This window comes from Alligator mississippiensis, chromosome 8, assembly GCF_030867095.1.
Source record: "Alligator mississippiensis isolate rAllMis1 chromosome 8, rAllMis1, whole genome shotgun sequence".
In the NCBI taxonomy this organism is placed as follows: Eukaryota; Metazoa; Chordata; order Crocodylia; family Alligatoridae; genus Alligator; species Alligator mississippiensis.
In genome coordinates this window covers 36868306-37349004 of record NC_081831.1, presented here as the reverse complement: position 1 = coordinate 37349004, position 480699 = coordinate 36868306, and the positions used below count along the sequence as shown (strand labels likewise).

The following is a 480699-nucleotide window of genomic DNA, read 5'->3' as shown; positions in this document are numbered from 1 at the left end:
CCCTCCCTACCTCCTATGGAAGCATTTTGAGATCATCAGGCAGAAGGGGCTAGAACTGTCCTGATTACTGTCCTGGTAAAGCCCACAGCTCTTGGAGGAACTACAGCTGGGTTCCAGGTTCCAAACAGCTGGAAGTCATGCAAAATAGGTCAAGGTAGCTAAAAGCTCCAAGGATGGCCCAGGTATGCCCTGATGGAAAATACATAGGAGAGACCAAACAGCAACTGCGCACCAAAATGAACGCACACCAGAAATCCATCAAAGACAGAAATACCCAAATACCGGTGGGGACAAATTTCTCACAGGAGGGCCACTCTCTCTCCAATCTCTCAGTCCTGATCCTCAAGGGAAACTTACACAACACTTCCCAGAGACGAGCCTATGAGCTCCGTTTCATCATCTGCCTGACAAATAACTCCCCAGCCCAGCCCAGCCCCTGGCTTGTTTACTTTTCATTCCATCCAGGAAGAGCACACACCGACTACTGAAACTTCCTTAGCCTGACGAAGGGTTTTTGAACTCAAAACCTTGCTTAATAACTATTCTCCAACTATTTGGTTTGGTCTAATAAAAGATATCAAATTCACCCAAGGAACCTTGTCTGGCGAAGGATGACTCAGGCACTCTGAACTCAAAGGGAGGCAAAACAAAGCCTAACGTGTACAAACACCCACACACCCAGCCTGCTAGGTCCTGAACACATCCTCTTGGCAAGCCTGTTTCTGTTTGAGACAGCAGCTAGGGTGATCCAGCTTGGGCTGGCAGCACCCAAGAATCTTTGCCTCTGCTGCCAGAAGAGAGTCCCTTGTGCCAGCTTGCTCTGGGCTATGGGTTTGAGTCTGTACAGGGTATGCTGAGAAACTGTAAAGGAATCAGAAGAGAGCCCCAGGATGCTGGAAAATCTGCCTTGCAGTGAGAAACTGCAGGAACCCAATGAATTTTAATTAACTGAGCAGAAATTCCAGGGTCACTTGATCATTCATAGATTGTAAGGGGCTGGAAGGGACCTTGGAAGATCATTGGGTCCAGCCCCCTACACCAGACAGGAAAGACAGGGGGAGTCAAGTTACCCCAGCAAGGTGACTGTCCAGTCTCCTCTTGAAGATTTCTAGGGTAGGCAATTGCACCACCTCTGGAGGGAGCTTATTCCACAGTCTGGACACCCTGGCTGGGAAGAAGTTTTTCCTAATGTTGAGCCTGAAACAGTCTTTGAGGAGTTTGGGGCCATTATTCCTGCTTTTCCCCAAGAATGCCCTGGTGAACAGCTGTTCACTGAGCCTTTGATGTATGCCCCTGATGTAAGCTGCTACCAAGTACCCTCTCAGCCTTCTCTTTTCCAGCCTGAAGAGTCCCAGGTCCCTCAGCCTTTCCTCATATGGCTTGCAATGCAAGTCTCTGATCATACAGGTGGCCCTTCTCTGGACTCTCTCAAGCTTTACCACATCCTTGTTGAAATGCGGTGCCCAGAACTGGACACAGTACTCCAGCTGTAGTCTCACCAATGCCGAGTAGAGCGGAAGAATCACTTCCTTGGTTTTGCTGGAGATGCATCAGTTGATGCATGCCAGAGTATTATTTGCCCTGCTAGCTACAGTGTTGCACTGCCAGCACATGTTCATACTATGGTCTATTCTTATCCCCAGGTCCCTTTCATTCGTGGTGCTGGTCAGTTTGGTGCCACCAAACCTGTAGGTGTGTTGGGGGTTGTTCGTCCCCAGGTGGAGTACTTTACATTTCTCAATGCTGAACTTCATCTGGTTCCAACTCACCCAACTTGTCAGCCTGTCCAGTTCTGCCTGTATCTGTAGCCTATCTTCAAGCATGACCACGCTTCCCCAAAACTTTGGTGTCATCCACAAACTTGGCCAGTGAGCTCCTCACCCCCACATCCAAATCATTGATAAAGATGTTGAAAAGTACTGGACCAAGCACTGACCCCTGAGGGACATCACTACCCACTTCTCGCCAAGATGATGCAGATCCGTTCATTAGGACTCTCTGGGTCCTACCCTGTAGCCAGCTTTGTACCCACCTAACTGTCTCACAGTTAGGCCCACAATAGTCCAATTTTCTTGCGAGAACCTTGTGGGATACCAAATCAAAGGCTTTTTGGAAGTCAAGGTATACAACGTTCACCTCCTCTCTCTTATCCAGGTGACAAGTTACGTGGTTGTAAAAGGAGATGAGGTTGATAAGACAAGACCTACCTGCGATGAAGCCATGCTGGCTGTCATTCAGAATCCTACCTTCTGCAAGCCTATTGCACATAGACTCCTTAATGAATTTTTCCAGGATTTTCCCTGGCATAGAAGTTAAGCTAACTGGCCTATAGTTACCCAAGTCCTCCCTCTTCCCTTTCTTGAAGATGGGCACAACATTGGCCCTCTTCCAGTCCTAAGGGACCTCTCCAGAGTGCCACAAGTTTTGGAAGAGTTTTGCCAGGGGCTCCGTGATGACTTCAGCCAGCTCCTTCAGCACTCTCGGATGGAGTTCATCCGGTCCTGCTGACTTACATATGTCTAATTTCTTAGACTGATCACATACAAGTTCTACAGCATTAGTAGAAAGGCAGTCATTCCTGTCCTGTTCCTTCTGTACCTCATCTGGCATGATTTTTCCCTTGGCTCGGTGAAATACTGAAGCCAAGTAGTCATTCAGGAGATCAGTTTTCTCTTGAGTACCGGTAACCAGCTGTCCTGAATTGTTGAGCAATGGCCTCACGCTTCCATTCATTTTCCTCCTATTCCCTAAGTACCTAAAGAAGGACTTATTTTTGTCCTTGATTCCCATTGCTAATCTAAGTTTAGTTGCTGCCTTAGCCTTTTTAATTTGTTCCCTACAAGTGTGGGCCATTGTTGTATAGTCCTCCTTGGAGCCTGTCCCCAGCTTCCATTGTTTGTATGCCTCTTTCTTAGGAGGACTGTGATCTCTTTGTTTAGCCAAGAGGGCTTCCCAGCCCTTCTGGTACCTTTCCTCCACTGTGACGGCCAGAACCAAAGAAATTAATAAGCAATAAATGTGTGCTTCTTAGAAGCATTTGGAATTTTTGCCTAATATAAAGCTTGTAAATTTGTAACCCGCAAATGTAACTGTTTGTGAAACTAACTGGGCCTCAAAGACAAAGCTATAGCTGTAAGATTAGCTGACCTAACGGTTCTTTTTTGCTCAGAATTCAGCCTTGATGATAAAAACTGGATTCAACCGCCTGGCCCACCCTGCGCATTCCAGGAAAGCACGTCTCATAAAAGCATAGTCAGAGAGATCTAAAGGGGTTGGATTTAGGCAGAGTAATGTTAATTTCAAACCTGAAGATGCTGCATTGTAATTTGCTTATTGGATAAACCCAAGTTTGGGTAGTAACCTTTTATGATAATTTTTAACACCTTTTAATTCCATAGGGTAACAGCTATAGGGCAAAATTGTGAGTGGCTCTAAAGCCAACAGATTAGCATAAAACTAAGTATAAAAAGTGCGTGCATCAGGTGACCAGCAGGAAGGAGGGAACAGAACGGTCATTGCTGTTCCATTCCCAGACCCCAGACTCCCCGTGTGAGTGAGGATCGGATCCTGATCAAGGGATCTTCCCCAGTAATCCCTCCAACAGCGTTGATTGGGGATGCCTGACTTTGCGGGAATCACCTGGCGCACACCTGGCATTGAGGGACTGTCGATAAGTTGCCAACCCATGTCTGTCTATTTGTTGTTTCAAACAGCCCAGTGGCTGATACCCTCACAGTGCCCAGTTGGTCTGCAACAGATTGATCTATCTATCTGGTTTTATAATCTGTTGTTTTAAACAGTCCAGTGGCTGATACCCTCGCAGTGCTCAGTTTGCCTGGAACAGATTGATGTATCTATCTGGTTTTATTATCTGTTGTTTTAAACAGCCCAGTGGCTGATATCCTTGCAGTGCCCAGTTGGCCTGCGACAGATTGATCTATCTGTTGTTTTGAACAGCCCAGTGGCTGATACCTTCGCAGTGCCTAGCTGGCCTGCGACAGATTGATCTATCTGTTGTTATTATCTATTATTATTTACTATTAGCTCTATATTACTGCATTATGTGCTTATCACATTTATCTTTCTGTTAACTGTTGTGTATGTAAGCAGTAATAAATTTACCATTGCTTTACTCCCAACTCTGCCTCCTCGATCCTGAACCAAACAGCCCGGTGGCTAATACAGTTGCAGCACCCAGTCAGTCTGACTAAATTGATATACTTACAGTGCCCAGCTGGCCTGTGACACTCCACATGGGAATGGATTTCCTTTGTGCTTTCAGCATTGTGTCCTTAAGGAATGACCACTCTTCATGCACTCCTTTTGCCTTCAGTCCCTGGTCCTGCAGCGCTACCCCTACTAATGACCTGAGCTTGTTGAAATGTACATTTTTGAAGTCCAAGACTTCAAGCCTGCTATCAGATTTGTCTGCCTTACGATGGACTGCGAGTGTGATGGTTTTGTGGTCACTGTTGCCCAGGCCACCATCTATATTTAAGTCGGTCACCAGGTCATCTCCCTTGGCCAGGGCTAACTCTAGGGGAGTGTTACCTCTGGTTGGCTCGTGCACCTCCTAAGCCAGGAAGAGCTGCTCTTCAATGCAGGTCAGGAAGGAATGTGGCCGGTCCAACTTGGCTGAGTGTTTTTCCCAAGAGATATCCAGATAATTGAAGTCGTCCATGACGACCATGTTCCGTGTACATGTGGCCTGTGCCAGTTCTTGGGAAAACTCTAGATCGAGTTCCTCCCCCTGGTTTGGTGGCCTGTAGTATACACCTACAGTTAGGTCTTTCTCTTTGTGCCCCCCCCACAGCTTGACCACTGAGGGTTTCAAGCTGTTTTGCTTTGGAGCCTATGTCGGCCTCCAAGGAGGTATACTGTTCCTTCACATAGAGATCTACACCACCACCTTTCTTCCCTACCTGGTCTCTTCTGTGCAGGGTGTAGCTCTCTATGGCTATGCTCCAGTCATATGAGGAGTCCCACCAGGTCTCCATAATCCCTACTAGGTCGTTATGCCCACCAGAGGGCAGGAGCTTTCCTCCTGCTTATTGCACATGCTCCTGGCATTAGTGTACAGGCACCTGAGTCCTATTGAGACCCTCAGCTTCCTGTCATGCTGAAGGGGATCTATTCCCTCAGTTCCCACACGAGTGTCTCTCCTAGTGTCCCTATCTATGGAGCTTTCATGTGTGTTGGTCCCCGGGCATGCTCCAGTCAGTGTTTCCCTGTCCCCCAGCAATCTTAGTTTAAAGCCCAGTCTAGAAGATTGGCCAACCTGGCTGAGAATAGGGACTTACCTGTTCATGGCATGTAAGTGCCTAGTTGGTGGGACTGACAAGGGAGGAGCTTTCTGAAAGCAAAAGGCCTGTTAATGTCACAAAGGCAGAATCTGGAGGCTGAAGCTTGACAAATTCAGGCCAGAAGTAAGGTACAGGGAAGAGAATTTACCACTTTACCCTAAAACATGGGGGATTCCCATCCCCCATGTTCTTTTCCTAATGGTGAAATTACACATTACATTTAGACCATACTAAATCTGTGGAATGTTTTTAAGCAGTGTTAAAGTTAGAACATGCTCTGAGCCAGGGGTGGGCAAAATACAGCCCGCAGGCCAGATCCAGCCCATGAGGCCATTCTACCCAGCCCATGGGGCCTTTAAAAAAATTAGAAAATTAATATTTATCTGCCCTTGGTTCCCGTCAAAAATGACAGGAGTCAGAGGCAGTAAGACCCAAGGGAAGCCCTGGCGAGTTCCTGCAACAGCAGGACCTGCCTGGCCCCACCCCCCCAGCTGGAAGCCCCAGCAGGGGCTTCTGGCCTGGGACCATGTGGCTGCACCGCGCAGAATCTCAGGTAAGGTCGGGGAATGGCAGGGGAAAAGCAGCCTGGGGAAGAGTGGCCCTTCCCCCTCCCCGTAGCCGGCGCTCCCTGCTGCAGCTGCTCGCAGCCTACGTGGGGCTGTCCTGAGCAGGCACAGGCAGCCCCGTGCAGGCTGTGAGTAGCTGCACCGTGGGGCGCTGGCCACGGGGTGGGCGAGGGGCTACTTTTTCCCATGCTCAGCACCAGCTTGTAACCCACCCCCACTGCCAGCCTGGGCTCTGCACCGGCTCCAGACTCGCCTGTTGGGGCTGTACTGTGGCAGGAGCAGCATCTCGGTGTGGAGGAAAGCAACCCCCCACTTGCCACGCTGGGCAGTGTTTGCCACTGCTGCCTCTGGGCTGCCCAGCGCGTGAGCATTGGATGGGCAGAAGCATCAAACACTGCCCGGCATGGCAAGTGGGGGAAGCTGCTTTCCTCCACGTCAAGCAGCTGCTCCCGCTGCAGCGCAGCCCCGATGGGCGAGCCCGGAGCTGGCGCGCAGCCCAGGCTGGCTGCGGGGTCGGGTTACAAGCTGGTGCTGAGCATGGGGAAAAGTGGTCCCTGGCCCACCCCATGGCCGGTGCCCCATGCTGCAGCTGCTCGCATCCCACACGGGGCTGCCTGTGCCTGCTCAGGACAGCCCCACACGGGCTGCAAGCAGCTGCAGCAGGGTGCACCGGCAACAGGGTGGGGGAAGGGCCACTTTTCCCCATGCTCAGCACCAACTCCTTCCCTGCCGGCGAACAGGGGGTCGGGGATGCACACTGCCCCCTGCCTGTACCGTGGGGCTGGGGGGCACTGGGATTGAGCAGGCAGGGACCCAGTGGGAGCACAGGGCCCAGACTGGCGTGTCCCGGGGCCAGCACCAGTGGGGCCCAGAGCAGGGCGGCAGGAGTGCAGGGTCCCAGCCGGCAGGGTCTCTGTGGAGCCGGGCCAGCTCCCCACTTTCCCTGCTGGTGCAGCCCTGCCTGGCTCCTGCCATGCTGCGCCCTGCTTTGGGCCCCACTGGTGCTGGCCCTGGGACATTGGTCCCAAGACATTGGGACATTGGTCCTAAGATGGTGACCAGGCGGAGAGGCACCTGCCAAGAGGCAGGGCTACCCATGCAGCCCTTGACAGCTTGCCAAAACTGGGTAAGTGGCATTCTGCCCAAAATAATTGCCCAGCCCTGCTTTGAGCAGTCCCACATTAAGAGACAATATTGTTTTTCCCTGTGTGGCTTTGACTTGCCACTAGACGGCTGGTGAGCAAGGGTGTGGCCAGGAGCCAGGGCTCTATTCCTGCTTGAAGAGGAAGCTGAGTAGTGTATCCTAGGATGCTGGAGGTCTGCAAGTTGCTCATTTTTATCTCCATGAAGCCAACTGAAGTTACCCTAACACAAACTAGGTAGCATGGCCCAGAGTTAACCCTTGCCTGAAGTGATACAAGTTTAAGATGCTCAGAGGGCACTTAGCACACAATAACACACTTTAACATACAGACACTCGCATTTTAAATTATATCAGTATGGTCTAAGTGTAATTTAAGTTGTGTGCTCTAGCACAGCCAGAAATTCTGAGCTTGTCAGAGAGATCAGGGCTGTCCTCTGGGCTTTGAGACATAGGAGGTCAGACTAGAGCAGCGGTCTTCAAACTATGAGGTGGGCCTCCCTGGGGAGGCATGGCATCATATCAAGGGAGATGCAAACTGTGAGTTGTTTTTTTTTGAGAGGTTGGGTGAGTTGAAAAAAAGTTATATATTTTAGATGTATTATATTTTAAAATAACTAAAAATAAAATAACACAAAAATCCTGTGTTTAGTGTCCAAATGTTGCTTAGCAACTGTGACACATCAGACCAGGCAAAATACAATGCATGAGCTGAATCCAAGCCCCACCCACTCCCGCCAGGGCAGCATGCTTTGCATGGGAGGGCTCCAGCCCCAGCCCCAGCCCCAGCCCCAGCCAGTGTGCATAGCTTCCGGGCAGAGCTGCTGCTGCCTCCTGTGGAGCTGCTCCACTTCCTCATCCTCCAGCTTCTCCTTCTATCACTGCTGCAGTGCTCTGGGCAGCAGGTAGGGTATGGGGGGCAGGCAGGGTGGGGGGAAGCTGCAATTGGGCATGAGTGCAGAGTGTGGGATTGAGGCCAGCAGGAGTGCAGCACTCGAAGCACAGGGCTTGCACCCAACAGGGCAGCAGGAGTGCAGAGTCCAGACCAGGACTCCACCAGAAATGGAAGGGAGCCCCATGAAATGGAGCCAGTCTGGCTCAGCTATACTCTCTTCTTCCCAGTGGGGTCCCTGCAGCTGCAAGTGATGAAAGTTAGTGGGGCCAGGCCACTGGCTCCATAATGTAGGGCTTCCCTCTTGGTGGTGTGCAAGTCCCGAGAGCTGCACATAAGTCACAAGGAGCCCTATGTAATAGAACTGGGCTGGCCTGGCCCCGCTTCCTACCACCACGTGCAGATTCTGGAACTGGCCAGAGCCACATGCCATAGAGGGGCTCAACCTGCATGGGCCACAAGTGGTATTCTCTTCCATCCTACCAGTGAACGGACGTGGAAGACGGCATGAGAACTGCATCAGAGAGACCAACTGGCGGCTTCGGCAGTGGTGTCTCGAGGCAGGCTTCGGCTTCCTGGACAACGACCCGCACATTACGATGAGGGACATGCTCAGTTGAAATGGGCTTCACCTGTCCCCCAAAGGTAAGCGTGTGTTTTCTTCTAGGTTGGCGGATCTCCTCCGGTGGGCTTTAAACTAGGCTCGTCGGGGGGAGGGGAAGATGAGGGCAGGGGAAGCTGTGGACCACCAAACCATGTGGCACCCACAAGGATAGCCCAGCCTGAAGAAAGAGAACATTGGGAACCTGCAAGCCATGGGGTGGCCAGCAGTACAGCACAGGTAAACAACAAGAAGGTAAGAAATAAGGGGCCCCTTGGGATTCAGAGCGGGGGGGCAGCAAAGGCACCAGCCGCAGGGCTCAAGTGCCTATATACTAATGCTAGGAGCATGAGGAACAAGCAGGATGAACTAGCGCTCCTGCTTGCAGAAAACACCTATGACTTAGTAGGGTTAACAGAAACCTGGTGGGATTCGTCCCACGACTGGGCAGTACATATTGAGGGTTATAGGCTGTACAGAAAGGACAGAGTGGGGAAGAAAGGGGGAGGGGTTGCGCTCTACGTCAATGAGCAATATACATCAACCCTAATCAAGACGGAATCGAAGGATGAGGAAGTAGAAGGATTGTGGGTTAGGTTCCATGGGGGGCAAGGAGAAAGGGATTTGGTGGTACGGGTCTGCTACAGACCCCCACACCAAGGGGAAGAACTAGATTTGGGGCTCCTGAGGCAGCTCTCGGAGACCATAAAAGCTAAAGAGGCGGTACTCATGGGGGACCTAAACTACCCAGACATCTGCTGGGAGACGCAGACGGCAAAGTCCCACCGTTCACGCAGGTTTCTAACCTGTGTACAGGACCTCCACCTGACACAGGAGGTACACAGTCCCACTAGGGGGAATGCCATACTGGATCTGGTATTGGCAACGAGGGATGACATGGTAGGGGACCTGCAGATTGGTGGTCACCTGGGGGACAGTGATCACCTAATAATAGAATTCATCATAAGACTTTGAGTGGGTAAGGTAACTAGTAGGGTGAAAGTGCTAGACTTTAGGAAAGCTGATTTCAATGAACTCAGGCGATTAGTCAAGGACGCACTGCAGAGTAGGAGTTTTGAAGTGATGGGAGCCCAAGAAGGGTGGCTGTGCTTTAAGGAAATGATCCTTCAGGCACAAAGGGAAAAGATCACGATGTGAGGAAAAAGAGGGAAAGGGGCCAGGAGGCTTCCCTGGATGACCACAGAAATCCAGGGCAGCCTAAGGGCCAAAAGGGGAGCATATAAAAAGTGGAAACAGGGAGAGATCACCAAAGAGGAGTATACCTCCTCTGCTCGTGCTTGTAGGGAGGCAGTTAGACGGGCCAAAGCTACCATGGAGCTGAGGATGGCATCCCAAGTAAAAGACAACAAGAAATTGTTCTTTAGATATATAGGGAGTAAAAGGAAGGCCCAGGGAGGAATAGGACCCCTGCTAAATGGGCAGAAACAATTGGTGATGGACAAGGGGGACAAGGCTGAACTCCTCAACGAGTTCTTTGCCTCAGTGTTCCTAAGGGAAGGGCATGACAAGTCTCTCACTGGGATTGTAGAGAGGCAGCAGCAAGGCGCCAGACTACCACGCATAGACCCTGAGATGGTGCAGAGTCTCTTGGAAGAACTGGATTCCTTTAAGTCGGCAGGCCTAGATGAGCTCCATCCGAGGGTGCTGAAGGCACTGGCTGACATCATTGCAGAGCCAATGGTGGGAATATTTGAACGTTCGGGTCAAGTCCCGGAGGACTGGAAAAGGGCCAATGTGGTCCCCATTTTCAAGAAGGGGAGGAAGGAGGACCCAGGCAACTATAGGCCAGTCAGTCTCACCTCCATCCTTGGCAAAGTCTTTGAAAAAATTATCAAGGCTCATATATGCAAGAGCCCGGCAGGACAAATTATGCTGAGGGGAAACCAGCACGGGTTCGTAGCAGGCAGATCATGCCTGACTAATCTAGTCTCTTTTTATGACCAGGTTACGAAATGCCTGGACACAGGAGGAGGGGTGGATGTCGTATACTTAGACTTCAGGAAGGCCTTCGATACGGTATCCCGCCCCATACTGGTGAACAAGTTAAGAGGCTGTGACTTGGATGACTACACAGTCCGGTGGGTGGCAAATTGGCTAGAGGGTCGCACCCAGAGAGTCGTGGTGGATGGGTCGGTTTTGACCCGGAAGGGTGTGGGCAGTGGGGTACCGCAGGGCTCGGTCCTTGGACCGATACTCTTTAATGTCTTCATCAGCGACTTGGACAAGGGATTGAAATGTACTCTGTCCAAGTTTGTGGATGACACAAAGCTATGGGGAGAAGTGGACACGCCGGAGGGCAGGGAACAGCTGCAAGCAGACCTGGACAGGTTAGACAAGTGGGCAGAAAACAACAGGATGCAGTTCAACAAGGAGAAATGCAAAGTGCTGCACCTAGGGAGGAAAAATGTCCAGCACACCTACAGCCTAGGAAATGACCTGCTGGGGGGCACAGAAGTGGAAAGGGATCTTGGAGTCCTAGTGGACTCCAAGATGAACATGAGTCGGCAGCGTGATGAAGCCATCAGAAAAGCCAATGGCACTTTATCGTGCATCAGCAGATGCATGACGAATAGATCCAAGGAGGTGATACTTCCCCTCTATCGGGTGCTGGTCAGACCACAGTTGGAGTACTGCGTCCAATTCTGGGCACCGCACTTCAAGAGGGATGCGGATAACCTGGAGAGGGTCCAGAGAAGGGCCACTCGTATGGTTAAGGGCTTGCAGACCAAGCCCTACGAGGAGAGACTAGAGAACCTGGACCTCTTCAGCCTCCGCAAGAGAAGGTTGAGAGGCGACCTTGTGGCTGCCTATAAGTTCATCACGGGGGCACAGAAGGGAATTGGTGAGGTTTTATTCACCAAGGTGCCCCCGGGGGTTACAAGAAATAATGGCCACAAGCTAGCAGAGAGCAGATTTAGACTGGACATTAGGAAGAACTTCTTCACAGTTAGAGTGGCCAAAGTCTGGAACGGGCTCCCAAGGGAGGTGGTGCTCTCCCCTACCCTGGGGGTCTTCAAGAGGAGGTTGGATATGCATCTAGCTGGGGTCATCTAGACCCAGCACTCTTTCCTGCCTATGCAGGGGGTCGGACTCGATGATCTATTGAGGTCCCTTCCGACCCTAACATCTATGAATCTATGAATCTATGCCCTGAGGGCCTGCCGCCTGCTGCTGGACTGTGCGCCATAGGGGGGGCACATACACACATCCCATGCTCATATGCACACCTACCATACACGCGCTCCACAAAGCCCATGCCCACAACCTCCCCCAAACACAGCCACACCTTCCCCCACACCCTACCACACACACACACACACACACACACACACACACAACCATTGCAAACTATGGGGAGGCGCAGTTGTTTTTTTCATAGCTCAGCAAGGCTTACCATGACAAAGTTTGAGAAGCCCTAGACTAGGGAACTAGAATGGTTCCCTCTGGTCTTAACAAACTATGAATCTGTGTGTTCTGAGAAGAGCAGTTTTCCTGGTACCAAGAAATGCCCAGTCCAGTTACTCTGCAAACCACTGCGTGGACTCTGGATTAGCTGGATCTGCTGGGAGCAGCCACCAGATGTCAGAGCAACACAGAGAAAGTGTCCCTTCACCCAGCACCTACAAACCTACACAGCTACAGACTGGGTTGGGCTCTGTGCCAGCCTGGCAGGACCTGGGAGCCAATATGCAACAGCATCTACTCTGGGCTGATAGCCACCGACACCAAGGTTGGGGTTTCACTTCAAACCAGGCCCACACGTCTGGGACTTTGGAACTGGGGTGTGCTTGGGGCTTGGATCGATACCCAAAGCAGTCACCCCAGCTCCTGTCATGTAGGATCATTGGGTGGAGGGGGGTTAATGAGAGCCAGTTCCACATAGTGATCCCTGGTAATGTTTCTGATGGCCAAGAGCTCCTGAATCAACAAAAACACCAGAACACACACAAATAAAGATATGGACGCTGTTTTTTGTCACATGAAAGAATTGGATGGAGGGCCATGGGGCTGGGGTGAGAGGCAAATACCCACCATCATTCAGAGTATATCCCTCCCTGTTGGCATGTGCCAGCAGGCATGGCCCCCTTGAAGCTGTTAATTCAGATGTTCTCTATGTTAGTACTGACCTGATGCACAAGTCCACCTCTTCCAGGACATGCTGGGGATGCAGCATGGCAGGGTGAATTGACATGGTGCCTGAAGGGCATGTGGATACATGGCTGGTCCAGAAACCAGTATTGAGTATATCCTGACCACATGGGAGTCAATGGAAAAGGGGTGAGCTTAGCACTGCTCAGGGTGAGGCCTTGCATAGTGTGGTAATACCAGTCTCCCTTGAAGCAGAGATAACATTGCAAGCCAAGAACCAACCAATATTTAGTGTCCCGTCTAATCTGGGGAAGACCCTGACAGCTCAGGATTTGCTTCAGATTACTCAGAAAATGCTGAGAGTTCCTCCTTTCATTGGTGCTCCCAGGAGATGGAGCACTCTGGGAGGTGGTGTAGAGCCAGGGAAGTGCTGGGCTCCCCTGGCTGAGTGTGTAGGAAGTAGTTGGGCTTCCTCCCCTCCCACCACATTTTAACCCCTTGTGTGCTGCATCTAGCCACCAGCTGGATAGCTCTGTTTCCAGGGCCAGATTAATGCATAGGCAAACTAGGCACATGCCCTATGCTTATTTTACATATTTTAATTATTGAGTGAAAAAATGTAGGGATCCACGAGTTTGTTTGCTTAGGGCCCACTAAAGTGTTAATCTGGCCCTACCCATTTCAGGTAATTGTTTCCTAATCTCGGCATTTAGGCCTCTCTCGGTTGTTTTCTTCTTACAAGCCTGTGAAGAATTTGGAGCTTCATTCAAGCTTTCCAATCTTTAGGGCAATTTTTAACCTCATAAATCCTCTATGATTCCACAGTCCAGCCTCTTACAGAATCATAGAAAAGTAGGGCTACAAGGAAGCTCAGGGATCTAGCCCAACCCCAACTCTTGGAGCTCTATGCACAGCATGATTTCCTGGACATGTAGCTTGTTACATGTTAGTTACATGAGGTACTAGCAATGTACAGTAGTTACTTCACATAGTATGCTGCAGACACTGAAACACAACCACTTGTTGCAGAAAAACTGAAGGGGAAGTTTCTGTGTTCTTGTAACTGTCCCCACAGGCCCTGCAGCAGAGCTGTGTGCATGGATGGTCCGTCAGAGCACCCATGGTGCCAGAAAATGGCTCAGAGAGTTCAACTCCCAGCCAGACATCTCCCCAAGGGAGTTGGGGATCTGCCCACATCTGACAACTAAGGACCCGTTTGTAGGACCCCAGTTCTCTGAGCAGATCAGCTGCTTGCTGAGCAAACTGTTCCAAGCAGTTTCTATTCCTCTGTCAGGCAAAATCAGGAAGCTGCAAGCTTTGAGGGTAGATGCATTTATTGTTTGTTTTTGGACTATGTAGCTCAATCAGTCAGTGAGGCACTGTTCTGGGGCTCATGTTTTGCTGGGTCCGTGGTGAACTGAGAGAGCAAGGTGTGTAGGCACTACATTCTGCTAGACATCCATCCCCACTGTGCAGGCCGTAGCAGTCACCATTAACATTGCAGAACCCAGGGGTCTCCAGAAGGAAGACCACATTTTTCCCTAGTGATCATCACTCTGGGGCACCTGCAGAGCAGCACTGGGCACAGTCCAGCTGCCTAGAACATCATAGACATCTATGAATCTAACCATCAGTGATGGACTACCAAGGCTCTCTAACTCTGGGAAATCTCTTAGGACATCCCCCACCCTAGCAGCCCACCAGTGGGACACCACACTGACACTCCTGCTATTGACTTGGAAGGAGGGCACCAAGAGGATCCTTCTGGATGGGGGCTCTGTGCACATGGAACACATGGAAGGTCCCACAGGGCAGCTCTGTGTTAGAGGGGTCTCAGCTGTGGGGACTGGGAATTGCTGTCACTTCTAGGTCTTTAGAAGCGACCTAAATTTTCCCTGCATAGAGTGAAGTCAGGATCAATGGGCTTTTCAGGGAGAGAGTGTGTGTGTGTGTGTGTGTGTGTGTCCCCATCCCCTTCTGCTGCCCCCAGTCTCAGGAGTTACCAGGCACAGCAACAGTCTGTGAGTGGCTACAGTTGGTGCTTATACTGTGGAGGACTGGAAAGAGCTCCCATCCAGAGAACTGCCTTGCAGCTTGGGCTGGGGATAAGATGGGGTCCACACTCCTCTTGGGACCAGAGCAGTTCTCTTTCCACCATGCAGAGAAGGGACCTGTGGCTCACTGGTGTCCCCCTGTGGCTGAAACCTGCAGCCATGAGTTGTCTGTTTCCAGGCCCATTGTTAGGGTGGTATGTGTGGGGCAATGTGCTTAGCTATCCTGCTCCAGAGTCAGGTGCTTCCAAATGCTCTCAGGAACCTGGGGATGCGCTGCACCCCCATGTTCTTGGGCAGGAAGAAAGTGCTGCTTCCAGCCGGGATGAAGCTTCAGCTCTCGTACTGCAGGGGAACGCAGCGTCCATCCCTGGGAAGGGAAAGCAGCTGTGAGCCTAGCAGGAGCAAACAACACCTCACACCCTGCCCCACTACAATTCCCAGCTTGTCTCTCCCTCCTGCCAGCTGGATGTTGGTGTCCCCATTTCAGTGGAGTAAGCCACAGAGATGGTACCAAACCCAACCACCACCGGGCCACAGAGGCATCAGTACAGCTCTGGAGGGGGCAGGCCAGGACTGAAATAGAAGGGGGAGCTAAATGGGAAGCCAAGGCTGGAAGACTGGCAGGCAGTTGCTGGTGGGGGCTGAGGGGCATTGTGGAGCCTATCTGTGGAGGCCCAGGCTGTGACCTTTCTTTGATGGACTAGGGAGGAACTGTCCATGCTTGTATTAGTCCAGCAGGGCTCCATGAATATGCAGTATAACACCCCTGATGTGCAGAGTCTCCCAGTACACAGGTATCCCCTTCCCAGCGGCAGCTCCATTCTTGGACTCAGCTCATGAGGCTATCTTCTCCCCCTGCATCGCACCCCATAGGACCTGGGGCTAGTTCTGGGGATGCCCATAAGGTGATGTGATGCCAAGGCCAGGTGCCGGGAGCACCTTGTCCTCCAGCCTAGGCCTGACAGTGCAGGTAACTATTCCCCAGCCTGTTCCTCCTCAGGACCCACATTCACCTGCATGCCTTGGTGCTGCACTCCAGGCCATACCGGCAGTAAGCTCCTATGGGTTTGGTGCCCACTGTTCTCCAGAAGGGGGTCATCCTGGCCAGCCGGCGAGATGTGTGCACCCCTTCAAGGCCAGCTACAAGAGCAGCTGCTGGCAAGGGGTCCTGGTTGGTTGTGGCATTGAGCAATGCCCGGCTCCCTGCAGGACTCGATGTGACCTAGAGGGACAAGAGAGAAGGGCTGGGAATAGCTCACCCTTCCTCAGGGCACAACCCTGCCTGCCCTTCTCCTGTCCCAGTAGGACAGAGGGGGAATGGGAGCTCTGGGGGTGGGGCTACAAGGAACTGGGAGGATCCAGGTTTAGGACATGACCTGGGAGCATGTGCACAGGACCTGGCTCCAACGAGACACAAGAACTCCAGGGGCCATGCTAGGAAGGCCCTGGCTTGCACAGAGACAGTGGAGAAGGCATCGTGCTCAGCCCCTGTTGTCAGGTGAAAGTTGGTTACAGTGTTGAGCCCATGTGGGTTGAGGGGGGTCAAGACCCTCCGGGATCATCAAACATCAGTCCCCAAAGCTCCACTGCCCAATGCACAGCACCTCCTGGCGGGGAAACTTAGGCATAGAGACATCAAAGGCATTTGCTTTCCATAACCTACCATGGTGATGTTAGGGCTGCAAAAGGGACCCAAGAGTTCTGTCTCTCCATCCTGTGCTGTTCTACAGCTTGGTGCCTCTTGCCAGGGTCAAAAAGTGTGCCCTAACCCCCACCCCTGGGGCTGCAGAGTGGCACTCAAGTCTAGTCTCTATGCCAGGCACCCTATGTAGGAAAACCCCTGGTTTGTGTATGTAAAGGGGAAGGAAAGCCCTGGTTTGTCATAAGGAACATGAGGAACACGGTCCCACTAGTGTGCTCACGGTCCCACTAGGGGGAATGCCATACTGGATCTGGTATTGGCAACGGGGGATGACATGGTAGGGGACCTACAGATCGGTAGCCATCTGGGGGACAGTGATCACCTAATAATAGAATTCACCATAAGACGTCGAGTGGGTAAGGTAACTAGTAGGGTGAAAGTGCTAGACTTTAGGAAAGCTGATCTCAATGAACTCAGGCGATTAGTCAAGGATGCACTGCAGAGTAGGAGTTTTGAAGTGATGGGAGCCCAAGAAGGGTGTCTGTGCCTTAAGGAAACGATCCTTTGGGCACAAAGCAAGACGATCCCCCTGCGAGGTAAAAGAAGGAAAGGGGTCAGGAGGATTCCCTGGCTGACCAGAGAAATCCAGGGCAGCCTAAGGGCCAAAAGGGGAGCACATAAAAAGTGGAAACAGGGAGAGATCACCAAAGACGAATATACCTCCTCTCCTCGTGCTTGTAGGGAGGCAGTTAGACGGGCCAAAGCTACCATGGAGCTGAGGATGGCAACCCAAGTAAAAGACAACAAGAAATTGTTTTTTAGATATAAAGAGAGTAAAAGGAAGGCCCAGGGAGGAATAGGACCCCTGCTAAATGGGCAGAAACAATTGGTGACGGACAGGGGGGACAAGGCTGAACTCCTCAACGAGTTCTTTGCCTCAGTGTTCCTAAGTGAGGGGCATGACGAGTCTCTCACTGGGGTTGTAGAGAGGCAGCAGCAAGGCGCCAGACTTCCATGAGTAGACCCTGAGATGGTGCAGAGTCACTTGGAACAACTGGATGCCTTTAAGTCGGCAGGCCCGGATGAGCTCCATCCGAGGGTGCTGAAGGCACTGGCCGACACCATTGCTGAGCCACTGGCGGGAATATTTGAACAGTCGTGCCGCACGGGCCAAGTCCCGGAGGACTGGAAAAGGGCCAATGTGGTCCCCATTTTCAAGAAGGGGAGGAAGGAGGACCCGGGCAACTATAGGCCAGTCAGTCTCACCTCCATCCTTGGCAAAGTCTTTGAAAAAATTATCGAGGCTCACATTTGTGAGAGCCCGGCAGGACAAATTATGCTGAGGGGAAACCAGCATGGGTTCGTGGCAGGCAGATCGTGCCTGACCAATCTAATCTCTTTTTATGACCAGGTTACGAAACGCCTGGACACAGGAGGAGGGGTAGATGTCGTATACTTAGACTTCAGGAAGGCCTTCGATACAGTATCCCACCCCATACTGGTGAACAAGTTAAGAGGCTGTGACTTGGATGACTACACAGTCTGGTGGGTGGCGAATTGGCTAGAGGGTCGCACCCAGAGAGTCGTGGTAGATGGGTCAGTTTCGACCTGGAAGGATGTGGGCAGTGGAGTCCCGCAGGGCTCGGTTCTTGGACCGATACTCTTTAATGTCTTCATCAGTGACTTGGATGAGGGAGTGAAATGTACTCTGTGCAAGTTTGCGGATGACACAAAGCTATGGGGAGAAGTGGACACACCAGAGGGCAGGGAACAGCTGCAAGCAGACCTGGACAGGTTGGACAAGTGGGCAGAAAACAACAGGATGCAGTTCAACAAGGAGAAATGCAAAGTGCTGCACCTAGGGAGGAAAAATGTCCAGCACACCTACAGCCTAGGAAATGACCTGCTGGGGGGCATGGAAGTGGAAAGGGATCTTGGAGTCCTAGTGGACTCCAAGATGAACATGAGTCGGCAGTGTGACGAAGCCATCAGAAAAGCCAATGGCACTTTATCGTGCATCAGCAGATGCATGACGAATAGGTCCAAGGAGGTGATACTTCCTCTCTATCAGGCGCTGGTCAGACCGCAGTTGGAGTGCTGCGTGCAGTTCTGGGCACCACACTTCAAGAAGGATGCGGATAACCTGGAGAGGGTCCAGAGAAGGGCCACTCATATGGTTAAGGGCCTGCAGACCAAGCCCTACGAGGAGAGACTAGAGAAACTGGAGCTTTTCAGCCTCCGCAAGAGAAGGTTGAGAGGCAACCTTGTGGCTGCCTATAAGTTCATCACGGGGGCACAGAAGGGAATTGGTGAGGTTTTATTCACCAAGGTGCCCCCGGGGGTTACAAGAAATAATGGCCACAAGCTAGCAGAGAGCAGATTTAGATTGGACATTAGGAAGAACTTCTTCACAGTTCGAGTGGCCAGGGTCTGGAACAGGCTCCCAAGGGAGGTGGTGCTCTCCCCTACCCTGGGGGTCTTCAAGAAGAGGTTAGATGAGTATCTAGCTGGGGTCATCTATACCCAGCACTCTTTCCTGCTTATGCAGGGGGTCGGACTCGATGATCTATTGAGGTCCCTTCTGACCCTAACATCTATGAATCTATGAATCTATGAAAGAGAGACCAGACTGCCCACACCCCCAGAGAGCAGCACCAGAGGCACAGCAGGTGCTACTGACAGGATGTACTTCCCTTGACTGCTGAATATCCTTGCTGCCCAGATGGCATCAGAGTCTGTTGGGGAGAAGGGTAGGGATGGGCACAGTCCCAGTTCAGACAGCAGGGGCCTGGCAGCTTCTCTGCAGTTGTAGGTCCCTACACATGAATGGAGGGCAAGAAAAGCTGGGTCTCTACAGCGACCTCTGCCAGTGGGCAGGGCCAGAGCTTCCAGGATCTACATGCCACGTGCAAGTGCCTCATGCAGGAGCATAGGGCTCAGGCAATGTGAGAAGCCTGGATTTGTGCCTCACCCTAGTTAGGCTCTTCATTGCACTAACCTAGTGCTAAGTGGGGCAGCATGGGGTCCCTCTGTAGCCAGCATCTTGGCACATATGCAAAGGCCACTGTGATCATCCAGCTCATCCAGGGAGGGGAGTTGGTGGCAGCCTCTGTGGGAGGAGGAATGTTCAACAGACTAGGGCCCAATAGCATGAGCAGATCCCCTGCTTATCCCAGCACCCTCCTCCTGGGCAGGCCCCTCAGCGCTTTGTGCTCCATGCTTTATTTCAGATCAGGAATTACAGTCATTGGCAGAGCAGGATGAACTCAAGACCGGGTAGCAGGGAAAACCTGCAGGTCTGAACTGAGGGGCAGCATCAGAACTGAGTAGGGAGAGCCTTGCATGGGACAGCATGGGACGGGGAACATGGGGAGAACAAGGGACGTGGGCAGAGCTGGAGGAGCCCAGGGCTGAGATGACAGGGGCAGCATGTTGGCACTGAGCAGCACTGGCAGACCTCTTGGGGAGGAGCCCTATTCCTGGGATAGCAGAGGACAGTAGGTCAGGAGTACAGGGCCCCAGGCAGTGCTGTGAGGAGACAGGTTCAATAACACTGGCCTGTGCTACTGTGTTTGCGATTATCAAATCCCACTGGTGTCTCCAGGCTCCCATGTGAAGCCATCCTGAGGGCAGCAGGGGCACTCCAGCCCCAGGACAGCCCGAGGGAGCCCTGCCCCCAGGCTCCTCCTGATGCAACGGGCAATAAAGGGAGGCCCATGGGAGTCCTTTCCTGGCTTGCTCCTAGGGGCCTATCCCACTTGCTGCAGATTCCCAGCCAGACCCATGGTCAGACCAGGACTTCATGCCCCAACCAACAAGACAGGCTAGTCTGCAGTTAGGGCAGGCACCAAAATTCTGATGCAGTCACAAGCTTCCTGGCTGGCCCTTAGTGAGTCCCTTTCCCAATCTGTGACTTAGTTTTTCCCCCACAGCCTGATGATTAAAACTGCTGCTGTTCCTGATGAGTGTCAGGGCTGCGAGCCACAGGGATTCAGGTTGAGGGGACTGAACCCATCAAAACATCTGTAGGTAAATACCTGAGTGGGCCTGAGCCTGCCCTTGGCACCACTGGTGTAACTATGAAATAACTCAGTGTTGGTGGCTTCACTCTGAAAACTACTCCTTCTGCTTCAGCTCCTGTACAGCATTCACTTCCAACTCCGTCCCTGCCATGGGCAGAGGGGCACACAGTGAGAATGCTTGGCTTGGGGTTCATCTCCTTGCAGTGCTGATTCACCCAGTGTGACACAGTTCTCCCATGAAGTACCCACAACCAGTGCACCCAGTGTCTGTGCCCACATTCCCCAGCATACTCTGTTTCCCTCAAACCCTATAGCGGTTTTTGTCTTGGCACTGCCTGGCCATGGGGGTCAGAGCCTGAGCAGTGCAGGAAGGGATGCCCCCAGCTGGTGCCAGGGGACAGACCCCAGCACACACAGGGAGACTGCTCCCCGGGTAGTCTGCTCCAGTCCTGAGCTATCCTCATTCACCCCCTCCAGCCCTGTACAACCAAACCAGACTCACCTGTCGGGAGGTAAGTAGCAGCAGCACTGTACAGATAAGCAGCAGCATCCTAGTGCCAGTGCTCCACAGCATGATTACACTAGCCATGGCACTTCTCCTTACAGCTGGGGGAAGGAGGCAAACACGCTGATGCCTGTCTGGACCCCTGGGTGCCTCTTCCAACTCCCTGGTCTTGTTTGGCACTGTCCCTCCTGTGTCACAACTTGCGATCAAACATCTGAGGTGCTGCTGTTTGCTGTCCCCTCAACTCAGCTTTTTATCTAGCTCCCTACCCCACCCCCACTCCATCCCCTCCTCCTATGGCTAAATCCACAGGGCTCCAGCCTGGGCAACAGTCAGCTCCTCCCCATCCAGAGAGCTGAGCAGCCAGCCTGAGGCATGGACAGCAGATTGATCAGGGGAGACTTGCTCCACAGAGCACAACCTGAGAGTTTCCAGGCTTCACACTGCCAGGCATCCCCACCTCAAAGCCTTTCTCTCCTCAGCCCCTGGCCTGGTTGGGGCAGGAGAACACTGCCCAATAGCTATAGCAGGGTCAGGTGCTGCTGCTGAGATGCAGTGAGCTCTGAGCATTGGACTGGAACTCCAGCCATCTGGGCTGTATACTGGCTCTTCCACTGCCCTGCTGGGTGACCTCAGGCAAGTCTCTTCACTGCCCTGTGCCTCAGTTTCCCCTGCCACTTTGTGCCTGCCTTGTCTTCTCAGACTCTGAGCCCTTTTGGGCAGGGACTGTAGCTCCCTAGATGTGCATGACCAGCATTTGGTGCAGTGGGACGGAACCCACTGAGGGCCACTGTTATACACATAAGAACTGGGAACCTTGTGAAAGTAGGTGAGCAATTGTTTAGCTCTGGCAAACAAGGAATTAACCTTAGCTAGGCTCCTTGTTACATTACCTTGGTGCTAAGTGGGACAGAATGGGGTCCCTCTGTAGCCAGCATCTGGGCATAGATGCCAAGGCCACTATGATCATTCACCTTCAGGTCCTGTGTGCCCAGGCCAGAGCCCCTCCCCCAGCTGGTTTTGACCCAGTCATCTCCCAGATAAACCAGTGGAAGGCTTGAGGACAAGAGGGAGGGGAGGGGGCACAGCTGCCAGTGCTCTGGTGGCTTTAATCAGAAGTCTTTCTTGGATGGCAAAGTCTGGCATTACTGTACTCAGTGCCCCAGAACAGCTGCAATTCTGCTAACCTCAGTGTGGGGATGGCCAGCTGTGGTCTGAACTGGCATTGCCAGGAGCTGCACCTTCTCTGGCAGCCCACCTGGGGGCTCTGCTGCTGCCCAAGCTATTCTGGTGACTGAAGAATGTGGCTGGGGGGAGGTCATTGACCCAGACATTGACCCGTGCCAGCACGGACCCTCAATGTTATATGCTGCTTCATCGCATGATGCTGGGTCAAGAAATAGCATCCCAAAGCCTTGTTTCCTTTCCTGCTTAATGCCCATCCTCCCCTAAACATAACTCAGTGCTACAGTGGAGCTGGTGGCTAGGCAGCAGGAATGCCAGGGCATACCTTAGATTGTTCTTGTGACCTATCCCGAGAGTCCATGGTGCCTGGTCAATTCCTGGCATCTCATCTTCAGTCAAAGCTGGTAGGAAATAGCTCCAAGTTGACAAAATGCTGTGGGCACCTGCCTGTCCCCTAGCTACTTGGCCATCCCCCTGGGGGCATTTGGCACCTCCAGTCAGTTCAGCCTAAGTCAAGTTCCTGGGGCTCCTGACACCAAAGCCCGGGACCTCGCCAAACCTGTATGACTCCCTGCACCACCCTGGCCTCTCCCTGGTAGCAGTGGTAGAAGGGTTCCTGGGGGTGGGATTTTATGCTCTATTTCATTTAGGAAAACACCAAATGGGACAAATTCAGTTCATGCCACAAGGTGGGATTGACTGGAATTTCCTTCCCATGAAAAACATTACAGACCACTTCTGGTTCAGAACTGGAACAACACACTTGGGGCAAGTGTCAGGATAGAGCCATTGAAGAACTTCCCTTGATGTTGACAGGCTCTGTTCCCACAGGAGGAGTGTGCAGCTTGCCAGCTCAGCTCTGACTCCCTCCCTTGCCTCTGCTCTTCCCCCAGCCACTGTCCTTGTTCAGGCAGATGCCCACTGTCCTGAGTGGGAGGCAACCCCTTGGATCTTTGCATGGGAACAAGTTGGGGGCCATAATCCACTGCTATGCAAGGGTTCACCTGGAGTAACTGGTCTGGGGACAATGGAGGGGTTCTGCATTTGTCACTGAGAGCAGAAATTGGCCCTGAGACCTAAGGCTCCCTCCCCCTACTTTACTCGAGGGTGTTGACACTCAGGGAAGTCTCCTGGCCCCTGTACTCAGTGAAGCATTCTCATCCATCATAGATCACTATAGGCAGTGCTGTGTAATGAGGACCATGCGCAGTACAGAGCGCTGGCTGGGGCATGCTTGTGGTGACACCTGATGCCTGCAGATTCTGCCCATGATGCCCCTTGTGCAATGCTGGTAACATTAGGCATGAGGATGCAGAGCTGCTGCGGAGTCAGGTTTTCTCCCTGTAACTGCAACTTGGCGAATGAAAGAGCTGAGGCCTGAGTCAGATCAGACAGTTGCTTTCTGCTCTTCATGGCAGGTGGAAAGAGCAGCCTGACCTTCTCTTTGGCAGCGCAGCTGGCAGTTCTTGCACTCATATATAAACACTGGAGCAGGAGCAGATCTCCAGGGGCTATTGCTACAGTATTGCCTATTTGAGGGGCAGTTGTGCTGACCCAAGAGAATAGTGTGCTGTATGAGAAAGGGTCCTTGCTTTGCTAAGGGATAAACTACAGAACAATCAATCTTGCACTGACAGCAGGTGGAGGAGGAGGAGGGGGGAATGCATGGGAATAGCTTTGATAACCACAGGTCTTTCCTTTCCTATCTGAGGACTCACTGGCACCACAAGGGCCCCTGGGCCACCCTGGCAGCCCCCAGAGCTAGGAATGGATTAAACCCCAATCGATTTCATCATCTCTGGTCAAATGCTTCAGTACATTATGATTAATAATTGACCAGTACAATCCCAACCTGGCACCCTTTGGGTCAGGTTTATTTACTTCTGAGGGCTCATTGGGACTAAAATAAATCTCTCTGTGCTTCCATGACCTACCAAGACCTGAGGCAGCATGTTTGGGAGCAGCCAAGGCCTTGGGTAGCTGCTTTATAGAAAAATTCATAGCAATGGCTTCTCAAAGGATGCCATCACAGGAGGGCCCTGTGCCCATACACAGGTAGACTAAGGTGCCACCAGATGGTGCCCCAGAACCCAAGGCATGGAGCCTGTGTGTGACAGACCCAATGAAGCCTGGTGATGAGCACTGTCAATGCATTCCTTCTCTCTGGCTTCTTGTCTCTTTGGCAACACAAACTAATGCCCCTGGTAAAAGGCCTATCTGCTGAGGAGACAAGAATGACAGCCCATCCCTCACTCCCACCACAGCTGGGACCTTCTGGGAGTCACAAGTGTTTAGGGCTAGGTTCTTCTCCCTCGCACAGTCTGGGGTTGAGAAACAAAGAGAGCCGGCTCCTCAGATCCTGCCCCCTGGCCTGAGCAGCTGTGGCCAGCAGGAAGTTGGCATACATGGCTGGTTTGGGATTTGCCCAGCACAGGTGTATCCTCAGGCTCTGTCAACACTTGGACTGTAGCCAGGGCAAGCAGCATAGCCAAAGCATTGCTTCCTCCCCATGGATGCCCAGCTGACAGAATGGCACCTTAACAGAAATAGGAGTATCCCCTAAGGCTGCTTTAAGTTATGTCAGGGGTGATGACTTGGCAGGTCATCCCTGCCAATCCAAGATCTGAGCATAAGGCAACCTTACCCCCTCCCCTACACATACTCTGATCAGAGCAGAGCCCAGCTACATCTGACAGCTGGAGACCAAAGTGTCCATTTGAGGGCTAGTCCTGATCCCTTCTGTGCTCTAGTCCCAGTCTCACCATTTGAACATGCTTTTGTTTCCATCTCTCTAGGTCTGACAGAGCACCCACACCCCAGGCTGTTACTACGGTATCACTCCTCCTCCCAAGCTTTCCCCATTGTGCTCTACACTCCACCCCTTTTTGCTGCTTAGATGGCCTCAGACTGCCTCTGCTGTTCCTGTCCTTTTACAGGAGCTACTAGCCACCTGCTGCCTGATCCTAACTGTTGGTCACTGCTAACCTAGGCTGATTTTGAGCCAGGAACAAAGATAAAAGAGGTTGGATCCTAATAGCAGCTATCTGAACTTAAGCCCCACAGAGCTCCCAAGAACAGCTGAGGCAGCAGAGCTGGACCTTGTTTACCCAGAGAAGCCTTTCAGATGGTGCAAGCAGGGCTCCAGCCCAGGTCTAGCAGAAGCTGGAGCTCTGCCCTGACTCTCCCCACTTATTCAGTCACTGATCCCTTGTGCATTGTCTCCAGGCCCTTCTGCTACAGCAGGGGCGGGTGAAATATGGCCCGTGGGCCAGATCTGGCCTGCCAAGCACTTTCATCTGGCTTGCAGCACCCACCAATAAAATGTGCCCCATCCAGCCCTTCCGCCCATGAGGGTGGGAGTGAGGTATCCATATATGGTATGGACCACGTATCCATATATGCCCCCCCCCAACATACCCTATTGCGCCTCGCTCCCACCCTTGTGGGTGGAAGGGCCCGGCCTAGCCAGCACACAGCTTCCAGCTGGGGCTTCTGTTGCCACTGCTGCAGTCCCTGGGCACATGATCTGCTTCCCTGGCCTTGCACCGGCTCTGCACAGCAGGTAGGGAAGCAGCAGAAGCAGGGCTGCAGCTGGGTGGGAATGCAGAGCATGGGGCTAGGGCTGGTGGCAGCACGGAGCCTGCACCCAGGGGGGCAGCAGCAGCACAGAGCTTGGGTGGGCAGCGTGTGGGTGTGAGGGAGGGTGGGTGAATGTGAGGATCCCCTCCACACTCCCCCTATGGCGTGCAGCCCTGGCAGGCGGTGGCAGCAGCAGTGGTAGGAGCAGCATGCGGGGGCGCTTAGGGTGCTTGTGCTTGTGCCTGGCACAGGTGCCTGGCAGGGTGTGGCTCCAACAAGCACTGCACATCGCAGCGAGGGGTGCAGCCTCTGCCAGGCAGTCTATATTGCCAGCACTCCCTGCACTCACATGGCACGGGAGGGAGGGAAGCCCAGGTGCTAGAGCTGACTGCCTTCCCTGCCCATGCTATGCAGCATGGGAGGGAAGCCCCAGGTGCCTCCTCCTGGGGGGCCAGGAAGGCAGCTGGCTCCGGTGCCTGGGGCTTCCCTCCTGTGCCCAGCAAGTTCAAGGAGCACCAGTGATACAGACTGCCCTTTGGAAGCTGTGCCCCTCGCTGTGATATACAGCACTGGCCAGAGGTGCGCCCTGCTGGGCACCAGCACGAGTGCCCCTGCCTGCTCCTGCTGTGCCATGGGGAGAGTATGGAGGGGGGGTCCCACACCCCCACCCTCCCTCCCTCACACCCCAAATACCCACACCCTGCTGCCACAACCCCCCATCCTCCCTCACACCCCACAAACCCCACACACCCACAAACCCTCACACCCCACTCCCTGCATATACAAAACCCCTAACATACCCTATGCACCCCTATACCCACCTTACCATACACACACACACCCATACCTACACCCCACCATACACACACACACCACAATATACAAGAGTTAGACTTTATTTCTGAGTTATTATGCAATCACTTGTATATTAGGGCTGTGCAAAATGGCACCATTCTGTTTCGCCAAGGTTTCGAGGGAAGAGCGTTTTGTATTGAATTTCATTTCGATTTCAAACAGCTGTTCTGTTTTGCTTCGTCAAAACAGTGAGACTGTTTCGACTCTACTTCGACATTTCGATCAGCTGGGGACAGGAAGTCAGCCCAGCTGGGCTGACTTCCTGCCCCCAACCTGATCTAGTGCAGGGGATGGGAAGCCAGCCCAGCTGGACTGACTTCCCACCCCCAGCGCTATGGTCGAAACGTTTTGACTTTCAAAACATTTTGACTTAGCCTCGTTTTGTTTTGAGGCTGTTTTGAAGCCTTTTGTTTCGTTTCAATTTTGCCGTTTTGACCTTGAAATGAGTTGAAACAGTGTCAAAATGAAACAGCTGGAGAAATTTTGCACAGCCCTACCACATATATACTATGCAAACAAATCATGAAAAAATATTTTTTGTAATAAAATTAAAATATGTTATAGTAGGTGTTTCACTTTTAGTGTAAGATTTGGGTTTTTTTCTGGTTCTAAGATGGCACCTACCCCCCTGCCCCTCCCAAAAGGAATATTTCTGGAGGGCAAGGGGAGAGACTTTCAGTGGCAAAGGTCAGGGGTTAGGGGTGGGACTTCTGGTCCCAAGATAGCGACCAGTAGGTGGGGCAACCGTGAAGGGGCAGGGCTACCCTTGTGGCCTTCAACAACCCAACAAAATTCATTAAGTGGTCCTCCAGCAAAAATAATTGCCAGCCCCTGTGCTATAGTATAGCTCTTAGGTAACAGGAAAGCATGCAAGCATGTCACCATAGTCCTGCACAGCTCAGTAGCAGGTGAAAAGTCCTCCTGGACTGGCCCCCTTGGACTGTTCCAGTCCTGTTCCTAGCAGAAGCTCTCAGTGGCAGACCCCCTGAGGCCCATGGATTCAGTGGGAGTAGCAGCATTGCCCATGTCAGGCCTCAACTTCTTGGCCCGTGTTCATCCCAGAAGTGGGAGAAGTGCATACAGCCAGTTTGCTCACTCTACAGCTTCCAAGGCCATCCCCTGCAATGGCCTCCCCCCAGCCAGCAGTTCTCCTGTTTTCCTTGGCACAAGCAGCACAGAGCAGGGGCCTGCCTAGAAGCAGTGCAGTAATGGGCAGAACATTGGGCTGGGCCTCAGGACACCTGAGCTCTGTGTGCCGCTGGCCAGTGACCTTTGGGCCAGACAGTCTTCCCAGTTTGCGCCTCAGTTTCCCCATTTGTCCTGATCTCCTTTGCAAGCACCTAAAAACCTATCAGTGGAAAGTGTTGCAGGAGTGCTAGGGACACAGTCCAAGCCAACCTCTTGCTAGGTCCTTTGGCAGGAAGGCGGCTCTTCTGTTTCTATGCTTGCAAGCCATGTCAAACCACTCCCTTTTCCCTGGAGCCCCTGAGCTGTCTGCAGATCCAGGGGCTGATAGCTCATGGGTGCTCTGGGAACCCAGGTGCCACTGCAAATCTAGCAGTGGCAAGACCTTGACTTTGCTACACACAGCTAGTGGGGGCTACCAGCTGTTGCCCTTTGCTCCCCATGTCACTGGGGGATGGTTTTGTGTGACTCAGGCAGTTGAATGCATTCAGCTCCAGCAAGCCAGCCTTTGCTTGGGGCTCTGCACTGCAGGCAAGTTCAGGCAGTGGCTATGGCAGGAACTGATAGAGATCAGTCCTAAGGACATTCCATTTGTTTTAGCTGCACCCCCTCACTGCACCTCTGCCAACAACAGCCACAATCCAGGACTCCGTCTGGCATCACAGCACCAGCCACATGAACCTCCCAGAAAGGTAGGTCAGAAACACTGACTCTGTATGCCACATGGGGAAACCAAGGCACAGAGAAGGGAAGTGATTTGCCAAAGGGCACTCAGTGAATCAGTGGTAGAACTGGGAATCCTAAAGGCCTCACATCCCAAAACAGCATTAGGCATATCTTACTCTTTCTTTCCTGAAGTAGTTTAGCACCTTCCTGCAGCACACAGAGGGGTTGGGACTAACACACAGGCATCCTGACCCTTGAGTTTGTAAGTTACTCACTGCCCTTTCCTCTGCAGCAGGCACTGATTGGGATTCACAGTATGATGACAAATAGGAAGCATGCCCCTGGTGCATTGCAAATGCTCTGTCACTTATTACTGCAGTCAGTTGGGCCCCAGAGCCAGCCTAGGCCCTCATTAGAGCTCTGTTTTTTTTCCATAATGAGCAGGGTGCAGTAAATTTGAGGTTCCAGCCATGGCCTGGTCTGAAGCCTAACTAGGTACTCCTGGTTCTGCAGCCAGCAGCCCAATTGCTAAGAGGCATGGACCCCTCAGGAGCCCCTGTATGTGTCCAGTGAGGCCCGAGGGCAGGACAACCCAAGCAGAAGCACAGGAGGCAGCATTACTACCCTAGAGAGGCACCCCAATACTCTTTACCATGGGGACTAGCCTCAGCACTCGCTGGCACTGGGAGTGGGGGGGGGACCCCTTGCCAATGGAATATGTGGACTGGTTGGGCCCTGGCACTCAGATACCCAGCTGACAGGGGGAAAGGAGAGAGCCAGAAGCATGAATCCATTCAGCAGCTGAATCTGATGCAGAACACAGTAGCCACCAGCAAATGGGACAGACCTATTCCCTACCTGCTCTGGAACCATGCTACCTGATGGGGGCTTCCTGGCAGGGCTTAAGGTTTGGGTTCTGTCCTGTAAAGTGCACAGAATAGGAACCTACTACTCAACAAACCTTCCTCCTCACTTTCAAGGTCATACTCCTGTCACTGCAAGTTCATACTCTCCCCCTCAACACTAGTATGCTGGCTGGTGTTGAACCATCAAGCCGGTCTTATCTGTAGGATCATGGCCATATGCACTCCAGAGGCATACGTGATAAACAGTTGTAGCAGTGTGGACAGCTGTAGCAGTGTGGATCCCCTCATTGGCTAATTTACTCAAGTTTTGCAGCCTTTCCTGAGCCCCACAGCTAAATTGCTGGATACCTGAACTGGATGGTTTAACCTAGCTCAGGGAGTTCTACAATGCAGTGCCACAACCCACAGTCACACAGCTCCTAAGTGGCATGTGTAACCAGGGCTGGGCAGAATGAAGCTGAAACCTTTAGAAAATGTCCACAAAAAACCCAACCACGCAGAAGTGAGGCCTCCCAGAATAAATAGCCCATGGCTGATGGCACTTGGCTAGGCTCAGGGGCAGATAGAGGGGGTGCAGTGGTGCAGTTGTAATCCCCCTTGATTCATGCTTTACCCAGACTTTAAAATCAACTGCCTGGGAGGGGCAGCAGCATTTCTATTCAGGCAATGCTGAGAGGGTCAACTGACTTCATGGCTCATTGTCATCTCCCTGATTCAAGATCCTGAGGAAAGGAAGGATGGAGAACAGCAAAGTAAGGACCCTGGATTTCAGAAAAGAAGATTTTGACTCACTCAGAGAACTCATGGGCAGGATCCCCTGGGAAGCCAGACTGAGGGGGAGAGCAGTCCAGGAGAGCTGGCTGTACTTTAAAGAAGCCTTACTGGGAGTGCAGGAACAAACCACTCAGGAAGACTAGCAAGTACGGCAGAAGACCAACTTGCCCATATTTAAGAAAGGGAAGAAAGAGGATCCAGGGAACTACAGACTAGTCAGCTTTACCTCAGTCCCTGGAAAAATCATGGAGCAGATCCTCAAGGAATCAATTTCTAAGCACTTGGAGGAGAAAAATGTGATTAGGAACAGTGAGCATAGATTCACCAAGGGCAAGTCATACCTGACCAACCTGATTGCTTTCTATGATGAGGTGACTGGCTCTGTGGATGAAGGGAGACCAGTGGGTGTGGTATACCTTGATTTTAGCAAGGCTCTTGATACCATCTCCCACAAAATTCTTGCAGGCAAGCTAAGGAAGTATGGGCTGGATGAATGGACTGTCAGGTGAAAAGAAAACTGACTGGAGCTTTGGGCTCAGAGAGTAGTAATCAATGGCTTGATGTCTACTTGGCAGCCGGTATCAAGTGGAGTGCCCCAGGGGTTGGTCCTGGGGCAGGTGTTATTCAGTGTCTTCATCAGTTACCTGGAAGATGGCATAGAGTGCACCCTAAGCAAGTTTGCAGATGACACCAAGCTGGGGGGAGTAGTACATATACTGGAGGTAAGGCTAGGATTCAGATAGACCTAGACAAATTGGAGGATTGGGCCAAAAGGTATCTCATGAGGTTCAACAAGGACAAGTGCAAAGTCCTGCACTTAAGACAGAACAACCCCGTGCACCAGTACAGGCTGGGAGCTCATGGACTGGGCAGCAGGTCTGCAGAAAAGGATCTGGGGGTTACAGTAGACAACATGAGTGACCGGTGCCTCCTGAACCTGTGGGGACGCCCGCAGAAGCCACTGACCTGTCATGGGGGGGCACCAGCCCTACTGACAGCATCAGTGTCAGCCGTCAGGGGGGCGTGTGCACCCTCATGAAGTCCCTACCAGTCGCCTATGGTGGACAATAAGCTGGATATGAGCCAACAGTGCGCCCTTGTTGCTAAGAAGGCTAATGGCATACTGGACTGCATTGGTAGGTGCGCTGCCAGTAGGTCCAGGGAAGTAATTATTCCCCTCTATTCAGCTCTGGTGAGGCCATACCTGGAGTACTGTGTTCAGTTTTGAGCCCCCCACTACAGAAAGTATGTGGACAAATTGGAGAGAATCCAGCAGAGGGCAACAAAAATGGTGACGGGGCTGGGGGACATGACTTATGAGGAAAGACTGAGGGAACTGGACTTATTTAGTTTGGAGAAGAGAAAACTGAGAGGAGATTTAACAGAAGCCTTTAACTACCTGAAGGGAGGTTTTCAAGACCTGGCAAGACAAAGCTTTGGCTGGGATAATCTAGTTGGGGATGGTCCTGCTTTGAACAGGGGGTTGGACTAAATGACCTTCTAAGGTCCCTTCCAACCCTAATTTTCTATGATTCCTGCTAATCTCTCTGTACTTCACAGGTGTTAATGACCCTCTGTCTTTTCAATGGTCTTGGTGTTTTACTATTCAAACTATTCTGTCCTTTGCAAATTTTCTGCATGCTAGGCATTCCTGGTAATGTCTTTCATCTATTTCAGTTCTGTAGACTGTGATCAGCTCTATCTAAAATCCTTAATTCAGGTGAGGTAATATTAACTCAGGTGTAGAAATGACTGACAGATAAATATTGGAGCACTGTCAAGATGTTCAGGAAAGCTGGATTTTGTTTTATGACCAGGGATCCAGGTTTTCCATTTGCCATGAAAAAAATTGGTAAAACGCAGATTTTCTCATTTTAGGGAGTGTGGCAGGCCCCTGCCTCGCTTACCTGATTCCCACAGCACAGGTGGTTGGGCCATGTGCAGCACAGCTGCTGCTGTGCAGCCAATTGAGCTGGACCTAAATTGGGGCATGGCACAGAAGCCACGCCATAAAAGATCACCCAGGGCCAGGGCCAGAGCAGAGGAATCCGAGCACCCAATCTGGGCCCGGAACTGCCTGTGGTACTGGAGGCTTGTTACCACCACTGCTGCTGCTGTCACTGCTGCCACCACCGCTATTGCCATCACTACAGAAGCTGCTGTCACTTCCGCTGCCACCGCCACCGTCACTACAGGTAATGCTGCCAGTGGTGTTGCTGCAGCCTTCACACACATGCCACCATTGCCATAGATGCCACTACTGGCCTGTAAGTTGGGGAAGCCGGTCCAGCCCTCAGGACCAGAGGCAAGCGACTGACTAGGCTCTGGCCCTAGTGCAGTATGAAGCTCTTGAACTGGGCTAACCCCACCCAGCTGAAGCCTATGGGGGTGCAGGCAGACCCTCATGGGGAAGAGCCAACTGGGGCTCAGTGAGGAAAGACCTCACTGGGGGTGAATCTGGAGCACCCCAGCAGCCCCATACTCAGAGCACATGCACAAAGTGTGTCAGTGGAGAGCCCCTGAGAGCAAGGAGCACCAAAGGAGGGAGGAGTAAAGGGGGTGAAATCATGACCACCCCCCTTCACCCCCCCACCCCACCGCCGCAAAACTCCAATGCTTGGGACCAAGCAGCTCTTCACAGGGCAATGGAGTCCTTCCCCACCCAGGCTGAGAGATATTTAGTTATTCATGTTCATTTATGTTAGCCTTTCCATTCCAGCCACAGTACCGCATGACCAGCAGCCTCAGACAGGACAGCATGCAGTTGTGCCCCAGTCGACTCTGACAACTACCCAAGCAAAGCCTGTGACCCATTGAAACACCCAAGAGGGTGTGGTATAGGGGAGGAGGAGCACCACAGAAGACACCAGAGGGGAGCTCGAGCCAGCAGGAAGATCTTTACATCATTCAAGGGAACAGAGTACATCTCCCATAACTCGTGACAGGTGAGTCAGCTTGGTACTGTAGCAGAAAGTCCCCTTTTCCTCTTGCCTGCATTTGCTCTCCCCTTTTTGGATATGTTTCTCTTTTTCTACCTTTTCTTCCTTCCTTTCTTTTTCACTTTAAGATAAGGAATTGTGTTTTAAAATTTGTATGTATGCATTTTGTATCTCCTCTTGTATTTTGGTATTTTTATCTATTTGTGTGCCATGGCATTTATAGCTTATATTTTATACTCCTCACCTTTCAACTTTCAACTGAATGTGTTTAGTTTCATAAGTAAGTTATACATTGTAACAATGTTAACAAGGGCAGGAATCAAACTGCCCTTCCCTGTATCAGGCTGGCCCCTGAAAGAGCGAGTGAATCAGTGATTGAATGTGTAACATGGTAGCAGACAGCAATTAACACCTGGGAAACTGCAGATCAACCAACGGAAGAATTCAATAGAAGACAATGTAACAACCGGGAAATCTCTAAACATCACTGTTCAAGGGCTAGAAGCCCTGGCCTCAGTTAATCAATGCCAGGGACCAACTTTTGGGCCGAATATCTCCAGAACGACCACTCCCAGAGCCCTATTCAAAATTCATCAACGGACTCCCAAACCTGCACGTACATGCGGACGACCCCTGGGGCTGACAGATGCCATCCAGTAGCCACTGAGGGGGAAGTCCCGCGAAGGTCAATGACCCCTGGATTGGGCAAACCTGAAAACTGGGGAGTCACCAAAGTCTGGCAAGGACAGATAAAAGGCAGTGAAGAGTGACCCTCAGTGGCACCCTCTTGATCTCCAACTTGACCAGACCTGTTCAGCCAGAAGTACCAGCCAGCGACCCCTTTCTGGAGGATAACACCATGCTGAAAGAAGCCTCGACTGGCCATCGACGGCAGACTCTAGCGCTTGTAGGATAGGTATACCTGACTCTGTAGCTTGCTACTGTGTGTGTGTATGTGTGTGCATATGTGTGTGTGTGGGGGGACCAGCCCCAAGGTTTATGATTTAACTCATTACAGTGTTTCAATCCACTTAATAAACTAGAATTTTAAGGATCCCGAGTTGGACATTTGTAGCCAACATTATAATCCAACCCCAACGTGGTAGAGCCTAGGGCTGCCACAAGGAGAAAATCTCAGATTCTTCTCAGGTTCAGTTCTCCTTTAAAGGAGAAAACAAAAGTGGGAAATGGTGGGTTTCCCCTTGCAGGCTGGCAGAGTTCCAGCCTGCAAATGGCTGGGGGGAGCAGGAGGAGGGCAATCAGGCAGGGGGCTGTCACATGCACACATGCATGTGGCAGCCAGGCAGCATGAAGAGCAGCTCCCACAGCTCCCTGCAGGTAAGTCTGGGGGTGGGGAGGACTGAGACCGCCAAAGCAAGGAATGGAGGGAGGGAGTTGGGCAGGGCTGGGGCTGCTGCCCAGCCAGGGTGGTGCATAGGGGGCTTGGGGCCTGAGGCTGGAATGCACAGCTGCAGGGCCTGGATGGGAAGCAGGATGGAGCTGCAGGTGGCTTGTCCAAGGGGCTGGCTCCCCACCTCTATGTACATTCCCCATGAGGGAATGGGGTGCACATGACCCCCCAGATTTGTGCATGGGGTGGGGGCAGATGGAGTCAGGGGACCTGGGTCTGCAGCCCCTTGCCCCACCCCCAGCCATGCCCGAGCCCTGGCTGTAGAAGGTGGTAGCCACTGTGGCCAGAGTGGAGAACAGAGTCATAGATTCATAGATCGTTAGGGACTGGAAGGAACCTTGTAGATCATTGCGTCCAGTCCCCCCTCCACTAGGCAGGAAAAGACAACTGGGATCAAGTGACCCCAGCGAGGTGACTGTCCAGTCTCCTTTTGAACATTTCCAGGGTAGGTGACTGCACCACTACTGGAGGGAGTTTATTCCACAGTCTGGACACCCAGACTCTGCAGGAGTTTTCCCTGGAATTGAGCCTGAAGCAGCATTCCAGGAGCTTGTATCCATTGCTCCTGGTCTTCCCCAGGGGTGCCCTAGTGAACAGCTGTTCACCAAGTTCTTGATGTACTCCCCTGATGTAGTGGTAAGCCGCCACCAAGTCCCCTCTCAGCCTTCTCTTCTGTAGACTAAAGAGACCCAGGTCCCTGCCCCTTAGCCCTAGCGGGGGGGAAGGTCCTCCAGCAGGCCTGGTGAGGGACAAGGGGCTATGAATGGGGAGTGAGGGGAACCAGCAGGGCCAGGGGGCTGTGGGTGGGGAGTGTGGGGCATCGGCAGGGCCAAGGGCTGCAGGTGGGGAGTGAGGAGCACTGGCAGGGCCAGAGGGCTGTGGCTAGGGATCGAGGGGCACCAGCAAGGCTAGTGGCAAGGCTAGGGGGCTGTGGGTTAAGAATGAGGGGCAATGATATGGACAGGACATGGGCATATCAAGGCTGCTCAACACCACAAAGTGGGGGAGGGAGGGACAGCCACAGGTGGACCCACATCCTGATGAGCGAAGGGTATAGGGGAGCTCTGATTTTCCATGATAACAAACCCAAAATCAAATGCCAAAATGTATAGGTATTTAGAATTTATTTTATTATAGTGACTGAGGCACTGGTAGGCTTCCAAATTGCTTTAAAAGTGTAAATATATCAATAAAACATTTTGTGCAATATAGTGGCATTTTATTTGAATCACAGAGAAATGCAGATTTTGGGTTCTTAAATAAGAGAATTAGCAATTTTTTTTTAAATCAGAGAATTTGTGATTGTTCAACAGAGAAAACCAGGATCCCTGCTTATGACTCAATAAGAGATGTACTTTTAACTATAATGACTGCAGGACTAATGACAATATCTTTTGAGTATTTTGACTTCTTGCCAAGTTTGTTGTGGTTTTTTTAAACTCCATATAGAATTTAACAAATTAGTGCACATTCCAATAGTTATCTTTCTTTTTGCTTTGATCTTAAACCAAATAAAATAGTGCTAGTCCCCTAGAGTATTAGTAAAGCTTCTAGTTGCTCTTTAACTGGAGAAAAATATGTGTTGTGTTATATGGGATCATGTGCCACACTATCTGCACCCCTCTTTTCAGAATCCTAGATCTGCCCATGGCTGGGCTGGCCCAAGTTCACCTTCCAGTTTCAAATCAAGCAAGGGCTTGAACCTGGGTCTCATGAGCCCCTGCACCACAAGTTTGGTCAGAAAGTTTTCAAGCAGCTCTAGCACTGGTCATCTTCACTCAGTATAAACCAAAGAAGCACTGAAGAGCTTTTACAGGGAGAGAGAGGAAGCTGGAGACAGTGGGAGCCACTGCCCAAAGCAATCAGCCACAAATCCAAACCTGAGTGGAATCATACTTTGTGTTCTCAAGGGACTAGTGGCAAACTGCAAACCCTGGGGCTAGTGACAAGGTACAAGAGGAAAGGTTTTGCTTGGGTTGCATGTGGGTTAGAGGCAGAACAGGAACAAAACACAAGAGCAGCACTCTTTAGCATGGCTCTGGAGGAGGCTGAGAGTCAGCACTTCTTAGACACAGGATTCTCTGGACAAGCAGACCTGGGTTAGAAAACTGCCTGTTCAGGAGGAGAGGACTTTGTACCTCCATTGCACACAAACAGGATTGCAGCAAGTAAATACTGGACATGGATTACAGCAAGTAAATACTGGATGTGTACCATCAATTTCTCCTCAAAGCGGAAACAACCTGGCAAGGCCATGAATACTGGCTAACTGTTTAGGGCATAGGTGAGACAGTATAAAAGACAGCAGAATGCACTCCCTGGAAGATTCCCTTACCTTTGAAATACTTCCAGACACATTGCAATAGCTCCAGTCTGCTGGCTTTTAGATCAGGCTGCAAGGCATGGGTTTGGGAGAAGGCTGCTGAAGGGTAAATACTGGTATTACCTCAGTGTTGCTCTCTGTCCATCACTAGAATCAATCCATCACCTGGATTCCAGGTCCGCTGCAGCAGCCAGCAGTTGGGATCAAAAGATAGATTGGATTTTGCGCTGCCTTAGACCAGCAACCAAGCACAGATGTGCAATGGACCTGTTTGTTTCCCTGGCAGAGACAGGAGAGCTCAGGATTGTCCTAGGGCTGGTCTTTTCACACACATCTATTCGTCTTTCATCAAGGGATTTACACAGGTGGTAGTGGGACAGGGCACTGGGGCTGCTGGGACTAGGTAGCTTCATGCCACGTGCGTGGTCCCAGCCCTGGGTAATCAATAGCTGTGAGTACAGAGGGGAAGCTCAGAGAAGCGCTATGTGAGGCTGAGGCACAAGGACTGTATATCCCTTAAGGACTGAACTCACTGGCCCTTCATTAAATCATTAAAACCACTGAATTACCAGCCCTTGCCACAGATGTCTCTACCTGCTCCCTCCCTCCCTCCCTGCGCCTGAGAGCCAAGCACCAGCAACCTGATCTGGGGCCCAGTGGGGAGGTCGCTGGGCTGGGAATTAGGCATCCTGGCTCTGGTCTTTGTCTCTAGGGTGACCTTGAGCGAGTCACTTGCCATATGTGTAAGCCTTTTCAGAGCAGAGACTGCTTTTCCTGAGGTCTTGACACAGTGCCCTGCTCTATACCCAACTGACATAGGACAGGAATCTCTTTCCCTTGTCCTAAGGGATTAGTTTTTAAAGTGGATTAGATAAATAGCATTAAACCCTGGGTGGCTGCTCAGTCAGAATTAAGGTGAATTACATTAGAGTGAAAGTACATTCCAAAGTGAATTAAGATCAAGCAAATGGAGGCCAGTTTTAATTCATACTGTTAAGTTTATTTAGCTCATCTTTCTTCAGTGTCCCTATGCAAAGAGGCCTGAACTCTCCCAATAGTTCTCTCCATCACACCAATTTCCAGTAGAGGTAGCTAATGGGGTTTTCAACCCAGCAGCTCTCACACAGCACGTGTTTACAGCCCCACTCTCTGCTGGACAGCTGTAGATAGCCTGTCATCCACACATACGTGCGTTTGCGCACACACACACACACACACACACACACACACACACACACACACACACCAATTTAGAAAGACACTGCAGCTTTCTGTGTGATAGTAGCACACTGGGTTTTCATCTGGGACCTCCTCCCCCATGTTTTCAGCAGGAGAGAGACACAGGATACAAATATCAGCAGTAACCACTCAGAAATCTGTTACCAGGCAATGGCTTTCAAAAGAAGCCTGGACAATACAGATTTGAGAGGAATGTAGACTAACTAGAGATTGGGGGGGGGGGGGGCAGAGATTGGGGGCCCCCACACCTGTCCGGCAGGTGCCCATCTTAGGGCTCTGGAGGCGCAGGTGAGGGAGGTCCGGGAGGAGGTTAGCAGGCTGAGGGGTATCAGGGAGGCGAAGGACGAAATTGATGGCTATTTCTTTTCCCTGCAGGACCAGGCACCTAAGGAAGAAGCAGCCCGGGAAATGCCCTCCACAGCAGAGTGGCAGACAGTCACATCCAGGACCGGAGCCGCTTGCAGCGAACAGATACCAGTTCCTCCAGTCTGACTGGTGAACAGGTAGGAGGCCCTGGCGACCCTGTAGGAGATGGAAGGGGAGGAGGAAACCCTTGGGCAGGAAGCAACACCACATTCTCCACACTCCGAACAGATCAAGAGATCCATGAGGACCCAGAGGAGGAGGCGATGAGTGCTCGTCATAGGCAACTCCATTCTGAGAGGTATGGAAGGGCCCATCTGTCGCCAGGACCCCTCAACACGAGAGGTCTACTGCCTCCCTGGAGCAAAGATTCAGGATGTGACAGAAGTAATCCAGGCCAGGATCAAGCCCACTGATTACTACCCCATGGTCCTATTCCATGTGGGTACTAATGATGTGGCCAGGAGAACCCCCGATCACCTGATGGCAGATTACAGTGCACTGGGCGGCGTGCTGAGGGAGTTCGGTGCACAGGTGGTATTCTCTTCCATCCTACCAGTGACCGGACACGCAAGACAGCACGAGAACTGCATCAGAGAGACCAACTGGCGGCTTCGGCAGTGGTGTCTCGAGGCAGGCTTCGGCTTCCTGGACAACGACCCGCACATTATGATGAGAGACATGCTCAGTTGGGATGGGCTTCACCTGTCCCCCAAAGGTAAGCGTGTGTTTTCTTCTAGGTTGGCAGATCTCCTCTGGCAGGCTTTAAACTAGGCTCGTCAGGGGGGGAGGGGAAGACGAGGGCGGGGGAAGCTGTGGACCACCAAACCATGTGGCACCCACAAGGACAGCCCAGCCTGAAGAAGGAGAACATTGGGAACCTGCAAGCCATGGAGTGGCCAACACTACAGCACAGTTAAGCAATGAGAAGGTAAGAAATAAGGGGCCCCTTGGGATTCAGAGCGGTGGGGCAGCAAAGGCACCAGTCGTAGGGCTCATACCTATATACTAATGCTAGGAGCATGGGGAACAAGCAGGATGAACTAGCGCTCCTGCTTGCACTAAACACCTATGACTTAGTAGGGCTAACAGAAACCTGGTGGGATTCGTCCCACGACTGGGCAGTACATATTGAGGGTTATAGGCTGTACAGAAAGGACAGAGTGGGGAAGAAAGGGGGAGGGGTTGCGCTCTATGTCAATGAGCAATATACATCGACCCTCATCAAGACGGAATCAAAGGATGAGGAAGTAGAAGGATTGTGGGTTAGGCTACATGGGGGGCAAGGAGAAAGGGATTTGGTGGTACGGGTCTGCTACAGACCCCCACACCAAGGGGAAGAAATAGATTCGGGGCTCCTGAGGCAGCTCTCAGAGACCATAAAAGCTAAAGAGGCAGTAGTCATGGGGGACCTAAACCACCCAGACATCTGCTGGGAGACGCAGATGGCAAAGTCCCACCGTTCACGCAGGTTTCTAACCTGTGTACAGGACCTCCACCTGACACAAGAGGTACACAGTCCCACTAGGGGGAATGCCATACTGGATCTGGTATTGGCAACGGGGGATGACATGGTAGGGGACCTGCAGATCGGTAGCCATCTGGGGGACAGTGATCACCTAATAATAGAATTCACCATAAGACGTTGAGTGGGTAAGGTAACTAGTAGGGTGAAAGTGCTAGACTTTAGGAAAGCTGATTTCAATGAACTCAGGCGATTAGTCAAGGACGCACTGCAGAGTAGGAGTTTTGAAGTGATGGGAGCCCAAGAAGGGTGGCTGTGCCTTAAGGAAACGATCCTTTGGGCACAAAGCAAGACGATCCCCCTGCGAGGTAAGAGAGAGAAGGGGGCCAGGAGGCTTCCTTGGCTGACCAGAGAAATCCAGGGCAGCCTAAGGGCCAAAAGGGGAGCACATAAAAAGTGGAAACAGGGAGAGATCACCAAAGACGAATATACCTCCTCTGCTCGCGCTTGTAGGGAGGCAGTTAGAAGGGCCAAAGCTACCATGAAGCTGAGGATGGCATCCCAAGTGAAGGACAACAAGAAATTGTTTTTTTAGATATAAAGGGAGTAAAAGGAAGGCCCAGGGAGGAATAGGACCCCTGCTAAATGGGCAGAAACAATTGGTGACGGACAGGGGGGAAAAGGCTGAACTCCTCAATGAGTTCTTTGCCTCAGTGTTCCTAAGTGAGGGGCACGACAAGTCTCTCACTGGGGTTGTAGAGAGGCAGCAGCAAGGCGCCAGACTACCATGCGTAGACCCTGAGATGGTGCAGAGTCACTTGGAAGAACTGGATGCCTTTAAGTCGGCAGGCCCGGATGAGCTCCATCCGAGGGCGCTGAAGGCACTGGCCGACACCATTGCAGAGCCACTGGCGGGAATATTTGAACGCTTGTGGCACAGGGGCAAAGTCCCAGAGGACTGGAAAAGGGCCAATGTGGTCCCCATTTTCAAGAAGGGGAGGAAGGAGGACCTGGGCAACTATAGGCCAGTCAGTCTCACCTCCATCCTTGGCAAAATGGTTGAAAAAATTATCAAGGCTCACATTTGCGAGAGCCCGGCAGGACAAATTATGCTGAGGGGAAACCAGCACGGGTTCGTAGCAGGCAGATCGTGCCTGACTAATCTAGTCTCTTTTTATGACCAGGTTACAAAACGCCTGGACACAGAAGGAGGGGTGGATGTCGTTGTCACGGCGGGGTCCTCACGGAGGGCCGTGATCTCCTTAAGGTCCCTCGCTCCGTGTCAGGCCGGCCCAAGACACCCTCTAATTCTCACCCGCCACGTCTTGTTGGTCAATATAATGTTGGGAGGGTGCCTTGTGTCTTCCCTGGGCACGGCTACTCAGGATCTCTGTCCCCGCGGTTCTTCCGGACCCCCTGGGGGTCTCCCGATACGGTGGGTGTTCCTCGGACACCCTAGCCTTATGGGCTATGCATGGCTCCTACTAGCCCCTAATACCACGCCCCAAGCCTCGCAGATGTAATAGACGTTGTCTAGTCTGTACGCCCGCTTCCCGGGCCTCGTCTCTAGTGTGGCCCACTCTGGGCTCCCTCTCTCATGCCCAGCCTCTTGCTGGGACTCCCGTCTAGCCCACTCTGGGCCTCCCCTGCCAGTGTGGTTCCGCTCCGGGACTCTCTAGCGGGCCTCCGGTCCTATGGGCCAACCGCACGGACACCCTCTCTGACCCTGGCTCACCACGCTGCTACTCCCTGTCTTCTCGGGGCAACCGCAGCACCCTGCCTCAGTCTGAGGGGTGTTACCACACTAGCCTGCGGCCGGGCTCGCTATGCCCGTCTCGGGCTCCTCAGTAATTGCCCCTCTCTCTAGGGCTCCTCAGTATGGCACTCCCCCTCTTTGGGGCTCGCTGCGCCCCCACGGGGCTTCTCAATCAGATCGCCCCTCTTCCTGGGGCCAGGGTCTATGTTCCCCCACACGCAATCCGGGGTCTAGGTCCCCGTCTGCAACCTACCGGCTGCGCCCGCGACCCACTGGCCGCGCTCCTCTCCGCCAGTTGCTCACACACTGGCGTGCGAGCTGCGCCTTCCCTGGCGCTATGAAAATAATGCGCCCTCTTGGCGCTAGGGCACCCCACACTCTCTGGGGTCCCTGTTATTGAGGCCTCCTCCAACCCCTACAGCCTCACCCAAACCTCCAGGTGTAATATACAGAGCCAAATGTAAACTAGAGCCCCCTGGCTAAACCTTTAGTGCCCAATCCTCTCAGGGCTATCATGAGCTGTACTCACTCCTCGGGCTTCTCCCCATATCTTGGCTGAAAGAGCTCCTGCCTCTCCGGCTGCTGGCAGAGAACTGCCAGCCTAGCGTCAGCCCTGAGCTTTATAAGGGCCAGGCCCTGCCCCCTACAGGCAGCTGGTTCCCCTTGGTTGCTCCGGCAACCCGCAGCTGCGCTCATTACCTGAGCAAGCCTCAGCTGGGCTCATTATGTCAGGCCAGGGCGTGCTCACTCGCTCCCTGGCAGTTTCTCCTTTCTAGGAGCAGGGGCACCAAGGTGCCCTGCGACAGTCGTATACTTAGACTTCAGGAAGGCCTTCGATACGGTATCCCACCCCATACTGGTGAACAAGTTAAGAGGCTGTGACTTGGATGACTACACAGTCCGGTGGGTGGCGAATTGGCTAGAGGGCCGCACCCAGAGAGTCGTGGTGGATGGGTCGGTTTCGACCTGGAAGGGTGTGGGCAGTGGGGTCCCGCAGGGCTCGGTCCTTGGACCGATACTCTTTAATGTCTTCATCAGCGACTTGGACGAGGGAGTGAAATGTACTCTGTCCAAGTTTGCGGATGACACAAAGCTATGGGGAGAAGTGGACACGCCGGAGGGCAGGGAACAGCTGCAGGCAGACCTGGGCAGGTTGGACAAGTGGGCAGAAAACAACAGGATGCAGTTCAACAAGGAGAAATGCAAAGTGCTGCACCTAGGGAGGAAAAATGTCCAGCACACCTACAGCCTAGGGAATGACCTGCTGGGTGGCACAGAAGTGGAAAGGGATCTTGGAGTCCTAGTGGACTCCAAGATGAACATGAGCCGGCAGTGTGACGAAGCCATCAGAAAAGCCAATGGCACTTTATCGTGCATCAGCAGATGCATGACGAATAGGTCCAAGGAGGTGATACTTCCCCTCTATAGGGCGCTGGTCAGACCGCAGTTGGAGTACTGCATGCAATTCTGGGCACCACACTTCAAGAGGGATGCGGATAACCTGGAGAGGGTCCAGAGAAGGGCCACTCGTATGGTTAAGGGCTTGCAGACCAAGCCCTACAAGGAGAGACTAGAAAACTTGGACCTTTTCAGCCTCCGCAAGAGAAGGTTGAGAGGCGACCTTGCGGCTGCCTATAAGTTCATCACCGGGGCACAGAAGGGAATTGGTGAGTTTTTATTCACCAAGGCACCCCCGGGGGTTACAAGAAATAATGGCCACAAGCTAGCAGAGAGCAGATTTAGATTGGACATTAGGAAGAACTTCTTCACAGTTAGAGTGGCCAAGGTCTGGAATGGGCTCCCAAGGGTGGTGGTGCTCTCCCCTACCCTGGGGGTCTTCAAGAGGAGGTTAGATAAGCATCTAGCTGGGGTCATCTAGACCCAGCACTCTTTCCTGCCTATGCAGGGGGTTGGACTTGATGATCTATTGAGGTCCCTTCCGACCCTAACATCTATGAATCTATGAACTATACCTCCAATCAGGCAATCCCAGATCCCTCAAGAACAGCTGTTTGTTAATACCTACTAGAATCACAGCCAATGGGTTCAGTATCTGAACTAGTGGTTTCCAACCTTTTTTTTCTGCACCCTACTGCTGGGAGCGGAGTGTGGTAGCAGCGGCGGCGGTGACCCGGGGGCAGAGGAGCTCCCAGCACGTGGCGCAACTCGTCTTTTCTGTGCAGCGTCGCTGGCATTGCCCCCACGACCTGGGGTTGGGAATCGCTGATCTAAACCAAAGCAGTATCTGAACCCAGTTTTACAGAGAGACTACATGTAGGACAAGTGGTGTTCCACTGATAAAACAGCTGCCACTCATCTGCTGGTTGAAAAGCAATAGGTGTACACTCTTGAATTCTAGATGTAGCAGAGAAGGGCATTCACTGCTAGGAGCCCTGTGTGTGCGCAACTGGCATTTCTAGTCATGTTCTTAACTAAAGACTTAAAGATCTACCTTTGGGTAAACAGTCCCATGAAACAAAATCACAGTGCTAAGACTTCACAGGCCTTTGCAAAGGTAGGCCTGGATCTTTATACCACCTTAGAAGAGGAAATAAGCACAGAGAGGGGAAGAGACTTGCGCAAATTTACACATAAAATCAGTGGCAGAGTGAAAACTAGAACCCAGGAATCCTGAGCCCAAGGCCAGTGGTAAACCCAAGGGATTCCCATCTGCTAAATGCCGGGCATTGACATGCATGGTGCTTCAGGGTTAGTCTCCTAGCTAGCATGGCATCCTCATCTAGAGTTTCTGAAGCAGCCCCTGCATCGTGGTGCTGTGTGCACCAGTCATATGGTACAGGCATTCACAACTGACAAAGAGGCTGGAGGCTGCAGTTGCCTTGGATTGCATCAGCCAAGGACTGCATCAGCTGTGCAGTCTAAACTCCAGTGCAGTCCTCTGGGGTCAGGCTGAGATGAGCTGCCAGGGGAGTCAGGGCTGGAACACTCCAGGAGCACATGACTCCAGCCATCAGGGCTCTCACCACCACCCCTACCAGCAAGGGTAACGGCACTTGCAATAAGTAGATTTCCAGTTATATCACAGGAACAGATGTCAGAATAGAGCTTTCTAGGTCAGAGGTCCATCCAGGCCATGGACATGAGTTTCTTCTCCAGCCACAGCTGCTTCGGAGGAAGACACAAGATCCCCTCCAGTGGACAAAGACAGACTAACAAATTCCTATGAGGGAATTTTCTTCCCCTTTGCCAACAATAGGTAAGGGCTCTGCAGTATGGTTATTAACTGATCTTGTAAAATCTCACTGTGGGTTTCCGCCGTCACATGGAGAAAGCAAACTTCCTGTCATCACCCCCACTTAGTAGTATGAGAACAACACCACTCTCCAGTGTAGTCCCATGGGAAGGAGTGTCCTAGGCTCAGCCTTTACCCACAGTGACACTGGTGCTGATTCAGTGCTTGGGCGTTTCCCCTATAAGCCTGCAAGACAGCAGCCACAATCACAAGAGAATTTCATCCCTGTTTTTGTCCATTTTTCTTCATCTACCAGAGAAGTTTCATTAATAGGAAATGCAGATTTGGAGAAAAGGCATCATTTCCCTGCCTCTCTCCCTCGAGACAATAGCAAAAGCTTGTTGGGAATCTGCATAAAAGTGTGGGGAAGGGAGGGATAAATGGCCCGTTTGCCTCACCCCAGGCAGCAGATACTGAGACCTCTCTTGTCAAATCCAATTTCACCCTGATACTTGTCTGCCTGCCTATCATCCTGGAAAGCCTCAGCTGTTTAATGCCCACCAGGACTCACTCCTCGGTGGAAGGAGACCAGCACTCACCTTCCAGACTGCATTTTTAACCGTTGGTCAAAAAGCTTTTCCAATTAAAGTGACTTGTATCTTAAGTGCCTGAAAACCAGACTCCCTCCATTCCCTCTCCTGGAAAGCTGGGATCACTTTAAAGAGAGCCTTTGAGTAATAGAAACTGCTCCCTCCTACATTGCTGGAATTCCACCTTGTGACAGGCAGCAAAATGCAAGCCAGCTGTCCTGCAACTGCAGAGTAGAGTTGCAGCTTCCTGAACTCTACTCTCCTTCCAGCTTCCCATCCCTGCCTTCCCAGGGGCCACTGGCTTGGACAGATTATTGCATCTAGTCCAGCAGCCTGTTTCCTCTCTCCCTCACCAGACAGGCTTGTTAATGTTGTTCAGAGACCAAATGGGTCAGAAACCAAGGCTTCCTTTCAGCTGCCCTGCACTGCTTGAAGGCAAAAGTGAACCAGAGTGGGGGGTGGAGGAGGGGTGGAATCCTTTCACTGCTTAGCAGCTGCAGCCCCACCATCACTATACATGCAAGAAGGTCTTTCAGACCCTCTCTAAAGTATCTCCATTTTCATAGTGGTTACAGGTATAAGGAAAAGGAATATGGAGCCAGCATAGCTCAGTCCCTCAGACCCACATAGAGGAGCTCACTGGTTCATCTTGTAAAAGGATGGCCTGACCTTGTCATCCAGCAGCTGATTCCATCTCCCAGTTGAGGTGGCCTACTACCACTGTGCAGGGGAAATGCGGTGTGCAGGTCTAGAGCCATCCAAACATGAAGCATGGCTTTGGATCAAAGGTTTGTGGCTTGGCACCCTGCCTCCATGGGAAGGTGGGTAGATGTGCCACTGGCCAGTCACTTTACATCTCCTCTGTGGGGTCATTGCCCCTTCCTTAAGGAGGTGGCAGGACTAAGATATGTAACAAATTAGTTTTGCTCCATACCTCATGCGAGAGCCAGGCTCCCCATGTTTCAGCACTGCCCGACCTCTTGGATGGTGCAGACTAGTATGTGCACTAGTTGCCTCCAGGAGGAAGGCAAGACCAGAAAAGCTAGTCTACTAGCACCCTACTGCTTGCAAACTTGTCCTATGGCACAGGATGACTGAGAACTGAATGGCTGCCTGGGCCACCACATGAGGAGACAAAGGTTTCTTGAGCTTTTTTGAATAGGCTCCTTCCAAACCAAGCTTGATCTCCCCTCTTCCTTCCTTGGCTACAGAGGCCTCTCCTACCCAGGAGTCTACTTCATGCAGTGGTCCCAAGGGACTTGGATGAGATCAAGAAAACAGATGGGCTGCAGTTTTCTTTAGCAAAACAAACCAGTTTATTTACACAATACACTTAAATACAGAATATAATAAATAGAAAATATTCAGGTCGTAACCAATTCATGTAGTTACAGCACACAACAATACAGGCCGAGCAAGGGAAAAGAAAAAGGAAGAAAAAAAAAAAAAAAAAAGAAAAAGAGAAAATCACCACTTTAGGCAGAGAAGCAAACACAAGTTCAGTGTAGCAGGAAGCAGGTAAGTTGGTGCAGCAGAAGACAGAGGAGGGCTCTCACGGAACATGTCCCCAGGTCCTGCTACTAAAGTGCGACAAGCCCGGGGGGGGGGGGAGGGTGGAAAATCTAGGTTGAAAAAGACTAAAAATAAATCACCCAAGCAGGTTTGGGGAGTGACTGTTTTCTGTTTTCATGGTGTACCCAAAGAACAACCCATACGCCGTTAGGGATGGGTCATTCCCCAACTACCCCAGCAGACTGACATCAGCCCAAGTTTGGAGGCCCCTTCACAGCCAGTCCCTAGCACTTGGAGTTCTTGTCTTGACTCTATTGCTTAAAGAAAGAAGTTCAGAGCACCCCCTGCAATGTGTTCTTTGTTTCCTAGACACAGACTTAAGAACTTCAGCCCAGAGATCACAGGGCTTTGAAATGGGAACCTTCCTGATCCTGAGCTCCCATCCTACCTCCAGATCTCTTCTGCCAGCCCCTTGCTCACACAGCCCAACAAGTCACTGATGCAGACTACATGGTTATTTATTTGGACAGTTCAGAAGTACATGTGATCTACTGGGGTTGGCAGATCATGCCAGAGCTAGGGGAAAACCGGAGTATGAACTAGAAAAATACAGACAGCAACACAGGACAGTACCTGCTGAAACTCAAGTCATAGGGAAGCCCTTCATATACCAAAAGGCCCAAGCAGAACGTGCAATTGCTGGGGAAAGGTACACATGAGGGAACCTCGGAGCACTAGAGCCAGTTTGCATGACTCCTTGCTCATTTGGGTGCCATTTTCCTGCAGAAGGAGCTTGCCTCTTCATTCCAAGATCTCCTGTGATAGAGGCCTGGGCTCCTGGCATTTCACCCATCACCATTCTAGATAATGCCAAACAAAAGAAAGAGTAGTACATTGCTATCAGTTAGATTTCCCTGGGTATGAAAGGGTGCTCCTTAATTCTTATCTGGCAGTCACAAAGAACCCAGCTTTTCCTGTAGCAGACAGGCCCATCCTACTTAAGAAATGGAAGTGTAAAGAGCATCAGACAGAAGCCCAGCTGACAAACAGCATCCTCTCCACATGCCAGTCCATCTCCCCTCCAAAAGCAGAGCCACTGGAACTTGTGCTTCCAGTCAGTTCCCATAAAGCTCCCCACATTGCCAGCAGGGAGGAGAGTACCCCAAAAAACAAAAGAAAAAAAAAGTCACAGTCCCTCAGCTCAGGGCTCAGCATGCTCTTTTCTTTAAAAACCTGCTATTTGCATAAAAATCCACTTGTAAAACATCCCCAGTCAGTGTCCGTTGTGCAATGGAAGATGGAGGGGAAAAGGATCAAGAGAGAGAAGATGGACCAACTTCCTTAAAAAAAGAAAACAAAAACAAAAACTTGGATTCCATTTGATGTGGCTGTCAGAAAAAAATGCAAAGAAGATAGCCTGTTTAGAGGCATGCAGAATAAACATGCTCAGAAAGCTGGGCAATTGGCTCACAAGAGAGGGTGAAGTTGGAGGCACCAGGTCTGGTTGGCCCCCTCCCCCAAGAGAGGATCAAAGCTTCAGGTAATATGTTACTGTCAGTAGACATAGAGCCCTCAATAGCTGAACCATTAACTATCTGCAGGTACAGGACTCTGCTATCATGTCTTCATACTCTTTGTAGAGGATGCTGCCGTTCTGCTCAATCATCAGGACGCTGATGGGGCTGTATTTATAGGGCACACAGGAAGGCCGGGGCACACTCTGGTCCACCAGCTCATTAATGAAGTTCTGTACAATGGCATGATTTGGCGAGTTGTAGCCATAGCGTAGGATTCGGGGGCAGTTGCCCTTGCAGTACTTGGGGTTGTAGCGGTGGGGGGCGATAATCCAGTGGTCCCAGCCCAGCTGAGCAAAACTGACACGGAAGGAGTGCAAAGAACACTCATCTTTCTCATTACTGTTCTTCTGGAGGTAGCTGGGCAGATCCAGGACAATGTTGCCTGCCTGGCGCACCTTGCGAGTCCGCACAGTCCCAGATGGAGTCTCTTCCGAGGAAGCTTTCCCTAGTTTGGCCTGGAGGCCTTTCCGGGTGTCATTCAAGTAGAGCAAAAGGAAGGGGTCATTCAGGGAAACAGTCCCATCCCAGCCTCCTTCCAATCCCAGCCTGGTGCACATGTGACTGAGGCTGAGTAACTGGCTTTTCTTGGTGTCCCAGGCCCATGGCTGAAGGTGAGAGGTGATGTCCATTTCTACCCAGCCGTTCTTCCTAGGGAGGATGGTGTTGTTCCTCGTGTCTCTCTGAGGTAAGACAGGGTTGAGAGGGAGCTTTGGATCGCCATCTTTTCTAGACAGCTCAACTGTGCACAGAACCTGAGCATGAGCTGTTGACAGAGTCTCTGAGTAAACTACAGCAACTTTTACCAGGTGCTCCACCTCAGGATGGACTTTCAGGTGGTAGTCAAGGGTCTGTGTGCGCCAGGGGCCTGCAGAGGGAAGAGGAGATGGAATTAGTTTTTTGCCTTATTTTTGGGGAAACAAAAACCACCTTAGCTTTAAAGTTTTCTTACGAGACATTCAGATGCTCCTGTCTGGTAGTTTCCTGAGCTTACTCATCAAGCCTCACCCCCCCCCCCCCCCCCCCCCGGAGATAACTCAGCACCTCCCCAGGCTTTTCTTGCACCCTCCACTATTTATCTATTGTCCAAGGCCCCTCTTAAGATGAGTCCACATTGCTTCTCCTTCTCCATGATAGAGGAAGAAAGGATCTACAGAAAACTCTTCTTCCCCCATTTCAATTCAGTTACCACTCCGGCTTTATTTTTAAAGAAAGATTTACAGACAAAACAGGTTCACACCAGGAGATAGAACCAGAGGGAAGCAATTTCTTCATTGGAGGAGTTTCACATGCATTGTCAGAACTTGTTTTGGTTAGTCCCTGTGATTCAAATATTCAAAAGAATGAAAAAACTTGATCTTTATGCAAGTATTTTGGAAACTGGAGAGGGCCCCCAAAGAACCCCCCAGAAAGAAGGAGCTGACAATCTTCCTGAATTCCAGCCTGTTTATACTTCAGAAAGAGTAAGAGACCATGAAACAAGCTATTCTACCCTTGACTCCCCATCCCTAAAGATTTTGATGATTTCCAAATGGATAGGAGGTTCAAGAGAGGCCCCAAGTTTAGATGGAAAGCCCCAGACAGGCAGACTAGAGTACCAGAGGGTCCTGTACAGGGCTGACTGAAGGAGCAGAGACAAAGGAAGAGGGAATTTCCCCATCAGCACCATACAAATCAGTGACAAAGCTGGGGAAGATCCTAGGCATCAGAGGACATCAGTTTTCCCCTTAAGGAATGATGAATCGCCCTCATCTTGTGGCAGTTCCTCCCCACCACAGGGCACCATGCCAAGGCTTGCCTCACTTGTCAATGACTGATATCCACATGCAAAAGGCTTGTATGAGTGTCTAAAGGTTAGAGTACAGTGACCTCAGGTGTCCATGATTCCATCCACCAATTTGCCAGGGACAGACTATGCAACCTTGGCCATTTCACCCTTGGGTTTCATTTCTATCTCTGAGAACAGGCCATTAACACCTCCATGATAACAGCATTTGAGACACCTGTAAGGTACTCCAGGTGTCCTCTACAGGAGGGGTGCAGCCCGTCAATCCTATCCTTTTATTAAGGGCCTGGGAAAGATTGCTGCTGCTATCTGACACTTCTGTGAAGGGAACTGCAAGATGTTTGCCAAATGGCTTGAGCTGCCTGCACAAGTGAGAGCTGTAGTCTTTTACAGCTGCAGCCAAGCCATTGCAATTACATAGTGCTCAGGCCTTGTAAACAGAAGCCATCCACCCCCCCTATAGTTTCCTTATGGCTATCCACTGAGAGTCACTGGCTACTAATGGGAAGTGCTGTCACTGCCCATGTTGTGTCTGTCCCTAAATAACTGAACGGTGTTTTGCAAGTCAGCAAGTCCATTGCTCAGGAGTTTGCTCTGCTACTGAGGCTGGTGCCAGCCAGGTCTTCATACAGCACAGGACTGGACTCCATATAGTCATCCCCAGTAACGGATATGGAGAGAACCCCCGACCAGGCATCTAGACAAATTTAAAAGCAGGCACATCTAACAACAGAGTCAATAGCTACTCCAACTGGGCAGGACTTGTACTGAGGCCTTGATTCTCCACAGAGCTGGGTATCCACAGCAGTACTCAGCAAAAGCTGCAACTCAACCTAGCTGGCCACTAGGCCACTACTGCTTTCACCTTGGACTTAAAGCCCACGCTTTGTGAACAGGAGTCCTCAGTAAGAGGGATGGCTTTTACAGCCCTGTTACAATACCCTTCCCAACCACATGGTTGGCTTAGACTGGACTGCCTGCCAAGAGTTAAAGCAGCTGCTCCTCACAGCAAGACCTCCTACAGACAGAGCCTTCATTGAATGTCAGGGGAGGTCAAGGCCAGGAGGGTCTGGTTATGTTTCTACAGGGCTACAGAAGGGCTGCCTCTCCAGAGGCCTCAAGTGCTCCAACAGACTGGAACACAAGTACTCCAAAGGCAGCTTTCCTTTGTCTCCAATTTTAGTGGAACACAGTTTGGAGGTTCAAGTCCCTCAGCAGAATGGGTCTCTGACCAAAGCTCAGGAAGGCTTGGAAGCAGACAGCAACTCTATGCACTCTTCAGTGAAGTTTGGCAGCAGAGAGGGGACAGAGCAAGGAGCAGAATCCACCCCTGTTCCCCACAGCTTGGTACAATTCCCATAGCTATCACACAGTCTGCAGCCAGCTAGAAGCACAAAGGTGGGGCTTCCTGAATCTAGCCTGTCACTAGCACAGCCTTCTTCAGGCATTGGTGCCATTAGCTGTAGGCAAGTGCCTCTACACTAGAGGGAGGCCAAGTGTTGCCATACCTAGAAGGGGCAGCAGCACTCATGTTCCAGGCCAGTGCAACATGACAAGTCATTCTGGAGTGAGAGGAGAGAAAGAGGTCTCTTTATTCATCCAGCCCCAGACCTCCTCTTGCTTCAGTTTTGCATTGCAAGACCCAGAACAACAACAGGCTTTTGCCTTTAGCAATATTAGGTTACATTACATGCATAAAGAGCCATTGGCAAAACACAGTAGCAGAGCTCATGCAGTTATTCCAATGCATACAGCACCCATAGATCAGAAGAGCAAGTGCCTACAGCACAGGCTTGCGGGTACTAGAGGAAGCTACCAAGAAGCCGATGCCTCCTGGGTGCCACCTCCTATAGGCAGAGTCAGGGTTACAGTAGAAGGGAAACAGCCCGACACTCCCTGTCTGACTCAGCAATTCTCCCCCCATTTATTCTGGGGTCCCTTATCCCCTTGGTCATAGGGCAGCCCCATCCTTCTCCAGCTTTTCCCACTCCTAGCACCATATGGCCCCCAGGGGCACCAAGCTCTGTTCCCTGCTTTCCCCACTGCTCAGCAACTCACTTGCTCCAGACTGCTTCCTCTTGCCCGAGGGCCTGACCAGGCGCACAGCATTGGTGTCCAGTCGATAGTCCTGGCGGGGTCGCCCATTGTGGTCAGCAAAGCTCCGGTACAGGTTGAGCATGTAGCGCAATGGCTGCCCACCAGTCATTTTCTTCAGGCGACCCTGGGGCCAGGCGGTGGGAGCCTGCTCCATCAACTCCTGGATGAGGGGCATGGGAGGTGTCCCAGCCAGGGCACCCAGCTCCTTCTCCTCCTCACCCCAGCTCAGCTCCAAGGAAAACAGCACAGCAAAGAGCAACAAACCCCAGAGGGAGCAGAGAGAGCCCATTGCACTCAGAGCTGGGGAGCAGGATGGGGTGCTAGGACTGTGGCAGCAGGGAGGCTTTGGGGGCAGTTGTTAGGAGATCCCCCAAACAGCTAGAAACATCCTCCTTCTCCTCCACAGGAAGGTAGAAGCTTTCTCCCTAGCACTGGCTGACTCCCAGGGTCCTTCCTCTGCTTTCACTCAGCTGTTCTCATGCTGGTCCCTGCAGCCACTTGCTGGTCAAAGGAATCAGGCAATGTAGCTCTCTGCTCCTCACTAGCACTAAAGGAAACCCTTCAGGATTAAAACTCAGCCCCTAGGAACCTAGTGCTAGGTGCTCCTCTGACTGCAGCATAAAAACTTCACTGGCCTGGGGTGGGGGCAGAGCAAGACAAGCTCTCAGCAAGGGGAAGCAACTTTAAAATACCAAGGAAATCCCTTGAGCAACAGCAATTGCAGCCCCCACCCCTTCCTCTCTGACCTTGTCCAGTGGGGTGAGAGGTCTTGGCCCCCATGCCCCATTTTAAAGGCACAGGGGTAATCAACATTTAAAGGGACAGGAGCTTGTGGTGCACACTCATCTCCAGTTGAAGTAGAGGGCCTGGGGGAAGGACAGACAGACAGATAGTCTGGGTGTTCTCTGCTGGTTGCCATGACCTGTGGCTAATGTATCAGGACCCACCTGGATGTTAGCCACAGTGCTAACAGTGTGTGTCTGGGAGGAGAGGTAGAAATGCCTGCATCTGCACCAGCATAGGCTCTCAGGCCACCCAGAGCTCCTTGGTGCTCTGCTGCTACAGCACACCTCAATGAGTGGGGAGCATGGGGGGGGGGGGGGGTGCAGCTGGCCTGGTGGGGATCATGGGGCTGAGGAGAGATTGTGGAACACCTTGGGCTCCTCTACATGCTACTGCTCCAAGGCTTTCCCAGTGCTTGGCAGCCTGGTGTCCGGAGACCTGGCTGCAGTTCCCAGGGTCTGCAGCAGAACTGCCATGCAACCAAGGCAAAGTCATTTACTCCCTGCCACCTTGCCTCACTGTTCCTGTCTGAGGTAGAAGGGAGGCCATCCTGAGCTGCTTTGAGAGCTGCGGAGGCTGAGTGCAGCTGAATGTTATTAGAAGGGAAACTGAGGTGAGAGGGGATGTGACTTAGCCAAGCATGTTCAGAGCTGGCAACAGAGAGAGCCCAGTGCACCTGGTTCCCAATCTCTTTGCTCCAACCAACAGGTGAAGCTGTCAGCCACTTCCCCACCTTGCTGCAGGTCACACGGGATGCTGCCTCCTCACTCAGGTCCCAGACCTGACCAGACTGGGCTGCTGCCAGGAGATGGGGTAGAAAGGTTTTCACCCAGATACCCACTTCTCCTGAGCCACCTGGCACCTGCAGCCCAGCAGCCACAGCCTAATTTGGGCTTCCCACACCATGGTTGGAGCTCGTCCTCTGCAGTGAGCTTTGGGAGAAAGGGTGAACAGGACTCCTCCTGGGCAGCGGGGTCCAGTGATCTGAGCCAGAGCTTGGGAACCCAGTCTCCTGCTTTCAGTTCCCAGCCCTACTGCTGACCCTCCTGGACAAGCTCTGTGTCTCTGGTTCCCTTCCCCCCAGGGGAGTGGAGGCATGACTGAAGGCTAGATTACTAGCCACACTGCTCCCAGGCCACCTGAGCCCTAAATGAAGCCTCCTTCCCATGCTGTGGAGCTGAGGATACTGCCATGGCCCTCACACTTTGGGAGATGGACGAAGAGCCATGGAAGGCAACACCAGTGGAAAGGGCTTCTCCCCCTTCCTCTCCCACCAATCTCTTCTTCCTGCTCAGCTCCCCTCAGATAAATATATTAGATGCCCCCATCCAGGGCATCTCAATCCTGGCCCTGTAGCTGCCAGTGCAAACTACCCCTTTCAGGTTGAGGCAGAGCTTCCTCCTCATTGCCAGCCAGCAGCCTGAGGGTGAATAGCTCTAGGTGACAGTCCCTGGGCCCCGAGCATGTCAGCAGAACCAGAATCTCTGAAGGCGTCTCCTGATGCCATCATGCACTGTGCTCACTGGGTCTGTGGGAACGGAGCTGTGCTTCCTGCAGTCAGGCCCAAGCACAGCTCCTTAGGCACTACCCTTCAAGCCTGGCCCTCTGATCAGGGAAGGGAAGGCCTGTCTGTAGGAGACTTTCATCTTTGTGACCATGTGGGTTCACGTCAGTGTTTCTCCAGAAGAGGTCACTGTCAGTCTTTCCTTCAGCTTTGCACTGGCTCTGCGCCTTGGGCTCTTTGTGTGCAGGGAATAGGAAGAGATGTCCTCCTTTCTTTTACAAGTCACCAGGACAGCCAGAAGACTGAAAAGACATCACCCAAATCCCTTAGGCTTTGGCTGGGTTCTGGTGTGCAATTTCACTGCCTCAGTCTGTGACAGAGGATGGAAATTATTCCAAAAGTGCTTCTCAGAGGAGCTGGAAGCTCCAAGTGTTTTCCCACCTGATAAGTGTTTTCCCACCGTATGCCCCATATCATGGACCTTTATGAAAACACTGGACTGAGTGACATACCTGAGGCTAGAGATGAAGTCAATAGCATTGCTGAGAACTGAACCCAGATGTCCAGGGATGAACCCCAGAAATGAACTGCATGCATTAGGCTGTGCCTAGCTTTTAAGGCCCAAAGCTGTCACTGTGACCATCTATCTCAACAGAGCTCCCATGCAGCGCCATCCCCAGAATCCACCAACAACTCCTGTGCCCAGCTCAGAACTCCTGTCCTAGTTGGAAGTGGCCTTTTATTCTCCAAGTGATGAATAGCTCACAGCATCCCTAATCCCAGTGGTTAACTCCCCACAAAATGTGGCTAGGACTGCACCTGCCGGTTGGTCTGATGTCAATGAACATGAGTGGGTCAGCCCCAGGGGAGTCGGTGGCAAGGCACCAGCTGATGCCGGGGCTGCACTCAGAGTCTCTCTGGGGTAGATATGTGCTTGGCTCTGCTGAACTGGTCCAAAAGTGGAGGGTGCTGAATAGTCAGCTGCAGTGTCCTACACTTAAAAAAAAAAAAGAATTTTTTTGTGTTCCAAGCCAAATCAGCCAAATCAATTCTAAACCTGTAAGTCAGTCAAGAACCATAAGTGGCCCTACTACCAGCAAATATCCTCTACCCCCACCTAGGGCTTCAGATGTTTCCAAATCATTTGGCAGGCATCCTACATGCAGACCCCAAGCTGGATGCCCCTGAGTTTTGCTTGCCCTCAGCCATATGGCCGCAGGAGGAAGCTAGGAAGGAATCTCCCATTTCCATAAAGTGGGCATAAAGCCAAGATTGTCCCACTCAAGCAGCAACTATGAGGTTAACTATATATATATACTGAACTCCCTTACAGCAATGCAGGTAATATATATATATATATTATCTGCATCGCTGTAAGGGAGTTCAGTGTCTGTATCTGTGTGGGGAGGGGCTGCAGGTACCAGACAGACTGGGCCTATGCCTCTGGGCAGTTAGGGTGGGAGATATCATGGCTTAGCAAAAGTTAACAGGAGGTCTGCCTGAGAATGGGCAGCTTGAGGAGGACAGAGACTATCAGTGCCTCACAACCCTGAGCTCTGCCCCCACACCCTGGGACCTGAGCCACCCTACAGCTGCCTGGGATCTGCAGCACTCCATGCAAGTCCAGCCTTTGGTTTCCCACACACTCAGCTCTTACCTGCCAGCACTCAAATGCTACAGACAGGAGTTATGAGGAGCTGTGCGGAGAGGCTGCATTTCAGTGGGAGAACTGTTGCTGACTGAAGGAAGGTAAGAGTATATGTGTGTGCAGGGGCTCTGTGAGGGGTTTGTAGATATGAGGTTGGGTGCAAATACAGTCTAAAAGGCTGTGTGCGTACCATGAGTGTATCAGTGCTGTTTGGGGGTCTGCGTGAGGGGTGGTGTTTAGAATTCAGGGATATGCATATGGGTAGGGTTAATGGATGTATGGATAGACCCTTGAGCTGTGTATGTGTGTGTGTGTGCTCAGCGGGCATGTAGGCACTGTGTGAGGGGTGGTGTGTTTAGAGTTCAGGGGTGTGTATGTGTGTAGGGCCTGAGGTTGTGCCTGTTTGATGAGTGTGCAGGTACTGTGTAGGGGTAGGCACACGTGTGTGCATGCTCACATGGTATTTTCCTGCTGAGAAAATCTCAGAGCCCCTCCTGCTGGCTGACCCTGAGCTCTCAGGCCCCCATTGACCTGGGAGAGGGCTGAGACCACCTCTCCCTGCACTGAGCTCTTTGCTGCCTGTGTGCTGTTGGGGCCACCCATACTATGGCTGGGCAGGCTACTCTGGGCAGAAGTGCTGCCAGGCCAAGCAGTGTGTATTGCTGTGAGGGATGTGCTGTTGCACTGTTTGCTGCGGGCAAACAAACACATCACCAGAGCCATAAAGCATGGGGAGCATGGAGCTGAGCCAAGCACCTGCTTTCTCACATTCAACCCCCTCTCCAGCACAGCAGCCTCTTGGTGCTATGAGTCATGGCATTGAAGAGGCTGACCCCAGATCCCCAACCCCTAAGCTCCTGAGCTCTGTGTTGGCTTGGACATGAGTTCAGGGATCCAGTTACTTCTTCCTAAGGACTTGTGTGACAGGCTAGCTGGTAATGATTTAGCCATGGGGTTTTGAAAGGGTAAAAGATAAATGGAGGGCTTGGAATTCCCTTTCCTCACCAATCAGGCCCCAGAGACTCACCCTCCATGTCCCCTGATTGGCCCCTTGGGTCACCTGGAGAGGGATAAAAGGGGCAACACAGCTGACTCAAGGGAGACTAGCAAGGGACCATGAGGAAGGAGTTTCAAAGAGCTGGCAAGAGCTGGGCCAGTGGGGTGGGAGCAATTGCCCCAGAAGAGCCTGAAGGAGTGAGACCTGCAGGCAGCAGTTGGACCCTCAGCAGCACGGCGTGCGGCCGGCAGGAGAGACTCCCTACTGGGCTCCAGGATCCCCCTACGAGAGGCTGTGGCCAGCAGGAGAGGCTCCCCAGCTCCAGCAAGGATCTGAGCAGTGACCTCAGTGGTTCCAGCTCTGCTTCCAGCTCCTCCAATAAGAGGCCAGGAAGCTCGATGTGAGGCAGCAGCTCCTGGAAGGTCAAGACCCCTAGCAGCTTGGAGCAGTACGAGCGCTTGTGGCTTTGTGATATAGTTTCTGCCTACCACATGGAGATCCAGCTACGATGACTTGGGGTGAGTGAAGTGACAGGGAGACATTCTTGTTGCAGTGGAAAGGGATCATTGTGTTTTCTCTCTTTCCCCCCCCCCTCCAGGTACCTAGGCTCTATATTTCTTGTTAATTGACATTTTGTATTTTGTGCCTTTTATATTTTGACAACCAGTATTGTTTGTTCTGCTGTTTGTGTTTTAGATTAACCTTGTCTTTTGTCAACTGGATGAATATGTCTGTGATTGTAAGTGTCTAACCTTTATTGAATCCTGCCCCCTTGGGGCGTTGTAGTGTCCCCTATACCCCCTGGTTTATGCCTGTTATGTTCCCACTACTGTTTTCTTATTAAAAGGTATATGGTTAAGTCCCCATTGGTGATCTGGCTCTGCTCTATAGGGGAAGGAGGGGCTCTACACCTCCCACAGTGCTTGTGCACCTGCTCTGATCCCTTCAGTTGGAGAGGGGGTACATCTTGGAGTACTGCCCAGGTTACACTTTCAAGTACAGGACAGTGCTTTCCACCCTGTTTTCCAGAGAGGGGCTGTGGCACAGCACAGGTTGTGTCTGTCCCTTTAAGGGCTTGAACAGGCTGCAGATCAGCCTGCAGGTGAGAGCAGACCCAATCAGGAGTATTACATGGCACCCTGGAGGCTGCCTGATTGGTGTAGGGCTAGGCATTTGGGGTATAAGACAGGCCCTGAGAGCAGAGCTGGGCAATTGCAACTGGGGAGCTGAAGGATGAGCATCTTCTGGCTGGAGTACTGCTGCTCCCAGAACACCTGGAGGTCAAGAGTAGGAAGTATAAGGATGGAGGAGGTTCCTGGTCCTGGGGCATAACCTGAAACTACACCCTGCTGGGGGTTGGATGGTGTGGTGGGGCTGTCTGTGGCAGGGCAGTCTCCAGGAAATGCTATACCTGTGCCTCCCCAGCGAAGGGCAAATATGGGATGCTGGAAAGCCTGAGCCCCTGCTGCCTTGTGGGTGACCCTGTGGAGGGGAAAGGCTAGGAGAGCGCACCCTAGCAGAAGAACAGGGTCAAGGCCTTCAGGACATGAGGCCTACAAGGCCCAGTGAGGGGGTGGAGTAGTGGGCCTCCTGATGGGTGGATTGAGAGCCAGAGGCTGCGTAGAGTAGGGTCAATGGGGGGGCCTGAAGGACTGTGCTTAGGCTGGCCGGAGTAGAGGCCCAGTAAGGGGCAGAGAGAGAATGAACCCAGTGAGGGTGGAACAGCGGGCTCAGGAGGGGTCTGGAGTAACTATGTAGTCCATGAGCTCAGAAGGTGAACCTGTATGGGAGAGGGCTAGCTGCCAAGAACCTACCTATAAAACCTCAACTGGTCAATGCTGGGGCCAGGACCAGGATGATCAAAGGGCAAGGACACCCACTATGAGGGACAGCCAGAGCTAGAGGCTTGGAGTCCAACTGGCCTAGAGGTGAGACCAGGGCCTGTGAGGCCAAAGGTCCTGCAGGGGGCCACTGTGAAAAGGAAAGGCGTCTAAGGGGGTTTGCAGTCCAATATGAGGGTGGAGGTTAGGCCGCCTGAGTAGGAGGGATCCAGGGTAGGGTCCAAATATTCAGTCTGAAATATAGTGGGGTCCCAGTGTGGGGCCAGAGCCATATAGTGATGCCACCTGCAAGGCATGGGACACGGTGTAGGGATGGTACAGAGCTGTTTATTATGCCCTTGGCATTGGGGTATTAAATGGGCAGCCTCCTGCCTAGGAACAACTTTTCAATTTCATCAAAGGCGTGGCAGGAAAGTTGGGTGGGTAGACTGCCCTAGACAGGTGATCCAACCAAAGGTTGGACTGGCCTCAAGACAGCCCCCTGTCACCGGGGCACAAAGCTTAGGTCCATTGCTTGCCCAGTGAATAAGTGGCAGTCTTGAAAATAAGAGAACCCTGGAGTCCTGGCTGGGTGTCTTTGCCTCCCATCTGTTAATCATGCTCCCTCCCTCTGAAGAGTGTTTAGATCCCCTGAGGTTCTCCCCCTCCCATGTGAGTTAGGGCAAACTTCCTGAAGCATTGCCAGTGCTGGCTACCATTGTCACATCTAGGAGTGAATGGCCACCAGAACAGCATTGGGGTATCCTCCCCACTCAACTGCTTTAGTGATTGGCACATAGACCCACTGGCCCCAGGGACCCACTGGCCTATAAGAGCACTTCAGCAGCCTCAGAAATAGGGCAAATATATGCAAGTGTCTTAAAACACCCCTAAATCCTATTTGTGTTGGTGTCACTTTCACATTAGCCTTCCCCTGCACAGCCCCTTCAGCACAAAGACTCACACCCAGAGCCTGTCAGGGTCAGGGAAAGATTCCACGAGGGTGGCACTGGTCAGAAATGTGGGTCTTAGAACCACTCAGGCATTTCCAGGGGTAGGGCTGAAGTTGATAGATAGCCAAGGTCACTGCCCCTTCTCATGAATTATCAGAGAAGATTTTCTGTTCTGGGATTAATAATAATGCTGGGAGATAACTTCCGGTGCCTTCTCTGTGGCCAGGGTTTCTTAATGGCGTTGCTAGGGCTAGGGTAGCAAGGGCACTGAGTTAGCAAAATAACAGCTGAAGGTTGCAATAGGAGACTGAGTGCAATGCCAGAAGATCATACCTTTGCTATATGGACCCACACGTGCAAGTCTGAGCTTTCTGTAGTCTAGAGTCATGCCAAAGGCTGCCCCAGTCTGCCCTGTTGTAAATGAGTACCCAGTTGTTCAGGGGGGTGAAGCTTCAAAGGCAAGCAGATGTAATGCTACCCACATCAGTACCTTATGCACTATTGGCTACAGACATTAGTATGCATTAATCATGGTGACCTAAGGGGCCACTAAGCTTCGGGTGAGCTCTGGAACTTGGGTTGTTTAACAGGAGTGTAACAGAGCAGCAGGAGCTGGACAGAGACTTGTGAGCATCCGTGGCTTTTCTATAAATTCTTCAGCACCATGAGAGCACACTTGGCCAATGTAACCCTCATTCAAAATGCTACATCACCCACAAGATCTCACTGGCTCATCATAGGATGAGATGCTAGTATCCAGCAGTCCTGGGATCCTTGCCCTTCTCTGTGACCTGGCTCCCTTGCAGGGGTGGAATACTTTTGACTACAAACTAATGGCCAGAGTCTTGGCTGAGCATTTTAAGTCTGTTATAGAAGTACTGATATATGAGGACCAGGCATGCATGGTGACAGATCCATAATGCCCTGATGGAGCTGTGAGATGCACTACAGTACGAACGGGAGAGGAGACAGAACATCGGCATACTGAACCTCAACTTGGAGAAGGCCTATGACCGGGTATCCCATCACTTCCTACTGGAGATGCTGAAAAAGATGGGAGTTCCCACAAGCTTTGTCACCTGGATAAAGGGCACTGTACACCAATATGAGCAGCAGGGTACTGGTGAATGGGTCCCCCCTGACAGCCGTAATTGCAGTAGAATTTCTGCTCTCCCTGATTCTGTTTATTTGCACAATGGAACCACTGGCACAGCGGCTCAGGCTGACCCTAGGATCAGTGGTATGAAGATTCCTGAGAGCAGTGGGGAAGATATGAAAGTCCTTGTGTACGTGGATGACTTGAACTTCATATGCAGGGACAAGGGGTTGGTGGAAAGAGTGCTACAACACACCCAGGTATATGGAGCAGCCGCAGGGGGCAAATTCAATGTGAGCAAAAGCACCTGCCTAGTTCTGGGTAAGCTCAGGGACCTGTCGGCCCCCAGGGTTTCCATCCCCCGCGAGGGGGTAAAGATCCTCAGGGTGGAGTTTGACCCAGAACTGACAGGGCAGAGGGCATGGGAAAAGACAAAGGCCAAGGCCAGATAAACTGGGGCTATGTCAATGGGAGGGAGGTGGTGAGTAGCGCTGATGAAGGCAGTGTTACTGCCAATACTTCTACACACCACCCTAGTTTTCTTTCCCTCGGAACAACTTGTTTGCAGAATCCAAAAAACCATGTGTGGTTTTTCTTTCTTTTGCAACTCCATGTGGGAGAAAGTGGTGAGGGACCAAGCTTTACAAAGCAAAATGGTTCAGAGGCAGAGGAATGCCAGATATCCTTCTCTTCCTCTGGGCCAAGTACATGAGTCAGGTTTGCAAACTGGCAATGTCGTTGGAATCTAAAACAGCCAGCTTTGTTCAGATTTTTGCAGGGCAGCTGCTGAAACAGTAGCAGGTGCACACGATAACCAATGGAAGCCCATGGGCCATGGTGTCCCCATGGTTCTACAAGGTCCTGAAATGCTTCTGGGAGAAAAACAAACTGTACAATATGACCCTAGTGACCCTGGTGAACCACTGCAAGATACAGGAGGTGGTAAGGACAAGAGACATCACATCGCCCATGGACTTACTACCTGGTGACAGCTGCCAGGCTGTGTGGAAGTGAATCTTCCACAAGCACCTGCAGAAGGAGCACAGAGACCTGAACTAGCAGGCAGCCCACCAGGCACTCCCCATACAGGCATGGAGAAACAGTGCAGGGCAGAGAGGTCCACAGAACTGCCTGAGGAGGACCTGCTGCTGGCAGGCAGAAACAATTGACAACCTCTTCTGGGACTGCTCATATGCCAGAGAGGTGTGGCAGAAAGTATGTGCACTCCTCGTGGTGGTGACAGGTTTCAGAACCTTGACCAATTAGGCAGTTGTCTATGGGCACTTGACCAAACAGCAAGGGGCCCTGACAACCCGATTTGACCAGTTCATCTCCTGCTTCAGGTATGCCCTATGGAAAGCCAGGAACCCACTCATAAACAGGCACTTGGACCCCACAGTCAAGGACTGTACTAAAATAAGGCTGAGTGAAATGTACTGGTACTACAGGAAGACAGAAGAGGATGATGGGAAAGGAAGGGCAGACCTCATATGGTGGAGAGGGGTCTGGCATAGACTTGTCAGAGACAAACCCTCTTAAGAGAACAAGTGAAAGCAATGGAATGGTGATGGCTGCACAGGTGTGTGGTGCAATCTGTGTATCAGGACTAAAATAATTTAACTGTCAAGTGTGTTTTGGTCTGCCAAGTGAACCACAGTGGTCACTTGATGGGTTGTTAGAGGTACAGTGAGTGGACAGCCCAGCTCAGCCCCCTTTGTATTCCAAGGGCGACCCCAATCCTGCCCAAAGTGGGCCACAACTCTTTGCAATGTTCCATCCCCTTTATTTTTTTTTAAAAAGGGGAAGAAACATTGCAAAGAGTTGTGGCCTACTTTGGGCAGGACTGGGGTCTCCCTTGGAATACAACGGGGGCTGAGCTGGCTCTGGCTCTCAGGGAGCTCTATGATACAGCCAGAGCTAAATGGAGTCACAAAAACTCCCCAAGCCACCAAATAGCATGGCCCAACCTAGCCTGTGTTCTGCCATGCCTGTGTTCGTGGGTCTGCCTCTGGAGCCAGAAGAGGCCGGATATGGTCTAGAAGGATTTTGGCCAGACACCAAGAACTGTTATCAGTCCACAGAACTGAAACGCCCTGGCCAGACATGAGGGGCCTGGCTCAGTTCTTCACACTTAGCTGAGAGGACCTTTGTGTGGCTTCTTCTCCTTATGGAACACTTTTCCCAGCTGCAGCAAAGTGAAAGAGACTGCAGAGATGACTCCAGGATATGTGCATAGGCAGGTGCTATCAGGCCAGGTCCCCAGTCTATTTAGGTGTCTAGTTCTTACCTGAATTCTCCTTGATTTCAATGGAATTTGGGGTCCTAAATAGCTTCTGGCTATGGCCTTGGCCATGAGATTGATCACTAGCTCTAAGCTTGTTGCCATCTGGCTGTCCCATGTCCATACAGGGCTCTTGGAGAGGCAGGCTGGATGGAATCATTGTCATGGAGAGGAATGTATCAGGAGATATGAGTCCAGCCCAGCCTTGGAACATGGCATGTCAGGGGGGCAGAGTTCTCAGGGTGATGACACAGACATCAGCTCACTCTAGCGCATGCTGTTATCCCCACACTCCCAGAAGCAGCACAGAGTAGGGCGATGCAAAGCTTCAGTAGCCAATTCGATTCGGAGGAGATTTGGCCTGATTTGGCGACCAAATCTCCAAATCTGAATCAATTCAGGAGACCCATTAAAAGGTCCAAATTGAATCAAAAGCCTCCAAATCGATTCGGAAAAGATTTGGCGCTGATTTGGAGATTCAGCCATAGACTAAACAGGCAGCAGTCCTCAAGGACGCAGGACACAGCTGCCTCCAACTGGTAAGTCTGTTGTGGAGGGGGGAAGGAAGGGCTGTGTGTGGGGGGCGAGGGACAGATAAACGCCCCCACAGCAAGGGAGGGATTGGGGCTGGGGCTAGGACAAGCTGCCCAGCCAAGGTGTGGGGGCCGGTGCAGGACTAAGGGCAGGGGGGCTCCCACCACTGTGAGCTGCCACGAGTCACTGGTCTGGGACAGCACGGGAGTGGGTGTGTGCCCAGGATCTGTGCGGGGTGGGCTGGGCCGGGCTGAGCTCTGGGAGGCTAGCTGGGCTGTGCTCTGAAGGGTGGGTGGAGCCAGGGCTGTGCTCCAGGCTGCGGCTGGGGCTAGCTGGGGGGTATGGGGGTTCTGCAACAACCCAAAAATTCCCCATAGCTCCTGCCACCAGCCTGCCCCAATCCGGGTGGCCACCCCCATGCCCTGCCCTGCCAGCTGGGGCGAAGCTGTGGCTTGTCTGGGAAGCGCAGGAAGGCTGGGTGAGCAGCAGGAGGGCATAGCTCCCACTCCCAGTGCCTTCCGCCCAGAGTGAGCCACACCTGCGTTGCACCCCCCTCCCCCCGCCACAACTGGGTAAGTGGCAGCAGGACATAGCCTCTGCTCCCAGTGCTACAGCACCTGCATCCCATGGCCCTCCCCACCCCCGCCCCTCCCTGGCTGGGCAAGTGGCGGCAGGGCAGAGCCGAGCCCCTGCTCCCAGTGCCTTCCACCACCCATCTGGAATGCAGCCCAGCCCAGACCACCCCACGCAGATCCAGGGGCACATGCCCACTCCCATGCCCTCCTGGATCAGCGGCACGCAGTGGCATGCAGTGGTGGGGGCCTTTCTCCCCAAATTCCCCTCCACCCCGGCTGGGCAGCTTGTCCCGGCCCCAATCCCTCCCTCGCTGTAGTGGGGTTGATCTGCCCCCTCCCCCACACTCCTTCCTTCTCTGCTTTGCTCACCACTACAGACTTACCAGCTGGAGGCAGCTGTGTCCAGTGTCCTCAAGGACTGCTGTCTGCTTAGTCTATGGCCGAATCCCTGAATTGGCGCTGAATCTTCAAGTCTGGTTCGGCCAAATCAAGTCAGGACAGTGACTCGAATCACTGAATCAAATCACTGTCCCTCTGAATGGGTCAACTCATAATCTGAATCGAATACTTGTTGCTTTGCCCAGGCCTAATACAGAGCACGTTGCAGCCTTGTACACAGGTGGTAAATGTTTAACACTGCTACACAGGCCTGTGTAACTTCTCTTAGCACTTGTTACTGGAGCCACTGGCCCCTAGGGCCATTCTCCTGTCTGGTTTTGCTAAAGAGCTGGAACAAAGCAAGGGCAAGAGAGCCTGCTGTAAATCAGAGGCCTCCTGTCCCCAGTGCCATCCACCTGGGGCCAGGCGTGGCCTCGCAGGGACTACAGCCCCACAGTCCACGGGTGTGTTAATGATTGGCTCAGGCCTCGTGATACTCAGAGGGCTCTGAAGTCGGTCAGTGCTGCACTGAAGTTAATAGGGTGTGTATGCATGTGACATAACTCAGTGGGAGCCCCTTGCCTCTCCCCTCCTACCTGGCAGGCCCACAAGGAATGAGGCAGGGAGCTAAGCATCCTGCACACACTCGGCTAGGCAGCAGGTAGTTACTGATTAGTGATTTAAGACTACGGACCAATTGGGAGCAACTATAAACCAGCCTGTGTTGTTGATCCTTCATGACCTGGGGAAAGTCCAAGTCCCTGGGACAAAGGGGGATCATTAACAGAGGGTTTACAATGAACCAAGTCTCCCAGTGATGGCAGGGGGCTGGGGTGATGCTGAAGGTTCCAGGAGTTTGCTCGCCTGGACCAAGGTGACTTGAAGGGCAGTGGGAGGTTCTGAGCAGAGACTGCGACCGGTGCTTGAAATGTGAGAGAGATTCTGAAAGAGTCCATCAACAACAGAAACAAAATCTACTGGCTGAGACCAAGAGAACAATAGCAACATCATTAGAGGATTCCCATTGGTCCAGAGACAGGTGCTTAGAGACAGGATGCCAAGGTCTTGCTCTTGAAAGACCTCGCCTATCTAGTAGAGCTTTCCCATCCTGCTCCATTCATGACTCAGTGCCATTGTCTTAATACCCCAGACCACAGTTCCCATTCCAGACCTCTGTCTCCTGGTTTACAAAGCACCATCATTTCCTATACCATGGTGCCATTTGGATCTGGCATGAGCATTTATGATCATAGCGATGTCATCAGGTTGTGCTGTAGCATGGGCATATCCCATCCTACACTTGGGATGCAACAGCTCCGTCTATTAACTCTAGCCAGTGAGTATATGTCACTGAAGTTAATGTGTTCATTTTTACTGGGTGTGGGGGAGGCTACAGTGTGTGTATTGACTGCAATTTGCTGATGTCTAAAAGTTTGGGAAGTTCCTAAGGCAGAATACTTGCAGTTCCACCACAGATTCATTTGGCCCATGTAATGATGTTACTCTTTCACAAAAGTCAGTTTTTTAAGCCTCTACTTAGTGTTCTGAAAGATTACGACCTTTTCTGGTGTGGATGGATTTGGTCTAGGAACTTCAGAAGATATCCCTTAGACTTCTATCCTACCCTAAATGGATGTTACCTAGAGCTGTTTGAAGAGCTACTTTACCAGCTAATTGGCCAAACCAAAACATTTAATATCAGTTTGAACTGTATGCCAATTCTTTGTTTCTCTCACTGAAATGAACAGAGTCCTTTTAGAAGCTACAGTTGGGTAAAGTATGAAAAAAAAAGTTCCTTCAAAAGGAAAAATCAAGGGATTTCACTTTGAAAAAGTTGAGATTAAACTTTTAGACTGCCTCTAATTTTTTCTTCCAAAACAATTGGATGAATTTGGCACAAATCTGTGAATACTTTTTCTTGACCCAAATCTTCATTTTTTTGCAATTAAAATATGCAACCAAAAATTGCCACCCAGATCTATTGTCAAGAGACATCATCAAGGACTGAGTCATGCATATCAGTAAGTCAAAACCCATGGATGTGGGCTGCTGTGATTGCTGTGTATGTGGGTTTGTCCAAAGTGACAAAACTGGTATGGCACAAGATTGTGAGACTGCTGAGAGATCCTGTGATGCAACACTCTGACACTGCATCAACATGCAAATCCTTTGGTTTTGGTGGAGATACAGCAGGGAATGAACTTGGGTCAGTAGGTATAGCTTGGCCAAGAATAAGAAAAAGCTGAAGGCTGGAAATACCAAAGGCCTAGCAAGTATGGCCCTAAGGGAGTAACTAATAAGGAATGGCTTGAATGCACATGTCTGTCCTAGAGTGTGCATTCACTTCCTTAAATGTGCTGAGGATGTAACCAGGAAGGAAATGTCACGAGAGTCTGGTAAGTCAGAAAACAATTCCTAATAACAAGATCTGTTGCTATTAGTGTCATTGACACACAATGTTTACAGTTGTGAAAACTGCCTTTGACCTGGTATAAAAGTGGAGCAGGCACACAATATACTTTTTTTACACTTAAGATCTCAGAGTTTCTTGGGGTAAAAACAGTAAAAATAAACCAGTGTATAGGTCCACTTGATAGGTACTTGTCATAGATGGACATGACCTGTTTTCAAACCAGTTTATATCACACTAGTGTACATATCCATAGTTAACCCAGGGCAACCACTTGCTCAAGGCAAACAGGTTGTCTTTCCACTCTGGATCTCACTGTGGTTTACAAACATGAGGTAGGCTATACCAATGGTAATGTGTCATGTGTCAAAATAACTTTTGCAGTGTCACAGTGTAACCCTGCATCATATTTACACTAAGATGGAACAAGCCCTGAAGAATGCATGGTAGGGAAAAATCCTGCCTCCACCTAGGTGTCAAAACAGGTCATGTCCATCTATGACAATTACCCATCAAGTGGACCTATACCTGCTTGACAGTGATCCAAAGTGTAGTGGGGAACAATCCAGTCTTCACAAATGGTGGAAAATGAACCTATCAGTCCTGGATCTTTGTGTATAACCAGCTGCAGAAATAGCCTTTGCTAGCTGGAAGTGTATTAGTTTCTCTCTGAACTCCCACAATCCTCTGGGCCTTCAAAGAGCTGCAGACAAAAGGCTAACCTTTCACCTTTGGCCCCTTTTGGTTCAAGCTGGTCCTGAGGCAAACCAAAGGAGCAGGAGGCAGCGCAAGCTGTGGGCAAAGATGGTAGAAGATGAAAAGGTTGCTGTGTTCAGGACCTTCACTGCAAGGAATCCAATGCCTGCACTAGCTGGCTGCATTGAAGTTGCGATTGCTCCTCAAAGGATTTTACATTTGGAACAAAGTCACTTTTATTCCTGGAGTGGAGATGGGAGCCCTTCTTCCCTTGGAAGCTATATCTGATTGGAAGGCACTGACATCTCTGCTTGAGGGGCTGGATGAGGTTTTCTTTGATGGCTCAGCTACTCAGAGCAGGGCTGACTGTGTGTGTGTGATGAGGGAACCATCTGACTTGGACACCAAGGCTTGCTTTTCACAAGAGCTGAGTTAGCTTTCACATTCATCAGTTCAGCAGAGGCTTTGAAGCAAGTCCAACGGAGTCCTCCATTGCTGAGCTGAATGGGTCAGACTGCAGGATATTTGAGGGAACATTACAGCTACAGTCTCTTCCTATCCAATGTGGGCACTGACCTGAGGGGACTGATTGGATGTGAGGGCCACAGTTGGCACATCTGACACAGCATGGGGTGATACCACTTTACCTCAGCAGAACTGCTGAGCCTCTGTCCTGGATACCAGCTTCTGAATGTGACACCGTTGCAATATCTTAGCTGGTGTGTTCATGAAGCAGGATTGCTTGGCTGGATGGTCCTATGCTGGTAGCACTGGAGAAGATTCTCCTCTAACTAAACTATCAGAGGCCTGGTGCTTTTGGAGTGAGTGGCGTAAATTCTGTCCTGCTCTCTCTATAAAGTTGCCAGAGCCCATAACATGGAGGTGCCCATGGCATTCTAGGGATCAGGAGTGTGTCACTTTCTTAATATTGGAAACACAGCAGGAAGAGTTTCCACATGAGCTGTGAGAGTAGGGGAAGGTAGTTCAGTGCAAGAAAGGAGGGAAGATCAGATGGAGGGAGTGCATGAAGTCAAGCCTTTTAAATAATATTGCTCTGTGCTCCGCCTGCTCAGCAGGCCTGTGCAGTCACAATCTGAAGATGTCCGGGATGCTACACCCTTCTGTGGCAGGGCCTGGCTGGCTGGCTAGAGAGAGTACTGGTTGTCCTAGATGAGAAGAACAACCCTTGTGGTAACTCCCAATTGATGTCCCTTTTCCCAGCAGAGGACACAAATCAGCAGAATCTCTGGCCCGGTTCCCCTCCACCAACTTTGCTATCCATTCCCTCCAAGAAAATGGTGGACAACCAAGCAAACAGCAGTCACACGGTAGCAATTCTGCTTCTGGAGCTCTTTGCCTTCATGTCTTGGCAGCCACTCATGGTACCTATGAGTTAAGCAACATGGCTGAAACAAGATCCAGGTGGGATAAATTGCAGCAATTAAGTTGCTTAGCTACAGGGATGGCAGGAACAGATCCTTAGTGTGCCACTCAGTTCAATCTCTGAACCCCATGATGCCAGGGCAGATGGGGCCCTGCCCTAAGAGAAGCCCTAGGATGAAAGGTGGCAGCTGTCTAACAGATGCTTAGTGGGATAGGAGAGCAGTAGAGACTAGCATGTCCAGTTGAACGTGCTACACAAAGCTTAGGGAGACAGAAGCTAATGGCTAGAGCTGGCCAGGCACCTGCTCTCAGGAAGAGCAGCATGGGATCTGGACATGACAGGATTTGCTAGACAGTCAGTGCTGACTCAGAGATGAGAGCAGCATCTGGCTTTGCCTTGGGGCTTGTCTGCACAGGGGAACCTATTGAGAAATAAGGAGGATATGAATTCACTCTTACACCACACTTAGCCTTGTTTCCAAAGCAGGCTAAGCTAAGCCACACAGGGGTGCTCAGCACAGGATAAAAGCAGATCCCCCCTGATGAGCTTGTAGGCAGCCACCAGGTCCCCCCTCAGCCTCCTCTTGCTGAGGGTGAACAGGTTCAGGTCCTTCAGTCTCTCCTCATAGGGCCTGTCCTGCTGCCCTCTCACCAAGTGGGTGGCCCTCCTCTGAACCCTCTCCAGGCTGGCCACATCCCTTTTGAAGTGCGGTGCCCAGTACTGGACGCAGTACTCCAACTGCGGCCTGACCAAAGTTGCATAGAGGGGGAGTATCACCTCTCTGGACTGGCTTGAGATGCACCTTTTGTAGTCTGTCTAAACCAACCTCATGCTGAAACCATTATTTAAGAATGTCTTGCCACCTTACAGCTCTGTACTGATTCAGTTAGCATGCATGGGGTCTTCCTCTCTTCCTATCATAGCACAACAATATAACTTCTTAACTCCCTACACCCAGGGCTAACATAAGCTATACGACTAACTGCATGTTTTAAATTGCATTCACATGCACCAACTATGAACCCATGTAGCTACCAAGCACAGGGTCTTATATTATCTTATAACTCTACAAAACCATGTAAATAATCATGAGAAAGATGGGCCTGGACAGATCCTCCAAGCTGCTGATGCAGCTCATCAGTGACCACAGCTTAGTGGATGCTGGGAAAGAAGCCCGTGGCCCCAGTGGAAATTTCACCCAGGTGGACCTGTTGGGGAATACCAAGTCACAAATAGACTTTGTTTGGCCCCCCAAGGGGTGGAAAGCAAGAAAAGCCCAATCCATGCCCGCTTGCTTCTCAGACCACTATCTCCTAACAGTACAGGCAGAGATAGGGGGGCTGTCTGAGGAAGGCTGGGGTGTGGAAGCTGAACGTGAGCCTCCTGGAGGACGAGAAGACCCAGCACAGCGACAGGGAGCGCTATGCAGGGGGGAGGACCCTCAGAGCCCTGCACCTGAACCACATGGAGTGGTGGACCAGTGTCAAGGAAGGGATCAATGCCTTCTTCCAGAAGGCCAGCAGGTGGCGAGCCCAGTGTCAGAAGAGGCAGCACAAGCACCTCAACTGTAAGTTCCAGCAGTGTTTCCCAACCTTTTCTAGCCATAGACACACTTAGATTAATAAAAATTTTCTGCAGCACACCTGTTAAGGCATTCCCCATCCTCATACCTATTGTAACTCATTGCCATGGCAAAATTCCTTGGCACGCCTATTCATTTCTGATGGCACATTTTTGTGCCATGGCACACTGGTTGGGAAACACTGAGTTACAGGACCTGCACAAGCAGGCAGTAGTGGGCTGGGACATAAGGGAGGATATCTGGGGGATGAAGGCCCAGATTGGAGCCTGGTACAGGGAACAGGCCAGGAAAAAGTTCTTCTAGGCTCAGTTAAAGAAGACCAAGAGGGAGGCCAGGACCAACTTGAGAGATGGAGCAACAGTGAAGCACAGCTCAAAGAAAGGGATGCTGGAGACGGTAGCCACCTTCTACTAGCAGCTCTACACTGTGCACATGGAGGACCCTGAGGCCATGCAGCAGTGCCTGCAGGAGCTCATCTGGGCCCTCGGAGAAGAGAAGCAGTGGAAGCTAGATGAGGAATGGATGCTAGAGGAGACCGAAAGAACAGTAACATTCCTGGGGTGGACAGCCTGCCCAAGGAGTTCTATGTGGCCTTCTGGGACCAGGTGGGCCTGGCCTGCTGAAGCTCCCTTCTTTAGAAGAATGGTCTGAGGGAGAACTTGAAGAACTGAAGGCCTATCACCCTCCTAAACTTTGATTACAAGTTGCTAGCCAAAGTCCTGGACAAGCAATTCAAATCCATCCTTGTAGTCCATTATCCACAAGGACTAGTCGTGCATGGTGCCAGGGCGCCAGATCCATGGAGCCCTTCTACAGCTGCAAGACACATTCTAATATCAAGGGAGAGAGGGCAGAGCATGGCTATGCTGAACCTGGACCTGGAAAAAGCCTACAACTGAGTATCCCACCTGTTCCTGTTCAAGATGCTGAGGAAGATGCGCATCCTCCTCCAACATTCATCACTTGGATAGGAATGCTGCACAGATGTGAGCAGCAAGGTGCTGATCAATGGGTTCCTGAGCGCATCAATTGCAGTAGAGTCAGGGGTCCAGCAGGGCTGTCCGCTCTTCCAGATCCTCTTAATTTACACAATGGAGTCCATAGCTTAGCAGATCAGGTGGGACTCCAGAATCAGTGGAGTCCTGATACCTAGTAGCAGAGGGAAAGAGACCAGGGTCCCAGCTTACATGGATGACCTTAGCATCCTGTGCAGGGACAAATGGTCAGTTGAGAGTGTTGAGATACACACAGGTCTATGAAGCAGCAGCAGGGACCAAGCTCAATGTGAACAAAAGCACCTGCCTGGCATTGGGAGAACTCAGGGACTTGTCAGCCCTGGGGGTCTCCATCCCCTGCGAGGGGGTCAAGATGCTTAAGGTACAGTTCGACCCTGAGTTGAATGGATGGAAGACATAGAAAAGCAGAAACTGGGACTGAAGTACATGTACCGCCTCTCCATAATATGTCACCCAAAGAATACAGAGGGCCACGTGCATCTTCTTTTGGGGATGCAGGTGGGATAAAGTAGTGTAGAGGCCACTGTATAAGACCAGGCAGGGGCAGGGGAATGCCAGACATCCTGCTGTTCCTCTGAGCCAAGTACAAGAGCCAGATGTGCAATCTGGTGACCAGGGCAGAGATAAAAACGGCCTGCTTTGTCAAATACTATGCAAGGCACCTGCTGAAACATTGGCAGGTATACACACCACCCACCAGGAAGCTGTGGACCATGGAGTAGTTATGGTTCTACATGGTCTTTGATATTTTTGGAGCAAGTGTGACCTGCTCAAAGAAGCCCCTGAAACCATGACCAACCACCAGAAGATGCAGGAAGCGTTCAGAGCCAGAGACAGCCTGTCAATTATGGATCTGCTCCCCAGAGATGGCTGCCAGGCCATGTGGGAGTGAATCTTCCACAAGGGCCTATGGAAATACCCTTGAACTGGCAAGTAGCCCACTGGGTACTCTCCATGTAGGCTCTGAAACAGAGAAGGGCAGAAGCCAACCAAACTGCTCCGTGGAAACCTGCCCCTGGAAAGCAGAAACCATCAACTACCTCCTGTGGCTCTGTCCATACTCCAAGGAGGTGTTAAAGAAAGTAAAATGACTCCGCTGGGTGGTGACAGGTGTCAAAACCATGATGAGTGAGGTGGCGCTGTACAGACACCTGACCAAACAACAGGGGTCTCCATCAGCTGGCTTTGATCAGTTCATCCTCCTGCCTCAGGAGCACACTGTTGAAGATCAGGAACCTGCTAATGTACCAACACACAAAGCTCTCAGTTGAGGACCGTGTTAAAATGGGACTGAGGGAGCTGCAGACTTCCTACCAGCAGTTGGGGGAAAAGGATGGGAAAGAGGTGGCAAAGATCATTTGGCTGAGGAACTACTGGCACAGACTGTTCAAATATCTCTCTCTCTTCCTCTAAGGAAGAGAAATGGATCTGCTCCATTTTTACTGTGTGACATGTCTAGCAGTAGAAAGTGAGACAACAGGCAGAATTGAGGGAGGGGTGTGTGTGTGTGTGTGAGAGAGAGAGAGAGAGAGAGAGAGGCAGGGTGTAGGGAAGGCAAGTAGCTTAATTTAAAGAGGGGGGGAGGATGCATTTAGGGCCCATGTCTGATCAGAGCCTTACAAAAATGATAATTATAAGTGAAATAAGAAAAAAAAATGAGGCAGTCCAGATAGCAGGGACCAGAAGCTATGGCAAAAACATAACATTGTTAGCACTGGATACAGAATTAGCATAAGACAGGAAGGGCGACTTGGTGATTAGAGCACTAGCCTGGGATTCTGGAGGCTGTGGTGCAAGTCCTTCCTTTGACGCAGACTTCTTTTGTGACCCTGGGCAAGACATTTAGCTTCAGTTCTGTTTTCTGTACAATGACTGACTAGCACTGCCATCCTTCCTGGGGTGTCATGAGTATAGTAGTGAGAGGGTCAGATGTGAGAACTATAAGCTGGATGAGTAATACAGATAGATATTTCATGCTAGGGACCCCAGCTGGCTGCAGGATCACAGGAGCACAAATGCAGTTTAATACAGTATGACCAGCCTGGGATCTAGGGTTATATTTTCTTTGTAGCACCAGGCTGATGCCAATGCAGAGTGTTTGGGTATGTTTCTTTCCTTCTCAAACTGGACATTTACAAGACAAATTCACTGACCAAAAACTGACTCAGAAACAAAACCAAGCAGCAAACTGCAACTCCAGGATGGTTTGAAATGAAGCCCTGGAAGACAGTCCTGACATGGGAGTACTCTGCTGTGCTCTGTGACACTTTTAACACCAGGGAGCTCAAAAAGTCCTGAATGCGACCATGGTTGAGTTATTGAAGCACCCTACAAAGCAGTGCAGGGAGTGAGGCTGGCAGTGGGACTGCCTGGGAAGGCTCTGGTAGTGATGTTGCTGCAGAGTCTGGAGGTCTCAGTCAGCAGCTGCATTGTGCTAAATATTACATCACTCAGGGTGACATCTTGGCCCTACTGAAGTCAATGGCAAAGTTTTCCCACAGGCCAGGCCTTTGTGCACACTGAGAGAGAGAGAGAGAGTCCCTGTTCTGAGGAGGGAAACAGAAGTGACATGGCCAAGGACATGGAACAGCTCAGTAGCAGAACCAGGAGTAGAACCCATCTCCTGCTCTGCCCTCCATGTCCCTAGTCTTCACACTACAGAGGAGGGCCTGCTGCTGGTCACAGATCTTAACAGAGGCTGTCCCTAGGGGAAAGATGGGTTTTCCATACACAGAGAGGTGGTCAGCTCTGTTCCTTTGAAGTCAGGCAGAAGGCATGGTAGGTTTGCAATATAAACTAAGGTTAGTTAGCCTTTTCCATACACCAGCATGCAGGTATCTTAACACACACAATCCATGTACTAACACACATGTACACATATTTGCCTCACTAAATTCTCTTGGGAAAGGGCAGACACAGAGATCTGGTTCCTGAGCTGTTATACAAACACACCTTGCTTTGGTTTGCACAGGGCTGGTCCTGCCTTGGGCAGCAGGTTAGATCAGGTGAGCACTTGGAAGTCCTTCAAGTCCAGTTTCTCTAGGACAGTGTTTCTCAATCTGTGCATCACAACCCAAAAGTGGGTTGCAAGAATATATGAAAGAGTTGTGAACAAACTTAAAAAATGGATTCTCCTTTAAAGGAGAAAAATGTGTGAGACTGTGACTTTTTCCTTGCAAGCTGGCAGATTTCCAGCTCAGGAACCAGATCTCTGTGTCTGCCCTTTCCCAGGAGAATTTAGTGAGGCAAATGTGTGGACATATGTGTTGGTACATGGATTGTGTGTGTTAAGATATCCAGGGGTTTAGGTTGTAGCCGTGTTGGTCTAAGGACATAGGCAGACAAGGTTCCTTGGGTGAATTTGATATCTTTTATTAGACCAACCCAAATAGCTGGAGAATAGTTATTAAGCAAGCTTTTGGGTTCAAAAACCCTTTGTCAGGCTAAGAAAGTTTCAGCAGCTGGTGTGTGCTCTTCCTGGATGGAATGAAAATTTAAGATATGCACACACCCACCCCCTGCCCCACGCACTGGGGGGCTAGGGCCTGGGTCGGGACTGGCCACCAATGTTAGAAATGGGTCCCAGTACAAAAAAGGTTGAGAATCATTACTTCATGATACTGCGTGTGCCCACCAGCACACCCCCACCCCCACGTAAGTGTGCTCCCTTACATACATGCAGGTACACAGTGGATATGTGTATGCACTGCCCAGACACGCGCCCATGAAGACTTTCCTGCCTACGCACACAGCCCTGTGTCCAAACACAGCCAGGGTCACGTGGCTTGGCGTGCACTTGCAACGCGCGCACACACACACACACACACACACACACACACACACACACACACACACACACACCCGCGCGTGCACACAGCCCCGCCCCCGCGTCCACTCCCCGCGTCCCCGCCCCCCGCTCCTCATTGGCCCGGCCCGGCCCGGCCCGGCCCCGCCCCGCCGCCCGCCGGCGCTCGGTGTCATTTCCTCCGCGGGCGATGGGCGCGGGGCCGGGGCCGGGGCGCTAGTGGCAGCGCCATGGAGGCGGCGGCGGTGGCGGCCGGGCGCACGGAGAGCCGCCTCGTCTCCTTCCAGTACGTGCCGCTGCTGCTGCAGGGCGGCGCCCCCTGGGGCTTCACCCTCACGGGCGGGCTGGAGCACGGCGAGCCGCTCCTCGTCTCCAAGGTGGGAGCCGGGCCGGGGGCAGGGGTCCCCGCCCAGCCCCGCCCCGCCCCGCTCTGCCCCGGGGAGCTGCGCGGGGGGTTTGTCAGGGCGGCTGGAGCTGCAAGGGGCGATGGGGGCGCGCTCCAGCTCCGCCCCGGCCCCTCTTCGGAGGAGGAAGCCGGGGGCACGAGGGTGCCATTGGCAGGGTTTAGTCTGCCCGCAGTGGGGGGCAGGCCGTGGAGCTTCCCCCCTCGAGTCGGTGACAGAGCCCGCCGCTTCCCAGGGGTCGGCTGGTGCGGGCGGTCTTGTGGCGGGGCTTGCACGAGAGGGGCCTGGCAAGGCGTCAGGGAGTTAAGAACCCTCTTCCCAGTGCCATGCCCCAGACTGCCCCGAGGGGCGTGAAGAAAAGCACAGTAGTGCCCCCTGCCCAAAACTAGCAGCCCCCTGACATGATGCCCAGTTGCCTTTGGACTTCTCCCCCTCTCCCTACTGTGTCTGGAGCCTGGGGTTGAATTTGCTTCTTAGCTCATCCCTGTATGTAGCATGAGAACAAAGATGAGCTTGAAGAAACTAACCCTTGCATTTCTTCCTCTGCAGACTGGGGAGGTGGAGGTTGGCGTGGGGGGTGGTGGTGGCTGTATTGTATTTATTTTGCTGTATTTGGCTCATTGGTGACCCAGCATGCAGGTGTAGATGTAAAAGTTGGTGAGGTGGGACAGCTGCTGCTCCAGAGGTGTCCAGCTCCCTGCCACCAGCTCCCTAGAAAGGAGGAACTGCTCCCTGGATGTTGCTTGGGAGTGTTTCCTTTGGTGATCGGCCTTTGGCTAACAAGTGTCTGACAGATGTGAAGTTCCACCCTCTCTTTGCTGCAAAGGAACTCTTGTCTCTTCCCCCAGAACCTCTAGCTGCTTGGAGAGGGAAGGAGGTCCCTGTTTCTCTCCCCTCCCCTTCCACCACATTCTCCATTACCTTAGGGTCCTCATCACTGTGCCTAGCAGAAGGAAGGACTGGAGCTCTTATTTTTCACTGGGCAGAACATGGCTCTGATCCCCCTCCCCTTCTCTACATAGATCTCTGTGGGACAGCTGCAAAACTGGCCAGTGTTTTGTTAGTGTCGGCGTAAATGCCTAGAGCTATGAGCTTCCACAGAGGCAGCGTGGCAGTGGAGAAGACAAATGTTTAATTGGTTTTGCACTGAGATCATGGGTGGGATGAGGCCTATGCCATCTACAAAAGCCACGAACAGGCTCGCTCTTACATAACCAGTTTCAGTTCTGATTGGGCATTGGGTGCCAGGGGTCCTGGGTGGAAGTCCTCATGCACCTGAGGTGTGTTGTGCTGCAAAAGTCCCCTCTGCACTGAGTGATAACTTTGTGTAAGAGGCTGAAAAGAAGATGAAATAAGACCCTAGTGTTGGCTGTAGATACCTGTTAATATATTTCATTCCTCCTTCAAGGACATTCTCCCCCTCCCTCCCCAGTGGAAATGGCCCAGCCTGCATAGAACCATTCCAGCTGGCTGACACCTGAGGTTGCTTTATTACTAGTTAAAAATGCACACCGCTTGCAAGCTGCAGATCAGGCTGTTTAAGTTAGGCTCTCAGGGTTGCCCAAGGGAGCAGAGTGGATAGATTCAGTGGCCTGACTGTTTGGAAGGACCATAGCTGTGCTCTCTGTGCTGCTTGCTGAAAAGAAGAGGCTGGCAAACCAGAGAAAAACTTTTCTTCTAGAGGGAAGCACCAGAAAGGCTGGAGGGGTTGGATTTGGAGAGAACTTCCTTCTATGCCTGTACCTGGCTAAGGGACTCTGAAGCTGGATTTAAGGGTGGGAAGCAAAACATTACAAGCCTCTGAAAAGCATCAGTGTTGAGGAGGGGTTGTGATTGTCTTGCTTGGGATCACTGAGGCTGTAGAGCTGGAGCCAAACAAAGGGAACTTTGGCTGAGTATCAAGAAAAATTCCTGCTGGTGAGGTCCATTAGGCATTGAAACCATCTCTCCTTGGGGAAGGGGTAGAAGGCAGCGAGGGCTTAACGCTTCTTGTTGCCCTGGGCCTTAGGCTAAAAATGTAACCCCCCAGCCTGGGCTTTGACAGGAAGGAAGTATGTGTGTGATTGGCTTTGGTGGGGGAGGGACCTTGCCAAAACAGTCTTGTAGGTGACCCAAGGCCCTGGTGCTACATGGGTTTTAGGCAAGCACCAGGATGTACTGGACCTGGGCCATAGCATCCAGGTGAGCAGGGTGTCAGTTCTGTGTGTGAAACCATTCCAGCTGACAGGAGGCTGGTGATGGGCAAGGTCTCTTCCTGACACATGGACTGATGTTGCCCTTGTCAGTATGAGAGCTGCCAAAAGGGGCTTGGGCATTAGTGCCCAGCCAGCCTCTTCCCCTCCTGCTCTGGGGTCCAGGCAGGGCATTCTAGGAGCACACTGCAAAGGGGAACTGTGGCCAGAATAGGACATAGAAACATCCCTTCTTAAAATACCTTGGCCCCTCAGTGCCAGCTGCCTCACCTGTGCTAACAGTGCTTTACCCAGATGCTGCTTTAAATCCTTTTGTGTGATGCAGCAGTCGCATGGTGGCAGGCTCCAGGTTGCCAGCCCAGCCCTTGTCTTGTTGTGCCCTGCATGACAGCAGCCACAACTGTGGCTAGGGGCCTTATAGGGGAGAGTTTGTGTTTTAGGAAGGTTTCCCTTTTGACCCAAAGAGCGAATTGGGAATTCATCCCTGGCTAGACTGGACAGTCAAATGGAGGTGTGAGGGCTGGATGAATTTGCTGGGTTGGGGGTTCTGCTGCATTTTTCATCCCCAGCCCTAGGCCCAGCTCCCTGCAGCTTGGTCCTTGAGATGCTGTCCTGGGGAGGGGTGGAATCCAAGCTGTGGGTCTGGCTCTCAAAGAACTGTGGTTATGATCACAGTCATGGAGGCTGCCAGTCTTCTGAGGGACTCCCTGAGCAGGCAGGTGGTCAGGTTTCCTCTTGACTGATTCTGTGCAGAAGCCAGGAGACTTGGGGTGCAGGGCTGAATCCTCCTTTCTTGGGTCCTTCCAAGTCTAGTCCAGTCCTCCTTCCTTCCAGCAGCCACAGTGGTCTCAGATTCATTCCCTATGGTGGTGCAGTCCCTTGGGCAGCCTGCACAGGCGGTACCTTGGTAGGGATGCCAGTGCCCTGTTCTGCCCAGATGGTGTGTAGTTCACTAGGGCATTGCCTGGGAGGGAATGCAGCAGAGACGGAAGGAGCTGAAAAAGCTATTTGTCTATTTGGCTGTTTGTGTGAATGGAGGGCAGCTCCTGTGAAGGCAATGCTGGCTCTCAGCTTTGCTTTTGTTGTGTGAGGATGAGGCCACTATAAACATGGTGGTGATCCAGGGCTCAGAGGGGAAGGTCTGCATGATGCTTCTGCATGGGCCCTGATCACTAAGGGGAGATGGAGATTGTAGTTTCCCCTGGCTTGCTGTACCCACCAGCAGTGTTGGAGGCCTGTGTTAGCACATGAACATAGCCTCCTATGCAGCTGTGGGTTGCCCAGCTCCATGGAGCTCTGCAGTGGTCCACACTGCCTCTTTTCCCACATGCAGTTGAAGGGGAAGGCCTTAGTTGCCGCTGGGTCTAGTTACGTTTTCTCTCTACCTGGCTGTGGGGTAGAGGGAGTTTACCACTCTGCCCAGGCCTTATCCTGACTGCAGCTTGGTTTGAGTCTGAATTCCCCACCTCTGCTTTGCCCTGCCCTGCACACTGCTCGGCACTGTTCAGGGGTCTTGTCTTCCATCATTCTGGGAGGGGACGTGTGGCATGCGAAGGAGTCAGCTGGCTGCTGCATAGGCCAGATGCTGGCACAAGAGCTTGGTCAAACTGGCTGTAAAGACCCTGTCCTGTCCAGTGCAGCTGTAGGGATAGGAGCCCTTGGGATCAGCCACACAAGCTATTCCCCTGATAACTGACTTCTTGGGGCCCTGGGATCTGATTCCAGGGCAACCCTGTCTGTTATAGTGTGTCTGGGCTGTGACCTGGCCCCCTGGTACATGTGGTGAAACTGCTGCATGCACCCATGGGGCAGTAAATGGTGAACAGCAGCCTCACTCTCCTGCTTGAGGTGTGGATATGGGAAGTCCCCACCCTTCCCAGTGATCTGGATTCAGCCTTCTCTTGGTGTTCTGCACCCTCTTCCCTCAGCAGTGGATCTGACTTGTGTTTTCTGGGCTAAGCACTTGAATGGAGAAAGTCACCAAATCTCCCTGTGTTGGTGGAGGAAATCCAGGGAGAGGAGAGGGTTTGGTGCTTCTGAGCACCTTTGTCCAGCATGGTTGAGGGCCTTGCTGCATGGTTAAGTCACACCCCTTATTTGAGGTGCCTTCATACAGCTCTGCTGGGTCCCCTCAATTCCACTGTAGAGCCCCCTGTTGCTGTCCCAGGTCCAGGTTCCCCCAGTTCTGCCGATGCCCCTCGGTGCTGACCTGCAGCCCTTGGCTCCTGGGCTCAGACTGCTGTTCATTCCAAACTGTTTGTCTTTGTGCTGCAGACAGATCTCATTATTATTTCTGACCCAGGACCAGGACTTGAGCAGGAGGTGGAAGGTCACTGCATTAAACCTCCATGCTACCTAAGGCCTGGCTGGTCTTGCTGCACGTGGCTTCACGCTGACGAACAAAGGGCGCTTGTTAGAGCACTCTGTGCATTCAGGGGAGAATTCCCTGCAGGCATCCTAGCTTCTACTGCCAGTCTGGCCTGTGTGGAGACGCGGTGTCGCACAGCCGCTGCCTGCAGCAGGGGGGAGCTTCTGCAGGGGAACAAGAGCGGGACTTGCCTTGGCTTAGGGGCAGTGTTTAATTTATGCCCCAGTGTAGAGCGAAGGGACCCTGTGGCCTGGTGTTTGGATGCTGAGGCCATGGATGTTCTGACAACAGCTCTAAGATATTAAGGAGGTAGAAAGAGAGGGAAGAGGAGAGCTGCAGGCTGTGGCGTTTGTTTATCTAGTGGAAAAACCTGATCCCTGGCCTCTTCCATCTGTGGCTGTCACTTGAGTATGTGAGCACATCCAAGCCATTAAGGCTGTGTGCCCACAACACCACCCTGCATGACATCTCCTCTGTGCCTCAGTCTCTCCCTTTGTCCCAAGAGGAAGTGACCTCACAGGAAGTCTGTGGCTGAGCTGGAAATTGAACCCACATCTCATTGAGATCCTGGCCCTGAGATTGCCCTTTCCCTGACCACAGACTTCTTTCCTCCCTATTACAAGAGGTTCTGGCACAGGTACGAGCGCTGGACTTGTTGTGGCAGTGTAGAGCAGAGCTTTATCTTTTGGGGACCACTAGCCCAGTGTGGAATGTCCTTCATCAATAACAAGACCATTGCAGCTGTCCTGATTTGGCTGGTGCATACCCATCATTGGCAAGGCTGTGACCTCAGGCTTGCTGCTGCTTGTAAGCACATGCTGCTCTGTCAGCAGGAGGGTCCTGCAGGTAGCTGTGCTGTACCAGCTATCAGCTCCTTGCTGAGGGTGGAAGATGGAAGCTGTGGCTAATGGCAGACCTGTCCCAGCCTCAAGCCATCAGACTCAGGAGGAAATGCCCTGCTGTGCTGCCAGGACAGGAACTAGTGCTGCTCACTGGTGGTGCCAGGGCTGTCCAGGACAAGGTTTGGGGTTTTACTGGAGCAGAGGCACTTGTTTGTGCTTTGATCTGTTGCTGCCTGTGTCCTAGGGCTATGCAAAATTTCACCGGCTGTTTTGTTTCAACATTGTTTTGACTCGTTTCAAGCTCGAAACAGGGAAGTCGGAACGAAATGAAAGGCTTCAAAACAGCCTCGAAACGAAATGAGGGCAGTTAAAACGTTTCGAGTTTTGAAGCTGGGCTTGCCTGCAGGGAAACAGAAAGTAAGGAGAGGGAGGGGGAAGATAGGAGGACTGCTCTGAAATTGACTGTGTAGATGGCCAGTGACTGATCCTTCCCTGAGGTCCATTTCAATCCCAGTGCTCTGAGGTCCCAGTGCCAGTGAGGGCGCGCCTTAACACACACACACAGTCACACATCACGAGTTTTGCTTGTTAACAGCTTGAAGTGCAGTTTCCCAGAAACACCTGCACCTGTCTCCTTGAAACTTGACAAGCTTGGTGGCCTCAGCAGGGGCTACCCTCCCTGCTTTTTTCAATCTAATCAGGCACGCAATGACAAAGTTATAGGCAGTTTTGTGATTCCCCATTATAACCTATAGGCGAAATGTCAAAATGCATCGAAACAGCAAAATAGTTTCAACAGAACAGAGCAGCGCTCCGAAACGAAACAAAATGTGAAACAAACACTGTCCCTTCGAAATGGCGAAATGAAATTTGAATCGAAACAGTGCTGTTTTGCACAGCCCTGCTGTGTCCCATTCCTGGGGCAGTAGCACCTGAATGGCTGGAGCTGGGGCTGGTCCTTGATCGCTCTGCCTTCGGATATCTTTGCACCCCTGTTGGCAGATGGAGTGGTCCTTGCAGATGTACCAGGGTGTGGGGTCTGTACAGGGATGTGATGGGTGGGATCACTGCTCTTGACCCCCCAGTAGTGCTTTGGAGCAGGAGCTGGAGGTCCCCAAGGAAGCTACAGTGGTGCCTTTCCCTGCCTGCTGACCCCATCTTACTAGGCTAACCACTGAGGCTGTACACGGGGCAGGCTGTGAGAGTTGGGGGCATAGATGCCAACTTTGGTTTTTGCTGGTGGATGCTTTTTTTTCTTGCATTCCCACACTAAGTCCCACACTTACTCAGAAGAGGTAATATGTTACTTGAACCCAGCTTGCCCAATTTCTGTAAAGACTGGGTGCTTTAGCGGGGATATTTTGGTGCTTTAATCTAACAACTGATTGAATCAGCTTTAGCTAAAAGCACCAAAAAGCCCTGCTGAAGCGCCCAGTCTTTACAGATGCTGCAGAGCCTGGTTGAAATAACATGCTGCTTCTTCCAGTAAAGCATTTTTTTTTAACATCTACAAGCAGCCACTGAGATCTAATATGTAAAACCAAAACAGCCATGGCTCGTGGGTGCTAAGCATGTGCTAATTTTTTTCAGTGGGTGCTTTAGCCTTGAAGCACCTACAGAATTGGTGCCTATGGTTGTGGGAGTTGTGGAAAGGGGCAGCCATGTGGCTCCTCAGCCTGTATCTGGATGTGAATAGTAAGTGGACCATGATGGAGGTAATTCCTGGACCACAGGGGATAGGGCAGATGACTGCTTACAGGCCTTAGCCATCCCCTCTCTTTGCCTAGGGATTATAAGAGGGGCTGGGGCCTTTGGGCAAGGTGGGTTGAACCTGGAGAGCTCCGTTTCCTTGGGCTCAAGGCCATGCTGGTGCTGTCTTCGATTATCTATCTCTGCTGGCAGCAAGATGCTGAATGGAACTAGCAGCAGGATACTAGGGCGGTGGGGATACATGTGCTCAGCTCTGTGTTGGCCCTGGGGGTGAGTGATGAGCATGCCAGCCTTGGACTGGGGGGCAAGGGCTCTGGCAGAGCTGGGGCAAAGGCATCTGTGCACTCTGTCTGGCAGCCTCTGTTTTCAGTAACTGCATTGTGAAGCTGCTGTTCTCCAGATGTGCACCAAGCTGAGCTGGAGAAGCCAGCTGTGTTGTGAGAGCACCCCCATATCCCTGTTTGTCTTGCCTAGGAAGATTGGATCCCTTTTGGGCATGGCTGGGCAATTGGGCGCTTCCCTGCCCCTTGCAGTGGCTGGCAAACAGCAGCCCATGCAGGCATGCGGCCAGTCTGTAGCTATTTCTGTAGGCCCCTTTAGGTAGGAGCTGGCTGGATGCTAGGGGATTGCTGGGCTCCAGGGGATGGCTTGTGTGCTGGCAGGGCTGTGCCTGTGTTGCCAACAGCTGTTCTGCCTGGCCTGTGTTTTATGGGCCCTCCTGAGCTAAACAGGCAGGATGTGGCCAGTGCCAGGGCAGGAGACCTCTTGGGAGAGTGGGTTGGGGTACAAAGTGGTGTCTACTCTGAGGCACTAAAATGTGCCATGTGGCTGCATGCACCATGTTTAAGATGGGGTGGGAGGCCAATAGCTTAATCACTTGAGGACTCTGTGAATGATCCTGCAGTCAGGAGCATCCTTCATTCAAAGCCCAGCTGGAATTGCTGGCAGCTGTGTGGCCCTCATCGCTACAGCTGAATCCTCATATTTCACCCTGAGTAGTCGTGCCAAGCAGATCTTGGAAGCTTTGGGGAAGTGGGTGCTGTGGTGGTGACTTTGGGGAGGTAGGTGCTCTGGTGGTAGTCACATAAAAGGAGATGAGGCAGGGGAAATGGGTCTTTTGGTACCATTTTGGGGGGTATCTGGGCAGAAGTTAATTACAGGATTCCTGGACTCTTGCTGGCTACTTTGGAGACAAACCACTTGGGGTTGTAGGGCAGACTGAGGGGCTACAGTAGCCCCTGAGGGCTCCCTCAGCAGCTAGAGGTGCCAATTGGCTATAGTTGCCCAACAGCCCAGAAACACCTGTGGTGTTTGCTTTGCTGTGTGTTCATGGCTGCTGCAGGTGTCTGCATTGTAAGCTCCTAGCTTGGCAGAAGCTTGCCCAAGGAAGGCTTTGGCTGCTGGGGAGAGAGGGTATGGACATTAACCAACCATGCCTGCTGAAACGGTAGTGAAATGGTTAATGTCACTGCTGGCAGATGGGGCCAGACCCTTTTCCCATAGAAGCCAATGGCCAGTTCCCACTGACTTTGGGGGGCTGGGGCTGTCCTTTTCATTGAGGTGGTTAGGGTCCCTGCCAGTTCACTGTGAGCTGCTGCAGGCTTGTGGCAGGTGTCCCTGGCTTGGTTACTTGTGAGCCATATTCAAAGGGTTTCCTTTGCAGCGTAAGAACAAGCAGTGCACCAACGCTGGCCTGGGGTGCAAGGGTGTCCCGCAGCCCAGCCATGCTGGGCTGGGTGGGGCACAGGCTGGGGCGGAGGAAGTGTCTTCCCTTCAGTGCTGAGATCATTAGTGGCAAAAGCAGAACAAGTGCCTGTTTGTACCAGAATTAGTTCCTGTGCTGAGGGTGCCTGCATGGTGCCCAGCCAGCCTCTCGAGTACGTGCAACCTTCCTCAGACCTGCTGGGCCAATAGCTGGCCCTTGCTGTGCCCCAGTGCTGAGCTGTCCAAACGGCCACTGACTCAGCCCTGTTATTAGCCCAGAAGCATGGAGCTGGTCTGACCTCCCCACCCTGTCTCCACTTCTTCTCCCATCCCTTCACAAAGCATTTTCAGCTGCAGCTGCTGGAATCCTTTTATTTCTGTCCCATTCCATCCCAGCAGAGGGTGCAGAGGCCCAGTCCTCTGGTTTTCCTTGCATGTGCTGGCTACAATTCTCCTTTATTGGGAGTCACTACAGAGGCATCAGTCCTCAGGGACCCCCTCTTCCCACCTGCTGCCTTCTTGTTCCAACAAAGACTTTCTTCCCCCTCATGGACTTTCCCCACTGACCAAGTATACAGTATACAGTGGCATCTCCACAGACATCCACATTCCCACTCCTGAATGCTGCTGCTCAAACAGATGTAGGGCAGGTGCAGCCTTGCATCTACAGGACCTGACTGCACTGTCTTTACCCTCCAGGTCTTACCAAGAGCCTTTTCTTACCAGACCAAGGGGAATGCAGGGCTGCTGAAATGCAGCTGCCTCTGTGGTAGAGGGCAGCATTAGTCAGCCAGTGCACAGCAGATGGGAGAAATGCCTGATAGGGGACCTGGGGATTTAGGTGCTCGTCTCTAGAGCTGGTAGCTTGGTGGAGAGGCATGTTCTGACTCTGTTTCCTACTTGGGATCACCCAGGGTCCTTGGAGGCTGGGGGAGCCCCATGACAAAGCACTGACTCATGCAATATCTTCTTCACTGACTCTGTGGGATGGTGGGAGCCATGTCTGGGCCCATCCTTCAGCTTGGTGTGAAGTCAGAATTGAAGAGCGGCTGAAGTCCTGTTCAGCCTAGCACAGGTCCTGGGGTAACCCAGCAGGTAGCTCAGCTCTTTCTGCAACAATACCTGGCTGGGTGCTGTCTGGGAACACCACCCTTTGCTTATGGGGTAAGTGCCTGTATGGGATGGTTTGAGGGGTGGATAAGCAGGCTCTGGGACTGGCTGAGAAGTCTGGTGTATCATGGGTTAGTATGGACCCCTCTGGCCAGTTTAGTGAAGAGCTGAGCTTAGCTGAGTTGAGAGGACCAGATGGCACTGGGAACAGGTCAGGAAGGCATGGAGAGATCTCAGCTTGGGCAAGGGCAAACTCTGTGCCTGGATTCAGCTTGGAGAGAGCAGTATGTGTCCCTGATCTGGTAGCCATACCAAAGTGCATTGCAGCAGGGGAAGTACCCACAGTCCTTTGCTCTTCTGCCAATGGCCATGCTAGCAGGGTGGTTAGCACCTGTCCTGCTGCTAGAAACTACTGAGCCAAGCAGCTTCCATGCTAGTAAGCAGCATATGAACTGCGGGTAACTGAGTGCCCCCACTGCTTTCATTTGGGTTGGTCTAATAAAAGATATCAAATTCACCCAAGGAACCTTGTCTGCCCACTGCTTCCAAGCATTCAGCCTGGGAAGGCAGGTGACTTTTGGTCCTCTCTGCCACTGGGGGCAGTCCCCTGGGTATGTGGACATCCACAAGCTCCTCTAGGATGTAGTTAGACATCCTGTATGCCATTGTTCTTCCCCCGTGGATGTGGGGGGCATAGGCTGTGTGGGTGTGAAGAGGAGGAAGAGTATCACAGCTTTGCTGTGGGCAGTGTCAGTGAAGAGGTTGGGGATAATATGAGCATGAGAGTTGCACATGGCACCCCTGCCCCTCTGACATAGCACCCTGTCAGTACCTCCCTTCCCTGTCCTTGACCAGTTGGGCACCACCTGGGCCCATTCCCTGCCTTGCTCTGGATTCTGGGGACAGCCCTTGCTGGCATCAGGGGGTGATTTCAGGAGAGAGTTCTGCTGTGGTTTCAGTAGTTTAGTACCAGCCCCTCTGCAGCTGATGGTCTTGCTGCCTATTTGGTTCTCCCCATCCTGGTCCTGGGTGCTGCCCAAATGTACCACACAGTGTACACACAGCTCCTTTGGCTGAGTTCCTCCCTCTGGCAGGTGCCTCTAGCACACCCCCTAATGGAGAGCCTTAAAGGTGCAGCAGCCATATTTATTGCGTCCCCCTCCCCCTGCTTAGCTGCAGGTGTCACTGCTCTGCCTGCCAGGTTCCCTCCTGGCACTGGGGCAAGCTGCTTTTTCAGAAGCAGGTTGGGGGAGAGGCTCTCTGCGCCCTGGGCCTTGTGTCCTCAAGTCTGTGGGCTGCTGGAGAGGGAGAGCAGGGCTCCAGTTGCTGGCTCCCTGTTCAGTTCAGGATCCAGTGATAGGGTCATACTCACCAGACTTAATCAGACTCATCCATGTCACATGCAGCCTTCACTGCTCGCTCTGAGATGGCCCTGCTCCCCATTGGGTCTGAAAGCCTTCCACTCTGCAGCGCTTAGCATGGTCCAGCTCCTGCGGTCTGTTTCGGATGAAGTGTGGCTTGGTGCTTGTGGCACAGGACAGATTGGGACTCTTTCTGCCTCTGCCTCTGCCTCCACCAGAAGCATGAGTGAATGGCCTCTCCCTCTGTTCCTCAGTGTCCCTCTCCATAGTAATATCCCTCTCAGTAGTGCCTGTCTGCAGGGGACCATGCCAGAAGACCCTGAAAAAGAGCAGCATTTCCTGGCTCTGGCCTTGCTGCTGATCTTGGCTCTAGCCAACCCCTGAAGCTGTGGCCTGGAGGAGGGATGCTAGTTGGACCAGAAAAGCACTGCAGGCAGGCATGTCCTGCCTTGCTCTCCCTCACCCCAAGGACTTGCTTGGTGACTACAGCCCTGGTCCCGTGACAGCCAGACTGGCACCATTGCTTGCATTTGCTGTTGGGGGCATGGAGTGTGGGAGGCATGAATGCCACGTGCCCCCAGATATGGGGGGGGGGAGGGGGGGGGCACGGCGAGCTCCTGTAGGCATTGGCGGCAGGAGCGTGGTGGTGGCAAGCAGCAAGCTCCTGCAGACAGCTGTGGCGGTGTTGGTGGCAGGGGTGGGGGCAAGTGGTGAGCGCTGACCAGTGATCAGCGACCAGCCACAGGAACACAGGTGGCCGCCGGCAGCCAGTGGCAATCGGGGACCGCCCGCAGATGCTGTTGGCGGTGGGGGGGCATGGCAAGTGGCGACCACCCGCAGGCACCACCGGCAGTGTCGGCAGTGCTTTTTGCAAGGGGTGCACCTCCAAGCTCAGGGGGTGCACGTCCACCCGCATGCACCCCCTACGCATTGTCAATTGTGGGGGGACACTGTCAGGTGTGTGCAGCAGGTCCTGCAGGGCCTGCATAGCCTCTGGGGTGACTTGGTAAAAGGTACCAACCTGTGGACCTGGGCAGTCCCCTTCCTTCAGGACAAGGGGCCCACACCGGAGTCCAACTTCCCCTCTGGTCCAGGAATGGGGCCTGGAGAAATCTCTCGGCTCAAAAATGACATGTGCCCCCAGAGGCTGGGGGTGCACAGCAGCTGGCTGCAGGTGACAGGGGCATGGCGGCAGTGAGCAGGTGGCTCCCGCAGGTGGCCACAGTGGTGTCAGTGTTTTGGGGGTGGGGAGGGGGGGTGGCGAGCGCCGACTGCTGCAGATGCCATTGGCAGCGGCCAGCAGCAATCGGTGACTGCCCGCAGGCACCACTGGCAGTGTCAGTGGCGCTTGTCAAGGGGTGCACCACCAATTTCAGGGGGTGCACCCCCTACACATTTCCAATGTCTCAGCTGGCCCCCAAAGTTATTTCCACATGCATCTCCTTTCACTTATGCCTATAGCATTGTAGTGCAAGATCGCCCTTAGGTGATTTGGAGCTGCACTTCCTCACGTGGGGCACATTTGAGTGTGTCTCAGTGTTGTATGGGTTAAGAAGTACTTGGATTTCACCAGCTGACCTCAAACCTGCTCCTCTGTGGGGTGAGTAGCTGTGATGTGTGTAGCCCCAGGCATGTGTCAGGCCTGCAGCCCCTCCTCCCAAGGCAGCTTTGCAAAGGATCTGCTTTCTGCAGCTGTTTCTAATCCAGACGTTAGGGATATTAATACTTCCAGTACTGTCTGGGGGTGGGGGGAGATCTGTAGGGATCTGTTGTCTCCCTCACTAACTCAGCAGCAGCTGGTGAGTTGAGTGCCCCTTTGGGCATGGGGGATGTGTTGCAGAGCACCTGTAGGCAAGGTCCCATTCACAGTGGCTGGGTTGGGTTAGACAAGGGTGTGGGAATTGCCCAGTAGGCCTGTGAAAGATGCTGGGAAGTTTCTCTGTGATTTAATACAGTGCCCTGTTCAGGCAACTTGCCCTCTCCAGGCCTGGCACAGTGAGCATGGTGCCTTCTTGCAGAAAGGATATAGATAGCTCCACCGTGGCAGGTGGGGACTTAACAGGCTCTAGCTGGCTTGGGCAGCTGCCAGCCCAGAGTCACCTGCGTAACTGATGATAATCCAGAGGTTCTGGTAGGAAGTGGGATGGTCTGGAGCCATTGGGCTCTGGAGTCAGATGTGTCCCTCTTGGAGGTTTGTGTTGAGTTTCCCTTGCTGGCTTTTTGGCTTGGCTAAGCAGCAGACCAGACTAGGGGCACTTAGCAGCTGACATGAGGGCGTTGATGGGGCTGAGTCCTGTAGGCTGTGTAGAAGAGGGCAAGGAGACCTGGGAAACTGGGAGCAGAGTCTTGGGGGATGAGGAACAGAGTGTGGGGACTGGTGTTGGCTGCAGTCATGTTTGCGGATTTTGACTGGGGTGTGCCAGTGTTCCTGCTGGGACTTAAACCTGGAGGTTCCTGGCTAGAGGGTCTGTCTCATCTGCTCAGTCAGATGAATGCCACATTTGGATTTGGGAAGGAATTTTACCCTATGGTCAAGTTAGTACAGACTAGAAAGGTTTGCCTTTCACTGTAGTGGGGGGGCATGGCCCTCTTCCTTGGATCTTGAGTGCATTTTAATAACACTTGCAGCAGTGGGACACTGACTGCCCTTGTCCCCCTGCTTTATCTGTGACAAGTTAGGTGTTTTTGGTGTCCTTGGGCAGTGTGCCTTGTGGTTGTGCAAGAGGGTGGATTGTGTAGTTCTAAATCCTTGTCTAACCCATTCTTAAAACATGGGATGCTTTGGATAAGGGTGATCCTGCCTCAAGCTGGAGGTTGTACTAGATGACCTCGGGGGGGCCCTTTATGGTCTTACTTTTTTCTGATTCTGTGACTTGAGGCAGGGTCCCTTCCCCTACATGGTACGTGCTTGGCTCAGGGCTTGGCTAGTCAGGAAAAACCCTCTGATGGGTGTTTCTGCAATGACCTTTTGGGGCCTGTCAAGGCAGTGGCTGCTCTTGGGCCCTGGGTAAAAGGGATGTGGTAAGCGCGGGTAAGTGACCTGCTAACTTGGTAACTTAGGGTTATGGGAATCCTTCAGACAAGAATCCAAAGTGCTTCACATCAACATGAAAGGTCTGTTCGTTTGTCACTGAAATGCAGCCACCTCTGCTGTGCAAGACGACAGCTGTTGAACAGCCCACAGCAACGCTGCACATCAGGTTAGGACAGGATGTGAATAAGCTTACCAAATTGCAGGGTGAATTGAAGGCTCAGGAAAGGACAGCCCACACAGGAGGGTAGTTGTGATGATGAGTTTGGGGACTGAAAAGTGTCATGTAGCTCTTTTAGTCCACAACTTCAGCCTGTCTCTTTTGGGAAGGCAGCAACATAGCACCTCCTAGCACTATGCTGGGGCTCTGCTGTGTTTCCATCCTCTGCCCAGCTCATGGTGGAGCAGCTGGGATCTCTTGGCTGCTCCAAGGCATCCACATCCAGCACAGAAAGAGCCTTTCAGCAACTCTTTCCCCTCCCACGCCCCTCCCACCAGAAATAGTTGGGGCACTTCACTGTTCCATGCTGCCGAGTCTGCAGGGCTGCCAGGAGGGGCAGAGAGGATCAGCATGAGCTCCTCTCTGAAACCCACCCCTGCTGGAAAAAAGCCGCTTTCTCCTCAGGATGCCGAGCCCCCAGGCTGCTGCCGAGACTCACTGTAATTGAATTACCCGGTTTCCAGTGAACACTGAGGAGTCATTGAGACACTGTGCGATGAAGTCAGCCTGGCGTCTAGACACAGCTTGTTTACTGTGTCCCTCCTGCTGCTCCTGCTGCTGCTCTCTCCTCTCACTGCATGAGTCTGAGGTCTCAGAGCCATGGGCAGATCCCCCGCCACCTGGGGCAGCATCCTCCCATCTCCAGCAAGCTGAGGACAGGGCGAGTCTTCCAGAGGCTCCTATCTACCAAGCCCCAGAAGCAGAGATTCCTTACCTTTTGGGGGCCTACGCAGCTTGGATGTTTGGTTTGTGGGGGAGAGTATATGGGACTGAGACCCCTGTAAGCATGGGCTGGGTAGCACGTGGGCCGTGCAGGGTCCTTGGTCTTTTGCTCTCCATTGTAGTCCAATGGATACAGCCTGAGCCCAGGAGGAGAGACTGGGACTGACACTTGGATCTGGTGGACACAGCTGAACCCTGCACACGGGGAAACAACAGAAAGAAGGCAGGAGAGGGGAAGAGGTCTCTGCAAGCAGCTGGGAGTGCTGAAGGGCGGACAGGGGCTAGGCAGAGCAATGCCTCCCTTGCTGCCCCGTCCCTTGTTAGCTCTGTCTTCACCCAGTGTCTGGCGCCTGCCTAGGGCTGGAATTCTGCAGTAGGAGCTCTGGCCAGGGCAGTGTCTGGCAGCTGCCAGCCAGCAGCAGCCCCTGGGTGCTCCTCAGCTCTGCCCATGCAGACACAGAGTGCATGGTGACCCCCACATGTGAGACTTTGGGCTGCTCCCACACCTGGTGCAGGCAGTTCTCAAGCCCATGTGGCATCAAGGCTCAGGCACTGCCTTGCCCAGACCAGCAGAGACCCTGTGCCTCTTGCTCTTGGGCAGTGGAGCCTGGGAAAGAGGTGATGCTAACACAGGGCTCTTGTATCGTGCTGCCCAGGCCTTTGGAGGCCAACTTGGGGTGGGGTGGGGGGCTTCTGTACCTGGCACCCCTGTCCCAGCATAGGTGCTCACACCCCCATGATGCCAGTTTGGAGTGTGTGGACAGTCAGCACAGCCACATGCATTAGGATGCCTGGGGCCATATATGGTTTCTTACCTGGGTGGCTTCACCTTGTTCCTGTTTGGAAGGGGAAGCCCCTACCTGGCTTCCCAGTGGTGGGATTAGCATTGGTGGCTTCTGTGATCCCTCAGTGCAAGAAGTAGTGATGGAGCGGAGCAGAGCCTGCTGCTGGCAGGATGGAGCCTGCTGCTGGCATCTGTGTGTGCGTGCAGTGGCTCATGCTGCACACTCATGCTCCTGCCCTGGGTATTCCTAGATCCTCTAGATGCCCCTGGCCTGCACTGCTGTCTCAGATTGTGCCTGGTCTCCCACACTTTGGCCCTTCCCTTCGCTGAGCACCTGGCTGTCATCTGGGCTCTGCCCACAGTGATGCCTTTGGCATGGAGGAGGGAGGTTTGTACCTATCTTTTCCTGTGCTGCAGTGTGAGAGATGAAGCAAGAGAGAGCAGAGCCAGGTCTGTATGCCAGCAGGCGGGGTGGGGATGAGGAAACAGCCTGGGAATGGAACCCAGGAGTCCAGCTTCAATGCCCACTCTGATCATGGGATGATGCAGGGAGACCAGCTCCCTCCACCCCCTTCTGAAATGTTCAGGGCTCCTAGCATAGGTGGAGCTCTCAGGAAGGGCATCAGAAGATGAAATCCAGTCCATAGCTCTTGGAAGCCCTAAATATCATGGATGGGGAGCCAGGACTCCTGGGATCTGCTAGTGGCTACTGCTGAGGTAAATCTTGGGCAACTCTTTTTGCTCTCTGTCCTCAGGTACAGCTGGAAGGTGTGTGTGTTTCTGTGCCCCCACTGGCTTATCTGCTATGATTCCTTCTTTCTGAGTTCAGAATGCCCCTAGTGCCCAGTGGCAAAAGACAGCGAGGTCTCGGCCAGTCACTGGGCTGGTGACTAGAGCAGGGCACTAGTCATCCCCTGCTGGATCTGTTGCACAGATGGACATCAGTTAAAACAGGTTTGAGAGCTCAGTGGGTCTGGGGGGGTTGTTCGTGTTTGAGAGCCCTGGGCTAGAGCACAGGGCTGGACAGGAACAGCTTCCTAAACAACTCTAGGTTGAAATGCCTTCAGTTACTCTCAGAGCAAATGCTGTGTGTGCACCTCTTTCTGCAGTTCAGCCATCCAGTGTCCCACTTGCCCACGAGGTGGCTAGGATGCCCTTGCTGCTGCTGCAGCCTAGGGCTCCACGCCTTCTACAGGACTGGTCAGCGCCCCTCACCCTAGATACGCTGCATGATGGAGAGCAGATGTAAAATCTTTGGAGGGCCTCAAGCATGGGCAGGCATCCTGGTTGGGGGAAGTGCCCTCAAGTGTGTCCCCAGGCAGGCCAGGGGCAAGTGGGGATTCTCCCTTTAAGACCTTTGTCTGTGCCTCAGCCTGCTCCTCCATGTGCTTCTCCTGCACTTGGACTGGTGCTGTGCTGTCCTTGGGGAGTGGTGAGGCTGTTGGACAGTGCTACTTCCTTGGCACCTCCCTCTGGCAATATAGGCTTGGAAAGACGGGTAAATCCAATGTCCTGTGAAGATGCCCCGGTGAGACAGTGCTGAATTTCATCCCCTTTACATGTCAGTACCAGCTTGAGCAGCTTCCAAGTGGTCTTTGCACCTTGCTTTTCAGGAGTGTGGTCATAAGTGGGGATGCTTTGGTCTGTGAGCATGTTCTGGCTGGCTGGCAGTGCCCTGGTTCTGCACTCCCCATGTGCCCATCTCCCTGGCTGTCTGCTTCTGCCTTGACTCGCTCCACGTTGGGTGTTGCCTTGCTGTGCTTAGTATTGAAGCTCTCTGGAGTTTGTGGTGCATCACCCTCTGCTCTGGCCCCATGGAGCTGTGACCCCCATTCCAGTTTGACCTCTAAAAGTGGTGTGTCAGTTTGTCCTTAAGCTTCTGTGGTCACACAGCTGAGGGTTGTTCAAGCTGGGTTGAGGTCTCTTGTCTGGGCTGCACTGGGGGAAACTGGTGTGGCTGCTGTCCCTGCTCTTGAGGTAGACAGAAGGTGGAAGGGACAGAATGGCATCACCACAGCCCCATGTCCTTGGGCATTTGGGGGTGTCACCAGAATGCCCCTCTTAAACCGCTACCACACCAGGGCCTGTGCTCATTATGGCTTAGTTTGCATTGGCTGGTGCAGCTGTTCTGCATTGTCTTCCCTGCTTCCCTTTCCCCCAGCCCCACTCCTCCAGGCTCAGAGACTTTCCCTGCTCACGGGCCCCCTCCCCAGTCCCATAAATGGGATTTGAGGAATGAGGGGCTCAGTTGTGCACAGTGCTTTCTGTGGTGGGGCTGGGCTGGGCCATGTGCCGGCCATCTCCTCATCTGGACTGTATTTCAGAAACGCGCCCAAGACATGAAGAACCCAGTGCTGGGAACTGAAGCAATATTTATTTTCCTTCCCAAAGCCCCAACCTGCTTCTTGTTGGCATTTCTCATAAATATGCGCTGACATAGCAAATTGCTGGGCTCTGTCAGTGTGCCCTGGAGTCGCCAGGGGGGGGACTATGTATTCCAGAGGTGAGGGGGAGAGCAGGGTGGGATGAGCTGTTTGGAGAAGGATCAGGGGCCAATGCTGGGAGGGAGGAAGTGATGAAAAATACATCTTGCTTCCTCCACTCCCAAATAACCTTGTTTGCTTATGAAGAAAGCTTCAGCTGTAGTGCTTTGGGCTGTGCACCTTTTGGGTCTTGGTAGCTAAGTGGGATCAGGGCTGGTGAAAGCTTGGATGGGAGACCTGGGCTTCTAGGGTTGCTGGCATTTGTGCAGAGGCTGGCACAGTTGCTTGGTAGGAGGCATGCTGTGAGTGTTCCCCTGGATCCAAGTTGGCAGCACCCGAGATATTTATCCTTCAAGAGTCCTCCAGCCTAGCTCCTTGCCTCCAGGCTCTGTGGAACAGCTCCTCAGGAAGTGCTCCTCATGGTGCTAATCTCTGCTCAGCCCTGCACTGCAGCTGCCCTCTTCCTGCTGCAGGCTCCTGTTCCCCAGCCCCACACAGGCAGCCTGCCTGTTTGCACAGCTCTGATCAACCAACTATAGAAGGATCTTCAGCTTCAGCCACATCCTGTTTGGGGATGAGCCTGGGAGACAGCCAGTGGGAACAAGCGGAGTCTGTCCTCACCTTGCTGTACATGTGCTGGTCATGGAGGCATGGGTCAGTCTGGAAGCTCCAGACTTGGATGGGAACTCCTCAGTGTCCTAGCATTCCTCTGCCATTGTGTGCCATGGCCCTTGGAGTGAGCTAGGTTGACCTGACCCAGAGCTTCTGGCTTTACCCCAGTGTGGAGCCTGGGAAGTGAGTCAAACAGCTCATCTCCTTCCTGAGTTGCAGCAGAGAGGGTGTTGGGCAGGTTGGGCTTCGTCATGGCAATGAGCTGTCACTGATGACCCATCTCAATGTCATGTCAAGATGGAGCACAGCCTGTTTAGCCATCTGGGCCTGCAGTGGGCTCTCCCTGCCCATGCCAGGCTGGGACTGTTGGAAACCCAATGAAGGATGGCTGTCTTCTCCATGCTATACTGCAGTGCTCTGGGACGTGGCTTCATCCACCTCTGGGTACCCAAGGAAATAGACCCAGAGGCGTGCTCCAGCAGCACAGGCCTCTTCCTGAAGCTGAAGGATATTATGTAGCAGGACTCTGCCATATCTGGAGAGGCACTGGTGAAGGCTAATGATAACAGCAGGGCACTGGGCCTTTGTACATTGCCTCCTGGCTCTGTTCCAGGCTAGCTGTTGTGTTAGACAAGCCTTTGTCAGCTCGTCCTGTAGTTGGGAACTGTCCCCACTTTTTTAGTTACATGGCTGGCAGGTTCAGTGGTGGTTTCTAGGATGGGGGAGAAGAGAAAGAGGAATATAGGGATGGTCAGAAATTTTTTCATGAAGAGTTTGTGGATTAGTTAAGGTGTTTTTTTCACAAGTGCCACTTCTGCAGGAAATCTGGATGTATAATGGACAAATGGAAAACTGAAGTATTGAGGTACGTGAGGGCACTGTGGGAGTTGTAGTTTAGGGGCTTTCTGATCCCATTCTGCTTTGTGGCTGGACTACATCTCTCATCATGGATGACAGCCACACAGTGGTCCCTCCTCCATATACACACGTTCTTCCTGAGGAGAGAAATAGGTGCGGTGTAGGAATTGGAGGTTGAACTCAGTATCACCAGCCCAGACTGATCCAGATCTCAAGCTGAGCCCTCTAAAAGTTATGGGATTAAGATCAAATGTATGTCTTTCATTTGCCTTCTATATTTGAGCCTTTTGGGGACATTTAGGTCATATTTCCAAGACTTGGGGATTTGTCCCCATTGCCAGCACCCAGGCATGCTCGGGGTTTGAGGAGTCCTACTGAGCCCTCTGCCCAGGTACTGGGTACTTGTGTGTGGTGCCTCCAAGCCCTAGTTGTTGGCATGAGCATCCATACTGCAAGTCCCAGCCCAGGAGTTCCTGTACTCCAGTCCTGGCCCCAGGATTTATTCTGGGCCCCTGTGCCATGGGCAGCAGAGGAGGTACAATGCAGTTTGCAGTTGCATGGAGTCCCCCAGCCTCTCCAGGCTGCCTCCTGCTGCACAGGCTAAAGGCAGGGTAGAATTGCACCTTGTAGACTAACAAGATCAGAGATACAGGAGCTTTTGTAAGCAGCAGCTCACTTTATCAGGCATGCAGCCAGTGTGCCCTGTGCAGTGAGGATGACCTGGCTATGTTCAGCATTGTGATTGTGATTGGAGAAATTGGTCATTGTTAGTGGAGAGATTCTGAAACTGCATGTGGCTTAGTCATAGCTTCTCTGTGTGTTATTGTCCTTTTCTGGGCTGTGGACATAGTTGCTCATGCACAGTGGTACGTGCAGTAACCTCATTTCTTGGGGCTGTTGTCCTTTGGAAGCTTGCCCCTGCTGGCCATCTTGCCCCTGGATTTCATAGACATTAGAGCTGGAAGGGAACTCAGAAGATCATCGAGTCCAGCCCCCTGCCCAAAGGGTAGGAAGTCAGCAGGGGTCATAGGATCCCAACAAGATAGACATCCAAATGTCTCTTGAAGGCGTTCAAGGTAGGTGCTTGAACTACCCCCGGCAGCAATATATTCCAAACCTTGGGGGCTCGGACAGTAAAGAAGCTCTTCCTTATGTCCAGCCTGAACAGTCATGGAGGAGTTTGTGACCATTCAATTTTGTCATCCCTTGGGGTGCTCTGGTGAACAGATGTTCCCCCAGCTCCTGGTGAGCACCCCTGATAAACTTATAGGCAGCCACCAGATCACCCCTGAGCCTGTGCTTTTCCAGGCTGAAGAGTCCCATGGCTCTCAGCCTGTCATCATAAGGTCTGTTTTCCTGACCTCTGATCATGCGTGTGGCTCTCCTCTGCACTCTGTCAAGCTTCTCCACGTCTTTTTTTGAATTGTAGAGCCCAAAACTGGATGCAGTACTCCAGCTGTGGCCTCACCAGGGCCGAGTACAATGGAAGAATGACATCCTGGGATTTACTCAAGAAGCATCTATGGATGCAAGCCAGCGTCTTGCTTGCTTTACTGGCTGCAGCATCACACTGAAGGCTCATGTTCATCTTGTGGTCAATCATGACCCCTAAGTCCCTTTTGTCCGAAGTGCTAGCCAGCATAGCACTGCTGAGCCTATAAGCATGCTGCGGGTTTTTCCTCCCAAGGTGGAGAACCTTGCATTTTTTGGTGTTAAATGCCATCAGGTTCTCATCTGCTCATTTCTTGAGCCTGTCGAGTTCAACCTGGATTGCCCTTCTGTCCTCAGGTGTGGATGCTTTACCCTAAAGTTTGGTGTCGTTTTCGAACTTGGCCAGTCTGCTTCTGACACCAATGTCCACATCATTAATGAAGATGTTGAACAATATAGGCCCAAGGACAGAGCCTTGAGGGACCCCACTGGTCACAGGGCACCATGACAATTGAATTCCATCAACCACCACTCTCTGGGTCTGACCATGTAGCCAATTCCCCAGCCAGCAGATTGTGGAGAAGCCAAGGCCTCAGTTAGCCAGTTTTGCCAAGAGGTGATAATGGGATACCAGATTGAGGGGTTTTTAAAAGTCAAGATATATGATATCAATCTCTTCCCCCTTGTCCAGGTGATAGGTTACCTGGTTGTAAAAGGAAATAAGATTGGTCAAGCAAGACCTACCTGCAACAAACCCGTGTTGACTATCCCTCAGGATGTTGCCATCAGTCAGTTTGTTGAGAATGGTCTCTTTGATAATCTTTTCTAGGACCTTCCCCAGGATAGAGGTCAGGCTAGTTTGCTGGGTCCACTTTCCTCCCCTTCTTGAAGATAGGCACCACATTGGCCTTCTTCCAATCTTCGGGCACTTCACCAGAGCACCAGGTATTCTCAAAGATTTGTGCCAAGGGCTGGGCTATGATGCTTGCCAGCTCGAGTACCCTAGGGTGTAAGCTGTCAGGGCTGGCTGACTTGAAAGTATCCAGCCTGTCAAGGTGTTCCTTCACAAGGTTAGCATTGATGGAGGGTAAGGAATCTCCCTCACCCAGGCCTTCCTGTTCCGTAATGAGCAGGGGCATCCCTTGAGACTGGTGAAAGACTGACACACAGTACCCATTGAGCAAGTTGTTTTCATGGGTGTCAGTTGTCAGACGTCTCATCTGGTTTAGCAGGGGTCCAATGCTTCCCTACCTTTTCCTCCGGTCCCCCCCTGCCGCAAAGCTTCCACTGGCCACCCTGCTTCCGAGAGCTCAGCCTGCCTGGGTACTGGAACTAGGCACAGTCTGGTGTGGCAGCATTGGCACAATGACCTGGATTTGTAGGGTGCACAGATCTTGGGCTGCATGTGGGAGCAGACCTAACTCTGTACTTGAGGCTTGATACCTATCCTTTTTTCACTTCTTCCTGCTTGGACTTCAGTGGCAGAGGGCACCACAGTCAGATGGATTGCCTACACAGTCAGATGGATTGCAAATTGGCTGAAGGGTTGTACTCGGAGGGTAGTGGTGGACGGGTCTTCTTTGACCTGGAAGGAAGTGAGCAGTGGAGTCCCCCAGGGCTCGGTCCTTGGGCCCGCACTGTTCAATTTCTTTATTAGTGACTTGGATGACAGGGTAAAAAGCAGCCTGTTTAAACTTGCTGATGATACCAAAATTTGGGGTGAGGTGGGCATGCTAGTAGGGAAGGACAGATTACAGCAGGACCTGGACAGGTTACAGGGGTGGACTAACGAAAATAGGATGAGTTTCAATAGTGACAAGTGCAGGGTGCTGCACTTGGGCAGTAGGAACCAGCAGCACACTTATAAGCTGGGAAACTCCCTTCTCGAGAGCATGGTGGCAGAAAGATCTTGGAGTCGTTATTGACTCCAAGATGAACATGGGTCGACAATGCAAGGTCACGGTCAGTAGGGCTAACCGTACCTTGTCATGCATCTCAGGTAGGGCCAAGGAGATGATCCTCCTCCTCTATGCGACACTGGTCAGGCTGCAGCTGGAGTACTGTGTTCAGTTCTGGGCACTGCACTTCAGGAGGGATGTGGACAGCATTGAGAGGGTCCAGAGGAGGGCTACTCGCATGATCAGGGGGCAGCAGGGCAGGCCCTACAAAGAGAGGCTACGGGACCTTAACCTGTTCAGCCTTTGCAAGAGAAGGCTGAGGGGGTACCTGTTGGCCATCTATAAACTCACCATGGGGGACCAGCAGGGTTTGGGAGAGACCCTGTTCCCCCTAGCACCCCCCAGGGTAACAAGGAATAATGGCCACAAATTGTTAGAGGGTAGGTTTAGACTAGACATCCGAAGGCACTACTTCACAGTCAGGGTGGCTAGGATCTGGAACCAACTTCCAAGGGAAGTGGCGATGGTTCCTACCCTGGGGGTCTTTAAGAGGAGGCTTGATGTCTACCTGGCTGGGGTCATTTGAGCCCGGTTTTCTCTCTTGCCCAGGGCAGGGGGTTGGACTTGATGATCTACAAGGTCCCTTTCGACCCTACCGTACTCGGGGGCTGGCTCTCAGTCTGTCTGGACAGCTCTACCTTGTTTCTCAGGGGTGTCTCTTTGGAGCTGTGCTGGTTTGAGACTGTTAACCTTCTATGAGCTCCCCTGTGTCAGGGATGCATCTCTGTATCTGGTCCTCCTCTGTCCCATTTGGCTCCAAGCTTTGGGCTCAAGCATTGAACTTCCTGATCCCCTCCCTCTGGCCTGGGGTCTTTGCATCAGCACTGGGGAGGTGGGGCTTTGCTTTTGCCCACACTCTATCAGGTATCAGACCATTCAGCACACTGCTGGGTATGATTTGTCCTTCTGGGGGACTGCTATATCAGGGTGTGTCTAAGTGCTTGGTTTGGTCTCCTGCCAGGTACAGATACAGCATTTGTAGCTTTCTGCTGTGCTTCCTGGCACTGCCCTGCCATGGAGATGATGGGGATCTACTCTGCAAAGCCTGTTCTCTGCCAGTCTGTGCTGATCCTGGTAGTGCTTTCCAGTGGTGGGGTTTTTGTTTAAAGTGAAGCAAGACTTATGATCCAGAGCATGCCCTTGTAGCATTTTTGGCCTCTCTGGGCTAGCAGGCGAGAGCAGATAGGCTTAGTTCCCCTCCCCCACGGAGGCCAGACCTGCCCACTCTGGCAGCCACAATGTCCCAAACATTTGCTGCTGCATGGCATGTGTGAATGTGCTGACGGCATGGGCAGGGGCTGCCTGGAGAGGGGGCTCCGGACACCAGCTTGGCATTTCAGCCACACAAAGGCTTCTTGTGCCGTCCAGAACCCGCTGAGGAATCTGCAGGGAGAGACATTTTTCTTCTGCTCCCTTTATTTGCTAAGAAATTCATGTGACTGGGGCGGGGGAGGGAGGCCAAGCCCAGCTGGGTTGCTTGGTTCAGTGCTCCCCTGTTCCAGTCTGGCCCTTCTCAAGCGCTGGACACCCCAGGCAGGAGTGCCTCATTCTGTGTGGTGCTTCACTCGAGAAACCGGCATAACACTTCTGATCCCAGAGAGGCCAAACCCAACGATCGCCTCTGCTTTGGAATTTAGCTGCATCTGTCGACCAGAAAGACAGGACCTTGTGGAAGGCAGTAGGAGCTGGTTAGTGCCCTGGCTGCCCTGCTACTAAAGGGCCCTATCCCTAGCACCCTGCATGGACAGGAGCATGCAGAAAGGAGCTCTCAGGTTGTTGGGCTGAAGTGGGGCCTGGGAGCTGCCTCTGGGGTTGGGGGCTGGAGATGTGAAAAACGGCTCTTCCTATGGATAATGGAGTAATGTCATGTGGTCAGCAGGTGGAGGGTCCCCTCTACCATCTGCCCAAGGGAGCGGCTGTGATGCAGCACATGGGGGTCCTCAACAATGAAGAGGTTAAAGCCCTTTGGGGGTATCAGTCAAGGGTGCCGGAGTCAGCTGTCTGTGACTTGCAGGGGGCGCTGTGTGGAGGGCATGGCTGGTGGGTGGAGGCGGCAAGGGCATCAGGCAGGGCCATGGTATGTGCAGTTCTTGGAGGGGTTAGCTGGTCTCAGGCTGTCACATGCCAGGCTGTGCTGAGGTTGGGGCTTGTCCCTGCTGCTGACTGCTCTGTGGATGGGTTTAGCTTGGGTCTCCCCTGCTGGCAAATCACAGACCCAGTGAAATTATGGGATGTGGAAGCCTGGGGGGTGGGTTCATGGCCCAGGGCTTAACCCTGACCCTGGCACGTGCCTGTGGCAGCACCCGCTCAGTGCAGAGCAGCAGGAAGCAGCCAGCCAGGGGAAAGGCATGGAACAATGCTTGGGTGCTTAAAGCCTGCTGGCTGCCATTGTCTCTGGTACTGCTGGCAGCCACAGTCTGCGATACAATCCAGTGCTCTGGCAGGGCAAGGAATGCCAGTGCCTGGTGCCCTCTGCAAGCAGGAGAGCGCTGCTCTGCACCTGGGCAGCCCTGCTCCTGGCACATAGCTCCAAGGAGGCTGTCTCCTTGCCAGCAGTAAACAACCGCCTGAGCTTGCCTAACGTGTATGGGTATGGTGAACGGGCTCAATCCTCTCCTCCATTGGCAGACATTGGGGTGGCTCTAGGGTAGGCTGCATCTGGTGCATGCTGGCCCTAGGTCTGGCACTGTGCACTTCACTCTTTGAATCCACTGAGGCTGTTGATTTTTGTTTTCTCTGTTTATGCCACAGTCATTAAATCCATCCTTCCTCATCTGGTATCTATTAACCCCTGTCCCAGCAGCAGGCAGGAAGTGGCATACGCAGTGCACAGCAGAGCATGCAATCAGGAGCCTTCCTGGGGCAGGGCTCAGGAGGCTGGGCCCAGGAGAGGGGTTTAATGAGAGCATCCACAGCATGTTAGAGCAGGCAGTGCTGGCCAGATGAAGAGGCTGTCTCCCCTGCTTCTCTCTGAACCACGAGCAGAGCCCAGCTGACACAAGGGGTCAGCTCAGCTCTGCCAGGGCCATGGCATTCCCAACTGCCTGGTGTCTCTGACTGTGTTCTCTGCTGCAGTACATGGCCAGGGGATCTAATCCACCACTGAAATATCCTTCTCCTAAGAAATTGTGTCCTCATATGAGCCACCCCTGCCATGAACCTCTCTCATGATGCTTTATCAGGATGATTCCCTTTGCTCAATGCAAGGGTGTCAAATGTATGGCCCATGGACTGGATCCAGCTTGCAGGGCTCCTGGAGGAGCCAGGAATTCAGGGACAGGGCCCACTGCTGGAATTCAGGGTACAGAGCCCTTCTGGAGACTCATTTTGATGGCAGGGAGTGAGCAGTAGCTGTGTTGACCCTGTGGCTCCCTGATGCTCCTTATCTAGATCCAGACTTCAAGGAGCCCCGTGGTCCAGATCCAGCCCCGTGGGGGGGCAAACCAGTTTGACACTCTTGCCTAAGTGGAGGTTCTTTCTCTCTTTGTTTCATAACATGCCTGTCACAGCAGTGTCTAGTGCAGGATTGACAGGCCTAGTCTTAAAACAGCTTGTGGCAGAGCTGTCTGGGGCCTTGACTCTGCAGCTGCCTGTTCTGGGGAGGCCAATTGTGGCTTTTGTGGTGTGGACAATTGTCCCCTTAGAACCAAGCTGAGATCCTCCAGACCACATGGAGGAGTGGCCATGGGGATGTGCTGGGGGTTGGGGAGAGCCAGCTCTGATTCCTGCTCCACTCTCCCTCACTTCCAAGCATGCTGTGTTAATTAACAGTGCTGGCTAGCTGGCCTGGAGATGAGATTATACTCCCGGCTTACTAGAGCGCAGATGGTAAGTGAATCGGTGCAACAGTTAGACATAATAAAGGCCTGGCATGCCCTGTTGTATGGTGACTGGAGCCAGGTGGAGCTTTCAGGGACCCTCTTGGTCCTGAATGGCTGTGAGTGAGGGAAAGCAGTGGAAGCAGCCTGTCCCACTGGAGCCAGCTGAAGCACCCCAGGAATGGCTCCCCAGCATTTGCCCAGTCAACCCCTGGGTGGGCAAGGGCTCTGGGCATGACTTGGTGGATGTGGAGAGGTGCATGACTTGTTCTGCTGCTCCTTGCTTGTGCCCTTTTAACTCCCTGATGTGCTAGCACCTTCCTGTAGACAAAGTGGATGCATGGTGGGTTTTATTAAGTGTGGCTTCTTTCCATCCTTGATTTGGCTCCACACAGCTGAGTGCTTGAGGCAAGGGAAGGGTCATGGAGATAGGATTGTAGCAGCCCGGCAGGGCTTTGGGTTTCCATGGCTAATGCATCAGTGTCTCTAGCCTCTCCACCAAGCAGGGTCTGTCTGGAAGGCTGGCTCAGAGGCTCTGCAACAGGGTGGGGGTTGCTGTCATCCTGGCCTCAGCCAGCTGAGCCCTTCTGCTGGATGGCAGGTCTCTGCGCACAGTGGGCATTGATGATCCAAGGGGCAGCTCCCTTTAACCCAGGAGATCAATTATCCTGTCCCCCGCTGGGCCTGGGAAGAAGGGAGGGGGCACGGGTGATGCTGGTGTTGGGGTGTGGTGGGGGAGGCTTCACTGGTGCTGGATGCTGGCGCTTGTCATGTCGGGATGGAGGGAGCCCTGGTAATGTGGGACCAAGTATCTGGGCTTGGATTCTGCTGACATGCCTGTCTCTGAGCACCTGAGCTTGGCTGCTCCTCAGCCATTGTGGGCAAGGGCTGGCTAGTGAGTGTGCAGATACACATTCCCTGCCTAGCCAGTCAGAGCTGTAGCAGAGCACCACAGAGCTGTAGCGTCTCCAGGAAGCTGGGAGATCATTTGGCACAGCTGCCTCCTGGCTTGTCTGATCTTCTGGCTCTGTGTTGTCTCCAGATTGAAGATGGCGGCAAAGCAGCCCTGTCCAGGAAGATGCGGACTGGGGATGAGCTGGTGAACATTAATGGCACTCCTCTGTATGGCTCCCGGCAGGAGGCCCTCATCCTCATCAAGGGCTCCTACAGGACGCTGAAGATGATCATCCGCAGGTAGGGCCAGCTGGCAGTGGCATAAAGCAGGTAGATATGAAATGGCTAAGAGTGGCTTTGAGCTGGGTCAAACTTGAATTGTGCTAATGGGAGGAATGGTGGGGAGATGCATGCAGTGGTTGAACAGAGCCTTGGTCCTGAAGTTGAGTCTGCAATGCGAGGCCCTAGAGGAGGACAGACGGAGGAAGCCATCAGGTGTCTTGCTAGCTGAGAAATCTGTACCCCAGTCCCAGGCATGCTGGGGAGCTCTCCGAGGCAGCTGGGCTGTGGGTCTGTGTGCAGGTACCCCTCAATCCCCTGACAGGCGTGTAGTATATGCTGTGAGTGGTGCCAGCAGCATCCTCGGAAACCACGGGGCTGGGGGGTTGTCCCAGAAAGCACAGGCCCTGTTCATCCTGTTGGAGGGAACTGTCTGTGCCACTGACTCAGCTTCAGCCAGCTGCATGTTGGGAGCCCTGTGTCTGGGCCTGAAGCCAGGGCTGGCCTTGTTGTATATGGGGTCAGAGGAGGGGGCTGGGCCTTTTCTGCTTTCCCTACTTGTCCCACTCTGTCCTCAGCCAGGCCTTGCTATCCTGTGGCAGAAGGGAGTTTGGGATCAGGTGGGAGGTGACCTGAGGGTGGTAGGCTATATGAGCTGGACTGGGCTCCCTGCTCATGGTGGTGGTGGGGGCGGGGGCAGATTACATCTCCTCTGCTATGGGCAGATTGCATCTCCTCTGCTTGCGGAAAGATTCATAGATTCATAGCTGTAAGGTTGGAAGGGACCTTGTAGATTTTCTAGTCCGACCCCCTGCTGTGGGCAGGAGAGAAAACTGGGCTCAAATGACCCCAGCCAGGTAAATGTTGAGCCTCCTCTTAAAGACCCCCAGGGTAGGAGCAAGCACCACTTCCCTTGCAAGTTGGTTCCAGATCCTAGCCGCCCTGACTGTGAAGTAGTGCCTTTGGATGTCTAGTCTAAACCTACTCCCTAGCAACTTATGGCCGTTATTCCTTGTTACTCCAGGAGGTGCTTGGGGGAACAAGGTCTCTCCCAAACCCCGCTGGTCCCCCCTAGTAGACAGCCACCAGATCCCCCCTCAGCCTTCTCTTGCGAAGGCTGAACAGGTTAAGGTCCCGTAGCCTTTTCTCATAGGGTCTGCCCAGCTGTCCCCAGATCATGCGAGTGGCCCTCCTCTGGACCCTATCAATGCTGTCCACATCCCTCCTGAAGTGTGGTGCCCAGAACTGGACGCAGTACTCCAACTGCGAAGCTGTGTGTGTTCCCCTGCACCTCCAGAGGGATGTGACCTTATCTCCCAGCATGATTTGGGAGTTGATTCTGGCCGTGGGAGGCAGGGGAGGGTCTTGTTGTCTTTAGTGATACAGTGGCCCAAGCTAGTAGAGCAGAGCTGGATGCATGTGCTGGCCCTTTCCCCACTGAGCTGGGAGCAAGTGTATGGCTATGGCGTGGGGAGAGAGGCCTGGGCATCGAGCATTGAGTTCACATTGGGTCCAGGGTCCAGTGCCATGCTTTTCCTCTCCATAGACGCTTGATGCTCCAGGGACATGGGCAATAGGGCAGCTGCAACCTCTCCCTGAGGAATGAGCTGAACCTCCTCAGGTCTCTGCTGGGAAGGTGCCTAACTCCCTCAGCTCCTGGGGTATGAGGGAGCTGTGGGCTGGGCTGTCCTCTCTGCCTGGCACCCCACAGCCCTATGACAGTGACCCCAGGGTAGGGAGGAGTTATGTGAACTCAATGCTATTTAGTCTCAAGGGCACCCTCTGCAGTGTCTTTGCCTGTGGTTTGCTCCTCAATGCCAGATACCTAGAAGCTCAACTCCTTGGTGAGGCTGGACTGTGTGGACCCAGGAACCAACCCTGGCATTGGAGAGTTGAGGTCACAGCTTTGGCCAAGTGGACTCATCCTTTCCCTTGGTGCCAGGGCCAGGTGTGGAGGCTGCCACAGTCTCTGCCACAGGAGCCTGGAGCTGTGGTGCAGGGTCTTGAGCCTCTCTAGACCTGTGGCTCCCTGCCTTAGCTTCTGGCACCCTCCTGTGGCTGGAATGTGCAACTGTTTTCTCCTTCTGAAAGGCCCTGAGCTTTCTCAGCCAAGGCCTCAATCCTCCAGCGAGAGCAGCATGTGTTGGGGAGTGTCCTCTGTGATTGGGAAAGGTGTCTGGTCTGGGCTTCCACAGCGCCCTGCTCTGTGCAGGCGAAGGGACGGCTTGGTTCTTGGTTCCCTATCACTGCTTGTGGCTCACTTGAGACCATCCCAATGTGGGACTGGGTCACTGGTGATCTCTGGCTCCACAGCCACCTCTAGCCTGAGCCTTTCTAACGGGAGTGAGAGGGCCTTGCCCCTCCTTCTGAGAGAAGGGAGCCAGTGGGTTTAATGGTGTCCATTGTCCACTCCCCTGATCCCTAGTGCAGCTGGACTTGCAAAGCCCTAGCTCTGATGCAGGCTGACAAGCAGCAGTGTCATGTTCCCTGGGGCCTGTGCCTAGGTGATCTCAGTGCCCTCCCCTTTGAGGTAGTTCCAGGTTGTCTTCCTGGGGTCTTCGAGTGCAGATGGGCCCAGATCACTCTGCCCCCTCGAGCCTTGCCCCAGCTCCAGCTGGTAATCTCTGTCAGAAGCTCTAGTGAGGCATCTCCCTCTGGGGCTGTTGGCTATTGGTTGGATGGAGTGAAATAGAAGCAAACTCAGCCATCTGAGGACATTCCTACGTGCATTGTGGCTACCTCAGATCAGTCCAGGCCCATAAGCTGTGGTGTGGCCTGGTCCTATGGCCAGAGCAGAGGCAGGCAGTGTCGCAGAGCCCTGGCCAGCCTTCTGCCTGGCACACTTACCCTCTGTGTTGTGGCTGACAGGGCTGCTCTGGGCCAGCCATTTCTCCCTCATCTTTCCCACCTGGTAAAGCTGGCTGTGGAATTCCTTGCCCATGATCTCATGCTGCCTGTGGTTCTTTCCCACCCGGCTTCCTGTGCAAGGGCTCAGGTTGGCCTGGTGGGGGAGGCTGCGGGAGGCAGGAGCCCAGCTGCTCAGGGTAGGGAAGTGGCTGCAGCTGCTTTGGTCACAGCAAAACAAACTGCAAATAGCAGGAGAGCTTGGGTGGCTGAACCAGTGTGATAGCCCAGATCCTACTGTGTCCCCCACTTCCCCTCTTCCATCCCCAAAATTCATCCCTGTTCAGCCCTGGCCAGAGTCCATCCAGGACTGGATAGGCTGTGATCTCACAGAAAGGGGCTGTCCAAACAAAGGCGGGCTCAACTGAGCCCTGAGTAGATCAGACTGCCCCCCGGGTCAGTGACTGCCTGTTGTCCCCAGGGCCCCTGCCATTGCTTTACCGCTGGCTCTAGTTTGAATTCCTGTCTGTGAGGACTCTACCCCCTATAGTGAGGGAAGCAAGCAGGGAAGACAGATCTTGGTAAGGCCGCAGTCTGAACATGTACTTTCTCTGCCATAGATTCATAGATTCATAGGTGTTAGGCTCGGAAGGGACCTCAATAGATCATCGAGTCCGACCCCCTGCATAAGCAGGAAAGAGTGCTGGGTCTAGCCGACCCCCAGCTAGATGTCTATCTAACCTCCTCTTGAAGACCCCCAGGGTAGGGGAGAGCACCACCTCCCTTGGGAGCCCGTTCCAGACCTTGGCCACTCGAACTGTGAAGAAGTTCTTCCTAATGTCTAGTCTAAATCTGCTCTCTGCTAGCTTGTGGCCATTGTTTCTTGTAACCCCCAGGGGCGCCTTGGTGAATAAATACTCACCAATTCCCTTCTGTGCCCCCGTGATGAACTTATAGGCAGCCACAAGGTCGCCTCTCAACCTTCTCTTGCAGAGGCTGAAAAGGTCCAGTTTCTCTAGTCTCTCCTCGTAGGGCTTGGTCTGCAGGCCCTTAACCATACGAGTTGCCCTTCTCTGGACCCTCTCCAGGTTATCCGCATCCTTTTTGAAGTGTGGCGCCCAGAATTGCACGCAGTACTCCAACTGCGGTCTGACCAGCGCCCTATAGAGGGGAAGTATCACCTCCTTGGACCTATTCGTCATGCATCTGCTGATGCACGATAAAGTGCCATTGGCTTTTCTGATGGCTTCGTCACACTGCCGGCTCATGTTCATCTTGGAGTCCACTAGGACTCCAAGATCCCTTTCCGCTTCCGTTCCACTAAGCAGGTCATTTCCTAGGCAGTAGGTATGCTGGACATTTTTCCTCCCTAGGTGCAGCACTTTGCATTTCTCCTTGTTGAACTGCATCCTGTTGTTTTCTGCCCACTTGTCCAACCTATCCAGGTCTGCTTGCAGCTGTTCCCTGCCCTCCGGCGTGTCCACTTCTCCCCATAGCTTTGTGTCATCTGCAAACTTGGACAGAGTACATTTGACTCCCTCGTCCAAGTCGCTGATGAAGACATTAAAGAGTATCGGTCCAAGGACCGAGCCCTGCGGGACCCCACTGCCCACACCCTTCCAGGTCGAGACCGACCCATCCACCACGACTCTTTGGGTGCGACCCTCTAGCCAATTCGCCACCCACCGGACTGTGTAGTCATCCACGCCACAGCCTCTTAACTTGTTCACCAGTATGGGGTGGGATACCGTATCGAAGGCCTTCCTGAAGTCTAAGTATACGACATCCACCCCTCCTCCTGTGTCCAGGCGTTTCGTAACCTGGTCATAGAAAGAGACTAGGTTGGTCAGGCACGATCTGCCTGCCACAAACCCGTGCTGGTTTCCCCTCAGCATAATTTGCCCTGCCGGGCTCTCACAAATGTGAGCCTTGATAATTTTTTCAAAGACTTTGCCAAGGATGGAGGTGAGACTGACTGGCCTATAGTTGCCCAGGTCCTCCTTCCTCCCCTTTTTGAAAATGGGGACCACGTTAGCCCTTTTCCAGTCCTCTGGGACTTGGCCCGTGCCCCACGAGCGTTCAAATATTCCTGCCAGTGGCTCTGCAATGGTGTCGGCCAGTGCCTTCAGCACCCTCAGATGGAGCCCATCCGGGCCTGCCGACTTAAAGGCATCCAGTTCTTCCAAGTGACTCTGCACCACCTCGGGATCTACGTATGGAAGTCTGGCGCCTTGCTGCTGCCTCTCTACAACCCCAGTGAGAGACTTGTCGTGCCCCTCACTTAGGAACACTGAGGCAAAGAACTCTTTGAGGAGTTCAGCCTTGTCCCCCCTATCTGTCACCAATTGTTTCTGCCCATTTAGCAGTGGTCCTATTCCTCCCTGGGCCTTCCTTTTACTCCCAATATATCTAAAAAACAATTTCTTGTTGTCTTTTACTTGGGTTGCCATCCTCAGCTCCATGGTAGCTTTGGCCCGCCTAACTGCCTCCCTACAAGCACGAGCAGAGGAGGTATATTCATTTTTAGCCATAGCTAAACTGAGCAGAGGAGGGGACTGCCCTGAATCCCAGGGCTTGAAAGAAGGCTCCTGGTGGCGGGAGCTCTCTGTCCATGGAGGGCATGCTGTACTGCCCTGTCACATACTTCAGTCATTTACTGCTTTCCAACTTATTAGTGTGTTCAGTGCATTTCAGTTCCTGCAGTGGAGTGGGGAGAGGGGCTGCCAGATGTGGGGAACTAGCAAGCAAACTCCACCCCCACCCCCCCAGGCCTAGCCTGCTGCCACTGCTTGCCTGGTGCCCCTCACTGCTGACCCACAGCCCCCTGTTGTCCTGAGTCCAGGCTTCCTGTGCCCATGCATGGCCCTACCAGTGTCTGTTAAACACAAGGTTGCTGTGTAATTCCCTGGCACCCTGACCAATGTTTGCTGGTAATCCACCACTCCCCCAAGACTCCCTGGTGCAGGGGTGCTCCAGCATGCTGGGGCATATGCACCTGTGCTGTTTGCCTTTTCCTCACCCATGCCTGCCTCTAATTTGGAGAAGTTCTGATCTGCATAGCATATTCCCATGGGCCAGATCATGGGCAGAGGAAGTAAGCTGCTCAACTCTTTGGTATCTCCTTTTCAGGGCATACATTGAGTTGCTGCCCCCACTGGGTAGGCTGTGTATTTTGGTTTGAACCCCTTGGTTCAGGCTTTGATTCCCCAGAAACCTGTGGTCTCCAGAACCATCATCCCTCAGTCAGGGACCCTGGGAGGCAGCCTGTGTCCTGGACTTGCTGCATTCCAAGACTGTGCCCAGTCTGCCAGCCCCCTGCTGACTTGGCAAGGGGGAGCCATCATCATGGGATGCCAGCCGAAGCCACCTGTTTAGTAGCCTAGGGCACTGACACCTCAGTCCTTGAGATGCCCCAGTGGAATACAGTTCCCACTCAGGCTACAGCCTGCAGTGGCAGCAGGAACTGACCCCATGACTTGGGACTGCCCCTCCATGACCCTCTTTCTGAGCCCACTCGCAGCTCCCCAGCTGCCACCTTCCCTGCAGAAGCATTGCCCTGCCGGGGCCCTTCAGCCAATGCCCTCGATATTTGCAGATCAGGGAGCTGCCCACTCTCCTAGTTTCCTTCTCTGTGGCCACACTGTGGAGCCAGGAAGCCCCCAGATCCTCTCCCACCCAGCCCTCTTGACTGTTTTCTCTCTCATTATTGTAGTGAATTCTTTGCTGTCCAGATTGTTATCTTCCCTGAACATCACTTCCTCACTCCCTTCCTGGCTGCTCCTGTTCGCCCCAGAGCGACCAGGGGATAGGCTGTGCAGTCTGCGGGGGGCAGGGCTCCACACTGCCCAGCAAGGAGCCCTCACACTGGGATCAGTCTCAGCAGTCCTAGCCTTGGCCCCCAGTGGGTAACAACTGCCCTGAAGCACTGGCTCCCTGGTGCTCTTTGTTGGCACCTGGGCTCCACGGGACAGAAGAGGGGCTTGGACTCTGTACCCTGCAAGAAGGGCAGGGCTGTTAATGGATTCAGAGTAGCGAATTGGTGGCAGGGGATCCTGGCACCCTGAGGCTTCAGAGGAAGCCCAGCTTGGAGCTCCCTGGAATTCACCATGGTAAGTGCGGGGCCCTTGGGCTCGAGGGTACTCCCCCACTCTGCCCTGGCTCCTCTGCCCAGAGCACTGGACCTCTCTTGGGTAATAGCTCTATTTGCTTTGGATGGAGACTGGCCCAGGGGCCAGCTGGGGAGGGGCAGAGCCTCTGCTCCCAATTTGTTGTTGCTAGGTGTGATCCCTTCTGCCAGGAGAGAGAGAGACTGTATCCTGCTTCTCCCTAGCAACAGCTGCACTGTCCTACCCTCACCTGAGCCAGGTGCTTCTCCTCTGTGTAGTAGCTCATCCTGCCTTAAATCCTTTTGCCCCGTTAAGTGCCCTGTCTTAGGGGCTCCCTATCCGAGAGCTGTTGCTTCAGAAACTGCAAAGCAACTCCCTCCATTTCTGTGCTGAGCCCCAGCTCCACTTGGGTCACTCAGTCCTGCCCCACAACCCCTACTGTCTTAGCCTTGAGCTCCCCCTCCCAGCTTTCCTGGTGCCTCTCATTTCTGCCCCACAGCCATGTGCTCTTCCAGAAGTAGCCAGCACTGCGTGACGGCCCTCACAGGAACAAGCGAATCCTCACTGGTCATGCTGCTTCTACTTTGTTTTTCTCAGCAGCAAAGTCATGGTACAGGCAAGGTTTCTTGAGCCATTGACAACAAGTGCACTGGCTGAAGAGCTGCTGGTCAAGGTTTAGGCAAGGCTGGTGGCAGCCAGGGACCTGAGAGTGGGTTTAGGTTGAGGGTCATAGGAGGACAGTTCTGACCCAGATGGGCTTGTTGTGGGGTCAGCTGCCTCAGCTACTGTTGTGGCCTGGCCTTCTCCCCCAAGAGCTCTAGCTGGGCAGTATCAAACCAAGACGGGATGAGCCTGCTGTCCCCTTTCTTATCGGCAGCTGAGAACATTTTGATTCCTGCAGTGGAGTGGGGAGGTGTACCAAACTCTATGATTCTTCCCTTTCTGCCTGCCCCTGGTTATGTGAGCCACAGATTTCATGAGTTAGAGATAAAGGCAACCTAGAAGGACTCGGTGGCTGGGTCTGAGGGCCCCTCAAGGGGTGGAGATCAGCATCTCATCTTCAGGTTCTGGCATCATGGTGTCTCTGTGCTCCTATGTTGCCAGCTGCCACTGGGACAGTGCTGTGCAGGGGGGAGACGGGTTCGGCTTATCGTTTCTGGTCTGCTCTCTACTTCCAGTCCCCAGCACTGTTTAGCCTAGCACAGTTCCCTACATGTTGACACATGTCCTGGGAGCTCATTGTATGGCCAAGCTGCCTTGACAGCAGAACCCAGGCTTCAGTCTGGCACTGTGCAGGCTGGTCTTGGGCTCCCTGGACCTGAACCCAGTGTGATGCTAGGAGGTGCTGTGCTGCTGGGAACACCGGGCTTCTGACCCTGCAGAGCTGGTCTGGATTGTGCAGGGCGTCAGCCCTTGTATCTGGCTGGATTCCAGCCTGGTGAATTCCACCCCGCTCCTGTTAGAACAGGCAGTGAGGGGAGAGGTCCGGTGAGTGAGTCTGCTGTGGACCTTGTGTAAGGCCTTTTGAGTGTGTTGGGGTGACCAGCCCTGTCTGGTTGGGGGCCCAGGTACTGTTAAGCCGTTGGGCCAGGACAATCGAGCCCTGATTATATTTGGGGCTGTTTCAGTCTGGGTGCTACAGTGCATGTAGACTGAGGCTGCCCAAGAGTCATGGCAGGAGAGGTCTGAGACTGCCTGCTCTCTTCAACACCCATCCAGAGGTCCTGTGCAGCTGCTGTTCTTGTGATGCTGGCCTCTGCCACCTGGTACTGGGATACCCTGAAAAAGTGGCTGGGGTCCCCCAGCCCCCCTCCCCCCCCCCCCCCCCCCCCCGGCCTTTGTGGTAGATGCCTCCTTGACTTATTCCCTGATCTTGCTCTCTGTTGAGGACTTGCATTGGGACTTGGCCTGTGAGGGAGGTGGGGTGTATCATAGCTGCCCCTCTCCTCTACAGGAGAAGGGCCTCCTGTCTCTCGTGGTACAAGCTAGCAGAGTTGCAGCAGCGCATGGCAGGGACCTGCTCTTTACACCCAAGTGCTGACCCCATGGAGCCCGTAAATCATGGTGTTATTGCTGTGCTATCAGTGCATGGGCCCTGACCCTCACTCAACAGCTTCCTTTGCACTTCTTGCCAGCTGCTGTCCTGTTCTGAGTGCTGGCGCTGCCTGCTTCCCCACTTCATGGTTGCCACAATGATACATACAGCATACAGGCAGTACCCAGGCCTGTGTTGCCCAGCACCTCTGAGAGCTGGCAGAGACTCCCAGACTGACATCCCTTCTCCCCTATACCTCCCCAGCAGGCCCTGGAGCCTTGGGGCCAGTAGCTGCATCTGCTGGTGGTCCCTGGGGCTGCAGTGGGTGCAGGTGGGAGAGGTGCTGCCTGCTGTCCTGGCTCAGTGCCAGCCTGGAAGCCTGGTGGGTCTCATCACCCCATCAGTGTTGACATTGGGCCCAACACCACTGTCTGAATGCCCCTGCAGCCCTCTGCTATCCTGACCCTGGTTATATCCATGTATGCACTGCTGTCTGCTGGCATCCATCAGTCCTGTCCTGCAGCCCCCTCTCATCCCAGCTCTGACCTACTCAAGCACAGCCAGCTCTTCTGAGGCCCCTCAGACTCAGCCTGAAAAGCCCCTGCTATCCCCGTCCTTGGTTCCTCCCTGCCCCCTCCAGCTCTGCTGATTCCTCTCAGGCCTTTATTCTGGCCCCTGGACAGACAGACATCCTCTCGCCCCTCAATCCTGACCCAGATCCGTTAACTTAGCCCTATGGAGTTGTCACCCATGTTCAGGTTTTGAGACATCACCAAGCCCTGGAAGGAAGGAACCCCTCAGGCCCCCTTCCTGTGTGACTATCCTCATCCCCAGCCTATCTGATGATTTGGGGCAAGCTCTGTCTGTGTCCTGGGCATTCCCATGCCAGGAAGGGCTTCCTGCTGTGTTGGCAGTGGATGATCTGAATGCCAAGGCAGGAACAGTTCCAAGGAGGTTACTGATTCCTGAGCCCTGTTCAGAACCGAGGACTAGACACCCCAAGCTCCAGCCCCCTTCCTACCCCCGCCTGAAATCCTGCTTTCCTCCTCCCTAAGAATCCTAAGCCTGCTTGCTTCTTGTTTTCTGGTTCCTCTTCAGGGACTCCTACTATCCTGAGATCTGCTGATTCAAGCCACTCTTCCCACAGGCCTCCTCCTCATGCACGGTTCTCAGCTGTGAAGCCTCCATCTGGGGGCTGTTCTGGGAAAGGGGCTTGCTGTCAGCTCACAGCCCTATCCACACTCTCCCACAGGACTCCTGTGGCCAAAATGTCAGTCTCATGCCTGTGAGCCCCAGCCTGCCTTTGCTGTGACTCATCCAGCTCCTTTGTGAGCTGCTGTTCCTGTTGTTCCTGGACTCCAACTTTGTGATGCACATTGGGCTGGAGCCCTGGGTCCAGCACATACATGTAGGGAGTAGAGGAACCAAGAACCTAAGGAACTCAATACGATGCTCCCCTTGTGTGCTGTCCCTTGGTCTGCAATTCTTTGTGTCCGGAAGGCCATGGATATGGTGGTGGAATGCAGTCTAACCTATTCAGCCAGGGTAGAGTCCCCCTGATAGCTGCTGCCTCCTGCCAGCCTAGCTTGTTCGTCACTGTGTGTCCTCCTTCACCATCGCCTCTGGTTTTGCTGCACCTGCTTCTGGGTTGCTCAGCCTGGTTTGGCAGTAACAGAGCCAGCCCTTTTGTCATTTGATGGCAATAGGGATAGATGCTATGTCAGAGGCATGGTCCCCCCAGGGGCTGGTGCAGAGTTGTGAACCACAAGGATGGATTGCCTGGTTCTGTGCCTGTTCCATCCCAGCATTGCCGACTGCAGTGCCAGGCCCATGCTAGGGCAAGGTGGAGCCAGGCTCTGAACTCTAGAGCTGGGACTTCCAGGCTTCAGGCAATTTCTCTGAGTATGTGGCTGAGATCTGAATTTAGGGCACCGTCTTGGCTTCCTGGCATGAGCTAGCTTTTTCCAGGTTGGCCCGCCTGTTGAAGTCATGCCTGCAGAGGGTGTGGGTCAGAGTGGTGCAGCAAGTGCGTGGGTGCCTGTGGGTGGTTCTTCCAGGTCTGTGAGTCAGACCCTTGAAATCATGAGATCCACTGAGAAATCATGAGATTTTCAGACCTACAGATTGCCAGCTGGGGCTGCTTTTCAGTCTCCTGCTGTCTGAGCATTTTGTGCTCACGTTTTCCAAAATATCAGTGAGAAAGTTAACTGTTTTCCAAGTAAAAGCTGAAGTTTGTACATAATTCCATGTCTCTGAGAGTTGATGCTTTAAGGATACGTTGAATATCACAAATCTCACCTTGGTACTGGAATAAAGCAAACTGGCCTGCACGTATGTATGTGTGTGTAGGGGTTAGTAGCACACTCTTGGCAACAAACTAATTAATGCCCATGTGGGGTGTAGGGAGGATAAACCGTATGGTGATGGCCCCTTCTCTAGTTGTTGGGGGTGGAGAAAGTTTCCTCCCATTGTACCCCGCAGTGGGAAGCTTTGCTCATCGCTGGGGCCCCCGCTGCCGCCCAGTGGTAGGCGTGGAGAGGCAGCAGCAGGGGGTGGTTCCAAGCTGTGAAGGGGGAGGGGGTTCATTGCAGGTCCTGAACCCTCGTGGTGTCCAGAAGAGCATGCTGTAAGATGAGCAGCACCTCCCTCGTGCTGGCTGCATCCTTTCTGCTGGGCTGGGTTAGTGTCACACTGTATGTAAGGGCCACCAGTCGGGGGACATCTGGGGCCTGGGGAGCCCCCTCAGTGGCAGGGAGGGGGAATGTCCCAGAGAAGCCAGTGACATAACAGGGAACTTCCTGCCCTCAGCACCCCAGTCTGTTTGGGGAGGGGATGTCCTGAAGAGGCCAGTGACATAATAGGGAACTCCTGGTGCCTCCTGATATGGAGCCCTCCTCCCTCTCCTCCTCTCTTGGCGTAGACGGGAAGCTCTCCAGGAAGTGACTTCAGCCCTGGTTCCTCAGGCCAGCTTCCTCTCCATTCTTGTCATTCTGTTTTTGCTTTTGGCAGGAGGAACGTGCCCGTCATCAGGCCCCATTCATGGCACCTGGCTAAGTTTTCAGAGGTCCGGAATGAGTCTGCCACCATGCACTGTCCCTCAGATGCCTTCAGTCTGTCTTGGCACTCAGGATGTGATGCCAGGTGAGTCCCTGGGCACCTGTGTGGTGGGGTCTTATATGGGCATGGTGCTCCTGAACCTCTATCTCCAACCTATTCTAGATAGACTAGGCTTATTGGAGCTGCTCACATAGCCCTCATAATTTGGGGCATGCAGGCTCTGTGGGTCCTGGGGCTGGGGATCTCATTAACTGTTCACTCTAGGTCCTGGGGTGCAATGCTGGGGGCACTTGCCTATAAAACCCACCTTCCCAATGCAACCATCACCTTCTGGCCTCAGCCCCTCTGAGTCTTCAGCGTCACTCAGGGCCTGATCTTAAAGCACCAATTATCATTACATAGTTACCACCAATGCATGTGTAGCCCCAGATCCAATGAAGATGCCTGACATTGTTTCTGTCTCTGCTTTCGTGGGGCTGGCTGGCTGCCCTAAGCAGACCTGAACCTGCCTAGCTTTCAGTTGGATGTGACCTTCACCTCTGATTTCCCTGGGCTTGGGAGCACTAATTGCAACTTCCCCTGAAGAATTTATTTGCCTTTAAAAGTACCTGTCTGCACTCTCCACCTTCCTCTCTCTCTCTCTGGCTGGGTATGTAAGGAGTTCTGTCCAAGGGAAAGCCAAGTCACTGTTGTCCCATAGAGGGCTTAGGCTGTTTCATTATCCATCTTTCTAGAGCAGTATTTATAGTCTGTGTTCATCTTGCCCTAGAATTTTCTGCCTGGTACCACATTGTTTCCAGTCCCCTATGTTCTTTCTCTTGCTGGATCCAATTCTTACCAACCTTATGCCTCCCACCTGGGGTGTTTTGGGGCTTTGCTGAAGGATTGCAGAGGTCCCTGAGCTGGGCTGAGCACCTGAGATCTGTCTAAGCAGAGAAGCCTGGCTCTCTGGATTTTTGCTGGCTGATTCTTTTTCTCCCCAGTGGAAGATTTCCCTGTTTTTAGCCCTGGTTTGGTTTTGTCAGAGCTCCGATCCTGCTCTCAGCAGGAAGGGTGGTGACAATGGAGGAGCAGGATGCCTTGCCAGCAAAGGAGCTAATGAATTCCAGCTCTGTTAGCCAAGTGGGTAGTCTGAGAATGCCAGATCACCCCAGAGTCCTGGGGTAGGGCGGGAGAGAGCACGCTGCATGCCCTGTGCACTCCCAGCCTTTCTGCTGGGGTCCTGCTCACCTCCAGCCAGCTCTTGCCTTCACGCCAGCATCAGTGAAAAGGCTCACAGGCTCCCTTCAGCTACAAATTCTTCTGTTCCTGCTGAGCAGAAAGGTCAGGCACCAGGGCTGAATTTAGAGCTGGGGTAAAGGTGGGGCACCAGAGTGGTTGGAGCTGCACCAGCTCACCCAGGAAGTAGTTTTCCCACTTTACTTGGCCCTGGTGAGATCGCAGCTGGAGTACTGCATCCAGTTCTGGGCTTCACACTTTAGAAAGGTTGTGGAGAAGCTTGAGAGAGTCCAGAGGAGAGCCACACACATGATCAGAGGTCAGGAAAACAGACCTTATGAAGAGAGGCTGAGAGGCATGGAACTCTTCAGCCTGGAGAAACAAAGGCTCAGGAGGGATTTAGTGGCTGCCTGTAGTTATGTAAGGGGTGTGCATCAGGAGCTGGGAGAACATCAGTTCATGAGGGCACCCCAAGGAAAGAAAAGTCTAACCGTCGCAAACTCTGGGAAGACTATTTTAGGCTGGACATAAGAAAAAACTTTATTGTCCGTGTCCCCAGAGCCTAGAATAGACTCCCCCCAGAAGTGGTGCAAGCACCTACTCTGGACACTTTCAAGAAACGCTTAGATGCCTATCTTGCTGGGATCATTTGACCTAATGTCTATGAAATCCTAGAGCTGGGTTTAACACCAGATTACATCTCCAGGGAGCCAGTTCCTGGGCCGTTTATGCCAGCCTAGACCCATGTGGCATCCTGGGGGGATGCTATGGCAAGAGGGTGACAGTGGTGCTGTGACGGGGAGGAAGGGACACTTCTGTCTCAGTGCTGGTCCTGGTCAGGGCGTGAGATACTGTCTTGGTTCCTGATGTTCGTGATTTAAAGCTTGTTGTGTGGTGCTGTACCTGCAGTGGAGCAGCTGACAGGGGAGTTCTTCTTGTCCTGGCCAGGGAGTGGCAGAGGATCTGGAGCTCACAGTGCATTCACCTCAGCTTGCAGAATGGCAAGCATCACTGGCTGGCTCCACTGTTCAACAGCAGTGCCTCTCACCCTTGCCTCTGGCAGCAGGGCCCTACGCTGTGGGCTGAGCAGAGGGGTGTAACTTTGGTCCTGGGAGGGAGGTGGGGTGTGTTCCAGTTAGTGGGCCAAGGACCTTGGGTTCTGCCCTTGACATGGGTTGGCTGAGGAGAGGGTGTTTGCCAGATGGCCCCTAATGCTTGTCCCCTCTCTCCCCCCTTCTCCCACAGTGATCTGTCTCTGCAGTGGAACCAGATCTCTCGCCATTGCAGCACTGACAAAAGCAGCTCCATTGGGAGCATGGAGAGCCTGGACCAGCCCAGCCAGGCATACTACGAAGGCCATCTCTCCCCCATTGACCAGAGCTTGTACCAGAACAAGAGGGACTCAGCCTACAGCTCCTTCTCAGCCAGCTCTAACGCCTCGGACTACGCCCTGTCATTGCGGCCTGAGGAGACCTCCTCCACCGACTCCATCCTCCAGGGCTTAGGCCCCTGCAAGCACCACGACGGGCGCTACCTGCAGACAGGCACAGATGGGGCTGAATCCCCAGGCAGAGCTGGCTTGCACCAGCTAGGTGGCCACCCAGCACCCAACTCCAGACCATCCTCTTGCCCTCACGAGAGCAACTTCTCAAACTCTTCTAAAGCACCCATCCCTCCCCAGCCCCCCATGAGGAGAGACAGCCTTCAGGTTTCCAACCCGCAGCCAGCTGGCACAGACAAACGTCGTGCCTCTGCCCCACCCAACTCCCTGCAACTCAAAGGCAGGTGGACCTCGGACACCTTCCTGTCACAGCATGACAAAGAGCACGAGGGGCCCTGCGGTCAGGCTCTGGGGATGTGCCCAGGCTACCCAAAGGAGCGTCTTTCGGCTGACCAGTACTACATGCTGAGCTCCCACCCAGACAGGCAGCAGCACAGCACTGAGCAGCTTGTGGGAGAGAGTTTGGAGCATCCTCAAGGGGTGCACGGGCTGCATCAGGACAGAAGTGCCCCTGGCAGGGACACAAGTGCCATGGCAGAGAGAACAGCCAATGGTGATCTGCCCCCTTCTCTTTGGAAAGGGCACATGGCTCACCGGCACAGTGCCCCTGAGCAACTTCTGGCATCCCAGCTCCACTCTCTGGAAGTAGCCAGTGGCAGCCAGGACTCCCAGGTGCTGCCTGTTCAGGATGGGCACCAGTGGACTGTGTCCCCTTTGCACTCAGAGCAGCAGAGCCCAAGCTGGTGCCCCCTGGCTGCCAAAGACCTACCCTGTGGTGACCCAGCTGTGGCCAAGGAGTGGGCTAACGACCATGCTACAGAATCCCAGTGCTCTGCAGGCTCAGCCCAGGATGTAGGGCATTGCCAGTCACCCTACAGGTGTTCCCCAGAGCCAGAGAGGCCCTGTGGTGAACCAGGGGAGCCAGCTGCTCTGCAGTGGTCTGCCAGCCTGATGCCTGCCTGCAGTATTGAGATGCTAGCAAGAGAGGGGAAAGAGCATGAGAAAAGCAGGCCAGCCACTAGGAAGATGGGCCCCTCCCATCACCGCTCAGCTCATATGCGGCGAAGGAATGAGCGCTTTGCCACCAATCTGCGCAATGAGATCCAGAAGACAAAAGCCCAGCTCCAGAAAAGCAAGGGCTCTTCAACCTTGCTGTGCGGGGAGGAACTGGTGGAAGAGACTGACGAGCCCTCCAAGAGCACCCCCTCCAGGCCGGTGTCCCCTCTTGCCCCTGCACCCTCTCCCCCTGTGCAAAGCCAAGTGCCCAACCCAGGAGACAGGAGCTCAACTAGCATGGCTCGAGCCAGACCAGAGCCCCTCAATCCCGAGCCAGATGTGGCTTCTACCGAGGAGGCCAACAGGAGCCCCAGGCACCTGACTGACAGGAATGTCCCAGTGCCAGAGACTGTGAGGAAGGGCCCCTGCCCACCTCCTCCTGACAAGGAGAAGCCAATGGCCCTGGCAGGCAGGTGCCGGTGGAAGTGGTCTCCGGAGCACAAGCTGCAGCCTCACCTGCCTCAGGACTCCCCAAGCCCTCATGAGGCTGAGGTGTATACCAAGGGCCCAGATGCCCCAGTGTCCCCACCACGGCTGCCCGAGGATGCTGTCCTCCTGCCCTTTGCTGACAGGAGAAAGTTTTTTGAAGAGAGCAGCCGATCTATCCCTGGAGCCCACCACCCTGGCCGGCATAGGAAGCTAGCCAGCTTCCGACCCAAAGCAGCAGAGTCCAACACCTTCCAGCCTGTGGATGTGGAGCGCTGGGACCTGAGGCGCCACTCCATGGACCAGTCATACACACCACTCTCACCCGGAAAGCAGAATGCTGCTGCCTGCCCTGAGTGCTGCCTGGACCCCCCTGTGTGCTACAAGCCCATCACACGGCACAGAGACTTTGAATACCTCCGGGCCTTTCCTTACACCTGCACTGTGCCAGGGCCAGTGGTTCACGAGCCCTGCCACTACTGCTCTAGGGACATGTGCCCTAGCCTGGTCCCCAGAAACATGCAGACCACCCACCATGGTTACCACTGCCACCCCCACCCATGGGCACGTTGCTCTGATTGCTGCTGCCCATCCTCACACAAGGTCCTAGAGGAGAGTGAGCCCTGGCCTCTGCAAAAGAGCTTCATTCCAGTAAGACATACAAAAAGCTAGAACTCTTGGTTCCAAAATGATACCTTTTATTAGACCAAGTGGAAAATGGCAAGAAAATTTTCCGTTTCTGCAGCTGCAGGAACAGAGCAGACTGTTTCAGGGCCTGGGCCTTGCAACAGCGGTGTGAGTTGCCCCTTTGGGGAGATGCATGCGTGTGTGTGTGTTAGGAGACCCAGGGCTTGGCAGTTGATGTGATCTGCCTGTCTCTAGGCTTGGCATTGCTAGGAATCACGTCTTTTTCCCACCTCCCCACTTTTGCCTCCATTTCTGCTGCTGTGGCATTCACAGGACAGCAGGAGGCATTCTCTCCCATGGCTGTTATAGCTCAGAAGTGGCTGATCTGTGGGCAGAGTGCTGGTGAGCGAGGTGAGGGGTTAGGACAGATTCTGTAGTGCAGGACAGTGCCTTTGGGCTCTTGATGGCCACAGAATCACTCGGAGGCAGCCATTGGCTATGTCTGTCTGTTGCACACAGTGCAGATGGAGGTAGGGGCCTGGGTGGTGTAGTATATCACACACTATTGACCAGGAGTGGGCAAAATGCAGCCCGGGGTCTAGATACAGCCCGCCAGGCCATTCTATCTGGCCTGCGGGGCCCCTAAAAAATTAAAAAAAATTAATATTTATCTACCCTGGGCTGCTTCTCATGCAGCCCTTGATTGCTTGCCAAAACTCAGTAAGTGGTCCTCTGCCCAAAATAATTGCCCACCCCTGCTATTGACCATGATACTTGCCATACTCATCTGCCTTTTCTGGGGACAGCCTCTGGCATCCCAGCCCCTGAGCCTCCAAACAGTCCTTGCCTGTGCTGGGCTCCTGAGATGTGCCTCTTCCCATCCCTTGCTTCAGAGATCCCCTGCACCCGGTTATACTTGCCCAGCTGTGAGAGATCTTTACCAGCCAGGGGGCATTTCCTCTGGAGCCCATCTGTGCTGCTCCCAGGCTGGCCAGGGGACAGCGAGGCATTGCAGTTTGTGCACCTGCAGTGGGGCTGAGACCTCAGAGAACAGGGGCAGCCAGAGACCGGTATGAAGCAGGGAATGCAGTACTTGAATCCCAGCTATGCCTCTGATTCCAAGTCTGTCTTGTGCTGGCCCTGTAGGGTGGGAGACAGCAGCTTCCACCCTCAGGGGAGGTTGGATGCTGAGCTTGTAGCTGTCATTGCAGAAAGCTGAATCTTGACTTGGAAATCAGGATGTTTTTATATCTAGAAGGACTGCTGTGGGGTCACTGGACGGGTTCTGCTGTACTTGGAGCTCACGTTTTATTCTCTCTGCACAATATGGGAAAAGCAATAGCCCTGGCAACAAATGCCTCCTTTATCAGAAGTGGCCTGTGGAGTATAGAGGATTCCCATTGAGGTGCTCAGACCCAGGGTCTTCTCTACTGTGGCCAGCACCAGGTGCCCTGGGGCAGGTGCATGTACCCAGCTGTAGGCACATGCCTGGAACAAATACACTATTCACACACAATTAAACCATGTGTTGAGCCAATAAATGTGTCCTCCCTGGGTGCATTTACATATGCCTATTAATATACAGCAATAAACTCCAGAGCTTATTACTCCAGAGTTCATTGTTCCTGGGCACGCATCTGCATGTGGGCCTGGGATTGCAGCATGTTGAGCCAGGTTGGAACAGCCCCAGCTGGCTGGAAGCCCAGGGGGTCAGCCTGCCAGCCCGGGACTGCTCCCCTGGCTCAACATGCTGTGGAGGGGCTGGCTGGGGCATGAGAGTGCTTCATTGTGGAACTAGCCTGCAGGCAGCCCCTGCACTGAAGCATACTCGAGCCCCAGCCAGCTGGTGCAGTGTCTACACATGTGCTGCTGTGGAGTAAATTAATTTACTCCAGCCTAATAGAAGTGCACCAAAACATTTACTGCACAGTTAATTAGTCTACCGTGTTAGTAAATATCTCATGTAGACACAGCTCCTGTGTAGTGGAAAGGGTCTGGGAGTGTGGCAGTTCTTAAAGCTGCTGCAGCTCCTTAGCACTAATGGCTGGAGGTTGCTATAACAGTTGGCAGGATTCCCTGTGCCATGGGGTAGCGTTGCTTTCTGAGCTGCTTTATAACTTTTGCACTAGCTTTGGCATGTGCTGCTAGATTTGGCAGTGTGTTGCTGTTGCTCAGTCAGTTGGTCTGGTTGCTGGCCTGGCCACAGGGCAAAGCAGGGGCAGAGCCTCTCTTGGGGCTTTCAGCTCAGGTGCTGGAGGTGCAATTCCCTGCCAGGTCCAACTTGGAACCTAAATGCTCAGGTGCTCTGAGGTGCATGTTGGCTTTGTGAAGCAGAAACAGAGCTCTTGGCTCCCAGCAGCACCCTGTGTGCTGCTTTCCTGCTTGTGCCCCGCCTGGCTCCATACCTGTTGGGCTGTGATGGGACCTGCCCAGGCTGCTGTGTTGTAGGGAACACACCCGCCTGCCTCAGCTGCAGCAAACCCTGACATTGTGGTGCAGACCCAGCTGAGCTGGACAAGGTCTTTGTTGTAGTGCCACCCCATGGCCCTGTGGGAGTCAAATTGGAACAAGGGGCAGCAAATAGGCTGAATGGGTTTCTGACTAGCAAGGGGGGGCATTAGCAGCAAGAAGGATGCATCTCCCTGCTGAGACCTGCTCCCGTCTGAAAGCTGTTTTTGGCAGAACGTGACTATGAGGGCTGAAAGGTATAAATGTCCCCCCAACCTCTGCCTCCCATCAGTTCTGCTCCCCAAGGTGGGAACAGTTATGGGGGAAGGCAGTGTGTGGAGTAAGGTGGAGGTTTGAGCCAGACACCAGTGTCTGGGGCAGGAGGAGTGGGAAAGCAGCCATGCGGGGGAGGGGCACAGACTTATCCTGGCATTCTTGCTCATCTGATTTTTCTTTGCAGGAATTTCCTCTGGACGAATGGGAGCCCGCAGCAATAAACAGGAAGGCCAGCCAGTCAGTGAGGTAAGAGGTGCTGGCTGGGGGATGTGGGACTGACTCCCCACTTGGCAGGAAGCCTTTGATGTGGTTCCTTGAGTGAGGGGCAGATTTTTTGCTTTGATTAAAAGGTAAAGCCAGAAGCCAAGGCTGGGGTCCAGCAGGGTCACTAATGCCCCATTCATCCCAGTGTGCTGCTTGGCTCCCGCTTCCAGCTGGGCCCCTTGGGCCCCAAGGAGCAGTGGTGCTGCCTTACTCTGGGTGCTCTTCCAAGCAGCTTGGAAGAAGCAGCCTCCATCTGGCCTGCTTGCCCTTCCCATAGGATGCTGCTGCCCAGCCCTACAGCACCTGTGCATGGTACTATCCAGGGAAAAACCTGTCCTGAAGAAAGCAACTCCTTGTTGCCCCTGTGGTCAGCATGGGACCATCACTCATGGATTTGGAAGAGATGCCATAGGATGGTTGAGAGTAATGGTGCAGCTCTGCACATGTGGAAGGGATCGGCACCTGAGCAAATCCAATGGACTTTTATAACCATCTATAAACCCTCCAACTCCATAACACAGTGGCAGGCTAAAAAAAATCTCACTTTTAATCCAGTTCTGGTACAGTCAGGAACCACAGTGGCTTGGAGTTGGTGTCCAAGAGTTTAAAGCCCCCTGCCCTCTGACCCTTTCTCAGACAATCTGGATTGCAGAAGCCAAAATAAGTGGCCTCCATAATGACTCCTGGGATTTCATGTGTCTGGATGCTGATGGGACAGGCAGGCTGCTGGCCCTGCTAAGAGATTCCATTTATGCTTCTGCTGGAGGCAGGGGATTTCCTGTGGGTCAGGATTTCCTCTGGGGTGTTACTGAAAAGTTACAGAACAGTAGCTCAGCAGAGACCCTGTCCCTTGCTCCAGTGAACTGAGACAATCATCCAGCCTGCTGAGCACAGTGCCTTTTAGCTTATTTTGAAGGCAGAAGAGCTTGAATAAGTTCCCAAACTAAACCCTTTAAGGTTGTGAGCACAGAGTAGTGATGTAGGGCAGGAAGGGCCTTGAAGGTTGTTAATGGAAAGGTTTCCAGATGTAGAAGCCTCAATTTAGGTCCTTAAATCCATAATTTGGCACCTAATAGAGCTGTTTTTTCAAGTGAGTATGATGCCAAACAGCTGCTGTCACCACAAGCTCCCAGTTTGGACATGTGCTTCCAGACAACTGCCACTGAAACAACAATCCTCTGGTGATCTTGGAAACGGTCCTGGCATTGAGTGAATAGTTTTCCCAAGTGATTTAGGAGCATGAATCTTTGGAAAACCCCAACCTCAGTGCCTAAAGATAGATACAGGAGCCTTGAATTAGGCACCTGCTTGTTCAAACCTTCTCAGATTCAATTTAAAATTTGTTTAAGCCCCAAATACTTGGCATGGTAAAAGCAGCATTAGGGGAATGCCAGGAACTTTAACTCTGCCTTTTGCCTCATTGCACTGCAACCCATTCTGGTGATGGAGATGTAGGACTTTCAAAGCATTTTAAGTGATACCCAACACTTTGAAAACACGAGCAGGAAAATGTGGCTCATCAGCTGGACATGCAATATCCTTTTCCACCCTAGTATGCTTAGGAGCATTTTTCTGGATTGCAGTAGCACTTGAAGGCCCCAGCGATGTATATTAATTGGATAAATTACTGGGCTTGGTACAGGGGTAACTGGGTTATGATCACTGAGATGTGAGGTTGGACCAGGTGATGTAATAGTCCATGGTGTCCTTAAGTCCTGTGAATCTACAGCTAGGCTAGGGGTTTTCTGTGGTGGCCCTTGCTTCTCAGTGCCTTTGCATCTGTGACAAGGATGTGTGGCATGGAGTGGACGTGGTGTGGTAGCTTTGTGGGCTCTGATCTCTCCCCAGTGTCAGGAGAGTGACTGATAAAGTGTAGGGCTGTCTGGCTTCTCTACTGTAGGTAGCTGAGGCTTTGTTGTGTGTGGTGGTGGTGGTGAGGGTGGAACTGATAGATTGAGCAGAGGAGAGGTGGTGGTGCCTCCAGTCTCTACATCAAGATGAGATGCAGAAGGACACATCTTTGGCCTGTAAGTGGAGGCAAAAAGGGATTTGAGTGTCAGGGTCAGTGGAGGAGGTCCAGACAACTCATCCAGTAGTAAGCATATTGGCATGGCTAGAACTGTATCTGTCCAATGGGGGTTGTGTGGCTCTAGGAGGCTTAGTGAAGCTGGGTGACTGTTTGTGGTATGTGTTTTAGTTATTGCTTCCTCTTCAAGGTTTTTTTCTTTCAAATGAGCTTTCCCCAGTGTAAAATTTTCTGTCTTGGATTTTCCTTTTTTACAGGTATTCATTTGCCCAACAAAGGCAGATTCCTCTCTATTTGTTCCCTCTTAGTAAGTGGAAAGGCCCCTTGCTGGAGGCTACGTGCAGCAAATGGTTCTTTAACAGGAACTGGTGTCTGGTGAATGGCCAGTAGGTCAGGCCTCATGTCTGAAGGCTGTGCCTCTTGTTGGGGACCTTCCCAGTGAGGAGATTCCTGGATGATGCTTAACAGTAAGGGTTCTTCCCAGGTGGGGAAATGTAAGGTGGAGCATCTCAGAGGGGAAATCAGACTTACCCAGTACACAGTAAAGACGCCAGTACACCCTGTTGACACTGAAGCCTAGTACATGAAAGCCATGGCCTCCCCACAGCAATCTAGCATCATCTCCTAAAGCAGGGGTTGGCAACCCCAGCACATGTGCCAGAGCATGGCACACGAGGACATTTTGCTCTGCACACCACAGCTGGCTGAGGCTATGGGCAGCTGCTGTCAACCACACAGGTGACAGGGTGACTGCAGGCCACACTGTGAGGAGCCTAGGCTTTGTGGCAGGCAGCTGGGATGGATGTGGCAGGCAGCTGGGAGGTTGCAACCAGTGCACTGGGGTCCAGAGCTCCAGCCCAGCTCCGTGGCTAGTAGCAGCTGCACACGCAGATCCGAGCATATGGCAGGGAAGGGCCCTGGGGCAGTGCAGCCCCAGCCCCTTCTCTGCTGTGTCCCCTGAGCACACAGCCAGAGGGGGCTCCGGACCCTGGTGCAGCTGTTCACAGCCTGCCTGCCGCCTGCTGTGAGCCATGGTGGCAGTGGCTACATGTGCACCTTGGCACGCTGTGGGATCCTGGGGCAGTGCAACTCTGGCCCCTTCTCTGCTGGGTGCCCTGAGGTGTGTGTACCCTGTGCGCCCTGAGGGCCAGGGGCAGTGCAGAAGCCAGGATGGGGCCAGAGGAAAGGGAGCCAGTTCTTTTAGCCACTCCCACATTAGCACTGCAGGGAGAACTGCAATGTTTTGGATTGCAAACAGAAGTGGGGGCAGGGAGGGGGGCAGCTGGGATGTCAACACGGGTCTGTAGAGAAAGGCAAACTCTGGCTATTCCTTGGATTTCAGGAGCAAGATGGGGCAGGGGTGGGATAAATGCTGTTCCTTCTCTGCCTGTGGGCTCTAGTGGCATGCATGCATATGAGACAATTAGGGGACCCTGCTGGGAAGGGGAATGCCTGTGCCTGTGGCTAAGATTTGTGTGCCTAGTCTTGAGCATCACAGCAAGTAGAGAGGTTTTCCAAAGGGTGTGGGTTGGAAAATTGCAGGCAGTACAGTCCCTGTCTATGTAAAATCCCCAGCTCTCATGTAGTGCTTTCCATCAGTAGATTGTAAAGTGCTTTGCAAAGTAAGTTGGTATATCAACAGTACAGGTGGGGAAACTGAAGCACAGAGCAGGGAAGTGAGTTGCTCAAGGTCACCCAGCACTGCCAGCACACCACGCCATCCACGAGACAATACTGTCTTCCCAATGCAGCTAGTTTTGCCTCGGATTTGTGGGGGCAGGAGGGGAGAATAGACTGTTCAGAGTTAACTCACCCCTGCAGCCATCTTGTCCAGTATAAGCGGTAGGTAGTTCAGGGGTTTTCATAGATTCATAGATGTTAGGGTCAGAAGGGACCTCAATAGATCATCGAGTCTGACCCCCTGCATAGGCAGGAAAGAGTGCTGGGTCTAGATGACCCCAGCTAGATGCATATCCAACCTCCTCTTGAAGACCCCCAGGGTAGGGGAGAGCACCACCTCACTTGGGAGCCCGTTCCAGACCTTGGCCACTCTAACTGTGAAGAAGTTCTTCCTAATGTCCAGTCTAAATCTTCTCTCTGCTAGCTTGTGGCCATTATTTCTTGTAACCCCTGGGGGCGCCTTGGTGAATAAATACTCACCAATTCCCTTCTGTGCCCCCGTGATGAACTTATAGGCAGCCACAAGGTTGCCTCTCAACCTTCTCTTGCGGAGGCTGAAAAGGTCCAGTTTCTCTAGTCTCTCCTCGTAGGGCTTGGTCTGCAAGCCCTTAACCATACGAGTGGCCCTTCTCTGGACTCTCTCCAGGTTATCCGCATCCCTCTTGAAGTGCGGCGCCCAGAATTGCATGCAGTACTCCAACTGTGGTCTGACCAGCGCCCGATAGAGGGGAAGTATCACCTCCTTGGATCTATTCGTCATGCATCTGCTGATGCACGATAAAGTGCCATTGGCTTTTCTGATGGCTTCGTCACACTGCCGACTCGTGTTCATCTTGGAGTCCACTAGGACTCCAAGATCCCTTTCCACTTCCGTGCCACCCAGCAGGTCATTCCCTAGGCAGTAGGTGTGCTGGACATTTTTCCTCCCTAGGTGCAGCACTTTGCATTTCTCCTTGTTGAACTGCATCCTGTTGTTTTCTGCCCACTTGTCCAACCTGCCCAGGTCTGCCTGTAGCTGTTCCCTGCCCTCCAGCGTGTCCACTTCTCCCCATAGCTTTGTGTCATCTGCAAACTTGGACAGAGTACATTTGACTCCCTCGTCCAAGTCGCTGATGAAGACATTAAAGAGTATCGGTCCAAGGACTGAGCCCTGCGGGACCCCACTGCCCACACCCTTCCAGGTCGAAACCGACCCATCTACCACGACTCTCTGGGTGCGACCCTCTAGCCAATTCGCCACCCACCGGACTGTGTAGTCATCCAAGTCACAGCCTCTTAACTTGTTCACCAGTATGGGGTGGGATACCGTATCGAAGGCCTTCCTGAAGTCTAAGTATACGACATCCACCCCTCCTCCTGTATCCAGGCGTTTCGTAACCTGGTCGTAAAAAGAGACTAGATTAGTCAGGCACGATATGCCTGCTATGAACCCATGCTGGTTTCCCCTCAGCATAATTTGTCCTGCCGGGCTCTTACAAATGTGAGCCTTGATAATTTTTTCAAAGATTTTGGGTGGACAGCAGCTCCAGTTCCTAGGGCTGCTGTTCAGCACCAAGGTCTGCCATGGCCTAGATAAATTGTGGAGGAGAAAAACCCAGTTCCATTCAAGGCATGGGGGCCTAGTAGTGCTGTGCATGGGAGCCTAGTTGAGCTTGGCTCCTCTGGTAACTCTGAGGACTCTACAAATCTGGGTTGTTGTCAACCTAGAATGGGAGCACGCAGCAAGTCAGTAGGCTTGCTGGAGCCCTGGTCTCAGGTGCTCTGACCACCCACCTCCTTTCCTTCAACCTCTACTTCTGGCCTAGGCTACTGGAACACCAAGCTAAACCTTGCATGGGGAGAGCATCTGTAGAAGGGATATGCCCAGTGGGTTGGAAATGGGATCAGTTGAGGTTCTGGTGTCAGGCAGTATCACAGACATGTCCCCCTGAAGTGACTGAGCACCATCATTGGCTTCATGCTGGGGCGTTTCAAACACGGATGTCCTGGTGGAAGTATCCTGAGAACTCTTTTTAGACTACCTGTGCCAGGGTTCCCAGGGCACAACTCTGGCACAGAAGCCCTTGAGGTATGGGTTGGTAGGAGGAGAGTGGGAGGGGGATGGTAACATGATTTGGGGACATAAAAATCCTACAATAGATAGGTAGAGGCCCAGAGCACTAAGTGAGTGGAATAGGCTGGGCCCTGCAGCACAGAGTGGTGGGGATTCGTGGCCTTGTTGGAGGCTGTTGCTATCTAGAGTTACTCCTAGGGACCAGGGTTGCCCTAACAGTAGGGAATTGGGCCTTAGAGTCCCTGGGTATGACAGTAACCCTGTCTGTGTAGACAAGCACCTGGCAGCACTGAGCAGGCTGAGGCTGGGCAGGAAACGTGACCATGTGATTGAATTGCTTTTGGGTTGTCTGCCCCCTCCTGTCTCTTGCAGTGAACTGTCGCACTACAAGATCAGCTTCCAGAGGGGGGGCCCATTCCAGCCCTGCTTTGAGAGCTCTGAGCAAGAGTGGCCCAAGTGCTACCGGGCCACGTCCTCCCTAGACCTCTCCTGGGACGGTGATCAAGCTGCACAAGGGCTGAAGAGCCCAGCTTATGAGGAGAGCCTGCCAGAGCTGCTGCACCGCCCACTCCGTGGACGGGCATTCTCCGAAAGCCACCTCACCATAGAGCCTCCGAGTCCCAGGCGCATGGAGAGAAGAGACATCCCCTCAGCTAAGCTAGACGAGACTAGGCCAGAGCCTCCACGTCCAACCAGAAAGAAAGGGCCACCCCCTCCACGACCCCCACCCCCCAACTGGGAGAAGTACAGGACTCGCCGGGCATCCCATTACCACGTCTACCCTCCTGAATCCTCGGGGTCCATCTCAGCCTTCACAACAGTGCCCTTGGAGCAGTCCCACCAGCAGAATCGAAGCTCTGTAGAGGCAGCAAGGCAGCATTCCCAGAGCCTGCCCCTAGACAAGCACCATGGGGACCCAGCCAAGCCCCCAGCCTCCTCACAGTGTCAAGTGCAGTTCACCCCACCTCAGGAATCTACCATCCCCACAGGCACCGGGCAGCCCCCAGATCAGGGGAGCCCCCACTGTTACTGCCCCAGCTCGCTATGGAGGACACCAGAGCTCGATGTGGGCACCAGAGACTCTCCTAGGCAAGTATCCCTGCTGTCTCTTCCCTCCCACCACAGTGTGCACCCTTGTCACCTCCCCTGGCACAGGAAGGATAACAGGGGTGTCCTTACTGCAGTGGCAGGACTTGTTACCTCAAGAGGTTGTTTTTGGATGCTGCCCGTTGGCCCTAAGCTGTGCTTGTCTCACGGCAGTGGTCTCCAGGTGCTCGTGTCCTATTTTAGACTGGGGCTGAGCCTGTTTCTCTAGGAGACAGAGAGCAAACATGCACTGGTCTGTCTTGAGGAGATGCCCAACCCTGTTGCGAGTCCCCTTCTATGGGCCTGAGCCCAGGAGCTTGGAGCACTTTGTTAGGTGTCTGCCAAACTAAAAGCACCTTGATCCATCGACCACCATTACAGCCAGAGCGAGGGATGTTTTCCATGTGGAGGGGTGGGGGCTGTGATCCAGCCAGCTTGGCACCGCCACCTCCTCCCCACCCCATCCAGGGAAGGAGCTGGGCTGTCACTGCCTATCTGCCACCCCTCGGATACCAATCCTCTAGCAGCTGGGATGATTGAGGATCAGAAAATGGCAACAGCAAACTGTGGCCACCCTGGCAGAATGCTAATGCTGATCCCTTGCGTCCTTCTACTTCCCTCATGTAAACTTAGAGGAGGCACTGAGTCCTAAATTTTTTTTCATGTAAGCAAGGCGAGGCACAAGCCTGAGGGACTTGTTGCCTTTACTTGTTGCCTCTCCCAATTACCCATTGTCCAACACACTCCTCTGTCAAACATGTAGTCATGTCTCTGAGCATTTTCCTGAGTCCAGTCAGCCTAAAGTTGCTTCTTTGAAGTCAGGGCTCTTGCCCAGCATGCCAGGGGCTGGGGGGATTTGAAGAGCTATCAATAACTTTCATCCCCTCTGTTTAAAGGCCAGATGGGTTCTCAGAGGAGGGAGTGAAGGCAAAGACCCAGTGGGATAAGGGAAGGCCTATGAAGGATGAGCAGTACCGAGTGATCAGCTGGGGCCACAAGCAGCCACGGCCCAGCCCCCCCAGCCTGGGTGAGTGAGGCTTCCCCATGACTTCCTATAGAGTGAGCCCACATACCAACTATGGCCATTCACTCCTTGCCTCCTTCTGCAGCCCCCAGGGAGATGGAGTCAGCCCAGGAGAATGCAGAGCTGGAGAGCTGTCGGCCAGGTGTGACAAGCAGGCAGCACCCCTGCCGCATGGACTCGGAGGAGCTGATGCGAGATGTGGCTGGCAGGGACAGCTCCCTGGCCAGTGTGTTGACCCCAGCTGCCAGCATGGTGACGACAGCTAAGGTCATGGGTGAGCTCTTCTCGGCGGGGGATCAGCAGGCATGGAAGGACCAATGCCAGCAGGACTGGCTGCTGGAGAAGCAGGGGGAGGCAGTGGCCCATGAAAGGTAGGAGACATCTCAGCTTCTCTTGCATGGAGCTGGCTGGTGGGCATTGGCGGGGCTGGATTTCAGGATGTAAATAGAATGTAAATAGCTGTAGATGCAGACACTACCAGCATGAGGACTTTGAGACTGGAGCATATGACATCTCTGTGTGTTTTCCATGTTCCTTCAGCCTGACTCCTCTCCAAAGTTATCTCAGCCCTCCCCTTTCCTGCAGGTTTTAGCCCTTGTTGCTGCTGTCCCTATACATCATTGGACAGGCAGCCTCTGTGGCTGGCCGTACATTCAAGCATTGCCTCTATGCACAGAGCAGCAGTGAGTCTTCCCCTTGTGACTCTTAGGAATGGGAGACAAGAGGGACTAAGGACACTGGCAGAACAGGACTTCAGACATGCGTTGAAGGAGCCCCGGAAGGCAGGAGCCATGGGTGTTCATGAGGGTGTGGATGCTGGGGTCTCCTGCCAGTGTGGGTTCCACTGCACTGTGCTGCGACATTCCCCACCGGGTCTCTGTCTAACCCATGTGGTGCCCTGTGTTGGTGCAGGCAGGAGTTCCAGCCCATCTCGCCTCCCCCAGGTGGGGCTGTCAGCCCCACCTCCTACTCAGCGTATTATAACACCTCTGCGGGCAAGGCCGAGTTGCTGAACAAGATGAAAGAGCTGCCAGACACAGCAGAGAGGACCTCTGAGGATGAGGAGGTGGATCATGAGCTGGCACAGAAAAAGGTGAGAGGGGGCAGTTACAGGTACTGCAGGCTGTGCCCTAGCCAGGGTTGCAGGTAGAAAACTTTCTACTGACTTTAGGGGATGAATGTGGGTATGGGGTCCAGCCTGGAGCAATGTGGCTGGGTCCCTGTGAGATCACCAGGGCATCTTTATCCTCCCTGTGAAGTTTAGCCAAGGGCCCATGGAAGGACAGGGAAGAGAACCCAGCGGACCCTCACCTTGCTGTGACCACTAGCTTCCACTTCCCTCTCCTGAGCTGGGAATAGAAACAAAGTCCTGTGCCCCTGCTCCAACCACTAGATATCACTTCCTTCCCCAGCATGGAGAATAGAGCCCAAGAGAGCCCCTACCTAACTCAAACTCCACCCCTAGCTGGAAAGAACACAGGCTTGCCCCCTGCTTCAACTCTAATTGCTAGGCCCCTCTTCCTGCCCAGAGCTAGGAAGAGAACCCCGTCACCCTGATTCCTAGCCCCCTCTCCATCTTCTGTGTAACACACCCCCTCTATGCAGGCACAGCTCATTGAGAGCCTCAGCAGGAAGCTGTCAGTGCTGCAGGAGGCGCAGCGGGGCCTGCAGGATGACATCAGTGCCAACTCAGCCCTGGGTGAAGAAGTGGAGAGCCAGCTCAAGAGTGTCTGCAAGCCCAATGAGCTGGACAAGTTTCGCCTCTTTGTCGGGGACCTGGACAGGGTGGTCAACCTGCTGCTGTCTCTCTCGGGCCGTCTAGCACGTGTGGAGAATGCGCTCAATAGCCTGGGCCCTGAGGCCACTGAGGAGGAGAAGGTATGGGGCAGGAGCTGAAGGGGGAGAAGGAATTAGGTGGGAGGAGCAGACATGGAAGAGAGGTCTTCCTCAGTATGGGCATGAGTATCCCAGCCCCACATCTCTGCTGGAGCTAGATCACCAGCCACATGCCATCCACTGGGGAACCAGGGCAGTGGGTCACAGGCAGCAGGGAGGGTCTGACTGCAGGATGGAAAATGCTGGAGAAAAGAAGCACTTCTGAGGTTGCTCCCCAAGGACTCTTACACGTACTTCTGAGGCAGGGTGCACAAGGCACTAAGCAGTGCACAACCATGTTCACCAACACTCCAGGCTCAGGAACTGTGTTTGTGAAACCAGCAGAGTGAAGTGAATTTACAGAGGAGATTGTAATGGTTTGCTCAGGAACTGAGGTGGGACCACCCTGCCCGGGACAGCAGTTGCCTATGTAGGCAACCACATTCTGCATTAGCAAAGCACAGATCAGGGAGGGTTGTCTCTGCTCAGGGATGGGATAGCAGAGGGCTGTGGGACAGGATTGAGGGGTAAAAGCTGAGTTGTGTGTAAGGTTTCCCAGTTCCTGAACACTCTTCCCCAATTCCAACATTTCTATGAATTATTTGGGGGTTCTTTATGTGGGGCTGGGCCCTATTCTGTCTTGTCTCGGGGACCTCCAATCTTGCCCTTCACGTCCTACCTCAAGGCCACAGCAGCTCTGAAGGCCATGCTTACCACCACCCCACCCCTTTCTGTCCTGCAGGTAGCACTGATTGAAAAGAAGCGGCAGCTCTCAGAGCAACTGGAAGATGCCAAGGAGCTGAAGGAGCATGTGGGCCGCCGGGAGCGGGTTGTGTACGAGATTGTGTCTCGCTACCTGCTGGATGAGCAGCTACAGGACTACCAGCACTTTGTCAAGATGAAGTCTGCCCTCCTCATTGAGCAACGGGAGCTAGAGGAGAAAATCAAGCTGGGGGAGGAGCAGCTTAAGTGTCTCAGGGAGAGTCTCCTGCTGGGCCCCAAAGAGTGTTAGTGCCCTGGCCTGCCCAGCAGCTGCCTTCTCATGGGATGATGCCAGCAGGACCTAGAGCAGAGGTGGGGCATCGATGTGCCTTGCTGCCCACTGCAGTCTCCCAGATCATGGCCTTGGAGAATGGCTTTGAGGCTGGTGTTCCCATCTCAGCACATGCACTAATTCTGCAGGAGACTCAAGTGCCTTCTGGCTCCCAGGACCAGTTGGGCCCTGGTTACCAATCAGTGAGTTCATAAAAGACCTTGGACAGCCCCAAGAATTCCAAGTCCTGAGCGCCCTGGGGTGCAGCTGTGCCAGCCATCTCCTCTCACCATTGGCCTGCCAAGAACCTGTTGGGTCACAGGTGCCATCTCACTAACACCAGGAACACAGAGGCTCTGTACTGCAGGAGCTCTGCCAGGCCTACGAGTACCCACCCACCCACCCCCACTGGAGAGCATACAGGGATTTCTGGAGCTGAACTGGAAAGGAACCTGATGACATGGTGTCTTGAACACCCCAAAGGGATGTTGCTTCAGCCTTCCCAGCCCTTGCCAAAGTGTGTGGCAGACACAGCTGTGAGCGAGAGAACCCAAGGGACTGATGCTTGCTTCCTGTCAGCCATTCTGCTGCAGGAGCCCTTGTCTGCATGAACATCCCAGCCACAGGCCTAGAGGGCACTGCTAACCAAGCACCAAGCCTGCAGGCAGCACTACCAAAGTGGATCTTGTCCCAGTGACTGGTGTCTGGTCCTCTCTACACCTGTGCCTGCGCTTGCATGTGGGAGTGTGGCTGGGGGGCAGGGGATCCCTCTGAAATGTTATTTATTTTTATATGTTAAGTTGCTTCTTAGCCAGTGAAGAGGGCAGGGTGTGGGGCATTGCCGCAGCTGGAGCATCTGCCCAGAGCCTGCCGTCCTGATCAGCCCTGCCTCTGGGGATGGGATCTGGTCTGGGCTTCCTGGATGAAGGGAACCCAGATGAGCACTGAGAACTCAGCACCAAAGACAAGAATTGCTCTTCCTCAGTGCTCCCAGGTAAGGATGGCACAAGGCTTTCAAATCACCTTCCCTTCCGGCCAGGTTCAACACCTCCCTGTCCTCCACGGGGGACTGCTCCCTGTGCCCTCTCACCCAAGGCCCTGCCCCTTGCAGTAGGCTCCTCTGTGCAGGATGTTCAGAGTCCATTCTGGCAGGGCACAAGAATCCAGGTCAGATCCATCACTCAGTGACTTGTGTGGATTCCTTCGTAACCATGACAGCTCCACGCAGGGCAGTAGAAGCAGGTTGGGTTGTGACCTCCTGCATCTATTCCACCAGGGCACCTTGACAAGAGGCTGGGAGATGTCTGCAGAGACCCTGTCACTGATGGTGTCTGCTAACCTGTGCTTCAGGCTCCCAGCATCTGCCTTGGACTCTGCAGTATATGGGATCCCCATGGAGTCCTTGGTCATGTGCCTGGGGTGGGCACAGTGCTGCTGCATGCTCTGCTAACACCTGCGTGCTGGTAGCATCCCTCAGCCCCACCAGCGCTACTGTTGGGGTTGCCTGCACCCCAGCATTCATTGCACATGCTAAGGCACAGGCTATTCCTTGCTGATCTCTGTGCCATGTCCTGACTATGCCAGCCCAGGTTCTGCCTCTTCTGGCAGGGCAGCTTGGTTGTAGTGGAGCACTGTTCTCCCCACAACCAGCTCTTCTGCTCTCTGCAAAAACTTGGTGCCAAAGTCACATAGGGTTCAATTGTAGGCAGAGCCAGGGCTGGAGTGCTGTGCCCTAGCAGATTGGATTTTGGGCCCCTTTCCTTCCCTGCCCACCCCACACCCCCACTGTGGGTGACAGGGCTGCCTGCAGTGACCCCAGTTGGGTTCATCCTTGTGTTGCTTGTTGCCAATATCAGTCTCCCCATTAGAGTGGCTGTTGCCATACTGTGTGCCTTATCACTAGACAATATCAAATCGGTGAGCAGCTCTGGGGGGAGAAAGCACTAACCCAGGGACCCCACCCTCTGGTTGACCTCTTTCTGCAGGGACATCTGGCTTGACCACTGCCTCCCCCCATCCCTTCTGGCTCCCAACCCACAGCAATGCTTGGGATTTACTCTCAGCCCCTTGCTGGCCAGCAGAGTCCCTGGTGAACTGGTTCTGCACTAATCATAGGCCCTGAATGGTGCCCTCAAGCTCTAGAAACCGGGGCTTCCTCACACTAAGTGCTGGCTCTTTGTGCTTGAGGTGTCCTGCTCCCTGCTCCTATACTCCAAAGGGGCTGGCAATGTAGGGTTAATGTGTTACTTCCTTCACGCATGTGGCTTCTAAATAACCAAAGGAATTTGCTGGGGACTTGCCACAAATACTCGGCCCCTGACATCCTCTTCCTCTCCATTGTGTTTGGAACAATAGTCTGAATTCACCGAGCACTTAACTCTAGCTGTGCTGTGCTGGGCACATCCAAGGCCCAGGCAAGTAGCCCTAGACCCTGCTCTCCTTCATCTGATTGAGGCACCATCTTGGTCCCAGGGTGCCATCCACCTGGTTACTCACTTCTGCAGGGAGGAGGAGGGTGGCTTATTCAGGTGCTGCCCACTCAAGCTCCTGGCAAGACTACACTGCCTCCTGGGAGCAGTCCTTGTCTAGTCTACTACCCCTAGGAGCTTAAAAGGCATCACTGGGATGCAAAGGCTGCTGCCCCAAGCTGGCCTGTCCTCACAGCCTCCTTTGGAATGGCCCCCTGCTGTAGCCTTGCAGCCCACCATGGTGTGTAGAAGAGCAGGGCCAGAAGGTGCTAGCACTTGTGCAGATGTGAGCATCTCCCTACCGTGGGCTTTCTGGTGACAGAAAGTCCTGAGTGAAATTCTAGGGCCCAGAGGGTTTTAGTGCTTGCTGCGCAGAGCCTCCAGCAGGGCCCAGCCATCTCACATGTCATAGCAACCAGAATCCCTCCTGGCTGCATTGTAAGGGGGCGCTGTGACATAGTGGACCTCGGCTTTCAGCAGTGCCCCGTGGCAGGGAAGCTGCTCTAACTTGGCACAGGTACCATGACATTGGGGAACCCAGTTTCCAAGGTCCCAGCTGCTTGCCCTTGACCTGTGTTGTGGTCCCAGTACCACTCGTACCATTGTGCCTTATAAAAATGGGATGGGGTTGCCCCAGGAAGGTTACACACATGTCCAGTGGGGCACATGGAAGGGGGCTTGGGAGCCAGTCGTAGTGCTAGAGAGGAGTTGAGCTCCCACTGATTTTCATTGTGAGTTGTAGATGCTCAGTACCAGCAGGGATCAGTCCTCATATCAGCACAGGGCTGCCCCTCCAGTACTCCACTCTGTAGCCCCTGGACAGGCAGTGGGAAATCAACCATAGCTGAATGTCCTGTTACGTGTCATTGTGGCCATGGATCCATTCTTACCCTTTGGTCTGGTGACCAGGACAGACAGGTCAGGGAGGGTCCTTGGGACAAGTGTTTTAAAAAAGAATATGCTGAAGCTAACCTAACCCCTTAATGATATAAAAATATCACTTAAAAATTGTCATTGGTCATTTGCTGATGACTCATCTGGGTCACATTCCAGAATGGGAATAGAGATATTGTTTTTGGGTTAGCGACCAGGGGAATATAGCTAGGAACACTAAGCTCTTCTGATACTCCTACAAGCACTAATGGCACCACACTACAGTTCAAATGAGGCTTTTCCCTCATGGGGTAGTGCGAGTTAACCCTTCAGTGCCCCTCAAATCCACTGCAAAGCCCTTTCAAAGCAATTGGACATAAGCTTTTTGCTGAATTTGCACATGCATATTTTCCAATCAAGCCGGGAGCCCTGAAACCAAATGAAACTGGATTTAGCCAAAAAGGAAATAGCTGCTTTAGAAAAATACACAACTGATTAGCTACTAGATGAAAGTTGAGCAATTAAAATGTTATGTGAGAATGAAGTGCACAGGGCTGGACATGTTAGTTAAGGGCATCCTGTTGTTACAGGAGGTGATTAAAGCCATGGGAAAAAAAGAAGGCCTCTTGAAACAATACAGGAATTCTGAACTGGAAATCTTCATTGTTTTCCATTCCGGGCTCTGGATTTCTACTGTGCATAAAATTCCTGGAATTCTTGCTTACAATTAGCAGGTGTGAAGATACAGCCCCCTTTCTAACAACTTTCCAAGCCAGTTTGGGAACTTAGAAGGGACATGATCAGCACTTATTTCTGATGGCAAAGCCTCCTTAGCAACCAGGACTCTTGTCATCCTCTATGCTATCTGCTTGACCTGTTGTGTTTCATTCAGCTTTGCTGTGGATGAAGGCTGGTGTGTGTTGCCTTGCTTGTAATCAGCTTCACCCCCATGATGTTCTGTGTGGTGGCACAGGCTCTGGGGAGGTGAGTGTCTGAGGCCGTGGGGCGGTTTAGATGCTACCTCCCTCCAAAACACTTTAGTGGATTGCTTTCTTTCATCCTCTTTTCTAAATGCACACACACAGACTCCCCACCCTTCCCTCTCCCAAAACCTCCTATGGCTCTGCATTATTATTACACTGTTTTAAGGGCCTGAAAATCAATCACTTACACACATACATGCGCATACCCACCAGCCATCACCACACTCACTCCAAGACACAAACCTGCTACAACCTTGTGCTCATTGCCAGGGCCTGCTCTCACCTCAGTCCCCCGCCATGCTGCCTTTCCTTCATGGCTCATAAGAGACTGGCTGATGCTCCACAACATCAGTCTCCTAGTGGCCCAATAAAGCCATGTTGGAATCTGAACACACAATATGTCCTCCCTGCCCTCATTCCATTGCGTTTGCCTCAAAGGGACTGGCAAAGACATGAGCAGCTGGGGCACAGGATTGAGGAGGAGAGGTGTGGTGTGGTACCAGCTGATCACTGCCCAGTTCCCTGCTGGGAGCTTGGTGTGGTCATGGGCAGTGGGAAATTAGTGTGTTCACAGCCTGGCTGCCCTTCTGTTCAGGGTGGCAGCTCAGGCTCCATCCTGTGTAGCCTGAGCTCTCTCCAGAAGTCTCAGAATTGGTTTCCCCTTGGTTATAAGATAACATTTTCCATCCTTTCTCTCAGCATTGAGACCCTCCCAATGTACTCCTTTCTGCTAGCACCCCTCAAATTGTGACTGTGGAGAAGAGGTACCTGTATGGGGGAGACTATCAGAAATGCCCCCAGCTTAGGGGAAGGTGCTATCTCTGAATTGTCCTCTAGAAAGGAGTGTGATGGGCTTGTGTGTGCAGCTACTGCTCTGCCCAAGGGCCAGGCCTTGTTTCCCTAGGCTAGCAGGGACCAGAGATGTGTGTAGCCTGTGGTAGGAAGGGAAAATGGATCAACACCATTCCCTTCTGGTAGACATGAGAACAGCACAGGAGGCCTGAGGGAGGTTGCAGGGATAGTGAGAATGGGAACATGCTGATTTGAAATCATGATTTCTCTGTAGGAAAATGCAGTGCCTGGTGGTGTTTGGAGCTGTAAGTGACCAAGCAGGGTTGCACTGCAGCTTCTGCTGCCTCACACCTGCTTGGTGTCACTATATAACCCTTATTGCCAGGAGTTAGTATCCAGTTAGACACTGATGCACAAGACTCTGCGGGTGTTTTAATTAAAGTGACTCTCAGAGCCACTCTAATTAAAGTGCCCTACCCCTGAAGCATGTGTAAAATGTACCTTTGGTGAACATGAGAAACTGCATCAACCACCCACCCCCAGCCCAGTCAGGGCCACTCCAACTGCCAGGTCTATGGGTGGGGACTTTTGGGATCGCATTGCCTTATCTGCAGCATGTTCTGCTTTCCCCCCAGCAAGCAGCAGCAGCTTTGTGCAGCTGCCAGAGCTGTACATTACACAGTACCTCCATGTGTGCCTCAAAGAAATTTGTTACTGTGCTTGGCAATGCTCAGCACTCTGGGGTGCATATCTCTTGCTCAGGAGGGGTGGGGAGGTGTGCAGGAGGGCTGGGTTCTGCTACATTAAATGGTGCTAATGACCAAGAGCCGCTCGGTGTCTTGTGGTCACTTGTGCTATGGTTGCCAATGCCAGCCATGCTGAGAGCAGGCATCAGAAGGTGGAGCAGGGCTGTGCTAGGAGTAATTCACGGGGCAATATAAGGGGACTGAGCACCTTGCGATGCCCCTGCTGGAGCAGGTCAGCCCTCACCCCCCATGTCATGGCTGTTATTAGTGTGGCTGCCTAGTAATGGGTAGGGAATCTGTGCACAGGGACTCTGAGAGGTAACCCTGTCCCCATGTGCAGGGATAGCCCCACCAAGGTACTACACAGGTAAAGCCCTCAGCACATAAATGCCAGCAGAAGCAATCAGACCAGCACAAGTGCAGTTTGGCTGGTAGAACCGGCGTTCCTGCTGGCTCAGCTCTGGACATCCAAGTTCTTGCCTCATCACTCGCTCCCTGCAACTGTCAGCCAATGTGCATAGCTCATGCTTGACCTTAAGTCAGGTTGCAAACATGCTGAGCTTCTCGCTACCACTACAGGCCAGAACGCACTTCAGAGCTCACTGCTGTAGCCCTGCAGCTGCAGTAGCATGTACCAAACAATGGCCAGCTTGTTGATGATCCAGGGAAGTTGGCAGGCTACAGGGTACTGGTACGTTGCACTCTATCTTGGCTGAGGCTGCGCATCTCCAGGGCCAAATGCCACAGCTAGAACTAAGGAGCCCAGCTGCCCAGATAACTGCTGCAAGACGTCCCTGGTTTTGGCAGATCCAGTTCGGAGAGAGACAATGGCACCTGCATAGGCCATGGAGCTTCCAGTGTGAGGGGAGACATCCACACGACAGCCTGGTAAGATAACTGGGTTTTCATGGCAGTGATGCACCTGGGCTGACAGCAGCCATTGTAGCAGGCCCTGAAGGTGGAAAAGCTACTCTGAGCTACATGGCACAGACTGGGGAGCCTCTCCCAGGGCTCAAGTCCCTCCTGCTTGAATTACCACACATCTTGTGGAGACAGCAAATATACAGCCATCAGGCATGGTCAAGGATGTCCTGGCCCTGGGGAAATTGCACCAGTGGTTCATGCTCCTGCTGCTAGTAGTCCATGCATTGTTTCTGCTCTGATGCCAGGCCTGTGCTACAAAGCTATGTAGGCACAGTTCTGCTGGCAGAAGGCAGTGTTGCTTGGCTTAGGGAATGCTCAGGTTCTGGAGATAACTGTCAGCCACAGAACCAGATGCCATGTCTCCACTAGGCAGCTCTGCTGCTCCGGTTCAGCCAGAGCAGCTTTGTTCAGGGGTTCCGTGGCATGGACAGCCCCATATTTAGCTAACTTCAGTGGCTCTTGCTTTGCCTTTGTCTGATGCCCAGAAGAGCTTCAGGGAGACCGAGAAGGTTAAAAGAGCCCACTTCTGCCTACTAGAGCTCTTTCTGGAAGTAGTGGGGGTAAGCTCTCATGCATACCTGCCCCTCTAGCACTCACTCAGTATGCTCTCGCTCTCTCTGTCACACACACACACACTCTCTCTCTCGCTCTCTCTCTCTCTCTCTCTCACTCACTCTGGCAGAGCTCTTGCTCCTGTCCTACAGAGCCAACAGCAACGGGAGCAGCATTCTGCTCTGGTCTGCATGTCATACACAACCATGCACTCTGTTCCCTTTACAGCATTTTTGCTGTCCAAGATCTGCCCCTGTCACTGGTGTGACACCAGCAGCAGCACTGCCATTGCTGTTGGTACACAGGCCAGGGTGGGCCCAGGCTGAGTCTGAGCCCTTTGTTCACAGAGGTTTGTTTTCCCTTGGGGAGGACATGGCTTTGCTAAGGGGTTAGGGAGACATGACTGTAGGGCTCCAAGTTCATCACCTCTGAAAACACTTGCCAGTTGGGGTCAGTAGCGCCAAACAAGAGTGGCTGCTGAGCTGAGTGGGTAGGGAGCCGTTGTGGAAATAGCAAACTCCAGCAACCACCCAAGGGTGATGAATTTGCTGAGATGAATTTGGAGATGAATTTGCTGGGGGCAGTCATTCCCCTGCTGTGCCACTAGGTGGTACTCTTGGCCTTGTCTGGGCTCTGCAGTTGCCTGCATCAATTGCCAGTACAGGGAGGTTGCCTGCTCGGCAAGTCTCGCATCTACGTCCCAATGCCCAGCTTGGCCAGGCTACAGGTGGGCAGGACATAGAGACAGCAATGACAGTGTCTGTCAGGGCAGAAACCCTGGATTTCCAGCCAGTTTAGGATTGTCCTGGTGTTCATTTGCTGGGCTCCACTTCGCCAGGGCACTGCCCAGTGCTGGGGTCTGCCTGTGATTCTAGTGTCACTAAAGCTGGCAGTACCTGCAGCTTGGAAATGCGGCTAGCCCTGCTCCTCACCCTGCTGTAGGCTAACTAGAATGCAACATCCAGCTTTGCCCAGTGCCCAGGTAAGCCATGAATGGATCCTACAGTGATGTTACCATATGGCTGTGGTAAAAGACCCTGACCTGCAGACACCAGGGTGCAGGGGCAGTTCTGGCAGACCCTGGCCACAGATCAGGAGAAACACCTGCCTGAAATGTGCATGTGCTGCATAATCTGTACAGGTGCTTGCAAGGGTGCAGCCGCCCACCCATTCCCTCTGCCCCCCCACTCTGTAGGGAATCTATAGCCATCAAAAATGCCACTGGACAGTTTTTCTGGCCCCTCCATCCTGCACCTGCTGCCAGAGCCTGGCTGCATAGCAAACCAACCCCTGTACCTGGAGCTGGCTGCCCAGCTCTCCCCCCGCCCTTCCCCCCCTTCTCCCCCCAAGGGCAATCTGGCCATTGGGATTCACTCTAGCCCAGGGGTGGGCAAACATTTTGGGCAGAGGGCCGCTTACTGAGTTTTGGCAAGCCATCAAGGACCACATGACAGGCAGCCCAGGGCAGATAAATATTAATTTTCTAAATTGGGGGGGGGGGGGGCCTTGCAGGCCGGATAGAATGGCCACATCCAGCCCTCAGGCTGCATTTTGCCCACCCCTGCTCTAGCCAATGAAGCTCAACTCTGCCACCCAGTGGAATAGCTGGGTAGCAAGGACTTGTCTAGGGAGCTGTTGCCTCTGCCTAGGCCCAGGGAGGACTATTGCTCCTGGCTGACTCCTGGAGATGTTCTGTGTCTAGCACATGGACTGTCTCCACCATCACCTTCCTTTCTCTGTTGGCTTAGAGCTGTTGAGATGCATCAGGTCCAGGGAATCCATTATTAGTGAGATGGTGCAGGGAACATTTCTTGCTCTATTGGAGTAGCTGGTAAAGGACAACATTGCTCCACTGATTCCAGTGGAGCTCTGCTGCCTTGTCCCACTGGAACTAGATGACCTCTTGAGGTCACTTCTAGCCCTACTTGTCTATGAAATTGCAATGAGAGCAGGTACCATCAGGGTGCTGTTCCACTCCGTGAGCTGGGGAAGCTGAGGCAGGGATCAGTGCAAGCCTTTACCCAAAGTCCTCCAACCAGGACCAGGACTTAGGGTCATCCATCACCCGCCACCTCTCTGCTGCAGAATCAGCTCAGGCTTCAAGCACTGCAGGTGCCCCCATGCTGGGGCCTGAGGCTGGCATCAGGGCTGCTGCTGTGCACAAGCACAGAAAAACCTGAGGAGAGATCCCAGCCTGAGGCTCTTCATCAGAGAGGTCTCAAGGCTGGCCTGTCTGCAGTCACTGTGAGTGAGAATCTGGGCACTGCCTTAAAGCCTGGCAGGTGCTAAATTGCCCTCAGGATACCTGGCTCAGGGTCCTCTCTGACCATGGTCCCGTCTCAAGAGAAGCCATGCAGGTCCAGGTGGCTGGGGCATCAGTTTTATTTTCATAACTCAACCCCGCTGCTGACTTGCCAGCAGTGTCTCAGCCACCCATTGGGAACAGATATGTACAGAAAGTATGAGCCAGGCTTGCTTGTGGGCAGGGCTCTCCTTGCTTCTGTACTGTGAGTGTGTACAGAAGTCCCTGTTTCTGTGATGCCCCGTAGGAGGGACAATGCTGCAGAGTTATTGTAGCTTGGGCACAATCCCCCTAGAACTTGGGGCAGGCCAGAGCCAAGGCCCTTCTCCAGGGCACAAGGAGGGCACCTAAGAGAGGTGGCATCTCCCTCCCTGTTCCTGTGCAGAACCTGGCACATGGCAGCAGGACTTGCTCTTCCTGGCTTCCTTTCATCAGCTCTGCCAACTGCCAGGCAGGGCTGCCCATGAGTCATGCTGCTCCCTCCCACTCACACCCCCTTGGCTGGATGAGCTTCCTGAGCCCTGTGGAGGAGCTCCAGCCTGAGGCATTGGCTTCACACCTGGATAGAGTGTGGGAAGGAATAGGGCTGATGAAAGAGGAAAGAGCACAGAGGCAGGCAAGGCCCCTCCTGTGGGCTCAGTGCTGCTCCTAGGTCTAATCCCCCTGGGGCGGCTAAGGCCCTTGGCAAAGAGAAACTGACAGGGTCTTCAACAGAAAACAGTTCCAGCTCCTGAGGTCACAATCCTTCTCTGTGACATCATAACTGTTCCTATGATGCCATCATTAACAGAGGGGGCAGGGCTTAGGTAGCCAGAAAGCGGGTAAGTCCTCAGGCCCAAAAACCCTTTGTACAGAGATCAGAGCTTCCTTTCCCAGGTCCTGGGCCAAAGTTACAGCCAGGTGCAGTTACCTGTATGCCAGGGGGCTTTTAGGTCAGGCTGCTTGAGGAGAGGGCAAATGCTAGAGGTGGTAGAACATCAAGTCCATAGTAACCCTTTGCCCCGCTCTAGCCCCTCCCAACCATTGATCTCTTGTAGCTGGAGTACTGCATCCAGGCTGTAGGAGGAGAGGCTGAGGGACTTGGGACTCTTCAGTCTGGAGAAGAGACGGCTCACAGGGGACTTGGTGGCAGCCTACTATTATATAAGAGGGGTGCATCAGGACCTGGGAGAACAGCTGTTCACCAGAGCTCCCTAAGGGATAACAAGGTCTAACGGCCATAAACTCCAGGAAGGCTGATTTAGACTAGACATAAAAAAAAAAATATGGTGCTAGTGTCCAGGATTTGGAACAAACTCCCTCCAGAGGTGGTGCAAGCACCTACTCTGAACTCTTTCAAAAAACATGTGGATGTATTTTTTGCTGGGGTCACTTGATCCCAGCTGACTTCCTGCCTATGGTGGGGGGGCTGGACTTGATGATCTCATGAGGTCACTTCTAGTCCCTAATGTCTATGAAATCTCAAAATGCACCACAGGCATTCCCATCCCCCTACGGCAGCACTATCCTTATGGGGAAATTGAGGCACAGGCTGGAGCAGTGACTCAGCCTAAACCTCCCTATGAGTCAGTGACTGAGCTGAGAATAGAAGCCAAGGCTCATTTGAGCCCTGAACTCTGCTCTTGACCCAGCCCTCCTCCCTGGGCTGATGCTTTAGAGTAGTGGTCTCCAACCTTTTTAAGTTGGAAACCACTTTTTAAATTAAAAAGCACCCCAAGATCTACTGTGTGCGCCCCCCCCCCCAGGTCATTTTGTGGAGAGGGAAGGTGGGGCAGATCGAGGCAAAGGGAGAAAAAGTTATTGAGGGGCATGCCCCCGCTCCAGCAGGTCAGTCTGTGGGGGAAGAGGCAGAGGGAGGGGAAAGGGCAGTAGCAGGTGTGGTGGGGGCAGACTGAGGCCCCAGCCATGAGAGAGGGAGCTGGGCATAGGCAGGAGCAGGGGCTGCAGTGAGTGGGGCCATGACCAGGTTGGGTGGTGGGACAAGCAGAGGCCCGAGGGGCACACACTCCAGGCCTCCACTTGTCCCCCACTCCCCACAGCCCCTGCTTCTACCTGTGCCACACTCCCTCCCTCACTGCTGGGGCCTTGATCTGCCCCCACCCCATGGTGGTGAGAGAGGGAGTGTGGCTGGACCAGGGGCAGGCCCTGCACAGGTCAAGTTGGGGGAGAGGGGGCCACACAGCCCAGGAAGGCATGCTTCTAGATCTGCATGCTGGCTGGGCCGGCTGCCGCTGTAGGCTAGGGCCGGGGTGGTGCCAGGCTCTTCCTGGGGCTGTTTTTGCCGCAGGCCCCAGCTGTGCTGTGCGCTGGACAAAAGACACCACTGCTGAGCACTGCCATTGTCCCACTGCTGCTTTATTGTTCTGAGCTGCCGGTCCTGAGCTGGGGACAGCCTGTGTCAGCTGCACCGCACCGGGGATGGAGGCAAGATTGGAGCAGGGCAGCTGCCTGGAAGCAGCAACTCAGGCTGGGCCAGATGGGGCAGCACTGAGAGGGTAGGTAAGGTGAGCTACAGTGGATTTTCGGGTGCCTGCAGCCACTCCCTGTAGCCCTGTTCCCAGCGCTGCCCTGAGCCACCACTCCCTGGCAGCTGCCCCGCTGCAGTCCCACCTCCGTCCCCAGTGCCATGTTGCTGACACAGGCTGCCCCCAGCTTGGGACTGGCAGCTCAGAGCGATAAAGCAGCAGTGGAACAGCAGTGGTGTTCGGTAGTGGTGTCTTTTGTCTGGCGCACAGTGCAGCTGGGGTCCATGGTACAAACAGGCCCCAGCTTGCAGTGCAGCTCAGGCAAACCCCCCGGAAAGAGCCTGGCGCTGCCCTGGCCCCAGCCCACAGCGACAGCTGGCCCAGCCAGTGTGCAGATCCAGGGGCAACTGCCCCCTGTGCCCTCCCAGGCTGCATGCCCCCTCCCCTTCCCACGCCCCACCCATGCAGGGCCTGCCCCTGCTCCAGCCACTCTTCCTTTCTCAGCACTGTTGCAGCCACCCATGCTGCCCAGCGTCTGGAGGGGGGGAGGCATGTGCCCCCCAATATGTGCGCAGTGGAGGTGGTTGTCATTGCAGGCTGGGCAGCTGCAGCCCCGAGCTCTGCTGCAGCTGGCCCAGGAGCAGGTGGACACCACATGCCTCCTGCCGCTGGGCTGAGTCTCATCCCCTGCCCACCCAGCGGTGGGATGCACATGATGCTGGGTCGCTCCCAGGCCAGCTACAGTGCAGCTGCCTTGCGCCGCACACAGATTTTGTGGGGGGAGCACATGCCCCACAGGGTCTCTGCTGGTGTGCGTGCAGTGGTGAGATCTCCCCCGTGGGCCTAGATGAGCCGCCTAGTCTCTGACCCTCACCCCACTCACCTGGCCAGAGCCCCACTCACCTGGTGGCAGGGAGCACAGAGGGGGATCATCCCACGCATCTGGCTGGGCCTGGTGGCAGGGGGGCATGACTCAGCCCAGCCACATGCACCCTGCCACTCGTATGTCCTGCTGCTTCTGATCACAGAGCCTCTGATAATCAATCTCAGTTTGGGGGGGCTAGACTGTCAGAGGCTCCCCGATCAACTGGTAGATTACAATCCAGTGGCTGGTGACCACTGCTTTAGAGGAGTTGTGAGAATGAGCTGGGGAACAAATGACAAAGTCCCATATTTTCCATGACAGGGGACTGAGGCCCCCTTGTTGTCACTGGGAAGGGTTTGCGGGTTATGGCTTTGCCAGTGGCATTCACAGCCTCACCATCTCTGAGAATAGCAGCTAATCCCACACACACCTCCAGTCCCACGACTTGGGCTGTGGGGACATAGATATATTAAGACTCTGAGTGTGTTTGATACTATCTGATGGTTAAAAATATCTTTGTGGAGGTTTAACTAGGACATATTGCTATCAGTTGCAATCAACAGCCTTTGAACCTCCAGTTGGGATCTCCCCTGAAGAAAGGGGTGTAAGGGTAACACCCATCCATGCTAGAGTCCTCTGGGTAGCCACAGGTGTGATAAGGGCCTGATCTTGCCCCACAGTGAACTCAGTGGTTAAACTCCCATTGACCACAATGGAGGCTAGATTGTGTCATTAGAGCACAAGCAGTCAGGGATATCTGATGTGCCTTGAAGGGAGTCTCTACAAGGGCTAGAGTCAAGGTTCGTTCACTACAGGCCCATTCAGTCTTTTGTTTCTCTGGCAAAATACAAAAGATTGGGATTAATTGTTGTGGCATCTTTGGTGCTTTGAGAGAGCTGATTTCGCAAAGTTTGAGAACAGTTCTGAGCCAGAGCAGCTGAGAGAGTTCAACAGAAAAACAGGGATAATAATTGGGAATAATCTACAACTGTTTTGCTACACATCCAAGAAGCCATACTCTTACAATGAAAATAGAAGTCTATACCCCCTGCTCCCTAGCTATGCTACTGAGCCCAAAGAAGCTCTCAGCCTCAGACAGCTCCACCCTTGGGCTCTCAGGGCTGAGTCAGTCCTGGATGTGAACCTGCAGGAGCAAAAGCACCCAGGCATTTGGACAGGAGCTGGACAGCTCCCTGTGAAAGGAGCATTGCCAGGACCAAGCAGGGGTAAGAGACAGGTGAAATGGGTGGATGGAGGGAGGGAGTGGCTAAGGGGGTTGTGTGGCAAGGGTTGAGTGGGACCTCCCTGGCTGGGTCCTTGGCTGAGACTCAGTGAGGCAAAATGGGCTGGGCCCCCTGTCTCCATCAGCTAAGCAGGATAGGGGGGAAAGATGTTGCCATCCCAAGAGACAGTGGCAACTCTGGAGTAACTGATTACCCAGGGACAGGGTGAGAGCTGGGGGAGTGCACTGCAGTGTGTAACAGCCCATGCCACTGTCTGTGACAGTGGCCTACAGAGGAAGGAGCACCCATGTCACTGCTTCATAGATAGACACAGGGGTTCAATGTGCTGAACAGATGGACCTGCACATGGCAAGGCTCCTGAGTGGAATGTTTCTAGCAGGACCCTAAAGAGATAAGGTCTTGGTTCTGCACACAAGCCACAAGAGCTGAGATCCTTGGATATCTGGAGAAGGAGCAGGGAGGGTCTGTTTCCTGTAAGTGGCACTTGTGTGGCTGAAGCTGCAATCCCATGTCCAGGTGTGGTGCCAATGCCTCACTAAATCAGAGAGGGTTAAGTGAAGTGCCACACGAGTGACTAACAGATTGGAGATCAGCCTTTTCAGTGACAGACGCAGGAGCTCCATCTGCTTAGTTTGTCAAAGAGGGGGCGAGAGGGTGACCTAATCACACTATATTCATCCCCACAGGGGAGCAGACATTTCTAACCAGAAAGTTCAGAGGGATTCCAAGACCTGATGCCTGTGAGCAGAAGTTAGATAAGATACCTGAGTTCTTGTGTGAATACCATCTAACTGTGAGGGTCATTGGCATGGGCACAGCTTGCTAAGATCTGTGTTGACTCTCCATCATGGAAAATCTTAACTTTGGATGGGCTGTTTGTGTGGATCTGCAAGTTTAAACAGGAGTTAATGCAGGGAAGCTCTCAGCTGTGCTGAGTGAGCCCAGGGGGTCTTTCTGACCTTGTGCTCTGTTAAGATAGTCAAACATTATCCACATTTCACTTGCACCTGGAAGTTATAGCTGAGATCAGCTCTAGATATCACATACACACCCTTAATCCAAAGACTTGACAACTGCCATAGACAAGAGTGATGAAGAACAGACAGGGAAGCAGGGAGCCTGGAAACACCCATGGTCACACAGCAGGTCAGTGGCACAGAAGAGAGAATATTTGTGTCTCTTGACTTCCAGCTCAGTGCCCTAGCCACTGGTTAATGCTGCCTCCCTGCTGCAGATACTTTCCGAAGGAGAACCCAGGCCCTGAGCAAGCATCTTGTTCCATGTAGGTCACTGAGAAGCTGCCTGGAAGTAAAGACTTAGCAGTGTCCCATGTGTGAAGTGTCTCCTACTGCTAATTGCCCATTAACAGTTCTCAGCTGGCAGCCATCAGTGTACCCTGCTGCATCTCATTCACAGGTGGAGAGGGGCCCAGGCAGGAAGCACCAATTAAAGTGTCAACCAAAATCTGAATTGCAAATCTGGAAAGACATAAGAATAGATTCCACTGAGCAATTTCTGCCAGGCCTGGAGCTGAGACAGTGAGGGCTTAGCAAGCAAGCATTGATACTGCACATGTGTGTTCAAAGGACTTGCTGGCACTGCGTAATTCCCCTGTGGAAGATGGATTAATGGTTTTATTCCATCTAATGCCCAGGGAAACTGAAGCATGAAGAAGTGTAGTGATATGGGTAAAGTCACAAATGGAGGCACTAGCCACAGGATCAGAGCCCTCTGCCATGCCAATTTCTATTGTAGCTGTTCACAGACTAAATTGCTCCAACTCTGTCCTTCCCTATCTGGTGGGGAGGGTGATTGAGGAGCCCTTTCTCATCTCTGTTTATTCCTTTGGGTCTCTGCTGGTGACTTACAACATGATCAGAGCTCTATGGGCACAGAAAAGGTGGGTTCTGCTCTCAAAGCTTCCAACCTATCTAGCTTCAATGCACTGTCAGGAGTGAAAGAAAGCAGGAAGACTGATCCCTGCAATTCCACAGTTTGCCACAGGAGAGCAAACTCTGCCCCCTGCTTCTCCAAATCTCAGCAGCCAGGAGTGGAATTTTGCAGAGTATCTAGATAGCTCTTGTTCTGATGGTGACGAATGTCCAGTGTTCCCTGGGACAGTCCCAAGTGCAGAGTGATGGGGAGAGGGGAGAGCTCAGTGGTCCACTCAGAGAGATCGGTGGTCCACAGTCAGATTTTCCCAGGTGCCTCTGCTCTGCCTTGGTACACACCCCTAGTTGCTACTGTGCTCAGTGCCTGACTACAGACTCGGGTTCATAATGGGGACACCTGGGCCCTAATCCTGCTACCCTGGATGACCTGAGCAAGCTCATTCCCCTGTGCCTCAGTTTCCCCTACTTGGACAATGGGGCTAGTGGCACTTGACCCTCTGTAAATGCATTGACCCATGGTGTAAGAAGCTTTGTTGAGCACTGCCTCCCTTTGCTGTCCATCATGACTTTGAGGGTAGCTCTAGCTCCACAGACAGTGCTGAGATGGTGTCTGAGATGAGCTGTGCAGCGGAGGGATCCTGCAGCACCCAGCCAGATGCAAACCAAGAGCTGAAACACCTAATTTCAGGTTGATTTGACACAGGACATGCCTGCTTTTCAGACCAGTTATAATGAAGCAAGATTTAGCTCTGAACAAAACAACATTCTAAATTCCTTCATATATTTTTTCCAGCTAAAGTTATTCAGTGAAGAGCATCAGTCCCTGAAATTGTGTGTGTGTGTGTGTGTGTGTGTGTGTGTGTGTGGTGAAGAATCTGCTTAGCCAGAGAACAAAACAGCCTGATCTCTAGGCTTATTAGGTTTGGGCTGGGATCCTGCCCCCCTTGCTGTAGGCCAAGTTGGGCCTCAGTGGCATGGCTAGTTTTTAGCTCAGCCCATCCCTTTGCTGCTACGGTGTGGACTACATCACACGTCTGTGGAGTCTGTTCCTGTCTTCTGCACCTGTCAATGGGACAGTCATTTCGTGCCCACCTAATTCAGAACCAGGGACAGAAACAACCCTGTTTATCCCCAGTGAGCTGCTAAATGCACCCCAGAGCTTCTGGAGGTGGTGTGGGTGACCAGTCTGTCCCTCAGCAGTGCTGGCAGAGGCCTGGGGGTTGTCCCTGATGGCTGAGCTGGGGCAGCCACGTTCAGGCTTTGGTGTGGTGTGCCATGCAAAGGTGGTTCTCCAGCCCAATGATCTTCTGAGTAGTCTTCAGCCAGAACTGGAGCAGCAGGAAGTGTGTGTCAACCATTTGCCATGCCTGTGCTAATTTTTTCCCTGCAGAGATGGCTGCCATCCATGTGCTGGGCACTGGCTCACAGAGGAAGCAGATTGGAGCTGGGGGCTGCAGAGCTGTGTGTGGGATGAGGCAGGTGGAAGGACAGCACATGGCTTGCAGACCTCGACTTCGCCTACTGAAGTGTGGGATCATCCAGGCACTAGCATGACCTGGATTTGGCTAATGCCAGCCCTGGTCAACAGGGGTGTCTCCCAATCCAGGGCCTGGTCATCAATCTCAGGGGAAGGAGCATCTGCTGAAACAAGCAATCTCCTCCCACCTGGGGTCTGGGTAGACCTATCTCTCTTTTCCTTCCCCTTCTACAGAGCCATTGCCTGGAGACCAGGTGACTGGCAGAAGGCTGGAGGTGCCAGCTGCAATGCCCACAAGCTGAGTCTGGTGGAGGAAGCCAGCAATTCCCATTTCATAGATTTCATAGACATTACAGCTGGAAGGGACCTCAGAAGATCATCGAGTCCAGTCCCCTGCCTGAGGGGCAGGACATCAGCTGGGGTTATAGGATCCCAGCAAGATCCACATTTCTCTCAAAGTAGGTGCTTGAACCACCTCCGGTGGCAAGCTATTCCAGACCTTGGGGGCTCGGACAGTAAAAAAGTTCTTCCTTATGTCCAGCCTGAAACAGTCTTGGAGGAGTTTATAACTGTTGCCAGGAGAAGGCTGATCACTGAGGCAGGGAATAGAGCTCATGGTTTTGGGGTCTGTGCCCAGCTTAGCTAATGTCTCAACCCTGGATTCTACCTCAGTTTTCTAGCTGGGAAGTAATGCCCTTGAACTGGCCTGCCTGGATGGGATGGGCCAGAGTGTTGAGCACCTGAAGTCTAGCCTAGGGCAGGTGAGGGCCTGTTTCCACTGCTTTAATACCCAGGCAAACTGAGTGGCCTGTCATTGCCTCCCACAGCCCCACCCAGCAGGCACCACCAAGTGCCACCACAGGAAGAGTGTGTCCATGAGGACCAGCCAAGTCAGAGCAGTGCTAGCTGTTGACAGGAGGTGCAGAAGACAGGGACAGACTCCACAGATGCCCTGGCAAGGCGTGATGTAATCTAGACCCTAGCAGCAAAGGGATGGGCTAAGCTAGAAACTAGCTATGTTGCTGAGGCCCATCTTGGCCTACAGCAAGGGGCTGGGATCCCAGTCTAGCCCTAATAAGCCTAGAGATCAGGCTGTTTTGTTCTCTGACCACACCTCTTAGATTCCTGTCTAAGGCTACTGGATACCTCAGACCACATGAATAGATTATGTGGGCATAGCAGATAACATGTATATATTATACAAGCTGGAAAGATGTGTGGCACTGCAGGATACAGGGAGTACAGTGCCCCAGCATGTGGCTGAACAGCTTCTCTGCTCTAGGAGATGGCTGTACAGATTGCAGTGTGGATTACACAGAGGTACCATGCAGGATTCACTGCATTGACTGCCCTGGTTCTTGTAAAAGGGCTGGGTATGACTAGAGCCAGCCTCTGATGCCCATGAGGGGCGATCAGAACTCTTTCTGCCTTTGCCCTGCCAATCGTTTCTTTAGGCCTGGAAACCCCCCTAAAAGAGACCCCCGTTTCCTGATACTCTGCAAACCTGCCCATGTGCGTCACTGCTACTCAACAAGCTGACGCCTGAGAGCAGCTCCCAGCCTTTAACCATTTGCTGCCTGTCTTGCTGGCTTTCTGGTGCGTGCCTGGCCGCAGCAGCCCAGGAACACAGACACCGAGTGCAGCAGAGGCTGCAGAGTCAGACTGCGATTGGCCTGAGAGGGTCAGGATGGCATCAGCTTGGAGCAGCCTCTAGCCATCGGCAGGCAACATCCCAAATGTGCAAGAGATGGGCACTGACAGGATAATCCTCAGCATTGTTGTTTTGATGCAAGGCTTCCTGAACCCACCAGCTTCCTGCTTCAGTGTCTCCCTGTCCTTTCATCTCCTTTACTCCCTCCTCCTCCATTCCCTTCCTCTTTTCCCCTTTCAGATTCTTTCTCATTCCCCCCCCAGCACTGGAGCAGACCCCTCTCCCAAAAGGCAAGTCACTGCCACATAGCCCACGCTCTGATCCCCCTCCCCATGACTCCATCATGCCCCCACGCTCTCTCCTCAGGAAGCTTAATATAGCTCAGAGGAGAATGATGTGCAGCGCAGGAGTGCAAACCCACTCAAGCCTGGCAGAGTGCAAGAGATAAGAGGCAGTGGCTCTGCGGAGGCTGGCACAGCTAATGAAGGCAGGGAGCAAACCCAATCCTTGCTCAGACCCATGCTGCCACCAGGTGGCTGGTGCTAGGGGGTCTCTAGCACTGCACAGAAGCAGGAGCAGGCTCTAGGGCCTGATCTTGTGAAGCAAGAGAGTCCAGGGCTGCTTGGAGGCACAGGCTGAATGTGCTGCTGAGGGGGGTCTCTCTCATGCAGCAGAGAGTGGTTTCCACCTGGCCTTTCCAGGGGCCCCATCATCCCTGAGGACTGCCACCATCACACAACAACATGGTGCCCTTGCTGTGGAGGAGTGGGCAGCGGAGAACTCCCTGGGCTATTGAGGAAGGTGGAGGGTGTTGCCAAGCTAGAATTCAGCCAGGGTGCTTGAGCTCCCGTGTGTGCCCTTGTGGAAAGGGCCCTGATGACCTCTTCTGCTACAATAATGGCTGCAGATACCCATTGTGTTAGGTGCTGTACATACCCATAGTGTGAGATGGTCACTGCCTGACATGCTGAGATTACTGCCCAGTGGTAGGGGCAAGGAGGAGAAAAGTGACTTCTGCAGGCACAGCAGTGATGGGGGTTCCCAGCTGGTGCAGGTGTCCAATAAGTTGGTTCTGTAACTGGGTGCTGTGGTAGACTTTAGGGGCAACAGGTCCAAATAAGATAAGCTTATACCCATGTCTGCACTTGCCCTGGTCTGGCCTTTCTGAACCATCAGTTCAGGTGTCTGTGTAACCAAATATGCTAGGGACAGCTCAGAGGAAAATCTCTTTTTACCCAGAGCAACCTCTCTGATGAGGTGACAGACCAGTCCAGGGAGTGGACCTCTCTTGTCCAGGGCTTCTGCACAAAGTACCAATCTCCTGCACTAAACAGGCCTTGGAGTGGCTGTTCCTGTGAGTCACTACTGCCTCTTACCTGAGGTCATACTGTGAGTCAAAGGAGTTTGGGGTTTAATATCCTCTCGGGAAATACTAGTGTTGCCCACTCAGATCAACAAATTGCTCCTCACACCCAGTCTGACTTTCTTTCAGTGACTGCCCTCTTGTCTCCATCCATCTAGATAATCACTGGCATCAGAGGCCAAGCATATATTTGCAATCAGATCGCTCTAGTTAAGGGGAAGCCAACCTGCGGCATGCATGCCACAAGTGGTATTGGCAGCCTCCATGTAGTACACAGCAGATCAGGGAAGCGACAGGCAGCATAGTGGTGGATAGGACAGTGAGTAGAAAACAGCATCAGATAGGGCAAGGAGCAGAAGCAGAGCAGCCAATCGGGCAGGGGAAGGGGAATGGAGTGATACTCAGGGAGGATGAGGAGCTAATCTATAGCACACCTAACAAAAAGGTTGGCGCCCGCTCTTCTAGCCCAGTGTTTCCTAACCTTTTTTGCCCCACAGCAATCTTATCTAAATAAAAAAGCACCGCAGCACACCAGATGCAGAGTGGGGGAGTGGAGAGGGTGGCGTGTGGTCAGTTGGATGCCAATGGGGAAGGGTGGCATGCAGCCAGCCGGATGGCATTTTGGCCTGGAGCCATGCTCCCCATCTGTCTGTGTCCGCAGCAGCAGAATGCAAAGGGTGTGGCCCCAGCCAGGCAGGGGGAATGGTTCCAACCCAAAATGCTGCAGGACACCTGGATGTGCCTGATGGCACACCAGTGTGCCATGGCACACCAGTTGGGAAACGCTGCTCTAGTCCATGCCTTGTAGCTAGATCCCTTTTCCAATGGCATGTTCTGTAGGGTTCTGTCCAGTCTAACTTTTAAATATCTTAAGTACTGTGATTTGTACCATTTCCCTCACAGACTCTTGCCTGGTCTAGCAGGTGGGACCAGAGCTCCTGTACTGCCACCAGCTCACGCAGTCTCTGCTTGCTGATGTGGTAGAACACGGGGCTTTCAGGGCAGGATTTTTTTCTCTGATAGTTCTGCGAAGTTCCCGGTGGTTTCAGTCAGGGACAGAGTTTCTTGCCCTACAGATTTGTGACCTCATGAGTAAATTAGTAATTTTGAAAGGGATGTTTTCAATTTAACATCATGTAATGTAAGTCCAGCTCTCTTGAACTGACTCACCAGAGCTAAGATATGTTCAAGCAAGACCATTTTTAACAGTTCATTCAGTTTGCTCTGTTACATCAGTCAGTTTCCTTTTGCATTTCTCACTGCCCAGACAATGGCAACCAATTGAGTCATTTTTGCTTGTGTTTTGGGTCAGTTTCATTTTTGAGTTCTCAGTGATCCAGTGGTAGCTGCCAGCACCCAAGAGAGGGCAGGGCTTGGGGAAGTTATTTCATTCCAGGTTAGTCAAAAACTATTGAATATTTGACAGCACCTTTGTTTTCCTGTCCCTCAAATGTTATGCTAGTGTGTTTTTGATGTCTCAAACAATGCACCTTATAGTTGTGTAACAGGGTTGTACACAAGGTTTTTAAGAATAGGTTAGACCAGGGATGTCCAGTGGTGGCCTGTGGACTTCATGCAGCCCCAAATGGGTTAACCCGTGGCCCTCCCACTCCCACTCTAGGAGCTGCTCCCCACCACTGCTCTTTGGCTGCTGCTGCCAGTCTCTGGGTTCCCCCTCCTTCTTCTGCCTTCTGGTTTCTGCTCCTGTCCCTGTGGGTAAGGCAACACATTGTGTCCTGTGGGGCTGAAGGAGCCTACAGCCAGGAAGTTTGGGAGGACCTTGGGTCCCTGTGTGGTGCAGGGATGAGAGCACTGTGCAGAGTGGCATGAGGCCAGTGCAGCCTGCAGTTCAGGGAGATGTGGCCCCCATGGTGTGTGGTCAGGGTGTCTGAAGCCCTGGCCACTCAGAAATTGGACAGTCCTGGATTAGACAAACACTTGTGTTGGATTGTTTAGATTGGGATGATCCTGCCTCACACATGGGGTTGGACTAAATGACCTGAGATCCCCTCCAGTCCTACTTTTATGACTCTACATTAGGAAACAGATTCTTTTTCCTGCCTAGCTACCTGTCTCTCTCTCCTTATATCGTACTAATTGCAAGAGTACCTGAGTGTTTGTTTAATTAACAGTTTCTGCACATTTAGGACATGATCTACAAACTGCTTTCTTTATCCTGGATCCACCCACATCAAACAGCTTGAGGGATCAGAGCCTCACTCTATTCCTGATCTGGGATCTTAAACATTGCAAACGATTTCTCATTTCCCTTCCAGCTCAGTCTGGCTACCTGCTGGTGGAGACAAGAGGACCAAGCTCCTTGAGAATGCAGCAGCTTGTAGCTCCACCCAGGAGAGATTAAAACTGCCTCCTCGCACCCTTGTCTCTTAAAACTTTAAAAACTTGCAACCTCTTTTGGACGGGAAAAGAACTGAAACTGATGTTGCTCAAGTGCTGTGTAGGATAGAGCTGCTTGTCCTCTGATGCCTGGGGTCTGGGGGGAGGTGGGGTTCACAGCACATCAATACAGCCCCCTGGATATCTGTAGCTCCATCATGGGCCTGAGACATCCCCCAGCCAGTCCCTCTGAACATTAAGTGGGATGAAGTCTGACCACTCTTCTTGAGTATAATTCAACCTGCTCCCATGTTCTCATTTACTGGAGGTAGGGACAACTTTAGACAAAACTAGCCTCTGTCACTGATTAGAGGAAGAAGTAATCTTCAAGTGTTCAAATCTAAGGGACTTTTGGTTCTGGAGATGGCATCCCCACCTCGCTGTGGCTGAGAAAGCAGGAAGGGGGAAAGAAATGTCAGCACTAGGAACACTTCTGCTTTGGGAAATGACTCTGTAAAAATGCCACCATGGAGCCCACATGTTACTGTCTGTTAGTGATGGTAGATCCAGGGCCATTGGTTTAGAAGCAAAAGGCTGGTTTTGCTCACTACCAGCCCTACAAAGCTCAGCAAGCCAAACTGGGCACATCTGCCTTTTGCTCTCTACTAGCAACAGATTCTACAAGGAGAATGATGGTTTTGGCTACATCTGGGCAACTATATTCCCCTTAGAGAAAATTTAGGGATAGTTGATGGGGTAATTTGAAGACTGGATTTGCATTGCTAGTTAGGGAACCAAGAACATTGGCTCTGAATCTTCAAAACACTGCCTAGGTGCAGAGATCTGCCAGTGTGGAACATGCTGTTGGACTGGATCCTTAGTTAATCATTCTGTTGATGGAGGATCTGGGAACAGAATGTAGTTCTCTCTCCCAGGTTGTGCTGGCTGCACAGGGAGCATATGGTCTAGGTCTAATCTCTTATTTATGTCACCGAAATGAGCAGGCCTGACTCTGAATAGAGAGGGGAGAGGCATTCACAAGCCAAACAGAAGCTGGGCTGGAATCAGGCATCATGGACCTGAGTTCAGAAACTACTGGCGATTACATGTAATATCCAGGAAAGCTGCACGAAGGCTACAAAGCACTCGGAAGTCAGGATATACCAGTATTAAAGTCTATGGTGTGACCACTGCATGGCCCCTCTGTGTGTGGACATTGAGTGTATCTTTAATGAAGTGAATATGTGCCATTTTTTCTTTGAGATGCCTGCTGCACCCAGCAAATGGACAGCTAATCCCTCTTTCATTTTGCTCACCTCGCTCTGCATGGGTGCTTCGGGCCCTAGTTGCTGTATGCTATCTAAACCCAACATTAAATACCAAATAATCAGTCCCTCCTGGGTCTCTCACCATTGCCTCAGATTGATCCTCATTCCTTTATTTCCCAGTCCCCCTGTGAGATGTGCACTGGCTCTAGCTCCCTCTCATAGATGGGGAGATGAAGAACAGATAGATTAAGGCCCAAGCTGTCTGAAGGGTTCATTAATGTTTGGCATCCAATCTCAGACACCTGTGAAGTGAATAGAGAGTGTCTGGTGTTTTTCTAGCACTGATTCTCAATTAGGGTGCTGCAGCACTCTGGGATATCAGGATCATTTCAAGGGTGCTGTGGGGTGCCATGTGATTTTAGAATTGTTAGGTGTGTAAATGTAATTCACAGGATAAACCCTTTCAAATAGGAATCCATAGTGTTAACAACATCTTGGCCTGTTGTGGGCTTTCTGAGCTTTTTCCAACAGACGAATTGCTGTATCATTTTTCTGTAGTAAAAAAATGAGTGAAAATAAAGGGCTGGCATTGTCAGAGGGGGTGCCTTCCTCTAAGAAGGTTGAGAACCACTGCTTTAGCATAATAGTCAGCAGTGGTTTCCAGTGGTGGGCTGAAAATGACTCAGTTTGGGTCCAAGGTGGCCAGTGGTAGGACCTAGCTGCCTTTGTCTGAATTCCACAGAAACCTTCAGCTTCTTGGGTTGAGTCCAGTGGGTCCACAGGCTGGATCCAGCCCATGGGCTGTAAGTTGCAAATTCCAAGCTGAGCTCCCACTATATTCATCTGCAGCCAGAACTCAGCTCCTGTATAAACTGGGCATTCAAAAAGTGAGGTATACACTGGTAGTGAACACCTGAGGCACATCTAGTTCCTATGACCTGCTCAGCATCACACAGGGACTCTGGGGATAGAATTCCAGCTGTGTAACCATGAGCCCCTCCCTTCCTCTTCCTGCAAGCCTCTGCTTCTTTCACTGCACGTCTTCCAAGAGTTACGACAGATAACTGAAATAAGAGTCTGAAGTGAAACATCTTCTAAGAGTCCTACAGATAAGGACTTCCTTCCTTGCCCAGTTCATCTGCAGAGCACCATCTATGTATGGCACTGAATGATGCAGGGATCCTTGGTACAACATAGCAGACAGTCAGGTATGGAGGAGCCAGTTAGGAGCAGTATGCTGGGAATATGGTTCAGGCAACAGCGGGACGTGATACACCATTTGCCAGTGGGCCCAATGCTGTAGATGAGAAATAGTGAAATTTAGGGCTTCTGGGTTCATTTCCAAGTCCCAGATGGGAGTTTTTAGCTGATGCCCCCCCCCCCCGGTTACCCCTGTCCTGTCTTCAATCCAACTTCTGCTCTTATCCTTCCTTTCTGCCCATGTCTTTACCTGTCCTCACCTCTACTCCTGTCTCCCACTGCTTTCCCTCCCTGTTCTAGTTAATGCCTCCTCCAGAACCCTTTATCCTGTACTTTTCTAGTCTAGCTGTTTCTTCCTCCTGCCAATTACCAGGCACTAATGGGAAGAGCATTGGCCATGTGAGAAAGCCAACTCCTTTGCTCCTGGTTCTGGCACCTGGCCCCTTAACAGCACAGCAATTGCAGGGAAAATCTGGATCAGGCCCCATATCTCCTAGATGCACCATATTTTGGTGCTCTGCAGCCTGTATACAGCCCAGGAGCCCTGAGAAGACAGGGCATGCTCAGTAGGCACAGAATGGTTAGCACATTTTGTTGCTGAACTATCAGGTCTCTGCTGAGCACATGCAAATTGCAGTTTTCCAAATGCCCATCCTGTGGCTGAATGTGGGCCACTGAAAAACTCACAACCCCAATTCTGATGTCACAGTAACCCCGCTCCCCAATGCCACATCTCTGCCCCAACGCATGCAAGCACTTGGGATTTTACAAACCCTGTATTTTTATAGGCAAAACAACACATTTCCCTTGAATCTTGTTCTTGGATTCAGCCAATCCCCCCCCCCCCCCCCCCCGGAAAATTTCCAAAAAATTGGCAAGGTAGAAATGCAGTCTTGAAAATTCCAGCTGAAAGAGCTGTATGGCACAGTGATGAGCTTTTAAAAACTGGAGCTTATCATGGGAAGTGCTGGTCAACCTGAACTATTGGTGTCAATAGCTGCAGGACGTATCAGCTGTAGGGCACAAATTGACACCTCTGGAATATGAAATAATGCCAGTGCCTCCTTGGATAGATGTTCTTATTGTGGTAAAGACCCTTCGTCCCCTGTTGAGTGGGAGGTGGTTGCTTCTCATCAACACCTGGTCACCTCTTGGTAGAACAAAGGGGGTTATGGTGACTGTAGGCTGTCCTGTAACTCCAGCCTCTTACATCAGAGCATCCCCAAGCACCTACCAGCAGCAACAGGGGACCATGCTTCCCCACCCACCAATATGCAAGATTAGCTGGAGATGGGGAAACAGGGAACATGGAGGGGAAGTGACTGACCAGAGGTCACCCTCCCAGCCCCTTGATTTATGTCAATCTGAGGGGACAATCAGGCAGGGTGAGTCAGTGACATGGCCACTGCACCCTGGCAGTGAGTGGCTAAGGCCCAAATGAAGGAGCCTGGGAAGACTCTTCCTGCTTGGAGCGGGGTGGCCTGGCGCAGCCCCATGCCTCGCTACCTCCAGGCTCCCCGCCAAGGCCAGGGCCCTGCATTTGCAGGGGCTGAGGGAAGGCTGCTCCGCCAGAGCGGCAGCAGGCTCAGACTTGCCAGGCGGTGGAGAAGGAGGGAGCCAGCCTGCCCAGACACAAGCTGCTCCGGGAGGGCCTGTGGGAAGGGAAGGGCTGGGCTGGGCTGGGCTGGGCTGGGGCGGGTGGAGGGGAAAGTTAGCCAAGAGCGCGGAGCCCCATTGCAGCCTGCGCTGCGGGCTGGGGAAGGAAGAGCCCCATTGCACAAGCAGGGCCCGGCCTGGCTGATGGTGCGAGGTGTGCGGGCGGCAGGGGGGACCCAGCCCGGCCGGAGGGGGCAGCGAGGGGCCGGGGCTGCGGTGCCCGCCGCCTGATTTGACAGCGCCAGGCGGCGGGGGGCGGGGAGGAGGCAGAGGAAGCAACATGTGCAGCGGCGGCCGCGGCTCGCGGGGCTGAGGCAGAGGCTGAGGCTGAGACAGAGGCAGAGACAGAGGCAGGGGCAGCGGCAGCGGCAGCAGCAGGGCAGGGCAGGGCAGGGCAGCGGCGCGGAGCTGGGCGCGGGGGGCGGCCGAGCCATGCGGCAGGCGCCGCGCGCCAGGAGCGGGGGGAGCGCCCCGGCCGCGCGCTGCATCGCCGCCGCCCGGGCCCCCTAGCGCCAGCCCCGGCGGCCGTGCCCGCAGCCGGCTAGGGGTCGGGGCCGCCAGGCGCTGCAGCCCGGCCACCTGCTGCAGGCCACGCGGCGCGGGCGTCCCTGCCGCCCGGCCCCGGGACCCGCTGCCCCCTGGCCCCAGGGGCCGCAGCGGTGCTGCCCGGGGGCCCAGCCCGGAGGGCCGTGAGGCACAGCGGTCCCTCCCTCCTCCCGCGGCGGCGGCGGGGTGCAGGGCTGGGGGAGGCAAAGTGTGAGGCGAAGGCGCCGCTTGGCCTTCCCACAGCTAGTTTGTGCAGCGGGACGGTGCCCGCGGCGCGGAGCCCGGCCGGCCCCGGGCATCCTCCGTCCCCGCGCGCTGCGGCCCCTGCCCTGCCCTGCCCTGCCCTGCCCTGCCCTGCCCGCAGCCGCTCTGCTCTCCTCGCGGCTCGCGTGCAGCAGGGCGCCAGCCTGCCCGCCCGGGGTCTCCGTGTGGCTGGCACGTCTTGGTGAGGAGCTCGGGAGATGGCGGAAAAGCTGGCCCCCGGGGATTTCTTTCTCAGGAAAACCAGGGAGTCGGTGTCCTCCCTGGACTCGGATAAGCTGGCCCCAGTGTCTCCGGAGGGGGTTGGTGAAGAGTCCTCTGACAGCGACGGGGAGCAGGAGGGCAGCTCCCACAAGCTCATCAGGAAGGTCTCGACCTCAGGGCAGATGAGGAGCAAGGTAAGGGAGAAGAGGCTGCCTCAGCTCTCGGTGCTGGTAAGAGCTGTGTGGGGCAGGAATTGGCAGGGTGGAGGCCTTGGCCATGGGGCTGTGAGATCTTCTAGGCTTAACCGGCCAGATGCCCCGGGAGGAGTCAACTGGTGTAACTGCTGTGGTCAGTGCAGTTGTCCTAGTGAACACAAGCTGAGGACCTGGCCCAGTGTAGCCCCGCTTGTCACCCAGGTGGCCCATGCCTGAGCCCTCTGTTCAGGCTGGATCCTGGGGAAGAGGAAGAGAATTGCAGCCAGGCCCTTTTTGGACCTGGAGCCTAAGTCATGGCAGGTGCCTCAGGGCTGAGTCTTTGCTCTCAGCGATACAGAGGGGGATTGATGCCAGGACACAATATGGACTGCTTGAGATGCTGTGAAGCTGGGTTAGGCTCTAGAGCCTGATTCTTCTTTTGCACTATTGTAACTTGAGAGTAGCTCCCCCAGAGCGGGGAGCGATCAGGTGTGTAAAGCTGGTGTCAGCCAGATCGGAATCAGCCTTGCCAGGCCTGTGTTTTGGGAAGGGAGGTGGGATGGAACTGAGATTGCTGAGAGCTGTTCCTCTCAGAGGGAGATGCAAAGTGCTTTCTCCTAAAGCCTCTGACATTGGCCACAGGGCTGTCTGTGAGGTTTTGCTTTAAGCCATAGTAAAGTTAGGGACCACTTGAAGACAGAAGAAGACAGAAGACCACTTAAAGATTGTGTTTCAGGCCCCTGCATAGTTCAGAGTGAGAATTTGGGGGGTTGGTCCAGATCCCATTCTGGAATTAATGTCTTTCCCATTTGTTCCTTGTCTCTCCAAAGACAGAGGTCCAGGACTCACTCGTGTCCTGCTTCCCCTGGTTAACACTACAGGTTTCCCCAAAAAGAGGCTTTTCTGCCTTTGCCAAAGCTGTATAAGATAGATGGTGACCTGGTGGTAGAAAGTGTAAGCAAAGAAATGCTGGCTGGATCTGTGACAGTAGTGGTACTACTACTGCTTGTGTGACTGTAATACTTGCCAGCCTCTGCCAAGAATGGAGACCCTTGGTTTGTGGGGGGGAGTGCACATGTCAATGGTGAGAGACGATTTCTGCCATGAAGCGTTCATCAAAGAAATAGTCTAACCCAGGGGTTATCAGCCGGGGGTACGCATACCCCTAAGGGTACTTAGAAAGGTCCTAGTGTGTACATGCAGGCAAGCAGGGACAGAGCACCTCCACCCACCACCCTGCGCTGCTACCTCCCAGGAGCAGGGCTGGGTGGGGCAAGGGCAGCGGCACCCCTCTGCAGGCCGCACAGGTGCCACCTGGCCAGACGGACATGGGGAGGGGGAAGCTTGTATACGGCAGCCACCGCTGCTATCCACCACCTTGCGCCACTGCCCACCGCCCTATGCCACCGCCATATGCTGCTTTCCCATGGATGGTCATATATGCGGCTCTGCGGGCTGCTGATGGTTGGTGCGTGATTGGCTGGGTGTGAGGCCCGTCAGCAGCCCACGGAGCTGCACGTGCGACTGGCCGTGGGAAAATGGGAAGCGATGGTGCAGTGGGTGCCGGTGGTGGCGGACACATGCAAGCCCCCCCCAGCCCTCCTGCTCTACATCTGGCTGCCGCCACCAGAAGGGGTACACTTTTTTAAAAAGGTTGAAAACCCCTGGTCTAAACTATCGCACCTCTGGGGCTTGGTGGTAATTAGGCCATGGTGGATTCCTTGTGAGCAGTCTTTCATGGGCTTTTTTATTTTCTATCTCAGATAGACCATAAAGTTGCACTGATGTGTCCAAAGAGAAACACCTACTAGACTGTACATACTGGTCTTTTCTTATTTCAGTTAAAACCCTGCTGCAGGCTTCCATGAGAATTAGGGGGGATAAAATATCTTCAGGTAGTATTTTGCTGGGGTCTACAGCAGAAAGGGTTGTGAGCTCCCCCTGCTGATTCTTCAACAGCCATCAATGAAAAACGGCATGTCCGTGATGCAGGGACATATACTTAAAAAGGAATGGTGTCAAGGAAAGACTGCATAGCTCTGGAAGCCCAGGAAGATTATGAAAATGACAAAAAGAAACCAGTTAGGAAAAAATGTTTGGCTTTCTTTTTCTGAAAGGATCTGAGAAACAATAGGCAAACAACAATTGCTCAGTCTTAAAAAATTAGCTGACAAGTGTTCTTTAAATCCATCTCCGCGCTGCAGGCAGCAGCCCAAAGACAATGCCTGTTATTGAAAAGGGATTAGATTCTTCTTTGAATTGAAACAGTCTCCACAGTTACACATGGTCAGGGTAAAAATGACAGGAACCAAATTTCATGCTCCAGGGCATAAGCCAGTTACCAGCCAGGGGGTCAGGAAGGAATTTCTCCCAGGAAATTGTGGTGCATATTTCAGTGCATTTGGGTTTGCTTCTTCCAAAGCTCTTGGCAGTAGAGACCAGAACCTGGACAAGATGGACCTTTGGTCTGCTTTGGAATGGCAGCATCTCTGTTTTTATTGCAATGGGGTATTGGCAGTACTGCTCACTGCAAGGCGGCAGATCAGAAATGGAAAACCAGTGAGGTCAAGAAGTGCCGCAAAGGGAAAAATGAATGTGAGGAAACAGGCCCTGAAAAATGCTGAGGGAATCAGTATGCTTTGGCTTGTGTTTGTCTCGGAGAAGGGAAGATTGTCTTCTCTTCCTCATATGCACATCAGATCAGATCCTGTTCTCAGTTACATGGTTGTAAATCCAGGATGGCTCCATATAAGCACCTGGAGATATTCCAATCTTATACCACTTTAGCTAAGATCCCAGGGTGGCCTCTGAAAAGGGAAAGCCATAGAATATGTCAAAAGAAAAAACAAACTGAGGTACATTGTCCTCCCTTCTTCCTATTGAAATATGTGGGTCATGTCTGTGCTAGGGATGTGCAATGATGTAGTTCTAGGGTAGTAAAAGCCCCATCCTGCAGACAAAGCCAGAAGCTAGGCTGCTCAGTTTCATATTTGTTTCCAGTCAGTTTTGCTTTCTATTGTGCTGTCCCTGGCCCAGAGCTTGGTGTTTGCCTTTCCAGCACTGCAGGGGAAGGCTTAAATTATGCATGCATAAAGAGATGAAAGCCACCTGGTTTCACGACATTCAAATGAAGAACATGGAAAAAAAGCTCTTCATATCTAGCCTTGGGATAATGACCTTCCCAAATCTCAGTTTGGGGCTTAAATGATAATGTCCCTGGTGGTTGCCTCAGCCCGCAGTTTGTGCCTTTGCTTTGCTTACATCGTGCCATGTGTTGCTGCTCAAACACAGAATTGAGGCCAGCAAAGTGCCTTTGTGTGACACTGTGATGTCATCACACAAGTGGCTGAGGTGGCCCTTCCATCTGAGTGGCAAGTGTGTGATGGCAAGAAGTATGTTAGGGTCTAGGCATGAGGCAGGATGATGCCATTCATTCAGACATGGTTATAGGAGTGCAGCACCGTATTTGGATATGGAATACATTTCATAAACTCAGGCTGGATCATGGCATAACAGGCACGTACTCTGAGGGACCTGGTTTCAGACCTCTGGTAATTGCCTTTTGTCCCATGTGAGGACTAACAAGAGTAGTGGTGTACTGTGCTCGGGTAAGCCCCATGTTGCTCAGGGGCTCTTCCTAGTGACTGATTGAGGTGACAGTAGAGGAATTTTGAAGGCAGCTTAGTTCAGCTCTTGGGACTCAACTAGTGTCCAAGTGAGTTGAAGCCTGGGGGTAGGTTGGTACCTCTATACAGTGGTGCTGGGTGCTCGAGTGAGGTGCTTAATAAAGAAGAAGATAAAGCCTAAGTGCATAGGCTCAGGCTGGTGACAGGCCCCCTTGACCAGATTGCCTAGGGCCATGGAGAGATCAGCAGTTACTCCACAGTGTCAGTGGGAATATGCTGTGGAGGAGATCTGGTAAGCAGAGGGCTGTAAGGAGAATGCAGCTGGGACGGGGGAGCTGAAGTACATTTATGGCAGCAGCTGAGGTGCTGTCATTTCCCAGCCCCTTGACCTATTTGCCTCTGGTTTTGGCTGGGGGAATGGAAGGGTATTCTTGGGAACTCTCTTGGGAAGTGTCTGTCAGAGAAAATGAGTGAAATGGATTCTGCTGTGCTCAGTGTGCAGGCCACGCGTGCAAATGGCACCCCCCCCCCCCGGGTGGGGAGAGCAGCAGTAGGAGCAGCACAGTCCCATTGTGTTACCTTGCACGATTTCCAGGCATGACTCACTGTTGCAGTCACCCACGGCAAAGCAAGCTCCCTGCATGACAACACTGCCTGGCCAGGCTGTGATTCACATCGCCTCTGCACCTGGCTTTGCCATAGCTAAATAATATGCCAAGGGGACGAGGGAAGGGGTAAGCCCAGCAGCGAGAAGCCTGCTCACACCTTGATCTGCTGTCCAGGCCTGGGAGAAGGGGGCTTAAAGCTTGGATCTGGCTAATACCCTAATGCACAGTAGAATAGGCTACTGCACATTAAGCATCACCTAAAAAGTGTGCACTTGTGCTACTGTGCATTAGTGCAGCCTAATGTGTATTTACTTAGTACCTCATATTGGAGGTGCATTAGGAAAAACACATTAATACATGTGTAGATGCGCCCGCTGAGAAGGAAAACCTTACTGCATCACTGCCCAGGGTAAAGCTGACTGCACACACCAATCCCCCAGAGCTGTGCACTGTCCAGGAGGAGATGTCTCAAGAAACGTTTCCACCACCCACCTTAGGAAGCTCAGAGGAAGTTTGCCTGGTACACGGTCTAAATATGATGTGTTTGAATGCTGCATCCTGTTCATTACTAGTCCTGGCCCTGTTTCCACCCTGAACCTCTTTCCTCTCTCCTCTCCAGATGGCAGGCTGTACTCATGTCTCCAACTGCTTAGCTTCGATACACTGCTCAGCTCTTTTCCTCTCTCCCATTATGTGAATCCCTCCAGTTCCCTTTGGTTTTTATCCTGCTTCCCCACACTCCCCCAAAAGACATCAAAGGACTGGACAGTTACACTGTCCTGCCTTGACACAATGGGCATGGTTCCTTGCTGCTTTCCCCCTCAGGCTCTGGTATCCCTGAGGAAGCTGCATACCCCAACACAGATAGAGTGAGATGACATCAGAGCTGGCAGCATCTGAGGGATGAGAAAGTTTTGTTCAGCCTATCTGGCATTATTTAGCTATTTCACTACCTGGAACAAAGGTCCCCTACTGGGACAGAGAGGTAGGGGGAGGTGTCTATAGCTGGGCAACAAAACTGACCACCAAAAGGGAATGGGCAGGGGGTCATGGAGGCTTTGGATCCACAGAGGCTTTGGACCCACGCAGCCTGCTGGCCCTGAAGCTTAGAGAGAAGGGCAGGGGCTGAAGCTGGTGCTGGCTGCTGCTAACCTGGATGTTTCTGTTCAGGGGAAGCAATTGTGTGGCTTGGTGCTCCATTTGCCCCAAATGCACTCCAGGGCTGTGAGCTCTGAGCTCCAGGGCTGCGAGCTCTGCTAGTGCCCAAGCCCCCCATGGCATTGTCTCAGTGATCCCTGTTGAGGCTCTTAGGGCAGGTTGGGAATCTTCTAGCATGGGGGGGATTCTTATGCAGAGGAATAGGGTGCTACATATCCAGGAGTTTTGGCTGTGACAGGCCTTATGAACACTTGGAGTGACACCAGAACAACCTCCCTCTGCCTGTTCAAGGGCTGCATTGCCAGCCTGCAAAGCGGCTCTTGAAGACTGCAGATCCCACCATGCATTGCTGTCCAGCACAGAGCCAAGCTTGTGTGCTGGGCCCCTGGTCTCTGTGTGCATTAATGTGAAGCAGCTGCATTCTGGGAACTGTGCTCGACCAGTGAATCAGGCCCCTTCCAGCCCTGCAGCACCCTGACCTTTGCCAAAGATCAACAATTCCTGTGGCACTGCAGTGCTGTATATGAGGGAGCTGGAGGTCAGCAGTTCCAAAGGGAAAAGTAATGGATAAGGAGAGCAACCTGGTCATGGCTCTCTTTCTGGTTCTCATGGGACTGTAGATACCTAGAACTTTGTGCTTCTATCTGGGTCTGCAATGAAGTCCTGGTCCCAAATCCACTGTCATAAAGCTGAGCTCAGCTGAGGGCCTAGAGGGCAGGTACAGCAGTCTTATTGCAGTACCTCCCCGAGCCAAAGACCCTTGGTCACATGTTTGATCCTTGCCAAGTATGCAGAGTGATGGGTGATGCAGAGGGCTCCTGCAGAGGGAGGCATGGAGCTAGCTACAATGGTTCCTTGCCTGGCAGGGGCTTACCCTTTGTGGCAGGGAAGTGGCCTGCCCCAAGAAACCCTTATAACTTTTATCCTTGCTCTCCCATGGGTAGTCAGGTCTATAATGCCTTTTTTCTGGAGTACTAGCCTATTGCCAGCGGAATGGCATTGCTTCCACAGGGGGTGCTTTTCTGCAGGGCTAAATAGGGGGGAGGTGGACCAGGAGGCTTTAGAGGCAGCTATAGGGACTAATCTTGCACTGGTAGGAGGAAGTAGAATTTGAATCAAGGATGTATTGCCCTGTGGTAAGAGCATGGGGTTGGAGGGCAAGGAGATTGGGGTGCTGTCCCTGGCACTGGGGAGAAAGGTGGTTTAGTGGTTGGGGCACATGACTATGATCCAGGACTCCTGGTTTCTTCTTCTGACATTAACTTGCGGCTGCCTGGACAAATCATACGTCAGTCCCCCCATCTATAAAACATGACTAGAGCTCATTACTTCTATACATGCCATCATTTGGTTGCCACCAGAGGTATTGTTGGTAACTAGTGGGGAAGCATAACCTTACTTTGAGGTTCAGCTCAGAGGAGTCACCAAGTTCTCAGATGTTCAATCCAAAAGATTCAGACCTCCAGGGCCTACCAAGCTGGAGTCTGAAAACAGGGTCTCCTGAGATTTCCAGGTAGTCCTGCTCTGGTGGGGCAATGAGTACTGATCATTTGGCTGTGGCCTGATGTTCTGGATCAGGGTCCATGAACACAGGCCAAATCAACACAGCCCAGTGCTAATGCAGGCTGCCACTGCTGCCCTTGCCAGTTCTCCACTGCCACTGCTACTGCTGCTAACCCAGTCTGGTGAGTCAGACAGAATCTCTTTGTGGGCTGGATCCAGCCCCTAGGCCATAGGTTGCCAACCCCTGTTCTTAATGCTTCTGTTCCTGGGCCAAACCTTTTTAAGGCAGAAGAGTGGGAGAACTAAAATGAATGGGAGCGAATGGTGTGAGGCTGAATTGCAACCTTCCAAGATGTCCTCTAAGTGCTTGGTGAGGTCGTAGCCCAGGGGTGGGCAAAGTCTGGCCCATGGGCCAGTTTCGGCCCATGGCAGACCCCATTTCCCAGCAGCCCCATACCACATCATTTGGGTATCATCAGAGATGACTGGTAGGCAGAATGCCTGGGTTCTCATGATGACCTGTGGTATTCAGTCCTGGACTAGTCACTTCCCCTCTCTGTAGTTTCCTCATTTACCCCAGGGGACAAAGAACTCTTCCATCCCATGCATGTGGTGGGAGGGGAAGTTCTCTTCTCCTTGAGAGGATTACTGTATGAGATACATTGGTATCATGTCCAGCAGCATCAGCCTAGGACCCTTTTAGCCATTTGTCTCTGTCAAGATCTCCAGAGGAGGCAGAAGAGGTGAGCGGGGAAAGAGGTAGGGGTGGGAGAAGGAACTGGGGGAAAAAATCTTATTCTGGGGCCTGAGCCATGACATTCCCAACCCTGCAGTGAAGCCCCAACAGGCCTTTGGTTGGGCAGGTTGGGTTCAGGCTAGATCAGCTTGGGGGTGATTCAGTTCCCATTGATTTTGTACAGAAAGTCACAGAGAAATGACTCTCCTCACAGCGTGGCCAGGCCTGGAGAAAGATGAGTTCTAGTTTTCAAGCCAAAGCTTGGCTTCCTCTGCTGTGCCACTGGGGCTGAGAGCAGGTGGGGGTAGTGCATGTGCCTGTTAAGCATATCTGTCTTTGGTGGGCACCCCTGAGAAGCATTTCATTTCACTCGCCTTGTCTTTGCTCCCTTGATGAGCTGCTTGCTTTATCTGGTGCCTGCGCCAGCCATTCCCCTGGGGCATCATTAGATCCATTTCATTTGTTTAGCTTATCCTGACAGCTAAAATTAGGCTTCCGCTTGTAAGAAGACTCAACATCAGTGTGCCCCAACCCTGGTCCCAGGCCCTCCCGTGGCTGCAGACAGGTCATGTCCAGAGGAAGTAGGGTTCCTTCCCTTTGGGATGGTCCCACATCACCACCCAACAAGATATTTGGGATTTGGAGTGGCTTGATGACTGACAGCCTACCCCTATACTCCTCACAAGGGTTTTTAGGCTATGGCAGGGAGGGCTTAAGGCAGTGCCAAGCCAGTGTCCCTGCTAGCAGAGTTGGCCATGCAGCTGCCAGCACATGGGACTGGACATGGTGTGTTCCCTGCACTGTGCTGCCCTGGGGATGGCTGAGGGTGGATGTGTGGATGGAGGGTCCCCATTTAAAATAATGACTTTATAGACCTGTGGCAGGGCACTGCGGGTGCCTGCCACTTTAAGGGCCTGGAGCTGGCAGCTGCCAGGTGCCCGATGAGGGCGGCCATTTTGAATCTGGGGCTGCTGGGGGCCAGGCAACAACACCGCCTGGCCAGAGGGCTGCTGGCGTCATCTGGAGGTAAGGGAGGAGCTGTAGGGGATGGTCTGGAGGCTCCTGGTCCTGGGCATGACCTAAAACTGCACCCTGCTGGGCTCCCTCCCAAAAATATCTCTTCCTCCAGGAAACAACTACATCCAGTTCTGTCAGGGCTATATAGGCCATTGCTTACCCCAGGAATGGACTCTGTGACTGGGCCTACGTAGTCTGTGTGTCCCACACTCAGAAGTCTGAAGGTTCTCCCCTTTGCCCCCTTTTCATCTGTCTTATTTGGGACATGCCCCCCATGCACTCATGTGTGCTGACCCTGGGTTGTGCTGGGAGGAGCAGGCAGCCCTAAGGACAGCCTTTGGCATCTCCCCCATTATTCCCAGGACCCTGGGCACAGGGATCCAGGCATGGAGCGTGTGGGACAGGACTGAGATCCTTGCCTAGCAAGTCAGGTCGTGAACAGCATCGGGGGTGAGGGCTCTGTGGGCTGGGGGAATTGAATTAGGCAGGTTGAGGCTATGTTCACTGTCTCCCCAATGATGCAGCCCAGGCCCTGGCCACCTCTGACTCGGGCTAATTACATCTGAGGGGCCTGGTGCTCATGAGCAGGTGTCAGGGCTTCTGGGACCTGGCTTTGCTACACAGCACACAGAGCAGTTGGCAGGGCTTTGGCTGGGTTGGGTTCATACTGCAGCCCAACAGCACTATGAACCTGCACACAGCACCTTAGCCCCTCTAGAGCTCTGCAGGGGATGCTGCTCCCTCCTGGCCATGCTCGCCAGGGAAAGGGAGGCCCTCAGGCCAGGATGGGCAGGGGACTCGCCACTTCCTCTGCTTAGAGCTACAGCACAGTGGGAGAGTGTGTGTTCTAAGACGGAGACAGCCCGGTGTCCCCAGCTGGGGCTCTAACCACCCAAACTCCTGTTCCTCAGTGCAGATCCTAGCGCAGGTGGAAAATGGTCTGATGAAGCTGTTCTCAGGTGGAGAATGCCAACTTGGTGAAATCAGAATGTTTAACAGGAATGCATCGATTCTGCTGAAATTTCCAATGAAAAGTCATTGAAACGCTTCATTTGGGTAAGGTTGAAGTGCTTCATTTCAACATCATAATACTTTTGTATTGAGAAGTCAACGTGAAGCTCTTTGGCCTTATTGAAACAAACCCGGTCATCTTGATATTTTTAAATGATTTCAGAAATGTTATCGGAAATTGCCATTTTTTATTCAGTTTGGGGCTGAGAAATAGGGAAGTATCAGGATTTCCCAGGACTTAGAACTTCTGCATTTTGAACAGCTAATAAACCAACAGATGTCAAGACCAGAAAATGTCTTATCAGCATTACAGATGGGGGGGGGTTCTGATTCCAGACCAAGACTCTGAGGCACTACTGAAATATGAATTAAAAATAGTAATAATAATACTAAGGTGGCATCTTACCTGATCTATTATATAACAGACTAGAGAATCCCACCTCATGGGTCTTGCATCTGGTCCCTGTATCCTTGTTTTTGGGAAAGATGTCCAGTCTTGATCTGAGCCCCTTTAAGTGAGAGCAGAGTGGGATCTGAGCCTTGCAGTAATGAGGGGATTCTTCTGCACAGCATTTATGCAGAGAGGGAAGTGTCCTTAGCTGTCACTGGGCAAGCATGGAGCTGAGGCACAGTGAAAGGAAGGCACTTGGGTGTCTGGGGCCCTGCCATAAGTACCAACATACCTGAGGGAAGAGGGCAGTAAGCAGGTTGCAGTGTCACTAAAGGTCACTCCATTTCCCAGTGCTCTGGTACCAGCTTGACTGATCCAATCCCTTCCTGATCAACCAGAAGCACAAGGCAGTGTGTGGGTTTCATAAATCGGGAGATGGACTTGGAGGAAGGCACAGGCACTGGTACTTGGCTTTAGATAATTTGCTCCTCTGTTAGTGTCTATGGAGTTTGCAGAAGGATCTAACTGAGAAAGGGGAAGGGGTGTTTAAACCCCCAAGAGGTCTTATTTATCTGTGCATTTTTAATTATATTGAGCATTGTCTTCCTTGTTTTGAGGAGGTCACTCAGAGAAAAGGGCTAGGAGCTCTTAGTGCCCTTAATGAAAGAGAGGGTTGTTGAAGGCTCTGTTTGTGAAGGCTTTCTCCCAACTGTTTGGGGAGGGGGAGTATTTGAGTTTAACAGCTGTTCACAAACACAGACAAGAAGCCAGTTGGATTCAAAATAAAACTGCTTTCCCCAGGGAATTATTCCACTTTCCCCAATGGTATCACTACAGTGACCACAGAGTTTCTTGGCATACAAGGCTAGACAAGATCTGCCTTCCTAAGGGCAGAACATGCACACAAGCATGGTAGTTGTAGTTGCTAGAAAAGTAGTTTCTGTTGGGTTGGGGAAAACTGATCCTGAGTTCACTAATTCACGGAGTTAAGTGCTAGGAATGAGTCTGTGTATTACCAGGGAGAGGGAAAGTGAGGTGAACCTGAAAGGAGAACAACAAAGAAATCACTGGAGGAGCCAGCAGTGAGGGCAATGCAGGGAATGCTGGCTGGAGAAGATACTTCTCCCCAGGCACTCTTCCTTCCCCCAGTCTCTGCCTTGAAAGCAGGAGTGGTTGCTCCTTTGGGACTCCAGAAGTCAAACCCCTGCCTGGGTGGGGCAAGTGGAGGCCTTGTCATGGATAAGCCAGTGGCACCCCCTGGCAGATGCTCCCTTGTTTGGAGGATATAAGAGGAGCTCCTTTTGGCTTAACTTAAACTTTTATGATTGTATGATTCTTCCTGAATGACTGACAGTAACTGGAAATAAGCTTTATTCAAACCCATGCAGGCGCCCCCAGCCTTTGACATTGGTTTAACTGAATTGATTTAAAAGTCACACCTGAAGATAAGGTGGTGCTGCTTGCATGTGCAGCCAAACTTTGAATCTGTGTGGCCATCAGTTTCAATGGGAATTAAGTGCCAACTAGCCAAGTGCTTACTTCAGTACTGTTCTCAGTACCTCAGTCCCCTCCCTAGAGGAGTTTGGGGCTTTGCTCCCATTCCAGGTGAAGCTAACCACCTGCCCCCCAGAATCCAGGAATATCTCCTTGTTACCCACAGAAGAGTGCCTTTCCTGCCTGCCTATGGTCCTTGTGTGGCTCTTCCTCACTGACACCACTCTGCTCATTGTGTGTCTACCAACAGATTGTTCCCTGGCACTTGTCCACTAAATGTCATGGTTTCCAGCACAAATCCATTGATGCGCTGCTGGCAGATGGGCTGAGGGCCAGCCAGGCCCAGCAGTGTCTGGCTGAGGGAGCTTGATGGGACAACATACAGGGGCAGTTGCTGCTCAAGCTATCCCATTCCTTTGGCTGAGGAGAGAACACCTGCCTTGAAGGCTATTGGCCTGGCACCAGGCAGCTCACTGAGAGGACAGCAAGCACATATATTTGTGCAGGTGTATATGCATGTGTGATACATGCATTTGAATGTGTGAGTGTGCATGTGTGAAAATGTAACCAAGTAAAAATGTTAATGTATTTCCATGTGAGAATCAGTACATATGTGTAAGCATGTGTGTAAATGTGCACATGCATGTGCCTATGGGAATATATGTAAATGCATGTCCTGTGCATGAGCACAAATGTGTGAGTGCATATGTATTCAGTGTGAATGTGCATGGGATGTGTTAGGTTGAATGTGCCTGTACATGTGTGAATGTGTGCGACTGGGCACATGTGATGAGTGCATGCATGTGTGAATAAGAGTCGAAGTACTTTTGTGTTATGATGCATAGGTGTGTATGCATGTATAAATGTGTATATGTGTGATTCTACATGTGCAGTGAATATAGCTGAGTTTGAATGTGCTGGAGTATATACATTTGTGAAAGCATGTGCATGCATATTTCAGTGGGCAGGTGTGTGCATGTGTGTAAATGGACATGTTTAACTCTGTGTCTGTGTGTGTGTGTGTGTGTGTGTGTGAATGAATACTTGTGTGAATTCCTATGTGTGTGGGAAGAAGATGAGTGGGGAGTAGGAACAATTATTATCAGTTCTCAGCTCCTCCCCAGGAAAGCTGCCTCCAGGCTGGGCTCAGAGCCCCACTGGAATCTCTTTCTGCAGAACATTTACGTGACCTCACTGAGCTCCTCCAGTGACTAGCATTACTCCTACCCTTGCTAATCCTAAACCACCAGATTGGGTTTGCCTGAACCTCACAATGAGCAGGGGACAGTGCAGAACAAACACCTGGCTCCTTCTTGGACTGGACGTGAATCAGGATATAGTTAGCTGCAGGCAGCCCTGGGTAGATCCGTGTAGGCTGGAAATGACCTGAGAGCTGAATGCACTGGCTGAGCTCAGGACCATGTGTATGGGCAGAGTACATTTGTTCTTTTCTACAGCTGATGCCTGTACCTGCTCCCTTCTGCTGCTTGGCAGCCCAAGGCAGGAAACAGAGGCACCTGCTGCAGGAAACCTGCTCTGGTCTGCGTACTCACTACAGTCTCTAGATCTTTCTTTAATGTCTCACTTAGCTGCCAATTCAATGCCATTGTTGCTATCCAAGTAGAAGGCAGTGGACTGAAGCCCCTTCCAGGAGTGGAAGGAAGGAGGAGGGGATGAAACTGACATAGATCAGCACAGAGGACCCAAACCTGCCAGGGAACAGGAAGCTACATTACCCAGGTCCTTGCAATTTTTTCCATCTTCCTCCTTCCAGAGCTGCCAAACCAGGGGTTTAAAGGAGCTTAGGCAGGAGTTGTGGGGCCTGGCATGAGGGGCTTTTCTGTGATTTCCTTTGGCAAACAGAGCTTTACCCAATCTGAGGGGAGCAAAGGGCAGCGAGGGGGATCAAGGTGACTTCTGCCAGGCAGGACTGCTACAGGCTTTGCGTGTTGGAAGCCATGCAGAATGGGATTGCGTGCCTGGTTGGCAGCATCTGCCTGGAGGCCTGCCCAGCCAGGTGGAGGCATCCAGCATATTTCTGCTGTAGAGATAATCTGTTTCACGCTGGGGGGTGGTGCTGTCCAGCAGCTAGTCCTGATGAAAGTTCCCTTCCCTTTTCCCTGACTATCCCCTCTCATTCCTGTCAGGGTTGGTCTCTATACTCAGCCAGGTAGTGGGTGATTACCGATACAGCTGATGACTTCCTGTGTTCCTGACAACACAGCCCAGAGACATGCAGTGTCAGGGGGAAGGCTGGCAGTGTGATTGATGGGCAGAAAAGATGAACTCCCTGCTAATAGACTTGAGACCATGTTAAAGGAATTGCCAGGAGGATGGGGAGGGAGGGGACACTAGTCTCTGGGACATGGAGCCACAGCAGCATTAAGGCTTGGCATTACAGTCAAAGCAAGAGCAGCAGCTGGGGCCTCATTGAAAATTAGGGTTGGAAGGGACCCCAGGAGGTCATCTAGCCCAACTGCCTGCTCAAAGCAGGACCAGCCCCAACTAGAACATTTCAGCCAGGGCTTTGTCAAGCCAGGCCTTAAAAACCTCCAAGGATGGAGATTCCACCACCTCTCTAGGTAGCTTGTTCCAGTGCTCCTAGTGAGAAAGTTTTTCCTAATATCCAATTTAAGCCTCCCTTGCTGCATCTTGAGCTCCTTGCTCCTTGTTCTGTCATAAGTCACCACTGAGAACAGTTTAGCTCCATCTTCTTTGGAATCACCCTTCAGGTAGTTGAAGGCTTCTACTAAATCTTCTCTCAGTCTTCTCTTCTTCAGGCTAAGTAAACAGTTCCCTCAGCTTCTCCTCAGAAGTCATGTTCCCCAGCCCTTGAATCATTTTGCCATATGATCATCGCTGTACAATACTGTGCCCCGCCCCTCTTGGAGTGACCCTGTCGGCCCTGGGGCTTATCCAACTCACTCCGTGGGTGGCAGACATACAGTCTTTTGGGTCTCTCCTGCAACCCTCACCGGGGTAGTGGCTGGCCAATAACCCAACCTAGGCTAACTCTACACACTTACTACACATTCTTGTGGGGGTTGGCCCGTGTGCTGTCCTTCAGGCCTACTCCAGTTCAGCCCTACTCAACACACCCTTGGGGGGCTGCCCTTCAGACCATCCCACAGCCCTACTCAACCTTGAGCTACACGTAGTCCTTCAGGAAGTAAAGACGTACCCTACTCTGGGCAGGCTGCACTACTGCCCCTCTCTGGGGTGACACAACCACCCTCTCCTTCTAGGGGCACTCAGTTATCCCCTCTCTGGGGTCTATAGCTGTGCCTGGCCCTTGTACCCATGGTGTTGTGGGGGCTGGGGTTATTAAGGTACCCTGACTCACCTTTCACCAGGAAGGTGAGCAATCCTGGTATTTGAATGGAGCTGCCGTACCACCGGCAGGCCCACCAGGCCTCCCTTCCCTGGCAGGGTGCAGTTTTAGGTCATGCCTAGGACCAGAAGCCTCCTACCACCCCCGCAGTTCCTGCCCTTACCTCCAGGATGTTCCACGCTGCAAGCAGCCAGCTGCTGTCTCTACCTGGCCGACCTTTGTTTGAAAATGGCTGCCTTAATCAGGCACCTGTTGGCTGCCTGCTCCAGCCCTTGAAGTGACAGGCACCACAGGTGCACTGCCACATGGAGGTAAAAAAGGCATTGAGTACTGCAGCCTTTTCCTCATCATCTGTTGCTAGGTTGCCTCCCCATTCAGTAAGGGACCCAGACTTTCCCTGACCCTTCCTCTTGTTGCTTGTAAAAACCTTTCTTGTTACTCTTCACGTCTCTTGCTAGCTGCAACTACAATTGTGCTTTGGTCTTCCTGACTTCATCCCTGAATGCCTGAGCAATAGTTTTATCCTCTTCCCTAGTCATCTCTCCAAGCTTCCACTTCTTGTAAGTTTCCTTTTTGTGCTTAAGCTCACCAAAGAGTTCTCTGCTAAGCCAAGCTGGTCACTTAACACATTTGCTAGTCTTCCTGCACATTGGGATGGTTTGTTCCTGTGCCCTCAGTAAGGTTTCTTTAAAATACAACCAGCTCTCCTGGACTCCTTTCTCCCTCAGACAGGCCTCCCAGGGGATCCTGTCCATCAGTTGCCTGAGGGAGTCAAAGTCTGTTTGTACAGAGAATAGTACTCCACTGTACAAGAAGTGCCTGCTGAACCATGTTACACAAGGTGCTGTACAGGGAGCAGCATGTGTCCACACTAGGTGAAGGTGTTGTTAGTCACAAACCTCTATGAGAGCACCTGGGACTGTAAGGTGCTTCCTACTTAGTTTCCCTTCTTGGTGGATTGGCTCTGTGAGTTGCTTGTGGAGGGCTCCCCCAGTGGGGACAGAGGGCTTCAGTAGTTGAGTCAAAGTGGCATAGGTGTCCTGAAAGCATTAGAAAATGTGGTGTATGGGAGGGATTCCTGCTTTCCACCCTCTGAGGCATTTGGCACTGGCAAATGCCCTGGTCAGGAGCTGTTCTGCATTTCTGCTCTCTCCAGCTTTGGTGATTTCCCACCTCCCTCTGCACATCAAAGCACTGTCCACTGGCCAATGGATCAGCCCTTTGGAGGATGCAAGTACTGTTACCCGGTTAACTCTCCTTAATGGCTGGTGCACACAAGTTGGTTACAGCTACTGCTGTGAGAGCTGAGTCCTTTAGCTCAATTAGCAGCACACTTTTAATGCAGAGGGACCCTGGTTCAATCCCTGTTGTCAGCCTAGGGTGGAGTTGGATGGATTAGCTGGGAGAACTCATGCTATTGAACAAGGACCTTGAATCTCAGTTGTTTTTTCTCATCACAAATTCCATGCTACTTCTTCATCAGCCAGTGTCCTCCCAACCCCCTTCTGGTCTGCAGACAGACTGCATTGGGAAGCCATTGTTTTCATCAGGGAACTGCCTAGCCAGGGTTATGCTAAACTCATGGCTCCCCATGGAGGAAGCTTCCCTCCCCATGGCTGAGGTGGTGGCTGCACTGGATTAGCATGTTCCATATTTGCCACTGCTATTATAGATCCCTGAGCACATGCCTTACTCTAGAGCAGAGCTTTCCAAACTGTGTGCCACGACACATTAGTGTGTCGGCGGCAGTGTGTAGGTGTGTCGCGAGAAATGCAGAAAATTTTGCGGAAGGGCACCGCGGAGCTCCCTTACTCGCATCTGCTTCCCTTGGCCCCTCCCCCGGAACTGAATTACTGTGTCGCGAAATGATGCATGTCTAAAAAGTGCGTCACCAACATGAAAAGTTTGGAAAGCTCTGCTCTAGAGTATAGGAAGCAGCAGCTCTGCCTCAGGAAGCCTGCTTGTGCTGGTGATTCCAGAGGCAGCGTTGCCCATCAGATTTGTCTGGGCTCAAAAGGTCCTCTCCATTGGCTCCTGTTCTCCTGGCTGTTGGGGTTTCCTCCTGTCACTCATTCTTCCATAGTCTGTGACCTCATCAGTACTAGAATTGCCCCTAAAATATCCCGGTATTGCACTGTAGCTCCCAGGATCAGGTTATATCCACTGCGCCTTTGAAGCCAGGGGTAGTGGAGGCAGCAATACCACCACCAGTCTGCAGCTCTTACTGTTGCTGGCACCATTGGAAGTGCACCCATGGCAATGGTGGAGTGGGAGGTCTTGAGACCTGTGCCAGTGCAGCTGAGATCAGCGTCCTCCAGGATGGACAGGACTGGAATTTACCATGGTAAAACCAAGAGGGGTCTAAAAATCTGCAGCCCAGAAATGCCTCCACCTTCCCATTTTTTTCCACAACAAAGGGGCAGAGGGCATATTCTTTCCTTTCTCTGGTCTCTAAGGCAGAACCTGGCAGGAATGGGGCAGGAGAAGAAAAAGCAGGGTGTGAGACCTGGGCAGAACTGGGTCTGATCCTGAGAAGCTGCTGCAGGGCCTGGGGAGCGGCTAAAAATAGCTAACAGCACACACAGGTGGCTGGGGATTTCTTCTGCTTAATGAGTGTGTCACTGACAAATCGGGGCCTGGTCCTGAAGGAGCTGTCCGTCTCTCCTCCCGGCTGCCCCTCTGCTGTGCAACCCACTTAGGTGTCCTTCATTGAGCTTCCCCAAGGGGCAGGATGTGGGCTGGACTTCAGCACCCTCCAATCAGAGGCAGCTGCTGGTGTTCCCCTGAAGGCTGGAGCAGGGAGCTAATTAACACACAGCTAATAAGAGAAGCAAGGAAATGGAACTGTCAGGTGCATCTGTCTTGAACCAGGCAACTGTGTTTGCCACACAGTGAGCTGTTTTGCCAGCTTGTGGCCTCCCTACATGCTAGGCTGGGAGGATAATTGGTTTAGCAGTAGGGAAGAGCAGTGGGCAGGTTGGCCTAGTTCTGAGCAGCACCCCCAACCACCTTGCCCCAATTATCAGTCACCATTTACACTCTGAGTGTCCCACTGTGGTGTTGTTTGCAGGCTCAGAGCAGCCAAGCACTCAGTCCTTTGCATTTGCAAGCAGAACTGTCAGAGCTACCTTGGTCCAGATGGGGCATGGCAGCCCTGAAGGACTGGGTTCAGAATAAGGTTATGTAGAAGGGCATGGAGCTGAATTCCTGCTTGCACAGCTCCCCACACATGCTCTGGGTTTGGGGTGAGGTTGGAGGTGATGGTGATGCCTGGTATTCAGGTTGGTTCTGGCTCTGGTGGATGCAACTGTGCAGTCTGTAGCATTTCCCAGAGATTGCCAAGCTGGTGATGAACAGTGGTGTGGGACTGCCTGGGACAGTATCTGTTCTCCCCTGTCTAGTGTCACCTGGTCACTGCAAAGTGCTGAAAGTTAGGGAGCATCATGGTCTGTGAAGCTAGTCACAGGCTTTGGTGTCATTTACTAGGCTTATGATTGTCTGGAAGCTGCCTTTCATATTATTTATAGTGCCTTTCATATTATTTATGGTGATTGGCTGGCACACAACAGAACTGTTAGATGCCCCTTCCTCATCTCTGTGTGCTCTCATCTCATGGAGATGCTCAGGGTCCCACTGAATGTACTGTTCTGCCAGCGTATGCTTCCCCTCTCACTTCCCAAGAGGCTGGACCCCCAAGGCTTGGTAGCACATTTACTAGGCCAGTGCTTGTGAATAAATATAAGTAAACCACAGCAGCTACAATTAGTCACCAAAGCCTATCTGAAGACCCATTAACTTTGCTTTACCTTAGAGTTGGGAGCTGTGCTGAGATTTGTGTCCCTGCCCATCATCCTCTTTGGCATGTGGCCTTTTGTGGAAATGTTCTCCAGCCCTCCTAGAGAGAGAGGGCTCTGAGCTCCATGCCAACAGCTACATTCTCCATGGGGATCCTCCAGCCTCTTTTCCAACCCTCTCAACTACATTTTTTCCAACCCCTGCTCCACACATCTTACCGAAACCATGGCACTGCATGTACAGTGACCTCATGGGGTGAAGATGAGACATCACAGAGGTGAGTCTGATTGCATCATGCTCAAGTGGAAGGTAGTCAGGGCTTTGGTGATGGGAATGCACCAGGTGTAAAAAGGTTTTCTGCCCATTCCTAAACCCAGTACAGGCTCCTTCCCTTTGTCCTTGGACACTTCTAGGGCTGTGCCCTTCTGCCCCATCTCTTCCTGTGCTCTGTACATGACAGGTGCTTTGATCTTCAGGAAGAGCCTCCCTGCTGATTTTGATATGGCTCACTCCTTTCATGACCTACTGAAGCACCATTGCTTCTCCTTGGCCTTTGGGGTCCCACTTCTCCTCTGAGAAGACCATCCTGTCCTGCTCCCCGAATCACTCTGTTCATCCTACTCCATCCAGTCTCTGGTCAGTCCCTCCATTCCCTCTACAGATGCTACTTATAACCTACATCATTTCCTTTTCTTTGCCTCCATGGCCTCTAATTGGCCATGGGCATCATGCTGCGAGCTTTTGTCTGGGTGATGCTATAGAAAGCAAAATGGCATTGTACTGAGTGACAATGCAAGCTGCCATTTTCAGGTGCCTCTGGCTGGAATGAATGGATTGCTGATGGCTTGAAACAGGCTTTCCAGCCCCCGTCTACTTATTGTTGCCTTTCATATTATTTACCAAATGCTCATGCACTTCAGGGTTCTGCAATTTCCCTGCTCTGGGAGGTCCATTGTTTGTGAATCTCTTCTTAACAATCACTCCAAAATTAGTTTAAAAAAAAGATTATCAAATTGCACTTTAGCGCTTTTTAAAATGAAAGTAATTAAATGGGTCTGGTAATTCGGAGCAGTCACGATCAAATGGTTCCCTGGATGGCTTAGTCAATCAAGCTTTTCATCTCCCTGCTCAAGTTGTGGGAATTTTTTTGATTTAGCTCCTGCACTGACCAGACTTTCATGAAATTTGCCCTCTGCCACTCCATGGAACTCTGCAGATTTAGCCAATGGATTTAGAAATAGCCTGGCCAGACGGTGAAGCTCCTATTGAGCCAGTTCCTCTTTTTGCACTGCACTGGGACGTACTCTTTTCCCCTTGGGTGTGATGTCTCAGACCTTGCGTTCCCAAACCTTTGTGCATGTTACAGAGCTTGTAGAAAGTTGTTTGTGTGGAGCCTGATTCCCTCAGCAGGGACTTACAGCTCAGGGTGCCCCTTGCAGGCACCAGGAGCTGGTATGGGAAGGTGAAGTATCATCAGTCACTTTCACCTGATATCACAGGCAGCCCCTTCTGCAGTGGAAACTGACAAGGCTGAGATTTCCTCAAACTAACTTCCCATACCATGGTGTGGGTGACATTCAGGAGCAGCGTAAGGATAAGGCAAGATGTGTGATTGCACAGAGTGCTTAGCTTGTCAGGGACCACCTGCATTAGCAGTTGTGAAGCTGACCAGCAGCTCTCAATTTCATGGCTGCTTGATATCAGAATGGTTGTCTAGTGAAGAGCAGGAGCTCCAGAATGAACCCTCTACAGGGCCTCCAAAAGGAAAACCGCCCCTGATAACTTTGTCCCAGATCCTCAAAGGCATTTAGGCACCCAGTGTCCTGCAAGGATTTGGCTCTTTATGACTAGTGATTTCCAATGCCTTTGTTTCTGGATGTCCAGACAGATACTTCAGACCCTCCCTTTGAAAATCAGGCTCCTTTTTGGTGGTTCAGGTGGGTCATCCAAAACCACTAGTCCTTTTGCAACCTCATTTTTTAGAAGTGCATTTCTACTATTCCACAGAGCTGCTGCCTGTGTGTGCAGGTTATACTCACATCTGTTGACAGACATGACAAAAACCAGTGTGTTACTGGGAGACCTGCAGCACCAGCAATACTATGTGAGAGGCTGCTGGTTCCTTTGTTACCCTAAGCTGTGCATGATTCTGTGTCAGCAACAGAATTGTTTGCTGCATTCTAGTCACCAATGTCTATGAGACTACTGAAGTCACTGGTGACTGCACAGGCGTCCATGAGGGCAGGGAGTGCCCTGTTACTGGTGCTCGTGGAGGAGAAGGAAAGAAACCAGTTTGTCCTTTGGGAACCAGACTGAGTTTGTGGGGCTGGTATTTAGGAGCTCAGCTGCACAGGACAGGATTTAGGATAAAAGTGAGAAAAATCAGCTCACAGACATACTAGAAAACTATCTGGTAACTGAGCCCATTTGCTAAGGAGTCAGTAAAACCTAATAAACAAAAGAGCCTGAGGTGTAATTTCAAGTCTGTCTCAAGAACACAGCTGTCCTTTAAAGCTAAAGCAGAAGCTTCATACATCAGCACTGCCCTGGCCATCACAAGAAGGCAATGTTAGATCTGTGCCAGTATCCTTTCTGAGAGAAGGGGGGGGCCTCAAGAATTGATTTATTTGCAGCCAACCTGGACAGAAGCCCTCTCTCTCTCTTCCCCCAATGAGCTAGTCAGTGTAACGCTTGGGCATTAAGCAATCTCAGGTAAGTGAGCAGAGAGGGAGGATGTTCTTATCCTTAGGAGTGAGGCTCAGCTCTGGATTCAGCTCCATAACCATACTATCAAAATGCACAGGCACCCAGAGGCTTCTGGCAAATAGGATCATAGGAAAGTAGAGCTGGAAGGGAACTCAGAAGGTCATCTAGCAGTCCTATTCATGGCAGGAGCATCCCTGATTAAACCATCCCAGCCAAGTGTCTGTCCGATCTGCTCTTGACAACTTCCAGGGATGGAGATCCTACAGTTTCTCTAGGTATCCTCTGCCAATGCTTGACCATCCTTATAGTCATAAAGTTCCATCTAATCTCCAACCTAAATTCCCTCCGCTGCAGCGCAAGGCCATTGCTCCTAGTCTTGTTCTGTACTGTCACAGAGAAAAGCCCATCTCTATCTTCTCTGTAATCTCCCTTCAGCTATTTGAAATTTGCACTGCTTGGCAGCCAGTTGCCTCAGCACAGAGAAGGAAGGCCCTGGGAATGCCCCAGCTGCTGAAGAGGCTGCAGCAGCAGCCTGAAGGCTTGGCAGACACTGCTGCAGACACTGCCATAGTAAGTGGGGGTGAGTAGGGTGACTGCCCTGGGTGATGAAGCAAAGGGGCACCAACAGGCACTGCCCACCTGGGACAGTGTGTGGGTCAGAGCTGTGAGTAGCTTGTTTGGGGTGGCATGGGGACAGGGGAAGGGCAGCTCCCACTGCTGTCCACACTCCCGGGCAAGCATAGGTGGGGGGGAGTGGGTGTGCCCCCCGCAGTTCTGTTCACAGGGCAAGGGCAGGCTGCCACTGCGGCCTTTGCCCCGGGTGCCAAACTTTGTTGCTACATCACTGGCTGCAAAGGCAGGATCTGCCATTGTGGAGGCGCTTTTGGTGTGGACATACACAGCATCCTGCCATCAGGACCAGAGTTCACAAGCAAGGCTAGGTAGTGAAGGCTAGGTTGGAAGTAGACATGGCCCTGACCCCACTGGCATTCCAAGTGAGTGGGTGGGTTATAGCCTTTACCAGCTCAGTGCAGGGGGTTGGCCAATACCATGTCTACTCCCCGATGGCAGTGTTCATTCAGGGTCTCCCCAAGTCCTGCCCTGCAGTCATTCAGCAGCTTCTGGGGAGAGAGGCCTGAGGTTCTAGCAGGCTCCTGAATATGTGACACAACCTCCCACCTGTTGTCTGTTCTGAGCCTGAGCAGGGCAGGGGGTTAGCCAGGAGCATCCTGCTTATCAGTGGTCAGTCTGGATCATGCCTGCATCTTTTAAGAACACTGATGGGAAGCCAAGGTCCAGAGGACCTGAAAATGTAGAGACAGGGAAGATGTTATCCCTGGAAATGCAGTATGAGCCAGCACTGTCCTCATCAAACTGAACTGCACAGCTCTGACCGATCTCATGACCCTAGGCACGGGAGCAGAGAACTGAGTCCTCAGGGCTGTCTTAGTTTGCAAGAAGATTTGTGAGGCAACTCTAGGGGTTCCAAGGCTTGTTGTAATCCCAGGCTGCTGCAATTAGCAGGCTATTACAAGGCTGATCAGATGGTGGTTGGGTTTATTATGCTGCTGGAAGGTTTGCAGGGCTGCAGTTTATTATTTAGTAGGAAGGTGAGCATTGAAAGAACAAGGTTGGCAATAAATAGGGTTTATTAGGCAGTAAGAGTTTGAGTGATTTGTGATGGTTCCTGTAATCTCACTCCTTGAAACCAAGGTTTTGTCTACATGGGGAAATTTACCAGCATAGCTCTGGTGAAATTACTCTGCTACAGCTCCCCAGGACATGTGCTCTATTTTCAAGCAAACGGGAATTTGGAAGCAGAGTAAATATTCTGGAATAAAGCCAGTCTCATTCTAGAGTAGAGTGCCCATGTGGGGGATTTATCATGGCCTCTTTAGAATGAAACTATTTTGCTATAGCTATGCTAGTCAGTTTTCATGTGTAAAAAGCACTTGGTAATATCAGAGACTCCACTGTACTATGTGCTGCACAAGCACATAGTAGTAGCCAGCCCTGGGCCTGATAAGCATGGAGTCCAGGCAGAGCCAGGTATGGGCTATTTGAAGGATAGGGATCTGAGGCACAGCCTGACTGAGGGACTTGCCCAGGGGCATGGAGGGTGGAATGGAACCCAGCTCTGCTACATCATCAAGTGCTGTATCAATAAGACCATCCTCCCTTAGTCTTGTTCATATTAATGCATCCAGCAAGAGGATTTCTCTGAGGACATGCCTCCCAGCCCAACAAAGTCTGCATGTGAGATGTAATGGGGTACCCAGTCTCAGAATGAGGGAAGACAAAGCAATTGTTCATTGCTCATTTAGTCAGTATCAATGGCTCCTGTGACTTCAATGCCAGGATTCTTTATTCCTACTGGGAACTGTTTCCAGTAGTAGAGGTGAGGAGATTGCACATATGTGAGGGATGTTGAGATGCATTGTAGCGGGGTGTGTGGATCTCCTGAGTGCATTTTAACAAACTACTTCCTGTCTTTGCAGTAGCAAGACATTGCTCTTCTCCCTCTGCTTTACCTGGGGCAAGTTAGAGCATGCTTGGTGATTCAGGAATTGTACCTACTTTTGTGTGTGAGGGTTTGTTTCTGAAGTGTTAAGGGTCAGTTAGACAAAACACTTGTTTAGATAATTTAGATCATCAGTTCAGATCTTGCCTTGAGTGGGGGTTGGACAAGGTGACCCACATCCAGCTCTACTTTTCTCAGAATGATTCTGTGATTCTACAAATGTCCCTCCAAAAAGGGAACTCTTGAGAGGGTTCAGCACTATCTCTCTCTTGTGCAGGCAGGAAGCCATGTGCTGGGAGTTGGGCAATTTTGATAGAGATGTAGATCTTTGTTTAAAATATAAAACGTCTCCAGTCTTTCTGATTAAACAACAAACCTTCTGAATCGGCGAAGGCCATCCTTTTTGACGGGGGCCACAATTAGCCCCAAACCCTGCTTAAGTCCCACTCTAGCCGACTTTCCCTGCCTCATCTGCTGCTCTGGTTTTTGCTCCCTGCCCTATTGGCCACTATGCTACCTGTCCCCTCCTTTGTCTGCCACATGCCACATACATAGGCTGCCTGTGCCACTTATGGCATGTATGCTGCAGGTTGGCCACCCCTATCCTAAGTTATTGCAAGTACTTTGGGGCAGGGAATATATTTTGGTTCTTCATTTGCACAGCCCCTAGCACAAGTGTGCCTGTGGCACCTCTGCCCTACTGTTATTGTAACAACAACAACAATAAGAGACATATGCAGTGATTAGAGTATTCTTTTCACAGGTCCAGGTGCATAAATGATACTTTTTTTTTAAATACTTCAGCTCAATTGTATTTCTATTAACTTAGGTGTATAGCCCAACTTTGGCAATGGAGGATGCAAACATCGGTGAAAGACAAACACATTAATAAGTAGTCTGGTTCGGGTGTTTTAGCTGAAATGGCACAAGAGATTTGGAGCTATGAGATGTGGAAGCTTCTGAGTTACAGAGCTTGGGCATTAACCAAGGTGGTTTCAGAGTCATGGAAGGGAAAAGTGGATATTATAGGGTCATGAGAGGGAGTCTTAAAGCTAGACTGAACAAAATGGTGCCTATCCTCTATGGTGCAATCTTGCAAAGGTGAAAAAAAAAAAGGACGACTTAAAAGAGTCTGTGGTGGTCCCTTGATTATATGGGGAAAGTGGGCAGTTTTAGAATTACAGGTGGAAAGAAAAGAGTTGTTTTTTCAAATCTAGTCTTGCAGTTCAAATATGATGTCACTAGGAGACTAAATTTCACATGCAGGAGGTCATCCCAATACAACAAGGCTAGAAAATGATAAATCAATCCCACAGCATCTTGTAACCAATTGGATTGGAGAATGCAAATAAGTTTCAGTCAGCTGCACATAGATTGGCTGAGTGCTTCTGATGTCACCATCTCACCACTGACTAACAACTGCTTTGAAAAGAAACTGTACAGTTTAAAAAAACCCAAATCCATAAAACAAAAATAAAACAAAGAAAAAGCCCACATCTGCAAGGATCCAGGCGGAAAGGGAATTAGCTGAGAAAGGAAACTCAGAAAATGGAGGGTTATAATACAAGCGTCATCTCAAGCACAAGTGCAATAAGAAGCCAATGAATAGGTGAGATATGGCAAGAATACATAAGTACCTTGTCATGTGGTGTGGGCAGCACAGAATAGAGAGAGAGGTCCCACTGCACATGCATCAAGTGACAGATTATCTCCATTCGAGTAGGAAAATGCAGCAGGCATCAGAACTAATAGAGCAACCAAAGAAAAAAGTGCCTGCTCCAACAGGAGCATTACATGATGCCTGCAAAGGATCAGCATGGGGTAGAGAAAGTGTAGGGGAACTAGGTTTCTAGCTGGCATAAATCAGTGTCCCTCTGCTTTGGTAGATCCACCTCAACATTGCTTTCTTAATGGGCCAGATCTACAGCTAATACGGCATTGTTGAAGTCAATGCCTTCACCCTTGCCCTGGAAGAAATTGGTATAGCTCTCTGGAAGTCAGCAGGTTCGATCCACAGCTGGGACAAATCAGCATGGCTGCATTGAAACAAATGGAAATCATTTATTTATACCAGCTGTGGAGTCAGCTAACTGGTTCTTACTACTTATTTTTCCTCTTTTCCTTGGAGCCTTTCATTGGCTGTGTTTGTACCACTACAGGCCATGAGCATGGAGTCTCTAGCAGCTGTATTCCCCTTTGCTGCCAATTTCACTAAGCTGCAAGCACTTATGGAAGGTTGCATGTTGTCACAGAGGTGTGGTAGTGATACCACTCAGCAGTATGCATCAGCCCCAGGAAATCTGAGAGGGGGTTTGCTGAGCTGTGCTGCTTTCCTTGTGGCAGACTGGGTTTCCTCTGAGGTGTGCCTGTGCAGCTCTGTAATGCTTCAGGTCTTCCAAGTGCACTCCAGACATTCTGGGTTCTCTGGGTGCTGCCCCTAAGATGTAGATGAGTTGTGAGGCATGCGTTGTGCAGTCTTCATGTAGCATTTATGTATTTATTTTTATTCCTGCAAAGTAAGTCAGGATCCCAGGACAGAGGCTGGAATAATTGTCTGAACTAAGACAACTGACTGTCAAGCAGCTTGCTAGGAGTGACAGATGCATTCTCTCTCCTATAGTTCCATGGGCTACTGCCTTTCTTGGGTACCCCTGTGAGCCCCAGTCCCAGTTGGAGGGATGGGCTAGGGACAGACATTCAGAAACCATGAGCCTGAATTGATTCAATCTTTGAAAGTTAGTCTAACCTGGCTAGGTTGAACCAGTTTGTAACTGGACAGACATTCTCTCTGGACTGAGGAAATTCAAGCACATGTGTGCAGTGATTCAGGCTAGAAGCTGGGGGAGAGTGGGCAGGGGTGCTAGAGCAGCCCTCCCTTCCCTTGTACAGTACTGACCTGAGGAGGGCATGGCCAGGCCAGGCAGGATGCTCTGATTAGGGAGGTCTGCCTGCACCATCCCAGGCATTTCCCTGCTGGCTGCTCAAGGAGCAGGAGTGTTGCCAGACCCTAGACCCCTGCTAGCACTCTGAGGCAAGGGGGTGTGTGCAGTGCATGCATCTATTGATGATACCAAGATTTTCAATCTCCCTCTCCCTGCTTCTTTATACTGTCTGCAGCAAACTGATAGGCAAAGAGGCGAGCAGGGGCTTGTGATAAGCGTTCATCAACCCATCAGCAAAACGATAGTCTCTCCCCATTAGTTCAAACTCTTCTTAAACAGCTTACTAGTTAACCTGTTGATTAGCTCCAAAAAGTCCTAAGTGGTCATTGTTCTGTCTGCCTGTCCCAGTGAAATTGGAGACATACACACAGACACCTCTTGGCATTAACTAGTATACCACGTGCCTAGGGTCCATGGGGCTGGGGTCAGTGCTGTGGGAGAAGGGGGCGGACTCCCTGCTTCAGCAGCGAGAAGCGAGGGGTGGGAGGTAGGGCAGGGGGAGGCCAGGTAGACCCTGCTGTGCAAGCAGTCTCTGCCAGAGCTCTGGCCAGGGAACAGAGGGGAGGGGCCAGCCCTGCTGTGGAGCAGAGACCCCTGCCTAGACCAGAGAGCATGCGATGCTGGGAGAGTCTAGTTCATCTTAAATCAGCAAGGGGTCTGGGACAGAAATTGCATAAACCAGTTTGAGCAAATCGGTTATGTCTGTGTAACAGGGTGCCTCCTCATCGGGTCTTTGCCAGCCGCCCTGCTCCTGGGGTAACCGCCCACTTCGCTCACCTTCCATGCCTTGATGGAAAAATATGAGAATTGTTACTAAGGTGGGGGGCTACCCATTACTTGCCCTGCTGACAAGGGCCTAATACCCACTCCAACCTCCCCTCCACGGGTCCCATACCTCGCAGATGTTACTCTGGTGTCACTTCTCTGTTGTAGCTCTTTTCTACAGCCCCGGAGAGCCACTTACATGCTACCCCTCTCTCAACAGGGTCCCACTCACTCTGCTGGCTCTCACCCAGCCTCTTTCACACTGCCTGGTCTCAGGGGCCTCACCCGGCTTCAGGCTTAGCTCTTCTCTCCTTGGTCTGCCCTGGTGCAGTCTGTTGGGTGTCTCTTGCTACCCTCACCTGAGCATTGACTGAGCAATTGTATGACCGTAGGCCTATTTCACTCCTAGCCCCTCGCCGGGCCACTACGCCCCCACTGGGCCTCCTCACCCCCATTCACGGGGCTGCTCTCGCTCGTCACCCCTCTCATTCAGGGTCACTCTTGCACCCCCAGGCTTTCCCCTGCCTCCTGGGCACGGCCACTGGGCATGCCTGGGTTCCCCCAGCTAGTTAGATCACCGCCAGGGATGTGGGGTGGGGTTATAAGGCGCCCCGACCTACCTTTCACCAGGGAGGTAACTGGCCTGGCATTTTCTGGGGGCTCCCACACCACCAGGAGCTGCACCAGGCCACCCTTCCCCGGCAGGGTGCAATTTTACATCTTACCCAGGACAAGGGCTCACCTCCACCCCTGCCCTTACCTCCTGACTGTGGCCAGAATAGCCTAATGTTGCCTCATTCCTCCTTATAGCCCTGGGTCCAAAAGGGCTGTGCTCATCAGGCATCTGGCTGCTGCCTGTTTTCTGCCCTTAAAGTGGCAGGCACTAAAGGTGCCCTGCCACAGTCTGATACTACATTCACCCAGGTTTATCTCAAACCAGTTTCAGCCATTTTCAAAGTGGTTTATGTGAATATCTGTTCTGTTACAGGTTTAAACCAGTTTCTGATTGCTTAAACTAGTTTATGGAATGTCTGTCCCTAGCCATGGAGAACTGAGATGCACAGAAGTTAAGGGACTTGCCCAGGGGCCCATATAGAGGGCCTATGTTAGACAAGGAGTTGATCTCAAGCCCCAGGCTGACACCATAATTTCTGGCCCATCTTTCTTCTTTCAAAGTTCATCTGCTACATACTGAGGAAAATCCTGATCTGCCCTTTGTCCTGAGCCATCTCAAGCACTGGGGTCCTGGATGTGCTGTTGCCTGTGCCCATTGCCAGCTGATGCCTGGGGAATTTCTTTGTCTTGTCTTTAGCTCTGGTTTGCAAACAGCAGCAGCAGTAGCAGCCCTTGCTCTTATCTGCTGTTTTCATTCCTATCTGTGTAACCCCAACATGGCTTAAGCCAGGGCTGTCACCACAGTTAACATTTCCTCACAGAGGGAGAGTCTTCACCCTCTGGAAAACTTCACTTCAGGGAGGGAGGGGTGGCACGAAGGGTGCTTTTTTGCTCTGTCTACTGGGACTGGCTGTTTCTGGGGCTATGCCGACATTAGAGTTCTTTTGTTAGGATTTCCTAATGCAATAGATCCTCCAGTACTGAGTATTCTGGAGCAGGGGCCATCTTTGCTCTAAGTTAGTGCGCTGATGAATCCAGTGAGGCCTTGATTGAGGTCTTTGGGATCTAGGCCTCTATAAAAGAAGAGAGTTAAGATATTGAGGACCTGTCTACAGCAGCATTTCCCACCACAGCAAAGGACCTGGAGGTAGGGGGGAGAAATGTAAAGGTGATAGTATCTAGCGCAGAGCTAGGCTGGGAGGGGTGAATCCAGTTACCCAAGTTCGCTTGCCTCTCAGCAGGGTTGCACGGCTGTTAGCCACAGCAGAGACTTCCTGCTGAGCAACATCGGGCAGCCTCAACAATGCAAGGAGCCTGTTTTCCTCACACAAACCCAGGCAGCGTGGGTGGGCTGCCAGGGGTTGTGGTGAACTGAAAACTGAAGAGTCACTGCATGAAAGGAAAAGAATTAACATGCATATTTTCTATTAGCCTTCCAGCAGCAGTATGCTGGATGCGGGTTTTTACACAGGTGCAGTGAGGGGGGAAAATGTTCTTGCTGGGATCTGCCATCCTCATCCCTGGACATCTGGGTGAGCAGGTTCCCCAGGGATGTGTTTGTACAGAAACAATGAATTAACTTGATGTCACTAACACACTTGTAAGTGCCAATATGTCCATGCTTCCCCTAGGTTTGCTGTAGAGTATAATTGTAATTTACCTTAATCTAGTCTTCAAGGCTGTCTCCATGGGGAAGCAGTCTGGGGTGGTTCCTGTAGGGATGCTTAATTCACACAAAGGGCAAAATCCTATTCTATAGTGTGATCTATTCTAGATCCTGAGAAACCATAAGGCAGCCAGTTTGGACCTGTGGATTCATCTTAGCCTTAAAACAAAGTTGCCAAAAACAGAGGCAGAGGATGATCCACCCACCTTTGTGTTAGGTTCTCAGGGATTTGAGCAGGGTGGGATAGGATTGTATTTGAAAACCTGCTTACTACTTAGCTGCCTAGCAAGTAGACTAGAATCTGGCCTCGTATGCCTTTGTGCAGACTAGTTTAGGCCAGTTGGAAAGTAATTTAATGTAAGCTGTATGAGGGTGCTCTTAGGGCTTGTCTGCACAGCAGAAGTTAATTTACACCAGTGATCCCCAACCTTTTTAAGTAGGAGATCACCTTTGGCATTTAAAAGCAACCCGAGATTTACTGTGCGCTGCTGCCATCTCCCCCACCAGCCCAGCAGGTAAGTGTGAGTAGGGAAGGGCCGGGGCGGGGAGGGGGGTGCAGATCAAGGCAGAGGGAGAAAATATTATTTGGGGGCACACCTCCCCAGCAGGTAAGTCCCACCAAGCTGGGGCCCCGTTCAGTTTACCCTTGCTTCTGCCTCTGCAGCACTGTCCCTCACCATGGGGGCCTCAATCTAGCCCCTGCTCCATCCATTCCCCACGGACTGACCTGCTGGGCTGGGGCATGTGCACGCATGCATGCAGGCACTCCGCTCCCCACCTTAGCCTCAGATTGACTCCAAGAGGCTCTGAGATCTACCAGTGGATCAAGATGCACTGGTTGGTGACCACTGATTAACACCCTAGTGTACTGTGCACTTCCTGTGCCTTGGCCACTTAATGGTATACTCTAAGGGAATGGGTTCCTTTCCAGCTATTAGGTATGTAAGAAGAATGCGGTGTCCAAGTGTGACTCCATTCTGCCCTGCTCAGGTCCCTGTAAAATGTTACTACAAAGGTGGGCAGGTCCTCTTATTTTTTGTCCTTTTTGTGGATCAGTCTCGGGAGTCAGATGACAGCATGTTACAAAGTAGATGGGTTTCTGGATTTTCAGGGACTTGAACAGGGTGGACTAGAATGGTGTTTAGGTGCCTGACTTCACTTAGATGTCCAGTAGGTGGGACAGAGTCCGGTCCTAAGTGCTTTGGTGTAGTGTAGCTTACTCCACTTTGAAAATGTCCCTGTGAAGAACTAGTGCAGAGTAACTGCTGTGCTGTAAATTTGCTGCCTTGCTTATTTTGCAATGACTTCTCAGTGTAGATGATCTCTGAGAGTAAACACCAGATGTCTGTAGCTTGGGGAGTGGCCAGGCTAACATCTCAACGGTGCTAATTACCTCAAGTTAGTGCATGATAAAAATCTCCAGTTCTGACATCCCAGTCAATGTTGGATGAAAACCAGAGAATGGAAAAACACTGCTCTGAGACTGATTCTCATGGCAATAGTTTTAAGGTTTCTTCCACCCCCTCTTATTATTTGGCCAGTAGTTTTGCCCATCAATTGCAAATGCTCACCAATAACTTACATACAGGGTCTGTAGCTCCTTCTGGTAATTAGGCTCCTAGAGGTCAGTCAGAAAGAGAAGCAAGGAATGGATCAAATGCACAAATAATGTATCGCAAGGAGCAAATCCAGTCAGTAAACCACATGATGAAATGTGCTTGCAGGAATAAGTAGCTAAGTAGTTGCAGCCCCAGGCTGGTCTCATGGCAGTGGCACTAACTTGGGTGTTGGGAGATCTGTTTTCCTCTTTCTGGCCATACTGGTGCCCTTGGCTAAATCGCATCTCTCCCTGCTTCTTGTTGACTCAGATTATAAACTCTTTGAACAGCGACTGTGTGTGTGGACAGTACTTGACGCAGTGAGGCCCTTATCTCAACTGGACCCTCTATTGCAATGCAAATAACAACAGATTACTAAAATTCCCCAGCTATTTGCAGATGGCTTGTGAACAGGAGATAGGTCTAAATTCCCTGGGTCTCATATTTTCAAGGAATAATGGAACTGGCTCTGTTTCCTGCATTTAATAGCAGGAATATAAATTGGGCTATAATACTCCCTACAGTGATTACTTTGAGTTATTGCCATCGGACCCTGTAGTATTTTTTCCATAAGGCATATTTGTATGTAGGGACTGTGCTGCAAACAGATTTGGGGATGGAGAAGTGATGGGCTGAGCTGGTCTAGGAAGAGGGGCTCCCAGTAGAGGGGGCTGCAGAGGAGGACCCATGGTGGGGAAGATCATAGTTAACACCAGATATTTACATTTCTACACTACCTTTCTTTCCAAAGTTAGCAAAGGGCATGGTGGCACCATGGCAACAGCTGGTGCCAACAGCTAGTTCGTGTCCAATGCAATAGAATACCCAGAATGCTTTTCAGTTCCAACTTGCAGCTGAGTTACCTGAGGTTGCCCTGTACAAAAATTACCTGCACTAGCCAGTTGCCTTGGGATATGGGCAGGGAAGGCTCCAGAGTTCTATGGCTGCTCCCCCTGATCATGTCCCTTAGTAGCAGCAGCCACTGCACCTCAGGTGCAGAGCTCATAACAGACCATGCCAGCTTATTCAAGGCAAGGGTCATTGACTTGCATTCTTTCTCCAGATTGCCCTGTCCAGTTGGAACAACTAAGACTCAGGTGACAGGGTCTGGTCCTAGTTCCCTTCCCACCCAAAATAAAACCTGTGCAGGTCCAAGTTGCCTGCAGTGCCACTAAACTGCCTTTGCACATATGAGTCTATTTCCTCCCAGAGAGTCACTAGTACAGGAGCTGTCAGGTGGTCAGCTTCCTCATGCTCCTTTTCTCCTTGGGCTTGTTAGTTAATCAGGGGTTGAGTTTGTGCCTGGGGATAAAGATAGTCACACTGACACCAGCCGGATGTTTGTGAGGTTTGCAAGTGTGCTGCCCTCTTCACTCATATTTTCCATTATGCAAGTACCACGCTGTTGCTGTAAACAGCTGGGTGGGCCATGAGCACTGCATATGAAAGTGCAGGTCTCTGTAGACATGCATTACTGTGATGGACAGTACTCATGTTAAGAATGGCCATGTTGGATCAGAACTGTGATTCATCCTCTAGCTAGAGGATTTCACTTCTGGCTAATAGCCAGAGCGAACTGCATTGGAGGAACCATAAGACACCATATAGAAGACAGTGCCCACTAGAACCTGGGGCTTGTGCCATGCGATCTGAGGGTTTATGTATCTTCCAAAGCACTTACTTTTCTTTTTAAGACCATGTTATTCTTGTAGATTTTCAAACCTATATTGATTCCTTTTGATCTGCATTGCATCATGTGGCGTGGAGTTCCACAGGCTAATTTTACCTTGCAGTAGAAAGTACTTCCTGGGATCAATTTAAACATAACAACCACACACTGAGAAAAACACTGGAATTTTTCCTGAGGAAAATGGGTGATTCCCCAAGAAGCCAGGAAAAGGATCCTGAACTTTGTAATTGCTACCTCAAGCATTTTTGGAAGGCTGAAAGTGATCAGGAAGAGGATACAACACTGTTCATGCTGTGTAATCCTTCATTGCTTACTGTTGTTTTATGCTGTTTCCATCTCCCTGCCCCTGACTCTGTCCTGAAATAGTCATGCAGTGTTGCAGACATACGCGTGAAACAACATGTCATTTGTTTGATTAGAACTAAAGATTTCAAAACCCATTTAGTCCCAGGCCACACTGTCACATGTTTAGAGCCCTGTATGTTTCCTGTTAGTCTGAGATGTTGATTGAAAAGGAAGACTTTTTATAATTAGAAGGGAAAACTGTTTTTGTCTTTTGGTTTTATTGAATGTGTTGGATTAAGGAGATGAATTTGCTGTGGCATATATCTGCAGAAACCCCATTGTTTTGTAAAGGGTTGCTCTAGCTATGTGATTAAATGGGGTTTTGTCAGTAGTGTCTTATATTTATGCACTTGAAGATTTTCCTGATTGGAGCATTGAGCTGCATTATTCTGCAATTTACATTCATACTGTTTTGTTTTTTTTCAAACAGATAAGGTGCGTTCTGTTTAGAGGTAGAGCAGACTGGATAAAAGCCCTAGTACAGATACAGGATCTTAAGATCTTTTTTAATTAATATATTTCATGTTCCAGGTCAAATCAGCCAAATCACTTCCAAATCATATGGATTGAGCAGAACTCGGTTGTTCCAAAAACCGTATCGATTGAGCAGGCAGAACTCAATCCTGTATGGCACTACAACCAGTGAGCATCCTCCATTCCAGGTTCTCGCCCTGGGATTTCAGATGCTTCCAAATCCACTGGCAGGCATCCTACATGCAGGCCCAAGCCCAGAGGTTTTGGGATTCGGATGCCCCCAGTGGGGCACTTGGTCTGAGTCAAAAGATGATGAAGACGATTCTACGTTTATATTGGGGTAGTGCCTAGATGCCACAGCCTGGTAGGGGCCCCATTGTGCAAAGTGCTGTACAGTGCTGGAAATGGAGAGAATCTAGGACCTACAACCTACGAGACATGCAATAGAACATCCCATGTAAGTACTAAGGGGCCCATTGGGCATCAGAACAGGGGGGCACAAAAGGCACCATTCAGAGGGCTCAAGTACCTCTATACTAATGCTAGGAGCATGGGGAACAAGCAGGAAGAACTCACACTCCTGCTTCCAAACAATAACTTTGATTTAGTGGGGCTAATGGAAACCTGGTGGGATCCTACCCATGACTGGGCAGGACGCATTGAGGGCTATAGGTTGTACAGATGGGACAGAGTAGGGAGGAAAGGGGGAAGGGGTTGCTCTCTATGTTAAGGAGCGCAATACATCTACCCTAATCAAAATGGGATCAGGGGAGGACAAAGTGGAGGTACTGTGGGTTAGGATACATGGAGGTTGGGGGGAAAGGGACTTGGTGGTGGGGGTCTGCTACAGACCACCGCATCAAGAGGAAAAGCTAGACTTGGAGTTCTTAAGGCAGCTCTCAGAGGCCTTACGGTCTAGGGACATGGTTGTCATGGGGGACCTAAACTACCCTGACATCTGCTGGGAGGAGCAGTCAGCCAAATCCAACCATTCACATGGGTTCTTAACCTGTATACGGGACCTTCTCCTAATGCAGAAGGTATATGGTCCCACTAGGGGAGCTGCAGATTTGTGGTCACTCTGGGGACAGTAACCACCAATCAGCCAAATTCACCATACGGCGTAGGGTGGGAAAGATAACTAGTAGGGTGGAAGTGCTTGACTTTAGGAAGGCTAACTTCAGTGTGCTCAGGAGTTTAGTCAATGATGCACCGCAGGATAGGAGTATTGGTGAGATGAGAGTCCAGGAAGGGTGGTCATTCCTAAAGGAAGCGGTCCTTCTGGTGCAGAGAGAGATGGTCCCATTGCAAGGGAAAGGGGCCAAAAAACCTCTTTGGCTAAACAGAGAAATCCAGGGAAGCCTAAGGGGAAAAAAAGAGGCATACAGGCAGTGGAAGCAGGGAGAAGCTACCAAAGACGAGTTGTGCGGGCCGGGAGCGATCTGCGACCCGTTTTGCGCACGTGGGCTGTGGCCAGCAGCCCGGGCACGCGGGGTCGGAGAAAACCGGGGCAAGCTCGAATTAGTCACGGACGCGTAGTGGTTGATTTAAAGATTGTTTACTTACACCAAAGATGGTCGTGGTGTAGGCTGGACAGTTTTCCAGGCACAGCTCCACTTAAATCCTCGTTTGAGGATTACGACAAGTTCGCTCTCTCCCACGGAGTTGTTGAAGCTCCGTGGGTCCGTCTCTTTTGCGCGCAGGAAGGGATATGTCTAGGAATCTATCAGCGACGGGGAGAGGCCAGAGGCTGGTCAGGCCCCTGTTGCCTTTTAAGAAATACATTGGGTCCGTAAGGATCCGCAGCGCTTAGAGATCTTCACACAGCGTGAAGTCTTCTCCTCCTGGTGTTCGTGGAGTCCTCCAACTTGGGTGGAAACCACTCAAGCTCTTTATACGGCTAGCAAACCAATTGCTAGCCACCACGTATGCATAATTTAATTTGAACTAATAATGTGGCTCGAATTGCAATACAAATGGCGGGCATTTCCTAGATGCAAAAAGAAATGCACCATGCAAAGAAAGCTACAAGTTGGTGGGAATTCTCCGTTGCACCGGGGTTCTCTTCTGCAGCAGAAAACTCCACCGTGCAAAGAAGCTGCAATTTAGTAGGAAAATAATTTAGCAGTGCCGAAGCACACACAAAACACAAAATCACAACTTTGGGTTGTGACAAGAGTATACCTACTTGGCCCGCACTTGCAGGGAGGCAGTTAGAAAGGCCAAAGCAAATATGGAGCTGAGGCCTGCAACACATATTAAAGACAACAAAAAGTTTATTTTTAGGTATGTAGGGAGTACAGGGAAGGTGCAGGGCAGCATAGGATGCCTACTGAACAAGCATCAGCAATTAGTGATAGACGGGTGGGACAAGGCTGAGCTCTTCAATGAGTTTTTTTGCCTCTGTTCCTGAACATGGGTCAAGACAAGTCTCCTAATGGCTTCTTAGATGGGCATCAGAGGGGCGCCAGCCTATGAACTGTTGATGCCGACTTGGTGCAGAGTAATTTGGATGGACTGGATGTGTTTAAGTCAGCAGGCCCAGATGAGCTGCAGCCGAGGGTACTGAAGAAATTCACTGATGTCATAGCTTAACCACTGGCATGGCTGTTCGAGTGCTCCTGGCGCTCGGGTCAGGTCCCAGAGAACTGGAAAAGGTCCAAGGTGGTCCCCATTTTCAAGAAGGTGGGAAAGGAGGATCCAAGTAATTATAGACCAGTTAGTCTCACCTCTATCCTTGGTAAAGTCTTTGAAAAAATTATTAAGGATCATATTTGTGTGAGTCCAGCAGGAAAAATAATGCATCAGGGCAGCCAGCATGGATTCATAGCAGGCAGATCATGCCTGACTAATCTGTTTTCTTTTTATGATGCAGGAGTAGAGATGGATGTCATTTACTTGGATTTTAGGAAGGCCTTTGATACAGTATCTCATCCCGTACTCATAAATAACTTAAGAGGCTGTGACTTAGATGATTACACAGTCCGGTGGGTGGCAAATTGCCTTGGGGGGGTCACACCCAGAGTGTGGTTGTGGATGGGTTGGTATTGACCTGGAAGGATATGGTAAGTGAACTCCCACAGGACTTGGTCCTTGGATCTGTACTCTTCAATGTCTTCATCAGTGACTTGGATGTGGGCGTGAAGTGTACTCTGTCCAAGTTTGTGGATGATACTAAATTGTGGGGTGAAGTGAACACACCAGAGGGCAGGGAATGATTGCAGGCAGACCTGGACAAGTTGGAAAAGTGGGCAGAGCACAATAGGATGCAGTACAACAAGGACAAATGCAGAGTGCTGCACCTAGGGCGTAAAAATATCCAGCACATCTACTGGCTGGGAAATGACCCTCTCAACAGCACGGAAGTGGAAAGGGATCTCTGAGTCATAGTGGACTCCAAGATGAACATGAGTTGTCAGTGTGACGAAATCATCAGCAAAGCTAACCATACGTTATCAGGCATTAGCAGATGCATGACAAATAGAGCCAAGGAGGTGATACTTCCCCTCTATGCGGCACTGGTCAGACCACAGTTGGAGTACTGCATCCAGTTTTGGGTGCCATACTTTAAGAAGGATGTGGATAAGCTCCATGAGAGAGTCCAGAGGAGGGCCACTCATATGGTTAAGGGTTTGCAGGCCAAGCCCTATGAGGGACCTGGACGTCTTCAGCCTCTGCAAAAGAGAAGGCTGAGAGGTGATCTTGTGGCCGCCTACAAATACATTAGTGGGGAACAGCAAGGAGCTGGAGATGCTCTCTTCACTAGGGTGCCTCTTGGGGTAACAAGGAACAATGATCACAAACTGACAGAGACCAGATTTAGGCTGGACATTAGAAAGAACTTCTTTACAGTAAGGGTCACCAAAATTTGGAATGGTCTTCCTAGGGAGGTGGTGCTCTCCCCTACCTTGGGGGTCTTTAAGAGAAGGCTGGATAGGCATCTGGCTGAGGTCATGTGACTCCAGCACTCTTTCCTGCCCAGGCAGGGGATCAGACTCAATGATCTGTTGAGGTCCCTTTTGACCCTAGCCTCTATGAATCTAAGATTATAGTGAGTGACAGTCTCAGTGCCCAAAGGGCTTACAGTCTAACAGGCAGGACAGTGCGATGGATGAGATAAGCAAACATGCCTGGCTGCGAGATTGGGATGTGTTCTCTGTTCTTAGCCAGAGGGCAGGAACAGCTAACCCCTTGCCTAGCAGTTGCCAGTTGTAGATTTCTGTGTAGGGTAAGGGACTGGCGTTACAGGTCTTGATGAAGAGTTTCTGCATGCAGAGGACAGCATGGGAGGAAAGCACAGAGATGGTTGTGAAGAAGTAATTGTCTGCCTTGGCAGAGGTAAGAGCTGATCACGTGATGAGAGGCTCTTTGTCTCAGTTACAGTCTTTTAACTGCACATTGTTTCCATTTGCATGGAACAACAATGAGCCCAGTCCAGAACCTACTGAAGTCAGCAGTCTTTCTGCTCATTGCAAGGAGTTTTGGATTGGACCCTGTAAAAGGGCATAGTGAAAGCTGGATGGGAAAGTGTGACTTGTGTAGGATAAGTAGATAAGTCAGTTGACTGTAGCCTACTTCTTGGGTGCTAGTAGGCTCCAGTGATAGACACTATCAGCCTGAACTTGCTTCCTAATGATGATCTTTGTTTACTAAATCCCTCTTTTTGTTTTGTTTTTGTCTCACTGTTTCTCTTCGTATGCAGAGTGACTGTGGGAGGGATTCCTGGCCTGTAGAATTGAACTGACACTTAAATACCACTAATATTATAGACTAGTGTTTGCCAATAAAGTAATGTGGAGAGTCTGAGGATCTTTTTCAACTGGAAAAAGGATTCTCTAATGATAAATGAATAGCAAAATGCTGGAAGTACAGCCCACTAAGACTAGTATTGTTTGCCCAGTAAGTGCATGACCAAGGAAAAAGAAAATTCTGTAAAATACCAGGGGGAGGAGGAACATGTTTCTGTGGCACAACCCAGCTTCACTGGAGAAAGAGGACTGTGTTATGATTGAGACTCTGGACTGACTTCTGATTCTGTCAGGCAGACTGCTGAGGAGTTGGCTGGGAGTCCTGGTGTGTTTCTGATGGAACTTCCTAAAAGCAAACTGTCTCTGTGAAACATTTCAATGTTAGCGGACAAGTATATTGGGACAAGAAAGCATTTAAGAAGAATTTCTCTGAGCAGCTGCAGGCTAGACTTTGGATGGCCATTGGAGCCTAGGCACTCTATGCTGTATCAGCAGCTTGAGGCTACATGGTCTGCAAACCCTGGTCTTGCTCCTGGGCGGGTTTTGCTACAGCGTAGTCCAGGACAACCTGCTTCATCACCGCTTGGGCAGGATGTTGCTACCCTAGACATGAGCCTGGTGGAGTGACCTGGGTGCTGGCCCAATCACCTGAATATGTGATATGGTTAAGGATATGACATGCTAAATCCCTGTTCCCCTCATGGGCCAGGCCTCCTGAACTCTCCCTTACACTAGAACATGGTGACCACGTGAGGCTAGGCAGAGCTGTACAGTGTGGCCAACCTCTCCGTACTATTTTTAGCTGCTTTCTCTGATCATATCGCACCTCTTGATTCCTTTGTGTGACTGTTATGAGTGACTCAGAAGCAGGGGCTTGTGATAGTTTCATTCTCAGCTTTACCCTGCTGTCCTATTTCATGTCTCAGTTCACACACACACACACACACACACACACACCCCCCCCCCAGGAGTCATCTCAACCTCTGTTACAGCATTTAAAGGACCATTCTTCAGGTTACATGGTCATTAAATACATGCATCCTGATTTCAGCTCTGGTAGATAAACATCCTTCCACTGAAGTCAGCAGAGATCCTCGCAGTTTACAGCAGTTGAAATGGCACCTGTGGCCTCTGAGGATTTCAGTGCTTTTACATCCCCCAAGCTGTGGGATCATATGTACCCCTGTGAGGACATGGTGAACTTCACCAGGGCATGTGAGAGGAGGGAAGGAAGGATTGGAAAGCAGGAGGGAAATGGAAGAACATGGATAACAACTTACCCCAAACTGTTGTATTACTGGGGAGGAGACAATGCAGTGGTAATGCTAAAATGTGCCTTTTTAATGGTCTATGACACAATCAGGGGCACAGTACAGTGCAACAAACTTAAAATGGAGTATGTGACTCATAAGAGTTTGAAAAGCATGGGTCTAGGGTAGCTCCTGGTAGCCTCTTCCTGTGTGTGTTAGAAGAGGCAACCCCTCCCCTCCCTGTGGTTTTGCCTCTTCCACCCCCTTGCAATCCTTACCACCTGACAGATTGAATTATACAAACTTTTACCCTGCTGAATGCATTCGGGAGAGGTCACGTGTGTTGTGCTTAGCAGGTGTTGCTTGCTTGCTAGGACAGTGCATGCTGAAAAATAAATAAGCAGCAGCCTTTTTTAAACATAAATGGATGCTGAGTTCTAATTCCATTAGCCAGGAGGTGAAAAAGAAATAAAAGACCAGTGTTTTCCTATCTGCAGTGCATAGGCCTATATCACCCCAGCATCTCGCTTCCTCACTTAGTTGAGAAGAATTATTGAAGTGTCTGGCTTTGATTAAAATTAGGTTTCCTGCTCTCTTTAGTTCAGTAGCAATTAAAATCAGGACCCCATTATACTAGAAGCTGTACAGATGCACAATGACAGACAAAGGATAGGTGGGAAGCAGGGAGGTGAAGTGACTTGCTCGAAGTTAGTAGCAGAGCAGGGTCTTGAACTCAAGTCTCTTGAGCCCCAGTCTTATGCCTTATTTGGTGCCTTTTATAGGAGAGACTTATTCTGGTAGCTTAATGCACTGCGTATACATGGCTACACCCTTTGTTTCTCTGACTTGTTTATCCAGAGACCCCCTGGTGAAGTTGGTGGAAAGATTTGTGACAGTAGTTTCCAGCCAAGTCTAAAGGTGGCAGGACTGATCCAACAAATATGCAGTCCTAGAAAAAGGTCTTGAACTGGGTTATGGCTCTTCCAACTGGAGATTAAGCAGCCATTGCCTTTCCCAGACTGCTCAGGCCAAGCATTCTGGAGGGGCTTAGCCATGGGCCTGGGATATATACGCTTCCCAACATGTGCGGATGGGAAGAGAATGCAGGGCATACTGGCTTATCTCAGCAGGGATTGAAGAGGTCTGTGATGAGGCCCAGCCAGGGCTGTGTAGAGAGGAGTGACATCCTGGGAGGGGTGGTCTCCCCACAGAATTTGCAGGGAGAACTGTGCAGCTCTGGAGCAGAAGAGGGAAGTTCTCTGCCAGCCCTCAGCTTTGGGGTCACCCTACAGTGGTGTTCCTCAGAGGAGCAGAGAGAGGTGGTGCGTGAGGAGTGAAAGCTTATTGTGCAAACCAAGGTAAATACTCCCTCCCCATGGGGATGTGGTGAGCAGTACATACTCACCGCCCCCGCGCACAGGGAGCAGATTGAAGATACTATCCGGAAGTGAGAAGTATTTATAGAAACCAGGGCAGGAGAGCACTGTAGAGCCCTGAGTGAGCTTAAGGTTAGTGGCTGGCAATGCCTCGTGCTTTCAGGGAAACCTTTGTTGGCATATGACTGCTGGGCAACAGTCCTGTACCTTCTCTGTACCCCATGCAGGTCTGGGCAGGAGCTACTTCCTGCTAACAGCACAGACTTGCAGCCAGCTTCAGAAGTGCCTTGTGCCCACTCTACCATTACAGTCAAGGGAAGCTGCAGGTTGCTAAGCTTTTTTCAGGATCTGACCTTCAGGCTGGAGTTTGGGGGTTGTCCAAGCCTCGCCCTAGAAAGATGCACAGTGATGTGCAGAGAGACCAAATAGCTCCTTAAATAAAAGCAAATGCATGGGTGGATGTAGACTTTTGAAAAGAGGGGTGCAGAAGGTGAGGTGCATCATCACATATAAAACAACATAAATTTTTCTCCAGTTAAAAATAAACTAGACGTTTTACTAGTATGCTTGGGGCCTAAGCCTGTATTGCTCAGTTTACGATTGAAGCAAAAATACATATACCTTCATTAGAATGAGTTAAAAGCAATCTGTAGGGCTGTGAAGAGTAGCTTCCTTACCAGGAGCAGCAAACAGACTGAAGAATTGAAGAACAATGGTTAGGTTTATGGTGGAACATCAAGAACATTAAAAAGAAGAGCAGATCATTAACACCTGTGGAATGAAGAGTTTAGAAAGGATCAGGTGGATTATAATGAGCCATGAAGTCAAATGACTCCCTCAGCACTGCCTGACTAAAAACACTGCCACTGCCAGGCAGTTGGTTTTAAATTTGAGTGGAGCAGGAATGAAAGGGGGGTGCAGGTGCACCAGTGCACCCCCTGGGCACATCCCCTGCAGGATTTAGGTGAGGAGCTGGTGTGAGGGTCTTGCTTTGGCCTCTAAGGCTTCTGTACTCCTAGAGCAGGGGTAGGCAATTATTTCGGGCAGAGGGCTGCTTAATGGGTTTTGGCAAATCATTGAGAGCTGCATGGCTGGCAGCTAGGAGCAGACAAATATTAATTTTTCTAGATTTTTTAGGGGCCACGGGGGCCAGATAGAATAGCTTGGTGGGATGCATCCGGACCATGGGCCGCATTTTGCCCACCCTTGTCCTAAAGCAAGTGAACCCACCTGGCACCTCTCTGAAAATAACAACTGGGCCTTGTCCACACACACACACACACACACACACACACACACACACACACACACACACACCCTGAAGATTGCAGCACTGTTCTTCAGTTCTCCTCTACTGGTCCCTCCTTAAAGCCTGAATAGCCCTTTTACTAGAACTTGCAGTTCCCTTCCTTTTGTCTTACACCTTTGTCCAGGATGTCAGGCACAGGCAAGCTCAGAGGGGAGATGGGTGGGGGGGGGTCAAACAGTGTGCTCACTATGTCCCTATCATGCCAGCAGTGCATTGTATCTTAACACCTCTGCTCTAACATTTCCCCAGAGATGCTGCTGGGGGATCAGAAGGAGGAGAATAAAGTTGGCTTTCTCTTTCTTTGATGGATTAAGGAACCTGGTCAAATCAGATAAGGTGTTGGTGTTCCTGCTCTTGCAGTTCATTGGGTTGCTGAACACTGCTTGTTCAGTTGGTGGAAATTTATTGTATGTAAAGGGAAGGTATAGAGGCAGATTTACTAGCTAGCACATAAGGCCCTGGCCTGAAAGATGAGGTTATGTTTGTCTAGAGCCCTTATACATTGAACTGTGGTCTGTTTGGTGCTTAGCAGGGATGAAAGCAAGCATAGAACTGCCCATGGTGCAGACTACTTGATTTCATTGTGCTGACTTGTTTCTGAGAGGCCAGAGACCAGTTGTTGCAATTATCCCATGTGGGTTCCTGTATGGCTGTCTTTCCTGACTAAATGCACAATAGTCATACCCTGCACTCCCAAAAGCATGTGCCTTGGGGAGAAACATGCTCCAGAACTGGAATGAACTCCAGTTGCCAGCTGAAACAATGCTGTGTGTGCACCATTACAGATGCTGCCAACCAACTGTTCCCCAGCTAGACACATTCAAGTCACTGGAATACTGTTCCTTTTCACCCCTCCCCACTCAAATGCTGATGAGTTTTTTTTGTTTGTTTGTTTGTTTTTCCCCCTCCTCAGAGTCCAGACTGCATCCTATTAACCACACACCATGCATACTTGAACTACTTGTCTGCTTGCTTCTCTTGTTGTTATTAGCTTCTGTAAGGCACAGAGGAGGGACAGCTAACTTTGTTCAAGGTTGCACAAAATGTTTGGGGGGGCTGGCCTGAGAAGAGATCTCAGGAATCCTGGCCTCTAGTTTCCTGCTTTAATCCCAAGACCCTTCTCCCTTCATTATTGTGCACGTCACAATGATTCCCCCATGTTTGGAGCTGTTAATTTTCTCTTAGGACTTACAAAGTGGGGAAAAAAAAGTCTGCAGCTTGTGTGGGCTGTTTGGAGAAGCTAGAGGGTGCTCATGCTCTTCTGATAACCTTTGAACTTAGTTCATTGAGGGTTTAGGGCACCTCCCTCTGTTTTCACTCCTCCCCCTCTTAAAACCTCATACCAGAAATAGCTTCTTGGAGTATGTGGTCAGGGCAGCCTGCTGGATACCCATTATCTCTGTCCCTGGGACTCTGAGAAAAGCAGAAATAGCCAGGGAGTATTAGGAAGTGGGAGGAAGTTTCGCTTTCACTGAGTCTTAAATGAAAGTGACCAGGCTGGCCTACACCCTTGTTTTGTATGCCAGTTATAATGTTGGTCCTCTCTGGGCCTCAGCCCTGAGATATGGGACAAGAGCTAGAACAGTTTGTGATGGGACCTTGTACTGCTGCTGCCTGTGCTCTATCTGCCATAGAATACATGGGGACATGCTGGACCCAGCACCCTGGACAGATCTGAATTTGGCTAAAAGGGGGCATTGCAACAGGGGAAGATGCTCTCAGGCAGTCCAGAAGCCTCGTTTGTACATTTGTTTTCTAGGTGTGCTTAATGAGAGAAGGTTCTGACCTGGCAAGGGGATCAGTTAGTGGATAGAATCTCATTCCGTCAGGGGCTATAATAGATTTTTCCAAGGACAGCTCTTGAGCACTTTATTGAGCCTCCTTGCTCCCTGCAGAAAAACTGTCCCAGCTGTCTGCTCCCACCCACCATGGGCTGAGTCTGGGGTCAAACTTGCAATGGATTTTTCAGCAGGGGCCTCTGCTTGCTTACTCCGTAGACATGGGTCTCAGAGGGAGCTCTTCCCAGGACTCCCAACAGGTGTCCTGCTAAGCCTCTTTGTGGCTGACCAAGAACTAATACAGTATGAAAAGAAGCCTGGGCTGGAAGATGGAGCCAATAGAAGGATGAGTCCACTGAGCAGCGTTCCTGTCTATCTTGACATAATGTCTGTACTGGAAGGGGATGGGATTGTGGGGGCACCATTGCTGCATAAGCTGTAAGCAGTCCAGTGGTGTTCAGTTACTATATATAGCAGTTCCCTAGCTGCCTGTGAGGCTGTGGGGTGGTTACAGGCAGGCGGTGATATTGCTAGGTAGCTGCTTGATGGGGTGATGTACTGTCATGAGGCCTTAGCTACTAAAGGAAACTGGAATGGACCTGTAGCAATGCCACAGCTGATGCCAGCTGTACCATCCATGGCCCCTACCCCTGGAGCCCAAGGACAAAGCTCTGTTTGGTGCCAGTGTCCTGAGATTTTAGAGCCCCTTGGGACTTGTCTATATGGTAATGTTTCAGCATAAGCTAAGGTGTAAAGTCAGTCTAATATAGTTACCAGCATTACCTCTGTGTGAACACTATTAATCTAGTATTAGAATAGCCTCTAGCCTAGCTTGGGAAGGAGCTTTATTTAGCCTAATTTTAAGACAATCTGACAATAGAATGAGTGTCCACATGGGCAGTTAATCCATTTTACCCATATGGTTATGATTGTGTAACTTTCCATCAAGGCAAGGATTCGGACCCTCAGCCACATCCCTCAGACGGTGGCTCCAGGCATGCACATGCACACTGATTGCACTGATGAATGTATGCTCCCTCCCAGTCCAGGATTATTCTAGTTACAGTAAACAGGTCCTTTCTTATTTAAACTGTGTTAGTGGTGTTTTTTCCTGGTTACTTCCTGCTAGATGGAGGAAGAGAGACCACACTTCATGGACCATGGGCTACTGAAGTTACTGAGTCATGGCAGGAAGGTAGCAGGACTAAGAACTGTCATTTCCTGACTTTCCTGTGGTTGTGCCATACTACGTTCTTATTTCAAGTGTAGCTGGATTGGTGGGGGTGGGGATGGTGATGACTTGGTTGGGGAAGAAGAGCTAACTGGAAAATAAAAATTGACTCCTGCAAACACTTTTGAATCTCTGAAAAGGTATTTTTGGCCCAAATTGGGGTGAAACACCAGAAGTTCAGGCTGGTTTTGCAGAAGCTCAGTTCTTAGCATTTCCTTTAAAGAACTGACACTGAACACTGAAGCTTCTTTTGGGGTTGCAGTCTCTTGGACAGGGAATTGTGTAGAGACCTAGTTGCCTGGGGAGCCAAGGGGCTGGTAACAGGTGCATTGGGAGCCAGGAGAATTGCATCCTGGGTAGCTAGGAAAGCTGAGCACCCTGTGAGATGGTCAGCCCAGGCAGCCTGGGTGTCCTTACTCTCTCAGAGCCTACCAGTTTGCAGGGAAGCTGGGGGGAGATACTCAGTTAGGGACTAGGCACTCTTGGGAACCTAGGAGCTTTGTGGTCATGAAGCTTGGGCATCAAGATGTGACTGCTAAAGAGCCTGGGGAACAGCAGGAACTGGTAGCCCCAGGTGCCAGCTAGCAGCTAGAGAAGAGACAGATGGGCAAACTGGCAAGAGACCAAACAGGGGAAGCAGGAAGGTTTTGGTGGAGCTGGAGAGTGTTTGGAATTGCCATAGTACTATGGAACATTTTGATTTCACTGAATTGGCCCTGTCTGAGAGCGCCGCACCATCCCAGCATTTCCCACACATTCAGCTGAGAGGCAGCATTACTGCCAGTTTTCCATTGGAGCCAGCCCTGACCCAGTACTCTTGGAGAGTAGTGCTGGGCTGCTCAATGTACTGTCTCTTGCCTACATGGAAAAACACAGGTGGTCTGAGCACTTTCTGCCATGAGAGATCTGTTGATACTTGTTTGCAGAGTGGCTTTGGTTGAAGTTATTCTGGACAGCTCCTTACTCACATAGCTACATTCATCCTACAGTCTTTATTAGAAATAGTCACCTTTGTTTCATAGGAGCTAGGGGCAGGAGGGACCTGAATAGATCATCCAGCCTGATTCCGTGCCACAGGCAAGAATGAATGCTGGGTTCACAAGACCCCAAACAGGTGATCATCCAACCTCCTCTTGAATTTGCCCAAGGTAGGGGTGAGGACCTCTTCCCTGGGAAGTTGGGTCCATCTTTTGGCCACCCTAACTGTAAAATATTGCCTTCTGATCTCTAACCTAAACCTATTCTCCATCAGCTTATTACCATTGTTCCTTGTCACCCCACGTGCTGCTGGGGAGAAAAGGGCTCTACCTATTTGCTGTTGATCTCCCCTGATGAGTTTGTAGGCAGCCACCAGGTCCCCCCTCAGCCTCCCCTTACTGAGGCTAAACAGGTTCAGGTCCTTCAGTCTCTCCTCATAGGGCCTGTCCTGCTGCCCTCTCACCAAGCGGGTGGCCCTCCTCTGAACCCTCTCCAGGCTGGCCACATCCCTTTTGACGTGCGGCGCCTAGTACTGTACGCAGTACTCCAACTGCGGCCTGACCAAAGTCTCAGAGAGAGGGAGTATCACCTCTTTGGACTGGCTTGAGATGCACCTTTGGATGCACGACAAGGTATAGCTGGCCTTGCTGGCTGCGATCTGGCGTTGGTGGCTTATGTTCATCTTGGAGTCAGTAATGACTCCAAGATCCCTTTCCGCCTCTGTGCTTTCAAGGAGGGAACTCCCCAGCCTGTATGTATGCTGTGGATTCCTTCTCCCAAGGTGCAGCACCCTGCATTTGTCTACATTGAACCCCATCCTATTCTCATCTGCCCACTTTTGTAGTCTGTCTAAATCTATTTGCAGCCTCTCTCTCCCTTCAAGTGTGTCCACCTTGCCCCACATCTTAGTGTCATCAGCAAACTTGGACAGCATGCTTTCCACCCCTTTGTCCAAGTTGCTGATGAAGATATTAAACAGTGCGGGCCTGAGGACTGAGCCCTGGGGTGCCCCAGTGCTCACATCTCATCAAGTTAAGTACAACCCATCCACCACTACTCTCTGGGTGCGACCCATCGGCCAATTTTTTACCTATTTAACTGTGCAGGCATCAATGCCACAGTTGCTTAATTTATTGATGAGGATGGGGTGAGAGACGGTGTCAAAGGCCTTCTTAAAGTCCAGAAAGACTACGTCCACGGTGACATCATCATCCAAGGATTTAGGTACTTGGTCATAAAAGGCAATCAGGTTGGTCAGGCAGGACCTGCCTTTGATGGACCCATGCTGATTGACCCTGAGCATGATCTCCCCTGCAGACCCCCACAGATGTGCTCCTTGATGATTCTCTTCAAGATCTTCCCGAGCACCAAGGTGAGGCTTACAGGCCTATAGTTACTTGGGCCCTCCTTCCTCCCTTTCTTGAAAATTGGGACCACATTAGCCAGTTTCCAATCCCCTGGCACCTGGCCAGATGACCATGAATGCTCATACAGCTGGGCCAAGGGCTCTGTGATGACCCCTGCCAGCTCCCTCAACACCCTTGGGTGGAAGGCATCTGGACCTGCAGATTTAAAAATGTCTAGCCCTTCCAGAAAATCCCTAACTACGTCTGCACTGACTGAAGGCCTGACAGAGCTATCCCCAAGATTTTCCCTATACTTTTGAGGATTACTTGCACTGGTATAACTGAGAGCAGAAATTTAGATGGTAAGCTCTTAGGGGTGGGGTTCTTCTCATGATATTTCCTTTGTACAGCGCCTGGTGGGATGGGCTCCTGGTTCATGAGCAAGGCTCCCCAGAGCTACAGGGAAATAAGTATACTACAGCTTTAAAAAGATAGATCCTGACTATATGAAATATGAAAATAATTACATTAACTCCTAGACTGTGTTCAGGGCCTTGGTTTCTGTGGAGTCTGTGTTGACTAGTTTGGAATTAGCTGCTGATGGTACTGGCACAGGATTTGGCCAATCTTGTAACAAAATGACCACCAAGTACCCAGTGTTGTTCATGGCTCTGAACTGGGCTGGAGGCAGCCCCTACCTGGGTCTCTGGTTGCTGGGCTGACAGGGGAGAAGTTTTCCACTTTGACTGAATACATCAGGTCATTGCTCAGCAACTCTAGTGTAAGGAGAGGTTGGCTGGGATCCACTGCATTTGCTCCTGGGAGCAGCTACTGCCTGGCCTGTCTCACCTCCAACTGGTCTGCTCCTTTTTCTTCCCAGGATCTATTTTTATCTCCAAGTCCACCTGCTGCTTCCCTGATTCACTTCCTCATTCACCTGCAGGACAGGAAAGACAGGCACTGCTTATTTGCATTCAGCCATCCCATTGGCTGGAGACCAGCCCATTGATGCTTTGGCTGAAGCTGCTATCTTCTCTGTGCTGAAATGGTAAATGCTGCTTGCCTGGGCTCCAAGTCACCCTGCTGCTGCTGCTTTGTTCAGAGGCAATGAAGGCAAAGTCGAGCCCATTCCTGGGGGAGTGCAGAAGCGAAAGAGGAGAGGAGCTCTAAAATGCGTGGCAGGAGGCTGACTGTGTCCAAAGAGCAAGGTCTGGATATTTATATGATGTCATGAGCTCCCAGGGAGAATTTGATACTTGCTGCTGCCTCTTTCCCTTACTTGCCTAGCTCTTGGGAAGGTGCGCGTGTGAATGCTCACTACTTATATTTGTTTTTCACCTATCCCAGGTACTATCATCTATTCTGGCACCTCCATGCAAATGCACGCTAGTCTCTGGTGGAGCCTTGCAATTCTAGGGAGGCTCATGGGCTTAGCTCCCCATGCGTGGGCAGGTGCACAGTACTATGCACATGCTGGCAGGCAGAAGCACGTGAGCGTCGTGATTCCCACTCCCTTTCTCTCACCTCCACTCTCATAGATGCAATCATCCTCTCTCTCCACACAGAGGCTATATTTAGCTCTTTCTGGGGGCTGAAGTGCGTATGCACTTGGAGGATGTCTGTGCAGAGACGCTGGGAGAACTCTCCTCCTCTGCTAGTCAGAACTGTTTGGGGGTGGGGGTGGGAGGAAGTCTGACTTCCTAGACAGTCTTTGTCATCTCATGCTTCACTGCAGAGGGGACCTAATACAGGGCACAAGTCAGTGGGGCCAGATAGAGACCATTAGCTTATCATGGAACTTTGGAATTGCCTCCGTGGAAGAGAACAATGGTCCACCTGTCTCCAGCAGTGGCCAAGGCAAAAGGGCTGTGGATTAAGGTAGAAAACCCCATTAAGGGTCTTGTTATGCAATAGGCTAAAGGTTGTTTTGTTCATGATTTTTAAAGGTAACTGGCCTCTGATCTGAAGCATCAGGGCTAACAAACAGTTTTGTAAAGCTCCTGAAATGAGAACCTGGTCTTCATAGGTACCTGAATTGTTCTGAATTGCAGACTAGAGCAAAAGGGGGCATTTTGACTGAATGAGGGGGCAATCTTCCTGATGGTATAAAATCTGTTAGAAGGAGAAGCAAGTTGCAGGAAGGAAGTGTAGAAGCTGTTGAGTACCTTTGCATCATTTAAAAACAGACCTGGTCAGAGCTCTTCAGGTTAGCTTGTAGGGACTGTTCGATCCTGATGCTTGAATGAGTCAGATGATGATGATAGTGTTAAAATAGCACTTTTCATTTCCATACAGATGAATTAATTCTCATAACAATTTGCTTGTTCACAGGAGCATTGTTGTCTAGATGACTGGGCTGCCCTGGGGGGTTGCTTCCATCTCTGTTGTCTCTGGTTCTGTGACAGCAAATGCTGCAGGTGCCTGTCTGATCTGAGACTCCTCCTTCTTTCTGCCAATCTTTTTGAAGTAGAAGAGAGTTGGAAAAAATCATTCTTTCTTGTGTAAAGGGCGAGGGGCCAATAGCCCTAGAGAACCTGCTCAGAGCATGCATGTGGAGCCGTGTGTGGTCAAGAGGCTACAGGTGTGGATATATGGCCAGGGCTAGGGACGTTAACAGCACATTGTGCTGCCTTGTTCAGAGCTCAGGGGTGAAGCACCAAAGTTGGGAGCTGGCACCAGCTCTTTGTAAGATGTGTTAGAGGATGTGGAAGCCAAGCTCAAGAGGTACCAGGTCCCCAGTCACTGATTTCCCATAAGGAGGATTTCCATTAATACTCCTTCCTCCCCCCCACCCAAGACCCACTACTCTCTCTCCCCTCCTATTTTTTATAAAGGAGAAGTAACTGACTTGCTCTTTTGAGCTTTGTAGAGCAACTTCCCATTGTGGGTTCAGTCCTCAGCTGGAGCTCAGCAGTGCTTGCTCCAGCTTAGCGTGGGAGAAGGCACTAAACATTTTTGCAAGCCACCTTCCTTGCTCCCAGGTCTGGGATTGGCCAGGGGCTTAACCAGCTCCTGATACAGCTCAGGAGCTGCACTAGTTTGGAATGTTTCCTAGTGGCTAGTATTTTGGAGCAGTTATCCTCAACTTTGTGAGACTCAAGGCACCTCTTGGAAAATGGCAGTGCTTAGCCTTCTCTCGTTTCTTGACTGTGGAGAATAATAAAGTAGTTCTTGTGTTTCCAAGAACTCAGAAGGACCCAACAGGTCAGAATGGTTTTGGCGCTATGGACTCCTGTTTGAAATTTCTGGGCTTATCTTGCGTGTGGTGTGTAGGTGTTTGCACACATACCAGTACTAATATTGTGTAACACCCTTTAAAGTACATCCATGCATCCCAGGGTGCTGTGGTACCCTGGTTGAGAATCATCACTGTTCTAGGGACCTCATGTTCTGGCCCCAACCCCTCTACTAGGGGGTCAGTGCTGGGGAGAGCTGCTGGGACACTCCCTTTTAGGATTTCTGTGCATAATTGTGGTGGTTCACAGAGATGTTGCTGCAGGGCAGGATCAATTTCTAAAGCAAGATTTTGTTTTGAATCACTTCTCAAAAGCCACAGGCTTTTCCCAGGGCAGAGGAGCTGGAAGGAGAAATACCTAAGGTATCAGGTTGGGGAAAGAGGATTTAGTTATGCCAAAAAACCCCATACTTGAATTGGCCCCTGTTCTCAGTCATAACAGTGTTGACAAAGGGGTCAAAAGTCAGTGCCATACCTTTATTGCCTCCTGAGAGGCAAGTTGAGCCACAATCACTTCCTGGAAGGCCTGTTTTGTACAAAAGGCATTTTCCAGACCAAGATGCTGTTTGGAAGAGCTTCTCCAGTTGCAACGTCTATGAGAATGGAATGCTTCTAGAGCCATCTCTCCGTGGAGATCTGACAGCCGAAGTAAGGATCAGAGCCTGTAATTGCTTGGTTAGTGCCGTTATTATGACTCGGAGTACAGCTGAGTCAGTAGGGGAGTGTTAGAAATACACCTACAAGCATGGGTAGCTGCCTGACTGGTGAATCTGAAGGGCTCTGTGATATTTCCAAGGCTCTGTTGCTACAGTGGCTACCTCATTTAGAGATGAAGTCTCTGATACTATTGTATTTTGCGGGAGGGAGAGGGGGAGGTTAAAGCAAGCAGAAATAAGTAAGGTGGTAGAAGTGACTGAACACTCCACATTGGAATCACCAGAGCTTTGTACTTCTATTGTGTCTGCTATTTGTGGTTTCAAAGCATGTTAAAAAGGTGGGGAAATACTTTTGGTCCCCACCAAAGTTCATAGGCAACTTGCTCAACATCCCATGGCCAGTCAGGGTTAGGGATTGGAAATCAACCCATAAATCCTGATGCTCAGTTCTGTACTTTCTTTAAGTAGCTGGAATATGCTGCCTTTCCAAGGTGCATCTGCAAGTTGTGTTACTTGGAAATAGGTTTATATTTAATCAAATGCTTGCATGTGTACATTTGCAAATTAGTTGTACTGGCAGATACCTGTCTGAATGCATAGTTATTTCAAAGGTACTGCTTGGATGTGGAGGGTCATTTTCCCAGGTGTGTTCTGGATTCTTTGTGTTTTACCAGCGATGTGAAGAAGCAGTAGATAAGGCTTAGCAGGTTAGTTGAGTCAGGTTTATAGCTGGCTTTTGTTACCAATGCTCATTGGTGACTACTTTTGAAAAGTTTTTTGCACATCCTGTCCAGCAAGGGACATATAGGAGATTAGGTGTATTTATGTTAACCACTTTAGTAGCTCTGTACACCAAAGGAAAAACAATGGAGGCTACTGGCATTCATGGTGCTCTCCAGGACAGCTCTCACTAGGAAAGGGCCAGTGAACACAGCCATGCACAAAGAAATGCTTAAGAAAGCCCTAAAATGTGAATTTCTACCTGTGGTTGGCAAATATACATAGGACAGGTCAGTCCTTTTAGTGCCTGTGAATTCAAACAATAAGCTATTCTGATTCCTTCATTAGGAAAGATGGAAGTAAAGGCAAAAATTAAGGCCCTACTAAGCCATGGTGTCTTGATGTCAGTACTTTTATGTTGGTGCTGTGTACGCATGCTTAAATATGGAAACAAAATGTAAACCATGATGTTTGTGTTCTAGAAAGTTGCTTTGTAGGCACCCTCCTGGGTCAGCAGGTCTCTGCACATGAAGACTGATGGTGGATTGACTGAAACCCACAGGCAGGAAGGATAATTTAAAACTGAGCTGTCTTCAGTGGCTTGTTCATTTCTCACTATTGCAAGAAATACAGTGAAGTCCCAAAGGCCCCCAGCTGCTAAAGGGAAGCACATCTAGTTGCATCACATGTGGCTTGAGATCCGTGTCAGAACCAGACAAGGGAAGGAACCTTGAGTCAGGCTGAAAAGGGTGAAGTCAGTCTGAGGATTTCCAGGAATTATCAGAAGCTGACATGTCTCTAGAAACCATGAAATGCTGGGTTCCCAGGAAGCAGCACACAGCACTGAAACTGCTGCTACTCTTCTGCCCCCCTAGTATGGCTTTAGCTTGCTCCGTAAATAATTTGTGGTGTGAGCTTTCTTCAAGTCCATGCTGGCTGCTTCCTCCCAATCCTGTTGAATGGAGGAAGAGGCTGAGTAGAGAGCGAGGAGAAAGCCAAGGGCTACTCCACTTCCATAGATTCCCATTCAGGATTATTGACATCTTGAATTAACCAAACTGAGCCTGTGTAGTCCAGCTTCTGGGGCTGGTGACAGTGGGGGCTAGAGGCAGGTCTGGATTAAGGCATGTAAAGCCATGGCTCCAGCTCCTAGCATTGTGTGATGATGATATCTGAATTTCAGCTTTCATTCAAAGAATCTCCTCACTCTCCAGTCCTCTTGGCTGTTGCAGCTGAATAGCCCCTGTGTTTGCATACCTCCTTTAGCTTTAATATATTACTACCTCTTGCAGCCTCAGGTTGCTTTCTAGTCTGAAATTCTGCTGCTGTGAAATTGATCCTGGGTGTAACTCACTGCAGTCAGCATGATAGGCATGAGGTTGGTCCTATTTGTTACTGTTGACTGGCACCCTGTTGTCCTCCAGCTGAGGGCCCCTGTGGCACAGGTGTGACAGCTTTGCCACAAGCATCCTGTGCGAGCATTTTGGCAGAAGCTAGGATGATCCCTTGGTTTTGCTGTGTCTCTCTGGTGAGAGAAATATGCTACAGCAGCTTCAGCTGCCCTTCAGTAGCTCTTCCTGCATTGTGTGCCACTTAAACAATAAACAAGTAAGAAGCCTGCCAGAAATTCATTGTTTGCTTCCTTTTACTTTATCATGTTTGAAATTGGATGTGGGGCTACTGAATATAGCCAGACTGACAACTAGGCAGGCTGAAAGGTCCTGTCTAGTCATAGGCCCCTGCTACACATTACATATATTACACAATTAACTGGTTAATTGTGCAATACATTTAGACCAGCCACACTTGCAAAGTAATTATCACACCATAAAAATGACTGTCCAGCTATACAAAGGACCAACCAGCTACAAAATTGGTGCTTGAAAATGTGTAACAGCTCTATAGCTGGTGTCTATCCAGCTTTAATTTAAACGTGTGGCAGGGCCCATGGAGTAGGAACAACAGGAGCACCAGTAGGATGTGTGCCTCATTCCTGACCTGGAAGGACCCTTCCTAGGAGTAGTGGGAGTTTTAATTTCTATGTAGCTTCCCTTCAGAGTTTTTGAGACTCAGCTGCTGCCATTTGCTTGGGTTAGAGCTTTGGGTACACAGAAACTATGAAAATGACTGCTGAAGCCAGCCATTATATCATGACTGCCTAAGCCAGTGGTATTCAAACTGTGTTCCTTGAAACTCTGGGCTTCTGTGGTAGGCCCTGATGACCTATTTCATTTGTAAAGAAACTGGGAATAATGGCACAGTGGACTGGGAAGTGGTATGTTGCCATTGCTGGGCCAGGTCACTTGGTCTCACATCAGCTCACACAGCATACAGAGCCAGGGGTTGGAGTTTTGAGGCAGAAGTGATATGAAGGGGTTCTGTGACTTTAGGAAGTTTGAACTCCACTGGCTTAAGCCACTTTTCTGACTATGAAGGTGGTCAAGCATTGCAACAGGCTACCTAGAGAAGCTGTAGAATCTCTATCCTTGGAAACTTTCAAAAGCAGGTTAGACAAACACTTGGCTGGGATGGTTTAGTTGGGGATGATCCTGCCTTGATGGTCTTGATGACCTTGTGAAGTCCCTTCCAGCCCTTCTTTCCTATGATTCCTATGATTTGCTTTTCCGTTGACACTGTCAGCTCATTATTGCCATAGCTACTGCCATAATGTTAACCAGAGGGGAGATGGTGATGTGTCAGAAGAAGTGCTGTTCTGCCAAAGAGACTGAACCATAAAAGAAAATAAAGGTGTGAAACACCTGAACTACAGCTCCCCTGAGACGCTGTGGTAAGTCAGATGAACACAGATTAATGTCAAACTGATCTGAAACTGAACAGTTTAGTTTGGATCAAGAAGCTGATGCATTTAGATTGAAGTCAACTTGACCTAACATATTACATTTTCCCAATGGATAACTAAAATTCCATGGTAAAGTTAAAATTTTCCTACAGAAGATTTTGATTTTTCTTGAAGTTGCATTTGATGGAAAATTCCCAACCAAGCGTACCAGAGACACTATTCGTCTTGAAGATATGAATGGAAGTCCTCCTTCTCTGGCTTATCTCGTTTCATTTCATGTCAACCACTCAAAGGGACCATGGCTTTTTGTCTTTCTAGAGCCAGAAATTTAAAAGTGCTCAGAACTATGTAGTCAAGTGCTTGATAGCCACAATTGGAGCTTTTTTTTTTTTTTTTTTTTTACCTGCAAAATGGTTCTAGTCCTATTGGGATCCTTGTAGACAGGTTTCTTAAAAGGCCTCCATGTTTGGTGCACACACTCTTTTTGAGTTGTGAATATCAAGTCCTATGGAAAACTGCTACGGGCTAAATATAATCACAGCTCAGAGGTGAAAGGTTGTCAGTCCCATTCCCACACAAGTTGTCTAGTTTCTGCTTAGAGGTGTCTGTGTTCTTACACTGTTGTGTAAGCTTTCCTAGTCCCCTGGTATTGTCTTTGCTTGGCTCTGCTGAAACATGTTGCTTTTGTGGATATTGGGCCAAACGTGCTAGAGGCAAGATACTGCTGACATCACTGGGTTTGAAGTGGTTTCTTACAGGGGTGAACTCATTTCATGGTTCTGTCTGTGACTAATACTTGAACAGGAATAATTTGGCAAAGAGAAGGTGCACTGTGCTGTGCAGTGCTGTGGTATGGTGTTTAGGTACTGTTGGGAAGGTGGGTTAGTGGGAAGAGAAGGCCATTCCCCTGTTTGGCCTTTTCTGTGCATTACCCCTGTTTATCAACCCTGTGTTCCAGGGCTTGGAGAAAGAGACATTTCCTTCTCAGCCACAGTCACTAAGGGCAAACTTGTCCTCAGTGTTGGGGTCCATGGTAGAGTTTCAACTCTTGATTTAGTATAATCTATTTTAATGCAGGGACTTCTGCTTCCTGGTTCTTAAAATAACCACTTTCGTTCCCTTCGACTTGTCTCTCCGCATTCTTCCTGCCAATATCGCCAGCTGTTCCTTTTAAGTTTCTGCTTGCAGGATATTTTAACTGATGTCACAGATGGGGGAGGGGAACCCTCTACCCAGTTGTCCTCTCTGCTCCACCTGGGGAAGTTTCAAAGAGGAGGTGCTGGCATTGTTCTTTTGTCCTCCTCTGATTTGATGCATAGCAAGGATATAAAAAGTTTGTAGAGAGACTAGAGGATGCCTGAGAATTTGTCTAAATAATTTGAGCTGAAGCAAGCAAAGCTGGGATTTGTCCATCTCTCCCAGCTAAATCACTGATCCTGTGAAATGTGCCTTGCTCTCATTTTACAGTGCGAAGCTATTTGCCTTAGCATAAAGTCTGCAGTAGCTCATTTCCATTATGATATGATGCACCCTGTGGGACCACTTGTCTTGGTGTGAATTGCTGCTTCCTGACCTGCATTGTGCAATGCTGTTGCGTGGTAATGTTTATAGACTTCAGGGTCTGCACCTCTTTATCAAAGGACACCTACCATGCAGTCAGCCCTGTTCTTCTTTCCATTGTAGTAGCATCTAGAAGCCCCAGTTAAGCTGAGGCCCCAGTAGGGTCCCAATGATGTGTTTAATCAAGCCCTCAGCTTTTCCTAACACAAGAACTTTAAATCCGGGTGCAATTTGGCAAACTGGAACCTGAGATCAATTTCACTTTCATCCTGAAAGCTTTCATTTTTTTAAATTCATGGTTGGATTATCAGTTTTAAGTCAGTTACAAGACAGATCATAGGGCAGCTGCATGCTGCAGTGAAACAGCATTGCAGAGAGAAGCTCATAGATGGGGGTGCTCACGGCTCAGTCTTGGAAACTGCAAACCACACCGTTTGAGGGAGATAGCTCTTTGGCACTGCAATCTACTAATTATTAGTGACACAAAGATTTCAGACAAGCATGAGCTACTTTGAAAAAACTTCTTGCAGAGGAAAGGCCAGAAAACATGCTGAAGTCGCAAGGCAAAAGCTAACGTCATGTTGCAATGCCATTGTCTTAGAGGACAAAATTTTACAAGGGATGATGCTTATCACATTAATGCGTCACTTCCACAAGATGGATGCAGTTAGAATTTTTGAAGGGGAGCCTGTGCCTTGGCATTTCTGCTTGCCATAGCTGTGAAAATCAAGGAATATGGCCCTTTAAAAATGCTCCCTTGAGTGCTGACATTCTCATCAATTAAGACCTTATGTCAAGCATCTGCATGGGTGAGCTAGCAAAATGCCATCTCCCTGCTGCTATACATTTAAAACCATATACTATATACACTACTTTTTTATACACCAGTCAATTACACAGTAGTAATTAATCATTATTAAAATGTATTTAATTGTACACTGCTATGCAAGACAATTACTGTCCCTGTTAATTGAATGCAAGAGCTTGAATAGGATTGTTGTATCTTATTTAAATACCAATCAAGAATCAGTCACTGACGTTAGGTTTCTGAGTGTTTCTGCAACCGCTTTTATCTGAGCACCTTAGACCACTTTGCAAACAGTAATTTAATTAATCCTCCTTGACACTGGTGCAGGAGAGGTAAATACTGTTAGACTATATTGTTCTTGGAAGAAAATGTAGTCTTGTGATCTCTGATGGGAATGGGAGACATCAACTCTTGGTTTCTGAGGCACAGACAGTAGATATGTCTGTACTGCAGGTAGTAGTGTTGAGATCCTCGACTTATGGCTCAGGTAGTTGAATCCAGCTGACCACAGCAGCATGAAGCTCAGCATAGGCTAATTTACATTGCATGTTAGGGTTTCAGGCTGGTCATTAATAATCACTCTGTGTCTTGGTTTTTGTTTGTTTGGGTTTGGTTTTTTTGCGGAGAGGAAATGAGTGGTGATTCCTAGCCTCACACCAGGCTTAGATGTCATCTGTAAGGACTTGTGAAGCTAGTATTACTGCCCAGTATAATCCACTGTTTTCTTTTGCTCTCACAACCATTTATTGCAGGGGTAGGCAACCTTTTCCAGCTGTTGCTCAGAATGACCTACCCCAAGTAACAGAGGGGTGGGCACTAGGACCTAGTTGTTGCTACTGCTTGTCTTTGTGGCAGCATGTGGAGAGTGCTTAAGGCCAAAGTGCATGTCTACAAGCCAGGTCCAATGGTTCTGTGGGCTGGATTAGTCAACTCCTGGCTTATTTCATCTATTGTCTCTGTCCTATTTTTTTATTATAAACTCTTTGAATTGGGGAATGAATCGTATGTGTTTTGTGCACTAAGTTAGCAGAGTGGAGCATGGGCTAATGATGGATTCCCCTAGGCATGGGAGATGAATAGAAAAGGGTGAATGCCCATGCAACATCATGAGGCATAGTCATGGAGCAGTAATGGGCAACTTGCTCTGGGGGAAGGTATGCGTCTCGGAGCTAGCTCCTTGTCTTGGAAACCGTGATTGAATCCCTTCAGGTCATTCTGTGTCCCATTAAATTGAAACATTAAATGTTATTGGTGCGCAATCCAGTGTAGTATTGACACTTGGAGGGGATTGCTCTCTACAGCATATACCCTCTCCCTTGAGTTGGCTCTCCCCAGTGGGGTCCCTACATGAAGGGACCTCGATGTAGTGCAGACTGGCCTGACATCAACTGAGTATAATTAACCATTGGCCAATGTGTCCTTGGTATTAGATGTGGGAAAGAGCTCGTACAGGGGCAGGCAAAATACGGCCTGCATCCAGCCTGCCAGGTCATTCTACTTGGCCTGCGGGGCCCCTAAAAAAATGAGAAAATTAATATTTATCTGCTTCTGGCTCTTGTCAAAGATAACACGAGCCAGGGGCTGTAGGACCCAGGGGAAGCTGGTGGCAGGACCCAGGAACCCAGCAGTACGGCCCACCCAGCCCTGCCTACCAGAGGCTTCTGGCCTGGGACCCTGGGGCTGTTCCTGCCTCCCACTGCGAAAGGGAAACTCAGATAAGAAGTGAGGGAGGGAGGCAGGGGAGAACTGCTTGCAATCATCCCAGTGCTTGGGGCCAGGGCAGCCCCGGTCAAGTCCTGCAGTTGCAACCAGGTAGCTGGGAACCATGTGGTGCTAGAGTACTGCTGCAGTGGGCAAGAAAGTGGGGAAAGCGGTGGCAGCCAGCAGGCATGCGGGAGTGCAGTGACAGCTGGATGGGAGCACTGAGCCTGCACCGTGTCCCAGGGCCAGCACTGGCGGGGACCCCGAGTGGGGCAGCAGGAACGCGAGGCTGGGTTGACAGGGATTCTATGGAGCCAGGCTGGCTCCCCCAGCTCCATGGAGTCCCTGCTAGGCCGGCTCCATGCTCCTGCCGCCCTGCTCTCAGCCCTGTCAGTGCTGTCCGTGGTGTACCAGCGTGGGCCCAGCTGTCACTGAGGTCCTATGCACTGAGGTCCTATGCACCTGCTCACTCCTACTCCCCCCTGCCTGCTGCTGCTTTTACTGCTTTTCTGCCTGCCAGCCACTGCAACACCATGTGGCTCTGGCTGTATTGCCGGACCGCGGGAGCATGGGGACTGTGCCAGTACCCCAGGGCTAGCAGTGAGAGGGGTGTGTGTGTGTGTGCGTGCTTCCATGCAGTGAGGGAGGGACAGATGGGGAGAGACAGAAAGCAGTGAGGGAGGAACAGAGAGAGACAGAGTGTGCGCATTTGTGCGTGTGCATGATGCTCAATGGGGAATGGAGGGACAGTGTCCCCATATCCAACCCCCCACAGACACATCCACATCCCTCACAGACCTATACTACCCACCCTCCCACAACATACAAGAGTAAGACTTCATTTTAAGATATTGTGCAATCATCTCTATGTACACTACACAAACACATGTAAACCAGGACAAAAATATTTGTTGAGAACAATGAATGTTGTAGTAGATGTTCGATTTTTAGAATATAATTTGGTATTTTTCTGGTTCCAAGATGGCAAAACCCCGTGCTGAAAGGAGTACTTCTGGGGGAAGGGGAGGGACTTCTGGTAGCAAAGGCCAGGAATTAGGGGCAGGACTTCTTATCACAAGATGGCAACTAGGGGGCTAGCCATCCATCAAGGGGCAGGGCTACCCATGCGGCCCTCAACAGCTGGCCAAAACTCGGTAAGTGGCCCCCCACCCAAAATAATAATTATCACCCCAACCAGTGGATGAAATAATCCCCACAGTTATCCAGGAAGGGAGCCAGGGGCAGGCTGTGTCCACAGTGCAACTTAAGACCTCTGAGTAGCTATATTGAATAGGCTGTTTGAGTGCAGCCGGTACAGATAATACTGAGGAAGAGTGTCTAAATCTCTATAAGGTGCTCCAAGACTGTAAAAACTTCTGTGGAAGAAGATGCTTCCTGACCCTACCAGCTATTCAGCTAAGGTCCAGAAGCCTTGTGATTGCAAGAGTTGGTAACTGTTCCCAGGAGGTTGCTGCTGTTCCTCTTTAAGTAAAGGCCTACAAACTCCTTTTTATAGTTCTACTTTGCTAATTGACGTAGCAGTAGGCTGTCCCGTAGGCTCATGTTCCATAGATTAATTAGCTGTCTAATCATAGACTTCTTTCTAATAGGAACTTTGGTGAAACTTTATAAAAGGCTGTTGTATGTTAATTCATGAACCTCTTCACATCATTCTCTCCACTGGATAATTGACCCTGTATCCAAGGAGATCTGTGAAGGGATACCCATGCTCGGTGCATAGTGGCAGCATGCCAGCGTTCAAGAAATGTCACAGCTATAGGCTCCTGGGAAATACTCTCCTTTTTTGGATTCGCTCATTTGATTTAAGCTTATTGCCAAGGGCAGTCCTGCTTTTCTGAGTTTCAGGGCTCTGCATTGTGCAGTTATACAGACCCTTGGCAATGAGTTCTCCAGCTTCTCCCTAGAATGGCTGCCTGGGGCTGACTCAGAGTCAGAGGCCACCAATGTTGCCCTGCTTCCTCAGCTGCTGGTAGAAGACCATTTCTGCACTGGAGAGTTTCTCTTCTGATCTAAATTTACTGCAGAAAATTCATTTCAAAGGCTGTCTGAGCCTCCTAATTGACTGTGGAACCAAGAATTCTTTATAAATGTCCCTCTGAGTTTGAGCCTGAAAAATGTTACTTTGGGAAATCCCTCTTTCAGCCTGTTTTAAGACTCCTTGTTGAATCAGGGGCTTAAAACATCTTGTTTTTATTTGGACCTTCTCAAAATATTGGATTCCTGTGCTGCAGCTCTGTCCCTTGCAGTCCAGGTGCTGGGAATATGATAAGGAAACACACACATCCTGAAGAAGACCAGCCAAGAAATAGCCACATTCTGAGTGAGGCTCCGGAAAACTCGGATCAGAGCACTCTGTGTATGTCTTTGGGGTGTTTCAGCTGTGCATTCCACCAATCATGACCAAAAGGGTGGGCTTCCCACATTCTCAGAGGAATCTCTCAAGGAATGAAATCCCTTATGGGACACTACATAGAAGGGGATTTTGATTGTGTTAACTCCAAGGGAGAGAGCTCATCAGATTTTGGTCAGGATTGCTTTGGCCTCCCTCGCCATATCTCTTCTGTCAGCCTTCTCAACTAGGACAGGGAGGAGGCAAGACATCAAGGTGAAAGGGAAAACAGAAGCAGCACTCACAGGGCAGTCCAGGGTAATCTGTTCAGCTACCTCTAGACCTTTGCCTAATCAAGTATTCAAAGAAAACATCGTTGTGGGGGAAGTTCTTTTCATCCAAATTCAAGACATTTTTCAGAGCTGCATTTCAAGTGAGAGCACAGAAAAAGGTTCTGTCAGGGCTCTGCACTTGGTATTGGGATGTCCTCGTCAGATGCATCTTGGTTACCTCAGGGAGTCTGATTTCCTGAGGATAAAATTACACTAGCAGAGAGCTGCTAATCATTCTGTTATCAGGTCAGCCAAGGCCAGGGTTTCAAAAAGCACTCTGCTCCCTTTTAGTGTAAGTGAGGCCAAGGGTTATCCAGATGGCTATCCATGACTCATCAGGAGCTCTTCTAATGACAACCCAGACATATTATTGAGGTGCCTGGAGGGGGAGGGCAACCAATTTGAAATACTAGCCCTGACCAGCTTTGTGTTCAGCCTGGGAAGCTACTGCACAGCAGGCCTTTCAGTGAAGAAACTGCCTGAGCCTGCTGTGGTGACTTGCATGACTGTCCTTGCCTTGCCTCTTTATCCCATCCCTCACTTGCAAGGAGGCTAGGCCCACCCACAGCTGCAAAAGTTGCTATTATGCTGGGCGGGTGGCAACTCTTCTCTCCCTTTACACTTCTCTTCCCAGTGGCTCTGCCCCTCAACTTTCTCTGCAACTTACTATGGAGGAAGGAGGGAGGGACAACCTCATTTGAGAGCATGGGGATGGGATGTAAGGGAGGGAGTCTTTGCTGCTCACCATGACATTTGGACAAAAGAAATGTAGCCAGGGTGACAGCAGAGCTAAAAGCTGCCAGTTTAGTCTGCTGTATGGGTTTGTCTCTTTCTTCTCTGGTCTAGTCAACAAGCCTTCCTGCCTGCAGCATGGATGTGGCACTACAGGGAATCCAGGGATTCATGAGGCAGCACTGAAAAGCCTGTGAAATGTTCCCAAAACCTGAGGCTGGTTGGCTCTAGGCAGCACTCAGCCAAGCTTGGCCTAGTATTGCCACTCCCAACCACAGAAAAAACACGCGTCTGAGCCTCAGAAAACCTGAGAATGGCTTACAATTAATGAGATTTCCAAAATATTAACTTTTGAGTCCCCAGAGGGGACTTGACGCTTGGCTTTTTTCCTTCTTAAAAGAAAGCCTAGCTCCTTTGTTCATTGCAACCGGATTGTAACAATGGTGTCCTAAGAGTCAGATCTGCAGTGGAATTCAGAGAGTGGGTAGCTGTGTCGACAGCTAGTTTAGTTCGATGTGCTAAACATCTGTCTCGTGTCCTGAAGCACGGGTAACTGCACTAAGCCATGGATTCACTTGCAAAGGGGGAAGGAAGCATGCCCACTGCAGCTGTTGCCACCATAACCTATCTTCTACATGACACAAGGCCATCCCTTCACCCTGTCCTTCCAGCATTGTGAGGCCAGTACTGTTCTTTCACAGTGTACCCATGTAACAGGACGCAGAGCTAACTAGCTCTCCCATAGGAGTGAGCCATGTTCAGATACAGGGTGTCTGAAAGGGAGGGCAGAGTTACTGGCCTCTGTTCTAGTTTGACCATTAGACTAGGCCGATTAATTGAAAGGCTGAAAGGACCTGATGAGCATTGGGACATGGATTAGTCTCCTGTAGATCATACTTTTAGGGTAGAAATGCAGACAACAGTACCAGCCACTTTAAATGCCTTAGAGACAGGCGATACCTCTGATTAGGGCAGATGCATTACAAGGAAGAAGGAACTTGTTTATATCAAGAGGCCAGAAAAGGGAAGTGTAAACTCAGTAACTCCCTGGCACACCTGTAGATAAGCAGCAAAGAAAGAGTCTTTGGAAAGTTTTGGCACAAGAATTACTATTTTAAAAAGGTGTAAAGTCGAGTCACTCGTAATAGCCGACTGATAGTTTGGTGGCTTGCAGTGTCTGCAGTAGCCTCTCACAAGGTTCTAAATGACATCCTTCTGCTTCAGCTGCTGCTTCCCTCCTGCTTCTTAATTAAGTTGCAGGGCTAAAACAAAAATGTGTCCAAGACTGTTCTGAATGGCAGCCCATCTCTGCTCCTTGAGTCCTGTGCCAAGGGGAGAGTCTCAATTTACCCTTAAAAAATTGTTTACTGTCATAATTAGAGAAGCTTGAAAACACAATCCAAATTGCACTCTGAAGTCTCACCCCCCCCCCCCCCACGCATTTAAAAATGGTGATTCTTCTCTAGCCAGTCTCCTGCTTTTTGGAGCGTCTGGCTCATGATGCAAAGGCATTTGTTTGATGCTGCTTTAAGTTGCATGCGTCCTCAGCATCTGTTACTGCAAAATGCTAGATCCTTCTTTAGCCTAGAGGATGTCACAGAGGAGATGACAGTAATAAAAATGTTACTTCTTTCTATACTGAATGTCCCTTCCCTAAACCTGGTTAGCTGGAGCATTCAGTAGCTTTTCAGCAGCCTTTAAAAAGTGCATGCTGCAAACTGGATTTTCATTTGATTGTACTCCTCTTGTCATACATCTTGTCTTTGAAGGGAGCATGGCTCTGGGGATATTTTTCAGTGTTAACTCCTGCTCCCTCTGCTGGCCAAATTACATCTTTTTTTTTTTTTTCAGTAGAGCTGCAAGGGCAAAGCCCCTGCCACATGGTCTACTGAGTATAAATGCCTTAGCTAGCCAGGAATTGAACGTGCAGCAGAAGCTGTGACAAGATGCATCCTCTGATACCACCAGGCAGACATGAATGGGTGGGCGTGGGGTTGGGAAGGGGCACCTGTTGGGGATTTAGTGTACAGCCTTAAGATTGCTTAGAAGTCAAGCTTTGGGAATGGCAGCAGGGGTATGCCTGGCTGAGAAAGGACAAAGTAAGCCTTTATAGCAGACTCTGGAACAGCTGAGAGGCAAAGCAGGACTGTAATGTTAGCTCAAAGAAATCTCATCTTTGTGCCACCTCTTTGAAAGCCTGTAACAGGGGGCCAGGTCTGCAAGGTTCTCAGCTTGCAGCCTCCAGAGTGGGAAGTTTAATGGGCATCCAGCTGAGAGGGTTCCCTGAAATCTGCCATGAAATCTAGGGTCAAGAAAATAAATACTTTACTACCTGGAAGCAGCTTTGCATTCATCTTTGTTTAGAGTCCTGTTTTGTGGGATGCAATGGGAGCCAACCTTTTTGGTAGGCATGGCATAAATTAGTCCTGCCCCCTCCCTGAGTACCTCTCCAAACTCCTTCATCTGCCCAATCTGATGCCTTGCTTTTTGGTCCCTGCCCTGTGCTCTCTGCTTGTCTCCTGCTCTACTTTCTGTTTCCTACTCTGTCTGCTGTCTGCCCCCTCCCTGATCTGCCATGTGCCACACACACAAGCGGCCCATGCTGCAGGTTGGCCACCCCTGCTTTAATATAGGGTGACCCAAACTTGGCTCTTCAGGGGGCCAACTTCCCCAAGACCCAAGGACTACATTAAATTGCAAGGCCTCCTGCACCGTTGAGTCCAGGCCCCTGCATTCACAGGCTTCTACATTAATTGAAGGAATCCCCAAAATTGCCATTTTGAATCCTCCCTCCCAACTACAAAGAACAGTTTCAAAACACCAGGAACACCCTATTGTCTACCACAGGTGAAAAGGGAGATGAGGACATTGCCAATGTCCTGCCTGAAAAGTAACTAAAATGTTTTACTAACAAGGATGTACTGGAGTCTAAAAACTTCAGGGTCTCCAATAGCTCTTCATGGATAAGTAGCACTGAGTCGCAGCTTCGTTCAGAAACAAAGAGAACTTGTGGCTGAAGGGTTTTGTTTTTCTTCTTGGAGTCATGAGAGGAAAAAATGCAGGTGATTTAAAGAGCAGGCCAGAGCATTGCAGGATATTCTGTTGACCAGTGATGAGAGCATGGTGGCCTTATTTTGCTTCTGGCCCATGTACAATGAAGTCCTCCCACTCATTTAGAATTGCAACTGTCTCTGGCTGCTTCCTGTCACCCTTCTTTCACAAAGTCAAGCCAAATCCCCACCATCCCACTTGTTTGTGTGGTTTCTTGTCCTCTGATCTAATGTCCTTGCTTGGTGTGGGTAACCAGGAGGTGAAACTTCAGTTGAACTTTCCAAGTGGGTTGTGCAGCAGGGCAAATTAGAGATAAACACTTAGGCTAAGTACAGACAGTCAAAAAGCCTGAGGCTGAATCAATTCAGTCTTTGCAGGTTAGTCTGAACTGCAGAGATTAAACTGAGAAAAAACTGAACAGACATTCACTTTTGATTCAGGGAATGCAGCCACATGCCTGCAGTGGCTCAGGCCAGAAGCCAGGGGGTGCTAAGTACGGCTCTCTGACAGTAGCCAGCATGGGCTGTGTGTTTGCTTCCCCTTCCTGCTGCCTCTGAGGTCTCCGGGATTTGCAGTCCAGAATCACGTCAGCAGGATTCTATAGGGTTGCTCATCACTTCCTCTTGTTGCTTCCAGGTGCTTCTGGGATTTGTAGTCCACAGTTGCAGCCAGCAGTAAATTTTTAGCAGGGCAGGGCAGCTCTGTACTCAGGGGGAGGGAAGTTTAATGCCCTCCCTGACCCCAAACTCCAGCTGGGGTTTGCTGGGGGAGTGGGGTGGTCCCTGCCCTCCCTCTCCCCCCAGTCCTCTCTGCTGGAGCAGACAGCACAGCCCAGCCCAGGTCTGGAAAGCATGCTGGGATCCTGGGGAACTGTGATTTAAGTTGAACCAGGAAGGGGTCTGGGACAGAAGTTTCATAAACTGGTTTGATCCAAATCAGTTAAGTCTGATATTACATCCAACGAGGTTTTTTTTTTAAACCAGTTTCAGCCATTTTGAAACTGGTTTATGTGCACTGAATTTCTGTTCTGTTACAGGTTTAAACCAGTTTCTGATTACTTAAACCAGTGTATGTGCAACTTCTGTCCCTAACCTTAGAGTAGTGAGTCAATCATTCAGTAAGCTGTACCTTAGGCATAGTATGGCTGATGCTGGGATCTGGAGAGTCAGGGCATGGTCCTGTTGCATAAGCAAAGGCCCAGAATACCATGCAGGTTCTTGTAGCTGAGCCACAGCAACCGTGTGTCAGCAAAAGAGACTATGCTGAAAAATGCCAGGTTTGTGTACTGAAAGCATGTATACTGCAGCCTGTCAGTTCTTTGCACTTGTGAAGACATCAGAAAGCACTATGGTTTGTTTGTTTGTTTGTTTTTAAATCCAGGAATAAAAAAAATCTAATTTTGTGGCAGGAATAGCAGTGTGAGACTTGCAGGGCTGGGCTTTGACTTTATTCTGTGAATGAAAAGTTATAGCCTTCTGAAAGGGATGTCAGAAGACTATCAAGATACAGGCTCTGCTGGTCTGGCAGCAGTTGGAGAGCTATTGAACTGTCTAGAAACCTGCAAGGAAAGGGAAGGGGGGTGGAGTCATTAGTGACTGGGGAGTGGAAGCAAGCTTGCCGAGTGGACTTAAGTAGTACAGATCAATCCGTTGTTCAGTTAGAACGGGATGTAAACACTGTTGGCATAGAAAGGGGGCCTTGTTCATGGTGAAAAGAGCAGCAAATTGATTCCTTCAGATACTTTAGTATCAGATGACACTGAAATAAATGTCTGCAGTACAAGAGCAGAACACTGATAATCCTCTACACCAGGGGTGGGAAAAATACGGCCCGCGGGCCGGATGCAGCCTGCGAGACCATTCTGTCCGGCCCACAGGGCCCCTAAAAAATTTAGAAAATTAATCTTTATCTGCCCTTGGTTCCTGTCAAAAATGACAGGAACCAAGGACAGTAGGACCCAGGAGAAGCCCGGCGGGCTCCCACAACAGCAGGCCCCACCCAGCCCCGCCCCCCCAAGCCCAAAGCCCCAGCAGGGGCTTCTGGACCAGGACCACATGGCTGCCCTGCGCTGGAACCTCAGGTAAGGGGGAAGGGGGAGGAAGGGCCAGGGAGGACCCCGGCCAGGGAAGGAGACCAGGGAAAAGTGGCCCAGGGAAAAGCTGAGCATGGGGGGGAAAAGTGGCCCCTCCCCTGCCCCGTGGCCAGCATCCCATGCTGCAGCCACTCGCAGCCCATGTGGGGCTGCCTGTGCCTGCTCCAGACAGCCCCACGTGGGCTGCCAGCAGCTGCAGCACAGGGTGCCAACCACGGGCCGGGCGAGGGGCCACTTCCCTCCCCACCCCCATGCTCAGCACCACCTTGTAACACAACCCCACTGCCAGCCTGGGGCCCGTGCCGGCTCCGGCCTTGCCCGGCAGGGCTGCGTATAGCAACAGCAGCTGCAGCCCCCCCCCTGCCCCCCCGCCTGCTTGCCACATCGGGGGCTGTTTGCCACTGCTGCCTCTGGGCTGCCCAGCGCACGAGCTCTGGGCAACCAGCAGCAGCCAACACTGCCCTGCGTGGCAAGTGGCAGGGCCGCAGCTGGGCAAGCCTGGAGCTGGCATGGAGCCCAGGCTGGCAGTGGGCTGGGTTACAAACTAGTGCTGAGTGGGGGGAAAAGCAGCCCCTTGCTCGCCCTGTGGCCGGCATCCTGCACTGTAGCCGCTTGCAGCTCGCCTGGGGCTGCCTGTGCCTGCTCTAGACAGCCCCTCATGGGCTGCAAGCACCTGCAGCAGGGAGCGCCGGCCATGGGGCAGATGAGGGGCCACTTTTCCCGGCGCTCAGTACCAGCTTCCTCTCTGCTGGTGAGCAGGGGATCGGGGCTGTGCGCTGCCCCCTGCTTGTACTGTGGGGCACTGGGAGTGAGCAGGTGCAGAAGCCAGCGGGAGCATGGGGCCCATGCCAGTGTCCCGGGGCCACTGCTGGCAGGGCCCAGAGCAGAGTGGCAGGAGCACAGGGTCCCGGCCGACACTGGCCCCACGGGCTGGATAGAATTTTCTAAAAATTTTTAGGGGCCCCGCGGGCTGGATAGAATGGCCTCGCAGGCCGAATGCGGCCTGCAGGCTGTATTTTGCCCACCCCTGCCCTAGGCTGTGATCTGCAATATGTATCATTTCACTTCAGCTGGATTGCAACCTCTCAGTCCAGTCAGAGGAAGAACACGGCTCTTCCTAGAGCAGGCCTGTCACTAGAGTATCAGTCAATCAAATTGCTTGTTTCCCCATTTGTTGGCGGGGGATGTAATCTGCTGCAACCCTTTGTGTGGTTCCAGTGTACCACCTACTCTGTACCTATATGCATAGCCACTCAGCAGTGCATGAGGATGGAGAGCAAAAGCAGCCCAGTGGAAGCTACTGTCCCTCCTACATAATCTAGTGATGTGGACAACCCTTGTAAAAAGAATAACAGACTTTGTGTCCCCCTTAATTCCTTGCATTGGTGTATAGCAGGGATCCCCCACTAAGCCTTTGTTGGATGATGATTGGCCCACAAAGAACAAAACAAGAATTTGAGCTTAAGAAAGTTGTAGACTTCTTTTGCTCATTGGTGCTGCCTTTGGTGTAGCACAAAACAAGCAATTTCTGGAATGATTGAAGCACTTTGCCTTATATATACTCCTCCAGATAGATTTAATCTCGCAAGTCCACTGCCAATTGTGAATGAAGAAATGGTGAGAAACTGTTAAGGAAGAACTGTAACAAATCAATGTGTTCATGTAAGGTGTCTGATTAAACCTGAGGAAAGGTCCAATAATAGCCACAAGCAGCCATTCAAGGGAGAGTTGCATTCTTGCTAAACACTGTTGAGTCTGCATTTGCAAATAAAGCTGTCCGAGTTGCTGATAATGCTGTCCCAGAATGTGGAGGAGAGGACAATGGGACCTGTGCCATTTGCTCAGTCAATGAAAATAACATGAAAAAGATTAGAGATCTTCCTAGTTGTTATTATTGTAAGCTCCTGGCTTACTAAGCAGAGTATTTAAACCTCCCTTAGAAAGAGCTGGAACTTAATGCATCTCATGATGGAAGTTCAAAAATTCTTCCACAACCATTGTGAGCTTCACAATTGGTTGACAGAAATAATGGGATTGATGCTTCCTGTTGGCACTCAGTGGAACTCGCTGGGGGATGGTGAGTGTGTTTTTATTCAAGGGGCACACAAGTATGCTACAATTTACACTGAGCAGGAGGATGACTTTGAAACATAGCACTTGTTTCACGTATCAAGGGACTCCAGTGGGGTGCTAAACTCACATAGCAATTGCAGGACTTTCCAGAGAATTTGATTGATCGTGAGCTGATGATGATACAGTAGCAGACTTGGAAATTTAGTTTGGTCTAATTAGCAACAAAAGCTGCCCGGCAGAAAATCACAAAAACAGTTCACAGAATAGAAGAAACTTTTCTGTTACTGAACCAATGTGACTGACCTCCAAACTCAAGGTCAGAGGCTAAACCCTGAACAAGACAGGGCTGAAACATGGCAGATAGGATGTAATCCCGAGTTCTGTTCTTCTCATATCATTGTCTTTTCTTGCTCTTTAAGAAAACCAGTATGAAGAAACCACATGGAAACAACGGCCTGGTATAACCATGTTTATTAAATTCATGCAAACTTGTAAGGCTTAGCTACACACCCTAGCTTAGTGATTCTCAGCTAGGGTAGTATGGCACCCTGGGGTGCCTTGATCTTTTCAAGGGTGTTATGCAGTGTTAGCACTATTAGGGGTGCAAACATGATTCACAGGATTAACACGGAGATTTCAAACAGGAATTCATAGTGTAAAACCATTCTGACCTGTTGTGGTCTTTCTGAGTTCTTTGCAACAGAAAAATTGCTTTATTATTTTTCCTTGGTCAAAAACAAGTAAAAACTAAGAGCTGGCCTTTTCTGAGGGGTGCCTTGGATCTAGAAGGGCTGAGGACCACTGCTTTACCTTGTTTCTTTTAGCATCTAACAGAACACAGTGAACACCACATGGGGGTTCACAAACTGTATAAAAGGAAGTTTTTATTCTTGTATGCTGCACTCATGTAAAGATGAACAGTCAGATTTTTACTTAAATCTGTCTTTGCAGATGAAGCTTTGTTGTTTTCATCAACATAGTGGTACATAATTGAAATGAAATATAACAGAAGACAAAATAGTATTTAATACACAAAGTTGTATTTTGTTTAGATCAGTGATTTTTTTCAGCTGAGGTGCCATGGCATCCTTGGGTTCCATGAGATCCTTTTAAGAGTGATGCAAGGATGCCATGCTATATTAGCGCTGTTAGGTGTGCAAACACCCACGCACAGTGTAAACTCAAAGATTTCCAATAGGAATCCATAGTGTCAAAAACTTTCCGACCTGTTGGGGTCTTTCTGAGCTTTTACAACAGAAGAATTGCTCTACTATTTTTCATAGTCAAAACATGGTGAAAGCTTAAGACCTGGAATTTTCCAAGGAGTGCCTTAAGTTTAACATAGGGTGTCTTGAGTCTAAAAAAGTTGAGAACCACTTGTTTCCACTCCTCTAACCAATTAAGTTTGCTTATAGTCTGTTCAAACTGGGTTGGTTATTATAACCACTAGACTAGGTGCTGGAATAGCAAAGAAGATAGCAACAGCATTGCCAACTTTTGCAATTGTTTTTACAGAATCTTACCTTATTGCTTTTGTTTCTTAAAACTCCCTGCTCCTAGATTCATGTGAATACATGTCTCTTGGCTTTTATTTATTTTATTATAAAAAAAAAAAAAAGTAAGGTTCTTACCCCATGCAATTGGGGAAAAGCATGATCCGTGTGCAGCCTAAGGGCTGTAATGAGAAGCAGAGAAAAGAACCCAAAATGTATTTCAACGAAACTTGTGATTCTTCTTTTTGGAATGGTTTCTGAACAGACTGAGTTGGCAGTTCTGTAGCAAAAGTGTGCAAGTATCTAGAACAGATACAGGAGTAGTAGGTGTAACATACTAATGGCTTGATGTTTGTGGTGTTGCATTTTACCTAGAGAATGGGCTTCTGCAGAGAGCAGCATGAACTGTATTTTCTGCATTCCATTTCCTAAAATGAGCTTTGCTTTCAAAAAGGAAATAATGCCTTTTGGTTTATGAAATTATAACTCTCCCAATATTGTTCTACATCCAGCCTCTCTTTCAAGGCATTTATTGATCCCTATTATTTTGCATCTAAATTCTTTACCAATTTCCAATGCATTTATCCTCATGCTGTTGCCTTATGAGGCAGGGTAGTGCTGTTATCCCCATTGTACAGATGTGAAACTGGGGCACGGAGAGACTGAATGATTTGCCTAAGGTTGCTTATGGAGTCTATGGCAGAGGTAAATGTTGAACTGAGATCTCAGGCTAGTATCCTGCCCACTTTAGCCTTCTTCCTATCTGAGGAGTTCTGTGGTGTCTGTAATGTACTATGCTGTCCATCTTCTATGTGGAACTGTAGGTTATGTGTTACCATGCCACCTGAGCCCCGGTGTCCATTGGGGTAGCATGGACATTCTGTAGCCAACAGCATGCTGCTGTCATGCCTGGCTGCCTTTGGCTCTTCAGCCTGGAGGACCAGCTGGCAGTTTAGAGCTGAGTGAGAGGGTGAGCTGCTGGCATGAGTCTGGAGCAAGGCTTGAATTTACACCTCCAGAGCTGTAGCAACAGCTTTAGCTGCTTTGCTACGGTGCCCTCTCAGCTGTGTAGTTCTTGCATAAGCATCCTGCCAGGTCAGATCTGTGTCTGTATTGTCCTTTGCTAGCCTGGTAGTCCCAGATGAGAAAAGCACTACAGCACATGCAGGAGTTCCCTGATCTCAGGACAACTCTGATGTCTCAGAACAATGAAGTGTCTCTATTCATGCACAGACAAGACTGTCAGCTATGGGGATGTGGTATGTTGGCCTAAGGCAGGTAGCATGTAAATAAAGATGTCTGTGAGCTTTTCATGCTGCCAGCACAGGTACAGAGCAGGGAGAAGAGGGGCCTGAGTCTGTCTTCTTCTACCAGCATCATCCCACTGGTGTCAAGGGAGTTGCACCTAGTTTACACTAGCCCCTTTACGACCAGGTGACCTGTCACCTGGACAAGGGGGGAGAGATTGATGTCATATATCTTGACTTTAAAAAAGCCTTTGATCTGGTATCTCATGATCACCTCTTGGCAAAACTGGCTAACTGAGGCCTCGACTCACCACAATCTGCTGGCTGGGGAATCGGCTCCATGGCAGGACCCAGAGGGTGGTGGTTGACAGAAACCAATCGTATTGGTGTGTGGTGACCAGTGGGGTCCCTCAAGGCTCTGTCCTAGGGCCTATACTGTTTAACATCTTCATCAATGATGTACACACTGGTGTCAGAAGCGGACTGGCCAAGTTTGCCGAAGACACCAAACTCTGGGTTAAAGCGTCCACACCTGAGGACAGGAGGGTGATCCAGGCAGATCTTGGCAGGCTCATGAAATGGACGAATGAGAACCTGATGGTGTTCAACACCGAAAAATGCAAGGTTCTCCACTTCGGGAGGAAAAATGCGCAGCATGCTTATAGGCTTGGCAGTGCTATGCTGGCTAGCACTTACAGATGAAAGGGACTTGGGGGTCATGATTGACCACAAGATGAACATGAGCCGTCAATGTGATGCTGCAGCTAGTAAAGCAAGCAAAACGCTGGCTTGCATCCATAAATGCTTCTCAGGCAAATCCTGGGACGTCATTCTCCCATTGTACTCGGCCTTGGTAAGGCCGCAGCTGGAGTACTGTGTTCAGTTTTGGGCTCCACAATTCAAAAAGGATGTGGAGAAGCTTGAGAGAGTGCAGAGGAGAGCCACACACATGATCAGAGATCAGGAATACAGACCTTACAATGAGAGGCTGAGAGCTATGGTACTCTTCAGCTTGGAAAAGCTCAGGCTCAGGGGTGATCTGGTGGCCACCTATAAGTTTATCAGGGGTGGCTATCAGGATCTGGTGGAATGTTTGTTCACCAGACCACCCCAAGGGATGACAAGATCGAACAGTCACAAACTCCTCTGCAACCGATTCAGGCTGGACATAAGGAAGAACTTCTTTACTGTCTGAACCCCCAAGGTTTGAAATAGACTGCCACCGGAGGCAATTCAAGCACCCACTTTGAGCACCTTCAAGACACATTTGGATGCTTATCTTGCTGAGCCCCTATGATCCCTGCTGACTTCCTGCCCCTGGGGCAGGGGGCTGGACTCGATGATCCTCCCGGGTCCCTTCCAGCCTGAAATGTCTATGAAATCTATGAATGGGGCCTGGTATGTCTAATCATGCAAATCCAGTGTAGACTGACTGCAAACCAAGTGGAGCGTGGGAAAGATGCAAAGCCCTTCTTGGGGGAACCCAAGAATGCAATGTTCATTTTGCTCTCGGGACTGGGGGGGGGGGGGGGGGGGGGGGGGGGGGGAACAGGTTGGCTAGCAGATCTGCAAAAGAGCACATGAGTCTGGAGTGCCCGCAGCATCTACGCTTTGGTCTCTGCAGTCCCAGAGTCAGCAGCTCAGTTATCTAATCGAATCCTTAATGTCCCAACGCATTTAAAAACAACACATGCGTAATTGAAGTGCCCTCCGTGTTCACTGCCCTCCACGCCCCTCCCTGAGCTGTTCAAAGTGCTTTCTGTGCTATTGAGAGCAGCTCACAGGCGAGATGCAGGGTTAGAAATCTTGCTGGGAGATCATTATTATTCCACTTATTCTAGGCCTATTCTGCCAGCGCTGCAGGGGTGCAGCCGCCCTGAATAATAATGGGAGCTATACACATGTGTAGAAGGAGGGGGGAAAGGCCTCCAGGCCTCCTCCGTGTGTACCAAAAACAGAGGGGCCACACAGGTTTATTCAGTTGCCGCGGGAAGGGGCCCGCCTCCTGTTCCCACGCACCTTCACTTGTATCGAGTCAAAGGTGTTGGAATAAATGAAATGTGCAGGCGCTTTAAGATCCCAGTTCATTAAATAGGCCAGACCTTCAGCAGGGGCAAAACTCTTGTCTTCCACGGAACTCTACAAAGTTGCACTTGCTCAGGATCCAGTGCTACATGTGTGGGCATGAGAATGGCAGGTCGCTGCTGTGATATGCAGCATGTTAACCCTTTTCCTGGTAGTCTGCAGAAGCCCCATAGCTGTGTTATGGGGTGGCCAGGCCTAACCAAGGCTCTAGACTGGAACAGTCTGTGTATACCCCATGTCCAGAGCATGCAGGGGCTGAGCTGTGGACCCCCTGGGGCTGGAGGAGGATGCAAGTGTGAATGACTCACAGTGTCTCTGGGGCTTTCTTTGCAGAAGAGTGTGAAGGAGGGGCTGTTACTGAAGCAGACAAGCTCCTTCCAGAGGTGGAAGAGGAGATACTTCAAGCTGCGGGGGCGGACACTGTATTATGCCAAGGACTGCAAGGTAGGATAGCTTCCAGCTGTTCTCAAGTGCATGGGGAGGGAAGGGGACTTTTTACATGCCTTGGGCCCATGGGAACTGCACATATGACAGCTACTGTCTTGACTGGCCCAGCAAGGATTGAATCAGGGGCCACCAGAGCTAAAAGCACGAGCTGTAGAGCCAAGGCTCACTCCTTGAGCTGGAACTCTCTTGTCCTGTGTGGATTGGGGTCATTTACTCTCACCAGTGATCTATGGTCTCACCTTCCAGGCCACTAGAGTCTGAGCATCCCTTTTGCTTTCCGGGGGACCCCAAACCCTGTGGCAGTTGGGGGACACTCCATTGCTAATCCAGTGTGCTGGAGCTTGGATCTCTGCCGTCCAGTTGGGGTGCTCAGATGTCAAACCTGGGGGGGGGCTACTTTTTACTTCTTTCCAGGCCACTGAGGTCTGGGTCATCTTTACCCTCCTACTGGGCCAGCTGTTTCTGAGCTAAGAAGCCATACAAACACTCTGAATGGACTAGAAGCATTTTTCCCCTGCACATACATGTGGGCATGCATGGACACAGACAGGCACACAGGCCGGCATCCCCACTTAGCAAGCCTCTGAAACCTACAGCCAGCTCACAGGGAAGTTAATTTGTTCATTCTGTCTTCAAACACCTACACCCTGCCTTATTAATACAGATTGTCAGAGTGTGGCCACCAATGACAGATCTCCCTGAGGCAGTTCTTCTCCTGTCACAGATGCCAGTTTCTATGTCAGGAGCAGTCAGTCGCTTGCCAGCCCATCAGAAGATGGGTGTACAGCAAACAGAAATTTCCCAGCCTCTCTAGCACACAAAACAGGTCTTGTCTAGAGAGGATGGCTCAGGAAAACTAAGCATTCAGAGATGGAAGGCTGTGGTCCAAGGTAGGCTATAGTCCAAGGTAGGATCATCCTTCCTGTGTACTTTCCAGGCCTTGGCTCAGCCTAGTTTTTAAGGATGAGGGGTTTCAAAGGCACTTGTCAATGACCTGACTCCACTTCCAGATACATCAATGGGAGCAAAGTTGGGCTGATTTTAAAACCTTGGAAGAGCCCACCCTAAACAGTGGCAGTTAGCTGTATTCACCTGAAGTTAGGCAGAAGATGAGGCAGGGTGACCCCTTAGAGGCTAAGTGGTTCAGGGACACTTTCATAGGCAACAGCGTACTTCATCAAATGTTATGAATGATTTTATTCCTAGCACCTGGCAAAGTAGGTTACTGCTTACAAAAGTTCACACTGCCCATAACAGTATTGGAGAGGCTTCCTTCCATTTTTTTTCTTTGAGCCTCTGCTTGGTGATGCAATAGATTCTCCCTCTCCGTTAAGAAAAGGGACTGTACTACAGCCTGATAGATCCTTTGTAAAACCATTTGTGTACACTGATAGCATCCAGCCTCTCTTGTCTTTTGCTCATTTTCTTCCCAGGTGAGCGATCCATCATTCACTGGAATGATAGGCTTGCTTACTTCCTCAGGAGGGAGAGCCCTGAGGTCATCATGAAAGCATCTCTGAGAGCTGATGCTAATGGATTATCCATCTATAGCAGATTTCACCTATGAGCTATGCCTTTTTGGGTCATGACTAACAGTGTTCTGGTTCCTGTTTGCTCTCTCAAGTATGTGCAGCTGGTTTTCAGCTCCTGGGAGTGCCCTGCAAATGGTTGTACCTGTCTGTGTGGTGCCTCTGAACTGCTGTGAGAACTAACATGGGGTTCTGGGCTGCATCAGAGGAGTGACTGAGCAAATCACTCAGCACTATTCCTCTGACATTCCCTCCCACTAAGGGATGTATATGATAGTGGGATCAACAGTGATTTTTTTGGAGCCACCAGCCTGCTCAGGAAGGTTGGACCATTTTTGCCATGTGCATCACCTCTCACTTAACCAGGCTGAATGCCTTCTGTAGTTTAAAAGGATTGGGAAAACTGTGTGTAGCATTCCCAGCTACAACAGGCCTCGTGCTAGTGACTTGCCAGACCATCAGAGATGAGTGTACAGCAAGCTTGGAAGTTGTGCCAGCTTGGGAGCTGAGAGCTGCCAGTTTGTTCTTGACTGCAACTGATTTACTAGCACAGTCCAGTCCTCTCTGGATTTCTGGCACTACAGTATAGGGCACCTCTATTGGCAAAGCCCCTTGGTGAAGATGCAGCATATGCAGACAGGTGCTTTTCTGCAGGGGTAAATGTACTGTCTCTACAAACAACATGGACTAAGCTGACAAAAGCATTGCTCTCTTGGTGTAGTTGCAGCCCCACTGAGTTTTGCTCGCATTGCAGTGCTGTTGTCAGGGTATGAGTCCCTCCTTCCATATTCCTAGAGGACATAGCTGTACTTGGTATAAGATAGAACAGGTGGTGCTTTAGAGACTAAGTAGTTCAGAGAGGCATGAGCTTTTATAGGCAACAACCTCCTTCAGGAAATGCTAGCAAAAAATTGTAGTGAAGACCTGGTCTCTGCCTCCCGTCCCTGCTCTGTAGAAATGAAGGTACAATTGGGGTTCACCCCAAGGTAAAACTTTGTATATCAAAACTTTCGAGATTCATTGATCTATGGCATCCCTTTTTTTGTGTTCTTGCTTCTTCAGGTGTTGAATAGGTATTTAGGTTACCTGTCCTGATCCAGTCCCTTCCCCAGGAACCACTGCCTTCTCTTGAGGAACATCCATTTACTGTAACTCTTGAATCCCTTTTGCTTTGGCCAGGGATATATCACAAGACTTACCTCATAGATTCCTTATGTTCCTTAAGAATGTTTTTGGGACCTCCTCAAGAAGATTGTTCCCCCTCAGGCCATAGTCATATAGCATTTAATTAGCATTCTCCAAAACTGGCTCCTCAGAGACAATATTCCCCTGGCAGAGATGTTGATTAGCCAGTATAACCTGCTTGGGCTCAATGGTCTAGAAAATGACCTGAGTTTTATCTTCTGGCTGCTTGGGGACCCCCTAAGTCAGAAGGGCCGCTCAGCCCCCATGTCAGTTTTCCCAGCATTAGGAGAAAGGGAAGTTCCCTTATTTATGATTTCTAGGTTCTTAGCTTGAGGTACAGTGAGGCCCCCTGTAAATACCTTCTTAGTCTTCTGGTCCAATTGCTGATACTCCTGCTTGTTCACCCTCTCCTTTTTCCTCCCCACAGTCACTGATCTTTGATGAGGTGGACCTGTCTGATGCCAGTGTGGCAGAGACGAGCACCAAGAACATTAACAACAGTTTCACAGTAAGTGATGGTACCAGCCAGCCAGTCACTGGGTTTGATTGTGTAAGTGGAGATGCTCACATTGACTTCTGTGGGCTTTAGCTAAAGCTCTGGCTGCTATTAGAGTTGCCTACTGAAGGTACAAGTAGAGTTCTGTTGCCCACCATAGAGCTTCTCTACATGGACAAAGCCAAATGCCAACTGTAGCAAAGGAGTGAAAGATGAGACTGAAACAGCAGTAGTGAGAGCAGTCTCTTAGAGTCAGCTTGCAGCCTGTGGTTGGTTGATCCCTGATACAAGAGATGACTTGCTCTTCCAAACCAGATGCCCCATGTCGTTTCCAACATCACCTTTTGGTGGGAGAGCCTGGAAGCCAAGTAATTGTGAGACATGCAGCACTTGTTGAGTGACATTGATCCCTATGACATGTAGGGTGTAAGTGGCATGCAAGCCTTGGGTCTGTCTTCTGAACTGATGAGTAAATTTCACCAATGATGACTACTGCTGGATGAGCCTGATCTGCACATAATGAACACCCTTATCCTGGGCCCCCCAGACTCTTCTGATGGGTTCCAAGGCCTGGACTCCCACCTTGTTCTCCACTGGAAGTCTTCCTAGAACAGGTCACACCCAGAGTGTGCCCAGCCATCCCCAACTGCAGCAGATCCACTCGGAACCACTGGCAAAGTTCACCCCCAAGCATCAGCTGAGTTGCACAGGAGATGTACTCAACCCACTGCATTGCCAGGGGCCAATTCTGCACTCACTGAGGTCATTGGGAGTTTTGCCACTGACTTCATTAGGAGCAGGATTGGACCCTGGAGCAAATTTAATTTAGCTTGGGGATGTTCAACCCCCAGCTGACGGACCAAATAGAGCCTATGGAGTCATGGTATCCAACCTGCAGGGTATTCCATGGGTCAGGAAATTTGGTGGCAGGAGAGCAGTGACAATTAGTACTGCTACCTCTCCCCTGCTGCCAAATTCCCAAGTCCTGTACAGTGGGGTTAAGGGTGGGCTGTGCCCCCTTTCCCCTGTGCAGCCAAGTTGGGGCTGGGCCACACCCCCCACTCCTCTCTGCTGCCGAATCAGGCCCTGGTGAGCCTGCCCTACCTGCTAGTGCCTGGATGGACCAGGTACTGTCCACCTGGCCCATGGGGCAAAAAAGTTGGGCACCACTGATGTAGCTGGTAACACAGGTGTAATGTACAGTGGGACAGAATTCCAGGTTGTGGCTGGATGGCATCAGGAAAGAAATGTTAGCAAATGGGAACTGTACCCGTGTCTCAGACTGCCTCCCTCTGGGTCAGTAGGGATCAGACGTAAAAATTGGGTTGTGTACCTCCCTGGGACAGAGTATGAGTATGGTGCTCCTTGCTCCTTAGAGTTGGGTGAAAAACCTCTGATCTCTTGCCAGGTTTGACAGCCATAGGGGGTGTAAGTGTCTGACAACTCTGTCTGAGTGATATGGATTTTGTTCTGGGTTGCACTGACTGGAGTCTCACAGCCCAGCCAGGAGCCTCTGCAGCCTTTGCAGCTGGCTCAGCAGTGCAGTTTTCTTCTCTAGGTGATCACACCATTCCGAAAACTCATCCTGTGTGCAGAGAACCGGAAAGAGATGGAAGACTGGATCGGTGCCCTCAAATCGGTCCAGAAGTGGGAAATCAATGAGGTAAGTGAGTGTTGGCACAGAATCCCTACTGCAGACCCAGCTGGCAAATCAGCCCTGTGAGTGGGCGAGTAACATCAGGGAACAATGAGATCACTGCTGCCTTCCTCAAAGGCCTGGGGTACAGATTGTCATGAAGCAGGGGGGGCTTAGTGTGCTAGGTGTAAGATGCTTGAATGAGAACTTACTCTGAATAGATGTGCTTGTGAACAGTTAGATAATTGCTCCATGCATTATTTGTGTGGCAGTAGTGTCATGGAGCCTTAGGGCTGAACCCTGGTTTGCCCTACTAACCACTACCCCATGCTCCTTGTCCATGTGGGCACCAACAACACAGCAAGAAGTAGCCCTGGGAGGATCATGAATGACTACAGGACCATGGAGGCAAAGCTCAAGGACTTAGGAGCACAAGTTGTCTTCTCCACAATCCTCCTAGTTCGGGGCCATAGCTGTTGGAGGGAGGAGTGTATCAAGGAGGTCAACTGAAGGCTTAGAAGATGGTGTCAGCATGTGGGCTTTGGATACCTCGACCTTGGTACGCAGTTTAACTATAGCAGCCTATGCGCAAGGGACAGTATTCATCACGCAAGCAGAGGGAAGAGGCTCTTTGCCACGAGAGTTGCTGATTTGTTGAGGAGAGCTTTAAACTAGGCATATCTGGGGGCTGAGGAGAATGTTCCACTGCTGAAGCAGAATCCACTAGCCACAATGACACATGGCAGGGCATTCAAACAATGGATGTCCAGATGGGTACTGACATTTTGAGGCAAAGACATTGTGACAGAAAACCTGAGATGACTAGGGGAGAGCTCAGATACCTTTATGGGAATGCCAGAAGTATGGGAAATAAACAGGAGGAATTGGCACTCCTTCTGGCTGATGAGGAATTTGACTTGATTGGGTTGACAGAGACGTGGTGGGATAATGCACATGACTGGGCAGTAAATATTGAATGTTACAGACTTTATAGGAAGGATCGGATTGGGAAGAAGGGAGGAGGTGTGGCCCTCTATGTGAAAGAGCAGTACCCCTCCCTGCAGGTCACCTTTGACAGAAGGGAAGGGGCCCTTGAGACCCTCTGGGTCAGGCTACAAGGGGGACCAGGAAAAGGAGACCTGATGGTGGACGTTTATGACAGGCCTCCCTCCCAAAAGGCGGCGAGCAATTGCTCATTCTTAAGAGAACTGACAAAGGCAGCTAGCATTAGAGATATGATGACCAGGGGCAGCCCAAGGCCGAGTACAAGGAGAGAATGACGTCCCGGGATTTGTTTGAGAAGCATCTATGGATGCAAGCCAGCGTTTTGGTTGCTTTACTAGCCGCAGCATCGCACTGCAGGCTCATGTTCATCTTGTGGTCAATGATGACCCCCAAGTCTCTTTCTTCCATAGTGCTAGCCAACATAGCACTGCCGAGCCTATAAGGATGCTGCGGGTTTTTCTTCCCAAGGTGGAGAACCTTGCGTTTATTGGTGTTGAACACCATCAGATTCTCGTCCGCCCACTTGCTGAGCCTGTCCAGGTCAGCCTGGATCACCCGCCTGTCTTCTGGTGTGGATGCTTTGCCCCAAAGTTTGGTGTCATTGGCGAACTTGGCCAGTCCGCTTCTGACTCCAGTGTCCACATCATTAATGAAGATGTTGAACAGTATGGGTCCAAGGACAGAGCCTTGGGGGACCCCACTGGTCACAGGACACCATGATGAGTGACTTCCATCAATTACTACCCTCTGGGTCCGACCCCGGAGCCAGTTTTCCAGCCAGTGGATCGTGAAGGACCCAAGGCGACAATTGGCCAGTTTCTCCAAGAGGTGATCATGGGAAACCAGATCGAAGGCTTTTTTGAAGTCAAGATATATGACATCAATCTCTTCTCCCTTGTCCAGGTGATAGGTCACCTGGTCGTAGAAGGAAATGAGATTGGTCAAGCAAGACCTACCCGCAACAAACCCGTGCTGGCTATCCCTTAAGATGTTGGCGTCGGCCAGTCCATTAAGGATGGCCTCTTTAATAAACTTTTCTAAGATCTTCCCCGGGATAGAAGCCAGGCTGATGGGCCTATAGTTAGCCAGATCCACTTTCCTCCCTTTCTTGAAGATAGGCACCACATTGGCCTTCTTCCAGTCTTCGGGCACTTCACCAGAGCGCCAAGAGTTTTCAAAGATCTGTGCTAGAGGCTGGGCTATGATGCTCGCCTGCTCCTTGAGTACCCTGGGGTGAAGATTGTCAGGGCCTGCTGACTTGAAGGTATCCAGCTTCTCAAGATGTTCCTTCACGAAGTCAGCATTAATGGAGGGCAGGGGATCACCCTCACCCAGACTTCCCTGTCCCGTAGCGGGCATGGGCGTCCCATGGGACTGATGAAAGACCGACGCAAAGTACCTATTTAATAGGTTGGCTTTTTCCTGGGCGTCAGTTGTCAGTTGCCCCATCTGGTTCAGCAGGGGTCCAATGTTGCCCCTGCTTTTCCTCCGGCTCCCCACATATCTGAAAAAGGACTTTTTATTGTCCTTGATGCTCAAAGCTAGTTGGAGTTCAGTTGCAGCCTTGGCTTTCCTGGTCTGCTCCCTACAGGACTGGACCAGTGCAGAATAATCCTCCTTGGAGGTGACTCCCATCCTTTGTAGGCCCTTCTTTTTAGCCTCAGGAGGTCTGCTAGGTCCCTGGAGAGCCAGGGGGGCTGCTGTGCCCTCTTGCTGCCTTTCCTCCGAGATGGAATAGACTTAGTTTGTGCATTGAGGATCGCTCCCTTGAGGAGCAACCACTCTTCTTGAACTCCCCTCTCCCTGTGGTCATGGTCCCTTAGGGCCTCACTGGCAAGCCTCCTGAGCTTGTCAAAGTCGGCTTTCCTGAAGTCAAGGACTTCCGTGTTGCTGACTGACTTGCCAGCTTTTCGGCGGATGGTGAAGGTGATCAGCTGGTGGTTGCTGTCACAGCTTCCCATCGATCACTAGGTCGCCGACTAGGTCATCCCCAGTAGCCAGTACCAGGTCGAGCAGCGCTTTGCCTCTCGTTGGCCCATAGACTTCTTGAGTCAGGTAGAGGTCATCCATGCACGAGAGGAAGCTTTGCGATTTAGGAGTTAGAACTCCTAAATACATAATTTGCGTTGGTATTCCTGAAACCCAGCGGGGGCTGCTCACCTGACCAGAGGCCCAGGGAACAGGGAGAAGGTAACATGAAATCAGCCCAGAATAGGTGAGGGATCTTCTACAATGCTTGGACATTTTCAGGTCTGCTGGGCCTGATGACCTGCACCTGAGAGTCCTGAAAGAACTGGGTGAACTTATAGCCACTGGCTTAGCTGTTTGAGGAGTCATGGAACTCGGGAGTGGTCCTGGATGACTGGAAGAGGGCCAATGAGGTGCCTGTCTTTAAGAAAGGGAAGAGGGATGACCCCACAAACTACAGACTGGTCAGTCTGACCTCGGTCCTGGGTAAAATATTTGAAAAGTTAGTTAAGGAAGGCATCAACTACAAGCTGGTAATGGATGGGGAGCTAAAAAGCAACCAGCGCGGCTTTGTCAAGGGTAGATAATGTCTGATGAACCTTGTGTCCTTCTACAACCAGGTAACTAACCATCTGGATGAGGGACACGAAGTTGAAGTCATCTACGTAGACTTCAGTAAAGCTTTTGACTCTGTCTCCCAAGGGATTCTCTCTAACAAACTGGAGAGTACTGGGTTGGACCAGTCTACAGTGAGGTGGGTGGACAACTGGCTTAGAGGCTGCTCCCAGAGAGTGGTGATCTCTGGGATAGCCTTATCTTGGAGGGCCATCTCCAGTGGTGTCCCTCAGGGATCGGTGGTTGGACCCATGCTATTCAATCCTTAACAACTTGGATGAGGGAGTGGAAAGTGCAACGATTAAGTTTGTGGATGATACCAAGCTGTGGGGAAATGTGGGCACATCAGTGGATAGGGCAAAGATCCAGGATGACTTTTGACAGACTAGATTTATGGACGGAATGAAATCGCATGAGGTTTCATAGATTCATAGATATATGGTCGGAGGGGACCTGAGCAGATCATCAAGTCTGACCCCCTGCCCTGGGCAGGAATGAATACTGGGCTCATATGTCCCTCCACTAAGTTAAGCTCATATGACCCCAGCTAGGTAGTAATCAAGCCTCCTTTTAAAGACCCCTAAGGTAGGAGCCAGCACCACTACCCTTGGAAGCTGGTTCCAGATCCTGGCCACTGTGAAGTAGTGCCTCCTGATGTCCAGCCTGAAACTACTCTCAATCAGCTTGTGGCCATTGTTCCTTGTTACTCCAGGAGTTGCTGGGTGGCTGCACAGCTGGACTGCCTTTCTAGGCAGACCAGGTGATGGCAGCTTCTTGCATCTGCTGGATACATGACAAGGTGTGGTTAGCTTTGCTGACCGCGTCCTCACATTGGCGGCCCATGTTCATATTAGAATCAATAATGATTCCAAGATCTCTTTTTGCAACCGTACTTTCGAGAAGGGAGTTCCTCAGCCTATAGGTATGCTGCTGGTTCTTCCTGCCCAAGTGCAGCACTCTGCACTTGTCAGTATTGATTCCCATACTATTCTCATTCGGCTACCCCTGTAACCTGTCCAGGTTCAGTTGTAGCCTGTCCCTCCCTTCTAGCTTGCCCACCTCACCCCAAATCTTGGTATTGTCAGCAAATTTGAACAGGGTGCTTTTCACCTCCTTGTCCAAGTCGCTGATAAAGAAATTGAACAATATGGGCCCGAGGACCAAGCCCTGGGGGACTCCACTGTCCACCTCCCTCCAGGTCTAATATGACCCATCCACCACCACTCTCTGGGTGTGACCCCTTAGCAAATTTGCAATCCATCTGACTGTGTAGGCATCAATGCTACAGTCGTAGCTTTTTAATGAGAATGGGGTGGGAGCCATTGTCAAAGGCCTTCCTGAAGTCCAGAAAGACTACATCCACTGCGACACCTGCATCCAATGATTTCGTAACCTTATGGTAGAAGGCTATCAGGTTGGTCTGACAGGACCTGCCCTTAACGACCCATGCTGGTTGCCCTTGAGCATCTTCCCCTCTGCTGGTCCCTTCCAGATGTGCTCCTGGATAATTTTTTCAAAGAGCTTCCCAGGACCGAAGTAAGACTAACAGGCCTATAGTTGCCTGGGTCCTCCCTCCTCCCTTTTTTGAAGATAGGGACCACATTGGCCTTCTTCCAGTCTTCTGGTGCCTGGCCAGAGCACCACGAGTGCTTGTAAAGCTGTGCCAGGGGCCCCGCAATGACCCCTGCCAATTCCCTCAGCACCCTAGGGTGGAGAACATCTGGAACTGCTGATTTGAACATGTCCAGCCCCTCCAGAAGTTCCCTAACTCAGTCCTCCCTGACCCTAGGCCTGGCGAAGTCGCTTCTGAGTCTGTCCTGAATCCTGGTGGGGGAGAAGTCCTGGTCCCGACTCAGAAAAATGGAGGCAAAGAATTTGTTAAAAAGGTCTGCTTTTTCATCTGGTGCAACCACCAGATTGCCAGGTGTATCCTGTAGGAGCCCCACATTGCCTGGTGCCTTCTTTTTACTCCCTATGTATTTAAGAAAGGAGTTTTTCTTGTCCTTGATCCTTGTTGCTAGCCCTAGTTCCGTCTCTGCCTTAGCCTTCCTAACAGCCTCCCTACAGACTCTTGCTATGGAGATATAATCCTGTTTGGTGATAGCCCCCTTTCAGATGTTCCTGAATGCCTTTGGTGAGCCAAGGGAGCTTTTGAGCACTCTTGCCCCCTTTGACTCGTGTTGGGACTGTCACCCCTTGGGCTCAGAGGATCATCTTAAGGAATGACCACTTGTCTTGGACACCTAGTTCCCCTACTCTCTGGGACCGCAATGCCTCTCCTACCAATCTCCTCAACTTGTTGAAGTTGGCCCTCCTGAAGTCAAGGGCTACTGCCTTGCTGCAGGCCCTTGACACCCTGCGCTGGATGGTGAATTCCAGCAGGCGATGATTGCTATCGCCAAGGTGGCCGAGGACCTGGAGTCCCCTCACCAGATTGTTGCCTGTGGCCAGGACCAGGTCCAGCAGGGCATTTCCCCTGGTGGGACTGTGCACTTCCTGGGTTAGGTGGAGGTCTTGTATCTCAGCAAGGAACCTATGTGAGTGGTCCGACCTGGCTAACTGCTCCTCCCAGCAAATGTCCAGTTAGTTTAGATCACCCATGATGACCACATCCCTTGACTTAACTGCCTCCGCGAGCTGACCCGAAAATTCCCTGTCCAGCTCTTCCCCCTGGTTGGGTGGTCTCCTCCGCGAGCTGACCCGAAAATTCCCTGTCCAGCTCTTCCCCCTGGTTGGGTGGTCTGTAGTAGACCCTCACCGTTAAGTCCCTTTCCCTGCGACCCCCATGTATTCTGACCCAGAGCACTTCAGCCTGCCCCTCCTCTGACCCCATCCTGTTATTTGAGGATGTTTGTTGCTCTTTGATGTAGAGTGCCACACAACCGCCTTTCCTCCCTGTTCTGTGAGTAGCCCCTAATGTTTACTGCCCAATCATAAGTTGAATCCCACAAGGTTTCAGTGAGCCCTACTATGTCTGGGTTTGTACTAGCTATCCAGAGGGCGAGTTCCTGCGTATTCCCCATACTATGAGCATTAGAGTAAAGGCATTTAAGGCCTCCTGTCGGTGCATGCACACACACCCCCTTTCCCCCCCCCCCCCGCCATTTCCTAGGACTATCTGGACCCTTGCCACTTACCTGGGTACTTCTTGTGCTCGTCACCCATCTTGGCTGGGAGGTGTCCTCCTGTGGCTCCATCCTCCAACAAAGCTAGTTTAAAGCACGCTGTATGAGATCAGCCAACCTGGAAGAGAAGACATGCTTGCTTTTAGGGGAGAGATGAAGCCCATCCCACCTGAGCATGCCCCCTGTGTGAAAATGTGGGTCGTTGTCCAGGAACCTGAGGCCTGCCTGGTGGCACCAACTCCGAAGCCTCTGGTTGACCTCATTGATGCAGGCCTCGTGACGCCGTCCACATCTCCTTACCAGGAGAATAGAGGAGAATACCACCTGTGCCCCAGTCTCCTTGAGCTTGGCCCCCAAGGCCTTGTAGTCCTTCATGATGCGGTCTGGGTTGCCCCTGGCCACGTCGTTTGTTCTCACGTTGATTGGGACCATGGGGTACTGGTCTGAGGGTCAAATGAAGGCCAGGATTCTCTCTGACATCCTGAATCTGAGCCCCAGGCAGGTAGCAGACCTCCCATGCCATAGGGTCAGGTCGGCAGATGGGACCCTCTGTTCTCCTCAGGATGGAATCTCTGATGACGAGGACCCAGTGTTTCTTCCTTCTGGTGCTGCCTCTCTGCGCTGTCTGTCTTGCGTGGAGTGGCACCGTCCCCCCCGGAGACATCCTCTTTGTCTTTCTCCTCCAAGGCTGCCAGAGCCTCGTATCTGCTCCCAAGTTGTATCTGGGGAGCATTCACCACGCTAGCCCGAGCAGCCTTGGGTCTGGTGGGCACCTTCTGCCACTCCTCTGCTGTGTGTTTCTCCTGGGGGGTCTGTACGCAGGACAACTGGTCCTGCAGTGAACTGAAATAGGTGTCAGTCTCGTCCTCTGCAGCCCTGATCTCCTGTAGTCTGCTCACCTCAGCCTCAGCTCCCTCACCTGCTCCTCCAGAGTCCGAAGTTGGGCACAGGAGGGGCAGGCGAGGGAGCCGCCAGACCCGTCTCCACCACAGGCATGTGGGTCCCCGCCAGGCCGCCCCCACCATGAGCTCCATATGGGTGGAGGCCTCAGAGGAGCCCAGGGTAGGTGGTGCCACCGGGGCGGGACCCCTAGCAGCTGGCTCCGTGTCCTTACTATGTCCGTGGATCTGTGCGTCTCCCTGTCTTACTTGCTGGAGGCTTCCAGTTACTGCTGTGTGCCCGTCTTGTGCGAATGCCAGCTTAGATCCTCCCTCTTCAGGTCAGTGGGAACAAGACTGTTCAGTAACAGTGCAGTGAGTGATCTTTGGCTCATAACATTCTGTGGAAGATATGATCCTATTAATGGCAATGACTCATAGACAGTTGTAGTGCATGTAGGGGTCTCCTTCATGACCAGACCCTGAAGAAAGTGACACTTGAAATGTAATGAAATAAAACCTTAGACAGGTTTGAGATTGGGAGGAGGCTGGGGAGCAGAGGGGAGCTTGGGAAAAGGGTCAGAAACATGGGGGAGTAGATGGGAGAGGAGACAAGGTACCAGATGTTGAAGATATGTGTCTCTGTTATGAATGAGGACTAAAAGAGACTAGAGACCTAGGGGGGATACATGACTCCCTGCAGTCACTCTGCCAAACCCAAAGCTCAGCTGGCCTTCAGACACTAGAGCAGTGGTTTCCAACATTTTTATGGTGAAGATCACTTTTTGACACCCCAGGATCTACCACGCCTCCCCTGCCCTCCCGCCTCCCGGACAAGCTGCCTGGGATCTGACCCCACTCACTTAGCCCAGCCTGGGTGGCAGGGGGCATGGCTCAGCCCAGCCACACGTGTTCTGCTGCTCCCAGTCGTGGAGCTTCTGACAGATTGACTGTCGGAGGCTCCATGATCAACCAGTCAATCGAGATCAACTGGTTGGTGACCACTGCATTAGAGGATGGTTGTTTATAAGGAGGAATTCCTGGTACAATCTTCAGGTTGGGCCCATTGCTACATTTTCTTCTGGAGAAGAGTCATTGGCTGGAGTGCATATTCAACATCCTAATTCAACATGCCATTGGGAGCTGCCATCCTGGCATTCTGATAGGGTCACGGACACCATCCCACCCCAATGCATGAGAAGACAAATGTCAAAACCCTTGCATGGTCCCCTTGTCTTTTGGAATTGTTAATGCACCAGTAGTGAAGTAATTCAGATGGTGGCTGACTCTGCTGAGATTGTTGAGGAGGGTGTCTGTGATGGGAATGGTTTTGCCATTTAGATTCTTGTCCCCCAAATCTAGGCTGGGAATCTCCATGACTCACTTGTGTCTTTGGGAAAAGAAATCAGGGTTGTACCTGCTCAGCTGGTCTTTGAGCAAGTGACTTAGAAGAGGAAAGATCCCTGTGTCATTCTTAGGCCCTGAAGCTAACCAGGCAGGGTGTTCACCAGCTGGGCATATCTGGCCTTCCATTGCCCTCTCTGTTCCCATGATACTACAGTGCTCCCCATTTCTGTGGTGACTGTAGCTGTAAGGTGGCAAGCTAGTACAGAGCAAAGGCTCATTGTCTCAGCCACCCTGGGCCCTCCATTGGCTGTCAAGAGTGGGGAGTCACCATTTTCCCCTGGGTTTGGTCTCCTGGCTGTGCTGCTTTTCTGTCTCACCTCTGGATGCATTTCCATTCTGCTTGATCTTGCAGGCCACGCAATTCAACATGGAGCACTTCTCTGGCATGCACAACTGGTACGCTTGCTCCCATGCCCGGCCCACCTTCTGCAACGTGTGCCGGGAAGCCCTGTCTGGGGTCACCTCCCATGGCCTCTCCTGTGAAGGTATGCACTCAGCTGCTTCCTGTTTAACAGGCAAAGCTAGGAGTGGGGGGTGGGAAGGTGGGTCTGACTTGGAAGTAAACAGGGTAGGGAATTCTTGCCAAAACCTAACTGACTAGCTCAGGTGTGGCCAGCTCCTGGCTACTTGCCTGGCAGGCAGGAACCCAAGGATAGCTGAAGCTAAACCAAGGTGCTAAACAAGTCAGAAGGGTGGAATTTGAGAGAGAAGTAGGGGCATGAATGGCGAGAAAATAAGAATTGCTGGACTGGTTTGGCTAGGGGTCCTGACACTACTACAGTGATTCTCAACCAGGGGTGCTTTGAGAACCTTTGAAGGGTGCTGCAAGGTGTGAGGGATGCCTCAAGTCCAAAAAGACTTAGAACCGCTGCTCTAGTATCTTGCCTCTGAGGGGGTCTAGGACCAGCTGTGTCAGAAGTTGATGCAAGGCACTCTGTAGGATGGGGGATGTTGTTGGAATGGGTGCTGATGTCCATGCTAGGAATCTGGTACCTGTGCTATTAGGTGATCATGATGGGCAGCCTCCTGTGGTCTTGTAGTCAATGTCCAGTGTCCTCAAAGGAAACAGGATCAAACTCAAAGGACCTAATAGATTCTTGAGCAGTGCAAACTGTGTGCCTAAAGGAACCCATTACTCTTGCCTGAAATTTCCATTTCTCTTCCTTCTAGTTTGTAAGTTCAAGGCCCACAAGCGCTGTGCTGTGAGAGCCACCAACAACTGCAAGTGGACAACACTGGCCTCCATAGGAAATGAAATTATTGAGGATGAAGATGGGGTAAGCACCTTCTCCTCCCCTTCGCTACCCTGTGCCAGGAAGGGGGCTGCCCTCACAGCCCTCCACAAAGCTGGTACAATTGCATGTGAGCAAGAATCTTCATGGCTAGGTACCGTGTCAGCAAACTCTCTTCAAAACTGAGGGCCAAATGCTTTCAGCCACAGCCTCCGTGTGCATGCTGAGGCCTGTTTGAGTGGGTAAAACTGCAGGATATTGGAGGGAACTGAACTGAGGAAGTTAGGCTAAAGTGACCAAATCCTTTCAGTTACCTGGGTACAAATCGGGAGTAACAACTGTACTGTAGTCAGGTTTAGTGAGAGAAGAACCTGGTTCAGGATTGGGAATGATTCCGTAATGAGAGGAGCCACCTCTTTGGGAGGTCCATGGGTTGGGAACAGGGTGGATTGAGATGAAGAGAATATACTGTAGGGAATCACCCCAACAGAGGAAGGATGAAATGCCCTGTTCCGTAAGCCATCTTTATTTCCATATTGATCAAATCCTATTGGCCATCTCCAAGCACCATCCCCTCTAAGTGTTTGAGCAGAGTGAGGAAAACTTAAATACAGTTCAGAGATGCTCACTTATCAGCAGTAACTCTCTCAGCCTCAAGGGAACAAACCCCTGCCCTAAGCTGCTTGGTAAGGGTGGTACCCACCCTTCCTTCCGGGCCTGTACTTCAACCTTGACTGAGCCAAACCCCTGTATAGACAGGGAGGATACATGTGGGATGATGCTTCCATGCCAGTGAGGAGCACAGAGTGAACCTTGGCACCCGTGATAGTGGAGAGGAATAATAGAGCCATGGCTGGTCAAGCCTCAAGGACTTGTATTCCCTTAGTCAGCAGCAAAGCTCTGTTTCCTACTCAGAGTATTTGCTTGGCACTTCTCCAACATTCTGGCATTGGTCCCTCATAAAACAGGACAAAGCAGATCCAGTAGACAAGCAGATTAAAAGCATTGCGTCAGCCTGCTGTGCCAAGAGCCCTCAGAGAGCAGCCTGTGCTTAGTGAATCCAGGCTGGGCATGTTGAACATGGCCTCATCCAGCATGCAAGCTCATGGGCAGTGTCATGCTGGCAGGGAGGTGGGGGGACCTATACAGCGCTGGCACTTGTGCTGTTGTGAAACCCTTCCAGATTGGAGTTCTCTGTTCAAGGACTTGCTTGCTTTGCCCTGGCTGCCAGTGACACCCTGTTCCCAAAGTGCTGGGCTCCGAGGAGGAAGGCAACTCAGATACTGCTGAATTATCTCTCCCTAGAGACCTCAGGCAGGGCAGTATGGTTTATACAGGGTGGGAGTAGCACACATCTAAAGTTTCTTGCCTTCCCTTCCTTGATGAAAAGATGGTGATCATCAGCTGCTCATCCTTGATGCTCCTTGAACTAGATGGAGGGATCTCTTCTGCAGAGACTACTGGGTATCTTGGTTTCAACTCAGTGGCCTGTGCAGGTGGGGATAGAATTATGAGGGATTAGACTGGGCAAGCCTAGCTGGGAAAGATAGTCATTGCAGGTGCAGCTGACTTTCTTTGGTTACTTTCAACCAGTGGAATTACCTGCAAAGTAGTTACAGGTGCAAGACTGGTTCAGTGAAAGCAATGCTGAAAACTCAAATCCTTTACAAAGGAAAGTTTCCTCTCTCCCCACCCCAACATCTGCAGATGCAGTATGTCACAGTGGGGCCTATGATACTGAGGGGGCATGTCTATGCAAGAACCCTGCAGCTCTTGTTGAACCCTTCACTGAAAACCTCAGAGCACTCTGCAAAGGGTTCTCTGGCTTAGGCCTACTCTGCAGGATCCAAGGGTCATCTTTCTGCCTCTTGTTGTTTTCCTCAGTGGAGACACTGAGGTATAGAGGTAAAGTGATGTGCCCAAAGTAGCCTGGCAGGCAGGGCTGGATTAACCCTTTAGTGGGCCCTAGGCAAACAAACTTGTGGGCCCCTACTTAATACTGTATACTTATTACTTTTTCCTGCTCGATAATTATAATATGTAAAATAAGCACAGCTGGGCCCCTTCTTCACTTAGGACCCTAGTCACGTACCTAGTTTGCCTATGCATTAATCCAGCCCTGCTGGCAGACTGGTGACAGAACTAGGAATCAAGCTCCTGAGTTTCTGGCTGGTGATTTAGTGTCCAGAGGGTGCTCTCTTGGAACTGTGAGCCAGGCAGTTTCTTTGCCCCTGTTGACCCATTGTCCCTCTCTCTGCAGGTGGCCATGCCCCATCAGTGGCTGGAGGGGAACCTGCCCGTGAGTGCTCGGTGCGCTGTGTGTGACAGGACCTGTGGGAGTGTCCGGAGGCTGCAGGACTGGCGGTGCCTCTGGTGCAAGGCCATTGTAAGGACTTCTCTCTCCAACCCCTATTACATCCGCTCCTGGCTCTTTTCCTGTTGCTGTTATCAGAGTGCCCAGGCCTCCTTTGTTAAGTCCGTATACAGCCACCACATGTTGGAAGCCCTTCTCAAATGCAGTTTTGTGGCTGTATAAATGCAGTGTGCTTCGCATCCCATCCAGTACCATTGCAGCCCATTATAAAGACATACCCTTGGCTACTGATGGCCACTTTCTGTTATAGAAAAAGGGTCACTCTGCTCAGGACTGTGGTGCTGGATCCTTAGGCAGCCTAGGCACTCCAGAATGTCGGTGGTGGTGATCCAGAACAGCTGTGAATCTTAGAGAGACACAAGTCATAGACTCAGATTTCAGCCCTTCACATCCAACACACCCACACAAGGTGGAGGTTGGGAAGTAGAGGTTGGTTTAGGCCCACTGCCTCCTAGGGTTGTGTTTATCTTGATCACTCTCTAAGAACATTAATGAATCAGCCCTTTGCTTGTGTATTGTGGCTAACAGAAGAGAGGGCAGTGACTGAAGGTTGGACAAGGCAGTAGCAGAGCTGTCACTAGAACCCAGGTTCCTTGTTCCAGCTGCTTGATGCTTGTTTGCAGAGATGATCCCAGCAGGGTGCGGGGCCCAGGGCAAAGCAGCCTGCATGAGGCCACGCTCCCCATCCCATGGCACACTTATGCTGAGGATTGAAAGCCCCAGCACACTGGGTGCGGTGGGATGGGTGGCAGCCGAAACTTCTGGCTGGAACAAGCAAAGAGCCATCTAACCCCCCAGGCGGGTGGATGCACTAAACTGTAGCCGTGGCCTCTCCGCCCGGCTCTGCAGGGCCCCCCAAAGCATGGGGCCCAGGGTGTTTGCACCAATTTGCCCCCACCCAGGGATGGCCCTGCCTGTTTGATTGGGCTGCTCACATTAGCCCCACACTACTCTGTCCCCTCCAGGTTCACAGCGCCTGCAGAGAGCTCTTTGGGAAGAAATGCCCCCTGGGACAGTATAAGGTCTCCATAATCCCACCCACTGCCTTGAATAGCATTGATTCTGATGGTGAGTACCAGAGCCGGAGAGATCTGGCAGTCACTCAGGCTGCAAGAGGGTCAGGGGTGATGGGCGTTAGAAGGGAGCATGGGGCAAAGTACCTTCATTGGTCTGGGATCAAATGGCTGGAAGGTGAGGTGGTGAGGTCAGCTATCCACCAAGGCTCTGAATAACCCTGAATCCTGCCAGTTCCAGCTCTGCTGATCTGTCTGTGCCATGGAGGCCAGAGATGTGCTTAGATGGAGAGACCCAGAAATCAGGTCTGCTGGGTCAGCCCATCTTTCAAGAGGGATTCTTAACAGGGTCTTAACTCTGTTGATCCAGGGTTAAGACCAGGCTGCAGTACATTCCTGTGTGGCTCAGGTGTTGCTAACATAAATATATGCCCTGCGTTGCGTTGCGCTGCCCTGCTGGTTTGGTGGAGACATAGGGAAGCAGCTGCAGGGCATGGGGGCAGGAGGCTGCACAGCAGCAGCTCAGTCCAAGAGCACTGGAGCTCTAGTGAAATGTACCTAACCCCTTCATTACCTCACCTGGCACAAGCAGTGCTGACTTCCCAGGCCAGTGAAACCATAGTCATTGGCTGATCAGGGGGAATTCCTTTGTATGGGAAAGGACTGGGAATGGGAAATGCCTGAAGTGTGGTGCTGGACAGTTGTCACTGGGAGATCCTGCTTATCTCACGTGCTGGGAAAGAACAGCAGAAGCAGGTCTCGTATGTTTGCCTGTGTCCCCTGCTGCATTAGCACAGCCAAGCAGGACTTCTGCTCCAGGATAGTGCATCACCTGTTGTCCCTTTCTACCAGATTCTTTGAATCAACCCTTCCTCCCCTGCCTCTGTCCTACTAGACAGTTCGTTGGCCAAACCACAGGGTGGGGGAGCCCTGGGGTTCTCTCATAGTCACCAAGGCAAAACAGGTTGGAAAATCCCAAGCTGGTTGACCAGGCTTGTGGCTCCTCCATAGGTTCTTTTTTTGTAGGATCCAGGTATCTGGTCCCCCTCTTCTTGATAATCTAGGCATTGGGTAGAAACAGATTCTAAGCATGTTGCCAGGAGATAGAGGGAAGCATCTTTCACCTGCCTTGGAAGTCTGGTTCTCCAAGTGAGAGTGCATTTCCCTACTTCTCTTTGGATGCTGTGCCATGTCATTGTTTGATTTCATGCTACCACCAGGGAAAGCAGAATTCGTCTGCCTCTCATCCCACTCCGTTGCAGATCTGTGAGCAGTGTGTGGCGCGAACAGATAGAAACCAATTCTGTCTGAACAAGCAGCATTGTTTTTGGGATCCCATCCTGTCATCATTTCCATAGCTTGAGAGGTAATGACAATTCATCTTCACACCAGAGGGCACATGCCTAGAACCTCTCTGTTTGGGAAAGGCATTTTCCCCGGCATGTCTCCAGCAGGACATGGCCGGGCACATGCGTTACTTAATAGTAATACTTGTGGCTCTGTCACCACTCAGAGCAAGAATACCCTGTGCAGATGTAATAACAGGTGCACAGAATTAACCAATGCTTTGAAATCCTTTGATGGCAGGTCTGAGCACCCAGCTAGTCCTTATAAATAATCAATTGCAGGAACAGAGAGAACTGTTCTGGGACTGACTCCATGTAACATGACATGGTTACAAAGCAGCAGAGAAGTATACTTCACTTAAGCAAAGTTTCTCTTGCTTGACAATAGTATGCATGATGAATCACGCTCTAGCACCCCCATATGACTAGCCTTTCTAATGAAGCCTAAAATGGCACCTGTCCCTGGAATGATACCACTGCACTAAATATTGCCTAACAATTGTTTGCCAGTTGTTACTCCATGTCTTTCTCCCATGCTGGCCCTGATTCCCTATAGCTGCTCTTGTTAGTGGCTCTTATTCTGTGTGTGTACCTTGTACCTCACCTTGTACTTCAGCTCATTTTTATTCCTCTCACTTGCCTCTTGCAGCCATGAATCATGGCTGTATCCTGTGAAATATTCACAATATTCCTGCTTGTCCTTTTGTGCTAATCAGACTGACAGATTAACCTTTATCCAGATCTAGGGGAAATCTGTTAAACAGTCTTGGAGCTTGTAATAAAGCCTGAGGACTACCAATGCGTACAGCTTCTGGTCAGGACTGGCACAATCCCCGCTTCATTCTATTTTGCATCATCTCAGCTTTATCTTAAACAGCTTAGCTTCGGTGGGAATTCATCTAGTGGCATACTGTTAAGTGTCTTTTTCTAAATCCTGGGCGCATAATCTCTGCATCACCCTTGTCTATTGCTATATATTATCTATCTTGTCCTAGATTGCAGTTAGATTAGTTTAATGAGATGGATTGGGACTTTATTGTGGATTATTCTGCACTGGTCCAGTCCTGTAGGGAGCATACCAGGAAAGCCAAGGCTGCAGCTGAACTCCAACTAGCTTTGAGCATCAAGGACAATAAAAAGTCCTTTTTCAGATATGTGGGGAGCCGGAGGAAAAGCAGGGGCAACATTGGACGCCTGCTGAACCAGATGGGACAACTGACGCCCAGGAAAAAGCCAACCTATTAAATAGGTACTTTGCGTCGGTCTTTCATCAGTCCCATGGGATGCCCATGCCCGCTATGGGACGGGGAAGTCCGGGTGAGGGTGATCCCCTGCCCTCCATTAATGCTGACTTCGTGAAGGAACATCTTGAGAAGCTGGATACCTTCAAGTCAGCCGGCCCTGACAATCTTCACCCCAGGGTACTCAAGGAGCTGGCGAGCATCACAGCCCAGCCTCTAGCATGGATCTTTGAAAACTCTTGGTGCTCTGGTGTAGTGCCCGAAGACTGGAAGAAGGCCAATGTGGTGCCTATCTTCAAGAAAGGGAGGAAAGTGGATCTGGCTAACTATAGGCCCATCAGCCTGATTTCTATCCCGGGGAAGATCTTAGAAAAGTTTATTAAAGAGGCCATCCTTAATGGACTGGCTGACGACAACATCTTAAGGGATAGCCAGCACGGGTTTGTTGCGGGTAGGTCTTGCTTGACCAATCTCATTTCCTTCTACGACCAGGTGACCTATCACCTGGACAAGGGAGAAGAGATTGATGTCATATATCTTGACTTCAGAAAAGCCTTCGATCTGGTTTCCCATGATCGCCTCTTGGAGAAACTGGCCAATTGTCGCCTTGGGTCCTCCACGATCCACTGGCTGGAAAATTGGCTCCTGGGTCAGACCCAGAGGGTAGTAATTGATGGAAGTCACTCATCGTGGTGTCCTGTGACCAGCGGGGTCCCCCAAGGCTCTGTCCTTGGACCCATACTGTTCAACATCTTCATTAATGATGTGGACACTGCAGTCAGAAGCGGACTGGCCAAGTTCGCCGATGACACCAAACTTTGGGGCAAAGCATCCACAGACAGGCAGGTGATCCAGGCTGACCTGGACAGGCTCAGCAAGTGGACGAACGAGAATCTGATGGTGTTCAACGCCGATAAATGCAAGGTTCTCCACCTTGGGAAGAAAAACCCGCAGCATCCTTATAGGCTCGGCAGTGCTATGTTGGCTAGCACTAAGGAAAAAAGAGACTTGGGGGTCATCATTGACCACAAGATGAACATGAGCCTGCAGTGCGATGCTGCGGCTAGTAAAGCGACCAAAACACTGGCTTGCATCCATAGATGCTTCTCAAGCAAATCCCGGGATGTCATTCTCCCTTTGTACTCGGCCTTGGTGAGGCTGCAGCTGGAGTACTGCGTCCAGTTTTGGGCTCCACAATTCAAAAAGGATGTGGAGAAGCTTGAGAGAGTCCAGAGAAGAGCCACGCGCATGATCAGAGGTCAGGGAAGCAGACCCTACGATGACAGGCTGAGAGCCCTGGGGCTCTTTAGCCTGGAAAAGCGCAGGCTCAGGGGTGATCTGATGGCCACCTATAAGTTTATCAGGGGTGGTGACCACCAGTATCTGGGGGAACGTTTGTTCACCAGAGCGCCCCAAGGGATGACGACTAGGTCGAATGGTCATAAACTACTACAAGACCGTTTCAGCCTGGACATAAGGAAGAATTTCTTTACTGTCCGAGCCCCCAAGGTCTGGAACAGCCTGCCACTGGAGGTGGTTCAAGCGCCTACAAGAGCAAACTGGATGCTTATCTTGCTGGGATCCTATGACCCCAGCTGACTTCCTGCCCTTTGGGCAGGGGGCTGGACTTGATGATCTTCCGAGGTCCCTTCCAGCCCTAATGTCTATGAAAATCTATGAAATTTATTTAGAAAATTCTGCAGGCTTTATATAGATCTGGATTTTACCAGTGCTCCATGACAGCTTGCCCATTCCATGGGCAACCCCAAATCAATGCTACCCGATCCCCAGGTCTGCTTTAGTGATAGCCTCACAGGAGCAGCAGGGGGAACTCTCTAATGGTGGGGAGGGCTTGTAGCCAGCTCCTTCAGCCCTTTTGAGAGGGGTCTGCCTGGCCCAAGGTGATCTAAATATGTTGTTCTCCTTCAGATGTTCCTTTGCTTGTCCTTTAATGATTTTCATTGCTTCTGTCATCTGGTGCCTCATCTGCTTCTCTTCTTACTCATGGGGACACTGTCAGGGTAACAGTCAGGCATTAAAAAAAAAAAGAAAAAAACCCCAACTCTTTGGCCATGCTACTAATAAACTGCTTGTCTCTGGTCTTTCCTACCTCCTCCTATACACTGTATTCTGTCTAGGAGGACTGATGGTAGGGCTGTACTTAGCCTGCATCATAGTGGGGGAAGGACTGGGCAAAAAGCTGCCTGTAGGTGCAGCCCTTGGCACATGGTCTGTGGGAGGAACCAAGGCTTGGAATCATCAGTTGAATCACTTTGTCCAGTGGGGTACCTCTGCAGGCATGAGGTCCCACTAACTTGGAGCTAGGGCAGAGCTGTTGCCCTGGTCAGTTTTTATCTCCTTTTTCTTGTAGGGCAGCCCATGGGTGGTGGGTCCCAAAGCTATGGGGCACACTTATCCTTTGCTGCCTTGTTTGGTCACCTTCATGCCCAGCACTTGCCCAGTTCCCCATGGGTTTTTGTGGACTCTTTCTTCGCTGCTCTTTTTCCCCAAACTAGGTCTGTCCCATACATTTTTTCCCTTGCCAGACTCTGGCTTGGATCCAGGTAGATTTAAAACGCCACACTAAGGTCTCTTCCTGCTTCCCCTTTACCCCACAGTTTTTTGGTGTGTTTTTCAGATAAGCCAGCTCTTCCGTTTGCAGCCCACACACTGACTCGGCATCCCCCAGTGTTTTGATTCTCTGATCCGATCCATTTGTTCCCTGGCTATAGCAGATGCTTAGCAATGCCTGGAGATGGCAGGAGGTACTGGGTGGGTAGACTTGGCAGGCTCAGAAATGGGTCTAGGGAACCACAGAGGCTTAACTTATTACAAGCACCATCCAGGTGATGTGCAGACACTTTTATTGCAAATATTGTACAAAGATGCATGGTAAAGCCCTCACAATAACAGTTGCCTGCATCTTTGGGTCATAAAGAGCCAAGGTAAATTCAACAGTGGCAAGGGATGTGTGCTGCACTGTTCAGAGCTGTCCTCCTTTTTCACATCCTGCCATGCCCTTCTGCCTTAAGCCCATTTTTGGAGGAAACAGTTAATCTTGGAAAGTCACCACAGCACATTGCTAGGGCTATGTCATTTCATAGGTCTCTACCGCATTGCTGTGTGGACCTGGTCTGGAATAGCAGGAGCTACAGGTCAGCATTGCGGGACATCAGAAAGCCCTATGTAGGGGAGCTGAGGGCTAAAGGAGAAGGGTCTGTAGGATGGGATTGAAGGACACTGTTTGGGCTGTGTGTACAAGGGAAACCCAGGCTTTGGTAGTAGGGTCTACATACTGAGATTGAGAAACCTCAGCAAAACCATACAGGGATCCCAAGCTGGCATAGCGGAGCAGTTGTATGTTTTGATTGAAGGAGCATTCACAGAGCTTTGTGAAGGGAGTCCAGGGTAGGACAGGGGGCTGAAGTCAAGAAGTGCATCGGGAGACTGGGGGCAAAACTTCCATGGGATGTATCTACCTCTAGCGGCCCGTTCAGAGATTTTATTGGAATTGCATCTATATAGAACTCTCCCAGCAGAAGCACATTCTTATTAGAGCTGAGTCCATACTATCTCTGAAAGCTGTTTTTCTGACTTTATAAGGAAGCTCCATCTCCGTCTTAAAGCAGTTCTGGGTAGAGAGGAAAAAAGCTGATGTCCTTTGCAAGCAGCATGTATCGGGCACAGTGTGACACTCAGCTGGCCTTGCACAAAATGCTAAACTGTTCCTCTTAGTCTAGGAGAAGCAGAACAAAACAATTCCCTGGGCAAGTACAGTGGAGCCAGTTGTGGGCTCTGCGCCAGCTATTGATCTCCTCTGCAGCAGTGCCAGCCCCGATCCATTAGAGGATTTCAGTTCCAACTTAATTTCTTTAAGAGTACTGTGCAGATTGTAATCTCTTGGTGGGCATCTGCATTGTTAATCTTATTTTTTTTTTTGTTAACTGTCAGTACTTAGCTCTGCTGTGGGCATGTGTTCCTCTCTGCTACAGGTGCACTCATCCTTTTGGGACACTAAGCCAGGGTCACAGCTGACCCCTGATCAAATTGCAGTGTTATGGGCACCTATACACATGCCTGATGCCTACTCTGAGACGTTTTAATTAATCTAGTCTGCTGGAGCGTTCTAATTAGAATGCTCATGTATGTTCAGTGTCCCTGCATTTCAAAATGGCAGTGGAGGCATTTTAACTAAAGCTCATTGAAAGAGCTTTAGTTAAAGCACCCCTGGTGCCATTTTGAAGCACGACATGCTGAATATGAGAGTTGCTGAGGGTGTTTTAATTACAGCAGCTCCCAAGATCCACTCTAAAAGGCCTTCCCCTCCCCTCCGTCACCCTGACCCCAGAGTACGTGTAAAGATGCATGCTTTGTTCTTGCATTCAATCACCAAACATAGCTTCCTAGTTACAAACCTACCAGCCTTGTAGCATCCTCTTGGCAGCACTAAGCATCTTTTCCAAATTCTATGTTTCCTCCATCTCTTTGGTAGGCAGCTCCATCACTTCTTACATCACGCACTTTAAAGTAACGCCTAAAGATAAGCAGGTGTCTCTGATGGATCTTAAGTGCTTATTTAGCAGCGAGCATGTGTTTGAATGCCTTTCCTAAATACAGCTACTTTCCAGATGCAGGACCTGAGTATTAAATAGGCATGCATTCCCAGGGCTAGACCTTTGATGAGGTAGGCGGTGTTTTGGTGGGGAAAATACAATTGGATAGCTGTTTGTTTACAGCTTATATGCCATACATCCAACAGTCACATTGGCTCTGAATGCATGCTACTGACAAGGTCATCTAGTCCAGCCCCCTGCTAAAGGCAGGATCGTCCCTGACTAAACTATCCCAGTTAAGTGTCTGTCTAACATGCCTTTGACAGACACTTGGCCAGCCTGGCTTAGTCAGGGATGATCCTGCCTGCTGTGGTACCTGAGTCCCTCAGTTCCCCTGTGAGGCTGGTCTGTGCAGCCATCTCCAGCACACAGGACTTAACACACAGCGCAACTAAGTTATTTGCTCAGGCTTACACAGGGAGTCTGTGGCAGAACAGGGAATTAAATTTGTCTTCTGCATCCAGGCTGTCCTTTGTCATGTTTTCTAGGCAACCTGCCTCTTCCTGTTGCCCCTTATTACTAGGGGGCAGCCAATTCAAGTCCTATTTTGCATCTGTGCAGCACAACAGCCTAGGGGGGACTGCCCTGGGGTAAGTACCCTGATGTAGTGAGATCTGTGTGTGTTTCTGTTCTGGGTGGGGCTAGAGCCACTGCAGAACCAGGTACGTAGGCAAGTGGGTTAATGCTCCCGTGTCCCTGTTAACATAAAATGGGGTAAATTGATGATGGCAACCATCTACTCGACAGAGTAACTCCTGCCAGCCCTGACACTCAGCTCTGAAGCCATCTGGACATCTCAAGCCTGCATCCCCTGGAGACTCCTGTCCTGTCACTAGCATTCACACAACAAGCTCAGCCACCTTCCACCTGCCACATTTGTGCCTTCACTTCCCCTTGGAGCACTTGGCTCGGAAAGCAGGGGTACTGCCATCAGGACCTCCCTATCCTTCTAACTGTGAGGCATGTGGCTTGCCCCTAACCCCTGCAGGGACTGAGCACCTTCAGCTTCCACTGAGGACACTTAGCTTCTTGCAGCAGCGCTTGGCAGTCAGGCTTTCAGCCAGTCACAGCTGAGCTATGGAATTTCTTATCTGTCTTGACAGCATTCTGTTTTTGGACATGTCTTCCCCAGCATAATTAGGCACTTAGCAGCTCTCTTTGAGCATCCCATGGAGCTCTGTCCCCAGTCCTGTGTCATCTCATCTGAAAACACTGATTCAGTTACCATCAGCATCCTTTGGCCAGAGCTTGCAACCCAGCCCCCTGTAGTGGGCTGGAGTACCCAAGTTGTCTGTGCTTGCCTTCACTGGTCCCTTTGCAGGAAGGGTAAATGTAAGTGGAAGAAAAGTAGGAGGGAGGGCTGTGGAGGAAGGTGTTGCAGAGGGTACAGAGGGCTCGGCTCAGCTGTGTTCTGCCCCAGGCCAGGTTCGATCTTCACAGGCCAAATTCAACCTCTTTGCAGGCCAGATTTGGCCTGCAGGCTGTAGGTTGCTAACCGCTGCTAGGCTCACTGATCTGCCTCTCTACATGAGACATATCTTCTTTTCTCCAAACAGAAATCTCAGCTTGTTTCTCCAGCATTGTTTCCTCACAGATGTCTAGCCCTCAGCTTTAGCTCAAGTGACTGAAATATAGCTCCTAATCTTCCCTGCTTATGAGGCATCTCAACTACCTCTCCTCCTCCAACTCGTGTGGTCAATACCACCAAGCAATGTCTCTTCCTACCTCCTGTACTGACAGGGTGTCTGGACTAACTCTGATAGATATTTGTCTGCCCTGTTTGTAACTTCCAGTGAAGGAGAATTCTGTCTTCCCTGGGCAGCCTGCATCATTGTTTCACCATCCACACAATAAGAATATTTTGTAATGTCCAACCCAAATCTTCTCTTCTGCAGACTGAGCAGATTTATTTTTCCCCCTAATGCCACAGGGAACAATAAATCACTATCCTTTTTGTAACAACTGTTTATGTATTGCAAGACCTATCAGGTTCCCCTAGGTCTCCAGACTCCAAGCAGTTCCTTCAACCTTTCCTCAGTGGGCATATTTCATAAGCCTCTCATCTTGTTGCTGTCTTCTGAACTGCCTCCAGGTTGTCTGCTTCCCTCTTAGCATGTTGCCTAAAGTTTAACATTGTATTCCAGCTGAGACCTCACCCACAGAGTAGAGCAGAATAATTACTTCCTTTGTCTTCTGATGCTCCTGCTTATACATAACAGTATTACACCTGCTAGCTTTAGTTAGCTAGTTAGTTGGTTAGTTTGCAACAGCATCATATAGACTCTCTTGAAGACTCCATTTCTGCTGCGTTGCTGCCTAGCCAGTTTTTCTCCATTTTGCATTAGTGCATTTGATTTTCCTTCCGAAGTATAGCACTGTGCACTTGTCTTTATTGAATTTCATCTTGCTGATTTTGGGACTATATCTTTAATTTGTCAAGATCACTTTGAATTCTGGGCCTGTCTTTCAGTGTTGTCCTTAAATGTTACAAGTGTATGCTCTACTCCATCATCCATGTTATTAATGAAAATGTCTAGTAGTACCTGGCCCAGGAAAGATTCCTATGGGTCCTTGCTTGATTTATTCCACCATCCCCACAACACAGTTTGACAGTGAACCATTGACAACTATTCTTTAACCGGGATTTTCAACCAGATGGGCACTTCCTAATTTTTCTTATTGCAGATGTTGTGGGACAGTCCAATGGTCTTACTAAAGTCAAGATATGTTGAATCAACTTCTTCCTTCCTGTTTCTCACCACCCCTTCCTTGGCCCTTTGGCCAGCTATCTTGTCGGAGAAGGAAATTTGGTTTGGCATGATCTGTTTGCTACAAATCCATGCTTTTAGTTAATCATCTTTTTATATGTTTACAAATTGGTCATTGAATAACTCATTCCAGAATTCTTCTGGGGAATCAAAGATAGGCTGGCTGGTTTATGCTTGCCTGGTTCCTCCTTTTTTAAAAAACTAGGAGCTATATTTGCCCTTTTCCAGTCGTCAGAGGCTTTCCCTGTCCTTCACAAATTCTCTAAGATAACTGCCAGTGGTTCAGAGATTACTTCAGCTTGTTCTTTAAGGACTCTAGGGAGGATTTCTTTAGGCCCTGGCACCTCGAATATGCCTATCTTATCTAAACATTCTTTAACCTGTTCTTTCCCTGTGCTAGCCTGTGTACCTATCTCCTTGATCAAATCAGTTCTGTGAAGTATCTGGTCACAACAAACCTTCCTTATAAATATTAATGTAAAGAAGGTGTTGAATACTCCAGGCTTCCCTGCATTCTTTGTTGTTTGCTTTCCCTCCTTGTTAATAAACACACCTCTGCTTTCCTTTGTTTTCCTCTTTCTTCAAAGATATGTATAGAACCTTTTCTTGTTGCCTGTTATGTCCCCTGCTAACTGAAACTCTGGTCTGTGCCTCAGCCTTTCTGATTTGATTCCTAGATGCCTGTGCTTTTCTTTTATTCACCCCTAGTCACGTGCCCTTGTTTCCACTTTTTTGCATGCATCCTTTTAGCTTTTCAGGTCATTATCAAGTTCCTGATAGAGCCACAATGGTCTCTTACTCTGCTTCCTGTCTCTTCTACCTATGGGGATAAGTTGCTGTTGTGCATTTAATACAGCCTCTTTCAGTACCTGCCAGCTCTCCTTCACTCCTTTATTTCTTTTGGTTATCTTTCAAGGGGACCCTGCATACCAGTTTGTTGAAATCTGTTATCCTGATTCTGCTATTCTCCTCCTCTTTCCTTAGACTGATGAACTTACCATTCCATGATGCCTTTCACCTTTAGATTCTTCTGTTAATTCTTCCACACTTAAAATTGTTGCTCCCTGAGTGGCTGTCTTCACCTTCTGAAACAAAGTCAACTCATTTGCCTGTTGCCATATTGATTTTCCAGCAGACAGCTGGGGAGTTCGTCTCTCAGTACTGCCAGCCCCTGTCCTTTGGGTACTTCCTGTGGCTCCTCTCAAGAGCTGCACCCACCTGCTCCTCCTGATCAGGTGGTTTGTAGAAGATCCCTACAATGACATTGGCCCTCTTCCTTTTCCTCTCTTATCTTCACTCAGCAAGCCTACCTTTACCTGTTCTTGAGCTCCAGGGCAAGTACACACATTCTTGATATGCAACACATCTGCTCCCTTTTCTTTCTGTGTGCCCTACTTAAGCAGATTTTCACCTTCTGTGCTAATATTTCAGCCCTGTGATGTGTCCTACAAGTCTCTGATACCAATCATGTCATAGGTCTGGTCATGTACTAAGCCTTCTAGAAGTCTCTCCTGTTTACTCCCCACAACCTGGCAGCCTTTATGTACAGGCATCTCAGTGTTCATTCACCCCATTATTCTCATGCTTGTCTCTCATTGCCAACTGTAGTTCCTGGGTTTTGGTTGTTTTTTATTTGTTGTTTTGTTGGGGTTTTTTTTGGGGGGGGGGGGTCCCTCCCCTTTTCCTAGATTACAGCCCTATGGCTAAAATCTGTGTGTGTGTGTGTGTGTGTGTGTGTGTGCGCATTGTCACTGGCCTTCCTTAAGCCTTGTTTTAAGCCCTTTCTACTGGCTTGATGAGGTGGTTTTCCAGGATGCTTTCTCTGTACTCCATCAGGTGGTCCTGGTCTCTTCCCACCAGTCATTCATGGAATACTGCCCCACAGTTCAGGAAGTCAAAGCCCTCTTTCTGATGCTGCCTGAGCAGTGTTGCTTTCACACCCAGACTATGTTGGCCTTGCTGATTCTTTCTACAGAATGTCTCTGAGATGTAGCTTTTCCTGTCCCTCCCCAAAGCTAAGAGTTGCATTTTGCCTCTCTAGTATGACAGCATCCCCCATTCTGGCCTTAAACACCATCTTCCTCTACTCTTGTCTATTCACCATGCTGCAGCCCAGATCATTCCCTAGCTTGTCACTTTGACATGTTTCCCCTCTTTGAATCCTTCTTCTGGCTCTACTTTTCTCTTGCTTACTAAATGTAAGCTCCTTGTCTTTGCTTTCCAGGGTGATTCTCAAATGAGCCCCTTGGCACTTTCTTCCATGCTGCCCCTCATGTTTCTTGGGTAGCTCCCTTGACTCCGCCTTGATCTGGAAAGCCACGTCACATTCTTCAGATCCTTCTTTCAAAGTACCCTGCGCTGTGATTATCTAGAAAGCACTTGACAACAGTTAGGCTGATGGTGTGGGGAGAACATTGTTGACCAGTGTTCTCAATGGCTTCCTTGTGCTCCACCATCTGTGTGCCCATCTGTTGGCTCTTGTATGTGTAGGTTATAAGCAAGGGGGCAGAGACCATTGTTTTTGTGTAGTATCTTATACAGCAAGATTTTGAGATTAACAAGAGCTACTCAGTCCTACAGTAATATAAATAACAAACTGAAATGACAATTTAGTCATGGCAGCAATGAATGTAAAGAAACTCTTTGACTCTCAAGGTGTCATAGCTCAACCCCTGGCATGGATCTTTGAGAACTCCTGGTGCTCTGGTGAAGTGCCCGATGATTGGAAGAAGGCCAATGTCGTGCCTATCTTCAAGAAAGGGAAGAAGGTGGATCCAGCAAACTATAGGCCCATCAGCCTGACCTCTATCCCAGGGAAGGTCTTAGAAAAGATTATCAAAGAGGCCATTCTTAACAGACTGGCCGATGGCAACATCCTGAGGGATAGCCAGCACGGATTTGTTGTGGGTAGGTCTTGCTTGACCAATCTCATTTCCTTCTATGACCAGGTGACCTACCACCTGGACAAAGGAGAAGAGATTGATGTTGTATATCTTGACTTAAAAAAAGCATTTGATCTGGTATCCCATGATCATCTCTTAATACAACTGGCTAACTGCGGCCTCGGCCACACCACGATCCACTGGCTGGGGAACTGGCTCTGTGGTCGGACCCAGAGGGTGGTGGTTGACGGAAGTCAATTGTTGTGGTGCCCTGCGACCAGTGGGGTCCCCCAAGGCTCTGTCCTTGGGCCTATACTATTTAACATTTTATAAATTTCATAGACATTTGGGCTGGAAGGGACTCTGAAGGATCATCGAGTCCAGCCCCCTGCCCCAGGGGCAGGAAGTCAGCAGGGATCATAGGATCCCAGCAAGATTGAACGCCTTCAAGACGCATTTGGATGTCTAAGTGGGTGCTTGAACCACCTCTGGTGACAGTCTATTCCAAACCTTGGGGGCTCGGACAGTAAAGTTCTTCCTTACGTCCAGCCTGAATTGGTCACGGTGGAGTTTGTGACCATTCGATCTTGTCATCCCTTGGGGCGTCTGGTGAACAGATGTTCCCCCAAATCCTGGTGGACACCCCTGATAAACTTATAGGTGGCCACCAGATCGCTCCTGAGCCTGCGCTTTTTCAGGCTGAAGAGTCCCATGGCTCTCAGCTTCTCATCATAAGGTCTGTTTTCCTGACCTGATCATGTGCATGGCTCTCCTCTGCACTCTCTCAAGCTTCTCCACATCCTTTTTGAATAGTGGAGCCCAAAACTCGATGCAGTACTCCAGCTGCGGCCTCATCAAGGCCGAGTACAAAGGGAGAATGATGTCCCAGGATTTCCTTGAGAAGCATCTATGGATACAAGCCAGGGTTTGGTCGCTTTACTAGTCGCAGCATCACATTGAAGGCTCATGTTCATCTTGTGGTCAATCATGACCCCCAAGTCCCTTTCATCTGTAATGCTAACCAGCGTAGCACTGCCAAGCCTATAAGGATGCTGAAGGATTTTCCTCCCAAGGTGGAGAACCTTGCATTTTTCGGTGTTGAACACCATCAGGTTCTCATCTGCCCATTTCATGAGCCTGCCAAGATCTGCCTGGATCACCCTCCTGTCCTCAGGTATGGATGCTTTACCCCAGAGTTTGGTGTCTTTGGCGAACTTGGCCAGCCCACTCCTGACACCAGTGTGTACATCATTGATGAAGATGTTAAAAAGTATAGGCCCTAGGACAGAGCCTTGAGGGACCCCACTGGTCACAGGACACCACGACAATTGACTTCCATCAGCCACCACCCTCTGGGTCCTGCTACGGAGCCAATTCCCCAGCCAGTGGATCATGGTGAGGTTGAGGCCGCAGTTAGCCAGTTTTGCCAAGAGGTGATCGTGGGATACCAGATTGAAGGCTTTTTGAAGTCAAGATATATGACATCAATCTCTTCCTCCTTGTCCAGGTGATAGGTCACCTGGTTGTAAAAGGAAATGAGATTGGTCAAGCAAGACCTACCCACAACAAATCCGTGCTGGCTATCCCTCAGGATGTTGCCATCAGCCAGTCTGTTAAGAAAGTTCTCTTTGATAATCTCAGGCACTTCACCAGAGCACCAGGAGTTCTCAAAGATCTGTGCCAGGGGCCGAGCTATGATGCTTGCCAGCTCCTTGAGTACCCTTGGGTGTAAACTGTCAGGACGGCTAACTTGAAGGTATCCAGCCTCTCAAGGTGTTCCTAGCACTATGGACGAAAGGGACTTGGGGGTCATGATTGACCACAAGATGAACATGAGCCTTCAATGTGATATTGCTGCTAGTAAAGCAAGCAAAATGCTTGCTTGCATCCACAGATGCTTCTCAAGTAAATCCCAGGACCTCATTCTCCCATTGTACTCAGCCTTGGTGAGGCCATAGCTGGAGTACTGCATTGAGTTTTGGGCTCCACTATTCAAAAAGAATGTGGAGAAGCTTGAGAGTGTGCAGAGGAGAGCCACGCGCATGATCAGAGGTCGGGAAAGCAGACCTTATGAAGAGAGGCTGAGAGCCATGGGACTCTTCAGCCTGGAAAAGCGCAGGCTCAGGGCCGATCTGGTGACCACCTATAAGTTCATCAGGGGTGTTCACCAGGATCTGGGGGAACGTCTGTTTACCAGAGCACCCCAAGGGATGACAAGGTGGAATGGTCATAAACTCCTCCATGACTGTTTCAGGCTGGACATAAGGAAGAACTTCTTTACTGTCTGGGCCCCCAAGCTTTGGAATAGATTGCCGCCAGAGGTGGTTCAAGCACCTACTCTGAACACCTTCAGAAGACATCTGGATGTTTATCTTGCTGGGTTCCTATGATCCCTGCTGACTTCCTGCCCTTGGGGCAGAGGGCTGGACTCGATGATCTTCCAAGGTCTCTTCCAGCCCTAATGTCTATGAAATCTATGTACCCTGCCGTTCAATGAAAGGGGAGAGCACATGGCATCACAACAGACCTAGTTTGACCAGGTATGTTGGCTAATAGGAATGTATGGAGGTATAAGCCCTTCACACAACAGCTCCTATTGGGCAGTGCTCCACAGCAGGGAACTGCCCCAGAGAAGAAAACTGTTCATCTGTCTCCATGAATGTGACATTTGCCTCCCCCCCTCCGCCCCCCATGCTTTGGCCATTTGCCCATCAATCTGCTCCATGGCTGTATGAGTGGAGCAGCAGTGTGCTAAGTCTATGGGAGCATGGGCTCAGGGGTCTGGGTTTGCTAGCAGGCATCTCAGCCTAGGGCTTGCACTTGTCTTCTCTGCTTCTTGCTTCCTTAGCTGCACTTGTCTAGCTGTGGTTTAAGGAAAGCATTGTATTGTCCTGTAATACTAGCTTTGCACTTCTTAGAAAGTGGTGACATGGGCTTTCGATAGTAGTGATGGCCCAGCTGTCACTGTACAAACACTCCCTGAGCAGTGCTTCCACTGTCCCTCCTGACTGAGCTCCTCTCCTTATGTCTTACTCTAGGCTTCCCCCATTCCATAGCACTGCTGATGCACTGTTATCAGGACCTTCTGCTTCTCCTGCTTCACACCGTTCCAGCCTGGGTTCCTCCATTGCTGTGTGGATATCGCACACTAGTAACTTGTGGAGTTCAGTGACCAAACTGTGCCAAACTGCTGTTCCATAATGGCGCACCAGGGGCTTTCTTGCTTCCTTTTTCTGAACAAGTTGGTTCTAATAGTTGTTGAAGGGAGGATCCTGGGCAGGACTGGTAGATCCAGTGACCTTCAGTTATCTTGTGAGCATCAGACCAGTCAACCTGTTGCATCTGTGGTCAAACTTCTCATCTTCCTAACTAGTAGCTATGGAGCAACTGTTCCAAAACATTGGGGCAGAGGGCCCAAAATATGAGCCACTAATATGTGTTTCCCATGATCCATGCAGCTGCCTGTCTATTTCCACAGGCAATGAGGTCTCTTGGCCACCAGAAATGCAACCAGCCTGCTAACTTAGAGAGGTACAGGGATGGAGAGAGGGGTTGCGGGGAAAGAGGCTGGTGTCCTCACGGTGTGAAGTTCACCTGGCACCCAAATGGGCCTCCCCTTCCCCCCAAGTCCTTCAGTCACCATCTTCTACCCCCTCTTCCTAATGGTGTTTGCCCTGGGAAGCAGGCCCTATTGAGTGCTGTCTCCTGGGGTAGAACCAGCTGCTGGGGAGGTGCACTCTGGATTCTACATATGGGCTCTGAGTGGGATACATGAAGCCATACCTTTTGAGGTGAGCACAGAGTCACTGTTACAGGCAGGGGATGGCTGGGATATGCAATGGCAGCACATGGCTTGGGTAGGAGTGGGGAAGGGGCTGACAGACAAGTTCCCTCCAAGGCACTGAGCTACAGTCCTGCTTAGGCACCAAGTAGCACTGCTGTGCTCTGTTTGTCCATCAACATTTGAATCTAGCCTCATTCCATCAGTAATGACCAGGGAGCCTGGTTTTCTGTTTAAAAATCGCAAATTCTCTGATTTAATTTTTTTTAAACCAACTGCAAATTCTCTGATTTAAAATAAAATAGAAATCCACATTTTTCCACAATTAAAATGAAACACCACTATAGATAGATAGATAGATAGATAGATAGATAGATAGATAGATAGATAGATATAGGTGTCAATTGCACACAATGTTTTATTGATATATTTACAATTTTAAAGCAATTTGGAAGCCTACCAGTGCCTCAATTATTATAATAAAATAAATTCTAAATACCCATATATTTTGGCATTTGATTTTGGGTTTTTTATCATGGAAAATCAGAGCTCCCCCTGCCCCCTTTGCTCACCAAGACGTGGGTCCAGCTACAGCTATCTGCCAACCCACTCCTCCCTCCACTGCTTTTGTGGCACTGAGCAGTCCTGATATGCCAGTGCCATGCCCCTGGCCATGTGGGTGCCCCTCACTCCAAACCCACAGCCCCCCATCCCTGCCACTGCCCCTTACTCTTGACTCATGGCCCCCCAGCCCTGCTAGTGCCCCTCACTCCCAGCCTACAGTCCCCCATCCTTGCTGGTGCCCCTTACTCCTGACTCACAGCCCCCCCTCCCCAGCCCCCCCAGTATGCAAGGAAGGGATTGGGTGTGTGGGGAAGATGGGAGGGTTTTGGGGGGAAAGGTGCAGGCAACACAGCGGAAAGAGGCACATGCCCCCTGAGATTTCTGTGCTTGCAGTGGGGTACAGGGCTGCAGCCAGGCTGAACCAGCTCCAGGCAGGACCCAGCATGGGAGGGAGTGCTATGCTGCTATGGTGAGGCATGGCAGTGGCTGCAGCAGCAGCAGCTATAGTATGGAGCTGTGCCCCTGCTGCTGCCAGCTGGGCAGAGGGCACCTCACTTTGGCAGCCATGGCAGTGTGGTGCTCCCTCCTGCACTGGGTCCCCCTGCTGGGTCGCAGAAGTGGCTTCTGCCCAGAGCTGGTCTGGCCTACCTGCAGGTCTGCACTCTGCAGTGGGCACAGAAATCTTGAGGGGGCATGTGCACCCCCTGCCATGTGGCCTGTGCCCCTTCCCACCATGCTTCATGGCCTCTGCCCCCCCATGTGGCCTGTGCCCCTTCCCCCTGCCCCCACATGGCTTTTTTCCCTTCCCTTCCCCCACCCCCATGGGAGCTGCTCTCCACCACTGCCTGGTTGCCACATGCATGTGTGCACATACATGCACATGGTGCCTCTTACCCGATTGCCCTCCTCCCACTCTCTGTAGCCTCTTGCAGGCTGGAATGTTGCCAGCCTACAAGGGGACCCCACTGTTTCTTGCATTTTTCTCCTTTTAAAGGGGAAATCCATGATTTTCTCCTTGAAAAGAGAAAATCCACGGTTTTCTCCATTAAAGAATCCGTGTTTTTTCTGCAGCAAATGGAAAACCTGGATCCCTGGTGATGACAGATCCTCCAAAAAAGCTCACTCTTTCTTAATTTTTTATGGACTTCATAGACAGGCATTTTTAGCCTGTTTGTTTGTTTGTTTGTTTGTTTGTTTGTTTTTTAACTGCCCATTATGGATGGTTGGCAACCCTGCAGTTGCTCCACTGATTGCAGAAGTGTCTCCACTCACAAGGGAGCTTTGGTTTCTCTAGGCTTCTGGAAGGCCACCTGCCCCTCCTCCTGCTCCAGTCCCCTTCTGGCCTTTGTCAACTCCAAGAGCGGCGACAACCAGGGCGTGAAGTTCCTGCGGAAATTCAAGCAGTTCCTCAACCCAGCACAAGTCTTTGACTTGATGAATGGTGGTCCTCACCTAGGGTAAGTGCCAGCAGGACCTTCACCATGAGCTCATGCTGCTCCCAGCCCAGTGCTTCCTGTGCACCAAGAAAAGACAAGGCCTCCCTACCAGAGGATAGAATTTTCCTTCTTTCTGCGAATGAGTTCATATCTGCTCAGCCACATACCACCCAGTGCCTGTGACTGGGAGTGCCTGTGACTGGGAGTGCCAGTCCAGCCAACTTCCTCCAATCCCCTGCAGGACACAACGTGGGTGCCAGTTCTTACTGCTCTGGGCTAGGCAGGGCACATTGGCATGAACTCTTACCCTATGCAAAGAGCCCTGGGTTCCTTGGAAGGAGCAGGGGAAACATAGGGTGTTCACATAAAGCTCCCAGAGCATGTAATTAAAGTGTCCCCACCATCATTTTTCAGTGCAGGGATGCTAATACATGAGACACTGGAGTCTGCTGGAGTGAGTTGGAGCAGCCTCATTGCATGTGTATAGGCACCCGTTGGGTCTTCTGAGGTGAACTAAGCTGAGGTGCATGTCGACCCATCCTTCAAACCCTGACCCATGCTCCTCTCTCTGTGTCCCTTACCAGGCTTCGTCTCTTCCAGAAGTTCTCCACCTTCCGTATCCTGGTCTGCGGGGGAGATGGGAGCGTGGGCTGGGTTCTGTCCGAAATTGATGCACTGGGATTGCACAAGCAAGTGAGCAAGAGTGTGTCTCTGTCTGTATTCACCTTCCCCTCCCTCCCTGGGATCCCCTGATGGTTCCCCTACCCTGGCAGCCATCCTGAAAGCTCTGTGACAGTAGTGACAAGCCTGGTTTGTAATAGATTTGCAAAGCTTGGACTCTCTGTCCATCCTCCCAGCCTGGGATCTCCGTTCCCAGAACCAGAAGTTCATCTGACATGACACAGTGACAGTGCTGGTGAGGCTAAGACACAAGGAGTATGTCACCAGGATGAGTGTGTCTGCGTGTGATGTATGTGTGTGGGGGTGAGAGAGTGAGCCTGCAGTTGGGTAGGCTGTTTGTGCCCACGGTTAAGCCCAGTCACTGGTACTGAAAGTCACTGACACTCCACAGCTTGGGCTGAGACAAATGCATGACCCATCCTGGAGACCTGGGTTCAAAATGACTTGTGCACTAAGGAGATCAACACATGCCACTGAATGGTTTTATTGCACCTAGCTGCTGATGTCCATGAAGCTTTCACTGGGCTCTCATCTAGCATGACCCTCTGCTTGATGGCTCTTCCCATCCTGTGAGGATGCCTTTGTTGAAAATGCCTTCCCTTCCCTGACAGTGCCAGCTTGGTGTCCTGCCACTGGGGACTGGCAATGACTTGGCACGGGTGCTGGGCTGGGGCAGTCTGTGTGATGATGACACCCAGCTGCTGCAAATTCTGGAGAAGCTGGAGAGGGCAACCACGAAGATGCTGGACAGGTGAGTGCCAGGCATTGGACCAGGGCCAATCATTCTGGGCCCAACAGACCTCACCCTAGGTCTAGACCAAGACAGGGATCCTAAAAGGTGAAAGAAAACCAACTTGGCTTGTTGAGTGGATGCTGATGCCTTAGTGTGTTGTTGGGCCATTCTGTGCCTGCATTCCCAGCACCATCTTTTAGGACAAATTGTCCATAAACACCTACTGCAGGACTCTGAAGCAGCTGGGGCTGCCCCATGGAGGTGACAGGATACTGGGCCAAGTTGCCTCTGGTCTAATCTAGTTCCTCTGATAGCCCAACATTCCCTGCTCCCATTTCCATAAGGGCCTGAAGGAAATGGGATCTAACTTCCCCATGATTGGGCTTTGCCATCTCCTGTTCTATTGGCTTTACATCCCCTCCTTTGTATCCTCAGAGGTCAGCTACCCTGTAGGTTCCTGGACCCTGGCCATTGCACCGTGCCCACCACTAGGTTTGGTGTCCCTGCCTTCCTCTTGAAGTTGCTGTCTGAAAGCCAGAGGCCCCTGGTAGCCCTGGGCCTGGTGTCTTCATCTGCTCGGCTGTGGCTTACCAAAGAGGCCAAGCTATGGCAAACAGTGTCTTGTCTTTGCTTTGCTGCCAGGTGGAGTGTGCTGACCTATGAGATGCCTAAGCAGTCACCCCTGCCCACTAAGGAGGAGGAGAATGGGGACTCCAACATCCAGGTAGAACTGGTCTGTGGGCATGTCTAGAGCTGGGGTGGCAACATGGCTCAGAGGGACCAGAGGAGGCTGCAGCTCCTGAGTTCTGACCCTGTCTCTGGGCTTCTGTGTGCAAGGGGGATCTTTAGGTCTCATCCCTGACCAACAGCAGGAGACATCTGTATACTGCTTGCACGTGCAAATCAAAGTGATTTCTTCCTGAGAGGTGGTTCCCTTGGCTAGAGGGAACTGGAAGGGACAGAATTGCAGGGATAGACACTTCAGCCTGACCACAAGTCCTGGCCCAAGCAGAACAAGTCTGACGGTTCTCAGTGTGCTATCCTAGTGTTGCTTACCTTGCCCACTACAAACCTGGTCTCGGTGGGTCTAACATAAAGCAAGGGTCAGGATGGGGTGTAAAAGCAGGTGTACAGGGCTGGTCAGATTGGAAGGGGGTGGCAGAAAGGGGAATGCAGAGCCTGCCCCTGCCGCCCAGCTGCATGGGCGGGGAAGCTTGTCATGCAGATAAGTAGTACTCAGTAAGTCACACAAATAAGTCCACTCAATAAAGCCCTGAACCAGCTGACTGGTGACCTGAATTCTCTTCCTGGCTTTGGCATGGATTGCATTGTCCTTCACCTCTGTGCCTCTGTCTTCCCACCCTTCATCTCTTGGTGTCAAGGGACCATAACTTCTTCAGAGACTCTCTTTTCCTATGAGCCTGTATAGCATCCAGGCACTGAGAGAGATGGAGTGATGTTGAGACCTGTTGGTGCCAGTGCAGTACAAATAGTAGCAGTGACAGTAGGGGCAGATTCCCAAGGACTTCTCTACATTTTGTTTGCAGCATCCGCTTGGGCACTCACAGCTGCAGTTGTGTGGGTACAGGTAACAAGGCATATACCCACCTTACAGATGCCAATAAACCCTGATCCTTTGCTCTCCCTGTTCTATTATTTCCAAGCACTTCAGATACAAAACTTCTAAGTCCTGTGACCCTGCTACTTCTGCTGTCACTCCTCTGGTTAACACAATCAGTGGGGAACCCACTGCCCCAGTTCCTTAGGTACAGGCAACAAATAATCTCCTGTGAGGGTCTAGAATTGCTTGTTGTTCTGGTCAGAATGGATGTACTGGAAGGTCCTGAACGTCTAGAGGGTCAGAGCTGAGCTACGCCTAGGATGAGGAACCTGTGGCCAAGAGTGGCCATGTGGCTTGTTTAATGTCACATGGTGGCTCCTGGCTCAGTGAGGTAGTTCTGCTGCAGTCCTTCCCCCTTGCTGCTGTTATTGGGGGTGGAATCAGAGAGTAGCAGGAGCACTGGGGTAGCTGCTCAGAAGATGCTTTCCCCCCCGCTGTTGCACAGGCCCAGATCTCCCACTATGCCGACTCTGTGGCCTTCCACCTGGCAAAGATCCTGGAGTCCGATAAGCACTCGGTCGTGATTTCCTCTGCAAAGTAAGGGGCTTGTAGTGCTCTGGTGCAGGGGTTGGGACAGGGAGGGTGGGGAAGAGCACTGCTGAGTACTGGGTAAGCCAGGATGATTGCAAGCTCAAGACAGGGGTCCCTGCTGATGAGTGGTCAGAGCCTCTACCTCCTGCCTGAGTCCAACCCAGTAAGAATGTGGGTCCTCTGTCACCCTGTCCAAATGCCTGCAGGCCAAGCATTGGGGATACCCTGCCAGGGCAGATAGAGGAGTGACGTCTCTGTGGCCCATCCAGTCCTTGATCTCAGTTGGGACTGCCCACAAAGGGCAGGTAGAAGGGGCAGATAGGGAGTCTGTGCTGAGGCATCCCAGATGACTGCACGCAGGCCTCCCCAGAGCTGCTGCATGGGGATGCCTTTGGCTTGCTGCTGGTGAGCTGGGGTGGAAGGCACCCTTCAGTCCCTTTGCACAGTTCCGCCAACTGGAAACCTGAGGATTATCCCAGTTTCTTGGGCCCCTGCTGGAAGGTGGTGGGCTGCCTGCTCTGGCAGGGGTCAGGGTGGGGTTGGAGTTCTCTCCTGCCTGCTGGCACCAAACAACCCTACCCGCTACTGAGCTTGCTGAAGGGGAGCACAGCACAGAGGGACCCTGGAGGGGACACAGTGGGGAGGGCAGGGTTAGTCTTGCATGGCTGGGGAGCGCCCTCTGCTGGCTCAGTGGGGGAGCACTCCTGGCTAGTGGGTCCTGCTTGTAGGGGGAGATGGCAGGTACAGCCCCAGTGGTGGGGCTGACTGTCTCCACAGGCTCTGCATCTGAGTCACAGTCTTCCTGGTAGGTTCCTGTGCGGGACTGTGAACGACTTTGTGGCGGAGGTCGGGAAGGCCTATAAGCGAGCCACCGAGAACAAGCAGGAGGCTGACGTGATGGCCAAGAAGGCAAGTCCTGCATGCCCTGTGCCTGGGATCCCCTGGACAGAGGGAAGATTATGCAATCAGAGGGCCCTTCCCAGCCATCCCTGTCCTCCCTGAATTCCAATGATTTGAGTTCTCTAGAAGGACTTTTAGAGAGGCTGGATGACCTATGGCCTCCATTCCTCCCAGGGTTCATTGTGGTAAGGAGGATGGTTCTGGCATCTTGGTGATGGAAGAGTGGGTGTGTACATTGACCATCCTGGCACCCTCTCCTTGGACAAGGCCATGGCTCTATGCCAGCAAATGCTCTCTCTTCTTCTCCTGTTGAACCCTGGTGCAGCTCAGCTTTGTGCCCAGACAGCAACAACCTAGGCTGACCAGGCTGTCTCTTGCAGTGTGCCATGTTGAATGAGAAGCTGGACTCCTTGGTGCGGGAGCTGAATGATGAATCGCAGGCGATAGTTGTCCCCGAGGGGAGCTCACAGGCTGCCCTGCCTGGTCCTGGAGGCAAGGACAATAGCAAGGGTGGCAGTTTCAACCCCAGCCCTATGCCCAGGATCTTCAAATCTAAGGAGCAACTCATGCTGAGAGCCAATAGCCTCAAGAAGGCCCTGAGACAGATCATTGAGCAGGCAGAGAAAGGTGAGAGAGCCCTGGGAAGCAGGAGGGAGGTACTGAGGGGGGAACAAATGCTGCTGAGGGGGATCAGGTGGGCCATGACTGTGCTGGGCCACTTCACCTCTGACACTTGCCTCCAAGCCCTGTCTTCCCTCTCTGTGCCTGGCTCTGGCTGGGAGGGCCAATATCCTGTCACCTGGTGGGGGGTGTGAAACGTGTTGCTGCAAGGCTCAGTGCTGCATCAGCTCCTCCGTGGCAGAGGAGGTGCCCGTGTACTGCCAGTCCCTGTGCCTACTGCTCTGCTGCAGCAAGTCCCACCCTGCTGCTTGGCTCCAGACCTAAGCTCTAGTTCCATGTTGGCTGGGCAGCACTGGGCCAGGCAAAGGCCCTTTCAGAAATGGCTGCTGATTCTGAGCCCTTTGGTTTGGCCCCAAGGCCTAACTTACCAGAGAGCTGGGCCCTCTGCTCTGGGTTTACCCACAAGAAACATTGGATGTCCAGCACTTTTAAAACCGAGACTGGTGTGTCTAACACAGGATACCCCCATAGCACTGGCCACTGCTGAATGCTTTGGTCAGGGTTGCTCTGTGCCTCAGTTTCCCTACCAATGACATGGGGATCATGGCATTGCCCCCAAGTTCAAAGTGCTCAGAGGTGATTTACGTTAAAGCCAGAGAACGCCCTTTACTGGTGACAACTGAAGCAGTGTCCTGGCTGCCTAGGGGAGGGAGAGGGAAGAAGCCCCATGGTCACAATCTCACATAAGTTTGTCACCTGTGGATGCTTCCTCTGGAAAGCTGTAGGGTCAGACTTGAACTTACTTGGGGCTGATCATGTGTTTGGGTGAAAATCGTGGGCCAGGCTTTGCTGTCCTCTTCCCCCTGGCAACTTCCATTGAAGTAAATGAGTGGAGCCAGGGTCTCGGATTCAGGCCCTTTCTGCTTAATTTGACATCACTTCTTCAGTGCAGGGCTACCAGCAGTACCAAGCTGGCTCTGCTACAGCATGTAATGGGCCCAGATGGGTCCAGCTGGGAACACAGTTGGCTTGGGTTGAGTTCTAAGCATCTGGCCTGAGGTGCAGCTGAGGGTCTGCGGCCTCCCTTGGAAGGCAGTAGGGCTTGCTGGCTGCTAGCTCCTCCATGGGTCTGTGTCACCTGGGGTCACTTCACTGCAGCCTGCAGGCAAGTGAGCACCTTGTTGCCTCGGCTTGCTGGAAGAGGAAGTGTCTGGGTTAGGACTGGGCACTGAGGTCCCTCTTGGACTGGAATGCAAACTCCAATCTTCCTTCTCTGCAAGGAGAGGGCTGAGTGTGGGGGTGGATGCTGGGTGTACTGGGCTTGATGGTACAGTTTGAGCATTTCTTGAGGTAGCTCTTTATCTTGTATCCCCGGCCTTCTACACAGCGGTAGATGAGCAGAACAGGCAGACACAGGCCTATCGGAGCATCTCGGCTTCTAGCAAGAAGGACAGCTCGGAGGATTTCAACAAAGAAACCGAAAGGCTCAGTATGTGGCCTCCCACCCTTTCTGATACGAGTGGGGAGGGAGCTTCCCCCAAGCCCTGGCTACCTTGTCACCTTCTCCAACTCATCCATAGCTCTCAGTTATTTAAAGCACTCTCAGAGGCACTGATAGATTGAAGATGGCAAACAGAGAACATCCCTGGGGAATATGAATGAGCCGCATCCTCCCTTGGGGTTGTGAGCAGAATCTCTCACTGCTGCTGCTGGGTACAGTTAGTCTTGTGCTCTTCTTTGCTGCATATGCAGGTGCCTTGCAGGCCTGGGAGCTAACTAAACCTCCAAACTGTGACTGCAGCAGATGAGGTGAGCCAAGGTGGCTCCCTAGATTTCAAGCCTTTCATATCTTGGGGCCATGCCCCAAATGGGTGTGTAGTCACACCCCTTATTTGCAAGTACACTGCATGTAATGGCATAAGCCACTAAGATGTTTGTGCCTGCAGGTGGCAGGTGAGATGCTGTTTGCTCATGGTTAGCATTTGTGCAAGTCAGTGGCCCAGCAGTAATAAAGTGAGGAGAATCTGGCCCTAATTGCCTGGGCTTCCCCACCCTGGGACCTGGGGAGACCTCAGGCAGTAATAACCTGACTCAAAGCCCATTGAAATCAACTGGAGGGTTTGCATAGACTTAAATGGGCCCTGGGTCCTGCTCTATCTGTAGGTGGGCAGAGGCTGGGCTTATGTCAAACTCTGTTACAAACCCACACGGAGAAGGGAGGACTGATAGTAGATAATTAAGAGAGAAACCACTGTGGCACTGCAAGGGATCTATAGATCATGTAGACTGAGAGCAAAAAACCAGAGGGTCCCTGTAACCAGACCTGTGTGTAACAGCTGATAAATGGGGCAAACACAACCCTACCCCAGCACTTGTCCCTTGTGGTACGCTCATCTTGTGTCACTGCCGTAAGTGCTTTGCAGAGATCGAATGCAGGGGTTGCCTCTGTTTTCAGCAGTGAAAACAGGGTATCCTGGTGCAGAGCACAGCCTGTGGAGTTGGGTCTTTGGCCGGAGATGAGATCCGGGCACATTATCTTGTTGTGAGCAGGGGCTAAATAACATCTCCTTTCCTTCTGGCCAGGCTCCCGACGGGAGACAGTCACCTCCACAACCTCCTCCATCATTCTAGACAGGCCTGACAGCTTCAGCACCATCCACTTCACAGAGGACCCCAACACCATGTGAGTCTCTTGCTGAGGGCAACGTTCCTGGCTGGTGTGCTGTCTTATGGGTACTTCATCTTGTGGCAGTGGTCAGAGGTGTTATTCCTGTACTGGAGTAACTGACTGACACACAATGGCAGACCCAGAACTTGAACCCAGGATTCTGGCTGCCAGGCCTCTGATCTAACCACTAGGACTCATTCTCTTCTCTGAACCCTTAGTCTTAACTAGAGTCTACCTCACGATTAGCCTTTCCCCCATCAGACGCTTCTCTTTGCAAGGAGCCTCACGCCATGTGGCTCTTCTGTGTTGTGAGGGCTTGTCTTAGATAGAAGTCACATTTCCATAGTGGGAGGAAGGAAGGTGATCTACTATGCTAGATGGCTTGGTAGCTGCTGGGATGAGCTCCCTGCACTGCAGAGCTGTGCAGTGACTACCACTTGGCTGAATGGTGCTCTGACACCCACTGCCTCTGAGACGCATGGTTCATCACCTCCAAGTTCGGTAACTGCCAGACATCCTACTGGTGTGAGAGCCAGTTGGAAGTGTCCCCCAGAACAGAGTGCAGTAGCCTGCTCATTTGTGCAGCAGGCACTACACTTATTGTTCAGGTTGTATGAAAATATCCAGCTGAGATATTCAGAGACACCAAGGAAATGTGTATTTCCTCCTCACTCTGTAGGTGAGGAGGAAATACTGGGCATCTTCAACTACAAGTAATAATAAAGGAGAGTGTAATTTTATAGATTCTACCCTCCGTCTGCCCCCAAACTGAAGAGAGTGAAGGACATTTTCCAACTTGTCTGGTTTGAGGCTTGGGGCCATCATTAATGCAGTGGCCAAGCACTTTCCATTTAGTATGGAAATTGTGGCTGCTGACAGATGTGGAAACCCTTCCCTCCCAGTGGAGTTCATGCAGCGTCTAACTGTTCTCCCTGTAACCCCACAAGATACTACTGATGTTCAGCAAGCAAGGCTGTATTGGCCTTTTTAAGATCTCAACTCCAGTCCATCTCCCTTTATTTTACTTGATCAATGCCTGTATTAAAAATCAGGTCCTGGTTTCCTTCTGTAACTTGTGGAAATTAAGAGTCATTCCGGTAAAATCTATCAGTGGAAAGCTGATGTAAGTGGGAACAGAATCTTCTCCTGAGCAGAATTATCAGCCACTTACTAGAGACAAGTAATCTGATTATACCATCTGAAGTGTTGTTTGGCAAATTAAGCATTGCTCTGGTACCTGCTGGGGACACTGTAATAGACCAAGGGTTGGAAGGGCCAAAGATCTAAGTGGCTTTAACCACTTGAAGTGCATTAATGACCCTGAAATATCTGGCTTAGGGTGTTTCATTGTTTTTGTAATGAAATGCACACAAATCAGTAAATCTATCAGCCTTGTCTGTTTAGTGGTCCTATAAACTTGGCTATGATATCACTGACAGCTCATCAGGTCTGGCTGTGACATCACTGAGAGCAAATGGGAGAGCTCCAATTGTTACTGGCATTCAAAAGCCATTTCCTAGTTCATAATAAATCTTGGTGACACACACATATGCTTAAACAACAGATCTGATATCTTTCATTTACTGGCTCCACCCCAGTGATCACTTCCACATTATGCTGTGTTCAAATCTCTTTCCCCATCTGTTGCTTTCAGACAATTCTCTGAAAAATGTGTGATGAACAACTACTTTGGCATCGGGCTGGATGCTAAGATCTCTTTGGAGTTCAACAACAAGCGGGACGAGCACCCCAAAAAATGCAGGTAGGCAAAAGAGCCTCCCCTGTTACTGGAATGGAGAATGCACAGGGTTCAAGTTCTGAGTTCCACTTTGAGTCATCCACAGTCCTCCAGGGGCAGGAAACCTCATGGGACTTAAGCTCAGAGATGGGGCAACAGTCATCATCACCTTCTTTGTCAAGCAGCTGCTTGTTGGTCCTAAGCCACCTTTTGCATTCCAGCTAGTCTGATCTGCTGGTAGTTCTATCAATAGTGACATAGGTACACAGTGCTAAGAGTGGATTGTTCCATTGTTCACAAGGGAATGCCCTTCATCCAAACATCTTGCACTCTGAAAACATGATCTGTTAAACCTCCCAACATTATCCCTCACGAGGTGGGCAATATCCTAATTATCCTTGTTCTACAAATGCCAATGGGACCCAGCATAAGTCCCTGTGGAATCCTAGTTATCCAGAGTAGTTCACAGTTAGATATTACTAGCATCCAGGAGGAGTCATGTAAACCTCTAGGGAGGTATAGGAGCACACAAAAGCCTTGAGCTGGAATTGAATTGTACTACATAATTACATTTAATGACATGTCTGCCCAAAACAAATCTAGCAGAAAAAAAGGGGGATTAAGTGGTAAATACTACTAAGCATAGAGATCTCTTTGCAAAGGAACTTGGTGTCACAACCTCTGTGCTGTAGGTGGGGGAACTGAGGCACAGGGGAAGAGGGGGTGTCTTGTCCAAGGTCACATAGGCTGCTTACAGATGTAAAGAAACCTGGTGCTTTACTTTAAACTCAGTGTACCCCCTCACTGAGCCCAGTGCAAGCCCAGAAGAGGCATCATGTTAGTTGGACCTGGCTTGCCCAATGTTTGTATAGATCGGGCGCTTCAGCAGGGCTTTTTTGACACTTTTATCTAATAGCTGATTGAATCAGTTATTAGAGAAAAGCACCAAAAAGTTCTGCTGAAGCATCTGAACTATATAGATGTTGTGGAGCCAAGTCAAACTAACGCACTGCTTCTTCCAGAGAATCTGATTTTTTTGAGGGGGGAATAGGGGAGGGTTTCCACATCTGTCAGCAGCCACAATGACCAAGTGATCAAGCCAGGAGCAGAACCCATGTCTCTTGAGCCTCAGGCTAGCATCCCATCCACTAGGCCATACTGTGTCCGTAAAAGAAATAATGAGGTGTTGCTATGATGGAATTGTTAAACGGATGAGGTATAGTTCAGAGGGGAGCCAAAGAAACAGCAAACAGTGTATGGTGCTGAGAATTAGGCCTAGTAACACTTCATCCAAATGTAGGAGCTATGGGCCATTCAGGGAAAGTGAGGCAGCACATTTCACCCAGATAAAGACAATGTTCTTCTACATGACATGTCAGGAACCAGTGAGAAGGAATTCCTGCCCCAGAGCTCAAGTCAGGTTCAGTAAGAGGATCTGTGGGTAATGACATGACACAGTGACAGAAGAGAGGCTGTTAAGCCCTATCCGTAGCAGGGTAATAAGCCCCTTGTTTCAGGGTATCAGCTAGGCATTCATGGAGAGGCTTCCCCTGTGGACAGCCTGTTCCATAACCAGCCATGAGGGTGGGTTACACTTCCCTCTGAAGTAAGTGGTCAAAAAGTGGATGCTGGTTTGCTTTGGCAGTGTCTGTGTTGCCCCTTAATTACTGTGTGTAGGTGAATCACTTCTTAATATGCATAGTTAGAAACTCCTGTTGCCATATATTGGAAGTCAAGGGGTTGGAAATTGTTCCTGGGGCTTTCTCTGCTATTTGCATGTCTATGGGAGTTTTCTATGAGCCCAAAGCCATGCAGCCCAAGGCCAGGTGACCTCATTGGTCACCTACTTAGAGTTCTCTGTGGCTGCACCAAGCCCATGCTTCTGGTAGATCTGGGGGGGAGGGGGCGGGTCTCAGACAGATCCTGTCTTGATTGCCAGCACTGACTCTCCACTATTTGCTTCTCATGCAGCAGTCGCACCAAGAACATGATGTGGTATGGAGTGCTGGGAACCAAGGAACTTCTCCAGAGGACTTATAAAAACCTGGAGCAGCGAGTCCAGTTGGAGGTAATCAGAGGAGACATTGACCAAAGGGTTGGGGGACTTTGGGAGCATAGGTGAGCTGCATGAGAGTGTGTGTGGAGTGCTGAATAAACTGGCATTCTCTTTGTGGGGCACTGAATGTTGGGTTGGGGAATCATTCATGGCTCATGGGATCAGCTACAGTTGCACACTGTTCACTTCACTTCAGTGATGGCAATAAAAGGAGCCAAAAGGCCCTTTATATGAGCACTAGGACTCATTCTGTCTTCTCTCAGTCCTTAGTCCTAACTCAAGTCTATTAGCCTTTCCCCTTCTATTTAGAAAGAGCCTCACTTCATATGGTTCTTCCCATTCTGATTGGCTAGTGGGAGGGTTTATCTTAGGTGGAAATCCTTTTCTTCCAGTGGGAGGAAGGAAGGCGGGCGGCCTGGCAGCTTCCCTCCTTCCAGAGCTGTCCTGCCTCTGCTGCTTGGCTGAATGGTACTCTGACACCTGCTGCCTCCAAGACCCACAGCTTGGGACTTTGGACAAGCTGTGGCAGGCGGTGTCCCCAAACACTCTGAAGAGCTCTGCTGCCTGCTCTTGTCTTGCAGTGTGACGGCGTGTCCATCTCCTTGCCCAGCTTGCAGGGGATTGCAGTGCTCAACATCCCCAGCTATGCTGGTGGCATCAACTTCTGGGGAGGCACCAAGGAGGATAATGTGAGTTTGGGCCAGGGTCTAGGGTTGTGAAGGCCTTTGGCTGTTGGTGCTGATTCCAACTCTAAATGTTAAAGAGCTTGAAGGAGTTGAAGCAGGAGGCCCCTGGTCCTTTAGGGGCCAAACATCAATGCATGGGTCCTTCTTGTTTTGGTCTGCCACCAGCCCTAATCAGACCAGGGGCTGTCTCCTGTCAGGTCCAGTCAGACTGGAAGTGTCATCCAGTTTGGCTCACTGCTCCTGCCAGCTGTCACTGCAGACAGCTTTGAGGATGGGCTGTGAGGCAGGGAGGGGAAAGTCTGTCACTTGGAGGCAGTGCAGTCCACTGGGAATAGTAAAGGGCTGGTGGTCATGTCATTGAGGTCAGGAAGGAATACTTGGGGTCAAGAAGGAATCTTACCCAGTGGAGAGATGGGTACAGACTGTGGGGTTTTTGCCTTCCTCTGTAGTGGGGGACATGGCCCTCTACCTGGAATCTCTTGAGCAAATGTTAACAACCTTTTATAGAAGCAGGACTGGCTGCTATAATTCCCCTGTTTTACCTGTGGCAGGTTAGGGGATTATGTCTTGTGTTGTGTTAGGGTTGATGATAGCTTTATGAAGAGTTTAGACTATGGATTTATATAGGATGGTTTGGATAGGGATGATCCTGCCTCGGGCAGGGGTAGGACTAGGTAACCTCCAGAAGTCCCTTCCAGCTCTGCTTCTCAAGGATTCTATGATTGGCATCCAGTGCTTGACTCTGCCAAGGCATGGCTGTGGTGCGCCCTTCTGGCCTTGGAGCCTGGAATTCTGTGCACTCCTCTTCATCCCTTTCCTTCATGTGCCATAGGAAGGGGTAAGGAGCTCTGTATTGCCCTCTGCAGTGCCTGACAGCTCCTGCACTGCATTGAGACAGGAGCTGTAATCAATCTCTGTCTTCAAGGGTGCAGCTGGCTGCCTGCAGGGTCAGGAATTTTTTTCCCAGTGTCCAATTAGCCAGATGTAATTTTTTTTGTTTGGTTGGTTGGTTTTGGTTTTGGTTTTTTGCCCCTTCCTTTTGAAGCATTGCCCAGACATATTCTGTGATTAGCTGATTGGCCAGGCCACAGCTGGGAATGGTACATAGGATGTAATAAATCACTGCTTTAATGCACAGAAAATCCCTTTTCCCAGATGTCTACTCAATACTCACAGGCTAGATTGGTGTCAAACTGACCACCAGATTTTGAGTTGGGAAGGAATTTTCTCCCTCATCAAATTGGTAGGGATCTTGGGGGATTTTTTTACCAGCCTCTGCAGCATGGACTGTGAATTGCCTGCTTGTTTTATCCAGGAATATCTCATTAATTGGTTCTCTGCTATTGCAGGCGACTTGGGTATTGGTGCCACCTGGGTCTCTCTTGTTTTTGCCTGTGGCACAAGACAGTTCAGTTACCTGAGGACTCAAGGCTTTAGCCTAACCCAAGTTACTGGGCTTAGTACAGGGATGACTAAAGTGTAACGTCCTGTGAGGCCAGAGAAGTGGACCCCAGTGATCCCTTCTGGCTTTAAGCTGTCTGGCACTGGGAGGAGACAGATAGATGTAGTCTGTGTAACAGAAAGTTGAGGGGCTTGTGGAAACCACAGGGCTTTGCTGTTCCCCTGCAGAACTTTGGGGCCCCCTCGTTTGATGACAAGAAGCTGGAGGTGGTTGCTGTCTTTGGCAGCATCCAGATGGCGGTGTCTCGAGTCATCAACCTGCAGCACCACCGCATTGCCCAGGTAAAGCAGCACCCGCTGCTGCACCTCTGCTTCTTAGCTCAGATCTCAGGGTGTGATCTGGGCAGGGGCTGACCAGTAGCTCTAGACTGAAGGATGGAACTGATGAACCCATCTGGGTTACAAGGGGATGGAGCTTAGGGTGGGCCCTATCTGCAGTGAGCCCACCTCTCACCTGGGTACCCAGCAGGAGTCAGCTTTGGGTGGGAAGACAAAGCATCCTCTGCTGCAGAGAGCAGATGTGGGTCGCCTTTAGAGTCACAGCCTGTGAGGAGGGAGAAAGTCTCCCACTGAAGTGGGGAGAGAAGGCTCTAGCCTGCTGGGGCTGTATTGAAGGATCCAAGAGGCAGGGAGTGCCTTGGTATGTCCCTATAGGGGAGTCCATGAGCTGCAGTGTGGGGCCAAAGCTAGCTTCATTTGCCAGGGGAGTTCTTACTCTTGAGCCCTCTGCTGGGTTGGGGTTGCTGACTTGCCATTCAATGCCAGCCTTCTCTCCTCTCTTTGCCTGGCAGTGTCGAATGGTTAAGATCACCATCCGGGGTGACGAGGGTGTCCCAGTGCAAGTGGATGGAGAAGCCTGGATCCAGCCCCCAGGGATCATCAAAATCCAGCACAAGAACCGAGCCCAGATGCTAACGCGGGACAGGGTGAGACCTAGGTGCAGCTCTCCGTGGGAGCACAGTGCCCCAGAACGTATCCTGGTGTCACACACCCTGTACTGTCTGGTGCTGTGACCCTGTTGAGTCTTGTAAACTAAGCAGAGCTGGACCTATCCAGCACTTGGATGTACGCCAGGATGTGCCAATGCCTTGTTTGATACTGAGGATGCTTTACTGGCAGAAGGGCTGTCATTCAGATCAGTCCAAAGCCGCAACTAATTGATATGTTTTAAGAACATACAGCCTTTCCCTCACCACCAGAACTGACTGGATTATTAACTTGATTCCAGTTGGGGTAACCACATCTGACTTTTCTAAATATTCTTCACTTTCTGTCCTGAGAGTTATACACCTACCTTGTTGCCCTCTGGAGGTGACTGTCTTTCTGCAGCAGGAGCAGTGACAGGAACACAGGACTGGACGCGCTCTTCTGAGTCGCTGAGTCTAGTCTCCTGCCTTTGCAGGTAGCCATTAACCTGAGAGTCCTAAAATTCTTTTGCTTCAAACCCTCATATCAGGAGTGAGAGGCATGAGGTGGGGGTGGAGGGGACGGAACAGATGATTGGCAGTGTCAGGGGGACTGCGGTTCAGGAGTGAGGGGCACCAGCATGGCCCAGGTCAGCAGGGTACTGTAGTTTGGGAGTGGAGGGCAGTGGCAGGGTTGGGGTTAGTGGGTTAGGAATGAGGGGCAGCAGCAAGGCTGGAGGGGGCTGTGACTTGGCAGTGAAGGGCAACAGAATGGGCAGGGGCAGGGCACCGGCTTGTCACTAGTGTCTATCTAGCCTCCTTTTGAAGACCTCCAGGGTAGGAGCAAGCACCACTTCCCTTGGAAGTTGGTTCCAGATCTTAGCCCCCCTAACTGTGAAGTAGTGCCTCCTGATCTCTAGCCTGAACCTACTCAATCATCTTGTGGCCATTATTTGTAGTTACTCCTGGTAGTGCTCAGGGGAACAGGGACTCTCTCATTCCCTGCTGGTCCCCCTTGGTAAGTTTATAGATGGCCACCAGATCCCCTCTCAGTCTTCTCTTGTGGAGGCTGAACAGGTTCAAGTCCCATAGCCTCTCCTTGTAGGGCCTGCCCTGCTGCCCCCTGACCATGTGAGTGGCCCTGCTCTGGACCCTCTCGATGCTGTCCACATCCCTCCTGAAGTGCAGCGCCCAGAACTGGATGCAGTACTCCGACTGCGGCCTGACTAATGTCACATAGAGGGGGAGGATCACCTCCTTGGACCTGCTCATGACACAGAAGGTGTGGTTAGCCTTACTGACTGTGTCCTCATATTGGCAGCCCATGTTCATTTTGGAATCAGTAATGACTCCAAGATCCCTTTCTGCCTCAGTGCTTATGAGAAGGGAGTTCCCCAGCCTGTAGGTATGCTGTTGGTTCTTTCTCCCTAGGTGCAGTACCCTGCATTTGTCAGTTTTGAATCCCATTCTATTCTCACCCTTCCACCCCTGTAACCTGTCCAGATCTAGTTGTAGCCCATCCCTCCCTTCTAGCGTGCTCACCTCTCCCCACATCTTAGTGCCATCTGCAAATTTGAACAAGTGGGGGTAAGGTAGGGTATGCATGGGAGCCCTTGCATGCACCTCCTTGAGCCGGGCATCACTTGTCCCTGCCACAAATGAGCCCAGAGCTGGCTTACCCTGTGGCACCTCCCCACCAGCAGCTCACAGCCCCAGCCCCACCCCATGCCTGCTCCAGACTCAACCTGGCAGAATTGAATCAACTGGAACCTGGGCAACAGCCCTGACCTGGTGCACCCCGTGCCTGCTCCGTACTGCCTGCCTGTGGTGTGTCCTGCTACCCTCAGTGGGGCTGGGGTGGCTGCACAGCTGGACTGCCTTTCTAGGCAGACCAGGCGATGGCAGTTCCTTGCATCTGCCACTGCTGTTGTGCCCCAGTCCGTGGTACTGGTGGGGACCCACGCCACAGCCTCCACCTGGTGCACCTGCACCTGCTCTGGACTCACCGGCTCCATGCTAAATAGTGGGAGCAACAGCACTGGCTGGGCAGAAACAGCTGCTCAGCGAGGGGGAAAAGCAGCCCCTCCCTTTCGCTACTGCCCGGTGCTCCCTGTTACGGAAACCCAGAGCCCACACTGGGCTGTCCTGCAGCTCCAACGTCATCACCTTTGCCTCTGGGCTGCCCTGTGGGGCAGCAGTGGCAGCAGGGCAGCCCAGCACAGGCTCCAGGCAGCTGCAGCAGTGAGTACCGGGCAGTAACGAGAGGGAGGGGCCGCTTTTCTCCCATGCTGAGCAGCAGTTTCTGCCTGGCTAGCACTGCTGCTGCCATTGTTCAGCGTGCATGGGTGAGTTGAGCAGGTGTGGGGCAGGTCCCTACCAGTACCGTGGGGCTAGAGCCAGCAGCCGTGGCAGATGCAAGAAGCTGCTGCCACCTGGTCTGCCTAGAAAGGCAGTCCAGCTGCAGAACTGCCCCAGGCCTGCTGTGTGCCCAGGGGACGGCAGGATGCGCCACCACCTGACAGTACCTGGCCAGGCGGGACCAAAGGTCCTGCCACAGGTTGGACAAAGCCCCTCCACAGGCCGGATCCAGTCTGGCCCATGGAGGGAGTGTAGGGGGTGCTCCGCACATGACCTGCACCAGGCACCAAAATGCCTGGCTATGGCTCTGCAGAACAGGAATCGGTTAATATGTGCTCTCAGGATCCTAGGGAGAGACCCATGTCCCAGGGTGAAGAGCAAGACAGAAACCCTAGTCCTGGCCAGCCTTACCTGGGGGAAGGTTCTTCCTTTAGTCTGGTTTTGGTGGTCAACTTGACTCTGAGCAGAAGAGCAAGGCCCTCAAGCTAGGCACCTGGGAGGTTCCTAAGTACTGACACACCCCAGTCCAGCCTTTCTGCATCCCCTTATTTATTATGACTGAGGCCATGTGGGGAGAAGCAGAAACTGGCCTAGGCTTTTGCAGAGCCACAGCTGCCCCCCTGCTGTGGGAGCCTGGAGAGTCTCTAGTGCTGGGATGGGGGACCTGAGGGTGCCCCGGTGGAGGGCTCAACCTGCCTGCCTGCTGCTGACTGCAGGCATGTCCTCCCTGCATAGGCCTTCGAGAGCACCCTGAAGTCATGGGAGGATAAGCAGAAAGGCGAGAGCTACAGAACCACAGCACGACCCCGCCTCAATTCCCAGCAGTCCATGGAGTACCTGACCGACGAGGAGTATGGCCACATGCAGCAGCTCGCCCAGGCCGCAGAAACGCTCATTACCAGGTGAGGCTGGGATATGCAGCGCAGCGCAGAGGGGCATGTGGCATTGGCCTGGGGTTGAGGACAGGGCAGTTCCTGCTGCTCCACAGCACTTCCACATGGATGGTGAAGGAGCTGTCAGAGAGCCGTAAAGGAGAGGTCTGTTCTCCTGACATCTCAGGATGGGGGATGTGCAGAGGGAAGTTGGAATGGACAGGGGCCTGAGTCTGCTTCCAAGCACGTATTTAGTTCCCGAGCTGTGGCTGATGTTTCTCTGGGTTCCCTGCTCTCCTAGCTGGCACCCAACCCCACCCACACCCAGCACGGCTGACTGATCAGAAGGACCCATCAGTCCAAGGAGGGCCCTGAGCCCTCAAACTCTAGAGTAGCCCCACAGCATGCAGAAGAAGGCATCAGTGTGATGGATGGGGTTTCCTCCCTCATAATCCCCTCCCAGTACGGGGCTTCTGAGCATTTAGCAGGGTCTGAGTCTCCTCAGTGGAGGGGAGGAGGAGATGGCAAGTTCCCATCAGCTACATTCCTTTCTGTGCCTGCAGGATCCGTGAGGCAGCCAAGACCCACAAAGCCATTGAACAAGAGCTGGCCCATGCTGTGAATGCCAGCTCCCTGGCACTGAATGAGGCCCTGCCCAGCAAGACAAGCAGCAGCCCTGAGGTGAGGTGGGCCTGGTTGGCCTGGGATCCCGACAGACACGGCTAGAATGGGGCTGATCAGATGAAGAGAAGCAGCAGGCAGCTGCTACTCAGGGAGACAGAAGCTAGATTAAGGAGAAAGCCAAAGGTTAAATGGATATTAGAGTGAGAGACAGTAAATAAATAGAACATGGAGCTATAAATAGACACACACTAGAACAGGCCAGGCAGAGATGCAGCTCTGGCGATGAAATACAAATGCAGGAGGTGGTCTGTCTGCATGGAGCAGCAGCATCCATCTCTGGCTCCCATGCAAAAGCCACTTCTCCCTGTCTGCTCAGTCAGGGGAGAGGCTCTGATCCCTGTCCCTGGGTGGTGGGTTCTTGTGGGACCCCCCTGCTGATCTCTGAAGATCTGTCTTTCATTGTAGCTAATCCTGGAAACTAGCATGTGTATCACAGGGCATCATGCCAAGAATTCATTTTAAAACTTCTTTGTTTCCCCTGCCTCGTGATTCACTGCTTGGGGGTAGGAGCTGGGGGTGGGGGAGAAGGACTCATTTTCTTCTCCCCATGGAAGACATTGATGGAAATTAACTATTTTGCCTTGTACATTTTTTTTCCTGTTTTTGGCAGAACACTGAAAATTAGCAACTAAAAATGGATTTTTTTTTTGGTTTTAAATAGCAAAATTGGGGGGAGGGTGTTCCTTTGTGAGACACCTTCAGTTATTTTTATATATTATGCAAAGCAGAACTGTGCTGTGCAAAGCAGGAATGGTGGGTATGGTTGCCCATTAGTGGAAGGGTCTTTTTCTGCCAGGGATAATATTTTTTTTTTTTACATGTTTTGGTCCAGCTTTAACCATGACAAGAACATGCTGGTGTTAGCGGGCAGAAAAGCAGACTTGAGTAGCCTGGCTAATGCACCTGTCTTGTCCTTGCTGGCTGAACAGTGTGTGTGGGTGTGTGCTGCTGCTGCCCCCTGCTGGATGAACTGAGACCTGCTAGTGTGTGGAGGGGAGTGTATATGGTCCTGCTGCTGCCACCAGCTGCTGAACCATGTCAGATAGGGGTGCACCAATAGAGATTTTGGGGGCCAATACCGATAGCTGATTTTTAAGGAGGCATATCGGCCAATACTGATCTGATTTCTGATACGGCATGGAGAGCTGCATGCAGTTGGCAAGTCTGTTGTGGTGGAAGGTGGGGGGAGGGAAGGGCCATGGGGGTGCAGATCAAGGCCCCTGCAGTGAGGGAGGAGTGGGGTAGGGGCTGCCCAGCCAGGGCAGGGCAGGGTGTGAGACAGAGCCATGGCTTGTCCAGGATGGAAGGGCGGCTCCTTCTGCTGCATGCACCCAGGTCTGCACGGGGTGTGGGCAGGGTGGGCTGCAGCTGCAGGCTGGGGCCAGAGCAGTACCAGGCTCTTTCTGACAGGGGGCTGGGGCAGGCTGTGCTCGGGATGCATGGCAGTGGCGTTGGGAGGCGGTTATGGTGGGGGGGCTGCAGCCACCCCAGAATTCACTGTAGCCCCCACAATCCCACTCCTAGCACTGCCCTGGCTCCTCCCCCCCCCCGCCCCCGCCCCACATGCCAGAAAGAGCCCAGTGCAGCCCTGGCCCCAGCTCGGAGCTGCAGCCTGCCCTGTCCCATCTGTGCCCAGCACAGACCCGGTGGCACACACTGCTGCCCATGCCCTCCCAGGGTGTGCACAGCAGTGGGAGCCACCCCACGCCCCTCTGGATAAGCCATGGCTCCATCCTTGCCCTGCCCCAGCCCGAGTCCCACTCTCTCCCTCATCACGGGGGCCTTGATCTGCCCTCCCACACCCCTTCCCTCCCCCTTCCTCATCCACCACAATAGACTTACCAACAGCTTTCCACGTTGCTGGGGTGTGCTCTTTGCTGCCTATGTGCTGTGCTGCGGCTGCTCGTATGCATGGGCGTTTATCAGCCAAATTAGCCACATCAAGCTGATTTCTGATACACTTGATTTTCTTTATATCGGTGCTGATCTGATATCAGACCAATGTATCAGTGCACCTGTAGTCTCAGACCTGCTTGAATGGTAGTGACTGAGCTGCCTGCTGGAGTTAGAGGCCTGTCAAAATGTCCAGTGCCCGGTAAAGGACCATTTCTTTCTCCAGTAGTGACAGCCAGAGCAGGGCCTGCTTGCCCTCTCTTGAGCCTGTCTTACCTTCAGCTGCTGAACTGTGTGATAGTTGTATCAAACCATGGAGTTTGTGATGGGCTTAGGCCATAGCTAGGTCTGGTCTCTCCTTTAAGCCCCCTGCCCAGCCCTGAAAGAGTATTGCCTTGGCTGCTTGGGCAGATGCTTTGCTTGTTCCTGCTGAAGATGGGTCTCTGGATTGCGGAAGATGACCTGGTCCCAGCCCACCAGAGGCTTTAAATATTAGGATCAGGGTCTTGAACTGGAGCCCAGAGTGGAGGGAGGGGAGCACTTGAGCATGCCATGGGCTGAAGAGGCAGCTGACAGTCTGGAGCCTTTGGCTTGACTATAAGCGAATGTTCAAGTCTTAGCTGGAGTGGGGAGGGAGGAAGGACATGGCTCTATGGAGCTGGAGGAAGATGTTCCTGGTTCCTGCTGCTAATAACAGCAGTGAAATGGGCAGGGCTTCAGGGCTTCATCCTGCTATAGTGACTGGGGTGGGGGCAGATGCCCTCAGTGGAAGGTGTGAGGGCAGGGGACAGGAGAGGCTGATTTCTAAAAGGAGACCCAGGCATGTCAGCCAGGATGGAGCTGTCTCTCTCTCAGGTCTTCCCCCTGAGACCTGCTGCCCACAGACCTGATGAAATAACTAACATTTTCTCCTTTCCTCTCTTTTTGGCCCTTACCCCCACTCAGTTCCTGAGCAGAAACACAGCGGTGGACATGTCCATGAGCATCAAAGCCCTCTACACTGAAACCAGGGCTTTTCTGGAAGGAAAACTGGTGAGTGCCTACATGGAGAGGTCCTAAGGGGCCTTGCTTTGCCTACAACACCAAGGAGGGAGGGCTGCTTTGTAATCCTGCCATATTTCTGTGCATGAACTGCCTGGGCAGGCATAGCTGAGATCAGAGCTGCAGTAGTCAGTAGAACATGATCCAGGCTGTGTTCTGCAGGACAGAGGGAGATAATTTCCTGTGTAAGTGGTGGCAGGTACTGGAGAGTAGATGGGTGGGCCTGGGAGCATGGTGAAACCTGGGAGAGAGGACAGTGCAAAGCATGGTGCTTAACTGCCAGGGTGAAGTGGCAGAGGTTCAGTTGGGTGAGGTGTGCAGGGCTGGTAACAGCTTAGAATCTCCAGTTTGGGGGACATGTCTGTATTTTTACACCCACATCAGGCTCATCTGGCTGGGGAGAAAAACATGGCCGAGTTCACTTAGTCCACTTTGGAAGTGGACTAATATAAATTGTGCAGATTACCTTCCTGTGGTATAAGTGTGTCCATTTCGGGAGCCAGTGCCTAATGAAGTCCTTCATTTAAATTCCCACCCTTGCTTGCTTTCTCAAGCACCCTTACAAACAATGCCCTTAGGACTGCTTGGAAGGTCTTAGCTTTCTTTCCAGATCTGAGTGTCTAAACCAGTGGTTCTCTACCTTTTTAGACTTAAGGCCCCCCTTGATAGACTTGAGGTCCCCCTCAGAAAATGCCAGCTCTTAGTTTTCACTCTTTTTTGAATACAGAAAAATAACAGAGCAGTTCTTCTGTTGCAAATAACTCAGACCACACCAGGCTAGAATGTTGTTAACACGATGGATTCCTATTGGAAATGTTTAGATTTATCTTGTGAATAATGTTTGCACATCTAACAGTGCTAACATTGTGTGGCAGCCTGCAGCACCTTCAAAAGGCTGTCAAGGTACCCTGGGGTGTCACAACACCCAGTTTGACAATCGTTGGTCTAAGTACTTCTGCTCTGTTTCTGCTGCAACAAAATGATCTGACACTTAGACATGTGGACCCAGGAAGGAAGAGGAGATGTCTCCATCAGTGCTAAATAGCAGCTGCCCTTAATGATTCTAAAAATAGAATGTCAGTAAGAGGAACTCACAGTATGAAATCCCTACATTTAGAAAATGACATGCAGTTAATAGTAAAAATCACAGTAGACTTTGAAACAAAACTTGGAAAATTTCATTTCCAAGCTGTCCCCTTTAGGACTATTCACCAGATGACACATTTTTAATGTTAAGATTTGGGTGAAAAATGCATTTTTAATCCAAAAAAGGCAGATTTTCAACTGTCTTCTAGATTTCAGCCCAGGTGATCCAGGCTGCAAGCTGATATTGTAGAGGAAGCTACCCCATCTCCTCCTCCCATATGCCCCAGTTCCAGTTAGTTTGACCTAAGGGAAGATTCCTTACCTACATAGACTCTAGCAGTTGGTCTGACACTGGACATTTAAGGAAGCCTCACAAGCATGAAACATGCTGAAGTAGAAAGAAAGAGACTTTCCTGTATGGCCCTAGAGCTCTAGTCCACCCCAGCCAGTGTTGCCTCTGCAGCTGTGTCTGATATATGATGCTTCAGAGCAAGGTGAGCAAGAAGCCCACAAACCCCAGAACTGATTAATACATCTGGCCAGTTGCATATCAGGAAAAGAAAACTTCTTCCCTGCAGGCAGCTACTCAGCATTAAGGAATTTGAGAGTTGATTATGGTCATTGTCTTAGTAAAGATTTGCAAGTGTTATGAGCATGCTAATAGCAATTTTCAGGCTAGTCAGAAATGTTTCTTTCTCTCTTGGAGCTTTGAAGCAGGGTTCAGCACCACAAGCACAGAACTTAACTTCTGCAACAGGCAGTAGTAGGAGGCTGTTTTGCTTTGGGTGCACAAGCTAGAGAGAAATGTGATGCACTACATGGGACTGGGTGTGGATACAGATAATAACTGAACAGCCAATAGTAGCAGTGTGTGTGTGTGGGTGTTGGGGCAGTGAGGAGCAATGCAGTGTGGGATGCCTGGATGACCAACCAGACCCTATCACAGAATGCTTGGTGCCTATAACACTGAATTGATTTTAAAAAGTACTTGATTTTTCTAGATATGATTTTGAACTGGTAGATTTAAATTGGTTTAACAGGCTTGTATGTGTATGTCAGCTTCTAGTTGAAGCCACACTTAAACTGTTCTAGATGTTGTGTGTCCATGCCCTTAGTGTGAATCACACTGAGTCCAAGTAGAATAATTTCAGGAACATGTTAAAGATCATATTCTGTCCTCCTTCCCTGACCTTGGGGATGATGAGAACTGAGGAAATGTAGCAAGGAAGTTTAGTTGCTACCACCTCTGTGCTTTGTTTTTTTATGTGCATGTCTGACCTTAGGCCACTCGGTTCCTTTAATGGTTTAACCAGTTTCACTGAGGCGCTCCCTTCTGCTGAGTTGTATCTGAAGGATGGGGAAGGGGTCTGCTGTCCAGTCAAAACAGTTCTCATTTGGGTTTTAGTTTCAAAGGGAAACCCTCCCATTGCCCCTATGTTCTATAGAAACCTTGGCATAGGATCCTCCTCCCATCTGTATCCTTGAGAGGTTTGTGAATCCAGGAGTTCATCTGGTTTTATGGAACCTAAATATGGGGCTTTGGTCCTGGGGAGTGATTTGCAAGGGGGAGGGAAGGAGAAACACAGAGAGCAGTGGCCTAGGCAGACTTCTGCCCTCAGCCTTGTCCTGGTGCTTGGCAGATCTTCCCTCCCAAGGGGATGGGACCATAAAGCAGCTCAGTGCATCACCCCTGTAACCACTGCTGCTACCCATGCCCCCAGTGCAGTGAGCCTCTAGCAGTGTGCTAACACCTCTCTCTCTCTCTTCCTGTTTCCACAGCAGCTGGACTCTCCACAGCAGGAGGAGGGGCTGCAGAGTGCCCTGAACACCATCAGCCAGGAACTGCAGAAGCTTCTTGATATCCACTGGTTGGCACCCATCATCAATTCTGCTGAGGAGGTGGGTGTGTGGGGCTGTCTGGGGGTGGTTTGGGAAGACCCTAAGAAGAACATGAGATGCTGCTCTGGGTCAGACCCCAGTTCCAACCCAGTGCCCTGCATCTCCCAGTGCTAAGGGAAAGGGTCTTTATACAGACCCCAGCCAAACTGACCTGTCCCCTGTGCCCCAGTGAGCACCCTAACCCATTACCTTCTCTTCCTGCTTTGGGCCCCAGGAGAGCTCGGGGAATACCAACAAGGGCAGTCTCAAGTTACGGATTAACATTCCCAAGCCCAAGAAGGACAAGGAGAAGGTTCAGAAGCTGAAACCCAGCAGTGTCATCCCAGGTAAACCTCCCCCAGGGCTGGTGGGCTGGGGCAGCAGCTATCTCCAGCCCCACCTCCAGCCCTGTGTTCCGAGTGCCAGTGTGCTCTTTGACCTGCCTTTCCTGACGGGCGCTGCAGCCACAGAGCAAAGGCTTGGAGCACTTGGCACACAGACATGGGCAGACTGAAAACCTGCCTAGAAAAATGCTGGACATCTCACCAGCCAGGTAGGCTTGGAGACAGCTAAGCACAGAGTAGTGCCAGAGAACAGAGGTATTGATGTCTTGGGGCAGCAGGGCGGGGCACAGCTCACAGCTGACATCTTCCTCTTATGAGGATGAGGATGTCACAGCACAGGGGAGTTAGGGAAAATGTGCCTGCAGGGGGGGTTGTTCAAGATGTCTATTGGATTTAGGAGCACATCCTGATAATACCCAATGGGCTGTGGGCTCCTACATCCCTTGGGTTCTTTTGAAACTCTCCCCCTAGATTTGTGGCAGCTTTGCAGCCAGACACCTTGCTGAGTTCCCCTGGCTCAGCTGCCTCTCTGTGCCCAGGCCTTGCTGTCTTTGTGCTCAGACAGGGGCATCCATGCTCTACTTGTCCCTTTCCCTCTTCTCTGTTTTCATCTGTTGCCCCTGCGCCAAACAATGGTCTGGAGAGATCAGGGTGTCCTCTTGTCTTTCTCCTTTAGCCCTAGTTTAAGGAGAATTAAAGCCTCAGCCCTGTCTTTTTTAGGCAGTCTACATGTGGCTGTGTTTTTTGCTGGGGAATATTTTCAGAAGCATGAGTCTCTTCGATTGGAGCTGATAGGATGCAGTGCTCTGCTCCCTGAAGAGCTCCCTCTGCCCCCTCTCTCTCCACACAAATAGGTCTCTTCATGGGTTCAGTGTCCCCATCCCTGTGTTAACATGGGTCCCAGGTGGCAGAGCAGCTTTGTGCTGCAGGACCCGATACCACGCTGCCCTTCCCAGCCAGGTGTGCCTGGGTGCAGCTTGCATGTTTGGTTTTACTTTTCACTCCAGTTGCCCCCACAGTCCAGAAGAGTGAGTGCCTAGCGTGCTGTTCTGGCCAGTGTTTGTCCCAGTGGTGTTTGTCATATTCTGTTCAGGGTGAACATAAGCATGCAGTAAAAAAATACCCATTTAAATTAACTGACAGAAAAACACTACAGAGAGACATTTTTAAGGTTCATCTGTTCCTGGCCCTTTGAATTCAGCCCATAATGCATATTTCTGAAACCTCCAAAACCAGGGAAGGACAGTCTTAATGTTCCCATTGCTTTGTAAGTAACACAAGCTATGCATAGCTGCCCCCATCCCAGGATTTTTCTCACTGAAATGCAATAGCCTGCAATCTGTGCTTTCAGCTGGAAAGGGGTGTGGTTGTAGTTTGTTCCTTGTTGGCTCTATGAGGCTAATGCTGCCCTTCTGCAGGCAGGTAGTTGTGGAGTGATCATAGAGCTCTGGTGCTCCAGACCTACTGGAGTGGACCAGAACACTGTATTAGAGGAACAGTAATAGAGGGAGAGCCCTGGAAGAGTGGCAGATTACAACACGCATCAAGATGGCTGCATGCATCTGTTATACTCGCACCACAGTAGCCAGAAGCATTATGCTAACAGAGGTAGCATGTTGGACACAGTGCTGTCTGGAACACCATGTCATGACCAGACAAAAGGTTTATGCTAGTATAAGCAGCATTACAGCAATGTAAGGAAAAGTAGCAGAGTGATTACACAAACCCCTGGAAGCGAGTAACTTGACCCAATCTGGTGGCGAATTACCCTGAAATTATCCAGTGTTAAAACTATACTGGGATAAGATGCACTGGTTTAGGTTTAATCTCTCTGCGCCCATCCTGGGGTAGCTGTTTGCTGGAGGCCTAATGGTGAGGTGCTGTAGTAGCCTTTCCTGAGTATAGCTACCCTGGGATAGCTGCTGGTCTGTCTGTTCTTGATCAGTGTATAAACCAATGTCAGTTACATTTGGTTATGTATGAATCTGTCCATGTCAAAGTAATGGAAATTACAAGTCCCGTTACCATTTGGACCCAGATCCTGCCCCTCTCCTCGCCCTCCTCCCACTCCTTCCTTTGTCACCAGTACTAGAAGCAAAATTTTTAATCCTGACTCAGAGAAGGACTGGATTTAGTCTCCCCCTTGAAAACTGGTCCAATTTGTGAGGGAGGAGGCAGAGAGGAAGTAAACAGGATCCCCACTTGATGCAGGGGCACTCTTGATCATCACTGCAGTGAAACACAGCTGTAACAAAAGTGTGTTTCCACCTGGGGTTTATGGTCCCTAGCAGGGGGCGCTGCTTTGCCAGAATGCTGCTGCCCAGTCCCGCCTGCTGCCTTTGTCCCAGTCTCTGCTTGGTGCCGTGTTTCTCTATGCATGCGTGTTGCTTTTGGCCGCATCTTTACTTCTCACTGCTGAGTCGATCATCTTCACTTTTCCTTTTTGCTAGTGGACAAGTGGGGCGCTGAGGAGGTTGCAGCTTGGCTGGACGTGCTTGGTTTAGGGGAATACAAAGACATTTTTATCCGCCATGACATCCAGGGCTCAGAGCTGATCCTGCTGGAGAGAAGAGACTTGAAGGTACTCGCTTGACCTGCTTTTCTGATCGTGATGGGCCCCAGGGCTTGCCTGCACTTGCCTGTGCTGCAGCTCCCACTGACTGGATTGGGAGCTGTAGGGGTGCAATGGAGGGCAGCTTGCAGCCTGATTAGCACAGCCCGGTGCCTGGCATAGCCATCCCGCTGCCTAGTACGTGACATGCAGGATCATAGGCCATTTGGATGGGCATTTGCAGGGCATCATTTGCATGCTCTACCCTGTTGCCTGGGTCATGGCACTGCACATGAATACTACGGCTGGGCTGTGCTTGCATGCTGTACCCAGCACCTGTCCTAAGCAGCAAGTGGTTTGCACTGTTCTGTAGGACCCATTGCAGCAGGTGCTGCTGGGCTGTCGGGATACGGGCTCTTTGAGGTCTTGGGAACCAATAGCTCTGTGCTGCAGTTTCTGTCCACAGCAATAGGGACTTGCTGGGAACTTGGAGTCCGGTGCCCTCTGGTGTCTTCTGAGAGACTGTGAGATGAAAGGGTCAGAACCATCACTTCCCTCTTCCCCACCTGGGAATGGGCTGTTCCTGTCTGCAGGCCCTGATCCAAAGCATCCTCTGCCTAAGGACCAAGGTTGGGGGCTGGGACCTGGACCCAGAGCCTGCCTCCCCCAGGACACTTATAGCATTAGGGTTCAGTCTTTCCTGTCTGGAGGCCTTGGAGCAACTAAGGGCAGTGAGCTGGGATTGTGTGTGCTTTTATTGGGGGGTGGGATGCATTCCCTGCTGAGCAGGGAACAGTCCCTGTCATTGCTGGTGCCAGTCACCCTCCTTGCCGACAGGCTGCCAGGTGGGCTGCTGAGACAGCATGTTGCTAAGGAGTTAGTTGACGCACAGAACTGCTGTGCGGGGGATTTTAGCACTTCCAGGTTTGGGCTTTGTACAAATCAAAATTTGAAAAATGTATTTTAGCCCCCTCCCTCCACACTGCAATTCTAGAAGCAAATTGTGTGGAACCCAGGGGAGCTTTTGTTTTTACATTTTTTTTTTAAATGTTTCACTTTTCAGTCTGTATTTTAGTGGGGTTTTTCTCCTGGTGCCCTTTATGCCCTGCAAAGTAGTCTTTTGATGTGACTACTTACCTCAGACAGCAGTGTCTTGCTCTCATGTATGATCAAATGATGTAGTCTGACATTTGGAAACGCTAAGCAAGGAAAGACAGCCACCAAATCCCCAGGAGTCAGGGACTTTGACCATCTGACCCCTGTGCATGTATGTGTTTTGAAATGCTGTTGTCAGCTTTTCTTGCATCAAATATTTTTCAGTGTTCTGAAATTTTGTGTCAAAAACCAATCGACCTCCTGCCCACACACTGGCTTTAGCAGAATGGCACTTTTTAATGGGAAGCCACTGGCCAAAGCTTTTCAGCCATCTTTCCTGGCTCCATGCACATGCCAGGGCATATGCCTAGCTGTTGGCCTCCCTACTCAGCTTCCAGGGACTGGGCTGTGAGGATGGACACTGAGGAGGTTTTGGCACTCCCCTGCTTTCTTTATTTCCCCACATGAGCCTTGAGCTGGGGTCAGCTTGCCAACCATCTCCTGTCCTGCTCCCAGCTGTTATGGGCTCTCAAGGAGACATTAAAAGCCTTGCCTATGGTCCTTCTCTCCTCAAGGCCTGGAGCCCTGTCAGTGTAGCTCTCCTCAGGATGAAGCCAGCTGCAGCCCTCTGGAGTCCACGTAATGAAAACAGAGCAGCAGTTTTCAACCTGGGCTCAAGAGTACTAGCAAGAGACAGGAGTGAATCATCTGGCTTAAAGCTAGCAGCGGGCTGTATAGCTCCAGCTCGCCTTCAGGCCTTCCCCTTCCTCACCCCTCTGCTCCTTGCCAGACCCCCATATGGCTTCTTCAAGCTTGCCCATGGCTCCCAGCATAAATATTATCACATCTGCAGGAGACTGAGACTAGAGGGGTGAGGGGTTGTGGGGAATGGCATCACAGTGCCAAGGTGAGATTAGAGCCATAGGCAAGCCATGGGTTACAGACAGCCAGGGTGCTTGATGCTCCAGATACTTCAGTGAAGGGCCACAATTTGAGACCCATCACTGTCAGGCACAGTTTCATTCACTGCCCCCCTGTTCCATAGCAGGTTGCTTTTCAGCCATAGTGTGTGGGGTGTGAGTACCAGGCTTTCCCTGGAGCACTGTTTCCTCCTGGTGTTTGCCAGGAAGTCTGAGCCATTCAGAGAACATGCTCCTGAGGACCTCATTTAAAGAATGCCAGCCTCACTCAGCCCTGCCTCTCCCTGCCCTTTGTCTGCCTAGTACTGTTCCCACCTGAGGCTTGTAGCCAAACACCCTGAGAGTAGTGATGGAGTGACACCAGCCACAGAGGAGCCAGTAGAGTGAAGGGTGAACAAGTGGAAAGCAAGCCTGGGCCTGGATGCTGTGACATCTAATCTTTATTTCTGCTACTGCCACAGACACTTTGTCTTATTTCTCCCTCAGTGCAGTGCGGGTAATATGGCTGCCTTGCTAGGGGAGCTGCAAGGTTGAATTACACCCTACCTATAAAGCAGGGGCCTCAAACTCGGATAACTTGGCTGGCCAAATTCAGACTGTGGGGCTTCTCATGCATGGGGCATTTGTATACATGGCTGCACTGTGCTTTTAAAAGCACCTGGTGCTGCGTCGCATACATTTGTAGAAATGGTGAAATGCGTGTCAGCACTGAAAAAATGGTGGCAGTGCACTTTTGAACTAAAATGCATCAAAGGTGTTTTAGTTCAAAAGTGCACCACCACCATTTCTCAGTGCTGATGTGCATTTCACCATTTATATAAATGGATGTGACACAGCGCCAGATGCATCAGCTCACATGCAGAGCAAACTCGATTAATCCAGTGCATTGGAGCAGACAAATGTATGTATATAAATGAGAGCTGCTGTGCTGATGTAGCCAGCACCCAATGCTTAACGTCACCCATGCCCCTCTCCCTCCCCCCCCATACTGCTATTGATTCGCATGCCAAATGGTGATGCAAAACTGGAAATTCTGGGGTGAGAGGAGGGGTGGGGGGCAACATTAAACCATTGGATGCTTGCTGTCCCAGCACAGTGGCTCTGGCAGCCAGTGGTAACCCCTGTGGGCTGGATCTAGAGGTGAATTAACTGCCAGAAGCCCTGTGGCCCAGATGACCTACCTCAGCAGGCCAGATACTGTTGAACGAGCTTTAGCTAAAGAACCCCTGCTACCATTTTGAAGTGCAGGGATGGAGGCTGGCTGGAGCATGGTAATTACCGTGCTCCAACAAACTCAGTTAATCAAGTCTGCTCCTAGGCACTGCAATTACAGTGCATTGGAGCAGCCTCCCAGCTTGTATACAGGCACCCTCTGTTGTGAGGTACTAGAAAAAAGTGAATTAGCTTGTCTTAATGGGCATTAACTAAAGAGCATGGGGTTTTTTTAGTGATGGTTTAATGCACATTAAAATAGGCTAATGTGCATTAAAGCACACGTGTAGATCTGCTCCTTAGTCCAAAGAGCAGATCTGCTCTGCAAACCACCCCTGAGCCCAGCCCTTCTCCCACTGCACACATCTGAGCCAGATCAATGGCCGTAGTGGCCAAAATAAGGCTTCAGAAGTTTTACCCATCCACCCAAGAGAGCCTCTTGGCTCTGAGGGAAGGAGCTGGCTTTGCAGAATGAGCTCTGCTATCTCAGTACCTGTAGTAGGGCAGATTGTGCTCTAACCTCTCTTTGAGGACACAGAGGAGGGGAGGAGACTATGGGCTTACTCAGGAGACACTGTGGTTTGGCTTGTGTGGTCTGTGTTTGCAAAGGTCACTGAAGCATCAGCTAGAAAGAGCCCAGCTCAGCTTTTGTATCCCAAAGGGATGCTTCTAAGGTAGCAATGGAAAAACAGGCCCCCATCAGTAGCTTTTCAAACTAGAACTACCCTTTAAATATGAAATGTTCTCGCTTTTGCTGTTCTACTAATAGTTGGGCTGGATGGAGCAGGATTTGCTGCCTCTGAGAAGCCTGTTATGCTGAGATTACTTTTAGCCTTCTTGGGATAGAGCTTCAGAAATAAGGCCCTTGTTTCTGTCTGTTCGTAGCAAGAGCTGATTCTCAGCCTGTAGACCATGTTGGGGAGGTGGGTTACAAGGGAAGTGCAAGCACATATCTGGCAAAAAATCCAGCAGGTTGGTTTTTGCTCCTGCAGCTTTTTCCTGGCTGTATTGCTGAAATGTTGCTGTGTTTTCTGTACCCTGCTTAGTTGGAAGTCTGGCAGAGTGGGTGGCTAAGACTGTATTAGGCACAGAGTTCATGTATGTGATGTCTGTATTAACAACTGGACTTCCTCTTGGCACAGAGCAGCTTGCAGGCTCAGACTTCATGCTTATCTGACATGCTTCTTCCTCTTGCCTTTCTTTTTTTCTTTTTAAGGACCTTGGGATAACAAAAGTGGGCCACATGAAGAGGATTCTCCAGGGAATTAAAGAGATCAGTAGCCACCTCTAGAGACACTGAGAAAGCAAAACAAAATGGATTGCTAGGGAAAGTCCAACCTCTAGGTGGGATGCCTACATCCCTCAGCCTAGAACCAGCATTCCAGAACTCTAAACACGTGGACAGACGTCTGTTCTTGTGCGCATTTGTTCCTGGTATGAACAGTGTCGCAGCAAGTGGCCCAGACCGGGAGGCTGTGGAACCCTCACACTAGAACACTTTTCGTCAGCGCTCCAAAGCAGCCCGCGGTGGACGTCACATTTCCATGTTCGCCAAAGATGATTGGTTTGCGCACACGTGTGTGTTCCCTTTATGTTCTGGGTTTCTGTGCTTGAATGGCTTCTGTTCAGCAGTTTATCTCCATGCATACCTCTGACTTGGAAGAAAGAACCAACCACAATAGGTATGGTTTGGGGTCCTCCTGCTTTTTGGAGCAGCTCTTATCCATTTAGCTGGCTAATTCTGGGCAAAGCTGCTAAAGACACTGGAGTGCTAAAAAAGCAAGTAGTGCAATGTCAAGTGAGAATGAGCTGTCTGTGAAATGGACTGATCTGTGAAACCATGATGCCAGCTGGGGCCCTAAGGACATATGCATTAGACTGAATGCTCTCTGAACCTAGGCACTTTCATGTCCTCCTTCCTAAAAAGGCAGCATTTCCTTCTAGAGCCATGAGAATATGGTTACAAAGGCAGCCCCATAACTTTTCTACTCATTGTTCCAAAGCTGTGAGCCTTGTTGGACTAAGAAGCAAAATACACTCCACACCCCATTCTGGAAGAGTACATTTTTGGTCTGGCAGTCCTCGCTTTACCAACCATGGTCCAAAGGCAGCTCAGACCAGCGTCATGCATCTGTACAGTTTCCAAAGCCAGGCAGGAGTCTAGTTCTGGCTAGGGTAATTCAAGAAGCTCTGAATTGTGCTACTGACCCTCCTCCAACAGCTTTGTGAAGCATTGGATTTTCTGTGGAGATCAACAGACCTTGCTCCTTGGCTGTTAAGTGCTTGCTGAACTTTCTTTTCTCCTTGGTTTGGCTGTTTGAAGTTAGAGAAGCAGAGACAATAAAAGTGCCTCCATAGGCACATCAGCTCAGAAAATAACATTGTTTCTCCCACTTTGAAGATCAAGACTGTTGGGTTCCAAAACCAGAGGCTAATCCTAGGAGACACAGTGTATCCCAACTCCCTTGGAGGTCAGCAAGTGATAGAGGCCTGGTTAACATCCCTGAGCACCTGCTAGGCTCACGCCCTTGTTTCCATATTTCTCCAGAATCTTCTATTGTCCACCTGACCTGAGGGTGGCTGATATCTTCTGCCATTTTGCACTATTCAGACAGCTCTGTTAAGTGGAAAATGGCTCCCTGGATTTCAAGCCTGTTAGGAGACATCCACCCACCTTGAGCCATGTGGCAGTAGGGGAATGGGTCTTTGCAGACATCAGCGCTGTGACAGGGCTCACATGGGCTGGAGAACTGTCCGACATTTCAGCATGGAGACTCTGAACATTGTTCCTACTGAACTATGCCAAAAAAGATCCACTCCCACATTCCAGCCATAGAATTTACAACTTATTTAAACTCTGTAAATAGTTTCTGAGAGAGAAGATATTTATTTCAGCAAGTTGTTAAAAGCTTAATTTATTCTATTCTGGGCTGAACTGGATTGGCTTGGTGCAGAACATGTTCAGTCCCCACCCTGCCTTTGGCAATGACAGGCCACTGTGCTTCTTCCACTACCACTCGCACTGCACCCACCAGCCACAAAACCTTTCCCTTTTGGTTGGCACTTTGCTGGGAAAAAATGTCCCGCTCAATCAGCTAAGCATCCCCACGGTTCTCAAAACAGTGCTGTGGTAGGCACAGGGCAAAATGTTTCACTTTCCAAAAATGACTTCAAAAGACAGTTTTTGTGCAGGGGTGATGGTATTTTTGCTTCAGCTCTACCATTAACTCATTGCCATGGCTCTAAGAGTCCATTATACCTTCCCCATTGCCTGGAAAGGGAGAGAGAAAAATCATTTTGAAAGCCAAGTCCACATTTTCAAGCAGTTGCCTGCTTGTGGTGTGTGGCTGGAGAGGCCTGGTATCATTTTTTTCCAGAGGGCCTGAGCCTTTATAACTCCTGCTCTCCTTGGCTGGTGGCATGGGGGCCTACTGCCTGTGAAACTTAAACTTATGGTGTCTCTCACTAAGCACCCATAACAGGTGGCCCCCTTCTGAAGATGTCAGCTATAGCATTTGCACTAAAGCTTCCACATGTTGCAGTAACAGGGCTGTCATGCAATGTCCTGCTTTGAGCTTTGTCCTGAAGGGCTGGTTCTTTTGGAGATGACATGTGGGCTGTAGCTGACTCTAGTTCACTGGCAATGCTGGTCTCGGATGGCAGTAGCATTGGTGCAGCATTTTCTGTAGTAACATCTTGGCCTTGTATGTAATTCTTTAGGAGCTGCTCAATGCTGATATGTTTTGCTGCAGGACCATATGGTCCCTGGTGGCTGCAGGCTGGGAGGTGGTGAAAGCAAATGAACAAAGGGGCCAGAGCTGCCACAGAGGTTGGTTTGCAAAACAGTTTGCTCCCACCTGCCTCAATCGCCCAGGCTGCCATCACTTCTTTACTAAGCCAACTGTGTGGCCTTTGCACATGCCTCTAGGATCCTGACCAGGAGGTGACCGGAGCCAAACCCTCCCAGCCTCAGCAATGCTGCTGTTACTACAAGGTATAAACACAGTAGCCATGGACATGTTGGAGGCAGGAGGACCTGTGTGTTAACAACAGTGGGCACACAGCCTTGCACCAAATCACTTACAAATGTATTGTACTATAAGAGCCTGGGTGCTTGGGCTACTGCTCCTTAGAGAAATGATTTTAGGCCCAGTCCTTGGGGCTCTGATTTGTAAATTTGTTTCCCAAGATACTTTTGCTGCATTGGGCCCCATGTGAGCCTGAGCCTGTGCCATGTGTGGGTGAGGCTGGGGTGTGTGTGTATATAGCGAGACATCTGGTCCAAGCCGTCCCCAGGTGGCTGGGAGCACCTGCCCCTGGAATAGGCTAGCAGCCCTGACGCTCACCCCTTATGCTGTGACCTGTGAAGCAATGGGTGCTTTGTCTTGTACATGAAGTCAAGGGGTGGGAGGGTGTAAATAGAGGGGTGGGGCTTTGTTTTCAGAGACCTTCCAGGAGGCAGTTGCTGGCCCTTGTGATCCTAGAGCTGCAGGGAGGGGAGTGGTGCCTGGGGTGTGGGGGAAGGCTGGACTGGTGTGGATGCTCATAGTGTGCTCTACTCCCCCACCCTTCTGCCCTAAGCCCATGCACCATTCTCAGGCCTATTCCAGTGACCTGGGATGGGCACAGTCCCTCCTCTCCCTTTGCAGTCATCCACACTGATGCAAAATGAGCCTAAAACCTGCCAGCAGTGACTATGTAGAATGCAGGATAATGGAGACTCCAGGCCAGACACTGGGGGCAAGGGACTTAGAGCTTTTATTCTTGGTGGAAGCAGTGTGCAGAGGGCTATTTTCTCCTGCTTCAACCCCCATCCTGCAGGACAGGTCAGAGACTAAAGGGCATTAACTGCTGCTCCCTTCAGGCTGCCGCATTCTACTGGACAGCACAATGGTGTCACTGCCAGCAGAAATCAGCTGCACATAGGCAGAGCTTTTCTGGCCCAGCCCTTTGCTCTGATAGTGCCAGCTTTGGGGTGCTCTGCCTTTCCCTAGCTGGGAGGCCAGAACCATAAACTGCCCAGTTTTGTTTTAAAAGGGAGTTGACTTGTGCCAGGTGTTGGCAAGAACAGCTCCTTCCTTGCTGTAAATTAAGCTATGCCAACGTAAGGGTTTGTTCCCCACTCTCAACACCATCCCCAGCTGCCCCAGGAATGAGATGGTGTGTAACTGGGCTGCTCTACTGCCAAACTCGCCAGTACTCTGGGGCACTTGTGAAAGCTCTTTTTGTGGCTTTGTGTTGGCTTCTGTTCTTCCACGGGTCCGGGAAGAGGAGCTCAGCTGAGAGAAGCAGCAGTAGCTGAGGCAATTAGAAACCCTGTCAACCCGCCCTACCATTGTGCTTGATTGCGTCTTGGCCTCTTCTGTAGTTGATGGGTGAATGTAATGCAGTGGCTGGTGGGTGTGCTCTGGCTCTGAGGTTTTCATTTTTTTTTAATGTGAAAGATTAAAAAGGATGGAAAATTAATGTGTGTGTGTGTGTGGTATTTGCTATCATGGCTGAGGCAGCTGCAACAGGAGCACACAGGGCTGGGAGGGACAGTGGGAAGGAAAGGAACAGAAACAACATTGCAGCTGCATACCTGAGCTCCAGCCCTCATCCTTCAAGCCCCCCAATTGGGCCTTCTCCAGGAAACATGGGAGTTGCTTTAAAATACTGAAATCTTAGCACAACATATGTTGATGTTATAATGCCTCCTGAGGCCTGCTGGAGGCCATGTGTTCAAAACTCTTTCTGCACACCCTACCTTTTTTAGACTCAAGGTCTCCCCTCAGAAAATGCCAATGCTTAGTTTTCACTTGTTTTTTGCCTACAGAAAAATAATAGGGCAGTTTTCTGCAGCAAAGGCCTCAGAAAGATCACATGCACTCTGAATGTTTTTAACACCATGGATTCCTATAGGCAATCTTTGGGTTTATTGTGTGAATAAGGTTTACACACCTACCCGTGTCAAGTGTGGCCCCCCTGAAACAGTCTCAAGGGACCCCAGGTGCCACGGCACCCTGGCCAAGGCTGTTGGCGCTCTGTTAAACTAAAAGCCACAATCACATGACTCAAGAACATGGGGCTTCAAGAAGCACCATCCCTTCCACAAAGCATTGTCACTAGTGGGTGCTGTAAAAGGGGTGGGAGGCTGGGGAACATAGGCATGCTCCCACCTTTCCTACAGGGAAAGAGACAGGCAGTTAATTTAAGTCAATATGACTGGGCACTGCTCAGCTTGGAGGATCAGGGACAAGAAGCCCCATCTGATGCACTAGGTACACCTGTGTTTGGTTTCTCAGCTAGTGAGCCAGAAACCTGTGCCTGCCTCTAGCTTGGGAAGGGAAGCCTAAAAGTCTCTGAGCCCACAACTGTCTGTGCTTTTTAATCAGTAACTGCCAAAGGCACAAGCAGGGATTGCTTCACCCTGGAGACTTCCTCAGGATATGAACTGCTCCCTGGGCTAGAGTCAAACTTCATTCTTGATTGCTTCAATAGAAGGAACCAGTAGGGCAGTCGTTTGGTAGTAGGATGACAGAAGGACTGAATCCCATTAGATTCACAGTGCCCAATTCACTTGGGCCATGGGGCTTCTCACGGGTCCAGCTAGGGCAAGGGTGGGCAAAATGCAGCCCAAGGATTGGATGCGGCCTGCCAGGCCAGTTTATCCAGTCTGCGGGGCCCCTAAAAAATGTAGAAAATATTTATCTGCTCCTAGCTGCCTGTCATGTGGCCCTTGATGGCTTGCCAAAACTCAGTAAGCAGCCCTCCACCCAAAATAACTGCCCGCCCCTGAGCTAAGGGCCAGGGAGCAAGAGCAATGCTGTATTAAACAGATGCAGGGGTCTGGGTTCTCCATTTCCCACGGAGAAATGGAGTAAGCTGTGGTTTTCTCATTTTACTGGAGAAATCTGTGGAATTTGCACTTTTGCAAAGAGCTCTGTGCAGGCTGGCAGAATTCAGCCTGCAGGGGCTGGGAGGGAGTGGGAGGACAGTGGTCAGGCAGGGGGTGCCACATGCATGTGTATGCATATGGCTGCCAGGCAGCCTGGAGACCAGCTCCTGCAGGTAAGTGTGTGTGGCAGAGGGAGGACGGACAGACATTGAGGCCCCCCATAAGGAGGGAGGCAGGGGCTGAGGCTGCTGCCCAGTTGGGCAGTGCCTGGGGTTTGGGGCTACAATGCAAGGCTGCAGGGCCCTGGAAGAGAGTGAGACGGCTGTGGGCAGCTCGTCAGAGGGACGAGTGGGGCAGGGCCAGCTCCGTGCCGCCGTACACGCTCCTGGGGAGCAGGGGGACCTGCAACCCCACCCACAACTGTGGGGTTGGGGCTGCGCGCTGCCCACTTCAGGCTCATGCTCCCTGCCTTGCTGCCCTCCCCCAGAGCCCCCGCAGCTCCATGTGTGCAACCCAGCACTGCAGGGAACAGTGGAGCCATGTAGGGAGCTGCCTGCCACTGCGAGCTCCACACTGCCCGTGTCCCCTGCGTGCAACCCTGCACTAGTGCCCTTGTTGCAGCTGCGCAGGCAGGGGATTCCTTGCCATGACAGCAGAGAGCTTGTAGGCAGGAAGCTTCCTGCACAGCTCCACTGCTCCCTGTAGCATGGGGTTGCATATGCTGGGCTGCAGAGGCATCGGGGAAGGGCAGTAGGGCAGGAGGCTGCCCCCACCCCACACACACCTGTGGGATGCAGGTCCTGCTCCCCTGGGAGCATGCACTGTGGCAGGGAGTAGCTCCCCTCCTGCCCCGCCCAAGCCAAACCAAGCCAAGCCCCTAGCAGGCAGCAGGGGAGGAGCTAGGCTTTTTTCTACTGCAGCAGACCTGGGTGCCTGGCCCTGGAGCCCTGGCAGCCCCCTCTGGCAGGGCTAGGAGAAGCAGGAACTGTTGATGAGGAGCAAGGGGCACCAGCAGGGCTGGGTCATTGTGGGGGTGGGTGGGAAGCGAGGGGTGTGAGCAGCACTGGGGGGCTATGGGTGGGAGTGAGGGGCACCAGCAGGACTGGGAGGGCCCTTTCATTTTGATCACAGATGTTGAGGTTTTTAAATCAGAGAATTTGTGATTTTTTTTTTTTTAAATCAGGGAAAACCGGGATCCCTGCTGAGAAGGGCCTGGAGCCCCTCCCCCTGTGTTTGTGAATGAAAGCCATCATGAACTGTGGATGTGATGGCATAGAAGGGCACTGAGCTGCTAGAGGAGATATGCAGAGACCAGTGCCAGGTAGGACAATGGTCACAGCTGCTCTGCCCAACCAAGATGGCAGTGTCTTCAGGCTCCCACAGCAGCTCAGCTCCACCTGCTTGAAGTCAATAGCGCCAGGAAACTTAAGTGCCTCTGAGGCTTCAGGTCCCTCAGGCCAGGCTCACTGTGAACTGCTGTCAGCAGTGGGTAAAATGTATGGGCTGAGACATCCTTATGGGCACCCACATTGCCTCAAGCTCCACTATGGGCCCTCGTACAGATGAGCACACACAACCTGTTGCATCTGGGTCCTCCAATGCCAGGGAGCAGGCTGTTTCAGGGCTAGTTCGCTTGTCTAAGGGTAGGTACAAAGAGAATTTTGGTTTGTATTAGCTCTGCACCCCCCACCCCCCAACTCCTGGCACTTCAGATCTCCTCCCTCCCCCACCACTCTGTTACTAAGGGCACTCAAAGCAAAGGAGCAGGGGTTCTCCCTGGCTGCACAATTATTTTAGGGCTAGAGAGCCAGGACCATCTACACAGCCTTCAGCAACATGGCTGCAAATGCAGGCTAACAGCATGGCCTCAGTGCCATGAGGCACAGGTTCAAGCTGAGACATGCACAAGTGGTGCTGGTGCCGTCCTGCAGCAGAACAGGGGCAGCAAGCATCAGGCTCAGCCACCATGCCCAGTTCAGAGGGCACCAACAAGATTCATAACTCTGTCTCCAGGCTTTCCTGTGCCCAGCTCTGTTCACAGCTGGCCCCAGCCAATGCTCCTCCTCAAGCTTCAGCAGCCACTAGCCAGAGCTAAGCACCTGGCTTGGCACGCTGCCGCTCCCCTAGAACAATACTGGCAGGCAGCAGCTGAGATGACCCCAACTCCCAGCACCTCCTTAAGGAGCAGCAACTTCCATTGCTGCCTCTGTGCCTTTGCTCAGCAGCAGCTCTTCAAGTGTCCCCATTTCTCATATGTTGCTCCACTGATTTAAGGCTGCAGGTTTCCCCTCCCTGCTTTGCCTTCCACCATGATAAAAGTCAGGTCAGCTTCTTAAATCAGAAAGAGTTCAGCCCTGTGCAGCCCTCCCCTTCCCCCCCACACCCAGGCTTCCAGTAGTCTCAGTACCAGCCTGGCCCCAGTACTGATACAAGACTCCCTCCTGGGCTTTAGGGTCAGCACTGAGGACTGCTGTAGGCTGCTTGCCACCACACCTGGCTCTGGCTGATGCCAGGCCACACTTACAGGCACATCCACTGGACCTGGAGAGATGGGATACAGAACATCCAGAAACAGCACTGCAGCTGTTCAGGCAAGACAGGAAACACCCCCCAGAGCAAACCAGAAGCCAAGATACAGCCATGGCATCAGGAAACCTCAACAGCCACTGGGACAAGACTGCTCCCAGGCAGTCCAACACCGAGTCCTGCTACCATGGGGCAGGTAGTTACCTTCTCCATTTCCCTCCTTCCCACCTTGGGCCAGATCAGACAGCAGGCTCTGTGTGGCAGGAAGCATATCATTGTGTGCACAGCACCTAGCCCACCAAGGCTGGATATCAGCACTGCTGTGCTGTGACCCTGAAGCAGAGAGACTCTACCAGGAGGGGAGATAACACAATAGTTTATTGACATCTTCTAGTTTCCATTAACACTGCCACTATTTTTTCCTCCCCCTACCCTCCCTTTAATAATAAAAAATGTCTATGTACAGACTCCCCTTGGGCCAAGGGAGCACGTCACTATTTACAAGCTATATACATACAGGCTGTTCAATGTCCCATGCCATGAGTCTGGGCCGGCAGCCCCACAGGAGAGATCCTCACCCCATGTCCCAGGGCTAGCTCTTCAGAGCTTCCTCCAGCTTCAGCATGTCCATGGGCATACTCTTAGCAACTTCAAAGAAGACCCTGAAGGAGTGACAAGTCAGTCAGCGCTGGCACAACATGGAAACTCATAATATGTGACAGGATGTGAGGGGCCAGGACACCCACTAGTCCAACAGAGACCACATGACCACCAACTAGCAACAGCTTTCTCCAAAATGCCACTGGGCTCTGGAGTTAAACTGGCCTTTAATAGGAAGCCCAGGCACCTTCCCTATCAGCTGCCACTGCCTGGGCATGTCCTCCAGTCCTTCCAGGCAACCAGCACATGAATCAGTAATATAATATAAGCCCTCAAGATCCCTTTGCACAGTGCTAAGCAGCAAAGAGCTATTTGCAACCCCTTCCCAGGCTGTCTGCCTGTAAAGACACCTGCCTGGCCAGAGCTATGCAGCATTACAGAAAGGCAGACAGCAGAGGAAAGGCAGGCTCCAGCTGCCCCTGCCAAGGCCAGTGTCCAGAAGAAGTATATCTTAGCAGAAATACAAGTTGTGGGGACCAGGTGAGCCTGCAGCCCCAGCTCTCTGACTGTGCCAGCCCTGCCACAGATCATTATATGCCAGCACCCATTGTCCTCAGCTGCAGCAGTCCCAAGAGGTCAGAACCCCTGGCAGGTTCTGAACAAGCGGGGCTCAGAGCCTACAACCTGTCAATTTTCCCATCCCCTGGCCCCAGAGTGTGCTGGAAGGTAAGTACCTAATGCAGCACCCCCTGCTGGCTTAGTGGAAGACATCTCCCAGCTCCTAGTCAGAGGCAGCCCCTAGCCCCACTCCATGCAACAGGGCACAGCTGCCCAGAGATCCCTTACCGGTGGGAGTACTTGGTGCGCACAGCCTTGAGCTTGTCAAAAGGCTGATAGGTCAGCAGGAAGTTCAGCCTCTTCACCAGGGGATGCAGCTCTTGAGATGTGTAGCCACTGTAATATTCCAGGGTAGGGCTCTGCAACAAGCCAGAGACTCAGACTGGGCTGAAGCCAGCACACCACAACCAGGCCCAATGCACTTCTTTCTCCCTCTAAGGACCCTTGGAGATGGTATCCTGGGGTGGGGGTCAGATCCATGGCCCATAGACTCCACACTACACCAGTCTGGGCCCACAAAGGCTTCCCAGGTTATATCTGGTACAAACAGGATGTAGTGGAGTTCCCCATGGAAAACAAGACAAGGCTGCTGAAAGGCCTCAAGAGCAGGGGAGACTTATGCTGAGTGGAAGCAGTGTCCTCCCAGGAGATAGCCAGAGAAACTGAGTCACTGTGCTCAAGAGGTCATAGGATGTGGAACAAGCAAGCACCAGGGTTCAGAGGCCAGGCTCGTTGGATAAGGTCCTCTCTCTCCATGCTCCTGAGAGGGGAATACATACAGATTTGGGCATATCCATTGGGCTTACAACATATCTGCTGCCCAGGCCAAAGTTCCCTGCATCATCTGCCCATCACGGGGCACCTGGCACCCCATCATGGGCAACAGGAAATTTCTCCCAATGGCTCTAAGGCAGCTGGAGTATCTGTTCTCCTAGGGACAGAACCTGGCACCCTGGTCTTGGAGGAACCTGCCCGAGATGGCTCCAAAAATACAAGAGCTGCAGCGTTGCCTCCAACTCTAGCCAGCCTTCTTCTGCTAACAACTCCTAACATTAAGGGCTATGGGCTCAGGGTCAGCCTGGGACACTCACCCATCCACCAAGGTTCTTCATCTTGAGTGCCAAAAGCAAGCAGCTGGCAGCCAACTTGGAGGCGCTCTCCTGGATGTAGTCGTACTCCTGCAGAGTCATCTCGCAGATGAAGCGTGCCAGAGTCAGCGTCTCTATGTTGGTATGAGCACACTGGGACCCACACAAAGGAGAAGGAACGGCTGTGAGGACAATCCCGCCTTGCTACTGCTACCCTAGCACCAAATCCAAGCTACAAGGGGCAATCCCTCCTCCAATTCTCTACCCCCAGATCCAGAAGGATCCAGCTCCTTCTATAGAGGAGGTACACACTATATGTGTTGGTGAGTCTCAAGCTGCATTGGTTAGAGGCATGAGGTCCAGCCCTACAGCTACAACACCTGCTTTGTCACCAGTCCCCTGTAAGAAGGGCTTGTTCCACCCTTGGTGCATGGTCAAAGGGAAGGTGATCCCATGAGGGCTGGGGGCACTGGTGGCATGGGTGTCTACAGGTGCCCCACAGTCCAAGGCAGAAAGCTCTCTGCAGGTCAGCAAGGCAGCAGGTAGGTCAGCTGGCTGGGTCCCCCACCAGGGACAGGTAATCCCAAGAACCATCTCCCAGGAGCTGGAACCCAGGGCATAATCAGATGCACCCAGGTCCTTTCATGGAGTCTCCACACCCACAACTTCCACCCTCACCCCGCAGAGCTTAGTTCCAGGAAGATTTACATCTGAATCTTCCCCACAAGAGGGCAGGCCCAAGCAGCACAAACAAGAGCCTTCCGTGCAAGGGCTCTTCATTCCACTACCACCCTGGTGCAGTGGTGCAGCTTGGCTGAGGCGGCAGGGAAGACAACTCAGACACCCACCCACTGTGGTTCAGTCACAGTGATCTCCCAGACACTCCTTCCCTCCACACTCCTAGGTAGAGGCCAGGCCCTCACCTTGGCAAACCGTCGCAGGAAGCGATATGGGATAGGAATGTTGATGTCGAACTTCAGGGTCTGGAGGATGCTTATCTCCATGGCAATCAGCTCCTCCCGCTTGTAGGCATCATCACAGATGTAGAGGAAGTCATCCACGCATGGGGGGCAGCGCTCCTGCAGGAGAGGAGGAACAAGCTGTACGAACACTCAGTGCTGGAAGGACGTGCTGCATCCAGAGGTCTCTTTCTAACAAAAGGGGACACCATATTTCTTCGGCCACTGAACACCTGCCTCACCCTGTCCCAGAGCAGGGAGAAAGTTGCTGCAGTGCCTTAAACTCCCATTCTGTTTCAGAGGATATGTGCCCTGGTGTGACTATCTCCTAGGATGCACCCCATTTTTCCTGCTTGGAGAGATGTACACTGGGAGATGGAGTCCCATCCAGTGAGCCTGAACCATTGGGAGAGATGAAGAGGACCCAGGGACTCTCATGAGGCAGTGCAGAAGCAGATCCAAAAGGAGAAAATGTTTCAGTTTTCTGGCACTTGATTTCTGCCAAAGCCCTCCAGCAGGGGTGGCCAGAGTTACTCACCCTGGGAGTCACATGTGATCCTCCACTGAAGTCCAAGAGCCAGAGAGCAGGGGGAGGGGAGGGGAGGGGAGAGTGTGCTGAGCAAGCTGGAGTGGAAGTGACCCCCCCCACCCCACCGAGCTGCTCTGGCTTTCCCTACAGGGAGTGTGCCCTGGGGTAAGCGGCGCAGCTGCAGCCCCTGCCCTGGCAGCCCGGTGCCTGAGCCGGCAGGGCCAGGAGAGAAGGAGGGTGGGCTTGGGGTGCGCTCCCCACAGGGAAAGCTGGAGCAGAAGGAGGTGCCGGGCTGCGTTGCCCCCCGGAGCCGCCTCGGGGCGAAGTGGGTGGGGCTTTGGCCAATTTCCAGAGAGCTGCAAGTATCGCGCTGGCAAGCCGCATGAGGCTCATGAGCCGTGGTTTGGCCACCGTGGCCCTAGAGCCTTTTGAAAAAAGCCACCTCCACCTCCCTGCGGGAAAGCTTACTTGATCATGTTGGTGCTCCAGGCCTTTCAAACAGTTTGACAGAAGCTTTGACTAGCTTCACCCTTCCCTTACCCCTTGCTAATAACTTGCCCAGATGCTTCTTTTTCAGGATGTGGGCTCTGCTCCTCCCTCTGTTTGGCTTCTGCTCTATATACAATTTGGGCAGCCAGGGGGGGAAGAGTAGATATTTAAAAAAAAAAAAAAAAACCCAAACCAAACCCAAGAATCTCTCTAGCCAAAATCAAAACTAGCCAGTGTTGGTAGGAGGGTAATTTCCCAGTCAAAACAATTTTCAGCACAACTCTTCATTTCTGGCTGGGATAGCAACAAATGGTTGCAGCTCACACGCAGTCAGGGTACAGCACGTTTCAGGCAGTTAGCCAGGACTCGTGGGACCAAATGGCTTATTTCTGTTGTCGGGTCTAGAACTCCCTGCCCGGTGCTTTCCTTACCCACTCATCTTCCTTTTACTGCCTCAAAATAGGCAAAAGTATCTGTGAGATAAGCCACCTATATCACACTTCAGTCACAAGGCATTCAAGTAGGGTTAGCTGTAGGTTACATTCACACAGCCCTGTTGCAGAGGGATTTTGGCTGTTCTTTTTCCACTGGTAAGCATGGTTAGTGTTAGTTACAGCATTACCATACAGACTAGTTCTACAGACAGCATGTGAGCCAATCTACACCAAGACTAAAGAAAAACAGAGATGCCAAGGGCTAAAATTCCCTCCATTGCCTTGATACACTGCAGTCCCAGTCTGCAGCCCCACCTGCAGTTCTGATGGTGGGGCCTCTCAAAGATATAGGAAATAAGGGACAGAAACAACTAGACCTCTGAAGATCTGGCTTGTCCATACGCTCCCATCCTCCCCCATCTTGAGTGGCCTTTTCCCAACTCGGAGGAAGGCAAGCAATGAGTCACCTCAAATTTGGAAGCAATAAGGATGGCTGTGGAACCAATGAGCTGTAGCTTGTCTCTCATGCTGACCACCTCCACCAGGTAGTGGTCCACCAGCTTCACTGCCAGGTATAGCGTCTCATGGGTCAGCTCAAAGTTCTCCTGGAAGAGACAGCAGAGGATGAGTATATACCAGCCTGCTGGCCAGTGGCTGCCAATCACACCTACTGCCCCCAGGCAAGGGGTACAGTGACTCAGGGCTTGCTTTGTTGCCAGCTGGCAGATGGGTCAAGAAGCAGCTTCAGTCAAGTCCCCTGTGCCTTCTGCTCCTCCAGTTCACCCTCAGACAGAGCCCATAGACCATGGGGTGAAGCTAGAGTTAGCTTCACCAGCTAGGGGTAGACATGCTTCCTGTGCCAGGCAAAGGGGGATCAGGGCAGGTAAAGTGGAAATCAGCAGATGAGGGTTCCCACCCAGGCATTCACCCACTCAGGAGCAGATCAGTCTTTCTTTCAGCTTGCAATAGAGCTGAGGACCACAGAAGGCAAATCCCAGCCTGCACTAAACTAGAAGCACCAGGCTGCTGCTCTTCCTGTCAGCCCTCAGTGACACCAGCACATGGTGGATTGGGGCCTGCACTTCCACAAGGTGACCAGCACTATTCCACAGGCTGTAGAAAAACATGAGGAGCTTCCTCTGCTCCCTCACTGACCCCTGACCTCCTCCCAATGCACCATCCCACATGTTGATCTCCCCTCCCCTGCCACACACTGTTGCATGCCTTGAGGCAGCTGACCCATTTCACAGAGGGCGTAAAGAGGTTCTCCACATAGCTCCAGCTCAGGTCAGCCAGGGGGAAGGGGATGTTGTATCTCCATTTCCCTCTTAAAATCCAAACACAGGCTGACCTGTGCCCTGACCTGCTCCTCCCCAGTGTCCCCAGGCCCAGTATCTGCCCACCTGCACCTCCACCATCCAGTCCACCAGGATTGCTCTCATGTCCCAGCTGATGTCAGGCTGCTTCTTCATGTAGTCCACAAGCAAAAACTTCTCCTGCCAAAGGAGCAGCCAAGAAGCTGTTGGTGAGTTGAGCTCCTGTCTGTTGGGGCTGGAATACCTGCCCTGACTTCTGGCACCCACAGATTGCCAAGTGCATGGCCGAGTATAGCATCCTCCCTCTCACATCACCACCAGGGGTTGGGTATCACTGCCCTCCTGTCAGGGCTGGCCCCAGCAGTCTCATGCCTGCAGTGTGGGACACAAGGTGAATCCCCAGCCCTCAAACCTAGATCAGCTAAGTCAGCAGTGATGCTAAGGGGGACAGCTTTTGCAGTGGGCTGGATGCTAGAGCATGTCAAGGCAGATCTGGCCCAGCCCAGCCTGGTAGGACAGCAGATAAAACATTTTCCTCCCCTCCATCCTGCAGGTCACTGACCTCTCTCCCTCTCATGTAATCAAAGATCTCCTTGGCATACACAGCATTGGCATACGGGTCCTCCAGCTGGTACTTGTCAATGTCCTCTACTACTGGCACCTGCAGGGAAGGGGAGGAGGTTGGAACCATTGGAACAGCAAAGGAACAAAAAATACCACATGAGATGAGCCCCAAGTGTCCCAGACAGCAAGGACACACCCATATTACTGTCAAGGTGCATTCTTAACTTTCCTCAGCTAACCAGGGCTGGAACAGCAGGGGAACAAGGCACTGGGGGTTTTATCTTGGGGCACCAGCTCACATGCAAGCTCTGACTCCCTTCTGGGCTGGAATTCAAGCTGCTATACCAGTTGCTTTGTCCTTATGACTACTGTAACTCAAGTTGGCTAATTTAACTCCACTGCCATGTGGATGCTTAGAGACAGGCACTGGGCCACAGTTTTCAGACTGCTCTTTCCCAAACAGCAGGGGGTTGAGCAGTGGGACAGAGGGGTGGCAGTAGAGCCGTGTGTGAAGCAAGGACTGGAACAGCACCGGGTCTAGCACGCCTTGCCCAAGCAGCTCTCAGTGCACTACAGTCCTGCCCTGCAGCACCCCTTGCTACTCATGCATCTCACCCATGTGTATTGCAGAGGTCAGCCTCCCCTCCACCACCTCTCCCTCCAACACCTGCTCCTCACTCTGCCTGTTCCAACTCTAAGCCTCAACTAGAAGCCAGGAGCCTGGTGGGCCTGTAATGCTACACTGCTGGCAGTGTAGCATTACTCAGCAGAGGTCTCTGAGGCTTGGTCTCCCACTGTGGGACAAGCAGCAGATAAAGACATTGAGTCAATCATTAGTATCACCAGCATGAGGCACATGAGCACTCTTTAGGGACAGGATCAGATCAGGACAGGACGCTTTGTCTCCTGAGACCACAGGGGGGTGTATGAAGGCTGCAGCACAGTGACAGGGCAAGCCCACGTGCTGCTTATCCCTCCAAACCCTGTGCTCTCCCAGCAAACACTAAGAACCAAGGGAATGCCCAACTTCAACACCTGCACCAGTGCTGGCTTCTCCTGTACAGCATCATTCTTGGGGGTGGGTTTGAGTTCAGCGTGTGCCTCTGCTGGGGGAGTTTTCCTCATCGACCTGAAACACAACAGCCAGGAGAAGGTAAGTCACAGTGACAGGCTTGGCTCTCAGCCTGCTGGGGTGACTAATTAGAAAAGGGGCTGTAGCACTAGGATAGCCATAAGCCCAGAGCCCAGTATTGCATCCTCACCAATGCCCTGAAGCAGCTTCTCTAGAGGCGAGGGTAAGACCCTTCCCTTAGAGTAGTGGTTTTCAGCCTTTTTTGTACAAGTACCCATCTGTAAACACCGATGGCTAGTCCCAACCCAATAGTAAATAGTTTAAGTAGAAAACAGCCCCCTGGTCCTGCTGTTGCCCCCTGCCCCCAAGTATGTGGGCACAGGGGATGGGTGTGGGGCATGGGGGGCCTCAAGTAGCCCCATGCAGTCTGGAACTCTGCCAGCCTGCAAGGAAAAACCCATGGTTCCCCACCAGTGGGACATGCAGGTGTACGTGCCAGTTCTTTGAGTTAATACTGATACTAACAGCAGCCAGACCCCCCCACACCAGACTGATACCAGAAGTAATAGCACATTGTCACAGCTGGATAGGGGGAAAAATCCCAGAGCTGCTGTGGCAGCAGGCAGACTGGGAGTTGAGCCAGGACCATACACACATATTCATACCAAACACCCATCACCCCAATTCACACTCACTTTTTCAAGTTGATCTCATTGTTTTTCAGGACCCCAAGCGTAGCAGTGCCCTTCTGTGCCTTCTTGGGACCTGCCTTCACAGCCTCCTTCTTTCCCACGACAACCTGGTTCTTATGAGCCTGTTTGAAGAGGGAGTGACAATGAAATGGAGCTCTGAGGGACATTACTACAGCATGGCTTAGATTCCCCAGGCTCCCCAGCACTGTGTTCCATGCACCAGAGAGAACCTCTCCTTGCAGTGGTGGGTACAGAGGGTGCAGTACACCTTCGCTTGGGGCTACATTTAGGAGGATATCCTGGCCAATCACGAACAAGGAGGGAAGCTTTCAAGTCATTCTTGTCCCAAAACAGCTAGCTCCATTTGAACTAAGTGGGAACACCCATGAACTGGGATTAACTTCAGTGGCATTTTGAGGGCTTAGTGAAGGGGTTGGCAACCTTTAAAAACTGTGGGCTGGACTGGCCAGTTCAGGTCAGAAGCAGGCTGGTGGAAGGAGGCAAGGGCAGGCACTAGGACTCAGCCAGTGCTGCTGCTTTTCCCTGCCATCAGCACGTGAAAAGCATTGATCACTGCCACTTTTTCTTGTACTGGTTTGGGGAAAGTGGCTGCTGAAGCCCCACATCCATGGGCCAGATATAAAGGCCAAATCCAGCCTGTGGTCCATGGATTGCCAACCCCTGGCTTACTGAATTCCCAGTGTTCCCACCTCCAGGCCTGCTCACCAGGGTTAGAGTGACATGAAGTCCAATTTCTACAGAAGTAGATCTTGAAACTCGAGGAACTTCAAGGCATGTAGGGCTGAAGCTAAATCCCTCAGTAGCTGTACACATGTGGATCAGACCTAGGACCTCCTTTGGACTGTAACTCTCTACAGACCGCAAACACCACATGTCATAGCAGCAACACCACGTGGACCATTAGGGACTTGTAGCAAAGTGAAAATATAGGAATCTTTCTATAATGTCTCTCACAACTGGGCCCCACCTGAGACATTGTGAAGAAAGCCTGGAGCTTTGCTCTCCTTTTAGAAGGAGACTTCAAATACACTGAATGAAAAGCAGCTCTTACATAGTTCCTTTAGAACAATACACTACAGTGAGCATTCAAGTCAAGGACTTCCCAGGGAAAGGCAAGGCTGCCTATAACATTAAGACAGACTGGTGAAATATGCAGGTTTTTTCTTCCTCTGAAGCATGGGGCATGGTCCTTTCCCTAGGATCTTCTGCAAAGATATTAACTGTCTAATTCTCTCTCCTTGTAGTGGCAGGTCATTGGCAGGGCCCTCATTTCCCCTGCTTTTAGCCATGATGTTTCAGGTACTGGCCCTTGGCGCATGCAAGGGTTTGAAGTGGTGATTATGGGGCAATTCTATTATTGACTTCAAATGCAGGGAAACAGACTCATTGGCCCAGGAGGCCCCTTCAGTCCTCCATTCTTGAGTCAAGAGATCTAGTCTCTCCTGAGCAAGCAGGTTCAGTGTCTGGATTTGCTTGGAGACTGTGAGTACCATTTTGAAATCATTCCTTGGAGGCTGCTCCCATCCAGACTTAAGCAAGAGAAATACTGCATTGCTGATGTAAGTGTGGCTTAGTTGTTTGAGCACAGGGATGGGAATCAGGAGAAGAGCTGGTTCCCAGACTGATGAGGAATGACCAGTATAGGAATACAGTCTATACAGCAGACCCATTGTAAGGAAGCAGGATGTCTCATTCCCTGTCCCTCCCAACCATCTCTGCCCACACAGCCAGCACAGATACCCCAGGCTGCCGCTCCATCCCATAATAGGTAGAGGAAGATACAAGTTAGATTTAGGGTACCTGAAATCTAAGAAAAGCCCCAATTCCCAAGAAGATCCCCTGGCCCCAGCTGCTGGGTACTTACATTCGTGATGTCTCCGAATGCCGACCTCTTCTTGGGCGCACCCTGAGGTGAGGATGGGGACCGCTTTGCTTGACTGTTCTCCTCCTAGAGAAAGGGGAAAATGAGCAAAGCAGCATGACTGAGGCAACCTAGTCAGACACCAGACATGTGCTTCTCCATCCACCCTCCCGCAGCAGCTGTGCCCCCAGGGACAGGCCACAAAGGTCCAGTATACATCAGCCAAGTCACTGACATCGTGGTTGGAGCCGCTCTGCCTGTGACATTCCTCTGGCCACCTCAGAATACCCCCATGAAGTAAGGCAGTACCATTATGTCCCATTTTACAGGTGGGGAGCAGAGAACAGTACAGGCCATGTAATTTGCTCCAAGTTCACTTGGGGAGTTTGTTGAAGAGCTGGTAGTAATCCGGGTCCAGCTAAGAAGGACTATCTTTCCTTCTGGCCTCCCCACATCCTGTGACTGGGTCCCACCTTTACATGTGCTGGAGGTTCCCTCACTACTCGGTGTGGACACATGAGTATGTCTGCAGAGGCTGTGCATACAGCTGGAGAGAGAGGGAACTGCTATCCCAGAGACTCACCTTCTCAGATCTGCCATTCTCCACCGCTGGTACAGCTTTGCCAGGCCGGGGCTGTTTACTGCCCACAGTCTTGGTACTGCGTGGCATTGGCATCTTTTCTCTTTGCCTCTGAGCACAGCTAGACAGAGAAACAAGAGATGCTACCAGAAGACTACAGATTGCAAGGAACAATACAAAAAAAGTCTGGCCCTCCCCAAGCAATAAGTTATCTTGTCTCCCCCTTACAGATGGGCAAACTGAGGGGCAGGAAGGCAATGTGACTACCCAGGGGCACCCAAAAAGCTGGGTTTTGCCTCTAGTCAAAGTCCCACTGGTCTGGGACAGAGCAGTGACTACAAACCTTGACCATACCCTCAGGAATGCCAGCAGTATCTCAGTCTCATCTTGGATGAGACCCTTAAGAATATGCATCCTTTTCACTGTTTTCACAGACACCAAGCACAGCCCTTTGGGATAAAGCAGGTGTAGCTGTAGCAACAGGCCCTGGAGTTGTGTGGGGGACACTGAGCCAGGTCCTTTGGAGGCATCCCACATTAACCCCCTACCCAGTCTCACCTAGGCCCACCCCTGCCATACTAAATGGGTAATGGGACATGGTAATTATGGCAGGGTGAGGGGTCCCCTCCTAAGCAGGTTGGGCAGACACTCATCTGGGATGGTGTAGCCAGGGATGATCCTGCTTTGAGCAGGGGGCTCAACTAGATAATCTTGTGGGGTCCCTTCCAGCCCTACTTGCCTATGATCCTAAGCGCCACAGCAGTAGATGGGTCACTGGTCCAGAAAGACAAGGACAGAGACGGACAGAGGCAAAGTGCTACGGAAGCACATTGCACATGAAAAGGTCCACGGAAGAGATGGAGAAGAACCGCCAAAAAGGGTTGGGACAATGCAAGATGGGGAGTCGGTGGCATTCAAAGGGTTACAAGTGGTTCTTGCTGACCCTAACGCAATGGCATATGGAAGCCTGGCAAAGGCTGGGGGGCAGGGTGGGGTAGGGGCTTTTGTGGTAGTGGTGAGGGAAAGCAAGCAGGTTCCAGCACTGGAGAGGCAGGTTAGGATGCCTGGAGGATGGTTTAATTCTCGCAGGTGGGAGAAGGAAGAGGCTCAGCTTTTCAGCAGCAGCTTGCAAGCAGATGTACTGTACAGGGTTCAGCATGCTCTGGAGGTGGTGATCACAGAGTGGGAGGTAACAGATGAGGCAAATATTCCAGGCCACTTCTCAGCCTGGCCATCTGGCTGCTCAGGGACAACGGGAAAAGGGCACCAGCAATCAAGCATCGAGAAGCTTCCCAGGAAAAGGCTGCGCTTTTACAGCAGCTCTACCCCCTGATCATGAAGACATGGTGCTTGACCACAATTCAGTCCACATCTTCCATTATGTCTCCCTTCATCCAATATAGGAGGTCTCCCAAGATCAGTTCCTTGCCATTGTAAGAGACTATATCAGATGACCCCTTCGGTAAGGGTATGATTATGACTAAGCATCAGGTTCACTGGTGGAAGAGAAGCTGCAAGCAGGGGAAATGGACACTCCAGATGGAAAAGCCAAAATCAGTCTGGCAAAGGGGGCTGCTCAAAGGCAGGTGCAGAGAGGAGAAGCACGTGCCAGATAGCCAAACCATGCCTAGCACACTGAGAGCCTTATTTGTTCAGTATCTCTGATGGTGCCAATCTCAACACATGGCTGCAGTTCTGGAGAACAAAACACAACAGAGGATTTTGATGACTGATGAGGGCAGAGACAGCTCACCCCCAGAGGAGCTGAAAAGCCTCTTGTCCAAAGCAAAAGCTGATATGTATTGCCAAGGGCAGAATGCAGCCTGCCAGGACTTCAGGGTCAATTTCCATACATGCTTCTACCGACAATTGCACTGGGCCATCTATGGCTCAGGTCTCGCCCAGCTTTTGAGAGAGAAATCTGGGCTCTTGCAACTTCCACTCACTCCTGGAATCACTGTTATAACACACCTTAAAAAAAAAAAATCAATCCTTCCCCTTCCAGCCCAGCACAGCTGTTTTTGGAGAACATGTTCTGAAACACTCCCCTCACTTCTCACTTTAATCCATAGATCTCTAAAAGGAGGAGGAAACATCATTACCCACTTCTTAAAGATGGGGGCAACAGAGGTCTAGGAAGGTGAAGTGGCTTGCCCAAGGTCACCAAGAAATCCAGTGGCAGAGCTGGGCTGAATTCTGGCCCGTCCTAGCCCAGGGTTCTTACCAGCTGGAACAGGCTGCCATGAGAGTCTGCACAATAAAAGGGAACCCTACAAATGGTCTCTGTGGATTTGGTGCTGAACTGTCAGCCCAGAAGAGCAAAGCTTGTTTTACTGCAGGATAGTAGAGCCTGGGCAGCTGCACCTAAACCTGACCCAGATGGGACAGGGAGTTCAGTCTCTACAGCTTCCTTAGCTTTTGGCCTATTGCTTCATGTGCCACTGAGAAACAACCTACCTATACCCCCAGCTCCTAGGGACTGGAGAGAGACACTCCCCACCATACACATCACTGGTGCCAAGACAGTTTTGTTACCACAGATAGATCAGTGATGCTTAGTCAGGGTGTCATGGCACTGCTCCATGTGATGTTAGCACCGTTAGGTGTGCAACCCTAATTCACAGGATAAACCCAGGGATTTAAAAGGAAAAGCCATGGTGTCAAAAACATTCTGACCTGCTGTCGGCTTCCTGAGTTCTCTGCATTTTTCTCTAGTCAAAAACTGAGTGAAAATTAAGAGCTGGCATTTTTCAAGGGATGCCTTGAGGCTAGAAGGTTGAGGACCACTGCCATCGATCTAGCTGCATCACAAACACCTCTAATGATACCATCACCACAACAGCATCGGTCTGCAGCGCTCGATTCAAACAAGCAGTTAAGCAGCAAAAGGCCCTGGAGCCCATGGCAATTCCCCAGCTCTTGTACATCGGTGCGTTTAATGCGAAAGCAGCACATCGGACCCTCCTGAGCTAATAGTGACAACCTATGTGGCTGCGCCTCAACACTGCCAGTGCCCTCAGCAGGCTAATGCATTCAGAGCCAAATTGCTGCAACCACTAAAAATCACCAGAGCGATGTCAGGAAGAAACGGGGACTTCTGTCCTTTGAAGGAGTTGGGGGATGGACAACTAGAAAGACCCATTTTTCTATAGCACCAAACAGACCTGCGGCTCCCCCCCGACGCTCCTGGGGCCCTTTGGGGCTGCTCAGCCAGGCTCATGCCTGCCCGAGCTCCTCGCCCAGGGTGAGACAGGGCAGGGGTGAGCATCCGCTTCCTAGGCCCTTCCCGCAGGCTGGACGGAGCTGCCGTTGCCCCCGAGGGACCAATGCAAACCCAGACCCGGGGTCCCGAGCTGCTGCTGCTGCGGGAGAGGTGCAGACAAGGCCGCCCGGACCGGCACAGCGCCCGCAGCTCCACTGTAAGCAAGAGCCGTCCGCGGGAGAGGAAGCCACCACCGCCCTTGCCGTCCGGCCATGGTGCGGCGCCCCGCCGCTTGCTCCCCAGCACCAGGAGACGGAGGGACCAGGCCCGGCTGCGCCTTCCCCTGCAGTGGCCGAGCAGCAGCTCGGGACAAGGCCAAGTGCAGCCCGGCCCCGGGGCCCGGCGCGCACGACCAGGAGGACTGGGAAGTGCCCCGCGACTCCCCCGCGGGCATCGGCCGGAGCGGAGCGGAGCGGAGCGGGGGGCGGCCCGGCTCGGCCACGCGGCGGCGGGCGGGGCGCCCGAGCTGGGCGAGTGTCCGCGCGCGCGTGGGGCTGCGGTGGGGCGGGCGCGCACGCGTGGGCGGCCAATCGCTAGCGCCGGCAGCCGCTGCGCTCCCCACGCCCGGGCACGACGGCCCCGCGCTCACCTGCCCGCTCCAGCCACGGCCCCGGCCCCGAGCCCGGCTCCGCTCGGCTCCGCTCGGCTCGGCACCCGCTGCACCGCTGCAACCTGCGATTTTGAAAACTGCGGCCCCGGCAGCCGGCGGCCTCTGATTGGCCACGCGACAGCCAATCAGAAAGCCGGGAAGAATGCGGTTGCTACGGGTGGTTCTTAGGGATTTTAAAAATCGGCTCCCCCCGCCAATGGGGAGGCGGAAGGAGGCGGGTCTTTCTTAGCCTTTGCTCTGATTGGCTGCAGGGCCGCGGCTTAGTTTAAATTAGTGTTAAAGGGCCAAGCGTCCGTGAGACTCTTCGCAGGGACGTGATGGAGCGTTGCTGACCCGGGGGAGGCGCCTCTGGCGCTGGGTGGAGGCCTGGGAACTCACTGCACGTGTGCCCAGGCCCCTCGGCCCTGCGCGAGTCTCCGCGGCCTTTCAGCCAGGAGAGCCCACGGCTGCCGGGCCCTGTGGGCACCCTCCGGGGTAAGACCGGCCCTGCCAGGCTCTTGTGCCCCTGCGCAGTCGCAGCGCCCGGCCACGCACGTGGGGCCAGGACCCGCCACACTCCCGGGACAGCTGCCTCCAAACCGGCTGCTGCTGCGCGGTGTCAGGCACCAGCTGTAGCTGGTGGGCGCTTTGCAGAGCAGGACGGTCATTTGCACCGCGTGGGGATTGCTGGCCAGTCTCCAGTTATTGCACAGGTCACCAGTCAATTGTGTAGTAAGTATATGGCACATGTGGCGGGTCTCAATTTACTGTGCAATTCACGTACAGTAAATTGCTGTAATATGTGTAATGCGTAGAGACATGTTTTTCACCTACGTGTCTGGCAGGTGACGACAACTATCTGCTCCTGGATGGGATCACAAGTTATTTACTAAATGGCCTGCTATCCATTGGCGCACATTTCTCTCCTCCCTATACGTTGTCTGTGCGCCTCCTTTCCTAGCACCTGATGAAGTGAGCTTCAGCCCCTGAAGGCTTGTGATACACACACACACATACATCACTATAATCATATATACATTTGTGTGTGTGTGCATGTCTGTATATATGTAGACACACATATACACATCTATCTTGGTTAGTCTCTAATTTACTCTGCCTTCTACCTGCCCCACCCAAGCCTCTGACAGCTCCTCCATGGGTTTGACACATCAGGCTCTTCCTGACATGCTGGATGCTCCTAATATCACCAGGTAGAATAATGGTGATTAACTATGGTGAGAAACCCTCATCACTTCAGAAAGCCAGTGCAGCACAGCAGAGCTCCCACCACCTGCCCTCATGCCCCAGGAGCAGCTCTGGGCTTCTGAACCTGAGCTGCCCCTTTGTAGCTGCTATGGGGCAGCCCCCTCTGGCTGTCTGCTGCCTCACAGCAAGGCGGGGGGTGGGGAGAGCTTGCAGCTCTGGGGAGTTCACAGACCCTTTGCTGCCTTGCTGTTAGGACCCCACACCAAGTGGGACTTGAAGGAGCTCCAGCTGGCACCCCCTTTCCCACAGCCACCAGGCACAGGTCAGGACACAAGAAGAAACAGACTCTACAACCAGCTACAGTGAATTCTCTGTCTAGCCCTGATCAGAGAAGCCCCAGGGGCTGGCTCCACTGTCTTGATGCCTGCTGGTGACTTGCTTGACCTTGCTTCAACGGCAGCATGGTGCTGGGGCAGCTAACTCTGTACCAGGCAAAGGGGCATCCTACACTGTAGTTGTTCCTGGACTAAGGTGGCTTTGCATGGTCTTAGGTCTCTATGCATCCTTTTCTGAGTCCTTTCTCATGTCAATTAGGATATGGGGTGGGGACCTTGCTCTTCTGGGAGTCTAAGCCCCTTTCTTTTACCTCCCAGCATTAGCAGGGCTCTGGGGGTACTCTGTCTCCTTGCAGCACCAAGCACCCTAGAGGCTGAATACAGACATGTACTGTGCATCGAATAAAGGTTACAAACACTAATGGTAGAGAGGGGCCAGAGAAGGAACAGTTCACATCTCATAGCTATGAGTGTAGACCCTGTTCATCTCTACCAGCTCCAAAGGACTGTAGCCAAATGTAGGCCTCTTATTCAGCCCAAGTCCTTTGCTTTAATGAAAACCTGTACTCTGCTTTTTAAACTTAAAAACTCAACCAAAAAATCTTAACTTCTTTTAAACCTTGGGAACATCTCAGTGTCTTAAGAACATCTCAGTGAGATGAACTGGCCACTTTGCACCTACAACCCCTCATTTATCTTGTACTACTGCTGAAGCTGCTCAGGGCTCTGACATGTTTCATAATGCATAACTGTGAATTCAGCCCCTGATGTTAATTGAAGACAGCTTGTGCATGTATTTCGATGTCCTGGTCCTTCCACTTGTTTTTCTAATCATGAGTATGTGTTTGGTGGAGGAGTGGCATGGAAGGAGGGGTGTGGGAGGAGGGGCATGGTCTCACTGTAGAATTCAAATCATTCTGGGATCATAAGACTCATGGAAATGACACTGATGCCTTGCCTTTCTGAATACAGATCCTTCCTCTACACCCCATGCCAGCCAGGACAGGAGAAGGAAGTGCTCCCAGGCCTTCCCAGATGGTGAGGATTGGCATCATGGGAATTCATATGGGAACCAACAAACTTTTTTTTTTTTGCAAAAAAAAAAATATGTAGGTAGACAGATGGTAGGGCTGTGCAACGCTTTGGGTGGTGATTCAATTTGGAGATTTGGCCTGCTTCGGCAGCTGAATCTTCGAATCCGAATCGAATCAGGAGACCAATAAAAAGGTCTGAATCAATTCGAAGCTCTCTGAATCGCTTTGGAAAAGATTCAGAGAGCTTTGGAGATTTGGGCAGTCACTGCTGCAGGGAGCTGGACCTGGACTCCATGCGGGTAAGTAGGGGGCGGGGGAAGGGGGTTTGGAGGAGGGGGAAGGGGACCATGGGGGGACCCTGCCAGGCCCCTGTTGTGTCTTATTGCATTTTCCTTGTACTGTCCCTTTAAGGCCAAAGCCCTCCCGTCCAGCACTGCAGGGTTCGGCTGTTTTGTGGCAGTTCTGCAGCACTGGGACCCCCTGTTCTCTGCCATGTGGAGCCAGGGGCATCCTTGGTTCCTCTCCCTCCACAGGACTGGACTGAGTCAAGTCAGAGGCAGAGCAGGTATAGGATCTGCATACTGATGCAGCTGTTCACCTTGGATATGATTCCAGAGATTTGTAATAATAAATATGTTAGTTCAACACAGCAGTGTCCAGAGTGTTGTTGCTGAACTCACAACATATCATCTGGCAACGAGGATGGGATCCTTTGCTGAGAAGACGCCCCTAGATTGTGGGACACCGTGCTCAGACCAGGCTGTGTTTTGCGATCAGAAGGAAGGTTATTTTCTTCTTTTTTTCTCTCTAATACGGCTGATGTTAGTTAAAATGGCCACATTGGGTCACATAGAAGAATTTGATGTGAGCCAGCTGGCTTCTTGGGACTCTTATGGTGAGGGGCTATCCTATTACCTGGAAGCCAGCAAAGTGGAAAACCCAGCACAGAAGTGTGTGATCCTCCTGACAGTCTGTGGTGCCAAAACATTTGCCATTGTTCGCTCCCTCACAACTTCTGCCTTACCAAACACTAAGTCTTATGCTGAACTAAATGCCCTGCTAAAGGCACATTTTTGCCCATGGCTATCTGTTACCCTGCAGAGATTTCATTTTTTTAAATGGAACCAAAAGGCCAATGAAGGCATAGCAAATTACCTGGCTGAGCTCTGTTGTCTTGCCAAATTTTGTGAGTTGGGGATCTCCTGGATGGCCTGCTTTGTGACCATCTTACCTGCGGGGTTCAAGATGAAGCAATCCAACCTCGTCTGCTCTCTGAACCAAAATTGACCTTGGCTACTGCACAAGAAAAAGCCTTGGCAGTTGAAGCAACATCCCATGATGTGAGAGAAATTCACCAGGTGTTCTCCAGCAATGTCCACTTACTCCAAAAAGGTCATGAATCAGATCATCACCAGCAAATTCAGCGGATTATACCCTCACCAACAGCGCCACGTAAGCCAATTAGTCCACAGACATGTTTGAGTTGTGGTGGCCAACACAGACAAAGGGCGTGCAGGTTTAGGAATTCGGAGTGCCATGCCTGCAAGGAGAAGGGCCACATAGAGAGGGTTTGCCGCTCGAAGGCCAGTTCCAGGAGACAAAGACTGTGGCAAATGTATTCACTCCCAATGTACTCACAGATTAGAGTCCTTCCCAGAATGTGAGGTACAAAAACCATATTTGATTCAAAATGTTGGTGTTGTCGAAACTCAAGGTTCTGAGATGATTGCAACTGTAGTAATAAATGAAAAGAAGTGCAAAATGAAAGTGGACTCGGGTTCGGGAGTATCCCTCATAGATGAAAACACATTCTTCCAGTTGTTTCGGCACCCTCTCCCCAAGTTAGTGAAACTGAGTGTCACCTGTGTGACTACAATGGACAGATTGTGGAAACTTTGGGTAGCTGCAGTGACGATGTCCAGTACGGATCTGTTAGACAGCATCTACCCCTCATTGTCACTAAGGGTTCCCGTAAAAGTCTTCTGGGGAGAAATTGGTTCTCACCATTGGGAGTCAGTATTCAAGGCGTATACAGTCTCTGCACAGAAAGTCTGGAAAGGCTTGCAAGGGAGTTTCCCCAGGTATTCTCCAAGGAATTAGAAACTTACTCTGGTCCACCTGTGACGTTCCAAATGGATCCTGTGATAGCCCCTATCTGTATGAAGGTTTGGAATATACCTTTCGCACTGCGGCCAAAGTTTAATGCAGAATTTGATCGGCTTATCGCACAAGGTGTCCTCGAGTCAATCGTACAGACAAGCTGGCCCACACCAGTTCCTGTTTTAAAACCTAACGGCAGTGTTCGCATCTGTGGGGATTACACATGCACTGTTAATAAAGCACTTAAGCATGATCTGCACTCAGTGCCTGCCATTAACCAGTTACTATCTGTTTTTGCAGGAGGGAAGGTTTTTGCCAAACTGGACCTCACTCAAGCCTATCAGCAATTGATAGCGGATGACAAGGCTGCTGAGGCCCAAACAATAATTACACACTGGGGAGCGTCCCGTGTCAGGGGCCTCCAGTTTGGAATTTCTGTGGCACCAGGAATTTTCCAGCGGTTCATGGAGAAAATGCTAGCAGGAATTACCGGGGTTGTTCCATACTTTGATAATGTGTTGATCATGGGGCTATCTAGAGAGAAACTCACTGAGAGACTCAGAGAAGTTTTACAGAGATTCGATAAAGCAGGTATCAGAGTAAAAAGAGAAATGTCAACTGGGAGTTTTCAGTATCAACTTTCTGGGATATCAAATTGATGCCTCTGGCATTTACCCAGCTGAAGACAAGGTAAAAGCAATACATGGTGCCCCTATACCAAAATGTAGACAGGTTCTTCAAGCATTCTTAGGACTTCTCAACTTTTATCACATCTTGAAAGACAAAGCGACCATAGCAGAGCCCCTTCATTACTTACTGGATAAAGGAACTCAGTGGAAGTGGATTTGCCAGCACAACAAAGCCTTCCAGGGCATCAAGAAGTTGCTGACATCAGACTCTGTCCTTTTCACTATGATGAGCAGAAGCCACTGTCCATTACTTGTGATGCCTCACTGTTTGGTGTTGGTGCTGTCCTCAGTCACACGTTGCCTGATGGCATGGATGTATGTACTTGTTGCTTTTTACTCAAGAACAATGACTTCAACTGAGAGGAATTATGCACAGATTGATAAAGAAGCATTGGCAATCATTGCAGGAGTTTAAAAAAATTCACAATTACATTTATGGCCGCAAATTCAAAATCTGAACAGCCCACAAACACCTTCTTGGAATTTTTACTACAGAAGTACCAACTCCTCCTATTTTGTCTCCTCGTATGCAATGCTGGAGCATCATGCTAAACGCATGTGACTATACACTCGTGTATAAACCTGGGAAAACGATTGCAAATGCTAATGCACTGAGCCGCCTACCACTACAAATACCTGATTGTGTTACCCCTCCACCAGTGGAAGTTCTCATCCATGTCAGAATCCATGTCAGAAGACCCTCTCCAGGCTGATCAGATTGCAAGGATGACTGCAAAAAACCCTATCCTTGCCCATGTCCTCAACTGGGTGTGGAGGGGCTGGCCTGCAGACAAATTGGCTGAGGAATTCAGTCCACTTTCATCATGTCACTGTGAGCTGTCTGCACACAACAGGTGTCTCATGTGGGGAAATTGTGTCATAATTCTAAAAGCAGGATGCCAAATCATATTGACAACACTGCATGCAGCACACCCAGGCATTGTGAGGATGAAAGCACTGGCTAGAAGTTATGTTTGGTAGCCAGGTATGGACAATGACATAGAAAGTGTTGTGAGGGAGTGCAGTATTTGTCAAGCAACCCATCATAATACATTGAAGGCACCAGTATTCCCTTGGGAAATGACAAAGGAACCCTGGTCATCCATCCACATTGCTTTTGCTGGCCCTTTTCAAGGTAAGAATTCCTTAATTGTTGTTGACTTGTACTCAAAATGGCTTGAAGTGATTACTGTCTCAACTCTTACATCAACTGCCACTGTAACAGCTCTCTGTCAGCTGTTTGCAACCCATGGGGTGCCCAACACTATCGTTTCTGATAATGGCAGTGCATTCACCTCAGCTGAGTTCTGAGGTTTTCCCAGCCACAAATTAATTTGAACTGTTACCATTGCACCACGCAGGCCACAGGCCAATGGGCAAGCTGAGCCAATGGTGCAGACTACAAAAGATGCACTGAAAAGGACTGTTGTAGGAGACAGACTGGCCATATTTCTGTTTGCTCAACATGAAATTCCTTGACCTACAACAGGGTCTAGCCCAGCAGAGTTTGTTGTGGGGGGTCGTCTCAAGACATGCCTTGACCGTGTTAACCCAGACCTTGTGAGAGACATGCAGTTTCGGAAAGAAAAGAAATTGGACTCCGCATTGGCATCTGGTACCTTACGCCTTTTTGTTTCACAAGAGACTGTGTTTGCTCAGAACTAAGGGACAGGCCCACGGTGGGTTCAGTCTAAAATTGTAAGTGTCAAAGGACCCGTATCATACAGTCTAGACTAATCACAGACAAGTTTGGAGACATCATGTGGACCAGCTGCGTGGGCATTCTCCTACTGATAACCCTTCACCTGAGCAATCTCCAAGCACCAATCCACCACTGACAGACATGGATTCATTGGGGAAGTGCCTACCTGTTTCTATCAATGCAAACCCTTTGCCATTGCTGTCAGAAGGAAGCATCACTGTTGAGTCTCCAGATAGGCTGACAGGGCCATCATCTGTTGAACCCCTCACTGAGTCAGGCTCTATGAGAAGACCACAGCAAAAGTGGAGTCCTCCCAAATAGTTGGCTGAATATTCTGTCTAGGGCAGGCTTGTCCAACATATGGCCCGTAGGCCGCTATGCAGCCCGCCAAGCCATTTTCTGGCAGAGGTACCACTGTCCCTCGCTCAGGACAGGCAGGCAGAGGAGGGGAGGGCCAGGTGCTGCTCTCCTGCCGCGGCGGCTGCCTGCACCCTCCTGGGGGCCATTTGCCTTCACCACAGGGAAGCACGGAGGAGCGGAGTGGCCTGTGTTCCCCCGAGGTCGTCCCCTGCCGGGAGCCACCGTGGGCAGACCAGGCCTGAGACCCTGGCAGGCTGGGAACTGGCTTCGCTCCCGCAGTTCCGCCGTCCCCCGTCTCACGCTTTGGCTGGGCCCCAGCCATGCCTGCCCAAGCACTGCCAAGACTTTGGGCAGCGGTGTTGCTGGTGTGCGCAAAGCCTGGGGAAGCAGTGGCATAGGCAGCCCCTTGGCCTGCGTGAGGACACTGGCTACATCGGTTTGGTCACATATTTTAACACAGCTGTCAAATATCTTCTGGGGTTGCCTTCAAATGGTGGTCGTAGTAGGCAAAAGGGGGGCCCCAGCTGTTGGGATGGCTGGTCCAGGACATCATTTGCTGTAGTTTGTCATTAGCTGAGCACAGGGGGTTTATGCCAGCTTTGCCTTATTTCAGGCTTGTCTAACATACGGCCCGCAGGGTGATAAAATATGAATATGGCTCGCCGACCCACTGGGTGATAAAAAGTTCATGATCTGGCCCCACATTCAAAAAGGTTGGACACCCTTGGTCTAGGGGAAAGGGGTGTTATGGCTTATTGTGTTTTCCTAGTACTGTCCCGTTAAGGCCAAAGCCCTCCTGTCCAGCACTGCAGGGTTCAGCAGTTTTGTGGCAGTTTTGCAGCACTGGAACTCCCTGTTCTCTGCCATGAGGAAGCAGGGGCATCCTTGGTTCCTCTCCCTCCACAGGACTGGACTGTGTCAAGTCAGAGGCAGAACAGGTATAGGATCTGCATACATTTACTGATGCAGCTATTAAGATCCACCGGGATATGATTCCAGAGAGTTATAATAGTAAATAACGGTTAGTTCAACACAGCAGTGTCTAGAGTGTTGTTGCTGAACTCACAACATATCAGCCCCATCCCCTGCCTGTTCCCCCAGCTCTCCCAAGTGCCCCCTGACCCCCGCCCACTCTCCCAGCCTCCCACCTCATGGCTACCCTGCCTGGCCCAGCTCCAGGCTCTTTAAAAACAACAAACAAAGCCCCAAATTCACCAGCTGCTGCAGGGGCCTTGGGGCTTCTGGGAGTTTGTGGAAGAGCGCGAGGTAGCAGGAATCGCCCCCCCGCCTGGCAGCAGCCAGTGAGTGCCGGGCTTTTTTTTTTAAAGAGCTGGGAGCTGAAGCCAGGTGGGGCAGCCATTGAGCAGGCTGGGAGAGCGGGCGGGGGAGGGGGCTGATTCAGAGATTCAGCCAATTTGGCAGTGGCTGAATCAATTCGGGACAGTGATTCAAATCACTGAATTGAATCACTGTCTGCTGAATTGGCCAAATCTGAATCCTAAGCGAATACTAGCTGCTTCACACAGGCTAGATAGATAGATAGATATGCTACAACCGTACCAGTATTCAAGCACGTACACAGTTACAGAATCACATACCCATTACATACATGCACCGGTTCTCCTGTGTACCCATTACAAATCTCACACCTGTGCACTCATCCTCATTCCCTTTATTATTACAGTTATGCTGTTCCTCTGTTCCTTCTCTTAGTTTTTATATCACTGTCATTGTCTCCATCATCATTGTTGTTGTCCTTGTTGTCACTGTCACTCCGTTCACTTTCTTCTTCGCTGTCCTCATTTTTTTCCTCATTGTCATTGCTCTCTTCCCCTAGGGTCCTTGAACAGTCCTTGAACAGTCTGTGCCAGTGGTACCTCTGCCAGATGATCTTTGCCAACTCTTTGCCGTCCTCTCCTACTATCTTCTGGTAGTAGTTCTACAGCTTGCTCAGTCCTGTTTTAAACATAGTCCTTGACTGAGAGCTTTGTGTGCCAGTACATCAGGAGGTGCCACAGGGCACTCCTGATGGAGAAAACAAACTGACTGAAGCAGGCTGACAGGGTCCTCTGTTGTTTGGTCAAGTGCTTGTACAGCACCACCTCTTTGGTGATAGTCCTGACTCCTGTCACCATGCAATGGAGTTAGTTTACCTTCTTCTACACCTCTTTGAATGGATACAAGAGTAGACAAGCCCTGAAAGATGCTTGGGTAGTCTCACTTCCTGGATTCCCTACTAGTGAGACAAACACAGGCTACACAAACTACAAACATCACAAGCACAGTTTTGGGATTTGTGCAGCCTTGACAAGCCCCAGGGAAAATATTGGGGCCTTTAATTATGCCATTTTCACCTTTTCGTGTCTTCCTATAAAAAAACATCTAAATCATTAAAAGGAAATTCTAGATGGAAACTTTTCTGAATGGCCATTTTCCCTTGGAGTTATGTTTTGCCTCGTGGCATCCTGATACACACACACACACACACGATTTCATTTGACTGGAATTTAGAATCATGGTAAGAAGAGGAAATTTTTGTATACTTACAACAGGAGCACACATTGGAATGACAATGCAGAAAGTTTCATTGGCAGCTTCATCCCCCAGGTTGTGGAGCTCATGGTAGCAGGTAAACAACCATTCCAGAACTTCACCATGCACTGCACCCTGGATACTGGTTAAGAATTATCATGATACATCTTTGAAAATGCAATCTCTGATTAACTGAATTTGATCACATGGGTGAAGATGAGTTCATAGGCAAATGGATATTTGGAAAAGGGGTAGGCGTACAGAGGGTTAAAAGGAAACTGATGGGCGTGGGGGGGTGAACTGAAATCACTAGGTAGGTAAATGACTGATAGTTAGAGATGTATGCATGAATAAATGAATGAAGGAGTAGTTGAAAGAGAGGCATGGATACATCTCATGTGATAGATAATGGGCCTGAAGTACAGCTTAACATCTAACTTCCTAGACTAATTCTGTGTGTGTGTGTGAGAGAGGGAGATGGCAGAAGATAAAGAATCTCTCTAGGCAGTATCACCTCTAAGCTGCTTAATGAGGATTCCTGCTTTTTGCAAAATGGTATTAAATGGAAGTTAAGCAAGGCTGCATCATCACTCTAACACTATTCTCGATATTCCTTACTGCAATGCTACATCTGACCATTAACAAACTTTCCAGTCAGAGTGGAGCTAAACTACTGAATGGATGGTAGGCTGTTTAATGTCAGCCAACTCCAAGCCAAAACCAAGACCACTCCAACCTCCATCATTGAGTTCCAGTACACTGATGATGCTGTAGTGTGTGCTCACTTGGAAGCAGACCTTCAGGCAATCATCAACATCTTTAACAAGGCATACAAGAAAATGGGACTGCTTAACATTCAGAAGGATAAGGTCCTCCATCAACAAGCTCTTAATGAGCAGGCCTTACTGGACCTGGTATTGGCAACGGGGGATGACATGGTAGGGGACCTACAGATCAGTGGTCACCTGGGGTGACCACCAAATACTAAAATTCACCATAAGATGTAGAGTGGGAAAGGTAGTAGGGTGGAAGTGCTAGACTGTAGGAAGGCTGACTTCAGCAAGCTTAGGCATTTAGTCAATGATGCGCTGCACAGTAAGAGATTTGGCGAGATGGGAGCCCAGGAAGGGTGGCTGTGCCTTAAGGAAGCAATCCTTCAGGCACAGAGGGAGATGATCCCGATGTGGGGGGAAAGGGTTAGGGTTAGGGAAGAGCTCCATCCATGGGTACTGAAGGCACTGGCCAACATCATTGCACAGCCACTGGCAAGAATATTTGAGCACTTGTGGCACGCGGGCCAGGTCCCAGAGGACTAGAAAAGGGCCAACATGGTCCCTATTTTCAAAAAGGGAAGGAAGGAGGATCCAAGCAACTACAGGCCAGTCAGTCTCACCTCCATCCTTGGTAAAGTCTTCGAAAAGATTATTAAGGCTCATATATGTGAGAGCCCAGCAGGAAATATTATGCTGAGGGGAAACGAGCACAGGTTCGTAGCAGGTAGATCATGCCTGACTAATGTAGCCTCTTTTTATGACCAGGTTACAAAACACCTGGACACAGGAGTAGGGGTAGACATCGTTTACTTGGACTTCAGGAAGGCCTTCGATATGGTATCCCACCCCAAACTGGTGAACAAGTTAAGAGGCTGTGACTTGGATGATTACACAGTCTGGTGGGTGGCAAATTGGCTAGAGGGTCGTACCCAAGAGAGTGGTGGTGGATGGATCAGTATCGACCTGGAAGGACGTGGGCAGTGGGGTCCCGCAGGGCTCGGTCCTTGGAGCGATCGATACTTTTCAATGTCTTCATCAGTGACTTGGACGAGGGAGTGAAGTGTACTCTGTCCAAGTTTGCAGATGATACAAAACTGTGGGGAGAAGTGGACACAGTGAAGGGCAGGGAACAACTACAGGCAGACCTGGATAGGTTGGACAACTGGGCAGAAAACAATAGAATGCAGTTTAACAAGGAGAAATGCAAAGTGCTGCACCTAGGGGGGAAAAATGTCCAGCACATCTACTGCCTAGGAAATGACCTGCTCAGTAGCACGGAAGCGGAAAGGGATCTCGGAGTCCTAGTGGACTCCAAGATGAACATGAGTTGTCAGTGTGACGACTAGACTAGCAAAGCTAATTGCACTTTATCATGCATCAGCAGATGCATGACAAACAGAACCAAGGAGGTGATACTTCCCCTCTATCGGGCGCTGGTCAGACCGCAGTTGGAATACTGTGTCCAGTTTTGGGCACCACACTTTAAGAGGGATGTGGATAATCTGGAGAGGGTCCAGAGAAGGGCCACTTTCCTGCCTATGCAGGGGGTTGGACTCAATTATCTATTGAGGTCCCTTCTGACCCTAACATTTATGAATCTATGAATCTATGAACTCAGCTCTGGTAATTCAGATTCATGGTAAGACTCTAGAGAATGTTGTGTATTTCCCATACCTCGGAAGCCATTTCTTGCAGAAGGCTGACATCAATGAAGAAATCCAACACTACATCAAATGTGCAGCCTTCAGATGCCTAAGGAACTGGGTATTCAAAGATCACAACATCAGATCAAAACCACGCTCATGATTTATCAAGCAGACATGATCCCCACCTTACTGTATAAAGCTGAGACGTGGACAATGTACAGAAAACACCTCAAATCGCTGGAGAAGTATCAATACTGCCTTCTGAAGATCATTTGAATCCAGTGGGAAGGCAGATGAACCAACATTAGCATCCTCTCACAAGAAACACCACAAGCATCAAGGTGATGATCATCCAACATCAACTTCACTGGGCTGGCCATGTCAGACTCCTGAAGCAAGTTTTTTTTTCCCAGCTCAGTCAAGGCATACGCTCAAGAGGAGGGCAGAGAAAGCACTTCAAGGACAACCTCAAGGCCAAATTGGAAAAATTAAACATTGACATCAACTTGTGGGAGACTATTGTCCAGGACTGCCCCAAATGGAGGAAGAGTCTGCTGCAAGGATCTCAGCAATCTGAAACCATACAATGGCAACAGAAGATGGAAAAGCAAGAGTGACAGGAACAGCGTGTTGTGGACCAAATCAAGAATCCAGAGCCACCCACCCTTCATGGAAACATGTTCCCAGGTTGCAGCAGAGTCTGTGATCTTAGATTGGCCTTGTCAGCCATCTTCAGACCCACAAAAAAGACAATAATGGAAGACAATCATCCTCCACCGTGAGGGACTGCCAAAGATTGAATAAGCATTTCCTTTTTTAGGGTGAGATTATAAAGCTGATGAATTCTGAATAGTTTTTTATTTAATAAAAGAAATACTGAGCTACATCCAGCATACATTTTTGCAGCTCTGCTGTTCTGCCAGCTCATCTCAAGGAATGAAGGGCTCAGAGGGAGCCAGTTCTGAATATAATTCAAGGAAAATAGCTTTTAAAAATCAGTGGAATAATTTGTAGTAATAAAAGAGCTGCAGCTTATCTGAAAAGCAGCAACTTTGACTAGAAACCCCAGGAGCATATACATGGGGAACCTGGAAGGAGTACTGGCTGTTGTATTAATGATGGGGAATTGTTCTGAGATTCTGAAGTAACCTAATGTTGGCATAATTTCCCTGTGGGAGGCCTTTGGTGCTTGCAGTGATGCTGTGATAGCATGTGCTGTCTCCAGGCCTGGGTCCTGGATAGATGTAGGCTCAGGTCAATAGGAAATCAAATCACATATCCTTTGCTGTATTCCAGAGCTGATTAAACAAAAAAAAAAAGGGTTCAGTCCCTAATACCATGCAGATACTGGCTATAAGCCCCTAATAGACAGGGGTGCCAGCTTCCCATACCTTTGCTCAGGAGTCACACCTACTGGAGCTTCCAAATCAATGTTCTCCTGATCAGTGCTACAACTAGCAGCTCCGTAGTCATTGCCTGTTGATTCTGGATTTAGCATCGCATGTTCAGTATCATCTGGGAGAAAAGAGTGTATTAACTAATTCATTACTGGTACCAGTAAGTTTAACCTAGTGATGGGCCTGAACCTGAACTCAGGGTCCAAAAGCTTCAGGGTGTGTGTACGGGAATAGTTATAAAATCTGGACTTGGAAACAAGCCATATATACCTGTCAGTACCCAAAGGTGAATAGCCATCAACATGAAGAGATTCCAACTGAAGTGTCCCTATTGATTTTTGTATAGATTTTACTTTTAAGATATCAACCTGCGTGAGCCCTGTATCCATGTCCGTGAAGTCTCTCTAGTGCTCTTTCCACCAGCATGTGCCTCAGTCACTCACATAACTGTGATGCTGTAGAAATGCAAAGGGAAAACATTGGTTATTAATGATCGCTCAGATCCTTACGAAGTTAGATCTCCTGGTTCCCATTCTCAACAGTTTCAGGGAACTCCAAGGAAAATACAATTAAAGGAAATGGGGGCAACATGCTGCAGCATTTCCCAAAAGAGGAACCCCATAACGTACAGAAATAACACACACCAACAGTGCAATGAGTAGAACAACAGCTTGTGGCATAAGATGGCACAGGTATCTCTGACAGAGCTCAAGGAGGGCAGAACTCCAGAGGCAGGACCTTTACTCCATTTTCTCAAGATTATACTCAACACAAGGAGTCATTTGATTCCTCTCCTCCTGGGACCTATGGACTATCCCTTCCCCAGAGGTCTTCCTTAAAGATGAAGAATGGTCTTGCTGCTTTTCCTCATCTACAAAATGGAGCCAATCCTTCCCTCACCAAAATGTTCTGATGAATTCATATTATGTACCTGTTCTGACCATGCTGTGGAAGATGCTGTATGGGAAATTACAGTTTTAGTGACTGTTTAGCAATATTAATATACAGCAATGACTTTATTAGATTCTGCTACAAAACACCCAAATCAGGCTGTTTGCATGAACCCTAGTTCTGTGACACTAGGGTGATATTTCCTGCCCTTTCAGGCTGTCTACTGATGCCATGGGCTATTCCAGGGCCTGCTGTTGGAGGAGCTGTGGTGGGTTAAACTTTGGATGATCTTGGGAATGGCAGGCTGAGGCTGGGGCAGATGTTCAAGCAAAAGGGATGCTTTTGGGCAATGAAGTGTGTTAGACAGTAAACGGTGAGTTTTGAAGACTGAGTTTCTGCAGTGTTCCCTCGAAAGGTCTTCCTGTTCAGCTTCTGCGTTGCATGCTGTTTAGTACTTGTAACGAACCGCTAGGGGGAGCGGAAAAGCTGGGCTGAAAATTCTGCTCATCTGGAAACCAGTCACTGCAGGATTTTTAAATCCATCTGGAAAAGTCTATCTACCCTGCAATTCCCCTTGCTAAGAAACAGACAGCTTTATATACTCAGTCCCTGTCCTCCAGTTCCTTTAAAATCAAGTTATTCACAGTCACTCTGAATCAGAGATATATGTTAATGGCATATGCATGTAAGCTAACATTTTCAGTGGGTACATAAATCCTATAGGTCCTTTGCAAGCTCCATACCCTGCTGGGTATTTGTATGCCATTGCTAAATTTCATCCCAGCACTTAGAAATCAGTTGGCCTATCCTGGCCATGACTTCAAGTTTCTCCCCATGAAGTGAACAATCAGTTGAACAGAAGCCAGAATATCAGGCAGCTAGAACACAAAAGGATTTTAGACAGTGCGTGACTTTTGAGATCTCTTTCTCAGGCAAGAAACAGATGCTTGAACAATGACATATTGGTTGTATCCTAGAAACCACACCATTGCTTCAAGATAAAAATTCAGAATGAACTGAGATTAGGGTCCCAGAACTCTTTCTAGTTATTCTAATGGGTGGATTTCAAGAGAAATTGGAAGGCAGTTGAATCATTAAGGGCAGGCGTGGGGTGGAATTCTGTTTCTCTTTGTGTATCTAAATGGCAACTCGTTAGTCACGTAAGTGCCAAAAATGGCACTTATGCACAGAAAGTAATTTTGTGGTTTGGATGCATAATAGGAGGAGCATGGGCAGCAGGCTACACGCCAGCTGCATGCATATGAAACTACATACACACACCCACTGAGGACCTGTACTGGTTTCCAAGCAATGTAGATAGCCAGAAACCCATGACTAGCAAGTGGTAGATTAAGGAAGACAGGCCTGGTTAAAACCCAAAGTGTGGCCTAATTGTTGGACACTCAGACAGCTTTAGGCTTCTTCTGTGCAAAGGGTTCTAGAACCTGGGTCTCTGGCCTCTGCGGTAAGTGCTCTAGGCACTCAGTTATTGTGGCTGAAATATGAGAGGAACCTTGCCCTCCTCCTCCTCTTCCAGGCTGTGTGTGTATGTGTACCCAGTGGATAGCTGACACCCGCAGGCTTATATGTCCAAAGTATGACACAGGGCCAAAAATGGTCCAATAGCTAGAACAATATCATTTAGTGTGCAAAGAGAAATATAACTACATCCCTGGTGTGGGGAGACAGGAAGGGTTGGCTGTGATTTATCTTTACCTAGGAAGACAATTTTTGTTAAATATTAATATAATCCAGTGTAGAAATGCAAGGTGAAACTCTCTAGCTTTTGCTGTTCCCTTCTGTAACACCCACCTATATTTAGCTCCCAAACCAAAGTGTAAGGCAGGGAGAATGGTCAGCACAAAGTGGTTGTCCTCTGCTGTTACATAGTGCGCACAGCAGGGCTCATAGTCAGCTGGCAAAGTTTAGAGCAGTCCGGAGGTTGCTCTAAATAGTTGACTGCATGGGCAGAGAATCAGAACGTTCTCAGCAGCTCCCTGTCAGCCCCTTTGCTATGCTCTGCATAAGCTGGATAAAGCAGGGAATCTGGCCCTTAAAGCACTTATGATTCAACCAAATATAATTCTTAAGTAAGTGGTGTTCCCATTACTCTGACTGGTTTAATCTGTCTGGCAAATTCATAAGGGACATAGAAATCTTCATAGCAAACTCCTTAAGCATGTGAATTTTGGTGAACTTTTGAATAATTGAATAATCTATTAAGGATTTATACTTCTATATATGTGCCAAGCCCACTGTCCCAAATGTAATAAAGAGGAGAATAAAGTAGAACAAGCTGGAATGAGAATCTATAATATGAAGAACAGAAGCAGATAAGTTAATTTTATAACTTCGGGATCCTATTTTGATTTTGGCTTATTACTAGTTAGTGGATTTAATATAAGACTTTCAAATTGCATGATTAATCTTCACAAATATATAACATAGGATGAGAAGGGTCACATTGATCAAATTGAGTTATTTATGGTTTTATACTGTTTGGTATATTTCCCCCGTGCTACAATTCTGATATAGATAATTATTTTTGTTGAGGGCTTTGTAATCATCTCTTTCTAGCTGACTTGCTGGCAACAAAGGGAGCGGAGAGGTTAGGACCTCCAGGGCTAGGTAGGGACAGTCAAAAAGTCTGAGACTGAATCGATTCAGTCTTTGCAAGTTAGTCTAAACTGCACAGATTAAATTAAAACAGAAGCGAACAGATACTTAGGAAATGGAGCCACATGCCTGCAGTGGCTTAGGCCAGAAGCCAGGGGGCACTAGAGTAGGGCTCTCTGGCTGTGTGTTCACTTCCTTTTCCTGCTGTCCCCAAGGTCTCTGGGATTTGCAGTCCATATTTATAGTAGCAGGACTCTGCAGGGTTGTTCATCACTTCCTTTTCCTGCTTCCAGGTGTCTCTGGGATTTGTAGTCTACAGCTGCAACCAGCAGTAAGTTTGAGTGGGGGAAGGGGTGTTTAAGCCCCCTCCTTGGTCCCAGAGTTCTCTGGCAGGCTTGTGAGTAATCAGAGGCGGCAGCTGGAGACTCGTCTATATATAGTTCGAAATTAAAATAAAAAAGAATTTAGAAGTTAGAGAAATTAAACCCCATATAGAATAGAATAGAATAGAATAGAATAGAATAGAATAGAATAGAATAGAATAGCTAGGGCCTGAAACAAGGATGAAGTAAATAAGAATCACATTCAGTTAATTAAAGAGCACTTTGCACACACCAAATCACTGGCCTGGTGAATGCCTCTGTGAAGTTTCTGTACCAATGTTATCTCTATTTTGTAGTTGGGGAAACCAAACCACAGTATTAGGGGCCCACAGAATAACTTAGGCATAGCAATACGAAGTATAGAAAAGCCAAAGTTTTAGGAGTTTCTTGCTTATGGAAGTATTGAGAGCCCTGGATGAAGTGTACCAGCTCCCTAGAAAGGGTATGAAGGGGCTTGGGCAACACACAGTGAGATTTATAACTGCCATTTTGACCTAGCCAATAGGAAATCCTGTCCTTCCTTAGCATGCCTTAGTACACTTAGGATTCATGTCCACACTTCCTCCTCTGAAGATAAGCTCCTGTTTTTCCCCCTGAAACTGAACACAGGTCATCCCTTTTTTTCAAAACATGGCTGATGGGAATGGTCTCCTCTTCTGTGCCTATAGTGATCACAAGATCTAAGTTCAACTCCTTCCTCTGCTGGATGGGCTTCAGGCCCACAGCTTCTTCCTCCCAGGGCAGTGCCCTCCACACCAGGCTGAGGGACGATGTAGAGCAGGGGCCATTCTCAATGACTTTTGCTGGTACTGTTCTACCTGTACAGAATGATTAGATAATTGGTAGGGCTGTGCAAAATTTCGCTGACCGATTCGTTTCACCACTGTTTTAACTCATTTCGAGCTCGAAACAGCAAAATTGAAATGAAATGAAGGGCTTTGAAACAGCCTCGAAACAAAACAAGGCTAGTCAAAACATTTCTAAAGTTTTGAAACATTTGAGTTTCGAAGCAGCCAGCAGCCAGGTGGTGGGAGACAGGGGAGAACCAGGGCTGTGCTCCCAGCGATTCCAGGCTCAGCCAGGCTGGGAGCACAGCCCTGGCTCTTCCCGCCTCCCGCGGCTGGGATGGAAAGCCGATCACAGTGCAGGGGAAGGGAACTGAGCCCCAACTCAGTCCCCCTCCCCAGCACTGCAATCGGGTTGGAGAATGGAACTGAGCTGGATCGCCCAGTTTCCCTCCACAGCCCTACAATCAGCTGGGCTGACTTCCCATCCCCAACCTGATCCTAGCGCTGGGGATGGGAGCTCAGCCCAGCTGAGCTGACTTCCTTTCCTCAGCCTGATCTAGCACGGGGAGAGGAACAGTTCCCTTCCCCAGTCCCAGGCAGCAGCACTGGCTTCCCTCCCTCATCTAGCAGGCAGATCAGGGGCCCTCAGCCCCAGGAGGACTGGCACAGCCCTGGCAGCCCTCCTGGGGTTGGGCCCCAATCTGCCTGCCATATGAAAGAGGCTGTTTCGAGCTTCCCCATTATAGTGAATGGGCAAAACGTTGAAACTGTCTAAACAGCCTCATTGTTTCAACAAAGCGAAACGGAACAGCTGTTTCAACTCAAAATGAAATTCGAAACAAAACACTGTTCCATCAAAACCTCAAAACTCTAGTCTAAATGGAACAGTGCCATTTTGCACAGCCTTAACAGTTGGGTTAAAGCATTGATTCTCAACCAGGGTGCCATAGCCCCTTGGGGTGCCACAGGCTGCCCCCGCAGCCCCCGTTAGAGGTGCCATGGGCTGTCCCCATACAGCAACCATCTACACACAATTCATTAGATTAATCCAGACATTTCAAATAGGAATCTATAGTGTCAAAAACCATTCTGACCTGTTGTTGTCTTTCTGAGTTCTATTATTTTTCCACAAGTGAAAGAGTTAAATTAGTTTTTGAAACGGGGTGCACTAAATTCAGAAAAGTTATGGAGGGGAGTCTTGAGTCTAAAATGGTTGAAAACTACTGCTCTAAACTATGTCATGTGCACTTACCCTTTAAGAGGCCTGAACTAGCATAACCATGTTGACTGTACAGAACCAGTTGGCAACAGCTGGTTAGAAGTTAGGGCTCCAAGCACTTGTACAACATTAGTTAGTTATAAGATTTGTATGCTGCCCTTCCCAAAAGAGGCCCAGGGCAGCTGGCATTTAAAATGAATAAAGACAGATACAAACATTAATATAAAATAGTATGCAATAGAACAACTCCCCAGACAATGCCCCCAAATTTAAGCCTACCCAATGAAGGCCTTTCCAATAACAAGCTCTTACAAAGCTTCCAGAAAACAACCAGCCTTGGGGCTCTGACAGACTGCAAATAGGATGGAGTTGTGTTCTAGATATTTCCATCCTGTTTACTGTATTAATGTTAATCTGTGCCTGAAAGCTTGACCATGGCTCCTCTGAAGAACCCACCCCAAAAGTGGAGCAAGAGACAGCGCCAATGTTTTGGAAAAGAACAGAGCAGCTAAGAGTCCCAACACACATGAACTTCTCCAGAAATACCAGGGAAGATTAGAAGAGATTCAGGCGAGAATGTAAATTACTCTTGAAAGCAGATGGAGCAACAGAAAAAAGGGAGGAACTGAAGGTATTTATTTTCTGACTACTGAAAGAAGAGAGGCAGTAAATTTATTTAATAGTTTTTCACTGACCATAGGAGAGCACGCCAAATTATGAGACAGTGGCTGTGTCTACACGTGCAAATGCTGTTGGATGGGTTTACTCCAAAATAAATTACTCTGGAGTAAACCCATCCTGGGCAGGCATCAATACATGTGCCCATTTGAGAGTAGATCTACTGCTTCTTGCAGCAGTCTGCTCCTGCCCCCTCTGGCTCTGCACCAGCCCCCTGCAGCCAGGTTATGATTTTCAGATCTTACAGGGGGGCTCTTATCTCTTATGGGGGGGCTCCCCCTTAATTCGCACCCTGATGCTTACTACGCAGTAATTTTCTCTATTGTGCAGTAAAGCCTCTCCTGTAGATGCACCCAGTGATAAGTAACTTTGAAGAGTACTGGTACTGAATACCTAAAATAAATAAGACTTTTGAGGGGCATTGGTTTCTATGTCAAAATCAAAGGGAGAGAGAAAAGAATCCGAAGTCTAAAAGGCACAAAACCATTATGTCAAACATGCCATTCTGAAGATTCTGTGGAGTCTTTAATAAGAGACCAGATACTGTTAAGAATTGGAAACCAAAGAATTAGAAGATTGCTAGAAGAATCAGACTTAGATTTGGCTAAAAGCGATTAGAAGGTGCCGAGCTGTTGAGCTCAATCAGCACAGAGCACAAGTTTTGGAGGAAAAACAAGAACCAGCTGCTGCTGACCTGATTAGAAAGTGACCAAAGTTGCAAACAGTGAGAGTAAGCATGCAGCTCTGGGCAAGCAGAGCCACTACTCCAACCAGATCCATATCAAGTGGGCCTCACCAGGATCTTGTGGTGTCAGAGATGGGCAGGGCTTGTTAGCCTCAGAGGTGGGAAAGTGGGGGCAGTTGCTGTGGGTATAAGATAACAAGGACTATGCATTGCTGCAGTGTTCAATTTAGCATGCTTGTCTGCAAGGGGGAACTTGCAACAGGTTGGAGGGAGAGGATTGAGCCTAGCAACAGGGACTGATTGATCCTCAGCAGAGTATGTGGATGAAGCGGATTGGTCAGTAACTGACTGGTCAGCAGCTGCAACATTTAAGTAGGTTTCACTCTGAGAGTCACTTGGGTGTTTGTACATGCCACGGTGTTTGATCCTCATTAATTAACTGTGCCATATACATTTTGGCAATTGCTGCTGATGGTGGTGGGTGGTGAGGTGGTGGCAAGCTCTTACTTTTCTGCCTTTTTAGGACTATATGTCCCAGCATCCCCAAGCTGCCAGGGCTTGGAACAGTTTCCATGGGGACACATCAATGGGTCTGCTTCCCCCGCTCCCCTTCCCTGCCCACCTTCCACCGTGAATCTGTTTGTTTAGTGCAACATGCGGCTTTTGGAGGGGTGTTGTGAAATGTTTTTTAAATGGTTTGTTCTTGTTGGGCTTGGGGTGGAATATGACCCCCGAACCTCCCCCCCGCTCCAGTCGTAAGCCCAACCCTTTCACTCACAGGACACTAGGTGCCAATGTGTAATGAGGCCTCCCCACCCCAGTCCACATCCCCCCGCTACCCTGCTCGTCCCCCCTTCCACCCCTCATCCGTCACCATGCCCTGCACACCCCTGCAGACAGACACAAATGTTTATGCTGTAAAGATGTTCATGTTGTAAATAGTAAATTGTAAAAGAATTTATTGTAATCAAAACAAAGAACAAGCAGTGCTAGTTGCTGTCAGCAATATGTGCTGCCAGGCAATCCTGCACAAGGGCCGCCCGACCAGCTTCTCCTTGAGGATATCTCCTCAGTTCCTGCGCTTCTTCAGCCCACGACTCACTGAAAACCTCTCTGCAAGTCTCAAAGATGTTGTGGAGCATGCAGGCTGCCACTACAAAGGCTGTGATATTTTCTGGCTGTAGCTCGAGCCGGCACGTAAGAGCCCTCCATTGTCCTTTCAGTCGCTCGAAGGCACATTCAATGGCCATCCTGCAACGGCTCAGACGGGAGTTGAAAACCATCTTCTGTGCATCCATAACATTCCCTCCATAAGGCTTCATGAGTCAGGGCTTTAGGGGGTAGGCAGTGTCCACTAATATAAGTGGGGGAATGGCAACACCACAGATCACTGTCTTGTGGGCTCCAGTTGCATAGTGTCCTTTCTCCGCAAGGCCCCGGAGAGGAGAGTTCCTGAACACATGTGCATCATATGCGCTGCTGGCCCACCTGGTAAAAATATTCATGAATTAGCCCTCGTGGTTCACCACAGCTTGCAGGATCTTGGAAGCAAATCCTTTCCTGTTTGTGGAAGACCTCTCCCTCCCCAAAGGGGACTGCACTGGGGTGTGAATGCTGTTTAAAGCCCCCACACAGTTAGGGAATCACATGGCATTGAAGCCTTCTATGATTTCCTTTGGATATCTTATGATTTCCAGGCAAATAAATTTGTTAGCAGTGATGTCCTGCAGCAGCTGGCACACCTCACAAGTCCCCACCCTGGCCATGCAGGGAGCCACACTGAACTGGTTCACAATGTAGAGGAGGCTGGACAGGGTAGCCAGTTTCATGATGACCATTTCCACTCTCTTGTCAGGCAGGATGGCCTGACGCATGTTAGTGTCCTGCCTCTCAATTTGTAGCCCCAGTATTAAGACAATATGATAAAATGTCTCCCTGGTCATTCGGAACACCTCCAGTCACTGCTGATCGCTCCACCTGCTCGGCACGATTCGCTCCCACCAGTCTGAGCTGCTCTCATGGGCCCAGGCCCTGCGGCTGAGGAGAAGGCTCCTGAGGTTTCCCAACACAGCCCAGTCAGCTTCCACTTCTTTGCATGCCTCTTGGTTTTCCCACTCCTCAGAATTTCTCCAGGCGCCTGTACCCGTGTCCTCATGTAAAGCTTGGAGACACGCTAACGCTGACTACGCTGTCATCAGCAGCATAGCATGGCTTAGTATTATTTTTAAGCCCAGCAGTAGTTCAGTCAGAAGCGCTGTCACCTCCTCCTCCTGCACACCCATGTCCTCCAGATTCTCCATGTCAGGAGAATTCACTGTGTTGTTCTCCATTCTCCACTTCCCATTCATCACACATTTCGTCCTGATTCTCCATTTGGCCACTCTCCGTCATCAGCCGCTTCTCAGGTCTCACCCAAGTGGGGGCGCAGAGGGTGCTGAGGTGGGAGTTTGTGGTCTGGAGCTCTGTCTAGCTGCATTCAATAGATGACCACTGCTTTTTCAACAAGTAACCCTGGGGCACTGGACATTTGCACAGCTTTTGTTTGGTCCTGAGATAAGAAGCAACAGATGTTCTCATGCATCAAGTCTTTGTTCATGACAACTGTACTGTAATCATAAGATTACAGTATGCTTGCAAATATAAGATTCTGCCATAGTCCTCTCCTGTTAATGTAGGATCAGCCAGCTGAATACTTTTGTGAAGTCAGCAAAAACAGACTGTGATTTTGCAATAAAATTATTTATTTAGCATTTAAAAAATGGCCTTCATTTTGGGACTAACTAGGGGAAGACAGGCAAAAACACAAGCAGGCAGGTGTGATCGATTTTTGCAACATTCTGGGGCATTGAGCAGCCATCCCAATGGACAGTGGCCTTATTTAGCCCATTCAAAAAACCCATCACCATGTCTTTGTTGGTAAACGGGGTGGGTGCTTGATCACTTTTGGGTGTTGTGAGACTTCACAATCTCTGGAATTTTCCAAAATCCTCACACAAGGATGGCATGTGCATAAAGCCGAACCCAAAATTTTGCCAGGGACCTTTGGTGAATCACTTGCTGTTGGCCACAAACTGCTTTGCCATGTCTCATAAAGCCAAGGCCAGCAGTATGGAGGCAACAGAGCAGGAGGATGATACCTCCAATGCCCTTGGACCCAACTGGACCCAGGAAGAACTGCAGGACTTAATCAACATTTGGTCAGAGCAAAAGATCATAGACCAGCTGTAAAGTCAGAGGAATAAGCCTGTTTATGTTGCCATTGCAAAAGCTATACAGGCGTGAGGGCACAATCATGACTGGACCCAGGTCTGCGACCTTGTGGCCGCCTATAAGTTCATCACGGGGGCGCAGAAGGGAATTGGTGAGTATTTATTCACCAAGGCGCCCCCGGGGGTTACAAGAAATAATGGCCACAAGCTAGCAGAGAGCAGATTTAGATTGGACATTAGGAAGAACTTCTTCACAGTTCGAGCGGCCAGGGTCTGGAACGGGCTCCCAAGGGAGGTGGTGTTCTCCCCTACCCTGGGGATCTTCAAGAGGAGGTTAGATGAGCATCTAGCTGGGGTCATCTAGACCCAGCACTCTTTCCTGCCTATGCAGGGGGTCGGACTCGATGCTCTTTTGAGGTCCCTTCCAACCCTGACATCTATGAATCTATAAGATCAAGGCCCTGAGATCTGTGTTTTACCATGCCAAAGACTCAAACTGTCATTCTGGGGCAGGGTGCACAATTGCTCCTTTCTACAACCAGCTGTCTGTCATTCTTGCCAAGGACGCGGGTAACACTCCTGGTATGCAGTCTTTCGGGACCGGGATTGTGGAGGAGGAGAGCACACTGACAGAGGCAGCTCCTCCTGAGGGTGAAACCATGAGCATGTTGCAATGGTACAGAGACTGCTCATGTTTTAGGGTAATGGGGAATGCCAACAAGAAGAGCGGTGCACCTTGGAATTGATCCCAGTGTCCTCCCCGATTCTATGGACTAGCACAGATGATGAGGTGGAGAAGGAGGAACAGGAAGAAACCGGCGGCTGATGTGATTTCTCTTACCAACAACACTTAATCATAAATTTCTGTTTCCAAGAGCCAAGAAGATGCGCAACTGGTGACTTCTAAGTCTCTTGTAATGTGCCTCTTGCCACTGGCAGGCACTGCTCTGAAATGTGCAGGTTGGATTTGGGGGTCCAGAGAGGGGGAAATTCATGTGTTGCTAGAGGTGGGTCGCCATGCTCTTTCAGTGGTGGTGGATGAAGGGTATATACCATTCTCTTTTGGGGTTGGGTAGCTTGGAATGTAAGTGTGATGGGCTAGCTGGCAGTGACCTAGCCCAGGGGTTTTGAAAGGGCAAAAGATGATTGGAGGATCTGGTAATGATTTGGCCCAGGGGTTTTGAAGGGGTAAAAGATGATTGGAGGACTTGGGATTCCATTTCCTCACCAATCAGGCCCAGAGATTCACCCCTCATGTCCCCTGATTGGCCCTTTGGGTCACCTGGAGGGGGATAAAAGGGGCAGCATGGCTGACTCAGGGGTGACCAGCGAGGGACTATGAGGAAGGAGCTTGGAAGAGCTGAGCCAGCGGGGCAGAAGCAGTTGCCCCAGAAGAACCTGAAGGAGCAGGACCTGCAGGCAGCAGTGGGACCCTCAGCAGCACAGTGTGTAGCCGGCAAGAGAGGCATCCTGTTGGGCTCCAGGATCCCCTACGAGAGGCTGTGGCCAGCAGGAGGATCTGAGCAGTGACCTGAGAGGTCCCAGCTTGGCTTCCAGCTCCTCCAATCAGAGACCAGGCAGCTCAACATGAGGCTGGGACTCTAGGAATGTCAAGACCCCTAGCAGCTTAGAGCATTACCAACAGTGGTGGCTGTGTGGCAGTGTTCTTGTCTACCACATGAGAGATGTGAGTTCAAGTTCCGGCTTTGGTGACTTGGGGTGAGTGAGCTAACAAAGAGAAATTCTTCTTGCAGTAGACAGGAGCTGTTGTGTTTTCCCCCCTTTCTCCCCCTCCAGTGACCCAGGTCCTATATTTCTTTGTCCTTTGACATTTTGTATCTTGTGCCTTTTTATATTTCCCCAACCAGTATTGTTTGCTCTGCTGTTTGTGTTTTGTGTTTTATATTTTGTTAACCCTGTCTTTTGCCAGTGTCTAACCTTTGTTGAATCCTGCCCCTTGGGGCACTGTGGTGTCCACTATACCCCCCTGATTATGCCTGTTATGTTCCCTCATTAAAAGATATATGGTTAAGTCCCCAGTGGTGGTCTGGCTCTGCTGTATAGGGGGAGGAGAGTCCCTACACCTCCCACAGTGCTTGTGCACCTGCTCTGATCCCTTCAATTGGAGAGGGGGTACCTTTTGGAGTACCACCTGGGTTACATAACAAACGCTGAACTAATTTTTTTGCTTTAATTGTTTGCAGCTGGCATGGGCAGTGGCAGCTGTGGACATGTTTCCAAACCGTGAACTTATAAGTTTTTTGCAGGGTCTGGTTCCGTGCCTGCAGGCATTTTCTCCACTGCAGGGTGTGGGGTGAGGTTTTGGTAGAGTCATCATGATCCAGAGTGTCAGGTGCAGAAGCCTGGCTGGACAAACTCAGGGACTTGATGCATTATGATCATGCCTTCCACAAGACAGTGCTAGGCTGCATTAATTGATTGGTAGACATGGCCACTGAGTGCCACATTGATTACCAGAGGTCCCAGGACTTGATAAATGATGTCCTGCAATGCTTGCCAAAGCGCCTCTTTAAAAAGCAGGTACCACCCCAGAAAGGGAAAAGTAGCTCCGCTCAGCTTGCCTCTGTCCAGGAGGTAGCCAGGAGCATTACAGCTGAGCCTGTTCCCCCAAACTCAGTGTAGTCAGTGGAGGGGCATACAACTGCCACCAGGCCCAGGCGACCACCACTGCGGTTCAGGGAGCCAGGGCCGGTTCAGGGTGATGGTGGGGTGAAGGCAAAGAAGCCCAAGTAACTGACCACTTACAATATTGTGTTCCTTCCAATAAAACCTCATGTTATCCCGACTTTCTGTGTCTGGCTCCATATCTTTGAAGGGCTGGCAAAATCCCCTTTTACGCTGCTGGGTGGGGAAGGGGGATTTCGTTCATTCTTTGGTTTCATTTAATGTCTTTTTTTTTTTGTTTGTTTTTCTGCCTGCCGCTTTCCCTGGCCACTTGCTGCATGCAGTGCGGTGGGGAAGGATGAGCAATCTCTCATGCAAAGGTACACAGGGGGGCTGCCTGGGTCACCCCTCATGAATCTTGCTGGCCACCAGTTTCCCAAGGCAGCAGCCACTCTGAGAAGTCACTATGATTTGACCTCCCTCAGTATGGAGAAGAAAGGGAAGCATCCTAACATTCCCATCAAGTGTACCTGTGTCATGCCTCAGAAGCCTGGTTTGAACACAAGCATTTTGCAAAGCCCAAAAACTTTACAAAGACACTTTTCCCTCCTTCTTTTCATGCTCTTTTCCAGCCCGGTCCCAGACTGACTTTTTTTGGTGTAAAAAAAACGAGAAAGGGAAGGGGGGGGGGGTCCTGCCCTGCTCAAGGCCTATAAATTGGGGGAGCAGTGATTGGGGTGCGCATTTGCTGTATTGACTAGAGAGGTTTGAGACAGATTAGAGACGGCAGCACACCAGAGGCAGGACTCAGCTCAGTGGGGAGACTTGCCCCTGGGGGGCACTGCAATGTGAATCCACTGTTCAAGAAGACTGCAGGCTGCTGAAGGGGGTGCAGTGAAGCTTCAAGTGCTGGATGACTGCAACTTTGCAACATGCGACTTGAAAGAGGACATCGTGTTGTGCTCCATGGCACCTTTATGCATTGGTAAGTGACACCTGATACTTGACTGTGCCCTGAGGGTGAGGGCAGGGCCATCCCTGGCAGGGTGAATCGGGGTGAGCACCTCAGGCCTCTTGCTTTCGGGGGCCCCACAGAGCTGGGCAGAGCGGCTGCGGCAACTCTGCACTACCGCTGCTGCCAGCTTTGTGTCTGGCTACTCGCCATTCACCCCAAACCCTGCACCCCTTGCCACTGCCAGCTTCTTTGGGGCACGTGGGATGGGGGTGGAGGCAGGGCCCCACACAGGCTAATTTGCCCCGGGACCCACACCCTGATAGGGTCATCTCTGGGTGGAGGGTTGTATTGTTTAGTTCAACTTTCTTGTAAAGGGGGCTGGTGGAATTTTTTGGTCATGAAGGAAGGTACACAAGAGGCATTGCATGTTGGTTTTCAATAAAAGTTTCTATGCTCTTTCTATCCTCCCTTTCTCTGATTTTTAGCTCCCATTTCACTGTTAGCCGCACACTGATCCCAGTGGGTGTGACAACAAGCAGAAGAGAAGTGGAAGAGAAGAGGAAGAAGAGAAAGAGCCTGACAACTCTTCCTTCAGGATTCTCTCAACTATCATATATTATAGTATGCATTATACTTATAGTAGACATATATAGACTTATATATAACCTATATATCATATAGACTTGTATAGACTTAAATAATAAGTACAGTAGACTTATTGTATATATATTGAGGTAGAACCCGTGTGCCACACAGCAGATGCCAACAAAGTTGGCATCACGGACTGCCTTGACCATATTGGCCCTGTTGTCAGTGACCATGAACCCATGGGTCAGTTTGCCCTGCCAAACAAGCCATCCCTGCACCATGCAGTTCATGGCCACCATGATCTCCCTTGCCGTGTAGGACTCATCCATCACCTTTGCTTGAAGGAGAGCCCACTGATGGCCTGACTGACTGATCGCACCAGTGCCCTGTGAAGGAGAGGTAGGCATGATCTCCACCGCAACAGCTCCAGGTGAAGTGCAGAGCTACCTGTGGACCTACCTTGCACAGCTTCTCCCTCAAGTACTCGCTGCATGCCTCATACAGGGAGGGCACCACCATCCTGCTAAAGGTGGTGCATGCAGGCACTTGGTAGTAAGAAGCCACGAGTGCCATGAGCCGCCTGAACCCTGGCCTCTCAACTAAGAAGAGATGGCCATCCAGAGCAAGCATCTTCCCAATGCCCTTGCAACATGCCCCACTTTGTCTGCAGCTATCCCTCACCAGTCCAGGGTGCCCTGCCTCTGCTTCATGGGGACAGGGGCTTTGGAGTGAGAGGGGGACTTCCCTTTAGGCACGCTCCCACTGGCACCAGGCTGAGGAGGAGCAAGGGCAAGGGGGTGCTGCCTCCTGAGATGCAGCAGCATTGCCATGGTGGTGAAGTGTTTCACCTCCTTGCCCCAGCTGATCTATCTTTGGCAGTTCTGGCAGATGGCATACTTAGGATCATCTGCCACCTCAAAATGATCTGACACTATACTACCCTCCCCCCCCCCCCCCCCCCCACTCCACCACTTTTGGGTTGAGGGTGGGAATCTTGCCTTATCCCCCTCCTCAGCAGGTAGAAGCACAGCAACAGGGGAAGTTGAGCCACTTGCCCCCACAACCTCCTCCAAGTTGCCTTCCAAAGAAGGAGACCTGGCTCTAGGGGAACTTTGAGGGGCATGGAGCACAAACTCAAATTCCTGTTCCTTCCCCAGAATTTTTTTTGCTAGAGCGCTGAGGTCCCCTGTTTCCAGATCCAGCTCCTCCTCTGGCACTGGGAGGCTCACGCTGGGAGATGAAATTTTGGTGACTCATGCTGGTGCTGGTGGCTATTTGTGGTGTTAGGAGAGGTAGTGCAGGTGCAGGGACAGGTACTGCTCCCACCTCCTCATTCCTACTGGCAGCAGAAGACTCATGGCTGCCAGGAAAGAGGATGCGTCTATGTTTGGGAGGGGGGAAACTTGCAGCTCTCCCCCTACCCTCTCCAGTCCCTCTCCCTCCCCTGCCAGAAGACCTGGCACCTGCCTTTCCAGCACACTTCATATTAATCTTTGCTGTGCTGGAAAATATGTGTGTGCGCGCGCGCGCGCGCGCGCGCGCGCGCACACACAACTAATGAATATCTCTTCTCTCTGTTTACTGTATGTGTCTGTAACTAATATCTCTTCTTCTCTCTGTTTACTATATGTGTGTGAGCATGTGTAATGTATGTGCTTTCCTGCACAGTGATGAATCACACTGCCAGGGAAAACACAGCTTTCTTTTTAAAAAGTGTGGGGGGAAAAATAAAAACAAATAAGAGTTTTTTTGGGGAAGAGCAAGTTAAAATAAAGGGCTTGGATAGGGATAAGTAGAGGGATTCTAGGCAAGGGTAATTAGTAAGCTGTATCCAATCCTTTCTAAGAAGAGAGACTAGCAGGAGACTGACTAGGAAGCCAGTCCAGTTGCTCAGGCAGAAACAGCTCACAGAAGGGACAGAAAGGCTGCTGTTTCTACGTCCCTTCCGCAGAGCACTGTGATTGGAAGGGGACTTAGGGAAAGATCACAGTCACTGGCCAGCTACAAATGTCAGTCTTCGCCCCTCCACCACCCCCCTGCTCTCCCTCCCTCTTCTCAGTTTGTTCCCCTGAAAGGCTGCCTTCTGAAACTACAAATCTTTTTCAGAATCAATTCAGATGCTCCGAATTGATTCAGAGGGGTTTTTTTTTCCTCCCTATTCAATTCAGATTCAGTGATTTAGCCTCTGAATCAGGCTGAATCTTCTCTGAATTGAATTGGCAAGTGAAGTTTTGCACACATTTACCGGCCATGTCCCAGAAAATGAGCAAGTACAAGCTTCCTGTTGCCCCATGGCTGGGGCCTCTTATCATCCTGCTTCTGGCTGGGGGAAAATTTCCTCCCTTGCTCCCTGTTGCCCCATGGCTGGTGGGGAGGGGCTCTGAACACCCTGCTTCTTGGTGGGGAAAAATTCCCTCCCTAGGTCCCCACCCCTATATTCTCAAGCACTACTAAGGAGTTTGCTCCAAGAGTTCTATTGGTGCTAAATGGAGTCCTACACCTTACTCCTTTACCCTAACTGCTTACCTGTAACTCTGGGTGCTCTGCAGTCTTCCCTCCCCCCCTCCATCCCTCCTTCTTGCCCCATGGCTGGGGCCTCTTAGGATGAAAAGGTGTCTGCTGCCAGGGAAGTGTGAATAGATGCATAATACTTCATCACTTGACTACCAATGACATTCTAGCTTATCCACTGCATGGAGAAGCTATACAGTATATGCTATTTAACAAGATTTGCTTCTTCCTTATCGATGCTTTTTCCTTATTGATCCTGTGCTCTTTCCTGCTGGGGCCTCTTAGCACCCTGCATGTTTGCTCTTTGGGAAAAATTCGCTCCCTAACTCCCTCTTGCCCCATGGCTGGGGCCTCTTAGCACCCTGTGTGTTGCTCAGGAAAAATTCTATCCCCAGCCACAGATTTTCTCACCTTGCTGCTGCAGCCATCAGACTCCTATGATACTTCCTCCCTCCCTCCCTCTTTCCCAAGGCCTGGTGATTCTGCATGGTTGATCAAATAATTAATAATCGAGCAAGTAATCAAAACATCTAATAATCAAATAATTAAAAAAAAATCTTACACACACACACGTTGAGGGAATACATGCTGTGAATAACAGTTTGTCACGGCGGGGTCCTCTAGGAGGGCCGTGATGTCCTTGAGGTCCCTCGCTCCGTGTCAAGGCCGGCCCAAGGCACCCTCTTATTCTCGCCCGCCACGTCTTGCTGGAAAATAAGGTTGGGAGGCTGCCTATGACTCCCTGGGCACGGCTACTCGGGACCTCTGTCCCCGGGTGTTCCTGGACCCCTGGGGGTCTCCCGATACGGTGGGTGTTCCCCGGACACCCTAGCCTTATGGGCTATGCGTGGCTCCTACCACCCCTAATACCACGCCCCAAGCCTCGCTGATGTGAAAGACGTTGTTGTGTCTGCACGCCTGCTTCCCAGGCCCTTCTTCTATAACCTAGCCCACTCTTGAGCCTTCTCTATACTAGGCTAGTCCCCTCTGGGACGTCCTCTCTGACCACTGGTCTTTTGGGCCCACCGCACTACCACCCTTTCTGATACGGGCTCACCGCGCTGCTACTCCCCGTCCTCTCGGGCAACCGCAGCACCTTGCCCTTCTCTGGGTTTTCCGTGGTGCTAGCCTGTTACTGGGCTCCTCAGTATGGCCCCTCCCGGGCTCCTCAGTAATCACCCCTCCCTGGGGCTGGGGTCTATGCACCCCGCAAGTGACGCCCTTGCTGGCGTCTGCTGCGCCTGTCCTGGGCTTCCTAATATGGCACTCCCCCTCTGTGGGGCTCGCCATGCCCACACTGGGCTTCCCAATAGTTCAATATGGCACTCCCCCTCTTTGGGGCTCGCCGTGCCCACACTAGGCTTCCCAATAGTTCAATATGGCGCTCCCCCTCTTTGGGGCTCGCCGTGCCCACACTGGGCTCCCTGATAGAATCGCCCCTCTCTCTGGGGCTGGGGTCTACGTACCCCGCACACACCCGGGGTCTGTGTTCCCCATCTGCAACCCACTGGTTGCACCCGCAACCCACTGGTTGCGCTCCTCACTGTGAGCTGTGCCCGCACTGGCGCTGCGCCCGCACTGGCGCTGGGGTCCCCATACCACTGGGGTACCTATGAGGACAATGCGCCCTCTTGGCGCTAGGGCACCCCACACTCTCTGGGGTCCCTATGAGGCTCAGCCGCTCCTCTCTGAGCTTAACTGATCTCACAACTCTGCCCTGTAACTCTCAGGGCGTAGTGCGCCCTCGCCGGCGCCGGGGCCTCACACTCCCTTGTGAGTCCCCAATGAGGATCGCGCCCTCACTGGCGCTAGGGCACCCCACCCCTATGGGGTCCCTATGAGGCCTCCTCCAACCCCTACAGCCTCACCCAAGCCTCCGGTGTAATCACAAAGCCTGAACACAAACATAAACTAGAGCTTCCTGGCTGTAACTCAAACCCGCAGCCCTATGGCTATAACAACATTGCTCCATATGTCAATGGTACTTGCTACTAGGCTCCTTTCCACATTCTCACTCCCAGAGCTCCTGCCTCCCAGGCTGCTGGCAGAGAACTGCCAGCCTGGCCTCAGCCCTGGGCTTTATAAGGGCCAGGCCCTGCCCCCTACAGGCAGCTGGCTCCCCTTAGTTGCTCCGGCAACCCGCAGCTGTGCTTGTTACTCTGGCAACCCACAGCTGCGCTCATTAGGCTCTGCCAGGGCTCTCTCCCTGGCAGTTTCTCCTCTCTAGGAGCAGGCACTGAGGTGCCCTGCGACACAGTTCAGTTCCTTATGATAGCATTTCAATCTATTGTGATTTCCCATGATTTCCCAATCAAAAAATACATCAGAGACAGTATTCTGCCTGTCCTTTTTAATATTAAGTTATGAAATTGTGAATGTAAAATAGAAGAAAGTGGGTTGAGTGAGTGGATGTTTTCTCAGTTAATGGCTGGATTCATACACATGCAACTCACTCATGGTTTTACTATTGAAAAGAAAAAGAAAAGGGTAAATAAATACATTAATGGATTGTTAAAAGGGAATGATTCGTGTGACTCCTGGCTTTTGTGAAACTATTTGCAAAGCTCTGAGCAACAATTTGGAAAGATGTTTCTGAGTTGTTGATGAGCACCAGCTGTTGAGGAGCACAAGGACACGAATACACTGATCCATGCACCCCACCCCCCCTCCCTGCCAACCATGCATGGACGCAGCTGCCCCACCATACCCACGGAAGAGTTGCTAATTGCCCTCTTTTAAGTATTAAGGAAGGCTCTCTCATGCCTGCCGCAGTATTGCAGCATGCTTGCCAGGATTGCTGTACATTGCAATTGGGGATAGCACAAACATTGGACAAGCATTTGACCCAGGGCCATCCCTAGGGGGGAACAAATCGGGGCAACTGCCCTGGGCCCTGCGCTTTGGGGGCCCCCATGGAGCCAAGGCGGCTTTGCGTCCAGCAGCTCACCCCCGACTCCCCACCAACACTGCCGCGTCCAGGCCCCACACAGGCTGATTTGCCCTGGGCCCCACACCCTGCTGCTCCCATAACAGTCCACCCTGCAACTCTTTCCAGTAATGCCATCAATCCATAAACACCCCCAAGCAAAGGATGCCTATGCTGGTTGAGGTGGCTGGGTGCAGTCAGCACCTCTCCCAGCCTACCTCACCCACCCCTGAACTGCACAGAATCCCATGTATGACAATCTGCCTATGAAAGAAGATACCCCATGCATATAGACAAAATTTCAAAGCTTTATTTAAAAATATGGGGTGCATTTACATTATCTTTTTTTTTTTTTAAATCAAAACAGGCATAAGTAAAAAAGTATTTAAATAATATGTAAAATAAAGAAAATTAAAAAAAAAAGGAAGATAGAAAAATAGTAGGAAAAAAGGTAGGAATTTTCCTCCCTAGCACCTATACAGCATTGTTTAAAACACTATTATATTATGATATTATTATACACTACCTATACACTATGCGTACACTATTTCTAACTATACACTATTTCCTATAATCCTATAATTGTATACAATATCTATCTATCTATCCTCATATTATAAAAGCCTAAGTCTGTCTGTCTGTCTGTAATGTTTTATTCGCGTTCTGATTGGCTGACAAACGGGGAGGTGGGGGTGGGGGAGGAGTGGGACCGAGCCCGAACCCGAGCTGGGGGGGAAGCAGGCCCACTGCAGCTGTAGCGGGGGAACAGCGGGCCCAGCCTGACGTGGCCCAATGCGGCAGCAGCTGGGGGAGGGGAGGAGTGAGCCTTCTTCCTCCCCCCCAGACCCGGTCCCACTCCTCTCCCCCGCCCTGGGTCAGCTCCGAGCCCACTTCTCTTGTTCCCCCTGCTGCCACTGGGTCGACCCGGGCCCAGTGCTCCCCCCGCCGCAGTGGCCTGGCTTCTCCCCAGCCTTGGTTAGGCCCACTCCCCCGCACAGAGGCGGCAGTGGGGGAAGGGGAGGAGTGGGCCCGGGCCCACTGCAGGGGAGGACCAGGCCCGAGGCTGGGGAGAAGCAGGGAGGAGGTGGGGAACGAGCCTGGACCCCAAGCAGCAGGAGGGAAGTGGGGAGTGGATCCAGATATGGGGGGCATGGGGCTCCATCCCCACCTGCTCCCCGTCCCACCCCCCATCATTCTTGTTGGGCAATTGGCTAGTCTATTTATACAATATCTATATTACACACTATCTATCAATCTATACACTATATATATATAAATCTATTTAGCAATACACTATATTCTATAGGATACTATACAGAATACTAAATAACTTTCTTCTTCCTTATTCATGCTTTTTCCTTATTGATCCTCCGTGATTTCTGATCTTAAAAGTTTTGAAGCACAGTCCAAAAAATGCCCTATTGCCCCTCAAACCCCCCCCCCCCCCCGACTGCACAAGGTTGGAGGGACGTTTCTGATATTACCTATATATCACCTGGGATGCTGCATATCCTGGGGGGGGGGGGGGGGGGGGGGGGGGGCGGGTCTGACAGGCAGCATCCGCCTGATCTATTTGACGTGGTTTTGGAATGGGAATGTCAATTATAAGAAATTTTGAAATCTTGAAATCTTGAGGTACCACCCTCCAAACAAAGTTGCAAACTTACCATTCTGGTGATGCTGCCACTGCTTGGCAGTTATGAACACCGTGGTGGGCACAGCGGGCAGGGGGTATGGGGAGGGTATATGTGCACGGGGTGGGGGAGGCAGCACATACACTACAGGTGGCAGAGGTAGGGGAAAAGACAACCAGGGTATAGTATATCACAGTAGTGGGTTGCTCCTCCATTTCTCTTTATTCCCTGTATTAATTATTCTGTGACAGGCGTGTGTGCCATGCTATGCCTGCCCTGGATGCTTGCCTGTGGTCAGCTGTCGAGCAGGGGGAGGGAGGGATGGGTAAAAAACCCCAACAGTACTTGGGAAGGCCCCAGGGGGTACACGGCAGCGGGGGCACTTCCGGTTTCACTGGTGGCACTTCCAGTTTCACTGCCAGCGCTTCCAGTTTTGTTGCTGGCACTTCTGGTTTTGCCGCTGTCCGCGGAAGGATCCCCCACACCCCTGCTCATCGATCAACCACCGGGGACTGCCCTCCCTACCTGCTCATCAACTGGCCGGGGGATTCCCTGCTTCTCAACTGGCCCCAGGGGTACACCAACCAAAAAGAGGTTGAAAACCCCTGTTCTATGGCATTAGTGAGCTTATTACCAGATGCTGTATCCAGTTCTTGTGTTCACTAAATAGGAAGTATACAAACTGAAAAAGGTTCATAACAGTTACAAGAATGAATTGAGGTCCAAAAAAATCTGCCTCATTGTGAGACACTAAAGAAGTTCAATCTATTTAACTTAGAAAAGAGAAGGTTTAGCAGTGACTTGATTATGGTCTGAAAGTATCTGTATGTAAGGAATGTTTCTGATATTCAAAGGTAGACAAAATCAGAACAGGATGCAGTGCCTGAAAGCTGTAATTAGAAAAATTCAGACTAAGATGCACAATATATGTACATAACATAGTATGTGTATATATTTTTTTTCACAGCAGGTTATTCAGTATTGGAATGACTTACCTACAGGTATGGTGGATTGTCTATCACCTGGCATCCTGCAAGCAAGGGTGAATATCTTTCTAAAAAGCAGACTGCAGCATCACCAGAAGTTATCAGGGTCGATGCTGAAAGCACTTGTTCAAGTTTTGCAGACAGTTACCGAGGGGACCAGACTAGCTGTTTGCAACAGTCTCTCTCTGCCCTTCAAATTTATGAAGCCTTTGTATTGTATGATTGTATGATTGAGGCCTTACACTCTCTCCTCTCTCCTTACCATCCTTACATCCTTTGGGTTGTCTTTTTTGTATTTTCTTTAGTTCTTCTATTATCTGCACAAGCGTTGGGAACTAGGACTGCTCTCTCCTCTCCCTCGTTTTACATAAGAAGCACTCACGGTATCTTCTCTTTCTGTCTAAAGCAGTGTCTGTGCCTTAAGCCTCTATCTAGTTTACTCAGTTGGGAAATTCTAAGGCTTATGACTTTCCAAATGCTCAGTAGTGTAGATGAAGAATACCTGTGGCTGTGTGTTCCCTCTGCTTGGCTTAGGTGGTTTTGTAGGATTAGTATTCAATCTTTTCTATGCAATCTGCTGCTCTAATGTCTCCAATACAATAGGTAGTTTGGGTCTGTTCCTTAAAAGTGTTCAGTGCTGCTCAGAGCAGTGCAAATAGGACACTTCAGAGGTCAGATGCCATGTCCAGGAATTGTGAGAGTTGCCCAGTAATTTCTGGTCCTGGCTTTGCAAGTCCTGCCACACTGGGTACACAGGGAAAGGTGCACCAGTGTCATGGAACAAGTCAGCAGAACAGTGGGGAAAAGTCACTCTGCTAGTAGGGAATGGAGCGTGGACAGCAAAAGCAGTGAAAGAACTATAAGGAATTTATAGCAGGGGCTAAGAAGTGTGGCAGGAGTAGGCAGGGAGGAAGCTCAACCCACACAAGGGCGGGGGAAGCACAGAGAAACTGGAGATGTTATAAGAAAGAGGGAAAGCAGTGGAGGCAGGGAAGGGGCTGAGCTGAGGCTCCTGTATGGGAGACTTGCCTTCCATGTTCCTGTTCCACACTTGACTTCAGAACTCAGGACAGAAGGGACCCTCACTCCATCCACTGACTCGGGCTCACCTGGTCATTGATGGCACCACCGGGAACCATGTCTGGGAGGACAACCCCACCACCACTTCCTGCTCCTTATTCTGTGGTTGTATAATCCTGAGGAGCACAGATCAAATAGAACCCTGCCTGACTCTTTTTACTCTTCCCATGGTACAGTTGGAATCACCCTCTGAAGATGCTGAAAAGAAAGATCCTCCTGTACCAGAGAAAACAGGTATTGATACAGGCATGTACTGGGAAGTGACACACAGGGTGAAGTAAGTGATGTGCCCAACACACAGGAAGCCTGTAGCTAAACTAGAAGCAGGCTCTAGGCCTCATGAATCCCCATTCATTGTCCCAGCCATAGACTACCATTGCTGTTCTAGCTCACATCCCACATGCAGTATCGGATTAAATAGAGTTAATTGGTCTTCAAGCACTGTGTAGCTTGGCCACAGCAACCCAGTTTATTAACAGAACACCTCCTCAACACAGCTTTACAGCACACAGTTTATTCCCTCTGCTTGTAGAGTACATTTTGGGTAGCAGGAATGCCTGAACGGACTTGACACTGGATTTGCAACCACAAAGAGTTTCTTGAGGAAAGAGGTTGAACAGGACTTTCTCAGTCCTGCCTAGCCCTATTCTAGCAGACAAGGTCTTCCTTGTTTAACAATATACCCTATTTTCTGTCTGGAGTGTTCTTCTGGTCCTCTTCTATCAACTTGCCTAAAACATCCCCATAAGACCCGGAGGTAGCTTTGGAGGTTTACACCGGGGACAAAACCTATATGCTAAATGGAATAAATAGTTACCATTTGGGGATGGCTGATCGTTTGCAACTTCAATCTCATGAAGTTAAGCTTAACTCAAGAGAGGCAGACAAAGGGACGAGTACTGTGGACATACTCCACCGAGAGGCGGTTGGTTCCTTGGAGGATGCATTATTCAAGAGCTAAGACATCTAGCCATCTGGCAGTGCCACAGGAGGAGGAGAGTTGGAGAGGGAGATCAGGAGCCTGCCCAATTTGCAGGTAGTGCCACAAAGGACAAGAGAACACCTTGTGCTAACTTGGAGGTGTTGACTAGCAAGGGTAGGGAGGTCAAGCCACCAGATAAGGCCACGTGGGGATCACAACTGTTTCTACTTGGAATCACGGGGTAAAGCAGGAGCACCCTGGAATCACAGGTGCTGACATGTTACTCCCTAAGCTAGCAGAGGGAACAATTTTCTGAGTTAGTAGACACGGCTACTTTGGTTTGGCCAAAGCTACCTGAGAAGAAGGCAACATGGACAGCTGCTGGAGGGGAGTAAACACCCTGATGAGGACCAGCCTTTCTTGCCCTGGCGGCAGAAAGGGCTAAAGCGAAAGGTGGAAGTGTCCTTACCCCTGAACCCTCTTGGGAGCTCAGGGACTTGGGACTCACTCCCACAAGGGCCTGAATCATCTCTCTAATTTGTGCCGCTTTTCCCCAGGGCTGGAGTTCCCCCAGGGCTAGTACTGGGGGGTGCTACAAATTCACTGCTGCCAACCAGAGTCGGCCTTAGGGAAAATAGTGCTCTGGGCAAACTTGTATTTTGGCGCACCCCTCCCCCCCTGAAAGTTGGGCCACAAAAAGTCACTTGGCTTCCCCAGCTGACTTCTTGGCTTCCCTAACTGACTTCCTGCAGGCAGAGCCAGGCCGCAGGGGTGTGCGGTGCAGTCTGCCAGTGAGACAGAGTGGCACGGTGCACCAGGCAGGCACCACTGCTGCTGTTCAGGAGCAAGGCAAGCGGACTGGAGCAGGTGCCACCTCTCCTGCACTGCCCAGCCCAGCTCCTTCTGAGCAGTGGTTGGAGGTAGGAGTGGGCTGGGCTGGGCACTGCTTCTCCTGCCTGGAGTGGGGATCAGCTGGGGTGGGGTGGAAGGAGAGTGCTGCTGTGAGTTCGTGCTTCTCACAGGTGAGTGCATGTGTGTGACACCCCCGTGACCATGGTGCCCTGGTGGTTGCCTACATTGCCCACCCCTAAGGCTGACTGCTGCCAACCTTCAAAGCCCAGGGGTCAGATCCACAAAATGATGAGATTGGCCCCCAAAGTAGGCAGATTTTTAATAGTATTTCTTTAGTCTCTTGCTCCCACGCAGACATATATAGAGCAGCTCTGACAGCCCCTCCCAGCAGGAGCTTGCACTGCCTGCCTGAGGGCGCAGCTTCTCCACAGTCCCCATGTTCCTGTGAATTCACATCTTGCCCTCCTCCTTCTCCTCCTCCTCCTCCTCCTCTGCTCCTGCAGCTCCAGTTTCAGGAGCACTTTATGCTCATCCCAGGGCTGGAAAAAGCTGCACTGAGGTCCTTCATTCTCCTTCCCCAGCCTGAGTTAGCAAGAAGACATCTGACTGACCCTCACTGGAGGAGAGACAGGGAGGGGGAGCTGTCTGCCCTGGGGCTCTTCCTACTCTTTCCCTGTGAGGCATGCTGGATGGCCAAGGCCAGGAAGGAGAGCTCTGCCTCCTGCTATATCCCAGTAGTCAGGCAAGAGGGACAATCAGCCAGAGCAGGATTTGCTAGTGGGGGCTGAAGTTTGTGAAAAGGCTGAAGTTAGTTTTTTGGCCCCTGCTCTGATAAAACAAATCACCAGTGACACTGAGAAGTTGTCAATGCCTCAATGGCAAGATGAGGTAAATGCTTCCCTTGACAGAGGCACACAGTAATGTAACTGTGTGGTGGGAGAAACCTCCCTAAGGTTCATTGTCTAGCTGTAATTTGATAGACAGACAACGCGGGTAAAGAAAGACAGCTGTTTATTTGCTCGAGCAAAGACCATAAAGCCAGCAAAAGGCAAAATGCCCCCCCCCCCAAGGGTGAGGCGATCTTTTATACTTATTACAACAAGGCAAGACTACATGGTTAACAAAAAAGCAATACTTGGGCGGTGCTTTATAAATCTTTGTAACAGCATATTTTTATTAAGCTGAACTAGCACTTTTTAAAAGCTAAAAGTTAAGTAACAGTAACATTATAATATGTTTGCAAAACCTTACACAGTAGTAGATACTTCTCAAGGACACGACCACTGCACCCAGAACAATGGCTTCCCTGTCTTATCTTACTTCTTGCTGTAGCTGATTTTTCAGCACACAGACACAGATCCACTTTTTAACTCAGAAAATGCTTCATATAGTTAAAATGATTATTTGACACAAGCAAAGGCTTAGCTATCATTCTGCCTTGTGGTCAGCTGCATTGCTAGGCCACAGGTCATGCCTTGTATTCAGCTGCAAAGCTAATACTTCTTAATAATCCAAATTATTGTAAACCTAACAGTATGCTATCAGAAAACTATTCTATTTCAGGGTAATAACAAACCTGCGCACTACAACTGGCACCGAGAGAGGCGTGAAGCTGGACACCAATCCCTCACACTGATTCAGAGGGCACCAGAGGGGCGGCCCCCAGCGAACCCATGCTACTGCCGTGACAGTGGCCCACATTCAGGGAGCTGATGCTGAGGCACCAGCAGTCCGTGTTGCCTCCACAGCAGCCCCTGTGCAAAGCACGCACTCGCTTTCCCCAGCCTCCCCCCCCCCCAATGCCCCAGAAACACACAGCACCCAGGGCACTAAAACTGTAAGCTACATCTTAGGCTCAGGCCCACTGCTTAACCCCTCCTGCTGCAAGAAGCTTAACATGACAAACCAAAACAAGGGGCAAACAGATGTCATGGCTCCCTCAAGTCCCTTAGACTGAAAGCACAACAGTTAAGACTCAGCTCAAAAGACTGCTACTGCTATCACCCAGCAGAGCCAGCAAGAGCTGAGAGAGACCTGGAAAGGTTTGCAATTCCCTCACAGCAATGAAACAGCAGATGCTTTTGCTCCCTAACAAGTGGCTGATGGTGGTCTTTGGCTGGGGTGACTGAGTGACAGGGTGTGTAGGAGGGGAAGAGGGGGATTTCTCAGGATAACACATTGCAGCCTACTTCAGCAACTGTGGATATGACTTTCCAAGGGAGGCTGCAACCCTCCTCTCTTTAAAAGATGGGAAGAAGCGGACTATCACTATCCCACAACTCATCTTCTTTTTCCATCTCCCCTTAACTCCCTTTCTTCTTCATTCCTACTCCCACCACGGTCCTCAAAGAATTCTGGAAGGATTCTCCTCTAAGATTAAGACAACATAAGCTAAAATTTAGTTCTGAGACACTTAGCAATTTCCCAGAGCCCTAGGAAAGGAAAAGATGCATTGTTCCAGTGCAGAACCCTCAGGGGAAGAGGTTGTGCGTGCCCATATACTGTGGGAGAAGCTCCAGGACATTCAAGACTACCCCTGCCTAATAGGGTACCCACACAGGAGCAACCCTGAAGGTGTCCTGCTTGTGGGGAAAGCTATGGATAAAGTTAGACACTTGTCAACATGAGTGGGGGCCCCATGGAAACCATCTAGCCCACTATTCCCCTTCCATGTCTCAGTCCATCTTCCCACTCTTTCATCCTTGGCCCAGTCTTCTGTTCCTACTGCTTTTTTACCTCTGTCAGCTGCTGCTCTTCTAAAGGAGTATGGCAGCCCCACACCCAGCTTACTTCTGCACCACAGCTGAGGTGGCTGGGCTGCGAATGGCACAGCTGCTGCTATATGGCTGGATAAGCTGGGCCTCGATTGGAGCAGGGCATAGCAGCCACGCACAGAAAGGCGGCCCAGAGGCTGGGAACGTGGTGGGATGTGTCAGGCACCAGAAATGGAACCAGGCGCACTCCCTGCTGCCAGGAACACCCTGCCGCTGCCATCATCGCCACCGCCCCTGCCACCGCACTTGCCAACCGGTAAGCTAAAGGCACCAGCCCAGGCCCACCTGAGCCGAGAGGGGGCCGAGCCAGAGGGGCATCCAGGCCCCAGACAAAAGACTGCCTGGGTTAAGACTGTCTGGGTCCAACCCATTCACCAGGACCAGGCAACGTGTGCTGGAGCTGCAGAACCAAGCAGCCTTCACCAGACTGGAGCCTGCATTGTCTCAGGTCAGATAGGATTGGGAGAGGGGGGACCAGTGGGCCCAGAGGGCACCTGGCAGGGGTGAACCCTGGAGGGACAGACCTCAATGCCCAAACCTCCTGGCAGCCCAACCACATACTTAAAGTGCATCATCAGGGGACCCCGCTGTATCTGGCCATGAGCAGGCCCAGCAGGGAACATGTGGATCCATGGTACACCTGGTCATGAGGCAGTAGGGAAAAGCCCCAGGGAAAAAGAGGCCAGATAGAGGAAGGAGAGTAAGAGGTTGAGGAAGCAGACCCCTATACCCCAATGCTCAGGAGCAAGCAGCCCAGCACAGGGACAATGGTGCCTTGCCCACCACTCATCCTGAGCGCCACTGAGTTACATAAGGCTTTTCAACCTTTTTAAAATCAGTGTACTCCTGTCAACTGGATGTGGAGCTGGTGGGAGGGGAAGGTGGTATGCGGCTGGACACAGAACAGCAGCAGCAAGGGGTGGTGGATGGCAGCAGTGGCCACTGCATGCGAGCTCCGCCCCCCTGCCCCGTGCACCCCGCGGAGGGGTACCACTGCCCTTGCCCCCCGGCCCCTGGCCCTGCTTCTCGGAGGTAGCGGTGTGGGGTGGTGGATTCATAGATTGTAAGGCTGGACGGGACCATCGGGTCCAGCCCCCTGCACCAAGCAGGAAAGGTAACTGGGGGTCAGGTGACCCCAGCAAGGTGACTGTCCAGTCTCCTCTTGAAGATTTCCAGGGTAGGTGATTGCACCACCTCTGGAAGGAGCTTATTCCACAGTCTGGTTACCCTGACTGCTAAGAAGGTTTTCCTAATGTTGAGCCTGAATCGATCTTCCAGGAGTTTGTGGCCATGTACTCCCCTAGTGTAGCAGTAAGCTGCTACCAGGTCCCCTCTCAGCCTTCTTTTCTTCAGGCTGAAGCATCCCAGATCCCTCAGCCTTTCCTTGTATGGCTTGCCATGTAAGACTCTGATCATACGGGTGGCTCTTCTTTGGACTTTCTTAAGCTTGTCCATGTCCTTGTTAAAGTGTGGTGCCCAGAACTGGATGCAGTACTCCAGCTGCGGTCTCACCGGTGCTGAGTAGAGCCCACCTATGCGTACTCCCTAGGTTCTTCCCAAGTACCCCCAGGGGTACGCGTACCCCGGTTAACAACCCCTGACTTACATTGCTTTCTTTTGTGTTAGCATTTTTCCTCTAAGTGTAACAAGATCACAATAAATGACTGTGATACTGGAGCATCATCCAAGTTGCACATCAAAACCACCTGTGGCGCATCTACAAGAGCACCCAAGTAGAAAGGGGTATGCTGTAGGGGAGGAGGAGCCCCACAGAAGATGCACCAAGGTGGTGTCCTGGAGCTGGTAAGAACCACTGAGCAACATCAGAGGTATGGATAACACCCCAAAAGTTGTGGTGGGCAAGTAGACTCAGGGTCAGTCCACCTCACAGGTGGCAGACCAAGGGCCCACCACAGTTTGTGCATTGGCCGGGAATCATGAATGGCAGGTTATCATCAGTCCCAGATCACAGGCAAGTCAGCCATAGATGGGGAAGGAGCTGTGCAACCAGATGAGAACTGGCAGCAGATGCAAGGGATGATTCTCCATTTGCTGCAGGAACCTATGCAGGCCAAGTCCAGGGAAATGGAGGCTCATGGCACCTTGTTTTCCAGACAACAGGACCTGGTTAAGCAACTGGCAAAGACCAAGATGGCTGTAGACAGGAGCTGCAAAGGCTACCTCGAATGGTTAACCATGCCTCACATGGTTAAGGAAGACATCCCTGAAGCATACTTAGAGACCTTTGGGTGGTTTGTGACACAGGTCAGCTGGGATGTGAGCCAGTGGGCCACCCTGCTGGAGCTGCTCTTGATGGGTTGGACTCAAGCCTCATATTGCACCTTCACACGCACCCTCACATGCACCCTCACCCTCACAGTCGGGACCACCCGACTGTCAAGAAGGCCATGTTGCATCAATTGGAAAAATCACCAGAACATTACTGATAACAATTCCAAATAAGGAAGAGCAAGGAAAGCCAGTGATCCAGACTGTTAGCCCCGAGGCTAAAGGATATAGGGGCCAGGTGGCTCAAGGCAGCAGAAAGGCCATCTGCAGAATTATTCAAGGCCATTGTCCTCAAGCAGTTCATCTGGGACTTGGAGGAGCAGGCCCAGAAAAGGGTGCAACAACATCAGCCTCAGGGCCTGGAGGAGACGGCATGCATCGCGGAGGCTTATGTTGAAGCCAGTGAAGAACCTGCCCGAGACAGAGGAACATGGACAGAACCAAAGGGCCAAGCCAATCCATCCAGTTGCCCAAGATGAGACACCTAGCTGGGGCCTGCCCCCCAAGATGACAGATGCTTGCAATGCGGAGGCATTGGCCATCTACCCTGGCACTGCCCCATGGGGTTTCCCAGCCGCAGCATCAGATGTGGGTTTTCATGCTGGGAAACAGAAACCAGACCCAGTGATGGGGGAGTGGAAAAAGTGGATTGCAGCTTTGGCCATGACTGCCTGGAATCCTATTAACCCCAGCGCATTGTCAATGCCCAGGTTGGTGGCCGTACATTGACAGCCATGGTAGATACAGGATGTGTGCAAATGCTGGTGCATGCAACAGCCCTGCCAGCCACAGCCAGCATGCTTGCAATGGGTAAAACACTGGTATACGTGCATGGCCAATGACATGTACAAGAGCTGTCAGTTGCTAGTCATGGTTCTCGGATGTACGCACAAAATAGCTGTAGGGATTTCCCGAGACTTGCCATGCCCCATGCTGCTCAGACAAGATTGGCTGTACTTGTCAGCAGTCCTGCAGTGCATGATGGCCAAGGCCACTGCAGAAATGGATCTGGCGGTCCTAGACAGGTTTGTGGGCAAAAATGCCAATGTTACCCCCATAGAAGGACAGGCAGACTGGCTGGACATAGAAGAAGTCATATATTCGGAGCCCTTCCAGGGGGACCAAGTAAATGACCCTGCATTCTGGCATGCATTTGGCAAGGGACTGGTGTGCTGCAATGAGAAGCTACTGTGACCAGTCCAGGCAACCCAAGTCCCATGCTTTGAGGTAAGAAATTATATTCTCTATCATATTGCTCAGGGGAAGGGACAAGGGGAGGAGCTGCTACAGCTGCTCATACCCCAGCAGTACTGGGCGACCCTAATTAGATTGGCCTATGACATGGGCCTATTAGATTGGCCTATGACATGGGCGGACACTTGGGCTGAGACAAAACAGTGGCATGCCTACTGCAGCGATTTTTCTGGCTGAGACTCTACAACAATGTCAAAGGCTTTACTGTGAAATGTGCCCAGTGTGCCAGGTATCCACAACCAAAAGACCCCTGGTGGCTCCACTGGTGTCCCTGCCCATCTCAGATAAGCCATTCAAATGAATTGCCCTGGACATCACGGGCCCCTTTCCCAGGAGTAACACAGGATATCAGTACGTCCGGGTACTGATGGATTATGCAACTCGTTTCCTGGAAGCCATGGCTTTACAATCAGCCATGGCCCCAAAGATCATGGCCAAACTGATCAGATGAATAGTGTGAGCCACTAGTGGGGCTCTAGTGGGGTAGACCCCTTTAACCACACTTTAAAACTCATATTGCAGAAGTGCATACAGGATGACCCCAAGAGGTGGGACTACCTCCTGGTACCTCTGATTGGTACCATCTGGGAGGATGGGGTCTTCTTGATGTGGTGCAAGAGGGCTGGGAACAGCAGGTTCAAATGGGGACACATATAATGAGGCACCTGACCAAGTTAAGGAAACAGCTGACCCAGGCACATCAGATAGCCAAAGAAAACCTGGGGCACTCCCAAGCCTGGCAAAAAGCGCAATGCGATCAAAAGGCACAAGAGCAGTATTTTAATACAGGTGACCACATCCTGGTCCTTTTACCTGACCATAACAGTCATTTACTGGCCAAGTGACAAGAGACATTTGAAGTAATGGACCCAGTTGATTATGAAGTCACATGGCCAGACTGGCAGCTAGAGAAGTAGGTTTATCATGTTAGTTTGCTCAAGCCATGGCGTGCCCACAAAAGGTCGTGTGCCCACAAATGGCACCATGCCTTGACCAGGCAGACCTAGGGCCCTCCCTAGGAGAGGTGGCACCTCAGGAAGGGCCAGTCTTTGGGGAACAATTTTCCCAAGATCAAGAGAACCAACTCCACAGGCTGGTAAGGGAGTACAAGGATGTATTTCACGGTGACCCTGAGAGTCCATGGAAATAGTATGCTGCATACCTGAGGGGTGCATGATGCACCAGAGCTGGAGGCAGTTTCCCCAGTGACCATATGAGGCAGTCAAGTCTGAGCTGGCAAAAATGCTACAAAGGCATAGGCGTAGCCCCCTAGTTGTAGCGCCCAAGAAAGATGGAGACTTGAGGTCATGCATGCACATCCAGAAGTTGAATGCCACATCCAAGTTCGACTCTTTCCTGATGCCTAGCATCGACAAAATGCTAGAAAAGGTGGGACAGGCCCAGTTTATATTCATGCTTAACATGATTAAGGGCAGATCCCCATGGCCACCACGGACCAGGAAAAAACTGTCTTCAGTAGGTGCACATTTCATGACAGTAGTAAGCTTTGGGTGACAAGCAGCACACTTTGCAGGGACATCACCTGGACTAACTAGAGACATGGAAACTCACTTGGTAAATAGATCTCTTCCTTTCACATTAGAAGCCATGAGGTCTGTGAAATGTCTTTATCATTCTTGACTTGGATAAGCAGGACATTTTCCAAGGTCTATCACTATATCAGTTAGCCCCCTGCAAAAGGGTCTTCCTGACCTTGGTAACAGTTTAGTACAGAAAGGCCATTAGGCTATTTCAAGCACTTGGGTGGTGTGCATGGGTGGTACCTGCAAAGAGCTAATTTCAGCCCAGCATTTGCAGCCCATCCCAAATAATTCCATGTATTCTACAAATCAACTGCCATGGTGTTGCACACCACACATATTCCAGGATAAAGTTGATCTTACCATCCAAAATGTAGGAGTGAAGGTACCCATGACCTCCCCAGTGTCCCACAGGTGACAGTACTCCTTTCCAAACCAACTTCCTTTTGTTTATTTAGCACTTGGTTCTCAGATGCTGTTAAATCCCTTGCGATAAATAAGCTTCTACTTATTTCCCCTGCCTCTTTGGAAAGGAAACCAGAAATTCTACACCTCCTTGAATTCTCTGCACAGGCCTACCATAACTATGGAAATCTTGAATTACTAAGCTGTAAAGAGTCTCAACAGCAATGTAAGAGCAAAGCATTCCCTTTTAGAAGTTTCAACAGGAACAACGATTCAATTAAGGTCAATGGTCTTCAAAAATCAGTCTGACAAGTGTCACCAGAGATGCTTTGCAACATTAGCTAAAACACCTACAAATGTTTTACAAGCATTAAAGAAGTTTCATTTGATGAAGGTGGTCTTTAAAGTCAGAAGAGAAAATCTACTTGTGGTGAAACAATACATTAGGTGATAGGAAAGCCCTTCACCATGAAGAGACCAACTCTTACAGAAAAGCACTCACTGGTTGGGCCAGTTTGGTGGAGAAGCTCCTAGGAAAAGCTTTTGTCCTATTTTATAAGACACATGTTATAGCTTTAGAAGCTGCAGAAGTTTTAGACAGTGACAACTGAAGAATTGCATACATCACAAGAGTAAAACATTAGCAAACAGAGATGACCAAGTGTGCTGAAGAGGATGTCCAATTCCAGCATCTCGGTCCTCTCTGCACATTTCGGGTATTGTACAAGTAACTGGTTAATAGTGCAAATACTCTAAGACCAGCTACATGTGCCAAGTAGCTACCACACGATAAAAAGGTCCAACCAGCCACAACATTAGACCTCAAAAATATGTACTAATTCCATAGCTGGCTGCTATGGAGCAGGACTGGTAGGGCTTCTAGCCATAGATGTGCACTGTGCCCAGTGTGAAACCCCTGAGCCCTGGGGACCACAGCTACCATGACCCCAAGGCTCAGGGGTGCATGAAACACTTGGGCCCTGTAACAGGTTGCCCTCCCCAGTGGCATTTTAGTGGCCTTTGAGGGGCACCCTTGAAGTCCCTTAATGGTTCACTTCTGTCTTTCATCTTATATCCCACCTTTACTTGTCTGCTACGTCTTCATGTAAAATATTATTTAGATGTTCTTACAAGCAGGAGACTACCTATTGTACTTCTATGTTGGGGTTCTCAGCCACCCCGGGCCTTGCCTCCCCCAGTCTTTCTCTAGCTCTGCCTACCAATCTAAACCCACCAGGTAGGGTTTGACTCGGAGGCTCTAGCTCCTTAATCCTCTCTGGGCCTGGGGCCCTGCTTTTGCTTTCACTATGGAGCCAGGCATTTTGGCCCCCTTTCACCCTGCGGCCCCTGGATGCCAAGCTGTTGGGTCTTCTGCCTCCTTAGGCTTGGCCCTTTCTTATAGCTCAGGCTACTAGCCAAGATTCCCCCACTGGGACTTGGCTTCAAAGTCCTGCAGCCAGATCTGGGCTACTAGCCCTGTACAGCTGCACCCACTAGTGTACTAGGCCCTTTAGCCTTTTATGACTGCACCCAAGGTGCTAATGAGGCCTCCTCCTCCCCTACAGCCTCAACCACAAACCACTGGTTTATCAGTCAAAATATAAAAGTAAGTCCATGGACTATAACCATTAAAAAAAAAAATTAAAGAAGGCAGTATACCAGCTTACGTTTTTTAATGACTCCATGCTCCTGCTTCCCACTGTCTGTTAGGCTCCTCCTTGTGGGGCTGCCACAGCTTCTCTGGGGGTCACCAGGAGTTCTCCCTATAGTAACTGGACAGGCAGCCACGCATCTCCATGAAGCTCTTTTGCACAAACTCCTTCCCCCTAGCTGCTGCCCAAGAACTGCCACCAAGCCCAGGGTTTTTATAGTTCTGGCCTGCCCTCTTCCGGTCATCTGACTAGCCAGCAAGGCTCAGCTTTTAATCCCTACCCTGCCAGCAGGCCGTGCCCAGAAAGTTCTGGTCTTAAAGGAACCGGCCTGCTTTCTAGGAACAGGGCTAGGGTTCCCTGTTACAGGCCCATGCAGGTGAGATGTAGCTGGGATCCAAAGCCCCAGGAGTATGGGAACTCTCAGTCCCAGCTATGTTTGGGCTCCAGCTGTAGGAGTCTGCTTCTTGCTGATGCATTGGGAGCCCAGGATCAGGCTCCCACTACACCAGCAATAGAGCGTGACTAGATCCAATGTACAACACCACAATCGTGCCTCCTGCCATGCACGTGTGGCATGGCAAGACTGCATAGACCGCACACCAGATCCAATTGCATCTTTATCTGCGTGTGTAGAGGGGGCTTCACAAATGTATACAGGATGAATTTGCTACAGGCTCAGAATTAGCACTAGATGTATGAAAGCCCATGACTAATGTGATGGCCAAGACAAGCCAATAGGAAAGACCAAGCTTGATGGTCCTTATATTTTCAAATTAAAACAAAACAAAACAAACATACAAAAATAAAAAAAAACCCCACAAACGGCAGTAACAAAAATTAGATCATCTTCAGGCTCTCCCCATCTGAGATTAGGTAGCAAAAAAGGGTAAAAAACAGATGTTAACTCAGGGGCGGGCAATTATTTCGGGTGGAGGGCCACTTACTGAGTGTTGGCAAGCCATCAAGGGCTGCATGACAGGCAGCCAGGGTCAGATAAATATTAATTTTCTAAATTTTTAGGGACCTCATGGACCAGATAGGCTGGCCACATCCAGCCCACGGGCCGCATTTTGCCCACCCCTGTGTTAACTCCTTTGCAGTTCACTATTATTTGTGATATCTGTTTCTGCAGCCATGTGGAGCCCTATCCCAAACTCTATTGGTTAATCAGCCTTCCTGATTTTAATCAGTCCAAATTTTCCATAAGTTTGCTCAGATTTAGAGAAAGGACCTTACTTTAATAGGACCAGATACTATAAGCCGACATCTTAAGCCAATAGCAGTTTGGTTACAAACTCTTTTCTTCTGTATGTGCCTCCTTTTCCACTCTAGCAACCCTGAAAACTAGTAAGTATCAGAAGATGCTGCTGTATAGAAACACAAGTAGGCCCAGTTTGAGCAACTGTAAGAGAGAGGTTGGTCTGGGAGGCATTGCAAATGTTGAGGGCGTAACAAGGAAGAACTCCCGGGGTGGCCACGATGCCCCCTGGTGGTTACCCTGCTCCTATTATCTCTTTGGTCTTTTAAACATTTGCCCCTTTTCTTCACCAGCCTTGATGTAAATAAACACTTAAAAATAGAGGCTGCCCTTTGGATCCTTGAGTGAGATCTCATCCAGTCCTGAGCTTCGGTCTCATTACTCAATGGACCTTAAAGGCTTATTACCTGGCTCCAACCTGCCCTTACACCATGTCCATATCTTGCAGATGTCACTGCACAGACACTCTCTTGTCAGGGCCTTGGTCCTTTCAGCCTCTTCCCCTTTTCTCTGGCTGCAAACCTCCAGTCCTGGCCCACTGACTTGGATTTGGCTCTCTCTGCCTCAGCTCGTAGTCATAAGTATCTTTGGGCCTTCTGGCCCTGGTCTCTACCCTTCTGTAGTCAGAGTCCACTCTGGCTCTGCCTGCCTGGGTCCCTGGCCCTGTCTCTGCCCTGTTTTGGGCAGTGAGCCTTCTTTTGTGCCCAAAGCCCACTTTGTGTTCTGGGCTCCTAGCCCCTGGCAGGCTCAGGATACCTACATGCCCTACATGCCCTCAGGCACTATTGGGACCTCTGATAGTCCATCCACTGATAGTCCCAAACCCAAACCACTCGTTTAAACCACAACACAATCAGAAAGTCCTCTGGCAGTAACAGAACTCCCCGTACTGGGTTTCATCATAACAGAAGCTCTGCAGAGGGACCTCCAAGCTCCATCCCTATACTGGGTACCACTTCCCAGCAAGCTGTAGACATCTTGGTTGTGGAGCTCAGAGCATCTCTAGTCAACCAGGCAGTCCCCTTCATCCTTTCTACTCAGGAGTTCTTATCCCTTTTTCTTGAAGGGTCAGACTGACTGCCTGCTCTCAGGCCCTGGCTTTACGGCCCTCCCAAACCCTGTCCATCCAGTCACATAACTCTATAGCCACTCCCAGGTGTTCCCCTCCTGTCCTTGATGACCATCCTGCTCCACCCTAGGAGCACTTAGCTCAGCAGCCTGCAGCCCTTTGCTCCTGTCTGCCTGAGTGCAGTTTGCTGCTTTGTCTCCCCTCCCTGCATGTTACCTTCCCAGGACCTCTAGCTGGATCTAGCATTATGTATTCTTTGCATCGAACAAGTTCATTAGCAGCTGGCTTGCTTCCAAGCTGCCAGTCCTCCCTTATCCAGCTTAGTCAGCAATAATTTCCTCTTTAAAATAACAGAAGCCTCCTAGCTTCCTGTTAGAGTGGGAAATATAAGGCAGGGAAGTGAGTATTCTTTGTGTTTCCCTCGCACAGTTCATCAGGTGACCATACCTGTCCCTTTTTGCTGGCACATTTATAGAACATATTACGCATAGCAGATTTTCTCATACCTTCCAACAGTCTGTCTGTAACACCTTAAAATGAACATCAGTTAGGTGAGAAGGATTTTTGTGGGTAATATCTTTTATTGGAGCAATGGTATAGTTGGGAGAGGTGCCCCACTGCTATGTACCAGCTAGAGCAAACACCTGTGCAGAACTCTGATAAAGACAGGATATGAGAAATAACATGATCCCACTTCTGCCATGACAGTTTAGTTCAAGATGACAAAAATTAAAAGGGGTTTGCTCCCACATACTAAAACCCTGTCACTCAGCTTTAAAGGAATCAAACAGCAGGTCTGAGTGCAGGACTGCAAGGAAAGTTATAGGAGGAAACTGGACACCAAGAGGGTGGAGCTTGACTTTCAGCCCCAACATAATTATTTGACTTGACAATCAGAGTGCAGAGGCTGTACAGAGACCAGCAAAGCAGAGACATTTCCACAATGCAAGCAGGTAAGCCAGACATTCAGGAGTGCAGAATGACTCCTCTTGTATAACATGCAAAGTAAGAAGAATCCATATTCTCAGTTGTGACTTTTTTCTCTGTTTTTATAGGAATAAATAGGATATACGCATTCACAGAATGGTATGTGGCTTTGTGGGTCTCTTTCTTCTACAGAGAGAGAGAGAGAGAGAGAGAGAGAGAGTGTTTAGAGATTTTGGGTTGCTCTATTTTGTGGCTGTTTCATTTTACCTTCGTAATTACTATGGTACTATCAATACAATTCTATTCTTACAAGCATATCTCGTGTGGATCATTAGTGTTGTGTAAATATTAGTTACTTATAAGCAGGGATCCTGGTTTTCTGTTTAAAAATCCAAAATACTCTGATTAACACCCCCTAACCCCCCAGATCCACGTTTTTCCACAATTAAAATAAAACACCACTATATATATATGTATCAATTGAACACAATGTTTTATTGATCTATTTACAGTTTTAAAGCAATTTGGAAACCTACCAGTGCATCAATTATTATAAAAAAATAAATACTAAATACCTATAATATTTTGGCATTTGATTTTGGTTTTTTTATCATAGAAAATTAGAGTTCCTCTTGCTCCCTTTGCTCACCAATGTGAGTTCAGCTGCAGCTGTCTACCCTACTGCTTTGTGGCACTGAGCAGCCATGATATGCCATTGCCCCTCACTCCTGACCCCCACCATCCCAACCCCCGCCCCCACCCCACCCCACCCCACCCCACCCCCCCGTCCCAGCCCTGCTACTGCCCTTCACTCCTGACCTGCTGCCCCCCACCCTCACGCTCCAGTCCCCCAGTGTGTGGAGAAGAGGGTGGGTGTGTAGAACAGGTGGGGTGTCCAACCATAGGTGACAAGATAGGCTTTGCATTGGGGAAATGGAGGGGGCATGTACTCCTCCAGATTTGTGCACCCACAGCAGGGCATGGGGCTGTAGTTTTGCCAGACCAGCATTGGGCAGGAACTGCTTCCATAGCCCACTGGGCAGGACCTGGCACAGGAGGGCTGAGTGGGGCAGCAAGACTCGCTGCTGCTGCTGCCACCACTGCCACTGGGACCACACCAGCTGCACCACCATGGAATAATGCCATGCCATCAGCAGTGCAAGGAGTACCAGGTTAGGGGTAGGGGGGGACATACACTGCCCTCACCTCTTCCAGCTGCTACCCATGGGGGTGGGAGGTGCCCTACCTCACTGACATGGTCCAGCTGCTGCTGCTCCCCTCAGGCCACCTGCACTGCCCTCCACACCATCTCCCCTCCAGGGCAAATGCCACAGCCTGACACAGGAGCAGCTGGAGGTGAGGGCAGCAGCCCTCCCCTCCCACACCCCCACCCCCTTCTTCCCCCCCTCCACCGGTCAAATACTCCTTGCACTGGTGATGGCAGGGTATTACTCCAGTCCACCCACCCCTGCTCCAGCACAGGTTGGGCAAACCCAGCCCAAGCTCCCTCCCCCTCCATTCTCCCCTCTCTCATCCTGCAAACAGCGCCAGAGCTGGGAGGGGGCTAGACCCAGGGTAGGGAGGCTGCAGACACACAGCTCCTCCTGGATCAGATCCAAAGTGAAACCTGCCCCTAGCCCCCAGGCCAACAGTGAACATTTGTTAGGTCAGAGGGAGAGAAGGGAGGAGGGAGGGGTTGCTGTGCCTCATGGTGCTTTCTGCAAAGTGCCATTAGTTGCAGTGGGGAGCTGCACATCTGTCAGCGCCCCTCAAGAAAGACAACTTTCCCATTTTGGAAGTGAAACAATATGATTTGGGGATTTGAAACTGACCTCACTTCCTGAAAAGCAAATAGGTTCAGATGTGACTTGCCAAACTACATCCCTCTTATATCACCAGTGATGATACTCTGTTGATTGCAGGCTGAGGCAGAAACTGGGCTTCCTCAGTTTAACAACTGGGCATGACGAGTACATGGAGGAACATGAACAGAACCAAGAAGTGCCTGAGAGGTATTATATAAGCAAGTAACAGGTGTGGGAGAACTTCTTTTCTCACAAAATCTGTTAGTATGGAGGGTGGAAACCTATGGCTTACACCCTGGATACAGCCCACAGAGCCATTTGGTATGGCCTACAGACATGAAGCTTTGAGAAAAGGGGGTTTCCTCTTTGGGTGCTCTCTCTGGGCTGCTGAGGGGACAAGTGATGGCCAGGTCCTAGCACCCACCTACCCGCATCTGACCTGGGGTGAATTGTTCCAGTCTGCAGCTGGATAAGATTGCCTACCCTGCATTAATAAATATATAAACTGCAGGGCAATTTCCTCTGGCTTGAGGCAGACATAGAGCGACCATGGGCATTGGAGGAGATGAGGTGTTGCTATGGGACTCTCCTGCGGCTTCTGACCAGTGACAACTTTCCTGCAGCTTTATCCTCACTTGCCTGATACATTAAAGCACCAGTCAAATGGTTTAAGAGCTACAACAGACTCAGCTTACAAAGCTCTTTCTGGTGCAAAGGCCTTAGATACTTCAATAGTCTCCACAAAGGACAGAGAAGTATGTGGTAGTAGATTGTAGAGCTAAAAGGATACTTAATCACAGGAATAATAAATCAGATGGACTTCAGCTTCTGTCCTGCTTTCTTTCTTTGCAGGGATGGGGTTTCACATGAAGAAAGACATGCACAACATTCATCAAACATGCCTCAGGGATCTATTTTGTAGCTGTGTTGATCTGAGACAAAGAGAAATGCAAAACTCTAAAACTTTTGTTGATTCAGAGATGATACCTTTTATTAAACCAACTAAATATAGCAAAAAAGATTCTTTCTTTGCAAGCTTTTCGGGCACATACACCCTTCTTTAGGCTCTTTACAAGTTCTCTTAGGTAGAAAATAAACTTCATTTTTGCACAGGGGAAGTTGAGACTGGACGTATATTCCCCTGAGTCTGAGAAGGATGCTATTCTCTCCTGTAACTGGTAGGATGGTATTTGTAGTCTACTTTAGCTAGAGCTCATGTTCACTAGCCGGCCTTTTACACTGAAGTAGGATACGTGGAGAGTCACTGGAGAAGTGACAGTGAATTGGTCAAGTGATCTGGAGAAAGATTGGTCCAACTGCAGAAAACACCTTGGAAATCTTCTGACCCAGACCTTGAAAGCAAAACAACAAGAGAGATCAGGGGAAAAGAGCATGTGTATGTGATAGGGGACATAGCAAAAGAAAACAAGAGCAGAGAAAAAGAGCCATACCAAGAGATGCCGCAGCCATTCTGAATGTCTGATTCATAAGGAAGAAAACCAGATAAGTGGGATGAAGGTACAGAACAGAGGGCAAAAAGGCCAAAAGGGCCCAATAGACTTTCGACTTTTTTTACCTTTATTATAAAAAACCCCCAGCAAGAACCAGTTAAAAGCAACCAGTTAGAAGCACAGACCTATGTGAGGCTAGATGTGAAAAACAAACAAAAAACAAAGAATAACAATTCAAGAAAGTAACAATGAAGAAAACCCTTGCACCTCCCCCATTCCCACGTGCCTGTGATCACACTTTAAGCACCAGTCCACCCTCTTCCACAAAGCTTAGCCCCCACATGGCCCAACAGGAGGCAGACTGGGCCACATTTTGCTTTAGGGTAGTGGTGGGCCAGATGAGTGGCAAAGGGATCATTTGCAGGCCAAATAGGGCTCTGGGACCCAGCACTGTCTCCTCCCTGTCGTGTGTGCCAAGATTGGACCCAGGAGCCTGGTGCCACCCCTTTCCACCCCCTGCATGCTGGGATTGGGTCCTGGAGGCCTGGCCCTACCCCCTCTGAGCCCTGGAAGTCAGGATTGGGGCCTAGTGACACACCAGGATTGGGCCCTGGGCCCCCACCCCGACCTGGCCCTGCACCTGGATGAGTTGCCAGATCCAGCATGCAGGTCCCAGGAATGCCCATGGGTCCAGAGACTTGGTATCAAGGGAGTGGTGGTGCTGTTCCTCCACTGCCAAATTTACAGACTTGCAGGGAACCTTGCAGGCCAGGCAACACAGTGCCATGAGCCGGATCTGGCCTGCAGACCAGGGGTTGAGCACCCCTGATTTAGGGCAATGACATCTTTAATGTTTTTTCTTAATTAGGGAGGTTGTTGACAGAGACTGGCTGGCCTCCTTCTAGGTGTCTTTGCCTGGTGTGCTGTCCTCCAGGCTTCTCAGTTCTGAGCTCTCTGGGCTGGGCCTTACCTTTTAAAGTCTCAGGGGCCCTAGGGGCAATAATTGTGAGGTCCAGCCACCCCCATATTCATGCCCATGCCTGCAGATATTATGAGCTATCATTCCCAGGAGTCACCTTGCCTCAATACACAATCTGCCCTACTGAGGCCTCTAAGCACTTGTTGGGGTATTGGCCTTCCCAGGCTTCTGCCTCCTCTTTCTAGCTGGGATCCCTCAGCCTAGGCCCACTGCACCCGGGCTTGGCTCGTGAGCTCCAGCCCTCTTGGATTCTGTGTCTCTGACCCTAGTTTTGTGCCTCCTGGGCTATGGGCCCTGGCCCTCTTGGCTTTAGGGTAAAGTTCCTGAACTCAGAAACCAGACACATCTGACTGAGGAGCTGAAAGAAATGGAGGGCATCATCAGAAGGAGACCTGGTCAGCCAGTTTTGGTAGCTCTTCAGCATCGCCATCTTAGACTGGCCCAAAAGGAAGCTGGGCAGGCAGCTTACTCCCACTATCTGGCACGGGATTGAATAGATGTATGCCATCTCGCCAAAGCCCAAGACAAGAGTGCCAAAAAGGGCACTGAAGGCAGCAAAAAATGGCCACAGCTGGGGGCAGTCCAGGAAGACATAGTAGAGGGTCTCCTACATGTCCTTGCAAAAGGGGCCGGCTGCCATCCCTGCCAAGGTCATGTAACAGACAGAGGCACCAGTGGCCAAGGCCCGAGCAGCAGGCACCACTGAAATTCGCTAGTCTGCGTAGTGATGGGTAGTTTGTAAGAAGAGTCTACAATGAGTTTCTCAAGCAGCAGGACGGAGGGTGTGCAAAACAGCACTGTGCTACAAGACAGCAGCCACAAAGTTTTTAATAAAAAAATCAGGACTCAGCCATGGTAAGAGAGACTAGGAAGGTGCCAGTGCCACTATTGTAGCTGTGTGTTGACTCCCTCAGCAGGGCCTTCCCAATTCTAGGCTGAGTATAGTGGTGGGCTGAGGAAGATCCCCAGTGCTTTTATATCATCACAGCATCAGGACAACCTCCTGGCTGGTTTGGGAGACATGCATCAACCCAGGTGCCCAGCAGAAGAGAGTTGCTTTTGGAACAGTTAATATAGGCCAAGGAGGCAGGCTGACAGTCTTATCAGGGCCTGGATGTTGTTCTCCCAGCTCACAAAGACAGTCAGGTGCAGATAGAGGAAAGCTTCCGAGCAGGTTTGTCTGACTGGCAGCCTCTCTCCCTCCAGCTTACACTTCCTTCCCCCACCCCAGGGGCAGAGCAGTTCAGCAGAGACCAGGGAGCTGGGGATGAAGCTGTGGCTGTGTGGTGCAGTAATGTGGAGGGTGCCCCCAGGTGGGCATGCAGCGGGGCTCCCATGCAACTGCATGGGGCAGCAATGAGCTTAGGGGAGGGTAAGTGGGGGGCGCAGTTGGGGGGTCTATGCCTGCAGGGAGTATAGCTTCCCTGCTGCTTAGAAGTTGGAGAGCCCTGCTTCAGAGGATGGAAGCCTTTCCTCTGGTCCAAAAGGGTTTTACTTGTTTTGCTGTCTTCTGTGGGCACAATGATCAAGTATCTCATTTCCTCACTGCACTGAAGATTTCCCAGTGCTCTCAGTAATGCAGCTCCTCATGTAGTTAACACTGTAACTCAGGGCTCAAACCATTGTACTTCAGGGACTGGATTGCTCTGGCATTGGGATGAACCACCAGGCTGAGTCCACAGCCAGTTGTAATAGGGACAGGCATCTGTTATAGGACTGGAAGGGAACTCCCAGGTCATGGACTCTAGGTCCCTGAAACTAAGGCATCCATGCAACACATGTTCCCGCAAGAACTCTGCGGAGTTCCAGCTCTGACATGCTCATGAGCACATGGGTTTGAAGGTTATAGCTCCATCACAGGACTGTTAATGTGCCAGTACCTTGCACATGGCTTTAACTAGGTTCAAACTTCTCCAGCTGACCTACTGCAGTGGTCCTACATCTTTATGGGGCAGCCTCCTGGCAGCAAGTGATCCTCCCTCTGCTGAATCAGACCTAGCAGAGCATCTCCCTTCCTGCTGCGCCAGACCACCCCTGGCCACAGGCACCCATGTATGGACAAGGGTTTGTTTCACATTCATGCGTACTGTACCAGGCCTAATCCCAGACGGGTATTAGTCTTTTGGTCACACAGCCATACCCAACATGAAGGGAAAGGCTTTTCCCTGATCTTGTACTATGCAAGTCTCAAATCTGCTCATCAGTAGAGCTGCTGTGCTCACAAATGATTTCCCAAAAAGCTGTCACCATTGAGCATTTTGTGTGACTACTGCTTCTAGATGTTAACTAAGTCTGGTGTTTAAATAACAATGCACAATCTGGGCCATCCTCTGGGAACATACAGGCTGTACCTATTGTGTTACACCTCATTAAAACTTTCCATGTTGTTACTGAAATCTGGACCTGTTCCCTGTGCATTTCCCTTCTGGCATAGCCTAGACCTACTCAGCCACTGCAATTCATAACAGAAGGCCAGTTTGCAGAAGTAACCAAGTTAAAAAAAAATTTATACTATGGCTTGGATCTTCACTTATACCTAGGGGCTGCACAGCAGAGCTCCAGTGTTGCTGGTGCTTGTGACCTTGGGGTGAGTCTTATTTGGTGTCTTTGTTAAAGCTCCAACTCTTAGAGTCCTGTATTTCCAGGAAGATCTCCATTTTCACACCAAAGGACAAGTACATTTTTGTTCCTTGTTCTTGAAGAAGAGCTTGGGGCCTCCCTCATATGAGCTCCACTAAATTCTGAAATCAGAGATAAAACAATCTCTTGATTTTTAAGGAAAATTATGCTGAGCATTGGCACTCGTTGATACTGCTACTCACAAACATGATTCACAAAGTCCCTATAAAACAACTGTGTGAACTGTAGATCCTAGATCTGTCCAGGTCTCCAGGGTACAGGCAGACAGATCTATTGTATCAGGATCAAATGATGGATAGAAGCAATCCAGACAACTTTTACATCCGGGGGATTTTGTTGCCATTCAAATGTAGCAAACCTGCAGCATCAGTACAGGAGGTCAGACCAGATGATCTAATGGTCACTCTTTGAATTGACCTAAAGTGTTTTGACTGATGCCCTCCAAGCACTGTCCAGTGATTAATTTGCTTGTCTGAGCAAATTGTCAGATGGCGAAGGATTGGCAACCCTGCTTTACAGAGGGAGAAAGGGAAGCAGGGAGAAGTGAAAGGAGCTGCCCATGGGGTCATTGTCACAGCTAGGACTGAAGCTCAGAACTCCTTGTATTCTGGTCCCACTTGCCATGATGTTGAGTGATAAGCTGCTGGTTTGGGGAAAAAATAACTGTTTGTTTACTGGGGAGGGAGAAACCTCACACGAGATAGTATCAGTAGCAAAGTTTCCTTTTTCTCAAGGCGGAGAATGTCATACTTATGAGGGGGGAAAAACAAGACAAAACAGGCCTTTGGATCTCAGCAAACATCCTTGGACTCTGGCACAACACTGGGGTTTATGAGACTCAGCTGTGCTGGTGGTGCTACAAGTGGGAAATTGAGTAATTGAAATTCCTGTCATTACTTAGGAGCAATTCAAACTTTGCCCTTTACTTAGTCACAATTCAAAGGTCAGGGAGGGTTCTGATCAGGTGATTGGGAATGAGGACAGGCAACTTGAACCTCCAGAGAATGGAGGCTAACAGGACCTACTTTATTCTCCAGCCTTCCTTCTGTCCATACCCTTGGCAGTCATTCAAGCAGCCTGTAGGAAGATTATTGTAGTGAGACATCATGTCAGCCCAGGGCAACTCCAGTCACAACTCCCATCTTTAATTCCTCCTTTCCATCCCCTTCCTGGCCCCAGGGATGGATTGAGGTGGGGCTGCAGGGGGAGCGGGGTGCAGTGGGACACTTGCACCCCACTTTGATTCCTGCTCCACCTAAAGTTTAAAACCAACTGCCTGGCAGCGGCAGCAGCATTTCTAGTCAGTCAGTGCTGAGGGAGTCATTTGGCTTCAATGGTTCATTGTAATCTACCTGGTCCCTTCTTAACTGTTCATTCCACAGGTGTGAGGGGCCCTGTCTTCTTTTTCAAGGTCTTCATGTTCCACCAATCAAGCTATCCTTTGTTCTGCAATTTTGCTGTTTGCTGCTCCTGGTGATAAAACTCCTATTTCACAGCCCTGCGGATTGGTAACTCATTCTGATGAAGTTACATGCATTTTTGCTTCAATATTAAACTAAATAATACAGTCCTAGGCCCCTAGCATACAATAAAGCTTCAAGTTTATTTTTAACTGGAGAAAAATGTGTGTTGTTTTATACGTGATGATGCACCTCACCATCTGCGTCCCCCTTTTCAAAATTCTAGGTCTGCCCATGCCTGTCCCTGCACTTGCATGACACTAAAACTCCCACGTGCTTCCAGGTGAAGCTCTTGTGAACCTGATTCTGCCCCTGACATTGCTCTTAACTAAGGAGGACATATCCCTGCTCTGCACAGCTTCTTCATGCTTCTTGCAATCTGACTGTGCAGTGCTCAATCAGGCCTCAAGGCAGGCAAGAAGAAACAGATCGGGCCAGGGGGATGAGAGTAAGCTAGAAGGTGCATCACTGAACAAGATGGCTTCTTAAGTGGAAGAAAGCAGGCCCTGGGTTCTAGCTTAGCTCCTGCTCCCAGTGCTATTATCTATCCATTTTATCCAGTGATGCAAGGTGCAGTTAGCCAGATTCATGAGGAGGGCTGGAGAAGGTTCTGGGTAATGCTTGATCTGTAGCCTGAAAACTAGGGAGACCCTCATCCAGATCTCCTGGGTAAATGTGCTAATCACTAGGTTATTTGGTAAAGCATTAGTGGGTGTTTTTTTCTGGCTTCTGCTGGGCCATGATTTCAAGACTTTTGCCCAGATACACAGATACAGAACTGCATACTTGCCCAGCCAGAGTGCAGCCCAGTGAGCATACTCAGCCACCATGTGGATCTTGCACTAGAGCAGCTAGAGCATCTTACACACCCACACTATGTGGAATAGGATCAGGAACAGTGGATCAGTGCCAAAGCTGTATGGCTGGGACACTGCTATTGCAAAAAGGAGAAAGTAAAATAGGATCCTGCCCTATCAGCTCCAGTGACTTACCTTGGGATACAACAACAGTATTAGATTCAGGGGTCCACGAACTGCAAGCCATGTGGAAAAGGAATGGACATAGTCACTATGCCTGATGCAATCTTGAACTCTCTGCATCCTGGAACAATGTGATCAAAGTGAGCCTTGCATGGTTTTGGACCAGAATAGGCTGAATGTGTTTAATCAAATTATATTTCTCTTCAGCAGAGTCTTTCAGTTTCCTGTTTCCACCTCCTGGTTGCTGTTTTCAGAATAGAACTGAGGGAAAGGTGGAGTCGGTGACTTAATGCATTTAATACATTCCACCTGCATAGTCTGTGGTATGAGGATGTAGATAGATTATACTTTGTATCCAAGTTGCATTATCTACATCAGCAGGTGCTGGCTGTGTTGTATTACACCATCCATCGTGGATGTGTCTATGCTGTTCCACACCTACTAGACTGCTGTATCGGTTTCCCAGGCCACAGGGCCTCATGTCACAAGCTGGTGGAGTTTGAACAGAAGCTGATCACAGGCAAATTGGGGCCCGCACCCTGGGGAAGAGTCCAGCAGAGCCCCACAGCCCTCCCAGGGGTGCAGGCAGGAGGCTGCTGCTGCCAGCTGGGACCGTCCCTGGGAGCTGAGCTGGTGGAGGGAGGCAGAGCGCAGCCTTGGTGCTGTGCTCCACTACCCCCCACCGGGCTCAGCTCCACGGGGCTGCAAGCAGCTGGGAACCGAGCCAGGTGGAGGCAAAGCGCAGCCCCCAGGCAGCGCCGCACCTCCCTACAACAGGCTGCAAGCCACTGGGAACCCAGCCTGGTGGAGGCGGGCAGAGCGCAGCCCCCGGGCAGCAACTTGCCCACCTCCACCAGGCTGCAAGCTGCTGGGTTCCCCTGCCCCGTGGAGGCAGGCGGAGCACAGCCCCTGGGTGATGATGCGTAATGTCCCCCCTCCCCCAAACCACTGACAGTCTGGAAGCAGCAAACCCCTAACCCAGTCCACATTTCCTCCCCCTTCCCTTAAGTGTCCTCCTTCCGTCCCACATCTGCAACACCACACACCCTTGTATACGGACACAGATTTAAAGTATAAATTAATTTATTTTAACATAACTAAGAGAAAGAACAAAGCACTCCTCAGAGTTGTTGTCAGCAATATGTCCTGCCAGACAATCACACACAAGGGCTGCCTGACCAGCCTTTCCTTGAGGATTTCTCTTCAGTCCCTGTACTTCTGCTGCCCGGGCACATCCCTGTTGTCTGGCCACTGCCTGTTGCACTTCTTCTTCCCATGACTCCTTGAAAACCTCTCCATGGCTCTCACAGATATTATACAGCATGCAGGCTGCCACTACAAAGGCCATGATATTTTCTGGCTCCATCTCAAGCCAGCATGTAAACTCCCTCCATGGTCCTTTCAGTCAGCCAAACACACATTCCACGGCCATACCGCAACTGCTCAGATGGTAGTCAAAAACCAGCTTCTGCCTCCACTGGGCTGGGTTCCCAGCAGCTTGCAGCCTGTTGGAGGGTTGGTGATGTTCCCTCCATAAGGCCTCATGAGCCAGGGCTTTAGGGAGTAGGCAGTGTCTGCTAATATAACCAGGGGAAAAATGACACAGTAAATCACTGTCTCCTTCATGCTGGGTGTGTAGTGTCCTTTCTCTATGAGGCCAGGCAGAGGGGAGTTTCTGAACATGCACTCATCATGCATGCTGCTGGCCCACCCAGTATAAATGTTCAGGAACCCCTTCTCATTGAAGCCATCTATGGCTTGCTGTGGATTCACCAGGCGGATAATTTTGTTTGAAGCAATCTCCTTTAGTACCTGGCATACCTCACAGGTTGCCAACCCAACCGTGCAGGCAGCCATGCTGAACTGGTTTGCGATGTAGGCTGGGTGGACTGGCCAGTTTCATGATGGCCATTGCAACCCTCTTTTCTGGTGGGATGGCCCGATGTATGTTAGTGTCCTGTCTCATGATGTGGGGCCCAAGATGATATGATAGAACATCTCCCTTTTCATTCAGCACATCTCCAGCCACTGCTGGTCATTCCAAGTCATCAGCACGATTTGCTTCCACCAGTCCAAGCTGCTCCCATGGGCCCACACCATACAGAGTCTGGTCCTCCTCAGGTTTCTCAACAGAGCCCAGTCATCTTCCACTTCTTCGCTTTCCTCTGGGTATTCCAAGTCCTCTGAGTACCTGTATCTTCTTCTTATTCTCATTGCTGTTAAAGCAGGAACACACCTTGCCACTAAATACTCTATCATCATGACCAGGTCAAAAAATGCTTAGATGCAGGGGTGGAGGTAGATGTCATCTACCTAGACTTTAAGAAGGCCTTTGATACAGTATTGCATTCTGTTCTTGTAAATAAACTGACAGGCTGTGATGTAGATGATTACACAGTCAGATGGGTGGCAAATTGGCTTAGGGGTCTCACCCAGAGAGTGGTGGTGGCCAGGTCAATATCGACCTGGAAAGATGTGGGCAGTGGGGTTCTGTAAGGATCAGTCCTTGGACCGGTGCTATTCAATGTCTTCATCGGTGATTTGGACGAGGGCGTGCAGAGCACCCTGTCCAAGTTCACAAATGATACCAAATTATGGGGCAAAGTTAACACACCAGAGGGTAGGGAATGGATCCAGGCGGATCTGGACAAGTTGGAAACATGGGCAGAACAAAATAGGATGCAGTTCAACAAAGACAAGTGCAAAGTGCTGCACCTGGGCAAAAATAACCACCAACACACAGGCTGGGGGATGACCGTCTCAGCAGCACAGCAGTGGAAAGGGATCGTGGAGTCATAGTTGACTCCAAGATGAACATGAGTCATCAATGTGACAAAGTGATCAACAAGGCTAACTGCACTTTATCATGCATTAGCAGGTGCATGACAAACAGGTCCAGGGAGGTGATCCTTCCCCTCTATGTGGCACTGGTCAGGCCACAGCTGGAGTACTGCATCCAGTACTGGGCACCGCACTTCAAGAGGGATGTGGAGAATCTTGAGAGGGCTCAGAGGAGGGCCGCTCGTATGGTCAGAGGCCTGCAGGCAAAGTCCTACGAGGAGAGGCTGGGGGACCTAGATCTCTTGAGAGTTGATCTTGTGGCTGCCTATAAATTCATCAGGGGAGGGCAGCAGGGAATAGGAGATGCTCTATTTACTAGGGCACCCCCTGGAGTAACTAGAAACAATGGCCACAAATTGATGGAGAGCAGATTTAGGTTGGACATTAGAAAGAACTTCTTCACAGTAAGGGTTGCTAGAATCTGGAATGGGCTTCCAAGGGACGTAGTGCTCTCTCCTACCTTGGGGGTCTTCAAGAGGAGCCTGGACAAGCACCTAGCTGGGGGTCGTCTGACCCCAGCGCTCTTTCTTGCCCAGGACACAGGGTCGGACTTAATGACCTACTGAGGTCCCTTCCGCCCCTAACATCTATGAATCTATGAATCATTCTTATCCTTCTCAAGCGGTGCAGCAGTAATCCCCAGGTAAACAGCAATTGCAGAAGCAGTACTGCCTCTTCCTCCTGCTCACCCATGTCCTCCATTTTCTCCATGTCAAAGGATTCTTCACTGCATTGTTTTCCATTGTCAGGCACTTCATCCTCATTCTCTATTTTGTTCCTCTCTGTCAGCAGTGGCTTCTCACCCATCTGCACCAAGTGGAGGGCAGGGACTGTAGGGTGTTCTGTGGTCTGGAGCTTGGTGTAGCTGTTTTTTCAACACTTCACCCTGGAGCACTGGGGCTTTTACACATCCTTTCATCCTGAGCTTAGCAACCACTGGTGTTCTGATCTCATCAAGCTTGCAAACAAAAAATGTTTTGCTTACTCCTCTCCTGGTAATGTAGGCTACTCAAAACGTTTTCCACTTCAGGGAAAACAGGCTGTGCTTCTGCAACAAAATTATTTTGCACAAGCAGGCAGGTAGGTATCGATTTTTGCAACATTCTGGACGATTGAACAGCCATCCCAGAGTACAATGGTCTTATTTACCCCATGCTCAACCCCATCACCAGGTCTTTGTTGGTAAACCGGGTGCTTCATCACCTTTGGGAGTTTTGGCAGTAATGACTCCACAATCCTTGGAATTTTCCAAGACCCTCATGCAAGCACAGCCTGAGTATACAGGCACCCCCCCAAATTTTGCCAGCCCACTCACATAAATCGCTTGTACTAGTGATCATGAACTGCTTCACCATGTCTCAGAAAGCCAAGGCAAGCAGTATGAAGCTGATGTCCCAGGAGGCTGATACCTCCAACATCTGTTGTCCCAGGAGGCTGATGTCCCAGGAGGCTGATACCCCCAACTGGACCTGGGAAGAACTGGAGGACTTAATCGACATTTGGTCAAGCAAAGGATCATAGACAGGCTGGAAAGTAGGAGGAATAAGACTGTTTGTGCTGAGATAGCAAAAGGCATGCAGACACAAGGGCACAATTGTGACTGGACCCAGGCCCGGTGCAAGATCAAGTCCCTGAGATCTGCATTTTACCAAGCCAAAGATATGAACTCTCATTCTGCAGCAGGTCACCCAATTGCTCCCTTCTATGATAAGCTGTCCATCATTCTCTCCAAGGATGTGGGCGACAACCTGGGTATGGAGACTTTCAGCACCAGGGGTGGGCAGGAGGAGGAGGCGGAGGACGTGGCAGCAGCCCCTCCTGAGGGTGAAACTATGACCATGTCTCAGCTGTACGCAGACCTCTCCCTGATGACCATGAGTGGCAGGAAGAACTGTCAGTCACCATACACTTAGTGCCACTTTGCCCCTCCATTCAACAGACTAGCACAGATGATGAAGCAGAGGAGGTGGAGGGTCAGGAAGAAACCCATGCAGCCAATACATCATCTACTGCTACCAAGACCCAAGAACATGCTGGATCTGGTAAGTCTCTTGTAATGTGCCTCTTGCCACTGTCAGGCAACTCCTGGGTTCGTGCTGGGTGGGTTTGGGGGGCTGGGTGGGAGAGGGATAAATTCATGTGTTGCTGTAAGTGGGTCACCATGTTCTTTCAGTGGTGGTGCATGACAGGTTCAGTAGCTCGTAATGTAACAGACGCCAAACTAATTATTTGCTTTAATTTTTTGCAGCTAGCATCGGCAGTGGCAGCCATGGACCTGTTTTCAAAGTGGGTACTTGTAAGTTTTGGGCAGTATGAGTGGTACCCTACTGTTGTGGGGTCTGTTTCCATGCCTGCTGGCAGTTTGTGTGCTGCATGGTGGGAGTGGGGGTGGGGGGTGTACTTTCCTTGTCTTGGGGGGAAGGCAACCATTGCTTTTTCCTTTGTTTATCAGCCACTGCGACACATGGCCGCCAGGAACGGCTCCCCAGTCGCACTACAGCAGAGCGCTGCAGAGATTTTCACAGCAGGCAGTGATGGCCCTGCGAAACCTTGCTTGAGGTTTTTGGCGGCGTCCTCACTAGCCAGAGTGGCATGCGCAGATCCCTGTCAGGACAAACTCCTCGAGTCACTGCATAAGGATGATGCCATCCTCAAGGAAGTGTGAGACACCATGTGGAATTTGAAAGACATGATTGATGAGCCCCATGTTGAATTACAGAGGTCACAGGAAAATTTCAGCGATGCCTTTCAGAGTGTGCAAAACTACCTCTTAAATAAACGGGTACCACACCCAAAAGGGAAAAGTCGGTCCGCTCGGCTTGCCTCTGTGCAGGAAAAACCCAGATGAAGAATTACAGCTGAGCCTTTTCCCCTTAACTCAGTGAGGTCACGGGAGGGCTCTACAACTGCCAGCAGGACCAGGAGGGCACCACTGCATTTCAGGGAGATGGGCAGTTCAGGGTCATGGTACGATGAAGGCAAAGAAGCACCAGTAACTGCTTATAATAGTGTGTTCCAAACAATTAAATCTCATGGTTTCCTGGCTTCCTGTGTCTGCTTCCAAATCCACCCTTATGCTGCTTGGTTGGATTTCATTCATTGTTTGGGTTCATTTTTCTGTTTGTCTTTCTTGCCACTTGCTGCCTGGGGCCAGAGGGGAGGGGTTGGCAATCTCTCTTGCACAGGGGGGCTCAAGAGGTAAACAGGGGGCTGCCTGGGTGGGTAGCAACACACAAGTGCTGGCCTGCACGCCAGCATTTTGCAAGGGCAGCGCCCACTCTGCAAAATCACTTTTGAGGCCATACTGCTTCTGATTTCACCTCCCATAGCTGGGAGAAGGGATGTGGTGTGTCACCCCCTAGCAGCCTGGCTTGCTTTTTGGCAAGCCACCAGCCACTTTACAAAGTCACCCACAGGAGCTCACGCATTTCTGGTCGGGTCTGCCTGTGGTGTGTGGTGGGGAGGTTCTTTGGCTTGCTCTTCACAACCCTTGCATTTTCCCCTAGACAGAAACTTTGTAAATGAGCTTTTTCATTAGTCTTTTCATGTTCTTTCCCAGCCAGGTGCCAGGCACTGTCTCCTTTGTTTTGGAACACCAAAGCAAGGCCATGAGTGGGGGGGTGGCGTGGGGTTTAAGGCCTGCTTTGCTTGCCCACAAACTGAGCGACTTTTCAAACTTTCCCTCCTTCTTTTTGTGCTCTTTTCCAGGCTAGCATCAGAATGTCTGGGGTTTTTCCACACCAAAATGAGGCTGCCGTGGGGGGGGGCTTCCCTACTGAAGGACTATAAATTGGGGGGGCAGAGGTCAGGGTGCGCATTCGCTGTATCGACAAGGGAGGTTTGAGGCAGTTGAGGGAGGGACAATAGCACAGTGTGGGCAAAGAAGGACTCATCGCAGTCATGAGACTTGCCCCTGGGGGGCACAGCAATGTGAATCCAGGGTTCGAGAAGACTGCAGGCTGATCAAGTGGGGTGCAGTGAAGCTTTGAGTGCTATTTGATGCCCACACATCTGCGATGTGTGACTTGAAAGAGGACATGGCAATGTGCTCCATGCCACCTTTGGTAAGTGACACCTGATACTTGCCTGTGCCCTGAGGGTGGCAGAGTTGTCTCTAGGTGGCGGGCATGAGTAGAAGCAACTGCCCTGGGCACATTGCTTTGTGGGCCCTGCAGAGATGGGCACAGCGGACAGGGTGACTCCTCAGCACTGCCGCCAGCCTCATACCCAGATGCTCACCAACTCCCCCCCCCTTACTGCCACCACAGCACGTGGGATCAGTTCTGCACAGGGAATGTATGCAGGGGCTGGGCTAATTTGCCTAAGGCCCTGCACCCGGGGGCCACGCCCAGGGTGCCGCCACCCTCGCTCCTGTGTGCCCCAGACAAGCCGCCTTTGGTGGTGGCTTTGGTGGTGGGATGGGGAGGGAGGCGAGCAGCGCGGAGTGGTGGTTCCCCCACGCACCTGCCAATGGTGCCCCCTTTGTGTCTGTGCCTGGGGCGTCTGCTCCGCCCGCTGCTGTCAGTACACCACTGCCCTGCACCTTGATAGGGTCATCTCTGGTTGGGGGGAATACATTGTTTAGTTCAAATTTATTGTAAACGGGCTGCTGGAATTTTATGGGCGTGAAGGAAGGAACGCGAGGTGCACAAGAGGCACCAGTACAAATTCTGATGCTCCTTCTATCCTCCCTCCCTCTGGTTTTTAGATCCCCTTCCACTGCTAGCCACAGGGTGATCAATCTCTGTTGGTGTGACAAGAGGCAGAAGAGAAAGGAAGAAAGAGAAGATGAAGAGTATGACAACACTTCCTTCAGGATTCTCTCAACAACTGAACTATTATGCATTATAATTATAGTTGACTTTCATCCTATAGACTTATAATATAATAACAGGTAATACTAATAATAGGAGTCAATAATAATAATAATTCCAATAGCAATATATTAATTCGAGTTTGTAATAATAGTAATATTAATTATGATTTATTAATGGTCAATAAGGAATCGAACTGTTACAATTATTAACATAGCATTTCAAAGCAGGTAGATCTGCCTTATCACCACCCCTCCCCCATTTGCCTCTTGCTGCACTTATACCACACATCCTGGGCACACATCACACACATCCTGGGCCTCCACCATATATATATAGCTAATATATGATATAGGCTTATGTTATACAGACTTATAATTACAGTTCAATTCCTTATTATGAGAAAGCAGATAGTGAGCATAAGGCAGGTGATTATGCATCCTCCCTCCCTGCCTCTTTCCCTATGGTGGAGGGGTGGGGGAGTGGAACGCCCACCTCCTGGTTACTGGCCATAGTAATGAGCAAGCTCCTCCTTAGGTCCCTCTATTCCCATGGCTGGACTTGGGGAAAAGTACCGAATTCTGAGCCTGACGCCACACCAGGAGGAGGGCAAGGCTTTCTTCTCAGCCTCCTCCTTGGTTGCTGACCAGGCTGCAAATGCAGCTGAAGCTATTTTCAGTAGAACACTATGCAGTATAAAGTGTATCATTGAGGGGACTCATGTTCATTGAGTGACAGTCCCCTTACTAGCCTACTATCAAGCAACTGTTGCTGTAAATAAGGACATAAAGAAATATGTAATAACCATGTAATGAATATGTACTAAAGTAAATATGTACCTTATTAAGAATTATAATTGCCTTTACACACTGTACTATTTGAATTGTTGATGGCCAGTAGTACTAGGGCTACTCTTCTGTCTACTTGAATTGTTGTACAAGTTCTGCAGGTTAATTTCATATTATTCTTGCCCTCCACCTGATTGCTGTCCACAAGTACTGCTGAGGCTTCTCTTCTGTGTACTACTTGAATTGTGGAGGCTTTCTTCACAGGTTTTGGCTTGAGCATCAGCTCGAGTATGGTAAGGGTCACACAAGTTCTGCAGATCCATTTCATATTATTCTCACTTTCCTCCTGGTTGCTGGCCATACTTGTTAATGAGCATATTATGGAATTGTAATTTGAGAATTGCTGGCCACAAATGCGGAGGCTTTCTTCTGGGTTGCTGGCTATGCCCTCCTGCTTTCTTCATTGGCTTTGGCCCAAGCATCAGCTCGAGTATGGTAAGAGTTCTTGAATATCGGTCTTCTGACTGGGGTAAATACAGAAAACATGTCTTCAGGCCCATTTTATATTCTCACCCTCCTCCTGGTTACTGGCTATGTTTGCTAATGAGTGTATTATGAAACTGTATTTTGAGAATTGTTGCTGGCCAAAAATCCAGAGGCTTTCTTCTGCGTTGCTGGCCAAGCCCTCCTGCAAATTCCCTCCTGAGGTCCAGGTAGTAGGCCCATGGCTGTGGGCTCTTCACCCCACTCACCCACCTGTGCTTTATACCTCTCTGTTGCACCTTGTAGCTTTTGAAGTGTTTCTGGCCACAAATGCATAAGACATTTGGAATGCAATGTTTTCTTTACAAAATCCTGCATGCTGCACCTTTTGGAGCTGGGTTTGCAAGCCACCCGCCCTGCCTCCGGCTGGCTGCAGACCGCCCACCCCCTGGAGAGAGCTCATCATATTTTGGTTTCTTCTCCGAATTGTGGAGGCTTTCTTCTTGGTTTCTGGCCAAGCCCTCTTGCAAATTCCCTCCCAGGGTCTGGGTAGTAGGCCCATGCCTGCTGGCTCTTTGCCCCACTCACCCACCCACCACTCTTGTCTCCTTGAGGCTTCTGCCTCCTTGAGTTTCCTCTCGGACTTGTGGAAAGAGGATTTTAAATAAATAATATAACAGAAAGTAGTATAACAGAAGGGGGATGTGGGGGGGGGGGGGATTTTCCTCCCCAGCACCTTTACAATATAAAATATTGTAAAACCTCTATAAACCTATGCTATAGGCACCTGCCTTCCTCCCTCCCTCCCTCCCTCTCCCCCTCCATCCATCCATCTATCCCTCCCTCCCTCCCTCCCTCCCTAAGCTTTGTGGCCAGCAAAAATTTGTAAGTTACTATGTAATGGATATTAGCTTCGCCTGACTCAGCCAGCCAGCTGAGTCGGCCATACATCCATCTCCACCTGAGGGGGCCCCTTACGGACCATGCCTGAGAAGGCCCCTTTGGGACCTGCTCCCCACCTTTACCCAGCCATCTTCCTACTGGGACGTATTCAGTAACCAGGAAGGGGGGCTGGCTGCCTGCCTGAATCCCTCTCTCTCTCTCTCTCCATCCATCCATCTATCCTTCCATCCATCCATCCATCCCTCCCTCCCTCCCTCCCCAAGCTTTGTGCCCAGCAACAATTCGAAAGTTACTATTTGTAATGGATATTACCTACATCCATCTCCACCTGAGGAAACCCTCCTGGACCATGTCTGGGCTTTCACAAAGCTGGTCAGGGCTCATATTTCAGACTGGTTGGCCTCCCCTCTAGGCACCTCCATAATATGTCTGGGGATAGCCATCTGCTGCATAACACCTCTGGCCTCTGTATAAGGGAGCAGACAGCTTTTTGAAAGCCTGGCCTTGGCTGATCAGCAGCTCCCTGCTAAAGTGACTCCCTGAGGTAGCTGAGACCCATCTGATGAAGACATGCCAATACCTGGTGTAGAGCCCTGGCAGGGGTTTTTCAGTGCTGCCACTTGAAATGCAGAGAAATGTCTTGAATTTGGATGAAAAGAAGTTCTCCCACAATGATGCTTTCTTTGAATACTTGATTCTGCAGAGGCCTAGAGATAGCTGAACAGATTACCCGGGGCTGCCTTGGGAGTGCTGCTCATTTCCATCTCACCTTCTCTCTGTCCTTTGAGAAGGCTGAGAGAAGAGATATGGCAAGGGAGGACAAAGCAATCCTGACCAAAATATGATGAGCTCTCTCCAGGGGGTGGGCGGTCTGCAGCTGGCCGGAGGTGGAGGGGGTGGTCTTCAAACCCAGCTTCAAAAGGTGCAGCATGCAGGATTTTGTAAGAAAACATTGCATTGCAAAGAAAGCATTAAAAAAAAATCATTTTTGCATCGCACCTCCCACAACAGTACATCCTACGAAGGAAAAACTGCCAGGGGTCCATTTTAAGAATCCCTTTTAGTATTAAAACCTGCCAGCCTATAGCCTCCAATTCTATTCCAAGAGTAATGATGCCAAGGTGCACATGAACCTTGGAAGTTTCAGCCCCGGTCAGAAACTCATACCAACTTCCATTCCCAAATTCAGTTCCTTCCTATAGGTTGCACTCAATGAGTGCTGCTTTGTGTTTCAGGTATAACTGATGTGCAAAATACAGTGTAAATTCAGATGAAGTTGGAGGAGGGTATATGGGGAAATACATCCAGTTGAAAGTTTTTTCAAAAGTGAGAAGAGAACTCACAAGCTCACAGCTTAAAAATAAAACCCAGCAGAGAGACTCTGGGCCAGATTCTCAACTCATCAATTTCAGTAAAACCCTGTTCAAGCCCAAGAAACAACACTGATTTTCTTTAGCAAGGAGTCTATGCTAGTATGTCTCTCAATAGAAAAAAAAATCAAAAACCAAGTGGCTGCTCAGTAAGCTTTTGTATACATTCCTTGACCTCAAGTGATTCAGAATAAACAGAGAAAATTTCCTCCTTCCTTATCAACCAAAAATGAAAACAGTCCAGAGCTAAATTATGGATTTCATTTACCTGAGCAAGTCACAAAGTTCATGAGCTTGGAGGTACAATTTATTCTTATACGACACAAGAAAATAAAATAATTGGACCCTATATTGATCAAACTCTTCTTTTTTTATAAAACACCGAGTACTTAAGCATCAACTGTTTAGAAACTCAGATAAGAAACATTAAAAGTATATGAAAAATTATTCTGATGCAATTTATACATCAGTTTAAATCATAGGAAAGCAGGGCTGGAAGTGACCTCAGGATGTCGTCTAGTCCAACCCCCTGCTTGATGCAGGATCATCCCTATTTAAGCCATTCTATTCATGTTTGTCTAACTTATTCCTAACCCTGCATAAGCAACTCTCATCCACAGCTATCAGGCACAGTGCCCAAAAAGATAAAGAACACCCCAACTTCCGCAAGCGGGAAGAAGGAGGGCACTGCCCATACAGCCTTTTATTGCATCATCACTCGAAGCCAGATAATGAGCCCATTGAAATTACTGCAAGTTTTATAACTGGCTAAAATAACTTAAGAAATCTCAAGAACTGTGTGAAACTTTGAGCAACAGGGTGTTTGTGAGCCTCAGGTCAAACCTGCTTCCCCAGTGACCTGCACAACACAAAAGTGATAACACATGGTTATAACTCTATAAAAATACCCCACGTCATGCCATTTGCCAGTTGGCTTGTCATGTTGCTCAATGCTGCATGTGTTTTGCTGAAAGACCCAGTTGTAAGATATTAGCCTAAGGGGGACTCACTGGAGCTATTTTTTACTTGAGGTACAGAGGCACAGCACCTGAGAAATCACTGGGACTGCTTCAGTTTGCCTCTGTAAGCACTAGCAGGCCCTCTGACCTGTTATTCTGAACGACTTAAAAACTAGAGAAACTTCAGATCTCAGGGTGTGGAGAGACATTATTATATCCTGGTTTAGTTTACGTCTGGTCTGTATGCCAATGTACAGTTCACTGGAATCAGAAACAGATATATGTGCATCTTTCCTGGGACAAGATTATAATATAGGACACTGTTATTAAGGAGGAGCAGGTAACAGCTGTTCTGCCATTAGCAAACTGTTATTCTGGGATGGAAGAGGTTGAATACTACCTATACTAGAGTAACCTGAACTGCCAGAGTTTTAGTCCTGATTCTTTCCAAGGTAATTCTATACCAGATTGGATGTAGTTACTACAGTTTAGGGATTTGCTAATTATACACCAGTGAAAATATTTTGGGCTAAGTCTTATTTCCTTCCATGTATCTAAGAGGCACACATACCACTGTGTAACTGCAGGTTCGGGCATATGCACACAGTTTAAGATTCATCTCTGGGAATACAAGTGCACGTGCCCACAAAGAGCATGGGGGTACAAATATTGCAGTGAGGGAGTCACATAGAAGCTGAAAATGTGTTATTTATAAACCTCCCCACTCCCATACATAAAGCAACCTGCCTTTGAGCTAAGACTAAGTATAATAGGTTTGACCTCAAAAGGTTATTCTTTGAGTCTGGTTTTGTCACTGAAAATGGGCGCTTAGGTACTTATGGATCTTAGGTGAGGCCCTTAATATCAAAATAAGTCTCAGTCTTATCTGTTGGCAACATTATAGGCACCTTTCTTCTTGGTAAACACTGCAGCAATAACGGCAGTGAACCCTGGAAATTCTTTCATCTGATTCCTAGCTGTACAAAAATCATCTCATCTTATGCAAATACACCAGGGTAAACTTGGTTTCAATATCAGTTTAAATGGCCAGTATTGTCCAGGATTCAGCTCTCTGGCTTTATGTGTCAGACCATTATCCAGATGCCACAGGGGAGAAAACTAACATTTCTCTAACGCAAGCCATTAGAGCATGAAATTGTAGCACTTACTTGAGGTGTTATATGGTTAGAAAACATGGCGTATAGCATTACTGACATCTGGGTAGACTATAAAAGGACTACTCTCTGAAGCTTGTTCAGACACTCAGCCTATTATGGAGGAAAAATGTGAGGCTGACATCTCGATGAGGACTAGCTGAGACAGCTTAATGTTAATTATGCATACTGCTGTAGCATCTAGGACTCCCAGTCATGGAGCAGTCCCCCTTTTGCTAAGTTCTTTATGTACAGAAAACAAAGGGCTGGTTCTTGCTCTAGGCAGCTTGCAGAACAACTCCATGGCTCATTTAATTCAGCATTAGGCCCACTTGCAGTATTAATTAAGGAATATCAATGAGTTGAGGAAACAAAACAGGGACTTGAGACGAGTCCTTTCATACACAGATGGCATCCTCTTATTTGTTAGAAACCCACCTCCATCTACTCCAAATACCCTACAGACAGCAGACCCCTTTGGCAGGTTTTCTAGCCAGAAGATAAACTGGTTTCTCTAGGGTATAATCAAATGGCAACAAATGAACTAAAATACCAAGGCATTCAGTTCCTTAAGGAATTTGGAAACATGGTCAAGGTTAACCTAGTGCCATTAACAACGCACTTGGCAAGAGCCTTAGATGTACAGCAAACACTCCCTGTTTCACTTTGGAGGAAAGCAAACACCATTAAAATGAATGTCCCTCCCTTGAGCTGAAATTGTTTTTGTCTTGAATTTGTATTGATTTGGCAACAGGCCCAGAATGTCCCTTTCAGGGCGGGTGGCTTTACTCGGTGTCACACTCTACCATCAACCAGTGGCCCCAGAAAGAAGCAGAGTTTGTTACCCCTTCACCCACTGCTAATGTGCTGCCCTCAGATGGCTACTGAGTCCATAAAGGAAAATTACTAGCTCTCATGGCACCTGGGAATATGTAGTGCATGTAACTAAAATAAAGTATCTCACTTACAGGCACTAAGCCCTGTATATGGGAGAATTCAAAGCTTTTAGGAGGCATCCTGTCATTTGGTCAGATGGGATAGGGAAAGGGATCTTGACTATCAGTCACCTTCTCGAGAAGGACATCTTTCTTCTCCAAACAGCCTCAGAGGAAAGATTCTAGAAACTAGGCAGAAGTGGTAATAGAGCCAGCTTTAGCATGCCACCTCCTACCATCTTGGCCCCAATACTGTGCTACCCCTCACCTACCTGACCTGCTTTCATTGCTTCAGAAACTACCTGATCACCAAGATCCACAACAGAATCCATGTAAACATGGGCCAAAAAACTGAATTACACGCAGATTTACTAGAAGTAAAACACTTGTATGAAGAAGGCCAATTAGTTATTGCTACTCATTAGAAACAAGTCCTCTGAGTGCTCTGCTGTTTCATGAACCTCCATTTAAGATTAACCAGCAGGAAATAACTTAGAGGGTACATTGGACTCCTTCAGTCCAGTCCAGTCCAGTCCAGTTCAGTCCAGTCCAGGCTTCCCCCCTCCCCTCCAGCTTTTTAAAAAATAGGTGCCTTTTGATCAGATAAATGCTGGTGCTGTGACTCACAACAGGCACTAATTTAACTCATCTGCTCAGGGAGCACTCCAACAATCAGTTCTGGGCAAGGCTTAATTGTGGAATTAATGTTTTTCCTATCAAACAAAATTACGTTACTTGTCAGCCATTTAATTTTAAGCCTGATGGATCCTAAATGGAAGCTAAATTAATATGAAAAAGTTTGGTGCAGCTGAATAATAGCAACTGCTAAGAGACAAGTGTAATAGACGGGGCAATCTAAACGCATTCAACAGCTAAAGAGTGGAACGTAGATGCAATACAGCAGGCCACCACCGAGAAAATGATATGTGCTATAATTGAAATGCACAAAAAATTTCTCTGACATGGGAGACATTCCTGGAAAGATCTGACGAAAGATAGTAAATGTTTAGGCCTCTGTTTATTGTCCCTGTCCCTGAAAACATCCAGCCCCTTCTTTTCCTACTACATCTGTTTTTCAGTTTCTTCCCTCACTTTTCCTCTAGACCATCAGATTTCTTCCCTTAGCTCGCTATTCCTTCTTTCAGTATCTCTGGCTCAAAAACAAATATAAGACAGAATAAGACCTATAGCTAGATGGATTTTTTAGAAACCAATGTTGTTGGTCTGTAAGAGGTAGAAAAGAAATAACTTACCTCTTTAGTAACCATTTGTATGTCCATCAATACAAATGTTGGAAGTACTGTTAAGGCTGGGTTGTAAATGATTGACATATTATGAGAAGTATGTATGTAGTTTGCTTTCTTTATACAGCCCAAAATGTAATAAAAATGTATTCACAAAAAATAAACTTTTCTCAGCTTCTAGGCTGGTCTGAGAAATTAAACAAAATCAATGCAAAACATCTGAGACAGTTAAAAGCAAAAATCCTATCTAAAATGTAGCATGTAAATGTAGCCTGTTTAAAGCAAATAGCAGGAATGAGGACAAAAAAATAAGATGAAAAAAACCCAGCCAGGAATGAGGATAAAGCCAGCAGCTCTCACAAGGCATCTGTGAGTAGTCTCACAAGGTACATGTATGTATTCTGTAAGCCACAGCTTGGAAACTACTATGAGGTCAAATGTACTTAGTTAGAGTAAAAGTAATGGCTCTGCAGGATCCTTCAGAGTTGTGGTCTCTGTCAACTTCTTAAGCACACACAACAAATCAATTAGAGCAGTTTATCGTTGTTATTGCTGCTACATTTTTACTATCTCTTTTTTATTATAAATGCCAGAGGCTTGGGTGATGAACTTTGAACAATGGGTCACCAACCTGAAGAGGATGGGAAATGATCTAGTATTCACCAATAATTTGCTCTGACTGTGCCAACAACAGTAAAAATTAACCACTGAAGCCTGGTTCTGACTTGCCAGCCTGGAAAGAGTTTGAATTGGAGAAGATACTAAGGAGGCACTACAGAAAGAGATGCAGCCCTGCCCCATTTGAAACCTTCTTGAGCTGGATTCCCTTTGATTCCAAACAGAAGTGACTGGCCAGGGAGTTTTGTTCAGGAGGGGCCTAGAATTGGCTTTCTCTTGGTGCTGAACAGTCCCAGGCGGTTAAGCTTCAGGACATTCTGCATGGTATATCTTCACGTGTGTGCTGCCATCAAGGGTGGGGTACAGAGACACAATGGTGCCTTACAGTGTTTATAGATGAGACTCCCTAGCTGAATGTAAACTGTATCAGAGCATTGTTAGCAGTTGGCATCAAGGCCTGAGGGGAAGGAAGTTTTGTGTTTTGCTGTCTAATTTTATTTTTGTTCTTGGAAACTTTTTTCAAGTTTATTTTCAGTCTTATTCCATGCTTGGAAACTTTCAAAAGCAGGTTAGACTGACACTTGACAGACACTAAACAGTCAGAGATGATCCTGCTTTGAGCAGGGGGCTGGACTAGATGAACTTGTGAGGTCCCTTCTAGCCTTACTTTCCTATGATCCTATGATCTTGATAACTCTGGCAGGGTCCTTTTTTCTTTGGGTATAAATCTAAGCAGCTATGGTGTCTTATGCTTGCTCCTTAGAAGCAACAACCTATAACCAAATAGTTGGCTGTTGTCTTATAAACACTTGTAATGCAGGAGCCAACATAGGCACAACTTTGAGGAGGTGCACAGGTTGGATGTGTGTTAGCATCAAATGCATTAGGATATGATTGAAGCGCTTTGCCTATTTACAGACAATGGCAGGGGGAGCTTTACCCCTCTCCTCTTGCCAAACAGCTTCATTGACAGGCAGAGAAAAGACCTCTGGGAGGAACGTTCAGTGCCTGCTGGGTCTGCTTACATAGAACCCTGTGCTTGGCACCAAGTCCTGCTACTTGGAGCTAGATGCTTATTTTCACTGTTTCTTTAAATACTTTGTAGCCAACAGAGGCAAATCAGTGTCAGATATTTTTATTTAGATACAGAAGATTCTCTAGAAACAAGGGCTGCTTCACATGAAAAAGACACTTAACATATTGGCACTCCCAGCTCTCTACATGGTAAAAGGCATGAGGGCTGCTCTCCCAGGTCATACTGCTACAGAAAGTTGCTGTTGAAAGCAAGTGTTATCATTTGACACATTTGTGTATTCCTTAACAGGAACATCAGCATCTCATGTCTACATACCTACCTGTGTGATTGACAGCTGCCTAGTGTAATGCCATATTTTTCCATGATTCATGTTTTTGTTTTCTGAAATGACCGTGGCAATTTAGCCTGTTACCTAGTAACCAAGTCCCTCTTGCAAAGAAAGAAGAAAAGCAATAAAGAAATGATAAAAGACCTGCAGAGCAGTTAAAGCTGAAAAGTGGTGAAGGATTCTCAAAAAGCTTTCACTGGGTACATCTACGCATGCAAATAATGTGGGATCAGTTTACTCTAGAGCAGAGGTTCTCAAACTGTAGTCTGCAAGCTCCATTCAGGTGATCCACAGAAAGGTTGCAGAACAAATGAGAATCTGTACTTGTTAGGTAAGACTACTGATATTAAAATATGAGTTGTGTGCTTTGATTTGTAGAACAAAAAGTAGTCCACTGAGACCCTCAACAATTTTCAAGTGGTCCACAAAAAAAAACAGTTTGAGAACCACTGCTCTAAAGTACTCTAAACTGTCCCAGGCATGCATCTACACATGCAGGAGCAGATTTACTGCTCCTAGCAGCAGACTGTTCCTGCTCCCTATGGCCCTGCACTGGGCCCCTGCAGCAGCCTGTCAGGTGGAGCTCTAGGCTCCCCCTGGGTGCTAGCACAGGAGTTGGCAGGGAGCATGAGGCCAGGAGACAGCTGGGACATTGCTCCCTGCCCCCAGGAGCTGCTTGCTGATGAGGTGGGCTCCACCACTAGGGCCTAGGTGGGGACAATCTCCCAGCCTGAGCTCTGTGGTCATGGGGCCCTGGGCTGGGAGATTCTTATCTCCACAGAGCTCAGGTTAGGAGATAAGAATATCCCAGCCTCTGCTCCCCAATCACAGTTGGGAAGCAGGGGCTGGGAGCTCTTTGCTGCCAGGGCAGGGAGACACCCGGGCTCTGGTGTCAGAGTTCTTCCTGGCAGCAGGCAGTTCCTGGAGGCAGGGAGCAATCTCCTGTCCGCTGCTGCCCAGCTGACCAGGAGCACATTTGTTCCCAGTTGGCCATCTACATGTGCCGCACTGTGCAGTACGTAACTGAAAGTAAATTTTTACTTGTATTTACAGGTAGCAAATTTATTCACGACTGCAGCAAATTACTGTGCAGTATCTTGTGTAGAAGATGATGCTTACTGCACAGTAATCTTGAGTACTCTAATCTTGAGTAAAGCATCTTGTGTAGCATCACCCACTGAAAGGCAAAGAAATCCTGACTGTAAGCAGAAGCCATCATTTGTCTACATAACTCCAGCTGTGGAAAGTCAACCTGTTCAATAAGGCAGAATTGGCACCTTAGAGACTAACAGGTTCAGAGAGACATGAGCTTTCATAGGCAACAACTTACCATCTGACAAAGTAGGAAGGTGCCTATGAAAGGCACCTCTCTGAACCTGTTAGTTTCTAAGATGCCACACTGTCCTACCTTCTGCTTGACTTCAACCTAATATCGTTCAACACTGTTGTTTGATAAGGTAATGTACAAATACAGAGCACAGGACTGGTGCTTTTTTGGTTTCTCTTCTAAAGTGATACTTGGCCTTTCTGAAAACAAGGTACAGAGAACAAGACCTGCCATCAGAACAAGGTAAACTTTGCACATCAGTTGCTTCCAGTGCATCACAGTCCTGGGTCCCCCACAGCTCTACCTAATCACATGAGACCAAAATAGGCCTATTTAGCAGTATTTGAGGGGTTAGCAGCTGATAGAAATTCCACCATGAATAAGCAGAGAATTCAGCATGAACTGCAAGGTTAATTCGGTAAAAGCAGACAGATATTTCCAGGAAAGTAGACAAAATGCCATGTAATGCACCGGTTTTACTCCCTTGATTGGTATTGTTGTTATATCCTCTCAAGATTGGTCAGTTGACAAATATTACACCACCACATCATATATAAAGCCCAGTTAGAACAATGGAAGATTTCCGCTTCTGCATTTGTTTGGCAAACAGATTATCTCCTAACAGAATTAGGATTAAAATTAGACTCTCCAGATAAATCCTGGCCTGCAGTGCCCCCTGGTGCTTTGGAAAGGATCTCGAACACAGCTGCAAAGATGAAAGAACTTCCATGTCCTCTAAGATTTCATGATTTTGAAATCCTTTTTCATTTGAACTGAGCCAAAACCTGAAAAAGCTTAAAACTACATTTCTTTTCTGGTTGTTTTGTTTACTGTTGATTTTTGTAATAGAGAGCAGAACATTTAAAAAAAAATTAAAAGGAAAATTGTTTCAAAACATGATTTCAAACATTCTGAAACTCTTCCCCCTTCAAGTTTTCTTCTAAAATGAAACTTTTACCAAATCAATCCAATTTCATGATTTTCACAGATACTGTATGTAACAGAAGCTACAGAACCTTAGTATCTGTGGAGCTGGTGGGCTAGGTGACTCCATCAGGCATGGTTAAGAATCCTCTGTCTCTTATTAATGAGATTTCCAGAATTCTCTTTCCTGGGAAATGGTTCCTGGATAGCTGTTTCTGCTAGATTTGACCTGTTCTAGTGTGTGTTTGGATCATAATAAAACTTTATCAGAGACTAGATTGAAAGCAACAAATATATTGCACATATGACCTAAACCTGCAATGAGACTGGGTGTCCACAGATGAGATGCCTAGGCATCAAACAAGGCTATTTGCCCTCCCACTCTCACCCATTATTTGTTACTGCAGAGAGGACAAGCTGTTTGCTGATTATGACATGGTGTTCACAGTCATGGTGCTGCTCCTTGCTTTCATTTGGTGGCAGATTTGATTTTGTGAATAGCGTAGGGGCTAGATTCTTTGGGCATCCAGATCTCCTCGCCCTCATGGCCCCTGAGCTCAGCTGCATCCTCCAAGGCTGCAGTCAGCTCTGGGCTGAAGATGTTCTCTGAGGCTCGGTAGTTGCGGGTTAGGCGGCGGAAGGAAGAGTCTGAGGAGCTGTCATCATTGTGGTTGTCCTCATCTTGGTTATCCCGTAACTTGGTCCTGGTCAGCTCAGAGCTACTTCCCATCTCTGAATCTTTGAAGAGCTCCTTCATGTCCTGTATGAAGGCCATTTTAGGACTGAAGATGCAAAGCAGGATCACCAAGCCTCCAGAGACTCCACAAAGAAAATAGAGCCCCACCTTCTCAGGGACACCTGGGGAAAAAAGTACAAATACTTCACCTCAACATATGAATTATGCCTAAAGAGTCACAGGCATCACTCTACCTTGCAAGGGACTAATAGTGTCATATCTCTAATGGGCAAATATGAGAGCAAAGGGAAGGAGGAATATAAAAACCTCATGCTTCCCAGTATTGGACCTAGCTGTGTCCAAGAAGGAATCTCTCCCAGCCTCCGTGATATACTGTCACACAACTAGGGGCATGATAGGGCTTTACACATTCCTTGGAAGCATCTGTTTTTGTCTCTGTAGGTGACAGGATACAGATCACTGATCTGGTCCATTGGGACAAATTTTCCATTCCTGCAACCAGAACAATCCAAGTCTGATATGACTCCTGGGAGGGCTGGGGGCTGGTAGCACAATGGCCTCATTTCTAGTTCCAGGAATTATTTCAAATCATTTGCCTAAGTAACTTTTCATTATTCAGGGTTACTTTGCCAAGTGCTCTCAGTCCTGTGGGAGAGCTTTCATCAAGCTATTGAGTCTTAGCTGCGAGCTCTATGAGGTATTGTCATGTCTTTAGGAAAATTGACTCAAAAGTCTAAGAGAAAGAGGAAGAAGGCCCCTGCAGTCACAAATGCTGTCTGCTGACCACCCTGGATAGTATCCTTCTTTCTCCCTGTAGTGGGTGAGGAATGTAGCAGTCATCAGATTTGTTATTTTCCATGTACGGGGTACAGTCTCCTTGTCCATGGGGCAGAGGGTGCTTCAGTCCCAGGTTCATTCAATCCTTGAATCTCCATGACACTGCTCTACCCTTGCAGCTGTACCTTGCACACAACTTCCATGAAAGTCTCCCTCAAGTGTGCACCAACCTACAGCAATGTAGCCCTTTTGTGCCTGCTTCTGCCAGCATTGTTATAAGCAAGAATCACTGAATCATAGACCTGTCTCTGTCCCTTCCCTCTCCTCAGGGAGTGGCTCATACCCAAAGAAGTCACATACCCCAGAGGTGAGCAAAAGTTGCCAGTGAGCTAGTAAAAATCATCAGATCTTCACGGAGCCTGGACAGCCGCGGCCCTTTGTACCAGCCACCTGCAGTGAACAAGGGGACACAGGCTTACAAACTGGGATTCAGGAACAACAGGAGCAAGTTGCTTGGCAACTGTTGTTGGCTCTGTAAACCTGAATCATCATCTGTCTGCTCTCCCTCTGGGGCTCTGCTCCTCCCCCCTCCCATTCTGCACATCTCTCATGTGTTCCTTGCCAGTCACTACATCCTAGCTAACCTCTTCTCATTGCTTCCCCTGCCCTCTGTGCCCCACCCTCCACTCCTCCTTCTACATCTTGTTACAGACTACCCTCTTGCTTTCTGGTCTTCTTACTGCACATCTGTCCACTTCTCTCCCTTCTGCTTTATTCCTATGCCTCCTCCAAGTTCTGTTCCTCTTTGCTATCTATGTCCTACAGAACTCCCTCCATAGACCCAATGCTTTTCCTGTTGCCCACATTTCCTGTTCTCCATCCTGTTCTGGTGGTCTTTTTCCATCCACTTCCTCCTCCTTCATGAGCATAGATCCCAAAGTGAGTGGCAGATCACGAGGCCACCTAAACAGCCTCCTCTATCTCTCTCTCCTGGTTTTAGTACCTTGCTTTTGTTCATGATAAAAATGTTCCCAAACTAAGAGAAGAGTAAAATCTTCTACCCTGCTTTTGTTACCCCACCAGCTGCTGTTTTTCTCTGTTGGTAAGCCCACAGCACAGACTCCAGTAAGGCATATAGATAGGGGGGTGCACTCATGCACTTGCACCCCGCTCTGATTCCTGGTCCATCCAAAGTTTAAAACCAACTGCCTCACAGTGGCAGCAGCATTTCTAGTCAATCAGAGCTGAGGGAGTCACTTGGCTTCATGGTTCATTGCAATCTACCTAATCCCTTCTAAACTCTTCATTTCACAGGTGTTAATGATCCTCTCTTCTTTTTAAGCATCTTGATGTTCCACTAATCAAGCTGTCCTTAGTTCTGCAATTCTGCTGTGTATTCACTGCTCCTGGTGATGAAGCTTCTATTTCACAGCCCTGCAGATAGTTTTAACTCATTCCAAAGAAGTTATATTTTTCGTTTCAAACAGAATAATACAGCCTTAGGCTCTTGGCATATTAGTAAAACTTCAAATGTACTTTGTAACTAGAGAAAATATGTGTTGTTTTATATAGGATGATGCACCTCACCATCTGCACTCCCTTTTCAAAATTCTAGATCTGCCCTGCATACTGAGATATTTGAACTGGCTTTAACTGAGAAGCAGAATAAATTAACCTTTACAGAACTCCAGGCTGTTGCAGTGAGGCTGCTGCAAGCACCCCAGCTCATTCATTTAGATGTAGCTCAGTATCTCCATACTATACTATGCTACTTGCAATGTAGACATCACCCATTCCTCACTGCTGGCGTTGACGCCTCAGAGAATCTCACTGACTGGTACTAAACAGGACACTGTGGCCATGTCCAGATGTGCATGGGCATGTGCTTGCAGCAGCACAAATAGTAGCGGCACAAATTTATGCTGGTACTTTGTGTTGCAGCGCGTGCTCCTGCACCTGTTCCATGCTGAGGGACAAATTGTCCCGCTTTGGGCAAACTGCCCTTTCCCTGCTCCTCCTGGCTTCCAGAGTGCTGGAGCAGCCAGGGTGCAAATGAAATAACAGAGACACTCTGGCTAGCAGCCAGAGCATCTCCCTGGAGGACCAAGCTTCTGTTTGTTCTGGCACGTGATATTGTAGTATGTGCTGCTTTTTTCTCAGCCTTTTTTTTTTGCTACCGGAAAACCCCAGTAGAAAAGTTTTTCCCTGCACTTCACAGTTGCGGTGTGGGGCGTGTTTTAACATTCTAGGCATGCAGTTTGTGGTGCTGCAAAGAGGTTTTCAGAGCCAAAAACCACACATGCCTGCATGTCTGGATATGGCCCATGAATCCACCAGAGAGAGACTTTGCAGAGCAATTAAATTGCCCTTTCTTCACTGGAAGAAAGTAACCCTGCAAATTTGGGCTGGGACACAGCCCAGGATGAAACAATATAGAGAGCAATATCTCCACTTGTCCTAGCTGGTGATGGGTTCTCTGGGTAGGATATGGAGTGTCTGGAAGACAGTTTGTAAAACCCAAGACAGAGTAAACATGCTGAATAAATTTCCACCAGATAGGGCGTCTTCAGGGTAGAGGTGAGGTACACTGAAAGCACTGATGGAGCAGTGTTACAAAATCAAAGACTGAAGAAGCCAACACTGTGGAGACTGTTGCACTGAATCACATGTACTTACAGGCATGGGGGCTCAAAGCACTTTTGCATGCACTGCAGAAACTAAGGTTGTGTGAAATACCCACATGCCAAGAGGTTAGACCCACATTCATTTTGTTAGAATATGTAGAATGGGCAGAAAGAAGCATGGCCTGAATTTTGGTGACCATGAGAAATGGGTCCTGGGCCACGGCCATGGGGGAAAAAAAGTTCTGGTTTGGATTCCTGTTTCCCATGATGTAAAATCTGCATTCCTCACAAAGGGTAAGAGCATGTCTGCTCTATGGCTCAGCTTAAGATATTTCTTCCCTTCATTCTTAAGGCAGTACTATTCAGCCTTTGAGTAAGTCCACCAACACTCAGTTTGTGTTTGAAGGAGACATCGCATGCATGGTGGGGAGTTAAAGTGTTTCCAGGCAGACAGAGAGTGACCATCTCACCCACAGTCTCAAACAGTCTTACTTCACTCAGTACAAGCTCAAGGAGGATATCAGATTTTTACCGTGTGTGTAGTCTGAAAGCAAGAAGGGGTCTGAGGTGTCATGGCCCACCTCCTCCATCAGCTGCTTTGGCACTGAAATGGAAAAGGAGACAGTACTGAAAGAGCAGCTTGGTCACAACCTACAGAAAAGGTGTGGCAGCCAGGGGCTGACAGGAGATAGGAGGGCTGCAAGATATCCTAGGTGGGAACTTGGGAAACATGAAGGTATAGCTGGACAGTGGTTAAGGTATCTTGCTATGGACTTTTGCTCCAGCTGACACAGCTGTGAGTCAGTACCAGGTTATCAGGCTGAGGGTATCAAAGATGTTACAGACACCAGTGTGTCTAACTGCACTAGCCTGTTGAGTTACTAGGCTTGAAACAGGGCACTAGACTCAGAGCATGACTGAGAATGCCACTGCCTGAATTAAAAAACATAATAGGGCTCTTACCACAAGTGTAGGAGACCCGCAGCTGTTTCTTCATGCCAGGGAAGCAGGGATCCCCAAAGGTGGCCGTGTCAGCTAAGACTGTGCAGTTCTCCTTCTTATGACACTTCCTGGAGACTCTCCTCAGGGCATCAGGAGCTAAACACTCTGCAAATGCAGTTGTCAAGCTGATATTATCCAACAGCTGAGAATAAAGCAGGATGGCTGTATTTCCTCCAAAGGAGGTTTTCAAGAAGAGGCAGAAAAGGGATATATCTGCAGCAGTGTAAAAACAGCAAATCCTGCAATCTGTGCAGGGGTTGAACTAGGTGCCCACTGAGATTCAAACCCTGAGAGTTTGTGATTTCCTGATTTGGATAAAGAAACCCTGTAGCCCAGTGCCATGACATGGCCTTTAATGTCCTGTTACAATACCATGGAAAGCATTCATGAATGAGCATATATGGGTCACCTTGTCAGGACTGCATACATATCTCACTGCTCATTAAGAAAGGAGCTGGTTAAGGATGAATGATGCACCTAATGTGTCTGGGGTGCTGATTGTATACATACACTTCCATGATTTTGTACATACACTTAGAGCAATAGCCTGGTGGAGCATGGCTCCAGGATCTGCTGTGAGGGGCCTGGCTGAATGTGAGTACAATCTTGTATCTAGGTGAAAAGTACCCACCCACATCAGTGTAATGCCTTGGCTATAAGCATGGAAATGAAAGATTTCCCACATAGCATTGCCCTGGCTCTAGACTGTGTAAGGTCTTTGGCAGTATCCCAACTCATTCTTGAACACTTCTGTCTGTGAAGGGGTCTCAGCCAGATTCCCAGTTTGTACCTTCCCAACTTACCTATGTGGGGGCCAGTCCTGCTCACACCATCGCACTCCGGCTTCCCCCGCAGTAATCGCCCATAACTTGCAGAGTAAATTGTTAGGACGGACTTAGTCCTACACTGCAACTTCAGCTTGTCATTCTCACACACTGTCTTAATGCGGTGGTTAGCTGGGAAACGACATGACAGAACATGCTATTGCATCATTAACAGTTAAGTCTTTTCATCTATGAATGAATAAAGTGCCTTGTATTGGAGCCTTGAAGGAGTGGGAGCTTCCAGTCCTTTCCAAAGTCTGTGCAATTTAAAACCCAACTGCAGCATTAATAGTAGCATTAAATAGTAGCATTAAAACATTGCCTTTGCCGCCTTCTTTCCAGCTGGGTGACAAATGTATTAACTATTTGTTACTATTTCCATATAGGAGTAGAAAAGTACTTTTTATCCTATGGATTCTTTGACTATTTGTTGAACTGTATGACTTAGGTCACACTTTTTCTTTTTAGCTTCTTAATAGGGACCATTTTTCCCTGTGCAAATGTACAGTACCTAGCACACAAAGGCATGCTGCAATATTAATAAAAATAATTCCCATCTCTCCAGTAACAGGATGATCCATCTAGGTCACCAGTGAAGTTCATTGGCAATGCACCAACAAATACAACAAATCCCCTTTATATCCCGATACATCAATAGCCTATGGACAACCACAGAGTGCGGAGCAAAGCCTGCCCCAGCATTTTAAATCCATTTGCAAAGCTCACCTGGTCTACACTTGTATGAAGCTATCAGGTACTTGTGTGTCCCAGGACATGGGTCTTGCCCAAATACTTGGCTGTGCACAGAGAACTGGCACCACCTCTGGTCCTGGCATTCGTCCAACAATTTCTGTGGGAAGAGAGCAGCCAAATATACATTTAACATGAGAAATCCTGATGCCATGTCCCCCTACCCTAGAGCACCTCCATATACTGACACCAGGCCATGGAGGAGTGATCCAGGTGATGGATCACACTCCCAAACTTTTATAGCAAGTAAAACATCTGGGCATTTGACCTCAGTGATAACATTCTGCTGTACTCAGGAATTACCCTTTCTTCCATAAGCGCCTTTCAGAGCTGTTACAAAACAACGAAACAGAAATTTACCCTTTACCAGACTTTTTTCAGCCAAAGGAAAAAAGTTATAATAGAAAAGTATGGAGTCCATCAGTTTCAAAACCTTCAGTGATTTCTCCTCCTTTTTCTATATCTTCCACATGCTGTGTGGTGCCTGCCACATTGGGAATAAGGCAATCTGACTTTTCTGTTTCACTGCATGACAAAGTATGCATCTCCCTGTTATCCCTATGCATCAGGCGTTGCTCTTTGATGTTCACAGCCTTCCCCTAACTGTATCTCAATTCCTTCATCTTAGCCAAATCAAACATAATTTCTCCAATTAGTGCATGTCCCCCGCCCCGCATATCTAATACACAATGCAGAACTGAACATAATATTCCTCCCATCGCCATATTGGACATATGTAGAATGGGAACTATCCTGCATTACTCCAATGTTACACGATGTCTTGGCTTAAGCAGCCTAACCCTGTCCTTGTCTATGGAAGACACATTGCACTGCAAACTCATGGCTAAATTGTTTGTTCCTGGCATGTTTCTATAAGCTACACTAGCCCCAGTGGAAAGATTCAAGTCACTGGAAACACCAGTGCTGCCAACTTGTACAGCTTTATCAGAAGTCCTGTGATATTTGTAATTTTTCTTAACATTCTGGCTCATGGAGCAAAGTGGTTACAAGAGAATCACAGTTTGTATTTAGAAACAAAAGTAAGTTTTTTTAACCTCATGGTTGTGGAGAAGGAAGGGGAACAAAAAGAACTGAATATGTTCATGTTCAAGACCAGAGTCAGAGTTGCAGCACCCCCACCCCATAATTCTGTTTTGTCTGCAAATCTAAGACAAAGGTCTTTCCCCACTATGCCAGCTGGGTGGGTGGGTGGGTGGGTGGGAGGTTGTCTTAGATTCAAGTAAGTAGGGTATTATCTTTATGGTACCTTTTGGTGTGCTAAGATCATTTTATTGAGGGCTAATGCTTTCTATACTTTACTTTCCTACTGACCGTCTGTCCTGCAGGATATGCTTCCATAGGTGCATTCATCTGCATTAGTCTAACTTTAATCTGATATGAGTTTTTTTTCTGCCTATACTTTATCAGTCCCTGTCCTTTTGTATTATTTCCCTTTCCTCACTCATGTTCACAAGTCCTCTCAGTTTAATATCTGGCAATTCCATTAACCATGCTATTTATTCCTCAAATCAGCTTTTCTCAATCTTTTTAAGGTAGCTACCCCTTATTTGAAATGGAACATTTTTGCAAACTGCCATATATTTACTATAAAAGTAAATATATTTACTATAAAAGTAAATATATGGAACAAGGATCATGCTCAGGAACATCTATTGCTGATTTGTATTTTAGAGATTGACAGAGAATCCTTGTGACCAGGAATTAAGTATTGTCTTTGCCTTAGATTTTAATCCAATTTTCAACACCTAGTTTCATGCCTTTCTGGCAGTTGAGACCCACTGGGTCAAAAAACCCTTTAGATCTTCAGCAATCAATTAAGTGGATTGAAATTCTGTGCACTGCAGCTTGACAATACCCTTCTGAGACTTTTGTAATCCATGTTATAGCGTTTTCACCCTAGATCCTAGGTCCCAAAGCATCAGCTCTCAAGGCACTAGCTGGCCCACCCCATCGACAATCCACCACCCTTCTCCCCACCCCGAGCAAACCTTGGATGACAGCCTGACAGCTCCAGGGGCAGCCTGTGCATGAAGCAGGTCTGCAGCATCCGGAGGCTGAAAAGGAAGAGCAAGGTGCATGCCCTGAGGATCCTGGGGGCCCCAGCATGCACAGGTGGTGGCTGGCTGGGCAGCAGAGCGGAGGTGGACTTCACAGGCCACGTCCTATGTGACGGGGTGGCCACAGGGAAGAGGGCGCTGTAGCTGCTATGTGTGACAGACAAGCATGCACTGTGCAGGTGGGTATGGTGGTGGCAGTGGATGCGGGCACACAAGTGCCCATGGTGGGTGGCTGCTGGCCTGTGGGCCTGCAGGTGCCTCCCAGCTGGCTGGGGGCCACGGGCACAAAGGGCTTATCCTGCACAGACAGTCCAGCCGCCAAGATGCCCACTTGCAGCTGCAGCAGCATTGCATTCGTGCTGCTGCCCAGTCAGCTGCCACTCATTCATGCTGAGGCCCCTGGGACCCTCGGGGCATGCACCTTGCTCTTCCTCTTCAGCTTCCTAATGCTGGGGAGCTGCTTCATGCATAGGCTGCCCCACGCCATCTCCCCCATCAAGTGCAGGGCTTGCTCCTAGTCTCTGCCACTCTCGAGTAGCCGCAGTCACCCCCACCCCCAGCTAGGCACAAACATAAATTCCCCCCCCACACCCGGCTGGATAAGCAGACGGACCTGGCTCTTCCCCCAGCTGGGGTTTGCCCTGGAGGGGGGGCAGTCTCTCCCAGGCTGTTGTCTCAGCCCCACGCCCCGCTTTCTGCTAGAGTGGAGAGTAGGGGGCATGGCCACACCCTGGCCCAGGGCCAGCACACTGAGCCAGGGAAGGGGGTTTAAACCCCCTCCCTGGCCCCAGGCCACAGCCAGACTTTGCCTGTGGAGTGCAGTCTCTCCTAGGCTTTCCCTCCACTACCCCATGCCCTGCCCCATGCCCCTGTCCTTTCCAGTGGGGAAAAGTCTGGCAGGGACTGACCCCCCAGGCAGACCCAGCTGCAGTCCCCAGCCTGGTTTCCCACTCCCACCCCCACCCCCTTGTCAGCCAGCCCTCACTGCTCCAGCTAGAGAGCAGAGGGGCGGGGCCAGCCCTGCTCTCTGGAGCAAACAGCATGGCCCAGCTCAGAGCCACAAAGCATCCTGGGATGCTGGGGGGCTGTGATTTAATTTGAACCAGGAAGGGGTCTGGGACAGAAGTTCCATAAACTAGTTTGACTTAAATCAATTAAGTCTGATACTACATTCAACCAGGTTTACCTTAAACCAGTTTCATCCATTTTTAAACTGGCTCATGTGCACTAAACTTCTGTTATAGGTTTAAACCAGTTTCTTATCACTTAAACAAGTTTATGTGTAACTTCTGTCCCTAGCCTTACAGATTTCCATCTTATTTTCCTCTCTTGCATGATGCTGCTGCAGGAACAGCTGCAACATCAGGAGCATGTAGCTACCTTTTAATAGCAGAAATGGGTGAGTTATAATGTACTCCCACAGGCCTAGGTCATTCACAGCAAGCATTACTTGTAGTGGTCACCAGAGGGCACCAATTGGCTTCATAGTAATATAATTCAACTATTGTAGGTGGGGGGAAGGAGTTGGCTGCTGCTAGGTTGGGCAGCCCCCTGAGCTGTGGGGGACCCCGGTGCTTTCCTCTGCAGTAGCAGGGCCCCCTAGGTGGCATCCACCTGCTGGCACCCTGCCTGGGCAGTCCCAGGGGGCAGCCAGCCACGGAGGGAAGCACCAGGCCCCATGCAGGTCAGGGGCTGTGCGACCTGGTGGCAGCCCATGCAGGCAGGCAGGTTCCACTGAAGAAAAAAAGAGTGCCAAGGAGCCTGATCTTTTTTCCCCCCCTCCCTGGAGCCTGCCTGCCTGAGCTTTGCAGAGGCCTTGTCCTTTCCTCCACGTGTGTGGCACCCCCCCAGGGCCGCCTGGGTTGGGTGCCAGTGGGCAGGTGCCACCTGGGGGGCGCTGCCACCACCACAGAGGGAACGGCCCCACTGCAGCTGTGGAGGGAAGCACTAGGCCCCGATGCAGCTCAGGGACCCCTCGGCCCGCTGGGCAGCTTGCTCTCTGCCCCCTCTCCCCCCCACCCCGCTGCCCCCCTTGCTGCCAGAGAGGCTGGTAAGGATTGGGCCCCCACCCCTGTGTACACAACACAGGGGTTGAGTTCAGTTTAATTCTCCCTAAATTGAAATGGTGGAAACAGTGAGTTTTTAAAAATCCACTGTTTCAGTTTAGGGAGAACTAAACCGAATTAAACCCCCTGTGGCAAACACAGCAGCCATTATATCCAGACGCTCAGCAGAAAAGCTCTGCCTTTCAGCTTTGGTTTGTCTACTGACAAGGGAATGTGTACCAAGGTTATCAAAAATGCCCTGGGTTCCTTAACTTCTTCTAGGTAGCCTCAAGATTCAAACGTAGCCAGCCTCAGAGAATTGTCTTATAGTACAGCACCTCTGTAAAAATACACTGTGGTGCCTTGAACACAAACCCTTTTTGATGCCATCTGTCTTCAGTGGCCCTTGCAAGAGGCTGCATAACAGACACAGCAACACAGAAAAGTATCACGACATACAACCCCCTGACAAGGCTTCACTGCATGAGTGCACGAGTGCCCATGGTTTGTAGACTGAACTGGATGACCAAGCAGTACTCTTTACCAAAGCCTAATCCTTATGGTTATTCCAAAAAAGCAGCCAGACAGGGAGATAAAGGATGTTTGCAAGAAGGGATAGGATGCAATGGTAGAACAGCATATGAAACTTTTGCCCACAACCATGGATACAAACCTAGATAAATGAAAAGGCAGAGCTTGAGAAATACTGGTTTGGTTAGAGGTGGGCATGTGTGTAGCTGGTACGAAAATAAGCCAGGTACTCAAAAAAAAACCTAAAAAGGGAGGATTGAAACCCAAAAGGATGGCTTTGTGTTTATCACTATTTCCAGGCTGCTAAGAGCTCAAAAGGTAGGAAAGGAGAAAGAGCTCTTCAGAAAGCTAAAGTATCTTTTATTCTTTATACCTCATCCTAGCAGGATTTTATCTGAATGGCCTTGACAGAATGTCATGTTAGAGCTGTGACATACCATTTTGTTGCTTCTAATTAGATCTTCTGATTTAATTTTGGTCCTTAGATAACTGTACCACAACTTCTACTCTGCCTCTTTCTTGTTCTTTCTGGGTGAACCTCTCAGCTGAAAGGCTTTGTGTTTTCACATTTTTCTGTAACAAATTTCATGACTCTCCCTAGTCTTAGACCAAGCCCTTAGCTACAGTGCTCTGTTTATCAATCATACGTACTTACTGGCTGAGTGTTGAGGCAATTCATTCTTCCCTTCAGGAGTCTGTGACCAGTGGGGAATATAGTGACTAGCCTTCTTCATCAAAGGATGTTTTGTTTTATCAGGAAAAAGAGAGTATTAGAAAGAAGGCTTTTAAAATAACAAATGGCCTATACGCTCATCTCACTTTTCTGAAAGATTACCATCCCCTGGTAGCAACACAGGTAGTCCACACTTCTTCAGACACCTTCAGAGACTCCTTGGGAGCAGACAGAAGAGCAGCTCCTGGCTGTAACTGAGAACACTTTGCAGGAAGCGTTCTGAGTTACAACGATGCCCCGCACCAAGCAGAAGTTTGCGGTTGGTTCCAGGAGGAAGGGGAGTCTAGCTGCTGGTTTGAGCTTGCAGCTGGTCTCCCCTGGCCTCTGCTCCCTACCAGCCTGCCCAGTTTTCAGAATGGGAGAAGGAAAGGGAGCAGATGGAGCTCATTCATGGGGTTCCCCAGTTGGCACTGGAGAGTGGGGTGGGTGGATTGGAGCCCCTTCCACCATGGGGGGCTCCAATACTCCTAACCCTCCGGACCAAACTTGGGTTTTAATTTTTTCTGTCACTGTGTACACATAAGCACTCATACATTACTGCAGGGTTTGTGGCATAACAATCCACCCTGCTGACCTCTTGATACTAAATTACAGCAGGGGGCGCCTATAGCTGACAGCACGCTGATGACGTGCAGATCACTGAAAGTGGTGCTGTTTAATTAATTTAGGTAATTTAATTAAGTGTAATATAATTACTGTAATTAATTTTGTTATTTTAAAACATATTTTACACCTATTTTACCAATATATGTTTTTTAATTTGTTCTTTTATTTTTATTCTTTTCTTTCCTATCTTTATTCCTATCTATTTTTATTCTCACCTTATTTTTCATTTTACTAAGTCATCAAGTAAACTTTATTTTGTGTATAAATCCACCTGTTGTTTTTTTTATTTCACTCAAACAGGGCATTGACATTTGGCTGGATGCCCATCAGGATCGAGTTTGGGGCGGGGGGGAGGCCTGAGCCAAGGCAGCCCCTGTGTACAGTGGCCAGGTACACAACAGTGCCGGGCTGCACTTGGGATGGCTGGCGGGAGCGAGTTTTTTGGGAGTAGGGTGCAGGGGTCAGACAAGCATATAGACCATTTGTTATTTTAAAAGTAGGGTGCAGCGGTGTCCCTGCTGCTGCCCCTCACTCCCAGCCCATGGCCCCACCAGTGCCTCTCACTCCCAGGCTATACTGGTACACCTCAGTCCCAACCCGCAGCTCCCCAGGCCATGCTGGTGCCCCTCACTCAGGATCTGCAGCCCTCTGGCACTGCCAGTGCCCATCATCCCCCATCCACAGCCTCCCAGGCCTCCAGTGCCCCTCACCCCCTGACAGCCTACTGCTCCCCCATGTTCCTCACCCCCAATCCACAGCACCCTGGTCTGGTCAGCCTTGATGGAGGGGACCCTCAGCTGCTCTCATCATGACCAGGCTGGAGTGAGTCAGGCCCCAGCATGGGCTGGAGGGAAGGGGAAGGGCTGGGGCTCCAGTGCTGTGCCTGGTGGCCCGGCCATGCCCCCTTCCCCCCTCCCAAAGGTCCCCCCCTGACTCCTTCCCCCACTTGAATGGCAGGCCCCTCCCCCCCAACCCCCCTGCCCACCCACAGTCCTGGCGGTTCAGATTCCCAAAGAAGTGGGAAGCCACTGCTGCCCACAGGGAGCCCCACACCCACCCCTAGCCCCTTACCCTGGCCCAGCTGAAGGGGAGGAGACACATGCTGCCTGCCTCAGATGCCCGTGGCCAGGCTGCCAACAACCGTGAAAAAACCCTTGTCCCCCCATAAGCGGGGTCAATCATCAAAGGAGTGGGGCTGTGAGAAGAGGGGGCAATTTCTCAGGTGCAGCAGCTCAAGCCCTGAGGAAAGCCCCATCAGTTCATAGATTCATAGTGTCGGAAGGGACCTCGGTGGGCCATCTAGTCTGACCCACTGCCCCTGACAGTCAAGGAAGAGTCACCAACCCTGGGGTCAGGTGATCCCAGCCAGGTAGGTGCCTGTCCAGTCTCTTCTTGAGATGGGGTGAACACCACCTCCCTTGGGAGCCCATTCCAGATTCTGGCAACCCAGACCGTGAAGAACTTTCTCCTAATGTCCAGCCTAAACCTTCTCTCTAGTAGCTTATGGCCATTGTTCCTTGTCATTCCAGGGGGTGCCCTGGTGAACAGATTGTCGCCTACTTCATGTTGCTCTCCTCTCATGAATTTGTATGCCGCCACAAGGTCCCCTCTCAGCCTTCACTTGGAGAGACTGAAGAGGCTAAGGTCCCTTAGCCTTTCCTTGTAGGGCCTTCCCTGCAGGCCTCTAATCAGGCAAGTGGCCTTTCTTTGGACTCTCTCCAGGTTGTCTGCATCCCACTTGAACTGTGGCGTCCAGAACTGGACACTGTACTCCAGCTGTGGTCTGACCAGTGCCGCATAGAGGGGGAGAATCACTTCCCTGGACCTGTTTGTGAAGCACCTATGGATGCATGACAAGGTGTGATTGGCTCTGCCAACTGCTTCATCACATTGGTGACTCATGTTCATCCTGGAGTTAACAGTGACTCCAAGATCTTTTTCTGCCTCGGTGGAGCTGAGAGGGTCGCCCCCCAGCCTGTAGGTATGAAGTTAAGGGTGAAGTGACATGTTACATTTAGCCCATACTGAATCTGTGGACTGCTAAGTGGGGTTGGAGTTAGAACATGCTGTGAGCAGTCACACGTCACGGGTTAATAGATTGTTGCCTGCACAGCTCTGACTTGCCACTAGAGGGCAAGTAACAAATAATTGGTGAGCAGGGGTGTGGCTAAAAGCCAGGACACTGGTAGGAGTTGGGGGGTGAGGGCTGGGAGTAGTGCATTCTTGGATGCTGCAAATTCCTCATTTTGTCTCTGTGGAGCAGACTGAAGTTACCTTAAAATAAACTAGGTAGCACAGCCCAGAGTTAACCCTCACCTGAAATGGTGTAACTTTGAGATGCTCAGAGGGCACTTAGCATGAGTTAACGAGCTTTAATATGCAGACACTCACATTTTCAGTGCCTTTAGTATGGTCTAAGTGCAACATGTAACTTCACCCTTACAATCCTCTCCTCCCCAACCCACCTAAGCCTATGATCCACACCCAGACTAGGAGGCACACTACAAGCAATGTTTCAACTCCTTTTCCTCTAGCTGGCTTTCCATCTGTTTGGCACAAAATCTGTTTCTTTCATAATGCCGAGTTGAAGACAGGTCTTTCTCCAGTGAAGTGGCATATTATGCGTTAAGTATTTACTATCCAGGCATCAGATTAAAAATTCCTTTAGCCATTAATGCTCATACAAAACACCTCTCAAACAATATCATTAGTGAAAGTAACCATGAGTTAAAATGGAAACACTGATTGTCTTTGGTGCTGTATTAACCCCAGTAAATTAAGACTGTAATCTTTCTGTATTTAGTCCCTGCCACGTACATTTCCTAAAGTTCCAAATTCATTCCAGTGTCACCGAGACAAGGTGCGTGCTATCTGCAGCTGTTTTGGCCTTGGATGGTTTCCTGGCTAAAAACAAAGATTGAAGGGCTAGTGAAAGGCAGTCTCTTCGGGCCCTTATACACGGGACAGGGGTTTAGTTCTTCAGGGTTGCATTCTATGCTCCCTCAGCTGAAACGGTTTGTTTTATTTTTCCATCACTGTTTACACACCATGGGTCTTAAATCTCATTAAATGCTCAGTGTGCTATTCACAGTAAATCACTGCAGGAAGTGCCTCATAACAATCCACCCTGCTGTTCTCTTCATACTAAATTACAGCACGGGGAGCCACACACCACTAATCCCCACTATAGACCGGTGATGTCTGTAGTTCACAGCTTGCTGATATGTACAGATAACTGAAAGTGGTGCACTTTAATTAATTTGTCATTTCATTAATTTCAATAACTTCATTAACTTTTACACATATTTTTATATAAAATATATTAAAAATTTTACATCAATATTTTTAAATTTGTCATTCTTATTTTATTCTTATTATTTTCATTCCAATCTTTTACTTTTTGGTTCATTTTTATTTTGGTTCATCATTCAGCCTCTTGTGGCTTAGGTGGTAGAACACAACAGCTTTAGGTATAAGTGTGAACTGGTTCTCCCTTCTGCCAGCTGGTTTAGTGTGAATCATAGCCATACCTCTTTTAGGGTCCAGTAAGACACACAGGTCCTTTATTTGGAGTTTTCCTTCAACACAGCAAGCTTAGGCTTTCTGCCCACTGCCCTCATCAAAGAAAATCAAAAGCAAATAACATTGTCTCTTTCAGTTCAGGCCATGAAGGTTCTCCATCTTCTTCCAGCAACAACCACTTCTTTCAGCATCCCCTTTTCCCTCAGCATTTAGATTTCTAAATGCTTCCACCTGGGAATCTGCCCAGGAATATCTGCCTCCTTCCAGCTGTACCCCATTGCCAAGCAGGGGTGACAGCCCCTTCTGGATCCATAAAAGGTCTCTGTGCCTTCTTATAAGATGCCCAGGATCTGACTTTCTATATTTCCTAGTAATGAGCACCTCCGTTTTTAATGCATTTACCTTCACCACAGTTCATTTTGTAGGGAAGAGAAGTGCTATCACCTCCCTTTTTACAGCTGGAGAACTGAGGCACAAAGGGTTACACCAGAAGTCTATACCAAAGCAGGCCTTGGACCCACACTGTTGCAGTCTAAGCTGGTGCTGAAGCCAGACCATCATTCTTTCCTGGTTCAAGCCCTACCACAGACCTGTTTCTCACAATTTGCTTTGTTTTGTGTGACTATTCCAAATCCACCTCTGGATCAAAAATAAATTTATATTACACCTTCCTAGGCTCACAGCCTAGGCAGTCCTACTAGATGAGCCGCACTTAACCAATCAAAAGCGGTCCTATTGCATCCATGCCCTTCATTACCCTGCTGACAAAATAACAACCTCGGATCCTCTTGCAGACACAGAACTGAGAGGGGAATAAATACCACCAAGTCTTAAACTACTTTAGGAAGATGGCAGAGGACTCTGACAGAATCATTAAAAATTAGGTCATCTAGTCCAACCCCCTGCTCAAGGCATGATCAGTTGTATCACAGCATACAAGTCCTTGTCTAACCTATTCCTAAAACTACACAATCAACCCTTTCAGAAAACTACAAGGCACAACACCCTAACATGCCACAGATAAGGTGGAGGGACAACAGCATTCAGTGTCCTGCTACTGCAAAGGTTGTTAGTACACTTGAGAGATCCAAGGAAACAGGCCATGCCTCTCCATGACAGAAGAAGGTAACCCCAACAGTCCATACCAATCTGACCAGGCAGTAAAAATCCTTCCTGGTCCCAGATGTGGATTGGTCTCATCCTGAGAAGAGGGGCAAGACCCTCTAAGCAGGGACCTTTAAGCATAGCTACTGTTAGATCATACCTGAGCAATGTTTATTCTACCTCTTCTTGAAAACCTCCCATGATGGAGACTCCACAACTTCTCTTGGCAATCTATTCTAGTGCCTCACTGTTCTAATAGTGAAGAAGTTTGAAAGCCACTTGGGAAGCATTGGAGAAGCTCTGGAACATTCAGGAGGTCCTGTCTAGACAATATTTCTAGTCTTGCCTTAACTTTGAACTGTTCCTGGTCACCCTGAGAACTTTTGTGAATGGCACAGGGATAGCTTCCATTGGAAGGCTGGCACATGTGAATTTCATGGGTGTTTTTTCTTTTACCTGTCGGGCTGTAGGAGACATACAGTCTCTGCTCTCAACAGAGATATTGCTGGTGCCTGGGCAGAGGTTCTGGCTGGGGACTCGGCGACCATAAAATGCAGACAGGATGCTAATGGAGGTCTTGTGGGGACAGATGATAACCAGTTGCTCCCCATCACAGGCATGGGTTGTGTGGTTCTTCAGCACCTTTCGAAGGTAACCTGGTAGGATTAAAACACAAGGGATTATTAGGGCTGGGTAAAAAGCAAAGAGGGCTAACTTAGCCAGTTGGAGAAGCAGCAAAGTTTGGATACAGAAAGGTTCATAAATGAATGTGTTTAAGCTAAGAGAACCAGATTGGGACTGTCAAGGTTTTGGTAAAATTACAAAGCTATTAAAGAAACAAATCAGGAGACTGCGTAGATGCATAGAGCTTAAGGACCATTGTGAAAGGGCAACTTTGGTGTCTGCCACTTTAAGAGGCTTGAATAGGCTGTGCAGCAGTGGCAGTTGTGACTAGGCTTAATGACTGAGGCGGTCACATGACCACAATCCGGATTGGAGGATAAGGATGGACGGCCTCAGTATAAACCCAGGCCCTCAGAGCTGAGTGGGGAGTTGCTGTAGGGATGCCACTGGAGTAACATTGCCCAGCCGGAGATCTGCTGTTCCCAGAACACCTGCAGGTTAAGGGTAGGAACTATGTGGATGGAGGAGGTTCCTGGTCCTGGGGTATTTCCTGAAACTACACCCTGCTAGGGATGGATGGGGTGGTGGGACTGCCTGTGGTGGGGTGGCCCCAAGGAAATGCCACACCTGTGTCCCTCTAGTAAAAGGCAAGTATGGGGCACCATACAGCCTCAGCCCCCATGACCTGGTGGGTTACCCCATAAACGGGACAGGTGAGGTGTCCCAGGTATGGCATCAGACACCTGAGGCCCACAGGGGTAAGGCCTAGTAGCCCCAGTGAGGGGGCATGTGAGAGTGAGTAGGCTGCGTAGAATAAGGTCCATATGGGGGGCCTGAAGGCCGGCACATGGGCCGCGTAGAGTAGGGTCTGTGTGGGGCTTGAAGGACAGCACATAGGCCAACCTGAGTAGAAAGTGAGTGAGCCCAGTGAGGGCAGAACAGCAGGCCCAGGAGGGGTCCAGAATAACTGTGGCACAGTGTTTGGAAGGGCTCAGAGAAGGCAGGCACGTATGAAAGAGAGGGTGTGCAGCTCAATAATGTACCCAAAATAATCCTGACTGGCCCATGATTGGGCCAGGACCAGACTAGTCGAAGGTCCAGGGTGCCTGTGAGGGACAGCCAGAGGCTAGAGGCCTGGAGTCCTGACTAGCCTAGCGGCAAGGCCAGCGCCTGTGTGTCCAAAGGTCCCAGAGGGGGCCGCTGCGGAAAGGGAAAAGGGCTTAGGGAGTTTTGCAGCCTAGAATGAGGGAAGAGATTAGACCACCTGAGGGGGAGGGATCCAGGTGGGGTCCGAACGTCAGGCCGGCATAAAGTGAGGCCCATTGTGGGGCCAGAGCCATCTAGTGATGCCATCTCCAAGGCATGGGAAATGGTGTAGGGATGGCACAGAGCCATGTATTATGCCCTTGGCATTGGGCAGTAAATGTGCAGGCTCCCACCTATAAACAACTTCCAAAGTTACATCAAAGGCATGGCAGACAAGGTGGGTGGGCCAATGGTTGGACCAGCCACAAGATGGGCCTCTATCACAGCTCTCATGAACATTTAGTCTAATCTCTTGCATAACACAGGCAAGAGAATTTTACCCAGTATTCTAAGCAAGAAACCCAAATATTTCGGATTGAAGTACATCTTAAAGAAAAACATCCAGTCTCAACTTAAAACCCCCAAGGGCACGTGTACATGTGATGGAGGTTAGTTCTTCAGGGTTGCATTCTATGCCCCCTGTAACAGGGAACCCTAGCCCTGTTACCGAGAAACAGGGTAGTCCCTTTAAATCCAGAGCCTTCTAGTCACGGCTGGCCAATCAAGTAGGGGTTAAGGCTCAGGCCCTGCCAGCTGGTCAGGTGACAGGAAGGGAAGGCCAGAACCCTATAAACAGTGACTGGAGAAGGCCAGAGAGGCAGCAGAGAGGGGGACTCCCAATGCCCACGGTGCTGCGACAGCAGCCTCTTTTGGAAGAATACGCCACGCTGTGAACCAGAAACATGATCATCTAAAGTAAGCAGGCATGTTGCCTCTCTTATTTCTTTATTATTATTTTTCCATTATATGGCCATAGAAGCCTATGGTTTGCGTTGGATGTTAATAGCTGGTGGTTTGTGGCTGAGGGGTGGAGGAGGCCTCATTAGTGCCAAGGGGCACCATGATAAGGGTCTCAAGAAGCCCTGTGGCACTAGAGTTTTTGAGAGCTAGAGCCTTGGAGTCAAGCCCTGATTACTGGGGTTTTTTGACTGACAGGCCTAGCTAGAGAGGGACGGGGTGAGCTCACAGTGGCTGAGACCCCGACACAAAAAAGAATTTATAAAACCATCTGCAAGGCTTGGGCTGCAGTGTAGGGGAGGAATGGAGCCACAGATAGCGCCCCCTGGCATCGGGGCAAGAAATGGGCATCCTCCCGCCTAATTAAGATCATTAATTAATTAAAAACAAGGCATGCAGGTGAGAAGGTGGATGGTTGGCCCAGAAACAGGTGGGTGGGCCAAAGGCAAATCAGCCCCGAGAAGGCCTCCTGTTGCACCCCCTAAATTGAAATGGTGGGTTTTATTTTTCCAGCACTCATCGGTTTTAAATCTCATAAAATGCTCAGTGTGCTATTCACAGTAAATTAGTGCAGAGGGCACCACATAACAGTCCACCCTGCTGATCTCTTCATGTTCAATTACAGCAGGGGATGCTGCACACCGCTAATCCCTGCTACAGACTGATGATGTATATAGCTCACAGCTCGCTGAAATGTACAGATGATCGAGAGTGATCAAGAGACCGACTCCTACTGCCAGGCCCTTCACCCCAAGGAAGAAGAGGGAAGAGCTAGGACAAAAGTGGACACGAAGAGCTCCCATACTGTCCAGCCAGGGGCTAGATGAAGGTTGTCACTGGCCCCAAGGCTCACTGCCCTAGGGTCATCGCCCCCCTGGATATCTGCAAAATGTACAAAGCCCTTGCAGAACCAGTAGAGCCAGCAGAGCTGCCAGCTCCTGAAAGTGAGAAAGAAATGCAACCAGCTACTATCCCTAAGAAGAATCGCAGAGTAGTCGCTGTGGGAGACTCCCTCCTGAGGGGGACAGAGGGAGCTATCTGCCGACCTGATCCCTTAGCCTGGGACGTCTACTGCCTCCCAGGGGCCTGTATCTGGGATGTAGCTGAGAGGATCCCAAAACTTATCCGGCCCTCCAACCACTATCCCATGCTCCTTATCCATGTGGGCACAAATGACACGGCTTGAAGCAATCCCAGCCAGGTCATGAATGACTACAGGGCTCTGGTGCAGGGCTCAGGAGACTGGGGGCACAGGTGGCTTTTTCCTCAATCCTTCCAGTTACGGGTCACGGGCTGAGAAGGGAGAGACAAATTGAAATAGTGAACAGAAGACTGTGACATTGGTGCCATTGTGAAGGCTTTGGCTTCTATGAGCACAGTCTGCACTTCAGAGAGAGAGGCAGCGGCCTGTTGGGAGGGGATGGCCTCCACCTCACTCCACTGGGGAAGAAGCTCTTTTCAGCCAGAATGGCTGGTCTGCTTGACCGGGCTCTAAACTAAGCTCGCTGAGGGATGGGCGGAGAACCACCAGTGCGAGTTCACCAAGAATCAATCACTAAATCAGCAGGTTAGGCTGCTCAAGGGAACCCATCACTAGCCCAGCCCAGGAACAGAGATTTTCCAGGAGTGTAAGGAAATCTAGGGCCTCCAACAGCACATTTACTTGCCTGTATACAAATGCCAGGAGGTTGGGGTCCTTCAGGAGGAACTGGTCCTTCTTCTAAACAGAAACAGCCATAGGGACAAACAATCTCATAGGGATAACAGAGACCTGGTGGGACTTCTCCTATGGGACCATGGGTATAAATGGCTATACCCTGTACAGGAGAGATCATGCTGAGAAAAGGGGAAGTGGTGTAGCTCTCTATGTGAAGGAGCAGTACACTTCCCTACAAGCAGAGTATGTGACCCAAGGAGGACAATGGGAGACCCTCTGGGTTAGAATACAAGGGGAACGTGAAGGGGATACAATGGTAGGAGTCTACTACAGACCTCCAAATCAGAAACAAGAGCTGGACCATGAATTCACTAGGGAACTGGCTGAGGCTGCACACACACAGTGCATGTTTGTCATGGGAGACTTCAACTACCTGGGTATCACATAGGAAGAGCACTCAGCCAAATCCTATCAGCCACAAAGCTTCCTCACATGCGTGGATGAGCTCTATCTGTTTCAAGAAGTTTATGGGTCAACATGAAGTAAGGCGCTGCTGGACCTGGTATTGGCCAAAGGCGATGAACTAGTCAGTGACCTAAGAATCGAAGGGAAGCTGGGTGACAGTGACCATGAGTTGATCACTTTCACAATCCTTCACAAAGCTGGCAAGTCAGTCAGCAATGCAGAAGTCCTTGAGTTCAGAAAAGCCTACTTTCATAAGCTCAGGAGGCTTGTTGTCAAGGCCCCAAGAGGCCATGATTTGACAGGGAGGGGAGTTCAAGATGAGTGGTTGCTCGTTAAGGAAGTGTTCCTAAAACCACAAGGGAAGTCCATTCCAGTCCATAGAAAAGGTAGTAAAAGGGCTCAGCAAGCACTTTGGCTTAACAGGAACTTATGGACCTCCTACATCTAAAAAAAGAATCTTATAAAGGATGGAAGACAGGAAACACCACTAAGGAAGAGTATTCTGCACTGGTCCACACCTGCAGGGAGCAAACTAGTAAAGCCAAGGCTGTAACTGAACTCCATCTGGCTACAAGAATCAAGGACAATAAAAAGTCCTTCTTCAGATACGTGTAAGTCAGAAAAAAAACAAGGGCATCATTGGACCCCTGCTAAATCAAATGAGGCAACTGACAACTGACACCCAAAAAAAGCTGACAACCAACACCTCAAAAAAAATGCTTAATGATTACTTTATGTCAGTCTCTCACCAGCCCAAAGGGACCACCCTGCCTGACAAGATTCAGGATGACCAGGGTGAGGGGCACTACTGGTGTAGATCTTATGAGGGAATACCTTGAGAGGCTGGACACTCACAAATGAGCTGGTCTAGATAGACTGCACCCAAGAGTGCTAAAGGAACTGGCAGACATCATAGTGCAGCCACTTGCAAGGATATCTGAGAACTTGTGGTGCTCAGACGAAGTACCTGAAGATTGGAAGAGGGCCAATGTGATGTCTATCTTCAAGAAAGGGAGGAAATATGACCTGGGAAACTACAGGCCAATCAGTTTGATCTCAGTCCCTGGGAAGATCTTGGAAAAAATTATCAAAGAAACCATTCTTGGCAGGCTAACAGAAGGCAACATTCTGAGAGACAGCCAGCATGGGTTTGTTGCAGGTAGGTCTTGCCTGACCAATCTCATTTCCTTCTATGACCAGGTGATGTAACACCTGGACAAAAGGGACAAGGTTGATATCATATATTTGGACTTCAAGAAAGCCTTTGACCTGGTGTCTCATGATGTCCTTTTGGGAAAATTGGGCAACTGCAGCCTCGACTACTCCACAGTCCAATGGCTGGGGAACTAGCTCCAAGGTCGGATCCAGAGAGTGGTAGTTGATGGAACCGAATCAACATGGCACTAAGCGACTAGTGGTGTCCCCCAAGGCTCCATTCTTGGGCCTGTACTCTTTAATGTCTTCATAAAGGATCTGGACACTGGTGTCAGAAGCAGACTGGCTAAGTTGCCTGATGACACCAAACTTTGGGGAACAGTGTTCACACTTGAGAATAGGCTGATGATCCAGGCTGACCTCAACAGGCGTGCAAGGTGGGCAGATGAAAACCCGATGGCATTCAATACAGAGAAATACAACATGTTCCACCTTGGGAAAAACAAACCTGCATTGCACTTATAGGCTCAGCAATGCTACACTCGCTAGCACCATGACTGAAAGAGACTTGGGGGTCATGACTGACCGCAAGATGAACATGAGCCACCAATGCGATGCCACAGCTGGCAAAATGAACAAAACTCTGGCTTGCATCTACCAATGCATCTTGAGCAAGACCCACGATGTCATCCTCCCACTGTACTTGGCCTTGGCGAGGCCGCAGCTGGAATACCTCTGGCTCTGGGCATTTCTTTATTATGGTTATATAGCTTTACACTATCTAGCTCAGGTATCAGTAGCAAACTAGTTAGGGAAGCATATAACCCATAGTGGGATAACCTCCTAAGGTTTGTTTTGTTTCTCAGATAGGTTTTGCAACTCCCAGTGAACTCCATGGTGCTGCAGCCAAACTGCTATTGGTGCCTGAGCTAGTTTAAACCTGCCTTTGTGTAGCAGTGTGGCATCCCCAGAGGTTACTGTAAGCCCCTGGTGGCTCCAAAAATTCCCTTTTTGCCCTGCTTGCTCTGGAAACAGTCTCCCCTTCACTTTCCTCTCACACCTTGATGTCTTTTATGGTTTTATGAATAAAAAAGGGATGCTGCCTCAAGGCTTCCCAGACCTGGTTTTGCAGTAATGACCACTTGGTGGTTGTGGTCCTTTGCTTTATGGACTAATAGCATGGCTCCATGCCTTCCCTACACCATGCCCCATGCCTTACAGACAGCATCATTGTGGATGTTCTTTTTGTCACGTGTCTACACTCACACAGACTTTCTCTAGGCCTTCAGACAGCTCCATCTCTCATACAGCTCCACTCAAGTCTCCAGGCTCCTCAGTCCTTCACTCAGCCACTCTCTGGGCTGCCACACTCCTTGGCTCCTCACTCGACTCCCCTTTGGGCTGCCAGATCCCTTGGTCCCTTCCTGGGTCCTCAGACCTCTTGGCCTCTCAGTCAGCCCTTCTCTGGGTTGCCAGGCCCCCCAGTCTCACTCTTGACCCTTCTCTGGGCTGCCAGACCCTTTGGTCTCTCATGTGGCCCTTCTCCAGGTCTCACTATTCCCAGATACTCGCTGGACCACTGGACCCTTCTGGTACTACCACACTAATCCTGGCCCCTTGCTGGGCCACTGGACCCTCCTGGTCCCATTCACTCACAGCTCCTTCCTAGGCCTCTGGACCATCTGGTTCTGCCTCTGCTTTTATTTCAGGTTTTGCCCCACTAGTCTTTACCCACCTTAGGGTTACCCACAAGGCAACAGGGGCTGGGGCTTTAGGGGACCTTAGACTCTGTCTTCCTTGGGGTTTGGCCCTGGTGGCACTTTCTAGGGGCTGCTACACCATGAGCAGTCCCACCACCATCATGGCCCCAAACCCCAGTAGGATGCAGTTTTTGGTCATACCCAGGACCAGCTTAGGCCCTGGCCACTGTCCCCAGACCCATGTTTTCCCTGGCCAACAACCCTATCTATGAGCTCCTTGACCCCTTACTGATGTCACCCTTTTGGGCTCCCTTGACCCCAGCTCTCTCTGTTTCTGAGCCCTGATCTCCCTGGCTCTCATACAGCCCCTTTCTGGGATCAGCTTTCTCTTTCCTCTGCCCCTGGTTCTCCTACCTCTGGGCCCCCTGGTCTTGGCACTGCTGGACCCTCCTCTATATCTGATGGCCCTGTCCCAGCCATACTCATTCAGGGCCTCAGTTTCTACAACTACTTCCTCTTCGGCTGTGGCCACACCTGGACCTTCAGCATCTCCTAGGCCCTGGCCCAGCGTTGGGCCAGTTGAAAACTCCAGGCTTTCTGTGGCTCTGGCAGTCTCCTGCTGCCGCTATCTCTGGCCTCTCTGGGCCCTGGTCCCACTAGCAGGCCAACGATTCTCTGGGTCACTCCCTTCAGCACCTTCTCTTCTGGGCCCTCCTACTCTTCAGATAGCCCTGGTTTGGCCATCTTCATTTTGGGCTGCCCTCCTCCTGAGTCAAGTGATTCCCTCTGGAGTCAGGTGACTCCCTCTATCAGGTCTAGCCTCACCTGCTGGCTTCTTGGGTCAGCTGACTCCAATCAGCCCTGGCCCGCACCTGCCAACAGCTTCACAGGCAGCTTGACCTCCTAAAGTGGCAGGCACCCCAAGTGTCCTGCCACACTTTGATATGCTTGTATTAATCTGAAGTGACTGCTGGGCAGATGTAACATTATGAAAGGGCCTCATTTTGGGGCCCTAGAAACAGGCAGATGTTTTAGTTTATACAACTGCTTGGAAACTGCCAGCATTTGTAATCTATCTAGTGGCCTTGTGGCACAATGCACTGGTTTGTAAAGAATCTGAGATCAGATAAGTAGAGGACTTGAAGTGCTGAAGAGACAGCATATTTGACTGTGGGAGGAGAGGAGAGCCAGGTATTGCTTTACACAGAGCTCCATCAAAATCTCTTCCAGGTTTTTCTATATGGAGGCCCACCCACTAAAAATGGAACTCCATCCCTGAGGAGAGCATCCACAGGAAATGGTCTGTCCATGGAGACTTAAAGTCTGATAAGTCAGTAATAATTTCTCTAAAGTCAGTAGAATTATACCCAGTTGTGACACAAGAACTAAGCCTTTCACATATTAGCTTCTTCCCCATCTCTCTTTACTTTGATCCAGCCCTTTATAGCATGAAATATGATGAACACATGGTCTGACATGAAAACTTCTAGCAGAGGGCTTCCCTTGCTAGAAGTACATGGCTTTTTTGTTGTTGTTGTTGTTGTTGGTCCTTAGATCAACATGGCTACAACCTAACCCCTGTGGCTTTTTTTAAAGTATTTTCACAAATCAATTAACAGAGCAATAATGGGTCTATTGGGAATAAATGAAGCAGCAAGTAGGCAAAGCTAAAAAATATCTCTATATTATGAAACAGACCAAGGAATCAACATTATGGTCAAGGCTCAGAGATCACACACATATATGGCATTTCTCAGACAAATCCTTTCCTACTGGTGCCATCACACTACACCTCAGGCATTTGGGTAGCTGTCTCACTCAGATAAAAGAAGAATGAAAATCAGAGCAAGTTCCTCCCAGCTCGAGGCACTTTGTAGATATATATTAGTTTAATAGCACAGACTGACCTAATGAAGGATCCATGTGAAAAGGTTCCCTCCTAGACTCCTTTAGGGCTTAGGTCTGCAGCACTGAAACCAGTGGAAGTGCAGCTGGACTCTCACAGAATCCCAAAGCAGCAAAAGCTGCAAGGCTTCATTAAGTAAGACATGGTCACAACACAGCATTGGGATCTATTTCCAGTTCCCTTTTCAGTGAACAGTTCAGCCTGGGTGCATGCTGGCACCCACGGATGTGGCCAGACTTGAAAGAAAGGCCCTTTGGGGGAGCCTTTTCTTGTCCATGACACAATATATTTAACAGACTTGTGTGCTCCCTATTCTTGTCGGCAGTGTCACAGGCAAGCACCCCCAGGGACTGCCCAATCTGCAACTAGGGCAAGCCCATCCTTTCTTGCAGCAAAGTGGGCCTAAATTCAGTAGCAAGGCCTCTTGGTTACCACGGAAACCTGAGGCTTCAGCCAGAAAATCCTGCAGCCAATGCAGGTCAGATAAAAATAGAGGTTCTTACATCACTAAATATGAAAAATGAATAATATAATCCCCCATGCCACATTATCACATGCCATCAATTGTACTCTAAACATATAGTAGGGCTTATTCCTGTTTTACTTGATATACCTAAATGATAAAGTCACAGATGTGGATGCTTAACTGCAGGTTTGGAACTAGCTCACCCTCTGCTGAAAGAGGACAACCTGAGCATATACCTGCTGGTAATGAAATGAAAGAGGATGCTCCAGTGTGTTAGTCTGATAACAGTCTCACATAAGGTACTCACTCTGGGAATAGGAAACCTGGGTCTAGGCCCTCTCATACTCAAAGTGGGGCTTAAGCCTGTGTTTCCTGCTTCCCAGGAAACCACACTAAATGTCAGCCTTCCTTTTGAAGCTAAGCACCTGGCAGCTGAGAGAGGGAGATATGTGGGCTGAGGAGGGTCTTGGTGACAGGCTGTCCCACAAGGGCAGGGATCTTGGCCTGTAACCTATATTCAAGATCCTATTAGGGCAAAGACTTCTTTGGTGCTGCTTGTCCAAGAGTTAAGCAATGGGCCAGCTTGAAGAAGAAGAGACTGGGAAATGCATACATAGCCTTTGGTCCAGTTAAGTCTAGAACCTAGGGCTCTTGCTCTCTGGCTTAGAGCCCTAACCAATAAATTATTGAGCTAACACAGGGGTGGGCAAAATATAGCCCACTGGCCAGATCCAGCCCACGAACTGATTGTACCTGGACCATGGAGGCCAGCTGCCAATTGACTGGATCTGGCCTGTGGTTACCCCCATCCATGCCTGCTGCCCCCAGCCAACATGCACAGCTTCCTGGCTGGGCTGCTTCTGGCGTGGCTGCAGCCACCAGGGTATTGCTCAGTTTCCCCCCACCTTCAGTGGCTCCTCCTGCTCCTGCTGTGCCACTCCATGTGGGGGGAAGCTTCAGCCAGATGGCTCCAGCTCCAGCTCCCAGCTACCTTCCACCCACTCCCCCCACCCAGCACAGCAGGGGCAGAAGTTGGAGGAGAAGTCAGTGGAGGTTCGGGGAGCCGAGCAGTAGCTGGGCAGCTGCAGCCACAGCAGCAGCCCCACTGGGAAGCTGTGTGCCTTGGCCGGGGTGGGGCCAGGGCCAGCAGACATGGGTGGGAGCATGGCACAAGCTGCCCCAGGTGGGAGTGAGGGGGGCTCAGACCCATGTGGAGAACTGCGGGGACAGCCATGGACCACACCTACACTGCACTGCCCAGGTGAGCTCTGCTGCAAGTGCCCCCTGCCACTCCTTCCTCCCCCACCCCCAGCTAGCTCCTGGGACCTAGTGCCCAGGCAGACCCCTCCCAACACATACGCGCATGCCCCCCCCACACCCATCCCGCACCCCCCACACTCCCATCCCACCCACACAATATATAAAAGTAAGACTTCCTTTTGAGCTATTATGCAATCACCTCTATGTATGCTACTCATAGATTCATAGATGTTAGGGTCGGAAGGGACCTCAATAGATCATCGAGTCCGACCCCCTGCATAAGCAGGAAAGAGTGCTGGGTCTAGATGACCCCAGCTAGATACTCATCTAACCTCCTCTTGAAGACCCCCAGGGTAGGGGAGAGCACCACCTCCCTTGGGAGCCCGTTCCAGACCTTGGCTACTCTAACTGTGAAGAAGTTCTTCCTAATGTCCAATCTAAATCTGCTGTCTGCTAGCTTGTGGCCATTATTTCTTGTAACCCCCGGGGGCGCAAAAAAAACCAAAAACAAATCAGGACAAAAATTACTTTTTAAAATAAAATTAAAATATGTTATAGTGATGTTTGGTTTTTAATATATGATTTTTTTATCTATAATTTGTTAAAATGATACCTTCTAAAAGATTTTGTGTGTGCAGCCCTCAACAGCTCACCAAAACTCGTTAAGTGGCCCTCTAGCTGAAATAATTGCCCACCTCTGTGCTAAAAGATGAAAGGGTTGTCCTCCTCTTCCATCATTTATTATCCCCTAGTTGGGATTTTCTGTGACTGAAATTTCAGGACTTGCTTGGCCATATGAATGAATGTATAAAAGTGGGCAGATGAGAATAGGATGGGGTTCAACGTAGACAAATGCAGGGTGCTGCACCTTGGGAGAAGGAATCCACAGCATACATACAGGCTGGGGAGTTCCCTTCTTGAAAGCACAGAGGCGGAAAGGGATCTTGGAGTCATTATTGACTCCAAGATGAACATGAGCCACCAATGCCAGACCGCAGCCAGCAAGGCCAGCCATACCTTGTCATGCATCCAAAGGTGCATCTCAAGCCGGTCCAGAGAGGTGATCCTCCCCCTCTATGCAACTTGGTCAGGCCACAGCTGGAGTACTGCATCCAGTACTGGGCACCGCACTTCAAAAGGGATGTGGCCAGCCTGGAGAAGGTTCAGAGGAGGGCCACCCGCTTGGTGAGAGGGCAGCAGGACAGGCCCTACGAGGAGAGACTGAAGGACCTGAACCTGTTCAGCCTCAGCAAGAGGAGGCTGAAGGGGGACCTGGTGGCTGCCTACAAGCTCATCAGGGGAGATCAAGAGCAAATAGGCAGAGCTCTTTTCTCCCCAGCACTACCTGGGGTGACGAGGAACAATGGTCATAAACTGATGGAGAATAGGTTTAGATTGGAGATCAGAAGGCAATATTTTACAGTTAGGATGGCCAAAATCTGGAACCAACTTCCCAGGGAAGTGGTCCTCACCCCTACCTTGGGCATATTCAAGAGGAGGTTGGACGATCATCAGTCTGGGGTCTTGTGAACCCAGCATTCATTCCTGCCTGTGGCACGGGGTCAGGCTAGATGATCTGTTCAGGTCCCTCCTGACCCTAGCTACTATGAAACTATGAAACTATTAAGTACATCCCTATTGAGCATGCTCCGTGGCACAGAGTGTGAAAGAGGAGATGAATTGCAAATTATTAATTTGTGCCCACAACTGCATTTACATGGCTATACACATACCATTTATAAGCATAAAGGGCAATAGGAATCTCCTTTTAGTTCACAGAATGCTGCAGATACTTTCATAGAGTATCTGCACTGCAGACACTGGCACTGGGGAAGATGGAGGGCGTCAGAGAAGTTTCTACCCTATTAAGAGCAGGGACATACGTTAGAGCCCAGGATCCCCTTCCCTGCAGATCAGTAGGAGGCAAATGGCGCTTTTGACCTCCTTGAAGGTGAGAAAAGCAAATAGGAGTAGAGGAAAGAACATACTAGCTGGACGTTTCTGCTAAAATGATCATCAGTGACATCTTGCGTGTGTCTACACGAGACACTATGTCACTGTAGTGACAAGCTATGGTGCCATAGCTCATCGCTATGGTGATGTAGCATTGGCAGGTACTAACCATGAAGCCGCTGCTACTGTGCAGTAGCAACGATCTACTGCACAGTAGCTCATTGCTACTATGCAGTAAGGTTGAAAATGACCCGTATGCTGCTGGGACTGCGTAGTACCAACTGTGCAGTGGGGCTGTCAAAGCAGCAGCCAGCAAGGCTGCTACACAAAGGCAGGTTTAAACTAGCTCAGGCACCAATAGCAGTTTGGCTGCAGCACCGTGGAGTTCACTGGGAGTTGCAAAACCTGTCTGAGAAACAAAACAAGCCCATGGGGGTTATCCCACTATGGGTTATATGCTTCCCTAACTAGTTTGCTACTGGTACCTGAGCTTTTCATAGATATTTGGGCTGGAAGGGACCCCGAAGGATCATCAAGTCCAGCCCCCTACCCCAGGGGCAGGAAGTCAGCAGGGATCAGAGGATCCCAGCAAGACAGACATCCAAATGTGTCTTGAAGGCGTTCAAAGTGGGTGCTTGAACCACCTCCGGTAGCAGTCTATTCCAAACCTTGGGGGCTCAGACAGTAAAGAAGTTCTTCCTTATGTCCAGCCTCAATCAGTCACAGCAGAGTTTGTGACTGTTTGATCTTGTCATCACTTGGGGCGCTCTGGTGAACAGACATTCCCCCTGATCCTAGTGAACACCCCTGGTAAACTTATAGGTGGCCACCAGATCGCCCCTGAGCCTGCGCTTTTCCAGGCTGAAGTCCCATGGCTCTCAGCTTCTCATCATAAGATCTGTTTTCCTGATCTCTGATCATGCACGTGGCTCTTCTCTGCACTCTCTCAAGCTTCTCCATGTCCTTTTTGAATTGTGGAGCCCAAAACTGGATGCAGTACTCCAGCTGCATCCTCACCAAGGCCAGGTACAACGGGAGGATGATATCCTGGGATTTGCTTGAGAAGCATCTATGGATGCAAGCCAACGTTGTGCTCACTTTACTAGCCGCAGCATCACATTGAAGGCTCATGTTCATCTTGTGGTCAATCGTGACCTCCAATTCCCTTTCATCTGTAGTGCTAACCAGCGTAGCACTGCCAAACCTATAAGCATGCTGCGGTTCTTTCCTCCCAAGGTGGAAAACCTTGCATTTTTCGGTGTGAAACACCATCAGGTTCTCATCCGCCCATTTCATGAGCCTGTCAAGATCTGCCTGGATCACCTTCTTGTCCTCAGGTGTGGATGCTTTCCCCAGAGTTTGGTGTCATTGGCGAACTTGGCCAGTCTGCTTCTGACATCAATGTGTACATCATTGATGAAAATGTTAAAAAGTATAGGCCCTAGGACAGAGCCTTGAGGGACCCCACTGGTCACAGGGCACCACGACGATTGACTTCTGTCAACCACCACCCTCTGGGTCCTGCCACGGAGCCAATTCCCCAGCCAGAGGATCGTGGTGAGGTTGAGGTCGAGGTCACAGTTAGCCAGTTTTGCCTAGAGGTGATCATGGGATACCAGATTGAAGGCTTTTTTAAAGTCAAGATATACGACATGAATCTCTTTCCCCTTGTCCAGGTGGTAGGTCACCTGGTCATAAAAGGAAATGAGATTGGTCAAGCAAGACCTACCCGCAACAAACCTGTGCTGGGTATTCCTCAGGAGATTGCTGTCAGCTAGTCTGTTAAGGATGATAATCTTTTCCAAGACCTTCTCCAGGATAGAGGTCAGGCTGATGGGCCTGTAGTTTGCCGGATCTAATTTCCTCCCTTTCTTGAAGATAGGCATGGCCTTCTTCCAATCTTCGGGCACTTCACCAGAGCACCAGGAGTTCTCAAAGATCTGTGCCAGGGGCTGAGCTATGATGCTTGCCAGCTCCTTGACTACCCTTGGGTGTAAACCGTCAGAACCGACTAACTTGAAGGTATCCAGCCTCTCAAAGTGTTCCTTCACAAGGTCAGCTTTGATGGAGGGTAAGGAATCTCCCTCACCCAGGCATCCGTGACCCACAGTGGGCAGGGGTGTCCTTTCGGACTGGTGAAAAACTGATGCAAAGTACCCATTTAGCAAGTTTGCTTTTTTCTGGGCATTGGTTGTTAGTTTTCCCATCTGGTTTAGCAGGGGTCCAACGTTGCCCTTGCTTTTCCTCTGGCTCTCCACATATCTAAAAAGGACTTTTAATTGTCTTTGCTATTTGTAGCTAGCTGGAGTTCCATCGCAACCTTGGCTTTCCTGGTTTGCTCTCTGCAGGTCCAGACCGGAGAAGAGTATTCCTCCTTGGTGGTGGTTCTAGTCTTCCATCCTTTGTAGGTCTTCCTTTTAAGAAGCAGGAGGTCCACTAGTTCCCTGGAGACCCAAGGGGGCTGCCGTGCCCTTTTGCTGACTTTCCTTCAAGACAGATTTGGCTGAGCGCTCCTCCCACGAGGTGTCTGGGTAGTTAAAGTCTCCCATGACAACCATACACCAGGAGCATGCGGCCTTAGCAAACTCCCTGACAAACTCCCTGGCTAGATAGTGTAAAGTTATATAACCATAATAAAGAAATGCCCAGAGCCAGAGGTGAGCAAAATATGGCCAGCGGGCCAGATCTGGCCCAGTGAGAGATTAGGTTCAGCCCACAGTAGGTCCCTGGGTGCTGCCTGGCCCAGGTGTAGGGGTTAGCTCAGGCTGTGGTGCGTGCAGTCAGTCCTGCTGCCCCAGGCATGCAGCTGGGTTGGGGCAGCACAGTTGCCAGACAGCCCTGGAAGCCCTGGAAGTTGAAGCCTCTTCTGGCTGCCACTGCCACCAGCCCCAGCCCCACTACCTGGGCACCCCCAGCCCATCCACCCTGCAACCACCACTGGGGGTGGGACCTGTGCAGGCAGGACATTTGGCTGGGTGGCTAGGATGCAGCCACGGGCGGGTGCAGAGCAGCGTCTGGGAGCAGGACAGGCAGGTGGGGCCGGGGAGACCCCAGAATCTTTGGGCAATGACAGTGCAGGGCTGGGGCCCAGGGAAGATCTATGAGCCACTCCATGTACACCACTGTGATGGGCACAGGTTCTGTGGGTATTTCATAGACATAGACATAAGGGGCCTGGAAGGGACCTCATAAGCTCATCGAGTCCAGCCCCCTGCCCCAGGGGCAGGAAGTCAGCTAGGGTCAAAGGATCCCAGCAAGATAGGCATCCAATAGCCTGTAGGTATGTTGGGGATTGTTTGCCCCCATATGGAGCACTTTACAATTCTCAGTCTTGAATTTCATCTGGTTCCAATTCGCTCAACTCTCCAGCCTGTCCAAGTCCGTCTGAATCTGCAGCCTATCTTCAGGTATGACCATGCTCCCCCATAACTTGGCGTTGTCTGAGAACTTGGCAAGTGAGCTCTTTGCCCCCACATCCAAATCATTAATAAAGATGTTGAAAAGTATTGGACCAAGCACGGACCCCTGAGGGACACCACTGGCCACTTCTCATCAGGATGACACAGATCCATTCATAAGAATTCTCTGGGTCCTACCTGCACCAGCTCAGCATCAACAGTAGGAAGGTGGTCATTCCCACCATGCTCCCTGTGAGCCTTATTGAGCATGTTTTTCACCTTGGTCAGGTGAAATACTGAGGCAAAGTGGACATTCAGGGATTCAGTTTTTTCCTGAGTGTAGGTTACCAGCTGTCCTGAGGTGTTAAGCAAGGGCCCCATGCTTCCATTTGTTTTCCTTCTGCTCCCTACGGGCATGTGTACACAAAATTAAATTTCCCATTGTGATGGCTGTATGTGTTGTAGGGCTTGCTACCACTGCCCTGAGCTCATCTGCCTATAGGCGGCAACAGGGTGAACCTTGGCTTTGGATTACCTGGTCTGCCAGGAAGTTGGTCTTATGTTTTCTCGCCTACCACGACTTTGATGAAATATATTCCCAGGAGGCACTTCCTGCAGTGATCCTGCCTGGTCTCAATCCCTGTTTCTTCTGTGGAGCTCCAAACCTCCCCTTTACCCCAGCCTAGCCTCTGCAGATGGTACTCACACAATTCTTCTGCAGCTGGGTCACAGTGCTGCCTGTTGTATTCTTATTTAGCCCTCTACCCCTGGGTGACCTCTGGTCTTGATTAGGTACACCCTTCCAGGGCTGGTCTTGGCCTGTGCTCAAATATCAAAAGAAAAGGCAAAAAAAACCAAGGAAAATCCCGGCTGCTCTTGGCCTTCTTGTCGGGCTCCTTCCATGTCCCCTTTATCCGGGATCAGGTTCTCAAAATCCCAATCGCAACGATCAAGAAAAATCCCTTAGTCCAGTCTTTGTTATGTGCCGGCCTGCCCTGTACCCCTATGAACATTCACAGTCTCCTTGAGGTCTCCCCCACATCCAAGATGGCTCTACCTGTGACTGTAGTTTTCCCTCAGGTCCTCCTCTGGATCCTCTGTTGAAAACTCCACTCTGGAGATCACAGGCCTTGTGGACTCCCTTGCTCCAGATCCTCAGCTACAGCTCTGCTCCGGAGATTACCACCAGCCACGTGTGTGCAGACCTCCGCCTGCCTCCTGCTCAGGGTCACTCCAGCAGGGTTCCTCAGGCACCCCTTGCCTGCTGGGACACTCAGCCCTCCTCTCTCCCTGCGGCCCACAGGGAACTGACCCCTCTCTGCCCCTCTCTGGGGCCAGAAATAACTTTGGGCAGCCTCCCTCCTCCAGTCCTGAGCGAGATGCTGCTCCGGAAGTGTGGTGGGTATTTTCCTTCCTTTCCGGTCTCTAGTTGCAGCCCTGCCGGCCCTCCATACCGTGAGTTTTGTCTCACTCCTTCACACCCATTTACAGTGATGCAACTGTGTTTGTGTTTGCACAACACCGATTTCCTGTCCCTTTAAAGTCCATTTTAGCGCCGTATGCTAACACTGCTCAGAGAGGTTTTAGTGTGTGACGCTTTCATGCTATGGTGCTCCAAGTGTTGATTTTGTTCGTGCGAACAGGCAGAGACTCCACAGACTTGTAATTAATCCCCTTTGCCATAAGGGGCCGCTGTGTTCCAGCTTTTAGCCAGTAGGTGGCGCTGTACGTTTTTTAGGTTTTTTTACCCTCCTTCACTCCTCACACCTCCCTCCTCCATCACCCCTCCCTCCTCCACAGTCAAGTCATTTCGGGATGTGTTCGCTTCCTTGCTTGTTTGTTTGCCTATCCTTAACCTTCAACCTTGCCTATCCTTTTATTACTTTCTCAATCACAAGAAAAATCATGGCTCAGAGAAATTTCATCGTCTATGTGTTACCACCACCACCCGTGTACCCTCCTGTCCTCCAGATTCGCCTCTCTCTGTATCTTCCACCAGCTGTGACCCTTTCACACCCTGTCAACTGCCCGTGCAGTGCCCATGGCTCCTGATGTCTGCGACAGCTTCGGCAGTACCAGGGAAGTGGTAATTTTTCTTTGACTATATATTTTGAAACTTTGTTGGAGGGAGGGAGTGGTTACATGACTCCCTTCAATATTGCAACCTAAACTTGCATCACGTTCCATTCCAGAGCTCTGAGTCCAAGGCGCTGCCTGCCAGACTCAGCACCTGGGGTATGCAGCATCACGGATTATATTTAGGTAATATGTCCCACTGACCCTGTGTGTATGGTGGGGTTTGGCAAAATCCATTTTTTTAGCTATGCACCAAGCCCACCTCCTCCTTTTCCTTTTCTTCTTTTTTCCTTTCTCCTCCAGAAAACTTTCACGGGGGGAACTTGCCAGGGAAGAGCCCACAGGACAGTAAGGAGGTTTCCAAGGTCAACTAAATACCATTTTGGGGGGGGGGGGGGAGTTACATTTTCTTTTTTTGTAAGACTTTTGTTCTATTGCTGTAGTATTTCATATTTATTTTATTTTTATATGTCAATTATAAATGTATATATATATGCTAACATAGTTATTTTTTATATTCATTTCATAATCATTTCAGTAAACTTTTTTGTTCTACTATTATAATGATGGATGTGTCATTTTTCCTTTGGGAGGACTGGGTTTGTTTGACTGCACACCGCCACAGGATGCTGTGCCTGGGGGCGGGTGGGGGTTGGCATTACATTACTCGAAATACTTGGAAAGATTTGCAGGGTGAAGAGTTGCTTTTGCTAGCATTTGTTAAGTGCTAGCTAGGGTGCGGTCCAGTCACATATGTCTTGTAAGAAAAAGACACTCCCTTTAGCAAGTCTTTATTAAGTCTTTAAAGTGCATTACAATGCATGGTCGCTGAGGGGGGGTGGGAGGTTTGAAAACAGCTTCTTTGCAGGCAGGCTGCTATGGGAGGTGTGATGCAAAACATATTTTTTTTACAAATTCTTTCCTTGAAATGCACACTATTTTCTAAAGAAAAAAATAAACAAATCCTGCAGATCACCCCCCCGCCCTGGATAGAGCCTGGTCATTTCAGGTGTGCAGGCAGAAGTTTGCTGAGGAAATAGTTGGAGTCAGGTTTGCATCTCCAGAAAAGGAGCAAGAGCTGAACAGAAGCTGGAGGGGGTATCTGGCCTTGTCTGGACACTTCCTTCCAGAGGTACTCTGTCTCTGGATGCATAGCCACACTCATGTGGCTGATAACCCAGACATTTTGCATGAGATGGCTATCCCTATCCCTGGACATATTATTGAGAGGCGCCTGTGAGGGGGAGGCCACCCAATCTAAATGTGTGTTTGTGTCCACCCGGGGAAGCAATAGCACTCACACCCCAGTACCCCTCCCTCCCAGGTCCATGAAATCAAACAGGAGCAAGTACAAATCATAATTTTTTCTTCCTCATCTTTATTCTATTTTCACAATAAATTGAATTGCAATCAATTCCATTGAGAAATCACAATACAATTTACACTACAGCCATGCATAGGGACGGAGGGAGGGAAGGAAGGAGGAAAGGATGGTCCTGCACCCCCTTCCCGGTAACTGAAAATGTAAAATAAAAATGTAAAATGTCCTAAAGAAAGACTTATTATCCTTAATTCCTCTTGCTAACTTAAATTCAGTCACCGCCTTAGTTTTCCTAATCTTCTCCCTACATGTGTGGACTGCTGTTGTATAGTCCTCCTTGAGGACTGTCCCAAGCTTCCCTTGTGTGTATGCCTCTTTTTTTCTTTTTCAAGAGGACCACGATATAAACTCCACAACTAAAGAATTAGGGAATATACGGGCCCCTACCATGACTGACTCCCCTTCCCCTTGCTCAAACTCATTATGCCAAGTGAAAGGGTAAAAATTTGGCTGAATTGCCTAGCCTAACTCCAGTTGCTTAAAAGAACAATTAATTCGGGACTTTCCTCCCGCTATGATGCTTCCCGTGAAAAGGTTCCAGACCCTCCAGCACTAGTCCAAGCCATAACTTGCTAAAACCTTATGAAGCCCCTGAAGCATGGGTTCCCAATGTTTTCTCCTCTTCTCTTGAAGCTCATTTTACCCATCTCCTCTCCTGGCAGTACTGTCCTAAACCTGGAATAATGCAGGAACCTACTGTCTCAGTGAGATCTTTTACAATCCTTCAGCAATTATGGATGTCAAAACCAGTGTGGCTGCAACCCTGGTTAGCCCACTGGAGGGTGTCCCTTCTAAATTTTGGCCCTATACTGAGATTTTATTCCCTGAGGTACCTGCAGCACTGCCCACTTCCATAAATACAATTTACAGCAATGCAGCACAAGTATTAGTGCCGATTCTCCCAGACTATGCCAGGGGGCTGTAGCCAAGACTTGTTGACGCCATGAATTGGCAACACCACAGCTTTATCAGGAAGAGCAGACGTTCTAGAGACCTAGTACTCTGAGAGTTGTGCAGGAGTCAACTCTTCTTCCCTTGTGGGTCTAATAAGCACCAAGTTCACAGCTGGTGAAGGACCCAGATTGCATTATGGCAGGCCTGGATACTCCTAACTAATCTCCTTCCCCCAACCCTGGCTGCCTGGGGGAAGAGCTGCCAGCCAGCTATGCCTACCTCACACAGTGTGTCAGCTCACAAACCCGTGCCTTCTCTCTGAATCTATCCAGAAACCCTGGTACCAGGCTCTGCTATACAATGGGCCTCTCTTGTCTTCAGGCTTCTTCTCTAAGGATGACATTAACTCTTTGATGTCTGGAATCAGGTTCTCATGTGAACTCTTAATGTCAATGAAAGATAAGGGGAGGGCTCTGGGGGTTAAATTTCAGCAGCCAAAGACATTTTCCCCCTCTTTCCTTCCCTTTTCATTACTGAGAAAGGCAAATAAACATCTGAAATCTGTCACTAGAGGGTCTTGGTATTTCATTCATCTTAATGTCTGTACAAAGGAGAAAACAAATGAGGAAAGGAGGAGGATGAAAGGGCAGTGGATAAACTGCTTTAATGGGGTCACTGCCTGGCCTACCACCCCAAGCAGGAGAAACAGTGGCATTCCTTGGATTGGAATTTGGTTATTGGAACGAACCAAGCTGGCTCATCCGGCACAAAGTGAGGAGCTATTGGGGTGCAATGCCCATTGGGTGAGCAGGACAGGCTCAACAGATCTGTGCTTATACTCCAGAAAATACACTGCTCTTAAAAAGCTTTCCCAGATCACCTTGCGACTAGTGTATCATTGATCGTTAGGTGTATTAAGCCAGGGGCTAGAAGTCGTACTCAGAGTTGGGGTCCAGCCCTGGCTGAAACCTAAAAAGTCGAGATGAGCAAAGGGAGGGGAAAGCAAGTATAGTTTCCCTACTTCACAGAGAGGAAGCTGAAGCACAGACAGATTTAAGATATGCCTATGCTGCTTCTGTAGTGCTCTCAAGCATGCCAAAGACAGATCTCCTGGGGACACCCTTATCACAAGGATAAGCATTGGTGGAGCAAAAGCAGGTGGGCTAGCCTGCTCAAGAGTGGCACCCCCCTGGGAATGCCACAGGAGCAACACAGACACATCCTAACTGACTGTCACAGTGTGGGGTCCTGTAGGAAGGCCATGACCTCCCCAAGGCCCCCTTACCATGTCAAGTTGGCCCAAAAGGCACCCTCAATTCTCGCCCACCACGTCTTTGATGGTAAAGATAATAGGGATGCTGCCTTTACATTGTCTTTGACACAGTTCTGCTGTACCCACTGACCCCATGGATTCCCAAACCCCTTGTGGGTCCCATTCTACAATGGGTGTTTCGGGGCACCCTAGCCTTATAGACTATGCGTGGCTCCAAACACCCCTTTACCACGCCCCAAGCCTCACAGATGGAACTGACATTGTCTGGTCTGGGCCTTGTTATAGTTTGGCCCCCTTGTCCTCCCTGGGCCCTCCACAGCCCAGTCTCACTCTGCGACCCCTCTGGTGCTCAGGGTCAGCACCCCCCCCCAAATGCTGCACCCCCTTTGGTGCTCAGGGTCCCCCCACTGCCATGGGTCCCCCATGAGGCCTCCTCCATCTCCTAATAGCCTCACCCAAGCCACCGGTCTTAAACAGCAAACACAAAACACAAGCCCCTGGGCTATAACATAAATCCAAGCTGCCTGGCTAAAACATCATCCAAGCTCTACCAGGGAATACTCCCTCCCACAACAGCATCAGAAGCAGATCATGCAGTCAAGCCTCCCCACTTTGCTTGCTCCAGCAGAACTCCTTCCCCCTTGGCTGCCAGCAAGGAACTGCTCCCCTGGCCTCAGCCCTGGGGTTTATATGGGAGCCAGGCCCTGCCCCTTCTGGTCAGCTGACCGCTGGGAGGTGTGGGCCACTAGCTCACTCTGGTTGCCCTGGTGACCAGCAGCTGGGGCTGCTTACTGGTGGCTAAGGCTCTTTCCCTAGCAGTTTCCCCTCTTCATAGGGGCAGGGCACCTAAGTGCTCTGTGACACTGACTTGACCCAAACCACATAAGGAGTCGGTGCCAAAGCCAGGAACAGAGCCCAAGTCTCCTGACTCTCAGTCTGGTGCCTGGCTTGAACCTGAAAATGAAAATGAGACAGACAGAGAGTTCCAAAAACTGGCAGGTACCATTCATCCACAGAACAAGCGTGGCACAGATCATAGTGGTCCAGTTCCCACTGCTGGTGCCCCACTTCAAAGCCCATTCATTCTCCAAGGCCCAATCAGTCCTTAGGCCTTCTGCAGACAGTGCCAAAATGAAAGCCAGTTAGTATAAATCAATGTCAGCTCCTCTTCACTAGGTACATAGCTGCACTAATTCATTGCATATCACTAACCAGCAGGTTACAGGTACCCAGATCCCAGTAATCTACATGTTCCTCAGATGTACACCAGGGACTATGCCATGTGGCAGGGCTACCTAACTGGTGACCTGCAGGCTGCATGCAGCCTGTCAGAGGTTAATTTGAGGTCCCTGGGGTCCTGCCAGGCTGTATCTGGGTCTCTGGGCTCCCCCTCCCTCTTCTGGCTTCCACTTCCTGCCCCTGCCTCAGGTGCAGCTTGCAGGGCTGGAGGAGACAATGGCCTAGGGCAACAACAGCTGGAGAGCTGAGGGCGAGGCTAGGGTGCCCAAGCTGCAGTGCAGCAGTGGAGGTACCCATGTGACCCATAGCACATGTTATTGCAGCCTGCACAGCATATGGCCTGTGGAATCAGAAAAAATATATGCCTTAAACTTTGATTATTTTAGTTATAAGATGACATAACCGCTTTGTGTAGAATTGCTGGCTCGGTACAGTAGAACAGATAAGGGCAAGTGTTTGTTCTTTGTAACTCTTCTGCAAATGCTTCGCTCACCGCGGCCTTGAAGGTAGAAAAAAAAAAAAAAAAGTATGTACAAAGTAGATTTCCAGGTGCAAGAAGGAGGTTTGTGAACTAACCCTATCTCCCCCATAATTCCCATCCTGATAACAGCAAAGAAATAATGAAGTAATATTATAGCCGCTTTTCATGCTAATTTCACTATATGATCACGTGAGTTGTAAGCGACTGTTAAAAAGTATATAAGCCTCCTGATTTTGCTCTTGGGGGGGGACCCCTTCCAAGTGCTTGGGAAATCCATGTCACTTTGGAACTCCCCCTACAGCTGTAGTTTCTTTTGAATAAAAGCTTCTGCTGACCTGACCCAAAAGTACTCTGTGTGTGTTTCCACGACAATTCCTGGTGCCGTGACTCGGATCCAGAACACAGGCTGAGGAAGGAGGACCGCAGGCTACCCCCCCCCGAACCCTGAGGCGCCAAACTTGAGAGGTAAGAGACCTAATTCAAAATCTCTATTGGGGTTTCGGAGGAGGACTGCCTGTAGGCTCCCAACTTGGCCGTGGTAACTGGATCTGAACCTTGTTAAAACAGGTCAGTCTGAACCTTACTGCTGGCTAAAATTTTCTGTCTGGTAAAGGATCCCATTTTGTGTCTGGTAACGTACGTTTTAGGGAGAAACTGTTTGAGGCACCTTCATCCAACAGCACATCGGGCTTGTAGTTAATTAACTAAGGCGGTGTGGGTTAGGAGGTCTGGCTGACTGAATAAATGTGCATGTGTGTGTGTATTTAGAAATATGAGCCACTGACCAGGACTGAGACTACGGTTGGGCTCAGCCGCCCCAATTCTGCCTGACAGGGCAGTTTTGAAAGCAAGGGGGCCCAACTGGAACCTCGTGACCCAGTGGACAGGGCTTATTGAATGAATGTGTGTGTGTATTTAGAAATATGAGCCACTGACCAGGACTGAGACTACGGTTGGGTTCAGCCGCCCCAATTCTGCCTGACAGGGCAGTTTTGAAAGCAAGGGGACCCAACTGGAACCTCGTGACCCAGTGGACAGGGCGTCTGAGTGATTTTGTCTTTTCCAAACCCCTCGTCCCAGTAGCTTCTGCCGAAAGCAGGAGTGAAAGGATCCCTCTAGTGTTTCCCTCCCCATTTCCATTTTATGAGCCGGTGTCGGGTCAGAAGCCTTTTGTCTGGGCAGTGAAAAACTGCGGGGCAAGGCACTGAGCGGCCCGGACATCCTAAATAAGCCTCTCCTACGTCTCCCTGTGTGACTGAAAATGGGAACAAGTCAGTCTAAACAGGTTCCTGTCCCCCCTAAGGGGACTCCGGCGTACTTTATGTACACACACTATTCTCCCGAGACTTGCAAGTACCTGGATAAGTGGAACTGGTATACTAGGGATGATCCTGTGAAACATTTTCCACAGGAAGGAACATTTGATCAGGATAAAATAGTGCACTTGAGAGGGGCGTTAGAGTCCCGTGGATCCAAAACACCACAAAACCAGTGGGACGCGTTCTTTTATTGGTATGATGAGATGTCCAAAAGGCGGACAGAATCTCAAACTAGGAGCCTAAAAGACTCTCAAGAAAAATTAAAACAGCAGTTAAAAGCTGTTCGGGAGAAATTGGCTGCTCCCCCAAATTACACGCTGGCCACCGCTCCAATGTATCCAGCATTGCCCGGGGCGCCCCCACCACCGGAGCCAGCAGAGGATATCCTTGACCTTTGTTCGAACCCCGCTCTCCTGGGACTCCCACATCAGCAACAACCGGTTCAACATCAGGCTGCAGCCCAGGCTAGTGACCCATTAGCTGAAGCTCCTTCAGTAAATCCATCCACGGAGCTTAATAGTCCGGACTCATCCACCATATCTGCCACTCAATCATCACCAGTGTGGCAATTTACTCCTGGGTCACAACCCACCACAGGTGTATTTAGAAGGATGGGAATAGGCATGGAAAGATCTCCCATCAATCTGAGATCCCGAACTGCACAAGTTTACCCCCTAAGACAAATGCCAGGCATTGGCACCGATGGACAAAATATAGTAACTGTGCATGCACCCTGGACTCCAGGTGATCTCTACAATTTAACTCAAAAGTTCCCAAAAATCAGGGAAGACCCAGAAAAATTTCAGGAAGAATTGCAGACTGTTATAAATTGTTATAATCCAACATGGGCTGACATTAATCAGCTCATGCGATCCATTTTGCCCAAGGAGACTATGCTACGTCTGTACGCTGCCTGTACTTGGCCAGATCAAAACCCAGGGATTGGCCAAGACTTTATTGACAAGAGAAATGCTTTGGTTCAGGCAGTTCTCACAATTTGCCCAAAAAAGGCAGACTGGACCAAAATAAATACCTGTAAACAAAACAAAAATGAACACCCCAGTGACTATTTAGAACGCCTCAAACAGGCATTTGAACGATACTCAGGAATGGATAACCCAGTCGGAAATGCTAAACAAGCAATAGTGGCAGCATTCGTCCAGGGACTTAACCCTAAAATTGCTGAGAAAATTCAAACAGTAATTATTGGCTGGGAAACTAAAGATTTGACCGAAGTCCTTGCTGCGGCTAACCATTTTCATAACAAATTGGAACGGTCTAAAGACAGTGCCGAGTTTAAGTTAATGGCCTTACAGATTTCTCAGTTGCAGGGTCCAGGTAGAGGAAGGGGACGAGGACGGGGAAGGGGAGGCCCGGGTAGATTCAGGGGAAGAGATAGATCCTTGAGCCCACAAAACCCAGGCTATGGGAACCAATGTCATTATTGCAAGCAAGAAGGACATTGGAAATCAGAATGCCCCAACCGCCCCGGCCAAGGACCCAGACCCCAGCCCCCACCTCCACTTCCTGTCAATTTTCCCAGTGTTGAATAGGACAGCCTGAGGGACAGTGACATCATTGCTCCTTTGCTTGCTACTGACCAATCTGGTCCGTTTGTTGAATGCCTTATTTCTGGTAAACCTGTCTCCTGTCTTGTCGACACCGGAGCGTCCCGCTCCACACTAAAGGCTGCTGAGTTTCCTTTTCTACCTTATTCTCCTGAAACTGTAAATGCTGTCGGTATAGGCGGACAACCTATCCCACATCCCGTCTCTGAACCTGTCTCCATCTCTATTGGCCCTTTGTCTGAAAATCATGCCTTTCTTCTTAGCCCCTGTGCACCTGTCAACCTTCTTGGTAAGGACTTGCTGTGTAAACTGGGATGCGTGATTTATTGTAGCCCAGATGGTGTTTACCTTGAGGTACCGGAACAGAGGGAAACCGAGCTTGTGGCTTTGCTAACCCAGGAGTACTCTGATTCTGACACTTCCTTCTTGCAAGAGGAACTGTTGGCACGAGTACCTCCACAGCTGTGGTCCACCCATGCGAATGAAGTGGGGCACATGCTGAGTGCTGAACCAGTGCGTATCATCCTGAACCCTGCCAAGCCACTTCCTCGTGTCCCACAGTACCCCATCTCAAAGGAAGCTGAGGAAGGGATCAAGCCTGTCGTTTCCTCACTCCTTGAGCAAGGGATTATTGTCCCAATACGCTCCCCTTGCAACACACCTATCCTACCTGTCAAAAAACCTGGTAAAGATACGTATCGCTTTGTGCAAGATCTTCGAGCTGTAAATGCCGCTGTGTTACCCGCTTTCCCCGTGGTCCCTAACCCTGCCACTATTCTTTCCTGTATCCCTTCAGATGCTACATATTTCACAGTAGTGGATCTTTGTTCTGCTTTTTTCTCTATCCCCGTTCATAAGGATAGCCAGTATCTGTTTGCATTTACTTATCAGGGATTTCAATATACCTGGACAAGACTCCCTCAGGGATATACAGAGTCCCCAACCCTGTTTTCCCAGATCCTAAAAAAAGATTTGGATCCTATCACGTTCAAAGGGGGGTCCACCCTTGTTCAGTACGTTGATGATCTATTGTTAGCCTCACCCACTTTAGAGGCCTGTGAGCAAGATACTTTGACACTCCTCACAGCTTTAGCTCAGAAAGGCCACAAGGCCTCAAAATCTAAATTGCAGCTCTGCAAGTCTAAGGTACATTATTTAGGGCATGATATCTCAGCAGGAGAACGACACCTTTCCCCTAGTAGAGTTGAAGCTATCCTCAACATTCCCAAACCTATGACTAGAAAACAGATGAGGGGATTCTTAGGTGCAACGGGTTATTGTAGACAGTGGATCCTGGGTTATGCTGCTTTCGCAAAACCCTTGCAAGCATTCACTCATGATACCACCCCGGAACCCCTCCCTTGGACTCCTGAAGCCGAACAAGCATTTGTGGTCCTTAAGCAAGCCCTCACTCTTGCTCCTGCTCTTGGACTTCCTAATTATAAGAAACCCTTTACCTTGTTTTGTCATGAACGGGAAGGAATCGCTTTAGGAGTACTCACTCAGCTGCATGGTGAAAAGCATCGCCCAATTGCATATTACAGCTCTGCCCTTGATCCCGTAGCTGCGGGACTTCCTCCTTGCCTCCATTCAGTTGCAGCTGCTGCCTTGTTGGTTGAAAAGGCAGATTCTCTAGTTTTGGGACACTCTTTAACCGTTGCAGTTCCACATGCTGTGATGGCCCTTCTGCTCAAGGGCAAAACTCAGCACATTTCCAATTCCCGTCTTACTAAATATGAGAAACTTCTACTGTCAGCTGCAAATGTAACCTTAAATCGCTGTTCAATTCTGAATCCTGCGTCACTTCTGCCTATTGCCTCTGATGGTGAGCCTCATGATTGCCTGTCTATCACAACTCAATTGTTAACCCCTCGAACTGACCTCAAGGACATTCCTATCCCGAACTCTGACCTTGTTTTGTTTGTTGATGGTTCCTGTCTTAGAAATGATGCAGGCAAATTAGTTGCGGGATATGCAGTATGCACTCAGTATGCTGTTTTGGAAGCCTATTCTTTACCCCAAGCTCGTTCTGCTCAAGTTGCTGAACTCATTGCTTTAACACGTGCTTGCATTCTTGCAAAAAATCAAACCACAACCATTTATACTGACTCTAAGTATGCTTTTGGTGTTGTTCATGATTTTGGACAAATCTGGAAACAAAGAGGGTTCCTCACTTCATCAGGGACCCAAATCAGTCATGGTTGTTATGTAAAAGCGCTCTTAGAAGCTGTTCAATTGCCTCTTGCTATTGCTATTGTTAAATGTAAAGCTCATGAGAAACCCTTTGATGATGTCACACGAGGAAATGATCTGGCAGACTGTTCTGCCAGAAATGCGGCCCTTTCTGGCCCACAGGCTCCTAACTCTGTTTTTGTGTGTTTTTCAGCAGACCAGTCTCCTTTGGCTAGCCTTTCAAGTCTGGCCCTTCTTCAAAATCAGGCCCCAAAAAAGGAAATAAATGACTGGCTGCGTGCAGGATGTTCACTGCACCCCGACTCTCTCTGGCGCTCCCTGGACGGCCGCCTGGTGGCGCCTAGAGAGCTTTTGCCACATCTTGCTCGTTTAACCCACTCTGTGGCCCATACAAGCAAGGGAGGAATGATTGCTACAGTACAAAGAAATTGGTTTGCCCCAAATTTTCCTTCCATGGCACAACAGTACTGTAGCTCCTGTCCCATCTGCTTAGCTCACAACATTGGGCAACGGGTAAAAACGACACCCGCAGCCCATCCCCCTCCATGGGGACCGTTTGTAAATCTGCAAATTGATTTTGTGCAGCTACCTAAGTGCTGTTCTTATGAGTACATTCTTGTTATTATTGATGTGTTCTCTGGATGGGTGGAAGCCTACCCATGCGTACGTGCTGATTCCATCACTGTAGCAAAGAAATTGCTCAAAGAATTCATCCCTAGATTTGGATTGCCTCTCACAATAGATAGTGACCGTGGCACCCATTTCACAGGACAGATAGTAAAAAACATCTGCCAAGCACTCAACATACAGCAACACCTACACTGTAGTTATCATCCACAGTCAAGTGGTGCTGTAGAACGTAAAAACTCTGATTTAAAAACGCGCATTTCGAAGATTTGTGCTGAAACAGGCCTCAAATGGCCTGATGCACTGCCCATTGCTCTTATGCACATTAGAAACACTGTTAACAGAAAACATGGCCTAACCCCTTATGAAATACTCATGGCACGACCCATGAGGATGCCAGCTACACCACCTGTTGCCCCTCACCAAACAGACCTACAATTAACTGATGAAACTGTACTAAATTATTGCAAGGCATTAATGAAGTATGCCAGGTCTGTTCATTCACAGGTCCAAGAAGCCTTACCTCAACCACCGGATGTTCCCTGTCACAACCTCGAACCAGGGGATTGGATCTACGTAAAGGTCTATCAATGGAAAAACGCACTTCAACCCAGATGGAAAGGACCTTTCCAGGTACTTCTAACCACTAATTCTGCTGTTCGTTGCCAAGGTCACCAAACGTGGACTCACGCCTCGCACTGCAAGAAGGTATCACCTCCATTGGACCCCGAAGCAGCTGTATTCCAACCAAGGTTGGGATCTTTCCCTGAGGCCAAGGACAAAGACCCTCAGGACCTCACTCAGGCAAGTGAGGAGCATCAGGGTGCAAGTGCTAGTAACCTCTCCCCTGCACCCAACACCTCAGCCCAGCCGGATTCATCAGTTGAAGAACGAAGATATCATCTTCGGCCTCGAAGAAAGTGAATGCTCCCATTCGGAAGATCACCACCTCGATCAAGACCAAGAGCCGACATTATCAGTCCTTTAGGTAACTTGAGCCCAGAGGACGAAGAAAGACTTTGGCTGCCATCCTGGGTTTGGCTGGTAGTGTTCTTTTTCTTACTGGTGCTGGTTATGTTTGTTGTTAAGATTCTTTGTCCCTCCTGTATCTAAAAATGGCACTGATAGCCTTATATATCACACTTGGGTATCTCAGTATCACCCAAGGGGGGTGGGAGAAAAATTTGTATTTGCAGATCTCCCATGCGGTGGCTCAAGCTGGAAATAAAAGTGACTGCTGGATATGCTCTCACAGCCCAGCACACCTACACCAAGGAATCCCAATGATCGGAGTACCAATATCCCTCGAGCAATGGGGAACAATAAACGGCGGCTTCGTTAGACACTACTCGTTAGCTGCCCATCGGTCCGCTCCTAAAGAATGGAGGGCCGCCCCTGCTAACTGGATAATCTCCCCAAGAGTAGAGGCGCCTTTCTGTTACAGATCCAACAACACCGGAGCTTATAATAAAGCCACACCTGTAGGACACTACCCTCATTGCCTAACTACTCTAGATTATAGCCCTAGTAGCACCAGTGGAATCCTGTTGGGTAACGTACCCTCTCTCAATTGTACAGGATTCATGGTCTACAACTTTTCTAAGGAACCTCATGTTGCTCTCATTGCAAACAGATCAGAATTTTACATTCACTCCAATTTTACTTCTTGTAATATATCTCGGTCCAGCAGAATAACAGCTGAACGTGGACCGTCCTATACGATGCATATCAATCGAAAGTGCCGGATAGGGCACAACAACTGTCGAGATTTGAGTACCCTTTCTGCCCCAGGCCTTTACTGGCTCTGCGGAAACAGGGCTCATAAAATCTTGCCCTGGAATTGGGTGGGGGCATGCACTCTTGGACGTGTTATCCCTGGTTTCGAAATGCATAGTGCAATGTATGTGGAACAAGTAAAAAATGTCAACCATCACATGAAAAGGGCGGTTAACCCCTTAGCTACCAGAAACACAGGGTTCCATCGATTTGTGAGAACCTTCATACCGTGGCTTGGAGTAAGAGAATTGGAACTAGCCATAATTAACATTTCAGCCACAATGGAAGCTATGGGAAATGCCACTGCGGATGCAATTCAGGCTCTGCAAAAAGAGATCTCCCAGATCTCACAAGTAACTATACAACACCGCATAGCCCTAGATTACCTATTGGTATCCCAGGGAGGAGTATGTGCCTTAGTAAACTCCACCTGTTGTGTCTATGTCAATCAGGACATGCGAATAGAAACTGACATTCACAAAATCCGAAATCAGTTAAGGGTCCTACATCAAGTGGCCTCAGAAAATACTGACTGGGGTCTAGAAGAAATGTGGTCTTGGCTAATCTCCTGGCTCCCAGATTTCGGGGCCCTTGGCAAGAAAATCCTGTATGGAATATTGTTTGTCTTGATAGTTCTGATAATGTTCTATGTCTTAATGCAACTGATCCTCTGCTGCGTGAAAGCCAGCAGGGGAAGCTTTAGCAAGGCAAGAAAACCCACAGCAGAGTCTAGAATAATGGTGTTACAAAAGTGTGAGCAGATTGAAAGAAAACATGAAAGGCTGCATGATGAAATAGAGAGGCTCATGAGAATGGAAATTTAAGGCTAAAGTGAGACTAAATAGTCTCAAAGGGGGGGGCTGTGGAATCAGAAAAAATATATGCCTTAAACTTTGATTATTTTAGTTATAAGATGACATAACCGCTTTGTGTAGAATTGCTGGCTCGGTACAGTAGAACAGATAAGGGCAAGTGTTTGTTCTTTGTAACTCTTCTGCAAATGCTTCGCTCACCGCGGCCTTGAAGGTAGAAAAAAAAAAAAAAAAGTATGTACAAAGTAGATTTCCAGGTGCAAGAAGGAGGTTTGTGAACTAACCCTATCTCCCCCATAATTCCCATCCTGATAACAGCAAAGAAATAATGAAGTAATATTATAGCCGCTTTTCATGCTAATTTCACTATATGATCACGTGAGTTGTAAGCGACTGTTAAAAAGTATATAAGCCTCCTGATTTTGCTCTTGGGGGGGGACCCCTTCCAAGTGCTTGGGAAATCCATGTCACTTTGGAACTCCCCCTACAGCTGTAGTTTCTTTTGAATAAAAGCTTCTGCTGACCTGACCCAAAAGTACTCTGTGTGTGTTTCCACGACAGGCCCTACTGATGCAGGCCCTGAAAGCTTAGACGTTGGGCAGCCCTGCCACATTAAACGGAAATGACAAACCAGTCAAAACCAATCAAAGAAGTTCCAGAGTTGACTGGCTGGTAAACTGTGTAATAAGAAATAACTGCCCACATGATTTAGAACTCATTACCTAAGGTGCTTAGCAAGCAATAGTAATAAATCATGACTGAATTTGTGGCTGTTATGTCAAGGAGGAAAGGGTAGCATTAGATATGAAGCAAAGACCCAAATGCTGCTAAAGCTTCAGGATTCAATAACACAAGAAATGTTGCCTTTCTGTGTGTGTGTGTGTGTGTGTGTGTGTAATTTTGAGTGTGTCTTGTATTAAGGAGCTTGTTAGTCATACAGTCAAAGTCTGTGTGTTTCGTTAGACAAGCTGTACCCCCACGTTTGCAAAGTACTGCATCTTATCTTACTTTAGGATTCCCAACACCATTTATACATATATATATCTCCTAAAATATTCTAATATAAGAAAAGCCATAGTCTGTCTGTCTGTCTGTCCGTAACACTCTGGGCCAACTGCACATGTGCCACCAACAGGGCAGGTGCTGATTGGGTGGGTGGCCTGGGCTGCACGGGCCCAAGTTTGAGCTGCTGCTGGGGAAGTTTGACAGCGGGGAACATGCCCTGGCTGCCCGAGCAGCAAGGGCTGCCCCCCAGAACAGCCAGCAGGGAGGGGGATGCAGCAGGCAGGGAGAGAAGGAGGGAGGGGAGGTAAGGCAGGCAGACAGGGGCCAGGCAGACGCAAAGCAACAGGGAGAGGGGTGGAGTGGAGCTGGATGGGGTAGGGCACAGGGCCCAAAGGCAGAGGAAGAAAAAATACTTGGGGGAGCTGAGCGTGTGCGCGCGCCCCTGCACCCCCGCCCCAGGCGGGGAAGTCTGTGGGGGAAGGGAGGGAGGGAGGGCAGCTGGGAGCACTCCCAGCCGAGCCCGGATTGGGGCCCACTGCACCCATGCAACCGCCCCTTCCCCTGCACCCAGGGCCGTTGCCTGGCACCGGCAGCCCCTGCAAAGCAACCGCCACCCAGCCCCGCACCAGTCCTGGATGCCTCCCCACACTCCCGGGGTGGGGGGGGGAGGAGGGGGAGCCAGAACTGAGGGCCGGAGTGGGGCCAACTTCAGCTGCACTGGAGGGGATGGAGCGCCTGCACCTGTCCTGCCCTGGGTTGTCCCTGGGAAGAGCCCAGTGTAGCCTGGTGGCTCCTCTAGAGGCATGGCACTGAGGAACCCGGGGGGGCGAGGAGAGCAGATGGGGCACAGGTGGCTGCAGCTGGGGCTGGGCTCTGCCTGCTCCCTGCCTGTGCACCCTGCTCCCACCTTTGACAGCGGCACAGTGTCATGTGCATCCCACTGGGCAGGCTGGGCAGCAAGGCACATGGCTCCACGCTGCTGTCAAAGCAGCAGCAGTGAGGTGCTCAGGTAGGGCGTAGACAGAGCCCAGCCCACTGCTGCAGCTGCCCTTGCCCCGTGCACAGATTGGGCTGGTGTGTCCCCCTCCACCCTTGGCTCCCCAGCGCTATGCCTCTGGAGGAGCCAGCAGGCTGCACTGGGCTCTCCCCAGAGCCCGGTGAGGCAGGCACGTGGGTCCTGAGGGCTCTGACCCGGCAGTGCAGCCGAGGCTGGCCCTGCTCTGGCCCCTGGCTCTGGGCCCCCCTGGGCTGTACAGCGAGGCAGTCTGGGCTGGTGCAGGGCTGAAGGGCAGTGGTTTCATGGGGGTCTCCAGTGCCAGGCAGGCAACAACCCCAGGCACAGGGGAAGGGGTGGCCAAACGGGCCCAGCGGGCCCTGATCCTGATCCCGGGCCTGGCTCGGCTCCGGTCCCAGCCCCCCTCCCCCTGCAGACTTTTCTGCCTGGGGGTGTGTGCATGCTCAGCCCCCTCTTCCCCAATTCTTTTTCTCCCTCTGCGTGTATGTGCATGCGTGCATGTGTGTGCGTGCGTGTGTCTGTTCATGGCTGGTGGGAAAGTGTGTTTGTGTCTGTGTCCATATGCAGAGAGTGAGTGAATACAGTGTGTGCCCGTCTGTGTGCATACATGTGTCTGTATGTGCGTGGGTATATCAGTGCATGTCTGTGCGTGAGTATGCACGTGTCTGTGCTCATAGCAGGGACAGCGTGTTTGTGTCTGTGTCCATGTGCAGATAGTGAGTGAGTAGAGTGCATGCCCATCTGTGTGCATGCATGCATGTGTCTGTGTGTGTGTGCATATATGTATGCATGTGTGTGTGTGCGTGTTCATGGCAGGAGGGACAGTGTGTTTGTGTCTGTGTGTCCATGTGCAGAGAGTGAGAATAGTGTGTGCCTGTCTGTATGCACGCCTCTGTGTGTGTGTGTGTGTGTGTGTGTGTGTGTGTGTGTGTGTGTGTGGCCACAGCAAGACAGAAGGGACAGGGAGCAAGGAGAAGAGGTGAGCATGTGCTTCCCCCACCCCCAGCCTCCCTGCCAGCACCAGGAGGGGAAGGGGCCTGCCCCCCTCCCCCTGCAGCCCAGCTCCCGTAGGGGTAGGGGCCTCCAATTTTGTGTTTGCCCAGGGCCCCAGTACACATTAATCCGCCTCTGGGTGCAGAGCCGGACATGGAGTGGGGGGGAGGTGAGAGGTGGTGCAGGCCAGATGCGGAGTGGTGCAGGGGTGGGCCAGGAGGCCAGATGCAGAGCAGCGGGATGGGGGGGAGTTGGCATGGGTCTGGATGCGGAGCAGCGACATCATGGGACAGTGGGTAGTGGTGGTGGCTGTTGTATTCTCCTCTACTCATATGTGTACAGACATTTGCGGAGGTTAGAGGGAAGTTAGATCTCATTAAAAATGGCAACCCAATCTAATGTAGTTTGCCCCAATGTGGACCTTACACTTAGATCCCTAGTTAGATTCATCTAAGTGTGAACTGTACAGAAATCCCAGGAAGTTTAGACTGATCTAAAAATAGCCAACGCAATCTAAGTTAACCCTACCTAGGAGGTAGTCTAATTTAGACTGGTTTTTGGCCATTTTTAGATGATCTAACTTTCCCAAAATTCTGTGCAGTTCTCAGTGCAGCCCCAGGGCTGGGAAAGCCTAGCCACTGGTCCCAGCCCCAGTGCTGTGCTTTTCCTACCTGCCCATCTGGCACCAAGCTGTTTTTAACTTTCTGACCCCTCACTCCTTCCCCACTGCAGACCAGCCAGCCCACCCCTGCCCCCCACAACCCCCGCATCCCATAAACTGCTCCTGACGCCAGTTTTATCAGTGTTTGCCAATGCCAGGAGTTGAAAAGTAACTCCCGGTCGGGAGAGAAGTGGGAGGGTTATGAGGTAGATTCACCAGGGAGGGCGGCGGGGCAAAAAAGAGCACCTGGTCCCCCACAAGCCCTCCCACAGACTACACGAGCCCCCCTGATCCTACCAAACCCTCCCGGACCCCACCAACCCGCCACAAACCCTGCCTACTCCCCCAATCCCCCTGTGGATGCTGTCTAACCTCCAATCCCTCCAATCCTTCCCGCAGACCCTGCCTGTGGGCCTTGCCATCACCATGGAGGTGCCACTCAGCCGGGTGCTGAGCCCAGCCCCAGCGAGCAGCACTGCCTAGGCTGTGCCAGACAAGAACCGAGCCCGGCCCCAGCCCCTGCAAGCGGCACTGTGGCACGTATTCACTTCCCCAGGTGTCCGGCCTTTAGTGAGGGCTCATCACATTTTTATTCCAAAAATTTAGATCAATTTATACATCAGTTCTATGAAACTCCTAACTTTTTGGATCAGAAAAATGGGTTGACTTCTACACTGTGCTGACCTGTACACTGTGAAATACGATACTTCATTCTTAATCCAGTCTCATGATGTCCAGGTGCTTGACTAATGATTTTTAAATGGCAATAATGAAAACTACCTGTGGACCCAGTTTTTCTTTGTCAACGGCACCTATTGTTGCCTAATATTGCAATGATTTGATTTTCAGCCATTATCACTAGAAGCTTTTATTTTAAAATGAAAGCTGGAGTCTTTTTAAAGCTGATGAGGTCCCTCACAGTACCCTGGTAGACTGCACAAAACAAGCTTGGTGCCAACTCTTCTTACCCAGATGCTGGAGACTGAAGATCACTATTCTAAGAGTGTTAGTACATAAAACACTTCTCACTGATATGTTTGTTTTAACGCAAACAATAGTAACAGAGGCTGCAGGGAATTATCTGCGTATTGAAGTCCTGGTGACTCAGTCCCTGATCTTGTGATTATGAAGTCATAGCCCCCAGATTAAATAATTTCCTTTTATCTTACTGCTGCCTGATCTGTTATGCCTTGTAATGTCTTGATATGCACCAGCACTTCTTTAGCATGGGCACGTTTAGTAAAAGGTGGGCATGCAGCTTATTCAGTCTCAGAGTGTTGAGCGGTTTGTTGTGAAGCTCAAAAATATACCAAGCTCATCTGGTTTTAGTTTACACCCAAAACAGGAAACAGCTGGGTTTCACTTAAATTTTATTTTGAGTCTGTTAGATGTGGATGATGCCGGAGACTGAAACAATTACAATTTAGAGCTAGACTGGTAGGGATCTTTTTTACCTTTGTTGGAACATTAGGGGCCAATTTAACTACCAGTATAAATGGGAGCAACTCTACTGAATTGGAGTTTGAGGGGCTTGGCACCTAACAAGATCATGCCCAGTGGATGTGTGCTTAGTTGGGCTCAATAATTTTAGGGCCAATTATTGAACTGCTCAAAGGCTTCCTTACACTACTTCATCAGGCTCCAGGGACCTTAAAGCAGGTAGAAGCATTGCCTAAGGAATATCTTCAGTGCAGGGCAGTTGGTTCAGATGCAGGCATTAGAATCCAGATCAGTCTTTTGCCCCCAAATATAGAAGTGTTTAGATTTCAACATTCAAGTGAACTCCTGCAAAATGAAGGAACTAGGCCCCTCTTCTCATAAGCAAAGATGCCTTTCCTAGTTGTGAGCAGCTTCTGTGTTAGCTAGCTTCCTCCTTTAATGCAGAAGTGAAATACTGAGCAAAATAAGTTCTAAAATGCATATGGCTTCTGCAGGCCCTTGAGTACCTTGCAGCTCACTCGGTGGTGCATGACACTACATACCTCTTTGGAGGAAAGTGGGGGAAAGTCACCAGAAGCTAAAGACGCATAGATTATCACATCAAATGGCTAGCATTCCAAGAGTTCATGTTCTGTACCAAAGTTTCCAGTTCCTAATCCTAGTCCATCAGATTTTTGGTTTAGGCCCCCTCTTCCTAGGATACTCATACAAAGTAAGGGAAAGCATCGTCTACTTTGTGACAGACTTGAAATAACGTTGCTGGAGAATAACAGCCTGCTTGGACTAAAATTGGATTGCATTTGTTTGTACATCACTTATTCCCTACTCCATGAAAAGCAAACACAGCCCTTGCCTCCACCAGCTTGCAAAGGAGCAAGCCCTTGCCTCCACCAGCTTGCAAAGGAGCACAATCCTGAGTTAGCTCACTTTGCATTGTCACAAACCCCTCCCTGGATGGGTCCAAGAAATCTGATAAATTGGGTGTACAATTAAAGGAAGTTATCTTCCCAACCCCACCCAACTCCATCCTCATTCACTGTTAGCTAAGAAGTCCCAGCAACAGCAGGTCTACAATTTAAGCACCACCCCACGCCCCCAATCAATAGAGCACACTGGCTGATCTCACAAACTCACCCGAAAACTCTGGGGCTGCATTCAGCATGGTTGAGAAGCAAAGGAAACCCAGCACTGCTCCCAGACCTGAGATTTGAGCCCCAACAAGCAGCCGAGACACAGCCATCATGTAGCTGGTCTCAGTTTTCCTCTTGCCTGGGTCCCAGAGCCACTGTGACTCCCGTCTGGGTGGGTTCTCATCTTTCGTTGCTGCTGGCGCTATAGCTCAGAGGCGCCTATTGTCCATTAACAATGGGTTGGTTCTTTGCACTGCTGGGACTACTAGGAGGGTGTGTGTGTGTGTGTGTGTGTGTGTGTGTGTGTGCGCTGCCAGTTTCATGTTTTTGCAAGATTTTGAGCCTGTATTTTCTTATAAAGATGCAAAGCCATTTTAAACCGTGACTAAAAAAGATTAAATAATCACAATCTCCATCTCAGCAAATGTCCGGTCATTCACCATTTTATACTGAATGGAACATTGCCAGGGAACTGCCTTCCACTAAATGAGGCATTTGCCACAGAAAACAGCAAAACATCCACCATTCATCAAATGCACAAGTGCCCACAAATGGCCCCTACACAATCATTTGCTAGGAGAAGGTGGTTAGATTCTCAGCAGGAGGCGGAAAGTTCTGTAGTTGGTGTCTTTGATTTTCCAACAGAATTATAGTCACAGGTGCTTTGCCTGCACTCCTGTGTCTGAGAAATCAGCAATTTACCCTGGTCATTTGATTGGCCCTTTCAGGGTAATCAAGACATGTAAATATTTGGGAGAAAATCTTCTGCAAAATGATGGGCTTAGAAATGGAAAGGGTTACAACACTGTCTCTTCCTTCAGCTGTGGAACTTGGATGCATCAAGAAGTGAAGGATTCTCTCACCCAGCAGTCTATATAGACCCATCTGGAAGGGTCTGAGGTCAGTGGCAGAGAGACAAGGCACTAGTGCCAGGCAGAGGCAAGGGCAATGCAAGTGATTATGAAAATAAGCTTGAAAATGAATTGTATTAGAGTTGGGGTAGGAATACATTGGTACTAGAAACTTTGATAAATGTCAACTATGTGTAACTTCAAGGGAGGAGAACAGCTTGGAGGGAAGGGTGTGGAGGGAAGGCACCAGGAAGTCAGTCGTGGGTGCACAGTTGTAATGCTGGTTGTGGTTGCAGCATCCCTGTGACCAGTTCTCTTAATAAAGAACCAGTATATTTCAGAAACATGGGGCCAAATTCTATCCTACCCATTAGGAGCACAAGAGGTCTATGGCACAAAGTGTGAACACTAGTCCACCTTGCTCAAGTCTTTGAAAAAGTGTTAATACAAAGGTGCTTGGGTCCTCCTCTGTGCTGCCTTTTAGTGACACAGCCTTAAGGGTCAGATGATGGTGTGGTACAAAAGTGGATACATTAATGGATTTTCAGGACAGCATGCAGGCTAAACTGCCCCCAGCTGACCCCAGTTGCCTGCATGTCCATGGCTGCCTGTTGATAAGTAGCAGCTGTTTCAGCGCTCACAAGGCTTCTTAGTAGGATAGGTGCATGCATATTTCTTTTGCCTTGGAGCTTATGACTTCTTGTTTCTAGTTCCCCAGATTTGGTTCCTACTTGCTTGTTCCTAGTTGCCCAGGCCCTGCTTGTTGGTTCCTAGTTTCCTGAGTCCTGGCTGTTGGCTTCTTAACTTCATCCTTGTTCCTGATTCCTGCCTGTTAGTTCCTGGTTCCTGACTACTGACTTCTTATTCAAGATCCCAGCCTGGAGCCCTGTGTCCCTGGCACTGCCTTGCCAGCTCTGTGACCCACATGTTTCCATCTATACTCCCTGTCTTCTGCCTCTGGGCACTCATTTTATAGCTGGTATGGAGTCTCTCACCTCTTGTGAGGTGCTGTGATTCATAGATTCGTAGTGTTAGGGTTGGAAGGGACCTCAGTAGGTCATTGAGCCTGAGACCTTTTCGTCATACATCTGCTAATGCATGATAAAGTGCAGTTAGCCTTGTTGATCACTTTGTCACATTGATGACTCATGTTCATCTGGGAGTCAACTACAACTCCAAGATCCCTTTCCACTGCTGTGCTGCTGAGACGGTCATCCCCCAGCCTGTAAGTGTGTTGGTGGTTCTTTTTGCCCAGGTGCAGCACTTTGCAATTGTCTTTGTTGAACTGCATCCTATTTCGTTCTACCCATGTTTCCAACTTGTCCAGATCCGCCTGGATCCATTCCCTACCCTCTGGAGTGTTAACTTTGCCCCATAATTTGGTATCATTTGCGAACTTGGACAGGGTGCTCTCCACACCCTTGTCCAAGTCACTGATGAAGACATTGAATAGCACCGGTCTAAGGATTGAGCCTTGCAGGACTCCACTGCCCCCATCCTTCCAGGTCAGTATCGACCTGTCCACCACCACTCTCTGGGTAAGACCCCCAAACCAATTTGCCACCCATCTGACTGTGTAATCATCTACATCACAGCCTGTCAGTTCATTTATGAGAACAGAATGAGATACTGTATCAAAGGCCTTCTTAAAGTCTAGGTAGATGACATCTATCTCTACTCCTGTCTCTAAGCATTTTGTGACCTGGTCATAAAAAGAAATAAGGTTAGTCAGGCAAGATCTACCTGCAATGAATCCATCCTGATTTCCTTTCAGCATTATTTCCCCTGCTGGGCTCCCACAAATGTGATCCTTAATGATTTTTTCCAGAGTTTTCCCAAGGATAGAGGTGACACTACCTGGCTTATAGTTTCCCGGTTTCTCCCTCCTCATCTTGAAAATAGGGACCACACTGGCCCTTTTCCAATCCTCTGGGACCTGACCGGAGCACCATGAGTGCTTGAACAGCTGTGCCAGTGGCTCTGCTATGACACTGGCCAATTCCTTCATCACCCTTGGATAAAGTTCATCCAGGCCCACTGATTTGAACACATCCAGCCCCTCCCAGTGCCCCTTCACTAAGTCTGCACTAACAGTTGGTGGGCTGGTGTCCCTCCTGTGTCTATCTATAATCCAATTGGGAGATTTGTCTTGGTCTGTGTCTAGGAATACAGATGCAAAAACTCATAGAAGAGCTCAGCTTTGCCCCCCCTCGCTGTCACCAATTATCCTAGTTTGTCCTGTAGGGGTCCTATGGTACCCTGGGCCTTCCTTTTGCTCCCTATATACCTGAAGGACTTTTTGTTGTCCTATAATTTTTGGCAGCAGCCTAAGTTCCAATCCTGCTTTGGCCTTCCTAAATGATTCCCTGCAAGTGTGAGCCAGGGTGGTATACTCCTCCTTGGTAGCTACTGTCTGTTTCCACAGCCTGCATACCTCTTTCTTTGCCCTTAGGCTTTCCTGGACTTCCCTGTTCAGCCAAGAGGGCTTCTTGGTCCCTTTGCCCCCTTTTATGCACAATGGGATTGTCTCCTTCTTCGCCCATAGGATCACTCCCTTGAGGAATGACCACCCTTCCTGGACCCCCATTTCGCCAATGCTCTTGAGCTTTAACACCTCACTAACTAATCTCCTGAGCACATTGAAGTTAGCCTTTCTGAAGTCTAGCACTTCAGCCCTGCTGGTTAGATTGCCCACCCTTCACTGAATAGTGAATTCAATCAATCGATGGTCACTATCCCCTAGGTTACCTTGTACCTGCAGATTCCCCAGCAGGTCATCCCCTGTAGCTAACACCAAGTCCAGGAAGGCATTTTCCCTAGTGGAATCGTATACCTCCTGCATTCAGTGGAGGTCCTGTATGCAGGTTAAGAACCAACGTGAGCGGTTAGATTTGGCTGACTGCTCCTCCCAGCAGATGTCAGGGTACTTTAGGTCACCCATGACAACTATATCTCTCAACCGTACGGCCTCTGAGAGCTGTCTGGAGAATTCCAGGTCTAGCTCATGCTCCTGGTGTGGCAGTCTATAGTAGATCCCCACTACCAAGTCCCTTTCCCCCCGACCCCCTTGTGTCCTGACCCATAGTACCTGCCCTCCTCTGAGCCCATCTTGATTATAGAGGATGTATATTGTTCCTTAACATAGAGAGCAACACCACCCCGCTTTTTTCTCCACTCTGTCCTGTCTGTACAACCTGTAACCCTCAATGCCTACTGCCCAGTCATGAGTGGAATCCCACAAGGTTTCAGTTAGTCCAACCAGGTCGAAGTTGTTGCAAATTAGTGATGATGCAAATTACCTTGAAACAAAGGCAAGAGCAGTGTCTTAGGTTTCAGGTGGTCACAGTTGCTTCCTGCTTTGGAAAATAAGAAGACTTCATTTTAAAAATTGGCTATAATTTGATATCTTCCATGTGTCAGGTATCCAGGTTGTAGCTGTATTGGTCTAGAGGAAAAAGCAATCAGGACTCATAGTCAAGATGATATCTTCTGGTATCATCTCAACTTTGAGTCTTGATTGCCTTTTCCTCTAGACCAATACAGCTACAACCTGGCTACAACCTAAAAGTCCACATGGATGCACAAGAATCTAGCCTCATGGAACCTCCTTCTGCGGGGACCCAGCACTGCATGTGAAACAACCTCCTTTTCTTCTTGGGGCGGGCTTGCTGCTTTTGCCTGGCAAGCCCAGCTTGGAGAAGGACACTTTGGATTGGTGGAACATTTCCACCAATCAGGTAACAGCTGGGAGGGGCTTGTCCCACCCATGCTCAGAGTGGGGGTGGGGGGGTGCGAGGAGTCCCGGGACCTGATTGAAGACTGTGTTTTGCAGGTCAGGCTGACTTCAGGGGTGGGGCGGGGCCTCCGGTGTAAATAAAAGCCCAGCATACTCAGCACTGGGCCGATGCCTGTGAGGGACTCAAGAAGAGTGGAGCCAAGAAAAGCTAGGGAGCTGTCCCTCAGCGGGCAATAGGCCCAAGGCTCCTGAAGCCACCACTGGAGGAGCAGCCTTGGGAGCAGTGTGAGACTGCTCAGGCTGGTGACAGCGCATGGGGACGGTGCGGGGAGACCTGGCCCTGGGAGAAGTGAGAGACTGCTCAGGCCCATCACGATGCACGGTTCAGTGCAGGGAGAGCTTTGGTAGCCACAAGCGGTGGCTCGAGCCTGCAACCCCGGCAGGGCAAGGGTCCCACACGGTGTGTGGGGCAGCGCACGGGATAAGGGTCTTGGGGCTGCAGTAAGGCAGCTCAGGCCCCATCTCCCAGGAAGTGGCCAGGTCCCACGGTGCACAGGGCGGTGCACGGGCCCAAGCCTTGGGAGCCAGGGAGCAGCGGAGGCTGTTTGGGTTAGCCACCTGGTGTGAGGCCGGCCGGCTGGAGCCTGAAGGGCCTGGCGTGTGCTGAGAGCCCTCAGTGCTGAGCCAAGGCATGAGGAAATAGTAGTGCTGCAGCGTGAGGCCCAGCACCCAGGAGCCAGCAGCTGAGAGGAGCTGAGCCCTCGGCGCCCAGAGCGGGGCACAAGGTAGGGAGGAACCCAGCGGTGCAGGAGGGGCCTGGAGAGGCACTCCAGCAGAGGAGACCCCATCAAGCTGCACCCTGACCACCACCACCTGAGGGAATGTGAGTCATTGGGCCCTTGGGTCCCACAGCGGAAAGACGTTTGGGGTGAGCAAACCCAGAGAAGGGGCTGGGTGAGCAGCCCCCCACCTAGAAAAGGCCCTAAGAGGAGGGGCCCCTGGTGCTTCCTGGACACCCCTCACAAGGGACCCTTTTGGAAGGAGGACTATCTTTTGCTATGAGTCAGGGACTATATTAAGAAATAAATGTTACTAAGATTGTTCATGTTTGCGCCTTATAGTTTATAATTGAAATGTTGTATTGTGATGTTGCAAATAGTGTTATTTGGAGTTTGACCTTGATTATTGGTTAATGTTCACTGTGTAAATATCTGTATATGATATTTAGTTTTATGTTTATGTATATTATATCTTAATAAATTATATGTAGTTAAGAACTTTGGCCTTGGGCTAACTCTATACAGGAAAGAGGGATCCACTCAAAATTCTAGCATCCCTCTCACAGCACCCCCTCCTGCCTACCCATCCCATCCTATTAAGAATAGGGCACACCCTTGGGTGTACCTGGGTTACATTCTTCATGACCTACCCGTTAACCAGAGGCATAACTGGGCACTTGAGCATCCTGGGAGACAGCCACACACCAGGCAGCATCACCTGTGAAGCAGCAGCCATATCAGTAGTACAGCTCTTACTCTTTCTGCACCCTCTTCCCTGAGTCAATTCCCAGGGCTGATGCCCCATTTGTTCCTCCTTTGTGATGCTACTGCCATGAACAGACTGCGCTATCCTGCCATTTATTTGTTACATTCACCTGATTGTCAAATAGTTGAGGTGATTTATTAATTATTTGAGGTCAACACTTTCTTGGCAAGCAGTACACAATAGCTCTGCTTTGACTGGTCACATCAGTCACATGATAAGTTTCTCCCCTGGCAGCCATGTCTCAAAACAAATAGTAAACTTAAACATTCCCAAGCTTCCAGGTGGTGTTACATGTTCCCCCAGGCCATTTCTGCCAGTGAACTCACTGGCTGGAGCATTTGCTCAATCAAATACTAAATTTGTTCCCCAATTCAAGCAGATCCTGCAACACTCCCTAGTGCAGATGTATTCTTTATTTCAGAGCTTTATAAAAGGTGTCCTTCACCCTAAATGTTCCTCCTTCCCCTTTACAGCAAGGGGTCTTGGAGGAAGGGGTCAGTTCTTAGCATCATTTTAGGAATCGCCACTCAGGATCATGTCCTTCTTGTCCAGTAGGCTGCTTCCAGGAGCTACAAGTACTTAATGCTTCAGGGGACAGGGCAAGAACTCTGGTCAAGGGCACTTATGGAATAATCTAACTAGAGGGAGAGTAGTTTCCTGATCTCCACTAGTTAGAAATAGGTTGATGATTTAATGATGCTCTTTACAAATACATCGTTATGACTGTAACGGTCTTAAGTAGGGCTGTGTGAAGCTTCAGGTGCTGATTCGATTCAAAGAAGATTTGGCCCAATTCAATGGCTGAATCTCTGAATCCGAATCGAATCAGGAGACCAATTAAAAGGTCCAAATCGATTTGGAGCTCTCTGAATCGATTCGGTAAAGATTCAGAGAGCTTCGGCAATTCATGCAGTCCTCGCTGGCTGCAGCAAGGAGCTGGACCCGGACTCCAAGCTGGTAACTAGGGGTGGGGGAGGGGGGACTGGAGGGGGGGGTGGGACCATGGGGGGACCCCTGCCAGGCCCCACCCCCTGCCTGCTCCCCCAGCCCCTCTGAGTACCCCCTGATCTTTTTCCACTCCCCCAGCCGCACTGTGGCTGCCCTGCCCGCCTCAGCTCCCGGCCCTTTAAAAATAAACAAAAAAAACCCCAAACTCACTGGCTGTTGCAGTGGCCTTGGGGCTTCTGGGGGTGTATGGAAGAGCTGCCCATACAGTGCGAGGCAGCAGGGGCAGTGGGGATCACCCCCTGGCTGGGCAGCAGCCAGTGAGTTCAGGAGGGTTTTTTTGTTTTTTTTAAAGGGCCGGGAGCTGGGGTGGGCAAGGCAGCCATGGGAGGGCTGGGAGAGTGGGTGGGGGTCGGGGGGCTTGTGGCAGAGCCCCCAACATGGCGTGGGACAGTGCGGGGGCAGCAGGGATCGCCCCCCCCCTCCCCCAGCTGGACAGGAGCTGGTGATTGGGGGCTTTTTTTTTTTCAAAGAGCTGGGAGCTGGCCTGGGCAAGGCAGCCATTGAGAGCAGGCAGGGGATGGGGTTTGTGTGATTCAGAGATTCAGGTGATTTGGCCTAATCAATTCAGGAGAGTGATTCGAATCACTGTCCCCTGAATTGGCCAAATGTGTATCCGAATCCAAAGTGAATACTAGCCGCTTCACACAGGCCTAGTCTTCAAATCTATGGTCATTGTCATTAATTATAATGCTTCCTCTAATGCCTCTCATCTATGAAGGTTATGTCACTTTACAATATTAATTAAGCTTCCAATCACTGCTGTCAGGCAGCTAAGCATTATAACTCCCACTCTATAGTCAATGTACCTGAAGCAAAGAGGGGTAAAGTAGCTCATGACCACAGGATAATAAGCTCCAGACACAGGAATAGATCCTATGAGTTTAGACTCCCCAGTTCCTCTGCTGTTTTCATTAGGTGACATTGCCTTTTTTTCTGTTATTAATGACAGATCCTCAACCTAGAGCTGGGCTGCCTGTTTTTTATGCTGAAGCCTGGATTTTGTAAGGCAACATTTGCACAGGCAGGATGGAAGGGTTTGCAAATATCTGTCTCAGTCTGCGTGGTCCATTTTTGGCCCTTTAGACAATATAAATAACAAACTGTTTTGCTTTTGTTTCACTATTGTCCCTCATCCTCTGATTAAACTGTAAACTCCTAGAGGGAAAGCCTTTTATGTTGTGTGCATAGTGCCTGGCACAAAGGGCTCCAGTATCACCTGGGTTACTGCAGCAATTGCAATAAATAAATAATAAGAAAACAAAAATAAAACTCAGCCACATCATGCTAGGAGAGTCAGACCTTAGCAACAAAACATTCTATTTTTGGCATGTTTGTTTTTACCACCCTGGCACTAGGTCCATGTGCAAAGCCAAGGGTTACAACACTTCTTTTCCTTTCCCACTAAATCTCCACCCATGCAATACTCCACAGTGTTCAAAGCTCCCTGCACTCTGTGCCACAGTATTTTTGTGCTGATGCACCCCTCCCATTGCTTTGTGGAATGGGGACACCCTGCTGCTCTCTTGCCTCAGTGTTAGGGATTGCCTTCCTACCTCATGCCTTAGTGCTCAGGATCCTGCCTCTCCCCAGAAGTACCTCTTTTGGTACATACATCCTTTCTCATTATATCTGTCTGAGGTTGAATCCCTTCACTGCTGTCAGACAGCAAGAACAAGATTGTCTTCCCCACCCATCACACTGTTTGCTGGAATGACTACCTTGGTATGTATCTAACCTGACTTTTTCCAAAAGATAAGTTACCACCCTATTGCTCCACCCTCAGCCTAAAGGACTGGTGGAAGGCAGTCCACCTACTCCCTATCCCTTGATTCATCCAGTCTGGGTGGAACTACTAGTTCCAGATAAAACTCCCACTGGTACAGTTGACAGGGTGATAGAGAATACACAGACTTTCCCAGAACATCAAGGTGCAGTCTCGGGTAAAGCTACCTATGTGCATTTGTAGCTATACTAAAGTGAACTCAAGCTTTTTCCACCTCTATAATATCTGCCCTTTTTATACTGCTGTACACTTGCCATTCTCCTGCCTTTGTTGCACTTCAGTTCATTGGCATGCTAAGACTTAACCCCAACTGCTTCCTGTGATGGAAATAGACTCCCTCCTTCTACCAGCACAGGATCTTGTCAGTCAGGGTCATGATGACAGATGGTTTAATTAACATCCCTGATGTGCATTGGGAGCATCTCCTCTACCAAGGCAGTGAAAAGATAAGACACCTCCAAGATAATCAGTTTCTTCCTGGCCTCATGCAGGCAATGAATAGCAAAGGACACCTTCAAAGTTTGCAGTACTCAGGAGGCAGGTGTCAGTGTCTAGGGAAAAGGCCTCCCTAGTAACTAATGTGTCTGATAGTTCCCACTGAGTACTTCTCTCAGCACAGCAAAGAGGAACTCCTAGCAGAAATGCCTCTTCCAAGGACTCTGATGCACCATACAAGGATTTCACAAGAGCATTTGTCACCAAAATTGCCTTTCAACACAAACTTTCTGACCAGGGCTGTGATTATTTTGGGAAGACTGAATTCTCCCTGCAGCTCAGCTCAGACTTTATGCTTCATCCTCCACTTCCATTTTTTACCAGAGATGTGTCCCTTTGTGAAAGGTTCCATACTGTCTGAATAGCATAAGTGAAAGCAGGTATCGGGGCAAGCGTGTGTCTCCTGCCTCTAATACTGAGGCCTGTCAGGCCCAACTGATGTCCATTAAGGGCAGCCACGGCAGAATAAACTACAGTAATGCTTTCCATAGAGTCTGAGGGGAGGCAATGACAAATACTTCTGAAGAAAGTGAAAAATTATCCCATGTGCAGGTAATAAATACTCTTTTCTCTGTTAGGGATCAGCCCTGAAGGGTGAGGAATGATTGGCATTGCTTGTGTTATCTTTGTGAGTGTAATGGGTCTGGTTCAAAATGGGGAAGACAACCAGCCAGTACTGATAGTTTGCCTCCCTTCCTTTATGAAGGAAAAGCAAGCTGATCTTCTTTCCTAATGAAATTGCCTCATTTCCAGGAATAGGCTCTTAAAATGAGTTGGACAGAGATTCACTCCTTCCCGTCAGCAAGGGCTGCAGCCCAGCTGAGTCACTCCCCCACTCCAGAGCTGGTAGTGCAGAGTTGTGGACTGACCCACTGATCCCTGGGTGTCTCTAAGCCAAACAATATCTGTCTTCATTCTCCTAACTTTCTTTTCAAGAGCTGACAGATTTGTGCTGGCTTTTTTTTTTTGTCAGATTAAACTAGTATCTGCCTGTATCCTGACTGTCCCTATCTCATTTCAAACAGTCAGCACAGGACAGAGCACAGAGAGCAGACAGAAGGCTCCTCAGCTGGCGGTTTAATTCCTCTAGCCTTGGGTGTGGGGCCCAAACTAAACCAAAGCCTCTGCCTCTTCAAGCAGTCCCTCTCACAGAACCCATCCCAGAGAACCTGGGAAAGGGAACTCATCTCGGGACATCTTGTTGGTTTCTGGTCACCAGGTTGTTATACTTTATGGCCCTTGATGAAATCAGTATCTGTGACAAATTCATGAAAGCGTAGCAGACTCACCGTTCAGAGCTTGAGTTGAGTCCCAGGCTTGAGATCCTGCTGTTTTGATTGGTGGAGCCCATCCACCAGTCAGGAGGCAGCAGGAGAAATAAAGCCATGGCCCTTTCCTGAGGGGAGGGGGAGAAGAGCTTTCCTGGACCTGATTGAAGACTGCAAACTGTCAGGTCTGGAAGACTTCAGGGGCGGGGCCCTGGAGCCTGACCGGCACAGGCGCAGATACAGCGAGGGTCTCAAGTAGAGGGGAGCTAAGAAAAGCTGGGGAGCTCTCCCCCAGTGGGCAATAGGCCCAAGGTTCCTGAAGCTGCCACTGGAGGAGCAGCCTTGGGAGCAGTGTGAGACCACTTGGGCTGTTAACAGTGCACAGGGATGGTGTGCGGAGATCTGGCCGTGGGAGACTGCTCGGGCCCATCACGGTGCACAGTTTGGTGCATGGAGCCCAGACTTTGGGAGCTGCAAGTCACAATTTGAGCCTGCAACCCCAGCAGGGCCAACGGACCACACAGTGCATGGGGCAGTGCACAGGGCAAGTGCCTTGGGGTTGCAGTGAGGTGGCTCAGGCCCCATCTCCCGGCAAGAAGCCAGGTCCCACGGTGCACAGGGCGGCACACAGGCCCAAGCCTTGGGAGCCAGGGAGCTGCGGAGGCTGCTTGGGTTAGCCACCCAGCATGAGGACAGCTGGCTGCAGCCTGAAGGGCCCGGCCTGTGCTAAGAGAGCCCTCGGTGCTGAGCCAGGGCACGGGGAAATGGTAGTGCTGCAGTGTGAGGCCCAGCACCCAGGAGCCAGCAGCTGAGCCCTTGGTGCCACAGCAGAGCACAAGTTGAGGAGGAACCCAGCAGCACAGGAGAGGCCAGAAAAGGCAGTCCAGCAGAGGAGACCCCATTGAGCTGTGCCTTGACCACCACCACCTGATGAAGCATGAGTCTTTGGGCCCTTGGGTCCCACAGGGGAAATATGTTTGGGGCGGGCTAACTCAGAGAAGGGGCTGGGTGAGCAGCCCCCTGCCTAGGAAAGGCCCTAAGGGACCTAAGGTCCCTGGTGCTTCCTGGACACCCCCTAAGTGACCCCATTGGAAGGAGGACTGTCTCTTGCCACGGGTCAGGGACTATATTAAGGGATAGATGTTATTAAGATTGTTTCTGTTTGCGCCTTATATTTTGTAATTGAAATGTTGCATTGTGATGTTGTAAATAGTGTTATTTAGGGTTTGACCTTGGTTATTGGTTAATGTTCACTGTGTAAATATAGGTATATTATATTTAATTTTATGTTTATATATATTATAGCTTAATAAATTGTATATAGTTAAGAACTTTGGCCTTGGGCTAACTCCACAGAGGAAAGAGGGATATGCTTGAAATTCTGGCATCCCTCTCACAGCACCCCCTCCTGCCTACTTATCCCATTCAACTGAGAACAGGGCACACCCTTGGGTGGTACCTGGGTTACAAAACTAAGAAAACGAGGGAATAGCACATGAAAAGTATCTATCTATGTTGAAGAAGTGTGACCTAGAGCTCTGACCTGATCAGAATCCAAACTCACAGATTTCAGGACGGCTCAAGTCCAGCATGCCAGCTCAACCAAGAATAGTGAGCAACCTCAGGTGTGAAATGTTAACTCTGACCTGGATCCTTGGGACTTCCCCACAGGGGATGGAAGCTGTTCAGCTTCAAGGAGCCAGCTTGGGCCCAATTCCAACTTTGGTGTTTAATCTTCCCCAATCCTATTTCACTTGTAGGGCCATATCCAGACAAGGTATTGTAGGCATTCTCCACCATATGCAGGTGTTCCCCACACTCCTACTAGGCAGCTCAGGGAGCTTTCTTGACCCCAGGAGATTGGGGGTCAAAAAACCCAATGCTAAAAAAAAGTGGGGCAGTGCATGTGGCAGCAGTGCACACTGCCCAAAACCAGATCCCGGCCATCCAGAGCAACACTCCAGCTGCCAGCCAGGCTCCCTGCTGCATAAACACTGAGGCTGCAGCTGTCCAAAGCCCCAAGGACCCCAGATAAGGCTGCTTGGGCCAGCACAGTTGATGGCCCCAACCTCTCCTACCCCACCCAAGGTAACACACAAGGTGTACTGCTCCTGCTTGTCCCCAGGGAAACACATGTTCCCACTTGTGGGGACATGGCCTAGATGTCTAAGTGCTGCTTGGCTGTCTAAAGGCAGATGTGTGGCGCTTGGTGCTGCTTACATAGATTTTAGATCCTGTTTCCTTTGGC

The 480699-nt window shown here is 50.4% G+C and overlaps 6 protein-coding genes and 2 long non-coding RNA genes across 19 annotated transcripts; 4 read left to right on the top strand and 4 right to left on the bottom strand.

Annotated features, from left to right (window-relative positions):
- Nucleotides 1-13929: 13929 nt before the first annotated feature.
- LOC106738077 (liver-expressed antimicrobial peptide 2) lies at nt 13930-21049 on the bottom strand. Its single transcript, XM_014609901.2, has 3 exons — nt 20834-21049; nt 15681-15889; nt 13930-15034 (listed from the first exon to the last, which is right to left on the bottom strand). The coding sequence occupies exons 1-3, from the start codon at nt 20918-20920 to the stop codon at nt 14998-15000; spliced, it is 333 nt and encodes a 110-aa protein (XP_014465387.1). The 5' UTR covers nt 20921-21049; the 3' UTR covers nt 13930-14997.
- Nucleotides 21050-46517: 25468 nt separating this feature from the next.
- Nucleotides 46518-62759, bottom strand: BMP15 (bone morphogenetic protein 15). The gene is made up of 2 exons (XM_006268153.4): nt 52156-62759; nt 46518-49179 (listed from the first exon to the last, which is right to left on the bottom strand). The coding sequence occupies exons 1-2, from the start codon at nt 52481-52483 to the stop codon at nt 48329-48331; spliced, it is 1179 nt and encodes a 392-aa protein (XP_006268215.1). The 5' UTR covers nt 52484-62759; the 3' UTR covers nt 46518-48328.
- Nucleotides 62760-75836: 13077 nt separating this feature from the next.
- Nucleotides 75837-141018, top strand: SHROOM4 (shroom family member 4). Of its 5 annotated transcripts, none has more exons than XM_019481921.2 (11): nt 75837-75942; nt 104308-104459; nt 116433-116564; nt 118944-121332; nt 124217-124278; nt 130428-131144; nt 132038-132168; nt 132251-132536; nt 133078-133258; nt 133771-134043; nt 134783-141018. In XM_019481921.2, the coding sequence occupies exons 2-11, from the start codon at nt 104344-104346 to the stop codon at nt 135050-135052; spliced, it is 4557 nt and encodes a 1518-aa protein (XP_019337466.1). In that variant the 5' UTR covers nt 75837-75942; nt 104308-104343; the 3' UTR covers nt 135053-141018. The 5 variants fall into 5 exon arrangements, with proteins under 5 accessions (XP_019337466.1, XP_006268220.2, XP_019337467.1 ...); XM_006268158.4 differs by having other exon boundaries at nt 75837-76033; XM_019481922.2 differs by lacking the exon at nt 75837-75942 and adding an exon at nt 100966-101135.
- A 21178-nt stretch (nt 141019-162196) lies between these two features.
- On the top strand, nt 162197-311821 carry DGKK (diacylglycerol kinase kappa). Of its 5 annotated transcripts, none has more exons than XM_019481917.2 (29): nt 162197-163336; nt 238613-238723; nt 241868-241948; nt 243495-243599; nt 252923-253055; nt 253741-253847; nt 256063-256188; nt 257142-257244; nt 275679-275841; nt 276405-276513; nt 277113-277252; nt 277877-277958; nt 279301-279392; nt 280196-280295; nt 280667-280913; nt 282295-282396; nt 283491-283590; nt 285230-285337; nt 287285-287381; nt 287951-288058; nt 289685-289798; nt 290308-290442; nt 293515-293681; nt 294215-294332; nt 297174-297260; nt 300135-300254; nt 300469-300580; nt 303028-303158; nt 307572-311821. In XM_019481917.2, exons 1-29 carry the CDS (start codon nt 163139-163141, stop codon nt 307644-307646), a joined length of 3471 nt encoding a protein of 1156 aa, XP_019337462.1. In that variant the 5' UTR covers nt 162197-163138; the 3' UTR covers nt 307647-311821. The 5 variants fall into 5 exon arrangements, with proteins under 5 accessions (XP_019337462.1, XP_019337464.1, XP_059588633.1 ...); XM_059732650.1 differs by lacking the exon at nt 162197-163336 and adding an exon at nt 171939-171993; XM_059732651.1 differs by lacking the exon at nt 162197-163336 and adding an exon at nt 172987-173040.
- A 4297-nt stretch (nt 311822-316118) lies between these two features.
- CCNB3 (cyclin B3) lies at nt 316119-330578 on the bottom strand. 2 transcript variants are annotated; one of them, XM_059732649.1, is made up of 12 exons: nt 330433-330578; nt 326585-326702; nt 326005-326088; nt 324123-324241; nt 323391-323484; nt 322354-322452; nt 321879-321971; nt 320943-321080; nt 318988-319143; nt 318068-318217; nt 317205-317335; nt 316119-316420 (listed from the first exon to the last, which is right to left on the bottom strand). In XM_059732649.1, exons 2-12 carry the CDS (start codon nt 326675-326677, stop codon nt 316351-316353), a joined length of 1227 nt encoding a protein of 408 aa, XP_059588632.1. In that variant the 5' UTR covers nt 326678-326702; nt 330433-330578; the 3' UTR covers nt 316119-316350. The 2 variants fall into 2 exon arrangements, with proteins under 2 accessions (XP_059588632.1, XP_059588631.1); XM_059732648.1 differs by lacking the exon at nt 330433-330578 and adding an exon at nt 329746-329816.
- Nucleotides 330579-330725: 147 nt separating this feature from the next.
- On the top strand, nt 330726-333654 carry LOC109281800 (uncharacterized). Of its 2 annotated transcripts, none has more exons than XR_009463929.1 (3): nt 330726-331164; nt 332946-333306; nt 333419-333654. It is a non-coding gene; the product is annotated as an uncharacterized LOC109281800 (long non-coding RNA). The 2 variants fall into 2 exon arrangements; XR_002088572.2 differs by having other exon boundaries at nt 330732-331164; nt 332946-333011.
- Nucleotides 333655-382872: 49218 nt separating this feature from the next.
- LOC102570175 (uncharacterized) lies at nt 382873-385747 on the top strand. Its single transcript, XR_363229.3, has 4 exons — nt 382873-382949; nt 383052-383082; nt 384846-384935; nt 385581-385747. It is a non-coding gene; the product is annotated as an uncharacterized LOC102570175 (long non-coding RNA).
- A 23719-nt stretch (nt 385748-409466) lies between these two features.
- On the bottom strand, nt 409467-467927 carry LOC109281798 (protein eva-1 homolog C). Of its 2 annotated transcripts, XM_019481913.2 has the most exons (8): nt 467770-467927; nt 429712-429911; nt 418613-418736; nt 417866-418018; nt 417024-417167; nt 416593-416664; nt 413797-413886; nt 409467-412820 (listed from the first exon to the last, which is right to left on the bottom strand). In XM_019481913.2, the coding sequence occupies exons 1-8, from the start codon at nt 467876-467878 to the stop codon at nt 412432-412434; spliced, it is 1281 nt and encodes a 426-aa protein (XP_019337458.1). In that variant the 5' UTR covers nt 467879-467927; the 3' UTR covers nt 409467-412431. The 2 variants fall into 2 exon arrangements, with proteins under 2 accessions (XP_019337458.1, XP_019337459.1); XM_019481914.2 differs by lacking the exon at nt 413797-413886.
- Between the last annotated feature and the right edge of the window lie 12772 nt (nt 467928-480699).

Bases quoted from the DNA above. Each gene is read 5' to 3' on its own strand.
- BMP15 (XM_006268153.4), bottom strand. From the start codon at position 52,483: ATGGGCTCTCTCTGCTCCCTCTGGGGTTTGTTGCTCTTTGCTGTGCTG. The intron at 49,180-52,155 runs GTGAGTTGCTGA...TTCCCTCTGCAG, and splicing joins GAGGAAGCAGTCTGGAGCAA to GCCCCTGGCGCACACAGACC.
- LOC109281798 (XM_019481913.2), bottom strand. From the start codon at position 467,878: ATGATGGCTGTGTCTCGGCTGCTTGTTGGGGCTCAAATCTCAGGTCTG. The intron at 418,019-418,612 runs GTGAGCTTTGCA...GTCGTTTCCCAG, and splicing joins TTCATACAAGTGTAGACCAG to CTAACCACCGCATTAAGACA. The intron at 417,168-417,865 runs GTAAGTTGGGAA...CTGCATTTGCAG, and splicing joins CAGGACTGGCCCCCACATAG to AGTGTTTAGCTCCTGATGCC.
- CCNB3 (XM_059732648.1), bottom strand. From the start codon at position 329,801: ATGAGCCTGGCTGAGCAGCCCCAAAGGGCCCCAGGAGCGTCGGGGGGG. The intron at 326,089-326,584 runs GTGAGTCTCTGG...CCCTTTCTCTAG, and splicing joins AGAATGGCAGATCTGAGAAG to GAGGAGAACAGTCAAGCAAA. The intron at 317,336-318,067 runs GTGAGTGTCCCA...GGCTTGTTGCAG, and splicing joins TGAAGAACCTTGGTGGATGG to AGCCCTACCCTGGAATATTA.
- LOC106738077 (XM_014609901.2), bottom strand. From the start codon at position 20,920: ATGGCTAGTGTAATCATGCTGTGGAGCACTGGCACTAGGATGCTGCTG. The intron at 15,890-20,833 runs GTGAGTCTGGTT...TTGTCCCTCTAG, and splicing joins TGCTACTTACCTCCCGACAG to GTCACATCGAGTCCTGCAGG. The intron at 15,035-15,680 runs GTGAATGTGGGT...TTCCCTTCCCAG, and splicing joins TGCAGCACCAAGGCATGCAG to GGATGGACGCTGCGTTCCCC.
- DGKK (XM_019481917.2), top strand. From the start codon at position 163,139: ATGGCGGAAAAGCTGGCCCCCGGGGATTTCTTTCTCAGGAAAACCAGG. The intron at 282,397-283,490 runs GTATGTGGCCTC...CCTTCTGGCCAG, and splicing joins CAAAGAAACCGAAAGGCTCA to GCTCCCGACGGGAGACAGTC. The intron at 288,059-289,684 runs GTGAGTTTGGGC...GTTCCCCTGCAG, and splicing joins GAGGCACCAAGGAGGATAAT to AACTTTGGGGCCCCCTCGTT.
- SHROOM4 (XM_006268158.4), top strand. From the start codon at position 75,887: ATGGAGGCGGCGGCGGTGGCGGCCGGGCGCACGGAGAGCCGCCTCGTC. The intron at 104,460-116,432 runs GTAGGGCCAGCT...TGCTTTTGGCAG, and splicing joins CTGAAGATGATCATCCGCAG to GAGGAACGTGCCCGTCATCA. The intron at 131,145-132,037 runs GCAAGTATCCCT...CTCTGTTTAAAG, and splicing joins GGCACCAGAGACTCTCCTAG to GCCAGATGGGTTCTCAGAGG.